The sequence below is a fragment of the Calonectris borealis genome, chromosome 2 (assembly GCF_964195595.1).
Source record: "Calonectris borealis chromosome 2, bCalBor7.hap1.2, whole genome shotgun sequence".
NCBI classification, from domain to species: domain Eukaryota; kingdom Metazoa; phylum Chordata; class Aves; order Procellariiformes; family Procellariidae; genus Calonectris; species Calonectris borealis.
Genome location: NC_134313.1, coordinates 159,479,433 through 160,056,148, shown reverse-complemented (window position 1 = coordinate 160,056,148; position 576,716 = coordinate 159,479,433). Strand labels below are relative to the sequence as shown.

At 40.2% G+C, this 576,716-nt stretch overlaps 2 protein-coding genes across 12 annotated transcripts; one reads left to right on the top strand and one right to left on the bottom strand.

Annotated features, from left to right (window-relative positions):
• Positions 1 to 120,173: 120,173 nt before the first annotated feature.
• On the top strand, positions 120,174 to 232,394 carry ZMYND11 (zinc finger MYND-type containing 11). 10 transcript variants are annotated; one of them, XM_075144124.1, is made up of 16 exons: positions 120,175 to 120,411; positions 169,583 to 169,717; positions 187,363 to 187,522; positions 200,769 to 200,813; positions 203,729 to 203,890; positions 212,912 to 212,989; positions 213,401 to 213,493; positions 214,971 to 215,058; positions 216,265 to 216,320; positions 217,042 to 217,119; positions 217,657 to 217,775; positions 219,627 to 219,834; positions 221,716 to 221,784; positions 223,687 to 223,959; positions 225,048 to 225,233; positions 230,012 to 232,394. In XM_075144124.1, the coding sequence occupies exons 2-16, from the start codon at positions 169,602 to 169,604 to the stop codon at positions 230,132 to 230,134; spliced, it is 1,854 nt and encodes a 617-aa protein (XP_075000225.1). In that variant the 5' UTR covers positions 120,175 to 120,411; positions 169,583 to 169,601; the 3' UTR covers positions 230,135 to 232,394. The 10 variants fall into 10 exon arrangements, with proteins under 10 accessions (XP_075000229.1, XP_075000225.1, XP_075000227.1 ...); XM_075144125.1 differs by lacking the exon at positions 120,175 to 120,411 and adding an exon at positions 155,327 to 155,662; XM_075144128.1 differs by lacking the exon at positions 169,583 to 169,717 and having other exon boundaries at positions 120,174 to 120,411.
• Positions 232,395 to 241,973: 9,579 nt separating this feature from the next.
• Positions 241,974 to 569,101, bottom strand: DIP2C (disco interacting protein 2 homolog C). Of its 2 annotated transcripts, XM_075144114.1 has the most exons (39): positions 568,615 to 569,101; positions 393,782 to 393,853; positions 391,026 to 391,193; positions 381,401 to 381,511; positions 363,105 to 363,230; positions 362,055 to 362,264; positions 355,607 to 355,738; positions 354,139 to 354,258; positions 353,022 to 353,219; positions 342,857 to 342,948; positions 338,755 to 338,865; positions 328,281 to 328,404; positions 327,576 to 327,685; positions 326,113 to 326,215; positions 325,696 to 325,760; positions 323,773 to 323,866; positions 323,536 to 323,655; positions 322,585 to 322,699; positions 316,670 to 316,809; positions 314,932 to 315,068; positions 312,508 to 312,716; positions 311,560 to 311,674; positions 306,837 to 307,038; positions 304,755 to 304,864; positions 303,897 to 303,977; positions 300,033 to 300,156; positions 298,269 to 298,390; positions 295,428 to 295,539; positions 295,199 to 295,308; positions 292,293 to 292,423; positions 282,244 to 282,412; positions 281,107 to 281,277; positions 273,826 to 273,855; positions 272,068 to 272,129; positions 254,826 to 254,883; positions 253,602 to 253,676; positions 252,303 to 252,477; positions 250,335 to 250,458; positions 241,974 to 245,456 (listed from the first exon to the last, which is right to left on the bottom strand). In XM_075144114.1, exons 1-39 carry the CDS (start codon positions 568,697 to 568,699, stop codon positions 245,204 to 245,206), a joined length of 4,866 nt encoding a protein of 1,621 aa, XP_075000215.1. In that variant the 5' UTR covers positions 568,700 to 569,101; the 3' UTR covers positions 241,974 to 245,203. The 2 variants fall into 2 exon arrangements, with proteins under 2 accessions (XP_075000215.1, XP_075000217.1); XM_075144116.1 differs by lacking the exons at positions 273,826 to 273,855; positions 391,026 to 391,193 and having other exon boundaries at positions 568,615 to 568,825.
• Positions 569,102 to 576,716: the final 7,615 nt, after the last annotated feature.

The following is a 576,716-nucleotide window of genomic DNA, read 5'->3' as shown; positions in this document are numbered from 1 at the left end:
TTCTTGCTTGGGTTGCCTGCATGGAAGTAAATTTTACCCTTCTCTTTGAACACCATGAATTTTACAGTCAATGAAGAGAGGCAGGTGCCTAACATGTGCATTGTACCCTCCTCTAGAGCCATCAGAGATGACACATTGGACCGGGGCTCCTGATTTAGGCACCAGCTACATGCCTAAGGTTTAGAGTGTTGAACATTCCCTTCAGCCTCAGTGTAAAAAAAAGTCTTGCCCCAAAAACAGGAGAAGTCACCATGGAAAGTGTCAATACTATGGTTCCACTCAACAAGTGAAACTTGCTTTTCAGGCCATAACCAAAGCTACCTGTGGAAAAAAAAAGACAGTTTTCAAGCTTCTATATAGTGGCTTTTCAGACAGATGGCTGGGAGGCTGTCCAGAAGGTGAGAAGAGTGCTCGTTTTTATATTTCATGCCTTGCTTGGAAGCTAAAAGGGAATTGGTACTGGAGAGGATCCAATACGGATAAGTGCTTTAGCTCCTATGTTTTCCCTAACAAGAAATTTCTGATCAGATGTGACAAGAACAGATCCAACAGGGTTGTAAGATATCTACAGTGCTTGAGGTGCAACATTGGTCTCTGTAAATTCAGTGGCAAAATTCCCCTTGACTTTAGCTGGATCCAGGTTTCTCTCAAGTAATTTTGTCAAGAAAGATCTTTTTCCCTGAGGTGCCCTTAAAGAACAAACAAAACTTACATTACAGAAATTTGGAGCAGTGATGTGATTATAAGGAGAGTCCAAACCCCCCCACCGACCAGGCAATCAACGCCAAATCCCTGAATCCTATACAAAAATGAGCTCTTGCTCCTAAGTTTTCAGCAGGGGGGTTGCTGCCTACTCAATAGCATTGTGGTACCCTTGACTGAATTAAGCCGGGTATGGAAGACCTTAACAAAGGCTCATTTATCATATTGAGAAGCAGCCTGCATTGTAGTCATACCCGTCACCTTCAATCACGTATCTACAAGTGATTAGAAAGAAGAACTAAATGGACCATTAACAGTATGGGAGCAGTCTGTAGCTCTGCAACAAAAGGATGGAATGGGAAACAACAGTGAAGCTGATGAATTTTGGGGATTTCAGGATGAATTACAAGATACTTGGTGGTGTGCAGTGCATTGTTTCCTACAGCCAAAACTCAGGCTGAAACAAAATCTCCTTTTAGGTTACAAGTCAGAACTTATGTGTTTGCAGCTAACACTGTAGCTGAGCAAGACAAACACAAGGAGGTTATGCCTGGTTTTTTCAGCAGCAGATCTGGGGACCTGCTCTCTTCACACACTGCTTGTGTGGATAATGTTTCTCTTTTGTTTATGGCATAGTAAAATCATTTTCTCAGCTAAGTTAATGCAAAGTCCTCAAACTGCCCCTTTGCATAGTATGAATATGTCGAGCAAAAATTAATGAGACTGTATGAGAATCAAGGGAGCCTGGCAGTGAAAGAATGAGTAAATAGGCGGGACAAGGTTAAGTCTGCATTTGCAAAGATCTTCCATTGCAGATACAGCTAAAAGAGAGTGAGTTGGAGCCTGGAAGGGAGACATGGGCAGATTCAATGGAAATTCATTGTGAATTAACGGAAAAATCCCATTGGCTTTTTTTTTCTTTTTTTTTTTACTTTTTTTTTTCTTTCTTTTTCTCAGTCATTAAGAATTGCCCTGGAGAAACAGAGACAGTTTATTGAGGATACAGGCAGGATTTTCCAAAGGGTAGGCAGGATTTGGGTATAGAAGGGAGGAATGGCAAGGAGCCACCAGCCATTTGGAGGTGGGGAGGGAATGTAAGGCCAGTGTGGGTGATGTCAAGTAGTTGTGAAAAGATGGCCACAAAAACAAGGGGGTCATGGAAAGCTTAGGTTGCATGTGCATATGAGGAGACCAAGACATATCCCATGCCTCACTCAAGAGGACACTTAATTCTGCTTGCTCTTACGCTGACCCAAGAGAAATCCTTGTCTGAATGATACAAACATCTGTCCTGCTCTGTCTATAGTACTCTCAGTCAAAATAGCTGGGACAGGAGGGAGTCATGTAAGGAAAGCAGTTTGCTTATGAAAATGGTTTTTTTCCTGTTTGTATATAATTTGTATACAAACCCATACACATGTACATAGCCACATCTCACTGGCAAGTTTTTTTCCTAAAGAGGCTCAGTAGAGCAACCACTCATAATACTTTCTCACAGCTTTGCTTACTAGCAGTGTTCGGAACAAAGAGCCCGGTTCAAAGTCCATTGGAGTCTGTGGAAAGATGCCCATTGACTTCACTGAGATTTGGGTGAGGTCCAAGTTTTTCCCTATTTAGAAGCTGGAAAATAGGCTGCAATTTCTCAGCTGTATATGCTGGGCTAACTGGGCCTGAAACTAAGTGCACAGGAAGGGCCCACATACCCCAGGCTGTACCTTGCAAATGAATCTTTTGTTTCTGTCTGTTCATGGATCACTGAGTTCTTCAAAGTCAGTCAAACAAATAATGCTTCTAGTCATTGGATTTTCTGTCCTTAGAAGGTTTAGCAGCTCTCAAAGATGTTATCTGCAAGATGTAACCATCCCTGTGGTTATGCCAAAAGATACACATTTGGTCTTCCGCAACAATAAAAATTAGTCTTTTTTGGAAATTGGAAGAAGAAGAAATATATTTTGAAGAAAATTTTTTCACATTTCTTCTGCAAAAGAGATATTCTTCAATCCTCCAATAGGCTTTAATAAAAAGAAGTATCTGTGGTTTAGTCTAGGCATTAGCACTTAAATTTCTTCCTAAAGCACGGTTTTATCAAAGCAGTTTTGCAAAAGGTTTAAATGAATGACTGGTGGAAGCTTTTGCATGGTGAGGGATGCATTGACCGTGCTGATTCTGATGTCCTTCTTGAGAATTAATTAATTAACTACCTTCATGCCTTCTTTTTTCTAAGCTTAATTTTATTTTTTACTGTAATAGCATTTTGAACTAGCACACTAGACTTTTGTTTTGTTTTTAAATGAGACATTAAAATTACTACTTCAAGCTTAGAATAGGTATGAATAAAAATAATAAGAAGGATCCTGTCTTTCATCTATGAAGAAATCTGCATTATTTTGAGGCTTTTTAAAGTCAATAAGAGTTTTTCCATTTATTTCAATGTGAATTTCATCAATTTCGGGCTCAGGAGAAGGGCTAATGAGGGACAAAGGTAGCTTTAAGCTGGATGTCAGCCCTCTGATACTTCTGCACCGGAGGAATCTGTTCCAAGTCTATTGTTTTATGCAGTGATAAATTACTAAAGTGACGTAATTATGTGGGTGGCATAAGATTTATGATATCCTTAATTATTCATTTATTTAAGTGTTTGGGGGTTGCTCCTAATGTGACAGATGTACACACTTGTCAAGGCACCAGCTGAACTGTCTTTCTTTTAAATAAGGTTATTTACTTTTGGAAAAAAACCCAGATGTAGATAGTCATCTATTTTTTTCAATTTAAATTTCATTCAAACTCATAAGAGAGTTTGTTTAATTTTCTTATCTTCATTATATTTTGATGACAAGTTAATTATTTTAGAAAAATTAATGGTTCCTCCACTTCCCTGCGTTAAACACGAGAAGAGTATTATGCACTAATTATAAGGAGTGAACTACAACTGACGTCAATAGAATTTGTGTGACTGCACATATTATAAATGAAATCAGAATATTTTACAACAGCTGGAAGACAGTCTAAGAAATAACTTTTTGAATGCCATGTTAAGGAACATGCTGACTAACACATTCATTTAATTCAAGAATCTCTACACAAATAGTCTTCTTGTCTACTGACTTTTGCGTATCCTGGAAAATGTAAATGAGCTGATTTCCATGCTCGTTCTGCCCAAATGTAGTGATTCATGTTTAAATACATCAGTTGTACTCTGATTAGAAATTGGTTTAAACTGCAGTGAAGCCTGACGTAGGCAGAGTCTGAAGAGCTCGAGATAGTGGTCACACCTATAGTCACTATGTGTGTACAACTAGCCAAAGGCTGGGAAGGAAATTCATCACCAACTCCAGGATTTTGAAAAACAGGTGAGGGCCAACATCCTCCTACTTGTTGTGCACAGAAGCTCATTTTAATAATTCGTGATCAAAAAAAGAACACCCTATATTTTGATCTTTGGCTGCATTTATCCCACTCCTTTCTGAGTGGATAATGGATATTCTTTTTTTGCGACACTACACGAACAGGGCCCAGCTGTGCCTTAGGGGAGTTCCTGCAGACAGGAATGGCAGGCTCGGAAGCAATCTGTGGCACAGAAGACCATGGAGAAAACAGTGGACTCACTTCTAGGACAAAGAATTACTTAAAGGGCACAAGAGTGAAACAAAATTTCTCCCTTCATGTATCTGATCTCCTAATCTCATAATCCACAGATTAGCAGTGTTCGTTGCAGACTCTAATGCTAGTACACAAATTAATTTGTGCAGACATTTGAGAGTAGACCTCTCCAAAGCCCCGATCTGTAAGCTAAACCAAAGATCACTAATAACATCTGTTCAAAGCATAGAGGGTAACTGTCTAGAAATACCAGTTGTCTTTACTGTGAAGTCTTTGCAGTCATTAACACAGAGACATGATGCTGTGGAGTAATATGTTGGTAAGAGAGTGGCAGAAACCAAGTGGATGTCAACTGAGCTCCTGCTGGACTCACTCAAGAAAATGGAGCATAATTATCCATTAATCAAATGCCATTTGCACAAATCATTGGTGTGATTGATAAGATTATAATGGAAGCTTATTTTAGCAGGTACCTGTTAGTATTCATTATATTTAAGGTAACATCAGGGACCTTTTATTTCCCAGGCCTTTTGGGGAAAGGTTTTCTTTTTTTGCTGCTGCTGTCCATTCTGAAGAGCATTTACTTTGGTAGATTTTGAAGCTGCTTGTGAATTTGATAAGACAGTTCACCCTATAAAAAAAAATACTTTACTCCAAAACAACTGGAGTTTTACATTTGGTAGATATTTTTTTCTTTTATTAAACTGTCCGTGAAGACTATCCTCTTACTCTGCAAAACTGTTAAATATTGGATGCCAGAAATCACCAGTGTATTCGTGCTGCTGATATGATGATTCTTGGCTGCAGGTATGCAGATTGGTTTTGTGTAACTGAAAATTTAGAGCCATACACTTGGTATTGCACTTGCATAGATCAGAGTAAGGGGAAAAAGAAATCATCATCTCACTGAACACAGAGCTTGCCTTCAGGGGCTGGGACATCTCACTATAGCCCCAGCTTGAGCAACTCTTAGGAATCAGGGCACGTGAATGAAAAAACTGTAATCCTTCTTGAAGAGAAGCAATCCTCTTGAATATATGCCTTGCGAGAGCAGAGTGTCAAAGCAGTGGTTTTTTCCTGAGTATATAGGTTATTCCTGTTCCCCTCATTTCGCTGCCAATAACACACAGCAAACGCTGGGACAATAGTCTTCTAATATTTCCTCTGATCCCTTGATAAGCTTCATGCTCACAAAGGAAAGGGAGGGAAAATGCTATTTATCTTTGCTTTCCTCTGTGAAAATATGGAAGTTTTCTGGTAAGGAAAGAGATAAAATCACTCGGCATAAGGACTTCTAAGTCACACTGGACAAAGTTAGGACAATGATAGCCATATCAACAAGCAGTTGTTGAGGAAATTCCTTAACATCTGATGATATTTTCTCAGTCTTCTAGAAACAAAGTATTTATTAAAGATTGATTTAATGGGATGCAAAGTTCACCAGGGCTCCAGAATAATAATATAACATACAAGTTTAGGTATTGATATAAATATCTTTTACCTATATTCTTTGATGTAAAATATCTTATGTATCTATATCTTATCAACCTGTATCTTTTAATACATACACACTCCTGGCAGGCAGGGCCAGACCACACACATCACCCTGTGGTTGCAGAGCTGCTTCTGTGCAATTTGTAGCTCAAATAACTTTGCCTTCCTTTTTCCCCTGAGTGTATTGAAGATATCGAAGACAAGGTTTGGAAGCAGAAGTAGGTGTCTTCTATGAGACAAGTTAATATAGGTGGGAAAACAGACAAGTTTGGGGAACAGGTTTCTTGGTAGCAAAAAAGGCAAGAAGTTCCAAGATGATTAAACTGTATCAAAACAAGTGAAACATAAGTATGCTTAATTTAATCTTACTACAATTACCCTTTTTTTTTTCTGTCTTGGTAACCTTGCTGAAGCCATCTTGAGCTCCAGAGTTTGACATTTTTTCCATGTATATAATTTGAGCAAATAGAAGTATATAATATTTCTTAATAACCCGCTTTCTGCACATTGGAATGGATTCAGCTGGAGTAGTTTGCAGCACTCCCCATCTGAGCAGCTCGTAGCTTTGTGGTGAGGGCATTTTCCTAAGAGATGGGTGCAGACCTGTTAAGCTGAAGTCGTATTTGAATTTCTTTCTCTCTGTTGCAAATGAGTGGTTTAGAGGCCGCTTAAAGAATCACCATCAAAGAAATTTGCAGAAAGTGATTTTAATAGAGATTTATAAAGGTGTGACCTAACAGAATTTGATGGCAAGGTTCACTCTATTACTTATTACACGGGTGAAACATATAAAGGAAAATCATCTAAGAGTTTATATTTCAGGGACAGTCTAGGTTTCATTCACAATTTAGCAACACCTTATTATCAACTAATCATTAACAAACTTTAGTAACGCCTAATCATTAACTAATTCAATATTTGCAAAGTGAGTTAGTAAGTCTACTACAATCACAACTTAATTACAGATTATGCTTACACAGAGAAACATATATATATACAAAAATATACAGAAGGTACCTGTTAAAAATTCCGCTCGATTTCAGTGAAGAAATATTCACGTCGAATGTCTAGGCATTCCCTCTCAATGGGCGAAGGGTTGAGCTTCGAAGGGGACTCACCCAGGACCCAGTGGTCCTCCGAATATCGCAGGCCCAAAAGATCGCAAGCTCTGAGAGGCTCCCACTCAGAGGGAGATGCTGGGTGCAGCCGCTGCGGTCCAGGAGAGCCCAAAGGGCCTCACTTAGGGCCACCGTTTATAGGTTTGCAAGATGGTTGGCTTTAGTCATCCGTAAATTTCCATCCTGGCCACAGTCCCAGGTGGTAATCACCAACAAATTCTCAAGGTTTTGGTGTTGTTCTACTGGACACCTGGGCCAGGCAGCAGGAGGATGTTCCCAGCCTCAGCTGTGCAGAGTTTCTGATACAGTCAAGGAGCGCTCAACTGCTAGACTTCAATACACCAAGGCCGAGGTTTCATGGACATTTCGGAGATCAACAAGCGGCCCAGGGAAGAGAGGGGGGGTATGAATGCACCACCACACTCTCACTTAGGGCTCTGTGCTCCAGAGTACAAAGGTGTAAAAATAGGGAAATAGTACCTATGTTTAGAGAGGGAAAAAAGTTTTACTTGGGAAAAAAAAAAAGGAAAAGAGAACTATACATACCTCTTCAAAGAATGGTTACAGACTATAGAACTTGAGTATATAGCAGTGCCTCTGTACAACCCTGTGAAAAGTACTGCAAGGCGGGCTGTGTTCCACATGTAACCTCAGAGCTTACTCTTGGTTTGCTCGAGGGGTCCGTATGGTGAGTGTGACAAGAGTTGGGTTTCCATCCTCAGGTGCAGCATGAGGGGTCTCTGTTCAAGGACCAGGCTTTAGCGGTTCGACATTAAAGCATCTTACTCTCAAGTTCCTAAATCTTTAGATGTATCCCTAAAGCTCAAGTTTCTGAATATTTACTTATCCCAGAAGGTGTGAAGAAATAAGGCTAGTTGGGGGGAAAAGGGTCATTTGAGAGTGAGCTAAAAATTAAATTGCCTTTTAAAGTTGTAATACTTTGCTACATGGTGAAAATGAACTTCATTACAGAACATTCAGGAATTCCCAGGGTCTGGTGGGCTCTAGTTTTTGTTCACTACTGAAATCTGCCCGGTGTGTTAAGCATATCACTTCAATCCAGTTTCTATTATTTTTGATTCTTAAATGTTGTCCTCTACAATGTTTCACATGTGAATAGCAACTTACAAGTTTTTTTGTTCAGAGAAAGATTACCATCCTGCTAGCACTGGCAGTTAGTCTGTATTTATCCTTCCAGCAACATACAATCTTTACAAATTCCCATAGCTACCTGATATTTATAGGCACATTTATTATCCAAAGCATAATTTTACTTGTGGGAAGGCACACAAATGCCCTGCATTGCAGAACGTCTGGTTTGGTTTTTTTCCCCTCCAATATTTCTCTGAATTTATTAATCTTAGATGGGATTCACTTCACCTGAGAGGAAAGTATTTGAGTGAAACTACCAGTCACCTTCTACCAGCAATTTATAGAACCAGGCACTTGGGAAGAAGCGATTCATCCCAACGGTCTGGGCTGTCCATTTCTCCTCTGGAGGTGCCTTTGTCCCGTCACTGAGGTGGAGGCTGATTAGATGTCATGCCTACCTTTTAAATGGTGATAACTAAGTGAGGTGAATTCTAGACTGTTAATTTACAAAAATACTTCACACATTCTAGGTAGTATTCTGACCGATATCAAAATCACATTTAGCTTCTGATTACAAAGATTTACCCTACTTTTTTTAACAGAAAATCTTGGATCTAAGAGCTCAATTTTTGTAACAAAAATATTTTAATATAAGGAAAAAAAAAGCAGTCACTTCCAGAGCTAATGAAAATAATGGGTTCATGCAGTGATCTTAATTTAGTTGCACAAACATATAATAAGAATACCAACAGGCTATGCAGTCGTTATCTAGGTTTTGGTTCTGGCATTAATTGTGCTCAATTCCCATTCACAGTGCTGTCATGCTCTATCCCTCTATTTTTAAATGTGAAAATGCCTATGCAGAAATCTAGGTATTTTGGATAACAACAGAATTTTTGTCTACATAGGAGTATTACCCCAAATATGGGACACAGCAAGGAGCAGACACGCAAATAAATGAAGCACAATTCCATTCCAGACAATGGAAAATGAAAAAAAAATCCTGTGTTAAGCGTATATGGCCCTCTGACCAAAACCAGTTAAAAAAAAAAAGTAAGAAATTTCCTAACCACCATAAAATCTTCTCTAGTGACAATGCTAATGTAAATCTGAGCAGTTCTGCAATGGCAAGAGGACTGGACTCTCTATCTACACACAGACCTCAACACTGACATTCTGGGACCTCTCTCTGTTGCAGGAGAGAGGATGTTTTCATTTTCTCATTCTGTTGCATTTAGGGTAGCAAACTTCCTATCTGCAAAAGACAAAGAAGCAAATGGATTCCAATCACAGTCTACAACAATGGCATTAATACAAATTACTCTGTTGCCCATGCACCAAACCAGAGCTATACTTCCACTTATGCCCTGTATAAGGAAGGAAGAAGCAGCCCGAATACTCCTGGGAAGAGTTTCTGGACATTCTGATTATATGGGAAATTCAGTGACTGAAGCAAAACCCTGAACACTTTTTTTTTTTTAATTTAAATTTTTGCATCTATTTTGTGAGCACAAAGATTGTGGACATCTTGGGCTGCTACATTGCCCTTGGGCTACATTTTCCAATATATGGGGCTGTGTGCCCTGGGACACACAAAATCTCTGACCAGGCAAGCAATGATATAACTCAGGCTTTGCTGTTAGGGAAGGACCACTACAGTGGATTTTCCTTACTTTTTGAGAGGTTGTTAAAGCTCTTGGCAATCGTTACTGGAGAAGCAGGGTAGCCAGTTCTCATTTTGCTGGTTTACTAATCTGCTAATGCTTCATAGTTAATCCAGCAACGTTCAAATCCCTGAACACCACCAACCTTCAACAGCAAATGGATGAAGCAAGATCTTCTGTTACCAAGACTTCATTAACTAAACAGACTATGATGCACCTTGCCAAAAAACAGGAAAAATAAGCAAAATAAGTACCCAAAACATTGGCTGAATTTTGCTCTGAATTACCCTGATGTAAACTAAAGAGAACATGTACAGACTTTTCTTGCACTTACAGTGGGTAAACATAATTTGGGTGCTGTGTTTTGAGATGCATAACCAAAATTTTGTTTGAAGAAGGTTTAATAAGAAGAATAAGATTTTGCCATATTGATACAAATGCAGAAAGTCAGAGTTCTGGGACACGTAGGAGACACAAAAAACTCCTAAAGCTCTTGACTTCTGCCAACTGTCCAGATTGCCAACAGAATTGCGGACAATATAGGATGTATGAATATATTTCTTTCTCTTAACACTATTCATAACCCGCTTTGAGAGAAACACAAACACACAGAACATGAATAAAGTTTCTACTATCTTTCGTCTTTCCACTCTTCAGAAAGGGGGCAAGCTTTCAGCCTGCAGCTGCCTATTACTAACTTCAGCTTGTTTAGTTGCTTTTTTATGCCCATTTAACCAATTAATCAAGACAATCACGAACAGAGAAGGGCTGGTGGGAGATGTGGTGGTCGGAGGCCGGCTTGGGCTTAGCGACCATGAAATGGTAGAATTTTCGATACTTGGTGAAGTAAAGAGGGGGGCCAGCAAAACCGCTACATGGACTTCCGGCGGGCGGACTTTGGCCTGCTCAGGACACTGGTCGAGAGGATCCCTTGGGAGACGGTCCTGAAGGGCAAAGGGGTCCAGGGAGGCTGGACGTTCTTCAAGAAGGAAGTCTTAAAGGCGCAGGAGCGGGCTGTCCCCATGTGCCGCAAGAAGTACGGGCGGGGAAGGCGACCGGCCTGGCTGAACGGGGAGCTCTGGCTGGGACTCAGGGAAAAAAGGAGAGTTTATCACTTGTGGAGGAAGGGTCAGGCAACTCAGGAAGAGTACAGGGATCGCGTTAGGTCGTGCAGAGAGGAAATTAGAAAGGCAAAAGCCCAGCTAGAACTCAACCTGGCCACTGTCGTGAGAGACAACAAAAAATGCTTTTATAAGTATGTTAATGACAAAAGGAGAGCCAAGGAGAATCTCCATCCTCTATTGGATGCGGGGGGGAACGTTGCCACCAAGGATGAGGAAAAGGCTGAGGTACTCAACGCCTTCTTTGCCTCAGTCTTTAGTAGTCAGAATGGTTATCCTCAGGGTACTCAGCCCCCTGAGCTGGAAGACAGGGACGACAAGCAGGATAAACCCCCCATAATTCAAGAGGATGAAGTTCATGACCTGCTATGCCACCTGGATGTTCACAAGTCTATGGGGCCGGATGGGATCCACCCGAGGGTTCTGAGGGAGCTAGCGGAGGAGCTTGCCGAGCCGCTCTCCATCATTTACCAGAAGTCCTGGTTAACTGGGGAAGTCCCGGACGACTGGAGGCTCGCCAATGTGACTCCCATCTACAAGAAGGGCCGGAAGGAGGATCCGGGGAACTACAGGCCGGTCAGCCTGACCTCGGTGCCGGGGAAGATCATGGAGCGGTTGGTTTTGAGGGTGCTCACGAGCCATGTCCGGGACAACCAGGGGATCAGGCCCAGCCAGCACGGGTTCATGGAAGGCAGGTCCTGCTTGACCAACCTGATCTCCTTCTATGACCAGGTGACCCGCCTAGTGGATGAGGGAAAGGCAGTGGATGTGGTCTACTTGGACTTCAGTAAGGCCTTTGACACTGTCTCCCACAGCATTTTCCTAGAGAAGCTGGCGGCTCACGGCCTAGACAGGTACACTCTTCGCTGGGTAAAAAACTGGCTGGACGGCCGAGCCCAGAGAGTTGTGGTGAACGGAGTTAAATCCAGTTGGCGGCCGGTCACGAGCGGTGTTCCCCAGGGCTCAGTTTTGGGGCCGGTCCTGTTCAATATCTTTATCAACGATCTGGACGAGGGGATCGAGTGCTCCCTCAGTAAGTTTGCAGACGACACCAAGCTGGGCGGGAGTGTTGATCTGCTGGAGGGTAGGAAGGCTCTGCAGAGGGACCTGGACAGGCTGGATCGATGGGCCGAGGCCAACTGTATGAGATTCAACAAGGCCAAGTGCCGGGTCCTGCACTTCGGCCACAACAACCCCAGGCAACGCTACAGGCTTGGGGAAGAGTGGCTGGAAAGCTGCCCAGAGGAAAAGGACCTGGGGGTACTGGTTGACAGCCGGCTGAACATGAGCCGGCAGTGTGCTCAGGTGGCCAAGAAGGCCAACGGCATCCTGGCCTGTATCAGAAATAGTGTGGCCAGCAGGAATAGGGAGGTGATCGTGCCCCTGTACTCGGCACTGGTGAGGCCGCACCTCGAATACTGTGTTCAGTTTTGGGCCCCTCACTACAAGAAGGACATGGAGGTGCTGGAGCGCGTCCAGAGGAGGGCAACGAAGCTGGTGAAGGGCCTGGAGCACAAGTCTTATGAGGAGCGGCTGAGGGAACTGGGGTTGTTTAGCCTGGAGAAGAGGAGGCTGAGGGGAGACCTCATCGCGCTCTACAACTACCTGAAAGGAGGGTGTAGCGAGGTGGGTGTTGGTCTCTTCTCCCAAGTAACTAGCGATAGGACAAGAGGAAATGGCCTCAAGTTGTGCCAAGGGAGGTTTAGATTGAACATTAGGAAAAATTTCTTTACTGAAAGAGTGGTCAGGCCTTGGAACAGGCTGCCCAGGGAAGTGGTGGAGTCACCATCCCTGGAGGTATTTAAAAGACGTGTAGATGAGGCCCTTAGGGACATGGTGTAGTGGGCATGGTGGTGTTGGGTTGACGGTTGGACACGATGATCTTAGAGGTCTTTTCCAACCTGTATGATTCTATGATTCTATGATTCAAATGCTCCATGTCAGCTCCAGAGCTGGCAGGTCTGAAAATATTTACTTCCCTATTTCTTTTGTTATTGTTTAGTCTCATTTATTATTTTCAAAATCATATTTCACAGGAGATGGGCTAGTCTCCCCACCAAAATATAAGATTGATATGAGAATATGCTTAAAGCATATCTAGCTAGCAATTTAGGAAGTAGATACTTGTTACACTGATTTTTTTTGTCCCCAATCTTTGTTATTTGCTTGGATGTGAGAACTACCCTGAAATTCATCATATACTTATTATGGTCAAGTTCCTTCAGAGAGCTGCACAAGGAGATCCTATACCAACGCCTGAGATCCCACAGCATGGTTTGGTTTGTTGACTAGGACCTCAATGATTTCCTGAGCTAAGTGATTCAGAATGTCTTCAAGATTCCTTTGTCCTATGCACTAAAATCTATACATAAAAATGTTGTACAAATAATCCATTATATACACATACTTACTTTTGTTTAGATTTGATTTAGATGCTTTTTTTTTTTCTTTTTAAGAAAAAAGGTTTTTGCTTTCAGAAAGCCTAGGATGTTAATTTGTATGACAAAATCGTTTTGCAGATTTTCTGCTAAAAAAGGAAACTCCGTATGATGTACATTAGAAATGGTCCAAAGCTACATGACTTGATATTGCAAAGCAACACAAACACAAATTTGTTTCTGATCACCTGTGAACCTTCAGTTTCGGAGCATGTAGCAAAGTTTTGGATGAGGTATTCTGGTATTGATTAATCTCATTTAAAAAAATAATAAATATAAGACCTTATTCTTATTTTAATTCCCTCATACAGATCTAGAATACCTGCTCTAAAGTAAAAAAAAAAAAAGAGTGGTTTTTTCCTGGAATTGTAACTTAGATCTGCCCTTAAAAGTAATTTATCTGAAGCAAGCTATCTCCTTTCTCCTTTTTCTAACCTATAATATCTAAATTAATACATGAATAACAGAATGAACAGGTTGCAGCTGAGGAAAAAAGATTGACTTGTTTACTTCTAAGGACCATACCTGACCCAGGCCATACCTGTTAAGGCCATGATCTTCATTAGCCTGACCCAGGCTAATCAGGAAATTATAAACATATTACAATAGAAATATGGTAGATAGAGTCATGTTAGCTCAACAATGCTTCTGAAAATTTTTTTGCTGGCTCAACTGCCATTTCTTCTTTCCAATTCCTTCTCCCTCACTTCACTTCAAAAAAGCTTAATAGAAAAGACAATAGAAATAACAGAACTCACTCAACTAAAAAGTAATATTTTCTCAGGGAAAAAAAATCAAAAAAGCTATCAGGAAGAAAGAAAAACATTTCAAAGATGCCCTTTATGATGACCTCAATCATAAAATAAACAGTAATATCAAGAATGGGAAAATGAATTTTCACTCACTCAAATACATAAATAAATACATAAATACATATCATGTCTTTCCAGATTGGAAAAAGGCAGAATGAAAAAATAATCCTTTCATATTCAAGCCATATAGCACAAAATGAGAAAAAGGATGCATCCTGACAGATTTATGGTCTAAAAGCACTGGGAGTTTCCACATTTTTCAAAGCTAATCACATTCAGAAGGGATTTAGCCCTGTAGCATGGTATATATATTTATAGATATTCCATAGACTCTTCCAGTACTAAGTGAAACTCTAGACTACTTTCCTGATTAGCAAAGCAAGAACTGATGCACTTAGGGCTGGCAGCAGTAATATAGAGACAGAAAGCCCCAAAAGAAAGTGGAAACAAGATCTCTAGCTTTCTAGTCAGCATGCTCAAGTGATTTGGTCCCAGCTCCAGGCACAGGTCTTATACAGGCATAATGCTTGAGTGGCTTCAGAAGAGGCTGTAGTACCATCTTGGACTTACTCCAGCGTAATTAAAAGCAGGCTTCTGCTCATCTACTTTGCTCTGTGAGAAATGCAGTACAATTCTTTCATCATACAGCAGCGTGCTGGTATAGGTGAATTGGACTTTCTGAAGCTCCTCTATTGCTGCTCTGACCTGGCTGGACATAAGCTTCCTCCAGGTTGGAAATCATTTTAGGAGGGCATACTCTAGCAGGCCTTTAACGTGGCTGGCCCATACTGACCAAAGCCAGGCCTGGGCTCGTCTGCGTTACATGGACGGACATACTTTCAGTCCACAGTGCCAGCTCGGGGTCTCTCAGCAGTGTAGACACCATTTCATTTTCATTTTCCTGCTCCAAGACTAAGGAACCAGGACTCGAATCTGTCCTGCTGAAAAAAAACGGGAAGGAAGCATGATAAAATCCAAGCCAGAAATCAGGGGTGAGCTAAAGAACAGCCACAAAGAGTTGCCTGCCAGCAAGAGAAGGTGGGAGCATTGGCTCTGCTTCTGGTGGAAGAAGAAGGGCTTACCAGCACCCCTCCTCCTGCCATGTACCCAGCGGTCTCCTGTCAATGCAACAATGACCGTAGCTTTTCAGGGCTCAAAGGCAAAAGAAATAAGTTGTGGGCCCACAGTGGCTTTAAAGAACAACTTGCTTCACCTGTGCCTATAAATTTCCCTGCCCAGGAGGTTACCTGCAAGGCCAATTCTGCAATGACCTGGTCTGCGTTCCCTGACTGATCCCATCCACCAGCTGAGTGTCACTGGGGGGCTCAGGCACTCACGTGCTCGGCATCTATCACTTCACCACTGAAAACCACTCTTCTGGGCTGCAGGGAGAGGGGAGGGAGGATGAGTTCTTCATTTCCAAAAATAGTTCTTCAGAAAAATAAGCTAACCCTAATGACTTTCAAAAATTAGTACTGCATATGGCGAATAGAAAAAACTAAGAACTTTCAATAGGCATTCCAAAGTGCCACTTAGCACTATAATTCAACTAGCAATTCAATTTTCCAAGGTCTAAATTCAGGATATGATGTATAAAAAAGACCCAATTCAAAAGACATATGAATGAAATGGAAATGCAAGTGTGTGTGATTCATTCTGTCAGCATCATCAGCTTTATAAATGCAGGTTCAAAATACCCAAGGTCAATATTTCTCAGTTATAAAAGTGAAAGGAAACTGCATTCATGAGAAACAGCAATAGCTTCGGAGCTGTAATGAGAGATGTTGTGAGAGGTAACAGTTTCTTTCAAAAATGAGTTTTCCCCAGGGCATGAAAGGTAACAGTAACAGTGCAGAGATCTGAGTGTCAAAATAGTCAATGGTTTGGTTTCTGTCTAAATCTGGATTCTCCCATACAGCTAAACAAGTCCTAGAAAAAAAACCCAAACTTTTCTATTTCCATTTTTTCATCCCATTTACGTTCTCTAAGTTTCCCTGAACCTTGCCACCGCAAGTTACTTCCATTGGCCTTTTCCATATTTTCCTGTCAGGCAGATACACCCTGTAGCTTCATTCTTCGCATGTACTGGAATTACTGAACTTTAGGAAAAATCTATGCATTTGTTATAAATTAATCTCTCCTCAATATTTACTATTTTTCTGAGGCAATTGCTTTTACATTCAGATGTAAATTTGGAAATTATATTTGAAACAAAGATTAGTTTGGTCTTGAGTTCCTAAATTTGCAGTGACCAAGTTTCATTTGATTTAATGACTGATACAACTGACTTCCCAATTCATAATATAGTTAGTTTCCATCTGATTATTTCTCGGATCTGCATATTACTAAGAAGGTACATGGAAAGCAAGTTGTCTTAATACTCATTGCCCTCTAATACAATGCCAAAATTTGAAAATATTGGGTGCTCAGTACTGTTTTTATGACTGCTTATTAACCCATCTTTTTTTACAGTGCTGAAAACTTCTGCTTTGTTTGCCTGTTAGCTGATTTTCTTATGCAAGAGCCATCTTGTTAGCAAAACTCAAGTAATGTTCTGCTGTGGGACCACTCTGTTCTCACTTTATCTGTCCAACTCCATCTTAAAAATTTGTAAATTCAGTGCCAAACGCCATGTTGAGAGAAACTCTCTGACACCAGTGCTAACGTCGTCTCTCATTGTCTGTGTCTACTTCATCTGTGCAAGCTATACCTGTTATAAAACCATCATATCACATTTATTTTCTTTTTGCTTATATAGTATTCCAAGAAGGAGGCTATCAAATACTTTCTTAAAATTTCTAGTGCATATTTTAAGTATTTGTTGTTGTTTAATGCATCTTTGATTAGTCTTCTATGGCTGAAAATGTTGTTGAAGACTGGCTAAGATCTACGCTGCTCTTGCTAAGCTTTGTCTTTATTCTCTTTAAGATGCTTTTGTAGCATACTTAGCTTATTAATTCTGTTTTTGAACTTTTTTCAGGTTAAGCTTCATAATTTATTTAGCCCTTATAATTGAAGAATATTATAGATGAACGTAGTAGGCCTTGTGATTTACTATTATCTCTTTCAACAGTCGTATCAATTTCCTTATTATTCATGTAAATCCTCTTGGATTTTTCTGAACTTCTTTTATTGATGTGATTTGTATTGATTTTGCTTCACATGGAAGCGTTGTGGGCTTGCTGGAGTTTTTGAAAATGTTTTTGAGAAGTGAAACATTATTTTGGCTGATTTCCTTTTGTTGATAGAGCTCTGTATTTTCTCATTTACCCATGCTGAAGGATTGCTTCTCTAGAAACTGTATTTTTTCCAGAATTTATGATACTGTCATACAGAAAGGGCTTGACGATGTCAGTGCTGATGTCCTGTGATGAGTCAAGCCTTGCCTCATGTGAAATCTTTACCTCAGTTTGCAAATGCTGTAGTAAATGGCACTACCCCTTGTCTGTTGTGGTCAACTTTCTCTTTTATTTTTTAGAGGTTTGTTTTCTTATGTTTCATCTGCTTTCTTATCACATATAGTTTGTTATCTTTGGTTCTGAGGATTAGGATCGTGGCATATCCAGATATTCATGTAAGCTTTTTCCAATACATATATGGTACCTGATAGCTCTGTTGGGAGAATTCCAAATTACTTCATGGATTTCTTCGTGAGGAAATATAATTCATGAGCTCCCGAGCCAGAAACAATTCAGACATCTATGCATCATTCTAGTTTGGAAACTCATGCTATATTTGTACATTTATTCTGAGTTGTTTTCCCAGCCACTGGGTCTGAAGTTCCTCATTAATCTATTTGCTGTAGGCTTATCTAAATAAGGTGGGGTTGAAGTTTATGTGAAAACAGGAAAAGTTCTCACCTAGATTTTTTGTTTAGTTCAGATTTGTTTTTTCTTTCTTTTTATTTGTTTGTTAATTTTTTTTTTTCTAAGCTAAAAAAACTCCCCACGGTTAGATTTAGATGCTATTACAGAAATGGAATGAGACACAGTCAGTCAGTAAATATTTCTTTAAATTAATTATTTTCTCACAATGTCTTTGACAGTACTATAGCATTTTTTTAAAATATAACTGGAAAAAATATAATTTTTGGAATCAGGAGGTTCTCATATCACAATACTATGTGCTAGTAAGGAGCGGCATGCCTGGTTAGGTGTACCAGCTATCTGGGGTTTGTTTCCAATAGAGCCTCTATTGGATATTCTCACTCTAAATTGTGCTTAGGTGTGCAAAATAAACTTTAATCTCTACTTGGTAGAGTAACCAATGCTGCCAGTTCTTTAACTAAAATGTAATCTTTGATTTGAATTTAGAGGTAGATCTTACTTTCCTTCCAGCTAGTGACCTCTTAGGGACCTAGCTAGTTGTTATATAAACAGAGGCAGACAGCAGGGGTGCCATTACCATAACCGTGTTAATTTCAAATATTTTACAAATTTTTTTTTAGTACTGTATTGTTGGTGTGAACTAGGGGTTAGTAGCACATGTTTTTGTTTCTCTTATCTCCAGTGACCGATTTGTATTTCATCTACTGCTGTACATGACAAGAATATACTGCCATGTATTGAATAGAGAGTTAAACCAAAGCAAGAGTAACTGGAATGAGGCCTTTAGAATACATGTATGTTCACCATATGGTAAGAATTATTATTATGCAATTTACAAAGGTATTGTTTTAAGTTAAAACATTTAGAAGGGCCTTCTTAAAACTCTAGATGCTTTTAAACCATTCGTCCAGACTCCTAATCCCTGAAAGGTCTTTTGGACCATTAATCAAGCCATGCTGGCTTTTGCCCTTCACATTTTTCTTCAGACTAATCCACAGAAACAAGCAAATAAATTACACATTAAAATTTATGAGTACAAATTTTTCCTTCCCTCTAACTAATGTGTATGATTTTCCCTGGAGAAATTCCCTCCTGCATAAGAAATTAAAGCTTTTAAGCAAAGAATAGTTCCACTGTCAGGAAGAAAAACAAAACCATTGCCATAACCATGTTATTTTCAAACATTTTATAATTTTGAATACTATATTGTTCATATGAATGAGGGCTTAGTAGTATATATAACCATAGTTAACTCCTGAATGTCACAACACTAGAATACAGTATGAAAAAAAAAATTGATGGGTTAAATATTTTTTCTGCCAGCAAGAAGATTTTGTAACAGTTTGTTCTTTAAAGAAGCCTCAAAAGGAATAAAATACTTAAAGCAGCAAACTTTTCAGTTCTTTCAGTCCTGGCAGCTGAAATCAACTTCAGAGCCTACAGACGCTTTGGTTTCCAGTCTACGTGATGAACTGCATTTGCAGGAGATTAACTGCTTATAGGGAATGGACAGACAAACCAGATGCATGACTTCAGAAGGCTGTCTCAGTTCAGATGAAAATTTTAATCAGTTTCTGAAGACTCAGCAAAACTCAAGGATAGGTTTTTATTTTAGTCAAGAGTAACACTTTGAGGTCAAAATGGACCGTTTGAAAATCACAGAAATGAAGATGTAGGCATTTTAAACTCCTACTTGATAAATTTCAATGGTATTGCAACTGGAGTTTACTGCAGCATACTTATTAGCATCATTTTTACATTGGAATGCTTTTCAAAACCAGATTATTTGTGCAGAAAAGTAAGGGCTTTATCTCGGCTTCCAAGAATATATCCAGTCACAGTTATCTGCTACAGTATAAATACACATTTTTGCAAAAGAGAAAGCATAATTGCCTACTGCTAGTGGAGTTGATTGTTAGAAGATAGTTATTTTCTTGGGTCACATCAAGACAGAGCCTTGATTAGTTCTATATTAAGCCAAATTACTTTATTGCATCAAACATTTGAGCCAAGCCGGCCTTAGTTTTAGCATAATGTATGTAAGAATGTTATCTTTGTATTGCTAACGTAACTTTTCCAATTGCAGAGTGGAAGACCTGCAAAGGAAGAAACAGCCCACAGTTGCTGAAATTTCATCTGTTACTTACCCAACATTTTAAACATGTAAATTTGGTTGTAGGCTTCCAACAGTAAGAGGCCTCACAAAACAGACAGCAGTGGACTGACAGTCTCTTTGCAATCAACCTATTCAATGTAATTATACCTTACTGTTGCTCAGATAGCTTTGTTCTTCTAAATGGCAGAACAAGGGGGAACTGCATTTTATTTGAATTACTTGGAAAACAGCTTTACTGAGATCAGCTGGGTATTGTACATAGAAGAAATAAAATAAAATAATATAAAAAAATTCTAATTACAGAATAGGTTGGAGTCAGACCTGCAATAAACTGGCAAGTGGTTTTATTCTCTACAGCACAAAAGCAGAAAACTTCACTTTTTCTGAGTAAGACAAAAATAGTATAAAAAATACAATATTAGAAGATATTAGAAAGTTTGTACTTTCTCATTTTATCTTCAAGACAGCTTATCTCGGGGACTTGACTTTTCCAAACTAGGGGGGATTGTAAAGCTGGATTATCAGATGAATTACATAGATGTTTACTTAGTAGCCAGACACCAAAGTGGAATTTAGAAGGGAAATGTAATCCATTTGTAATATACCACTCCAATAAGTCGTAAAACGACAGAATTCAGCATGCAACTCCCCCTTTGGTCCTGGCTGCTCAGCTCCAACTTTTCAATTTCTGTGCAAAGAGGAGGTTTCCCATGTTCCACAATGTTCAGAAGAGAGCCTGCTGTGCTCCAGGAATGAGTGCTGCCACCTTCACTTGGACCATCAAGCTGTACTCATTCTCTGGACATGTTGAAAAAATATATAGGACGTGAAAGTCTGTCTTGACTTAGTTCCTGAGCTTTCATCCAGAAAGAGATTTAATGGACCCAAGAGCTTCAGACTTTTTTGGGGAAAATAGTTTTCAGGAAAAAGAGGTTTTGTTTTTGAAATAACTCAGGGGCACTTTGTGGCAGGTTGGGAATAAGAAGGTCTTTCACATCAAAACAAAAAAGAAAAAGGTATGGATAGCCAAAGAGTTAGATAAATCTATTTGACATAGCTACATTCTCAATTTGACTAGAGAGAGACAGAATTGCAGGTCTGAAAAAAAGAAAAACACCAATACCTTCATTTTCTTTCATTCTTTCTGCTTTAAAGATTGAAGAAGTTCAGTAAAGCCACCGAGATTTTGGGTGCTTAATCTAAGCCAAAATTAACAGCCAAAATTTTGATACCTAACTCACTACAAGTATTGGAAACAAACATTATCTTTGACCTAAACTGGTCCTACTTGTTCTCATAATTTAGGGGAGGAATTGGGGGGGGGTGGGTGCTATTTTGTTTTGTTTGTTTGAAAACTTAAATATGAAAATTGCCAATGACTGTGGGAATGGGTACTCATAAAAGCAGCTTTTTGTATTTCTCTTGATAAGCTTAATCAAAGTATCTGATTATAACCCTTCCCTTAGCACTTCATGTATTGTCTCCTTGGGAGCACAATAGATGTAATTTCACTCTTTCAGACTAAATGATTTTCATGGTAATTTCATTGCCACTATCCATCCCACATGTGGTGGTTTTGTATATAAACATGTCTGACCCATGGCTTCTAACTAGTAGTCTGAAAAAGAGTAGCTTTTAAACATAATAAAAAAGTAGAAGTCATAGCAGAGCTAATAGCATCAAGTACAGATAAAGACACAACTTGGACACAACAAATTTGTTACATAGAAGCTGAATTAGAGAAGGATTATGAGAACATACTTGATTACTCTTCAGTGGAAATAATTCTTGTAAACGTATTAGTTAACTCTTGCTAGATTATTCTGCACATCAAATATTTCATTTGCATAAAAGTCTGATGTATCTCAGGTGTCTCTGTGGAAGATAAGAAATTTAATGTGATTCACGTTTGCCTCTACTATTCAAGGATTACAGCTTTGGAACAAAGTAATGAGATGAGAGATGAAATGTTGAGAGAGCAGACTCTCCCATTGACTGGAAGCCAGCAGAAACCAGTAGTCCAGCCGAAGAAACCTACTGGTCGTCATGTAAGAATGCTCAGTGTTACTGCTTGGACATACCCAAGAGAATATCTCTTCTAGTACAAACATTGCCTTCTTTTAAAACATAAAAATGATGAGGTAGAGTTGTACAAACAGCAGTATGAAAGTGTATGATGAGATATACGTGGTGGTAACAAAACTGATTTTACTTGTTTATCCATTATTCAGCTACGACAAAGGACAGAGAATTAATCTTGCGAGGACCCTGATGACAGGGCAATTCAAAATTCAGGATCCCCTGTACAATGCACAGACAAAGCTCCCCTGTGGAGCAGTTGGCCTGTGCTGTACCCAACAGTGTGAAGCATCACAGCTACTTTGAGGTTCACAGCCAGCATCTGTCTCCTGAAGTTAACCATCTGTATCTGTTCCGTCCTTTCTTTCTCACAAGACAGACACTCACCTGATGATGAGGCTGGCACAGTGGGACGGATACTCTGTCTAGAAACTGGAGACCTGAGTTAGCTGTCTCCCTTCACTTGGCTGGAATAGAAACTTGAACCAATGTCTCCCACCTTGCAGGTGTGTACCATAAACACTGATATATTTGGTTCTGTCCCACTGAAACTGTTCTTAAGCAAAACACCTAAATGACTGCTGGTCAGAGAGGACTTGAGAATGTGCTGGTCACTGAAAACCACCGAGGGTGAAAACACATATGTGCACCAGAAGACACAGGACTTAGTTTCTGCTTCACTTTGGGTTAAAAAACAGTGATCTCAATAATTTTGCCCTCCTGGGACTTCTTCCTCCTCCACTTTACAATGTTGTTGCTACTGAATGTTTAAGAGACTGCACTGGGCCCAAACTTTTTTTCCTCTTATAATTTGTCCTTTCACTGAACAGGTAAGCTACCTTGTCTACTACACTAGTAGAGTTGGCCTTATTACATACCAGGTGGCATATCACTATGAATACTCAAATAAAGTCAACATTGCATCTAAAATTCCTTCAAGGCCTCAACAACTTGAAAAAAAAATACTAAAATGTAATGGTCTGTGCTCATATGGCTAGAGTTGGGCACTAAAGGTCTGTGCTCAAGAGAAAGGTGTATTTCTCTAATCCGCAGTAAGAAATGTCCCTTCATTCTTCCTTGGGTGATACAGCAGGAGCTCTTCAAGCTGTTTTAAAAACATCTTATATTTTATTTATTTATTGTTGTTATACTTATTTTAAATTTCATCTCAGTATGTGTGTTTGACACTTTTAGAATGATGTTGATGGGGCAGGTAAAGGGAAAATTTGAAGTTGTTTCAATGAAGAAAACAAGCAATTGTTGCAGGACAGATAGTTCATTGTATCTAACCAGTTAACACAAAAGTTTTAACATGCTTTAATACACATAACACACTCTTTGAATGTCATTCATGCAATGCTTGGTTCCTTTTTAAAAGACTGTCAGAAAGACTGAATCAGATTTGAAACTCTGAAAATATACTAGAATACAATTTAAAATTACTTTGTACTAATCTGATAAACAAATCCTCCCTTACTATAGAGTAAACTTACTGTATTTTCGCAATCATGGTAGCAAATGTACCACAAATGTATTCATTATTTTTCCCAAATGCATAACATCTCATGAAGGAATCTTTGCTTTACCTCAAGCCAAACCTGAATTCCTTGAAAGACCGAGTTAAAATCATCTAGCCTCATCATGCATCCTGGGTTTCAGGTAAAGTTTCAGATCACCTTGAAGCAAACACCACATGGTGAGATCACCTTGGACTGCAGCAGAACTAACACAACCTGCCTGGGTTGTGTCCTATCCCCAGGGGATCCCTTAGCTCCTGATGGCAGCAACGTGCTGGGTGGTACGTGCCAGGTGGGTACATTGTGCCTCTGGTATTCCCAATCCTAATTGTCTCACTGCTTTCCCCATGTTTGGTGAGAATGTCTTTTTGTGCCTGTTTCAGTGGAACCATTTACTGTCTTGATAGCTGGAGCGTGGGCCATAGCCAACGCTGCTTTTTGTTTATTCTTGGCCCTTCTCTTTTAGAGGACTTTGGGGAGAGCAGTTCTTGAGCCCACTCTCATGGCCTGGGTGAACGTCTAGGTGAGGCTCAGAAATGTCATGAGGTGTCCCAGAGCCCTCGTAGTCCCTGTGTGACAGCTGATGGGCTGTCACTATCTAGTCCATAGATGGGACTGTTGTCATGGAAACAAAACTACAGGGAAATACTAAAAATAAAGCTGGCCAGACAAGCTTGATAGTTTTTAGGCAGAAAACCAAAGTGAGGGAGTGCCATGGATATACTTGGAGTTTAGACAGGCATTTGTTAAGGAGGCACATGATAGTCTAGGGAGAAAATTAAATCAGTTTGGCTTAAACAACAATACAATTAGTCCAATCAAAACCTGGCTTGTGAGCTACTGATAATGGAAAATTATAAATAATTCATTAAGAGAGAGAAATTGGCTGGTGATGTCCCACAAGAATCAGTATAGGGCTACCTGTTTAAAGTTTGGCTATATATATCTACAAAATTCTATCAAGAATAATGAGTTATTCAAGATACACGTAGAAGAGAGAACAATTTGGACTGCCTCACTAAAGTGGAAAATAACTAGTATGTATCATTGCACTAATTGCTGTGAGGTGTGTGTGGGTGCTTATGAAAATACATGACCAAATTTTCCAGCCTTCACAACCCAAACACTTTGGGTTTTTACCTGTCAGTGGAAGCTTTTTGCAGATAAGCCTGATTTTACATGTCTCCTTCCAGCATAATTAGGATAATAGCTCTAAGAACTGGGCCTTAGTTTTATTGGATGGAGAATCCAAAAATCCTTCACTCCCAATTTTCTCACATTCAGACCTACTTTTCCCAGTATTTCCTTTAATATCAACCACACCAAGTAGCAGCATAACAGATAGCCCAGTGCTGTAGGTGCCTGGGCTGGTACCCAGCCACGCATTGAAGAATATACAAAATCCTTCTCCATTATCAGGTGGCTTAATATAGAGTGGCAACTTCATTCAGCTGTGTTAACATGCATGATTAAATTAGACACCTGCTAGCAATGTCTATGATAGAAAAAGGTAATTATTCTCTTTTACCTTCTTTCAACAAGAATATTTTTGCTATCTAGTCTCCCATGCTGACACCTCAACTGTGGAAATCACAGTGCTAATAAGGTAAACGGACTACATAGAAACATTTGGGATGGCTGTAGTTACCCAGTCTCTGACTCTACTCTTAATCATTTAAGTTATCCAACTTTTGCAAACATCAACTTAAAATAAACACCAGCAGCTAAACTCATATATACGTCAGCAATAAAGACTTGTTTACATTTGAAAATGTGGTGAAATGGCCAGAATAACTATTTCATTGTAAATCCTCAAATGACCACTATTTTCTGAGACAGCTATTTCATTTAATTTCTGAAGATAGACAACCTCTGAGTCATCAAGACTATCTCCCCTGTCACTGAACAGGGTTTTTCAGGTAACGAGTTTTATTTTAGATCTCTTCCTCACAGTCTGCTGATTTATCTGTTATTCAAGTAACTACATTTTCCTCTATCCTTGAATTATTTAAACAGTTGTGCATCCAGACAAGCACACTTTCCCAGCTCTCCATTAAGATTCTAAGCAGATATTTGTGTCTAATCACATGCATTAGTGAACGTAAAGACTTAATATATCTAACATTATGATCTTTCTTGGATGCAAAACCCCATCAATACTATTTATAAAATACTTAGATCTTTATATTTTACTTTACACTTTATATGCTAATAACATTTTTTATTAAGGAGCCAATCTGGCTGTGCTAAGTACATATTCTCCCAAAAATTAACCTATGGAAGCTCAGGCTGAAGATAAAATTTATATTCATGATTTAAAACTACCACCTTACCACCTTAATTAAAACTACCATCTTAATCAGAGTATTATTGTGTTATTATCCTAATAGTCAATAATGTATTTCTTGTAGATAATTTAAATCTGAATCAATGCCCAAGAATAACTGATTCCCCAAATAAATTAAGGAACTGAAAGATGTAAATAAAATCTATTTATTTCAAATTAAAGCAGCAGCAGCAGGTTTAAAGAGAGTTTGATCTGAGACTATTATGCAATTGTAATGCAGGGAAAATTAGCTTAGAAAAACTCATCAAGAAGTTAAAGTAACGTGTTTTAAAGCAGTAGATCCAGAAAGTATTGACAGCACCATATCAAAGGCTTAATCGGCTGCAAAGCATACTTGAGAAACTCAGTTTCACTATGTTGAAGAGAGAGCATCCTAACTGCAAAATATATGCGGGTGGTTTGGGACTACAGCTACATAGAGTGTTGTGGCAAAGTCTCTACCCTGAGAGAGAGAGAGGCACCTGGGCAGAGTCGAGGTGGTTATATTCAAAATTATAATGCAGAATGCCCATTCCAGGAACTACAAAATCTCCAGAAGTGGGGGGTTCATACTCCAAAAGGCAGGTTTCAGCCACTGTCAATGTCTTTAAAGACTGGAGAGCCTCCATGTCTGCCTTTGCCGCCAGGAGAGGAGTTGGGCAGTGGGGCACGGAGCCACCCAATGCGCAGCCCCTGCATTAAGCCTCTGGCTCCTGGGTGACATGAGCCCATCCATGCGCCCCATGTGTCCTGCGGGCAAGCAGACAAGGAGCATCCTGCTCAGTCCAGCCTCCTCCAAACCCACCTTGCACAAATTGTCTGTATCTGACAGGACTTAATTTTCCTAGTGAGCTTTGAAGCTTTAAATGCCATTGTGCTGAATCAATCTCATACAGTTAGGTGGCAAATTCTTAATAAGGTAATTTGTAAATCAGGCTACCCAACACTGCACACAAATAGATTAGACTCTACAGTAGTTAATTCTAGCTATCTGAAAATTGATCACTTGAGACACATGCTGTAGTTTCTCCTCTTTACTAAGGTGGCAAAATTTTATACTATTTAAAGAAAATTAAGTACTTGAGGAAAAACGGCACATTAACTCGCTCAAAGAAATACTCACTAGTTGTTTGCTTTCTTTGGGAAGTCTTCCTGTAACAAAATCTATACTTACACAATCATGAACAGAAAATACACACAAAGCAGTATGATGTAAATTTGTGGGTTTAATTTGAATGAGAAGTCCTGAATTTTATCCTAGGATTTTCCCTACCAGAACTCTAATCTGCTTGGAAAATTTGACAACATATCGTGAAGAATCAAAAGAAATAAATTATATGTCCTAAAACACCCAAATTGCGGAATGCCTGAACCATGAGAAAGCTGTACAGTGATGCATGCTTCTACAGGCATTAAATCTCTGTTAAGGGTTAAGAAGAAAATGCAAAGTAATTTATGCTAAAAATTATCACAATCTCTGCAGGGTATAAACCAAGAAAAAAATGTTTCTTTCAGCTTGCCTCCGCCTGGTTTCATGCCGTATACGTATTCTGATGCTCAATGAACTGCAGACCTGGTATCAGCCTGAGAGAGCACAGGGGCAATCGCCAACCCAAGCAGTCCCCCCCTGCGGGCAGTGCGTTTCCCTGCCGCAGCTCTGCGAGTTGCAGCCGTTTTGCTGGCTGGGCTCGGCTGCTTCTCATGGGTCTCTGGGTTATTTTCTCAGCTACCCAGCTCCACACTAGCCAGAAAACAGAGAAAGATCTAGAAACCTGTTTCCTAATATATTTCCAGTAAATAATGAAGTGCTTTGGCTGGTATCTTTGCTGGCTGGGCTGGGCCAGCATCTTTGATTCTCTGGAAAAGGAGGAGTAGAAGAGAGGCTGAGTCCATTGCAGTGGGCATAAAGCTACACACTAATTTCTCCTTTTCACCACAGCAGTTTTCAATCACTTCTTTTGGGGCAGAACTTTCTGCTTTTACAGATCTATTGATAACCGCGGTTTTGACTGCACTAGTCTCCATTACTCCTTTGAAATTACTTGTGTGATTCAAATGCTGTTTGTTCTTTCAGACCATCCCAGTATGTGTGCATGAATATTTGGGAGCCTGAGACAAGAATACCTGAGTGCTTATTGCTCAGGATGATATCATTCAAATAACAAGGATTTTTTGTACAGTACTTGCAATACTGTTTTTCACAGAATAGATGTGTTCACTAATAAAGTGTCTTCATCCTTTCACTTGAAATCATTGATGCGACACTAATCAGAGGCCCTTTCAACCCGCCAAAAAATCCCTCTTGTGCCATTGATAAGTTGGATTGCTGATGTCTCCATGTGGTTTCAGTGGACCATGGCATCAAGCATACTGTTTATTCAGAGACCCTGATTTCAACTCATTTTGTACATTCTGTACATCTTCATGTCAGATATATCTTGGCATAAAAGTAAAATTTTAAAAAGATATAAACAGTGATACACGTTTGGATACTGAGAGTAAAAAGAAGTGTTAGAAAAAAGGATTTATGGATTGTACTTAGAAGCTAGTATTCCACAAAAAGAAAAGAGAAATCTTAGAGACTTATAGTAACACAGATCATTTCAGAAGTATTTGTTTGGCAAAGGTTTTCACATTATAAATGAATTTATAAATGTTATAAATGGAGTAACTGCCTCAGTAGCTGAACAAATTAGCACAAAATGTTTATGAATCCTGTGATACTATAAACATGTGTAGCCATAGGATTGTACCAAACCTTTTACATTTATTGTTGTTAAGTAATTCAGCTTGTGGTAAGATTTCATTTTCTCCTGACCATTGGACAGAACAGGCTTTCTGAGCCTGAGGTAAAACAGTGATGCTTCTTCCAACTCAAATACTTTTAATAAACGTTGTCTGCAGCGACAGTTGTGTAGCAGCCTCAACTCACATTTTCAAGATTCATGTCTTTATATAAAACATCACTTGGGGACCTCAGAAGATACAATGATTTTTTAAAAAGTGATCAAGATTTAAACTATATATGGCTTTTGCTATATTTATTACACTGGAAAGTTGTTCCAGACCACACTGCTTTGATGGATAAAACTCATCCTGACTTCCAGCCTACCTGTATTCTTAGACAGCCTGGATCCATTATCTGCCTTGTCAAGTAGATTAAGTAGTACTTATAGCACTTCGCTTCTTCTCAGCTCTGTTATATTTCCCAAACCATGATATTCACTCTCAGCCTTGGCTTCTCTTAGTTAAAGAAGATGAATCTTTTAGACTCTTTTTTTTCCCTGTTAGTTGCCTGTATTTTTTCATGGAGACCAGAACATGGGTGATTAAATTTGCATGCATTATTCCAGCAGGGTCCCAGCCATGCCTTGCATAATGTCATTAAAACTACTCTTTCTCTAAAGAAAGTACCCAGCCTACCGCAATCCTACTACTGCCTTTCATTTCTGATGGGTGCACCATAACAACAGATCAAGGTCATTCTGTGATCAACTAATTTAGGTGGATTTCTTTTTATTTCAGTGCAGAGCAAATAAGCAGCAATGGCCAGTGAACTAGTTTGTGTTATCTATCTGTATTATCTATGTACAGTGCACATTTGCGTTGCATCAGCTCTGTTCCCAAATTTGCTATTTCAGCACTGAAAAAAAATAGTTAAAAACCTGAGGACCACAGTGATGACTGCAGCCAACCTACACAGAACTCCAAAGCAGACTAAAGGTGAAGACTGTGCACAAGAAAGTAAACCAAGGAATGTTATTTATAGCAAAAGTCACAACGTGCAATTTATGATGGAGTTTTATCCTCATATGCCACATATTATTGTACATGTAATAACATAATGTATCTATAATCCCACAAAAGCATATTAATGTAAATAAACTGCAAGATATATTAAAAAAAAATAACTGTGCTAAATATTAGCATTCCAAGTCCACAGACCTAGATTCAAAGGTGTTCAAACATTCTTCTTAGAAATACAAGTAATTCAGTGTTATATATTGGAGTGCATGAAAATTTCAGAGAAAAGTGCTGTTTAATGCAGCAAAATAATCTGTTCCTTTATAATCAGGAAAACATTCTGAAATTACCTTCCTTTATATCATGAGCAGTCATGAGTCTAAAAATAAATGCGTTTTGGCTTTCTAAGCAAATTATGCCCTCATCTTAGAACACAATGTGATGTAAGTCAGTCTGTAGTTCTCATGCACTTGTGTGATACTCTGAGGTATGTGTATCCAGCATGGCAGAAACAGGTTTAATTTCAAAAAATATTATTGTTTTCATTGACATTTTCAAAAACCTTGGAAGTTTTTGTATCCCGATTAGTCCATATTAGGAGAAAATCTGAAACTCTGGGCCTTAACATTGCCTGAAAAGTCTCTTATCAGTGTCCATGTTACTAGCAGTAATCCAGCTAGAGAGTTCAGTGTTGAACTAAAGAAGAAAAACACGTATTTCTATTTTAAGAGACACATGAACCTCATTGGAATTAAAATACACTGGAAATGTAACCCCTGCAGTGGCAGGAGTCTTTTAAATGGTTTTCTGAAGTTTCAATGGACCTGCACTTACAAGCAAATTTACTGTTATTGCAATTCCATCAAGCCCTTTTAGCTTAAAATCCAAGTTCCATGTATATTTTTTGCCAAAAGGGTAGCAGGTGAAAATCGACACCTGAAGCAGAGTTTCAGACCTGAAAGCCCTCACAAGTGCCCTGCCAAGTAGGCTTACAGCCAACGACACATTAATTTTAGCAGATAAGAACCAACATAAGTCTGAGTTTTCCCAAAGTTGAGGCGTACCTGTAGTTTTGCTCTGGATTTTTCATTCCTCTTATAATACAAAAAGAATGGTTTGCTTAAGTGCCTGATCAAAGGGAAACAAAAAGGTTTAATCATCTTGCAGTGGTGAAGATGACAGTGTTATGAAATACTAGTGCTGTGTGTTAAAAATCAAACAAAACAATCAACCCCTCCCACCCCAGGAAACTCAGATGTTGGTAGTGGGATATTCCTTTAAATCAGCAACCGTCACTGCTGTAAAAATTAATTTCAATTTATTAATTATTATGCTGAAAATAGAGAATCCTGATTGCTCATCTGTGCTGCCTGTTTCAAGCTGAACAGCTTACCTTTTCCTACTGGAAAATCTTTCCTCATTGCTTGTGACGTTTACGTCCCAGAACAGTAATATATGGGCAACAATTTGCCCTAACCAGTTTTATTCCTGAAGTATCTGTGATACCATCCAGCTCACCCTTCACAGGATTTTTTAACTGCATCCAATGAATAGTTAAGCAATAGCACATTTTAACAATTTTTCCTTTCTAGGCTGTTGCCCTAAAGACAGAGATGGAAGACATGAGAGCCAGGGAGAATGGAAAAGAAAGTGAGGAGAGCCTTCACGGAAACACGATTGCTCATGTGCACCGTATGTGAACTATGGCATAAAGTGAATGAATCAAATTTTGTCTTGCCATATTATACTTCATCAAGAAGCATCATACTCTACAAAGTGTGGCCTTGGAGGAAACAGAGTACATTGATTCATCGTAACAGAGCAGCTGGGGCAGTGTGGTGAGAAGCAAAAAGAATTAGAAAATTCTGCTAAGGACCCAGAGTGGCTCTGGCTCCTGCTGTTGTTTGCCTCCAGGAAGAGTATCTCCATGCTCTGCACAGTGATTCAGGATGCAGTATTTGCTATGGTCCCATCTTACAGGTATGGAGACTGAGTTTTGGAAAAAAATTAAGAATTTGCTCACAAACTTGACCCATTCCTCAAGATCTTCCTTATGCCTGCCTCTGCTTCTCACTTCCCAAAAAACCTCATTTATTTATTCCAAGAGAAAACGGACAAATTCTGGTATGTTTTTCCATGTATGCTCAACTCACCACCTTTAGCCTTCTTTCTTGTGTTTCTCCCCAGTCTCTAGTTACTGACCTCAGTAAATAAACCATCCTACCTCTCTAACGCTCCCTTCTGTATGTTCTTCAGTGAGTCCTTGTCTTTTTCCATCCCTCTTTGGGGATCTCCTACAGCTCTGTCTTTTCTGTGTACGTCTTTTCTGTGTACATCTTTTCTAAGTAAATGTCATCTACAAACATAAATTCTCCCTCCACTTCTATGCCTCTCTTCTATCCCTGTATTCTGTCCCTGTGGATGGGATTCATATGTCTGAATGTAGATATATATTTCTGAACCACACATTGTAGGCTCTCTGTGTAGTCTGAAAATCAAGCCAATAATATTTAAAGAACTGTAGGGTTCAATTAATCCAACTGCTAAAGAACATCTCTAAAATAAGGCGAATGATGATCTAACTGTGCTTCTTTCACTATAAAGGGTAATATCTACATTGTAGCTATATAAAGTTAGGTGGGATAAAACCTACTCTTCTGTCCAGACTAAAACCCTAGTCTATCTCTAACACTTCTTTGTGGACATTTAGGCTCAACATAGCTAATACAAAACTAATATTGTCCATAATATTTTTCTGTTCATTTCTTGTGGACAGAACTATCAAGCATCTGATCACACAGGACCATAATCTGACCTTTGTGTTCTTGAAGTCCTCACACTCATCTTACAGCATCTTTCTATCTGACATCTTCTTGTGGTTTAACCCCAGCCGGCCACTGAGCACCATGCAGCCGCTCACTCACTCCCCCCACAATGGGATGGGGGAGAGAAACAGAATGGTAAAAGTGAGAAAACTCGTGGGTTGAGATAAAGACAGTTTAACAGGTAAAGCAAAAGCCGCGCATGCAAGCAAAGCAAAACAAGGAATTCATTCACTCCTTCCCATCGGCAGGCAGGTGTTCAGCCATCTCCAGGAAAGCATCATGGGTAGCAGTTACTTGGGAAGACAAACGCCATCACTTCGAATGTCCCCCCTCCTTCTTCTTTACCCAGCCTTCATGGCCTTCACCCATCATGCTGAGCATGATGTCATATGGTATGGAATAGTCCCTTGGCCAGGTGGGCCAGCCGTCCCGGCCACGCTCCCTCTCAGCGCCCTGCGCACCTGGCAGGCCATGGGAAGATGAAAAGTCCTTGACTAGCGTAAGCACTACTTAGCAACAACTAAAACATCAGTGTCTTATCAACATTATTCTCACACTACATCCAAAACACAGCACTATACCAGTTAATAGGAAGAAAATCAACTCCATCCCAGCTGAAACCAGGACACATCTCTAAAATACACTGTTTCTGATTCATTCACTCAGCTCAAACTCTTATCCAGGTTCTCATCTCATGCATGTGGCATGCTTTCTTGGGCCTGAGTAAATCCCATGTCTCCCCTATATATCCAGAAGACCTTTACAATGATAATTTTCCAAGTCTGTTACTTTATTCATGCCATTAGTCTCCTTCTCTCTCTCTCTCAGATTCCTCCTCTCTTTCATATCAAAGAAAGGCTTTTGAGTACCTTTCCCAGCCAATAACAGCTGTTTTCCTTCTGATTTGGCTCTGAAGCCAGCGTCAGGCTTTGTTCAGAGCATGTGGCTAGCTTGTACCTGGCTAGATTTTCAAAAAGCAGCTTTATCCTTTCTTTCCAGCCACTGCTAATGTTTGAGAGCAACCTCTTACAAATATGTGCAAAACTTCCCAGTCTGTCTTTAAACTCTTTCCTAAACTTTCCTGTTCCATAATGCTTCAACAGCCCCCTGGCTAGTTTGGTAATTTCCTGGGACAACTGTCTTCTCTCCTGTTGACAAGCACTTATGTGACTTTTATTGATCTGCTGCCTCTTCTTGCACATTAGACTCCAAGTTGTCAGGGCTTTGACCATGTTTTTGTTCTGTTTTCTGTACTGCTCCTAAAACACCGAGGTCCCAGCGCATGTGTTGTAGACCACATTATCTCCTCTAGCTCAGCAGATGTGCCAGATTTCAGAAAATTTTCATACTGGAAAGCTCCAACAGACGTGACGATTTTGACCAACATGTTCATGAAGTATCTACACTATGCCAGAATTGATTTATTTCTATTTATTTCTTTTCCCAGCAGAAAATAAGTTGCACTTTCAGAGCATAAGAGGCTGTCAAGTTAAAGCACAGTTATAAAAGTATAAATGATTTGTCCTAAGGCAATAGGCATTAAGGGAGAGGAGGTTTAAGTGTTAATGCAACTACCAGGCACAGAGGAAGGAAAGGAAACCCCACAAGTTTATTTAATTATTTTTACTTGGATTTATTTTACATTCTTGATTAACCAAATCCAATAACAACAAGAAGCCGCTGTGAATATTCTCCAGCTAGCTTGGAGGTATAGGGATAATTTTGCAGGTGGATTTTCTAATTTTGCTTGTGGAAATAATGCTTTTAGTGCATAGTGCGCTGAAGCAAAACAGACAGTGGCAGATGCTCTTAAAGTGTTTCTTAAGTGGACAAATGGCCTTGTAACAATAGAGACTCAGAGTGTTATCTATCAGAAGCTGTGCAAAAGCTGTCATTCAACCTTACCTTGGGGAACTGGAGTCCCACTTTCCTCTTCTGTTATAAACCAGCAATTAGTTCTGAAAAATATAAAGTCCTCACACAAGATGATTAAGGTGCTACAAAAGTGGTTAACAATAATTGCTGAAAAGGCTAGTAAAATGTGCTAATTAAAGGTGAACCGAACAATGTAAAAAATTCAACTACCCATTGCTTAGCTAGCTCCAACTATTCAAAGCACTGGTTCAAAAAATAAAAAAAAAAATTAGTAGGAGACTAAAAGGAAGTATCTGTCACGTTGGCACAAGGGAGACACTGTGCTTCATTCCTCCTCTATCTACTTCAAAAGCACTATGCCTTGTTAACGCTGCTGTATTTCTCCTCCTGTGCTACTTGGAAAGACCTGATGACTGAGTATACTGCATTTGTTAATTATTTCTCTTTCCTTTGGTTCTGCAACATGTCTATACAGGTACAATGATGCTTTCAACCTCATTACTTCCACTTTATCACAAGACCTATTCAAAACAAGATGAATTAAAAAGAAAGAGTCATCCTGTTCTTCCCCACAATTGAAACACAGATGATACACTGAAGTGATTATAAGACGAAGGTTGCTATATAGAAGAAATTAAATAAAGTTCCTCTTAAAAGAAATCAAAACTTATTAAGCAACAAACGTAAGGCAGCAAAATGTAGAACTAAAATAACCATATGTCGTGGTTTAACCCCAGCCAGCAACTAAGGCCCACACAGCCATTCACTCACTCTCCCCTGGTGGGATGGGGGAGAGAATCGGAAGAGTAAAAGTGAGAAAACTTGGGGATTGAGATAAAGACAGTTTAATAGGTAAAGCAAAAGCCGCGCATACAAGCAAAGCAAAACAAGGAATTCATTCACTACTTCCCATCGGCAGGCAGGTGTTCAGCCATCTCCAGGAAAGCAGGGCTCCATCATGTGTAACCGTCTCTTGAGAAGACAAACGCCATCACACTGAACGTTCCCCCTTCCTTCTTCTTCCCCCAGCTTTATATGCTAAGCATGACATCATATGGTGTGGAATATCCCTTTGGTCAGTTGGGGTCAGCTGTCCCGACTGTGTCCCCTCCCAACTTCTTGTGCACCCCCAGCCTGCTCACTGGTGGGGTGGGCTGAGGAGCAGAAAAGGCCTTGACTCTGTAAGCCCTGCTCAGCAGTAACGAAAACATCCCTGTGTTATCAACATTGTTTTCAGCACAAATCATAGAATCATAGAATCGTTAAGGTTGGAAAAGATCATCGAGTCCAACCGTCAACCCAACACCACCATGCCCACTAAACCATGTCCCTAAGCGCCTCATCTACAGGTCTTTCAAATACTTCCAGGGATGGTGACTCAACCACTTCCCTGGGCAGCCTGTTCCAAGGCCTGACCACTCTTTCAGTAAAGAAATTTCTCCTAATGTCCAATCTAAACCTCCCTTGGCGCAACTTGAGGCCATTTCCTCTCGTCCTATCGCTTGTTACTTGGGAGAAGAGACCAACACCCACCTCGCTACAACCTCCTTTCAGGTAGTTGTAGAGCGCAATGAGGTATCCCCTCAGCCTCTTCTTCTCCAGACTAAACAACCCCAGTTCCCTCAGCTGCTCCTCATAAGACTTGTGCTCCAGGCCCTTCACCAGCTTCGTTGCCCTTCTCTGGACACACTCCAGCACCTCAAGGTCCTTCTTGTAGTGAGGGGCCCAGAACTGAACACAGTATTCGAGGTGCAGCCTCACCAGTGCCGAGTACAGGGGCACGATCACCTCCCTACTCCTGCTGGCCACACTATTTCTGATACAGGCCAGGATGCCCTGTAAGGTAATTCTTACCTTTCTGAGCTTTTAAAGCCTAGCTAAATAGTGATAAATGTTTTTGTCACACATACAAGGTCTGTGTTCTCAAATTCAGCATCACTTAAAGTGTAGTTTGGACATGAGTAATAATGTGAGCATCAGTGCTTTAAGAGTCCTACAAGAGATGTAAAAAAGTGCATAATGCGCAAGTTCAATGAGAACTGAATGGGAAGGTGAATTTGGCTCTGATATGAATAGAAGGACAATAATTTTCAAAGAGGGAAACCAGTTACAACTATTTGAAATTAATCTAGTAGCTCAGAAATAAAGGCTGAGATTTAAGTTAACTTTTGTAAAGTAGTGTAATTACCATCCCACACTTTTTTCTTACTTTTTTTCTTTTCTTTTTTCTTTTTGTTGTTCTTGTTGCTCATGTACAAGTACTAAAATCTAACTAAATTCCCTGGATGCTGAGAACCAGTTTGAATCTGGAGACATCAGCCCAGCTCAGAGCTGAGCTGCAAAAGCATCTGGGGAGATGTTAAGTAGTGATTACTCAGAGGTACTGGTGAGAACCACAAAGTGCAGCAGTAACTTGAGGACATCTCAATCACGAAGAAAAAACATAACTTACACTCTCCTGACCTTCTGCGCAAATGACGCTCAGCTATTGCTGTTTGTTATCTTGTGTATCGGCACTGCAGCCGATAAATGGAGCTTTGGAAAAATTGGAGCTGTGGAGATTGCTGGGATTTGAATCGTGAGCTTGAGCCCTAGCTCTGTTTTGAATGAGTAAGATATTGTTCCTGCAGGTCAGGATCAAGTTCATGTTAATTTGAGGGAGGGGGCTATCTACAAAAGGCCCCTGGTGCCTAGATGTTGTGTGCCAGGTGCCTAAGGATTAGACAGGCACCCAGCAGGGAAAGACCTACACACCCATTTGTCTCTCCTGTCACAAAGACACTTTTACGTGTGAGGGTGAAAATTAAGGATGCCTGCAGGAACCAAAAGAACTGAGGAGTTAGATGGTTTCTTGGTGGACCACCCAGTAATGCAGAGATCCATGAATTGCACCTAAGCTCCTTTTGGAGATACGCCATCACTGAAGCAAGGAACTAAAAGATGAAATGATGCCTAGATGAAATGCCAACTGTCAAGTCCCCAGCCACAGATCTAAGTGGTGGAAACCTTCCCAGCATGCAAAAGCAGAGCCTGAAACTATAGAAGTATACCGAAATATAACATTAGGATGTAGCAGGTGGGAAGTCTCAGTTTGTTGTGCCCCATTCTTTCAACTGTTCTTACTTAATGTAGATGTTTCTTTTTTACAAAAATACAGATAAGCAGCTTCTCAGCAGAGCCCACACTGGCATCCCTGAGATTGTAGCAGGCTACATGTGAACTCAGTTCTTTAATATTATCATTATGAAGCAAAGTGGCAGGAGGCCAGCAATCGCTAATTGGGGAACAATAGAGCTAATTACAGCTAACTGCAAGCTGAACAGCCACCAGACAACAAAAATTCTCTTTCATTATGGCTGAGTCCCATCCTGAATTTCATTTCAATTCAATCTGTTCTGAACAGCAAAAAGTTGGACAGTAACAAAATCCTTTCCAAGGCAGTTCCTGGAGCACCAGCTTACGGGCTTTTCTCAGCTATGGTCTCCTGCGCTGGTACACAGCAGCCAGAACCTACAGTGCTCTACATAAACCCAAACTGATATCCTGGTTTATTATCCAGTACAACTCTCCCGCACTGTCATGGAGACACATCCCTTTCAAGTTTTAAAAATTAACAAGTCCTTTACACTTGCATGACCCTTTCTGAGCTGATCTTCAAACACTCTAAGTGCTGCCAGACTAAGTAAAAACTATAGATGGGCTGCTAGACAGAGTTCTACAGCATTTTTTTGAGGGAAAGAAATGTTAGGTAAACTTCATATTCCCCAAGGTCTCAACTGGGATTGTGGGGCTAGCTAAGGACTGAGCTTACTTTTGATATATGGTAGAGTTTTCTCAACGTTCATCCTAATTATACAGATCTGACCCTGCTTCCCACTGTCTATTGTAAAATAAGCCTGGCACATGCCAACTATTTCTGCATTGACATACATGTCACAGACACAAAAGGTTCTTTCATTATACATATGAAATATTTTTGAGTGTAGCAATGTTGAAATAGAGCACATTAAATTAAACACTAGAAAGAGTGGTATCTCTATACCACTAAGTTTTTTCCAGAAGAATCCAGCAGTTTATCAGTTATCACTGATACAAACAAACGCAAGTCTCTAGAAATGCAGGCATACTCTACTTCTCAATGTCGTAAAGAGGACAAAACTAGTGAGTAATAATAGCAATACCTTTTCTGTCCTAAAAGAAGCACAGGATCAGAATAATGAAGATGTATCTTGAGCCCATCGGCACAGAAAGCACAGCTGGGGTGGGCTGGAGCCCTCCACCACAAGCCCATCCTTTCCTCAGCTCAGAGCAGGGGCTACAGCAACCCTGCAGAAATGCTGGCTCGGCGCTGAACATCCTGGTGCTCCCCCTCATCGATTTGCAAAGCTCTTTTTCACACTTTCTGGCTCCAACACTCGAGAGCTGGTCCCATATGTGATAACCTAGAGGATCAGGCTTACTCCAGAATAGTTTAAAAATCCATAGGACTCCAGAAACACATATCCTCTATTGCAATGAGCCTTCAGAGACAGACAGGCGTCACTCAGTTTTCATCAGAAAAAGTGTCTGTTTCACTTTTAAACAGACACATCTTTCTTTGGCTTCCCTCTTGCTGTCTTGAGTCCTCTCTTGAGGCCTCATGATGGACATTTGCACCACTTTACATTAACAGAGTAAAGTGGAAAACATTGTGAATCCAAGAAGTAACATTCAATATCTTTGGGTGATCAGATTCTTGTCATGCACATACCCATTTTAAACCAGTAAATTGACTGGTTGCAATGGGACTGTTGGCTGAACTAAACCTATGAGAATGACTATTTGAGACCATTTATATTAAAAACGGATGGGAATGAAGGCACATTCACTGTCTTTGCTATCTTTCAGGCTGGCAGTCATAGCATGTGTAACTGACCTTATAACATCTCACCAAATAACGTGCTTATGACCACTTAAATTTTGGAACATGAATCAGCGATTCAGGAGGAAACTGAGTATTCAGTAAGACCTGATTCAGGACATTGATCTTTACAAGCTTAATACAGCACCTTAACTGCTTTGCGAAATCAAATGGAAATAGCAGGATTCAATATAAGTTTCAAAAATAATTCAAAATTTATCACCATAGAGATGGGTGACAGGACCCTGGGAAACAGGACACTGCGTAATGCGGTTACAGTGGGCACTGAAACAGTTGCAAAATTTTGTGATGAATAACCTGTAAGTTAGTCCTTTCTTGTACTAGACATGAGTGTTATAAATCCCTGTGGTACTCTGAGTGGGGCTTTTTGCATTCGGTGCCCTCTAGGCAGGAAACCTAATTTTTCTGTAACGTTTTCATTTACCTTTCCAAGCAGACAGGACAGCAATTCCACAGCACACAGTTTAAATAATGTGTGCAGGATTTTGCTAATGGAAGACTCCTCTTGTTATTTCAAATGTTATTCCAGGTGAAGTGAATCATTCAATAGGAAATTTTGCATTTGTTTTCCTCGTTTTGCTGTTCTTCTATGACAGGAAATGGCCATACTGCCAGGGTAGAAGACAGCATCTGGAAAACAGAGCAAAAAAGGGAAAAAATGCTACAGGTCGGGTTAGGAGCCTTGTTCTTATGAAAATGGAATTAAAATAGCTCTCCATCACAGAAGTAGTACAATGAAGTATCATTCCCTACATTTTTAAAGCTACTGCTGTATCTAGATAAAGAAGGAGGAAATTACTGCATTTATTTTTCCGTGTAGCAGAAACTAGATTAAACACTTTACTAAAAGAACTAGATTTCAGATTTAATCAAGAGTCAAAAGGATTGTCTTCATTGAGCAAAACAAGCCTCTTTTTTCCTCTGTTTTGGGTTGATGAGTGCATATGAGGTATTCAAAGATAAAAAACACAGTTAAAATATGGCACTTTGATCTTGGCAAAAGCCTGTTAGTGCAGGGGCAGAGGGCTGACCTTGGCCAGTTCACGTCTAGTAAAATTAAGCCTTTTTTCTTTACCGTTCTCCCTTGGGCTAGCACCCACATTACTTATAGACAATTAAAAGCCACAAAGAAATTGATAGAAAAGCAGCTTAGTTGCTTTTGAATAATCCACTGTTTCCAGTTCATCTTTAGGAACTTAACTATATTTGAATATACTTCTCCACATACTCTGGGATTGAGTCCTCTCTAAAATATCTATATAGATTAATCACATAAATAAACAGGAAATATAGAGGTAAATGCCACTTAGAATCCATGGCAAGAGATTTAAAGAATATTTTTGACTATTTTCTATTTCCACAGGGCTGATGCTCAGGCTCAGTGATATGAAACAAGTGAATATAATGATAATAATAACACTCACGGATTCTCTTTTAGCTTCCCACAGCCCAGAAAAGGAAAATAAGATAACCCAAGATGGGTTTATATATGATTTGCTTGTACTGAGAGATGTGTCATGGAACTTGGCAAACTTTCTCAGGTCACAGACTTTGCTACCACAGTGCAATGTGAGCAGTTTAACCAATTGAAGAAAAAACAATCATTTCCTAAATAGACCACAGATAACTCCCTTAACATACTACAGCTGATGGCTGCAGTTTGGGTTTGTTAAACCAACGCAGTACGAAGGCATACAACTCAGTGGTTTTTAGGATGAATTTGCATTTCCAAGGACAGCCTCAGTTTATGCCTTTCACTTCCATAAACCAAAGAGAAGGTCTGGCAGATGCTGTCCAGGCACGTAGAAAGTACTTCCTTGGTAGCGTCATCCCTACCTTGGGGCTCTGCTGATCTACTTTCTAAACTGAAGCAGGAAAAAACACCTGGAATATTTTGGAGTTTAGGCTACTGTTTGAATTAATCCCATTGAGATGCTCACGGTAAGCTGCCCCGTGCGCTTTGGAAGACAGTATTGTCTCTGTAGATCCCTTCCCACTTTGAGAAGTCAATAATCATTAGTGTAATCATCTCTTCACTGTGATTTAACGAAAGGTTAGGATTGCAACTGCTTGCAAGCCATGGAGAGTGGGAAGGCTGGGAAAGTTCATCTAGGCTTTAATTACAGATAAAATACCGCTAGCATTTAGAAGACATTTAACAACAAGGTTAGTAGATGAGTATTTCTAGGCTTTTTTTTTTCTTTCTAACAACTACTAACTATTTCAAAAGCAGCAAGATCAGTTCCGCCTGCATGTAAGAGTGCAATGACAGCTCTGTTAATCATCCAGAAATCATCTGCTTGGGACAGTGTGATAAATAACAGGCAAACTACCCAGCCAGTTCTTGGAAGCAGAGCCCCTGCTTTGGAACAGTGTGAAACCACAAATACTATCCTTGTGCAAACAAATGTGACTTACAGTTTATCATTTATATTCGAGCTGCCCTGAAAATATCTTTCCTCTTCCTGAATCATTAACTTGTCCGAAAAAAAATAGAATCAGACACATATTAGAGGAGGTCAATAGAAGAAAAGCAAATGACAAAAATTAAACAAAACAATAGACTGTGTTATGTTTCCATGGAAAGGCAGCAAAGGAAAAAAGAAAGGCCAAAAAAAGAACGATGAAAGGATTAAGCAGAACATAACCAATATTTCAGTAAACGATGGCATGTTTCTCTTCCCTTTGAAAATGTTTCTCATGTGTCAATAGTTATAGGTCTTATGATAGGCAAGCTGGGGAGAGCTCACTCTGCTGAGGGCATCCCCTCCCTCCTTGTTACACACCCGTGTATTTATTTTGCAAGTTATTTTGAAGATCGCTTTTTTCCATTTCCTAAGGCCTCCTCCATTTGTTCAGAATTACATTAACCAAAGAGAAAAAGATGGTTATTGACTACTTACACGAGTGACAGACGATTACTACTGTAATTACACCCAGAGCCTGCGTTTGCAGCATATCACCCCTCACAGCTCCGAAGCTTCTCAAATCTGAGAGCTCTTCCAAGGAGATGTTTAGCTTGCCATTATTTTTAGAGATACGGCTGAGTGAAAAAAGCTAAGTGGATGCTTGTGTTTATATGGAAGCCTTGATAAATAGAATCTAAGGCAGCTTTTCACAAAATACATACCCCAGTAATTCCAGAAGTGATAAATAATCTGTAATTGAGAACGTATCAGCGGGCAAACACAACAGATATAACTGTCAAACACGTTGTGGTGTCAAAAGAATGTGAAAGTAGGACCTGACATGACAACATTTATTCTATGGTAAAGGTTCAAGGTATAGACTCATGCTACCTAGTCTGATTACACACAGAAATCAGTTTTTGCAGTGTGCTGCTCTGGCTTTGTACGTGGCATTAACACAATTGCATTTTGAAGATGCAGGGCACAGTTTGCATTTTTTCCACATGCACTCAGTTTTGGGGGCTATTTTTACCAAGTATTAAAGCCATAAAATAAACATGATTCTAAATATTTGTGAAAGATTTTTTTTTCTCGTGCTGCATTTATATATATTCTTTTACATTTGATTCTCATTCTGCTGGTTCCCATTTAGAAAAGGAGCTAAAGGGGAAGGAGAATGATAAAAAGCAGATATCACATGGATTGTGGTTTTCTTGCATTTTACTTTTGTTTGTTATCTATGCAGAAATAACTCTGGAAATAAGGATGTATCTTCCTTTAGGATTTTAAATTAAAAAAAAAAAAAAAACAAAAAATGATGTGAGTCTATACAGAGGTGATGCCTATTTCTTGTGGGTTGTTTTCAAAAGGGTGAAAGAGGTGGGTTTCATCTGCTGTTCTGATAACAGAACAAAGAGATTCATCCTGAAAAAGAGCAAATTGGATGTCTCTCAGAAGATCAGGGAAAAGGTCATGACCATGGGAGCTATGTCTAGCATTAGTCTATAAAAACCACACCACAAAACTCTCTCTGATGTAGTAGTTGCAGGGCTCGTAACTCCAGTCTGGAGACCAAGGACCAGCCCCTGGTAAATGGTCATAACCCCACTGAAGTCAGAAATGCTTCCTCAGTTTACACAGGCTGGCCTTTTGTTTAGAGAGGCTTAAAAACATATGCTTTTTAAGTAAAATGACCTAAATACATAGGCCTGGAAAGCCCTTTGCAGAGGGGCTGAATATTACTCTCTGATCCCTGAAAACCTTTCTCCAAGACTAAATCAAACAGCTGCTCTTAAACATTTGGTGTCTAAAAGGATGAACGTGCCTCTAATAGATAGCAGTATAAATTAGCTTATAGTCTCAATGGGATATTTGAATTTATACTAAATGTAACTAAACCACAAACTCTTTGCTGGGCACAGGATCATGCTTAGCAGTTGCTGTATGAAATTAATTATCAGAGTAATTTCATTTAAATGTTCATCTCAGCAGAGCAGGCTTGGGGCTTCAGGATTTTGTCGCTCCAGAAAGTGAGAAAGTCTTTTCGGGTGTAGCACGGGAAGTGATTACTTCTCAGTGCTGTGGGAATCCTCAGATAAACATATTTTTGTTACACCTGGGGACTGATACTGGTATGTCCGGTTTCTGCTAAATGAGGTCTTTTATACTGTCAAAACACAGCCACAATCGCATCCATTAGCAAACCCGTGATTTTCTCTGTTTCCCTGTTACAGTGCTCTCACCGCTGGCCACTGCTTCAGACTCGTGAGCGTCACTGTCCTGCCGCACCGTGCCACCGGCCGGCACGCGCCGTGGGAAGTGACCTTGTCCTCTGGCACCTGCTGTGGGTTGCACTGAAGATTACCTAATGTTAGCAGAAAGAAGAGGTTAAAAAAAACCTTTAGTGTTAAACTGATCTTGAAACACTCCTAAGTATCTCTATTTCAGACTTTTAAAACCTGTGTTAGCTATGAAAGGTGTGGCAGACAGCACCGATACTGATAATTAACTGCACTCTTGCTCTTTCCTTAGAGGCACTGCACTCTTTTGGTAAATTATTTCCAAACAGGGTTAGATTTTTATCTATCTTGTAACCAAGATTCTCTAATGAGTATTTTGCTGAATATCTATCAGTGTATATATGTATGGCTTACATATATACAAAAGATTTTATGTTACTTACCAACTAATCATTGGAAAAACTGTTTGAAATTCACTGCTAGTAGTACCTATGTACCTTTCGATTCATATTTGGCCAGAGACCCATACATACTACTGAACCACAACCATAGCAAGATGCCAGAGTTACCATTAGAGAGCATTTACTTAACAGGAGATAAGGGAGTGGAAGAATGAGAGCGGCTGATTCTGAGAGATGCTGCCAAGAAGTCTCTGCAGTCACGAGCTGTGCATGCAGCACTTTGCATGAGGGATTCAGCTTCTCAGATCCATGGTAAGGAAGCTATAAATTGCTCAGTCATTTAACTTTGTGAAACTAGGTTTGTACAGTGCACCTGCCAAATGCCAACTAAAGATAACAATTTTAACTTTTGGTTTTTGAATAAAAATACTTTGACAAGAGCCTCCAAAATCCCACAGCTTCCTTTTTTTTTTATTTTCCACTGTTTTCCTTATGTGCACAAAAAAGCGAAAAGCAATCCCACAGACTAGCAAAAGACATACAATATAAAACACCTGATAAATGGAATTTGACTGTTTTGCAGTATTTACCAGGATTCAAAACTGTGTGAAACAAATGAAGAAGTCAGCTGTCGTGCTGGAAAGCTGTCGTGGGAAGCCCTCCTAGAAGAAAGCAGAATCGTTTGCTGTGAAGTAACACAGCTCTCAGCAGCGTCGCTGAGCACACAGGTCTGTGCTCTCTCTCAATGTATAAACTGGTTTCAGGGTATAACAACTGGTGATATCACAACATTTTAAAAGCTCAGAGTTTCCGATTTTAATCTAGATGCGTGGCACTTTACATGATTACAATTTTGATGGAAAGGACAAGGATTAATATTATTGTAACAGTTTTCATGATCTGTGTTATCCTATTTTTTGACTCTGTAATCGTAAAAAGCAAGGAGGCATCTACAAAGCTGTATTAGCTCTCCCTCCCTCTCCCAAGAGCACTCATGAGCCCTGATCCCCCGATCCCCGCACTGTGGATGCTGTCCCTCTGGGAGAAGAAGAGTGGATCAGGGCTGCTGCACTGAGCGGGGTGGAGGTAACAGAAGACAGCCCCGAGGCACATGGCAGGGCACCCGTGCACGTACTCAGGATGGACCGCATTTGGGTGCTGCGTTTTACACTGCTGAGCCCTTGCAGGAGCACATCCTGGTGCACGAGGCAGCTCGTAAGAACTCGCTAAGACAGTACACGTCTTTCATTCACACCATCACACTGGCACTGGGGTGCTTCTCGCCAAATCATCTCACTCAGAGCTGCCACTAAGGACTGTCTGGTGGCGATGGAGCCTACCTCGACCCCATGGCTCGGACCTGGCACGCTCCTCTCCATTTGTCACCACCCTCTCCTTCTGTGAGTTAAACCAACCCTCAGTGTTGGCATGAGCTCCTGGCACTCGCAGCTCGGTGCAACACGGCCGTGAGACCTCGTCTCAGTTTAACCAAGAACATGGTTATTCGAGGCGTGAGCAGGGCTGTGAGCTGAATCCATGCAAGGTAAGAAAAGCAAGAACAGGGAGGTGTCATTGCCGAGACACTAGTAGCAGCTCAGTGAGCCAAGAATACTGATATACAAGGTATAAAACCTGAGGGGGAAAAGCAGGGTATAGGAAGATGGCAGCTCAGCAGTGCAAGGATCAGCAGAGGCCGACCTTTCCCGGGCTGACGTCTGCGCTGCCAGTAAAGGCTTGCAGTTTCTCGCTAAAAATGGTGAGATGTATTAATGCTTAGCCTAGCAGGTTGTGAGTCCTGGCCTTTTGTTGTGTGCATTAGCCAACAGATAATTGCTCTGTCCTCTTTAGTGGGTATGTCCCGCTTGGAGTCTCTGCCCACAGCAGTAGACGTTGAACCAAATGTCACCCACCGGGAGAGGTTTATCTCACCGCTGCCTGGGGCTGGGACAGGCTGAGGACTATGGGGACTCCAGTTCTCCCAGCTGCAGGCAAGCCCAGGACAGCTGGTGCCAGTCACAGCTTTCTTCCCTGCTCGATGACATGGGTGTGCAGCTATCTTGAATTGAGGTACTTTCTGTAGCTGGCCCTGAAGCAAGCCTACCTTCTACCACATGTTTTAGTGTTGGCAATTCAGTCCCTATCACGCATCCAATACACAGCAAATAGATAAGGCCATAAAGAAGAGGCAGAAGAGCACAGACCTGGTTGCGGCATCACCTCCTGGCTTGTGCCCAGCTGTGTCCATAGCCCTCCTGGGGCAGGTACGGGGAAGGATCAGACAGCGGATATTTCTGGGAGTTAGGGCGGTGCAAGCGTAGGCCTCCCTGAGCCTGCCCAGCCAGCGCGGGGTCTGGCTGTGGGGCAGCATCAGAAAATTCACTGCAATGGGGCTGCTACGCTGCTACACAGAGGAGGCTGAGGGGAGACCTCATCGCGCTCTACAGCTACCTGGAAGGAGGTTGTAGCAAGGTGGGTGTTGGTCTCTTCTGCCAAGTAACGAGCGATAGGACGAAGGAAATGGCCTCAAGTTGCACCAAGGGAGGTTTAGATTGGACATTAGGAGAAATTTCTTTACTGAAAGAGAGGTCAGGCCTTGGAACAGGCTGCCCAGGGAAGTGGTGGAGTCACCATCCCTGGAAGTATTTAAAAGACGTGTAGATGAGGTGCTTAGGGACATGGTGTGGTGGGTATGGTGGTGTTGGGTTGACGGTTGGACTCGATGATCTCAGAGATCTTTTCCAACCTTAATGATTCTATGATTCTATGATTCTATGATACGTCTGTTGCAACCCAGACCCTGAGCCAGCTTAGGCACTTTCACAATTAATACAGCAGGACATGATGCTCAAGGTATTGAGGAAATCAAAAATACTGAGTCAGCCATGTAGACCTCTCTATTTCTGCTGTTTCTCTGCTTACAGACAACAAAACCCTATCTGCTCGCTCCCTTCACCTCACAAAGCAGACAGGCAATCTCTCGGTTTCTCCGCTGCAGACCCCGACCTGATCTTCCTTCCCCTGAGACACCTTGCACTCACCATGGCTCAAACAGCCAGCCTGAACTAACAGGGTTTCCTCCAGTCTGCACGCAGCCGTTTAAAGAGAAAATAGATGGACAAAAGGTTTAAGATGCAACCTTGAGAAAGAGGATTGCTTAGTTATCTGCTTTCTACAAGTTTTCATTGGACTTTCAATTGAATTTTAAATTACAATAAATAATGATTTTCAAGAAGAATACAGGTCTATAAACTCCAGCATTGTGCCCTAGGATATAGTGTTACGTGCCCAGTAGCTGGTACCTGCCAGAAGACTCAGAGAAACCCTAGTACAGGTAACCACCAGATAGATTTCTTCCCAGCAATTTTTCTCCTGTTCTCTCTTTTCCAAGGAGTTAAAAGCTTGCTATTGACCCAGAACTAAGGAAAACTGAGACCAACCTCTAAGGATGATACAACTGCAGGAAAGGAAGTGGCACACTTGGTGATGCTACCCTCTCAGCTCAGCTGGGGTAATTGCACACGCTCCTTGTTTTTTCATAATGTGAACTAAAATGCCCTTGCTTAAACCATTGCGGAAGGTTACAGTGCATCAGTGAAGATGGTCAGTACAATCGTTTTACTCCCCACTGCAATGGGCTTAGTTTCTACCCAGCCAGTCTTCATGCCTGGGCTGCAGGGCAGTCACTTACAGCTGAGAGTGGTGACTTCTGAAAACGCGATGCTGCAAGCGCTGACAAAGAGCCTACCCTCTTTTGAAACCTTTGCCTCAAAGGAATGTCTCTGGTTTTGAACACAGTCTCTCCCATCCATTTTAAGGCAGTGTGCAAGGCAGTCATACCGATAAAGAGGAATACTGGATGCCTTTCTTCTCAGCTTCAATCAACGCTGGTTTTGAAATTGCCGTAGGAGTCTTATAGAGTGATGCTGCTGGTGTTCATGTTCTCTTACCCTAATCCAGAGCTGAGCAAGCTGGCTTTATTGTGATTCCCACATGACCTGCACAAGGAATTGGATACTTTATTCTAGCTTAAATTTTAAACTTTAATTAACTTTAGGCATACTTGAACTGAGAGGCTTGTGTGGCATCTCAATAAAATAGATTATTTCCAATTGCCCACGGTACACCTGCTTCAAGGTGTCCCTGGATGATTCGTTCTTTAAGTACAGGGAACTCCAAGTAAATAAATCCTGACATTAAAAGTTTTATCTTGGAGAATCTGATTTACTGCAAAGTTCCAGTAACGGCTCAGAAGATACTTTATTTCTTAAGTATGCCTCCATTGACCCGTTTAGCTCAGCACCTTGATGTCTGTCGCTGTTGACAGCAGATGCCAAGGAAAGATTATAAGAATGGGGCAGGCATAAAGTGCCTGCTCCTGTGATGTGCTCTCCTGCCTTCCAGCACTCTGCAGTTTTGGAACTTAGTGACCCAGAGATGCTTTCCATGTGATCCACAGGCATTACCAGATATGCCTTCCAGGCATTGGTCTCATTGATTTTTGCTCTTTAGGCATCCATAGTCTTGTGACAGTCATATTATGTATTGAAAAAACCCCAAACCTACATTGTACATTTTGAATCTGTCACCTCATAGTACAAGAATTAGGGGGCATTAATGAAACTAAGAATGGTGAGAAAAAAAATCCTGTTTATCTACATGATCTTTCTGATTTCTGAGACTTTTTTTAGAAATGCTTTTTCAGACTGACGAGCCCCAGTTTATCTACTTATTCCTTGTACTGAGGCCATTCCACACCTCTGAACACCTCACATTTCTATATCCTTTTCAGATTGGGACTGTCCATGTGCCTGAGGCAACAGCTCAAATGATAAGAACACCTCAACCACTATAGTTCTCAGGAATGACACTGAATAAAAGAAAAGCTGTGGTAACATCTCTTTCTTGATTTGTAATTTTCCTGAAAGCTGTCAGGTGAGCCTTTAAAAACCACTCACTATAAGGCTAACGTTTTTAAAGGCACTCAAAGATACACATCATTAGATGAGCTGTCAGCATTGCTTCCCAACCTCACCTACTGATAGCAGTGTAACCATAACCCCAGAGATGTCTCCTCTGGTGGGATTCGTCTCACCAGCTGTGGACACCTGCTTCTACATGTCTGTTTCTGATGGGTCACCCGATAACTCTGTATAGGCAACGGAAAGAAACAGGCACTATTGGGAAGCATTTCATGCAACCTAAGTAAGGTTCCTTCACTGGGACAATTTAAAATATACCACCTTCTCTCCACTGACTATTCTAGCAAATCTAACTGGGTAACTCAGATCTTTACTGTAAATTTGGTAAGATTAGCCTTACTTCCTGTGTCCTCAAATGCTTGTGAAAATTTCTAGTCTTAATTTTTATGGCCAGACGTGTTTTACTCACACCCACCTCATGTTTTCCACACATTCATTCATTTGTTGGATGAAAACCAATGTAAGTTCTTTAGATCAAAGAAGAGAACCTTTCCTTTTATATGTTGCATTACACTATATATATTAGCATTTGCGTATGCATACCATGCATAATATATGTGCTATACAATATTAAAATATAGCAATACTGTGTATAGTATTATACATTTGTCTTTCTCAGGGCTGACAATTGCCTGTAACATTAAAGAAACTTGGTTCAAAAACACTCCTGATGACGGAGGGAGGAACAGGGGTCAACTTCTGTTCACTGCTCCTTTCATTCATACAAGGGAAAAATGAACTAACGTTTCTTGGCCTGCCATAACCTGGAGATCAGTGCCCAAATTAAGAGGGTTATAATTTTTTTCTGCAGGAGCTGAAAACCGTGGGTTTCATCCCCGATGCATGATTAAATGATTTAGTGAAGTGCTTTTCTTTTACCCATTAATTTCTTTCCAACACATTTTATTTAGACCAGTGCCTCTAGTCCAGGAGCCATCTGCGACTCTCATGAATGACAAGTGAATTCCCAAAGAATAAATAGAAAAGGGCTTATTCACTACAGATTTTTCAATCACATCCATTTCACTTACAGATTTAAATTGTAACCTGGAATTTGACCAATGTTTCTATTAACTTACCCCTTCATATTATATCAATAAAGCAATTACTTTAACTAATAAAGATAATGGATTATGAGAAAATAAAGAACAACCAGAAGAAGAAAGTCTTCTATACAGATACTAAAATAAAGTTGCTTAGAGATTATCAGTTTGCACAGTTGTGAAATTATTGGGAATGAGTCACTGCAGAAACAGTTAAATGTTACCTAGAGAGATAAGGGGTCTAATAAGAGATGAGTCTTAATGGGTTATGTGGGTGCCCTTAATTCCTTCCTCTTATTGTTTCTTTGTCCTAAAACAAACCTGACAGTATGTCTTCAGATCATCAGGTTAATGAAAGATGTATGTATTGTGAAGGTCAAATAAGGCCTCTGGTTAAAGAAGTTTCAACACAAAAGCCTGAAGCAATTTGAATTTTTCTTGTGCTTCTGATTTCCTAATGCAGCCACTAAAGAGGCAATTTGACAAACATAAAGCACTCAGGGCTTTTTGTCCACACTTGTCAACTGTTTTTTGTTCGGTAAAAGCCCAGTGGAAAGAAAGGGCTTTAAATAGTCATTTGGTTAACATAGAACTTGGATTTAATACACACGCATCTGTACCCAGTGGTGCTTTTTGCACTGTTCTTTGTAAACTGTAAATCCCCCATATGAGGAATGTGCAATCTACATGTGGGAGCTCATCCGCCTTCCCCTACTGCTCCTGCTTTTAAAGCAACTTCTCTTTAGCAGTCATTAGGGGAACACAATGTAAAAAGGTTTTTAAAAGCAAAACAAATTATTTAAATTATTCTTACTTGCATGTTTCCTAACGAACTTCATGTTTCTGAGGGCATACATTAATCTTTATGCATGTATTTTTAAGTTTTATTTAAAAGCTTGAATAAAATTATCTACCAACATGCAAGGAAAAAAACCTCAACCTATAGTTCCATGAACATCATTTAAATCAGTGGATTTACAGAATTATCAGTAGGAAGGAAATAACAGTGTCTTGTTTCCTGTTTCTTTTTTCTAAAATCTTTGTTCCCTGGTTCCATTCAAGCAGAAAATAAGGATACGTAAGAGCTGGTCTATCAAGTAAAACTAGTGGTTCATTAAACATACTTTCCCCTCTTTTCTGGCAGCAAATGCCAAATGTTGGCATGAAACCCTGTGACAGATAATTATGGATTTTTTTCTTTTTTTTTCTTTTTTTTTTTTTTTTTTTTTGTGGAATAACCAACTGCCAGGGAAATACCAACTTATTTTCATACTTCAATGGCATCTATGAAAATGTTCAGAGACTTCCCAGGAACCCAAGGCAAAATGGAAACTGTAGAGAGTCTGCAGAAGTTAAAGACAAGCTGCAGGAAATGGATGGGCCTTGGAGACCCTCAAATCAATTGCCCTCTGGACATACACTACACTAACGAACTTAGGCCCATGTTTAAAAGATCGGATGTTACGTTTAGGAACAGTGATTTCCACACTATGTCAATAGTACTAAAGATGCATGCTTTAGGTGGGCTTGGCATGTGCAGAACCTAATGATTTTTGGTAGTTTAAAATTATTTGGGTTTGTTGTTCTTTAATGCAAATACCTATCAGCAACTAATACACAAACTAAATGTGATTATTAGCCTCTGCTGACTCTTAAGGATCCAGGATGCACTCTGGCTGTGGCACCTGGATCCCCATTCAGATTGGCATCTAAAACCTTGTCAAGACTGCAAGAGCAACTGGCTGCATTTTTAATCCCAGTCAAACCTTATCTCAGCAGCGAGATGTGAGATCCGGGGGAATGGGCTGGCTTGGGAGGAGTCTGCAATGCTTCCCAGGGTTTCTGAGCACAGAGATTTTCTGTAGAAAGATATCATCCAACGAAAAATCTTGTCCTTGGAGAGTAAAGTCCACCATTATATATGAATAGTTGTTAAACTGGCACCAGTTAAACTTATTTTTCCAACACAGATCAGCAGGACTTAAAGAGGTGTTAGAAAGCCATTACGAATCTCTGCTAGGAAAAAGAGAGCCAGATACATTCTGATCATTACAGTTATTAATCTTTTACATAAATTAACATGTAAAAAGTGACTGGACTTTTAAGAAAAATTACACTGGTGAGTCCAGCTGTCAGTCAGATTTACAAAAATCCTTAAACTATTAAATGCATATTCTTAAGGATACAGTTTGACCTTGCTGCTTCTTGGATTGCTAATGATTCATTTTCTTGTTTTCCAGAGGAGATGAATTTTGCAAGAGCAAATAGTTGAAACATGCTTTCAGACCTTCTAGCTCTAGTATGGTAAGGGAAAGAAAAGATGATATCAGGTCTCATCAATAGATGATAAACCCATTGTATTTTAAAAATTCTGCTGAAAATCAAGGAGTAAAAGTACAAGGAAGTCTATTTTGTGAAAAGAAAGGAGAGAAGAAAACTGGTTTGATCTCTAGATTTTCTCCTTGTAGACACTTATTTAAGATTTTTGCTAGCAAGAACCATTCAGAAGATTGAGATTCTGTCAGAACATCAGATCTTTCCTACATGGTACTCATTATACCTACCTAAAAAGTGTGCACCGGGATTTATTCTCATTTAAATGTGTCCTAATTTTTAGGCTTTTTCTCCTATGATGTCTTTTTCTCTCCTTTTTTCTTCCATGACTCTGATCATATTGTACAATCTCCTGGTAGCTCCTCACAGTTGCATGTCCTCTATATGTTTAATGAGCATTCTCCTTTTCTATCCTTCCGTAGTTAATGAAAACAGGCTCTGAAGCATCCCCCTTGATTATCACTACAGAGTACGTATTTCCAGCCTGTTTTCCACCTCAGCCTGTTGTAGTTCCATTTAGAAATGTATTTTCAAAGCCTGCTTGTGAGAATGCTCTATAAAGCAATGCGAAAAGCCTTATTACAGACACCACACAGGGTATCTTCCGCTCCTCTCTTATTCACAGAGCTGCAGAAGGAAATTTGAAAGGTTTGACATTATTTGTTCTGCCAAGACCGCGCTAGCTGTTGCTCAGCTCTATCTTCAGCTCCCATCATTCTTCCTTTTGCTCTGGCTCCTATGCAGTTGCTCTCGCCTCTGCAGCTTTTCTGCCAGCATGATGACAAAACTTCCACTGACAAAATTTTTTGCTGTCTGTGGGATGCAGCTATCATTCCCTTGATTTGCTATCTTCATACTTTGATTTGCATTTCTTTTTCGCCCCCCTTTTTCCAAATATTTTAATGTTTTTCTATCTGTTGAGAAAACTCATGCAAAGGCTCTCATTCTTTGCCTCTAATTATATTCCACCTCTCTGGCTGCTTCCTCAATTTCTTCTCACTGTTGTGTCTATGTTTTCCCCTCTGCCTCTAGTCCTTCAGACCACCCTCTGACTTCCTCTATTCTTTTTCCTCTTCCAAGAGCCCCCACAGCTATTTCTATCATCTTTATAATCTATTCTTTACATGCCATTCTTGCTAATTCAAAACAACAAACAAAAAACTCTTCTCACCTCATCTGCATCACATTATCCTCCACCACTGGAAACTAATAGATAGAAACCTTTTAAATATCTTTGTCACTTCTGAAAATGAAGAGGAAAGATTAAGTCAGTTTTAGTGATTTAATCTGGGACCCATGAGCACTATAGTAATCCAGGATTATATTCTCATAGTTATTTTTTAAAGCATGTGTAACAATATTCCTATTTGCTAGTCTGACAGCAACAGCAACATAGTCATAACTTTTTACAAATTGACAACAATCCCAAGGCTTCTGCCTTCTAAATAAGGCCATTCTGAGTTTCCAGCTCTTACAAAGTAATTATGTTTTGTACTACATTTACAATGGAAATGGATTAATTCAGTCCAAAGAAATAGGCTTTTTCAAAGGAAATCAAACCGAGGGAAAGTAGCTCTGCAATCTGAGAATTCACACAAAGCAGCAGCTGATCATGCCTACACACACTGGGAATTTCTTTTAAAAGGAAAGGTCTAATTACAACTGGCACTTTGAAACCAAATAATTCTGCTTTGCTGAAAAGTGACATAATTCTTCTGACACTGCTAGCATGGGGCACAACGTGCAGCAGTCCCCATCCTCTCACCTCCAGTTCAAAATAAATAAAATATAATAGGATTTTTGTTTAATTTTTAATGTCGGAACTTTTGCATTTTCCTTTGTAGCATTGTGTCAGGGAAAAGGTTTAGAGAAAGATCAGGCCAGGCAAATTAATGAAAATCAAAGGGCTTGTTTAATTCCCTACACAGTGGTAATAAACTCAGAGCAACAGTATTTATGCTTCAAAAGTATCATTTGAAGAATTTACAAATTGCATTTTTAAAATCTGACAGATGACCTCAAGAGGTAAATCCACTTAAACAAATCACATTCTTTTAAAATAAATGTCATTCCCCCTACTCACAGCAACACCCTCCATTCGCTTATCAGCATTTGCTCTAACAATGCTCTTAAGTCAACTCTGACTGTATCTGTAATACAACTGGTTGCTGGGGATGAAGGAGATAGCTGTACACTCTGAAAGGAAGGTTTCTCGCAGGTGAGAAATGCAGGTGGACTCTGGATTGTTTGGATGGGGAACAGGTGAGGACTGTCTACCTGGCCCCAGTTTTAGGACAGGGAAAACCCAAGAATACTATCTAAGAAACATGAAGGTATCAAAACCTACCAGTGTATTCATGAAGGATGAAAAAGGGTCTAGGTAATTTCATCCAGGATCATTTTCTAAATCTCATCTAACTCTATATTAAAGCCTGATAACCCTATTTAAAATGCATTTCTTATCCCAGGGAGGTGTGACCTTTCTATCACTCGCTAGTCCAGACTAGAGTACTTGGCTCTTTCTCCATTCAACTCTTTTCACAGCCTCTCCATCTTTTATATAGAAAAGAATTCTTCACCAAATTTTTATGCTGTAATTATGAATTTAAAAGTTTCCAACACTATACAAGGAGTTTAAACTCATTCAGGTGGCTTAATACTAGGCAAGCAATGCCTTGTTCCTTGCAATATTTCTATAATGTTGATCTTGTTTGTGTTTTTTGTTTTCATTTGTCTTACTGCTGTGCAGTCTGAGAGATGTTACCCCATAATCCTATCCCCTTTCTAGCAACCCAGAGCGTGAAGGTAAACCTCCTGGTGCTTCTGAGTCCTCTCCTGCACTTGGGTTCTTCACCAAACACTGACTTCCATTTTGCATTGATTATTGTTTCTCAGCTTCAAGCAGTCTGAATGGCAGAGTCAGCCAATCTCTGCAACCAGGCGGCTTCTGAGCTGACTGAAAAGCAATCAGAAGTACATTGTTTGAAAAAGTCCAAGCTTTAAAATATCCTCTTGGTCCTTTACAGTCAGACCATCAAACAGCTGTGCAGCATTAACACAAGTGAATTGCGAAAGTTTATATTCTTTCATGCTGATAATAACAAAAATTCAGTTTCTTCCCTGTCTGCCAGATTTATCAGTCATGAATGACAAAGTGAAAGGGAAAAAAAAAAACCAAACACCCAAACCAGAGAGAGAAATAGAAAGAGAACCACTTCTCTCCTTGTTTACAGCTTGGCCAAATTACCTCACGGCTGGGCTCACTCCACCTGTACAAGAGGGACTTGTTCCTGACAGTGCAGCCGCTACCTTGGGACAGGGCACTTCAAGGGAGGAGCTACTGTTACTTTCAAGCCCTATGCACCATTTAAATTCCAATGTTATACGTAAGCCTCTCAGGCAACTCTATAAAAAGGATCAGTCCACTTGCTGAAATGGAAAGCATTTATGTATCTGTTCAGATGCCTCATCCCCAAAGAGGCAACATGTTCCTTAAGTTTCCTAGTTCCAAATGAGGAAACTTTTGGAACTAGATTTCCTAGTTTCCAAAAGCTCCATAGCCTCAAAGTCCACGTGTGCTTTGGCCATGCCCAGAACAATATGTCTCAATAGTGCTGAGCAATTAAGCACTTAGCTGATCCCAAAGTTTTGAAAATATCCAGAAACCCTTCTGAGGTCTGATTTGGAAGCCCTGCTTTGAAAACCTTGACCTGGCTGGACTCGTGCGGCGCTCAGCTGTAGGGAAGGGATGGCCACGCTGCGGGGTGGGAGGCGAAGGAGCACTTCTCTGCCAGGACATCTCAACTCACCTCTTCTAATTGATAGTCCTAATTCACCAGGTTGGAAGATAGACCAGGTTTGTGACCTGCTCTGTGGAAGGAAACGCTCTGTTGCATGGGAAAATTAAATATGCATCCTGCATATGATAAAGAAAAGGGGAAAGAGAGAAGAGGAAAATGACTTTTCATTCTCATGGTTCATCTGGGACGAAGGTTATCTGGCATTCAGTCTCTACTCCAAAGGATATGTACACATGCTGTTTCAAGATACTGACGTTCTGGCTTGTAATAAAATGTGTTTTTAAACCCAAGAAGTGTTGGACTACACAGTGAATCTGCACTTAAAATTACTGCATTTGGGATGTGATCATTTTTAAAGACGATAACATCTGTTTGAAAGCTGAACAAAAATTGAGCTCATGGGTTTGCAGGAACTTATTAAATAACATAAGACAGATTGTCTTTCTTTCATACAAAACTTGCGTCTTTTTTTTGCTTTAAAAAGAGAACTACAAGCGCTATGCAAAATGAAGTCAAAGGCTGCTAACACTTCCACTCTACAAATGGTGTTTACTAGTAATTATTTGCTGGATCAAGCTGGTACTAGTGCTGGTGTGTTCCCACTGAAATAATAACCATGTAATTTTTAAATCATATCTATCACTGCCCCTTGTCTCTGTAGCCTTCTTTAGCTTTACACCTTCCTGCATTGGCAGAGCTGGACTCTTCACACACAGCTGCCTACATCAGGATTTCAGCCTCCTGGCTAAGGTATTTTTTAAAATTCAAAGATGTTTGCTTCACATCTGTACATCAGTTGAGTTTTGCAAGTGTGAGCTTAAGTAGAGGAAAAGGTGAAGGTTTCTGCACGGTTATTGCAGCTGGTATTTAAGAATCAAAGGATCTTTCTCTCTCTTTACCCCAGATATTTTAGGCTTACAAGGGTTCCATGGTAAATAATGTGCAATACGCAGCTCATGATTCTCAATATAGTTATTTGGATCTGTACATCAGACACACTGTGTCCCACATTGCCTTCATACAGCAAGGCAGACACCTTTGAAACCTCCAGAGGTTCATCCCACTTGTCTAATTCAAATACTTATATTTAAGCCTAGTTGCGTATACAGAAATACATATATATGTACTTACACTTGCATGTAAAAGTATAAAAAAGCCTTTCAGTCACAGTGAGAAATTAGTTTCTTCTCATAAGCATGTGGCAATATGTTTGGTATATTATTTAGATTATAAATCAGTATAAATCAGTATAAAATGTTCAGTGTAACATGATGACTTGAGGAGAAAAGTGGGTGAGACTCCTATTTAGATGGCACTCTCACGATTTTTAGTACTCTGAACTGAAAAAACACAACAAAACCAACTCTGTCCCAGGAGAACAGTGTGTCGGGTGAGGCCCGCAGGAGGCTCAGGCTAATGGTACATGGAGTGGATCAGCACTGTTTTTTCAAGGCGGGCTGCACTGCCTGGGCAGGGCTCTCTTCATGCTGCCCTCCCTAGACAATATGCACATACACCAGTTAGGCACGTGGGGTCCCCTTCTGGGGGCCTTAGAGGCATCTTCCTCTCTCCATTGGCAATCTAGAGAATTTATACATTTCGTTTATGTCCACCAGAAAACTCAGCCTGGGAGAAAATTAGTTACTCAAGCTTGTAGATGGATTTATCAGTAGATGAAGGTAGTGGCAGCAGAGAGATGCATTTTGCTGCAAAATGAGGAAATAGAATAATTGTAGTTTTATGCTAGCAAGATCAGCCTTCAGTGACTCCAAGCCTATTTATTTTACTTATTCGTGCTTTCTTTCTTCTTCCTCTTTCTTTTTTAACCTTATTTCTTCAGTATTTGTACCCAGAATATTTTTCACACATTCATCTGTCTGCCTGTGGATGCTTTTCTTTTCTCCTAGGTCAGTTTACACCAAGATATCAGTATTTCACTATTTTTGAGATGATTTCTCCACAGTCACTCTGACATTGATATGCCCAGTAGCGAGGTGCACAATGACTCCTGACCATGCGAAGCCAGGGGGTGGGATGGGGATTGCAAGCTAAAAACCTGCTGAGGACTTGATAGCTTAGGAGCACCAGCCCTGCTGGGACCCACAGCTTCAGCACTGGTGAGAGATCTGGGGAGCAGAAGCGATTTGAAAAGGGGCAATGAGATGGCTTTGAGTACTGGCATGAATGGTATTAGTGGGATGAACAGCCTTCAAGGGCATGGGTCAAGCAGAAAAGGATGGGATAGGGAGACGTGGCAAAGGAAAGAGCAAAAGAAAAAACCGATACAGTCAGGCCCACATAATAAAGCTTCTGGTAATCACCACCCCTGAACAAGCTTCAGCGCTGGAGAAATTCATCACAGTCATGTAGTAGCACAATGATTCTTCATATTGTATAATAAATGCTGTCAGCCTTATAAAGTGACTACACTTGCAACTCTCAGGGAGAATTGGATCATTTTCTCATCACAAAACAAAGATAGACATTGGACAAGAACAAATTATGGAACTTGAATGTATTTATTTTTATTCATTGTGTTATTTTATGGAGTTGAAAGGATTTCCTGTATAAAAATATTAATCATTGGGAAAACTTTTTTTTTTCCTGATAAGTACTTTATACTGCTAAAAGTTTCTGCTAATAACATGTGCAAACAAATCCAACAGTCACTCAAAGGCAAGTTTCTCCTGCCTTTGTCCTTTGTCAAGACGACTGGCAGGAGACAGCCAAAAGATTGAGCTTCTTCAATAATGCTGTTCTGGTTTAGTTACTTTATTAAAGTTCTAGTGGTATGTTCTCACTGAGGACCACGGGCATTACAGTTTCTGTTGGACAAGTGTCATATTAGGTTATATTTTAATTCTGGGGCAAAACCTTTTGGACACCTAAGTGTTTTTGCATGGCAGTAGAGTCAAGCATGCAAGAGCAATATCCAGTATTATTCAGGTCATGCAGAGCAACAAAATGCTGGCTTACTATGAGTCTGCCAATACTCTAAATGTCTGAAATCGCCAAATCTTCTACTCAGGTGCAGAAGAAAGCCGATAAATTGCCCTCCTCTGAAGTACATGCCCTCTGCCTGTATTATTTATGCCCCTTCTAGCCAAAGAAACTAAGCTATCTGTTTTATAACATTTTAGGCTTTGCCTTGTTAGCTTTATCATAACTCTGTTTAATGGCAGTTTGCCATTATTCAAGTTCTGAAGGATCCTGAAGCACTTCACAAACCATAACACAAACTATTAACTGGGGTTACTCTGTTAAGCACTCAGAGGCATCTGTCCCTAAGGCTGTTCACTGTTCCTTTTTTTTTGTTATATCTATTTTGACCTCACAGTTGTGGTTTTTTAAATTATTATCATGCTTCTGAGTCTCAATATGAAAATGCTCTAGGCAGGAGGAAGAAAATGCAGCCTCTAAACATCAGATTAATATGTACCACTGTAATACTGTATCTTGGAACACGCAATTGGAATAAAATGTACTTCCGTGATAATATAAACACCAGAAACTAGTTCTCCCAATATATTGTAGATATATTTTCCAGGACAGAGATAAGGGAGTAGAAATGTCAAGAAATCTCTATCCACAGGTTGATTTTAAACCTGTGGGTTTGTCCTATTCCATTGACTGCAGACATTTTCTTGTTTTTCTTTCACCCATCACTACAATAATCCAGTACTTGATAGCCAAAAGGAATAACTTAGCTGTTTTTTTTTTAATGATAGATATTTTTTAATGATAAACATATAACTTACTTGCTACATCTATGTCATAGAGCAAGTGAAACCTTCACAAGCCTCACCTCTGCAATTTTCCTGATAGCAACTTCTAAGGTCGAGAAAACTCAAGAGGTGTATAGTTCCTGCCCGTGCTATGTTTCTACCAGCTTTCACTATTTATTACTCACATTTCAGGATTTTCAACCAGAACTATTAACCTCTCATTGCCCTTTCCAAAACAATTCAGAATTCCTGAATTTCTAGTGCATTGCTGCTACTCTTTCAAACTAGTTACTCCATTAGCAAATGTTGCTGCTTTTGCCAAGTAACCGTTCCATATGGATGCATGATACAACTATTTTCTAGGTAGTTACATAAATGTTACTGACAACGGCATCATGAGTCTCACCAAGCTGAACCCATAAACTTACTTCCTAAAAGAGGGAAATTATCAAATTATATAGTGTGGTAGTGTTATAAATGGAGATAACTTTTGAATCTTTCTAGGCCGCGAGAGCAAAACAAGATAGCCTGGCACTGGTTTGGTGTTACGTGCCACCTATTAATAAAGCATCAAAACGCAGATCACCTTTGAAATAAAAAGGAAAAGAACTTAATCTTTGTCTAGATAACTGCATTTACAGAAAAGGTGTATATCTATCTATATAAAACATATTGAGGTGTATCAGTCCCAAGCAAAGAATTTGCACCTTGGTCTGAAAATATGTCTTCTCGCAGTGTGCTCTGGGCCCCAGTTCGCCTGATGAGGATGTCTGCATATAGCATTTATTGGAGTCTGAGTCATTACAGATGCATTACTCAGAAGAGAAAAAAAATTGCCTTGCAGAACTGATACAGGAACCAGCGTATGAGAAGCCCAAAATTCAGTGAGCAGAAGGCAAACATGCACTGTGCAATATAAAAGTACTCAGAGGCAACTGAGAAAATTCTTGAATTGGGAACCTGTGTGTAAGGGAGAAATAATTTCATCTGCAGCCCTGAGTCTAGCATTTCCTACCAGCTGGTTTAGCTTATGGTTGCTCTAAATCCCTTTCTTTGCCCCACTTAATACTTACTTAGGGCATAGCAATTTAGCTGTCCGTCAAAGCGTTGTGAATTCTTGGTGCCAGACAGCTAACATTTAGAAGCTGCAGCACTGAATATTTCATTGGATTTTTGATTCTTTTTCCCAAGAGAAATTGTAGTTTTGTTACAGGATGCTGTGACCAGGAGTCCCATAATTAGACCTTCTGCAGTCATCAGCTTCTCTAATACAAAAATGAGACCTAACCACACTGTCCTCCCAAGCCTTTATCATCCATTTTGATTCTGTGACCCTACTGTTCTCTCTGTGACGATTGCATATTGGTCTCTATAACTTCCCTTGGCTGCGTGCCAGATCAAGAAAAGGGGTGGATACTACATTTTATATAGCTCCATGACCTCTGCGAGGCTAACAGCAAATTGCCAGTGCAGCTGTCAGCTGGGCGGTTTGTGTTTGGCTAAAAGCAAACGTCAATAATAATCAGCATCTGTTGTGGGTCCTACATTACTGGGCACATCTTCAAGTGTGAAGCACAGCTCCGAGTGAAGCCGCTTATTTAGCTGCTTAAATATGGATCAGGAGCATCCATTTTTTGTCGTTGCTGTGGTTTTGCTGTTTGTATGCATGATCAGTGTTGCTTCCCCCTGCCCATTCTGACCACCTTGGACTAGAGATAACTAACATGTGGCTAAGAGGAAAAGTTTCTATTAAAAGGATTAAGTTTTAATCTATAGTGAATTCCCTGTCTTACATGATACTGAGTTATGTTTGAACATTATCTGTCCTTTTGCATAGATCAAATGAAGTCTCAGGGAGGACTCTGAAGAGTGCTAACTGTGCTGCTTATCCTTCAGTTTAACCTTTAAAATCTCATAAAATTTAGTGCCATTTCACACAAGAAGAAACAATGACATCAGTTAGTCTGACTTCTTGTATACTGCCTTTCTCTAAAGCCTTGATCTACTGAGGACTGAAATCAACTTTAGATAAAGGTCATGGCACAGAGATAACAGGGGACACCCAATGCCCACAGTGGCAGAGAACCAACTAGGTCAGATCTGCTTAAATGATCCTGTGGACAGTCTACACCTCATGGAGAGGACAGGGAAAAAAACCATGGTTACTTCCAGATTGAGAACTTGCACTAAAGATCAATCTGGAAGTAATCAGCTTGTGTCTCCAGAGAGTGTCCTATCATGCAAGTACACCCCAGGGGACTCCCAGTGCCCTCCAGCAATAATTCACCATCCCCAACATTCACAGTCCCAGAAAAGATTTTATATCAATCCCTGGACCATCACATTTTGAAAAACTTACCAAGGATAGAGCGAGTCTTAAATTAGAGTGATCCACTATCAAAGTAAGGAACAATTTCTGGAGAAATTCCCTCAGTTCCTGTGAATTGCCATTCACTCATCAAGTCCAGGTAAATACAGTACAAATCTCTTTAATCCCAGTTTCTGGTATCGAGGATGACAATATTACACCTGGACATAAATGGAAGTAGGTTACTCTTTATACTTAGGCTGATCCCAGTGCTTTAGCAGTACATTGCGGTCGCTCGCTATTCATTGCCAGGATTTATGGTTATGTAATAGGTTGCTTAGACAAGGATTCCTGTGATATTTTTAGCCAGTTTTTCTTTCTTTTTTTATCTCTTCTTTTAGGCCAGAGATTCAGAACTCCTGTAGTATTTAGCCTCAGGGTAGGCTTTCTCCCCTTATCTTTCTCATTTAGACAAGAACATTTTCCTTTCTTCCTTTCCTCCTGCTTTTTGAACTACTACTGCTGACAGGGTGTATGTACTCAGCAAAACAGAAGGCTTTGTAAACCTCCTGAACACCCGTTCAGGGAAGAGACATTTGGCTCATGAGAGAGATATTTCCATGAAATTCATGGAAAACTGAGCATCTCATTCCTCCAACCTTCTTTGAAAAATCAGTCTACAACTCTTCTAAACATCAGACTACGCTGAGTTCAATCTTTCTGCTGGTATAGACTTACTATGCAGACTCAGACACAGACTCATTGCCAGCCTACATGAAGATCATGGAGATTAAAGAAAATGACAAGTCATTTGATATTATGCATGACCTCTATTTCTCAAGATAGCTTGAGAATCAGCATCTTCCCAATATTTTATTTACCCATAGACCTCAAACTTCCTCCCATTTCAGCTTTTTTAAAAAATCTTATTTAAAAAATTGCTTCGTTTCTTATCTGAGCCTTCAAAATCAGTGTAAAATATTCAAAATGAAAGTAATAGAAATGTCTGTAGCTGACTCTCCATCAGTGTGCACATACCACCCTCTTTAATACCAAAGGAATTTGTTATGATCTCTGTTATTCCTGAGACCACATAAATTAAAATAATAAGACAGCTAAAATAAAGTGTTACCAAATCTTAATCTCTAAAAGTGGTATGAAATATTTTCCAGTAAATAAAAGCAGAAAGAACTAATGATCTAGAGCTTTTAGCCTATTTATGTGAAAGACTAAAATAAACCTAGATTCTAAGTTTTGATCAATAATAAAAATGTGCAGTCTAGAAAATAGTCAGTCTAACAAATATATACATTGGACTCCAGCTGAAAATGTGGACATTTGTTAGTCAAATATTTTGGTGGGGGAAATTCACTCTGCAGTTTGGAGGGGCTCTGTGTTAACTTCAAAGGAAATGTAGCTATTTCTGGTTGTTATTACAAGAAATCCTTCATAGACCTAGACCTCTGTGGAAAGAATGCTAACAATTTCAAATGTCATAGGCCAGTATTGACACGTGCTTTGAAAAAGGATCAAATTCAGTGTAAAATATAGAGTCAAGAGCAGGATTTTGGCAGCCACAAGAGATTTTCTTTCCAGGTGTAGGCATCAAGTAATTCACATTTTTTTGCATCTCCTTATATAATGTAATTGTGGAAAAATGAGCAAACTCACCTTTTCATCAGTTAAAAAGAGCAGAAGGACTTGGTTCATTATGAGAGTTTTGTACCTTCGTTGAAAATCTTCTTTTAGCTGTGCAGGACATAGGAACACAGAATAGATGATGCTTAAACCTTGGATGCTTGTGACAGAGAGAAAAGGCACAATTTTCTCATCTTTTCACTTCATATTGCAAGTAAAAGTATCAGTCTTACAGTTCTTCCTAGGACACATTTCCTAATGTCCCCGTTAGCACAGTTAATTCTTAAGTGGTGAGGAAAAGGGGGACAGTGGGATGATCTTCTCCAAAAAACACACCACGTCCACCAGGGAGGTGCCCGTGGCCGCAGCCCCAGAGGAAGTCCTGCAGGAGGGACCATGCTGCTTTATGCAAAGGAGGATTTTGACTCAGTCAGGCTTTATAGCCTTTAGGACACTTTTGGTTGAATGCAATGGTGGCTTTGACAATTTCAAAGTGCTCCTGAGCAGCACCAGTGTTGCACTAAATCTTCTAATGCCGGAAGAAAAATCCCCAACCTTATGCCTGATTACTTTTTTCCTTGTCTAAATTCAGGACATAGCTGAAATCTGTAGCTGCATACATCATACATCATACATGATGGGAGCCTCTTAACCCTGAGAACCAGCCGAGAGGGCAGCACAGGGTTGTGCATTTGCCTTTGCTGGGGCAATTCGGATTTCACAAACACCCTTTAGGCACGGACAAAGTGGCATCCCCTGTTCCCTCTCCCACCCATCAGACACCTCCACATCTGAACAACCCCAGGGCAGTGGGTAGCTCCTAGCTGGAAACACGGGGAAGAGAAGACAAGGGGGAATCCAGGAAATCCAGGTGATATCTCACGGTCCAACAAGTGAAGTCGCCACGAGATTATGCCTAAACCTCATATTAAAAATTAAAACTTTTATGTAAATTAAAAATTATATGTAAGAGCTGTGCCTGAACATTACGTTTATACTGTGTTCTCATCAGGTGTTCAGGCACACTAACATTGGCTCTGTCCCCAGATACTGATAGTGAATCTCGACACTCAATTCACCTGCCCAGTTGTCATTTTGTCATGGGACTTCATAGAATCATAGAATCAAAGAATATGATTATAATATAGCATTTGAGATGTTCCAGGACACCCAAGGCACCTGCACAGGGCTAGGAGGACCAATGGGGATACCCATGCCCTTCTGGAACCAAGAGGGCCCATGATCATTGGGTACCTCGGATGTCACTACACACCTATATGTGGGCAACTGGATTGAACATTGACTGTCACTGTTTTAGATACAATAGAAAATTAAAATAATTTTTATTTTTAAGAATATGGTTTCAAAATATTTTTCGTCCAAGTGGTGCACTGAAAGTCTTGGAGGCTTTTTCTGATGTCAGCGATAAGCTGAAAATCTCAGTGAAACAAATTCCTTCTCTTGTCCCCTGCAGTCACTTGCTGATCTTTGCTGCCTTGCCAGATTTTGTACTTTTTGTCATTTGTTCTTGGCTCAGCAGATGAAGATTAGTTTAGAAACAAATGAAAGAGGAGTAAAATGCAGATGCTAAATAAAGTAACACATGTTAATGGGCATCCTACAATTTCTTCCACTTTAGCCAAAATTGTCTCTAACGGTGGATGAAAGGAAGAGGATGGGAAGCAGATGTTTCTACTGTCTGTAGCAATTGATTGTAAATTGGCCTGACGCTTCCCCCAAAGAGTTCGTGAAGAACATTTGATTCAGTGAATCAGTCCCAAACCCAGAGTTGAAGCACCAGTATCTCAGCCAGAACAATCGACCACTTGGACCTGATCGGGGAGGGAGGGTGGGGAACAACCAACCAATCAGAGAAAATCTTTTGGCTTTACATAAACACATTTCTTTTGCCACAGGTGAAGAATTGAAATACTAGAGTCATCCTGTAGAGTAGCTACACCTCACATTGATAGCCTTGGGAGTTGGCCATAGACCTCCATGAATCAAATTTAGGAAAATAAAAATTTTGTTCACTCTAGAACATGTTCCCTTGTAAAATAAAATGGTACCATTTGGGAGGAGCTGTCACCTCAGTTCAGATACAGCAGAAGACAGGAATAACAGATGGCAAAAGTCAGTTGTGGGACATGTGCTGAACTAAATGAAAGGAGAAAATTAAGAGAAAAAAAAACCACCTAAACAATCTCAGTTAAATTTTAACTAAAGTTTAGGTTTGAAACTGTATTTTAGTCATTAGAACTGGGTTTGACTGAAGGTGCAGAAGTCTTATAATGAGATAAAAATAGGCTCTAGTGTTAGATGTGAAACACAAATCAAGGCATAAAATAGCAGAAAATTATTTTAATGCAAACAATTATTTTAGTGCATAGCAGTGAAGACGTACAGAAACACTACTTTAGCTTGTCAGAAAAACAAATTGGAATAACAATCACACTTCCCATAAGGAGAACCTAAATAAATATACTCAAAGGAAAACTAAGAACAATATGTCCTCCTTTTGAAGCATGAGGAAAAAGTAAAACAACAAAAGAAAGGATAATATAGAAAACAGCATGGAGAGAAAAATATTAAAGAAATGGGTTATAAACGCTATTGCCAGAATGTTGCATAATGATCGCTTTTATGAACAAACAGAACTGGAAATGTTGCCCACTTGCTTTCCAAGAAACTTCCAACAGGTCAGGAATGTGACATGATTAAAAAGGAGGACAGTTTTCTCCCTCTGAAGCAGTGAGTACTGGGCACTTTATGTACTCTTCGAGAAGTACACATGCTCTGCTAGCTTTTCAACATGCCTCATGTTCTGTCTATTTTCTGTCAGCTCTGGGGAATTGAGCAACACGCTTTAAGGACGATGGAACTTGAGAGTTTATCAAATTCAGATTTCTAAAGAGATAAATAGTATACCAAAGAGAGTCTGGATTTATATTTATTTTTCCCAGCAAATCTGGAAAATTTCAGTCACATTTTATTTTCCTGGATTTTCCTGATCTCCTTTTCTTTCTAAGATAAGAGGGAAAAGAGGGACTCCATGGTGGGTGGAAGGAGGGGTTGTTCTGCTAAATAAATACTCAGTGGTACAAATCAGTGGTTTTCATGCCCTGAGGTACAACCACTGTGGGAGCTATAAGAAAATCTAAAGATTAAGATCTGCTAACAAAAGCTTGCAGCCATTCAGTCCCCAGTCAAAGGGAGAAGAGAGAAGACATTATCACTGCTGGTGCACGTGCAAGCGTATGTTCTCCCTCCTCCTGCCCCATCTCCCCTCCTTGTGAAAAAACTGCAGGCTGGAAAACATAGCTCCCTGGCAGGCATGAACATTGCAGCCAGTAATTACGGGCTGCTCCTGGATGGTAATTTCATGCGGCATGTTGTAGTAGCCCCGCCAGTTGAAGGAGCTCCCTCTGTATTCACACTCCTCCCATGGCCCGCCTGTGTGCTCTTCTGCTCATGCCAGCTCACACCCATCTTTAGGCTGAGGTCAATATACCTCAAAATGGTGGTTGCAATAATCAAAAACAATCTTGTGGTGGGTTGAAACCTGAAGGGGAGAGTGGAGTGTTGGGGTGGGGAAGAGGTGGTTAAAGGAAGACAGATGAACCAGAAGAGCAAATACAGATGTAACACACCTTAGAATGTTCTTCTGGCCTGGCTGGCAAGCTGGATGCTTTCTCATTTTGAAGAATTTCTGTTTGCGTGAGTGAATTGCCATCCCGTAGCAGTCTTCCAGTAAGTATTAAACAGGACAGGTCACTGAGGTTGTCTCTATATTAGTAAACTAACGAGTACATCTACAGTGGTAAATAACCTGGACCACTGCTGGCTGTGAGGCTGTGTGGGACCTGTGCAGTGGTTCCCTGCCACCCACCAGAGCAGGCAGCTGCATTCAACCCCTTAGCAGCAAGATGCCCCAGTCTGTACCACATCCTGCATGAAGTCTCAGCATCTCATGGCAGGAAACAACAGAGCAAGCTGCAGTCATGCCAGGCCAATCTTTAGAGTTTAATCTTTGGGACGCTTGTAGTCCTGAGGTCCTGTCCCCTGGGCTTGCTTAATTTACTAGTAGAGACACAGCTAACAAGGCTAGCAAGTAGCCATTAATTTTTTTAACATGGTTTGGGCTCTTCTAGGCAAGGTGTAGGCACAAGTTCAGGGGACAGAAAAGACCAGGGACTGCTGCCAGTTAGCAGTATGGACTACTACGGGCCAGTATGTGCACTCAACACCTAATAATGTATTAATACACATATAGTAAGTGTGCAAGCATGTATTTTCCTGGGTTTGGCAGACTGATGGCCCAGGGATTACTGCTGATGTGACTATATGGATTCCAGAAATTTCAAAGAAGATGCATTAATATTTTTCATAGCTGAAGGGAAACCCTTCAGAAAGCATTCCTCCTGCATAAGGAAAGTAAACATTGAAAATTTGGTCTGAGGGACGGGATGGAACAAAACACGCAAATTTTACGTCTTCTACAAAACAGTAATTTAAATTCACAAAGGTAAAAGTTTCTAGTCAAGCTACTAAATAGCAAGACGCTGTGTTTTGAGAGAAAATAGGCCAAAATGCATCAAGAATTGTCTATGATGATTTATTTTACGAGAAGGTCCAGCGAATTTCTGTGGCTTAATTTAAGATCATGTCTACATTAGTGTTTTAGTCCAGATCAGGAGGGTGCTTTGTTCCCATTTCCCATGATTTGATTCACTTCATGGGGAGCATAAAGAGTTTTCTTTGCATGAAACCAGAAGGTAACTCCAAGCACATTCCTCACGGGCTCCAAACACATGGGGTGGTTCAGTCCAGGGGGCCCACCTACAGCTAACCCAAAGTAAAACCCACTGAAGTGTGTATGGTATAAACACTAACACCAAATGTTATACGTATCTGCTCCCAGTATCTGCTCTACTGGCTGGTGTAGACATACCCTGCAGTGCTTTCTGTCTATAGCCTAGATATTAGAGTGTTTTTAACATTTTGAAGAATAGTAGATTAAATAGGTAAAGCAGAATTTTAACATGCTATTTTGAAATTTCGGAAAGAAGAAAGCCAGAAACATTGTACTATAACACATCTAAAGAAAATCCAATCCTTTTATATTCATGGTGGGTTTTGTATTGTTTATGCTTTTTTTAGCCTGAAGCAATACATTTGGCATTACGTCCAACCAGCAAGTTGCCAAAAATTTAGCCTTAACATTCCAATGGACTGAACCAGATTTGGCTTAGTCGGATACCCTGGTTGTATACGTACAGTGTTATTTATGTCCAGATATAAATATTTATATTTATATCTGTGAGGCATATATGGATTACCCTCACGGTGCAATATTTAATTTCTGCAGAAATACATGATACAGGAGTCTGTGAAGTGTGCAAAAAGCACAGAGCTTCAGGTATTCACCATTCTAATTTCTTCATTACTCAAACATTTCCACTGAAGAGTAGACAAAAATGCTTAAAACCTACCAAATGGACAGTAAGGGAATCATTAATGATCATCAGTATCATTTATAAACATCTGAAATGACAAATCTTGGGGTTTAGATTTTTAGGGCATTTGGAAGTCCCCAGAGGAGATCAGAGCAGGCACCCCATAAGTAACCTTCATTTCAGTGGCTACAGTTGTTGGTAGCAGATTCTTTGGGTCAGTACAAGAACCACAACCGAGAGTTTCTTAAATTAGTTGTAAACTGAATGAAGAAAAATGTTTTCTTTAAATATCAAGGAGTTTCAGCTGTAGAAGTAAGGCCAGTCACAGTGGTTAAATATTCTCTTGTGACTTTCTAAATACAGGCAAATGCATCACTGAGTTTTATTTCTGTACAAACAGGATACGGGCTGTACATGGTATGAGTGAGTCCACTAGTCCAACACTTAAATGTTCGCAGAATGCATCTATCTGTGAAGAGAGGTGTTATGTACTATTCACAGGCTTTATAAAATAAGAACTGAATATGGAGTTATTATACTGCCTCATGTCACAGTGGAAGCATATAATCTTTTATAAGTATATATAAACAGTAACACTTGAGATAATAATGACATAACACTATATGCATGTACAGTATTATTCTTCCTCTTTTATTGCTAAGCAGAAATAAAAGTAAAAATTAATAACTGAGCTAGAGCCTAAGTGCTTCGCTCCCTTTGCAGATCATCTGCTCCTTTGAGTATTTCCCCATCTATGCAGATACAGTATTCACAGTCTGGACCCAGATTACAGGAGCTTATGTCTGAGAAGTTGGAATGGTCAAAAGATAAAATCTGATATAACTGAAAGGCTATATCTGAAAGGGCAGCTGAAAGCACAAGAGATGTAGACACATGAAACAAAGCAGAACAGCTTGGTTGGAAATGAATTGGGGCTGAGCGAAGTGCACAATCTTCGAGGTGTTGAAACAAGATACCACACAGCATCTACAAGAAAGACATCCTGTGCACAGGAGGTCAAAAGAAATCAGATGAGCATACTGAGACTTGGGGTCTACTTTCCAACTGATCTGTAAGCTTATTTCCTAGTAACAAATGACCCTTTTAAGAAAGAAAGAATATACCCTGGGTTACATTTTTCCAAACAAAAGAGACAGTTGAATGGAAAGCTGGAGGACTGAGTGAATCAGTGATGGCAGGGGAAAGAATAAGGAAAACAAAACTGGAGTAGGCAACATGACAAATGCAGTGCAAAGGGAGCCTGACTAGAAAAGTCCAAATTATGCCAGACGACTTATTGAACTAACGTGAATGTAAATAAAAACCAAAGTCAGTCTTCAAAATATAAATACAACAGATATGTACATTAATGTTCCCCAGCTGGTGTGCTATAAATAGCATAGAAAAGGTAGCTGGAGGTCAGAAACCAGTGGGAGCCATCCAAGGGCAGGGTCGAGGCTGAGAAAAGGCCAGATTCTGCAAACTACGGAGAGCTGAATTTGGGCAAACACAGGAGCACAACGCTGGCATCAGGAATCAGCTGTTCACAGGAGGGAGAGTGACAGCTCCCCGGCACCCCTCTGGTCACTGCGTCCCTTGGAAAGCCTTTTCTTACCACCAGCACAACAGGTACAGCTATATACTCTACAGCTACGTTTCAGACTTGGCGGTATCCTCTCAAACAGATGTTTTATCCATAATTCCAGTTGTAGTATTCTCAAAGTAGAGTAAACAAGATCTTGCTGGCTGTTTTCCTACATCCTGGATCTGTTCATGAGATCTTATGGCTAGATCATTTCACAGCTGCTTTAGGGTTTCTGTAGATTATTACACAAATATTTACTTTTCAGAAGGAGAAACCAAGTGCATCAGACCCAAGTGTCAAAGCTTTGTTTCTTCCAGCTTCCTCCTGTGGGGGTTTGACAGGCTGAAACAAACGAGAAAAATGAAGACAACACCGTGTACAGCGCAGAGTGTCATTAAAAGGTCAGAGCATCACCTAAGCGCTGTGGTGTTGCAACATCCCAACAGCGGAGCACAAGGAAATGATGTGACTAGCAAATGCCATATGGAGGACCTCTCTGGCCCCAATAGGTAAGAGCAATTTACAGTGGTCATTTGGGAAGCAGCCTTCAGCGCAAGCCAGTTCAGTCCAAGTGAGGCTCAGACACACGCCTTCCTCTGTAGGGAGCTACATTTCCATCCGCAGCGACATGCCTCCATCGGTCCACCTCCTCGCAGAAGAGCAGGGGTTGAAAATTTTCAAAATCACTGTGTGGCTTAGAAGCTCAAGTTTCGTCTTCAAGGCAACTTAAGGTTTGAAAACAAGGTCCAAGTTCTTGCATCAATTAGGCAGTCTGAAAAATGTCAAGGAGTGCTCAGAATTTCAGAAGTGAGGAGCTTTGCATCACTGAAGACAACCAAACACAAGCCCTGAAAAAGCAGGTCCCATTAAAGCAGCATGAGATTGCTCAGGCCCTGAAAAACCTCACATTACTGACTGCCTTTGAAAAATTGTGGCCAAACTGCTGTCTATTTTCTGGCTGTAATCATACATCACACAAATCTGGATCTCAAAATGATACCACGGAAAGTGTCAGTCTGGACTGACTCCAAGGGCTACATTTAGACATTTCTTTTCATTTAAATCATATGCAAACAAAGTGATGTCAGGTTGCTATGAATAAAGGCGATTCATAGTATACACTAATTGATATATGGGAGGAATGTCAGCTCATTTTCTTTCTTAGGTAGATACACTCCTGTATTTAAAAATAGATAATACAATCAAGTAGCTTTTATTGGCTATTAGAGGCTATGTAAAAGTAGTTTTCCCTTACTATATCAATACTGTTCCAGGGCAGCCAGGTTTTATTCTGCTCTGTGACTAATGGTGTCAGGTACATGTTAGTGTATTCCTGAGGTGGTAAAAGTGAGAAGTCACACCAAGTGATTCTGGGGGGATTCGCAGAGGTTGCTTTTAGAGGATTAATTTTCAATTTGAAATGTCAACAAACTTCATATGGAATGATCAAAAGACACACACCCCCCCCTTTTTGTTAACCTCTCTAGATTGATCAAACTCATCTTGTAAAGGTACAATGTTCTACTCAGTAGGCTGCTCTAAATTAGTTCCCTGCAGAGGCATAAGGAAGTAACTTCAGGCATCCAACATTTGTATCAGTAGAATAACTAGAATATTCCAAGCCAGGATGCCTACTTCACCAAGAAACTAGTGGCAACAGTTTAGCAGTGTTATCAACAATTATCTTCTCGGGAACCAGCAGTGCCAGACACTCAGATTTATGTAACTTCACTGACCTGGATTTTGAAGTTTCCAGCTTAACCGGAAACTTTATATGAAAACACTGGCATACTATATCTTACAAATGGCACTAAAAATATCACCTCACTTTCTGTAGTAAGAAGATTGCATCCATGTTGTCTTCAAAAGTGACATTCCTGAGACCTCCCTTTCACGGCATGGCGGAACAGCAGAAAGAGTAGAGCATGGCACTGATTTCACTTCTGCCGAATAGGCTTGCTGAGGTGGCATGGATTTCCCACAGAAAGCTCTCAAAGAGCTCCCTGCCCAAATCACTTGGGCTGGAAAGTCACGTTGTTGTTTTGATTCCCAGCTAGATGAAAAGCACCGGAGACAGAACTCGCACTGCCGAATTCAGCATACAGAGACAGACCATTAGTCAGTCAGCTGTGAAATGTAAATAATTTTTGCCTTTCAGAATATCCTCCCTGATTCTGGCAAAATTCATCACTCACAACTGCTTATTCAAGCAAAAGATAACACAAAGTAACACTAAAAAATTCCCCAAACTTACAGCCTAGCAGTGAACAACTTCATTTCAGTCAATCACTCTTCTCATGACACTTTGCAAAAAACCCTGTTTTAGCAATATCAGTCTGTCCTGAGCCCTTTTCAAATAAAAAAAAGCTAAATCTTTTAAAAGTTAGAGGTCCAACCTCTGGTCTCCCTTATGAACTGTGAATTGGGAGCAGCTCCACGGGCCTCACGAGCCAGGTTACTTAATTCTTAATTGCAATCAAGAGTAACATTTGGCCCACAATCAGTGAAAAAAACAGTAAAGGCCAAAAAATGACCCAAATTTATGCACGAGCACAGGCATTTTTTTGGGTGTAAAACAGACTCGCTAGCAGGCACACCTCTCTGAACAGCCTCCCGCTCTGCTTTCCAGGGGGGCAATGACCCCTTTGCAGGGGTAGGAAAGGGAGAAGAAGAATTGGTTTCAAGAATCAGCTGTTGTCTGGGTCTTAAGTTCTTATTTCCCCCTTTGAATTCCCAGGCTGATTATGTGGAAAGCTGAGTTTCATTATATTTCAAAGATGCAAAGTGGTATGATAATGCACACTGTTGGATGCTGTCGCGGTTTAACCCAGCAGGCAGCCAAACACCACGCAGCCGCTCACTCACTCCCCCCCACCCCAGTGGGACGGGGAGAGAATCAGAAGGGTAAGAGTGAGAAAACTCGTGGATTGAGATAAAGACAGTTTAATAGAACAGAAAAGGGAAAAAAAAAATAATAGAATATACAAAATGAGTGATGCACAATGCAATTGCTCACCACCCGCGCTGACCGATAACCAAGTAGTGATTGCTACTTCCTGGATCACGCCTACCATTCATATACTGAATATGACATCACATGGTATGGGATACCCCGTTGGCCAGCTGGGCCAGCTGTCCCAGCTATGCTCTGTCCCAGCCGCTTCCAGAGCATGGAAGCTGAATGTCCTTGACTAGCAGGGTATTTAGCAACAACTAAAAACATCAGTGTGTTATCAACATTCTTCTCATACTAAATCCAAAACACAGCACTAGGAAGAAATTTAACTCTATCCCAGCCAAAACCAGGACAGATGCTTTCAAAGGTCCAGGCCCACTGAAGCAAGAAGGCCAGACACCTAGGGAAACACTTCAGAGTCCTGAGTTGAGCACATATCCAGAAGTATGTACCAAAACCAATACTCTGAACATTTGGCTTTCCCATCATTGCCGGACTCCACCAGCAAGAGTATGACCGTGAGTTGTTCTTCAAGATCTTTGTAGATGGAAACTAAGTTTCACAGAACCTTTATATAAAACTTACCAATTTTGAACAAAAAATAGGTTCCTCTAAGCCAAATTTGAGTTTATTAAACAAAATAAAGTAGTAGCATTAGCTGAAAGTTAGAAGGGCTATAAAATCAAATTAAATGTAGAGACTATATCATTTTACTAATAGAAGAAAATAAATGCATAGAAACATTGAGAAACAGCTAAATATGTTAAATAAATCCTTGGAAAGATAGAAAATACAACTTGATCTGAACATCTATTTAGATATTAAAGTTGTCAAAAACAATGCCTGCTTTTAACAGGCAGATAAATAGTGCTCAGGCATAATTGCAGTAAGACCGTTAGAGAGAGTGTTCTAGATGTCAGGACTAAGCCTGCTTTTAACTTTGTGTTTACCACTTTTTGTCTTTTTTATCTTTCTTTTACTTCCTGGTTTGTGCCCTAGAATATCTTCCCCAGTTACTGAGAGGTTCTGATAGGGGATCTTTGCAGAAGCTGTCAAACTTAATGTTTTGGTCAGCAATAATGAATGCTTTCTTTAATCTTGTGCCATCAGAAAGAAAGCAACTACCATGTCCCATGTTAGCAGCAAAGAAACGGCTCTCCAGGTTAAATGTGATCGCTGCCATCAAATTTCAGAAAACCACTTCTGTCCTGATTTTTTTCCCATAATTTTCCTCAATGTGCACAATATATTCTATGACCTGCCAATGAATTCAGAATGTCACTTTTAATTAAGAATACTGTTGTACTGATGAGCATCAGAAGAAGTATGGCTATTTTTTAAACAAAGAAGCAAAGAACGAAGCAATTCACAGCATATTTCCTTTTAGGGATTGACTAATTAATTAATTAATTAATTTTAATTAATTTTAGAGACAAATCTTACCTACCCAGTCTTGCCGTATGTCTCCTAGCGTAGAAGTAAAATCAGACTTAGAACCCAAATCATATTCTTTCATCTGCTCAGTCATCTCACAAATTAAAGATTTCTAGCTACCTTGGCAATTGATTAAAGCTTCTTAGAATCATAGAATCACAGAATCATTTAGGTTGCTCTGTGAATTAAAGTAACCTTCCAGCATCCTACTTTCCCTTATCCTGTGTTATTTCATAAACTCGTTAAGACTATACATTACAATTCTATTTTAGTAAGAGCTCTTATATTACAAACACCAACACTTTTGTCACTCAGATCATTAAATGCTCAGGTAATGCTGGACTTTGGCACAGAACATCTCTTGCTGCATCAAATTAAAGCAATTCAATCCTGCTGACTGACTTCCAAAAAAAAATCTGCCAAAAGGAGCAGCTGTGTTGAGTTTGCCAGTGGTGCCACAGGTAGTTGCTATTTGAAAGAACAGATACCATGCACCTGAAAGATGTGGTTTTTCCCCCAACAGGTGATTCAATTTTTCCTGGGAATCAGATTCTTTAAAAAGAAAAATCCAGTTGGATACTCCTTTCCAGCTAGTGTTAAACAACCAGATTACAAAATAAATCTTGTTCCTGATTCCACCGAGGCAAATTCTACTTAGCCCCAGATGAGATGGTGGTGTACAGGCAGCTGGAACCACAAAATTAAGCTTTAATGAAGCCAGAGTGTAAGTAATCACTTCATTCTCCGATGGCAAATTAAAGTTGGAAAATTAGTATTTATTATGGATTTTTTAGAATGAAGAAACTGTATTTATACTAGCACTGTAGTTAGGAGCGCCAGTGAGTTTGTGAGAGATTAATTTAGACAGAGGATGCATGGTAATTGATCTCAGGCATTTCTGGAAATCATGATTTTTCTTCCAGTTCAGTAGTCTTCCTTAAAGACTACAAGGGAAATCAAAGCCACAGCACAAGCAACACTATCCTATGATATAGAATAGGTAGAGACCAGACTGTGAGCTTCTAACAAAGGTCACCACTTATTCACAAAAACAGTTGTGCAGGTTTTGGTGGGGCCATTTGCATGAGGTTTTGCTCATTAATCTCACCCTAGAATTTCTCAGGAGGGCAGGAGAAGAAATGGCAGCACGGGGTTACACATAATGACTTTAGGAGTCCCATCACAATGTAGCAGAGTCATCATGGCAGGAGGAGGTCTGATATAGGGTACCTTGGAGACATTGAGGAAAACAAATGTGCTTTCTAGATAATCTTTGTCATTAGCTCCTATTTGACACAACACAGGGATCTTTCAGAACAAGTTCTGATGTTGCGTACCACTGGATGTACTTAACTCATTTTCTTTTCGGGATAAGATTTATTTCTTAATTTCTAACTTTCATGCGAACATATCCTACACCTAATCTTTTTCTTTCCTTTTTCCCTTATTCACACGCTGCTCTTTCCTCTGCTTCTAAACAGCCACCCTTTGGTACACAAGTGCCATCCTGCATCCAGGATGATGGAAGGGCTGCTAACCTTCAGCCACAGTCTGGGCGCTGCAAGAAGGATGGACTCAGTGCTCCAGCACTGTCCTTGGCTTCCTCCCTGGGTCAGGGAGTCAGCAAGAAATCCCTATATTACATTGTGACACACGAGTTCCCAGTACCAAAGCATGTAAAGATGAGTGTATGAACATGTGAAAGCACTTGGTGCAGAAAGTAAGAGGGAGAGAAAGAAATGCATCTCTTGCATAAGGCTGCTATTCTCCAGCAATGTTTTGGCTATACTTCTTATGAACAGTGGGACTTAGGAAAAAAGGTAAAAGCAAACTGTTTGGTGGATTGCTTTGAATACTGCAGGCTACATCAATGTTCAAAGTAGGGATGTTTGAGGGCTCCCCCCTGCAATTCCAGTTCCCAGATCTGGATATTAATGGAGTCAGCCATAAGTCCTGGTTTTCTGCCCATGGAAATCAGGGGACAAGGAGAGGCACAGGGCTGGGGCACAGCACTGCGTTTCCATGTGTCCCCCAGGCTGGTGGCTCAGACACATTACTGCATCCCAAAGGGTGGGCACAGCCATATGATGCTAGTCTTTCTTTCAAAAAGCACCGCAGAAAACACAGCTTACCATCAGGCTGCTGATGTTCACACCATATTCTTCCTCCTTCTTTTGCATAATTAAACATTTGTGGTGATCCAACCGCTATTACTTACCCTGCAGTGTATTGACCATAGTATCTAAAATACGTGAACGAGTTCTTGCCCTTTCTGTTGCAGCCGCCTTGCAATGACATGCTCTGAAATAGTAGCGTGCTCCACAAAGCAACAGAAGATGACTAACTGTTGCAACCTGTGCATCTTACTGTTAATTACAATTTAATTTAAAAAATTAATTACCCTTTTTTTCCTTATTTTAGATATACTATTGCAATCAGAAATCAAGCATGTGAAAGTATCACTTATATGTAGTTTGCAATTAAAAGGCCATCTACTTGTGCATCCATGTCAAAGCAAGAAGCTTCAAACTCATCATAACAATGCTCAGCATTTTCTGTTTTGTTTTGGTTTGGTTTTTTCCCAAGTGTTGTGCAACCACTCACTAATTAATCCTCGTAACAATGAGAAACAGAAGGGTTAGATTTATTTGGGGTTGTACAATGAGTCAGATGGCAGAGTTAGGAGTAGAACTTCTGCGGAAGTGGTTCTTAGCCTTTTGCTCAATTCACAGTTCCTGTTAACTTTCCACATATAATTCATTTGTTAATTTTGCTCCCAATTTTTTTTCTTCCCCTGCCCCCCTGTAATTACTAGTAGCTGATGTAGTGCCTGCAACGTAGTCGACACTTTCCAGACATACAACCAAGAAAAATTATTTTTACAAGGCTGCCTATAAAAATACATTGCATGTCTGAGATCACTTTGAATTAGTGAGGCTGGGAGATTTTAAACATTGGTATGTGCAATGTATTCAGTATAACTATGTAGATTGGTAACAACAAAGTTTAGTTTTTTTCTCTTGCTTGATGTGATTGTAACTTGTTGCTTCTTTCAGTTACTGAGCACAGCATACTCAAAGTTAGTAAAATTGGAGTTTCACTGACCATGGAATTCCTTAAAATTATGTTTCTCTGCCTTTCAGAGTCTGATCCTAGTCTCACTTAATCATAGTGTTTTACCTATGTAACAGTAAAGATAAAACAAACTTATCAACAAACCGTCAACTTCTGTTAATGAAAGTGAGAGGGGGATTTGAGTCACTTATTTCTATATCTCTGTTAGTCTCTGATTCCTAGGAACTGTAAGGCCAATCCAAAACTAAAACCACATTTGTTTTCCTCATACTTATCAGAGATATGTATTTATAAATGCATTATATATATACACACACTATGTACATATGTATTTATGCTATATAGGTATATTTAAATACTTCCAGATGTTTATATATCTTAATAGATAAACATAGAAAGTACTTTACAAAAATATCAGAAGTTAACTTGCTGTTTTTCTTGAGCCAGGCTGCCAGGTTGTGTCTGCAACTGTCCTCTTCTGCCATCATGCGGTTATTGCTGAAGTTCAGAAATACAGCAGCGGTTAGAAGAAGATGCCCCTGCGCCGCCCGGGTACCTTGGGCAAACTGGTGGAGCTGCCTTCTCACTGCAAAACTGTCTGGCAAGATGCATGAAATCCATAACACCTCTCCATACCTTCAGCTCTTTTTGTATCTAAAAGTTCAATGCACGTCCATAAAATAAAATAAAATAAAATCCTCAGTCACTTTCCTGCAGAGATGTTTTATTGGAGTACAACTCTGTTTGGGATGATTGTGATATTTTGGGTGTTTATTCTAAGGAAGCCCAGGAGCTGAACGCCTCGGGGCTGGTTTCTGCTTGTTCTCAGTGACCATTCACATCTCAGAGCTGCTCGTTTTTCACAGGCCATCAGAGACTAAGGGACTGTTATATGAATATGGTCTAAAATATGCTCCTTTCAGTTTAGCTTATTTAATCCTATCTCCCTCTGATTACGCTACTGACAAAATATATCAAATGTAAGATGTATACAATACAGCTACGTCAAATAGAGGATCTTTTGACTTTACAACCAGTTAAACAAGGAATTATCCATCTAGCTCCTGACTCAAACATGTTCCACAAGTTCTTACTCCTCTAGTAAAGGCCTAAAAAGGATAATAAAATTTTATTTATTACAAAATTATTTAAAAGTCGTCATCTCTCAAGAATTCTTGTACAACGGCATTCAAGTTGCTATAGTTTTGCCCATAATTAGCAGGAAACAAAACTGATACATCTTTTGGATAATGCTGAAGGAGTGTTAACGTAGGATATGGTAGCTTTTAAATACTGCATTTGAAGAGTCAGTGTGTGGGGATTTCACACTCACATAAACACTAGTAACTCTGGGTAAGCGCATATTTTGTCTTTCTATTCTGTCTAACAAAAGAAGGAAAAGTAAACTTATGTCTTTTCATTAAACAAAGGATAAAATAATGCCTTAGAAATAAGCTACAGAACTGTGTTCTTTTTCCACTGAGTGTATCCTAAGTTTGTAAATAGTTAATATTTTCTTTAACACCAGTTAATCTATAAATATCTTTTTGACCTCTGGATAACAGCAGGCTTAATACATCTGTATGTCAAACATTGCAAGTTTTACTTTGATTCACCCACTTTAAGATAAGCCATCATGTGTGCCAGACAGCTGTTTTTTCTCATAGCTTCCCACATAACTAAAACTTTTGCATAGTTACAAAGCAAAAAAATGACACCAGAATCACAGAGATATATGTGCATTACTCAGGACTAAACGGCTTCTGCTTACTTGCTTCAGCCAAGTATAAACCATGAAAAAGTACACTAACCTAGCTTCTAAAAGCTTGTCAGTGTTTCACTCCAGTAGTAAACACTCCATCTTCAGATTTTTCCTCTTTTGCTGAGTCTCCGAAGTAAATAGTAAAAATTGTGCAACTTTTATTCAGGGTGGTAAATACAATTTGAATTAATAGCTCTCTCCATTACAAAGACTGCTTTCCATGACCTACATTGTTCAATATAATCAATGCATATTTTAATGCTAAATAACTTGCTGCAAAATTCTCACAGTATATAGCAGAGCCCTCTGTATCTATTCTTACATATCTGTAAGCACTTTATAAACATTAACATGTTAACATTAACTTTATAACCATGATAGCATTTTAACAGCCCTTAAAATTACACGGGTAAATGATCACCGTCTTATAGCTATTAAGGACAAGGCGACTCTTGGAAGCTTATGCACTTCCAATTAGGGCATTGCAGTGCCTAAAAATTCAGTGTCTGAGTCAGAGAATAATTTAAGAGAGCCAAAGGCTGCTCTGTACAGTCAATGGGAAGAGTCAAGCCCTTCCAAAGGTCAATGTTCAGGAACCAAAAAGAATCAGGCCTCTCTAAGAGGTGTTCCAGAAAAACTGCTTAGCGCTAGAAAATAGGAAATGCTTGAAAGAAACCAGAGGGAAAAGAGTAGAGAGGGTGTAAAGATTGTGTTAACTGGGGAAGTATAGCTGGGAAGTAATTTAGCCTTTGGAAGGTCTAGATAGGTGTAACAGAAGTAGGAATTCCTTTGGACAAAGCAAGAATGGTTGGTTAGAACATGATCACGTCCTGTAATACCCTAATTTGGGTGATCAGGAAGTTTCAGGAAGACTTTTGTCAGAGCACATCATTTTGAAAAGATATTATCAAAGCCCTAAAAGCTTTGTAAACTTATCAAGACCTAAATGAAGTTAGAAATACAGCAAAATGCAAATGGAAACCAAAAGCAAAACTATTCCATGTGTACTGTGCAATATATACAAATACGTACATGAAAGAGTTTGGATTAAAAACAGGGGTTGGTTTTTTTAGAGCTTTCACCAAACTGGTAGATTTTACATCTGTTCATCATCTTGTTCTGCCAAATAGGTGGAATGCTTTAGAGGGATGGTAACCGCTGCCAAGGTTTGCTTAGCAAAAAATGCTTTGCCTGTTGTAGCAATAAATAATGCTCAGTCTACCACATGTTTTCTAAGCACAGTCGTGACTTCCTTTCATCTATGTTTGGGGAGAGACAAACCAAGAAATATTAATAAGGGTTAATTAATCCATGTGTAATCTCAGCAGACTCTTAAGCTCCATAGGAAGCCAGAAGCAGCCTCGCCAGAGAGAGAACACTTAGGCTCTACTCACTGCCAGCATCTTAGCTCATGCATTTTACAAGCAATCAGCATTATATAAAAAATACAGTGACTAAGAAACACAAAAATAACTATTGCAAGAAGGACCATAAGGCCAAACATTCCCTCAAAAGGAGGCTAGAGTCAGTTCATTCATTTTTCTCCTTTTACTGCACATTTCTTGTGTTTGAGGTTACACCATGGCTCAATTTCAAGAGGAAAGTTGTCCTGTGAAGCCTCTTCCATAACCTGGTGTGCTGGTTTTGGCTGGGGTAGAGTTAATTTTCTTCATAGTAGCTCATATGGGGCTACGTTTTGCATCTGTGCTGGAAACAGTGTTGATAACACAGGGATGTTTTCGTTATTGCTGAGCAGGGCTTACACAGAGTCAAGGACTTTTCTGCTTCTCACCCCACCCCACCAGTGAGCAGGCTGGGAGCGCACAAGATGTTGGGAGGGGACACAGCAGGGACAGCTGACCCCAACTGACCAGAGGGATATTCCATACCATATGACGTCATGCTCAGCATGTAAAGCTGAGAGAAGAAGAAGGAAGGGGGGACGTTCGGAGTGATGGCGTTTGTCTTCCCAAGTGACCATTACGCATGATGGAGCCCTGCTTTCCTGGAGATGTCTGAACACCCGCCTGCCGATGGGGAGTAGTGAATGAATTCCTTGTTTTGCTTTGCTTGTGTGTGCAGCTTTTGCTTTCCCTATTAAACTGTCTTTATCTCAATCTACAAGTTTTCTCACTTTTACTCTTCTGATTCTCTCCCCCATCCCACCGGGGGCAGTGAGCGAGCGGCTGGGTGGGGCTCAGTTGCTGGCTGGGGTTAAATCACGACGACACCTGCTGATTTGGGTAGGTTCCTGCAACCCCAACACATGGAGAAAGGCTGGCGTTTCAGCTGGCTTGGTTGGTCTATGGCGCTGCAAAACCACAAGGTCATTATGAAAAGGCAGGCAGAGGTGTCTCCTCTCACCTCTTGTGGAGAGAAAGCAGCAGCAGCAGCAGCTTTCATGTGTTGCACTGGATTCAAGCACCCGCTGTGGATTACAATGCTATGATTAAGACTTGGAGACCTGGTCTTTGATGGAAAAATGCAGGCACCTCGGGACCGGAATCACAGCAGGGTTTTAGCTGTGAGCGAGACACCTATTTCTAAACAACTCTGCAGTCCAAAATGCGAGCACCCAGGGCATTTGAGGATCTCTGAAACGTAGGTTACCAGAGCCTTATGTGGATTTCAGACAAGAACTTCTATGGGCAGCCTCTTTTGTTCCCACCTTAAGTGATTTGTCCTTGTCTGTAGGACTTAATGTTGTGTTTGGCTGGCTCCTGAATTTCATTATCCTCCTTTGCTTACTAGGCTCGATACCCTCTTCATTTTCCTCACTCAAGTTTAGTTTTCCATGATGTCAACAGATTGCAGGGAAGCTGCTCTGGTGATCTCCTCATTCCAGGACTGAATAAGTAAGTGAAAATTCCTAATGTTACATTATTATTATTATTATTTCTCAAGTTCCTAGAGCTATGGGAACTTCTGACAGCTCATGCAGAGCACAAGGCTGTTAGTAGTTATCTTTCAATAAAATACACTAATGAGACAATTTCTCATCAGATCTCAACAAGTGTGTTTTGTTCCTTATAATGTAATGTTGACATATTTGTGGGCTGCTGTTCTGGGCCTGGATGTCAAAGCACATTAGACTTGTACATTATATTCATTAATTTGGTTGGTAAAAATAAATTAACGCTTACCTTCTGCAGTTCCAGTTGTTGATTAGGTATTTTCAGTTCCACTGGTGGTATATTTACAAGCAAACATCTGGAAAAATATTGGCATAGATCAGCTGAGGTCATGTCCTTTATCTGAAATCACCAGGTATCTTGAAATTCAGTGAAATGCAGAAGTATATTTGAAAACAGACCACGTTCACCTACAGGTTCCTGTCCTAACTCTTCTTTAATTTATTAAATACCTGGAATTATTTTAGTCATCTCACTAACTGCAAGATTAAAAAAGTATTTAGTCCGAGTTTAAACTGGCATCTATGAATGTTTCAGCCCTCAGACATAAACTTCACGTCAGAGTTTTCATGTCTTTTCACCCTGGGCAGTAACCCTGAAGGGACTGGGCATGCAGTGCTTATCTTAAGTGTATTTATTACATACATACAACCCTTCACAAATACAAAGAGGACATAGCATGTCGTCAGACATGTACATGGTAACCAAAGCCAGGATCTACTCTGGCTGACAGTAATGAACTCTGACCGTGAAGCAGTAGTTATTTCTGTCCTAAATGACAAACTGCCATGTCCTATTATCTAGAAGCTTTAAGGCCTGACATACTCTATTTCATCTAATGAAAACAGTTTAAAATGAAAATACAAGTTAACATATGGGAGTAGGAATGGAGATGGAGCTGTATTTCCCCAGGTAGCCAAGAACTAAATAGCAGTGATTTTTCTAACCATGGTGGTGTTTGTCGGCTCACTTTATTTCAAGGTGTGCTTAAACTTCAAACAAGTACTTGAATTAGCATCCCAGCATCACCTCAGCTGGCCAGTTTTCCTGGGAGAAGATAGAAAAAGGCTGAAGTTGTCAGAAGTAATTATCCCTAGCTGAGCAGACATTTTACCAAAAGAGTGACAACCACCATTTATAGTCAAAAAGAAGAGACAGTGAAAGCTAACACCTTGTTGCTTCTTTCTCTGTTAGGAATGGGTGGTTGTAAAGTAGTTCAGACTAGCAACTGTAGATGAATCCCACAGTACAAGACAGTTACCTTTTCCTAAGGGTAATTCCATTTAGTATTTAGCTCTGCGTCAGCCTTTTGCTTCTTTTCTAATATTTGGCATTTTCAGTGCTGTAAGGCAATGAATTTTTGCTTTGGTTTTATGCAGTGCTCGAGCCATGATTAGGATTCCTACAGCAGTTACCACTAACACCATTGCATACCTAGACATACAAAGCCCCCTTACCAGGGGCTTCTCTGTCAGACTAATATTTCCAAACTTCAGCACACAGGCAAGGGTTTGGCCCAAAGACTTAACTTCAACACAGTGTTATCACAAACCATGGGAGTACAGCATGTCCTAGAAAGACTATGTGCCCTGGTTCATCTTTAAAGACTCACGCTTTTACTGGAATTTTATCTTCCTAGACATTTTGAAATCCATTAAAATGAAGAATACTTCTTTTGGGTTCCTGGAAGTAATTCATTCATTTATACTTAAAATAAAGGATAGATATTGTAGTAACTGGAACTGTCAAAAAAAGGCGACACATTAAAGGCTTAGGAAATACCGACTGCGTTCCTGAAAGGCAGCTGAGGAGCTGCAGGGAATTAACAATGCTGGGGACATTATGTTCTTTTATACCACACTAGCAGGGACAAAGGACCCTGAAGTGTGGTTTAATGACAGGATTAAAACTTTACAAAGCTTCACAATTTCCTTTTCAAAATTGCCTAAGTATTTGGGCAAGAGGAGAATATGACTTAGTTCCACAGAGGTGAACTAAGTATTGCCACACTTGTCAAAACTAAAAAAGGTTTTTTGCATACATACTGCAAATGAGTGAAGTATCAGGCACTAGATGGGCAGTCTTCAGCCAGATGACCAAAATTAAATGCATACATGTGAGAAGGTATTGGGTTTGAGCTGCAGGCAGAAATAAAAAACAATCAGTTCAGCTCTTTGTGATATAGTCCACTTTATATTAGGCACTCACAATGAAGTTGCAAAAAAAAAGATTATTCAGAAGCAAAGAAAAAAATGCTGTCATACACTGTAGTGAAAAATTAATCACACTATTCACACTAAACATCCGTCTCAATAATAATTCAATTGATTTCATCAAATCTTTTAGTAGTATGAATATGACCCAGCTGAGAACCTAAATGCAGCAATTCAGCATGGCAAACCACCCAAAGTATAGTAAACACCCTGGATACAAGAAAAGATTCCTCTAGACCTTTTATTCTGGGTCCATCTGTATCAGAAAGAGCAAAACAGGAGTCCACAAAAGTGGAGGTCCTGCAAATGGGATGAACAAGATGGACAAGGAATACTGGATGGCGAAAACACAAATCCTTGTGTCAGGATATAAGTCTTCAAGCTGTTTTGTTGGGGTTTTTTCCCTTTATCTATAATGGAAGGGGTAAATTTTGTCTATCAAGGTCACAGTTTTCAGAAACTCTTGAAATGTTTTTGAAAAGGAGCCTATTACTTCAGCTTTGCCTTTTGCAAGCTCTACACACAACCGTGGTTAATCATAAGGTTTCCTTACTGGGACACTAAAGTATCTTTCCATCTTCCTATGTCCTATGTGCTCTTTGATTTTGTTAAAAAGACACTGATTCTTCAATTTTGCATTTTTAAGAAAAAAGCCTTTTGTTTCATCCTCTAGATACCAGTGTGTTCTCTCTGTATATAGTATTTCTACCTATAGATGGTCCAGAGGGGTGCCAGAAAAGTGATAAGGGGGATGGAACACCTCTCCTGTGAAGAAAGGCTGAGAGAGTTGGGGTTGTTCAGCCTGGAGAAGAGAAGGCTCCGGGGAGACCTTATTGCAGCCTTTCAGTACTTAAAGGGGGCTTAAAAGAAAGATGGGGAAAAAACTTTTTAGCAGGGCCTGTTGCAATAGGACAAGGGGGAATGGTTTTAAACTGAAAAAGGGTAGATTTCAACTAGATATAAGGGAGACATTTTTTACAATGAGAGTGGTTGCCCAGAGAGGTGGTGGATGCCCCATCCCTGGAAACGTTCAAGGTCAGGTTGGACGGGGCTCTGAGCAACCTGATCTAGTTGTAGATGTCCCTGCCCACGGCCACGGCCAAGGGACTAGGTGACCTTTAAAGGTCCCTTCCAACCCAAACTATTCTATGATTCTGTGATTCTATGATATTCTGCCTTAGAACAAGTTTGGCAGCAATCCTATGGAGACAGTGTTAATGTATTAGCATGCTGAAGTATAATATGCATCCTTCACACATGTCAAAACATCTGAATTTGTAGCTCTCGGACACTGCTTGTTTGAGTTTATTTCCAGTGCCTGGATTTGTATATACTTTGCTGGAGGGACGTAATAATACAGCAGTTCTGAATCTAGCTTTACTAGATTTTTTTATTGGATTTTACATTTAAAGTAACTAAGACTCTCTATTGCATAACTCTCATTCATGTTTGCTAGCTGGGTATTAACTGTATAATTCAGCACCCTAAAACTGCAATACATGTGCACAAATAATAATTTAAAAAAATTAACACAGCTGCTAACTGCACTATTTACCTGAAAGATGAGCCCAGGTCACAACATTTATATCCAGATCTCGATTTTCCTGTTTTTCAGGTGATGCAAATGTACTGCTGGCTTTTAGCTTATGTCCCATTTAAATAGCCTTTTCATTTGTGTGTTTATAGCTTGTTTATTTTTAACAAGACAATATAAACACCTAGGATTCAAGTGACTTTTTTGTAAGGATTCATTAAAGAAGAGTAAATAATAGATTTTTATCAAATACAGTGAGGCTGAGCTGAGGAGCAGGCGTTTCAAACGTACACAGAGCGATTCGCTCGCTGTCAGAGTGTTTAAGGCTCGCTGTTCCCACCCTGGAGAAGCCACACAGCGCTGTGCTCTTCAGCTTGTAAACTCTGGTTGCTGATGTGATGGGAAACAATGAATGTTCTGCTTACAAATTTAGACTCTTCATCCCAAGAGGTCCTACTAGATCCCAGGCTCTGGGACAAATCCAGGCTCTTTTTTCATGCCCCATGTATTCCAGAACAATAATTCAAGACATATGCATTTACCCGCTGAAAGCCCAGAAGAAAGCTGTTTCCTTCTTGTGCAACATGAGCAGCCCTTTCAGTCTTCATCAACACAAGTCACAGGGCTCACTGAGAACCAGGAGGGAATAAATGCAGGATTGGAACATATATGTTGTTATTTTCTGTATGTTCTGTATTTCACCAGTTTGTTTACAAGGCTTCTGTCTTCCCAGATCATATGTAAATATAGGTATAGGTATAATAATTGCTAAAAAATATATAATAGATTGTCTAGAGTCTAATAGACTATAGTAGTGTGACAGTCCAAATCAGAGTTCCTCCAGTCTCTCCGAACTGCCTGGCAGCGAGCAATGGACTGAGAAACACTCTTCAAAGTGCCATTACTAGTGGATGCATTTATACATATAAAAGTAATGAATAACACATGTTTGCTTTTAGGCCTTTTTTCTTTCTTACTTCTTATTTCAAAAGTGTAAACAAACAAAAAAAAAATCCCAAGTTTCCCAGTTGTATTTTTCATGGATATAACTATTGATAAGAATACTGTAGGGGAACGTAAGATACAGCAGAGCTGTTGTCAGAGAAGCCTGCAATAAGAAGCAGATAGAAGAGTTTGCAGAGACAGCAGAAGGCAAGGTATTTTGAGGCAGCACATAGATGAGGTTTTTAGTGAAGTAAATGATACGCGGCAGGGAGCAAAGCGGGAGAGGAGACACTGCACCAGCATGCCTTATTCTGCCAGGGAGATAGTTTGAAAAAGACAGCAATTGTCTTCTGAAGAAGCAGTATGGATGGGAAAAGTCCAAAATTATTAGAACCACTTTTTTCTCATGAAATTTCATGATAATGAGGGCAATCAGTGCAGGCATGCCACAAAAAATAGCTGTTGCTATGTCTAAGATGTAAGCTTATTACACCCAGAATATTAAAGTTCCAGAAGAAGAACATTTCTAAGATGTTTTAGCAGAATAGTTATAAAATAGATTACTGGCAAAGTTGCTGCTGTTGATTTTATGTAAAGGAAGTTTATAGGTGAAAACCTGTCTGGCTTCTGTATGCATATTAAATGACAAAGATGCTAAGTATCTCTTTTACAGATCGACTGTGTGAACTCTCAAACATTTTTTGTATTCATTTAGAAAAATAGCTCTGATATGAGAGTGCCATTAACTTCACAGTTCTCCAGAATGGCTTTATATACACACACAAAAAAAACCCCACGGTATTTATAACCATTGCAATAAGGTTAAAAATTTTACATTTTCAAACATCCACTAATTCCATCAGTATTCATACATCCCTCTGGTGGACCCTATGGTGGAGTGTCTCTACCAAGTGACCTCAGGTTTACATAGAAGCAAATGACAGCAAAACATTTTACAGAACACAGAGGATTTGTCATGCCAGGCATCAAGATCGCAAAAGGACTGTTTCTTAAAACTACAAGTTTATTCTCCTATGAGTTGCACATTTGTGGAAATCTTCACAACAGTTATTAGCTGTCCTTGTCACTTTTCTTTTCTAAAAATATCTGGTACTTCTTGCCTGCACATACAGAACCAAAACCCTTATGAATTGATTCTGAATGTACAAAGCCCGAAATCTGGTGTTTGGCACAATGTCAGTGTAAAGACTCACACACACCATTGCAAAGGCCTTAGTAGTGCAGCCGAGAGCTTGCAAGGTTTTCATACACTCATGCACGAGGAATGCAACTCCCCGTGAATTCAATTGTGGGTCAGACATGTCTTTTGAGATTAAAGCTCTCACTAATATGTTGGGAGCATACGATTTCAAAGAGGGTGTCTGACTATGATGAATGCCACTGCTGCATGCTGAGAACTGCTGCTGCACGTTTCAGTTACATGAATCTTGCAGACATTTCTCTTGCTATAAATCCTCCCCTAGCTTATGAAAATCCGCCACATAGATGGCCACATTTTAAAAGTTTCCTGAACTTTGAAGGATTTTGGTGATTTGAAAAAGATTCTTTGGATAACATTCTGGTCCCACCGATGTTAACGGGAGTTTTGTCATTGATTTTAGCAAGGCCAGAATTTCAAGCCTAATAACTGAAGGGGATAGCTGTAAAAGGAGAAAGTATTTAACCAGCTACTGCTTAGAGCTTGCACTGATCTAGACTCTGCTCATGTTAATGTGGCAACAGCTTAAACCTGCAGTCTTCAGAAAATTCAGATATCTACTTGCGAGCACTTGGTTCGTGCAAAGCTACTTTCTATTTTCACCAGTGAAACTACATCAAGCTGTAACTCACTGAGTTTCTGAATGTTCTGTGAGTATGCAGTAAGTCAACAAAAAAAAAAAAAAAGTTTGAGCCTTAGGTTTTACTTCTTGTGAACTAAGTGACACTAAGTATTACTCTATTTTCCCAAACACAGTTACAGCGTTTCTTCAGCAGAGGAAGACAGAGTTTCCAGCAAGGAAAACACAATGTTTTGAGAGCTGTTTGAAAACTTGAGGACTGTCCTTACCCTTTGGTTCTCCCAAATGCATGCGCGTGCCTGCCCTCTTCAGCATCTCTGAGCCCTAGAAAAATTACAAGTCAGTAAATGTGAGGGTTTGCTGTGTGAAGACTTTGTCAGTGAGACGGTGTGTCCTGACGGTTAACAATGAAAATGCCTTATCAGATTTGTACATGGACTTCAGTGGCAATGTACATAATGGGTACTTGCAGTGTGGTCTTTGTCCTTCTTCTGGGGCTTTCACCGAGTGCTTTCCATAGCCAAGATTTAGGTAGCAAAGAGTCGTTGACTAAAAGGCTACCATATTTTTATTTGATGAAACAAACCAGCAAGTGGTGCCTTCATACAGGCAGCCTGACGCTCAGGACCCCTAGAGACACAGCGTGTTGTGTTCTTAGAGCTGATTTGGCTTCAGGATTATAATAACATTTCTTTACATGAAATGAGGATATCTGTAGGCATTAAACTGAAGAAATAACTTGCCTGTATCATAGCAATGCTTGCTCAAAGTTTGGGGTTAGTTGGATATTTTCCCTCAGGGCTCTAAAAATTCTAAAAACCAGAGCACTCAGAAATTGTGTAGGTGTTTAATATTCCCGATTACTGTTTGCTACTTTCCCAAACTTCCCCTGAAACAAACCCCCTCCACCATACCATCCTTCCAAAAGAGTGTGGAAATTAAATTAATGTCAGCAACAGACCTCGTAACATCGCTACCAGGAAACGGGATTGCACATTTTCAGGGAAAACAAGGTTCAGCGTACATCTTTCATCCTGTTTTTTATCCGTTTTCTCCATGGAAAATATTCTCACCTTGGCTGCAAATTTAGATAAAGTTTTAGTCTGTGAGAAGAAAATTAAGTGGTTTGGGTTTTTTCTTTTTTTTTTCCCCCCTATTTTCTCTTTCTGTTTGGGTTACTTTTAATCCTTCTTGGAGATCTGATATAACCTTAGATTTCTACATTTTTGTACTTGATTCAAAGATCTGACTGTGATAAATGGCCACAATGAAGCTCCTTGGAAAATCTGGTGATATCACTTCTATCTCTGTTGGAGAGCTCCTACATTACAAGACGATTATAAATGCTTTCTCCTTACTACCCCAGCTCCAGCAAGAGGAAAAAAAGAGAATTATGAAAGAAATGTTGACTCCCTCTGACCACCTGATAGCCTCACTTGGTATTTCTATGCTTAAGATTTGTTATGTTATTTAAGTGCCGTTATTGCTTTTACACGATGCTTCATTTGAAAAGGGCTGTATGAAAAATAGCTTAGCTAGCTTAGTGATAGCAAAAACAAAAAACAGGGAGACACAGGTAAAAAAGGTGAACAGAAAGGATCTGCTCTATTTTTGTGATTAACTACTGACCTGTGATACACTGGAAACATTCAGAAGAAGCAGAGCCAATATTGACAGGATAAGGGAAAACTAAATGCAATTAAATGATATTCCAGTGCTCACAATGAAAACATTGCACACTGTTTGCAGCTCATGTTAGGATTTCAAACCTCAGCAAGAGAGAGGAGTGATTCAAATGCCGAGCTCTTTTAAAATTGTGATACACACTTGGACCTAAAAAGATGCCGATTTTGATTCAGATCCAGTTCTCACCAAAAGGTGTGGGCTCTGAGCCCATCATTTACAGGCATTTCTAAGCATCCTCTTACCTGAATCTGAACAAAATGAAATAATTCACAAAACCTTTGTGAAGCACAGAACATTTCATGTGATCACGATAGAGAGCTAACAGAGGGTGCCCACAACCACACAGAAATCTCCGGGGGGTGGTGGGCATCCACCTCTATCAGAAACCAGGCTTCTACCTTGCCACTGTCTTCCAACACCTTGGAGGAAGTTACAGAGAATTTGCAGGTACTCTCTTCTCTAGGATGCACAGTAGCAGGACAAGAGACAACAGGTACAAGTTGTTCCAGGGGAAATTTCATGTGGATTTAAGAAAAATAATTATTCATCCTGAGGAGAATTAAACACTGGAATAGGCAGCTCAGAGAAGTGGTGGAATCTCCTTAGCTGGAAATATTCCTTCGCTAGACAGTACTCTGGAAACCCTAATCTAAGGCCTGGCTTTTGGCTGGAGGTTAGAACAGATGATCTCCAGAGGTCCCTTCCAACCTGGAATTTTCTGTAATCCTGTCCTGTAACTCACCGATTCTGTTATTTTCTAAAATGTGTTGGTAGTGCTTAAGAAACATTAAGTTGTGCAAAGTGCATGTTCACTTAATATATGAAAACATGTGAGAAATAAGATGATTAAGTTGTTATGTCCATGGGATTCAGACAATGGATATTGCTTGAAAGTCAAACAAAGGTATTCGGATGGGGTGAGAGTCTAGAAACACTGGTCATGGTCTATCCCAGTTAACTGAGGATGCCTGGGCACACACACCAAGAGGCACGGAGCGGTCTGCACCTGTACTAGCAAACTATCGTTGTCTCCAAAAGAAGTGCCTGCAAGAAAATGCTTATTTGAGCTGGTCCCTGGCCAATCCTCACTGCCAGCAGCTTCTGCACAGGGTTGAGCATAAGGAAAGTCCTACCTGGGACAGGCAAAACTCCTGCTAGATAATATTCAAACAGTTTATCAGACAGATAGCAGTGGTCCAGGGCTCAGAAATGTCCCTGGGCAAGCTGGGATTTACAGCCTAAAAGTACCAAGGGCATAGGAGTAAATAGGTCCTTATTCCACTGTACGTGAACCAGCAACCAAACACTGCACATACAAGGCACAATTAGCACAAAATGCTAATTCTTTTCACTACAAAAGCACAAGCTCACTTTAAAAACAAAATAAAAAATAAAAAATAAAAAAAACTTAGCTTGTGTAACAGATATGGTGAAAGTATTTCATAAATCTGTAGAAGATAAAATTCTGGATTATTAATGATTCGATTAGTCAAGGGAAGGGTGGGAAATCAAGCAAACAGAATGTCCTTGTTGTCTCAAAGGAGATAAATTGCTTGCATGAGCACACTCAGTGTTCCAGTGGATCTATGCTACCAGTCTGCCTCACCACTCTTTTTTCCCTGGGCCCTGGCTCATTGACAACACCACTATATAGCATATTTCCTAGTTTATTGGCAGGCTCCACTCAGGCATCTGGATATCGAATTCTCCCCGAGAGGAAACCTGTGTATGGGTGACAAAATAGGCTGCTCTGTGGTCCAGAGAGGGCATGTTCGCACATGGCCACCACATGCCTCTGACACTGCCACAAAGGTCCTGCTGTTCCTGATGCACAGTTGCAGAGCAGGTCTACAGACGTTTTGAGCCAGAGAAATCCACTATCATCATTACAAACAGGGGCAGAGAGAGTCATCCTCCAAGGCTGGGTGCCTCACGGTGCCTGTGAGGAAATCCTCTCCGTCCCCAGGTGAGGAGGCTGTGCCTGGGACACAGGAGCCTGGCACTGCTAGAGGACAGCACAGCAGCGCAGCGCTGTCGAACGTGGCTGCGGCACCAAACCATTTAAATGCCACCCAAAATTCGAGAGATTAAAAAGTGGCCTTTATGAAGGCCAGGGATGCCATACCAGTGGTGTACCCTGAGACACGGTTGTACCTCGTGCCATACCACTCCACGGCCTCCAAAGCAGATGTTGCGGCAAGGTTGGCATTTCAGGGTCAGTGGGGTCAGGAGCCTTCAATCTCCCCGACCTTCAAAACTTTCAGAAGATCTAGCAGAGGGTCCACCTTTCAGGGTTTCACCATTGTCACAGCAAGAGAGCTCAGGTGGACCACTACCATCCTCCTCCCAGCATTCCCCAGCTCAGGTGATTGCCTCGCTCTGCCTACATCTGGCTGAGGACTCGGAGGGAAAACAGAGTAAGTATTCAGGCTGTGCTTAAAGGACAGTGTGAGACAGGCAGACAAATGATCTCAAAAAAGGTATGGTATCCTGAGGTGGGAAGAGGTTTCCAGAATCAGCCTGACCAGTTCATCACGCCCCCATCCACAGCAAATACACAGGCAAAGAAGAGGAGTCTCTTCACGTACCAGAGTCCCATGAGCTGTTTAGTGGCAGCCGTGCAGACTGTGCCACAGCTTCGGCTTCTGTCAGCTGCAAGCAGGGTAGATGCATGCGGTGAACAGCGCTCTGCGTGAGCCTCCCAAACCAAAGCCATGTCTTGATCTAGCAGGGGAGCATGTGTGGATCTTCCCTACTACCCTCCCTTCACAGAACAAATGGCCCAGCACTGTCTGCAAGCTGGCAGCAGAGATGATGAGGAAAGAAATCTTTCCCCTGTTTTCCTAGAAACAAGTCACAGTTGGCAGGATGGCAGTTTATTGGGTTTATATGGGACATCCTGGTGGAGCAGTGGTTACTCAGCTCCCTGCTTTTCTGCACAACCCCCTTTGTGCACCTTCCATGTCATCATGCTATGGACTTCTGCTGGCACCCATCCTCCTGTCCCCTGTGCCACCCAGCCCCAGGAGAGGTCACATGCAGCCACCAGGGCACTGGCAGTCCAACAGGGAGGGCTGAGGAGAGGGGGAGCCAGGCAAGCTGTGGACATAGCCAGGTAAAGCTTGCCGCTCACTCACTCACATGAGAAACCTCCAGACACAGCAACAGAGTGAAACCACCAAGTGATAGGTTGAGGCCTCTTCTTGTAGTCTCTCTGAGGTGTTTCCACAACTCCTTGCCTCCACCAGGATTCCCCCTGTTCACATCATGGCACAGGAGATGCAGGTGTAACTCCCCCAAGGCACACACTCAGGGGTAGGGAGATGGGGACGAGAGCCCCAAGTGATCTGAGCAGTCCTGACAACACACAATGCTGGAAACACTACAGTGTAGATGAGCAATAACACATGATGACACTTAACACCACTTTTAAAGTCTCTAACAGGGTGCCTGAGGTAGCAGGAGGTTCTCAAACCAGCCACTGTGCAGCAGAGACTGCAGAGACACGCCGGACTTTCACACACCACTTTCACTTGCTGCTGCCTGCTCCGTATTGAGTTGCTTTTACAACTCATCAGCAGGCTCAGGATAGTCAGGCAGCCTGTGTCATGGCCAACCCTACCATGGTATGAAGACACTTCTCTGTAGCTAACAGACTGTTACCTCCAGAGAGGTTCCTAAAGGTCTGGGCTCAAGAAAGGATGTGCCAGGCTGGTTCCCTGTTATGAAGTTGTGAACTTTGAATTTCATACAGGCTCCACATACACTCATTATGGTCTCTCTCAATCTTTTGGGATGATCAGCGAGGCTCTGTACTCATGCAGGGTGTGTTGTGAGGCTGGAGCAGAGCTCTGCACACCTGCCCGGCCCCAGCACTAACGCCAATGTGAGGAAAGAGGTCTGCAGGGCGGTCTGGGAGACAGCAGGCTGTGACCAGCCACAACACTCAACTGCCACGTAAGCCCCTCAGGTAGATCGTAATGAGACTGTTTGTCAGGGTCTGAAGGATATGCAGGTGAGTTTGGCAGTATTTTGTGGCAATGAAAGCACTCAGTGAGCAAATGCAATGTGTGTTCTTACAGTGCCACCTTGTGACACGCAAAGGTAAAATTTGTGCACTCAGAATTTACAAATATAAATTCATTATAACTATTTGTAAATAGTACTTGTAAGCACTTTCCAATAACACGCTACTGAAAATTAATGCATGCTTTCAGTCTGCTAATTAGCTACAGGTCATTCATCACTTTTAGTTTATTCATCTGAAATTTTGAAAATCCATGCACCTCTGATTTTGAACATTTTTTCAAAAAAATTCAATGGCAATAACAAAGTCACAGTGTCTTCACAAGTGTCTGTATCCCATTTTGGACAAGGGTCAAGTCTGGGAATAATTTTTAAAAAGCCATAGCAATTAAAAAAGCCACTTAACTTTTTTGCTTGTTTTGTCTTTTGAGGGGGAAACCTGGCAGAGTTTGAAGACTTTGAATTCCTTTCATTTGCTGAAAAGGATCTTTCAGAGTGCAGAGTTTCTCAGAAAGGATCAGGCCACTACGTTCAACTGATGTCTTGGGATTTTATTGGGACCTTTCTGGCTGCCAATGCTTTACTTCCAGCTCTCAGATGCTGGTCTCGCGCTCTGAGTTGTTCTGACGGCACATTGCTGATTTAATAGATGGAAATAGAAAACTTCCTCCTTCATGAAGTTGGGGGCATGAGTCTTAGACTGACTGCTTTGAAAATTAACACTAAAACCATAAACTGGCATTGGCTGGAAGCCAGAAGAGGGACTATAACCTGGGGCTACTGCTCTGACTGTGACCTAAGTCATGGGAAAGGCTCTGTATCAACTTCTCAATCAGATTCAAATACCAGTTACCTGTTTCAAATTTTTCATCAAAACAGCAGCAATACTGGGATTTGAGGCACTTTAGATTAAAAAATTAGAGTCAGTAGAACAGTGATGACAAAAAGCAGTTTATAAGGTTACTAAAGCCAAAAAGCTATAGCTTCATGCAGATGCTGACTTCCAAACTATTTTGTCATATAGGACTCTATGCCCGCATTCTGAATCAGCCAAATTACATGCAAAGGTCAACTGATACACTCAAGAAACCGGATCCTTCATCAGTAATCAATATAGCTGGAGTTGTCTGAGTTATTAGAGATCTCCAGCTGGTAGCTGTTCTACAGCTGCTGCTTCCTCTGAAGAACATCTTTTTGTCCATTGCCAAAGAGACCTAGAGGTGATATGCGGTGAGAAAGACAGCGATGTCAAAGTCTACTGTCCCTGCCCCACAAACTCGAGTGGAGGGAGTGCAGATTGCTAAATGGAATTGGGGAGGGAAGCAGCAGGGAACTGTGGTGCTCAAATACCCTTGTGATAGGTGCTGATGTAAAGCCCAGGCTGACGAGAGCTGACCGTCTATCACTTGTTCACAGTCCCATTTGGAAGGTCAGTCTGGGTAACTTAATCCAGAGATCTTGCTCCCTTTCTATTTTCCAAATAGTTTCCTCTGTATTTTAATGATTTGGGGCATCTTTATTTTGAGACCTAAAAGTGCAGAAAATATAAATTTAAAGGAAGAAACAAGACTTCTGCTTACCTCTGCATCTACATATCTCTGGTAATATAAATTTCAATATCCATGGTAAGCATAACGATTATTACTGATGTTTACTTGCATGAGTAATCATAAGTGTGTTTTCTTAGCAGTTTTTTTTCTGTGCTTGGGTTTGACATATAGTTCAAAAATTAAAGAAAAGAGCAAGCCCACATCTATGTTTTAAAATTTCCGGCACATTTTATTGATATAATTAACTTGTAAAGTCATCTATATTTTTACTGACAATGTCCACCTTTCCCTATGTGTGACTGAGTTGTGTGACTCTTCATTAAATTAATGTCTGCTATAGCAGAGTTTAGGATTTGTCTCTTCCCACTCTCCTGGACATTTAGAAATTGTGTTGGTCTCTTGATGTCATTCTACTGCAAAATAAGGAATATATTATCACATACAAAGTCCTAAACTTTCAATAGAGAATACCTCTAAATAAGAAAATTGTATGTATGGTATTCATCTCACCTAACTTCAGACATCAACAGTGTAGACATTTATAGCTAAACAAGTCACTGCAGTGTCTTTTTATAGGGAGTTAAAAGGTGTTTGGGGATGATGTTCTTCTGATCTACTTTAGTTATCTACCTGGAGAACAAGATGAATTTATACCTAGATCATATTGACAAAAGTATCTGCTTCTCCACTGACTAGGGTAACTAGCTCAAATGTAAACCTATCTTTGGTTAGATTAATGCCATTCCCATTGTAAAAAGGCAATAACAACACATTAACAAGTATCAATTTAAAGAACAATTCTCAGACTTCTTTTTAGCCGATGTTGTATTATTGTAACATCATTCTATTTTCTCAGGGTTTGTTGCAAGGCTTATATTATCTAAATTGGTTTAAGTTTGATACACAGCACAGTCACCCTCCCAAAGCCTTCCCTAAAGCTTAATTCTGTAATCTACAAAGGCTACGACAGTCACTGCACAGTCTATAACATTTGCCTGCATCTCAGCTAACTTAGAAACAGAAAGTCATTTGCATGGTGTGATACCGGCTTCAGTGGGTGAAAAATCTACCAAAGATTTCTGTTTCTTAATGGAGAACTCTGTCTCCCATAGGTGGGAGGGGAAGGGGTAAGGGAGAATCTTTTCCTCATTCTTTGGGGAGAAAGAGGTTTAAACAGATAAATGGTTAAAAAAATAGTCCAGTCTCCTCTTGATCTACTAGACCTTGAGTATGCTACAAATATTGTTAGATAGAATTTGGCAGGGTTTTCAACCATATTCACTGGTTCACAGAGAAGTATTTAGAAACTCCTACAGAAATGTTCTGCCATAATAACTAGAATATCAGAGTCCGGCTGTGCAGTATAGTGGATTTATAGGACTAAAAGGTTTAGACTTTACTGAATGATTAAAAAAAAAAAGCTTGAAAATTTTCAACCCCAGAAAGAGGTTTGTTTTTTATTTCCTGGAAATTTACTTTACTTTAAAAAAACCCCAACCTTCATCTGCCATTGTAATTAAGATAAAAACTGTTGCAATATTATGAGCCTTGTCTAAAAATTGATCAAAATTTTCCTCGCGATTTGTAAAGCACAATGGTAATTGTATTGTCCTTACAGAATTAGACATCCAGTGCTGAAGTTCAGTTTATTAGCAACACCTACCTTTATTGATTTTTTCTATGGCACCTTTTGACCAACGCTCTGAAAGTTATGCAAACTTAATTAATTTAGTTTCACTTCTCACTTACAAAATAAAATCAAAATACTGACCAGATTCTAGAGACTGAGAAACTGAAGCACTAGTGTCTCACCTGTACCAGAAAAAAAAACTGAGTTCTCATGCTGAGTTCTGAAGTCAAGTTAAATAATGCAAGGTAACACTGAAGTCTAGACAGTTTGCAACTTTGACATGAGTTTGCAGGTCAAAATAAGCTCGTAGGTACAGTTTTTACTTGATGTGCTAATTGATGTGAAAACTAAAAATAGAATTTAGCTTTCAATAGAATTTAATTGCATCTGAGTTGATTCAGTTAGGTAAAGCTAAAATTAATTTTTTTCCCAGAAAAAAACACAGCCAAAGTTGTTTAAAAAATGACATTTGTGATGTGTTCAGTATCTACAACTCAAGTTCAAGTCACTTGATACAATAGTGGTCAGCAGCCTAACAAAGATTAGCTGGAAATCTAAGACAGAGTTAGGAAGATTCTGCCCATTTCCTGAAACCCAGTTTTGCCTTAATTTGTGTGAAGTTGGCATGGTACTGCACCTCCTGAACATTTTCCGCTGAGTGCTATTTAAAAAAAAATCAATAACTGAACTGCTGTTTATGAGAAAAACATGGTCTCCTCTCATCTTTGAGCAGCCTATTTTCCTTCCAGTGCACATGCCATTACCTCAGTAGTGCTAATGGGATTTGGAACCATGTGTCCCTGGGACCTCTCCGAGAGATACTGAGCATTTGCAAATCTCATTGGCCTTAGCAAGAATTATCAAGTTTTGGTCTTAAACACAGCAATTTTTTTAGGTCAGATGTAACAGTGTGTTGTGGCAGAAAATTTGGACTTCGAAAAAGAAAGTGGAAACTTTTTAAAAGAGATATGAGCTAGATCTAACAAGCCTTTAGGCACGCATGGTCTGTACATATGCAAGTAATCACACTGACATAGAGATTGCACTATCAGGCAGTGTTAGAGAAGAAAAAGAACAAAATTAAATTACAGTAAAGAAGAAACAATCAAAATCCTCTGAAAAATCATCAGTAACAAGTTTTATGCATTTTTTTAATTTTTATTTCTTCACATTTTTGTTCGATTCATCTTTCTTTGAGTCTCATCCAGTAAGGTCTCCCTCCCACTCCCTCTGTCTGGAATATGAATCTAATTCTTTATGTACTTTCTCTTCAACTTACTTTTACAACTCTATCCCCAAAGATCCTGACATTTCAGTGATTAATTGAGCAGAATCTGGAATACTTCCAAGCCTACTTCGTCCTCACTGGTTTGACAATGTTCCTGTGCTCTGGTCATTAGTACCGCATAACCCTGCAGAACTAACTCAACCATGAAGCAAGTTAAACAGTAAATGAATAGAGTTCTTGTACAGAGAATTTTTATCCTGAGTTCACCAAAGCAATTATGTGTTAATTAATTCTCTGCCAGGCACAAACTGAGACAAATATAGGAAGTATGATCTTCAGAGAAATAATTTTCTGGGGAGAAGGTCAAACCCTAAACTGATGTAAATTGTCAGAGCTTACTTTACTTACATTGAGCCGTTACGCTTTATACCTTCCGAGGATCTGGCCCTATTATAAGAGGATTCACTATTTTAATTTTATTCTTAATCCTAATAACCAATAGCATATCCATGCCAGCTGAGCCTTTCTTCAAAGAAATAATGAGTTTTCTCTGAAAAATTGCTTTATAGGACTTAAATTATAAATAACAGATCTGGTATATCTCCATTTTCTAGATATACATAGATGTGTCTCACATTAGACAACATATAAATATATATCTAGATCCTGACTTTTTTTAATGTTGAGTTTCTTACAAATTTATACATGTAAATTACTAAAAATAGACAGCATCAAAATCCCTAGGAATATGCACACTAAGACTTGAAAGAAAGCTTTGGATTGTATATTTTCTTATATTTAAAACATTAACTCCTATGAGCATAACTCAAGTAGACCATAGTTCAGAGTGCTGCACAAGCAAAAGAGCCTGCAAATCTCAAATGAAAAACACATCAAGAATCTGTTTGTGTTCCCATTTCAATCAGTAAGATATTTATCATTGATTTAAATGGGAACCAAAGCAGGTTTTAAACCAAGTGTCCTCTTCATTATTTCAGAACTCAATTTTTTAAAAATAGACACTGACTGGGGTTTCCCAGTTTTCAGATGTCCCTTTTGTAACCCTTTGATGGGATTTAACGTTCAGAGGATTCCCAAGTTTAGCCAATAAAGTCTCAAGGCACCATTATCTCAAGTCACTTTGGAAAGAAGAGGACATCTAATCTACCAGCAGAGCACCGACTGTACACATCTCATTAATCCTATGGCTAAAAGTCTAAATAAAAATTGATCATTATCAGATATTTTTTGAAATGAAAGCATTTCATATGCTGACCACGCCAAAGGTGCTGCTCAGAGTGCTTGTCTAGGCACCGTACTTTCTCAAGAAGGAAGATGTCGAGTCTTTGTGCTCCGTTTCCATCAACACCCAGTTTCATTGTGCTTTCAGTTCTATTAACATACTTACGTGAGAGTGAGATGAGAAAAGCCTTTCATATTGGACTCAGCTGAATTGCACAGGTGTAGCTGAAAGCATAGTGTTTCTTGCCAAAACTTCGTATCGGATGTGCCTAAGGGCTTATGATTAATACAAGCTTCTCAAAAGTGTAACACTCAAATGTCTTCTCTGGAAAAATGATTATAATTCCCCTAAACTAAGCTAAGCCAAGTCAGGCATTATATATCTCATCTATAATTATTCTATAAAATCTCTTGTCATCTTTCCATATTTTTTGCATTCCAGATAGTCAAACACGAACAAAATAGTAGCGAGAGATGTGTCTTCTCAGAAGCTATTATTATTACTTCCAAGCTCACCAAAGTGCCCACAAAAGAGTACTTCTCAGATTATCTCTGCGGGACAATGGGATTCACATTGTTTGCAGACACAACAGATTGAACAATCGAAGGTGACACAGAAGGTGTAATATATGCCTGTAGGCAATCATAATTAAATATCACTAATAGTCCTGATAATATGCCTCTTGCAATTACTTGGACTGCATGTGACCAGCTGGTTATTTTACCGCTTCTGGTGATATTCAACATGTAATATTTATCAAATAATATTCTTCATCCTTCATTTGTGATTAATCTCTTGTTGAAGAACAGTGTTTGCTAAGGAAAACAGGGTGTTCTGAATTTTAAAGAACACAGAGAACAATTTTAAAAAATTGAGTACCCAACTGCGCTATCGCCTATCTAGATACCATAGTTCTTAGTGCAGAGTAGGTAACTGCATCTCCAGAGAGATGTATGACTGATCTTTAAAACTACAAATACACGTTACATGCTGAAACAAAGTGCCAGCACAATGGAAGTTCATCAACAGACACAAGCAGTTCTACGTACAGACGAGCTGCTTCCAGTGGCTTTTTGTATAAATGTGGATCTGGATCACCTAATAAAGGATTCTGCAGATTCTCCTCTATCCATCCTACTATGTATTTTCACAAAACTTGTAACAACGATTTTTTTTCTCTCTCTTCCTCTCTCTCGCACAAACAAAATGTGACCACGTGTTTCCTTAGGAAACAAGGGTGAAAATAAAAGTTAGGATTCAGTTTTTGTAAAGGAAAGTAAAAGGGGAGAGGAAGTACCTAGAAGAGTTTGGGAAGGAAACCACTGTAGATCAAAATGATGAAATTATAATAATAGTTTAAATATAATCCAATAAAACACAAATAAAATCCTAAACTAAAGTTGCAGGCTAAATTAATATTTCTAGGTACATATTGCATCTCTTCACCTCGCCTTTTCTGTCTCTGATCCTAAAGACAACAGAATAAAATCTTCAGGGAGGAAAAGCATGTTTCTGTATATCCTTGCAGAATTCATCACACTGTGGGCCTAATCCCTTTATGGCTTTTGAGAGTTAAAATAACACATAACTCCTAGCTGTCACAGTAGTAAAAAGTGAACTGAAGCCAAAGAAAAGCCAAAAATATCTACAGGGGCCACTGTGAATAGAAATCGACAGGTTTCTTGGAGTTCTACCTGCTAATATGTGCCAAAATTTCATGATCCTGCTTGTTTATAATTTGCTTAACACAAAATTACTTCCACTATTTTTTTCCCCATGAAGTTCTGAAATGACATATCCCTTTCATGCGCAGACCAGCCTGTTTTTGTGATGATAAACTGCTATGGCAAAGAAATGAAAGGCCTGGAAGACTTCCTTCCAACTGTAACACTTGTCTAAGGAAAGGTAGTGGAGGATTACTGAAATTCATTGTTACTTCTCTATAACCCTGTTATGTTATTAAAACAACTATTTTAGCTACTTGCCTACAGAGTAGGTTAAAATATGTTTTACATTCTTTTTGCCCCTTGACCATGCCATAAGCAGTCTTTCACAATATTTTTTCAGAAGAAAATATGCATGTTTCCTCCAAAAAATATGTCAAGTTTTCTCCTTTAACAGATGGTGAAAGTAGTTCTTATCATATTTCCTCATTCTCTTAGTTTCCTAGCAAAACATTTTGGCAAATCAAAAAGTATAAATAAAGATTCAGATGTTTATTGAATAGCATATAATTTAAATAAATCATATTTATGAATGTCTGGCTGAGCAGAATTGATTGCCAGCATATACCCTTTGGCCCTGAGTTTGTTATCTGATGTTTATCTCAGACTGGAAAACACAGTGTGTGAATCATTTATCCATTTTTGTCTTCTCCTTTCTCTTATTTTTTTAAATTTTCCAAATCATTATTTAAAGTAAAAACTCCGTTACTTTGAAAGGTACTAGCATGCCCAGTAAGTTTGGCATGTGGGAACCTGACATAATTAAAGAACAATAATGAACAAATAAATTAATCAAATAAACCCTCACTACTTGCCCCATTCCCTCTCCAAATAATCGAATACAAAGAAATTCTTACATTACAACATCAGGCTTCCAAAAATTTGGCTTTTCACCCTGTCAGAAGCAGGCTGCAGAAGTCCCAACCCTCTGCTAAACAAGCTCTGAATTCTTGAGAGGTGCAGCGCTGCCAACGTGCTGCACCAGCAAACGAATGCTGTGAAGGAACACAAAATGAGCAACGATCCTTCAGATCCCCAGACCCAGGGCAATTCAAACTTTGCAAGCCACGCTGTCAAACCCAGTAGGTGCTTTCACGTTCTCACCATCACTGCTATTTTTTCCAGACTGACCTTGATTACTTTACTCCCATCCGTACTGTCAACAACAGTACAACATCTGCAGTATCTGGAAGAAACAGAGAAAAAACAATTTCAACACTGAAGGCCAAATCATGGGACCGTCACTGATAGTAGCCTTGTAGGATAAGCAACCTACAGACCTGAGAAGAAATTGCAAATACTCCTTAACTTTCCCATGTTCTTTCAAAGAGGGGAAAAAGAATCCATCAAAGAGTGTACAACTATCCCCACAAGATATCAGAAATAAATCTTAAAACCTCATAGTGAATGGATTTTTGTACCTTATTTTTATAACCGCAATTGTACCTTAGGAAACCTAATTGGACATTAGGAGAAATTTCTTTACTGAAAGAGTGATCAGGCCTTGGAACAGGCTGCCCAGGGAAGTGGTTGAGTCACCATCCCTGGAAGTATTTAAAAGACGTGTAGATGAGGCCCTTAGGGACATGGTGTAGTAGGCATGGTGGTGTTGGGTTGACGGTTGGACTCGATGATCTTAGAGGTCTTTTCCAACCTTAATGATTCTATGATTCTATGTAATGAAACTTAGCAGGAAAAACAAGTAGTCTTTTAAGATGTCCATGCAAATAAGGTGCAGCTAGGTTTTTTAGCATTGAATGATATGCTCATAGATGGCAAACTCATATATCCTGATGTACAGGTGTTAGTATCCATAGCAAGACTTGATTTCCTTCTCATTTACATTTTGATATGTGTACTACAGCGGATGGAGTACACATTCAGCAATGTCTCAGCCTATTTAAAACTTTATGTGCTGTTTCCACCTCTGATGTGCACAAGTCCTTCTCTCTAACAAAGCTTTCATAACGGCAATTATGTATGTCTCCTTTCTCATCCACTCCTAAAGTTCCCCTTCATCACCTCCTGCAATCTCTCATTACATTCTAGTTTTTATATGAATACTGTTACTAAAAGCTTCACTCTTCCCAAAACAGAATTTCTCTTTTTTTTCCCTGCTTTGTTTCTGAAATACTTTTAAAAATCATTTTAGATAAGAACATTTAAAAGAAGATCCACTTCAAAATGAATGTATTGCCATTGGTTGAAGTTGTTTTAACACTAAATAAGCAGCAATTTTCTTCAATGATTGAATCTCCAACCAGCAAAATTAAATCACATTGTTCTCAGCTTCACATTCCCAAGGTAAATTGTGGCTGAAAAAGAAAATGGTGACTATGCCCTGGGTGGCAACAAATATAAACGACTTCTAAAACACATTTTCAAAAAAGATTTTTTAAAGAACTCACTCAAAAGGCCTGCACACAGAGAACATCATGAGAACCTGCTTCCCTTGGTTAGCAAACTGGTCCCAAACTGAGCATCTGCACAGATGTAGGAGACAACACTCTGATCTTTATCAAGGAGATCAGAGGAGTCACTGGTGTCTGATGCTTATGGTCAAACTCCATTTAGCAAGGGTGCTACTGAACCCCCTTCTTAATGGATTTGAGTCGTATGATGAATTATAATAACATAATCTCATGTACTGGTTTTGACTGGGATGGAGTTAATTTTCTTCATAGCAGCTCGTATGGGGCTATGTTTTGCATCTGTGACTAAAACAGTGTTGATAACACAGGGATGTTTTAGTTACTGCTGAGCAGTGCTTACACAGAGTCAAGGTCTTTTCTGCTTCTCACCCCACCCCACCAGCAAGTAGACTGGGGGCGCACAAGAGGTTGGGAGGGGACACAGCCGGGACAGCTGACCCCAACTGACCAAAGGGATATTCCATACCATATGATGTCATGCTTAGCAATAAAAGCGGGGAGAAGAAGAAGGAAGGTGGGACGTTCGGAGTGATGGCCTTTGTCTTCCCAAGTGACCATTACGCGTGATGGAGCCCTGCTTTCCTGGAGATGGCTGAACACCTGCCTGCCGATGGGAAGGAGTGAATGAATTCCTTGTTTTGCTCTGCTTGCACATGTAGCTTTGCTTTACCTATTAAATTGTCTTTACCTATTAAATTGTCTTTAAAACCCACGAGTTTTCTCACTTTTACCCTTTTGATTCTCTCCCCCATCCCACTGCCGGGCAGTGAGCGAGGGAGCGGCTGTCTGGGGCTGAGCTGCCTGCTGGGGTTAACCCACATCATCTCAAAATGACAAAATCACTCATTATGATAGAAAAGCATGCAACCATTCACAGACAGGATAATCAGGTCAGCTTTCTATTTTCAGTGCCTCACCAGGACATAGCAAACAGTTCTTTCAAATGCAGACCTGGCTACAGTTATTCATACTTTGGAGCCAGCCGGGAGAATCTTAGACCGTACACACCAGGAGCACCAGTGCTTTAAGGCACATAGCTATGGCAGTGAGCTCTATCTGCCCTTTTTCCTCTAAGATGCTCCTTCTTAGTTTGATTTTAGCTGTTCTTGCATGATAGTCTTGTGATTATCTTCCCATCAAACTCGAGCAAAAGGGTTAGGAGAATCATATTTATGTGCAATGAAGTAGAAAGAAATGGTTTGAAAGCAATCACCAGTTTACTCTGGCAGTATGTACTCTATGTTTGCCTGCCAGGCATCTATTTTACATTTTGCACAAATATACAGGGCTGAGTATTTTGTGTAAAGGCTTAAACCCCCCCAAAACTGATAGCTTACAAAATATTTGGAAAAAAAAATCTTAGAAAATAAAACACTGACCCAGTTGCAGACAAATGTTTCTAATATTTGAAACTATAGATTTGATCAAGGCCATACTAGCATAATGCTGATCCCCTCCTGAGTGATGTCCACTCAGGCGTGAAGGTTTGTGCCTCCACTGTCTTCCTTCCGCCCCTGAAGTCCCCGTAAGTCCTTCTCTGTGATGGAAGACTCACACAGTCAGTAAAGGGAGCAATATGAAGAGTGGTAACGAAAAGAGATAAAATGAGACAAAAATAAGCAAGACAACAAAGTTGGTGAAAAAACCCATTTCTCTCCTGGCCTCTCTTTTCCCTGGTGTGTCTCTGTTGACTCTGCAGTTGCTGATCTCTCCAGCTGAGCAGGGTCTCAGGTCCTTCCTGTCCGCACTTTCCCGGCCGTCACCGACGCCACTCCATAACAGACAGAAGATGAATACTGCTATCCCCAAGTACGTGGGCATATGCTTGTTTTCTCCTTTAAGTATGACCCTCCTGTCTGGTACAGCATGGGCTGTAGAAGTGATGTATATGATTTGTGACCTCTTTCCCGTGTAAGGCAGAGGACTCTCCAAGCAGTTTCACTGGAATTCAGATTAGGCTCTTACTACATCATAGAGATACAGTTCATTCATTTTAGCATTTACAAGAACTTCCTAAGGTAAGAAGCAGGCCCCAGCTCATTTACAACTCAGAACTTCAGCAAACTTTGAAACTTAGAACGAGAGCCATTTCCTGAGTTTGGTAGAAAGAAAGAATGGAGTTTCCTGTTCTGCCTTGCTAAATCACTTTTGTAAAATATTAACAGTTGTCTCATATTTCTCTTTTTTATGCATGCCTCTAAAAACAACCTCCAAAACTATGAGATTATTTTGCTAGGTTTCAATGTAAACAGAAGAAACAGAACAACTCTAAAGGCCTCACTCAAGCTAAATTTTCTTGATTTCTAAGGGGCTTTGAATTCCCTCTGAATTCTGAGATGTGGAGTGTGGCCCAACAGAGGGTCCAACAGTACAGAGGCAATGGAAATATGAAAGCATAAGGAATCATTCAAGATTTTTTTTTTTTGACTCTCAGTTACACTTACAAATTTTGGCATTGCAGGGACTCTTTCTATGTTTTACAAGGAGCATTCAAAATTCTAAACATTACAAATGGTTCTCAGCAGGTAACAGAAAGTATTTTAAAATGGCATTGTAACTTGAATTTTCTTAGTGTCTCTTTGCCTATGTACCATGTTTAAGGATTTGATATTTGTTCATGGCCAAAAAAATTGTAAGTGATTTTTTAAACTTACACTGTTATACCTCTGTTAGATATCTAAGTACTACAACTTTCATGGCCTTAATAAACAAGAGATGGATACACTATTACTTGATATGTTCAGAACAAGATATTGGGGATCAGATCCCTTTTTTTCCCATTGCCCCTTCCCTGAATTCCAGTGATATTAACTTACAACTTGTTGTGCTTTCTAAATGCTAGCACAATGAATATTTAGACTGCCTGAAAAGAAGAATTATTTTCCAAAAATAAACTGCGGAATAGGAAAAGGTCAGTAATATCTCTGTGTAACAGAAATAATCAGTATGATCTGTCTTCTATTGTTAAATTAAAAGATTCACATATATGCTCCTGTAAACCACAGACATACTGACCAATAGTCTTTTGGAGTGCAGACAGCTTCTAAGGTTCTAATATGACAAAAAGCAGTGGAGTTTCACTATCCCCTCTCTATTTCATAGTACCAGAGGATGACTACCACATAATAGTGCCAAGCATTTTCATTATAAGCCTCAATTTAAAAAATATGCAATTTGTTGGATGAAATCTGTCATAGCGGCTTCCTTTCCAGGGCACCTCTAAAGAAAAGTTTAATCAATTCTACTTAGCCATTTTTAATATCCAAGAGAGACAAAAATGAATATGTGACAGCTGTTGTTATTACTTACAGGCCCTACTTTTTTGGTTTCCATTTTTCACATTGTGTTCTTCTGAAAAATAGGATATGAGGAGCTTAAGGTTGTATTAACTTTTCTGACTTACAAAAACTTATTTTTATACATTTATTTTTAACATTTCTAATGTTGTTAATAAAGACAGGTTGTATGTGTATGTTTAAATAAATTATTCAGATATTATTGTGCTTGCTAACTCAAACATGTCTTGACAAGTTAAAAAAGCTGTTTAAGAAGTAGAATTTCCTAAGTGCTTGAAAATCATTCAATACATAGATGTCCTGGTTTTGGCTGGGATAGAGCTAATTTTCTTTTTAGTAGCTGGTATAGTGCTGTGTTTTGGATTTAGTATGAGAATAATGTTGATAACACACTAACGTTTTCGTTGTTGCTAAGTAGTGTTTATATAGTCAAGGACTTTTCAGCTTCCCATGCTCTGCCAGGTGCGCAAGAAGCTGGGAGGGAGCATAGCCAGGACAGCTAGCCCAACTGGCCAATGGGATATTCCATACCATATGACGTCATGCTCAGCATATAAAGCTGGGGGAAGAAGAAGGAAGAGGGGGACGTTTGGAGTGATGGCGTTTGTCTTCCCAAGTGACCATTACGCGTGATGGAGCCCTGCTTTCCTGGAGATGGCTGAACACCTGCCTGCCGATGGGGAGTAGTGAATGAATTCCTTGTTGTGCTTTGCTCGTGTGAGCGGCTTTTGCTTTACCTATTAAACTGTCTTTATCTCAACCCATGAGTTTTCTCACTTTTACCCTTTTGATTCTCTCCCCCATCCCACCGGGGGGAGTGAGCAAGTGGCTGTGTGGGGCTTAGTTGCTGGCTGGGGTTAAACCACAACAATAGAAGATAAGTTTTTCTATATTTTTTTAATATATGTTACAATGAGAACTAAATAGTAAACAATCAACTTAATGTCTTTCACACACAAACAGGCATGAGGCATGATGTATTTAATTCTAGTAATTCTAAACTGTATTTCCATGAATGCACATTCAAATCCATCTCTCATTGCTTGCTAGGCTTGTAGTTGCTTTGCAAACAGTTTGCTCACATTAGTAGTAACAAAATTATTTGTTCAGGGCAATGGTTATGGGAATTCTGCTTTCATTTCAGGGTTGTCTGTAGATGAATTTTTTTTAAGAATAACTGGACTCACGTATATTTCTATAAATTGGAGTATGCAGGTAGTATAAATAAAGAAGCACTGTCTATATTGGTAAACTAAGCAGTGCTATGGTCCAAGCACAGGCACTGGCACGTGGTCACCAATTTTGTTAACTGGTTAACATGGTTTCTGAAGAAAAAAAAAAAAAGGGCAGTACAAGCCAGACACTATTCCCAATATGTTGTTTAGATGAGAACATCGTATTTTGGAGGTAACAGAATTTAGCCACCTGAATGTAAGCCATGTTGCGTAGGTTGGCATCAGGGCTAGATAACAGTCAGGGACACGTTTTATTTACTAATCAGACAGTGTTGTTGCTTATGATCAAAATATTAACCCAAACTTCTATTAAAAAATTTTACAGAGGGCATTTTATTCTGGCATTTTATTCTTCACTATCTCTTTTTGAAGCCTCAGCTATGACAAATTCATTTAGCTTCTCATCAATTTCCATATATACCATCTAAACCTTAAGTCAATGACATAACTTTCCTGTAGACTTACTGCTTCAAATACAGCAACGGCTTTTTGTTTTTAATTTGGTCTTCAACTCCTTATTCCTCCTCTAATCCATTCTACTTTACCTTACTTATTGCAACAAAATCCTCCTTTCATTAACTACACAAGTTCATATTCAACTAATTATCCAGCATGACCACCAGTTCCTTTCAGAGTTACTAAACTACTGAGTCATGTCATACATTCTCTAGCCTTCTGACTCCGGTCTGTATTCTTTGTTTCTGGAAGGAAGAATGATTTTTATTTTTTTCTAAAGAAATGGCCACCTGTGAGAAAGTTTGGAAGTGTCTCTTTGTAACACTTTTAGCAGCTTGTGAGCTTCTCAATTTTTAAAGAATTTTTTATATTTTTCAGTATCATATTTGATCAGGTATTCCCATAAAGATAATACAATTACATTGCTATCATATATAATGAGTTCAGGTTTGATTTTTGCACTCCTAGGAATGCTAAGCTAGAACTCAAGAGCAGAATTTTGTCAGTCCGTATTGTGCCATGTAAATCTAGTAACTGAGACAAAAATAATTGAGACTCCAATTCTCCGAAGGTATGTCTCCTTACCACACTTCGTTTCCATGAAGACACTCAGACAAACTGCCACTATTACTTCACGGCAAGTTAATTGCTTACAAATAGCTCATACCTCCCCACGTTCCCTGAGCCTGGGAGTTCCATGCGACCGAATGAAAATGCTTGCAAACAGTACCATTTAACAATTCAATTAATGCTCTGCAAGGGTTTTGTAGATTATAATTTTTTCCCTATGTACACCACGTTTTAAAATAGTGCGCATAAATCTGCTATGTTTTATCTTTTTTACCATTAGGGGGACTTGAATGCTTTCACTGTGGTAATGAAAAGGTAAGAGAAGTTCACTGCTAGCACTAGTGTCACCTGTCATCTAGGTGGCCTTACTAACAAGTAAAGTATAAATGTGGATACAAATTTGGGACACTTGATCCCAGAATTCGCATACATTAAGGTGCATAGCAGCCATACTGCTACCACAAAGATACTCTGAGTTCATTCTCTAGTCACTAAATTCCCGGGGGAGGAAAGATTTTGTTCTTATAATCCTTGCTTGAACATGATATTCATACACATTGGACAGTACTTCTAACTTGACAGAAAGGGTTAATTTGTCTCTTCATGTATCCCTACATATATAAAAATATTTTGAGATGGTTCCCTCTGAGTCTTCTGGCCATTTGCAAAAATCATTTTTGTTTTGGTCTTAGAGGGGGTTTGGGTTGAGTTTTTTTGCCTCTTCTAATATTTTTGACCACCTGTTGGAGTAATCTTGAGTCCTTTGATTTCCAGAAGACATGTATTATCTTTTTTATTCCTCATATGTATGGTGTGCATTACTACCTTATATGCTCATAGTTCAGTACTAGGAAGTAAATACAACTTCTTCAGTAAATTGTCACTTTCTTAGGAAACTAATTGATACAATGTTTTGTCTAAAACCTCTGCAAAATTTTCTTATGGACACAAATTAGCCCAGGAAAAGAATTCTAACACTGGCTTTTCTGTGAGTTGATTTCTCCTTTTTTTATCTTATCAAGCAGTATGAATTTAATGCTAAAATGCAACATATTAAATAAGAGGACTGGGGGGAACTCTGTCCCGTTTTCAAATTGAGAATCCATTTGGCAATTCAATCACTTTTCCAAAAATAATATAACTAAATACTACAATGCTTTGCTGATTAATGTTTATTACAGGATCCCCTTTGAACATTTTTGTAAACTTCTTGCAACTTCTTGAGTTTTTATCAGCAGAACTGTGTTGTTCTCTACCATGCGTACATCTACCATTTTGCAATTTTTTTGAATACCATTAGAAAAATACTTCTAAAGATAAGAATGATTATATAACACCAGTTCTGTCGATTCATTTTCCAAATACAATTCTTTCTATTTTTGGCATTCCACAATTTTTCTCCTTACTTCATCCATAGATTTCAGAACTAACACTACGCTTTATTTTTGTTTAAAAAGTCACATAGAATTTGCTTATTCTCTAAAATCGTACCAATGCCTCATGTTAGCTTGATCTTATGTAACATAGAATATTTCTACTAGTCCAAAACTCATGTTGCTCCTCATCTTTTTGAGGAGTTCAGCTAAGGCGTAAAATGTCTTAAGTCCTGTGCAACCACATCTCACAGAATGAAGAAATAAAGACAGGAAGGAATGAGAAGAAAAATGATTTGGAGTTCCAATGATTTGGAAATCCCGCTTGGTCCGGAATAAATAAAGTTACCTATGTCCTGATCCCAGGGTTACTGAAGTCAATGGGAGTCTTTCCAGAGACTTCAGAGGGCTTCATAGGCTATGCTCAGGCTCTGCTCCTCTGTTTGCAATTCTGCATATAATAACAAGCTTCAGAGCTTGAATAAAGGAAACAGGAGCATTTTATTCACATGAAACTTAATGGTTTTAACCACAGTTTTTACACTGCAAACATGAAGGAGTTGCAGGATTGGTGGCTGTAGCCTGTTTCCGTCATCTGCCTATATTTGCTGAGGGAAATATTAAATGGCTGAGATGGTCCAAGGAAACTTAAATATGTAGAACTGCTTTTGAACCACAAACAATCTTTAGAGAAGGAATGTGCATACTCCCTCACTATATGCGGTGCTATTTTTCTGAAAAAAGGAAAAGAAATACAACGCTTATTTAATTGGCACTTGAGCAGGATTCCCTAGATCTCTGGGGACTTATGGGAGAAAGAAGGAAAAACGTGTCTCTATGTCTGTCCCAACATCTTGGTCTGTGCTAAACCATTTTCAAAGGCAACATTATTTCCAAAGTGAATGCGATATAGTTGTCATCTAAAAGGGAAAATGTTCCCATAAATAACTGAGATGAAAAGTAGCATGACCTACAGATAAGAACTGAAATATGGGGATGATAAATCTTTCCTTTTATGTTAACAAATGAACAAAATTAGACTAGTCCAGCACTAAGAAGACGGCTATAAAACATGCAAATACTAGAAATAAAATATGTGGATTTATTTCTCAATGTGAAAAATTTAGTAAGTGCAGGTATCGAACACAAAATATATTATCAAGATTGCCCTGAGTAACACACGCATGCAGTTCAGCATGTCAAAATCTGATTCTTTTTATTTTTGTATTCAGGATTGAGGAAATTTGGTGGAAATTTTTAAATTCAGCAGTTTGGGACATTCAAAGTTATTATTTCAATGGTAACCGTATTTTAGTTACCCTGCTAATAGCTAAGGTATAGCATGACTTTTGAATAGTGTGTCTGGTAAACTTAAGAGATATGTCAAAAATCCACGTTATTAAAGTTAATAGGGTGTTAATAAATTCTTTTTTTAATGAGAAATCTTTTAAGTGATTGCATTGCCATCTGCTGAACATAATGCAGCTATTAGCTAAGATAAATAAATAGATAAATAATATCTATTACTTGTGAATTATATATAATACATAACCTACATGACATGCAAGATCAAATAGTATAACCTATTTGTCCCAGCATTTTTTTCAAATCCCATCATTTCAAACAGTCCCAGTGTATAAGTTCCACTTCGGTTAACTTGTCACGGCATTCTCTTCCAATTCCGTCAGCGTGAGAAGGTTGTTAGCGATAGGACAATTAGACTTGAATATTACAATTTGTTTTGAGCAGGTGATTCCTTACGGAATGCAACAAAAATTAAATTGGTGATACTGCATCAAACCTAATTTATCTTACCCAACATATCTTCAAATCTGGATAATAGAAGATGCTTTCAAATAAGAGGTCAGAACCACAGCATGGCAGGTGTGGATTATTTTTGTTCCTACATTAGCTTTCATCTTGACCATAATGGTTCAAAACCGATACAAATGTTGCTATTAATTATGCCTATCCCATACAGCCAATTAGTGATATCTCTATATATCATTATATAGGTTTATTCAAGCTGCAGATGGCATCAGGATATATCAAAGCTGCAAGCACATCAAGATGGCTTCATGCCAGGCCAGCTTCAGTCTGGTAGGGATCTTTAGCTCCGGCAATGTGTTAGATTCGAGAGCAGCTCTGTTCCAGAAACAATTTTGCCTCTTTTGCGTAGCATCGCAACTGGCATATTAAGCTGTGCGAGACTGGAGCTAATGCCATGCAAAACACTGCGTTCCTGGAAATTGGAGCTGAGGAAAAAGCTGTACAGAGCCACAGCTGGGTAGCACTGCATATGATCTCCTCGGGTCCAACAAGGCTTATTAGCTTCAGTTCAGTACTAGTGATAACACGTTATCTCTTTCAGAAACATTTGGATGTCTCTGCTCTATACATGACAGAAGCCTGTTTACTGGAAAGGCTTATTAATCCCAAAGAGGTGCCACACGAATGCATGGAACCAGCCTGGGTCCAGCACTACATCAGAGCTAACAAGCCAACTTTGAACATGGAAGGCTTTGAAGCGCAGGGTAGAGACAGACTATTTCTGCAAGAATTAGCTCAAAGCCAGTGCTGGACCAAACCTGGTCAAGCCCGGCTTGTCATGAACTGACTCAGGGCAAAGGCGCTTGGACATCTCTGCATGCTCCTAATGCATGCTGTAATACCTCCCTTATCCATGTATTTCTGCTGTCTTGGGATAACAGACCCTACTTACCTTAAACATAGGATATTTTTTTCTTATTATTGGCTATGCTGGCATTTAATATGATGCACAATGTAATTAATATTTCCCTGCAATTATGACATTCATAATGTCTCCTCAGGTAAAAACTCTAGTTTTGTAATTATTTTAATAACAAAAGGTACTACTTATTTCCTCATAGTCATAGCAGTTTTTCTGGCAAATGATTTATCTGCAGTCACTGCATCTTTATGAAATAACAATAGAACCTATTTCAGTCTAAAAGCAAATGTAAGTTTTGTGTATTTATTTTGCATAGATATAAATTATTTTAGATATTACACCAAAACTGGACAAACCTGTGTGAGATAAATTTGATGTACACTTGGAAGCGGATGTTAGAACTTTTTTTCATGTTACATGTTATGGCACCTGCCCTCATATGGAAAATACAGTAGCCAGATGACACAAAGTATGAAACCGGTACAATCTCACTCTGTTGTTTTGAATTAGTTAAAAAATATGGAGCTGTTTCCTTTGGCAGACTCTGTGCTAAATCAGGCATACAGTTTTCATGAAGCATAATGCTGGTGTAAACACATGTCATGTCATATGTCATAAACATATGTCAGTTTACTCACAGGTAAACTTTTTAGGATAAACCTCTATTCCCAGTTGTTCATGAAAATGTAAAGAGAGAACACAGTGGAAAAAAATGCATTTTGTATCTTAATCTACATCTATATTTGGCAGGCTTTTCTGGTTTTGTTATTACCAGTTATTGTACCCACAATATACTCAACACATGTGAGTACTGGCCAAAGATCCACCTCCCCACAATGTACTGTCTTCAACAAACACCCCAGAATGTCTTTAGAAATTCTGCCTGTACTTTTCCTCCCACCTTTTTATTTATACCGTTACTTTCTCAAGCCCCACCATGCTGCGAAAGTCCTCATCCAGCTCCTCTGAGTGTTGTGGCTAGCCAGCCCTGGACGGCCAATCTGCATTGCCAGGGACACAGCAAGGAGAAGGAAGCTGAAAAGGGAGGAAGGATCCTGGCTGCTGCAGGGTCTACTTCAATCCTCATCATGTCAAGCCTGCAAGGACAGCACCTCTGGGTGGCATGCACTCATTCCTTACACGGCTTTGTGGAGCAGCAGACGTTGTGGGGGTTCTCTGCTCTGTGTCCCCCTCTTGAGCCTGGTATTTTCTTTTCAATGCCTGGGGAAAAAAAGAACAGCATAAGCTTTTCCCTAAGATTCTCCCACCCTCCAACTGTTTTCAGCTCAGTGGATTTCCTGAGCCTGTTGTTATTAAGGCTTTGTTCCCTTCCCCCCAGCTTCCTAACTTAAATGCATTGCTGAAATTTTTACTGCAAAGAAAACTATGTTGCTAAACTTTGTCCCGATGAAAAATTTACACTAATTTTCTGCATTAATACCTCTATGATCACAACAGAACAGACCTGCCTCTCAGGAAACACATTGAAATTATTTCTGTTTCAGTGTGGCTGGGAGCGGAGCACACAGTAAAGCGGGTTGGCACCAACAGCAAGAGACAGCTATCTTACAAAGCCAGATAAAGCCTTGAGCACATAGTGGGTGGGTTTGGTTCAGCCAGGAAGATGGTAGAAAGTCCTGGAGAAGGTGGCTGGGCTGTGCATTCATTAGCCTAGCACAAGTCCTGCAATGGAGAGGACACAACACTCCCTGCTCTACTAAGGGCAGCATTCAACTGATGTTTTCATGGTCCTGAGCCCGGTGCCTAGAACCCACCAGCAATGATGTACTTGCTCACCTGTGTGTTTGATGGTTGTACTACTGAGCCAAGAGAATGGCAAAAGAGTGTGGTAAGAATAAAAGGTCATATCCACACAGGATTGCGTTGTTCAGCATTAGAATTAAAAATAAAATGATCTTTGGAAAAGGAGGAGTATCATTTAAAAGGAAAATGGAAGCATATTTACCAGCCTGCTTGTTACTAGGCAGTGTCAGTCTTCTCGCGCACAAAAAGTGTAGTGGACATAGTAGTCCCCGTACCTTGGGAAACACGGTAACAACCAGGCACCCAGGGTATTTGTGTCCCAGTCTCCAATTGCTTTCAGCTCAGGGATTTCCTGAGTCATGGTTTGTGTGTCTCCAACCTGCAAGGGATTTCTTTCCCATGAACCTGCCCGATATCCCCTTTAATTCATGGCAGTAGATTACATTTTTAGGCTGGATGCCGCTTATCCTGGCAAAACTGTGCTTCTGCTCATGCAGCTTCTTCTCCTGCCCTCCAAGCCCCTTTCCAAGGGAAGCAAACAGTACTGACAAACCTACTGTTTACACACCAGCGCAGCAATACTGGCAAAAGCATATAGCACACATGCAGCCTGATGTATTCCTCTGCTACTTCAAAGGAAGTAACTTTATCATGTTTTCTTTCCAACATTGCATTAGCAGTGCATTTTCTTTCTCTACAACCTTGCAAGCAAGCAGACGGCTGGACCCCTCACCATTACACCCCGAGCTGCCGGTTGCAGCTCTACAGACGTTTTTGACAAGCAAACGCGTTCCCCAACCGAGCTACTTCAGCCCGAGAGGTGCCCGTCCTGTTCCAGTAACCCAGCTCCCCGCTCGTCCTTCCCAGGGACCTTCCAGGCCGGGAAGGGAGGAAATGCCTAAACGGCCCCGCGGCCTCGCACCGCCCCCAGCCCTCGCCCCGGGGAAGGGGGGGCTGGAGACGGCCCTAAGCCCGCTTTTGGTTTTAACAAACGTTTCCCCCTGCCTATGAGGAAACCCGCCGCTGCCCAGCGCTGGGGGAGGGAGGGATTTCCTTCCCATTGTCTGCCGGGCTCAGCCCTCCCGGCCGCCGCGCCGGCTGCGGCGTTAACTGTTCGCGCTCCCCGCTCCGGTTCTATCTGCAAGTTAATGGCCAAAAGGCATCCGCGAAAGGGCTCATTTTAGATATCAAATCAAACGCAGGTGAATGCAAGAATCGGGGCTAACCCAGACCGGCTAGGGGCTTCAAACCTGTACATTAATGAGCAGTAAAAAGTCTTTCCAATACAGATAAAAATAAGTCAAAATGACTGAAAAATTAATCCTTTTTATCCGTCAGTGTGCATCCTGGAGACTATATAATGCAAACAGTTACCCAGGGGACCTAATGAGGATATCAAAATACTTCAAGGCCCACGAACGCCCCTAGATAAGCTATATGCCTGTCTTTCTACACTTGATTTAATCCACTGCCCACCAGCTCAGACAAGGTGACGTGGCTACGGTTGCAGACACTCCCTACATGTTTGCTTTAGGATACCTTGTTCTTTCCAAAATCAAATATTTGTATCCTGAAACAAATATTTGGAGACGGTCCAGACTACCCTTTACAAATATGTTAAGTACAGCAAATTGTTGGCAAGCAGTAGACTCCAGGTAAAAACCTGTAAGGTAGGCAAACCATAAGGCTTCGACCCTGCATATGCTTCCGCATTGGTGAAACTGTGGCCTGAATGTTTATTTGACAGCTCTCTATGGGTCCTGAAGAGATAAAGGGCTAAAACCTTTTTATACTGAAGATAGCTGAACTTCTGCCTTAAGTAAATATTTACATAGGTAAGGAGAAAGCACTGTGGCAGAGTACTAAATCTTTCTGCTAAAGAAACTGAGACTGGAATTGGAGCTTTGTTTTGGAGTTATGGCAAATCCCCCCAGCCAACCCAGTTGAAGGGGGTACCTGGCTGTTCTGCCTGAAGAATTAAAGCTGGTTAGGTATGCTGCTAGCTACGCTTCTCCTCCGTTTGCTTCTGGATGCAAAAATTGGTGTGCCTTAACCACGCCAGCTTGAGCAGAACTGTTAGCTTGACTGCATGGCAGAAACGATAAGGACCCAAACATTTTTTTTCTTATATAAACATAGCTCAGATGCAATTTGTATAGAGAGTGTTTCAAAGAAACCTAAGACAGCCAAGCCAGCAATATCCCATGGAAACTTGGCATATATTTCTATCAAACTTCTTTTGAAAATTACATGCCTTAACGAAATCAGAGCCAAACATCACAACTAAATGCTTAACATAAGGTAGCTTTTTTGTAATGATACTGATGGTAAATCCCTTCTTACTTAAAGAATTGCCTGTAAATTTCATTTGCTTTTTATTAATAAAAGCAATATAATGCAGTTAATAAACTACATTACCACTGTTTGGTATCTGCCCAACCCCTCAAGCACCCTTTGAAAGCAGATTACCAGCACTTTCTTTCCTATCTATTTATTTTAGATAACATAAAATGTTCTTTCATATTTAAATACGTAATAGAAGTAAAGCTTTATCACTGCTGTGCAACAAACTATTATTTGCATTTTATTTTTTAAAAGAGGATGTAAAGTCCTGATGCAGCAGTCTCAAACAAAATGTGGTTTTAGACACTACTGGAAATCTTACTTACTAAATACACTGGAGAAACTTTCACTGTTCAGTGTGCAAACTCTGTTAAATCTTTGACTGACCAGGCACAATTGATGCATCTTTTTCATTAGCAGTCCAAAACTATCTTAGTAATACTAATGACTACTCATATGAATAAAATTATTTGCATCCAAAAATGTTTATAGAACTAAGCTTACAGTGTATTTTAATAAAGTATGTCACATTTCTGGTCAAGATTAATTAATTGTGAAGTATGTTACTTTTCCATTAAATAATTCCTTTCAGAAGTTTTCTTCTGAAAAGAAGTATTTCAGAAACTTTAGAAGGCATTTCCTTAGACATTTATTATTAATAATATTTATCCCACAGTCCATATAAAAACAGGATAAAATGTACATGTTTTCTTGCTAGTTACACATATATATGCGCCTATAAATTTATATATTTCATATTACTATATATCTCCCAATCCGGCAGTGAAAGTGTGGATCTACAGCTCGCAACATATAGCCAACTCTGAGACGGACCACTGATTCTGTATGTTTTAGTTTCTGTTGCTCAAGGTGAGTATCCACTTTTGAAAACGTTATCTGGAATTTCTCCAAGTTGGACTTCCTGATGGGAGGAATTTGCCTGTATCAGTGCCAGGTAAGCGGCACATTTTTCCTCTGCAATAAGATAGGGTCCAGACCTAAGAGTATGATAAAATACATATATAATAAATAGTTAAAGATCCGTTTCAAATTTATTATTAAAAAAAATAATAAAAGAAACAAACAGCAACTCCAGCAGACACCACTAGAGTTCTCCTTCTCCCAAATATCCCTAGCACCATCCTAAACCCTGTTTACCCCAGAAACCTGAACTGTGGACAGACAGAAGAGGAGAGAGAGAGAGAAAATTCAGACACAATAAAACTCTGAGGGGAAAAATATGTGGAAGGAGGAGGCAGCAGCGGCCTGGGGAAGGGATTGAAAAGTTTCCCCTGGCTTAACTTCTCCCCCCCTGCAGCAGCAGAAGCAGCGGCAGCAGCACAAGGTGAGAGAGACTTTTAAGTCTGGGGAGGAGGGGTGTGTGCGGGAGCGGGGGGGTGAATTTACAGCCCTGTGGATATTTCTGTGTCTGCCTCCCTGGCTTTGGGGTGCGAGAGACGCCGTGTCTCATGCTGGGTGGATTTTTTTTTAATATGATGGAGGATTATAAACATGGCGCCTTAAAAAAACTACAAAATCATGTACACACTGTTCCAAGGAGATGGGGGAGAGGGGACAGGGGAAGGGCTGGGCACCAGGGGAGGGGGCAATCCTGCCCCGCGGGGTGCCGTATGGGGAGGGGGGAGCCATTATAGTTAATAATAAAATGTGTGGGGCTGCGGGGGGGGTGGGGGGGGGAGATGGAAGGCGGGATTTTTTTATTATTATTATTTCATTTTTCGGAGTGGGTAGGATTATCTGGCAGCCCGCTTGGAAATCGAGGAGGAGAAGGGGACGGCGGCGGAGCGCGTGTGATTATTAACGGCGATTATTTTTGTCCCCACACCTTCCCCGGTCGGATTTCGGCTGGGAGGCGGCGGCGGGTCCCCCGCGCCCCCGTGCCGAGTTGCAGTCAGCCCGGGGTCGGGGCGGGAGGGGATGGGGTGGGGAGAGGGGCGCGCAAGAGAATTGCTGCCTTCAACGCTCCGCGCGGGCCTGCAAGGAGCGGGGGAGCCGGGGACTCGCGTGAGAGGCGAGGCCGAGCGGGGTGTGGCGCAGCCCGGCCTCAGCCCCGTCACCCCCCTCAGCCCCGCTCTTTTCCCACACGCGGGGCGACCGCTTTGCTCCCCACTCCCCCCCCTCCCCCGCCTTTCCTTTCTCTCACACACCCCCCCGCCGCCCCCGCATTTCCTCGCTGGGGTGGGGGATGTCTGCTTGGAGGACGGGTCTTGGCCCGAGTAATGGCAGCTGCTCGACAGCGCCGAGTCTCCACAGGAGAGAGACGGCGGGCCCCCGCAGGCCGGCCGCGGCGGGAGACGGGCCATGGCTCCCCTTCCCCGCGGGAGGGCAGAGGAGGGGACGGGCAAAGGGGTGAACTTAGAGCCCCAGCCCTCCTCCCCCCGGGCGGCTGCGGGCGGGCTGCGCCACCCCCGTGGCGGGGACGGCCTTACCGCCCGGCTCTGCCGAGAGGGCAGGCGGGGCACGGGGGCCCCTGGCTTTCCGGATCACCCCGCTGGCGGAGCTCGTCCGCCGGCATGGTCCCCGGGGGCTTCCTCGGCTTCCCCATCTGCTCCGGGGTAGGGCGCGGGGGAAAACGGGGCCGATTTCTCCGCTCTCCCCTCCGGCTCCCCCCGCTGCGGGCGAGGGGCGTGCGGGGAGCCGCGCTGCCTGCGGGCCCGTTCTCTCCCGCGCCCTCCAGGAGCAGCTCACTCGCTTCCCCCGGCCAGAAAGGGCCCTCCCGGGGCCCCGCCGGGCTCGGCCGTCGGATTTCGGGAGAATATGAACTGCTGAGGGCTTGCTTTTGGTGTTTTGGGGGCTTCTGAGTGCCTGTGTGTCCCCGAAACCGTGCTCTCCAAATAACCCCTCAGTTCACGTTGTGAGGTGTTTCCCTTCTCCCCCTGCCTCGGGGTTGTCCGGAGGCCTGTCTGTCTCCTCTCCTTTCTTTCACGGGGAAAGGGTGCAAGCGTAGGTGTGGGGTTTCCGATGGTAAGGATGATGGGGAGCTTCGGCGCGCTTTCCTCGCCTTCCGTGCGTTTCGGAGAACGGTCCCCTGTAAAATACTGATGTTAAGGACTTGGGAAACTTTGTATGTTTTTTGGGGCTTATCCTGAAAACAGCAGACTTTGGGAATTTGGTTTTTGTCTTCTGCGAACATGGCAAACAGGACTTTACAAAGGCTAGAGCTGGGGTGGCTTGAGAAGAGGAAAAGGGGTGGAAAACTATTTAATTTGGTGCTGGTTGGTTTTATAATTGTATAATTTGGCATTTTAACACCCTGGAATCATCTGCCACAGTCTGTATTGTGGGAGTAATACTATTTGTTGTAGTTCTGAGAAGATCTTACCTCAGAGGAAAGGACTAAAAGTAGAAAATGCTTTCTTGTCCTAGATATGCTGATTTTTTTGCACTTCTGTTGCTATTCTTTGTAGGAAATTGTTTAATTCTTTAGGGGTGATCACTGAGACAGGTGTTGGGAGGGGGGAAGAGTGGGAGTGGAAATGCCAGTTCGGTTCAGGTTGCAGTCCCTTGGGTTTTTCATCCTTCAGCGTGAAGGACCTGGCATCTCTCCACATTTTTTAATTTTTTTTTATTTTGTTATCAACCATTCTGAGCACGCCACAGAAAGTCTTCAGGGACGTAGACCATTTGCTGACTGCTGTTTTGTATAAAAGTGAAAGTATCCGCAAAATAATTCCCTGTTTAATGCCAGCTTTTCCATGCCTAAACAAACCCTCTCTGCTTTGACCAGCTATTTGTATGGGGAAGGGAATGGTTCATGGGCTAGGTAGTACAACAGAGAGCACTTTATCTTTCTGATGGTGAGTTTGAGTGGGAGAAAAACTTACTGTGTTGATGACTCCTTGTTGATTGTGCTATGGATGGTGGTCTCTGCCATCAAGAAGAGGCATCTGCAACTGATACTTGGTATTGGGTTCAGCACCAAAGGACTGAGTGAGAAAAATGACTCTTCCACTCCATCTCATGAGCTGGATTGTGTGATGGAAATTACCTAGTGATGAAGTCAGCAATGTAAGGGGAGTTGCGAGCGTGTGGATGTTGGATGGGGGTCTTAAGACTTTGGTGATGTGCTAGAAAATGCTCTTCTTCCACAGTTTGGAGCTTTATAGCACTAATTTATCAGGGAAGTGCCCTCCATACTAGTTATGGAGGTGTATTTTTTAATCTAAGCAGGCACTTACAGCTGTTATTTTTAAATATAAATGTAAAAAAAAAAAAAAATCAAGTTCGTTCACCATGAACTAAAATTCTTAGTACTTTGTCTTAGTCCTTGTGTATTGTGAGCCAGAGCAATACTTCTTAACTTTTCAGGAAAAATTGAGCACTACAGAAGTAACAAGAATTTCACGACTGTAATTGCTGTGCGCACGATATGTGACTGCTAGGTCATTTGTTGTAATCTGGTGCTGTGCGTCCATACCATTGGTAGGTAGCAGGCGGTCTGTATGCAGCTACTGTTCAGGTTGCCTGAGGATCCCACCTGCCCTTGTAGCAGAGAGTAGAAGGGACTGTTTAGGAAAGACTTGAGGCTTAGGAAAGACTTGAGGGGAAGAGCCTGGATCATCTTTTCAGCCTAACATCATCTCAAGAGCAAATGAGATGGTGAAAGGCTGTGAAGTGTGCTCAGCATTTCCACGTTGCAGGTAAATATCATCTACTGGGTGCTGTTAGTGATGTGGTGCTCCTGGAGAAGAAAACGATGTGGATGGACAATGAATTTGGCCTCAATCTCACCTTGAAGTGGCTTAGGCTACATCTAGACTGTTGTGCATTTCTACCAGTGAACCACAGCTTGGGGATCACTGAACTGTGCTATCTGCAATCTCTGAATTGGGATTAAATACTTCCAAAAGAAATAGATGAAAGACAACATTTGAAGATGTTTTCTTAATTTTAGGCATCTAAACCTCTCCATAAATGCCTGCATTGTCTAGTTTGTTAGAAAATTGTCTCGTTTCACACAATTTGAGACTCGGGGGAAATTTTGGAATTAGGAGACTTGTTTTGGAATTGACTACCCAACTTCAGTCAACTAAAGTTCACAAATTTTGGACATACCTGTAGTAGTTACTGTAGTAGAGAATTACCTGTTACCTGTAGTAGAGAATATAGCCTGCAAAATAGGTAGTTTGTAAGATGAGGTAATGATTCCATTTTGCAGGAATTTCTTCATAAGTTAAGTCTTACATTCCTAAAACAAGTTTTCAATAATTTTCAGTGCAGTATGAAGTTTTCGTAGTTACTGCCTTCCATAGTCTTTCAGAACATTTAGCTCTGGAAGTGTGTAAGGACTTCAGGCAGTCAATCTGTCCAGGATAAAAGTTCTGAAAGAGGGACAGGGTGGTGATGATGATGTCTTCAGTAAACTTCTGATTTTCTTCTTACATGGCTTTTTAGCTAGCTCCAGAGTGGCATAAGTGTCAGTAAAATAAGTCTTTTATCTGTAATGTAGGTTGTTACAAATGGTAAGTCAAACTATAAACAAAACTAATCTATGCAAAGTATATGTGGCTCACACCAGTGATGAACTTGGTTCATGAAATGCTGAGTTGTTTAAAATTACTGGCCAGATGCATACAAGAGTTTACGTTCCTGAATGAGATCAAGTAGATGGTTTTTATTTTTTGCAAGAGTTAGATCAGAATTGTTGGAGCAATTGTTTTTCCTGTGACTATCCAGTAAATATATACATTTCTTTTTAATTCTGACCACTGATTTTATTAATTGGGGTGGTTTTCCTTCCGTAGAATACAACTTTCTTTAGCCATCCTTTTTGCACTGATTGTTTAGGAGCTAATGTCTGATCATGTTCTTTATCTGCAGGGGGGTTTTGTGTTGTTTTTTGTTGGGTTTTTTTAGCCTCAGGATGTGATGAACACTCCATAGTACTTTTCCAGTACTTGGAGTGTGGTGCCCTTAGTAGCTGGGCAGTGCAACGTATGTCATCTTTTATATAGCTCATACATTTTAGTCTGTCAGTGTTGCTTGTGCTAAATGTTGTGAACAAAGATTTTTCTTGTCAGGTTCTGGATGATTTTTGATCAGTTGAATGTAAATTTAGCTCATAATTGGGTTATTGTTCTAAGGTTTAATCTGCCAGTCGGGAGAATATAGCCTGCAAAATAGGTAGTTTGTAAGACGAGGTAATGATTCCATTTTGCAGGAATTTCTTCATAAGTTAAGTCTTACATTCCTAAAACAAGTTTTCAATAATTTTCAGTGCAGTATGAAGATGCAAATTCAGCAGTGCTGGAAGAGTCTCTTGTCATCTATACAAAATGCAAAACAAGCGTGGAAAACTTTTTCTTGAAATAAAGCTCAAATTTGTCTTTAAATGGTGGAAAATAACATTTCTCAAAAAAAACCTTCATTCCTGGATGTAGTGGAGGTAACTGGAAGTAGATTGATAGATACCAGAGTGGCTGTGTACAGTATAATAAACACTGTGGTCTCTAGCCTGAACGGGTGAACTCCTGTGGCACACGGAGCTCTCTGATTTCAGGGGCCTCTCTGCATGCATCTGCCTGCGACGCCAGGGCTGGGTCAAGCCGATTTTTTCTGCATTTTCAAATCTAGTCTTTAAACATAGTTTTAACATCTGTTTAAACCAATGTCTGCCATCAAATTAATTAAGCAAGTCTGAACTCTGTCTTATTATTTAAACTAAGCTGTGATTATTGAATTATATGAAGAAATTTTTTTTTAGGGGTAAAACTAGACAAATAACTGCAAAATAGATTTTTAGCGTTACTTTTGTTTCAAAAGGAGTAAATAAGCTACCTGTTCCAACTATACTGTTTCACTGAGCGTCTGAAGTCATGCTAACACACACAGTTGGCTTGAAATGCTTTTTGATGTAAGATGGCTGCAATCAATTTCTTTAAATACACAACTTATTAAAGAGTGAATTAACTTGAATCATAAGCTATGCTAGAGGCTGATTTTTTCATTATGTTTTAGTAAGATTTCATTCATATATTTTATGTCTCTTTTCTGTTTTTTTCTCCCTGGGATGAACAGGGTCTTTTAGTCTTGTGGGCAGGCGACAGCAGGCACAGTGGTGATACACTGTGACATGTCCATGAACCCAAGTTAAAGCTCATGGCATCTAATTTTAGGTCAGCCAGCTTTAGTAATATCCCACCAGAGCCTGATCCTATAGCTGTACCACATAGATAAATCCAAAGTATAGTTATTGAGAGTTTTGTGTACAAAAAGGCTGGTTTTGATTTTCTTCCAGTCTCCCATTTTCCACTTCACTAAAGTGCAGAAGTTTCTGCTATGAAAGTATAGAGATGTGTAATTTAAGTTTAAAGTACATTATTGGTTAAAATGGCAGTACCATAATATTTGTAATTTCAAAATTACAAAAATATTAAAAAATATACGTAAAATAGTTACTGGTGTACCAACAGTCAGAATATCTTTGCATATACCTCTACACTATATTCAGTGTTAAATTCCAAGATTAAATAATTGCAGAATAAAACATTGTGAATTAATGATTATGACTCTTCATACAACTCTCAATTGTATGATATAAAACTAATTCTTAACAAATAATTTTAACACCAGAGACAGTGAAATTTGAAGTGCTAAAATCCACTTATTAGTTAAAAAATGAAGTCAAGCATACCCACAAAAATACCAGTAACATCCGATTCACCCTTTCTGTGGAAATTGCATTTTTTGCATGCGAAGAACTGGTCTCACTGTGTTAATTCATTGTTATCCAAAATAGGATACTATTGATTTGAGATCTCGTAATTTATAAAAAGAAGAGTTAAACATATTGCTGTTTACCTCTCATTTCTGCTATGCTTCATTTCCTTTTCCTTTGTTAGTATGTTAAAAATAAACATGAAACCAACTTGCCCTATATTCAAATATATGATTTTAATGCAGCTAACCTAACTAATGTTTTGGTTACAGACCGTAGGAGTCTGCTAGTAGGTGTAGTACTCAAAAGCAGCATTTTGGAAAGTGGGTATTTGTACTTTGATCTCGTGCACTTACAGCACGGCATTATTATCTGGTCTTTGAAAGATAGGTGGATGGGAGTCGCATGCAGTGACTCATGGGATGTGGTACTTAGTTCACTAATTTTAGCAGAGCGATTCTTATCTTCCAGCGTTAGGTTTTATTGGAACCTTTTGGAAAAGCAATGAAGTGAAACAAAACGGGGTTGAGAGAAAATGATTAGCAGAATCCCAAAGTAGCTAGAAATAATATACAGTGAAAAATAAATTAAAAGAATGTAAGATATGTTTGTTGTTCGACAAATCTTTGACAAGATCTGAGAGACGAGAGCTTAATCTTTCTTAGCACGCTATCATCATTTTCTATTAAGTCTCACACAACATCTATGCATTCAGTAAGAGAGGATCTCACACTATAGATACCTGTTTACAATTACAGATGTTTCTCAAGTCAGAAACCAAGTAACAGCCAAGTCTGCATTGACTGTTTGTGCCTTATTAGTATTTTCTTAGTGTCATTGCCAGTAAAATAAAACTTCTGAAGAGGAGATGCTGCATAACATTGCAGTGTGTGCATTCACATGCACAAATTACAGTGGAAATTTTAGCTCAAAATGGTGGGCTTTTTGTTTCTCCAGTTTTCCTTTTGGTTGGTTGTTAAATTTGAGATCAGTATCTTCTGAGCCGTCATTGACTTCAGGGACAAGCTTAAACCCACTGTTTATGCATAATCCCCTCTCCCCAGCCAATTCCTTAAGATTCAGGTTCAAAATTGTGCAAAATCAAAACAAAAGAATTGCTATTTCATAAAATGTAATCACAGGCCACTGATTGTTCACTGATGAAAATTGATGATGTTCACTGCAGAAAATTCATTGTTACCAATAGATTAATATTAATATAATGATGGAGACCTTGATCATATAAGCACTTGTTTCCCACAGGCATAAAAATGCATAGGCCTTGGAGCATACTGATGAATCAAGTTTATTTTCATAAAATATTTTTAAAAATTAAAATTTTACGTACCACTCCAATATTCAAGGAAGAACACAGTTACAGTTTGTTTTGCCTATATAATTTTATGTAATATTATATTTTTGATTCTTCTACTGGAGTATGCAATGTTACGTAGGCATTTTTCATGCCTTTTGAATATCAACAGTATGACTATTGTTATTTTAAAAAGACTTTTGCACACGCTACATTTTACATTGATGATTGTTCCCATTGAAGTTAAGGTACTTGTCCTACATGTATATTAGTCTTTGAAGGAATTTACAGTATCTATGAAAAAAGCAGAGGAAACATGGCTGACATTTTTCTATTAGTGACTTTTAACATTTTCTGTATATCTTAAAGCCTGTGTGTTATAGAAAGCCTTAATTATAAATAAACTGGTAAAAGAAGAAATATAAGGTTTCTTAATGGAAAAGCTGATACCATTATGAGAAGAAAAGTTTATTTTTACATTAGGAAAGCTAGGAAACAGATATGACAGGAAACTGAGAATTTTGACATAGTTTCAAAATTATGGAAATCATGTATGTGAAAGCAAGTTTAATAATCACATGATTTTATATTTTTTTCTATCAAAAAACATAAATTAAAAACCTGTGAATGCTGAAAATTAACTTGACTCATCCTATTCTTTAGCATTTACGTGCAAAATCTAGCCAATCCTTTTTGCTCCGTGCAACAGGAGTTTAGAAATAGTAATGTTCTCTTCAGCTTGTGCTTCTATTCTTGCTTTGTTACGCAGTTCAGAAATCTCAGAAAACTTTTTTCCTTTCTATGTTAATTAAAAGCCAAGAATTTTTCACAGGAACCAGACTGGCACCATGTTTAGCTTCGTATCACTATAGCTGAGACTTTAGGACGTTCCTAAGAACCAACTGCATGATCCTTTTCTCAGGAAGCTGGATGTTTCAGTGTCAGTCATCATGTGCAAGCTGACATTTGAAGATAATGCGGCACACTGAATAATTTGGCATCGACACGAACATTTTCTCAATAAAGAAGGAGAAATTATTGTCACCAATCAAAATAGCTTTCCGAAAACTTTTCTTGATCTTGGTAAAATGTGGGGAAGAGTGAGAAAGGATGTACACTTTGCTCATTGGTAACTCACAGTGTCTGACCTCTTACCAGTCTGACTAGAATGTAATGTTAGGTTTTTCAAAAACTGCCATAAGTATTAAAATCTTGTTTGTTTGTTTGCTTGTTAAAAAAAAGATTGGTTTATTTCACTGACATATCTTTTTGAAGGAGAGTGCTGATGCATACCTGGAAGCATGTCAGGCTGACAGTGTTGGAAAGCAAGAAACATGGATGCTCTCAATCTGTAATTGCATCTTTCAGTTTTTTAGCTTTGTCTTCTTCTTCTTCTTCTTACACTGACCTGAAGTAAATAGGCTTACAGGAAATATTTGTTGTCAGAAAGAGATTCTTCCCTTTCCTGCACACTTCCCACTCCCCTGGCTCCCAGAAGGCTTCTTTATAAGACCTCCTAATTGGAAGCATACTCCTAACTTCTCTCTGATTCCAGATGTGAGATCTCCTCTTGTTATTCAACTTGTACCTTTTAGGAAATACAGATTATCAGTGAAGTACCTTCAGGTGCCAGTTTTATTAGGTTTTCTAATCCATGCTGACATTCTTTTTCTCAATAGTTTTTAAAAGTTTTATAAAAATAACCCGTTTACAAATCATCCCAGTGCAAGCCTAACTTGTAGCACCAACTTCTGAAGACATGTAGCTTTCTATAGAATGGAATTATTTTTGTCCCTTATAGTGGCACAGGAAACATTAATAAATATCAGCTAAAGGTAATTGATGGCTTTGAGTACAGGTGCACCAAGGAGCCTAGAAGCAGAACGGTGTTTGCTCTGCCAAGTTAGTGGATAAGCAGTTACAGTGTTCCCTGGGCCAGTGGGAAGGAATGGTATCCAAATTTCCGCTTGGCTCTTCTTACGTGAGAACTGCCTTTCTTGATCAAACTAGCATGTCGTGTAATCCAGAGTCTTGTCTCCAGCCATTGCCAATCTCAAATGTCTCCCAGAAAGATGCCAAAAATCACCCAATTTTCTGATATAGAAAGCTACAGAATACTTTTTTCCCCATAGTAGTTCCCAGACAATAATAATTTAGATCTTGGTTCCTGCTTTTATGCATAAAAATTTATATTTATTCCAAAACTCCATTTTGGACTGCTGTAAATTCTCTTTACTATAATAACTGAATAATGTTAAAACGTACTCCTTTTTTGTGTCAAGCCTGGTCTTCTGTCCTCTCCAAATGCCTTGCAGCCTCCCAGCACAGTGCTCTTTCTCTTTTGGTATTTGCTTGAGAGGTCCTGCCTCAGTTGCAGGAAAGAGCCATGTGTACCTGCCTGTCCGCAGTATTTGGTGGAGATAAGAGACCTTGAGGGGTGAGTTAATGAAAGGCCATAGTGTTGTCTTTTGAGTGCAAATAAGAGCTGGGAAATGCACATATGAAAGGAAGAAAGGGAGAGTTTGGCGGGAAATGCGCATTAAGTGAAAGTCGTGTCACAATATACGTGAGAGAGGACCAGTGTCTTTGCTGACATAATTTGGTGCAGCACTATTGACTTCAGTGGAGCAATATTAGTTTACACCTGCAGAAAATTTTCTCCTGAATATCTGGGAATGAGAATATATAATGAAGTGTTTATGTATGAGTGACAGAGAGAGAGAGCGTGCGAGAGTGAGAGCGCATGCACACATTTTCAGGCCTGATTGATTATATGAAAAAAAAACTGGAGTTGAAAGAACATTATTTTAAATTAACATTCATTATCTTCACGCGTGAGATAACAGTTCACTTTGGACCAGATCCTAGCATGATTATGTTTCGTGAGCAGAGACTGCTTTTTCCTTGAATGAGGTTATTCAGTATAAGAATGGCAAAATGTAGTCTGATCTTTGACAATAAAAATATATGGTTTAGTCACCATATATTAGAATAATACTGTATTATTTCTGTCAGGAAAACATGGATTTTTTTTTAAATAGATGGTTACATTTTCTTTGAAATGTAAAATAAAAAGTGAGAGAAACCTTTTTTTGGATCTCTAATCTTATGCTTGGAGAAGCTTGCAGCCATTTTAATTCATGCTGCATTCATTGATGTAGCAGTTAGATTATTTAATCACACTGCAGCTAGGTCTTCTACCTATCGGACACTGTTAAAGAGTTCAGTAATATACTTTGGGTTATTGGCTTCTAAATGTCACTTTTGAAAAAGAAAAAAGAAAAAAAGAAAAAAGCAAACAAGCTATAAACATCACAGTTAACTTATAAACAGTATAAAGGAAAACACAATGTGAATTCATGGTCTTATCATTCAGCTCTTTTTTTTCTATACATAATATAAATAGAAAAAAAATGCACATCATAGCAAAAAGAGGAAAAAAAAAATCTGCTTTTGATCTTCTTTGGCAGTTCTTTTGCTTTTAAATACAGAGTTTTGCAACATTAAGTCATCTAATCAGGCAGCAGCTTGCTATTAAATATCTTCATAACAGACGTAGTTTGTGAGCATGAAAATGAAAACCACATTTTAAAATTATAACCCCAAATAACCTTCTGAAATTAAAAAATACTCTAAAAAATGGCTTATTCTTCAATTTTAAGTATAATCATGTAAAAAAGTGGAGAAAGTCTGTATTTTAGGTATTCAGCAGCAGTAGGAAACTAATTTCCTAGATTGTAAGTGCTGCAATAGTAGAAGCCCAGTGATATAGATATATAAAAAGGGAAATAAATGTGGCAACAGCTAATGCGTGTCAGTGAAAAGTGGAGGAAAAGATTGTCGTGATGCTCTTAAGTGTCCTGTATTTTCTGAGAGGGAGCTACTGACAATGAAATAAACCTCTCCTTGGTATGCAATAGGCAAGTGTCTTGTATAAAAGGAGACGGTAAATTCTTTGGCAGTGATGCACTTGGCAGCAGTGGTTTTTAAACGGTCACCAGTGCACTTTTCGGTTATTTCCCTACAGAGATGAAACGGAACGTTCATGCTCTTCTGAGGTATTGTTTTAGTCTGTCTGAATGCAGGTGGAAGAAGAAAGTCATGTTTCATATGAAGATGGGAACTGTATTTCCCTCTTGTTAAATGAAAGCTAAGAATCCAGAGATGCTAATTCAGTCTGTCTGCGTCTGGATCCCTTGGCTTATTCCCTTGTGCTTTCCTGATGTACACTGAAAGCTTCGTCGAATGAGCGGTTATGATCATGTTAAGTTTCTCTCAGTGTTACTATACCTTCAGCAGAGAGAGTTTAAACAGAGGAAGGTGTCAATCTCCATCATTTACCAGCAGTCCTGGTTAACGGGGGAGGTCCCGGACGACTGGAGGCTCGCCAATGTGACGCCCATCTACAAGAAGGGCCGGAAGGAGGATCCGGGGAACTACAGGCCGGTCAGCCTGACCTCGGTGCTGGGGAAGATCATGGAGCGGTTCGTTTTGAGGGCGCTTAGGAGCCATGTCCGGGACAACCAGGGGATCAGGCCCAGCCAGCACGGGTTCATGGAAGACAGGTCCTGCTTGACCAACCTGATCTCCTTCTATGACCAGGTGACCCGCCTAGTGGATGAGGGGAAGGCAGTGGATGTGGTCTACTTGGACTTCAGTAAAGCCTTTGACACTGTCTCCCACAGCATTCTCCTGGAGAAGCTGGCGGCTCATGGCTTAGACAGGTACACTCTTCGCTGGGTAAAAAACTGGCTGGACGGCCGAGCCCAGAGAGTTGTGGTGAACGGAGTTAAATCCAGTTGGCGGCTGGTCACGAGTGGTGTTCCCCAGGGCTCAGTACTGGGGCCGGTCCTGTTCAATACCTTTATCAATGATCTGGATGAGGGGATCGAGTGCTCCCTCAGTAAGTTTGCAGACGACACCAAGCTGGGCGGGAGTGTTGATCTGCTGGAGGGTAGGAAGGCTCTGCAGAGGGACCTGGACAGGCTGGATCGATGGGCCGAGGCCAACTGTATGAGGTTCAACAAGGCCAAGTGCCGGGTCCTGCACTTCGGCCACAACAACCCCAGGCAATGCTACAGGCTTGGGGAAGAGTGGCTGGAAAGCTGCCCGGAGGAAAAGGACCTGGGGGTGCTGATTGACAGCCGGCTGAACATGAGCCAGCAGTGTGCCCAGGTGGCCAAGAAGGCCAACGGCATCCTGGCTTGCATCAGAAATAGTGTGGCCAGCAGGAGCAGGGAGGTGATCGTGCCCCTGTACTTGGCACTGGTGAGGCCGCACCTCGAATCCTGTGTTCAGTTTTGGGCGCCTCACTACAAGAAGGACATTGAGGTGCTGGAGCGTGTCCAGAGGAGGGCAACGAAGCTGGTGAAGGGCCTGGAGCACAAGTCTTATGAGGAGCAGCTGAGGGAACTGGGGTTGTTTAGCCTGGAGAAGAGGAGGCTGAGGGGAGACCTCATCGTGCTCTACAACTACTTGAAAGGAGGTTGTAGCGAGGTGGGTGTTGGTCTCTTCTCCCAAGTAACAAGCGATAGGACGAGAAGAAATGGCCTCAAGTTGCGCCAAGGGAAGTTTAGATTGGACATTAGGAAAAATTTCTTTACTGAAAGAGTGGTCAGGCCTTGGAACAGGCTGCCCAGGGAAGTGGTTGAGTCTCCATCCCTGGAAGTATTTAAAAGACGTGTAGATGAGGCACTTAGGGACATGGTGTAGTGGGCATGGTAGTGTTGGGTTGACGGTTGGACTCGATGATCTTAGAGGTCTTTTCCAACCTTAATGATTCTATGATTCTAATTGTTCATCTTATTTGCAGTGTTTTCTTAATAAGCAAATTATTCAATGGTTTCACTTTCAGACTATTTTGATAGCTCCTCTGCTTTATTATATTAATCTATGACAATTTTAGTACAACTTCTTGTTTGGTACAACTTTTATCTGAGCACTCTGGGATGTGATTCCTTTCTTTAAGGAGGGCGCACAGCAAGCTCACTACCCTGGACTTCAGGAGAGCCGACTTTGGCCTCTTGAGGGATCTGCTTGGTAGAGTGCCATGGGATAAAGCCTTGGAGGGAAGAAGGCCCCAAGAAAGCTGGTTAATATTCAAAGATCACCTCCTCCAAGCTCAGGAGCGATGCATCCCAACAAAGAAGAAGTCAGGCAAAAACACCAGAAGGTCTGCACGGATGAACAAGGAGCTCCTGGGTACACTCAAACACAGAAAGGAAGCCTACAGAGGGTGGAAGCAAGGACAGGTATCCTGGGAGGAATACAGAGAAATTGTCCGAGCAGCCAGGGATCAGGTTAGGAAAGCTAAAGCCCTGATAGAATTAAATCTAGCCAGGGACATCAAGGGCAACAAGAAAAGCTTCTATAGGTACGTCAGGGATAAAAGGAAGACTAGGGAAAATGTGGGCCCTCTCCAGAACGAAATGGGAGACCTGGTTACCTGGGATATGGAGAAGGCTGAGGTACTCAATGACTTTTTTGGCTCAGTCCTCACTGGCAAGTACTCAAGCCTCACCGTCCAAGCTGTAGAAGACAAAAGCAGGGACTGGGAGAATGAAGAGCCGCGCACTGTAGGAGAAGATCAGGTTCGAGACCATCTAAGGAACCTGAAGGTGCACAAGTCCATGGGATCTGATGAGATCCATCTGTGGGTCCTGAGCAAACTGGTGGATGAAGTTGCTAAGCCACTATCCATCATATTTGAGAAGTCATGGCAGTCTGGTGAAATTCCCACTGACTGGAAAAGGGGAAACATAACCCCCATTTTTAAACAGGGAAAAAAAGGAAGACCTGGGGAACTACAGGCCAGTCAGTTTCACCTCTGGGAAGATCATGGAACAGATCCTCCTGGAAGCTATGCTAAGGCACATGGAGGACAGGGAGGTGATTTGAGACAACCAGCAGGGCTTCACCAAGGGCAAGTCCTGCCTGACCAACCTAGTGGCCTTCTATGATGGAGTGACTACATCAGTGGACATTGGAAGGGCTACAGATGTTGTCTATCTGGACCTCTGTATGGGCTTTGACATGGTCCCCCACAACATCCTTCTCTCTAAACTGGAGAGGTACGGATTTGATGGGTGGACTGTCTGGTGGATGAGGAATTGGTTGGATGGTCGCATCCAGAGGGTAGTGGTCAACAGCTCAATGTCCAGATGGAGATCGGTGACAAGTGGTGTCCCTCAGGGGTCGGTATTGGAACTGGTACTGTTTAATATCTTCATCAATGACATAGACAGAGGGATCAAGAGCACCCTCAGCAAGTTTGCAGATGACACTAACCTGAGTGGTGCGGTCAACACACCTGAGGGACGGGATGCCATCCACAGGGACCTGGACAAGCTTGAGAAGTGGGCCTATGTGAACCTCATGAGGTTCAACAAGGCCAAGTGCAAGGTCCAGCACCTGGGTCAGGGCAACCCCCGGCATCAACACAGGCTGGGGGAGGAAGGGATTGAGAGCAGCCCTGCCGAGAAGGACTTGGGGGTACTGGTGGATGAAAAGCTGGACATGAACCGACAATGTGCACTCGCAGCCCAGAAGGCCAACTGTATCCTGGGCTGCATCAAAAGCAGTGTTGCCAGCAGGTCGAGGGAGGTGATTCTGCCCGTCTGTTTTGCTCTGGTGAGACCCCACCTGCTTCCAGCTCTGGAATCCTAAGTACAAGAAAGACATGGACCTGTTGGAATGGGTCCAGAGGAGGGCCATGAAAATGATCAGGGGGATGGAACATCTCTCATATGAAGAAAGGCTGAGAGAGTTGGGGTTGTTCAGCCTGGAGAAGAGAAGGCTTTGGGAAGACCTTATTGCAGCCTTTCAGTACTTAAAGGGGGCTTATAAGAAAGATGGGGACAAACTTTTTAGCAGGGCCTGTTGCGACAGGACAAGGGGGAATGGTTTTAAACTAAAAGAGGGTAGATTTAGACTAGATATAAGGAAGAGATTTTTTACAATGAGGGTGGTGAAACCCTGGCACAGGTTGTCCAGAGAGGTGGTAGATGCCCCACCCCTGGAAACATTCAAGGTCAGGTTGGACGGGGCTCTGAGCAACCTGATCTAGTTGAAGATGTCCCTGCCCATGGCAGGGGCATTGGACTAGATGACCTTTAAAGGTCCCTTCCAACCCAAACTATTCTATGATTCTATGATTCTATGATGTATGTACATGAGGAGTCCAACTGTAAAGGAACAATTTGACTAAAGTTTTTATGAATGCCATCCCATTGCTGAGTGCCCATTGCTCAGTGGAGCAAGGCAGGTTAAATAGGGATCTGGTACTTTTGCTCTCTTTCTTTTGAAAGAGCATTGAATAGGCTGCAAACTCAGGCGAATGTGCTGTGTCCACACTGTGTATTTCTTTACCAGTAAATAGGGTCTTCAGTCATGGAAGGCAAGGTGGTGAGGTTAAAAAAAAATGGTGCTGAAACCCAGCTGCATGGCAAAGGAAAATGAGAATTCAGTCATAATAAAAGCAAAAAGTCAGTGTTAATGCAACATACTTGCATTTTTTTTCAGGAGCTGAAGATGCCTCTTGAAAAAGGTTTTGGGTGGCTGAATTACAGTTTAGGAGTTGTCAAGGGAAAGGGTGTTTGGCTGCGGGTGAAGCAGGCTGAAGCCCTCCTGCGTGGGAGACACTCCACAAGTGTCTGTGGAGTTCAGTCCCTTCTGGTGGGTGTGGTGGCCAGACGATTATCAAAGAAATAAATGAAGTACAGTATTACAATGGGTATCAAACCTTGTCATGTCTACATTACTAAACCTAAGAAACAAAAGAGCTCTTGACAGTTTGAAATTACAGCCCTGTTTTTGAGCATTTCTTCCGAATTCCACTGAATTAATGAAATTAACTGAACTGCCAAACTCGGTGGAGAGGTGCTGCTTAGCCGTTGTGGCAGGAGCCCCACGTCTCGGGCAGAATGTGCTGCTCTAAATCACTTTGTCTTGAATTTAAACGACGACCTTCATTTTCTGCATCTCAGCTGCAATGGGAAGTAGCCCTGAGAAGTTGTTTGCTAATGAGGCTCTAGCAAGTATGCTAGATAATTAAAAAGTGATAGATGATGGTGTACTGTGTTTGGAAATTTCATTTAAAGTATATACTTATGTAGTTATGATTTTGACTCATCCAAACCATTTGTATGATCCGTTGGCACTTTCCACAAGAGTAAGGATGCTTGCCCTCTCGTCCTGACCAAGTTCCAGTTTGGGTAATTACATTCTGACTACCCACATTTCTGTAAAGTTTCATCTGGATTTTGTAACTGTTGTTTATTTACATAGTGATGCATATGTACTTGGCAGTTTACAAAATAACAGCACAGGATAAAAAAGTTACAAAAATCCCCGCTCCAAATTACATTTAGTATTTGTGCATGAATAAATACAGTGTGACGTGATACAGTACAGAAAAAATATGAAGTGTCACATTCAGTAATAGCATTCATAGAAGAGGGAGGTTTTCAGAGTTTATGAAATAGAAGAGAAAGTGCAATCCATGAAGTGCAAGTGTAAAAGAAGACAGCAAAGGGGTGATGGAGACCAAGGAGAGAGGTGAGAAAACTAGTTAGATCTAGGAGGGATGAGAAAAGAAACACAGGATGAGGTGTAGTTCAAGAATGCTTTGTAGAAGACACTCCTGCGAAAGCTGGTACGCTATGGGTTAAGTTGCTGAGTAGCGTGCACCATTAAATGTGATATATTGTGTAGCAGGAATGGATATAATTCACTGGTAGGAGAAATAATACCTGTTTATATTGTAGTTAAAACTATATATATTTTTTATAAGGTTATTGGGCATGGATTTTACATGTGTATCAACAAGGGAGGGGGAGTCAATTTATGTGGTGGTGTGTATACATGTCAATAGGACTTAGGCAATCACAAATCTGCACGTGGCCATCATCTGCTGGCGCAGAAATGTTCATTTTCTGCATACAAAGGCACATTTTATCATTTACCACTCAGTTTCTCAGGATCCTGCTTAAATTACAGTAGGAAGAACTTGCTGTGTGTTACTGTAGAGTAACAGGTAGGTGAAAAAAAGAACCCAAGCCACATCCTGTTGTGGAGAGTTGTTCTGTAGAAATATGAACTTTAAAGCTGCAAGCTTACTCTTAAAACTGGTTGATATTAATAATCAATATTAAGCTGGAATGGATTTCCAGAGGAGTTCAAAGTAACTCAATATTAGACCATATTGCATAACCATAGCAGTCTAATATTTACAAGAACTGTCCAGTGTTCTTCCAAAAATACTTAAGTCTATTTAGAGGCGCTTCATCCACAGCCTAGATGTACCCCATTTGACACAGATACTAGAAGTACATGGAAAAAAGTTTTAAACAGTTTTCATTTTGAAAATGCTTTCAAGAAAAATGTTTTTGAGTAGTACTTGTGAGTGAAATCATACTCATCTCAAATAGATTGTTCACAAAAAGAGGGTTTGGGGTTTTTTGGTTTTTTTTCCCCTAGAAATGGAAAAAATGGTTTTGAAAATATCTTGGAATTTGCATGTTAACATTGATGTTTCTTATTGTTAGTAGTTGTTTTTACATGACTTCATTTGCTAATATAAGTAGTACATAATGTACTATGTACTTACGCAAAAGAGAGATTTAAGACAATGCATGTGCTCTTGAAAGTTGCGGTTCTTCCTATTTTTATTTTGTTCTGTTTAATGTTTTTTGGGATATCTGTCTTGGCATTGTTTTTGGAAAGTCTTTCAACAAAAATATTTTTCGCTTTAGGTCACAGATACACAGTAGTACCAAACCTTTAAGCTCTTATCTAGAAGAACTACACTGATCGCTTATTCTGACCTCCTTTAGCTCCTGTGTAACCCAGCTTAAATAATTTTACCTATTTCTCCTGGATCAAGCCCACTGAAAATGCCATCACGAGCCCTCGTGATAGCAGCCAGCTTGTTGTGCGTAAGTGAAAGGCTTGAAAACCCTTTCAGCACTGTGGGGCAGACAGGGCTCTTACCTATTTAGTGGTGTCTGTCTAGCTGGCTCTTCTTTTGTCATCTGTGGGCTTTTTTTATGGAATAAGGCAGGAATACTTCAAGGAGGAAAGCCATCCAGCACCCACATGCTGCGCACTTTGGGAATGAGATCCATGTGGCTTTTTACTGTTTTTTTTTTCCTTCTGTATCATTTATTAAAGCTGTAATGGAATATCTGCTTAAGGCTAAAGGAGTTTGAACTCTCACTTAGCCTCATTAAGGTCTTGGGCTTGGTGTTTACTATTCTTTCATCAAGGCCACTTCCTCAGAGGCTTTTGCAGGAGATACATATGTTCATATGAATGACCTTCTTCATTTTCTGCCTCAGATCATGGTAGAATTATACTTTTTAATCAGCAGGTTTTATTTAATCTCCAAATTTTATTTCTGGTGTTGTGCCTCTAAAGCAGAATTAGATTTTCATACTTTTATGCGGGGGGTTGTCTACTTCTATATTCACACATTCAAACGCTTCAGGCTATTCATGTGTGTTTTCTGAAGGGTTTAACGGTTCAGCCATTTCCACACAGACTGTCGAAGTCAATTGGAGACTGCGTCAAAATCTGCTGTCAGACTGCTAAGATGAATCTCCCGCTGTTACTACAGAGTACTTCTCCAGAGCACACATTGTTAAGAAATAGTTGAGATATTGGATGATGCTATCTGGAGCTCCATCCCTACCTTCACCATGTGCTGTAACATTACTCAAACCTATATATTGGTAAAGAAATGCTAGAGTGGTTTTTGTTACAAAAGACTCCAGGACCTCAGGTACTTAGCGACCAGGTGTAGTTGTTTAAGTCACTGTGATAAACTATACTTGTGCACTGTCACTCAAAAAGAGACAAAGAGGTGATTTAGCAATAGGCAATTTTTTTTTTTATATGTATAGTTCACATTTATGTTTTCTTTTTGATTACTTTGCTCTCCCTCAGAATTTTTGGAAGTTCCCTGAGTTTTATTTCTAACGTTGGGAGGAAACGGAAAGTGGCACAGTCAGTCTGTACCTTATATACTTATTCACTGCAAAGATACAAGACTAGTCTTAAGTGAAAGGACATATATGTAGCTCCTTAGTTTGAATATACATGAAGAATTCATGTCTCAAAGAATTCTGGTTACTGGTAAGTGACCCCTCTTTTTATTTTAACTGTAAATTTAAACTTTGAACAGAATGTGCTTAGACTAGTGATGTGCTTATTAGGTTAAAAAAAGAACAAGCTTTTAATAGAAAAAAAGTATCAAAGGGCAGACAGCACGGGATTTCATTAGCATTTATGGATTGCTAAACTGCAATTTAAAAGTCACATTTCTGTCTAAAAAAGTTTTCCACAATCGTCATACAAGTAACATTAAACAATGTCTTTTTAGTTTGTTTACTTGGGGTCAGATTTTCAATGATTAAATTGAATAAAGTTGCAGGGACTGTCTGTGAAGGCTACACTTAGCTGCCATGGATTTTACTGGGAGTTTGAATAGTTTTGAAAATCCCACCACGTATGGACCTCATCTCTGTCTTCAGATGTCTTTGAAAATCTGGCCCTTAGGACAGTTAACAGTATTGCCCGTGTTGTTTCAGTGGTTTTCCCTTACCAATTCCCCATTTTACTCTGCTCAGGAAGGTCCATCAATTATAAACAGCATTTTGTAGCAATCTCTGAACTTAGAGTTCATACCTGTCAAGAGGGATAGACTGACAGAAGAGACTTGGCTCTGGCTTTCCACATAGTATTGTAGTTCTTTGCTCTAATAACATAAATAGTTCTTAGGATAATTCTTTTCATCCATAGATGTTTAAGTGCTGCACAGAGGGGATTAGTGTAATTAGTTTTGCATTTGGAAATGGTAATACAGAGATATGCAGTGACTTGCCTGAAGTTAACCAGCACAGGAGCAGCCTGTACCAAGTTAGGAGCCCTGGCGCTCAGTCTACTAGTTTCAGAGTGCTTGATCTATCCATACAAAATATCCAGACGAGAATCTTCTAAATGTAATGATTTGGTACTTAAGCAGTGTGAGTCATGTTCTGGGATGCTGGCAGTGTTTTTTGTGATATTTCCGTTTCACATTCAGCTTCAGGGGCTCAGCGGGGCTTTTGGTCTGGTTGCCATATGAAGTTCATCGGGGGTGACAAACGAAAGCAGCTTAATGTGCTCATGTTATTTTTGTCTATAGCAGAAATTTGTGATGGGGACTATTTCTGTTTTGCATAAAGTCACCAAAATAATGCATTGAGCTGTAGGCTAACTGGAGATGCCAGGACTATTCAGAGCAGAATAGCCTGGATAGTGTTAGTTGTTGGATGTAATTATTTTGATTTCACTGGGGGCAGAGGCTAAAAACCACTTGGCAGACTTCTGAAATTGCAGACCCTGGTAACTATGATGCTGAAGTTGGGTACCTCCACTAGGCCTTCCAAACACAGCTTTTTGTGTACTGGTTCCCCAACTGTAAAATGAAAAAATTGAAAAATAAATCTTACAAAGTGCTGTGAGCATAAAAACGTTCAAGGCTACAAGATCCTCAGCCAAGACGGCTTGCAGAAAAAACACTAGTAACCTTATCCAGCTGCTGCTCACCACGGAGTACTTGTCACTCTTCTCTCCTTGCTTTCTCAAAACTGACTGTAGAGGAGGGACACTGCGCCCTGTTGGATGTGTGTGCCGTAGGTACTACAGGAGCTCTTGGCCCAGCTTGTTTGCTTTTCTCTACCCCATCACTTAGAGCGGATTACAGTAAACTTTTCAGGCAGGAGAACAGACATGTGGTTTGTCTCCCTTAAATTAATTCCTGTAACTTGCTCAGCTGAGGTTTGTTTCTGATCCCAAAGGCTAAAGACCATTCCCTCCAAGGATTCAATTAGCCAACACCTACCTTGAGAGCCCCCAAGCTTAGGAAACATTTCTCCTTAGGATTCCTTCTCTTGGGCCCAACAAAAAGGCTCCCCAGGGAAGACCCAGGATACTTCTTCTTGTCTTCAAAGTAAAAGGTTCTTAAGATTCCTCGTAGCATACTCAGTCCTTCTAATCAGAGCTTGACTTAGAGAAAGAACCGATATTTGTGGGCCTTACAGGTATGTTAGATGGGAAGGCAACAGGTTGAAACAAGAAGGTCATGCTGAGTCAGTAAAAATACCTAATCTTTATTACTCTTACTTACAGTCTGCTTATATTAATAAGCTAGGATTTAGATTTGTTGTGAATTAAATGTTGACATTTCTCTAGTGTTCCAACAGAGAGGCTGAAACTATGCTGTTACCTATGTTACATTCTCCATTTTTAGCCCATGAGTATCCCATGTATTTGAGTAGCTTCATGTCATACTCAAGGAATTCAGTAAATGTGTCTTTGATCAATCCTTGCAGTTCTTATGATCTCTATAAATGTGTCTAGAAGGAGGTGACTATGGAAGAGAGTAAAAAGCCACTTAAGCCACAGACCAATATTGGCGTGAGGATGACTGTATACAGCCAGTCTGAGTAAATGCAGATTGCAAGCTAGGCTGTAGTTTCTAATCATTAGCATTTAAGATGGAAGAACCTGTCATGGTATGTCTACATTAGACACATGTCATGTCATGGCTGCCTTTCAGTGTTTACTGTATAGGGCAAGTATGGCCAAACTTACTCACCCTATGGATTACACACTAAAATTCCTATATGAGTAAGAGCCAAAGCCCCCATACTGTATGCTTTGGAGAGCTGAGAGCTCTCGAAATGCAGGTTGGGGCTTGTCTCAGCATTAGGTGCTAGGGTGATGTTTGCTTCAGCAGCCCTTGTTGACTTGTTCTTCCAAATCCAATAATTTGAATTTATTCAGCCACCACTGCATCAGCATGGCCCTGCTGCCAGATGCATGACTGGCAGCCTCACAGGAGCCACACCTGAAATATTTTGAGCCAGGAGTGGTTCAGGAGCTGTGCCCTGGCCACCACTGGCTTCAGCAGCTCTGCATGGAGCAGATGAGAATAACTCGTCAGGTTTCCGAAATGATTTACCAGTCATGCTGTCTCACTTTCGTGCTTGTAACAGATTTTGAATATACTTCTCTATGGCATGATTTCCTCCCTGTAAAATAGCAGTATCAGCACTTTGCTATATTACGAGGCATTTGGAGTATGAATTAGAGGGGAACAGTTGCTAAGGCAAACACTTCCATTTTATTCTGAGGACAGGTCTGCTTCAAAGACCAGAAGCAGATGAAGATAATATGCCAATACTTTTAGCACTAGAAGAATAGAAAATTAGAAGTAAGAAATAGTGCATGTTATTTTTGTGGGAGCAACGGATGGAGAGAAAGTGGTTTTGTTAAAATGAAGGCAAGTGCAAAACTAAAAGGCAAGCAGATTTAATACACTAAATTGTTTAATGGCTCTGTAAAAATGGCTGGAACTTCAAGTTGATAGTACCCCGGTAGTAGCAGGAAATGAAATTGTGCTTAAGCCATAGAAATCGTGAAAAACGCTTGCTACTATGATTTTCGGATTAGTTTTAAAGAAAGTACTATATTAAAGGTAGCAAATTTTGTACTTAGTAACTAAATGAATGTTATTTTGAAATTGAGAAACTGCTAATAACTTGTGAAAGAATGTCACGAGAAGTACCATCACCTTCCTCAAGAGAAAAATCTTCCTTAAAATCTTCACCAAGAGACATCAAATCTTGCTAGCAATTCTCTTACCAGTACTCTACTACTATTTCTTTGTTCAGAGTGAATGTCTCTTCTCTGGGAAGACTGAAATATATTTCAATTTACATTTGCTCATAGCCCATTCTTTACTTTTTGCCATGACATCAGAAGTTCTGTTGTCATCAGCGAGCTGAGGCATTCACTGTGATGAAATCTGGAACTGCCCTCATAGCTTTTTAGAGAACTGAATGTTGTTGTTCTTACAGAAATTCTCAGGTTTCAAACCTCAGCACAGAGGGTGCTTGTGCTATTGAACATGAGCCCTACACTTGGGAGCACCCTCTTGTATTTCTTTTGTGAGTGTAATTAAACAGGAATGGCTTCTTCGGTGTTCACTCATTGAATCTGAATACCCATCTTTCAAGAATGACTAGAGAGTATTACAATCAGAATGCATATGTTGGGTTTTTTTTCCTTTTTTTAAAAATGAAGACAATTTATGAACTGCTAAAGAATATAGATATGATACCTTTTTTTATCTTTCTTTAACTGAGGTTAAGAAACTTTCCTGGTATCACAGCAAGTCTGTAGCGCTGCCAGGAATTGAATTTGGACATACCTGCAGGACAGACCTTCTTAAACAAATTTACTTGCTATACTGTTGAAGCTGGCTATCAGCAACTGGCCATGCATTGTCATTTCTGCTTAAAACAGATAGGAGTGGCGCAGGAGACAGGAGACTGACTTAGTACCAAAATAGTCAGTGCAATCTTCCTGCCGCTTACCTTTTCTATTTCTTAGACTTTTAGCGGATTCTTCCAGAGCGCCTGTCAGGTCGGGCAGTCTCTTTTAATTCTTTCTCAAAAACTAGTTGCACAGATTTTACACAGGCTCTTCCTTTTCTAAAGAAAAACGATAAAAAGAAATATATTGAGAAGAAAACGTCTTTTTTTAAGCTTGTAAATTATTAAAAATAGAATGATTTAAAAAAAAAAGAATAAATTGAGACAATACAATTATTTTTCACATTTTCTCATGAAGCTTACATGAAACAGCAGCTAAAACACTCCCAGTACAAAGTATTAACATTTTTAAATAATCAAATGTGCTTTCCAATATGTACTTCTGTTGTTTGCTTTCTTCTAGCTGTTAGCTGTGGCCAATTAAAAACACAAGTCAGTTTATTTTTTATTCCTCATAATTAACGTTTTCATGTTTTCTATATGCACTAAACTTTCATAGCAGTTTTGAGGTGATTTTAAAAAATATTTGTGATTTATTGGTTGGTACTGCTTTTTAGAAAATCTTTGGGCATTTTGAGATGCTGGCAAAGGAGCTTAATTTGCTGTTCTCTTGGAAAGAAGGACTTCTCTTAGCCTTTCCTATATCTCTACGCCCTGTATATGAAAAGCTGCTAAACAGGGAAATAAAAGGAAGTAAGGACCACCAAGAAAATCAGGCAGAGCAGAGATGAAATGTCCCTTGTTCCTTTCCCACAATTGCAGGAAACAAGATATAACAAGGAACAGGGAGGATGTCAGGGAGATGGCCTATAATCTGTGAAAATTTATAGCGAATCAACTGGACAACTGAAGAGGCTCCTGGTGTGGGAAAATGACTAAAATAACTGAAGTCACCAGAGAAGTACTGAGATGCTATGGCTAAGTAGAACAGCAGCGAGCAGGTCATGAATGTTAGAGGCATTATAGAATTAAGGGTACAAAAATTGTATCAATGTGATGGATTACCTGAAGGAAATTAAGTGCCCCTGATGTTTCCCTTGTTGTTTTTTGAAAATAGGGATTTGCAGAAAAATAGCTAATTGAGTAGAAGAGAAGTCCTCTACTCCTCCTGGATGAGATCCAGAAAAGGCAAAGCTGAATTTCGTTTGCAAATTTTCATAGTGATAATGTGCCTGTTGTGTAGGATTCTGAATGTCTGTACCCTATTTGTAATTAAAGTAGATCTGCACCTTGTAACATCACAAAATTGTTAGGAAGGCCTTTCGCAGGGAGTTAGTTACATTTTAGCTGTTACTGTCTGCTTCAGTCCCTTTCAGAATTACTAAAAAATCCATGTATCTTCCAACTAGTTACCCTACACCAGATTTTTTTCCTTCAAGAGAAAAAATCGAGTGTCTCAATTTTTTTGTACACTTGTGTGTTTATCATATAAATGTAAGTCCAATGCAAAATGCACATAATTCTTCATGCCATTATATGATTTCTTGTTTCACCGTCTGCTACCTCCTTTGCTATAAAAGTGCAGTCTCTTTCTAATACACTTTGGATTTGATTTTTTTTTTTCAGATTGAGCGATTCAAAGATACTACATGAGGGAGAAGCAATTTATGTGATGTAGCTACATTCTTAAGCAGTAACAATGATGAATTAGTAACATTGCTTTAGGAAATTGCAGTCCTTTTGCTTTTGGTATGATTTGAGGAACTGTATTGCTTAAACTTGTTTTGTTCTTCACATACCATAGAAATTTAATAGTATGGTTCTGTACAGATTCTTGACTGAATTATGACTAGATTTGTTCCTTAGTCTGGTTTACTGGAATATATTAATGTATAGATATCAAATATAATTTATTTCCTTGGCAATGCTGTACATTTGTATTTGATTTATATTTACAAAGCCAAAATCTTATAATAAATAATAGAACCAAACTACTTGCATAGCTTTCTTTTTGATCTTTTTTCTTATCTGCACAAACATTACTGCAAGCTCCTGGGCTGATACCTGTGGTAAATGGATGTTTGACGTTTTGTATTTCTCTACCATCTAATCTGCCTGTTTATCCAGCAACGAAGTCCAGCGTCTGTTCCAGAACATGCTTATTCATAAAAGCTATTGACTGTTGCAGGATTGAGACTTGAGGGCTGTAGGCAGTGATGAGATGTGAAACTTGAACATGCATCTTTTAAGACATCCATCTACCTGATTTGCTGCTCTCCTGAAAAGAGTATTTATTCATCTTGGGTTTTTTGAAATGAGTTTCTTGATTTTTAGGAGAGAGAATATAACTAGAGCTGAGAATTGAACTGAAACGCTGCTTTTCTTAAAATTGAATTTTTTAGAATTCATGCCAGAACTTTTGATTTATGTGTTTTTCCCATATGTAGTCTTTTAAAATAATTTCTGTAATCCCTGGGATAAAGCTCTGGTGCAGGATTATATCTGATTCATGATGGTGGAGTAAGGGAAGAACAGGAGGAGAGATGGAGCTTAGAGATTTGTCTTTGCTATTTACAGATCTTGGGCAAGCTCTTTGACCTTTTAAAGCCTCAATTCCCCCTGCTTTAGATTGTGGGCAGGGTTTTGAAGTTCTTCGGAAGATCTAACAAAAAAATCCAACTTCTTTAGGGTACTAGGAGCTACACTAGAGAAAATGAGTTAACGCAGTCATTCAATCTTATTATCTTCTTGAAGGGTTATCTATGAGCTTTGGAAATTAAATATTTTTCTGGTTTTTGGATAATGCTTAGTAACTTAGAGCTAGCTGTGTATCCTATGGCAAGTCCAGTACTGAGTGTATTGGCCAAATACCTCCATTTATGGTTTGAACTGTGGGATTTTGCAGTGGAATCAGCTTGTGGACATGAGCTGCCTGATATAGTGGTGGAGGATAATGTTTTCTCTTGGAATTAGCCTGAGTCACACTGCAGAATACTTCTGCCAGTTTCTACCTGTGTGCAGCTCCTGTTCCCATCCCCATCACGCTGCTTTTTGAGGAGAGTCATGCCATGCTGTCTCCAAAGAAAGCATTTTGCACTCTTCCTCCCGTGGGGACCTGCCCGAGGAGCGCTCACCATCTTACGCCCTGTCCTTGTGAGGCCTCTCCTTCGCCAGGCACGTGTGAATAAGAGCCTTTCTTTTCGTGTTTGTCGTTATGCTCTTGTGTGGTGGTGGTGGGCATCTCACAACCATCTCCTTCCCTCTCAGACTGGTTTGGACATGCCAGCTTCTGTGCTGGTGTAATTCAAAACAACCGTATGCTATTTCCACTGCTTTCTTACAGTGCCGTCGTGAGAATTGTCACCTTTTGCATTTAAAGTGTTATGAATGAAGGCCATTTACATTTTTGCCCTTAACAGCGTATTTGAAGTATTGAAGAGTTGATAAGCTCTTTAACTAATCCAGAGCTTTGTCTTAGTAATTAAAAAAAATGAGAGCTGCCAGTTTTCGTCAGAGCTGAAGGTCACTGGAGTCATAATGTATTCAGAAAATGTACATAATTTCCTTTCTCTTGATTCTTTTGTGAAATATGAAATATGTGTGTGAAATACGTGAAATATTTTGTGAAAATTGAAATATGTATGTTTTTTACAAATATCTGTTTTTATAAGAATTTTGTTTTCTTTGCTCAGTAAAAATAAAATTTAAAAACACTGTAATTTTAATTCTTCCTTACTTAGGGGTGAGGAAAAATGAAATTCCAGGTGCAAACCAATGGACAGTATCACAGCGATGAATGTATTTTCACTGGAGGTTTCTATAATGCACGGGAGAGTTAGTTTTTCTTGCCTAGTATGATCTTAAGCTTTTGCATTTGGTGGATAAGTGAGGCACGCAGACACTGGGTCTCTAACCTTAGGGAGTGTGCAGCTATTTAGGATTTGAGAGTTTGAATCATCTTAGAATAAATATTTAATTGTTCATGCAAATGGCACCACTCCAGCAGGGCAGCTAAGCTCTCCCTAACCTGGGCTGTCCATGAGCAGGTCCAGTGTTGGTGGGGAACATCTTCTTGCCATGGAGGGTGCTGCTGAGGGTTCTCCGAATTCCAGGTAAACCATGTTGTTGTCAAGTGCTCTAGTGAATCACACCTTTATAACCCAAATATCGGAAGGTCCTATTTTAACTCAGGTAAATGATTGTAAATACTAAGCCAGAGACTTTACAAATACTTGTTTCGAGTTCTACGTCTGTTGGTTACCCTACAGTGATCCATAAATGCTTGTACGGAACCTAGGTGCACGTTCACAATTGTTAATCACTTTGTGTTGGGTATTTGGCAATAGGGTAATTCTTGGGTAATTAATGAAGTTAAAATGACTTGGGCTTTTTAAAAAAAAAATCTCAGTGTGTTTAGCAGCATTGGTACATACCTACATACCCCTGAAATGTGGCCCCAACTCTCACTGTACTAGGATCCACCTCAAGTAGTGGATAACTATCAAAACTCCACCTACCTTTCTGACAGTAGCATTTTAATGAATCTTTAAAATATGCCCTGTCCTCACTGAAGACAAACCTTGATTCTAAAACATTACCTTGTTAACAGACTTCTGCCATTCTGTCATGTCCAAATTCACCACCTGTAAAGAACATCTAACCTGGTGGTGTCTTTAGCTCAGCATTGCTTATGCAGAATATTTGTGTGCAAACATGGCAGATACTGTTTTTCAATATTTTGTTATTCTGCAGTACTTCAAAGAGTTCCCTTGTATCGTTTCATGTGTCACTTAGTCATAAAAAACCTCTTTGAATATACATTGTGGGAGCCTCAGAAGAATATTAATTGTATTCTGCTGCAGTGGTAGCCAGGAGGTCAGGATCTAAAATTAATATATTTCTGAATAATTCCAATTTTTATCAAGGTTGATTTTTCATGGTTACTACTCAAAGTATCATGCTAATTTATGGCTAATATATTGCATATTTTTCCTGTAAAAACAAGGAGGGCCATTCCCTTCTCATCACAGATACAGGCATGCTATCTAAACATTTTTACATTAGAAATAATTAAACGCATTGGTAGATTCTTGGACTCATCTCAGATGTGTGCAGAAACTCTATAAAATTAAGAAAAACTTTCTTTTGAAAGGAATCTACTAGATATTTTTAGGTGAGATTCATTAACTTTTATTGATATTATCAATATATGCATCTGAAAGCATTTTGAAAGAATATTTAAGTGATTTATTTCTTTAAGGAAGATGTTGTATTAGCTGAGTTCCAATAGATTTTTATTCCTCTTTGGAGAACAGTTGAGTATAATTATCTTTGGATTAATCAGTTTTTTAAGTCTTTTCCAGTGATATGTATAGAGAGGATTAAGAGAGAGATTACCAAAGCATTAAGATTTTTTCTGGTTGTTTTTAAGAAGGAATCCTTGCCTTAAGTCAATTACAAAATGATTTCCTTGTAAGAAACTGTCAAACAAATTAAAAAAATTAAAATCACCTATAGCAGGGGTTTTGTGTCCTAAGGCTTGAGAGAGAGATGTGCAAGCAGTGAGATCCTATTTTGGTCATGCATTCTCTTTTCTAACTCACTCTTTCCTTGTTACGTGGTAAGGCAGAGTTGTCTTTTTCTTTCCCCATTACAAATGCTGAAGTTCCTTTTCTCCGACTTTTTTTCTGTTAGATTAGCAGCAATAAAGGAGAGGAATAACATCCCTTCTCACATCCTCTGCTACCATTTTTCGCTGGGGAATAGTTTTGTTTTTCTCGTGCTCATTTTTCATGGGTATTAACTTGCTCCGTAGTGTTCTCCAGTTTGACCTTTATTTTATGTTTTGCTTTGGATTTCGTCAGAGTGATGATACAATTTAAATGCAGTTCTGTAAGGTTATTTTAATTGAATGTTTGAGTAACTGTATGTGCCTCTGTAATGAATGAAATTAACTTCATCTGGAGCTTGGAAAGACTGTCCTATGTATGATTTCAGAATTAAAAAAAAAAAAATTAAATTAATACAATGTTCTATTGAACAGATCTCAGATCACAGTTCATTTGCTTTTGGCTTTAGGGAACCTAAGGGCAGCCGCACCCTGAATTCCTGCTGCCGAAGGGTTTCTTCCAAGCATTCTGTTGTATCAAAAAATGGTATGTGACATAGTTCCAGCTCTGGGAGTCACAAGCTAACCTTCTCCTGTAGGAATCTGCTTTCAAGTCATGATTGCTTCTTTTTCTTGCCTGCCTACAGTAGTCCTGGTTTAGCGCTGGATTGTATCGCATCAGACAAGCCTGTGTGGATATTGTTAAGTAGCTCTGTAATAATATTTCCATTGCCTTCATGCCTTCGGGGTTTCTTGTCTGGGTTGTTTTTTTTTTTTTTCTCATTTCAAACTTATTGGAGAGGCTGAAGAATAAAGGGTTGACAATGGCTTAGATCATGCTCTAAGTTGAGAAGAGTTACACAGAGTTAATAACGCAGGGTACAGATGTGATCTGTTCACCGCTGCTCGCCTCATTCTTCTGGTACATCTGTATTGATACGTGTCCCAGTGTGGAGGCTGTCCAGTGGGACTGTTTTCAGTTTGTCTTTATTTATTTGCTTAATGGAAAGAAGTTCTGCTTATCTAAGCCATTTTCACTAGCATGCTTGCATCCACAGTTGTGTATGAGAAGGAACAAGCTTGCCATTTTCATTATACTTCCAAAGTGGCAAAAGTTTTTATTACAGATCAGTTTTTATTATAGCTGTCCAAGAGTCATACTCTTCTTATATCAGGGAAATATCACCCGCTAAATGACACAGTGTACTCAAGCAAAAACTATGTACATGTGAGTCCTAAAACCCATAAAGGCAGAAACAAAGAACAATCTGTCATTTGAGACATCAGCCAAGACTGATTTTTTTTGAAGGTCCGTTGGACTTTGTTTTGAGATGTAGCTGATTGTAAGAGCGAGCCTTAGCCCTTGTCTGTAATTCATCGCTTGTGACAAGTGGAAGAGAAAAGGAACAACTTTAGGTGAGGTTTGCCCATGGGTCTAGCCAAAACCTAGATAAAGCCAGCCAAGATGGTTAGCAAAAGGCAATATTTGAGCTGGGTCATAAACCTTGAAAAGGCAGTCATAAATCATAATTAAGGTTTTTCGTTTCCTCGGTGGTGTAACTCCTCAGAGATGGAGACTGAAACTGTTTACCAACGCCCATTTTTTGTCTTCGGAAAAGTGTTTAGGAAACCTGAACCGGGGTTTATTAAGCATATCTGTGGGAGACAAAAGAGGGAATTGTTGGTCTCCAAGCTGCAAGCGGCATTGACAGGCTGACTGGTGTGGTCAGAAAGGATATTTAATTTCAAAGGATAAACTACAGGATTCAATTTTTTTCTTTTTTATCTGAAGTTAAGCTTATCTGGTTTATGCCTTATCTAATTTAACTTACGAGAATTGTAAATTCAGCTATGTTAAGCAAACAATTTATTTTGTTTTAATTCCATTTTCTCTTTGTTTTAATAAATCTTGGTTTTGTTAGGATTACTGTTGTGTGGGTAATTTCACACAGATGTCTTCAAAGAGTAAAGAAAAATCCATAACCCTTAAAGAGAATAGCTGAAGGGGAAAAAACAGAACTCTGGAACTCCTTTTCATTCCTCTGTGGTCCTACTGGAGGGGTTTGGATTAAAGTGTTGTATCAGGAAGTCGTCTTGCTGCAGTTGGCAACCATAAGAGAGGGCCCAAAAACTGAAGAAGAGCTAGGTAATGGTTTCAGCCTATAAAATTTAAATTTTAATTTTCTCAAAGTTCTATAAAGTGTAGGACTACTCAGTAGTATAGAGGAGTAAGAGGTCTTGTCTGTGAGAAGACAGGGCGTGGGATGGGGACATATTCTCTTTGTTTTGGAAATGAAATAGTAAAAAAAATCAGTTTTGAGATATATAGTAATATGAAATAAGAGGAGAAATGATCAGCTTTTGTTGTTTTCTCCTTCTTTTCCAGCTTCGTAAAACAAGATCAAGAAATCAGATATTTAAGAGTAGCTTTTAATTTTATAAGGTATAAATAGTGTTTTCAGACAGCATGCGTTTAGCCTATAGAATTCACTGTGGAGGTCATATAGTTAAATATAGTGGTTCAATTTTCAAAAAGGGCTTGATGATATAAAGGCTAATAACAGTGGCAGCAAAGCATGCTTAGAGAAGGGTAATCAAATTTCATGATTTAAGACATAAGCGCATTACCTGTGAGCATCTGGAAAGACCTCGTTCCTCTCTGTCACCTGCAAAGCCTTCTGCAATTAGTAAGGTTCATTGTGGGTGTTTGTAGTGTCTAATTTTTTTGAAGCATTGCTACTAGCAATCGTTAGGGATAGGATAGTGTCTTCTGTATTTCATCATATCATATCAAGTACTTGCACAGAACACTGCCCTGCTTTTCTGTGCTGCTGGGTTGAATGGCACCATCGTGGTCTGAAACAGAAGAACGTGGTGATGTGGTGGTGCTGCTAGCTGCAAAAGCACAAAATTGCCTGATCCACCATCAAATAGAAGTGAACTTGAACAGTTTTTACATGTTACTTTGGGATTTAATTCAACTCTTTATTTTGTAAATCAGTTGTTATAGTTCATGCAAAAAATCCCTGAATTTATAAGCATTAGTAAGATAAGAACTGAATGCATGGAAGTAGGCAATTTCTTTTGAGATAAAAATGGAATTGTATTTTATATCTGATTTTTGCTTTTATTTTTTATTTCTGAAATTTACTCTAAATAGCAACTGCTGAAGTTAAAATACTTAATTCAAAATGCAGTGAGGAGCATATACAGAGTTGAATGATGTATGAGTTCCTCCTTTCTAAGTAAAACCTATAGGAAGGAATTTAGATACTGTTTCTTTTTATTTAGCTCATTAGGAAAGAGTAACATGTTTTAACAGGTAGAAAAACATGCTGCTAACCCTTAATAAATCACAGAAAGAGATAAAGACGGCTTCCGAGGCTGAAGGCTTGAATTATAGTGTCAGATGAATCCTAAATGTTTTGAACTGCTTTTCCAGCACCCTCTCTAAAGAGGAGTCCTTGAAGGGACCGGGGCACTGCCTGTGAGCAGGGTGACTCCTCGGGGGGCTGCTCCCTTGCCCGTGGGATGTAGTTCCACATAAAGCTTCTCTGGGAAGGGAGGTTGTACCTGTGGTTTCAACATTTTTCTTATTTATTTTACATTCCAGTTTATAACTTTCTGTGAACTCCAGAAAAGTCAAGGTCAAATTGAAGGAACTCTTGTGAAGAAAGGGAGGTGTTTGTTTTAAATTGTTGAAGACAGAGACATCAGTATTGAAAATTTCCACTACTTATAGTGGCAGCTTTTTTTTATTACACTTCTTAAACTGTTTGGAAGTAGTTGCATGCATATAGAAATCAAACTCAGAGTTACCAAATAAATTTGATGAGCTGAATGCTGAGAAGGTCAGGAGGGTGAGATGATGGTTCCAGTAGTGATACGGTATCGAGGACGAAGGCCACAAAGTTATAAAAAGGGATGAAAAATTTGTGGGTATATTTTAAATGAAGGTACTACTAATCTGAAATAAACAGAATGCCTTGTGACCTAGGAGTCAAAGTCAGCAAAAGTTAGCCTCCTGAAGTAAGTAAGGATACTCATTTTCTTTCTTAGCTCAATTTCTACTTGATCAAGGTATTGTCATAAAACACTGAAGAAAATTCTACAGTTACGCTTTTGCAGTTTCATTTTGTCTGGCTAGATAGCCACGTTTATAAAAAATACACTTCTTGCAAGAAAAATGAAAAAACGTCTTACACTGCAATTTTTTGTTAATTAAAAACTCAATCTGTCAAGAAAAAATTAATTCAAAATATACACTATTCACTCTGAAAATCAGAACATATATCAGACATTGCCATTAATCAGCCATTTTACTAGAATTGCAATGATATTACTAGGGTTATAATTGAAATTTCTCTCTTTATTTTTTATTTTTGAGGGAAAAAATGCAGTTATTTAAGCCTTTCTCAATGAAAAACACAACTGCATTTCTTGACTTTAAACAGATGGGGTAAATAAGATATCTTCAGTTATTCAAAGATGTCCATATGGAAACTGAAAACATATCGATGAAATTTTTCATCCAAAAAAGGCAAAGTAGCAGAAAAAACAATAATATGGTGGCTAGAGCCCTTAGCTGAGATGTAAGAAATTCGGTTCCAAGCAGGACTTTAATCTAGGTAAGTGTAGGCGTTGGTTAAAAAAGACGGCCTGAATGGAGTTCGTGTGATTTAAGTCCAGCCACATGAACTAGTCATCCTAATCTCACTTTATCTTCCATGGAGAGAAATGGTTAATTTTAGGGCTTAATTCATCTGACCTATTTGCAATGTCTGCTTCACAACAAGATGAATTGTTGCACTGAGTAGATCATGTCAAGTGTGAAGGGAGCGTAGAGTGATTAGCTCAGAAATAGATGTCTGCATTTAATCCGTTTTTTCCAATCTCTCTCTTATGTTGGAGGTTACATTAACAAAATAACAGATTCGCTATAGGACACTGGCTATATAGCTGGAGCTTCTACGGCGTTCACCTATGGTGCCGGACACTCCAAATGAGGTGGAGGGACCTAAGATACATTGCCAGATAGCTGTCAGTTAGAACTGGTGTATTTCCACAAACCGTCTTGGTACCAATAAAAGAAAATTTTTCGAAGGAGAGAGCTTTATTTAAAAAATTTTCAGCTCAATGTTCATTTCTACTCTAGTGTGACTATCTATTTCACTGAAAGGATCATAAAACAGTTGGACTAGAAGGAGTACACAAGCATGCAGCAGCCTTGCCAAAAGTAGAATAAACATTTCTTGATTTGGGGAGATGAAGTTTCAAAGGTCCTCCTCTGAGCGACCATGCTATGGAAAGAATATCAGTTTGTTTGTCAGTGTTATTTCCTGTTCTCGAGTTGCTTAATATGCTCTCAGTTTTGCAACACGGCACGCAGGGAAAAGAATTCTTGGCCTAGTGGCTCTACTCTTTCTTTACATCAGAAATCTGCTCTCTTCAGAAAACTAGAACTCCAATAAACATGCAGTTATGGGTTGAAAATGCCTAGCTGAACATTTCAGCAGGTTGAGGTGAAAAATGGCTTTTGCCTTTCAAGAAGGTTTGCATGTTTCCTTGTTTCCTGGCTCTAGCTAGCAGGAGACGCTGCTGTGCAAAAGGGGGTTTTACTGAAGCTTATGCTTTTTCCTTTGAAAACCAGATTTTCAGCCTTCCCAGCACATTTTGGGGGTAAGTAGCTGCTTTCTTCTCTGAACAGGTTAGGTAACTTTTGTTGGCCACATTTTTTTCCCAAGTAATTATGCTGTAGGGGCCCTGCATTACAACTTCTGCCTTGAATTGTTTTTATAGAGCAACTGGCAGTGCTGCTGAATAGGATTTCTTGGTGGTTTCCATTCTCTGTTCTCTCCTCAAATGCTTATGCTTTTGTTAAATGCTGCCTGTTTGGCTGTTACCTACCATAGACAAACTTATATGTTGTCATGTGTTGGACTTTTTGCCTAATACTGAATTTATTTTTCTGTGTGGAAAGCGCTATTAAGAAAATACTGTAGTTGTTTAACCCGTATGAAATAGTTGAAAGACTATTTGTAATGTGATTATTAGGTATATTCAAAACAGGAAGCACAAAGAAGGGGAAGAGAAATAGAAGTGCAAACGTAACTGCCTTTTTTTTGTCTCTTTTTTTTTTGTCATCCTCTCGTGGTATTATGTAGATCCCCAGCCAGATGGCTACTGGCTATAAGCTGTGTGAGGATTCACAGGATTTTAACTCCTCTGTTGGTTTCCCATCTGTTATAAACTCAGAAGCTGCAATCCAGAGACTGACATGAATGTCAGTGTCTTCTAAGCACACCGAAACAGTTACGCTCGAAGGCTGCAGAAATAGCACGAACCCTAATGAAGGCAGGACAGTGTCTGGTTTAACAACCATGCTGCTAGACTGGGGAGTAAAATTTCTTGTGGTCAGTTTAAGCTAGTGCTTTGAACCACGGGTGACCACTGTGGTGGCAGCAGCCTCAGACAAACACTGCCTGAAAATTCTCCCCGAAAGGAGTTTTTTTCTGTTGTTGGAGCTCAGCAAAGACTGTAAACCTGCAATTGGTTTCGGTAGAAAATCTCATGTCTAAAAATAAAATAGCAGACTATCTTCAACAGAAAGAAGGTGGTAAAAGTCAGAATGTCTCAGCACTGGAAGAATAGATGTGAAATGGCTAAAAACAATACTATGGTCTTTCCTCACTTTAAAATGACTAATTCAGGATTCCCTACATTTTTCCTTCAGCGTATGTCATCACTTGGACAGACACATTCTGTTTCTGTTAACGGAGGTGAAAATGGTGAAAAAAGGCTCAGATTTCATGATATAGGGTAGAACAAGGTGTTCGTCACTTCGACTGTGGGCACCCACTGGGGCCTCGGCACCACTGAAACAAAGAAACCCTGCTCCTCAAAGTGAAAGAAGCTCTCAGTCTTGCTTTATGTCATGTCATACTCAAGAAAGGAAAATGAAAAATTAAATTAAACCTTTATGAAACAAGCATGAACAAGTGAAATAGAAATAGGGACTGAGCACACTCTAAACCATTTTAGAATTAATTTTAGCAGGTAAGTGTATCGAAAAGAAATATGTATGTAAGCCTGTAAGGAAATCACTGCTATTATGAAGTCTTCCCAAATTTAGACTTGCTTTTCTTAATTAATGGATTTGACTTATGGGAGAAAAAAAGTTACACCCCTGTATATAATAACCACTTTCCTAAGGAGTAGCTGTCTGAAATCAAGCAATCTGGTAACGCAGCTTCAAAAACTCTGTCGTGAACAAATTAACCTCTCCGTTTCCACTTTGGGTTCGGTTCTGTAGGACAGGGAGCAGCTTAAGAAGGTGATGAAGTGTTAGACTGTGCTTTAGGTGGTTTCTAGTGCTTGGTGAAGTAGCCCAGAGTTAAACGCCTCCTTCAACATCATGCATCACAACTGGAGTCGTTCTGGGCAGGTGCTTCAGCAGCACGGTGGACTCCAGGTCTTCTGCCTAGGTTGAAAGAACATCACATGACAAAATAAGATATTGATTGGAAAGACTGCCAGAATTCTAGCGTTTTATTTCCTCTGTTTCCTGCAGAATATTATGTGGCAAATCCAAGCTTCAAGTCAACAGGCTTGCCCTTTGTTATAACACCATAATGTTACAATACTCTTGCAGTTCATTTTCTTTGGGTTAGGAAGAAAAGATTTTCGCAGAAATCGGAGTAGGAAGCTGTATTTCGTGAATGACATTTTCTGAAATTTATGTTAGGTTGATGGTAGGATTAGTAAATTTTGCAGGGCTTTAACTTCTGTTGGTAGCCACAGGGATGGCACGCTATTCAGTCATGTCCTACACTTTCATGAATTTCCCTCATGCTGCAGGGCTAAGTCTCTGTGTCAGAGCTCTGGCTCATGCATCTGCATTCAGGTTAAAGGAGTAAAATAAAAAACCAGCCAAATGTCGGCAGTAGAATAACTGAAATAATCTGAAAAATGAAGTCCTGCTTCTGCTGACAAAATTATTAATCCTGTGTTTCTGTGTCTGAAGGAAATGGCTGAGAAGAGAACAGTATGGTCCTGTTGCCTTTAATAAACCTCAGCCCTAGATTATGATAGAGCAGGAAGAGCTTTTGAGCATTCAGGAAGTAATTTCCTCCCTAAAGGGCCTTTGTAATCTGCTCTATGTCATAACCATCAGCAGCAGTGCTTGAAGAAATAGGTTTCAGATGCACCTGCCAGAGGAGAGGCAGTACATCATCTTGCAAGTGAGAAGTATCATAATCTCGCAGAGCTGCAGAGCGCTCTTTCGTCTCTCTGACCTGTAGCTCTAGCACATGCCATGGATGTGCATATGAATGCAATAGCAAACCATTGGTTAAAGTAGTAAGTTTCCCACAGAAGTAATACAGAGCAGGTATAAAATGCAAGCATCATGCTGATGTGAAATGGATTTTCAGTATCAAAAAAGTGCATAACTCAGTTCACCTGCAACTAGTCCTGGAAAAGCCTTGAGAAGAATTATCTACAATTAAAAAATAAAGACATGTTGTAAGTTGGCTTCAGGTAAGAGAAGATGAGAAGTAAGAATTGGAAGCATCTGAAAGTCATAGTTAATAGAAAATTTATCAAAAGAAATCACACTAGAGCTCCCACCAAGATCTTTGAAAGAAACAGCTCAACAAATTTCAGACTGCAATCTAAGATAGCATGTATGGTAATGGGAAAAACATCTATGCCAGAGAAGCCCATTTGCCAACCTCCCCCACACCATCAAGAGCTAGTTAGAAAATAAAGTGATCTATTCCTCCTGTCCTCAGTCCTGTCTCTTTTAAACAACTTATAGGAAGGAAATGCTAACCTGCAATGGTAGGGCAAAGTTTTCTTGATGTCAGCTGTTACCAGGCTTGCTGAGAAACTGGTGTTACCTGAAGTAATGGCAACATATTTTCATCACCTGACCACTTTCTTTGGAAGATCTTTATTTCTTTGAATAATTTTTTAAGTTATTTAAGCATTTAAAGTTTTTCTTTATAAAGTTCATGGGTTTGAAACTTACTCTTTATCATTTTTCCACTTTTCATTTATCAACTTTTGCAGCAAAGATAAGAAGAAAAGGGTCATGATTATACTCAGCTGTTTTCCACTGAAGGATTTGTTTAGTTATGAATGCAGTTGTTTATCACTGTACACTGGTTTTCATGAAAACTGCTGTTCTCACATGTCTGTAAATTGTTCTCTAGGCAAGCTTCGTCCTTGTCCAGACATGAACAGTTTGGGGGGAGAGCTGAGGGCAATCTGAAGGAAGAAAGTGCAAACAGAAAAAGTTACCTGCTTTTGAGGTATAAAATAAATTTGAAATGTCAATGGGAAAAAAAAATCAGAATGGACCTTTGAAATGGATAGGGATTAAGGATTCACTAAGGAGTGATGATTGACTTGGTTTGGGGCAGGATGAGAGGAAAGCTTTATTGGAATGCGTATAATTAGTGAATTTGGGTACTGCCTATGAAGGAGAGAGCATACGCTCCAAGTATACTTCAGAGTGTACTTTTAAGCCAGGTATCTATGCCCAACCTAGGAAATACACTCTCTAAAAAACAGAGAGAAGAAAACCAAGCGAGATGAGGACTTGGGGAAAGGCTTCCAGTTCTACAATATATTATTTTTTCTGTTGTTCTTGTTTTGATGAACTGTCCCACAGTTGGGGTAGCGTTGCATGAAACTTTCAGGTCCATTATTTCTGACATTCGCCTTGAATTTCAGAAGCAGGATCTAAAGCTCAGATTTTACAATTTGATCCTCTCCCTGCCTTAAAGTTTCTTTTGATTAAAGCTGTAAAAGCCTGTAAGCTTTGGCAGTGTTTATCTTTGGCTCATCTTACCTGCATTACAGATCAATGTATTTTAACTCTGTAAATTCTGAGCATATTTCTGAAGGTTTCCAAGGGTGAGCCCAGACATTTTGGGCTTGAAGGAGCTTCAGTTTGGAAACCTTAGTTGGTTCAGAATTGCATTTGTTTTCTTTACATAGTGTCAGCTTTCCTCGAGATACTGTTGACAAGAGAAAGTCTCCTCTGGGCTAACACTGCTCGTGGCCTGACTTCTGGAGGGAAGTGGTTGCGCCTGCATAACACACTGACTTTCAAATAACTCGATATCTGAGCCGTTTTAGAAGTTGTGTAGTTGGGCTTTTATTTATGGAGAGGGAGAGGCCAAAGAGAATAGCTTTGAAAGAAACAAGTTCAGGCAGTCTTGGTTTTTGTTAAGGAGCAACAAAAATTGATTCAGCTGCCTTTTGTCAATAAAAATGCAGCCTGGTGGAGGAATAGTTTTTACAAACATCTAAGGTTTAAGTCCTGTTGCTAGCAGCAGAATCACAATTTGTGCTTTAAAGATACTGTCAGTGGTGTGTAGTTCAGAGAAAGAGAAGAAAAAAACAACAATTTGGAATCTGACGTTACACTGCAAAAACTCAACATCAACTCCTTATTTTACCATATAGCTTACATAATCTGCAATGAATTTACATTTTTTCATGATTTAGCTCTTTTCCATACATTCCTAATTCTTTGACCTGGAAAATGTATCTCTTTTTCTTATCGTTTAGTGCGAAACTGATTTTATACGGAATTACATTCCCTGCTAATATACCATGAAAAATCATTTATTTATTTATGTCATCATACCTTATTTATTATACCTTACTTACGGATGGAGAGATGTATTGCATCAGTTTAGTTGAGGCTTACAGAATAACCAAGCTCCTCAGCTTTCAGAACAGAAAGGAAGATGATGATCAAAAGCCTGCTTTTGGAGAACAAGATACTCTTCTCATTTACGTTTCTTAGCATTTTCTAAGATGTCTTCCACCTCGCACTTTTATTAGAGGGAGTTGCAGAATCAAAGTGGCATCTATTTATCATCCAAACCAAAATTCCAGCCCTCACCGTCAGCCTTCTTTGGCCATAGTTTTCCCCCTTTTACGACCAAGTGAGCGTTGGATCCTGTCAGGATGCATAGCTGCATTAATCATCTCTGCTCGCCCCAGCCAAGCGAGTGGACAGGAAGCATCTATTTACTAAGGGTTTGTCTACATGGGGAAAAAGCTCAGACTGCTCATTAGGCGTTAACTCCTTCCACGGATTCTCCTTGAGCATCTTTCTGTGGTTTAGCTTTAGGCTGCTTTGGAAAATACTGAATTTGGTAGTGGGCATAGTTAAACCACAGAAAGCCCATATTAGTGGGCAGCATGGGTTCAGAACATGATCCTGTCTCCACGTGTCACTTAATCTTCTGTAACTGACCCTCTTCATGCTCCTAGTCTGTGGCAAATGGAAGATAAAATGTGTTAGTTCAAGCCTCTTAGATCAAGGCACGTGTGTGTAACTTGCTTGTGTGTCCATGCGTCTGTGCGTTCATACAGGGGACCCAGAGTGTCGCTGATAGGAATTTGGGTGCTAGTATTGTTTTTGATAATTCCCCAAGTAAACAAATCTGAAGAGAACTCATTATTTTTTAGCTATGATAGGGGATAAGAAGTGTGTAGGATGATCATCTATGCCTCATATGAGCCATCTATTATTTAGTGGTGTTGAAGTTAGTCGAGTTGGACTGTCTTTTGTATAGAAGATTTCTTTAAACAAAGATGAGTAGTCTTCTGGAGATGAACAACTTAAAGGCTGTTTAATACTAGTGTATCGTCATCCTGGAAATAAGGGGCTTTGTTACTATGGCAGCTAAAGCTTATCTTCATGAGAAAGTTGCATCACTTTACAAGAGCTGTATTTTTTAAAGCAGTTTATATTAGTGCAAGCTCCATTGTGGAAACTCTTTATTTAGTGTAGCTTAATTTCATTAACTAAGCCTTAGCCAAACCACGCTAAATTGTTTTTTTAATTGAAATTGCGTTCATTCAGAAGTTTGCTAAATGCATTAACAGTGTATACATTTTCAGTGGTGGTATTTTCTCATGTAGACAAAAACTTGTGTGGTTCTTGATATTCCTATGTAACTGTTCATTTTGTTACTAGCTATAAAAAAGTAAATATTCTCCATGTATTTAATACCTATTAAAAGTTGAAATATTAAGGAAAATACTGCTTGTTTTAAAAGATGAATGTGGAACCTGTACACATGAAAAATTGTATTGAGATAAATCTTTAGCAGAAAATATATTATGTGCTTCAGCTTACCTAGGCACATTACCTGGAGTAAAACATGATGACTATTACTAAAAAAGAAGTAGTCAACTGAAAGAAGTTGGTGTAACTACATTACTAGTAACAGATTTGGCTCTTTGCTTTTAGCCCTTTCGACTATATTACTTTCTCTGGCAGTTGTGTTCTTCTCTTCTCCAAAGATCTTACATTGCTAGATAAAGTTTTATTCAGCGATTCCTGCCAGACGGGAACAAAGGATAGTTTCCTTCCAGTTTTTAGGACAGCATTTGCTATTGTCTGTGAAATTCCAGACTGGGGTTGGCTGGAGGGGCAGCAGAATACGGGATTACATTTTAGCCCTGTACATATATTTGTATTAGGTAGCAAACAAAACCACTTTGACAGCCTTTGTTTGGGGGTGTATGGCCATTATTCTGTCTTTCTCAGCAGCTGTTGTTGATGCTTCGTCTCAGGTTTTGTTATACTCCGTTTACGCTGACTTACACTTTCTTAGAAATTCTCCTTTGGGATGGCACCTCAACATTTGTGTCAAGTTCTCTCTAGCAGGGTGAGTTAATTAAACAAGAAAGTCCAGGTTTGGTTTCAAAATAAAAAGAGAGTTCTATTTGTACACTGATGTGTACACAGAATGTCTGAGCTTAAAATTCAAGTATCATATGCCTTAGCCTCAGTGAAGGACACTTACTTAATCATTTTGAATGAAATACAATACAAATGAAGTAAATGCAATATCAGGGATTCAAATAGAGCTTACACATATGTGTAGTAGAAGTATTCTTGGGGCCTTTAATTCTGTACTGTCCTTGGCTCTGATTTCTACAGTGGCTCACTGCCATCTTGGAATGGCACAAGGTAATAGCAAAAGCTTTCTTGTATTCTGCATACTGAAGTTGGAAAAAAAATTAAATTGCAGAGAGAAAGAAGCAGAACACTACAGTTTTGTATTCATGTAGTCCTGTTTTCTGTCTGTACTGCACTTTATGGAGCATGCAAAACCTCCCTCAAAAAGTTGCATTACGTCAAGGTTACAAACCTAGCAATCAGGAAATGCAAAAGGTTGCGCATAACAGCACAATTATTTCACTTGCACATGTGAAATATTTAGGATAACTATAGTAATAAACATCTCTTTTGAATAGACTGTGTGGACCTTAATCTAACAGTGAAATGAAAAGATTTTCATTAGGAATGACACACATTCAACATCCAAAAATCTTCTGTAGTTTAATAACTTCAAAAATGACAGCATTACAGCATGAGCGAGTCTCTTAATACACAAAGGCGCTTTGAAGAATTTGGTAACTTTTGTTAATTTATAGTCTAATTTTCTGAATTTAGTTTAATTAACAAAGAAATTTTGCTTATTTCAGCCACAAGCCTTTGTTACATCTTTCAGCTTCACTATCATTGAACACCTCCCTAAGTTTTTCATTGTGAGGATGTGGAAGAGCAGTCAGCAGTTGAAAGTTTACTCCAAAACCCTGGAAAGTCAGCAGAAAGGCATTTGTTGATTTTAGTGGATTGGGATTAAGTCCAGAATAAATATCTAATGATACCAAAACACTTGCTGATTCTTAAACATTTGAAAATGATTTTGTATGCAAAATCTGCATTTCTGATAACCTGGACTCTTGCAAAAGAGGGTCTCCTGCTACCAGGTGTCCAGCTAATCTTAGGTTACGCTCGTAATATTGCATGCTCAGGAAGGCAAGTGAATGGTAAGCAAAATGTGGGATTACTCTTGCCAAAAGTTTTGTCCTCACCCTAGCAGCTACTCCCCACACTTTTGGATCACTAGATCTGGAAGGCAGACCTGAAGTTAAACTTTCTCGTGTTTTTCCCCCCATGCGTGACCTTCACTGCTGCTCAGTCAAAACATTTTAACATGCACCTTCTATATGTAAAAATAGGGTAGTTATCACTTTCACTCTCAGTTGTTCTAGGAGGGGAAGACTAAAGAGTTTACCCTCCCACTAAACTGGTGATGAAAGATACGTTTTAAAAGCAGTTTAAATTGTAAACTATAAACTTGCAGAACTTCAGAGTACAACAAAGACCTGTATAAAGTCCGGGGACCCAAACTCTACATCAACTCGCAAATTTGTAATCTGGATTTTAATAGGAGACTCCTATTTAATATAAGAACAAAGCACTAAACATTTGGAACTACTTGTACTGCTGATATATACAGTTTTATGCTTACTATAAAAAGTTACACTAGAGCCCATATTATAATATGCATATACATATGAAGCTAAGTCTGTGTCCAAGTTTCCTAACCGCCCAAACTCAGCCAGTCTCACAGCATGAAAGCCACAAAAACTAGGATTGAGCCTAGCTTCTTCCTCCTGTTGAGCCTGAAATCTTTTCACTGTGTGGCGTGGAAGAAATAACAGCAAGCCCCAGGGATGCGGGGCTGAAAGGCAGAAACTAGCAGCTGAGCAGTGGCAAGGATCAACTTCTTCAACTGTCTTTCCATTGCAATTAACTGCATACCAAATCTCAGCCAAATGGTGGCTAATAGCAGGGATGAAGTTTAACCTGTTTGACTTTGCACTGAAAGGGACGAGCGCCACAGGTAGCCTCACTTACAGTGCAGTACGAACAGGAGATTTAACAAGCTCCTACTTGTCAGCTCTTAATTAGCAGCTCCCATCAGAGCAGCAGCACCCAACTGCAACACCGTCTGCTTCAGTGCAAAGTCCAATTCATTAGTTAAATTTTCAGAAGCATCATATTTTGCTTGGACGATGGTATTTAACAGCTAAAGCATGGTAAGATTTGACTACCTTTCAGTTGTTTCTGTCTGTAGGGAGAGTTTCTAGCTAAACTTAGTACCTGATAGTATCTGCTAAATTGGATGCAAGCAGCAGGTCAGGGGGTTTCTTGGGCTCAATCCCTAGACATGCTGCAAGGTGATTTTTGTTTATTTTGACTTGCAGTGCAGATTTCCGTATCCAGTACTATTGCAACAGACAGCCGTACAGCATTTGATTTGGCCAAATCAAGTGTGTGTCTAATGACTAGTAGCCTTGCTGTTTTGACAGTAAGTCTGGTTAGCTACTGCTGTAACATTACCTTCGCATGGCAATGCACACTTTGCTATGGGCTTTGAGAAGATAAGCCACGCTGTGTGTGTTCGCAAGATAAAGCGCAGTTTGTTGAGGCTGCCTGTAAGAAATGTGGGTAACATTTAGCTCTTGAGGAAAGTTGTGTACAACAGAGTGGTACACTTTTCAACATGTACATAGGGGATTTAAAATATAAAATATAGTAAAACCTTGCTTAGATTGCACCGAGGAACAGTTAGAGAGTTGAAAATTGAGAAGATAAATTATTTGCTTTGGGCCCTGTGTGAGTGTGTGATGGAAGTGTGTGAGCCGGCATGTCAGCCACAAAAAACTTCCTTTATTAGAATTCTTCTTATATTCTGCAGGTCCCATGGAAGACTACAAAACCTAAGACACATCCTGCTGATACAAATCTTAGATTTTTAGCCATCTTTTTTTGCCAACCTTTCTCCAAGAAGCTGCATCCTACCGTAAACTTGCTAGCAGAATGTGACAGAAATGGCATGAAGCAAATAATTTTGTACGGACAGGGGATACCATAGCTAAACAAGCATGATGGCCGACAAAACAAAAGCAGGAAATTAATGTTTACTTCAGCTTTAGTTTTTCTTTCCAGGGTATTGAAATTAATGCTATAGCGAAAGAGGGGGATGAGAAACGTCTTCAAGCATTTATATGTAAATGTACATTTCAGTATTGTGGTTTTAAAGTCTCTGGAGTTCTAACTTCTTTAAAACACTACATGGATGAATCAGCCTCTTTCGGTATTTAACCTCTAAGCCATAATTCTTACAGATACTCACACGCACTGGATGTTTATGCTTGTTCTCTTTTGTGTGTGGTGTGTGTGCACCCACACATAAGCAAATAATCAGGAGTGATAAATACAGATTTAAGAATCTAACATGTCTCCCATTAAACTTTAAACTATTATTTGCATGAATAAATTGTGCATATTGAAGCACTGGGAGCATTTTCTGTTGCTTGGAAGTAGCACTCCAAAGCATTTTATGAACTATTAACAGTCTGGTACAAGTTATCTTTAAGATTTCGTAATAATACAGAAAACTGCTTATATTTTTGCAGGAATGCAGGGAGTAGACTGTTATGGTTAGTTTTACCATGAAGAGTGACTGCAATGGACAGCAAGAAATATGCCACAATCTTTGAATCTTTTTCTTTAATGCAAAAAGGCTCTGTATTCTTCTACACCATGGAATTAAAAGATGAAAATAATGCTAAAGTGGTTTGGGCCTTTTTTTTTTGGGGGGGGGGGGAATCTATTTTTACACTTTTGGAAGTGCGGTGTATAAGGACTGCTATTTCAATAGTGGAGTGTCAACTCTTGAGTTTAACAGAAGTGCCCTTAAATAGTAAACCAAAGCTATAAAAATGAAACATATTCTTTGAAGGCAGAACACCTGCTAAAATTATTGTATCTTACAGAAAAAAAGGGAACAGAACAGAATACATGTGATTGCTGTGCCCCACGTATCAGGATTCTTACTGCTTTTATTTCCAGACAAAGAGGGGGGAAGAGCCATGGCTGTGCCTGTGTGAGCAGTGGTGGGGAGCAGGGGACCAGCCAGGGGGGAGCAGTTCAGGCGGGCACCCACACCAGCTGCGTTTTGGGGGGCTTGCTTCAGACCAGGTCCAGTCTGGTCCCATGGAGTGACCTCCCTGTAGCAGTTGGAGCCCGGGAGGTGCGTGCCTGTACTGTGGGTTGGAGTTAGCCATGGCACAGGGCGTAGCGTTTGCATGCTCCAAGCCAACAAAGTGTGGTAAGGATGGGGCAGGGAGGTGGTCGGGAAATTTGTTCCAAAAGTGCACTCCAAGGGAAACGGGGAGCCTGTAGGGCCTTTGCAAGGAGAGGCCTTCCTCTGCCCACTGGCGGCCATCTTAGGTGCAGCTCTGCAACCACAGGGCTTCAGGAACTCGTAATTATAGCGATCCTTCACTCATCCTCTCCCTGTCTCAGACGTGGGCTCCTTCTCCCGCCCTGGAGACACGAGAGGGACTTGCTTAGCCCCAAAGGTCAGCCTTTCCTTCGGCTGCACAGCGGGAACATGGGGCCACGCTGAGGCAGCAGATGCGTTTCCTGGGGCCCTGCCCTGTGCTGGGGCCCTTAGGCCCAGGCATCGCAGGGGTGTGAGGGAAAACCATCTCCTTCCCCCTCTGCCGGGCACACCGAGTGCGGCTCTCAGACAGGCAGCCATATGCCAGGCTGCCAAAAATAAGGGTTATTTTTAAAGTAGTTGGGATAACAGGACCCACTTCATTTATTACAAAATAAACGGAGAACTGGTCTGTTGTTTCACACTGATGTCAGGGTTGAGAAGGATGAGTGTTTCCTCCTTGATCCTGGCATGTGGACGTGATACTGCATAAGAGGCTCCGTGTCCGGCCTGTCGACTGCCATATCGGCTAACAGCTTTTAAAGCAGATATTTTGTAGAGAGCTAGAATTAAAAGAACTATTTCACTTTTAGTCAGTTGTGTGTTAGGAAAGGAGTTTTATGCTAAGGTAATAGGGCTGTAAAGATAGTCCTTTTTTGTGTAAGTGTCTAACTTTTTTTTGTATTTTACAGGTCTATTTTCCTTAAGAATTAAATTCTACAAATAATCATATGTTTCTCTTACAAATTGGGAGGGTTTTTTTTACTTTTAATGGCCTTATGTTCTGTGAAATGAATGCAAAAGAGCTCCAGGGATGCAATGTCTTTTCCCACTATTCCCAACAGAGGCTTTCTTTCTCTGAATCATTCTTATGCGATGCTATCTACGGGCTGTCACTCTTAGCTGTATGTCTGTCATATTCCCTCTTATCCTTCCCTCAAAAATGTATTGTTGGCCTTTCTTTTCTGGGAGAACCATTCAGTTGCCCTTGCTTTAAATCCCAGCGGTAAAAGATTTCTAAAGCAGAAATGTGGGGTCGATGTGTGACCACACCGTGTCTCCGCGAACGCTGCTCTGTTCTGCCCTACCCTGCTATCTCCAGCAGCCAGAGGTGCCTCACGCACCTAGACATGCACAAATCACTTCACATCATCTTTTTTCTTCTTTTTTTTTTTTTAAATGGGCTACATAATGTTAAGTATAATGCTGTTAAATAATTTCTTCTTAATAGTAGAATGTTGCACTTCATTTCATTACACCTGCAGAGTGAGTGAGCGTTGCTGAGCTAATATCGGATCTGAAATTTGACAGCCCTCTTTGACAAGTACCTGTAGGTCCCATGGACTTGAAAATTACATTGCTGCAACTGATGGAATACTCGAATCTGTTTAATTTTTCTGAATTTGAGAGGAGGGACACTTTTAATACTTAAATTCCCATCTTTAACATTGCACAGATGGTGTAATGTTTTTGCATTTTTTATATTATTTTGGGTTACTGAAGTTAATATTCTGCTAGCTACAAGTATCCGCGTGCATACCACAGAGTTCATTTTGAGGACAGAGCTCTAAAATAAATTATAGACCTTGGTAGCAGTCATAAATCAGTCATTTTTTTCATTGAGAAAGTGGTGGCACTGGAAGAAAGTTATTTAGTGATCAAAATGCATCGTTAAGCTTTTAAAAAGGGATTCTGTGCCTGTAGTAGAGCTGTAGGCGATTTATGGCTTATCTGTACTCATTGCCTCGAGCTTTTGGAAAATTTGTAAACAAAGCCAGATGCTCATTATGTTCCCGTTCAGGGTTGGTTAGATGGGTAAATGCCATCAGAAGCACTTTGGTCCTGTTGGGTTTTAGCATGTTACAGAAAATGGAATTGTTCCAAAATATTTATTTAAATATTTATCATCCATGAAAATATACTTACAGTTTCTGCTCGTAGAATGGATTTTTTTAAATACTTCTAAATGATAAAAATACGAAAGTAATACTCGGAGAACTATATTTATACTAAACTGTGCGTCCAGCTTTTTCTCTGTGTTCATGCTTACACTGTGTGATGTAGTCAAGCACCATTTGCCCTTTTTAAGGGTTTCAGGCAATGCAGCAGGCTATGGAAGTTTCAGGCTAGGGTAGCTTCTGATTTTTACAAAATTTTAGGGAAATGAGATGTGAACTAAGTGACTTTTCGTAACCAGTTTGATAAGTTAAGTTGTTTGCTATTGATTTCATAATTTTTACTGCTCGCCTTTTGTCTTCTGTATAAATTATATGATGTGAAAGGGGTTCTTGTAAACTACATTTTTTTGCTTTTTACTGCTCTTTAAGCATAAGAAAACATGCTGCTGTATACAAATTGAATTGCTATAGGTTAACAGATTTTCCTTGTAATCATATTTATTGCAATATGATCATCATGTAATCCATTTAATAATTCATGATTAACTTTTTGGTGTATTTTTTTTATTTATCGGCTGCAGCTGACCAAGTAAACAGGTCATGGCACGCTTAACGAAGAGACGACAGGCAGATACAAAGGCTATCCAGCATCTTTGGGCAGCTATAGAAATAATCCGGAACCAGAAGCAAATTGCTAACATTGACCGTATTACAAAGTAAGTGATCCATTCCAAAAAAAGTCTTGATGAGGGGGAAGATGATGCTATTAAAAGCCTTGGGAAACAGAGACAGTAAACATTGTTAGATACTGTGAAACAGTTACATGCACTTCTGTGTTACTAATTATCTAATTATAAAAAAAAACCTTATAGAACTGAGCACCTAAAGATCTTAAAGTGAAGTTTAATCCATTGAACTGAGATCTTCCTCACCCTGTATTTGTTTTGTATAAGCATCTTTAGGAAATACGCGGTATTTATTGTGCTTGAACTGAGTTTAGCATGTCAGAGTTGTACTCACTTGGTAGCTTGGTCAAAATACAAGAAGTAGCTATAACAATTAAGGAAAAAAGGGCAATAAAATCTGTAAATAATATAATTCTTTAGGAAAATGTGATAGGCCAGTGGAGAACTCTTTTCCAGAAGGCAAAGATAAACCTGAAGTGTTAGGTTGCTCAAACAAATAAGAAGCCATATTTGCTGAGATGGGCATAGGATGCTATTAAAGAAGACATGAGATGATTACCACCTATCCTTAATACTATTGTTAATATTAAAATATTCTTCAAAATATATTAGGTGCTGTATACAGAGAGAAATATATATTCTTTGTTCTGTGGAGCTTGCAATGTGTAAAAAGGTTTACAATATTAAAATACCTTTTAAGATAACTTGGAGTAGTCACTGTAATAAACACAGAGGGAGGTTTTGTGCCTCTCTGTGCTTTGTCTGTATTTCCAGGCCAACATGTACATCACATTTGTCACAGTAATCAATATGAATAATTTAAAAGAGCAAAAGTAACCAGTTGGCAACTCTTCAGTTGCCAGAACCAATGTGAACTGATAATGAGGCCAGAGACACTAAAGGGGAGAGTTATAAACAGTGCAGGTGACTATCGAAGTGAAAATCATTATAACATGGTCCACTGACAGAGTTTGGAAGCTCTGGGGTGGAAGTGGCAGACAAAACTGGCTTCATAAGTGGAAGAAGTGTGACAGTTCAGGTTCTCCAAACATAGTGAACAATAAACAGGAGAAAGAAAAAAAAATGATGTCCCAAATGAATTAGTGTGTACCTGGCTCCTACAACAAAGAAAAATGCACCATTAAACCGAAAAGACCTTCCCAGAGATAGGGAGTTCCAAGTGGGCTTCAGAAGGAGATTGTATTTTAGGGAATTTCATTTTTGAGGTTGCACCTGAGTATCAGAATGCTTTAAAGCATGTGTATTTGCATCATGTCTCCAAGGAGACAAGTAGGTAAACTAATGCTATACACTTTCCATTTTAACATTTCAAATTACTTGCTCCAGGCCATATATTAGCTGAGTTTGGTAGTTGTTTATGCTCTTTTTATGTGTAATAAAGGGAGACAGGCACATCTAGCTGGGGATTCATCCCACTCCTATGAGAGGTGCCTATTTTAAGATAGCACGAATAACATTTAGCTGGGTAAAGTTAGGTTAGACAAATCCTATCGTTACAAACAAGGTTGAGAAAGCAAGTAATTAGGTACTAGAAAAAGAAGCACTGCTCTTGGTAACTGAAGAGTAGTTTGATTTTTTAAAAAACAGTCTAGATCCAGCTTGTATGTCATCTCTAATCAGAAGAAAAATAAGTGACTAAAGAAAGATGCAAGCAGCCTTAGTACTTTGAGAGAGGTGTGCAAGGTGTTAGCAGCGAAGAGTAATCTAAAAAGTGCTTGGACATTGTGAGTGCTCCACATGCACATCAGTGACGAGAGTGATGAACAGTGATCTAGTTTCTATTATATGATATTTTTAAGGAGATAACTTTTGACAAGGAAAAGATAAAGACCTTTGAGTTGATTTACAGTACTAGTCATTGATGAAGAAACACAGATGACTTAGTAAATGAGTATGCATATTACATTATATTCAAAATAAAGTTCTGAAATTAGCAGGGTGTCAGAATATCTCTTCTGATGAAAACTGAGCATCTGATGTATTCTTCCAGGCTCACAGATCATTTGGTCAAGTACAACTGCAATTCCTTAAAAGATCAATCAGTGTCTGGACACATAAGCAAATGTACGAATAATAAGAAAGGTCAAAAGCAAACAGTGATCAAAAGTGAAAATTATGAGCATATATACATAGTTGGAGATAAAGGGAGGATTCTCATACTTGGATTAGTAACATTTTTTAGAAGTGTTAATACCTCTTGCGATTGACTGAAAGAGTGGCTTTGCATATTACAAGTATTTGCAAGTAATAATGACAATGAAATTTACGGAACCATGTCTTATTCCTGAGTAAGGATACAGAAAAACAGCAAGATAATCTTTTTTTATAAATACATGTTTAAGGTAAGTGACAGTCATCCTACCGTGTCATACAGTGAATGACAAATGCGTACTTTCAGAGAACTTCACAAGCTGAAAAGATGATTCATGATTTGATTTTTTATTTTATTTTCTTTTTGCCATGAACCCCATTGAGGGTTCATTTCTTGCTAGAGACAAGTTGTCCTGTGTATTTTGTGACCTGTTAGTCCAAACACCTTCATAGCAGAATCTCTATTGCTGCTTTCTTCATCAGATGGTTTGCTACTTTTAGGCAAATCTATTTGTTGACTTTTCTCCTAACCTGCAGCTCAGCATGGTTGTCTCCCTCTTCCTAACATATTCCTCTTTATTTCTTTTACTTCTTGCTTTTCTTAGCCTTCTTGTGCTGAGTAGAAGCCACTGTACATATCAAGGAGCGTTTACTTTTTATGATCAGGGAGGAAATGTTGGTAATATAAAAAGAGGATTCATTGTTTATAGATTATGAACTGTTTCAACTCAATATGTAAAAAAGACAAATTTATGTAACATGTTAAAATATGTAAAATGTAACCTGTGCACTTTATATGTTAATTGTTAAAAAAATATCTGGGGTAAAGAAAGACTTCCAAAAGATACTGGAAATGGAGAGTACGCGAGAAAAATCTATAGAACTAGCCACGCATTTTCTGTAGAGAACATAAGAGTAGGAGGATAGTGTAGGAGGAGCTAAGAGCACTAGAAGGTACTTCTGGTATTATCAGGAAAAACCTATAAGGAAAGAGGCCCTTTAATTAAAAGTAGACTAAATCAAGTATGCTTTGCTTTTTAAATTGATGAGGAGGAAAAGCAAGAATAGAAAAATATGTGATTAGAAAGTGATTGAAAACTGTCTTACATTGAGGAAAGAGTCACTTGGAAAATTTGAATATGTAAGTTAGAACCTTTAAGAAATTAGTTAGTAGGCTTACTGAACTTTTGGCTATTATTCTAGAAAAGTCATTGCATGCAGATATTAAGAAACACCAGAAAGGTGTCTATTTTTGAAGGAATTAAAAATGTGCGTGTGGAAAAATGGCAAGAATATGACACTGATAATTGGAGTATTATATAAATACTTAAATAAGTATTGGTAGGGAAAACACCACACTGCACAGACTTGATGTCTCAAAAAAAAAACCAAAATCAACCAATCATTATATGAAAGGGATTCTGCAATTTTAGTGATTATATGTGGGGGTACATTATAGCTGGAAAGGTACTTTCCATTGGTTGGAGATAAACATTCTTCAGTAGCTTGAAAAGTAAATGAAGGACTGAAAACCAATACTAACACAAAGTAACAGTGTAGTGAATTTAAAGGAATTAGTACTAAAAGTGCAAACTGCCATTTGAAGAGAACTTTAAAATATATATATAAGTTCCCATCTGTACATAGGTGTCAGTGTGTTCAGTGCATTTTTATTTAACGGTAAAGCTCATTTGGAGGCAATGGTAACATTTCTGTAAAGGTACACAAAATAAATACTCTCACCCGGCTTATATTGTCATAGTGTATCTTAAGTCAGTGAATTATAATCATTTAAAACCGAACTGTTAGAAGTGTCTAACATTTCTAAACTACCAAATTACTTAATAACAAAATGTTATTTCTAAGAGGTATTTATCAAGAAATATGACTTATTTTTCTGTCCAGACTTGATGTTGGGATAATTTGACCCTAATGTGTCAATTATTTAGATGAGAGTTACTGGTGTTAGTTATGCTGTAAACACTAGTGGAGAAATGGCTTCCCATATCTTGTGAATTCTCTGTCAAGAGCGCAGCTTGACAAATTGTTCATCCCTAAAAGTGTGTTAAAAATTATAATTATGCTTTGACTTTCTGTTTTTTCCTCATTATCTTCCATCTGTTTTGGATTTGGGGTAACCTCAAAAATTGATTCTATGGAATAAAGTGCCTTAAAATACACTGGAAAAAAAGGCATGCATATTTAAATGAGTAGGATAAATTATTGACATTCAGTTGCATAGCAGATTGGTAAGTATTTCTGTACAGACAGAAGTTCTATTTCTTTGGCTACTCCAGTCTTCCAGTTTCTTTTATAGTGTTTTCTTTATAATTCCTTTACAGGTAATTGGACTCCTAAGATTTAATGAACTATTAATTAAATATTTACCCTTTTTCTCTCAAGGTATTGGGTTTCCTCAGTAGCAATTTATGAACATTTCATTATCTTTATGATTAGTTCAGAGTTCATTATCTATTAAGTTAATGTTATTAAAATACCCAATTGGCAAATACGGTGTTCTAGAACTATTATTGGCCGCTTTCAAGATTTTGTCATTGTAAACCGATAATTATTCTGGTTTCTAAACTATTCCATGAAGAGTAATGTGAAGAACCAAAACATAATTCTTTTCTTCCATACTTCCTTCCTCATATTTTTTTCTCTCTCCCTTTGATGTGTTTCATGATTTATTTAGTTGATTGGCTTCTTTCCCTGTCTCTTATAAAGGCTGTGTCTATACTGTCTTTGTGTACTATGACAGGGTATGCCCTGGCACCATCTGGAACAGATATGCTGTGACCACACCACATTGCCTTTGGCTCATGGAGTGTTTCTTTGGCCCTGACATATTCTTTGTTTGTTTTATATGTGTGTGTGGTTCTTCAGTTCTAAGCGCCAAAAGTAATACAGCCCACAGCAATGCTATTCTTGAAACTTGAAGCTAGAGGCATGATAGTTTGCCTTTGGGCATCTGAGGACACATAGCATGCTGGAACAGTGTTGGAGTGCCCTTGGCAGAAGGACCCAATCTTGGCGTGGTTTACATCCATGTTCTCTGTCAGGAGCAACCTAACCTCTTGGCCATGCTTTGCCTTTTGCCCAGGAAGAACAAGTTGGCTTTCTCCAGAATGGAACCTGAGAATGAGTTAGTCTGGGAATGAAACCAAGAGTGACCATAGGCCGCAGGGTAGAGGTATCCCAACTTTTGGGGGGATGAAGCTGATGGAAAGACCATTAGCTAAAATAAAACTGATACGCTATAACTGGAGAGTTTGTGTTATTTTCCAATAGAGCAAAACTGAAACTATCGTTTTCATCAATCAGAAAGCTGTTTTACAAATTGGTGATACAAGAAAATGTCTTTTTTTCATAGATTGGTACAATGACTCTCATCTTTTTTAATTGGTTTTCAAATGGGATGGTCCAGTACTAGGTCCCTAAATGGTTGTAACCAGTTTTCCCATATTTGTTCTGTGGATTCATTTTTGTTATTTTCTAATTTAATGTAAGTGCAGCAAAGTCAGAACATCTAAGAGAAATGAGCAGATACCAAGCCTATATAGAGTAGACTCTGTCAGTCCCCTGTTAGCTTTGTGCGGACTGACATTAATCAGCATTGATGGGATAGCATGCCAGAAAAGAATTACTCAGTATGAAAGATTACTGTAAAATGAGGAGATTTTCTGGTCCTACAGTTGAGGTGGAGTCGCTAACAGTTGTAGATTGAGTATGTGACCCTCTCAGTTTGACATTTAGTCCTAGGAGGGGGATTTCTTCTCCAAATATCGCTCTATGAAATTTCTCCAGTCAATTTCTGAGAATAGTTAAAGTTAAGGGCCTCTCCCATCCATAAATCTGGTTTTGTTGCCTTAGTTCTTCTGCGGTTCTCTTTTTAGGCTGTCTGCTTTAACAGAAAACAATTTCTAGATGCTTTGATTAAAGCAAAGATGAGAATGAGCAATTTGAACAGGTAGAGAATAATCACAAGAGAGTATAAATAAGAAAATGAGCAATTTGAATGGATAGGAAATAATCATACAAGTCTATAAATAAGAATATGCAATGCAGTGGCAAGGAAAAAAATGAAAGAACAAGATTCTTACAGTATTGCTTATTTGAAGCTCAGAAACTTGTTAGAAAAAATCTGTCACTATTTATAGTACCTTTGATGGAAATTTAAATCTTCCTAGTATTTTGCATGTTGCAACTAAGTAGTCATGCATAAACAAAAATAATAAGTCATAAGAATGATTAGGAGAGCAGATGACTCTGGATTTATAACTAGATAATCCTGTTGTTTAACTTTACATGAGCAGAAGTATTGTAGCACCTGTTATTTCATTGACTGAAATGAAAGCTTAGAAATGTTTTTCTGCTCTGTTGGTTTCTTATCCTTTGTCAAGCCATTCCCCTAAAATATCTGTCTTTTTGTTACCGGAGAGTAGGCTTATCTGAAAACAATTGTTTGAAGTAAAACATCGTCCTGTTGCACAGAAGAATGCAGTGGTTGCTTGAGTTCACTTTTAACCAGTGTTACTGGCTCCTTTTCCACATCTTTACATCATCCTCATGTATGTTTTAAATGTGACCATGTGAAGCAAATAGTGTTATTAAAAGCAACTCTTCAGAATCTGGTACATGTTAATCAAACCCTGGTCAGTTGTACTGTGGTGGAAGAGGTCAATATTGAAGGAGGTGCTCAGGAAAGCTCACATTTTACCAGCTGGTAAAGGATGAGGAAGAACAGTACAGTGAAGTTTTTTCCATGCCATGCAGTGTAATAGCAGTTCGTATTATGCAAGGGTAAGCAAAAGTGTGGAGTACAAGGTCCTACAATAAGAAGCACGGTACTACTTCCTCAGCAGGCCACATTGCTGCTTCTAGTGGCAGCCTGCCTATTGAGTGTTCACCTCTGAGAAAACTGAATTCAGTTTGTATTGCGTTGGCGTAATTATAGATATATTCATTACAGAAAACAAACACTGAAACACATCACCAGGTGACTCACATCACCATGATAGGGTAGAAAACTCTTAGTTTTAAATACCTCTTCTTGCGTTTTCTGTTATAGTCAAGGACAAGGCACTTCTTTCTGTCTAACTCCACTAAGTCAATCTCCTTTTCCATTTCTTTTACTTTCCTTCTCTCTCTCCCATGATAAACTTCAGTTGCTTCTTTTAGGCCAAAACCAATGGTTTTTTTTCTACTTTCATAACACTATTTTTATGTTAAACCAAGAGAATGAACCAAGTCTAGAGTTTTAAAGCTTGTAAATCCTTATTTATAGAACATCCCCGGGGAAAAAAAAAGTCTTCCGTGCTTTTTCAGCAATTTTTGATCATTTTAGTTGAAAATCATTATATTAATAAAACAAAAAGCAATCTAAAACTGATCATTTGATTCCCTAATAACAAAATCTGTAGTAAAAGTACTGTTTTTGTCATGTATAAAAACTCTGCATTATGTGTGCATAACTATTAGTTACAAGCGTAGCAATGCGTTGCATAGAAATATGATGGACATCAAAACATTTGTCTGGTTTGATACATTAATTTTTTATACTGTTGGCTTCACAGTGAGGTTAAATCATGCATTCAGGTTGAAATCTTTGGACATTTTCAAAAGTTCAGATACATGCTATGAAGTAATAAAAAGAACACTGAAAACTGCATATATGCAGGAAAGTACAGGGAATCTCACCAGCTTTTGCATCGTAACTGATACACAATTTTGCTTGTAAATTTGTACTGAGACTGACCAATGAGGTAATATTCAGCAAGCTCATAAGGATTTTTAACATCCAGATTCACAAAAATGTTGAAGAGAAGTGAGGAACTAAGCTAAACACTCATATTTTATAAGACCCTGAAGAAGAAATGACGGATTGTCATCAATTGCTCCAGGGATGTTCACAATGGCATATGTTCATTAAATTTCACCTGTGTTACCTGTAGATATCTGCATTTGTCATAAAGCTTTTATCTATTTGTTTATATTGTGTTTAATCTTAATTTTGTTTATGAGTTCATCATGATTTACTGTTTTGGATATTATGTAACTTTAATATTGCTGGTATTAATGGTCCATTTTAAGAGCTGCTTTTAGACATTTTTGACTAAGGAGGGTGGAAGCAGGGATGACAGGAAAAAATTGCAAACTTTCCTTGGAAAAAGGCTATAAAGAGCCTAGCTGCATTTGCTCTGAGTAGTAGTAGAATTACAATTTCTGAATTAGTAGATTTGGTTGAAGTGTTATCTTGAGTTTATAATGCATATTAATAATTACTTTTTTTCCCATCAAGCTTTTTCCTCGATATAGATAATTTCTTCAATTTGTGTAACGATTCTATTTAATTACATTAATTAAACTGATTAAAGGAATACATAAAAAGAAGTCCAGATATGTTAAGCAGTGTTGTTTGTGATTTGTCAGGGATAATTGTTCCTTCAACTTGGTACTGAACCACTGTCCTGCCATGTGATAAAAAACATTGCTACCTGAATTGCTGGGTCCGCTTCTCAGTGCTGGCTGTCATAAGACTAATTCAGTGCCTAGCGTAGAAAACTCTTCACCATGGGACTGACAGAGATTCCTCCAGCCTTGCCACCTTTTTTTCCTGCTTTATGCTGACTACATGGAATGGAAAGGATGCTGTATCCACCTGTGCAACCGTTATGCCTGTGGGGGTTTAGCATAAAAGGCTATTTTGTTGAGGACTAGAGCTTGAGGTGAGGCTAAACTTTTTGTGTATTTGCTTTGATCAGAAATATTAACGCATACACATCTAGCTCCTACAGTTCATTCTGCAAAAAATAAATAGAGAGGTGCTTAGATGTTCTAACAAATTTTGCTTGATCAATTTTCCTTATCTAATAGTTCTTCTCTTAAGAATGATCTTATGTGGTATTGTTAGTAGGGCAGTTTTTTTTTTTTATCTCAGAGGTCAATGTTCTTCATTGATTCAGTAGGTGAAGTCATCTCTGGGCTGAGCATGAGTATGACTGGTAAATAAAATGATTCACACTAACAGCACAAACACGTGGTTATTAACAACAGCCATACTCCTTGTTTGATGTTTGCTAAGTGCCAACTCATTTAAACTCTTCTTACTGTGTTACTGTAAAAATTGTAATGTTGAATGTTTAATACTTTTATTAGATAATACATGCAAACTATGAACTGCAGTATAAATATTTAGGAGAGTGGTTGAAGTGTAACTGACTTGAAAATCACTACCTGCATTTTCATTTTAATGAATATTCTGATGTACTCCATACTTCTATTAATATTTGTGTTGAAGTTGTGTAAGTTCACACAGAAAAATACATAACACGCTATCTTTATTTCTAATTACTAAAAGCAATCCAATTTACTTTTTATGTCATGACCACTATTGATTTTTGCTTGAATCATAACATCTTTATAATATTTGAAAGTGAAACTTCTAGCTTATGTTTGGTTTCTTTGCTGTAAATAAATGTGGCTTTCTATTAGAAGTAAAATATAAAAATGAGTGTGACACGGCCATTTAACAGGTTGTTATCTGGCCTAAAGTGCTCATCAAGGCTTTCTCTGTAATCAGTGGAGAGAGAATGATCTCCAAAGCACTACTCATACCATCTATTTTAGGCTGCGGTCTCATATTCCCATTCATGTAAACAATATCATCACCAAAAGCAGCAGCCCTGCCCTGATGGCTTTTCCAGCCCTTGTGCTGTTCCCTAGCTGGTAATTAGGTGAACATTTGTGTGACAGTGTGATGATTTTGAAACTCAGCCAAGTTAAAACTAATCTGACCAAAAAACCACACAACTTCTTGTTACTTTTAACCCAGATAAGAATGGAAATTAAATTAGACAGAAATCTCTGAAAAACTGAATCATGAAAGCACTTGAATGTATTTTTTTTTAAGCATGTTTTGAATTGAGGCGCTCAATATGAGCTGACTAAATATTTCATTTGCAAGGTATTAGCCAGGTTGCTATATTCTGAGTCATGTATTACTTGTTTGTCTCTTCAGTACATCCACAGAAAAGTGCTGGATGAAACAGTGGCTCTGAATATACACAAGCAATTTTACATATGCATGGGTTGCCACTGGACGATTAGTGCTCCTGTTTGTCAGTGCTCAGTGCACACATGTGTACATTACCAGCAGTATCACATACAACTTTTTAGATTCGAAAAATGGGAGTAGAGCCCTTTTTTAGATAAATTCCTCCTTAAGAAGGTGGTAGTAGTTCTAAAAGGGAGATTTTTGTAGATAAGAATTGAATAGCTCGGTACCTTAATTACTTGCTTTTCATGGTCATATGGGTGGGTTACACAATCTTAAGTGTATAGTGAAGTTGTATGAGTGAGAATTTAAATTACTGAAACAAGGAATTACCTGAGTTAAAATTACCGTGTTTTTGACAGAAATGACCCAGGTGATTAATGTTACAGGAAACTGCGTGGTGCCTGGGGTATCTAAAGCATTACTCCTTAGCTTTGTTTTAGCAGCAGCAGAAGAAACATCAGGCAGATCTGAGTTTCATTGAACTGCTGGATCTCACTGTTTAACTATCAAGCCTAGTGTTCTTTTTGTTTTATAAAAACACCCCACAAAATTAGATTCCATATTCATGCAAATGCTGTATTTCTAGACTATGAAGGAGAGATGAAACAAATTTTAAAAACATTTCCTACTTAGATAGTGTACATGTCTTCAGAATGAATGTTGCAGATACTGATGTCAGAGGGAAAAGAAAATTCATCATTTCTCTGTTATTCAGTTTCTCTGTGTCCCCTACTTGGAATTTTGGATTGCACAAAAGGTAGATCATATAAAATCGGTGTGCACTGCACAGGCAACAGCTCTGTCAATGCCTGTGTGGTCTATGCAGTGTGCTGTTGGTATGTGAAGTGCAGTGGATATCAAATGCAGCCTGTTCATATACATGCATCTCTCCTTGTGAAGTGTAAATACAGAGGAAGAATGTTATGCTTTGGTTGTCTTTATCTTAGTGAATTTAATCCAGAATCGGAACTTCAGAAACTGTAAACATATCAAAAAGTATCTTAGAAAACAAAAGTGTGCTGCTATGTCCCCACTGTCAATGGTTCTACTTTCTCTGTGTGCCTGTACTGTCTTCAGCTCTCAGACCAGCTCTCAGCTTCTGGCAAGCAGGGAATATATATTTCAAATATATTGTTTTGAAATACAAATACCCATAATGTTTAGCCTGTGTTTTGTGAAAGTTGACTTGTACCACAGTGCTACATCTGGTGGGAGTAGGCAGCCTACACTTCTGAGTTGAGACCTTGAGATACAACTGTGAGCAGAAATCTTCGCCTGGCTCTCCACAAGGATAGCTAGTGGATTCCTGAGATTTGAGCCTGGGTATTTTAAGTTCTTATGCTATGTAGCTGTATGTGTTACAAACAAACAAACAAACAAAAAAACCCCACAGCCATCTCTTCCATTTTTACTTTCAGTATGACCAAGTGACCTGTTCTTTGCAAATTAAAAAAAGTCTAAAAGAAGTGTGTGGGCCTTCTATAAAACTGCTGTCGTACCCTGAATCTAAAGCAAAAGGCATCATTTCTCTCCAGACGTAGGAACGCAATATAAAACTCAGATTTTTGGCTGCTTTCTTTCCATTTTATGTATTATTCCTTAAGGTTTGTCCCTGAATCTAGGACATTTTTATATACTTGTAGGTAACATCTAAAATTAATGGCAGTCTTTCAGTTCAGTCTAATGTGATCTGCTGTATTTTATCACATCTCAATTGTGAGATGGGCTCTGCATACAAGGAAATCTTAAGACCTCTGTTTCTCCCTGGATGAGTTGCTTAGCACATAGTCTGCCGCTGCCAGCAGACTGCTACTTCCCTTTGCATCGTGGAGGGCGGAGGCATCCAGCATAGACAGAGATAATTGATCAGACCAAGATTACAGTGTTTGCCACTAAAATTAGCATCTACCTACACTTGTCACACTGTTGTCTTTTATAAAAGGCAGCTATTTCCTATACGTATTTTACTTTAGTCTTTCACAGAGATGCTTGCTGTAGCATTTTTTCAGTATTTTCCTTTTGATGAGTTCCGGTGGCTAAAAATGCCATTCTTTATGAGTCCAGAAAACTGAGATTTTTTTTTAAATATTTGTGTCACCTTTCCACCTTAAGTAACCTTCCTTCCTTTCTTCCTTGGCCAGCTTTGTTTTTCGGGCCACAACACAGCTTCGCCCATGTAAACCATTCGCTGCATCTCGGTAGACCACAGTTGCCTTCAAGAGGACTCTTTTGGGGGCAGAGTTAGCTATTTATGTGCATTATTTTGTGGCCATATATATTAAGCTCTTTGCAACAGGGTTTGGCTTCGTGTTGCGTCTTGCACAGCACCAAGCAAAAGAGTTGTGAGCTGTGTGACAGCTGTAGGCGAAAAGTTCACCATCTGATCCCCTGCAAGTGCCAGCTACTTTTGTATCTGTTTTGCTCCCATGGTGATCGCAGCTTTGGAGTGTGCTTCCTCCACACCCCTTAGATGACAACAAACCTTTTTCTTGAGTTTTAAGGTGTGTTAATGAAGCACATGTATTAGATGTAGGTTTTAAATAGAAAGACATGCTGAACACTGGCTAGTTCGAGAAAATTTTTTCAAAGTTTCAGGTGTGAATTGCTCATGTGCTGACAGACTTTGGTGCTTCTATAATGTCTCCAGTATATTGGGCAGGCAAGTGGTTTAAAGGTGGGTTAGAGTACCCTGTGGTCCAGTTTTGTTTAGCAAACGGAGGTGGCAAGATCCAGTTGTCACTTAGTAATGGCATGAGTTATAGGAACTTCTGCAGTTTGTTGCTGTGAAGGAGAGAGACTCTGGAAGGGCACATACCAGGTTGCCCTGCATATCATATCATTGCAACGTGGCTCAGGTGGGGTGTGCAGCAGATGGCTGTGTGGCGCCGGGATGCTATGAGGCCTGTGAGAACTGCTCCAGTCCTCACCTCCAGCTGTGCTGACCCCTTGGGCTGTCCCTGTGGTGTCTGAGAGATGGTCAAGGTTTTAGGATGGGTAACAAAAATAAGGTATATAAACAGAAGAATAAGATGATATTTTATTGCTGCTACATTAGAAAAGACCTGACTACTGTTTATCTGCAGTGCCAAATAGGTTTAAAATTGCTGTTTCACATTTTTCTGATTGGTATTTTGTGTACTAAATACACATGAGCATGGACACATGCATACAATCTACAAATCTATGAATGATTATCCTCTATCATTCTCTAAATTTTTTCATTTGCTGTCGGACAGGTGTGCACATATATTAGCTATGGACATATGTGCATTTACCTGATTCTGTTGATAGTATCTTGTTTCTGAAGGTCAGCACATTTACATACACACTGGATGGTGTGACAATGCTGAGGTTTGTTTAAGGGTGGTAATGAACAGCCTACATGCTAAAGATTCTTATCCTTTGCTTTCCAAGTGGTGCAATAATTGAAAACATGCTTTAGTAGGCTCTTAGAAGTTGATTACAAAAACTGTAATTTTGCTAGATTTGCTAGATTCTTCTATGCTAATGTCAAGGAGGTTTCCGCTGCCAGTTTATAAATGGAAAAAATATTGGCCTATAAATACTGTAATATTGAGCAGCAATTCAGTTGCTTCTGTGTCCTGCAGACAGGCAGCCTCTTTTGGTGAGATTTGGAATTTAATATGCAGATTATCAGGTCAAACCTCCTCTTTTCATCAGACAGACCCTCATTTTATATAGTAGGGATTAGCACAGTTAAATTGTATTTTGAAATGGTTGTTTCAGCCCCCTATCTGATTAGGGCTGGTTTGCTGATTTAGGGGATTTTACTGTCTCTATGCCTTATTCTTACCCATCTGAAAGCGTATTTGCTTTACTTCTTGTGGCTGGCTACATAATAGCAGTATAGGGATTGTATTACACTTCCCAATCTGTCGATATGGAGGACTGGGCAAGAGCATAACAAACCAGTATTGCTTCAACTCCCTGTCTCCAAGGTAAGGCTAATCAGCTTTTGTTGAAAACAGCAATCGGGGATTGCTTTATTTCTCTTACTTGTTTTTTAACTTCTTGGTGCCAGATGCTTCAGTGCATGCAATGCCAGGAAAAGACATGCGCTCCCTGGATTAGTAGTGTCACTTTTGCACAAAGACATTTCAATATTGTTTTTCCCCGATCCAGTAATGAGTCTGATGTGGTAGTTAGGACTCCAGGCATCATGCTTTCTGTCTCTAGGCTGGAGTTTAACTTATTTTGTGTTTCCAGCATCTTTCACATGTTGTGACAGTTTTTCACATTTCATTATTAAAGAACTTTAACTATCTTTTCTGGTTCAAATCCTGTGCCTTAATAGCTTCTTAGTTTAGCTGCCATCCTTCTGGCTGAAAAGAAACAAGATAGGATTTCATCCAGACCCTGCCAGTGTTGTTTTATAGTCTTTGTGAATATCTAGCCACATACACTTTACAGGTTTTAATGTAAGTAAAAATTCAGGGGTAGGGGGCACTTTTCTAACAGCAGTTCTACTCTTCGAAGTAAAAACGTTCTCTCTACATGTGTCTACTTTCCTATGAAAGATGATAGCATTTGACTTTAAACGTGGAAAACATAGACCTTATGGATCTCCAGACTGCACATTCTGAACATTGATTAAAGTATTCTTCAAAAAGCTACTGGGGATTTATTACTCCCGATTTACAGCTGGAGAAAATGAGGAGATTGTTTAGTTGGTGGCAGTACTTTCACTCCGGTTGAGAACACAGATTGTATTTGAGAAATGGGAGACTCTGAGCCTTGTTCTCCTTTTCACTACTGCACACCCTGCCACAGCTGAAATAGGCAGATTAAACCTCTTAGCTGATTAGAGTTGGTTTAACGCTTTTTGGTTTGTATTAAATATCTGTTCTGTTCAGAGATGTGAGTGAGAAATATTCACAAAACGTGTAGCTTACATTCAAGAGTTTTGTTGGACTGTGTTTCTGCAACTATGGATGATGCAATGCAAAATACATGGTTTCTTCAGCAGGATGCACTGAAGATTATGGCACTGGGTTAACACTTGATTTCTGTTCTCAGACGTATAGCAGCCTACTGTATAACTGTAGGGAAATCACTTCCCTGCTCAGTGCCTGATTTGTTCCATCAGTAAAATGGGAAGAATGATAGTTAGTACCTATGCTATGTATTTTGAGACCTATGAAAGACTTGAAAAAATTGCAGAAGACATGAATGCCGTGGCTCTGACTGGGAGGTTGTTAGTACAGCGTTAAAATCAAAATTTGCTGAAAAAACAATAAAGTTAGCAAATGTTGACAAAGATAATTTGCACTTTAAAAAGCTAGTTGTGTTTGCATAAATATGTGTATATGTGCACACACACATGAAATACATGTAACATGAGTATATAAAGAAATGAGTTGTTTTCCCTATTTCAGGCAGTTTTAAAGCTTCAGCACTTTATGCCTTAGCAAACTAATGGTATTCACTTGCACTCTGTTTGAAAGTGAAGTAATAGTTTTGAGTGTCTGCCTGTTAAGCCCTCCTTGGAATTTGGAGAACTTGGAAAACTCATTTGTGTATTTAATATCACTTGAACAGGTTCTCATGTTGAGTTTTGGTTTCTGCAGAAGCAGAGAGGGATCAGGTTGGGCAGATGAGCATCCACCCAGTGTATATATGGAACTGAACTGATGTGCCTATCTTCTGAGTCATTGCTTGGCCCTCGATCCTTTTTGCTAGCCAGCGTAAGATTCATATATATTAGCTTGGATCACAGACTTGCACATAATTTTGTTCTTTCTTTATTAATTTCATTTATTATTACTTACTTTTTATGCAGTGGTAGTATGCACAAACCAACCAGACTTGGACCGTGTTGTGGTAGGCATTTTAAAATATAGTAAATGGCAGCATCTGCCTCTAAGAGTTTTTACCCTAAAAAAACCCCCAAGATCCTGTAAACATGCTGCATTTACATAAATGCCTCTGATACCAGGCAGAAATTTATAAATGTCCTGTGTTGCTCTGATTATTGTATAATGTACTACACAAATATATACTTCTACTCAATCAGAAATTTACTATATGATTATATGCGTTTAGTTTCCTTTAGAGCAAAAAAAAAAATTAGATTAGGGTAAACCAGTTCTCAGCAAATGCTTGAGAGAGAATGCAGGATTGGAAAAGTCCGTTATGCATCCAAAACAACAAGAAGTTTGAAAGTCATATGTCTTCAAAGAGAAGGGTTGATTGGAGGGTTGACCACTAGAGTGGTCTTCATGCCTTATTGTAAGCTTATAACTTCTTAAGGCATTAAAAGTTCCTGTCAGCCATGTTATTAAAAAAAAATCTGAACTGATGTAACTCTTTTTTTTTCATGTAATGATACTGCTTTAAAATAAATTTTCCTCAAGTTTGCTCCTGATATTAAATAATTATGTTTTTTTGTGAAGATTTTTGTGATGACAGTGACAAAAGAATCATGGTTGCTGGAATTCATTATCAAGCATGAAATGGAGGATACTATAGCTGACAGGTTTGTCTTAAAGCAGGCAAATTACAGATTTCTCTCCTAGGAGACAAGTAAAGACAGAGTACCTGGAGAAACCAAAAAAGGGAGAGAAATTCAGTTAGTCCTGTAACTGTAAGAGAGTTGTAACTAGAAAAATATGTCCACAAACAAGATATTTCCAGTCGGTTCCAAGTCAATTCACTTATCTGCTGATTGCATGCGATTGCAGCTCTCCTTACTTCTCTGTGTGCAGTGACTCATAGATATGTTCTTGGAATTCTGCTAAAAAAAATTCTGAAGTGTAATGATTTAAAACAGGAATGTCGTCTTTTTTGAGGGAAGATCATTTTATGTTGTTTATTCCAAGTTAATATTTGGTGTTGGTCTAGAAGTAAATTATACTGGGTAAAGGTCAACATTACACAACTGAATCTCATGTATATACACAGTTTAGGCTATATATGTTTTGTTCTCACCAGTGCAGTTCATCATAGTGTGATCATTGTGGTTATCTCAAGAAAAGGAGGAAAACCACTTAGTCCTATAGCTCAAGCTGTTGGGTTTTCATATGTGATGCATGAATTTCACATTTTTTATAAATATGTTGTACTCATGAGCATCACGTAGATTTCATTGGTACATCTCCAGACTCATTCTATAGTATGTATGCTATGGCAAGTATTACAATGCAAGTTTCAATTAATTTAAAGAAGTCTCTTTAGAGGCACAAATGGATGTGGAAGTTTAGCAGAGACAAGCCCAAGCAGTGTGCGTGTTAGTTTTGGGGTGTGATGATTTTTTTTGGTAGAAGATTACTGTGCTACTGCTTGTCTAAGTGTGTACATGATAACTTCAAGGGGAAGGAAAGATGACTTGGATTCAAGGGGGAAATTGTATAAATTTTGAGGGTTTAAAAACAACCTAAAACTTAGACTGTGTATTATTTTAAATAATTTGAAAAAGAGTAATTTTTTGCTGACGCATTTTATAGTTTAACACTAACACTTAAAGACTTTTGTGCTTTGTGTGCAGGTATATGTCTCGAGTCCATGGTATGCACCCAAAAGAAACCACACGTCAGCTGAGTTTAGCAGTCAAGGATGGTCTTATTGTTGAAACCCTGACGGTGGGGTGTAAAGGGTCAAAAGCTGGTATTGAACAAGAAGGATATTGGTTGCCAGGAGATGAGATTGTGAGTATAAAATCTTTGAGAAAATAAATCACGATTTCTGGTATCTTAGCATGAAACTTGTTTTAATTTCTATTTAAAGTTATTTATAGGTGCTGTGTTGGTGCTTGAGAACAGGGAGGTAATGCACTCTTAAACTTTTTTAACCTTTTCTATTCCATAGAAGCTCATACTTCTTGAATCCTGAGGTTTTTGCTATGAAACACTGGCAAAGTCCTTTGCTCAGTCTTCTCTCACTTTTATGTAGTATTCTCTTCTACAGCTGTACAGGAAGACAGTAAATATTATTGGTATTACTTGAAATCCTCAGATGTCCTCAAATCCCAAAGATGGTACCTTTAAAAAGAAAATACAATAATTTTTTATTAATCTTGCTTTAATCTGAATCTGGGGAAGAACTCTTCCCTTTCAAAAGTGCAAGAAGTTGTACATTTATATACAAACACACGTGTTTTACAGATATTTGTGAACACCAGGGCATTCAGTTAGGAAGGATTTTCTTAGCAAATTAGTTACAGGCATCCAGACATTGTTCCACTGGATGTGTAAAACAAATATTTAAATCGAGTTAAACAGGTTGAAAGTGATGTGAAGGGAAGAAAAGCATGTTTTCTCTATCCCTTCATAGCTGAGATGGAATGCACTCACAAAGTGAACTGAGAATAGTCCCATAGGCCGGGAAAAAGCTTGCACAATTGCTTTGCCTTGTTCAGAAGCCCAGTCTCTGTATTTACAAGACCATGTTTTCGTAATTAAAAAAAAGGAGTTTGGCAAAGCTATAAAATACTTGAACTAGGAACTGTTGCTTTGGAATATAAAGTGCATTAAATACTGGTAAAATGGACAGCATTGTCTCAGACATAGATGATAATTTAAATTTTGAGGAAAACCAGAAAAAGTCTACAGGAAAATAAATTCTAAAAACCACCAAAATACTCATTGCATTATTGCAGCCATCAATAAGATCCTGAAAGTGAAACAACGGATTATTTTTGTTTTAAAGTGAGAGACATAGAAAGTGGAAACAAGCAGTACCCATAATAGAAAACATTACAGTTAAAATTATCCCCGTTATACTAATTTAAAGTATTGAAATATATATTTAATGTACATTATGTTACTGTTAAGATTCGCATTCTAATTTCATTAGAAACCCTCAAGGGAACCTTTAAAGTATATGTAGCTTTGTTTTTACTATTCTCCCTGGGAGTAAGCATTTCAAAATTCCAGCTTAGCTCTTTTAGGTATTTCTTATGTCAGTTTTATTTGTTTGAAGGTGATGTTAACTGTGCAGACTCAACATGACATAAAGTGTGAGATCTGTAGTTATCTCAAGTATTCAGTACGTTTGTTTCCTCTATTACTAAGGGAAAAAAAAAAAGAAAAAAAAAGAATTAAAATGCCTCATAATAGCCATTTCTTAAATGGTCATTCAAAAAATGTTCCTGCTACTTTTTAGCAACATTTGTCTAACAAAACTTATAAGATAACCAGCATGTAAATTCTCAGTGGGATTACGTAATTATTTTATCTCAGAATGAAAAGAGTTGTCTTTGACTTGACTGAAGATGCTGCTTAAGTCACATTATGAATAGCCCTTTGGTTAGAGGTATTGACTGTGTTTTCAGCATGACTGCTAATCACTGATGCATTGTGCTGTGTCCGTATGTCTGCTGGCCATCTCAGTTGTTCAGAACACCAGTGCGCACTTGACTTAACAGTTTTATGCAAAAATAGGAATCAGCTTCTGATCCAGGCCATGTTTCAACAGCAGCCAACCTCCAACTTCTTGATCCTAATACTGAATCAAAATGCTGCAGACACATGAAGCAAAACACATTGACTTGGTATAAAGTAATTCTCTTTGTTCTTTTATTAAAAAAATTTTAGTGAGTAACAAAGTATCATTGTCATCACTCGACATCAGATCAAGTATTTTCCATTCTCCAACAATTGGTCCAAAACCATGAAGTTTGGTATGTTCTCTATATTGGACACACTGGATAGTTTTACAGATGCTTTGTCTGCACTTGATCAAGATGCAGTTTGTAGTTCTTTGTAATTCAGTACTGCTCGGATCTGGTACTAATGACTGCTGAACCATGAGCTCAAGTTACATTTCACTGAGGACAAACACACAGGAGTCTTTCTGGAGATCCCCTTGTAGGAGATACAACTCTATGAAATAGGGCTATTAATGTTGGAACAGGGATTTCAGGCTCATCAAACTTTACCACTTACAGACAGACTCTTGACCTAATTGTCAAACTCGATTTGACTCGTACTGTAGTAACTTGGAGAGCTCATAATGTGAAAAAGAAAGACTTGAGAACTGATCCACCACCGATTGGCATCGGTACAAAAATGCCCCTGGATTTTAGCTTGTTTTCTGGCACCACAGTGGAAGTCAGTAACGACCAGCAGTTTCAAGGAGTTAGCAAAGGGACACATTCCTGTCGTCCCTCCCCCCACTTTTTATTTGAGTATTTGCGTGATGTTTCTTTACATTTTTGAAGTTTTGGTTCTAAATCTTAGCATTTTAAATCCATATTCAAGTAAATATATTACTGGCCTGGGCCGCAGAACTGCTGAGCGCCTGTATCTGTAACTTATATAGGTGCCTGACTAGAGGTTGCCAGAAGGCCTGAAAGTACTGGTTTTAATGATGACTGTGGACTGATTACTAAATCGTAACAATAATTAAAAGCATACAGATTATGAAAACACAGCTCTATTTGGAAAAGATTCATTCGATAATCTGTGGTACTTGCTTATGTGTTTCCAAACATTTGCCCTATCCAGTAGGTTGACATAAAGATAGATCTGTGCAGTAAGGACACGATCTCTGATAAGGTTACTGTTAGCCTTCAGAGGAATGTATTAAAAAAATTATGCTACTTTGCTATCATTGTTCTATCGTATGTTGAAGCTGTGGTAAAAAAATGAAACAAAATCTCATACATTTAGAGAAATCATACAAAAGAACAAGCTGAGGTGCAAAGACAAAACAGTTTGAGGGCATCAGGAGGAGGCCCTTCCAAAAGGGACAACTCATGTGAAAATGAATATTCTGAAAAACTGGAAAAAAGAATGATCAGATTTAAGAGAGTACAAAATTGTTGTTTTTCTCTCAGATATATGTGGGAGAAATATTTTTATATAAGTTACTAAATATAAAATATGGAGTCAGTTGTCAAACGTACTATATTCCAACTGACATTTAAGGGTTGGTACCTATATAAGAACTTTGCTGCAAATATTATACCTCTGGGGCTTGTGCAGGTACTCATTTTGTTTGCTCATTTGCCATCTATACAGATGTTTTGCAGATTTTCAAAATGTGTTCTCATCTTACAGGCTTTCTCATCTTGCAGATGATTAATACATTTGACACAAAACAAATGAGAGAAGAAATTATTTTCCATTGTTATCCAGGATTTTAGTTAGGAATTTTGCATTTTCACTGTTTGTCGATGCCATTATTACACAATTCAACAAAATCTCTGCAGCTTTTTACCTTGCAAGGGAAATGTCAGTCCTGAAATCTGGTAATGGTACTTTTTCTTTCTAAAAGCTTTATTTCTATTTCTCACGGAACTTGTGGAATTTGGAAGTGTTATTTATTATCAACATGAAAGAAATTATCTCCTTGCTCTTCGGGTTTAGAAAAAAAATTGCAAATCAGTGTTGTTAACTATGTTTTCAATGCAGTTGATAAAATAGAAGGGAAATGTAGTTCTTGAAGAAAAGAGTCATGAATCTCCTTACCTATTTTCAGTTATGCCATGATTTTTATGTACTTTTATCTGTGTAAAATAGTGGTCAGTCTAATTCCAATGAAAGAAATCAAATTAAAACACTAATTATCTTAAGTTACTGTCATGTAACTTCATGGGGAGTTAGGTACAGTTCTTAGAGCTAGTTTGTCTTATTCATTTACACATTTTGTGATTTTTCTACAGACAGTGTGCACGGAGCTATTTTGAGCATTTAATGTGCTAATTCTTCTCCTCATGAGTAAAGTCATAAAACTGCACTGACCCAGAGAGAGGCATTATGAATGTATAATTTCAATTTACATGTGTTCATAAAGCCAAACAATATTGTGCTCTTCTGAAATGGAGATGTGTTAGTAACACGGGTTCATTGTTTGCATCTGAATGCAACATATCTCATAGCACTGCTGTGGTTTGAAGTTGGTTCACAGTGGCCAAATTCTCTAATGAGATGTGAAGAGTGAGGCTTCACACTTCGTTAAGGCACTTTGAACTATTTCTTCACTGACAAAATACATACAAGGTGATTATGTTTTCAAGAAGTCACTCTTTTACAGAGTTCTATTTTCTGATCTTTTAATTGATTGCTTATAGAAAGAGCCTGCAACCCTTCTGGCTAGTTAAGTCTGACTTTAGGGTTTAGATAGTCATTTTCCTGTGCATTTGGTCCTCTCAGTATCTAAATTATTGCCTCTCCAATTCTTCCCTCTAAAAATTTTTTTAGTTTAGTGGAGAGCATGCTATTTGGAGGAGCAGTTTACTTGCTTTCCTGTTTTCAGAAAACGTTAGAAGTAGCACGTACTTTTTCCCAACACACCCATGTATTCATAACTTGCTAACTCATTACTGGGGATTTTCTGATATTTTATATCTAGAAAGTACTGGTGCTTACTCAAAGTGACTCCAGATACTTTCAAGTCTCAAGGCTGCCTAAATAATCCATCTCTTCACTCTGACTGCTTTCCCATCATTTTAACCTTTGTTGTAACTCACTGCCAGCACTGTGAGTTTTGAAGGTGATTTTGTTAACCCTAGTGACCTTAGGCACACACCCACTGGTTATTGTGATTTGATGTATTGCAAGTTCAATTTTGCTAGGATCAATCTGTGAGAAAGGAGTATTTTGGCTGTTACGTTTGTGTTAATCTAAATTGCTTTAGATTGAGCAAAGGCTGGGTTTCTTACTTGCCATGCTTAATTGCTTTTGTAATTATATTGATTTTTCCATGCTAGGTCAGTATTGGTAGCCAGAAGCTGTTTTTTGAACTGGCTATGTCATCTTGAGTCTCCATAAGTATGAAGATAATTGTAAAAAACTTAAGAATGGTCACTGTGAGAGTTTGAATCTTTTCTGTTCATAAAATACACTTTAAATTAAAAAAAAAAAAAAAAAGCAAACCTCAAAACAAAAACAACCTACATGGCTACCAGTTACTTCTAGCAAGCTAGGGGCTTCTAACTAACTAGGTTGAGGAATGGTTTTAATGTGCATCCCATTCATTTCAGTTAGGAGCAGAAGGATAATATGAAACAGCAATAGTCACAGCCCGTGCCTTCATCATGAAAGCTCTTACAACTAGAGAGCACAAAGAGGGAGAACATGCCACACCAAACGAAGAAAAATTTCCTTCAGTGTTTAAAAAATTCTGCATTTGCCTTATCCATCCATATTGCCTTTAATCTCAAGTCCTGTGTGAATTCACTGATCCAAAGCCAAATATAGCCCAAACCATGATAGTTACTATTTCTCACATATTGTAACAAATTGAGGATTTTCCAGGCTGGAACGTTCCAGGTAGATTCCTAATTATTGTGAAAGTACCAGTGTTCTTTACATTTGGTGATTCACTGATGCAAAGAGTTGATGAATGATCCTGTGGGACAGAAAGGTTCAGACTGGCTTCCATCTCTTACTCCACACCTCAGGGAGAGTATGAGGAGGCTTTGAGGGTCAGGCCACATAACAGTCTGTCACATGAGAGCACTCAAGGGAAATGAGCTTCTGGAACTCTTTGAATCTCTCTTTGCTGTCTATTTTTCCATCCTCTAAGGTCCCATCATCCAGAGCCTATTTTGCCAAGAGACTGCCATCATATCAATCTACTGCATGCTAAAAGGAATTATTTTTCTTGCAAATTGTTATCACAAAGTGCACTAGTGTAAAATTCTACTTATTAATGAACCAAAAATTAGTGTCCACTGGTGTGGATTTGTCAAAGTTCAGAAAAGCAAATATTTTCAAATTGCCTAATCAAAGCATTGACTATTTTGTCCTTGAGAATCAAATTAGAATTCTGAACTCCCACCTCATGGATGAGAAATTCTTGCTGTATTAAAGCCAAGACCCTCTTCTGTCTTTGCATTAAGGCTATTAGCATGTAGCTCATGAGAATGGCCCCACTGCCATTCCAGTGGCTCTTCCTGTCTCCAGAATGGTTAAGAATCATCAACAATTCTCTGCATTTCTTTTCCAATCTTGTTTTTCTCTTCCCATCTGTTCAGGAGTATTTCTTCACTTTCCTCTGCTCATCCTTATTTTTCATCCCCTAAAAAAGGAACTGCACTGTTTGGAGGATCTTCACATTACCAAAGATGACACTAGTAGAGTCCACCTTATTGCATACCTAAGAGATTATATTTTTTTTAAGCTGGTAAAACAACCTCATCAGCATCTTCACTTGCCTCTCCCAGCTTTGCCAACTTGAATTTTAAAAATTCAGTCAATGTAATGCTGTATTCTTCTTTGAGACTTCCACTCACTGTTCTGGAGTTGAGATACTGATGATGTTGTTCACGGCTTTCACAAAATGTTTTTTTCTGACTGAGAGGGTGTTTTGGAGAATGATAATTTACTTACGGATTTGAAGTAAACTAGTCAAACTAGTCTGTATAAAGCTTCCATCATGGGACTCAAATGATGCTGATGGACTAGATGACACAGGTCAGTCCATCTTGAGTTTGTTCTGAAAATATGCATCTTGGTTTTTTCCACCTCTTTTGTGCCAACCCTGACCTAGTAGTGTTGTTTTTATTAATTTTGTGGGTTCAAAATGCTCTGCATCTCTGGCAACTGTCTTGAATCTTTTATTATTATGCCATGCTGGTCACTGAATGAAACTCCATTGAAGCTGATGGGCTTATTAACATTCATGCTTCATTCACGATAAACACAGCCTTCATGCCTTTATATCACTGACAGGTGAAACAATATCAGCCACACCTACAGCACAGGGGACATGGACAAGAAGTTGGACATTTAAGCAAAGTGTGTAGGAAGTTCTGCTGTTGGTTCAAATAAAATGTTTCTGTGTGTGCAGAAACATCAACCTAGAAAAACACTACAAAATCCCATGGAGAAGATAAGGCCAGAAAAGCAATGTAAACATATTTTAAGAAAGAAAAGGGGACGGAAACCCCTTTTGTGCACGATTTTTCTTGGAAGGAGACTTGGAATTACAAGCAAAGAGATCGTTTCTTTTCTGGTCTGGATTCATCCTCTTTCTAGGGGAACAAAACCCTCACATACATAATGTGGAAATAAAAGGCATTGTACCTAATAAATACTTCACTCCATCACTGATTTATCTCCCTAATGAAAATAGCCTACAAACCTCCTCTTGGCTCAACCTCAGTAAAAAATGGTGACATTAATAGCAAAAGTGAATCCAGTTTCTGAGGAGATAAGCTGAAAGTTTCTATTAACCTTGAACTCACTTGGAACATGAAGAAAGAAAAAAAAAATTCATTTGAAACTATTTTCTGTTTCTAACATCCTGGAGGAGAACACTTGTATTGTCTCACCTCAAACAATGTAAACTACTGCTACCCAAACATGATCTTCTTGGGAGGGAAACTGAGATTTATTCATTGCTTGAGGAACACAGCTTATAGGCTGAGAAGATAAGCGTGACAGGAGTTTTAGCAGTTATTTAGGCTGCTGGCATGCTACTACACTTCTTGAAAAAACTTCACTTCTTCTTTAGCTCTCGGAGCTAGAGACTGGCTCTATACTTTGGAGCCTATCACCCTGAATTGTCCAGAACATAACTACAAGGTAGGAGAGGGAATAAAAATCTACCTGTCTCAGCAGGCATCCAGAGAAGACTTTGGGGGTTTCTGCCAGAAATAGAAGACTTCTGAGACAAACTGGCAATAAATTAATTAGACAAACTTGGGCTTGCAGATTAAACTCAATGAAAGAAAGCCAAAAGTGTTCTGAGAGGCTGTGGAATTCACTGCAGAACCTGAGTCTTCTTGCATCAGTGCATCAGAAGAGGAAGCAGTTATCAGTGAAGAAAATGGAAATGGATTATCACGAGCTTATAAATATGTCTGTGTTTAATATGCACTATGGAGAAGGAGATTTTGATCTGTTTCCTCACGGATGGCTTTGTGTTGGTTCATTTTAGAATAAAACTGATTTCTAAAATGAGAGAAATTAAAAATAATGTAAAAAAAAGCTAATCGCTGAGATTATGAAAATAATGGCCATAATAAATAAATAAATAAATAAAAGTACTTGAAATTAAGCAAGATGCCTAGGTAGTTGTGAGGACATATGAACTCATAATTGCTTTGGATTTCTTTGTGATAAAATATGATTAATGAATACCTACAAAGTGTCCTACAGAGTCAGTTTATGGCAATCCACTTTAAAGATGAAGCCCAGGTCATCAAAGGAAAGGATCTATAAAGGCAACTGATCTGCAATGGACGGATTATCATGTCTGTAAAAGCATACATCATTGTAGCTACCTGCTGTGGTAGTTTTCTAGAAAAAGAAGGAGAAGATAAGGTGAAACAATTTTCATAAAGGGATTCTAGCTGCTGAAGTCTTTTTGGCTTTGAAGGGAGAGATGGATGCTTGTTTATTTGCTGAGCACTTTTGATGAGCAAAAGCAGTAGGAAAAAAATAGATGCAAAACAGGAGGCAATGTATCTAGTAAATACATATATACAAGAAAACTATGGGGGAGAAAATAAGCTTATTTTGATGCTGGATTTACTCTAATGCATTGTTCTAACATTAAATGTAAAACATGGGATGATCTAAGAAACTTTATCATTGTAAAGCAATGATCCTGATCAAGTATGGATCCTATACAGGAATTATAAAAGGGAAATACTTCATTAAACAGCTAGCTCACCATTTACCTGCTGCAAAGATGGAATAAGTCCTCTGTGCCACCAAGGAATTAATCATGCCTTCCTCAATTCAGAGCTAACCTATCATTCTGATGAAAAGATAAAAGCAGATTCAGTGGGCTACTGAAAGCAAGGAGGATTCATACTCACTAAAGAATAGATGGAGCTAGGGACGTTGTGGCATGAAGGGAAGGCTGACCCAAAGGGCAGGAGGAGGACTGCCCTCACAGCAGGGTAGGACCTCTGGCGAAAAACATACACAGTGTCCCCACTGTGTTTGAAAAAATACTGGGAATGGTGTTCCATGACACATTATATTTGTTCGACTTAGGTAGTATTTGATGCATGCTAGTGTCTGAGTGAAAACCAATACATCTGCCAGAGATCCATGATAAGCTGAAGATTTCTTACTAGCTACTGCACCCAACGAGATACAGCCTCTTTAAAAAAGAGGCCAGTGCGCACATACAAGGTGCACATGCTAGTCTTCCTCTGAAAAAAAGGAGTAAGGCTCCAATCTGTCCAGCTCTACAGATAAACAGCCACATTTTGTAAAACTCCTCTTATTACAGAGCAGTTACTTGGAAATTCAACAGTATTGCAAAAGCAGTGGATAGATGGGCAAGGGGAGACATTTCAGAGCTGAGCACAGTTTAGCATTTCCACAGTTCTTAAGGGCTCTTACAACTGCTCTTGTCTGAGCCCGTTTCAGGCTGCCTTTTGTATGAGGCACAGATTCTGATATTTACACTTCGAGAGAAGTATTGGTGAACACACAAATAATTTAAGTGTGCAGTACCAGTTTACAGCAAATGTATAAGCACGAAGTATTTCCTTCAGGTTTTGTACTGGAGGACAGGAGTGCACATAGGTAGTGCGTCCCCACAGTGGTTCGTTATATTCATTGAGTCATAAAGACTGCAAAATGTACTGCTAAGTTTTAATAATTGTCTAATCGAGAAAAATTTGATGGGAACAGATGCCGCCTGAAAGAGACAGAAAGGAACTGACTGATTAAGAATGGAGAATGTGTTTAGAAAGAAATAGGTGCTGCTTTGTTTAATGTGAATGGGTGCATAGGTTCCTGCGGCATACTCCAAGACCTCTTAAGGAGAGGACTCGGATGCCAGAGAAGAGTGATGGTATGGTAGAATCACCCATGCTAGAATGCAGTAACACCACTTGTTATTATAATAAAGGCTTTTCATTTACAGCAGGAAGTTTGAAATATGAAAGATTAGGTACAGAAGATAGGAATTACTTCCCAACAGCAGATGATGATGGATGCAGGTTGCAAAACCTAAAGCAAAATGAAAAATGTGAAAAAAATAACGTGTAATTCTTGTGGGAGGCATTTCTCTCAATGTATCTGTCTACTTGATATGGACTGGTAGTCAACTTTGTTGGGTTCCAGTGAAGAGTTACGGAAAGCCGACAAAGAAACCTTAACAGCAGAATCCAAGATTTTAAAAGCTTCTCTCTTAGCTGAAGGTGGGAAAATTGAAAGAACTCTGATTTTAAAACTGATGGAGGTGGGGAGAAAAGAAAGAAGTGTTCCTTATGGCTGTTCCAGAATCCTAAAATACAGGATCCAGAACATCTGCCTTAGAAATAATAACTTCAAATTGGGCATGGCCTATCTCATTATATGTCAAAGACATGGGAATCTGAGAAATGGTAGGAACTCATCCACTGAGATCCTTTTCAATTTTCTAAAGCGTTATGAAATAGTCAGGAAAAGATTACATTAAAGTTTTGGGTTGGTGATTTGCAAACGTCTTGAAATAAATGTAGCATGCAAATACTACTATTTTTAAATAGTTTATATTTTGTAAACAACTTCTTTCTGCTGGCATGGACCTTGTTGCCATTCTAGATTCCACCACTGTGACAGACCAAAAGTGTTGTTATGATACAAAGTGGGTGAAATCTACTATGTATCTGGTAATACCCTTCCTTTAGACTACATGTGAAAAACTGTTTTAATTTCTTTACCCGCTAGACAGCTGGAGCTGTAGGGACTGTTAAAGCACAGACACTACACAGGGCTAACCATGAGTTTGCGCACAGGTGGGTCTGAATGAAAATCCAGTGATCTGGAAGGAGCTGTGTGTGCGTGAGTGAGAGATATAGAGAAACACCACAGCAGCACATAGGTAAGCAGCAAATAAACTCTGGAGAAGCACTTGAAACAGAACACCTGGGAAAAAAAAAAGGTCCAAAGAGTGCTATGGGACAAGTGCCACACAGGAAATGCTGGGAACCATGAGCTCCATGGAAAATGCTTTCCTTCATTTGCATCACATTGAATTTAGGACAACAGAACTGTATGTATATTATTCATAAATAAACATGATTGCACCAAAGAGATAACTGACTTTTAATTGTTTTTCCCATCTGTGTGACCCTTTTTTTTTTTTTAGCTTACTGGTTGGGTCCAAAGGATATCCATAATTTGGATGGTTTGGGAAATCTAGTTCAACAGTGTGAAACCAGCAAATCCCCGTAAAGGGGAGTTTCATGAATAGAGTTTTGCCTTTTTTCCCCCTCCCTTTTCCTCTCTTCACCTGATAGTAGAATGACTTAATACCGAGTATCTGGGCTACCGTTAAGGGACTTGGAGAAAACAGTTTAACAGGTAAGAAATGAGCTATGTTAATGGAATATGCATTATAAAAAGGCAAAGGGGTCCTTTTAGACAAAGTCTGAGAAAAGAGGTTATATTGTTTTCATGTGCTATGCCTACATATAATTTATAGAAAAATAAAAATTTACTAATTGTTTTTACAACTTTTTTTTTGCAATAATTATGGGCTTGCTAAGGTATGGAAGCGACCTAATAGTTACAATTGTGACCTCTAAGTTATTGTTAATTTTACTGACAGTATGTGCTTCACATCTCCTTCTTAATGGTATGCTAATTGTACATCAGGATGTCATATTCTCCAACATACAGATTCCCTATTTCAATTACAGCTAAGTAAATCTCCATTACTAATGAGTAAGCATTTCTTTTCCACGTACATTTGCATTATAATGGACATTTTCTTTATGCACTAAAATTATTCTTTCCTTGACAACAACTGTGTATTTTATTCTACAGTAAAGTCTACGACATGATGATTCATTCCTTTCTGTTGGGTTTATCTGTGTTTAAACTGTGAGATGTTCTGGATAGTCTGACATTTTCTGTCCCATGTTATTTTTCTGTACTTCCAGAATAAATTTATGTATTTGCTTTAAGACAACCTACTTAAGACAAATCACAAAAAAGTAAGCTTTTGTGTCGGTCATAAATTAAGCTGTATTTTTGAAATTGTTGCATTGTTTCATTCATGTTGCTGAGAAATCTCAACTATTTATGTCAGTGCAAACTGACCTTTATGAGATAATGTTTGACTGATTTGAATATAAAGAACAAGTGACCACAAGTGACCCATATCATTGCGAGATCCCACTCTGCTTAACAGAGCATAGCTTTTTGGCTATTAAATACAATCGCCCAAACAGACATTTGCTACCCTGCTGATGCATATATCTACAAATGCAATGGGCAGCTGAGTAAAATGAAGGGGGAAGGCCTCCTGATACATCTGAGCTATGCAACTTTGCTGCCAAATCTGCTCCCTCTTGGGGGTTGTGGCCAGTCACTGGGTGCCGCTGAACTGCTGAACTTGGGCAGCTGGGCACTGCCGGCGGAGGATTCCCGTCGCCTGCCAGCGCGGTGACCCAAGAGGCTTTCCCTGCCCTGCGTCAGGAAATAAGGATATTGGCAAATTGAGTTCCTGTGGCGGAGATCCTTCCTTCATTCCACATGGCCCTGGGAAAATGTATCACCTTTTATACAAAATAAAGACTGTGAGTTTTATTGATAAAGTGATAGCTTAATCTTTGATAATAATGCAGCAAAGAAGGTGTTGCTTTCATTTTGGTGGGGCCACTGCCTATGCAGTGAATTATGTTACAGCGATCTTTTTTAGATGCCCAAAGATGGTTTGTGTATCAAAGAGAGTGCATTAATTAACAATCATTAATATTCTTGACGATTTTTAAGTTGGCCTGGTGGTGGGTGTTTATATGGGGAAGAAGATGGGTGTTGGGTTCTTTTAATGATATAAATACATGGGATATTTTAAAGAAACAAAATGTGGTGAAAGCATTAGGTAGCATTCCAGAAATGCAGTAGGAAATATATGCAACTAGATGTTAGAAGTAACAGATAGATTTCCTGGTCACTGTGCATGAATTCTTTCTAGCCTTGTGTATATCCTGATAATCAGATGGCTTACAGTATAGATACAAAGTTTGTTTTGTTTTTATTTTGAAAGGCCTACGGTATGCAGCCTTTTTCCCAGACAGCAGCAAAAAACAAGGTGAACAATTTTTGCACTATGTGGTTTTGAATTCTGTCATATTTTCTATTACGTTTCTGTCTTCCATTAGGATAGCTTAGTTTACTATATTAACCACCACCATCATCCATATCACTTCCAATTCTGAGTTTAGTCTACATTATCTATGTATGTAGTTTGATGATTTTTCTCTCTCCTGGGGGCTGGAAGTGGTTACTCACATGTTACAGTTCAAGATGTTGTTACAATGGTTGCCCTTTAATCAGTCCTTTTCGGAGTGGCTGATGACACCTGGTGGTCTATTTTGTAAATGCAGACTTAACCGTGTTTGCAGCTGGTGGAGAATTTTGACCTGTCCTACCCCAAGAACTGACAGTCAGAGTTTGAGCTATTTAAATGAATCTGCATGAAAAAAATGTGTTGGGAGCACATTCTCCTCCCATTCAAACTTACGCAAACTTATTCAAACTTATCCAAACTTATGCAATGAAATGTTATCGCTGTTGGAGCAAAATTAATGCCTCTGACCTTGCTACTGAGGTCGGTAGTGTAGTTGTTCACAAGGGCTATGTACCTTTTTTATTTTCTTTATTAACTTTTCAAATATATTGCATAAATGAATGTTTTATATATACTTATGCACTAAATATACTGCATTAAACTAAAAATCTTTTCTGTGAAAAACCTGGGTGATTATATGTAGAAATAATGATGTTTTCAAAACTTTACAGTGTGAATACTGAAGGAAGCTTCTTCTTTTAGGGACATGGTTTAGTGGGCATGGTGGTGTTGGGTTGATGGTTGGACTCGATGATCTTAGAGGTCTTTTCCAACCTTAATGATTCTATGATTCTATGATTCTATGGTGTTTTATTTAACGTCATGGTTTCTGGCTTGAGTGTATGATTTTTCTTGCCAGCAAGTATATTTCCGTATGTTTATGAAATTCCACATCTCTTTGCCAGCATATTTCCTAACAATGGAATATCTGGGATATACCAATAAGTAACTAGTACGAATAAAAATTAAGAATCCTGGAATCCGGATTCTGTGGTGAAATTCCTAGTAGCTGGGACCTATTGGGGTCTTCTCAGTTTGATTTTTATCTGGATAGATCTTTAATCAAAACTGATTCTTTTTCTTGCTTAATTGGCCCTTTACTGCCATCTGATTTTTTTTTTAGTTTCATAAAGAAGATAAGTATTACATTTGATATGAAACAAATATAAAGCAATACTTTATCCTGATTTTTCTCAGTCTACAGGCAAATCAAGTACAGCGACAATGCAGTATCTTTAGTTGTTTCTAAAATACCATAAAGAAAGGGCTTCCAAAGTGCACTGCCACTGGACTTTGTGAAAGGGGGAAGATTTGGTGAAACGAGAATGTGTTCTTTATAGCCAAATTTAGTGGTATTATTATGCCATTCTGAGATATACAGAATTGACAAGTAAAATTAAATGAGAAGAAACGATAGAAGAGTCAAGTTACACTCTTAATCTGAACAATAAAGGAGGGCAAAGTTCTGAGTTAAAAAGTCATTGGTTAAGGGTTGTTTGGGTTTTTTTTCCCCTAAACTTACTCCCCCTGCAGTCCAACATTCATGGTATATCATCTTTAGTGTAGGCAGTCTGGGTTGAGGCTGTCCCTAAATCTCTTCTATTCACGGGGGGCTCTGGTCAGATGAATTATGTACACAACACGGCTGCTTTTCAGCGCAAGGGACTGGAAGTGCCACTTCTGTGTAGCACTTCTTATGCTGCTCTGTTGGAGGAGATCTCTCACACGAGGACTTAAATGAACGTAGTTCCCAGGCACGGGAAAAGGCGAATCGGACAAATGCCAGTTCCGGCAGTTGGTGGGAATTGCTAACTCCACCTTTACAACATGACGTTAAAAATAGCTTGATCAGATTTTTATCAAGATAATTTATTGAAGAATAGGAGTAATTTTTTCAGAGATCTGAACCCATTGAAAACTGACATTTGACATGAAAAGGCATTGGGAGTTTTATCTGATATATGACAGCTATTTTGTCTTCTAAGTGTATGGAAGAGTGTGGCATTTCAGATAACAAACATAAACATTTAACAGTGGCCACTGACAAGTCTGTCTGGTTTTAGTACTATAGATTCCTAGAGCAAAATTCTGCCTCCAAATTATATGCATGCTGCTCTCATTTACTTCAGCAAAGCTTGTGCACATGTTTCAAAGGTCAGAATTCGGCCGTTGGGGCTGAATTTTCAAGGAAGAGTGTATTAAAGACATCTGTGCATCAGCACAACCATATCCTTTGTCTTCTGTAGAACATTTCGGGAGTAAGCCTAGTGCTATTGGGCACTGCAAGTGAAACATTTTCTATTTTTTGAATTGCATTGGGATTGCTTAGCAGAAACATTTCTTGCAGTAATAGGTTCATGATTTCATTTATTTCTTGTAACTCAACACTTCGATACTGAACAGCTGTCAGTTTTAAGAGAGTAAAGACTGGAAGGGACTGCCCTTCAGAAAATTACAGTTGAAAATATACTGTAACAATCAAAACAAGGGGAAATAGTCTAAGGAAATAGGTATGGTCTGTTGAGGTGCACAAACTTTTGTTTGTAGTCTAATACAGAGAGGTCAACAAGTGTTTTACACAAAGATAGAAAACAAACCCACTTTTCATTGTGGACAGAGCTCATATTTGAAATTGTTACTGATCAGACACTTGAAAAAGCTAAAACTTGGCATTCATATTCTATTGGAGTTAGTGTGTATTAAACTGATGAAGATCTTTAAGCATGTAGGTTTTCCCCTGTTTTTTAAACATTATACACTTCTTAAAATGTTTATAATGTCTAATTGCTGCTGGATTTCAAGACATATCAATTTTGTTCTTAGTTCCTGCAGATTTTGACAGAATGTCATACCAAAATATTTTGTATTTTTTGTAGGACTGGGAAACAGAAAATCATGACTGGTATTGTTTTGAATGCCATTTGCCTGGAGAGGTGTTGATATGTGACCTGTGTTTTCGTGTGTATCATTCCAAGTGTTTGTCTGATGAGTTCAGGCTTAGAGACAGCAGTAGTCACTGGCAGTGCCCAGTTTGCAGGGTGAGTACCTATGAGATTTCATGTGCTGATTAGAGGATTGATATTCATTAATAGATTCATTAAGGTGTCCAGATGGTCTGGCCAGGTTAATGGATAAAGAACTGAATATTGAAATGATGGTACATACCTAGAGCATCTATACAGAGATACCAAAATGTGGTGCATGTAGCAGATGGTCATTTTTGAAGACTCCAGCAAGTTTTACTTATGCATTTGAACTCACACAGTATACTGTGTGGGAATGTGTGTACGTATGTATGCCACGTGTGAATGCAGTATATTGTGGAAATCTTCAACATGAGTAAACAAACTGCTGTATAAGATGCTACTGTTTTTACTTGACATCATTTTAATGAATCATAATGTAATTTTTTTGTATTTTAACGACTGCATTCTTAATATTTTATTGGAATCTTATTTTACATTATAAACCACAATCATGTTACTGATGAGGGCAGTATCAAAAAATATGGGGTGAAATCCTGCTTCTCATTTACTTCTGTGGATTCTGTTGGTGCAAAAAGGCCAATCTGGATTTCACCCATAGCATCCATATCTATATTGCTTTTTCTTTAAAATTGCTATTTTTATGAGTATGGTAGGGAGACAGCAAAGAGTATTTTTTATATACTTTCCAAGAATGAGCAGGTATATTGTCTACATGTCATTAGAAGACTAAACATTCTAGTGCTTGCTGATACCTGGCCTTGAATCAGCCAGATACATCTCCTTACTGTTGTCATCTCCATGTCACCTCCCCCAATGGAGCACATTCCTAGGCTTCCTTAAATGGAGGGAATAATGCATATGAATATTTAAGATAAAATTATTGCTATAGAAAGGCATAAAACTGCCAGTTGCACTCTGCCTTGGATTGCTGGAGGGAGAGGAAATTCCCTTGCTAAAAACTTAGATCTAGCTGTAGAGCAGCAGACTGACCTTCAGATGATCTGTGCTGCAAGGAATGTAAGGGTTCAGGCACTTCATAGTACGGTGAAGCAGTTTTTGAAAACATGTGGATTGTTTTGTTTCAAAACAGCACTTTCTGACTGCTGTTACCTTAGAACCAGTTGTAAAAAACCCATTGCCTGTTGCCTCAGATTGGGAGCTCTCAGGGTTTAGGGAAATAGCAAGAGAATTGAGCCCGCCTCAAGGAAGCGGAAAGGAATGAAAAAGAAGTAGTGGCAGGGAAAAAACAGTTAAGAATAAGGACATGTACTGTATCTCTCCATATTGAATTATTAGCATTTAATTTAGCTACGCAATATTCCCTCTGTTAAAAACAATGACCATATATAAGTGAATTGCTTTCAGATTTTTAAATAAATCTCTTTAATAATTGTTGATTCTTGTAATAAGTATTGATAGTTCTTATAAATAGTTAAAATTAGGTAAACTGGATCCAGTCTCTACGCTAGTTTACCAATAATTTTAGATGACACCTGGTGAGAGTAGGGAATGTAAATGGTTTAAGCCACCTTGTATATGAGGTGGCTTATAATAATTATGCTGTAACATGGATGTCGTCAGAGTGGAATGCTGAATCATTGCATGAAAAATGCACAGATAGGGAGGGTGGTCAGCTTTGAGATCAGTTTTACTTTCATCCGGGAGCCTTGAAATCCTTTATGGCAATGATATTAAACAAATGTTTACCTTGACAAAAATCCTGTGAAACTCAGACCATGTGCATTGTGTCTGTCATTCTGCATATTGGTTCCCTTTCCGTTAGCCTAAGGAGAGGTTTTGGGGGCTCTTAAATACTTCCTGCCCCAGAGATCTTTGGCTTGCTCAGTGCCTCAGATAACGATCAAGCTATTTTTGTGAATATTGCCATTTTGAATGCCATGGCATCCTTTTTCCTTCTGTGCTGGCAGCTCCTATTTTCCTTGTAATTAATTTGAATCATTTCAAGCCCTAATTCTGCAAACTTGGACTAAGGAGGCTTGCACTGTCCCTGGAAGCAAGGGAGAGGTCTAGTTTGGCATGGGAGTTAGCATCCTTGTGTCGGGCTTCAGTATTCTTCTGCTACTTTCTTCCCACCTTCCTAGGAAATGACTGCTCTAATTTTATTTTAAAAGCAGGAGAGAGGCCTATATTAAAAAAACTATGGTAATTTGGAGAGCCCTGGCTGATGTCCAGAGGACATAACAGAGCTTAACTATCTTGCATAAGGGCAATGGGATTTACTTTGCATTATCAGCAGTAAATATGTACGTTCAAGAAAAGTAATAGCTGGGACGAAGAGATGCATATATTTTCATACTTTATTCTTGTAACTGGACATAGCACTTTTCACCTGGGGATTTCAAAGCTCTTTACAAAGGTGAAGTAAAAGTATGTTTGAAACCTAATATATTGGGAGAAATAATCTAAGAACACTTCATTCTTATGTAAAGACTGCTTCTGTAATGCTGCCAAGGTCAGCAAGCCTTTGGATTATTCATTTCACAATTGCTGGTTGTACTAGTTCAATCAACCTATGCAGCTTTATCTTGCACACTTGACTACTCAGAAACATTTTATAAAAGACATTGCCAAGGATTTGTTCATAACTTTAAAATATTTTTCTTCCCATAACATTTATAACAGTCCCTTGCAAACCTTGCTCTGAACTCTGTTTCCCTGCTGGTGGTTTTTCTCCACTGCATCCATAAGCAAGAATGTCCAGTTCCTGGCTTTTTTTTTTTTTAACTTGACAGTACCAATCTGAATATTTTGTACCCTACATAATTCTCAGCAGGAGTCAAGAGTCAAACAAAGTTCAATTCAAACCACATTGCAGCGATTGAAAATTTTCCCTGACTGCTGACTAATCATTGTCTTAAGTGAAATAAATTGGTATTATCAGCAAAATTCCTAGTAGACAGGTCACAAGTGAAAGACTCAATATCGAATGAATTTAGAGATTACATTAGCCTTTTTCCACTACTGGAATGTTCCATTCAAGACAGGGTTAGTCAACTCAATCACTGAAGGAAACTTGTACATTTATTGCTGCTCTTTGGTTAGATAAAAGGAGGAAATGAATTTTCTCCAGCTGTTAATTTAGCACCTAAAGACTAAAGAAAGTATTGCAAAAATACTAGGGTTTTTTTGGGGGAGGAAATATATATATACAAAAATCTGAATAGGAGAATATTGATCACATGTTGGGTAACTGACTATTTGTTATTTCTTTTTTTAAAAATTCAAATTTTAAAGTAATTTTATAGAAAGGCAAAATTATGCATGGTGACATATAGTTTGTCCCAGAGGAATAGATTTTGATTTGTGAAACAAAAAGAAGGAATTATTCATATGGCTTAACTTGACTACTAAATTTTTTACAATCATCTGATCAGAGATTGATCTTCCATGCATGTGCTTTACAAGGAATTAAAACCAATTTACCTATCATAGTGGGTGTTTCAATATTTCTGGTTTTTATATATGTGAGAGTAAAGTAAACTGTAGAGCTTAAGATATTAAATGCTGCGCTGATAAGTATTCTATAAATAGGCTATTTCTGAGTTCTGGTACTGTACTAAGCATTTCATAGAGTACATAAAAATACACCGTCATGCAGTTCATAATCAACGTTAGACATAATTTGACAAGGGAGAATGACAAATAGTAGAAAGTTAGAAGCACAGAAAGATGATGGTTACTTAAGTGAAGTAACTCAAGTACTTAGATCAGGAGGTTTTAGGTACTAGCTGTCAGTCAATACAGTCAAATACAAGGAAGGAAGAAAGAATATGGCTCTGTTGACTTACTTTATGGGGTGTTATGGTTGTTAGATAACTGTTTGATGAAACATACTTTATAAGCAGGATTTGGCATAATCACACAAATAATAGCCATGGATTGGTAGGTGAAGGGAAGTCCTAGTATAGGACCAATATTAGCACCACGTGGTTCCGTGCGCAGAGCCCACACCTGGGGAGGTGTTAGTGCTCAGCAAGTCCCTCCCATTCACCTTGCAGCCCCATGCACCCTTGAGTAAATCAGGGAGGCAGCAGAACTGGGCGCTGCATAGGGCGTATTTAATAAAGTATAAAGGAATTTGTCCGCAGCAGTGAGAGAACTGGGAAACCTCCACTTAGAGCCTCCTGCCACCTTCTCTGTGCATGTAAAAGCATATTTAATTCATATGATGCTTCATATTCAGAAGGTGCTCAATGCACTGTACAAGTACAAACCAATTTGTGGATTCAGCTGTAATATTTGCAAAAGTACCTAATGCTTTGAAAAGTCTAGTTTAACTGTATATGGTCTTGAAAGAGGCAGGTCTTACACCATATTCTGCTTATGCAGATGCTTTTCTGTACACTGCTTAGAGCATATGGCACACTGCTTGCTCTGAGACCCATCCTGTGTGTCTGCATACCTTTCTTAATGGTACAGGAAACCTGAGGACCTGAGGGTTGGGAGTTTGAAAGGGCGGCAGAGCAGTAAAGCTTTCCATATGTAGCACCAAATTCCTCTGGAAATTTAAGCCTAACAAAATCCAAGGGCCAGTGGGTAAAGCAAAGAGTTTCTAAAACAGCAGTGGTGAACAGCAAACTCATGCACATAGTTCCCCTCTGCAGATATACCCCTGGAAACCTGAATTGCTTCTGAAAATGGAACCGGTGCCTTAGAAACATGTATCTGTCATTGAGCAGCCTTCACCTATTCCATCACTGAACTGAAATGAAGCTCTTTGATGTTGAGGGAGGAAGGGAAAAAAAATATTCCTTAATGGGAGATTATAGGGAAACCTCTTTACATGGAAAAAATTAATTTAAATGCTTATAACTAAACAGAATGCTGGCACTAACACCTTGCATTTCTTAGAGTTTCTCTATTTTTTTCTCTTCAAATGAAAGGTTGCAGCAACTGCAGCATAGTGACCATTGTCACCCTGGGAGTTGAGAGCTACATGCTAACTCAGGGTGCAAAGGATAGTCATTTCCATCATAAACAGTCCTACTGCAGGATGGAGTGTTTCTTGGCAGTACCCCTCGCTGCTGCTAACCTCGTGTGGTTCGTAAAGTTTTGTAGTGAATTCCTGCACTGTAAGCACATCAGAATTGCTGAATAAGTCACACCTGCACAGTGCAATATATTGCTACTCTCTTTAACAGCTAAGCAGTATTATTAATCTGGAATATTGAATACAAAAAGCAATGTAAATCCAACCTTCAGGTACCAGCTTCTAAGAAATAGATGTGCCACAGAGAATAAGGCATATATAAGGTATTTCCTGCACCCACAAGCAAAGAGTTAAGTTGCAGCCTTGGCCTTCCACCTACCAGATCTTATTAATCTTCTACATGAGGATTGCTATTGTGAAGGTTATTATTTCACTCCTGCATCCCCTACATAAACACGTATGCCTGATTAAGCCTTTCAGTTTACCGTGATTCAAAGCAGAAAGGTTGCAGATTTCTCTAAAAATTGGTGTGACTTAGGAATCATCCTTGTTGTGGGTTAATTCCAGTAGGCAGCTAAACACCACACAGCCGCTCTCTCACTTCTCCCCAACTCCCAGTGGGACAAAGGAAGAGAAAAGGAAAAGTAAAATCAAGAAAACTTTTGGGTCGAGATAAAAATTGTTTAATAAGTGAAGAAATGGAAGAAGAGAGAAAGAAAACAAAAGAAAACAAATGATGCAATGGCAATCACCCACCATCCTCCATGAGTACACTGATGCCCAGCCAGTTCCTGAGCAAAAGATGGCTAACTTCCTTAAACCCCCTCCTGTCCCTTTCTATTGCTGAGCATGACGTTACATGGCATGGAATATCTCTTTGGTTAGTTCAGGTCATCTGCCTGGTTGTCTCCTCCCAACCTCTTCTTGCTAAAACCCTCTTGTTTTAGCAAGAGCTAAAACATCAGTGTGTTATCAACACTGTTTTGGTCACAAATCTAAACCACAACACCATATGAGCTGCTATGAAGACAATTAACTCCATCCCAGCCAGACCTAGTACAACCCTATATTAAGATGATAATATATCCTACAAATAGGATATCTACAATTATAAAGATCCTGATAATCTTTTGGGGCTGGATTGAATCTTAGCAGTCTCCTTGAAAGAAACTTGTTTAAGTAACGAGGTTTGCAGTAGCATATCTTAGTAGATCTGACTGTGGGAAAAGATACGCAGTGGATCTTGCCACTTTTACAGATTCACAAGCCACCATCACTGTTTTCGTTTCCCAAAAGTAGGAATTTAAAAGACCTAATTTTCATTTATACTTGCTTCTATATCACTCTGACTATAAAGGGACCTGAAAGCGGGTATATTTTCTTGTATCAGAACAATATCAATAGATTTTATGCAAATCATATGCCCCATCTAGTATTATCTGTTTTCTTGCTTTAAGTGGCTCTAGGTTGACTTCTCTGAGAACGCTACAAGTCTTCAAAATACAAAGTAAGGGTTTTTTTATTAAAAAAATACACGTTTTCCATTATAGCTTCCAAAGAATGTGTGAGTGGTACCTCCTAAAGAGCTAATCTTTGTTGAGAAGTGAATGAAGCAGTTGGATTATAACTTGCTTTCTACAAAGGGTGAGCAACCTTGCCATAAAAAGACATTTTGCTGGCTCATAGGCTCTGATTCCCTAAATTCATTACCTTTCAACATTTAGTAGAGGAACCCAGAGATCAAATTTTTCTTAAAGTAAATCAATGTAGGGAATCGAAGGAAAAGTGGAGAAATTCAAGTTTGCCTGAATTGGCAAGTTAATTATATCATTTTCATTGGTGCTTAAGATGATATTAATTGCTGACATCAATAACGATACAAAGCCAGCTATCTATCTTCTCTTATGATCTGAAGGATAAGACTGTAAACCATCTATCTTAACACGGTCTCTTACAAACTGTCTTGCCCAGCAGGGCATGAAAAACGGTTCGCATGAATTCTGAAATACTTTCAAAGGATGATAAATTCAGAATCATGTCAGAAAAAGAGGTTTAGAAGGACTAGTCAGTGCAAGTGAATTTTATTGTGTCCTATTAAGTTTCAGTCTTTTAAAATGCTGTGTCATTAGCAACCATACAGCATCCCAGTGCCTAAAATGACAAAATGACAGCAGCGTTTCATAATGCAGATAATTTAATGCACATTTGGGGTTGCATTTGCAGTAGCAATGTTGGTTTATGAAAAACTGAATACGTGAACTGAATTCCAGCAGAACGCACATTCTTACAACAGACAAAGTAAAACATGAATATACAGAAGGTGATTCAGACATACAGCACAGAGTTTGGAAGGAAGGTCAGGGAACCATTAATATTATGAAAATAATGCTTAAATGCACTGTAAATGTTAGAAGGACCTGGTGCTAGCCCTTTCCACAATAGTGAGTTTTACCCAACAGCGGTAGTGTCCTGTCAGGAAAAAGCTATAGTGTTGTTATGCATACTGTAGTATCTTTATAGGTTCATGACTGAACTGATATTTCAGCACAGTTTGTAATGATTCTATGCATACTGTTAAGCAATCAAATAAACAGCTTCATTGGTAGTGCTGTGTACAATTTTGATTTAAGGAGGAGGCAGTAAGTGGAATCCTGAGATGTATAGATTGCACACTTGCTGTAGGACAAGGGCCAGCCTGTGATTTTCAGTGTCTTCAGTGTCTTGCAGGAGGAATATAAGCAGAGGAGACACAATCAAATCCTATCAATTTTTTTTGCGCTAATGTGTAATTTTTACTCTTGCCAAGTAAATATGTAAAAGTACTTGATCTGTACTCAATGTGTCTGCTCCCTCTATATGTTCAGAGTCATATATAAGTAATTCAGTTAAAAGTAGCACACTTCTAATGATTAATAGTTCATAAGCCTCATATCTCTTTTAGCTACCTATTAGGACATGGATTCTGTTTTTTCTTGTGTTTGCTAAGCAACAGTCATCTGCACAATTATGCTAAAGACCGTCAAAATTTGAGGATGCAAACGTGTAACTGAGCCAGTTTGGTCCACGCAGTTTGCATACAGGTGGTCATGTCAGGCATGAGAAGGGGAGAACTCAGCTTGGCACTCAGTGCATTCGGAGGTGTGAGGAGGACTAAATGTTTTTGCAAGACACGTGAGCAGTTAGAAATCGCTTCAGGATAATAAACCTGGAACCAATGCTGTTGTTTCACTGCACTTTTGTTTTGGAGAACTACTGTAGGCAAGAGCAAGGAGGAGACAGCACTTTTCAGCCAGCTGTTGTAAGGCCATGCAGAACTGTGCACAGCTGCTATGACCTGGAATTGGAAAGGCTGGTTTGTAATAGCATGCTAGGCATTTGCAGAGAGCCACCTTCTCTTTATCAGCACATTTTCTGTATGCAGTGCTTCCCACTAGCCTGGATTGACTTTGAAGGGTGGGGATAAGTCTCTATAGTAGTCTTAAAACGAGGGGGAAAAATTCTGGATCCTGAACTGCTAAAAAGAAGCAGTCTGAGTTCCAGAACCTGGATTAGATTTTGTGAAGGAAGAACCACAAAAATCAACAACTGCTATGTTTCTCAAGCAGTAAAAAGTGCTCTGAGTTTTTACTGGCTAAAGCCTATTTGACTTCGTCCTAGATGGTGCCATTTTGCCTAGTAAGCACATAATTTGTAGATGGTCAGGATATTATTTTTAAAATAATTCTTATTTTACTGAAAATATTAATGCCTTGCTAATAAAAAGACCATTAAATAAATTTTAAACTGCTCCCTAAAATGCCTTTCTTCATTGCTTTATTCTAATTAGACACTTTTTTTACATGAGAGGTTTTGACAAAGTTTTATGGATATAAGTGGAAATAAAACCTGTAATTCTTCTGTAGCTGAAGTCCTCAGCCCAGACATAATTCAAAGCAGCATATATAGTTGTTGTGACATGTTAGTGTTACTAATTTCCCAGAAAAGATTTTCCCTTAAAAATTCTGTGATATGTGATTCAAAGTTACCTTTTCAAATAATGTTGTGATGCAGAGAATATTTTTATTGGATGAATTTTGAAGTGAAGTTTAAAATAATAATATGGTCCTGTTTTTCTTTGACAGAGTATCAAGAAGAAAAACACAAGTAAACAAGAGATGAGCACATACCTGCGATTCATAGTCTCTCGTATGAAGGAACGGGTGAGTCTGAAACAGGGAAGTTTATTGAAGTGTTGGGTTGCACTGTAGAGGATGCATTGCGGTTGGCCATGTGTGACTGTGCAGGGAGGAGGGCTACAAGAGGGTATAATTATATTTCCCCTGTCATAAGCAGTGTGTGTATTTCAACATACACTTACTATGTCTCATTGCTCAGATTAGTATCATTCTGGCAGGAGTACTTTATGCCATGGGCCTGTGGCTCCTCTGAAATGGGCATTTTTCAGGTTTGAGACACAAGGAATCTGTCAGATTGTGGATCTACAGTTTGGCCTTGTGTATTCCTCATCTGAAATATTCCAAACTATTGCATTTTTTTAATCTTTTTTTTTTTTAATATGTTTTAAGCAGATTCTAAATGCAATAACTTACACTGTCTCATGGTCCTTTCAGGCTATAGATCTAAACAAGAAAGGGAAGGACAACAAACACCCAATGTATAGAAGGCTGGTGCACTCAGCTGTTGATGTTCCTACTATACAGGAGGTAGAGTGACTTGCTTTCTAACTTCCACACTGTTTATGGTGTCTTTTAACAGTGAAGATAAACCTTAAGGACTAAAGCACTAATCCTGTTTAATTCTCCTTATAATCAGTATTTCAGTATTGTATCCAGCATTGGATATGGGAGCTTAAAATGTCAAACTTTTCCTATTAAGAAAAAGAGGTAACTGAGTAAAACCATTTTGAGTGGTGCCTACTTTTCAGACATAGAGTATCCTCAATTCCTTTTGTACTAAGGTTTTACTAGGAGCTATAGGTAGCTGAATTCTTTAGAGAAAGTACCCTTTATCTAAGTCACTGAATATGGACTTTGAGTGCCCATGTTTGCATATCTAGCCCAATGTTTTTGACCATATTCCAATTTTAGTCATTAAGGCCTTGTGTAGGTGGCAACTTTATAAACAGCTAAACGATTCTTAAAAAACCAATCGTTTTATTGATCACGAAAAAACAAGACTCACTTAAAACATGTTTTGCATTAATTGTTCCAAAAATAAAGTACTAGTAAATATGTTGTCCTTTTTTTCTGAATCAAAGGTTTGACCACGACTCATGTAACTCAAGTGCACATGACGAAAATGAACAGCATATTCATCTTTATTCATTGCTGTGACTGGATTACTATGCAATGCTGTAGTATATATTTACAACCATAGATGTGAAAAGCCTTTGTTTTGTTATTGTTAGTGAAACACATGGGTAAACAATAGCTTCACTGGCAGTTTTGGAGACCAACGTGACTGGCTGGCTTCAAGTACTGGCAACGCTGGTTGAGCCTCAAAATAGGTCAGGCCTTCCTTTCACTGTGTCACCTTCACCTGCTTCCACAGAAGGTCTTTTGGCCTTGATAACATCCTAGAAACTGATGATGTTTTGTTTGATGATTGGAATTCTCATAGGTGTCCTTGACAGACCACAACTGAAAATGCTGCATTCCTTATCAGACAAAAGACCATACTAGGAAAATGAACTGCATGGCTCCATGTAGGCATTTGTTAGGAGTTTGGAAGACTAAGACAATCAGCCTTCATCAGAAAGCACTGACTGTCAAGTGCAGATCCCTGAAGTATAAAGGCAGTCAACATTGATTTGAAACTAGCTGGTATTTTAAGGTAAAAAATCTTCACCTCAGGGAATATATTTTAATTTGAACAGGTGTTCTGGGCCACACCTTATGATGAAGCTAGTCAAGATTTACCTCGTCATAACCAAGTTTTTTTAAACTTAGTCAAGTATTAAAGCACCTGTTTTACTTCTGGGCATTGCGTAAGGGGACCAATGCAGCCAGTGTTCAGGTACAAACAAACCATGTCAAAGAGTTGTAAGTATTCCTTCTGTATGCAGGAAAGGCAGCGTCTGATCTCTCTTGCATAATGCAGATTTCTGTGAAAGCTTCTCTGCGTAAAACAGGTACAGCACTTTAACAGTCTTTTCACAGTCTTATGTTTTCTTTCGTGTAGAAAGTAAATGAAGGAAAGTACAGGAGTTATGAGGAGTTCAAAGCAGATGCTCAGCTGCTTCTACACAACACAGTGATTTTCTATGGAGGTAAGGTACTACAATTGCTGCTTGCTTTATTTGATTTATCTTTATCTGTAGGAAACTCACAAGTTCAGGACTGAATTTGGTATTAGATAATCTTAAGTGTGGATGACATCATTTAAGAGCCCTTAAAAATCAAAGTAAGCTGCAAGAGGACTTTGCAGGGTCTTTTCTGGCCCACCTAGTACACAACTAAACCTGGCTAAACCTGTTAGTGGGAATTTGCACCTTTGCTATCCTGTTTCTTCTGCAGCCTAAGTCGGTCTACACTGCAGATTTCTGCCAGTATACATATGTTGTTCTAGGGTGAAAAGAGGTCTGATCTCTGATGTGCTGTGTCAGCAGAAACATATCCTATAGACACACATTTTTCACTCGTGGGCAATATCTGCCATATTGTGACGGCAAATATAGCTACATCCACACTAGAAGTGTCCTGCTGGTGCAGTGTGTGGAGGTACAGCCATCAGAGAAGCTGCCAGCCACTGGGAAGGTAATAAGTGACTGTTTGATATGGTGGGACAGTCTGATTGGAAGTGGAAAAACACCACCACTGCATCCAGAAGCTATAGCCAGGTCCTGTAACAAGGATATCCAGAGCCATCATTTCAGGAAGGATGTGGTTCTCCCCTGCAGACATGGGCCACATCAGGGAAACTGGGAGGAGGGTGGGACCAGTCTATTTGCAGCATCGGAAGATCCACACTGTCGTTGGTAGGGAGAGATGTGAATGTGCTAACAGAGAAATACACGGGTGTAAAGGGAAACACATAGTGATAAATAGGCTGTGAAGCATTACTCTGAGCAAAAATACTTACGTGATTGTACCTGTGTTCCTGTCAAGTGGTGATAGCAGAGAGCCGCATTTTAGGACAATTGCAGTGTGTCGTTAAGACACTAGCAGAGAAAGAAACTGGATCCATATTAAGAGCAACCCTGCCTCCCTGCTGCTGCTCCTCAGATGTGTACTTGTATGGTTCAGTTTAAAAACTCACAACAGTATTTTTGCATATAAAATATGAAAGACAAAACAAATATAGAACTGATTGTTAGAAAATTTTAAATGGAAGGGTTATCCAAGTGACTAAATTATGTTTTGTATTCTCAAGCAAGACAATTATAGCATGAAAGTCATAGCAATGATAGCTGCAAATCTTTGTGAGCACTGCGATCATACTGTGATTGTTCATACCATTTATTTTTAATTTATAGCGGACAGTGAGCAAGCTGATATAGCGAGGATGCTTTACAAAGACACATGTCATGAAGTAAGTTGTACCAAGTAACCAAGATGTAGACAAGATACTTGATTTTCATTTCAGAATCTAAGAAAATTATTCTTCACATTACACAAATAAAAAGGGTGTGAAGTTTGTTGCAAATTTTCCCCTAACTTTCTAACAGCTGATTCAGAATTCCTTTGTCTTTTGTTTTTTTTTGCAACTAGACTATCATTTGGAAAATACCGATATTCAAATTTTAGTCTTGAAAATAATCTAGTAATACATAGTTGGACTAGAAATAATTGTACTTCCTAATATAAATTGAACCTGAGGTGAGATTCCTACCAAATTCTGTAACTGGCATTGAAATATTTCTCAACATTCAGAGGAGACCAAAAAATAAAGCTAGGGGAGCTGTCACACTTTCTCTATTTGTACAGTTGAATTACTTCTTTCAGAATTTACTTTAAATATTAGATAAATTTAAAGAACTATTCTTTGCAATTTAGCTATAATAAATCATTAAGAGTTGAATTAGTCTCCTCCCTCTGCCTTGTTTTTCTAAAACATGAATGACGTTTCTGCAGCTTCTCTTTCATCCACTCTCAACTCACCTCAGTTTCACACCTCTAGCTTGCACAGACAGAAGTAACTCCGCCAAATTAGCAAGCAGGGCTGAAAAATTTTACTACTTAAGAAAGAGGGATACTACTGAAGTCACATAAATAGGATTTTTTGGGCTTACTTACCTTTTTTTGTTTTTCAGCTGGATGAACTGCAGCTTTGCAAGAACTGTTTCTATTTGTCAAATGCGCGACCTGACAATTGGTTCTGCTATCCTTGTGTATGTTGCTGACGCAGATTTTTATTTGTTTGCTTTTCTGTATAAAAGCCTGCAATTTTGGTGTCATTAATGCTTGAATATTCCATTTCAGTAGGCTTGTTTCAAAAGTATAGTTAAGGCTCTGTAAGCCTAGATATTTTACACAAGTGAAATGTTGATTGAAGTTCAAAGCTGTAACAATATAGGTTATAAAACTTGGTTATCAGCCAGTTACAACAATCTCACAAAAAAATAAGGAGCTTGCAGAAATAAAACTTTGCTCCTGGATGAAGCTATAAAGACAAGTTTAATTTTGGGGCTGCTTAAGATCTCTGTTTTCAATAGACAGTTACACCCTTTTCAGACTTCGTATTTTTTTTACTTCAAGCAATACATCTAACAGGGAAAAGTGTATTGTAAGAAGATAAGAATGAAAATAGCACTAGACATAAACAGCAACCATATTCTTAAGATACTAGCATAGTATTATAGTAAAATATTTGTGGGAGATATCAATATAATACTTCATATCCAATAATAAGTACAACATTTTTTCAGATACCGAATCATGAGTTGGTTTGGGCCAAAATGAAAGGCTTTGGGTTTTGGCCAGCCAAAGTCATGCAGAAAGAGGACAATCAAGTTGATGTTCGCTTTTTTGGCCATCACCACCAAAGGTAATTTATTAATTACATGTGCTGCTTTCTACAAACAATACTTAAAAGAATTTATCTCATCTATCATGTTGTAAATCCTGGCTCAGCTAGTTGCCAACATTAGAAAGACTGAGTACTTTGCCATAACTGTTTCAGAAAATTTAAAGCTCAGTCTAACACATCTGAAGTTGCCAAATGGCTCAGAGATTCCCTTTCGATAGTTGCCATAGGGATGTTACTTAATGCCATATTAATTAAAGAAAGCAAGTGAACTTCAACTGTTTTTTCAAATCAGTAACAGCCTGCTAATCCAGGCCAAGGTGAAAATTGGACAGGAATGTACTCTTACTACCAGCAGTATTGACTTTGTGTAATTTTCTCTTCTGAGCAGGCATATTGCAATTTTGTGTGTTAGTAACATAATATACATCACACATGTTTCTCTCTCACTGCTAGAACATTGACAGAGCTCCTGCTGTGAGCCAGTTTGCAATTTCAGAGAGTAACTCTTTACATTGGAAACTTCACTCTTAGAGATCAGCTTTTACTTCCATCTCCAGTTGTTTGTTCAACATTTGGGAAGGGTTATAGTAGTGTTACTACAGTGGATGTACTGATTTTTTTTGCTGTTTGATTTATATGCCTATAAGGTGAAGAGAGGAGACATTTGCAAAGTAATTCATGGTTGTTGGGAAGGTGGTATATTTTGGTGCATCCCAAAAGGGCCTAGACAATTCAGTAACAGTGTTTTATGAGGCTGTTTATTTAAATTGCTTTTAGTGTAACTTGCACAGTGTGTAACATGTTTTCATTTGTTACATGAACTACTAAGATTTTCTAATAGACATAAAGTGGGTGAAGGAACTTTATTTGTGTCGCAATGACAGAATGTTTTACCTTGAATCTGTTTGCAAATACAGCTTATCTCATTAGTAGTTTTGGCATTAAGTTCACACAGCTTCAAACTATTTAAAAAAGTAACATGACACTTGCGGGATGAGGTGCTTGCAACTTCTTAAATGTGTGCTGATAGAAAAGGCGAAGTACACTTTACTAGAGCGCCATTGCTTAGTTACTGTGCTGGACTTGGACGAAAGGCCAAATTCGTGGTTGGTGTAAATTAGCATTGTTTCTTTGGCTTCACTGAAACGAAATTTATATTGCAAGAATTGAGAATCTGTCTGCAGACATTTAATCTGTTACAGTATTTACTCTGTTATGTAGATGTGCATGGCAGTGACTCTTTTTCTTTAATGTCCAATATTGCTTGGTATAACCTTTCAAAATGTCAAGAGCTGCCCATCTAACTCTATGAGGACTCTCTGAAAATATTTAAGAGGACAAAGTCCCTTTGGAATCGAGTCACTGGCATGAATTCAGTCCAAAAGAGCCTGACAGTCCCCACATGAGTTCAGTCCTGATAGACAGGGGCCCAAACTACAAAATGTCTCTATTCAGGGTGACAATTTGGTACATTCCTTGACAGTTTTAGCAAGGAGATCAAGAGTTAAATTGGATTAGCATACGAACCTTCAGTAAAGATGTTTCTGTGTCTGAATCAGGGCATTTAGCAAGAGAGTGGGTAAGAGATGTGACTGCTGTTGGTGCTGGGAGAGATTTGTGGCTCACCAAAAATGAAAGATACTTTCAGCCATAGCACCCACAGCTAACAAGTATTTATAATAACACAAATGTCTAATGGTATGCAGTCTGGTTTTTTTCAAATGTGTTGAATATACAAAAATTCTGAGTAAAAAGGAATTGTCAGTGATTGGCCACTGTGAAAAACTGCTTTTGAAGTCAGTTTTTCAGATCAAGATCCTTCATCTGTATTTAATGTTTCTGAACCTGTCTGTACTGTGTATTCAAAAGGGCCTGGATCCCCTCTGAAAACATTCAAGATATCACAGTTAACATCCATCGGCTGCACGTGAAACGCAGCATGGGGTGGAAGAAGGCCTGTGATGAGCTGGAACTGCACCAGCGTTTTCTTCGTGAGGGGAGATTCTGGAAGTCAAAGAATGAGGATAAAGGGGAAGAGGAGGCAGAGTCGAGTATCTCTTCCACCAGCAATGAGCAGGTGAGTGCTGCCACAATGTTAGCAATCAGGGCAATTTATTAAAGGGTACAAAAATGACATATTTTTGATTAATCTACTATTACATTAGCCTTGTGCTCTGTCTGCAATTTTGTGGTGAAAAAAAGAGGGTTCAAAGGCTTATTTTCCCTATGTTTTGTGGCTCAGTAATAGCAAGAATATAGTTTTCCTCTTTCCTCAGTTTCTTGGATGACCTCTGGGAAGTTTTAAAATGTTTGCCACCTACAGCACCTTGATGAGACAGACCAAGATTTCTAAAGTTAAATAGGAATGTTCAAGTTAAATGTCACGGATATCAGATAGACTGCAACACTGCCTTCTTGGACTGCCATCAAGGGACAGCCCTGTAGCTGTTCAGCCTTTTCACAGCTGGAGTATGTTCACTTTGGACTGTATTCTGCGTTACAGATCCCTGAGTAACACCAACCATGACATTTTCAGCAAGTCCAACTAAAGTTAGGTGTAGGCATTGCACTTAAGGACCACGTGAGCAGCAACTGATTAAACTCATTAAAAATAATTCTGCAAAACAAGAAAAATTACATTGCTTTAACAAAGGTGAAAAGCACAAAGGGCCAAGATACAAAAGTTTGCATTGCCATATGGAAATTCCCTTATCACGGCTGAACCTTGCTAGTCAGTCATTGTCCAAGAGGGTGTTATATATTCACTATTAATGATTTGGCAGTAAGATTTTCATAGCTTGCAGGATGCTTCTCTGTCTTTTTGGCAGCCTTTTCCCTGGCAACATCTTTTTTCCTTGTTTAAAACCACTATCCTCTCTCTAAGTCTGTATTTTAAAAAATCAGCCTGTTCTGGCCCTCTTCCTTTGCCCTTTTGTCAAACAGGCCTATCATCCAATTTGTAGCTAAAAACTTAAAGCTTATAAACCTGGATGTTGCTTTAAGGGGATGCTCCTTATCAAAGTGGTTTTAAGGTTTTTTTTAACCTGGTTTGCTTAGCTAACCCTTTGTAGCCCCTTTATTTAATGTCATGTATGCAGTCATGCAACAATGTATGATGAAACAGGAAAACAGTCACAAATAATATTTATGAAAGGTAACACAGGCATTTTCCCAGTTTTTCAGAAGTGTCAGTCATAGGGTTTAAAGTGTCCATTTGCATATTTTCTGTTCCACCCCAGCTGTTCATCCTTCACTTGGTTAATGCTTATACCTGTTTCACTGGTTTCCCAGGTACAGGAACATAAGAGTAGCCATCAAACTCAGTGCTCTGCAGTAATCCGCAGTATCCTGTCACTAACACTAGCTAGTACTGGATGCTTCAAAGACAGGAGTAAGAACTTTGCTGTAAGCCACTGTAAGATAATATACCATCCACTTAGATCTCACCCTTGTTTCTGTTGCTGGAGATTGGCTTTTGTTCTAAAGCATGAAGTTTCATACCCCTCCAAGCATACAGTTATAATCAATTATAGCAAGTCTGGATAATCTTACTATCTTTACATATATACATTCTCTTTATAATTACTGCTGTTTTCTGGCTTCCAACAAGATCTGCTGCCTAATTATGGGTCACTGATATCAGAATATTCCAGAAAACAAGTGTTTGAACTTGTTGAAATGAAGAAAAGAATGGTTAAGGGTATTTTAGTAAATACATATTGAATGTTAGAACTTGTTCATGAATTTTGTTCCTTCATGCAATCATAGTCATCAGTGATAATGTGGAAAGTTTATTGTGTGCAATTCTCATTTAAGAAGAGTATTCAACCTTTTATTTGCTAAATTAAATAATTGCAAATAATCACAAATAAAAGGTACATCAGTCATGTTACAATGAATGCTACTTATATGAACTGGTTTTTGGAATGATTCAATATGTTTTTCTTAATGTTCACAGCTGAAGGTTACTCAGGAACCAAGAGCAAAGAAAGGACGACGTAACCAGAGTATGGAACTCAAGAAAGAAGTAAGTAATCTCAATTACCATGTTTGTAGAGATAGCAAAGTACAAAAAGTCTGAAATTTTAAGACACTCCTTCAATTTTTGTCACCTTTTACTGATTTTACAGTATTAATCTTGGAAGTTCCAGCCCCATAGCTTGGTCCTTCTTGCTAACAAACAATTGTACCTCCCACATGCAAGCCACTGGTGTCATCATGGTAATATTCTGTATCATGAATAAATCAACTGTCAGCTTACAACATTATTTTTTTTTAATGACAAATTCACGCTAGTTAGTAAGTCTATGAACAACAGAAATTAGAAAGTATTTTGCACGATCAAGAATATTAAGTTTATAAAATGTCGTATCTAACTTTGTCCATGGAACTTCCTTCCTTGTTTATCCAGCTTGCACACTGAATGATCATGTAACCAGGGGACTGTATTATTATGCTTGTACACAAGGGGGCAGTTACCGAGACAGCCATAAATCTCATATTTCCTAACTTTTAAGTACTTTTTCCTGGCCTTGTTTCAGCTGCATGTTGAACACTAAGAAAAAGTTGCACATATGCACAGTCCTCAGAAGAGGACTCAGGACTCCATTACAGAGGATAGTTCAGGTATTTCAGCACCAGAATTATGTGGGATGGCCCTGGTGCCTGAAATACAGACATTGCCACTCCTAATATGTGGGCACCTGCCTCCCCATTGTATCTGATACTGCAGGAGGCACCGTCATCGATGGAGGCAGTGACACACAGTTTGTGCTCCCTGGGACACAAACTATATTTGAGTGCAAGATAGGGAGACTACAGCTTAGGATGTCTTGTCATTTTTATTGTTTTCTGTCACGCAAATGCTGTTATTTGCTTCATATATTTATGTCTTAACATTTGCCTTCTTAGCTCTGCTCATATTTGATCAGTGATCCAGAAGTCAATCACAGTGACCTATTAGAGAGTAATTGGTTGCAAAAGGGAATACACAGTCAGCCTTGTGATTGGTGTGAGCAGTGCCTCATCACACAGACAGGCACAAAGTCCAGTCCTGAGCAAGTCTGGTGTTACAAGGACTGTGTGCTTTGTCTGTACACTGTTAAATGAGCTTTAAAAAATGTAAGTTAAAAAAAACCAAATAATGTTCATCTGTGTCTTCAGACACTTCAAATACCAGTAAGAGTTTGCAGGGATATTACTTCTATCTGTTCTAAAGAGCAGGAGCAATTGGTGTTACAGTGTAATAACATTGGCAGCTAAATTCAGTACAGTACACTACAGTAACTATGATTTCTTTCTTGATAATTGTGTAATTACAGAAAGCTTCTGTGGTCATCCAAGTCTATTTCTATATTATTGGAAGCAAGACTTAGACACTCATTAGCCTTTCATCTTCAAAGCACCTTTGAAGTACTAATCAATCTTTGCAGCAGTTCTATAAAATCAGTGGAATATTACAGACTCCAGTGGAGGCTGTTGGGCCAGAGTAAGCCCAGAGTTTGCCAAAACAATTCAGGCACCTTGGCCACGCAGCTACAGTCTCTTCAGGGACAATGGTAGGGGTGAAAATCTATAACAACCCTTTAGTAATCCCAAGGGATCTGCAGTGATTCAGCATAGCCTCTGATGTTGGTCGTACTTTTTGGGAAGCGAGGCTGGTGTGTGTGGCATGCTGATGCCATACGTATGCTTCCTTCTGGAGGGCTCCTAGCTGAAGTCAGAAAAGCCTGACCAAAGAGCCTACCTACTGTCATGCCGGTTTTCCTCAGGGATCCCATGTCCCATTAGCACTAAATGTCTTCAACAGACACCTTTCACATTTAATTGCGCTGGCATTAGTCATGTAACATTTTTTCTCCAGGGGGAACTGAAAGTTAACCTGTTCTATTTTGATATCTGGATTTACAAGTTTGTTCTTTCTCTGTAGGAGCCAGAACCTGAAACTGAAGCAGTAAGTTCAAGCCAGGAAATTCCCACAATGCCTCAGCCCATTGAAAAAGTTTCAGTCTCAACTCAGACCAAGAAGTTAAGTGCCTCTTCTCCAAAAATGCTGCATCGGAGCACCCAGACCAGTAATGATGGAGTGTGTCAGAACATGTGCCATGACAAATACACCAAAATCTTTAATGATTTCAAGGACAGGATGAAAGCTGATCACAAAAGAGAAACTGAGAGAGTTGTGCGAGAGGCAGTGGAAAAGGTAACACTTGTTGAACACCACCTACACTCTGGTTTGAGAAGAGGAGGAGTGTGGATTTTTTTCACATTCTTTTCTATTTTTGTAACAACCATCCTTAAGAAAATGAATAAAAAACCTTTTCCAAAGAGACCACATAAAAATAGTCTTCATTATTGTTTTTTAGACCATTTCTGTACCAACAGACCTTAGTTTAAACAGAAAACTCCTTCTTTTTTTGATTCTTGTCCAGTGAAATCAGTTTGTGATCCAAAAATGAAACTAATTGTTCATTCATGAGTATCCATTTCCAAAGCCTTTGTCTCCATTGTCAAGTGTGGTTGTAAACAATGGCATTGTTTAAATGCTATTCATAAATAATTCTTTTGTCAATCTTTTGACCTAAAGATTAAATAGATGCACTGAAATTTGTTTGAATTTTCGTATCTAATGATAACCTGTTTAAAATTCAGTATCTAAGCCTGAGCTGGTCACCTTTGGCTGGAGAGAGCAGGACAATTCAGACGATGATTTGTCTGACCTCTTTTAAGTACCTGTCTTAAGACAAGATGAATTTCCTTCTGGATGAAGGACTATGGAATGAACCTAGGGAGTTTAAGTGTTAATCCTGTAGGATTAAGACACCAAACTTTCAGATAACTGAGCAAGGGCAAAGGAATCCCGACAATGAATACTAAGAGGTACCTCTTACTGAACTCAGGGGTGTTCTATTTTGTATTTTCCATTGTGCCCTTGCTGTAGATTTATATGCAGTTGTAGATTTGGAAAAGACAAAATCTTTGTCTAAGATAAAGTCATAAATTTGTAAACTGATTGTTGAAAAAATATACATGGAACCTATTTAGCTGGTTTTGTAGATGCCTAGCAGAATAGAAATACGGTGACATTTTTATTTTGAATGTTTCTTATGGGATGGACGTTTTGTTATAACTTTAAAGGAGAGAACTTTTTGTTTTCTAAATAGGAGAAATCTCTAATTATGTGACCTCCACCCACATCAGTAATAGAGGTTTAAAGAGTGGAGGTTTAAAGAAGATACTTTTATTCCAATAGCTGTCCAGTGACTTGTTTTGCTGACTTTCTTGTGGCAGCTGCGTACAGAGATGGAAGAAGAGAAAAGGCAGGCTGTAAATAAAGCTGTGGCCAACGCACAAGGAGAGATGGACAGAAAATGTAAGCAGGTAAAGGAGAAGTGCAAAGAAGAATTTTTAGAAGAAATTAAGAAGCTAGCAGGCCAGCACAAGCAACTGATTTCCCAGACCAAGAAGAAGCAGTGGGTAAGTGTCAAAAATTTATTACAAAAGAATAAGTGGAAATATATAATGCATACTGCAGCCAATTGAAGGTGATTTCTTCCTTACTTTTAACTGCACCGCTCTTTCACTGGTCTTTCAGCTTTAAAGTTTTCTCCTTCATATTACTGCTTTCAAATTTTCTTAACCTTCAAATTTCAACCCAAAGTTCTGATTACTTTCCATCTTAATTATGTAGTGTTAACAGCACCATCTTCTTGAGTCCAATCAGACATTAGTATCAAAATATTTTTTTCTAAATACAGTTTTACTCCATATAAGACATGTTTTCCATTATGTTCACACTCCTTTGATCTCAAGGCCCCAGAGGGTACAATATCTGGCTGCATCAATTTGGATTCCCCTGCTAATAATGCTGGTAGTGATATCCTTTTGGCCTTTTCCTTTCCTAGCTTTTTCTGCAGCTCTTTTATGTTCTTTTGTATTTAAGACATGACTTTCTGAAATATATTTCCCTCCCTTGTTCAGTACTCAAGCCCAAATCTGCAGCATTGCCTACAAAAATCATGTTTGTATGCCCTTTAGAAAAGTGAAAACAGACATCTAACTTACCATTCTGTTACATGCTGCAAACTTTTCCCTGTTTTCGTTTGGTTTGTGTCTCATGTTTTCTTTTCAAGCCAGAAGTGTGCTCTCCCACATGGCTGTACAGCATCTACTCAAACATTGCAAGTACTGTAATACTGTGCTGCTAGCCTGTAACAGAGAATGGGTGGAAACTGTTACGCTAAGGAGCAGTGAGCCTGGCACACATACAAACTTGGCTATTTCTCTGCTAATTTTCATAGAACAAAGAAATGAAAGCCATCGTTCAGGAAATCGCACTGCACTGCAATAGCTATCTATAACATACAGTAGGATGGGTACAAGATTTTCTACTCGCCTCCTCTTGAGCTTTGATTTTGCCAGGCGCGGCTGCGAAGCGTGTGGGTGCCTTGCCACAAGATGGCACACTGATCTGAGCAGCGGCGGACAGCCGCCGGCCCGCTGCCGCTGCCGCCCGGGGACAGCCAGCCCTGGCTACGGCCCGCAGCTCCTGTTTGTCTTCCGCTGTAAAGGGCTGTTTGTTTATGTTCAGCCTCATTAGTCCTTGTTCTTACAGATGAAACGATGGTCCCTGCAGAGAAAACTCTGCTCTGTAGAAGAATGAAATAAATACCAAGGCAAGACAATCGGTTGCTGACTATCACAGTTACGAGTTTGGTTTTTTGTAAAGAGAAGAACTACTTCAAATGCCAGAGCTCCTGTAGAGTTTTCATTTCTGTTGCTCGTAGAGATTTTACTGTGGGTGTTACGATACTGCAGTGCTTGGGTCTCTGTCAGTTAGAAAATTCCTCCCTGTCTACCTATCTCTGCAGACCAGAGAAGTTATTTAGGTCTCCAACTTGATCAAGTTACCGTGTTTAATGAGTCACCAGCTGCGGGCGTCTGCAGGCATGCTTTTGCCTGTGGACTGAGAGGGAAACTGAATTGCCTTTGCCCGCTATAGAACTACGTCAAATTAGCTCTCTCCTGTCAAAAGTTAAGAGTGCACATGTGAACTGTTGCTATCATTCAGCTGATATGCAGTAACTCAATCACAGTAACTTGATTGTGAGTCTGGACTCTTAGCTATAGCTGCTTTTTGGTGTTTTTGAAGGCAGAATTTATGAAAGAGACTCCCGAGACTTACTTTCATCTGCTCCAATGTGCCTTTACCATATCCTTTAGCCTAATCAGAGAGCGCCCTGGTACCACTTCCCTGCCTCTCATGATCATCTGCATAAAGCCTCTTTCCGAGCAAGACAATTAAAGATATAAAGAGTATTTGACATTCTTGCCTATTTCTGTGGCCGTAGAACTATCTGTCAATCACCACCTTAAATGAAGGCATCATACAGGCAGCTGGTTTGCATGTGGTAGGAGAGAGAGGGTAAGGATAAACACCTTTGCATTAAAGCTGATGGATCTGCCTGCCAACACACAGGCTCAGGCGGCTGGAGTTGGTCCAATTACACCACTCCCCAGTGATTTTTCCTTCGGTGGTACTAATGACAGTCCCTGGTGTGTAGTACTGCTCTTGTATGCTGCTATTATAATGATAGCTCCTTACCAAAATCTCGTGTAATTAACACACATACTAAATGAGTTTTGGTGGCTTTGCTTTTTAATTAGAAGCAGAGACCTCTGGTTTTGCATAATGCAGGTGTCTAGGCTTGGGAATACAGCTGCTAATATTCATGCTATATTTGTCTTTTTCTCATACCTAAAAAAAAAAATCCAGTCAGGATGAAGGGTTTTGCTGGTGGTGTACGGGCACACGACAAGATGCGCTCCCAGCCCTCAGGAGCCTAGCGCATAGTTAAAGAACAACATTTTCTGTTACTCTAACTGGGCACGGTCCCCTTGGCTTAACCTAATTTCATTTCTATACTTCCAGAAAATTTGGATTTAATACAGATACCTCAAGTAAATAGCAAACGAAAGGAAGACATGTAAAGGCAGGGATAATGATCATGAGATTACGCAGTTTGATGGCCTCCAGAATACAGGCTAGAGTGCTGGTCTTGACAATGCTTCTTTTTTAATTTCTCCCAGTTCCTTTTAAATTGGTGCATAGTTCATTTTTACAGATAATTTTTGACTTCTGTCTCTTTTGATTATATTTACATGTATATTTATTCTAACTTGCAACAGGTTGTTTTTAAGTGAATGAGCATTGTCCATGATGTGTACTGTCTGAAACAAAAGCCCAAGTGATTGATAACGTTTAGAAAGAGGAAAATACAAAAAAAAAGAGGAGGCCTGAGGCCAGCTGGCATTTTGCCTTCTCTGCCACATGTGCTGGTACCAGCTTAGATGACACTATTTTCCTTTTGTAAGTGGAGATTTACATCCCACACTTATGGCCAGCATATGTAAAGGGAAGTGCAGGACCCACAGATCAGTTGTCCTCTCCTGTCTTAGCTTTTTTTGATCTCTCCAAGCGAGCAGATGTGAAACTGGTCTCTGGGCTGAGGCCCATGCTGTATGTAATGGAGAGACACAGCTGTTCCCTGCACCTTTCCAGCGGATGATCCTAATGGTTCCCACAGGCTTGTGGGCAGCCAGCAACATGAAAAACCAGGAAAACAGCTCTCGAGAGAACACTTGTTTGCAGACATTTCTAGAAATAAACTTCCCTGGAGCTAAGTTATAAAAGGAAAATGGAGAGGTTCCCTTCTCATGCAGCTAGGGCAGACCCTTTATTGCTGATGTAAATAAATAGTTATTGGTTTAGGCAATGTAAATGTCGGCATTCTTGGATCTGTCTTTTAGTAGTGTGCAGGGTTGTTGTGTTTTTGTTTTGTTTTAAGGCAGTTGGGTTTGTTTTCTTTGTAATTCTCTGTTTTATTAACAATGCTGCAGCTAGACAGGACATAAAAAGTAAATTGTGTGTTATTCTGTGGTTTGATAGCAGCCTGCACAGACTGTGTGATATCCCTCCCTCTGTTCCCCATCATGCAATAAGCATTTCAGACTGGATTCGTAAAGATACTCTCTGATTTTGAGCAGACCGAATTCAGAAAGACAAATCTGAGATCGTTAGAACCTGGCTTTCAAGGGCGCCGAGTGTAAGTGGTTCCTTTAGCAGCAATGCCACCTTACTTTACAGGATTTTGGTCAGAATGATAGCTAATGCTTTTGCAGCACTCCCTGAAGGGGTATAAAACCACCTGGAGACAGGGCACGTTGCCTGACTGGGTGCCATACCTCCTTGTTGACCACCTGTAGTGTGGACCAGCATGTTGATTCCCTTTTTTTAGTTCCTCAGAGGCCACAGGGTTATTTTCCAGGTAGCTCTTCCAGCTACCAGGAAACTGGGGGCATTCTGTGTGTTCCGGGGTAGAAATCCTCTGCTGCAGCACTCCCCAGAATGAAGTATTTCTGCAGAAACCATGGGCTGTGCAGCATAGCTTTCTTTCAGGAGTTTTGTGCCATCCTGGCAGGCATGAGAAGGGGCAAGAGCCCATGTAGCCATCCTGTGTACGACAGGCCTTCTCTGGTTTCTGGAAGACTTAAAGGAAAAGGCACTTTCTTGCTCTTCTCGGTAGCACTGATGTAGCACGAGGCTTTCTTTTCATGAGATTGCAGTGCCGTCTGGCAGTCAGCAAACGCCAATGACAGTAGCCTCCTTGCAGACCTACGGTAAATGGGCTGTAACAAACCACTTGGTAATGAATTATTCTTTTCTGCAGTGGTGTTATTGTTGTGACTTTTGAGATTTTCCTAGCACACAAGGGTCTTCCCCAGCAACCTCTGGACAGGTCAGGCTTGTAAAGAAACCTCAGAAACAATGATTTGCAAGCTTGCGCAGGACCTGTCCACGCCAGAAGCGCCTGTTGATTTATCGTAGCTTTTAAGACATAGATCAGGGTGCTATTATACAAATGTAGGGTAAAAGGTGGTTCCTGCACTGTGTGGCTGAAAAATGTCAGTCCACTGCCCTGAGAGATAAGTTTTCTTAAATGAGAGATGATTTTTTCAAAAGCAATAATTCAGACTTTGGAAAACATGAAAGCATTGTGCAGATTTGCTGAAGATTGCTGCTTTACTTAGGAAGTGTGAAAAATGCCCTCCTGCCTCTGGATGCCCCAAGCATAAATAAAAGAGAAGTATTGCTCTGCATGTGCTGGTGCATCCACGAGCAGGTGAGAACACTTGGGCGTTGGTAAGGAGGGATCCTGCGAGGGTGGTAATCTCATCTCGTTTGTTCTCTCCAGTGCTACAACTGTGAAGAGGAGGCCATGTACCACTGCTGCTGGAACACTTCCTACTGCTCCATCAAGTGTCAGCAGGAGCACTGGCATGCTGAACACAAACGTACCTGCCGCAGAAAAAGATGAAAGAGTTATTCCTCCCCTAGAAAACCACCCCGATGATTGCTATTCTCAGACACAGCGGTTTTTGTTTCCAAGAAGCCAAAATTGTTTAGAATTTGCTTCCCATTTTGCACCAGCCTTTAAACACTTTTCGTAAAAGAAATTTTGCACAGTAATTTCAATCTTCTGTTTAATGCTCCTCCAAAATTTTGTCAGCGAAATGAATTTAACATCTGTGGGAGCAGGTTACTTTAAATAATTTTAAACTAGAGGATTTGTTGCATTTTCAGCAAATTTTAAAACATTTTTAGGTTTTACAGAGATTTTAATCTTTAAAAACAGCAGATCTAAAAATAAGAAAATCATGCAAGCTTAACAAAAGAGAACATTTAAAAACTAGATCTGAATGTAAGAAGTATAGAACTATTTCAGAAAAACGAAGCATACTACCTTGATGTAACATTTATTTCTTAACCTTGTTGAGCTGGTTTTGTTCAGCTTAATTTTACTGTTTAAAGGCATTATCTATTGGTTATACCAGTGGGTACATGATTGAATTTAGGGAACAGGGTTGACACAGCAGGTGCTAGTCCTGCATATTTTTTCTTAAATATTTCCCAACTGTGTTTTATTTTCATTATTTCTTTTCAATATATAACTTTTATAACAAAATATTAGCTTTGATCTTGTAGTTTAAAATCACAGGGAACTGGGGTAATCTTTTACTGAGCTGGATCTTAGAGAAAAATGAATATTTAAATTTTGAAGTTTGCACATTTCATCTTTGTCCTAACATGAGTGCTTGTAACAAGAATAAGAAAAGCCAAAAAACAAAAAAACCAACTACCTTTATTCATACACGGAATTATGAGGCATACAAATTTCTTTATTGCGCCCCCCTTCAGCCTCCCCAATCCAACGTCATTTGACTGCCTATGATCTGGTGTCACCTGGTCCATTGTAACTTGATAATAAAAGGAGAAAAAGCACTTAAGTTTCACAGAAGCCGTTATGTTTGTAGTAATGGGTCATTGCCTAATAATGAGCTCCATCACTGTACTCAGAATGAAGAATAATGCATGTTAATTTTCTTGTATTAAAGATGCCGTGATTTGTAAAAAGTCTGTATTTTGCGGAATGTCTGGATTAAGAAGCATTACCAATAGGAATGGATCGATAGTTGAAAAATGATTTTCTTTTTGTTTGTTTTATATATAGATATATGAATTGCATCCATGTTCAGAGACAATTTTTTAAATAGATGTAAAGCTTACTTAAATAGCTTTTCTTTTAAAGTGTCTCCGCATTTTAGTTTCTTTCAGAGATTGGTCTTAGACTGAGTCATATGCCCATTAATCATCCAGCTATTTTTTGAGAAGTTAGAGGAATAATTTGTAAATATTTATTTAGATCTTTGATATTTATTGAAAGCAATTACATGATGGAACGATGGAAGCTGAAGAATCAGGAGGAAAGCCTTTAAAAAAGTTTTCTCTAGGATTTGTCAGGGTCATTGTAAAGATGAAAATATAACTAAGACTTCTGTGAACTACCACTGAAATCCTGATCTTTTTTACTTACAGTGGTGATATAAGTTAATTGACTAGATACTGCCAAATAATGCCCAATATGTTGCAGAAATTAAGTGGTAAGTTGATTGGAAAAAATAGTAAGTAGATGGTAACTTGTATTACCACAGCTACATTATTGCCTGATAAATGTGTAATTAACTTTTGTCGCCTCTGTGTTGTGACTGTAAAACACTTCACAACTAAAAATCAATCTTGTTCGATTACTTTACAAGTTCCAAAACTTCGATCCACCCCTATGAAAGCAAGTTATTGTGGAAATATTTTTGGTGTAAAATCATTCCAGAATATGTAATATTTAACTGATAGCTGCATGAAAGTAAGATTCGTGTTACTTTGGCTTTTTTGTCTCTGTTGACACGGTTGCACATTTCCAAGTTACTACAGCGTGAAAACTGTGTGTTTTAAAGAAAAAAAAACAAAACAAAAAAAAAAGATTGTGGCCTGGTTTTGTATAAGTTTTAGGTAAAATTACAATTGATTGTTTTAGGAATCATGATTTAAAATTAATTTTTCTGCAAATCATAAAGCTATATTAAAGTGTTGAGCTTAGCCACTATGCACATTGTAATTATTCATTGTGGCTGTCCAGTTTATGATGCATTCTGGCATTTTGTAAGCTGCTCTGACTAGCAATATATAGAGTCATTTAATGTGTTAACATTGGTTAATAAATGTATTTAAAAAAAACCTCACTGAAAGTGTCCGTGTTGATTTTGGCCAGTTGTCCCCACTGGGACACTGTCCTTGGGTGGGCGTGCATGAGGCTGCTATTTTTACTTGTCCTCGCCTAGAAAGAGCGGGGCTGTGGGTGGGGGAGCTGTGCCTGAACTCGCAGGGACCTTGCTCCTGACTCCAGGTGAGCTGGCAGGTCCATGCAAGGGCTTGAGCATTTAACACGGCTCTCGGCACCGAAAGTCAAGCTTTTCAGCCCGTTCGGGGCCAGCAGCCTCCGAGGGCTGCGTCCGTCATGTTCTGGCTTTTATGCCAGGTCCTGCGCTGCCGGCAGCCAGGGAGGGGCTCGCAGACCCCTTCTCCCTGTGCTTCCTCTCACCGGTGGCCCCGCTCTGCCTCCTCCCTGACCCAGTCGCCAACCCTGAGCCTGCTCCTGTTACAGGTTTTATTAATAAAATAATTTTATCCGGAGGGACTGAGAGGACTCTATGAATCCAGCTCCAGCTTGAGCCGCGGCAGCGTTTCTCTTACAAACGCAGCCCGGAGAAGCAGTCTCTCTCACTTATTTTCGAAGTCAGGACTGGCTTCCAGCGAGGTGCCCGAGGGAGCCGAGGGCCCATGCTGGTGCCGCTGCCCGCGGGGCACGTCCCACAGCCACCCCCAAGAGAAAGGGCCATTTGGGGATGAGCCACGGGCAGGGCGGCTTGTCCTGGAGCCCCATCGTGACTTCAGGGCTGCAGGAGGGATGCTGTGGGAATTGGTTTTTCTGTGGCAATTAAGAATTTCCCTGTGGGAATTAAGACCTGGGAAGACCTGCTAGTCCCGGGGGGGGGAGGGGGGGGGAAGGGGGGGGCAGCGGGGAAGAAAAATTATATTTTAAATATTTAAAGACCCCTCAAATTTTATTATTTTAGCCAAACTTTTCTGTTCTTACATGAGTCATAGCATTTTACCCAAGAGTGCAAATTTTATTCATTCATCTTGATGAAACTCGATTAAATACAAATAACCAGCATAGCCCACATACTGCAAATGAATCGTTTATGCCGAATCAAGCCAGCCAAGCAGGATCAGGAGGGAGCAGCGTCCCCCTCCAGCCCCCTTTCCCAGGCCTTCTCCCCTTTCGATGACTGCGGTCAGCCTCCAAGCACAGCACCGCTCACCAGCACCCCACTGGCAGAAATCCCTGGTGGAAACACTCCCCCACTCCCCTCCCCACGTGCATTTGCCGGTTCAGGTGTCACCAGTGGGACCGGTATCAGGACCAAAGAGGTTAAATGCTTTGGAAGTGCCACGGCAGCTTCCCACCCCCACCACTTAACGTGGGTCCTCTGTGACCTGCCGCACCCCATCACACGGCCCACGCTGGGCCCTGTCACCGCCACCCCTGCAAAGCAGAGGAGGGTATTTGTCCTTGCGCTGCCCCAAAGCTGCAAACTTCCTTCCACCAGAAATCTTGGGATGAGCAGGGGTTTCTCTGAGTTGCTGCGCCTTCGCCACTGCAGACAGGGCTGTCTTAGTGCTCCTGGAGCATCAGTCTTAAAGGCGTTTTTTTTTTATTGTTGCCTTTTCCTGTATTTTATCATTATTGTTGTTGTTGTTATTGTTAACATTATTATTGTTGTTGTTGTTATTTAATAATTTTAACTCTGGCTATTACTTTATCTTAAGGAGGAGCAGTGGTTTCTGCCTCCTGCTTCCTTTAGGTGGAGCGAGCTGCCCAGCTCAGGGCTTGTTTGCCTTTCCAGATCTTAAATGACTGAGTATGTGAAATATGTTTGGGATTTGTTACCGGTAGTTAGGGGCGACCCAGCCAATTTTAGCCTCACTGAGTGAGAGCACATATGCGATCTGTGCATATGCTTTCCAAATGCTTTCATAAATCAAATTGGGAGGGGGGGTATCAAAACCAGAGAGGCCCCTCTTGCATTGTTTCATGTTAAGGAAATTCAATTGCAAGTGGAAAAGTCCATCCATTTGCAAGAATAATAGAGTATTTTGGTTTTAAGTGGGAGATGTTTATAGCTAATGTAAAAGGAAAAACCCCAACTATCTTGGACCTTCCAAAACCCTGAAAAAACTGTCATATTTTATCTTAATAAAACCTATTTCCAGATGTCAAAAGGCTCACAAGTACGTTAGACTCTGAATAATGCTCTTTAGAAAAGAAATGCTGGTTTGCTAATGGTTCAAAATTGTAAAATCAGAAAAAGAAAGAGAACCCAAAGAAAATTAACTCTAAATTGCTCCTCCTGCTCCCCATGGCCATGCCTGCCCTGGGACCTCTCCAGCCCCACGGCCCCGGAGCTGGTAGTGAAGTGCAGACAGATGCCTTCAGGCATGGCAAACAGCGATGGGGGGGCTGAAATTAAATACAGCATCTGCTTTGCAGATAATTTTTACATAGAAGGGGACTAATAACTGAAGACAATACAGAAGAAAGGCCGAGAGCGAGAATGGGCCATGCAAAAAGGCAGAGCGATGTGTTTGTTTACAAAGCCACCGGCCAGTTTCTCTTAACTCCCTGGAAGTGAAAACTAAGCTGGCGTAAAGCTTCAATGGAAATAGGATTTGCCCCAGAGAGGTACCTAAAAATAAACTTGAGTTCTGCACAGAGAAGACACTGTAAAGCTGCTTATACAAAATGCTTTACTGGTGTTTGTAAAAGGACTTCTGCAGCAGAAAACAATGTTTATTAGTAAAGCCAGAGCACTATTTTATTTTTAACTACTCCCATTAACTAATGGGAAAAGTATCTTTCGCAGCCAGGCACTGCAGGTGGCTCCGGAGCCTGCTCGCTGCCACGCGAGCCTCTGCCTCTCCTCCGCCCGCGCTGCCCTGGGAGGAGCGGGTGGGAGCCAGCTCTGCGCCGGGCCGGTGCTGAGCCCCGATCCCACCGTGCTTGGCCACAGCAATGCAATTTTGTCCCTTGTAACAGGGCCTTCAAGGTGAAAAATGGCTTCATTAAAAGCAAAAAGGGAATCGGTGCCTTGCAGAGGGCAGCTCTCGAAGCCCCTGTCATCAGGAAAGAGGGTTCTGCCTGGCGTGGGCCGCCCACGCAGGCCTCGGCTGATCAGGGCACCCTGTTAATGTCCTCCTGGGGAGGCAGAAGAGCTGTTTCCACAGGAGAGGCGTGCTCTCAGGAGGGAGCAAAAGCAGGCGCCCAAACCCCCGCGGCACGGGCCGCGCGGCGCAGGCAGGGAGCTGCTCTGCAGCTCAGCCCCCGCCCAGGGGCGACACTGGCTCCCTCCTGAAGAAGCAGCACAGCCAGAAACTCTGCCATGCGGGGCTTGTGCGCTAGAGAGAGAATTCCTTTGGCTGACACAGCGCTTGACTGAGTGACAGAGCCTTTCCCTGTCTTTTCACAAGTCTGTAAAGACCATGAGTGCCGGAAAGCCTTTTATTTTTCCCCTGAAGAAACAAAAGATGTGCAACTCAATAATGCAATCGCTTGTTGGTTTTTCCTGCGGACGCTGGAGCCAGCAGCATTTTAACTCTGGGCTCCCTAACGTCAGCGGCCGCCGCGCAGAGAGCAAGCTGCTCCGCGCTAACGGAGCCGTTGGGAGTCGGTGCTGGGTGCTGAGCCGCAGCCCAGGACCGCTCACCCCTTCCCCCAGCAGCGTGGCCACTGCGTCTCTGGGCAATATTTGGATGGGTGCAACGCTGCGCTTGCAAAGCAAGACCCCGTTGGAGTTTGTATTTCACTCCAGTCGATGGGGTGACGCTGGGTTTTTGGGGCCCGGAAGGGGAGCAGGAGGCAGCTCACACAGCCGCTCCCTGCCACAAGGTGCTGGATCTGTCCCGCAGTGCTCTGCCGACGCGGCCGCGCTGCCACCGGCTCCAGCTGAGAAAGGTCTGAGCCACCTCGAGCGGGAGCCTCCTTTCGACAGCTGTGGACGATAACGAGCATCAACTGCTGCAGGAAAGGCCCCTGGAGGGAAAGAGCCGCCGGGATTTCAAGCTTCAGAGCCACAGGCCTCCCCGAACGCCTCCCCAGCCTGGCACCACCCAGCCCGGCACCCTTTGCCCTTGCAAGCTGCCTGGCACGGCCCAGGGCACGGCACGGCTGCCGACGCAGCAGTCCCGGCACCAGCCGAGGCCCTGCGCCTGCCCGCGCCCCGAAATAATGAGTGTCCCCCACCCCCCGAAGCCCTGCTGGCTGCCTCTGACCGACGGGCCTTGGGGAAAGCTTCCCCACGGAGCCCACATGGGCACCCGCCAGCCCCTGCCACCCCTCGGGGCGAGCTCCATCCCCCCGCAGGGGTTTCTCCTCGGCATGACACCCATGCCCAAAGCCTCTCTTTTTAGCAGAAGGTTCCCGGGGGTACAGAATTAGCTGCAGGGATATAACCTATTTACAGGCTTTTCTGGTAACATCTTGTTCAGAATTTGCCAGTTTTTCACCTGATCTTGATCTCTGGCCAGGACCTCCCTGGGCAAAGGGAGTGTTTCCATCTCAACCACCTACTGCAATCACCGTTTGGTGCAGCAAGGGGGTGTCCAGAATCCTGTGTCGCACAACAGCCTGTGGGACTTGTTTAAAAAAAAAAAAAAAAGGCTGAATTTTGTTTTAGAAACTTGTTTCTGCACGTTAGTGCTCAGCCCCTCAGAGCAGAAATTGTCGTGACATTTTTATGGTGGTTTGAGGTCCTCCAACTTCTTGACTAATTGAGTACCCAGGCCTTGAGACCACCTGGAGCTCAGAGGAGCTTTGCTAAATGGCAGCTGCTATGGCTGAAATTCAAAGCAATATGTGTCAGCAGCCTTTGGAGGAGGAGGGAGGCAAGCGAAGGAGGCAGAGGAGGAAGAGGAGGAGGAAGAGGAGGAGGAAGAGGAGACCCATTTTCATTTGCCCATCCAGAAGCTGCAGTAGGAAGGTGGGGTGGCAATTGGGTTTGTGGGTGAAATCTGTCCTTTTGCATGTCAGCACCATAGATCTTTTTAACAAAAGTCACTTTATGGCACGACAGCAGTCACTGGGGACTCTGCTTGCGCAGGACGCGTAGCTCAGCTGTAGGGTTAGAGACACCCATCAGGGCATTCCTGAGCATCTTTGACATGGGCCAACTCTACAATCTCTATTAACATTTCACTAGGGCTGGCTGGATAAAAGAAGTGCAGAACTGGATCCAAAGGAGTAACCATGGGATTGGAGGCAGGGGAGGGATTTTTTTTTGCTTTGACTTTCTTTTAGCCTCTGCTTTTTTATTTTTCTTAGCAACCTTTTAATCCATGGTTCGGTTGGCTTGATCCTGTGTTCAGAGCAGGAATGCCGCTGTGCAAAGGCACTCACAAAGGGCAGGGAAGTTCTTCAGAGGCTTTTTCTGGAGCAAGCACTGCCCTGAAGGGAATTTCAGCCAAATCTCTTACCATTTACTGAACTCACAATCACATCCCTCCGACCTCAAAGGTTGTGTGTGGCTCCATTGGTGCCGCAAAGCGGGGCTCTTTGCCTCACTTGTCCCCCATGGGGCACACGGGGATCGGGATGCTCCTCCAGCCCGGCCTTCCCTCATGAACTGGGGTGCAGGGTACCAGCTCCACGTCAGCCGAGCCGGACTGATCGTGCCAAACTTCAGAAGAGCCCTCCGAGATCCTTGTGTACTTCCTAACGGGAACCATACGGGCACAGCAAGGAAACCATGTAACTCCTGCTGCTTTTTAAGGACCCTAATGAAAATGCTCTGCCTTTGAGATAGAGTCAATCCATACTCAAAACCAAAGTCAAATGTGGGCTCAGGGATATTTTTTTTGGTGTTTTTTTTTTTTTTAAGAGTATGACTTGAAGTGCAGGTCTGCACCGAGCAAGTGCGCTTAACATGTCCTCTAATTATTATCCTTCCTGTGGCTCAGCGTTTCCAAATCAAAACTGGATAAATAGAACAAATATATTTTATCTAAAATTAAGTCAAACTACCAATGAGACCAATTGTAACCCGCATTTCTGGTTGCTTTCTCTGACACTTACACTTTGTCACGTCTCGGACTGACACGTTGCATCCCGACTTTGTCTCTCTCCTGCAGATGCGCTGGCTTTATTGTGCTGGAGAAATAAGTGGTGCTGTTGTGAGTAAAGTGCAACGGAAGTGCACGTCTGCATGCACGCACAGCAAAAATAAGTCGCACTGTTTTTGCAGTGAGGCTACAGCCCTGTTATGTGATCCACTGGAAATGGGAGCATTTTAACAAAAGTTTTCATTTAAGAAAATCTGGGTTTTGTTAGAAAATTTTCAAAATTGAGTGATCTCTAGTAGCCATTTTATTATGGCTTAAAACAGCAGTTAAAAGCCTCTTGTTTTGTTAAAAGGCTTTGCCCCGAGATGAAAAAATACTTCCATCTTTTGAACAAAAAAATAATTATAGCTGAGACCACACTTCATTTGCTTTTTTCTTTCTCTTTACTAACCAGAGAGCTGTAAGAGGAGGGAAGAACTTAAACATTCCCCATTCAGTTTTTGCTGGCCCAACGCCCTGGGCTGGCAGGGTGGGCTGTGGGTTTCCACGCCGGTGGGTGCCCAGCGCCTGCCCCTGCGACACGCAGGCAGCTTCGGGCTGCGCGTCTCCGCCACCGCCCCCGCGCAGGCGGCTAACCCGGGCTGAGCCGCTGCGGCTGCAGCACAGCCACGCAGGGCACGCAGGCTGTGAGACCCTGCAAATGCAGGCGAGCGTGCATCCTCACCCCGGCGTGCAGCTACGTGCGGTGGGGAGGGAAGGGGGCACGCAAAAAAAATCCTCCCGTGGATTTCAGGAAAGTATCCGCAACCAAATGTTTGTGAGAGGCATCCTAGAAATGTTAATGAGCACGTCTGCCTGCAATGGAAAGTTTAATTCCTTTCTATCTCCTCAGCAGCTGATGTCCTTTGGGCAGTTGTTGGCTCAAATTCTCGTCTTCCTTGCTCCGTGAATACTGCCCACGCCACACTCCCCTCCTGACCTTGCTTCATGGAAACATTATTTTCTTCTTGCATGCAGTTGCTTTTCTTACCCTCGTCTTCTCTCAGCACTTCCCTGCTTCAGTCCGGCCTTTTCCCTGATACAGGCCTGGGGTTTTTTAGTTTCCTGAACCTTTCGGGTTGGGATAACCTCTCTCCTTGTTTTGCACCCCGTCTGTCCTCCTACCTCCATATGTTTCCTCTCTTGTGTCTCATCCCAGAGCCCCGTGGCCGAGTTCGGCCGGTGGGAGGTAGTTCATCCAAGCCTCCAGACCGAATGTGGGCTAAGAGCAGCCCGGCTGTGTGTCCCAGCAGCTGGAGCTCCCGGATTTGCAATGGGCTCACCTAGGTGAGAAAATTAAAATGTAGGCCCCTAAAATTAGGTGCCCGATACCACTGGGTTAGATAGTCTCAATTGCTTGACCCTTACCTCCACCCTTCTCTTTTCTGGCCTTACCCCCCTTCTACACCAAATGCCCTTCCTAAACTTGCCCTTCATTTATGGCTTCCTCCACTGGTGTCCTCTTCAGCAGTGATGGCTCAGTACCACTCTTCTCTCAGGGCCTCTCCCCAGCATCTCCAAACCTTTCCCACATGCTGCCACGCACATCTGGAAGCCCTTCCCTGTCGTGATGCTTCCACCGGCTTCGTCCCCTCCTTCAGACCCCTCCACAGGACACTCCCTGGCGTGAAGCCTGTCATCGTTAACCTACTGAAGCATGAAAGTAAAGCAATCAACTTTGTGCCTTTAGGATCAGCCCATTTGGCCATAGATACAGAAAATTTTGCAATCATTTTTTTAAATGATTATTAGTTGTGTTGCGGGAGCCCTGGGGCAAAACCTTTATTTTTTTCCCCCAGAAGACAATAAGGCTTTGGCGTTGAAGAAATCCTGTCCATGAAGACCAGAAAGAAGTACAAGAGTGCTCCTGGTATTGATTTTGACTGGTGTGATGCAGTATGACCTGCTTAGGGTCATCAGTCCATGGTTGATCTTAAATGCCATGCAGTTTCCAGCGTCAGGATGCATGCCAAAAATGCACAGAAATGAGCCGACGCTGGTTTGCTGGGTAAGAAAGGAGAGCCGCTTTTCAAAGATGTTGACCTCAGTGAGGGACAGCACAAATGAGGCAAGCCTGGAGAGGATTTTTGGACCAGCTTTAAGGCGATTCTCCTCAAAAGGCAACAGAAAAACCCTGGAAAAGCCAGCCTTTTGGGAAGATGGGCTGCCAAATGAAGCACTCCAGATACCAAAAAACAGCTCAGGTTGAACTTTTAAATTTTATCCCCAAATGAAATAATTCATTTCTACTTTCAGAATGTAGAATCTGGTTATGTTTTTTTTTTTTTGCCTCTTCAAATCTCAGCCAGTTTTAAGTAAAAAGTTCTTCTATTAAGACAAACAAGCAAAAACCCAAACAATTCAAAATCAGGGTTGGCTCTAACCCTGGGGACAGCGGGGTCCACCCCCACTGGGATGATCTTTCTGGGCTTTACCTCTCCCCACAGCCGTGGCCCACACCAGCGCCCAACCCAGGCCCCCAAAACCACCCGCACGCCCCGCGCAGAAGCCACAGCAGGGATTTGTATCCCCGGGGTTGCAGAGAGGGGTCTGCGACCGCTCAGGCCGACTGCGGAAAGCTGTGCTGGAGAAAGTTCCCCCAAACCCGGCTCTCCTGCAGTTTCGTTCAGGAGGTGACTGGCGAGGACTTGTTGTTGATCTCTGTGTATGTCCCTCCCTCCCCACCCTATACGCTAATGCCGCATAAAGCAAATTTTTGTGTTGAAAAACACATAAAAAAAGCTGCAAGGCCTTTTATCAAGCTTTTTTCCAGTTCTTACCTTGTTAGCATCAACCTGATAATGAATAAATTATACTGTTCTTATTGTGCATGAAATTATTCTTCTAACCCTACTACAGTTTGTTTTTTTGGTGAGATTCTCCACCAGCTTTTCGGCGCTATAGCCACCATTTGCCAAAATGATTTTTAAAATGTGTACTTGAAAGATTTTGACTTTTTAAAAAACCTCATCATCATTAGCACAAAACATCAAAAACCTTTCTTTTTTTATAAAACGATCCGTAAAACTGACTCAGGAACTACTTGCTCTTCTGTCATCCTCGTCCTTCGGCCACCCCTAACTTGCCCTCTCCCTCCCACAATTTTCGGGTTGCACTCTCTGCTCTGGAAAATTGTGGGTCCTCTAACCTGCACCCGCCTCTTCTGATGAGCAACCTGAAATCTGAGCCATTGGAGACGGGATTTTATGCCTTGAGCTTCTCAGATGGGCTACCAGAGAAACGAGGACTCAGAATTTCACCCTTTGAAATCACATTTGGAAAACCAGAGCTAGGGGCAAACCTCTTCTCTTGGGACGCTGCTACTCAGCGGCTGGGAGCCGGCTCTGCAATCGAGGTATTTTTGGAAAAGGCCAATGGAAACGGGCAGATCCCACTTCCTAGGGGTTTTCTCTGGTCGTCCCAGGCTTCTGAATTGATACGGAGGTTCTAGCCCCACACGTGTGACCAAGCAGTGACCCAAATATGGGTAACTCCAGAAGCTCCAGCAGAGATGCCACACCTGGATCAATAACTTCAGCGACTGATTAGCAATATGCCGGTAGCAAGACCTTGCAACAAAAGTGATAAGTGACAAATTTGAGGAGTTTTACAGTACTAATGCTTGTTATTGCTTCTCACAAAATGTTACCAAGCTTACAATAATCTTTACACTTTCAGCAAAAATGTGAACAGTATATTTGAATATATTAAAAAGAATTAAAAAAACATTTCACAAAAAACATTTGTTGCCATATGAAAGTCTTTCAGCAATAAATGCCCACACCAGTATTTAAACATTGTTAAAAGTATAATGATTTGTACTAATAAATTATGCAACAAGAGAGGTAAACAAAATAAAATTACAGTATAGCTCTCCATCTTCCTCCACCGAGTGTCCGCAGCTCTCGGAAGCTCCATTTTAGATGACTAATTAAGAAACCGATATTGTCAGAGCAACAAAAATAAAAGCTTTTATTTGTTCATTTGAATATAAAACAGGCGTTATCACAGATGTACAAAGCGTACTGGTGGTTTAACATACAAGAAGGTTGCTGTCCTTTGCACATAAAAATTTTTGTTTGAAACTGTGATTGGCTGAGTTACATGAATTTCTCTAACCAGTCACCACACTCTATGAAATAACGCTGCTAACATTCAACTGATAAAAGGGACAGTCTTCCCTTGGGTAAAGTGTCAAGCAGGATTAAATATATATAATAAACAAGCACCATGAGGAATCTGCTCCTGTTTGATTAGTTTTGTGTTTAAATGTTCATTGTGTACCCTCTTTTTTTGTGCATGTGCATCAAGTTGATTACATGGTTTTGTCTGACTCCAAAAGCACAAGGTCACAAGACAAACATTTTATACATTCTCATGAATGGTTTATCTACAGTACAATTTCTAATACAGAACAATCCTTCTTTATTGCTCAGTCTGATGGTGCTTAAATGTTTCCTTCCTTTTGCTTGCACAACAAAACCAGAAACTCAGTTTATCATTTCTCTTAACTCAGGATTTAACAACCACGGATGACAGGTTGCAGAAGAGAGCTGTTATTAACTGCGTTTCACAACTGCATTGCAGTTCTTTTATTCTCTACAAATGCAAAGTTGACTTCGTGAAGGTTAAACTGATGCTTTGAACGACAGCGAGATTTGTTTTGCAGTACTGAGATCAGCGATAGCAGGACTTCACAAGTTAGTTCACACACTGCAATTATGTCTGTAGTCAATCAACATCTTGTCTGAAACCTTACAACAACTTGCCATTAAGAACAGATTTTATTCTTTTTAGAGAGCAGAAAATGAATTTGACAAAATATAGGATTGGTCTGCAGCGCATGAATAGGGCTATTCACAGGACAGTGAGGGCGGAAAGGATGGTCTGAAAGAAAACGCGTCTGACGTGGCAAGATGCTCTGTACTGTACATGCAGACTAAAACGTCCCTACCTTTTAAAAAGATTTTAAACACCCAGCATTGAGACTCCCTTATACGTGATATAAACATGATTACATTTGCCCTGCAACAATCTTAGTCATGCATATCCGGTAATGAGAGCCAGCACATGAACGTCATTGGGGACAATAAGAAAAGCATTCTTGGACTGCAGCTGGTAAATCCCACTCTTGATCACAAACAGGTCAATTCAGTTACGACCACATGAAGGAAGGGGAAGGTTTTAATAAAAGGGGCACAGGGTGCAGGGAAGGCAACAGAACTGGGGAATCAAACCTCTCTTTTATCCAAAGGTAGTAAAATGAAGGCAGCTGTGATGCATGTTTTCCTACTCTTCTCCCGCGATGGCCTCAGAGCGGAGACCGCGGGACTCCTCCGTTCTTTAAACAGGCAGATCGGTTCCTCTGATGTTTCAATGCGTTTAGGGACTAGTTAGCAGATGCACGATTCGTGCCAAATCAGTTGTAGTGACTGTACGCTCCTCTCCGTTAAGGAATAAATTAAAGACCATCGAAACAATCGTTTCCTGTAAATGTAAACCGGGTGCATTGGCCACTGAGCTACGTGTCCTAGCTGAGAGGCAAACTGATAACTCTGTGCAAATAACCCCAAAATTTTCCTTATAGCAATAAAAACACCAACTAAAACAATGAAAAAAATTGTGCAACAAGGTTCTGCAGCTAGACAACAGTGCTATTCCTCAACCTGCCTTTTCTAAGTCTAACAAGTGTATGCACATGCCAGCACGAATATTTATTGTTGCCTCCATGGCAAAGAAAAGAAAATTATTGTAGTGCATTTTTAGTCTTAAATTCATTCACTGCCTTAAAGGCAGCAATAATTCCACTTGCTGGTATCTAGAGGATTCTTTTCGACAGGGATACTTAGCAATCCAGGATTGCTTTTTTTTCAAAAAATTTGTGAGTAACATTTGATTATCTACAGTGGGAGACACCATGCAAGTGACAAGTACTGCATTTTAAACTTTAAAATCTTTTGTCATTAGTGAATTTATATTTCATATATATATATTTGATGTGATACTATCCACTCAAGATAATACAACACTTTGTTTTTATATTAGCAAACATTTCAAGAGTTTAATATTCTTGAATGTTTTTCTCTTTTATACTTCTAAAGAGATCAAAATAAATTAAACGTTTTGTACATAATTACAGAAGAAGTAGTTAACTTATTTTATCTTTTTAGTTTAGTACAAAGATATTTGCAAGTTCATTGCCGAAATACACCTTATTTATAAATTTCTTCCATTCTAACGCTAACAGCAAAGGCTCTTTGGCCTCTGGGCTTTCAGCATCTCCGACAGAAAGCTGCAAGATTTCTAATTGAAAGGTGCTACTTTGGGTATTCTCCTCGTACCACTACATAGTTTCCTAAGATGTGGGATCTAAAATGGCTTAAGTTAGTAACGGATCTGTATTCATCAGCTTTTTATGACATATTAAAACAAATGAAGAAAACAATTATTTGTATTAGTATGCAAATTGTTTTAAAAGAATCCATTTGGAGGGCAGAATAAAAAAAAAATCTACTTCAGCTTACTTAATGTAAAATACAAAGCCACATTTACTCAAAAAGCAGTATTGTCCAATAAGCAAAAAAAAAAAAAGTTTAAAATGGGCTTTTCCAACACACTGAAGGGCCTTACCCCATAGTCCTTCTTTTCTAAAATTTAGTGGTAAAAGAAAACATTTCACATTTTATTTCCTGCCAATCGTGACTGCTTTGAAAAGTCGTAATAGAAACAGTTCCATTCTGATGAGTGTCAGCATCTTATCTGCACACTTTTTTAGTGGACACCAAAAAATTTTATACATCTATAGTAAAGTCCATGGAAGCTTTAAGGTACAAGACTACATGTTGTAGGCCACATAGATGGGATCTAGCTGGTCTGCCAAAAATCCATCTCGTAGGTGCATACGTTGTTTCTCTCCACGGGAGTTGATAGGAATTACACCAATGTCCACAACCACCACCACCCCTACAATCAGATAATGTTCCTCCAGGACCACGTTGGTGACCAACGGAACCAGGTCCAAAGCTTCTTGCTCCGATCCATCCAGCTCAACTACAACGACCAATAAATTTGTCCAGGTAAACACCGCACTGGAAAAAAAAAAAAATATTAGTGGTGGGGTTTTTTTACCCATTTCATTTTTTACCCGTTTCATTCCACCTTGGTTACCTTTTGTTTCAACTCCTAGGGCTCCTTCTGTATGCTCACCACAAAGTTTAAATAGCAAGAGAGAACGTGATGCAGGCAGGGGCAGAAGAACAGCCCCACTAGCTCTCACTTCAATATTGCTGCAATACAAGTATTGGGCTAAACTCTGCAGAAACTCGAGTCTAATCCTTGCCCGTCAGGTAAGGAGGTAGTAAGACAACGTGCGGTTCCCTCTGAAGGCAGAGAACTATCACAACGCGGCTGTGTTCATGAAGGCATGCATGTGTGGGTGGAGGTGTCTTCTCTGGGGTTTTTTGAGGAGCAGCCCAGAAGAGCAAAGGAGGTTAAAAGAGGAGGCACCAAAAGGAACAGCAGGAACATAGTCTGAGCCAAAAAGATCTTTGGGATAAACTGCCTAGCGCAGGGGTGCGGAGCCCTGGGAACGTTTACATGGCATACTGCAGGCTGCACAGAGCTCCCGGGTGGCCGGGGAGGGGGCTTCCTCACTCGCACGGTGCCAGGCTAACATGGCTACGTGCCTTCTGGACTGGGCTGGCTGCTGTCCAGGCAGGTCAGAGCTCAGCACAAAAGAGCTGCAATTCTTCTGGACCAATTGGTTTATACAGAAATAAGCGGTGTCTCCATCTGTTTTATTTCGGCTGTGTTTTATTTCTGTTGGGTTTAAGGGGACAGGAGTTTTTTCATTCCTTATTAACAGGCGAGATGGTCAAGGGAACACGATTATCACCAGTATCTCCTCTTTACTAAGAGAACTTCGCAAAACCCCCAAATTTTGGTTAAGGCCTTGAGCCCAAGCAGGTAAATGTTGGTGTCTGCTACTGGGCATCTTTTCTGGCTAAGGATAAAGCATTTATCCTTCCAAACATGGAGGCTGGGAGGGTATGAAAGTCTGGTGTATGCTTCCCTCCATCCTCCTCCCCATGTCTCAACTGTCTCCAAAGCCTCTGAAGTCTCACAGGAGGTTAGCAGGACTAAGGCTCCACAAAGAGCAATCTCATTCTTTCTTGCAGGTGTTTAAGACACAGACGATGGTTATTTCTTCTTCTAACTTATTCCATAGCATAAATAATAATATTCTACACACGTAACTCATACATGAAGCCCTGTACTTCACCCTCCGTTACCTTATAAAATCAGGGGATAATTTCCCCGAACTGTCTTGAGCATAAGCAGCTGAAAGTTAGAATATATTATGTATAGAAAACAACTTCAAAAAGAGCTACTTATGCTGCGGAAACGCTTGATTAAGACAGAAGTGCACTGTTTTAGTCTACTAAGACAATTCTGAAAATCCCTGTACTTTGGAAACATATCTTACTTTGCCCAAAAGTTAGCTATGAAAGTGTGCTCTACATTGATGCTTAACAGAGTGGATTTTAGGAGGAAACTACTTACTATTAAAAAAAAAATCATTTTCAGATCCTGCCGAAGTACTATTTGATTGAATTCTTATGCGCTTATTGATCTGGAAAACTAATGGGCAGCCAAAGCAAGGCTGTGCAGGCTCCTTTTGACAGTACTGTTAGGAAATGAATTTTAATTTGTAATTATGTTTTCACAGACTTTCTGGTAAGTTTTGATGGATGCTGAATATTAAAGTCAAGTATCAGTCTGCACAGGTGACCCTCTCCAGAGAGGTCCTAGAATTTTTATGGATTGCTGTACAAACATTTAAATTAGTAGTATATATATTTTAACAAAAAAGCCTGGGGAGGTTTTATTAAAATATAAGTTAGCACTTGAAACCATGCCTTAAACCTACTGTTAGCTTGTTACTTGGGAAACCAATTAATGGCAAGATTCAGGAGCAGGTCCCTAAAACATGGCTTAGGAGAAGTTAGTTTGTCTGAGTTCAGAGGACTGATTCCCAAAACCTTCGTGAAGCTTCTATTAAGTCCTAGAGCCATTGAGACTCCTAAGAGGGTTTCAATTTAATTTAAAACTCATTTCAGATGTCATGATTCTAACTCACTGGTGGCCACTGTAAGTACAAGAAAATATTGCCCTTTATGTTCCCACCAGTTGATATGAAGATATATTGGCCAGCATGTATCACTTATGAATACATTAACTTTCTAGCCCTGATGAATAATTAAAAAAAAAAAAAAAACAAAAAACTAGGGACCCAGCAAGGCTGCACTTTCTCAAGAAATTATGGAATCACACGCAATAGATGCAACACAGCCAATGCCCTGAGCTGGGAACAGCCCCTCCTGCTGCTTCCATCCCACCAAATGCTTCAGGAACAGCAAGGAAGTTGTTGAAACACCTCCAGAGAAAGAGGCCCATAATGATTTTCTTCTCCAAATATCTTGTGTAGCTTTACCTATTCGTCATTATGCAGAGAGAGAAAACCACTTCTTAGCAAATTCCAGGAAGGTATGTTCTGGTCCTCTTTCAAGGGTTTGAAGTTTAAATGAGTCAACAATGTGCTTTAATTAAAACACATACACATACATTATTTCTCAAGATATTTTGCAGTATTAAAAACACTTTCAAAAATGCGTGGTGTAGTTATACATCACAATAAAAACAGACTGAGCTATGCTTTTCCTTGTTACATATTTAGACAGAGGAGGTCCAGAGTCAGAGGTTGTTGATTTTGTGCTAAAATTTCTTAAGAGACAAGAATAATTTTAAATGACCTTTTAGATCTGATCCTCAATGACAGAAGTTGCAAAGCAGGATCACGTCAGTCAACAAGTTGCCGCCTTCCTCAGTAGTGTTAAATGTTACAAAATGAGCATGTGTTTCTTGGAAGTTGAGGCTATTTTTGCAATCTAGCGACTGAACACACCCAGTACCTTTTGTTTGCAATAGGTATCGATGCAGTTAAATCCTTAATGGGTCATTGTAACCAAAACAACAGCTGCCTCCAACAAGAACAGAGGCTCATGCCCCCGTCCGAAGAAAGGCATATACAAAATATATATAAAAAGAAAGTTTTAACCGGCTATTATTTTGTCAAGGGGTGTTTCACAAAGACAAGAGGAGGATCTCTCAGAGAAGCTGAAAGAGAGTTAAGTGAGAAAAGTCAAGGACAGTCAGGACTGGGACTATGAATGAAAACTCCGTGATGGTGGCTTGAGAGAGCTATTAGGCAGAGCACTGGTTAGGAAGAGGTTGGGCACTGTGAGCAAACCACATGTTGTTGCTCTGAACTACTGCGTGTCCATTTTCTGCAGGGACCACATCATCTAACTCATCAGCAATCTCTCTTCTTTGAGGAAAAAGCAACGCTGAAGACTTTCAGTTTTGGCCTTTGGGCAAAGGGTAGTAATAGTACAGCGTGTTTTCTGAAATCTCGCTCATGTGCCTTGCACTTTATCACCCAACTACCGGGAAGAGTTAAGGCACCGAGAATTATTTGCATGTACTTCTACCTTCTTGCAGAAATTCAGTGGCCTTTTTCTTCGGTCCTCCCAGCTTACCCCAACCCCTTTTTAGTTGCCACTATCCCACTCAGGATTTCCATGATAATGGAAGGAAAAGGATCCTCAAAGTGCTCTCAGTGGTCCTGAAACATAATTTAAGCATTTTTGGCCACTGAAACCCAGGTTGACCCTTTCTGCAGTGTGATATGGCTACTTCATTCACTGCCCATGAGCTCACACTTCGAGGACACACAAATCTCTGACGAACAGGTACTGCTGAACACATCGATTTATGAATCTGCGGCCATCTTATAGCTTGATCTGAAAACTTTCCATCCACTGCTGATACTGATCTGACACATTTTCAAGGAGAATTTCACAGCATCCTTAAAGCGTTCACACTGGTCTGTATGAGGACAGAGAATCCACCACCCTGTGTAATGGCTAGCTGGCACAAGACCATACCACCAGTGGTGATGCTCTAGGGAGGAGGCCATAAGGCAAATCCTCAGTTACAGTGAGCCAAACAATTAATGCCTTCATTTTAACAGATATTTAAGAAAAAAGCAAGATGTTTTGACTAAAGAAACCAGTCCGGTCGCTGTGCTTCATTATTAAGTTTACTGCTCCAGGCTACACCTTTGCAGCCAGGATTGGAAAGAAAAGTGGAGAGTCACATCTTATACTTGCTAAATTGCTCTGGCTGTTGCGACAGGTTTGTTTTGGTTGAAAGAAGAAGAGCTGAGCTGAGATTATAAAAAAACAACTACCTGCCTCAGTCTTCTGATGCAAGAATAATGAAAAGCAATTTGTTCTCATGTCGGCCTCAAGAAATGATTACCTGCTGTGTGCATTTGATGATGTGATACATTGATTAAGACAACACCATTATTAACTCATTGATTTACTGCTTCAATTTCCATTGTGACCTTGATTTGATCACTGCTTGATTTATTAATAACCGATTCAAAAGTAACAGTGTGTTCACTAATAAAAGTTTATTAGTGTGTTCATTTATTTGAAATGTTTGCTTGCTTACTCCTTCTAATAACAACATTCCTAAAGCTTGAACTCATAACAGTTTGCTTTTTCTGGTTAGAATATAAATCTCAAACTCCAAGAAACACCTACTGACCTACCTGAGAGCTGCTTGGCGCTCTCAAATTAAAAGTTTAATCCTTTACTTGTACTTAAAACCACACAAAAAAAGAAACGTATTGAATGATCTTAGCAGAAAACAGTCCTTCCTGATTAAATCTGTTTGTGAAAAGTTTCATCCTAAGGACATATTTACAGCCGGGTTATAAATCCTGTGACCATCCTGACAGGCCATTTCCTGGATCAATTGCAATACGCAAGTAAAAAGCGCAGACATTATAGATATTTCAGCTTTATATAAGGGCCCTGGTGTTACAGAATCCTTACCATTCTGTGATGCTCTTGTGTGCTCTAATTACAGAGGTTTCAATATCGATCGGATGGTATCTCATCCCTCGTAATTCCATGGCTTCATCTAATGCACCCACAACATAAAGTGCATCATGGCGTTCTGGTTGTAAGGAAAAAAAATATTAATGATTCTGTTCTCCAGTACATTAAATTACAAAAATGTTCACATTAATAAATAAGTAAAACAAGTGTAACATATGTAAGTTATCCTCGAATTTCTGAAACCCCAAAGTGATTTCCGAACTATTGAGAATTTTCCATTACTGAAGTGCAATGCAGAGCAGAAAGCAGAAGAAAGGCAGGCAGAAACACTATTCCCATTTGAGGAAGAGAAAGGTGGAAGTCTTTATCCAAAGACAGTGGCATAAATTCCTGGTTTTCTCCCAGGTGGATGCAGAACAGACTCACTCTTTTTTATGACGCCCTGAATAGACAATAGGCTCCTTGTTTCTCTCTCTTTCTTTTGAAAAGAGAGAGGACGGATTTGACCCTAACTGTATGGATGATGTTTTTCCAGTAGCTTTGAGATGGTCAGTACTGATACTTAAGGTGTATTACAAAGGTGTTTATCAATAAACTAGAAATACGTGCTATGTGCCAGATAGCAAATTGCGCATTCAGACAAATGGCAAGCTCTGGAGCGTAATGCTCTTAGAGTACAAATTTTTACTGACTAAGAAAATAAATGAGGCTGAAATGACACTTTTAAAAAGATATTAGGCTGATAATAAACGACTGCATATTAACCAGAAAGAAATAATATTCGCTAACAGACTTAAAAGCAGATAACTGGCTCTTATTACATTAATTTAGATAGTTGCACGGTTATAATGTAATGGCAATATAACCTCTACCAGTAATAAAGGGCAGAGAACATTCTGCACTGGGAGCTAAAAGTAGGAGGAGAACGGAGACTTAGCAACTCTTTGCCAGGAGAAGATTTAAGCCATTTGGATGCTTAAGTTGCAATATCCTCAGAGAATCCTGAATTTTCCTAAGGCTGGGCTATCATTATGAAATGAAAAAAGCCCGCGCAAGGAAGATGCTAACATAAGGACACGGGCAGCAGTTGTAATATCCACAGTGATTACTAAAATGCTTTCAGATTTGATGAAGTCACTCTTTGGCTGAATAGCGGCTATTCTAATTGCACTGACACCCGGGCCCCGGGATGGCTCTTAGAGGTGCTCGCAGCGTTGCTAGAAACCATACTTTGCCAACAGCCTCGACTGCCACCTCAGCCAGCCGCTGCTCCTGGCACCGTGCTCTGCAAAAATCACAGGAGAGTAACGTTTTCCCAACAGAGACTTTGTGTGGCTGGCAACGCTGGTTTGCTTACACGGGTACAGGAGGCAAGGAATGTCATAAAAACAAGTAACAAAATCCTGTACCTTCCTGACAGAAACCCAAACACCCCGTAGCTTCTCCTGCAGGCTGCTGCTTGTATTACACTTCAGTAACCAACCCCGCAGGTTTAAAGACAAAGAAATTTGAGAAATGGACAGCTTCTGTAAGTAAGTTTACAAGAGAGGAATTATTATCAAAGAAGAGGGTCATCACCGTAGGGACAGAGCTCAGACTCACAACAAGGCTTTTTCTATCTGCACAAATGCATTCCTGCGGATACAACTGCAAGAGCAAATAATGGCATTTTAAGCTGTATTTCATATTTTTCAAGCTGAAGCATTTGGCACATTAACAGTGCCAGAAAGTCACTGGTGGGGGGGATTTATAGCACCTGAGGTACAGCAAAGGAAAAGCATCTGTTTCTGCAGGGAAATCTTGCCCTCTGTTTTGTTTTCTGATTATTTCAACTACGGCTTTTTTGCAGTTCTACAGGTTTCACAGATTGAACATGTCGGGTGGTGCGGGCCAAGAGACACAGTTCAGCCTCAAAATAATCCAAATTATGTGCATAGACCTAGATGATGAGAAATCTCTTACCTCCGTTTGCATCTGTAAGTTCTGTTCTTCTCAGGAACCCCAGATAGCCAGTTCGAGCCCAAATAGTCTGTGTGTCCCCAAAGCTGAGTCTTGAATTAAAATGATCTGATTGCAAAGATTCATCTCCATAGATGGTAAAATACCCACTGGCATTGTGAGTGCTGTGAACCCATATCTAAGTTAAAAGCAATTATTCTGGTATTAATTAAAGTAGCTTTCCAGAATGAAGCATTATTGAAAATTCTTGATGCAAGTATTTTTAGTCATAGCTAGATAACACTATAATGCCTTTTAACACTGTTTCTGAACCCATAACTCACCCAGTTTTAGGCACAGAGACCCCAATCTAACCTCGCTGAAGTCGGAGTGCGGATCTGAGCCGTGCCTGGGGGAGAGGGACGCTGGACGCACGGCTGCGGGGACACCTGCCTGGCAGCCCTCCGGCCCCAGGTTAGCCGAAGACCTGCACAGCCTCCCTGAACAGCTCAGCGAGCTCTGAGGTCTGCTTGGTTATGGCAATTTTCAGAAGAGCCTATAGACCACAGTGCTCTTTCCATAGTGCCCCCGCTCCTGGTTCAGTGTATTTACTCCAGCAGGGCATCCTCTATGAACCCCAGACAGACAGATTATTTTAAAGGATGGGGCCAGGGACCTTCACCTGTGGAGAAGGATTCATTTCATCTAACTCAAGGCATCATGGAAATCTTTACGATTTCATAGTAATGAAATCTTACAGATGAATCTCACAAATTAGATTGTAGTTTTAATTATGACTAAGCAAATTCTTCATTTTATTAATTAGATCTTTAATTGCTCATTGAAAGTAACATTTTTTTCTCTCTCTAGAACCGTAAAACAAATTGGAAAAACATATAGCCTTGCGCAACTCAGCTAATGAGAGTACTTCAGTGCGTTGAAGCACAATGATTATAAAGAGAATAGAACTAGAAAACCATCTAGCTGAAATTAGACTAATCAATAAACATTTTTTCATGTACGTTTCCATCAGAATTAGTGAAGCACCAAGTAGAAAATACAGTTAGAAAAAGCAGATTTTTTTCAATTTTTTAACAAACTTGAGCTATTTTTAGTATTTATCAAGTACGTTACTAACAATTTTAATAACGATACAAATATCATGCTGCACACTTTATATACTATAAAGATCTACAGAATGCGCAATTTTCTTAACCAGGCGTTTGATAAGACGTATTATAGGAAACCATTGGCATACATGGTGATAGCTTTATCTCTGCAATTTAGTTCACAGCATACAAAGGTTAAGTTTTCATGACTCACCTCACCAAGATGAGAATCTCCTAAGGGTCCCTTTGTTTCTGGATTAGCAATAATGATACGTACTCCTGGGAGGATCTATTGAAAGAAAACATGAGGCAGTAAGAAAGCTGATATCGGCTTATGCAATCATATGCTGACTCTTTGTCCCCAAAAAACTTTCATTAGAAACTAGAAGCAATCCTTAAAAAGTTAAAGTGGACTTATAACATAAAAAATTAAAATAGTCCATAGATGTAATAAATTCTGAGATACCTGGGAAATGCTACAAAACCTCTTCTCTTTGTGAAAGCTGTTCCATCATTAAAAACTCCTCAGAAATCAAATGTTCACCTACAATAAAAAATCCTACCGAATGGCTCAAGTCTCTCTGAGAGTATATACTAGAATAGAAAAAAACGCTAGCCACATGAAACTTTGGCCTGAAACAAAAAGAAAGCCAGAGGCACCATGCAATCTTCCCAGAACGACGCCCTGCCAAGGACTTAATGTAATGGACATTCAGCCACTACAGAGGTGGGCAGATGTTAAACCCTAAGATAGAAAAGGGAGCATCCTCTGACCGTGAGTGTTTGCAAAGCTATGGTTAGAAAGCTTCAGATGAGCATCCACAGCATCAAGGGCAGCCAGTGAGCAGGGAGTGCCTCGGTGGCTCAGCGCAGCAGCCACGGACCTCTCCTTTCTCCCAAAGGCAGAGCACACTCAGCCATAGACCTCGGTCACCGGCGCGTGGCCAGACACCATGGGACAGAAGTGAGAGCAGCACCCCTATCTCTGTGTGCCGGTCCTGTGTCCCCACCCTGTCCCCGCAGCTGCCACCCACCAGGGACGGTCCCTCTGCAGGTGATCAGTAGCCTACGAGTACAGCATTGGTAATCTCAGCCCAGTTCTCACTGGAGTGAGTCTACATCAATGAAACTGCCTTCACTAGCGGCACATTTTTTGGCTGTTTCAAGAGCGAGATGCGGAGGATGAAATACCTTCTTTTTGCATAAAAAAAGGAAGTGTTTTTTGCATGAAAGAGGGAGGTACAGCTTCTGAGAGAGCAGTAATGCATCAGTTACTGCCATCGTGCTGTAACCTCAAGTAAAGAAAGGTCTTCAGTCTGCACAGTTGATACACCCTTCTTCAACACTTCACTACATTCACGTAAAAATGAACAGAAATGGAAATTTACTGAAAATATTTACCATAAAAGGTACACTTAAATCTTCTTTCAGTACTTACTTTTCCTGACTCCATGAGGGGCAAACTATGTGGAGATCCTCTTTCGACTAAACGAACTCTGTAAAATACATGTAAAAATAATATGCATAATACACAGTTGCGTTTATTTGCTTTTCATTAACAATTGTTTCTAAAAGGAACGGTTAATGGTTGCAGAGATTAATGTTATTTTTGGAACAGATGAAGCTTATATCCTGTAGAACATAATCGGGCCCAATATTTAAACTTAGTCAAGACTTAAGGCTGGGAAAATAATGAAAGAAAGATGTGTGTGAACGTTTTCTTAAATATTAAATTCTCCAAATGTAGTTGGTGCCTTTTATTTGTTTTTGATAGACTTTTGTAAATGGAATTCCATGCACAAATTTATTCACAACAAGAGGATCCTAAAATATTGATTTCCCACAAGAACATCATAAATGCCAGGGCACAGACACAAAAGCATGTGAGCTGAGTGAGCAACCGCATTCCACGAGTAGCTAACAGTTAAAATCAAAGTCATATTGAAATAACTCATAACCTGGCCTCAGCTTCAAATCTGCATTTGCAATCTTTTAATTATTTTCAATGGACAATGGTTGATAAACATTTTAATATTAAAAAAAAATCATTTAATGAAAAATGTTATTACTGCAGAGGTCAGACCCTTCCTCTGAGTGTGGCTTTCTGGTCCTCTCTCTTCCTTTCTTAGATAACTTATTTCCCCACTAAACGAGCAGAAAGGGCAGCTCTCCTTCAGTGGTATGATGGTCTGGAAGAAAATTCCTCATTTAACCTTAGAAAAGTACTCAGCAGGTTAGAATGAAAGAGACTTTGAAAGAGCTGATGATCTCAGCCAGTAGATGGTGAAGAAAATTTGGTAACACCTAGGCATTCCTGTATCCTAAGTGAGATGATAACTTAAAAGTTCTAACAGCCCATGAAAACCTTAAACTTCCCACTCTTGAACATTTTTCATAATCCACTTAACCAAGCTAAATCTAGACTTCTGTCAAAAGAGCTGTTCTTACCTCTTTCCTCTCCTCAGGTCTGTGATTAGAAAGAAAAAAAACAACACAAGATGCCTAAAAATCAACCCTGTAAAAGGCAAAGATGAAACATCAGAAGAGAGGAAGACATAGCTAGGAGTAGATGGGTGGAGAAGTGGATCCAGCTAAATGGATCATAAAACTGCAGTCTGTTAGGAGCAGTCACGATAGATCTTTTTCGGACTGTTTTGAGGTCTTTTTATAGACAGAGTACCGCAGCGCTCCGTTTGGGAAAGGAGGGATGAGATACAGAGAGACCTCAGCTAGAGGTCTCTCTGGAGAAGAACAAAGCTTTGGGAAGTTCAGCCCCTAAACATAAAGAAGATGGAAAAAGATTTTTTTTCACTATTTCTTTGCTCCAAAAGTCTTCTATAAAAGCTGGGACTGCTGAGGTCAAGGCAGGAATAGTGAATAGTGTTTTATCCGCAGTTCTGGGAAGTCTCTCAACCTTGATGGATGGGGCAGGGCTAAGCCCTGAGGCACTGCACATCAGTGTGAACAGTTCCTCGCACTAACAGAAAGAGCTACAACCCAAATACCCAGCAATTTCAGACTGCTTTTCCAAGTCATTTTGAGAGGAAAAGGATGTAAAGTGCCCTACAAGGGGCACTGCCTGGAGCAGGCATGGTTAGGCAGCTGCAGGAGCTGCTCTCCTACAAGGTGCATAACAGGAACCACCTTTCAACGTTTGTTCAGCTGCCACAAAACTCCCAGACAGAGCCTGAAGCACTAATCACCACTTCTGTGTTTTACCTTTAATGTTATACTGCCCTTGTTTTACACTGTATTGCTCTCTTAAACCTCTGTTGTGTTACAGGTGTGCACACGCGTTCGTGTTTTCCACAACATCTTCTGTTGAGCCTCCCACCAGCTGAAGAGCAGTAGGGCCTCCACTGGATTCACAGCAAAAGCATTGAAGCTACAACATCCGTCTGTCCAACCAGGGACACAGACACGGGGCAGCAGAAACCCAGGCCACAGGAGCTTGGCTGTAGGGTGTAGGTACATGCAAGGCTAAATTAATGCTACTCGATAAAGGGTATGCCTGCATAAGCCACACTTGCATTGCTGGTCAAATGGCAAGGCAAGTCATAGGTATTTAGGAGTATGCAGCAAAGGCTTTAAAAATAACTCTGTGCATATGGAAACAGAATCAACTATTGCAAAAAACCGTTGTTAATAATGCCTATATTTCTGCCTTTTTATAAATATATCTTTGTTCTGTAAAATCCGTATTAGCGTAGAAATAGAAAATGCCTTTAACTGAATTCTTCCAAACAACTGACATCTCCAATCTTTAGATATGTATTTGCAGACAGGCAGCTGTTCTTAGAAGAACTAGTCATCATCTCAACCACTTGGTATCTCCTTTAACAGACAAGAGTTATCTTATTTATTATTTACCAACATTTGTCAAATAGAGAAAAAAAAGAGACAATTTAAAGAACCTCAGCCATAAGCACTGCTAAGAGTCATGGTGTAACAAAGGTCAGGAAGGACTTTATTTGAATTTAAGATTGGTTTAAAAAGAATTCAGTTTGGATAACAGTAGCAAAAAAGCCTCTGGGGCAGGAAAAGTGTATGTCAGAGCTGTCCAGCTGCCCAGAGATCTTGCTGGCCTTTGCTCCCTTCCCGTTACTGACAGGCCTCTGTGAAGCATTGCTGAACTCCAGGCCTAGCAGAAATCACATACAATAAAGCTATACATTCAATAGTCAATGAAGTGACTACTGGATATGAATCAACATTCATAAATCTGACCACCTCTTTCCTCTTTGCTTTCAGCATCTGTGCTTCCCACCTTGTTCTTATTACCACGAGCGTATTCTTCTAGTTCCCTTCTCTACCTATTTCCTTTAACCTCGTCTGATTTTTTAGCACATGACGATCCAGAAGGTGCAATTTCTCAGTTTCCAATTCTGTTAAACCTCTCCCACTCTGTGCTTTCCACCTCACATCCCTACAGAGTTATCACGGCAGCGATAGAAACGGCATTTCCTCTTGGCGCTCAAAAAACTGGACTCCTTTTTAAGAAGTTTCTGCTAAGCTCACAATCCATTTGGGAACATGCTGTTAAACCTCTAACAATTCAGAAATAATAAAAAATATTTTGCCACAAAGAGATTTCAAAAAAATAGAAGTAAAACATTGGATTCTGATGTTACCGACTCCTATGTGCAAACTTAACTAAGTGCATAATGGTCTTATTAACTCTACTGGGACTAGTACTGTGAATAAATTATGGACATTAGGCAATAATTTTTAAAATGAGTTTTACTGTGCCTCAGCATAAAATAATTCAATTGTTCCCACTCTTCCCCAAGAGATTTCCATTTTTCCACTGGCAAACACAGACAGCAGACACGATTGAAAACTTCTTGCCTTCCCTCTCGCGTGAGCAGCATCACTACCAAGGCTGGTCTGGCAGGCAAGGTAGAAAGGCAGAGCCCAGGGCCCATCAGACCCTTGAAAAACAACGCCTCTGAATTACCCAGGTGATGCTGGCAAAGAAACCCACGGCTCCTTACAGCCTTCTTAGGACAATGTTAGTAAAGCTTCTCCAAATTCACAAATAATCGTAACGTGCTCCCAGACAGCAGAGGTCTAGAAAGGGCAAGTCCAGCCATTCTTTGTTGGGAGTGAAAACAATCTCTTACAGAGTGAGTACAGAGCCTTCCCGCTGCTTTCTGTTGCCTTTGAGTCGTGCTGGGAAGGGCAGAGGAGAACGTGGCAGTAGAGCCAGCCTGGGCAAAGAGCCTGAAAGTCAAGTGGATGGGAGAAAAATGCTGCCCTTGGGCGTGAAAGCTACTTTTGCACCTTCTGGTGGTTTGCAGCCAAGCTGAGAGGGAAAACATAAATGAGTGACCCAATGTAGGGCAGACACAGAGCTTCTCTCCCACCAGAAGGCCTCACTGGAGGGGAGAGGCAAAAGATGTTTAAGAATCGTTGCACTGTTACAAAGCTATAAGCAATGATGATACGCAATGAATGTGTAGTATTTACATAGTATAGTATAGGAGAGTATAACTTTGACTTTTTTTTTTCACTGGTTCCTAAGAATTAGTCTTTTTTCTTAAAAAAAATCTCTAACTGGAGCTGTACAGTTGAGAAAGCTGCCTACGTTTCGAAGTCTGGCTACTGGGATTTAATAGGGAATGCAGCTACAACACTGGTATGTGATAAACTTCTTTCCTTGTTACAATTTAATACATTGGACAGATTTCATCTCCTTTAAATCAAACACTTACTATAGAAAAGTAGGACTGACATGTGACTTCAGAATGAAAACTGGCAAGCTATAACTAACTGGGCACTGTAACCACTGTGCAGCAAAGGGGATATGGAAATACAGTAACAATGTCTTTCTGCCCAACTATCTCACATGAAACTGCAAATATTGTTTATGCTCCTTTTTAGATCTGGTCCGTTCGGTGATGAAGACTCTCCAAAATATATTCCACAGCTTGCTGCTATTTTGCACTAATCAGAGTGTTTGTCAGCAGAGCTATTAACTATTGCTTTGGGAATCTGTAGGGGCTGGAGCGTGCAGAGTGGTACTAACCAGCGTTGCGATGCCAAAACTGGGCAAACCTTCAAAGCCGGCTGTGCTGTTGCTCTGAGAAAGACTTTGGATTCTGTGATTCTAATAGAGATGGAAAGAAGCTCTGAGGTCATCCAAGTCTCGCTCCCTGCCAAAAAAAGACTGTTCCCTGCAGCGCACTTTCAAGTGCTTTGTCTACTCCTGTTACAGTATTTCAGATGATGGGGCTTCTTCCACTTCCCTTCAGAGTTTATTTCTCAGCTGAATGTATTTCATAGTCAAGAACCTTTTTACTCTGCGATGCTTGGCACGAACCATTCTTAGCTTCCTCTTGTTATTTCTAACTAGCTCTCCACGTCCAATTCAAAGGAGTTTTTCCCACTCTCCCCTTTCTTTTTAAATACAACTCAGCTAAAGGGTTTGCCTTTTACCCTAACACTTGGCCAAACCCCACATCTTGAACTTTCTTCTTTCCTTTATAGCCATTCCCACAAGCTGAGCCATGGTAACTGCCTTCCTCCTCCTTGCCAGCGTGCCAGGACCTTCTGCTGTGAGCCAGGCTTGCGCACTGAAGTGCTGCACCTTCATCATCTCGAGCTCTTATCTCCCTGCCTCCCTACTGACCCTTCCTCCTGCCTTGAGCAGTCTGTTCTCACACCGTGTCACTTTGCAGTCATGCCAGCTTGGAAGTCCAGCTTTTCGGTCTCTTTAATACCAGCTATTTTGCACACTAATTTCTTTCAGAAGCTGTTTTGGGATGCTGCCACTCTTGAAAACCTTCAGCAACAAAACCTAGAGGAAACCAGATAGGATGTGATGCACATATAGCCTAATATATATCAAAAATAAACTGTAGTTAAGTCCCCTCCTTGCCCATAGCCTTTTCGTGGCAGAAAGAAACAACTGATGGTCTCTTTGGTTTCATCCCAGCCCTATTTCTTAAGTTTTCCTGCTGACTGTCATCTTACATTAGAAGTTGAGCTTTTGGGGAAAAAGTGGGTATTTTCTTCTCCTGCAAGAAATTGATGTTTTGAAAATTTTTGTGTATTAAACTGGAGCAAAAAAGTGAAATATGGAAAGAAGCTGTAAACAGAATCTGAAAAAAAATGTTGCAGGTCAGAAAAAGAGGTTATTTATGTTTAGTGTTCCAGTTTTTTTGTTTTGTTTTGAAATGTAAGTTAATTAACTCTCCAAACTGAAAATGCTTTGACCGCCATCATGAGCAAAAATTCTAAAGTTAAAGTAGGGTGTTTTAACCACTTTGAGAATTCTGTCTTTTTCCTTAAGCTGAAAAAGGTCTGTCAAAACTGACTCTTCTGATTTCAACACAACGGTCTTTTCTGGTGAAAAAAGACAACCACCTAATTCATTAGAAATTTTAACCAAAATCTAATTGTAAGGCATTTAATGCCAGAGAGCACATATGCTTTCGTGTAGCTATATCCACAGCACCGTGATTCCCCTGTTCTGACTCAAATGGCTAGGAACTATTGCCATCATCAACGCCTTTCAGATATATATCACTGCCTGATGTTGAGATGGTGCCTGGGTAAGACTGATGGAGGGAAAGGGCTGATGCAGCCTGTTCTGATTTTCTATAGTTAGAGGAAAGATGGGCACTGTAGGTAACAGTGGGATCCTGGACTGGGGTCAGGGCTCTTTGACACTCAGGGCTTTCAGTGCATCTTCTCTTTACTCAAATAATAAAATATTTCTCATAAACTATACCAGAATTTACACGTCAATGAGCTCATTCTACCAAAAACGGGTCAAAGAACGTAAGGTCTGCCTTCCAAAATGACATACCCAGTTCAAAGAGCCAGATCAGAAAAGTAGGAAAATGGCATAGCTGAATACTTAGGCTGAAGGGAAAATCTAGATAATGAAGAAGAGTTTTCCTGCATCATCCTGGTTTCCTCAGAGCAGTTTTCCTCCCATCACATGACAAATTCAGATTTGAGACTGAAAAAGGGAGTTTTGGATTGAGGCAAACTTTAGCCAATAAAATGAACAACTATTAAATCTTCTATATGTCTAGGACATATTTTAGTCCTGTTAATTCGATAATCAACAAGTTCAGTTAAAGAATGTGCACTAAATCACTTCCTTTAATGTAAAGACTTTTCTTCACTATAAACCTAAATTACACTTCATGTCCCAAATTCCCTGAGGTCAAAAGCAAACAGCTTCCAATCCTTTAGATAGCTGAAGAAAGAAGCAGAAAAGGTTACACAAGGATTTAAGACAGTTTAGAAAGGTGCAAAGGGATCAAAATGAGGCAAAAAATCTGGTTCAGGAAGGGAATATTCAAAGCTTCAGAGATTAAAAAAGTAATAGCAATTTTATCATATAAGACTATGGTAATATGTAAAAAAACTAAGCCATATTTATGTCTGTTTTGAACCATGGAGTACTTCAAAATGTTCAGCTTTCATTATTCGTGAACTACTACATTAAATGTGTTTGAATTAACTTTGCACACGGTGTAAAGCACAATACACAACTATTTCAAGTGAATGCAGTGGACCGGGACTCCGGAGAATTTGGCCTCCCTCCTGGCCCTACCTCACACCTACTGTGCCCCATCAGGCACAGCATCACCTTTCTCTGTGCTTCAGGTTCATAATTGCAAAAACATAATGCTGCTCTCAGCTGTATCTTCTTATTTAGATTACAAACCTCCCAGGACACGGTGTTTATGACCAATTGTTTTTACAGTACTTTTCATAATCACAACTGTGATCTGATGATTCTGTTTAATGTAATATGCTTTTTCTATTTCGTAACCCTTTATCTTCCCAGTTCTAATTGAGAAAAAGAGACTCCACACATGGGGAAAACTTTCATTATAACAAACTTGGGATCTGAAAACATCCCCATCTAATCGAATTAGCTTATTTGTTGTTAACAAATGATGGAAGTAATTTTAGTTTCCCCAATGCAATATTCATAGTCTACATTCACACAATGTAATCAAAGGTGGAACTTCTGAAATCAAGTCATTCTCTTTCACCTGCCCCCTTATCTTGTGACAACCTTCAAAATTCACACCACCAACTGACTCACCCTGCATCTTTGGGGAAGAACTTGCAGAAAGTTCCCTTTCCTTAACAACCACCAGTGACATTTCCTGTGCATGGAACACTTCAACACACGGAGCTATTTTTTCAGTTGAATTAGAACTGCAGATTACCACTCTGAAGAAAAGGTCAGTGGTGACACGAGCAGCAGTCCCTTGTACACCTGAAGGCGCTGAAAAGGCACTGTCCTTTTCACAGGAGACTTATTGGGAACCCTGGCTGAGCTTCAGAAGACTCTTCACGTAAGCAAGCTCATCTTCTGCAAACAGACACTTCTAGCATACACAATATTAAGAAGGGTACGTGAGGCTTCAAGCAACATATTAAGAGCTATTGAAGAGAGCCATTTAAGAGGATATTACATCTCTAACCAAGTTAGTGACGGATCCTTATATAAATATAAGATGTTTTTACTGTTTTTCAGAGCTCCCCTTCCCAACCCTAACCATTCAGTATTCCTACAGCCAGAGAATCCACTGATGACAGGAGCCAAACGAGTGCCTGAGGCTAACAAAGCTGGAGGGGGTCCCAAAGGTGACAGAGCCCACTTCCCAGGGGGAACCGCCAGCACAGCACCCTCCGCTGAATTATCTGTCGCAAAAAACGGTCAGTGTATGGGACAGCAAAGGCCCTGTCCTCCCGCAAACACTGGCAAGAGAAGAGGGGAAAGGGAAGAGGGATGGAAAGCACTTAGGAAGCTCCATCTCTTATAGCACACCACAGTCTGTGGCTCTGTCTGGAGAAGCTACAAAGGCTCGCTCCAAATTTTACATATATTTATTAAGTAGTTTTCTACTACTTCCAAAGCAGATGTCTCTATTGTGAAATGCACTCTAAGGTAGCAGGATGGGAAAGCAGCACTTTTTCCTCCACTACTGAAACAGTAAATGTTATCTATGTTGATCACTCTTGGCATTTTTAAAGAATCACTGTTTAGTAGTATATACCAAAATGAGGGAAACAAAGCAAATTATGCTTCAGAATATACTATCTGTAAAAATCAAATACATGATACATTTTATCTGTAAAGAAAATGGAAGAATGAAAATTCCGTTTTCTTAAGACATTCCTGTAACTGTATGGTTAGACTCATGGTCTCTGGGAGAGATAAAGAAATTAGTATGGCTTACACAGAAAAAAAAGGAAGAATTTTTAATAAATCTTCCTCAGAAATGTGAGCAGCCAGCTTGCTTTATCAATTCCCAGCTTCTGTAAGGAGCATGATCGAAAGAGAAGGACCTGTAACACCAAAGAAGCTCAGAATACTCTGAAATGGGAAATCCCTTTTTTTTAACAGCATCATACATTCTTCAGGAATAAAAATGTTGGTGCATTTTAATAAGTGGAGAATTATTGAGAAATTCAAAACTGGTTTGTAAAAACAAACAAAAATTTGTTTGTTTTCCATCTAGTTCTTTTACTCATGTTTGAAGAATCACATGCAAATGGCACTTGCAAACAATTACACAAATGTACAACTGCAGTACACCTCCTCTCCTGGAAAGCTACGGCTTTTTGTTTTCCCTTTGTCTTCGTCTTACCTGGTATACATGACAGTATTCTCTTTCCCCTAAGCCCTCCAGGGAAATATAACTGGAATTTCTTGATTTGTAGTTAAAGTATGCTAAACCACATCCTTCTTCAAAAACCACATTTAGAGCCAACTCTTATTGTCCTGTTCCACTAAAATCATAATATTCTGATCCCTTGAAGATGACTTTATCAAGGAAGTATTTCAAGGGAGGAAATACTTCAAGAGCTAGTAATCTTGCCCTAGAAAGCACAGAAATAGCTTTGTAGGGCTCCCCTCCCCCTAGTTTAGCCTCACAGCTGAGACTGATTGGGAAAGAGGGGGTGACTTCCCATCTGAGAGTTATTGGATGTTTGTCCCTTCCTCCTGCCCTGCAACAGAAGTTGCTTTACGCTTGGAAACATGAAGCATCTTTCAAAGCTCTTAAAATAGGTACATTCACAAATTTTGTTATAACTCTGGAGCCTCATACATAAACAGTGCAATCCCTTAGACGGTATTTGCTCCTCTTCAGTTTCCCAGGTCGTCAGCTTTATTCCTAATCACTGACTATCCAGCGCACAGAGGCTGAACAAGTCTCTTGGTTTGTCCCCCAACGCAGGCAGGAACAGTAAGAAAGAACCTTTCCTCCACTCTAGACAGACCAGGACTTCTCTAAGTCAGAATTGGAAGTGTTGATATGATGCTTATCAGCCCGAATTAACTTTTCTTTCTGGGAGATTTGTTTCCCATAGATTGGATACAGTGCCAAGGGGATTTTTGAGACAGCAGCGTTTGCTGAAACAAACACACAATGCCGCTAAAAGGCCAGGCTGTATCTTCTCCTGAGCAAAACCATGAAGAACGAGGAGGGTTTTGCCAGTACCGTGACAGACAGCTTAAACTCACTAATGAGATTCTGCAAGTTAATGGGCAAATGCCTAAAAGCCAGATGTTTCTACAAAGACTCCTCAAAATCAAACTGCATCGTTACTTATCATACTTAAAACTTTGAGGGACTTAGGTTTTATTTTAAAGACCTCAACCCCTCCTCCTCTCAACTGAGTTACCTCTTCTACTGACTTCACTTGTTTCTGCGATAACAGAAAAAACTCCAAACAGCCAAAGCAACAGCCAATCTAAAAAAAAAAAAACATGGGTGATGTGTGAAACTTAGAATTGGAGCCACCCATATGAGAAGATCCTCGAAGCTCGGGATGACCAGAATGGCACTGCCGGAGGTGGTACTCGACTATTCAATTTGTAAATGAGCTTATTGCGTATAAAGCACTGGTGGCTTTCTGAGGCCGATGACTGGCGAGGTCTATGTTTTGAATGGTTCACCAGGTATATAGCATTTCAAACCTCAAAATATTCTACACGCTTTACCTATTGAATCTCACTGCAAGGGAAAAGGTGGCTGGGTGTCAAAGGAGGCAATAATAGATTTTAATTACCCCTTTGGATCCCACACAGAGTGAATAATTGAGGACTGGGAATTTCTGTAACCTGCGACTGGGCTCTGTACGCTGTAAGCCATTACAAGAGCTGGAAAAAGCAGTGCTCCCTAGCGCATCAGGGAGCACTCTTCAAAGTTTATCTTTTGCTACCATTGGCAAATGGTTTTCAAGTATGATTAATCAATTGAACTTTTCCAAAAGGTAACTATTTTACTGTCACTTGCATTAGCATGTCTCCTTCTGACATATCTCCCCCCCAGTCTCTTTTCCCTACTATGGGACTATAAGATGGTTATCCTCCATGCCGTGACTGTGCTACAGAGCACTGCTGCAGCTATAGCTTAGATAATAATTTAGCTAAGTAGGTCTTTTGGCTGGTAACTCTATAATAAGAGTATTTTTCAAGGTAGATGGAGTAGAAGTGTTTGAGAATTAGAAAAAAAGCTCTCATGGCTTTGTCGCTTGGTATTACCCAAAACAATGTATACACAACATGAAAGTTTCAGTACAATATGGAGGAGAAGGATAAACACTTGACAGCCAGAATAAAAGGCTATTTTACTTTTCCTGCATGAAGTCTAAAATGTTGGAATATATTAAAATGAAGCCAAAGCCTTAACTGATTCCTTTTGACAGAGCCTGCATTTGAGACTGGGCTCAGCGTATACGCAATCTATAAAAATAAATCCTAAGTAACTGTTTTTACATATCTTTGAAATGCTACAAGTGTTCCCTTCTTTTCTTGGGGAATGAGATTCAGAATTTCCATGTTTCGAAATCATCTTTGTCAAGGAGACAATGTCTGAGCAAGTCTGATGGAAGTTCAGAGATCTCTGAATACCCCTTAAGTCCAAAACGAAAAATAAGATTTAGCACAACATACAAATGACTTCCTAAGAAATCGAGTCTGCTAATGACATAAGTATGTACAAGGGTCACTTCTTTTTAAGAGATACACTAATTTGCATCACTCCAAGAAGATGTCAGTGACCACATAAGAAGAGAAGACATCTATTTGTACAGCTCCACAAACTGCTTGTTTAATAAGAACAGAGGGTAATCAGATTAAAATAATTGTTCTAATGACAGAGTGGGAGTCTTTCGATGAGACTCTACGGATACCACAAGTCACACATTGAATAATAGCCAGACTAAAAAATTAATAACTGGAACCCAAATACATCTTGGTGCTTCTAGTCTATTTGGCAATACCCTACATCTGGATTTGGTTCCTCTTTGGTGCCAGCTGCCTCACCATCTCTGTGACCGAAACTATTCAAGCAGCTCACCATTGTGTGTGGCTCAAAAGGAAATCTAGTAAACCACAAAAGGGCTTAATAAATTAAATTCTCCATTTTTCTAACCCTACTGAAAAAAAACCAGACTTAACCACATGAAATTGAATAATTTAAATGATCATTTAATGCACCTATTATTTCACCAAAGGGAATGCTAGAATTGAAAGACAGGATCAGAAGGATATGAGGGGTAAGGATGCCTGCATATATGAAACTAGAGACGGCATCAAATAAAACTGAGAACAGTGTTTACTAACACTGGTTGAAAGTCTTCATTCTTGCCCAGTTTGGTACAAAATGTGGATGTAGTTCAATGATCAGCTTAAATACAATTTGTAGTCAAAATAAGGGGAAACTGTTTATTACAAAGGCATGCAAAATGATATCAAAATCTTCATCAGTGCAGATATGACTTAATTAGTGGCTCTCTCCCCCTAGAAGTCTAAGCCTGCACTCCATCAGAGCTCATAAATTGCCACTACCTGCTACTGAACAAGAAGACTGGTGACATTTTTACCTGCTTTTGGAGGCAGACATAGATTGCACTGAATTTGTTTCCTTTTACTTTTTCATCCTTTTAAAATAAACTCTGGTATCAAAGCAGATCTTTCCTTGCCCCACTTAGGGCAGGGCAGTGATTTTCATAATCTTTTTTTCTTTATGGATAAGGTTTTTCTATAGAAAAGAGTATCAGGATGCAAGGGGCTGTTTATCTTTACAGGATTTGTAGGAAGTTTCAACTTTAGGAGAAGACCAATGATCTCCCTCAGCCATCACCAGATGGATCCTTCAGCTCACTAATTAAAACTTGTGAGGAAATCCTCTATGCAACATTTTAAATATCAAAGATACAGAAACACAGAAAAGACATTCCTATGTTAAAAATTTGAGCAAAAATTCAAAGCAGTCAAAATATTTCAACATTTTTCATGATATTTTATTTCTTATTCATACCAGCTTAGTTTCAAATTTAAGGTAGTTTCAAAATTTAAACTAGCAGGTTAAAACAGTAACATTTTGAAAAGTTTTGAATGATTCTAAAAAATCCATGCTTTAGAATATTTGCAAATATTTGAAACATTTGAAAATGCAGCCTGACCTCCTGAACACTTAAAAAATATTTTTGCCCTGTCTATGTGAAAGGAAGATTTATTTTGGAATACACATGAGGACTATTCTCAGTTTGATGAAGTGGCTTGTTTTGCCAATAAATAATTTTTCTACCAAGAACTAACCTGCTGTTAAGGATGAGGAGGCTGTGAAATTTTTATGCTAATATCAGAGATGCATTTTTTTGTTGGACATTTTTAATTTTATAAACACATGTACATATTGTTTTAGAGCATCCTGGATAAAAGGGATGCTTGGGCTTTAAATTTACATTTTTACTGCTACAAAAGCATGTAAGTGTTATAAAAGCCAACATCTTTCAAGTATATGGTGTTTTGGTATGATGAGAAAATGATCTCTCTCTCATTTTTATCTTCCAAGCACTTCTCAGCTTTTAGCATATTTAGGTATCTTGTGCTTAAACACCTGAATGCTTTCTGAGGAGAACATAAGTGATCTAAAATGATGACCGAGTGATCTGAAGACCAGCAGTTTAGACGGCGGGACAAGAATATGAATATATTCTATTTCTTTTTTTTTTTTTTTTTGGGGGGGGGGGTGGTAAAGTTGTTTTCCCAGAGGCAGCGGCAGAGAGATGCAGCCCACGACCCGACATGGTGCTCACGCCTGGAGTTTTGTTGCATCTGCCCTCCCTGCAGACGCATGCGGGCACACCTACATGAGTTGCACAGTGAGTCAGCAACTGGGACCAGCCGTGCCGTGCCAGCGAGCCTGCCGTGAGGCCAGCCCATGCACGGTGAAGCATTAATCCACCTATTTTGCCTTTTGGATCTGAGTTAACCTCTCTAAACTGCATTGCACTGCAGTGCAGGGGCGTATCAACCACTTGGTGCCAACTCAGGAGTCTTCTGTTTTTTTATTAAACAGCCTAGGTGGGACTTGCCTGTCTTTGCTCACTCTTTCGTGGCCATCCTGAGGACACTCTGATTTTTAAAAAATCAATGAGATGCTGAGTACAACAATACTGATGTATAGTCACCAAGAGCAAGCCAGAGCTACTAGGATGTTACTCAGTTTCCAAAAAGAGGTGTCTAATGCCATTTGAGACAGCACAGGGTGCCTGGGACATCTCATTAGTGCTAGCAAATACAACATGAGCTCTATGGGAGACCCTGCTGGAGTAGCTGTAGCATCTAAAGCTGCACTAGATGCTCAGAGCTAGGCAATCAAGCCTTTTTCCAGTATCGTAACTGATGCCAGCTAGTGACCGAGTGGTTGCACCCCTTGGCACAAGTTTCCTGAACCTCCAGGTGAGCCCAGTCCCAGCCATTTCCCTCAGCTGGCAACTATGCCAGAGCTGCAGAGTCCTAGCAGCTAAACCAGTGGGCTGGTGGCTCAAAACCACACAGAGGCACACACAAAAAGGTGTCTGAGAACCTCCAACCTGACCTAAGAAGCAAACGATCCAAATCCAGTGAGAGCTGGGAGGAAATGTCTAGCTTGGTCAATCGACCACCCCTAGATCTCTACCCAAATTGTACGTAGCACAAGTATTTTGATCTAAACTCCTATCAAACAACCACATTTTCATAAGCTGTGAAGTGTGCAAACACATAATTACTGGATGAGCTTGAAATAGTTGTATTCAAACTGATTATTAATTTTTATACATGTGAATAGGATTTGAATAATCTCAAAGAGATGAACTACAGCTGCTTTTTGCAGCAATTAGAAAGTGTTACCATGCCAAGAAAAAAATACTAATGACGTTCAGTCTTTTTCAAATTCTGGAAAATATCTTCTAAAATATGAAATATGAAAAAAGTTTTCTCACATTAAGTGTAAAGTGTAAATTTTTCATATTGTTGGGTGACTGGCTGACCTGCAAAGACTCGGTGGGTTGTTACTATACCGTCTCACAGCTATGTGCAGCAATCTTTCAGTTACTGTCAAGCAATAGCGACATTCGGTTCCACTAACATGGTTAGAAACAGCAAGTGTGAAGAGACTATGTCAAATAAAGTTGTTTTCTCCCCTAATTTATGACCCATGAATCTAATTCTAAATTCCACAGGATTGAGTAAATGAGGCACAGCTTTAATCGATCAAATTAAAATCTACATTACCACAATCTGAGAACCCAACTTTAAAGATCATCTTTCATGTAGAACTAGTCACTAAATATAAATTAATACACTGCAAAGTCTGATCTTGGTAACGATGCCTACTTCTCAAAGACATGCTAAGGCAGTGAAATACTATACCCATGGTTTATGCAGCTTTTATGAACAGTAGCTCCTATTTCCTCTATATAAATATATACAAATTTATTTTTATTATATATAGTTAATTTTTATTAAGTAAGTGTGAATGTTATGTTCCCTTTCTATATATATTTGTTTCTATATACTTCCCTTCCAATGAATATTCTATAAATTTCTTTCTCCTCTCAGAAAAAATAATTCCAAATAAGGAATTAATCTAATTTGCTTTTTCCTTTCCCCTCTATAGCTACAACTTTATTTTTCATGATTCATTAGCTCTTTCTCCTGCACTTGAATGATGCTTACATGTATCTATCTATCTACATTGTGTTCAACTTAACTTCAACCATTTCAGAGCTTTGAGATTAGAGCAAACGCTATGCATAAGTAAGTCTCAGCTTACTGTGCCTTTTAAAAAATAAACATTTGATTTCCAAAATTAGTCATGTAAGCTCCCTTCCTCATCAATACAGAAAGAAATGTACCTTAAAGGTCAATTCATGCCATGCTGGTGCATGTCTAAGATAGCTGCGGCACACTGTGATGTGCGTGCCTCTCCAGGGACCGCAGAAGGAGCCTAGGAGACCACTTTGGCTGGATGAGATCTGTCCTGGTCACAGTGTTTGCTCTGCTCTTAAGTAAAGAAATGCTTCACTTCTCATTTCTTTTTTACAGCATAAATCGTTCAACTTCTCAAGTAAATCTCCTTTCAAAAGTGCAATGCAGAGAGGGTAAGCTCACATAACGATAACACCTTTTTTAAAAAAAAAGGCCTTTTTTTTTCTCTGGGTTGAGTATGAGCATGGACTGTGTCTACACAGTACCATAGTTCCTGGGCCAGGAAGATCAAGTTTTCTATGGCTTGGTCATGCAGACAGTAGCATCCCAAAGGATGGATCAAACATGAGTATTACTGTTGGTTACGTTGTGTGCAAAAGGAGTAAAGAAATGGTGAGAGAGTCAAGTATCTTGCGGTTTCGTTCTTCCACCTGCCAAACTCCATGTCTACAAGAAAATATCTATATGTGTATCTGACCTAACTATCCAGAGGGTAATTTGGGCCTGCAGTGCCCTGAGGCGTGCACCCTGCAAGCTGAGCCGGGCACTTTGATATAGCCAAAGTTGGTATTCACCTAAGGGGAACAAATTCTCTCTTAAGCTTTTAAGAAGGATGAAAGAAAAAGAACAAAAAAAAGGGAAAAAAAAGGCCTATTTGGATAATGTTTTTTTAAGGTACTAGGGCTGGTGGACACTGTCAATTAAATGTTCATCTTTTCCAGAGTTAATAGAAAGCTTTTCATTTTGTTAAAATTTTGTAAAGAGACTACCTGCTAGCCTTTTGACCAGAGTATTGGAAAACTGAAATATATGTGCATGGGTATTTCCTAAAATCACACATAAAATTACAAGTTTCCCTCCAACCAGATTTCAGACATCTCCTTAATACCACTAGTGGTAAATTTTAGTTCTCGCTTTCTGTGTATGTATCTAACATTACAGACAGAACTAGAAAATGCCCACAGTTACAGAATGTGGTTGCTCACAATGGCTAAAGTCAATAATCCACTCCCTCATAGTCCTGCAGCATTAAGAATCACAGCAAAATCCCCCCATGGTCTCCCCGCTGGCTATCAGTTGCCAACCCAGGAGAAACATCCCCATGAAGCTAAAAGAGGCCCAACGGGACTCCATTTCTTAGGGACTGGCTAGGCTGCACCACCTGAAACAAGTGTCATGAAACCCTGAATGCAATAAAAGCAGGGAATTTTGTTAGTCTTTGCAACAGCTATGTTGGATGCTTCAGTTTTATCAATGGTAAAATTAACTAACCACCTAATAAAAATGTCTATGTCTGCTCACTGGTAGGAGTTAGCACAAATTATTTATGAGGATAACAAAGGTTTTCAGGGAGTGGGAGGTGGTTGAAGTAGCTCTCTTTCTAGAAACCTTGTTAATGGCGTGTAGAGAAAAAGAAAAAGGTGGTTCCGACCTGTCATGCCTCAGTGCCCTCATATCAACATACACTGTGGTGGGATCTGGTCCAGATGTTCCCTGTAAACAACAACATCAGCTAATCAGAACCTGAAGGCTGGGAGGAGAAAAGAGTTTTACCCCCGAAACAACCAAACATTCATTTCGCTGCTAATTATGCTAATCAAATTACAAGTTATATTTAAGCTATTCATCAAACAAAGATCAGCTTTACAGAATCAGAAAGAGCACTGGAAAACATACCTACCGTCAAGTACTTGTTACCTTGGGGTTCGGAAAAACATCAAGCGGCCATACTACTTAACCAAACACATGTCAACATAGGATTTATTTGCTACAAAAGGCCAAGTAATCAGCACGTGGATACATACAAAAAATGTTAAACACGTTTTGCCATATAAAGGAACGCGGAAATTGCTGAGGAGACACAGTTTAATGGCAGAAGCACATGGTCAGGAATGTGAAGCATGGTTTACTGAGTCTTCCATCATGCAACAGAGAATATACTTGAAGCTAAAGATAGTAAAGGTAGCACGCATGACATGAACCAATGTGGACTGAAGGTCTGTAAGCAATTATTCTATTTCTTTTCAGTCACCCACTGCAAAATTTAAATCCTTGCTTTCTGTCACAATACTTAGTAACTTGAAAAGCAGTAGACTAATTTTAGTTTCCTTTCATACGGAGATGATACAATCTTCTAGGCCCTTCCACCCACAGCTTTGCTGCAGTTTTGTAACCTGCTATGATCTTCCCGTATCTGAAACTTCAAACTGATCACCGCTGAACATCATGTGGACTGTCAGTGCTCTAGTCTAGGGCTCTTTTCTCTGCTGCATACCTCACATCACTGCTAAGCAGAAAGCTAAAAGAAAAGCACAACTTCATTTTGGAACACTGGAACTTCGGAAATTTTTTTTTTTCCAGCAGATAAATTCACCTAACCCTGGCAATCTACAGGTGCAGGAACTCCTTTATCAGTTATTTAGATGTCTACTACTTAAAACAGCGGACAGCATCAACTCCCAGTGATTTCTGTCCTGTTTGGGATGTATTATAGAGTATAATTCTTCACACTAGGAATGTCTAGGGCTAAATTTTGCATCTCTGCAATGCTGGCTGGTAGTTCCACAATTTGTTGAGCACTAAAAATTGCGATGGAGATCCACAAATAGATAATTTTTGTATCTAAAGGGGGAAAGAGTTACCACTATCAATTGATACTTACTGTAGAGATACTGATAGTGACCCACCACCAGAGGAGAAAAAAGAGTAATAGAGCTGCACATGCATGTTAGCCTCTTTAGCTTGTTATACACAAAACAAGATACAATATCCTCTCTAGCTATTAACGACACGATTTTCAGTCTACTAGTAAACTCAGCAGTGTAACAGACTAGTGCTGAGTGGAGAACTTATTTGAAATATATGCAATGTTAAAAAAAAAAAAATCAAGGAAAAATTGGTTATCTTTAAAAATAAAACTAAACCTGAATTGATTTATAAAATAATGGAAACAGTCAAGTTTGAAAATCAAAGACAATCACTATGGTATCTGTTATTTTCAGTGTGAATGAAATAGTTACAACAGACAGCTAATATTTGATGAAACCTGCATCCAGATAAAGCTATACTGGACTTGTTTATAATTTCATAGAAGGATCTGAAAATCCCCAAATCTCCAGACTCAATTTCTAGTCTGTCCCACTGTTGGAAGCTGATAGGTGGGTATTGAGGGAACATGAAAATCCCCTACCTGCTCGGCCAGCTTCCCCAGCCTGTGAGGCTATAGCAGCAGGAATAGCAGGGATGAGGGAGAGAAGGAAAGAAGGTAACACAAGACAAAAATAATAATAAAAAAATGGGAATGAAGGGTGGGAGGAAAAAAAAGAGGAGAATGCAAAAAGCAGGGAGTAAAATAAAAAGAAAAACAATGTCAAATACAGGAATCTTACAAATTAACCATTATACCATTAAAGGTTAAAAAAAGTAAAAAATGAGGTGTCAACATTTTAGTAGAGCAACAGAAGAGACAGCTGTAGACTGCTAACCTTGGACAAACAGACTTAAATGGTTTTAAGACACTACAGACAACGTTGTTAGTGGAAAACATGTGTGTAGCATACTGGGTTTTTTTGTAGTTTTTGGTGAAGAAGTCAGTAAACATTATGGCCTTGCTATTTTAATGCACATCCATTGAGATAGGGGTTCCAGGTCTGCCATTTCACTACTAAAAGAAGTTTGTAAGCGATGTCCTCTGGAAATCAAAAGTAAGCTCTCTTTTTGGAAAACAAAAAATTAGTATACAATGGAGAAAGATACTTACACCTTGTTTCATATAGATTAACCTGCTCTTAAAGTGAAATAAAATCAAGGCTTCACGCACAACCTAATTACTAGAAGACCACAACTAAATGGAGTAACTTCATAGTTCAACAATTCTTCATTCTTAGTCTATTTGCTATGATAAACAGTGTAATACTATAAAGAACAGTAAAATTAAAAGCTGATAAAACCCCATCAGTTCTCCACCACGATCGATAATGCAGCAAAGAGACAAAACACAGCGGTGTCTAGTCCTAGATGCTACTGTCACGTGGAGCATCTAACACCAGATGGCTGCAGCGGGACTTGCCCTACAACTTGTGAAAATAAACAGCTCTGAGAGCACTGGTGTCCCACATCCCTCTCATCAAACTTCTGAATTCCAGCAAAGTTAAAGACTACAGGAAGCTGCCACAGCAGCATCTTAAAATAGGTTTATTTTGGATGCGGGGGAAGATGAAGCATTTAAAAAACCAGGATGGAGCTGCTTATTACATTCCTGCCCCAAAATGTTACTAATAATCCAGGTTGAACGCTGCAGTGTAACTGCAAGAAAGCAGAATTGCTGAAATCCATCAGTTATTTAATTCATTGTTCGTGACTATACTGCAGGTCCAGAGAGGACTTTGAGAGTACCAGAGCTTCATAAGGATTTTAACTAAGTAAGGGCTTGAGAAACAGCGCTTGAATTCTCAGCATCGTCCTTCTGCGGCCAGCTGCAGCTGAGATACTCTGGAAGTGTTTCAAAAGAAGCAGAGTCTTAGACAAGACCAGAGTGACTGACTCAATTTGTCTGTGCACATTTATTTTGCGAGACAGAGATAGAAAGCATCTGTAATGCTGGTAACAGGAAAAAACCGTCATGACTTCTGTCGTATCTGATACTTACTAAGGACATGCTAGGTAGTGTTCAAGGAAATAAAATGGGCCAAACATTATTTTCTGTCTGAAAATGGGTACATCACAAGTCACATCCCTTGGACTAAATAAATCTCCTGCCCACGCACAGGCTGCCACCAGTGAACCATCCCCTCTGCAACATGCCAGGCTTTTATTCTCTGGAAAAACACTGCAGGTCAAAAATGCAGAGAGGACTACCCCAACAAGGCAGCAGTAGGGATGACCATGTGCCAGCATTCAGCCGGTACTAATTTCCACTGAAGTCAAAGGCCAAGCTGCATGCTCTCCCCTGCTTCCCTCCCCAGGGTTAAAAACCAAGAAGTAGGCAATCAGAAGTCCTAAGAATTTAAAAATAACTGTTGTTTTGGGTTTTGTTTTGTTTTGCTATCTAAGGATGTGGCCTCAATGTTTACTCTGAGTCTAATTCTGCTCCAGTGATGCTCAGAAAGGGAGTTTTTGATGTACACTTAACAATCTCACGTACGCAAGCACAGCAGCTGGAGCTGTGAAAAGAACTTCATGGCATGACTCACAGTACAGGTGGGAAAACACAGAATCTGAGGGAACTCACCCAGAGCTGTACAACATTGCTAAGTGTGAATCATACCTCTCAAAAAGTGCATGGTCTCCTGTTGCACTCTTTGCAGAGCTATCCCTTATTACTTTTGATATGGAAGATCCTCAAAAAGTGTGATCTATTACTAAGTAAAAAGAAACATTAGCTTTAAGCCCTAACAAAGTTCCCTTTGCTAGACAGTGAAGGAAGGATTCATTTCATATAACTTCAGCCATCACAGAAGAAAGTGTGCAGTGTAAGGCAGGAAGTATCTCCTGATGGTGGGCACCCGAGGTAGGCTGAATGAAGCTCTCTCTGGAAGTACTTCTTTGGTTCTACTGACTATAGATGGATATTGGATAACTGACTTAACCTTGTTGTCTAACTTAAAGGTGATGTAAAAGAAGCAAGATGAATCCTGCTCTCCTGTCCTAGCTTGGGCAGATTTGTTAGTACATTTTCAAGGTTAACTAAGGGAAATGAACAACTTCTAGAAGTTCTTCCTCAAATGATATTCAGGAAAATGAAGGTTGAATAAAATGAAAATATTTATTTCAAGTGTTTAAATGGAAATTAGCTAAAATCCTAGAGAACCATCTGTGCTGTTGTAAGAAACAGGCTACTTTTCATATCTATTTTTCTCTCTCTTGAGAATGCTAAGATACTAGTTAATGAGAATTAAAATATGCTGGATGCAATCTTTTAATCTCAGAAATCCCTGGACCATTATCTGTGCCTATACAGCCATAAAAGGTCAGATATTAATGGCATTTAAGTACCTAAAGATGGGGAGAATTATTTATTTTCAAAAGCATACCTCTAAAAATCTAGTCCAAAATGATTACATCAAAAGAAACACAGTAAATTTGCTCTAAATTTGAGAGGAAATGAATACAAATGACAATGCATTAGTTTGCCAGTGATCCTAATCCTGAAATTAAGATTCATTTGGTAGACTAAGGCTCTTTTGTACCAAAGGGATTATCACAATGATTTCCTTTTTAAAGTACTCTTTAATAAAAGGTCAAATTCTGCTATGAAGTTTTTATACACACACACACAGAGACAGGCATACTTGTACATACACCCACCCTCCTCTTCTTTTTGGAGGGGGCAACAACAGTAAAAGCTTTTTGGAAAAATCAGGATACCTTCCCCTTGAAACACTTAAGTCTTAAATCTGTCAAGATTGGAAATGAGGTGAAGAAGGTATCAAAGATCACATCCAAGCTGTGTGAAGAATGCAGAAATCATGACCCATTTCTGGAACATACTGGAGACAATGCTAATTTCAGGAACATTGTTGACCAAGATTAAAATTCATTCTGTTCCTCAGCCCAGAAAACAGAATAGCCCACAAGCTATTCTGGAATATCACTAGCCATAAACTTCCAGACAGTTTGGAAAAAGCATTCAGTCTAATTCAGTATCCAGTCTTTGGCAGTGTCTACTACCAGATGCTTCAAAGGATGCAATCCTGTATCTTTATATTCTCTATCAAAATTACATGTTTTGCGGTGATGCTTGTAAGTAACATCTTTAGTAATTTTTCAAACCCGTTTAAAACTTGCTGAAGTACCCTTGGCTTAAATGCTTCAAAAACCATTCCACTTGGAATGGTAACATTACTAAATATACCCTGTTTTGAAATGGCTTTTCTTCATTCCACACTAGACAGTGTATAGCTTTTAATCCTATGGACTGAGATGCAACATCTTAGTAGAACTCAGTGAAGCCTGACACTAAGCTATATGATCAACCAGGCTGTTAATCACCTCATTCAAGGCTCTCATTCTGTGCTGTTCTTAAATTCACACTCAGTATCATTAATAATATTCCTTTAGAGAGTTATCCACTTTTACACTTTGATTCAATAACTCTTTCAAGAATTTCTGTAAAGAACCATCTAAGAAGCAAACTTCAGCTAAGGAGTTAACACAATCAAAAGGCAGATATACGTAGTCAAGCAAAAATCCAGCCTAACTCCATGCTGATTAGGACTTCCAGTTTCTCTGAGTGTATTCAGCTTTCCTGCACGTTTGTAGTGGGTTGACCCAGACAGCAACTAAGCACCCACCCAGCTGCTCGCTCACTCCCCTCCTGGTGGGACAGGGGAGAGAATAGGAAAAGCAAAAGTGAGAAAAACAGTAGGTCGAGATGAAGACGGTTTAATAACTGAAGGAAAGAGAAACAAACTCCAAGTGATGCAAAAGCAATCACTTACCACCTCCCACAAGCAGAACAATGCCCAGCCAGTCTCTGAGCAATGGCTACTTTGGAAGACCAACCCCCCTTTTTTAATGCTGAGCATGACATTATACGGTATAGGATGTCCCAGGACAGCTGGGGTGAGCTGTCCCGGCTGTGTCCCCTCCCAGCGTCTTGCTCTCCCCCAGCCTACTCACTGCGGGCAGTGGGGTGGTGGGGCGGTGGGCAGAGCGAGAAATGGGGAAAGCCTTGATGCTGTGCAGCACCGTTCAGCAACAGCTAAACCACTGGTGTGCTATCAACACTGTTTCAGTCACAAGACTAAAACACAGCTCCATATGGGCTGCTACGAAAAAAGTTAACTCCATCCCAGGCAGACCTGGTACAGTATAACTTCCAACGAGGCATATTTGGGCATTGAACCCGGCTTACTGCTGCTTAGTGTCATTCCCTGGTTTTATTATTTGTCCTGAACAAATGACTTATCTCGTAAGTGAAACAGCCACCATGAACAGTCCAGAGATCACTGCAAGCCTGAAATGGAGACTTCCATTAGCGGCAAGAAAATTCCGCAGCTAATCTGTCCTTGCTATCTACAGCAGCCTTCATGTCTGGTCCCTCCATGGACCAGAAGCCAGGGAAGTTCAGTTATTTTTCAGAATTAGCTCCACTACAGCTGCAGGGGGGAGCTGACGGGCCCCATCCTGATCTGTCAGGAAAGTCAGAGCAGTCGGCCATGAAGGTGTGCCATCACCTCCCTCCTTCCCCTCATCTGTAAATGACATCCCGTGGGCATGTCAAAATGGCTGAAGATACAGGAGCAAATTAGAAAACTATTGTTACCAAGTAACCAGCTCATCTCTTTCTCCTCTGTTTTCCCCTTCTACTCGAGGGAAAGCTGCCAGTGTCCCTGCTGCCCGCGGTGCCCTCCCAGCCAAGTGTTGAAGCTTGGTTGGGTTGCTGACTGGGAAAGCACACCAACCTGCACCTGCTAACTGGCCTAAACTGGTACCATCCAAATTGTGCTGCCTCAGGTGGGAGTGACTAAAGATTTCCTGGATGTTTTCTGAGTTGTCCTCTCTGCCTTGTCATCACCCAGGACTCTAGATATGGAGAAAGAAATGAAGAGGCCTGTATTCTTGCAAAGAAACATTCAGTAGAGAGATTTCAAAACCTCAGTCAGTACTTTTTGTATCGAATCCATGACAGAAATATGGGGGAAGACGCTGCTTGAGTTCATAGACGTTTCTAACCTACCAGAAGTATTTTTCTCTCAAGACTATGTATTAAGTTTCATTAGGGTAAAACTGTTTTGAAGGACTCAAGCGCTACTTTTGAGACTATAGGAGATTTTCTTAAACTTTTATTCCTGAAGAATATTTATGGCAGCAATTACAGAATGACAAACTAAAGAACTCTACCTCTGGGACACAGAATGACTTTTAACCCTGCTCAACTTTGCTTTGTCATATATTTGATAATAATAATAATTAAAGTCACCTTGGGCTGAAAGGATACTCTGCTGATAGTCAGAGAGAAAGCAGGCAGTACTGGAGATGTGGCATACCTCCTGTGTTCACGTTCTGGTAACATGCTGAACTACAAGGTCACTTTTAGCCAAGGTCTGATGAAAGCCAGGATTCTTTAGTGATGTTGAAAAGGGCAAGAGGCTAATGCAGGCATAACACACAGACATACTGTTCTGTGCTGAACCCACCACCCGTATTTGTCACATCTTTTGGATAAAATAAAAAAATCTTTACATTTACAATCAGGAAAAGAATAGCAAATGCCTTATTTATAGTGTCACTGAGAAGATCTGTTATGGCTTCTACACCTGAGCAATTATGCATGTTACAGAAATCCTTTAATGTAAACTAGGGTAACTGCCAGATTTGAAATGTGGGATGCACCATATAGAGTACAGGCAAGTTACACCGGGGAGACAGTGACTTTGAAGAGGTTAGAGACATGGGAGGTGACCAAATGGATATGGAACTTCCCAGCCAATGCAGCTGCCAATGTAGAATATCATTATTTAAAAAGATTATTAAGTCAGAAATCATATTACATCTGAGTAGGACACATAGGGCATTATTACAGGAATAATATGTGAAGTTCTGATACCAGATTTAGAAGGACAGAAAGAGATCAGGAGTCATAAAAATGAGACACAGATCAGGAAAGCATGTCTTAAGATTCTTTATCTATTTATCAAACACTAAGATGTTTATTAGAGTCATGATAGAAATGAGATTCTTTATGCCAGATTAGAAAAAATAAAATAAAAAATGGCTGAATCTAATGCCAGATAAATTTAAACTAGAAATAAGGCAAAATTAATTAAAAATTGAACACCTTATAGAAAGACAAGTTAACTTTCATCACTCGAAGTCCTGAAACATAAAATAATATACTGTAGATCGGCCTAAAACTATTTTCTCAGTGTAGTTATCATTTGGTGAAAACCTAGAGGCTATTCAGAAATTCAGACCAGACAGCTACAGTGCTCCATCTGTCCTTAAAATCATGACTCAATAAAGATTCCTGGAGAATGCAAGTTAAATCCTATATTATCCTTTCTTCTGATTAGTGGAGCGAAACAGAATGAAAGAGATGTAGCAAAATAATTTTCTATTGTAAGCAATAAACTGTGTGCAGAAAATATCTATCTAGTTAACTAAGTAATGGTTGGAATTATTTTATAAACAGAAGGAATGCATTTTGTAACATACTAAAGTAAGCACTAGAAAACTGGATTTTACATTACATGACTAAATACTATATTTGGAGTACATTCTATCACTACCATGCGCTTTTCTGAATTACTGTATTCATGGGCAGAATAAATGCTATGATTGCAACATGAGAGGGATGAATAGTTGACAAAGTAACAGAAATTTACTGCCTGTATATGCCAGAACATTAAGTACCACATGCATTTTCTTAATATGTCTATAACCAAGCAGTCAAAGGAAATACAATGAAGCTTCTTACTGAAAACCATTTTCTTAAAACAACTTTGAGCTTAAGGAGTGAAAATCTTACCTGTAAACATATTGCCAGGTTAACTCTACAGCCAAGTGATGTGCTGACAGCCCGCGGATGGAGACCAAGGTCTTTAAATAATTTTGAAAATGACTGAGTAAGAGCTATCCGAGGTCGTTCTTCAGCCACTACTACACATGTCCGTACACGTGAAAGGTCCAGTCCCCTTGCCTAAAAAGAAGTTAAAATGTAACAAAGGCCACAAATGGGCAGATTTAATGAAAAACAGTTAGTAGTACTTAAGCATGTTATGTAGGTATTATGATTCAAGAGGAACAGCGGAAAAAAGGCTAAGGTGCCAGTATAATTTCCATCTTTCCTGGTGGCCGGATGGCCAGATGACAGTCTAATAGCTGTAGAAGAGCAGACATACTTGCTTGTCATCTCGACATTAGTACATAGGAAGAGATGGGTATGCTAATGCTGAAGGGAGGGAATGCTATTTCCCAATATTAATTCAGAAAGCCAGTGAATAATAGCAAACAGGAAGCAGTGTCCAGCCTTGCAAAAACCGATTAGGAAATTATTAAGCGAGGATGGTAAAGGCTGGAGACATCATAAATATCAGTATCTCAAGATCTAATTTATTTCAGTAGTATACTGGAAATTCTAGACTATTTCAGAAATGTAACTGGCTACCTGGCTTTTAATTCTGGGGGAAAAAAAGAAGATACACACCTCCCTGCTCCCCATACAATGACGACAATCCAGTTGAAACAAGAAGGTACTTTTAAGAACGTGATTATTTAACTACAGGGGGCAAAACCAAACGAATACTTCATATAATCAGGGAATGCATAAAACATAATATACAATATAATACTCCTTGGGCCTCTTGGGCGTTTACACCTCTGTTTTCCAACACTTGCCTATCAACACAGGCTGCAACACAGATCAGAAAGCTTAGGTAAATAAAAGCCTTCCCTTGATGTTTAAAAGCCTTGTGCTCTGAAAGAGAATGACTGATATTCATATATAGCCTTTGGCATGGAATAACACGGGTTCTGTGGAAGCTGCCCTTGCCCTCTGATGATTTTCTCCTCGCTGCAGACATTCAGCACAGCCGTTCATGGCAGGGAAGGCTCTCACACACCACCGTGCAGTCGGCAGGTTGTGCAGGACGACAGAATTACTCACCTTCAGCGACTCTGTTTGCGAACCGAGTCCCTTAGTACAAAGCTCCATGACCGAATAGGAACAAAAAGTGTCTCTCACTTTGTACTGACTCACGGCAAGAAGCCACAGAGCGGGATTGGTCTCCAGTTCTGAGGGAGGAATCAAAATAGACTGGTGTCCTGAATAAACGCTGTAAAGACACAAGATTCGTTAACGCATGCTAAACGCCTGTGTCCACAGATGTTTACAAGCTACGGGGTACTAGAATATAAAGTTTATCCCAACGCTGGATGAACCATGTAATGTCTTACAGTGCTCTATAGTTTAACATGAAGTTTAACTTTGTTTTTTCCTATACCTTCAGAGTCTATGAGGAACCATGAGGAATGCAGGCAGAACATGCTCCTAAAATACTAATTTACTCAAAATGTCCATGGACTTTGCTGTTAGAACTGTACTGAAGAGAGCAAAATAGCTTGGTTATTAATGGTGCTAATAAACAGTATTATAATATCAACAAAAATTATGTGTTGCTGACAAATAATTAAGATTGAGTAATTACCATTTTGAGATACCTTGATTAAAAGAGTACTTGATTGCTTAATATGGAAATAACCTCTCTCCTGCTGAGGCAAGCAAGAGGTTTGCAATCATTTTCAAGGGCGTAAATCTGTTCCCAATTTAATAATCCTTGTGGCTTTAAATTTTTTCTTTGAAAGTTTTATGCACTTTTAAAACCCAAATATACTACATCTCTTGTTTATTGGATACCCAGTGAGCATAAGTATTGAGAAAAGACACTTATCAGGGTCCCTGAAGGAAACAATTATGTCAGAGCTAATTTCTCTGGTACCCAAGATTCTCCCCAAGGGAAAAAATATTCCCAATTTGATGTCTTTATTTCCTGTGGGTCCTATGTTGTTCACTCATCTCAGACAGGCAGATCTACCATCAATTTTACAGTCCCCCTCACATCTTAATTTGTGATTTGTAGGTATTTCAAATCAGAATGGTCATAGCATAAAACCCCCAAATCACAGAAGTTCTGAGAAAGGACCAAAAAGCCCCAGAGATTTATGATGCACATGAAAGAAATTCATCTGTGACTTGAAAACTTGAAATGCCAGCTTGGTAAAGTGGCAAATCCAAGTGCCCGAGGTAAGACACGAAATGGAACTTTATTTTCAGGAATATGAGCATCTCTGTAACATTTGACGTTAGGAAGAAGATACACACCTTTGCAATTCTTGAAGATGGGCTGCTCACGCAGCTTCCCTCCTTGGTGAGTGAGTGCCCCCACTCCTCCCAAACCCAGATGAGAGTGCTTTCAAAAGCTGTGCAATTTAGAACAAGGTTTGTGTGACCTGGATGTCTTTACTTGGTATGATAAAGGCATAAAAGGTGTACAAGTCCAGCCACAATGGCAGTTAATAATCCAAGTAGTTTAGGTCTCTGCTGGAGTATGAGCCAGAGGATGTCGTGGAATATATATGAACTACAATTCAAATAATTTCATTTATCATACAGTAAAAATTTTATCTTTGACTGCTTGTCCACATTTAAGCCACTCTTAATGATTCATGACCAGTGACTTGCCACGAAGCGATGTGTTCTCGGATACAGTTGACATAACGACTATAGCACAGGACAGTCAAATGAAGCATTATGCTTTTATGTTGCTTTTATGGAATCAGAATAAAGCATGACTGAACCTTGAGCATGTGCTTCATAACCATGTGAAAAGAGATGTTGGCAAAGTTACCCAAGCTGAAGGGAGTATGCCCTGAGTTCAGGTGACAGATCAAACCCAGCTAGGGAGTAGTAACAGTTTTTACTATAAATATTACTTCGCTCTTTCTTTCTCAGCCAATTCTGTTAAGTTTTTCAAAGACCAAAAGGTCTTAGTTCTTCGCAAAGTTAAGGTTAGGGCGCCACAAACAATCAAGGTGTGTGATCTGTCTGGTAAATAAATAATTCTTACAAATGGGAAGCTGTAACCACTCGAGTAAGAACCTGGGGTGGACTCCAATCTGTACAAGTACGGCATACAGAGGTTCAGCATCAAACCTTTCCCCCGACCCTGAACTCTAGTTGATGCAATCAGTATCAGGAGAAAAAAAAATCTGCACAATAATAAACAAGCTGCCAGGGGGTCAAATGTGGGAGAATTATTACTCAGAACCACATTAAGATCCGTTAAGTGCCACTTATTCAACTGGGCAGAACTTCCCAAAATAAAAACAAAATTAAAAGAACAAACTTTATCCCTGTACTGAAAAGTGCCCACACAAACTCCACAGTAATAAGGGAGGAAAAAGCCGCATTGCTTTCAACAGAAGAGCAGAAAATTGATTCCAAGTGCACTTTACCAGGAAGTAGTCCAAAATGGTGGAATTTGGGAATACAAATTTACACCAAAGACAAATCTTTTCCTCCTCAGCAACACTAATGAGTGGGGGTGAATTGTCTCCCTCTCTTTATCAACTTATGCTGGACAAGTAAGAAAGATACTTGTGTTTGCTCTTAACCTCCCACCAACAGCCACGCAGCGAAGCATGAGGATTTGGATGGAAAAGAACCCCAACTTCTCCAGATTGAGGGAAACAAACACTCTTATGATCAGACTTTGACTAAAAAAACCACTCTGATTAGACAGAAATAAATGAAGATGTTGCTAGTATCTTTTCTGAGTTTTCTAATCCCTCCAAAATGCTGAGGAGTTCAGAATTAAACTGCAGAGCAGCAGGAAATATCTGGTAGGAAGGAAACTCTGTGGTGCAGAACCTCAGACGTGTGCTGCTCCTGTCTATAGTACATAAACCTACAGAAAGATGATACCGTGCCTGGAAACTTGATGACCAACACGGCTTTGCTTACTGAGCTGTGGTTTAATAACCCATGCATATCATCTGATTTGCTAGAGCAGTTGATGGAGCTAGGAGAAGAACTACAAAGACATATTTCTGGGGTGAATGTGCCAGTTCCACAGTTCAAGTGGTTTACACAGCACCTGGCCACCACGATGTCGGTCATAACTTGGCTCACCTCCCTGCATCAATCTCAGAAACATTATGTAGGTAATGTTGAATCACTCCAAGCAACAAAACGTTCCTGGTAGCCACATATCCTTGCAAATTCGCAGACTTTATACTTCCATGTTAACCCCTGAGAAGCTGTACGTCACCAACGTTTTGGTGGAGAGAAGCTGAGAAAAAAATGATACTGCCTTGTATAGCTGGTTGAAACATTTCTACCACTGTTTCAAACCACTGTGAGATGTTAGAGGGTGTCTGCCTAGTATGGATGCCAACAATCAAGCAGAGGACCATGCGCTTGAACAGACTGCAGTTGTGGAAGGCAGCTTTGGAGATGCTGGATAAAACCAGATACGGTCCCAAACCTACAGGAAGTTCTGTCAATGCTGCCTCTATGTAATTCTAGGTATGGTAGAGATGTATGGTAGATACATCTAGGTACAGTACATTCTAGATATAGTAGAGTTAATCCTGAAACTGAGGCACTGAACAAATAGACAGTTCCATCTCACCTTCTTGAAACACAATAGTCATCAAGAGATGGTTACGCTGTCAGCTTTGCTATTCTCATGGTGGAAGCAACAGAATCATGGTGAACACTGTGGCATCAGGGAGATCAGATGGGATATTAGGAAAAGTTGGGGGCTTAAACATAAATTGTGGAAACTAAAATTACCATTCTGAAATTGCAACAATATACGATATATTGGAGTAGGTGCAAGAATTTAGTTATATAAATACTGGGAAGGAACTGAAGCAAGATTGTTTCTTCCACTGCTGTTGAAATCCATTGTCACAAAAGTAACTCCGTCTCCTGATACAAGTCTTGTAACAGGAGCAGACACAGTGCAGAACTGCAGAGACTATCTGACAGACCTGGACATCTGTTTATCAGTCTCCACCATTTTTAGAAAATGCAGTAGGCAAAAAAGAAGACAAAAAAGGAGAGTGACTATAGAGCATCCTTGCATCATCTTGTCCCGATGACTTCTGGGATGCAGACGCAGAGTGAAGTGCAGGGGTAGCTGAGGTGGGAGATCACCTTTTAGAAATGCTGTCTTCCTTTAGGGAAGCAATCTGGGGAAAAAAAAAGTATTCACGTGGTGGACGAAGCCTTGCATTTTGGCAGTAAGAGCCTTGTCTGCCTGCACCGAGCAAGGGCTGCCCAAGGACAGGAATACTCCAGTTAAATGCACCGGGATGTATTTTGGTATGACGGCGCCATCTGATCACACCACCGGTTCCACTGCCTGGCAGGCTGTTTTGGCAGCATATGGAGATGCCTGGAAGGACATCTTGGCAATTAACTGTTCCACGGAATCAAAGATTTACCCCATGTTGTGCTGAGGCAGATTAACAGTAAAATCTGAGGTTTTATTATAGTTCCAGAAATTTCAGCAGGGCAATAAATGCTGACAAATGGCAACTGCAATTTGGAACTGCATTCTGGCAGGCTACTGACCTGCCGCTGCCCTTGCTTCTGGCACCCTCCTCAGGTGATATGAGCTGCTTTCCCACTTAACTGCAGGAGGCAGGTAGGTACTGCTGAGTCGTATAGGTATATGCATTTTCTTTCTGCATTTCTACAGATGATATTTGGCATTTGGTGATGAGGGACAAGTATGGGAATTGGGCATTTGGTAGGGCCTGAAATAATTGAGTTGCATTGCACACAATTCAAAGTCTGTGAAAAGAGTCTGCTGGCTGAGGGAACCTGGATCGGACTAAGCAAAAGCCTTCACAATCACCTGGACCACAGCTTGTAGGAAGGAAGGTACAGGCCACAGAGCAGAGCGTTTGGGCATATGGCTGACCTAGGCTTCGTAGGACTTGGGCCAAAATAAAATTTTCAGTTCTCCTGGACGCCCATTATATGCACAAAAAAGGGGCTTTTGGAGAACAAGTAAAGGACTTCACACCACCTGCAGAGTCCAAAGATGCCCGGCTGGCATACAGTGCACTAACAGCATGACTGCACATGGTAAGCAGATAAGCAATCAGTACTGGAGAGACAGAGATATCTCACAAAGAAGTTTAACTAATGTACAGCAAAAGGGATCATTGTGTAGGGCACACAAATTTTCCCAGAAAGGAAAGGACCTCACCCATACACCTTGATAGGCTTCTAGTGCTGAGAGTAGGTGCAGTCTTTACAACTCGCACATCAGAGTACTGGGAGCCAGTGAGAGTGGTGCCATAACCCAGCACCCTGCTTTGTCCCAAGCCCTGGTGCTGGTACCCTGATCAGATACCCGTAAGTCTCTGGTAACGCTGAAATGCCAGTATTTTGTTCCCATAGTGCCTGCGCTGCCTGCTGGGACCGTGCTGTCTGCCCAGAATGAGAGCCAGAGGTGACTCGAACTTCTTGTTACTGGCACGTCCTCCAGAAGCTTTAACCTCCTCCTTTCAGAGAAGTGTTTCAGCAATCTCTGAGCCTCGCAAGGGAAGCCCAGGCTCTGGGCTGCACTTCTGACCTGATGTGTAACTTGTCCCTGGGAAGCGTGTTGACTGCTCCTGAGCACAAACACATGACCAGCAGCCCCAGCAGTAGAAATTATACTGTCTCTTGACAGAACTTGGGATGCTCAGCACCATTCCCACACAAAGTCCCTTTGTCTACATACTTCAAAGCAGGAGAGCAAGTTCTAAAAATTTTGCCACGGTTTCCTTTTTGTATTGAAGAAAAAAGAGAGACGGCCATCTTGTCCTGCATACAGACACCACAGCCTACGGTTAATTAGATGATATAGACGGCAGCGTTATTTCTGTTGGCATTGGCATTAGAGACATCCTAAGGCAGGCAGAGGCTAAACGTGTCCAGCTCAGTTCATTTCAGTACAGCTTGTATTTATAAGCCATTGCTCAGACTTGAACACCACCCAGGTGGTGCCTCAGCACCCGAGCAACTCCCCCATGTGAGGGCAGGTCCACAGAGCCGGTGGCATTAGTCTGTCAACACATTGCAGAACTTGCATACCAAGGTAAGTCAGGGCTTTCAGCTGCCCTTGAACCTCCTGGACTTGAGGCAGGTTTAACAGATCTATTGTAATGTGGAAGAAATGCAAATTGCCTCTCCCACAAATTGCCACCAGCTAAAGACTCCATGGGAAATGGGCAGTGTGTGGGCAGACGCACCTTTACATTCCTCCTGCCCCAGTTATGCACTTCGCAAAACACGAGAGATGGCTATGTTCATATCCTTCACTTCCCATGTCAGAATTATCCTTTTCTGATGTGGCGTTTAGGGTTCTTTATGCAGTCTTGCCTTTAATTTGCTATAAATGGGCTGGAAATTAGGTGAAATGGTCATGCCTGCCAGGTATCTTCAAGTCAGTCTAAAAAACCTAACAGTAAATAATGAGTCCTAGCACACAGAAGTTTTCTAAAATGCAGTTCTCATGTTAATGCTGCAATTCCTTGCTTACTTTTTGCACAGCTCCACCTGCTTGGTTACTAAGAAACCTTGCAGTCTCTTGCTGCAGAAGCTACCCAGCAGCACCACTGGGGACTTCAGCTTGAGGCTATGGAACAGAGACAGCAGGAGCAGGACAGGAGAAAGCCACTTCACTGCACCTTACCTGAAAGCCTTCCCAGGACCATTTTATAGCATTCACGCTATTTATTACGTGGCCACTGCGGACCCGAAAATTCAGTTCCTCTGGTTCAGTTTGAGTCTTACTGACTTGTACTATTACAATCTCAGTTTCTGAGAATATATATATAATTTATTTAAAATTATTAATGTGCTTAATTTTAAATTCAGCAAGGACAATTCTATATTCAAGTAGTAAAAGTAGAACTGCAATATGGGTTGGCTTAGCTGGGCTAAAATGGAGGGAAAATTCTTATTCTATTGCATCACTCAACAACTATCAATTAAATGCTCACTAATGAACTGTAGAATGCTCTATTCTGCCCCACAGTGAGCAGCATTAAGATAGGGACATCTTAATTTCAGGAAGCATTTTTGAACAATGGGATTTAGTATTGATCTTTTTTACATTGGAGGACACAACTTTTTTTTCTTTCAAAGAATGTAATAATAGATTTTAAAATGTAATGCAACGCAAGTCAGAATACTAGGATCACCCTCTCAGAATGGATAAATGAGATTATTAAAGAGAAAAACGCAAAAGTAATGTATTATTTTATTGAGTCATTAGTAAGAACCTAATGTTAAAATGTTAAAATTAGGAAGTTTGGGGTTTGTGAACTCACATGGGGCTGATGACTGCCGCCACACCCAGGACGTGCTGTTCAGTGACAAAGGTTCCAAGGAAACCCTGCTGGAGCATGCAGCCAGTTTAGTGGGAACGTGGTAAATCCCATTTTTTTTTAAATGTATTGCTCTGCTTTGCAAGGTTTCTTTTCTTTATTATTTTATACCCTTTAGGCCATAAAATAATAAATTTTTTAAAAATAAAAACTTTGCAAAACTATGCAATATATTCCAAACTTACCAAAGGGCTGGCTCCATGCTCCAGCAGCTTTCCTAAGTAGCTCTGACCTCACAGAATGGGGCATTCTGGGGCACCGCAGTGGAGCAGGCCAGCACAACGTCTAAGCACCTACAACGGGGATAAAAGGTTAGTTTTTCTTTCATTCCTCAGTCAATGCCTCCTTTGGTCTCGTTAATAAAGGGATTAAAATGCACTTGTCATTTTAACCGCACCCAGCACAGGAGGTTGCTTTCTCTTCCTGCTGGGTTCCTAAAACAAAGAGTTCCTATTTAACTCTCAAAACCCCCCAGCTGATCAAAAACTGAAGATCTAACTTCATTTCCATATGCCATTAAAAGTATTAATTTAGCTAATGGGAGTGGTGACAGACAATTATAACTTCACAGTAGAATCCTCTGAGGTAGAAATCTGGGCTGTAAAATGTTGGGGAGGATTTGGGTATGCTAAACTACAAAGAGTAAAATGCAAAGTTGCAAAGTGTTAAGTTATGAAGAGTAAGAGTCTAATAACCTCCAGAATGTATTTTTTGCTATCACATCAAATAATAATAATTTCTAAAATAGTAATGAAATGGAAATTAAGTTTGTAAGTAGAATTAATGAAGCTATATCTGATGTCAGCTTGCTCTAAATGACAGTCGCAATTCAAGCAGCCTGCAATTTTTCTGGTTTTATAGGAACAGGAGATCAATGGCAAAGAAGAGACTGCCACGATGGTTCATAAGATTAGGGCGTTGCTGGCCTGATCTCAATTCCTTCAACTCCCTCGTTTCCTTTCTCTTCTTTGAAAATGGTATAAAATTTTCTATTCCTTCTATAAGCTACAGAGGGGCACAGACCTTGATTGCTTTCTCCCAAAGGCTTGCTGGCTTATTCACACGCCAGTCATAAACAATCTTCTCCTCCTAAAGGCTGAATACTATCAGTATTGGGAAGGACCTAAGGGCAGCAAATGCTTATTTGTTGCAAATATGGTTCTGGAAGAAACAAAAATTTCTGTATTCAGAGAGTCACGGGCACCACAAATTACTTCGGTTTTGGACAGGTCAACATTTATCTGTATTTTACAGCTCTATCATGATGTTATTCTTGGATAGAATAACATCATAGAAGTTATTCTTGGATGCTCTGCGTCCCAACGTTATCCCAGACAGTAACACGCTCCTTAGCTGAACTCTCCTATGGTGCTCTACAGTCCTTCCCTGGTCTCACTGAATGCATCACGGCAGATTTGGCTTAGCCCCCAGCAGAGCGAAGGCCTAACAGTGTTGACATCAGAGCATGCTGGAACACGTAAGTCCATATAAGAAATATTCAACTGACTTAAAAAAGCAACATTTTAAGAATTTAACTTAAACAGAGTGATTTAATTAAAATCTCAAAATTTCTGAAAGGTTTTCTGAGTTTTTTTGCAGCCTCAATATTTTTATTTTTGTGTTGGGGAAATACGACGTTGGAAAAAAAAAAGATTTTTCAAAACAAAGAAATCTCTAATCCCTATGTAAAATCTGAAATAATTTTAGAGCAAGTATAGTTTAAATCAAGAAAGACTGGTCAAGAATGAATAAGATAATACAGTTAATCTTTGGCTCATTTAATATTTAATAACAAATATTTTAAAAGGGCAACAAAACAAGCCAATAGCCTACTTTTAAATAAACGATACTTGCTGAAAACAAATTGTTGCAGTAATTATAAAATATAGTTTCCTTCAGGTATTTTGGGAATCGGTAAAAAGTTTATCCAGAGTATTTTTATTGCCTTGAGTTATCTTCATTTTAGTAACTAAGAATAGCAGTACTGCTAACACCAAAGAACTTCGTATGGGGGGAGCGAAGATGTTGGACTACTGGGACTCTAAGATGTCTTCATAAAAATGTGCTCCATTAACACTCCCATAGCTCTTCGCCTTTGCCTCTGCATCAACCCTGCTAACTTAAAAAAAAAAAAAAAAAAAGAAAAAAAATCGATGGAACTGCTTTCAGTGCTGAACTGTAACTTCCCTGGAGTATAGAGACTGACAGAACTGTTAAATTTCTAAACTTGTTAACAAAAAAAGCTGATTCATATTTCACTAGAAATGTTTTTTTCTGATACCTTTGCTACTGCCATAGAAGTGTCCTTCTGCAGGAAAACACACTTCCATGACTCTGCAAAAATCACATCCGTAAGTCCCACAAATGAGTAAGTCCCTGATATCTACTCATGCTTTCAGATTAGAGAATGAAAGAGAACACCAGGAAACCACTTCCTTAAGTTAATATTGGTAGAGCGCTGCCTTCATCAAATAAAACTAGCCAGACACTGCAGAGACAGCAGTAAAACAGCAGGAGGACAATGAGCAGCCGTGTTGATGCTCTGCACTCCTAAGTCTAAATACCTACGGCCATGCTCAGCTCAAACAAAGCGTATTCTCCGTATAGCACTCTCCATATAGCTTCCAGCAATTCCAATTGCCTATGTCAGTCCCAGAGGTATTGTCTGTTCTTCCTATCCTTTTATCACGCACATCATCCGGTTTGTTATGTTATAGTACAACAGAAACGGTACTTTAAAAGGTTGAGGAGAAACCTCACCTGCAGAGGCACCAGAGGACAAACCCAAGTCCACAGTAGGGGTCCAAGCAGATAGCAACTTCTCTGGAGGGATAAAGCTCACACTGCAGCTTAATAGAACGACAAAAGGCACTAGTGGCTGCATGAGACATCTGAAAGACAACAACAAAATAATTAAAATGATCAACTATGTCATTTGGAAGGCTCATTCCCAAACCGCACCAAGTGCGTAAATCAGTTACAGGATAACGAAAACAAATAAATACTGACTTTCTGCTCCGTGTAAACACACATGTAATTTATATCTAAGAAAACATAATTTTCCTTCAAGAGGGCATCCAAATAACCGTGAAAGGGGAGGAGAGACAGAATGAATGATAAGTTTGAAGTAATTTAGAGAGAAAGCTGTGAGTGGTTTAAAGATGTGCTCCAAGCTGTATGCAAAGCTAATGATAACAAGCTAAACTTTCCGGAAGAACAAAGGAATGAATGACCGCAGGATCTGAATGTTATTTGAAGTATTTTGTTGATCATCAGTAACATATTTCTAAGTACATATTTCTTAATACAATAAATAAAAAATGCAAATGCACTTTTTAAATTGAAGAGGATTTTGCATGCAAAATGGTACTAAGGACCTAATCATTCGGCGATAAAAATCCCCAATAAACTTAGTAAAGGTTCTGTGAAATGTCTTCACGTTATCCAGCTCCTAATTGAGAAACAGGCTCTTAAAAATCTTGGTAAGAAAGCTCTCAGAGATAAAACAAGCAGAAACTAGAAACAAAAAACCTGCTCAAAAGGAAATTCTGATTTTTTTTTCTAGTGTTAGGATGTTTCCCACACTCACCCACCCTGGCTTAGAAGTTCTAACTAGAGTGGGAATAGAATTACATCTTTTAATCTTTGCCCTCTGTTAATATCAAGAAAGATATCCATGTTAGAAAGACAGCCTGGATAGGATTTAACTCATCTAACCTTTGATCCCTGCCACATACTGAGCTAGTTGCCTTATATACTGTTAGAGTCAGTGGAGGGGAACAGGCACTTGGAAGGTAAAATTTATTTGATCTTAAGGTAAACAGGGGAATAAAGCTCCAGAAATGACTTTTTCTCCATTGCCAATGAAGCCATAACTGAGGCTGGACATGTTCCAAGTCATGCAAAAAGACCAGCTCAAAATAGGTGTCCACACAGTGATCATCTGCAGTTCGCAGAGATTAATTCTACTCTAGCTGAATCAAGACCACTGTTTCACACAGGATTAAACTGAACTCTGTAGGGCAAGAACTGGTGTTACTCTGTGAATTTTCACACCATACTGGGTGCAAGTTCGTGAAAAAGTTGAGAGTAAATATAAGTGGAATCTACTACTTCCAAAGTGATTACAAAACATTTGTCAACTTTTGAGAAGCCACGTAAGTTGTTTAGCCATTTTTTTGATTTAGCACCACTGCATTATGAATATAAGCTTTGTGACCTCTTATGATCCTTTTATAATTAATCAATCGCTAGTGATGATCTAGTAGATGGTAACTGTTTACATAAACCTGCTGAGTCAGTGATCTGGAGGCTTTGTGACCCAGATATCAGAAGCTAATCAAGAATTCCTTGAGAGATTTATCGGGATTTCCCTTTAGCCACATTAAGAAAAGTTTCTTCCACTTGCCCTGCCTTTGACTATCTTTGAAGCTCTCCAAATACTGACTTTGCATAGTTAGTAGTCATTTCTGCAAGTCTGATAAGGCGGAATTCAGACCAGATTTAATATGGATGACTGCATCTGAAACAATCATTTAAGGCTCCCTTTAGAAGAAATGAAGACTTATTCACCCCATTCAAAAATAGATGTTTCAGATAAATCAGATAAATTACACCCTAAAAGTCCCTGTTTCTCTCTGTTGATTATTGAGGAGCCCAATGACTAGTCCACATCTGTAGGCATTGTAGCTATTTAAAGTTGGATTAAATGAATCTTCCAGGAGTGTCTGATATGTGACCTTCAGGCAGCTCAGCCATTTAACGGTCAGTCAACCTTCGGCTGGTCACTTCACTGCTCTGTGCTTCAAATTCTCCATCTGAAAGCTGGGAAAATGATGCTTTCTTTGTTTATAAAGTATGCTGACAGCTTCTGAAAATAGACGCATGATGGCAAAGGGTATGAGGAATTCAACAGAGGCTATAAGTGTGATACATCAGCAAAAATTGCTGAAGTAATCATAATCCTTGGATATGCAACAGATAGGAGTAAGGAAGTAACAGGTAAGAGTAAGAGAGTGATTTTACCCCTGCCTGCACATTGGTGAAACGAACACTGGAATAATAAGTATGTTAGCAGCTAGAAAAGACAGCTTTGATAAATTGTGGCTAGAGGGTTGGAGAAAATGCCAGCATAGAGATTTAAAGAGCTCAAGATGCCTAAGTTTATCAAACAAATCCATCAATGAATTTTTTCTGCTAATTATTCTAGTATTGTACTGGGTGAATATACCAGAGACATCGGCAGTTCCCTTAACAGTATGAAGAAGAGAATATTGAAAACCAATGGCCAGCAGTTAAGTTGCAATAAAGAGCAAACAGTGAATGGGCACGAGAACAAATAGAAAAGTGATGACGGGGTCTCGTTTCCTTCATAAAAAGGAAAGAATAGATGCTTCAGATGAAGAATGCTTCAGGCTGACAAGCTACTGGGCTATCCGCAGGGGATAGTCTGAGGAGGAGGAGTGGGGCTAAACTTGCCACACACAGTACCGTAGTGAGTATAGAAGAACCAATTTCATGTTAACGGAATCAAATAATGACTGCAAGGGAGGAAGCAATTCAACTTCTATTACCAAAAATCAAGAGGAGTTACAAATCAGGAGCAACGTACCACCTGCCAGCCAGGTGTGATAGCAGGAATGCCAGCTTTAACGAGAAGTCCCTACCTTTACCCCGGCTAGCATGCCAGTTGTGGAGACACTGAAGTCAAGGTAAGCAAGCGTTTCAGGGTTAGAAGGTTTGTAGATCTGTGCAGGCCGCTTCTTTGGCAAATCGTCTAGTGAAAATAGAGAAAGAAAATGTGTGTATCTTACTCCCATGACAGACAGACCTCCGAGTGCTTGACAAATACAATGATAAAAGAAGACACAGAGGTCCCCTAGCCTTAGTACTCACCTGTATCTAGTACCGGAGGCCACGTTCTGACATCCACTGCTGCCGCCGCCTCTCGCGACCGTAACAATTTACATATTAATTGTGTAGTCATTAAGCAGGCAGAGCGGCTCACCTAGAAATTTAAGAAATAAATAGTAACGCAATGGAATACTGATTAATTCTCCCATGAAAATCAGCAAGACCATGATTTATTTTCTGCCAGAACAGGACACAGGTATATTAGTCTTACGTTTTCCAATAAGGAGGTGGAAAGATGCACAAAAAATGCAGCTCACAAAGCAGACAGTGTCATGCGAGTTTTACAAATTACATGAAAACTGCACTTTTTGAGAAGAGTGTTGTAATGAAACTAAAGGCACCTTAACAGCGAGAATGTGACTCTTCCAACACATTATATCAGTTACCAACCCAGAATGCCAGTACAGAAGACTCTGACCAAAACATTTCCTATGTGATGGTAATATATCTTGGTTTATAAATAATATTTTCACATAAACCAAAACCTAGCCTGACATTTATATGAGTAATTTTACTATCTTAAATCAATTTTATGTTAGCCATATATTCCTGATTCTGTGCTAGTGTTAAACCACTGGGAACTCTTTTGATATCGGCAAAATAACTCTAGACCAAAAATTCTGCAGGTGGCACTAAGAGATGAAATGGTGAGTTTACTGCAAATACCATCTGCACTGAATTTTAGATGATACATGCTGAAGGTATTCTCCTTTTAGGTTTGCTATTTTTAAAAATACATAAGTAGCAACTACAAGAATATTTCTTACTGATTATAAAATTGAATATATTTAAGGAAATATTCAGACAAACATAAATATGAACACTGTTAATCACTGAAGACAGTACAGAGGAAAAACTGAAAAGGCAGCATCATTCTTCTTTTCCTCCAACTTTGAGAATCTGTGCAAATATTGCTAAGAGTACTTTTTTTCTTTAAGGAATCTGAGACATTTCATTGCACACTGAATTTCCAATGTTCAACCTAAGGAAATCAGTAACCATACACACACTAAATTTTACCACTGAGCAGAAGAGATCACCTTCTGTTGACAGTAATCTCATGGAGGTCAATTTTATAGGTCAACTTTATAGAGCACATGAGGAAATTAGGAGCATAGAAGCACTGACCCAAGCTCTACTTACTTCCTCTAACCTCATGATTTCCCTGTACGGACAATCTAAGTACTTCAAGCTAGAAGTGAAGACAAATGAAACCACGGCAGCATCCCTCAATCCAATCATGCCACTGTCATGGCAAAGCAAGTTAATTCTTACATAGCTAATCTTAATCTATGAAAATCTTGATTTGGGACATAGTGGAGCCATAAACCAAAAGGAATTTCAAGAGTTGGTGGTTACTAGCCCTCTCAGGAATTATATTATCTGGAAGATCAAGAGGTTTATTAAAATACAGAATGTCCACGCCTGGAGAATAGCAAGTTGGAGGTAAACACGTAGGGACGGTGGGAAGGAGGAAGAAGACATCTTAGCTACATGTTAGCAACTGCTTCAGATGGGGCTCAATAATGTTCAGTTATATTGTACTACTACAAGTTAATCACCAAAACACAATTATGTAGGCCAAATTTTGCTCAGAAGTCATTCTTACTGACTTCAAAAGGTGCTTTGCAGACATATAGCATGTCAGAGCAGGCTTTGACCCCATCACACCAGGAAATTTATATGATTGCATTGGCAATGAAGGAACAGCCTCAGTGTTTTAATTTCTAAGGTCACCCCTCTCCAAAATGAAAGAAAATCTTGTGTAAAACAGAACTGAGAGGCTTTTAAGTCAAGCTGGTGTTAATATGGCTAATAAATTTCAACATTTTATTTAGTCTATTGAAGGGATGATGACTACAAGTTAGCTTAGACCTGTACTAGTTTTTCATCATTAAACCAAGCAGATCTAGTTTGGCTATTAAACATCAAAGGAAAAACAAAATAACATTTTACATTCTATATACACTTCTATAATTTTAACAACTGATGTCTAAAAACTGTGAGTGCCAAAATATTAAATAATGAGAACACTGAAGACAATAGGACAATTTCTCATACCTCTACTGATACTTTGTGGCATCTGATGCCATAAGAAAAGCCACAAATTATAACTATCTCTAGTACTTATTACTTCAAAATATCAACATTAATTCGAAATGTTAAAATCACATTTGTCTCAACTTGTTTTTTCAGAGACTCAGAATTCCATTCAATAGATTAGAAACTGCCAGATGTAAAAGGCTATCTCTTTGCAACCATTTTATTTCCCTCGGTAACGAGCACAATGCAGTTATTTATATGCAACAAAGACTAAACATTATTAGATAAAGCCAAAATACCAAAAGAAAGCATTGAATGAAAAAGTCTGAGTAACACTTCTCTGGATGAAACAAAATACCGACCAACATCTTCACAACAGAACTTTGAAATTGCTTCAAATTGCAAAACAATTAGATGTACAGAGCTGAGCACAAATCACCATCAGGTCAAGCTAAGCTTTCTATTGGGATTTCTCAATAGTCAGTGTAGCGTTGCCAGGTGAGGAATCCTACCAGTAGTGGCATATAGCTAAATACAAGAAAGAACTTGAAATATATTTCTTGAAAAGAGTAACGTAACTGTGGCAAAATGTCACAGTGGAAGTCAGAAGGTTGTGTGCTGTCAAGCAGTGTTGACCCTTCAACACACTGAAGTCCTGAATCTTTGGAAGGAATACAACTCTTCAACCTACACCACCACTCACTTAAGTTACCGTTCCTAAAGACCACGCAAACCCACTGCCCATTTAATCTACTTGTGCACTTTCAGGTGTCTGCTCACCTCCACAATCATCTTCACTGTAGGTAACGTGGTAGCTATGTTCTGGGGATGTGGAGGTCGAACTGTTATTGGCACACAGCCTGCATACAGGCATCCATAAAACGCGGCAATCAGGTCTATTCCTGCATGAAGAACAAAACAAAAATCCTCCTCTGAAAATCAAATAATTTAATCACAGTCACCTATGTCAGCATAAATATTACTTGGAATCAACTCAGAAGGTTAAATGAGTGACTAAGTCCTTTAACAGACTTCTTTTTCAGCCCCTCATCAGTATTTGTTCAGCTTCACTGATTCCTTTCAATTGTACTGTTCTTCTGAGCATGAAAAACCAAAGGCGACACAAAGCTGCAGCCAGATATCATCATTTAGGCGAACTCCACGTTTATGATCAGGAAGTAACCTGTTAAAAAGACTGATTTCTACAGATTAATTATCTTCCTAAATTTACATTTATAGACAAATGAGAGTCTACAAGAAGAGGGATGCCCCAGCAAAAGGATGAAGTAGGACGATGCCTGTTCCTATCAGCTGCAGAAGTAGTATCTGGAGGTTTCATTAAATACTATCTTTCTCATGCCATTTTTAACCTCAGATATGCAGCTTTGACTTATCTACCTGAAATTTTACAGTAAAAAAGGGGGTCATGTTTTTGAATCCTGCTTCTAACATAAAAATAAGTGGTGTTCTACATAAACATTGACTGCAGGTGACAGATTGTGGACAGCACACTTCAGGCTATCTAAGGAGGCTGAACAGACAGACAACAGCACAAAGATCCCGTGAATACTGTTGTTTGATAGCTCCCTGATGCTGTACACAGGCTGTGATAAGACGACAATGGGGGCTGTTTTATTCTTTCAGTGGAAAAGGATCTGGAGTACTGACAGGTGGTTGTTCCTTCAATAAAATGCTTTATTCTTGGGAAGTGAAATACAGAAAATAAAAACTTAAGTTTAAAACACTAGTCTTCTTTTGTGGAAAAGGTTTTCTCATATTAACTGTTGAGAAATTACTCCTATAAAGATTTAACCAGTATCTTGCAGCCCTTACAAACCAAATATCACAATGCAGACCTTAAATCAGACTGTTTATTTCACCAACACACACTAAATGCTAAAGATAAAAAAACAGCACTAGATCAGAAATAATTTCAAGCAAATGTCAAACACGGTACTGGTTAACACACGCTTAAAAGCCCTTATGTCAAAGGATGAAAATCCAAGCCACAGAGAGCTGGCTAGGTTAAAGATGTATAGAGAAAATAGTGATTATAATTTGGTATTTCTTAATCATCTGCTATTTATTCATCATATTTCTACTCTAAAAAAACATGGATTACTTCCTAGGTATTGCTGCTTTACTCTCATGAAACTCAGTATTTCCAAGAGGGAATTCAAAAGGTGAATCTAAGAACGCTCAGCAGATGGAATATTTTAGCAGAACTGTGTGCTCATAAAATAGTATATTTCCAGCAAATTAAAAGAAAAACAATAATTAAATTTGACTGCTTATAAGAGACAGGTTTTAAAAACACGTTAATCGTAATCTGAACCCAAAGAAATAATATCTATGTGCATATGCAAAGAGAAATTCTTTTAAATATGTTTGACTAAGTTGAAAGAAATGTACATAAGGCAACTATTTTGTGTTTTGCCAATTAACATGATTTACAGGTTGGTAACACCACCAATGCAGCACCATTCTCAAGAATCTTCATAAACTTTTGGGACTACCAAGGTACCAAACATGGCAGTTCTTTACCTGGTGGGTAAACCAAAGCCACATGGTCTCCATCTTGTAAATGTCCCCTTTCCATCAACATGACAGCTATCTTCTCAGCTCGTTTATGTAGCTGGACACATGTAAGTGAATTGGCTATTGTTCCCTGCACAGGAAGAAAGATAAATGTCACAGAAGATAATGCAATGTGCTGAAACTCTATTTTCCTCTGCACCTTAGAATTTACTGGATGAGGTGCAGCCACAATGTCATGCAATCAACTTAAATATGGAAACCTTCAGCCTTATGCCAAACTGCAGTTGGAAAGAAAAAAGATGTTTGACAAGCAGAGGAACGTTCTCCATTCCCCTCTCTGTACCTTCTGCCCTCAACGGTGTTTTCTCTCTAACTAAAGTAGTGCAGTAGTACGCTAATATCCTGCCCATGTAACCTGTACTCCCTCCCTTGCTGTGCAGGCAGCATCCCTGCTACAGCCAGGAAAGTGCCTTCATGCCCTCTGCAGCAATCTAGAGAATCTGTGGGGAGCAATCCTGAAAACTGCACTTCGTTGTCTGCATGCTGGAAGGAAGCCAAATGGCACAGCAGAAATACTTCAAAAGACAAGAGATAAAAGACACAGGAGAAAACAATACTTTGTGATGGGGAAAAGAATTAATCTGGAACAAAAGCTAAGCACATGCATATAAATGAAACAGAAAAGGCAGGCATTTGTTGAATATGAGTAACTCTGGTCAGCATGAAAAAAAGGGGAAGTGAAATATGCTACAGCGTTTGGCAATTCAAATAGTGCTACAGTGTTTCAAATTGGATGAGCGTTGGGGTTCTTGCATTCCCTAAAAATAGGTATGTGTGTAATATGCACACACACAAATACAGATTTAGAGAAACAAATAAATAACCCACAAAATTCACTACCACAGTTGAAACCTCAGAAGAGAAGTCTAAAAGCGAACATGCAGGACAGGCTGCCTGTGCCTAGAGCTGGTCTGGCCAGGTCTGGGCTGAGATAAAGCGACAGGGCAGTACGGGAAGGGCTGCACCTCTCTGCCTGTGCATCTGTTCTGTGGAAAAAGGATTTCAGTCTCCAGTACTGCTATGATATACCTGGCACCTATCACAAGCACTAAGTTCACTTAAAAACAGAGAAGCTGAAGAAATTGGGGAAAAAAAAGGTAAGAAAATACATACACTTAAAAAGAACAATGTATCAAAAATGCAATACAATCAAAAATATTGTATCACTGTCCTTATTAAGAGAGAAAGCAATAAGGTCTTCTGTTTTAGATAAATATTCTTTACACTCTATTTCAACAAGGCAGGAAACAATAAGCATTTGCCTTGATTGCTGGTTTCTATCCACCGTCACCATCCCACACACCACTGCAGGATTTATTGACCACAAGCTTCAGAGAGGAGAGAACAGTTTGATAAAGGTCTAGCTCTGGAAGTAGTGGCATGTTACCAGGCATCACTTGGCATTTACAAACTTCATAACAAACTATGTACAAACTCAAACACTGTCAACAAAGAGGACAAATCTAACTGCAAATAAAAGGGCAAAGTCAGGACTTAGCATTCCTCTTCACAATCTTCAGCAACGACACTTACTGAAATGCACTTGAAGCAATTTTAATCAGTCCTCTGAACAATGCGGAGATCATTTCACTAAGAAAGCTTCCTCTAAAGACATATGCAACTATAGATGGACTAGAGATGGCTTGCATCTGTCCAGCCCTAAATATGGCCAAAGTGACCTGAGGTCTGGGTGTCCTTGTCACTGCAGACCTGCCAGTAGGAATGTGCTTAAACTCTTCGTTCCTTCTTTCAAGAAATTGCCTGTTTGCATAGTCATGGGAAGAAGGACCTTTTATATCCCCACATACATCAGAAGCACAGGCCCCACTGACACAGAAACAGAATTGCCGCAAATCATGTAAATTTGTGCAAAACTTGTTTACATTTAAGACTTCTGGCACTTGCTGCACAGGAACCAACAGAAAGACAGTGTTTATATGAAGTGCAGGGAAGGAGAATCCTGTTGTTGGACAAGAATCATTGGCAAGCACCAGGCAACTATTCCCTTCGGGTCTTTTATACGAGGTGTCCTGCAATGTAAAGGTGTTGCAATCCTTCATGACACACACTAAAAACAATGAACTGCGCTAATTTTGAAATGTTCCAAATTCTCAAAAAGCTTGGGTTACAGGAAAACACTAATCTCAGTGGATTTCTATTAGTCATCCACTGAAAGATGCCTGGACGTTTTAGAACAAAGTGTACAGACAATGTGCAAGGAAGACAAAAAGAGAAAAGTTACAAACCAGAAATAAAATTCAAGATGGGCAATAAAACTTGCCTAGGCTAAACCCTAACAAACTTGTCACTCCTTTCCATAAAACGTTAAATCTCTCCATAAAGCATTACATCTCTCAAACAAATTTCATATGATAAGATACTCCACACTGAGAGTGTTAAAGGAGCAGAGAAACTGAATTTAAAAATTCAACTATTTTTGACTTTTATGGAATGATAAATTATTTTGTTAATCCTTGTTTTCCACATTGTGTCCTTCCCTCCCACTGTTTGAACCCTTCTGCCAGCATGGGAAGTCTGGCTTTATTTAAAGTTCAAAAGCAACAGCCTGTGTGGATATCACTGTCTCTTTCTCACAGCATCTTTGCTCCTAACCTGCAGGACCGAACAATGCACTATTTTAATGGTGTAATACTGAATCTATGAACAGCGTTGCCTCTCAAGTTTTCTACTTTGCCACAGACAACTACATTACTACTTCACTATTATCTGTCAAGTGGCATATGCCCACATATTAGCTATTAATCCAAATTTAAAGAAAGTAATTTAATGACTTATTGGTAGCCTCAAACGGAACTTTGGTACTAGCACTGTAGTATGGGCTGGGGAAGCACATCCTGTAAATACAGTAAGTGGTCATTTCACAGAGGTTCACAAATTACTGGAGGTTTAAGAACCCATCCAAGTTGCGTAGGGACCACATGGTCGGAGACAACACCAGGTGGCCCAGGGGAATAGCACTATTCCAGGCCCCTATTCTCCTGGAGACCCTCACACACTACGTATGTTTCCCAGTTTTGACAGTTGTGTCTAGATGTACTGTGGTGGGTTGGATTGAAATCAGACTTTCATTCTCTACGGTAGTCTTGGGAATTATTGGTTTGTCATCTACAATCATCTAGGAAGTCTGTAATCACCCACTCTTAGTGAAGCCAAGTTCTGTACCACCTGACATGCATTAGTTCATTTTTGATAAGCAATGAAATGCTGTGCCAGGCTGGCACCTCACGTAGGCTATGCAGAGAGATTTATTAGTGATCCTCTGCAGACCTGGTTGGATTCTAGACGTACCTCTTCTTCTCTTCACCACCCTTCCCCATTCCCACACCTCCCCCAGATGGTCCAGTCTCAAAACTGAGATTATTTATTTCCCTAAATAAAACAATTATTGTTTTATTTAGGGAAAATGCTTTGATTTTGCCAAGCCCGTGCTTTTCAGATTGGAAATCAGAACGGTGAGCAGTATTAAATACTACTCTTCGGTATAGGAACGATCAGTATGGAAATAGATTTGCAGTGTCAGCTCACCCAAAACATATATGTGGTGGAAAAAGAAATGAGAAATGTGCAAGGTGCGCTCTCTGAAACAGAAGCAATCTATATTTTGACAACTGGCAATGATTATTCTCTTTTCCTCTCTGCCTCAGTGAACATTAAATATAACAGCTGAGTATTAATGGGAAAAGAAACAGAAAGGTCGCGTTCAGCCATAGCATGAGCAGGTGCAGCTGAAATACCAGTGTGCCATTCTCCATGCTGCAGCCCCTCAGAGTAATGGTCTGAGCTTCTTACCCTGCAGTTGAGTAGAGTGTAAAGCACATGGTCAGGAGTGGTCTGAGCTCTCCACTGTAACACTTCTGAGAGGAAGAGGAACTAAAATAAAGCAGAGTGATAGTCATGACACCAAATAACGTTTTCGGTTTAAAAACCAGGTAACTATTTTTGCTAGTTTAGCTATATCTTTCTTATTTATATGCTACATTTTACATCAACACCCAGAAGCACTAAAAATTCTCTTGTCACCACACGTATTTATAGCAAGGTGCTTTTGCATGGTAGCAGTGGCCTCTCTGGAAGTGAAGTCACTGCTGGGATTGTGCTATATTACTACATATACTTTCAAAACAATAAACCAGTTCTTACTGATCTCTCTGAATTTAAGTACAATTTTAATTCTTTAGCTTCCTCTCTTTTTCTTAGTATAAATACGTAAATATTTACACAGATTAGAACTTACTAATTTAATTACTCACATAAGCCCTCGAAAGAGGTGAATTTCAAGTTAATTTTACAGGATCAAAATAACAACAAATAAGGTCAGTACAATCAAAATTCCCTGGACTCCACTTGAACTAGTAAAAAAGATATAATAGAGGGTGATTTCTAGTAGAAGCCCCATTAACACTTTCCACCACGTTTGTTCTGTTGTCCCATGTACACTTATAAAAAAAAATCCATACAGATGAAATACAGTGATCCCCCCTCACGTCTATTTTATATTTATCTGTAAAAGGGGTTTTGAAATATTTTAGTGTGAATTAGAAACAGCAATTAACAAATTCTGCAATAATAATAATACTGTCTACGTACTGCTAAGTGTCCTAATGCTAACTAGCTAAATATAAGCCGTATCAGAAAAGTTTAGCTTACCTTTCTGGCTTGGTCATTATCTTCTATTTGCCCCAAATCTCTACCACTGGCCTGTGCAATTCTTTTTCCAGAGACCAAGTTCCCCACCATCACAGAGGCAGGGCCAATTTCTAGAATAAATCAGAAATGTGCAAAGTCCAATAAAAATCCTTTTCTTGCGGATGAAAATTCTTTTTATTTCTTTTGCATTACATGGTATTTTCCTCAATTGCTATCCACAGCACCAAGCCTTGAGCACATCTCTGTTGATACAAACTTTGGTTGATGGACCAGAAGTAGCTGGAAGATACATAGGCCTGGATTCATCCTCTCCAAATGTATCTAACTGAGGAGCCCATTTAGCACGGGCTCTCTACAGCCAGAGACACATCCTGTCTGCCTTGATACGGGGAATCTTTGGAAAATTCAGCTCCTAATTTAGGCATGTCCATTCAAGTGCCTAAAACCAGATGAGATGTATCCAGGCTTCGGGGACAATGTTCCTATTTCTCTCTTCTGTTCCCTGGGCTAAGTTGCATCTGTATTAGCAATTCTGTAATGCTACAGACATGAAGCGACAAGGATTAGGAAGGCAGATGGTGCCTATGATAAAATATATGCAAGCCCTTTAGCACAAGGTAGAGACTGAAGGAAAATAATTTAACTTTAGAAGAAAGGAAGATGTCAAGGCTGACACTTCTCCTTGAGGTGGATTTCACTGATGCTTTGTTGCTGCCATTAGGGAGAAATACCTGTCTCACAGATTCCATTTACGCTCATGCTACCATTTGTTTTCTGCTTCTCCAGCGTGGATTACTGATTAACTGCAATTGATACCAGGCTTTACTTCTAGTCTATGATGTCCAAGCTTTGTCTCAGTGATGGTATGTAGTATAAGTGTCAAAATATAAGGTCTAAGTACCCAGATAATGTACAATAAACAGCATCTACAGACTACTCTGCTTTCAAAAGGTGAAAGCAATACATCCTCTGGGTATGTCACAACTACGCAAAATGGGAGAATGTGATGCTAACAGTTTGGTTTCTGCGTTCCTGGCATTGCTTTTACCATAGTGATATATAATCATAGAATCATAGAATCATTGGAAAAGACCTCTAAGATCATCAAGTCCAACCGTCAACCCAACACCACCATGCCCACTACACCATGTCCCTAAGCACCACATCTACACGTCTTTTAAATACCTCCAGGGATGGTGACTCAACCACTTCCCTGGGCAGCCTGTTCCAAGGCCTGACCAGGCTTTCAGCAAAGAAATTTCTCCTATGTCCAATCTAAACCTCCCTTGGCGCAACTTGAGGCCATTTCCCCTCGTTCTATCGCTTGTTACTTGGGAGAAGAGACCAACACCCACCTCGCCTGAGTACTCAGGGAACTGGGGTTGTTTAGCCTGGAGAAGAGGAGGCTGAGGGGAGACCTCATCGCGCTCTACAACTACCTGAGTACTAAAATCTGCAATTGAATTCAAAGCAAAAAATTTGCTAAAAAGGTTCTTGTTCATTGGGCATGAGTAACCAGCGACTGGACTACAGCAGGCTACAAGGGCTTTCTCGGTTGTTTGAGTCAGGGCCTTGCTGTACCATTTCATCCAATATTCTTCATGAAGTGTGGCAGAACTTCTGAAGAACCATTTTAGAACTAGTTAGGGTTTTCCCTCAAATATACCTGTTGTAAGAATAATCCAGAACCTCCCTTCTCAGGTAAAAAACTTTATCCTCATTCTCGGGTTTAATTCATTCATGACCAGTTTTTAAGTACTTGCTCTTCTTCCCACACTGATACTTAGTGTCAGTCCTCTTCCTCTCTATTTCTACTTTACAAACTCAGCCTTCAAATAAGCCAAGATTTTATCTTTCTCTGTTTCAGTCTCAGTCCATCCTCTTCAAACATAACTGAGCAGGAATTTACAAAGAACTCCAGCTGTGGTCTCAGCAGTGCCTTATAGAGTGATAAAAATGTCTTCATCTTTACTGAAGATGGAGCTGATTCTCACCTGCATTAACAGTTCCTTCATTTTGCTCCATGCAGTACCATAAACACACAGCATTAGGTCATGGTCCCTTTGCCTTCACTCATCTTACCTGGTTGTTTTTGCCTTGGTTTAGGCAGGTTCGTTACACATGTGTGGGGACACATCAGCACATTACAAGGATGCAGCGATCCTTCCAAGAAGAGCTGTTTGGTTTCTGACAGGTGTATTCCTCCCAGCGGCGTCTTGGGAAGCGTGTTTGCTGGTACGAGCGCTAAGCAGTAGACTCCCACTTGATGAATACTGTCAATAGCCTAAAAAAAGCAGGAAGTCGATTTTAATGAAAGGCTAATTTTTTTATCATTCTAATAAGCACATGTTGTTCTGAATTACTGCATAAAACAACCCTAATAATTAACTGGCAATGGAAAGACACTTCAGCAACGTCAGTGATAAGGAGGTTCTTTTCAGTGGGAACAGGTGGATGGAAATGAAACACTGATGTTATTACACTCATTCCAGAAGATAAAAAAGCAAACAAAAACCTGGTGATAAATACACAGAAATCTATTAAGAAATGCTACCTAGGCATCCCTTAGGCACACGTTAGTAGCACACATCCTGGAGATTTATTACTAAGATGGGTTGGCAACTCGTGAAAACTGATTTTAAACGGCGCACTTCTCAGAATTAAAGTTCAAAGGTTTCCTATCAACTTAACATCCAGTCCATCTTGTAGAGCAAAGAAAAATTTCAAAAGTTGCATGTATATCACTGTATACGTACTGATGTATGTAGCTTACAAATTTTTTAAATTTTTCTAAGATAATAACTGTTTCACTCCTTGATTACTGTGTAAAAGATCCACAGGCAGGAATGGGAATTGGTACAATATAAGGGAAAACTACCAAACTATCCACTTGAAAAAAAATCTGTTGAATGAAAACCAGGAAAATAAGCATCTTTGAATCTTATAATAACCATGTTCATTGTCTGACAAGTGGAATAAACTGCATCACTTTCAAAAAATCTGTAACGTACAGTATCTATGTAATTTACTTAGTTAAACACGAATATCCATGCTCTTAAGATTGTAATTCCATACACATTTTAACTGGTTATTTTCCTTACGTTGGTAACAAAAATTGCAGGAAGTGAGTTAGAAAAACAACTTCAGACATTCAAGCAGACTGAGAAACAACTTGCAGACAGCATCTCTAATGAGTAGTAAATGTTCAAAAATATAATTTACTTAACTTGCATTTTAATTTTTAAGTGCATTTGATTTTTAAGAACACATACATTTGTTGCCTTGAAGATACAATCCATATTCTGAGAATCAAATAATCATTTATATTTATGTACTTAAGTGTAGACCAATAAATTACTGATTACTTCTACAGAGACTCTAAGTAATGCTTTGCTTTTGGCTTCTGTTTGCTTCATTTTTTATTTATTTGATTAAAAAATTTCACAAGAAAGAATTTTAAAACAGTTATTCATTTCACAAACATTGCAGTTTTAGTAGTGGTAGATCTCACTGGTAGCATTGGAAGACCTCGCTGCTGGTCTACATACACCTTACCTGAAAGATCAGCAATAGCGAGATATATATGACAGCCAACACATAATGTCTCATGTCTCATCATAATCTCCTAATCATAATGTTACTTGTAGGTGCTGAAAAGCAGCAATAAATCATGGGATCCTCACCTGACATCAGCTTGAAGGAAAATTGTTACGGAGCAAGTAACCACTCTTTTTCAAACATACGACAGTGTGGCTCCTAGAGTTGGTGAATGGAAAGCAATACTCAGCTGAGGTGGGATGAAGGGTGTTATACATAATGATTCCCCAGTGACTTTAGGACTGTCTTCTTTGATAGCTACCTCTACAGCACAAAGCCTGATAAAATGTCATGGGTCATTCAAAATTGTCACCTTTCACATTTTGGAATTGGGCACTGAAGCAGGGAATGACTTTGTTTCATGAGCCCTAATGAACTGAGCTGTAAAATTTCATGAGAGAAGAGTACCAGTCAATTTTAATACTGCTGGCATTTATGCCTGTTGATGAGATGGCTTGGTTTTTGAAATTACTTTGTCCAGTCAGAAGTAAACAGAGTATCTGAAATCTTTATCCCTCTGTTTCATTGAGAAAACAGATTAGAGATACCAGGACTTGCAGATTCCAGATTGCTACGGTGTTCAAGCTAAGAAAACATCCCATTCTGACCAAATTCTCCAGGCAGACACACTCCAGCTCTGCAGATCTCCTAGCTTTGCCTAGTCCTGTCAAGTCCTGCCAGTGCGCTGGCACTGGTAAAACTAACATCCAGTCTGGCAGGCACAGGAACCCCAACTCTGCCTGAAGGGTCAGATCAGCTTGCAGCAGTCTGAGCGATGAATGAGTGTGTAGGATCCACCTGACTGAACTGCTGGGTGACCTGGGATCTTCACTCACACTGTCACTAAAAAACCATACTCCTCCACTACTCTCAAGACACTCTCTTGTGTCAGCCTGACCACAGCCTGACCACTCCCTCCCAACCATGCCTCTGCTGAATTCCACAGATGCAGTCCAACATAGTCCCATACGTACAGAAGCTCTACCGCCCTTCAGCCCTCTGCTGAGGAGAAGAAAGGGCCAGGGAGAGTCAGGACAAGGTGCAACCCACTGGAAACAAGTCCTGCAAATCGATGTAGCTCAACTCTAGGGAAGAGATGCAGAGACACAGCAAGGCACAGCAGAAGCAGGCAGTTTAGGGCAGGGCTGGCACAGGGCAGCACGCGCAAGATATTAGACGAGTCTCACAGATATCATCAGAAATGAGTAGCAATTTGGTAGTTTGTTATCATGGACGTCATTGAGAGTCAGGACACAAGTGTGATATTGTTATGTTGCTCATCACTAGCAGATGATTCAGATACAACTGGTTACCACTTCCTGACATATGTCATTAAAAATCTGATTGGGAAGGAGGCACAATGCATCCCACATGTTCCTGGCTTCTGTTCTCCATCTCTGCTCTCAGCTGAAGTGGAACCAGAAACTTCTTGTTCACATAGTGACGCATGCCAGAGTTGCAGACTTCACACATGGGTGATAAAAGCAGCCACACGTATGTGTACTTCGATATATGGCCTACCACTCCCAGACACTGCTGTGACTTGATCATACTCAGAATAATAGGATCGACTTTCGGCAGGAGCAACTTGACACTGGACTCCCAGAGTGTTCAGTACTGAATTCTACTGGCTATGATGGTGTAAGACATGATTTCTGTAGAAGTCACAAAAATGCTCAGCCGACAAAACTGGAGAAGTGTTAGGTCCAGAATTTCAACCTTTTCTTTAGGAGCTTGTTACTTGATAAAAATTATCAAAGCATGGGCAATCCAAAAGCCTCTCCTTCTAAAATAGGTTGCCCTAGGTGCTACTAGGTGCTTCAAAGGCTTTCTGTGCGATGGACAAGCTAGAGGTTCCAGCTCTTCTTGGTAATAATTTAGATCTACTGTGAATATGAGATGCCTCTAGCTGTATGAAATGTAGTTATCTTCTAAATCAAGAGAGCAGACAAACCTGTCTTGAGATGGATGAAAGCTTATTTGTTCAGTCTCTTCAAGGATACGGTAGACAGATTCCCTTTCTTGTTCAGTATAAAGCAATAATGAATAAAAACATCTTCTCTGAATTGTGTGGGATCTTTTTCTTGGGCTCTTGGGTAAAGCAAAAAGGATGTTTGCAATATATTTATCTGAGAAGAGTCCTTGAGGAAGGATGGAATGGGAGGTAAGCAAGGGAAGTGCAAGTAACTGGTGACCAGCTGTAGACAGAGCTGAGACCATTTCACAAGGCAGCAACAGACAGACTTCATTTGACTACATCTCCATTAAACCTATCGCTTTTGAGTGACAATTGGCTTCACCATCGAGGTGGAGGAGATGGAAGATGACTGCTATCTAAAGTATCTAATTTTTTAGATACTTTAGATATCTAATGTGTGTGGACATTCAAGTTGAAAAAACTTTGAGTATGGTAATGATACTGCCTTAACTTGGACTGCTATATGTAAGGAGAAGATCAGAATTTTTCAGTATTCAGTAGCTTCTGTCTTCTGGCCAAAGTGTCCACAACACCACCAAGGTGGGTTTCATCACAGCGGTACATGCCTTGCATGATCCACCAGACAGTTGAAATGGGACTCCTTGCAATGGGTACCCTTTACGCAGGTAACCTTACGGTAGATACCTACATCTGAGCTAATCAATCACTTCCCTTCACTGGAGAGAAATCAGCATTTTTAGGCTGTGTTTCATTCAGTTTATTTTAGCAATCAACATGGTGCATTAGTAACACATAATTCTCTCCCATAGATGAAAAAAAAATCTGGAGATCTAGCTCAGATGTATCAGTATATCTACTTTTGATGAGGTCAACTCCATACCAGTGCCAATAACTGTTGAGTAAGAGACTTTGGTAGCTTTTGACAGTATGAGTATATAATACATTCACTCATTACCCTTTTGAAGTAATGAACGACTATATCCTGATGAACCATACGCTACTCTCTCCTTGCTATTATTTACTTCAATTCATCCCTGTTTTCTTACAGCATTTTGATTAGGAAAAGGCTTACTCTTTGGATATGTGTGGCCCAAATAGGAACTGTCACTCAGAAGAATCTAATTTTGTGCTCATTAGGTGCAAGTGCAACTGAAGATGGACTTACAATTATTCAAAGACAAATGTCAGTTACCTTGGGGGCCTGAAAGATCAATAAAAAGAATATAAAGCAAGAAAAAATACCTTCCAAACGTACATAAAGAGCATTACCTGGAGAACTCTACTCATCCACTGAAAACTGTCTTCCTCTGTGGAATCTGGCCTTTGCTCAGCAACAATAACTATCCTTTCATCGTGCAGCACGCTCACTGAAAACACTGCTATTCTATAGAAGAGAAGGAGACAAGAGTATTTAGTGCCAGGACAGACAGAAAAACCTGTCTTCTAAATTAACCCTCCATAACTATGATTTTGTTATTTATTACTCAGACAACTGGTGCATCAATTAGTACTTTATTTATGGGGAAAAAGCAACACGAACAGTTTTGGATAACTTCTGGAGGAGAAATAGGGTGGTTTGTTCTAGGATCATGTAAATACAGGCATAATGTCACAGCTGGGTTGGAGAAGTGAACCTTCTTGGGATAAGAAAAGCACTACATTTGGGTCACACTGAGGTGGTTGTTCTTTGGCCCCATCTTAAAAGAAAGTAATTGCAACATCATTTTGTGAGAGGTCTGCCATGTTATCACGTGTGAGCGCATGTTACTGCATTAGGCTCTTCAGAACTTTTAGATGTCTCCTGCTCAGTTTCAGCACCTTAAGAAGGTCACACAAGCAACCGCTGTCTTGTTCAAGAACTTCAGTGTTAGGCACATTGGAAATGTTCAACTCGGAGAGCTAGGATTCTGTTGAGTCAACACCTTCAGAATTAACCAACTGTTCAACAGGAAATTTTAATAATCACATTTTTGGACCTTGGTATTTCCTCAACACTGTTGTAGGTTTCCCTCTGCTGTCTCCTGGTTCTAGCCATATAAACAGCAAAGTAGGGAAACGGCAAAGAAATTTCAGATCATTACTATTTTACTGATATCAGCAACTTTCAGAAAGCCCAGTGCAAATTAGGCACTGCCTTCTGAAAGCATTTTGGGTCACTTACACCTGGTCTAAGCAAAACAAGGATTTCTACAAAATATAGAAAAGAAATGATCAAACCTTCCCCTGTAGACAAATTTCATTGGTTCCACGGCCAGTGCTGTTGCTACAATGTCATCAGCATTATGTCTTCTTCCACTGACAACCATCAAACCATCCATTTTGCCAATAACAAAGACAAGTCCACCTGGTCCTATAAAGCCTAGTAGTCCAGTCCTTATAAAAGGATATTCAGTGATAGGGCCACCAGAACTGGTCATAGGAAACACCTGTAAGACAGAGAAACACAGGTCTTCAATTCTATACACGAAATATTTCAGGCACGCTCTCTCAGATGGCTCTTCTGGCATGAAGTAAATAGGTCGCTAGTGATGCTCTTTACTCTTCGCTGCCCATAAAGGGAGTGTCAGGAAACTCCTAGATTAGTGTGTGCGATTTTCAATACCTGAGTTCCAGCAAGTTCCATCCCACTCTGTTTACCATACACATTTCCCTAACCATGGCTCTGTACATCATTTATGACCTTAAAAAAATATATAAATCAACATAAACAGTATTGAATAAAAAAAACCCACGGTGCAGAGTGCAGCTAACCTGAGGTGCTATGTATAGGTTACCTGTGAGATTAAATCGTAAACATTACAGTAGAGGTTCTTTTCAGTACCTTGTGCTCATTTCCAGCACAGTACTGAGAAATATGCAGGCTAGAAGTGAAACTATTTTAAGATACTGTACATTAATGACTCTTGCAGCTGACCACATTTTTATCTAAGGTCAATTAAGTCCTCACAATACCAGTGATAATGCCTTCTGTAGCATGTCTAAAAATGAAAATACAGCCCTATACAGAGCCTCTCTAAATGTCTGAACACCAGACGCGTACATGACTTCCACAGGATAAATTTCTACCGCTTTTCCTATCCTAAGTAGCACAGCGTTATCATTCTGGCATGTGAGCTACTTTGAGCTGCATTCTGACACAACCACACTTTCGTACCATTGCTTCTTTAAACTGAAATAGTCTAAAGCAAGTTATTTAATACAATGGCAAGTGGAAGACCATGGCTATATAGTGTCCTTCAAGGCTCATCTAAAAAGAAAGGTCAAATTCTGCTGCCAGATGCCTATGGGTGACTCTTGTTGAACAGATTTGATGCTTATACATCCTCAGCCATAATTCATTTCAGGAACAAAAAACTCTCTGACTCTCTAATACCTGCAATGTGAATTACCCAGTAAAACAGAAGAGGCCCACTTGGAAAGGGCTCCTAAGATCATGCTTAACTATAAAAATGAGTGGTCCTATTCACTCAATGGCAATTTATTTGCTTACCGTTAGGAATAAGTCTAAGTCAGTCTAAATATGCTGTTAAACTGCAGACCCAGTTATGAGTTATGAATGATTTTACAATTACAGCAAGTACTACAAAATTTCTACCCTGAAATATGTCAAATCTGGAATTATCATTCACACTGGGTATTGCCAATTGTACTTGTAGCACACTAATCAGCTATCAACAAATTTCAGATCACAATAGCATAGTAGGATTCCTGGTTTCAATAGCAGGATGGAGAATTGTATCCACCAGTCTCCATTAACTATTTAATGTATAGTGTTTACAACATTCAAATCTGCTTATTGCAGGAGATATTAGTCATGTTTGGTCTATTAAAAATGGTAATATCAGAGCATTTGTTAAGGGAAATGTAAATGTATTTTTCTTAACTTTTTCTCAAATATTAAAAGAGAAAAGGATCAGAACTTAATAAAAGTCTCAGTTCAACTTTTTTTCAGTATTTCTCTGATTTGTTCAGCCTTTCATACTGGCTTCAGCAGAAGTTAATGATAACAAGTGAGCAGGTCCAACAGAGCTATCAATACAGCTGTCTGCACTGGAGCTGAAACCTACTGGAAAACAGATTCCACAAAGCAAAAAGCCTTTCACCTAAGGCAACTGAAACAAAAGCAGGTGGGGACTAATTAGGAAAAGGTATCTTCGCTATTCAGATACCTCTTGAAGAACTACATCTGTCAGGATTCTGTATAAATGCAAGCCTTCAATGCTGGCTGGGTTGTGGTAATGTTGGAAACTGCTTTTTAAAGATACCCAGCAGCCTTCCTACTGTTTGCAACAATCAAACTGCACGTAGCTAGCTCATAGACTTGTACAGTATTACCTTTTGAACTTTGTCTTTCTTCCTGCTTTCCTTCTGATTATTTCAGCCCCTGGTATCCTCTTTCAAAATTAAAGTAAAAACTCTTCAGACCCAGAACTAAACTCAGATAAAGATCTGCTATCGCACTTAATGAAATGGGCTTCAGTGCAGACTATCTGGCTAGAGTACCTAAGGTCCCAAGCCACAAGCGTTGATTATTACCGCTATTCTGATATTATTACTATCAGTATTTTATGTGAAATATTATCTTGAAATACAAAAAGTTAAAAAGGAAGGATTTTATATAGCATTTTTTGGACAGCTTACCTCAAAAGTATTTTTGGTCATGCCCGAGAGTCCATAATATGATGTACCCGTTGCAATAGCACATACACAAAGTTCTCCTATTTCATCTGTTTTACAGAGCTGAGGAATTCCATCTGGCTTCACTGAACACATTATAGCTAGAGGGAGAGCAAAGGACTTTAAAAAATATTATAAAATAAACTACAGAATAACATAAATGCTGCGGGAAAGACACCGTGGTGGAGTTGACATAAATAAATTACACGTAGACTCTGATGTCTAACAATCAGTTTCTCAAACATTAGGGTGTTCAACATTATCAAGTGTAATTTATATTATAAATAATACTTACACAAAGAATGCAAAGATCTTTATGTAAACTCAGTCTTTCCACTGATAACAAAACCTAATTTGCCTCGCTCTCTAAAATTTCAGTTGATCTGTGATATTGCTGTGAAATGTGATTGTGTTCCCAGTTTTGCATACTGAAGACCAGATTTGCCACAGTCAGTGCAAAATGAAACAACCTAATGGAGTTCTTGATAATAATTATATCGCCAGGGAGGCAGGCAACCAGGAAATCAACCTCTCACAAAGCAGCACGTAACACCATATGAAAGATCAAGATATTCTAGGAGACTAGTATGGTTGTTTTACTAAGAATTTATCAGAGCTCAGACTCCCTCTCACCAGTCTTACAGGACTGCAGAGACAGCAGGAGCTAAACGGGAGGGATTAGAAAGCACTGAGGAAGAAGCACTATTTTACATGCGAGACGTGAATAAGAATCAAGCATGCTGCTTCAGCTACAATCCCTGGAGTAGGAGTCCAGCATGTGTAGATTTTGCAGTTGGAAAGAGGATATGATGAACAAGGGAGACCAAAAATGAATCAGCATGTCTTTTAAGTACAAGCGTAAAGAACCTTGAATGACCTTTCTCTCACTCTGAGGATAAACAGGAGTGTGTACTTTTATTAAAATGATCAGAATGTAGTATGAAGTGCAAGATGGCACATCTATAATAATATCTTATACGATAATTATTAGACAACAACCGATCTTATCTTCCTTTATTTTAAGTTGTTCAACTGAAGTTTTATAAGATGCATCGTTATGTTTTATTCCTTCGGTGCGTAACAGACAAAAAAAAAAAAAAGAAAAACTGCAGTATTATCCTTTTCTAGTCTCTATAACATCTCATTTAAAATCTAGCTCTTATGAAAAATCTTATCTTCATCTTTAGAAGCACTGGCTTCAGCCTGAATTTATCAACATGAACTGTTCAGTCATACCTCCTCTTTCTAATAACTGGGTGATAGCACAAGATCTTTGGAAAAACATTCTGCAAGCCTTCAGATAGCAATTTTGTTGATCCTTAGCATAGGTTATGAAAACTTTCACTACTGAGTCTCATCTGGGTCAGACTTATGGATATTTATAGCCTCCAGACATCGGAATCCAACTTTCTTATTTTCTATACCAGTTAAAGAATGGATGTTCTGATATGGTGACAGGTTGTTCAAAGCACACCGCTGATGCGAGTAAAGACAGCCACGGAGGTAAACAGAGAGGAGAAATCTTGGGATTTCCAGACTATGAAGTTTTACAAGGTAATGCTTTTGGACTAAAATGTTTTCAAGTACATATGTTCTAATCCCAAAGCTTGTTGTCTAACAGCAAAGTATGCCCACCTATGACTTTTTACAGCTAATTGCTTAAATTGACGAATCATAGTAAGTTTCAAAGAAAGCTCCTTACCTCCTGGCATCACTAAGCCAACATCCTGGACAGTCAGAACGGAAAGCTTTTCTTCGGAGTCCACTCGAATCACTCCATAAGTGAGACCATGCATGGACAGAACTCCTCTGCCTGGTGGCTGATTGCTGTCATCTGTCGGCCTGCAACCACGGGTTACAACACCAGTGCACCATCAGGCAGGCGTAAGCATTTACTTATTCTTAATGGACTACTATTGCAAATACTCCTCTATCTGAGAGTTTAGAATTTCACCTTCTTTTTTCCCCTACTAGACCTGACAGAATCCCGTTTTTCAGTCATTTCTAAGTAATTATGTCTGTCAACTCTCCCATTCAGTAGCCACCCACATATATGGGGCCACAGAGATGAAAGTAACACCTAACATTTACCCAAACCAGCTTGTATTTAATTTTCAGATAGATTTATAAAGATTGTTTGATTACCCAAGTAAAAGCTTTTTGCCTTGCTTTAAAAATACTGGAAGGCAGTGCAGAGGATGTGGAGGGAAACTGCACTCTAAATATTTGGAACTGATCAGTAAATAACTTGATAAACTCTCTATATGTTACCTATTTTGAGGCAACCTACAACTAGGAAACCAAACTCACCTGCCAGACTAAAAGCCTAACTCTAGCACGCTGGTATCAAAGCCAAGATTAGAATACAAGTATGCTGTGTTTAAATCACAGATACGACTTCCCACTCCCAATACTTAAGCATTTACAATTACTAAACACAAGAAAATGGGTTGTAATAGATTCACTGCCAAGCATCTGTGGAAGCTGCAAAGGCTTTACCATCTCTATTTTAGTGCATGTAATTGAATTCTTCCTATTCTAATTTACCACATGAAAATCAAAACAAATTACACCTTCATCAGTCATGGTCAAAATGTTGTGGATGCGGCCTCTTTGTAACGCCAAAGTTTGCTCAGATTCACTGCCGACGTGCTGTACAATTCCACAGCATCAGCACAAGCTGTCTGTCAGCTTGTTTCAATATAAAACCGCCTGCTCTATCAGTGGATACAATTATACCTATGCACAGTGTGGCTTGAGCAAATGAATGTTGACGTATGCAAGTTATTAAGTCTGGGGAATATGTCAGGGCTTTTCATGTCTGCAAAGATTCTTATACTGTCCTGCATTTTAAAATGCAAAACTGGAAGCTAATGTGATGCTGATTTGAGTGTGGATAATACATCCATGTAGAGCAGCCAGACTCCAGCTACTTTCAAGATGGATAAACCAGCTAATACTTAGTTCAAGATTCTGCATTTTTCCTAAATACTCCATCATAACACAACTATTTTTTAACAGATAATGTCCTTTTATATGACATTTCTCCTCTACTGTGCTTGAAATACTAGTGGGCCTTAGCCAATCACGCTCACTTAAGCCTTGCAGTGATCGGCACTATAAATTTCAATTAATAGGTTTTACGAGGCATATTTCTCAAGTGACATCGTCAACAAAGAAGGATGTGGGCACGCTTGAAAACGCGTTAGAGCATAACAAACGGTGCTAGTAAACAAGCAGCTGTGATAAATAACATTCCCATCATCTGAAAGGAACTTTCAGCGACATTATTGATCAACTTCCTCTCAACCTTGCTCCCCAAAACACACATTTTACTGCTCATGAGAAGAGAGTTGTGTCCTGCAGGCACACACAGCTTCTCACAACCTTCTAGGAGTAGAGGCCTTCTAGACTTTCATCACATACATTTTCTTGCGTTACTTATCACATCCAAAGACCGCTAAAAAGAAGAGTGGGCGCAGCTTTGAAAGACAATGGCTGTGTACAGGACAGGGATGCCAGGGATGGAAGCTGGAGGCACGAGGCCTGCTAGGATCATGTTGAGGGACTTGTCAATAGAACTACACTTGCTGTGCCCTGGGTTGAGGTAACAGCTTTGCCCGTGTTAGCAAGAAGCACCGTGCAATGGAAGCAGGTGTGCAGAAGGAGTGCCGAGGACCTGGGGTCCACAGGGCAGGCGTTTCAGAGCTGCTATTTCAGAGTACTTCTGGTATCCTGGTAGTCTAAGGTGGATCCCTGAATGAGACACCAGTTAACTGTGCTTGAGTCTCCTCTTGCAGGCAACTAGTTATCTGACACCAAAGGGGACACAGTCAGAGGACCAGGTCGGAGGGGCGAGGTGGGGAGCCAAAGACCTGATAGCACCTATACATCGTCTTAGAAAGTATCTTGTCAGCAACAATACTGCAATATGTGGTATCTTATTTTGTCCTGTCCATGATATCCACATGGGAACATCCCTAAAACAAACATTTCTGCCATGCAGAAAGAGAAAAAACACTTGGAAAGATGATGAGATATAAATCATAGAATCATAGAATAGTTTGGATTGGAAGGGACCTTTAAAGGTCATCTAGTCCAACCCCCCTGCCGTGGGCAGGGACATCTTCAACTAGATCAGGTTGCTCAGAGTCCCGTCCAACCTGACCTTGAATGTTTCCAGGGATGGGGCATCTACCACCTCTCTGGACAACCTGTGCCAGGGTTTCACCACCCTCATTGTGAAAAATTTCTTCCTTATATCTAGTCGAAATCTACCCTCTTTTAGTTTAAAACCATTCCCCCTTGTCCTGTTGCAACAGGCCCTATTAAAAAGTTTGTCCCCCTCTTTCTTTTAAGCCCACTTTAAGTACTGAAAGGCTGCAGTAAGGTCTCCCCGGAGCCTTCTCTTCTCCAGGCTGAACAATCCCAGCTCTCTAGTCCTTCCTCACAGGAGAGGTGTTCCATCCCCCTGATCATTTTCGTGGCCCTCCTCTGGACCCGCTCCAACAGGTCCATGTCTTTCTTGTACTTAGGACTCCAGAGCTGGACACAGCACTGCAGATGGGGTCTCACCAGAGCAGAGTAGAGGGGCAGAATCACCTCCCTCGACCTGCTGGCCACGCTTCTTGTGATGCAGCCCAGGATACGGTTGGCTTTCTGGGCTGCAAGTGCACATTGCCGGCTGATGTCCAGCTTTTCGTCCACCAGTACCCCCAAGTCCTGCTCTCAATCCCTTCCTCCCGCAGCCTGGATTGATACCGGGGGTTGCCCCGACTCAGGTGCAAGACCCTGCACTTGGCCTTGTTGAACCTCATGAGAGTCACACAGGTCCACTTCTCGAGCTTGTCCAGGTCCCTCTGGATGGCATCCCGTCCCTCAGGTGTGTCGACTGCACCACTCAGCTTGGTGTCATCTGCAAACTTGCTGAGGGTGCACTCAATCCCTCTGTCTATGTCATTGATGAAAATATTACAACAGTACCGGTCCCAACACGGACCCCTGAGGGACATCACTCATCACCGATCTCCATCCGGACATTGAGCCGTTGATCACTACCGTCTAGATGCGACCATCCAACCAATTCCTCATCCACCAGACAGTCCACCCATCAAATCCATACCCCTCCAGTTTAGAGAGAAGGATTTTGTGGTGGACTATGTCGAAAGCCTTACAGAAGTCCAGATAGATGACATCTGTAGCTCTTGCCTTGTCCACTGATGTAGTCACTCCATCATAGAAGGCCACTAGGTTGGTCAGGCAGGACTTGCCCTTGGTGAAGCCATGCTGGCTGTCTCAAATAAATAACCCCATTCCAATGTATTTATAATTAATTGGAAAGTTAACATTTTGAATTTTCTTTACATATTCAATATTTCTAATACTGGATTTGGAATTCTGTAAGACTGCTTGCTAGAAAAAGATAAATTCTTTGATTAAGGTAGGAGCAACTAAACAAAGGTGTAATTCCACCTAGTTCATATACTAAGTAAATTTAGCTTAAAACACCAGAGAAACCTACCCCTTTAGTTTCCTTAACCATGAAAGAGGGACAATGTGCATCTACTTTAAAGCTGATTTGTTCATACTGAGTAGCTGTAGAACATCGTGAGAACAGTTACCACTACCATTTACAGATACAACCTATTTTACCACTATTTTTTGCCAGTTGTTTAAATGGGAACAGACCCGTACTTAAACTTTTGCACTCCCTTAAGCAAGTGGGTACAGACTAATACACAATAAACCAACAGGGAAGACCATAAAGAATTATTTGCATGACACATTCCTTTAAATATTAGGCTTCATGATTCAGCTCTAAGGCTAAAGTACCCATTATTCTGTAACTGACTTTCTTTATCTAAACTATAAGGGTATTTCAACTGAGAACTGGTTTTGTTACTCTTCCTTGTAGGAAGATCAGTAAAAATACACCATAGATTTTGAAAGAGTCGGAGCATTAACAGGGAGCTCTCTGGATCTGTGCTCTGCAGGGAGTCATTTTAATGCATACTTCAGCTGTAACTCTTTGGAACTTGTATGGTAATGACTTTACTGTCAGCGGAGATGGCTTGAATAAAATGAAAAATACTAAAGCTCCCAAGTTCAGCTGGTATTATCCTACCATTAAACAGACTTCCAAAAAAGGAGATACGTGTTCAATAACATTCACTGTAGTAAGAACTGCTCTGTAATTACACAGTGAGGCACTGAAGAAAAAAAGGTTGTCTTTTTTTTTTGAATTATCCACTATTTTATGTGCTAATAAATTTTTTTATGTAAGCTCTCAATGCTAGTTAATTTGAAAAGGAATCTCTAGTGCTTCAGGTGGCTGTAAGCATAGAGTTTAAGTCCAGAAAGGGCATGCCAGCCATCGAACATTGAGATGCAGTGAGTTCTCCCACTTCATAACCTGTGATCTGGGGCAGATTTTCCAGGGCTAGCACAGGAAATGAAAACCCTCTCCCGTTAATCAGTGCTCAGCGCAAAAGATGTCCACTGCCCTTCAACCTCCTCTCCGCACTTACAAGCAAGAGCTCATTCCAGGGGAGCGAAAGTCTGCGCAGCCTATGGCAGGGAAACCCAGCGCAAGGGAAAAACAACGTACTCCTTGGTAAAAGCTGAGAACAAGCTGGTGGGGCGAATGAAGGGCTCTCTGAGATCCTGTAGTTCACAGAAAGACAACTAACCTGGACAGGATAAGTCCTGATGGATAGCTTTCAGATGTTTTAAGTTAATAATGAGGTGGCTGAAAGTCAACCACACTCTTGGCCTCGTGTCTTTCTTCCTGTAATGTTTTGTTGGAAAGCTAATTGAAAATCTAGTCAAATTTCACTTGGACAGTGTATTTTAAACTTTGTGGCAGGAAGTATTTTACTTAATGCTATTACAGTTCTTTACAGTCTTATACTGCATGTTTTAACATGTAAAACAATTATAAATGGCTGCAGAAATCTGAACTTAGAAACAAAGTGCCTACTGTTCAAGGTACAACTTTTGGAAAACTCTGCCAAAACAGACAACAGTTATGCCATTTACTGTGTGCTACAACACTCATCACAGGTGACTGCTGCATACTGACATTCATGTATATAAGCTTAATAGTTTTATTAGGATTTACCAATTTTATTTCTAGGCACAAATCCCCCAGACTCAAAGGGCATTTCCAGATGATTACTGAGAGTCTATGAACAGTTAAAAAGCACCAGTCAGCCAAAAACAACCTGCAAAATGTCATAATTCTCTTTAAACAGACTACTTCAAAGCATGATTTTCCTCGATAGCAATTCCATTTAAATTCCCACATTTTAATTAATTTTGTGCTTACAGTGGCATTTTTCCTCTTCTTTTTACAGAATTAGCTTTTGCATTTCAGTCTATTTCATTTACAATTACATAAAATTACAGAAAGGGGAACTATATTACAAAGCACTCTGAAGTTAAATTATTACCCTACAAATTCTTCTTGTATTTCTTGTTTGGACATAAACAAAATGAGAACTAAAAATGTCATTCAGAAGTTAAGTATGCAGATTCATACTTGAATAAATTTTTATTTCTTTTCAAATTACCACATATATTCTACAGTGGTGTATTTCCACTGGTGTAACACAGTACCTTCGAATAGCCACAGTGAGAGCTTCTGGTGAACTAGCGCAGGGACAAATGACCTCCTGTCTTAGACCTTTACTTTGGAAGACATTGAGAAATGCATCACAGGAAGAAATAGACCCTGGGGTAAAGAAAAAAAATATCAGAGGAGAAAAATAATATGATTTCTGAAGTGATGCTATTCAAACTGCAAACTTACTATTGAATATATAGGCTTTTCAGGAGAAAAAATTTAAAAAGGACCCATGTCCTTAAACAACTCATAGCTGCCACAACTATATATATGTATATAGAGTTGTGTATGCATATAGAGAATAAAGACTAATTTTTGAGCATAAAGTCCTTTCACTGAGCATAAAGTCCTTTCACTATGCTTATGTAGAAAAGCCATTATGCTAGATTTACAATATGAATTGCATTACAGTTTTCTTTTTTAGATTGAGGCAAATTAAGGATTTAATTCAGAAACCCAAAGCAAACTACTACAAACAAGCAGAACACCTATATGCTGGTATCTTGAATAACAGAGAGAAACGGTTCATGCTATTAATTGTCATGAAGTGATCCAGATGTGGTTCTCTAGAGTAGTATAAGTATTCCCCTAAAATTCTCAGTTACTTCTGCATCTGAAAGCCATCATTCAGAAGAAATGTTCTGATCCTTTCTATAGCTTAAGGTTATTTACTTCAGTCTTTATACATGACTGTCATGTTAAACAAAACTGGATTTACTGCAGCTTATGTTATGTGGAATATCAAGTTTGCTTCAGGATTAGCTAAAGAATATATTTTAAAAAAATGCAAAATTAATTACTGTTTCCATAAATGTCATATAGTTTGCAGTAGACAAACCCTATACTTTGTAAATATTTTAGCTAAGGTGACTGAAGATTGAAACTTTAAATGCAAGACAGAAAACACTTCCTGTTCTCTATTGGATTGCAGAAGCATAGCTTACATGGGTTTGCACCATCAGCCACTATTAGCATGCGCAGCGAGGAAAGGTTGATGTCCCTCTGATCTCGATGTGCCACCAATGCCCAGTGCATGTCTCTGGATTTTACACAGGCAACTTTTGCTGCAGTAAGAATGGAAAGATCATTAATACATCATAAAAAAGCCATACAGCTGTATTATGAATTTGTACTTTTGGTTTTGATTATCAAGAATACTTCTTCATATTCTTGTTCCTTACCTTTGTATTGACAGACTTTTTGTATCCATGACAGTGGATTCACTTTCATTAAGGAGTATGGAATACTTATAACATGCATCATGTTCATGACACTCTGAAATCAAATAAAATAAATGGGTTTGATACAACAATAGTGGTAATTATTTATATTGTGTTATGGGCAGGGGCATCTATGCAAATCACTCCATATGCTTGTTTTATTGTCAATGCCGGCATGTATCTTTTCCTATCTAGCCATCTACATTAAGATGAAACAGACCCCCATATTCTAATGCTTTAATTAAGGATTAAGGATTTGGACTAATCAGATCATAACTTTGAAGCGGTACTGAAAAAAATGAAACAGATTTTCTTCCTATTTATACTCTAAGCAATTCACTTTAAATAGAAAAAAATAAAAAAACATTGGATGAACAATGACTGCATGTTTGCTATGTAGGTTAATATTATCCCTAAGCCTGCTAAACTTCAGTATATATGAAGACTCTCTACTCAAAAGGACAAGTAACAGCAACATATCTGACTAAAGAAATCCATCTCTCTGAAGCCTGAAAAACTACTAATGGTAGTGGGGCACAAATAATTTAAAAGACAGTAGACAGAGAAACTGGAGTCACAGATTAAGCAGAGATCGATTTATTTTAACAGAAAATAAATGAAGGAGGTTTTAGTCCTTCTTCAGGTGGGCTAATTCCAGTATTTTCAACAAGGACATGAAAAGTTGCAGGAAGTTTAGAAAAAGCAGCTGAGTGAAACCAATGACAGATCCAAAACCGATCTCCCAGTCTGAGGCAGTCAATTGCTTTAGTGATTTCTCAGTGTTACTACTAAACAAACAACCTGTAAATGAGCTGCTGCTTTACTTCTGTTACCATTTAGAAATATCTTCGGAGGGCAACACGTCTCCACTCATAGCCGCTCAGGTTAAATACAGTATTTGTTTTGGAAAACCTAGGCTTAAGAAAGGTTAAGTGTCCCAGTGGATTAGTCATCTAAACACTTGTAGAACTGTGAAAGATAGTTCTCCTTTCAGTCTGGCACAAGTGTAGGTACAGGAAAAGCACTAACAGGCAAGTCATGAAAAAATGAAGTTCACACCAAGATTAATAGCAAAGGCAGGCATAGAAAAGCTCTGTTAGATGCTTGCTTTCAACTTCAGTGATAAAGGTGGTTTTTTAACATGAGATATTTATGGGCATTAAGCCTAATAGATTGTTTCTGCTTCAGAAATGTTATTGCCGCCCTTTGATATTAAGAACAGTATAACACTGCATGGGAAAAGTATATTGGATCCCTAGGAATCATAGCATGTAGGGACCTCCAAACACTGACCCTTCAAAAACTGACATTAGTTCTTAAAATGATCAGTGAATAGGAAGTATTTTGCCGTCATTGACTGTAGCAGCACCGTTAGAAGCAATCCTTAAAAATACGTCAATTGCCTCCCATGTTGGTCGAGGAAGACATTCAAACAGCAAGTAGACAATTTATGCAATTTACAGTATCAGAAATGCTTTAATGGTAGCAAAACCATCTGTTGGTGGGAGTTTTGATAGAGAAGCTAGTCAGTGGCAATATAGCTATGCCATTGGATCATATCCTTACAGAGGCAAGTACTAATTTAATTTGTTTCTGCTATAAAGTCTGATCTCAAAATCACGCATCAGTAAGATCGGAATAACAGGGTAAGAATGGGGCCAGAGTACTTGACATGATGCATAAAAATACATTGGCATCTTTACTGTGCTCATTATGGGTAAGTGCACTAGCAGAAGATCATGGGTTTAAGTCACATATTTTTTGCTTTCAAAGCGAAAAATTTGTATTAGAAGAAACTGTAGGACATCCCAGTTTGTGATAGTAATAAGCATATTAGGTTAGTTTATTTTCAAATACTTACACAAAATAAAAAAACATACTTACTGTAAGAATCCCATGCCATAAACCAACATCCTTCTTGAAATCTAATACATTCACAATTGTTTCAGCTGTCCAACAAAAACAAAACAGAGTTTATTTTTTAGAACATGGCACTGACCCAAGGCAAACCCACTTAAAGGAAGGAAGCTTCAGTATAACATGACTGACGACCTCAAAGCTTAACTTTCATAGTAAGTCTCCACTGCAGGATTTGTATTGGCTAGGACATTATTTGTACCTTCGCAAGGACGGTTTAAATGTGTACATATTTTCTAAAACCAATGAAAAAAAAAAATCAGGTTTTTAAATCTAGAAGCCTTTAACACAGATCTATGTTAAACATGAGACAGGAGCCTGATGAGAAACAAATTACAATTCACACTTGATTTTAAGGATGAAGCAAGGGAAGTGTATCCATACCTTCTGTGTATCCACATGCCTGGGTCAGAGCTTGGCAGTGTGTCAGCAGTGCAATCCTTGTCACAGTCACCCCAAGCACGCTTCCATCTTTACAAGTTTTGTACTAAAAAGAAATAAGCAGGGAAAGCCAATGTGCAATAGTTGCCCTATTTCCATTATTTAATAGCTACGTTTAAAGTGTTTCCTATGTAGGTGAATGATGGACACATCTAATGACTCTATTTTAAGAAGGCAGCAGTATTGAGGAGTTTGGGAGGCATTTTTTGTTAAAAGACACTTTTTTCAGATAGGCTTTCTCTTTTTGACTGAAGCTTCCCAGGCTTGATATCAGAAATCCATCTGCTGTTTGAATACAGGCATTATGGAAAAATAATTCTAACAATTCTGATCACATTAATGACTAAAGGATTGACTAGATTTAGCAGAGAATAACCTAGTTCAGTCTGCTCAGTGTTCGTATGTTAGATTTTATAGGCCAACCAATAAACCTGAGCTTCTCCCTTCTATGTCTTATAAGGCATGGGATAAGAGCTGACCGCAGAATCTTTGCTGGGTGCTGTTGTAATAATCTATACATATACAGTCTGAAAGACACAAGCTCTTTGATCAGAAGAATAAGGAAGAGTCAAGAGAAAGCAGCATAAAAAAGAGGTGGGAGATCATTGCTGATGATTGCAGTAATTTTTGCAACTTTATGCAAGAGTCTGAAAACTATCAGTGGCAATTAAAGTAAATTAAACATTTATCTTTCTCCATGATGAAGATAATCAGCAAGATTGAAAATGGGAGGCATCTCTGCTTCTCTAGCCCAGTTTCTGACTGCACGAAGATAGGAAATACCTTTGCTCCATTCACTTGAACTTATTCCCTTTGAATAATCATTTAAATTCAATACTAACATCACTGAATTTGAGGCATTTGAGTCTATGCAGAAGAGGGAAAAAGAATGGGAAAAAAAAAAAAGAGAAAAATTAAACTTAACAGCATCATTAATTTTCCCTTCCTGATGCTGGTCTTTTGCGGGGAGTGTGACTCACAAAGCAGCTAAGTGACAGGCAAGCATTTAAACAAGAAGTTCCTTCTTTTTCAAAGGGTCTGAAGGTTGTGATATGAGAACTGAAGCTTCACTGTGAAACTTGCCGTCTGTCCATCTCAAGGCTAGTGGGCAAGCCCACACTGTGAACGAGACCGAGATTGGTCAAGGCAAGTTTAATATAATATTGTGGCAGCCACATAAATGACATAAAAACATTAATGTTGGAAACCCCCAAAATGCAATTTAACATTTCATTAACTTTTCTGAAATCAATATCCAGTATAATTTATTAGAAAATATTACTTCTTAACAGGCTAAAACAGGATGTTCTTTGCTTCTGTGACTGGTGAATGAATAATGATGTTTACCTAATCCAGAAGTGCCATATGCAATGATTCGAGGAGAAGATGCATCTTCATTAACTCACCTCAATGTAAGCTGTGTCATTGTTTGCATCCTTGATGTGTGGAAACCAGTCACGAGGTGGCTTGGAGAGGTGTTTAGACTCTGTGACAAACCACAGCAGCTTTGGCCAGCCTGAGGTAGAAAGAAAAGTCAGCTTTTGTTGCTGGATGAGACAAGACAAAACCCTTCTCTGCCAGACTTTTTTTCTCCCAAATGCCTGTGTCACCATTACCTAAACATTGCTTCTTTTAAACCTCAGCATAGCATGGGAAAGGATTTTCCAGAACTGCTTTCTTAACATGGCTATCATGGCCTTCTCAGACGATCCCTGAAGAAATGGCTAGGCAGTTTAAGCTGTTACTGACTCAAACAGTTTATCACCACTCTCCTGTCAGAGGTTATTGTCCCTACCACTTATAGGACTGAATCATACGAATGCTTCTCATCTGCTACAGTCCTAAGTCTGTTGGTTTAATTTTGCTTGTGGCCCCAGAGATCTCAGCAGCCTGGCTGAGCCCGCGGAGAACCAGATCAGGAGCATGCAGCCATGCAGCAGCCATGAGGCAGGAGCAGCGATCCCTACCAGCCAGTGACACACAGCTGGGGAAATCGCGTCCCAGCTGTATTATCACGGGCCTGATCCTCACCCAGTACAACTAAACAAGTGCGATGATTGCTATTGTAGTAAATGACCCGTGATATCCACGATAAGCAAGGGTTAGCTTACCTTTAAACTGTGGTATCTCCCCTGTGGGGCTTTTAGGCAGTCCTTTATGGCATGCATCGCTAGTCAAGGCCACAGTAACTCCACAGCTTCCAAGCAAAAAGCCTATTTGTTGACTTCCTGCATCCTAAGAGATGACAAAATAAAAGCAATACACAGAATTGATTAGAAGTGATTACAGGCTGAAAACGTTATTGTCCTTTGGCACATTAACTTGAGAGGAAAACAGTCTCTTTCCTTTAAGCAATTTAGCTGATTAGCAGAACTCATTTGTACATTGACAAAGGAATTCCACAACCTAGGTATCTTCTTGTCTGTAACAACACAAATCATAAAGAGAACTGAAGCCATCAGATGGCGCCTGCTCTCACAGCTCTTCAGAAATGACAAGAAGGGGCTGGGAGGAGTGGCTGATACGCCAGAGGGTCGTGCCGTCCAGAGAGACCCCTGGAGAAATGGGCTGACAGGAATCTCACGAAGTTCAACAAAGGCAAATGCAAAGTCCTGCACCTGGGGAGGAACCACCCCATGCACCAGCACGGGCTGGGGGCTCACTGGCTGGAAAGCAGCTTTGTAGTAAAGGACCTGGGGGTCCTGGTGGACACCAAGTTGAATGTGAGCCAGCAACAAAGAAGGCAAATGGTATCTTGGGCTGCCTTAGGCAAAGTATTGCCAGCAGGTTGAGAGAGGTGATCCTTCCCCTCTACTCAGCACTGATGAGGCACATCTCAAGTGCTGGGTCCAGTTATGGGCTTCCAAGAACAAGACATGGAGCTACAGGAGAGAGTCCAACAAAAGGCCACTATGACAATTAAGGGACTGGAGCATCTCTCCTATGAGGAAAGACTGAGAGCTGGGACTGCTCAGTTGAGAAGAGAAGGCTCAGGGGGATCTCATCAATGAGCACAAACATCTGAAGGGAGGATGTAAAGAAGACCAAGCCAGACTCTTTCCAGTGGTGCCCAGTGACAGGACCAGAGGCAATGGGCACAAACTGAAACAGAGGAGGTTCCCTCTGAACATCAGGAAACACTTTTTTACTGTGAGGATGACTGGCACAGGTTGCCCAGAGAGGCTGTGGAGCCTCCACCCTTGGAGATATTCAAAAGCCACCCGTACATAGTGCTGAGCAACCTGCTCCAGGTGGCCATGCTTGAGCAGGGGAGCTGGACCAGATGACCTTCTGCCAACCTCAACTATTCTATGATTCTGTGACAATTCGAAGAAATAATACAGATTATAGATGCTTCCACCTGGAGAAAGCTTTCAACCCTTAAGATGGACATACAGTGGTGACAGTATCACTGTTTATGGTGATCTAACCTGATTCATCAATAACCATTTCATTGAGTAGTTACAGACACATTTCAGGAGCACTACAGATAGTCAAGTGCCCATTAAAGAAAGTACATTACATTTTACTTTCATCAAGGGGATATAAGCAGTGAGTCATGTAATGATTTTCAAGTCTAGGCCATAGCTGGCCTTTAAGAGATGCTGTGCTTCCACAGCATTATGTCTGCTTTATGTATAGTGTCTTGTCATGATTCTTTCATGAACTTTACATCTATCCATAGGTTCTTCAACGGAGCAAAGCCCTAGATGTAAATGCACATAGAAGTATTAATCCTTTCTTTGCAGAATGATTCTACAGAAAACAGCCTATGGAGTCTTAAAAGATCAAATTAGAATATCTTTCAAATCAACCATAAAGCACACTTAGCATGGAAGCAACCAGAAATACAGAACAGTTGCCTTAATATATTGATTTATTCAAACCAAAACTCTATGATGGAAAGGAAGCCCCAAAGTGTATCTGACTAATTTTTAATGCAATTTTTATGTAGTCAAATGAAGCAATCTAAAATAGGGAAGCAATGAGATCTGAGGAAAAACAAAAGCTTACTTGTTTTCCATACCACCTCAAAATATGTATATGGCAGCAATTATCAGAACTTTGATAGCTGAGCAAACAATGTGGGACAATATACTGATCTGTCAAAACTATGCTGTGTAACTCCTTCCATCCAAAATTACTGCATTTGCTTTTGCTTACTATAACCAGATTGCATATAAAAATAGGAAAAAGTGACAAGGTCCTTTTTCAGGAATGCTTTTTAAAATTAAGCTTGTGCATCGTCTTTTCCAATAAAAAAAACAGACAAGGAGAGTACCCTTTGAACAACAGAGAATAATGCTGCTGTATCCACGAACAACATTTTGGGAAGCATGTTGTTGACCCCACTGTGCCTGCACCAGGGGGGCTTCCAGGACAAAAATGGCTTTATCAAGCATTATTGTCCTCACTGACTCTTGTGCTAGCTGGTCCATATCTATGTTGTCAAACCCCTGGGACAAGTGCTTAGCCAGATTGGATCCTGGTTCCACATTAGGATGAGACCTGGTGTCTCCACTCTTGGAGTCTGCTCAACAGAAGGAAATGTGGCTGCCTGGACAGTGCGGGAGTGATGGCTCTCCTTGGAGGTCCCTCAGAAGGAATGGCAGGAAGGTGAGGGCTGGAGTGCTCCATGGAGAACATCACTCCTTGGGCAAGACATAGCCTCTGAGACCTGCTACTCTATCATGTATAAAGGGAGGTCACCAGTTTCTTAAAATATCAGATCCATACTACCATTACCCAAAATTTCCCACCAAATTTAATCTAAAAAATGGTTACTAATGTATGTATATGTATTAATTTCTAACTACCAATTAAAAAACAATATTGCATATAAATTTCACAATTGAATGCAGCAACTGCATCACTCTCAATTTTAAATTAAAAATAAAATGTTGTTGTAACTGTATGCCCTATAAAAGACTGCTAGCAAACTGTTTCACCACTGTACCAAAAAAATGCCGATTCTCAAGCAACCAAATCCCATTTAATGCAGGACTTCATAACAAGAAACTGACTAATAAATTCCACCAAGAAATCTTTACACATATGTAAACCAGTAGAAAGTGTGGACCTTAGAGCATCAGCATATCGTGGCCCTGGGGGATGCATCAGCTAAGAAATGATCTGTCAAGTTCTTTTCATAGTAAAACAAAACAACAGGAAAAGGAAACTTGTACTAACAGTTTGGGTTTTTCAGATAACACAAGTAAGAATGACTATGCTTCCACTTAGTGCCATATCAACTGGTTTAGAGCATGTCCACATAAATATTATTCATTCATTTGTAGAAGTTCACACATAAGCAGAGAGAATCATGTATAGATTACTTAATACAATCTACTCACACATCAAAGATTCTAATAACAGACTGTTTTACATCAGGACAACCCCATCTCAAATAGCATTAAAATCTTCACCCCATTCTTTTCTGCACAGTTAATTCGTTCATTTGAAAGGACAACATGGCTAAACAATTTTGTGATGCAACACTACCACCGGAGATTGGAAGAATTTCACCATGCGTGGACAATATCCAGTGCATTTTACAGACTTTCAAATCCAATGCCATGCCCTTGGTGTCCACACTAAATCCTGCCTTGCAAGAAAAATGCAAATCAAGATGCTGAAGTGGAGGTACTGTGACAGACACTGTTCTCAACGGCCGTAGGAGCTCCAGTTGAGGATCTTACAGTATGAACACAACCAAGCTTTCTGGCAGTCTGTGTCCATCATTCCCCCTTTCAGTCTCAGTCTCACACCTCCTAACTAGTTGTCACCACCTCCTGCCTGCTTCTGGTTGACTTAGAAGCAAAAAGTACTACAGAGAACAGAGAGATGAAGAAAGGCTCAACATCCCTTGCCCCATTGCAGGTGCCCCTGTGATACCTGCTGCCCCACAAAAGCAATTGTTTCTAATTACTCAAGTGGTGTTGAGCTACCGGACTGACAGCCAGGAGGTGGAAGAGCTGAAACCATCTCAAGCCAAGAGCCTTATACATCCCACAGACACACCACAACCTTACCTACACACTCAAGCACATAAACACAATAATCGTCTTTGTTCCTCATACCTCAGCAGGACATGTCGAGAGCAGTAAGGGCCTTGGGTAAAACTTTTAAGTTTGAAAAATGAAGTTTGAGTTGAAAATGCAGTCATTCGCATGAAGCAGTCAAAGCTTCCATGTGGGCCAGGAAAAAGACTACTGACTTTAAAAGCATTGATTATTTCAGATTTCAGAGACAAGCTACCGGCACCCCTTTTGAGTAATGTAAAATGAATGTCTGCAGTGCTGAAAACTGCTTTTTAAGTAGAAAAAAAAGAAACCAAATCATCTGCTGCAAAAAAAAAAAAAATCCTCCTCCTCCCATAAATAAAATCACTCTCCTGCCCGTAAAGGGAATATATTTTCAGGACACACTGTTTTGTCAGCAGTATTATTTGCTATTTTAGTAATTTATGCTAATCTGCTACTTTGGCAACCCCCCACTTGCCACAAATGCTTTATTTTGCTGAATTTTGTGGGGGTAGAAAAAACCTCAGGGAGCCAGTGGAGACCAGGTGAAACAACTCAACCAATGCAGTCCCAACTGCACAGACGGAGAGAGACTTGCCAGCGATGCTCATTGTCAAATCCTCCACAATTCACAGTTTGAAATGACACATAATGCGGGTGGAAGGCAAAAGATAGAGCTGAGGTATTGTAGAATGAGGTTTGAGACCAATTGCTGACTTTGGAACTATCATTTTACATTTCTTGAAGGCACAGCACTTGCTGAGGTACGAAAAATGAGGTCTGCATAGCTTTAGACTATGTCTGCACACACCTAGAGAGATCAATCTTTCAGATGAAGCGAGGTGGAAATCCTCTCTGCTGTAGGCAGCCATTCAAGGTTCTCTAAAGACTTTTATTAAAGGTTCCCTAAAGGTTTTCACCAGTACCTGCAGGCAAATCGTCTTCTTCCTGCTGCAGAGAGTGATAATTCATTGTCAGGACAAAAAAATCCCACGTGTGGTTGCATTTCAACATGCTGTTAATGTCATTTCTATAATGCTTTGTGAGAGTATCTGTGTGAAGGAAAACAATTACGATCCTTTCTCCGTGAGTGAGAGTGCACGTCCTTATCTAATAAGGAAGGAAGGAAGGGACAGCCTGTGCAAAGGTTGGCCTGATAAAGGTTACTCCTGTCCACTTGCAAATCCCAGACTGCTTTCAAAATGAGAATTATGTGGCGAAGCATCGCCGACTGAGCTGATCTTGTTTTCTGTTACGACGCTTATTTGAACTCCATTTGCCCTTACCCTAAAAAAAATTTGCTGGTAAAGAACAAATAGGGCAATCATCAGATGTAAAGGCCAAGCATCACCACTTTTGAACCAAAAGTGAAAAGGAATCAAGGAAACCCTCAATTTTTAAAACACAAATGTCAAAGACTTTAAAAAAAATTAAACACAAAGCAGATGCAATTTTCATAACCAGCTTTAAGATGAAGAAATCAGCTGTCTCATCAGACAGATCTTTGATATCTGGCTATAATTTGCACATGAAATCTGCAACTATGAGCAGTCTTAATGTCCGAAAGTCTTAATGAAAACAAGACAATGATTATTTTTGGCAGGGGACACTGCATGAAACGTGATATGCTAGGAAACTACGATTTCCTAAACCTGAAAACATAAAAAGAAAGCGTAGATTTTAAAGGATCTGAGATGCACTGTGGCCAACTGAGCAAAGACCTCTGCTCAATGCCCAGCTGCCGAAGAGTATGAAGAGGGAAGGATGGGCACAGGGCTTACAGGGGTCCAGCGGTGTGCACCAGGTGCTCACGTGGGGCTGCGGGCACTTGTGTTCTTTGGAGGGACTGGAAGACTATGCCACTGAAAAGAAAATATATAACTTTTTATGCATATTTTAAATCCAGTGGAGAAAAGAGATGCATTGTCAAAAGATGTTAAAAAGTATGTAGAGCTCCAGTGATTCTGGCACACTACAGCCCAACGATGGCTAAAGCTGAGAGGAAACAAAGCTCATTTTATCTCAGGCCCTGAAACACTAGGAAAGGTGTCAAGGTGTATTTCCTTTGGAATATAATTCTGCCTTCAAATGGAAGACAGGACTGGGACAATTTCACTGTCTTTAAAGAGATATATCTCTCTGGCTACTCTTAAAGCTTTAATGACCTAACTTCTCAGGATTTTATAAAAAGAGCTCCTGAAAAACAGTTTTTATCCGGTATCAAGCATCCTTTAAAAAACCCAACTGTCCTGCAGTGGGTATCTCCAGATTTCCTATGACAATACACAGGCACATTCTTCCAATCACACTGCCAGAGCCAGTGTCCAGAAGCACACAGAAATGCCTGCAGGCAGCGCACATAGCATTGAATCCAACAGGCGAGGAAATAGTGTTTTGACTGAGAAACAGATTTTTACGTGCTTTCATGTCATACCCTGCAAAAATACTCAGCGCCTATGATAAGGAGGCCATAAAGATCTACATGGGATCACTTTGTTCATATATTCACAGCATGCGATCAAGCATAACTATGAATGTGCTTGGAGGACAAAAATGTTATTTTAAGATTAAAACTGATTAGCTCCCCTGACTGTATCAGAGTAGAATAATAGTAATTTTCAAGGTGCCCATCAAATGGAAAAAAAACATTAACCTAAAAAATCTAAAGAAAAAGAAATCAAAAACATATTTTAATATCTTTTCATACGGGAAATAATAAATCACTATTTGAACTAGACAAGTCGAAAATCCCGTATCATCTACTATGATGGCACATTCTATGATATATAGTTTGCAATTCACATCATACCACATATACAAAGAAACAATTTGTAACACTCCAGCTTCAGAAAAGATTAACAAAAGTGGCAGCTCTGAAGGAAGAGATGTTGTATAGAACATACTATTTGCTAATGTTTGGGAAACATAAAATATTTGGAAAGAGGGACACTATTCTAAAAGAACATAGCCCATGATCGAAGGCATGAGGATTAGTTATAGAAATTTTGGGGAGTGTTCATGATATAGGCATTTCAGTATTAATGCAGGGAAAGAAGAAGAAATAAAACATGCTGTTTATTCTATTGCTACAATGACCGTGGAACCCCTGACTGCTGCTTCTAGAATAAAAAGTTAGTTTTGATGTACTTAAAAAAAAGCCTGGGATTTCAGTTTTTAATTTTAGATCTGATTTCCCCAGTCTAAAGAGCCAAAACCATACTGACGTGAATGCCAATATCCAGGTCTTTGCTGAACACCAGGAAGCATTCTGGGAATAAAACTAAACTGGAGAATGCTGCGTGGTTGCTGGGTATTCAGGCAATCCATCCCAGATGCCATGTCAGACAGGTCTCCTGAAGTCCTTAGGGAAAGTACAACTAATTCTAGGCATTCTGTCAACACAAAGGTGGGATACAGAAGGAAAGAGCAAGGAGAGATGGACCCTCACCTAATAATGAACTGGAAAAAAACCCTGCCAAATCTTAAAAAAAATAACAGTCATGCTACAAAGAAAAGGGAATGCACACAAAATCTATGGGCTGGTAAAGCAAAAGCCTTTACTTCCATATGGTTATAGATGTCTGCAGAGTAATATGTAAGCCAAAAGGCTATCTGGCTGCAAACATTACTGCTCAATTTTAAACTGCCAGGCACAAAAAATTTGCACAGAGCTGTAAAAAACTCTGCTTTATGAAAATGCAGAACAGCACTCTAATGCAAATTTTAATATTAAAAATGTGCTCATAATATAACTCCCTGAAATAGCTCATCCTGCATCAGCTTATTCTGTAAGTCCGTATTAGCCTGTAATATAATTGTTGGTCTATTTGTTAGTTCACATCTCTGTCTTCCAAAAAGCAAACCAAAAAATGTCCACTGCCAGAATGTACTGAAGCATGTAGAAAAGAGAACAAATAATGGGAAAGCATAAAAGAACAGTCTAGGCCATTGTGTGATGACACGAATGACATCTTCCCATGGATGCCAGAAGCAATCCGCTGCCATTTGACCAAGCAGAGGTATTCCTTCTGGGACTACTCAGAACATGATTTTCATCTCATTGTTTCCACTCCAGTTCCCATTCCATATAAACAAATGCAAAAATACTTGCAATAGTATATGCCATGAGATTGCATAGTTTTATTTATAGATCATAGATCATGTTGCTTCTTTAACTGTACCACTGACATCTCTGTTACTATTTTATTAATTTGATATTTAAACATTATGGAATGATCTTGGCAATAGTTAAACAGTCTAAGTCTGTAGATATATGCATGTGTAAGTGTATATTTATATATCCATACATATCCATATATACACACATATTTAAAAAAAAAACAAACCAAGAGGTTCAGCCAAATTAGGGTAAGTTACTAATTTGACATAGAGTATTTACTTGGACAGCTGGATTTTATGGTTTACTGGATGGATGTGGTATTAGATGTTCCAAAATAAATCAAATTTACACCTATCCATGTACTTTAAAATGTCATTAAACCTCGGAAAATAGTAACAGGGAAAGACATATTCGATTTTTTATCCCTCAAAGCCATGTTGCTTCTTTTTTTTGTAGAATGAAAGCAGACTTACTCATGTGAGCACCCTGTATGATCTTAAAATGTACGCAGACTGCTCTCCTTTTTTTGCTGATGCATTTAAAATCTCTGTTTTATATTGAAATAATGCACCACGTTATGCAACTGCCTCAAACTATCTTAAGGTACTGCACTCATATGTGAAAGCATGGTGATAGCCTGACGCAAATGTGCTGTATTTCTACTAAAATTATTATCCTCACGTCCACGTCTCATGCTCTCAAATACAACTTTTACAAATAAAATAGCATAATCGTATCCCCCAAAGCAAGCAGACTAGTTGAGGTCCCATCCTCTCTCCTTGCAGAGCCTTTCTAGCTCACTTGCACCTTTCCTCCAGTCTTGGCCAGTTAAGCTGAGGCACCTCCTGTCTCCTCTTTCCCTCGGTTCCCGGTGTCCTTCCTCCTGCTTAGGTACTCTCACGTCTGCTCAGCTGGATCATGGCCTTTTGTTGTCTGATCCACTCGCTTTCCCCCATCTCTCTCTACTACTTCACCAGTTCAGCAAACTGTCCCTTCCTCCAGCTACCACCCATTCTCTCCCTGCCAGCTTCTGGTTTCACCGTCGCAAGGGCCCACTACAGATGTTGGCCAGGGCATGTGTGAACATGCTGGAGAAATGATGAGATCAACTTCTCAGAGATGAGGAAGGTTCAAAGATGTTCAGTTAGGAAGGAATCTCCAGATATTTTTAGCTGTTAAATTGCTATATGAGATGTGCAAACCGCAAAGACTTTATGAGGGCTTAGAAACTTGTTTTCATGGCTTTTCATTTGAAAGGCAGGGTACCTGTCCATGAAACAAAGATTTGAGCTTCTGCTCCAGGGTGCTGTGACACCAGAGCATTTCAAAGAAAAGCCCTTGACAATTGAAAAATTGAAAATGTGAGCGAAGCAATACATTTCCCCAGCCCCTTCCTTGGAAACACCTCATGGCTTCAGTCAACATTTTCCAGAAGAATTTCGTTTAAAAAAGAAAGGATTGTAAGGATTAAAGAACACACTTGGTGTGGAAAATTCCAGACCAAATAATTAAAGTAAGGCTTTATTAGTGCTAGCTAATAAAAAAGGGATTATATAAGGGGATATCTGAGAGAACCTTACAACAGGCATTGTGGTCAGCCATGGTAAAATTAAGGCGATATGACAAAAAGAACTTGTAATGAATAAATACATTTTGCTGTATTTACAGCCTTCAAGGCATACATCCTCAGAAAAAAATGCAAGTTCAGCAGCATCAGTGTAAACTTCCCAGCTGTGGCTCACCTACACCACTGAGCCCCCTCCCCTCATTGCCCCCAGGCATTCTTTCTGGCTGGAATTGTCGTATCTGTCTACTAACACTTCCCTAGGATACATGGTTGAATCTCCGAACCAACACTGGACGTGAAAGGCTTTTGATTAGCAATGGTCAGTTTTCTCTATGAATGTATGTTCTGTGGCAAGAATTCCCAAACTTAATTTGTTCAAGTGCCACCCTTGGCAGAGATGACCATGGTGACGGAAGCTTAGAGATACACATGCACATACAGACACAGGAGAAGGCATTTCCATCACTGCTTTGAAGTAGCATACACAGCACTAGTGGCATTATAACATAGCTTGGGTTGCAGGGACAGGTGGAAAATCAGCAGTTGTTGCCAATGATTCTTTGTCAGTGGCCAACACCAGAATGCTTTGAGAGGCTACAAAGATAATCCATCTAGGACTGGCAGTGCTGTTGTCTTGGAAAATTTTCCTCTCCTTTTCCAGACGGACCTGCATTTGCTGAAATTGCAAGCACATCTTGAGATTTTCCATCACACAAAAGAAGGAACTATATATAACTCACCACACAGCACTATCTTTGTATCCTCAGATTCAGAGCTAGTTAACCACAAAAATGTACTCAAAAGCTATGTTCAGTTGTGATTTGTTCTGACGTAAGTTTTAAAATGCAGTATAGAGAAGGAATTCAGTTCCCCACCTTTCTTGTAAGTGGCACTTCAATAGGGACGGGCACAACTTCCGCAAGCAGGCAGCCATAAAACGCTACCATGAAAGCAGCAGGATCATTGTTAGGAAATACGAGTGTTACCTGAAACAAAGAGACATATGTTAAAAATGTTTTATCCCAGGTTTCAGATAACGATAATTGGAGTTTACATGCTTCCTTTTGGAGACAGATGATTACCGAAACATTTCTATGATAACTATTCAAATACCTAATGAAGAATTAGAAGGAATTTATTCTGATAGATATTCCTTTTGTGAACATTTTCACTTACAATGGAGTTAAATATTTGCATGCTGCATTGTTTCCTACACTGACAATACCTTTCATCTAGTTCTCAATTTATTGATTGCTTTACAGATGTTAAATAACCACGTAAATGGAATTAATAGAATTCTACATTGTAATTTAATAATTTGCTTGAAGTTATCAAAACCAAAGTGGATCTGTGACAAATTCAAATCACCCAGACTTACCATGCCATTATGTCAATCATTAACACATTATGTTTTGTCTCCCTATGTTTTGCCTCATACAACAATTTCATTTTAGGATTGGACTGTTGTCCAAGTATAGAAGTTTCTGTGTACTTAGAGAACACAAATAGCTGATATCTAGAGAAGCAAATGTCACATCCAGAAGCTGTATGTTGGCCATATGGCATGCCAACCTAGGCCTGGACTTGTTAAACTTCACAGCTATAGGGCTAGGAAACTATTTAGATAAAAGAATGCCAAGAAAAGACAAAATATCATAGCAAATCACCTGTATGCTCACTGGGCGCCTTTCCTCCCCCAAAGTGCTGAACCATGCAGCTCACTTCTGCGGGCACTGCAGTCAATGTCTTAGATCTTCCAGGGGCAAAGGGGAAGGAGAGGCGAGAGTGCACGGTCTCGCTGAGGATCCAGCAGCTTAGAGAGCCCGCGACTCTCCTTGCAAGGGCAGGGAAGACTACTGCTCTCACTTACTGGTGAACAACCTCAGTGGCTAGATCCTGTCTACGTTTGTTTTGGTTCAGTCAGATGCACGTTCTCAGCTCATGTCTTAAACAGCTGTAATGCAGCTGGTAACTGTCTTGCACGGTCAACTGAAGTGGCATGCAAAGGCATGGCGAATGACTTTGAACTTAATTTCCTTGGACTTGCACACAGGATCAGAGTGTATTATTACAGCATCTTAAAATTTGCTGAAACTACTTAGTAACTCTTGAGTTTTGACTGCTTTGACATCCACAGAAGTTCTGTGTTTCAATCTCTTGAAGTAAAATCATCACAGAATCATAGAATCATAGAATCATACAGGTTGGAAAAGACCTCTAAGATCATCGTGTCCAACCATGTTTTCATACACACTCCAAGGCTCAGTTACTGGAGATTAAAAGTGTTTCCAGTGGTTTCATATGGCTTCAAAGATAGCCGCCTCCCATAGATTAACTTCATTTCTTCAACTAGAAGAAATCTAACCAACCTTGTCCAAGTGGGTCCAAAATATCCCTGTTTTTAAGCTGAAGCCTGTAACTTCAGAACTGTTTAGAGAAACTTTAGAGAAAATACATGGCTACTTTATCTGTACGCTTGCACATAAAACAATTCAACTGCTGGATTTGGCTGTGCAAAGCTTACTGTTGTATTCTCCATGCACATACCATAAATAGCCTCAGGGGAAACAGAAAGGAAGGGATTTTGCTAGGTGCATTGAGGGGATGGTAGAATTTGCCGAGCCCAGCAAACATCTGAAAGATGTTGAAAGATCCCAAAAGATAATTTGAGGATTGTTGGGTTTTGTGTTGGTCTTTGTTTACATACACGCAGTGAAGGTTTGGCTGGGAATCTTTGCAAAGGAGCTGACAGAGGTGAAAAAATCTCACTGAAGTCCAGTGGGGATGAGGCATTAACTTTCCCTCCAAAAAACATTAATCACTAACAGACCTGTACCAAATAAATAAATAATGTCTGTAAAAGCAAAAAGGGATAAGGCTGAAGGAAAACAAAACATAGAGTGTATATTACCAGATGAGAACCTGGTTATCTAGTAGCTATTTCAGCAGGCAAGCTTAATTTCCAGGCAGCTGTCTGGAGTGACACAAGGTTAAATTTCTGAAGTTACTGTAGAAGGCAAATGCAGTTTGTCATGTACTATAGTAATACCAGAAACAGGGAATCAAATGCAGGCACATTCACCTATTTTTTGGCTCAGACAAAGAACCTAAGGAGTGATGTAATGGTAGTCATGAAAAATAGAGATTGTATTGATAGATGATGCTTTTAAAGGGAAGAAGGCCTTTCCAAATTTGATATAATATTAACATAAGGAAACAATTACACTCTCAGTTAGAAAAGACCAGAAATAGATGTCTGTATTTCATTTAGTATTTAAAAACTACCTTTAACTGTTGTCACACAAAATACATTACTTAGAATAAAAAGCCATCTTCAAAGAGGTTAGAAAGCTTTTATGTTATTACAACAGGGGGATAACAGCCAGAATAACAGCCTAGAACATCAGAAGTACAGTAACACCTCATCTTCAACATGAAGTTGCTTCAAATGATCATGTTTCTGTTACACAGGGATGCTAGGCGAGATGTTTTTACAACGCAAAGCATATGCTTTCAGCACTCAGCTATAAACATTTGTTTCACTGTAATCTAGGTGGACTTATTTTAGAAGAGCTGCAATTTGTTGTTTATGTGTCCTGCACTAGCTAAACTTCCAGCTTTCAGCCTGAATTATCCACAAATCCTTTCTTAATGTTAGGAGATGCCAATGGCTGCTGCAGTAAATGAATACGAAGACGGCCAGTTAGCACACAATAGATAGGGAGAGATGTACGCTGCCCATATGTGAACTTTATTCCTTTTGGAGCTTTCTGGGTGGATAGTTTTTATGTGTACACTTGAACAACTTGTTTCTTCTGCTGTTGCTTAGAGACACACTTGTATATCAAGTAAAAGAGATGCTTCAGATCCTACTCCTGGCTGAATGACATTGTAGGAAAGCAATTTAGAGTAAGGATCTGGAGATCCTTTAGTTAAATTCTTTATGATTTATTTCAAAAAGAAACATAGGAAGGACTGTCAGGTTTCATTTTTTAAATTTTTTTTTCTTCTTTTGTCTTTTTGGGAAGCATTATTGCACGCTCTCATTTTTGAAGCCCTAAGAAATGTGTAATGCAAACAGACGTGCTTCTCACGTGTGGCACAAGAGGACCAAGTGACCCAACAGCTTGAGAACTGCTATCAGACCCTGGGGGAGTAAGACTTAATCCCACCCTCACAACTCTAAGCACTAAGGCAGGACTAAAATTCGTATTTCTGACAGATTTGTTCTGGAATCTCCATTCCATGGCTTAAAGCCAACCTGGAATGGGACCGTGGAAATTTCTATACACGCTCTGGCAGAGAAAAGGGGTAGCAGGCTCGGCCAGCCTTGACAGAGGAAGTGGTAGGTTTGTAAGTACGTCAGTAGCAAAACCAGGATGTTCTTGTCTTCATTTAACAACTTCAAGTGTTACCTCTGTAACCCTTGCTCTCTGTGGACTTTATCCACTCATCCAGATTCAGCCTCTAGCAGTAGCTGCATTAGAGTCAGGAACCAGGAATGGAAACATTCTCCATGTTACCAGTCAGCGTAATTTATTTATTTAAGTTGCTGCCAAGATGTGCTTACTTTGCTTGTCTTTGTCCTCCACAATGCTTCTCTTGTTTCTACCGTCTCAACAACTACAAAGTCATTAGTAAGTTTTTTACCCACATGACACCTCCAGGCTCCATAAGCAAGCTTTTGCTAAACAGACTGCTGTTCTATGTCCAAAAATCCCTTTCCATGGGAATGTTTATTGTTGATGTTGCCACAACTTCAAGTTACCATTCAGTAAGTACCAGCTCAGGTAATTTATTATGCAGTTCAAAACATCTGTCTGACTGATCAGTCTTTTTCTGAGTAAAAGGCAGATTTCATCCCCCCAACATTTCACTTCGTTAATTTCTTCTGAGCACCCCAAATACCTCATTCTCTCTTTGTCAACGTGGGATCTGAATTATTAGTAATTAAAAATCATTGAGATAGATACTCACCCTGTCTCCAGGTCGTACCATTGGTTCTTGTTTTGTGCCTAATTTATGTAGTATATTGTAAGCAACCTTCATACTTCTGGTCCAAAGTTTGCCTATTAACACAAAATTTGTGAAATTAATTTTAAAATTCTTCTTATGTTTTACAAGATTATTAAAGGGAAAGAATCCCTAAGCAGTGAAAAAGAATAGTAGGAACATGATTAGTTTTCCAACATGACAACACTTTATGACAACACTACCAGGACTCATCAGAAGCTTTCTCTGAACTTCTATTTTTCAAGACAGCAGCATTTTTAAGAAGAAAATAAAAAGTAAGAATCGTTTTCTTCATGGCAGAAGTAGTTTTCTTACTTTGTGGCTGCAACATCATCAAGCCCGGACAGATCATTGTAACACCCTTAGTTGTAGCAAGCTGGACAAGCCGTGTTTCAGCCCAGGTTGACCTCCAAGGGTATTACTCAGGCTTCATGATCGCAATTCCCCCACCCCAATCCACCAAGGCAAAAAGGAAAGGAGTCCCAAGAAACAGAGACAAGGCAAAAAAACCCAACAGACAGAAAACAACCCGCAGCCGAAGGGGCACACCGAAGCAGCAGGGACCCTCTGATCCTTAACACATCCTTATGCTCCATTTCACTTTTAATTCTGGGCCTTCTTCCATTTAACTTGGCTTTTTCTTCTCATGCTGTTCCATATCCTCTCTTCCCTCAGTTTCATTTCACTCGCCCCAGGTACCCTTCCTTTTGACCATCTCTCTTCTCCTTTGCTTCATCTCTCCATCTCTGCACTTAGCTAATCCTTATCAAGACCTTACCCCAATATTCTTTAAAGAAAAAAAGTCTCTCATCAAGAGCTCGTTGGCCACGTTACATGCCTTTCATTAATCCTTCAAGTGATCGGCATCTTCCAACTACGCAAGCTCTTTTAGATTGCCTTTGTTTAGAGACCTTGTTACTTCCATGTGAACAATACTGAGCGTAACAGCCCTTGTTCTTGGCTGGCCCCTAGGTACTGTCTTTAAGTAGTATTCAGTCTGACAGTAACAAATCTTTAATTCATGCCCACCAATAACTTAAACGATAATAGGTTCTGACAACGGATTACCTATGTGGTTCAGCAGTTCAGGCTCCCAAACAGGCAGTATTGCTATTTATAACTAAGCCAAGCAGTTGTTATAATAAATTCTTCCACATCCTGGTAATAAAATGCAATACTATTGAATTATTTTTAAGTGCAAATCTGATGTAAATATAACGTACGATGAGAAGGCCAGATTTTCTTTGTTTCCTCTTAAGGAAAATTGGAAGGGTCACTGCTGCTTGTTACTGAGAAAGTACTAAATGCAATTACTTCTTACGAAAATGATAATATTGTATCATCAAACTATGTTTTGCAAAGTTTTTAATTTATTTAAAATTACTTCAGTATTTGCATGCTGAACCGCCTTGATGCTCAGAAATAAACATGACTCAATTCTCTTCCACTAGAAACTCAGCATGGATACAGGAGTACATCTGCAGGATTAACCCTCACAGCACTACGGCAGAACTACCTGCATTTGATGGAAAGAAAGTCTTTAAAAGCATCCCTGCTGCTACAGTCAACACTTAAATTTCACAAGCGAGTAGGATAAAAACAAGGATGCCTTAAGAAAGCAAATACTCTTTTTCTTAAAGGTTTCCGACATTAAAGTTTCAGTGGCTACAAACTTAAAAGAGCAATTAGTAATGATACAGAAAATTGGAGAATGGAAATCAAAAGCCTAGCAAAAGTTCTGAATTGCAAGAAAGAACCATCTTTACACAAAACACTTTCAAGCCTGAAATGAACATTGAGTTTTTAATCCCTTTTCTGAGAGACATAAGGGGCTGCTGTGAAAAGTTCCGTCTGAGCTATGAAGATTAAATCTGTTACAAGTCTTAAATTTGCATTTGTGATGTATTCACACTAATTTTCCACCTATCATCAAATGTGCCATCTTACAATATTTTCTTCAAAATCTAAGGGCTATTCATATTAAAGTATTTAGAAGCCTTCTTTCAGAAGTACCTGGGTATGCAGTACAATCATCTCCACGTAAGTGATCTGAGTAAATACCATTGAGAAAATTAAGTTTTCTCAAAGACTAAGAAAATTTAAAGGACTACTTTCTAGTAAAGTTTTAAATAATTAAGTCTTTAAATACATTTTGTCATGATGCTCTTTTATTGCCAAAATTTTATTTCAGCTTCTGAAACATAGAGTGTATAAGGCTGCCTCCCTAATTCCTCACCTTTCTGTTTAAATACATTTCGAACTGCACAAAAATGCCCGTAATATTTTCTAACGGTCAGAAAAGACTTGAATTTTCTGTCACCGCAGCCCTTTCCTGCTGTATTTACTGGTGCAATACCAAACTATGTTAATTAGCCAAGCCAACTGCATATGCACATGGGTATGAAACTGTGGAAAACTGGAACAAAGAAGCTAGTTGCATTCAGCTGGGAAGGAGCTGGAATATACGGTCTCTCCCGCGGCCCTTAAAAGCTCCATAACTTCGCCCTAACCCTTGCAGCTCTGCCTGCCCCCGGCTGCCGCTGCCTCCCTCTGCTGCAGCACGGGCAGCGGCAGCCAGCGGCAGGCAGAGCCCGCAGGGCACCCTCGCAAGCAGGCAGAGCGAAGTCCATGCAGATCTTCAACTGGATCGCGTTCAACAGGAAGCCCGTAATTTTTCTTCCAGGGTATATAGCTGCGTTCCAAAAAATAAATAAAAAAAGGGCTACAAAGGCAGCAGTAATCCAGAAGCCGGAGCCAGGAATGTGTGAATCATCAGGGCCAGATCTGTGGCTGCTGGATGGGGCACAAGCTTCTGACCAGAGGTGGAATGAACCGTGCTTTTATTTTGCCACCTTGGCTGTTTGGCCCCCACAACATCACAGAGAAATACAAAGGACTCCACGACCGCAGGATGAAAGCCCTCAGTAACGGAGGATGTTATCAAGAAGGAAATCTCTGAAGTATTTCCTTCCTTGGTTCTGCCTAGGTTGCAATTCAGTGCAATTCTTCCTTTGCAAACTTGAGAGATTAGACGTTGCTGGGAAAAAGCCGACTGCTAAAACCTCTCCCACAAATCCCGATGCCGCGACCTTGCCGCGACCTCCAGGCAGTGCCACATCGGCGCGGCGGGGGGGAGGCCTCGGCGAGGGGGCCAGCGGTGCTGCATCCAAGGCTTTCGCTCTGAGACAGGGCTTAGTGCCACCGGGCCGACCCCTGTGCGGGGTAAACCGTCTTCGTTACACGGGCTACAGCGGACATCTGGCTGTTTGGGGCCGCTGAGGATAAGCCCCGTTGTCCTCAGCCGCAGTGCCATGAAGCACCGGTCCTCCTCAGATGAACACACCGCCATTAATCCTGAAGTTCTTGAAGTTGGCTTGCAGACAGGAGGGCAGATGTAGGAAACTCAAGCAACGGTTTCATTCAGCAGTGAGTGGACCAGCCCGCGTGTCAGCTCAGTGCCAGAGCTCCTTTCTTCCAGCCACGCTGCCGCAGCAGAAAGCTGCCCTCGGCCCGGCCTGCAGCTCAGCAGAGCACCCGCCGCTGGGGCAGGAACCTCCAGCGCTGCTGCTGCTTCCCCGACGTTTCCCCAGGTAAAGGCCAGACCCCGTGAGCCCTCCTCCTCTTCACCTTCCTGCCCGCGTCCCCGCCGCAGCGGGGTCCTTTTGAACACCACTCCTACCAGCCTCGCCAGGGACAGGGTTTGTCCCTGCCAGGCTCTGATCTGCTCACCAGCCATACATGAGCAGCTACTTTCTTGCATTTAAAAATGAAGAATCGGTAAGTCATCTACAGAGGTAAGTCATTAGTGAGAGATCTGAGCGTCCAGTGGTGTTTCAGGCACGAGGGTACCCTCCAGAAGGGGCCCGGGCTCTGCAGACCCTGGGCCGTGTCTGCCAGTCACACACGCACATCGTGGGTAACGCGGGGCACTAGATGTTTAAGTACCTGAATTACCCCTCAGTTTTCAGGTCACAAAACTATTTCCCAAACAAAGCAGACTAGTAGGTGTCCACAGAAGAGTTTCCCAAGTTGATTTTGGAAAACAAAAACCCAACAACATCCAGTTAACACACACCTTGCCCCTACTACAAATTATACCCTTGTTCCTACCTCCCATCAAGCTGCTAATTGTGATGCTGCTTTCCAAGATCTTGTGTAAATCCACAAGATGGTAAGAAATTAAGCTTTTCTCTGCATCTATCATTGCCTAACTTATGCTCATAATTGCTTAAGCATTTACTGAAATAAATCTTCTTCTTCTAAAGATGATCCTATCGTCCTTAACCACTTCTGTCGCTTGGCTAGAGTGCTGCTACCAGACTTGCATGCCCTAGCAGCGTGTTTATGCAGGGCGGCCAAGTCACCTTTAATGCTCTTCACACACTTGCTAACGAAGCTGAGTGTTCCCACTGCCCAGCAAGTACCAGCAAGTACCGCTACGCCTCTGAAGCTGAGCCATATCCGGCAGACGTTGCGTACGCAGATATTCTCGGTAGGACAGGATGGAAAACAGCATCTCACTTTCTGGCTGCTGTGACAAACACTGTTAACACCTGTGTGGGGCAAGTCCCTTTTCTTTTGCCACCGGAATTTTGATTTGGTTGAATAGTAACAAATCTACACCAGCAACCACATATTTTACATTTCACTTGTATTCAGTCTTGTTCTTTTTTTAACAGTCTATTCACAGGGCAGTATCTTTTACCAACTAAAATTTAGCAAGCTGGAGTGAGTTAGTAGCCAGTCCCATCTGGTTAAGCAACACATTTTGAGGGTAAAGGAAACCAGCAGGTCTTAAAAACCACACAAAAAGGGATCAGTTAACAAAAATTAGATGCTTTCCATATGACGCTGAAGTAAATCCCCTTCCTCTTCCTTCACAAACCTCTAAAAGGACTATATGTTTGTGTTGAGTGTAAAGAAGGTTATAAGAGAAAAGCTGGATCAGGGAGAAAACTCAGAGAGAAAACAAACCACAATCAATTCCTTATCATCTTCAGGACGCTTTTCAGAACCACACAGCACTAACTCAACAAAGCCAAATCAGAGGTCGCTTACCAATCTCCGTGCACAGCAATTGCGAGACTGCCAAAGTTTAACTGCAAATAATTTTGTCAAATACTCATTTTCTCAATATCACAGTATGACATTTCTTATATTAAATAGAAACAAGAGTATTTATTAAATCTGGTGTAAATGGCAAACTTCCTATGCAGGTAAAAGGGCACTTTTTCTGCTTTGCAAAATAATAGTCGCAGTTCTGCTGCTCTGTTAACCCTTTCTTCAAAAACTCTTTAGATCCACCCTGAGCAGCAAATGAAGTTGTTGTCTTTTGGGAGAAAAAATCCAAAGAAAAAGAACAAAAATGTTCTGTTGCAGAGAATAAAAGACTCCAGATACACTCAGAATAGAGGTAACCTTGCTATTACAGTGCTTGATACTCCAGTCTTAATCATAGATTGCAATACAGGTTTTTTTAAAGTAATTTTCTGACTTGTTATTAAAGAAATAAAGGTTTAAAACTATTAAACAATCATAAGATTGATATCTATCTAGGGACTTGAACCATGACTATCCATACCTCTGCAAGCACTGAGTTATTTCAGAGATAAGGACAGTCTGGTTATGTAGCTACTTGATTAGAAGAATCTCAGTCCCCTCTCTCTCCTCCTGATAATTGTGAAATTCCTGGCCTAGGAGATTCTCGCAGCCAGATGACGTGGGGGGCCAGGTCGCACGCCAGGTGCAGCACGGCTTGGGGCTGGCTATTTTTGGTCTGTTGTTAAGTTTCAGCCATCTCGTGGTATCTCCAGTATAAGCTACATCACTTCTGCTAAGGCAGCATGACTTTGGCATCAAAGTGTTTACAGTTGTGTTGAGTATTTTTCTTAATGGGCAATTCATTTGAAAAAAATGCCATTTTTCAGGCATTTCTTTCTCCACAGAATCCCAATGCATAAAGAAAAATTACTTCTCTATCCAGAGGGCCTTCTCTGCTCTTTTTTGTTAGCCTTGCTGTCTCCAAGAGGCCTCTGACATGGGAAACAATACGTCGGAGCTACTGAAAATGGTTTTTAAAAAATCTGATTACAGAAAGTGTTAGATACAGTAAATGAGATATTTTGAATCAGATGTAGTTAACTGGTACTCGTTTTGTTGTTTTTAATAATGGTTACAATAAGAAAGCTCAAAACTTGTTCATTCCCAAATTACTTTCAGCTTTTTACTTTTCCCCCAGCCTTTCTGATTCTTCTTAGAATTCTTCTGAATCTTCTTAGAAAAGTAACTGTGATAGCATAAGTACTATATAGGATTTAATTGCCCTTTAGTCACATTTTTCCTCTAAGAAATCACTAAGCGCTTCATTATTAATACCAACAATACCAAAACCAGGTGCCTGACTACTTTGATTAACTCTCTCTGAGCCAGAGATGGTCTTCCTTTTCCTCAAAGCACATATTAGGTTTCTAGTCAGCGTTCAGACTTGACTGATAAAGACATCTTTCCTTCCCATATCTCAGACATTTCAATTTATGCATATTCAGTGATTTGATTTATAAAGGGATTGTGAATAACTTAACTAAGATGTTCTCCGCTTAACCAAGTTCCCAGAGGAACAACGTATTTGAGAAATAAGGAACATTCATAGTATTTCATTCATTAGAAAGAGTTTAAGAGTTTTGAGTAAATTAAAGATTACAACTGGAGCACTGAGAAGAACTTTAAGAACTGAGGAAAACCGCTTCAAAAACTTGCTTGGAAAAAAGATCAAGTCTACAAGCGCATTTATTAATTTCTTCTATATCTACAGTAATCTGAGACACATGGAGGAAAACAGTCCTGACATGCTATGAAGACAAAAAGCCCCAAAAACATGCCGAAGACGACACAGGAGATACAAGGCATTACAAATTAGATGAATTCCTGCAGAGCAATGGGAAGGCAGAGATGATTTTAAGCAACAGCTGAAAGAATAGCTTCTTTAAACTAGTTCCCCTTATGGCACAAGAGCACATCCTGATCTAGAGCACTCACCACTTAAATCCACACTAACTGTATCATACCCACATCAGCCCCTGTTAGGTAGGGAAATTCATTCCAGCGAATCACACAAGGTGGTCTTATCACACCAATCTACCGCTGTCTGCTATGGCATATCATAGCTTGGCCATCGGTCTGACCACTCTCAGATGTCTCTGGACAGGACAGCAAAAGAGTTGTGAGGAAGGCTTTGGAGGAGAATTTTGTGGACTCTCAGAGAGCTCCTTTTCAGCATGCAAGGCCACCAAGGGGAAGTATGAAAGCATCCTGGATAGATGCAACAGGCCAACACGGCATTTTTCAGGGACAGAGAGAGCCTGCTGTAAGAATCAAGACTAAGGTGACAGATGGGATGAGACTTCACCATGGAGATGCAGTGAAAGGTCTGCATTTGAAAATATTTGCTCCCAAAATAACCTGCGAGGTTTGGACACAGAACGGCTGTACAAAACTAAAGAAATCTCCGGCTCATGTATGATACTCAAGTTACAGACCGAGTCATGGGCAGGATGGCAATATTGTCTACAATGATTCACAAAGGAGAAGATAAATATGCTTGGTGTTAAGGGAATAAGTACTGCTACTCAGACGGGCTATGACCTAGCTGACAGTTACAGAGATGCTCCTGGAATCCAGTTTGGAAAGATGGAAAGAAGTCTGGAATAAGTGGGCAAACCTGCAATTCATCCATGCAGAGACAAGAAACTGCAGAAGATGCTGTGTATGAAAAAAGAAGGGATCAAAAGACATCATGTAGAAGCCTCCTCTTAACCGGAAAGTTGGAGGATGACTGAAGGGGATTTCCATGAAGATACAAGAAGGTGTGAGAAGAGACTGAAGCAGAAACAGTAAACAGAGGTAAAATATTCAAGAAGAGGTGCATAGTGACCATGTTGGTAACATGTCAAAGACTGAACCTCCAGAAACTCAGAATTATTCTTAAAACTCTTGAATATTTATCAAAATAGTGAACATGGTGTTTCTTTAAATTGGCAAAGAACCTGAGAATAAGCATGAGGTACAAACTCAGAGGCTACTTAAAGTCCTCAGTGTTGATATTTTGAAGTTTTAGTCATCTGATCATAGCATGCACACAAGCAGACGAAGTGTCACATTAATACCATGTGGTAGGATTGTGGGTTAAGCTCATCTTTCAAAAGTTTATTACCACTGGGGCCCGTGGAACTATGCACAGGGATAAAAATTCATTAATAAGAGTGTCTTTGCTGAGTTCAAGGCTTAATGTCTATTAATGTTCAACTTTAAAAAATGTCAGGCCCACAATTGCTAGAAAATATTGAACATGAAAGGTGGAATAGCTACAGCAAAATCATTCACAAAGTCACCAATAAAATGGCAGGTGGCTGTAATGTTAATGATACTTCAAAAGCAGTTGTCATTTAAGAAAACTGCTATGGCACAGTGAATGGACATTTCCCATGAAGAAGAATGTCAGCTTGAAATCTAGCCAGCAGAGAAGAATTCAGTAAATCTCTTATGAAATGTTTTGGTTTGTAATTTCTTTTATCTATAAAAAGAAAGGGAAAAAAAGAAAAAAAAGACTTGTTTTTTTCCTAACCTCAGGAAACTACTGAAAGGCAACAGCAAAAACCATATCCTAAAGTGCTGCCAAATGAAAGTAATGAAAACATGAATTTTAGTCCCATTTTTCTCAGGATTTGGACAATTTAGAAGAGGGTTTGGAAAGAGTTAGCTTAGGACATAGAAGCAGGCTAGGTGGCTCCGTGAGCCACGTGGATGAGTTCCTTAGGTTGATTTGCTCAGCCTACAGCCCTTCAGGCAAGGCGGGATATATGCTCAGACTCTCTGGACAGAATCCCATAATCAGAAAAATGGTCTGATTCTCACTAACATCTTAATTTCCTTTTCTATCCAATTTATTTGGGGCATTCAGTAAATGATATGAATTGCTCTTCTGCAAACATGTAATTGCAAACTTTAAAATTCTTCTCTAGTTCCAAGTAAATATCCTTAAGGAAGAAAAACATTGATCAACGGTGAATCATATGTTTGCCCCCTAATTTAAGTAACTTCTTAACTCTAAGGTACCTGAAGGGAAAACGTTTCATGCATGACCTTCAGTTTCAAAGGTTCTGTTATGCTTTAAAAGCCTTTAACTATATTTGCAATGCCAAACTTGCAGCAGACATCTTTTCGGCCAGAGACCATCACTCTGCCTGACTCCTGAATGGAAAGGAGCATTCAGCACTGAACAAAACAGACAGACCTCTGTATCACAGCATGTAAAAACATTCTCTGCACAGAACTCTAGGTCCCTGAGAAGGTAGAAATGAAAAAAGCAAAATAATTTTTTGTATCCATATCAATAGCATACAGAAATGTTCCAACTCGCTTTCAAAGTTTGACGGTTATTCATAATAATTCCTTCGAACATCTCCCAGATGTCCCCTGAACATCTCAAAATTAGAAGCTATATGGGAGTTATTTGTCAGAGATAGCCTCATGTTTATTTTTATTTTGCTTGGTTGCAATATATTGTCAGCCACTACACATTGAACTAGATCAAGATACCAAAGATCACACTGAAATATATCCTGGCAAATCTACTTCAAGGGGGTACATTTGCTAGCTGTACAACTACATATCAGGAGGAATAATTCAAATCACGCTTACTACAATGTCAGTAAAACACGGGAAAAAACCCTATTTTAACTTCTTCAGGAAGCTGGTGAATTTTGTATATATACCAGGTTCTGCTTTTACAGAACAAAGCCTGGGCAACATCCAAGGGCAATGGATTTAGACGTTAATCTTCAGGAAAATCTGCCCTAGGATGTATTTCTATTTAAAAGGTGGTTTTAATTTATAATCTGTGATTCCCTGGGTGTATCTACTCAGCTCTTTTCCTCTTTGTGAAATAAACAATACTGTAACATCTCAGCAATCCATACTCAGACACCAACAGCTTCAGAATTGTCTTACCCTACTCAGAAATGGAACAGATGTATCATCGGAGGGCTTTTTTCACTGTATATTTATGCATTTACTATACACATAGACACTGTATACAATATATAAAAGCACGAGGAGTTTGAAGAGTGCTCACCGTAAGTGAGAATATACAGTGGTTTTCCATTAGTATCCATAGTGGTTAGGCAAGGAGCTTTTGGTGAGATGGTCCCCCATCGCTGCAAAGCTGCTTCCAGAGAAGGCGGCCAATTTGTAACCACACCTAACTGTTCCCCACGCATAGCCAACATCTGAGCTCCTTCTGGCTTTGGCTGGTTTGGATCTGGCTGTTGAACTTATGATTATGAAAAGATATACAGTTACCATGTAAATTCTATACCTTGTGTACACCTGTGTAACCAAGAGAATAAGTTACCTTTGCAAAATATCCTGAAAATAATAACATGTTAGAAGGTATTGAGAAGCAACAGAGAAACAGAATAATTAACTTATAACTTTAAGAGATGAAGCAACTCAAACATCTCAGGAATACACGTGCTTATCCTTACACTTGCTCTACAAGCAGGGAAAGAAACTGCTGAGGCAGCATGCATATCTTTATCTTCAAAATAATCAACCTTTCTTTATTCCTAAAAAGAGATGGAGAATACTTTTTCCTGGCAAAAATGCAGTAATGAGATGAACTGCAGAACTACTGAAACAAGTCATCAGTAACAGACTGATTTAAGTCATGTTCTGTAACAGTGATTTCTTATAAACTGCTATGAAGATTATTTAGATCTCCACATCCTGGTAAATCTTAATTCTCAAAGCACTGGCCTCCTTAAAAAAAATTCCTTGACTTTATCCTTGTTTCTATCTTACATTTAGTTCATTTTTTGGATGCTTCTCTGTTACACAAAGGATGTGTAAAACATTGAACATGCTTCCTCACTGACAGTTTTTCTCATACTGGTGTTCAAAAGCAATGGCCTTAACCCACAGCTGAATGTTCTCAAAGCAAAGCTTCCCTCTGCTCTCTTCTGTTGTTTCTTTGCAAGCAGAACCGGGAGCTGAGCAAACAAGAGAGACTTTTGACTCTACGGCACTACGTCCAAGCTCACTACAAGCGGATTCCACTGAATACTGATGCTTTTTGGTACTTGCCAGCGCAGGGAGGGCTTACTTAGCTTTCTAGAAAGTCAATGTGCGAGACAAACATTTTACAGTTTTAATAAGAGATCCCCAAACCTTTTGAAAAACAGTCATTTTACCTTCTAACAATTCCTCAAAGTCATCTACAAAGAACTCTCGTAATGGTGGTCGTTTGGGCCGTTTTAGTGTATTGACCAGCTGCTGAATCTTTGCTGACACTCTGCTGCTCACTGGTACTCCTGCAGGACAGGGATCAATGGAGACATCAGTCGACCGCTATGTTGAACGCCACCAGACGTTAAGTGGGGTAAGAAAATGTCTAGGACTGCAAGGCCACCACAACTACAGTTTCATGCCATACCGTGACTCAAGTATTCAACATTAAGACATTAAGATTATTTCAGCAAAAAGGAACAATGACGGCTAGTTTAAATAAAAACAATACAACAATGTCAGAGCGAGCTTACAAAATTAGAGGGGAAACAGCACATAGACTGAGGGAGAGAAGCACAGTGAAAAAACCCTCCCTACAGCAATTGTCAGTAACCTTAGAGAACTCTTCTAGGTGGCACTGGCAATGGCCTGTGAGAAGGCAGGCATTGGCTCTCCCCGGGATCGCTGGCCATACCAACAATGTCTGACTAGACCGCAGCTCAGCACGGAGTGTGGGTCATAGGCTCTGTCCCATCATTTATTCTGGGTTGCTCTTTATACTCTAGTGGACACCTGTCCAGTATCCATCTTAAACATGGTCCACATCTTTGTATTCCTTCAGCATGACCCTGTATTCTCTGAACATCCCTACAGCCAATCCCACCAGCCAGCAATCTCCAAAGGGAGCGTGCTTGCCCATACAGCACTTTGAAAAACACAATTCTGAAGAGGAGCGTGGGGCAAGGGGCACTTTTACAATATAATCCCATCAATCACCTCCCCCTTCCTTTTCCCTAGTTGAGTGCAAAGCCTCTGCAATGTTCACATCATCTGTTCCTGAACTAATAGCTTTCTGTCGCTGCATTGCAGGAATTTCAACTTCCTACCCTTCCATACGGTTGGCTCCAAAACTTTTACCAAGTGGTTTTTAGAGCTGAAGCTGCTAAGTTTAGATGTGATACACTTGGTCAACAATTCTACACCTTGCTGAAATATTGTTTAATAAGTTTTAGAAAAGAGGAGCAGTAAATAAGAAAGGGTTTACAAATAACTGTTTTTCAAAAAAAAGTAGTCAGAAAATAAAACTTCAAACACGTCGCTTTTCAAGATGTAGCCATCCTAGCACGCCACTTTCTTTGCCATTTAAAAAACAGACTAGCTGTAACCAGGCAGCATGATAAAAGCAGATCTAAAGAGATTCACTGCTTTCTTTTGCCAAACAATTTCTACAGGGAATCAGCTCTGCTGATTAAGAAGTATTTCTCTACGTCGACTTCATTTATACCAGTTTATTTTAGGACTGTAGAGATGTTGCAACTTTGTACGTGTTTATAAATAAAAAGTGCCCAGAAGAAACAAAGAGCAGATGTGTACAGTAACCACTAAAAAGGTTACAATACTCAAAAAAACCCCCAGTTTTGCTATGTGACGTACCATCACCAGTCTCCATAAGTTCAGCGTTTCCATACTTTGGTGCCACCCGTGCCGTTGATCCTTGTGGTCTTTCTACTTGTATTGAGTGTTCTGAGGTGTAAGTGGTAACATCTGGAGGGGCAGAATGATTTTCTGTGAAAAATAAGTTGAAAGGTTTAACCGTGTACCTCTAGTGTTGAAGGGTAGAAAAGCAAAGGGAGAGGAAAGGATACCATTCGATTTTTTTTCCCAACATCTGAACAGGCATTAAAGTTAATGCACAAAATGAATGTATACAACTATAATGTACAGCATGATTTTAATAAATAAAGTTTCCACTGATTAAAACAGGGACTGTATATCTGCAATCATATAAGCAATAGGCTAAAACAATGGTACAATTAGGTTGTAGGTTCTCCACTGACATTTAATTTTACACGAAGTTAAAGCTTTTGAACAGCCTCAAAAAGAAAAGACCCAGACAAATATACTTCTGGTAGATTATTGCATCGGTTTTTCTAAATAAAAAAAATACACATGTTGTCAATCACTTCCAAGTGCCAATGCATATCCCTTTTATAACCTCTGCATTTTGAATATGCCAATTTTAGTTAAGAAAGGAATCTGTTTGTATATTCAGAAAAAAATCAATCATAGCAGAGTTGGAATCCAGGGGAAAGAAATAAAATGTAAAGAAACATGAACTTTGCATTCTGCATGGACACTTGCTTGTCTACTATTTTTAGACAGAGCTATTTCAATTCTTCCGCATAACAAAGACTTGCCTTCCAGAAGGCAAACACAATTTGGTCTGACTCATGCCAGCGCTGCTAAACAATTCCACAGAGCTAATCTTTCTCTTTCATAGCCTGATAACTCAGCATGCTATCACAGTTTGTTTTCCCGTGTTTTCAACTTTGAGTCTGTATTACCTACGTATTTGCACTATTTTTATGGGTTGTCCCATAATTTTTTCCCAGGTTTTTATCAGCATTAGGTTAGATGGAGATAAATACCATGAGCAAATAACAACTTCTCTCTTGATTGACATAAATGATCCCGAGCAGCCTCTGAGATACAAAAGAAGGCAGGTCTTCATCCTGCTGCTGCTGAAGTGAAGAGGAATGCACTCCATTTTACAATAGGGTAAGAGTCTTTAAAAATGCAAAAATTCTGCAAAAACTTCATCTTGTTCCAAATACTATTTTCAAGACGCGCTTTTTATTAAATCTGTCCTATAAGCATGATGGTGCTGTAACTCTCCTGTAACACCAACTTCTACAGTAAATTTCACCTCAAATGTAATTATAAAGCATTTTCATGAGTCTTGAAGTTTGGATCATAGTAATTCTTGTGCATTCAATCCCAAATTCATGCACCATCAACACAGATAACTAATTTTTATGGCTACACAGTAACAAGATGCTCTGTTAGATGCCTATTTTGCATACTTCTCATTTGAAGGTAGCATTTGATGGACAATCATCATGAAAAATTAAGATATGATATTAATGTCTGTAGTTGTTATTTAATGTTTATATTCATGAACATCACAAGGACTCAACCTTATCACTCAACCACAGTATCTGGTTGAGGAAAACATGAGATGGCTTTTATCATGCAACTCAAAAACATCTTGCATCCTACACATGCCCAGTTGAGCCTTTTGAGTCTGATCGCACCCATTGTTATAATTTTACTGAAACAAACACCTTATATTATGCTGTAAGTGACCAACTGAACTATAATAGCTTGGACAATGAAGCTTATGCTGGTAATGGTTTGAACAATATCTTCATTTTAGATGTCTTGTCATTATCAACTATTTTAGACTCAGCACAATTTTTGCCCTTTCTTGCTAAGTGGCAAGAGCTTTTTATAGATCATGATTGAATTACTCAATAACTAAGTCAATTAAAAAATGCTGATGTTTAGCTTTTTATCTTTTACTTATAATGCAGTTTTGCTACGCAAATAGGAGAGGAGATCATGACTAAGAAAATAATTGTACTTAGTCAGCTATTAGTAACATGAGAAAGTATTTTTAAAGTTAGCTATAATTGTTTACATCTTTCCAGTGAAATATTTTCATCTTTCAAACTTTACAAGGCAAACTGAATAGGAGTTAAAGTATCTCCTTTCAGGTTTTAGCACTGAAATGATTTTTTTTAAAACGTGTGGGAGAGAAGATACGTGATCCAAAGCACCACAGAGCAGAGGTGCTCTCTCTTCAGATGTATACACTTGAAACCAAATACTTCTTTGTAACACATGGTGCCGAGTAGGGTGAAATAACATGAGAAAGAAGCTTCTTGCTCTTTTGTAAAAGGGTTTCCTTTTGAACAAGCAGCACTGGCACTTGAAATTACCTAAAAGAAACTCTTTTCCCAAGGTGGCCACCACTGGCTGGCCAAAGAGTGGGGTTTTAGCACCCTGGCTGCCCATCTGCTATTTACATTTCCATTAAGAAGAACCCTTATCTAGCAGAAGAGGAACATTAAGGTTTGTCTTGCTGTGTTCCTTTATAGTGTCTGCTTAACAGATGTCTTATGGCAATATCTACAGCTGTAGGTTTCATCCATGAGATTTACAAATCCTCAGTTGGTTCCCTTCTCAGAGTCAGGCTTGGAGAAATGAAAGTCATACAGACAAAATTTGGTCTGAATGACTTCTAAAGAAAAAGGTAATTGTTATGTTATGTGAAATGTACCCTTTTTTGTATAGAACAGTCAATCCAGGCTTAGACTATGGACACAATCTGTATAGAGCTGCTTGGTCTTCTGTCAGGTAACTTGAAGCACTGTTTGAGGTTTAGTTAAGAATAATGATCCTGACACATCTGTTGACTAAAAAGTAGTAACTGTGACAGCTGCATGACTTCAAAGCATTTCCTCCATCAAACTACATATTTGCGTCACCTCTTCTTCCCATCTCTTCCAATATTCTTGCATTAGAAGATCACAGACAGAACAGCTGTTTCCAGTTAAGGTTCTCTTCATTTCTGCCACTGGAGTGATATAATTTACCCCATTTCATGAAAATCAGAAAGAACCGACAATGCAGAGCACATTCACATAGGGATAGAGCGTGTGCATTGATAGAGCCCCATGTTTGAGGAGAAACAAAGAGGTGGAGGAATACTTTCCAGTGGAAGTTTGGAAGCACACATAAGCACCGTGTATTTGAAAAGTCTCCGGGAACTCAAAAAGCATCCCTGCAGTACTATACTTGAAGAAAACGTAGCTTTTTGTCCCAAACAAGCTGGCTCTTCTGGTTGTCAGGGAAGGGAAATCCAGAGTCAGAGCTGTGGCTTCTTCCATCAGCTGGGTTTCTCCTGTATTGATGTCCAGGTGACAGAGACTATTTTAAACTAGTCTCCTGTATTATAAGTTAATATTCCCCCTCAGAACACGTAAGAATGTTAAGGTTGTCAGAGAACTATCAGTCATGCTTTATGGCACATGTTTTTGTATTTACTTTACTAGAAATCTGTGTAGCCTTTAATTTGGATAGAGGCCTTTGATTTGGAGAGAGGCCTTTGATTTTCAAACATAAATGTATTTGAAGCATACAAAAGAAACATTAAATGCACCTACAGGATCAAAATTTTGTAGTGAGATGTTTAACGCTTTATATAAATTTACAATCATAGGTAAGCACTGTGTGATTTTTATTACATGAATTTCCTGAGCTTTGGGATGTGCTTTCTCTCCTTGATTTTTATATATGTATAGATCCAAAAAATATAATACAGACAAATGAAAGCTTAAAGACCTTAGAAATATATACAGTACTGACCCAAAGATGGGTCAGAACATTAGGTATTTTTTACAGATTTCACTGGTTTGACCTCTAAGTTCAAGAATTACCCAACACAATTGTGATATGTATGCCAAACTAAAGATTCACACTGTAGCTTAGTACAGACACCTATGTGTTTTAAAGCTGAGAATAAATATTTAAAGGATATCTATCTAAACTAGAACTTTGGCCATAATAGACCAGCAGAAGCAGCCAAATTAAATGAACAGTATAACATTAAAAGCATATAATAGCCTTGCAAATTACCTAAATGATCCACAAAGCTGAACTCTGATTATATTATAGCCAAAGGTTTTTATCAAATCCCTTCTCAGGACTGCATTACAGTACTTAAACTGGAAAAATCTCCCTTTGATTCTGTGATGCGCTCTGGAGGTCAAATCCTAGCGGATATCAGAATGCAGGGCTTTTTTGATTATCATTAAAATTCTTTCCTGTTGCTCCTTAAATTTGTATTTATCAAAATTGGCATCTTCAGAGTATGGCAGTATGTCCTTACATATTTACAGATGATATCTCTCTTGCAGGCTGATCTGTCTCTGGAGAACTCCCTGGCCCGAACAAACATCAAGCCATGGGAACGTATGTTCTTTGTGATCAAGAACAAATTGTCTCCAGTAGCTGAGGAGCTTCAGAGAACAGGATTATTCTTCTCTCTCACCTTCTCTCCTACCAAAGAGGATTATTCATCTATGATCACTGGCACACTGCCTCTGAAAGAGTAAGGCTATCTGTGGGAATACTTCAAATTACTTCAAATTACCTCTTAGAATACATTTAAATGCAAAATCCACCTTCTCAGACTGAAAAGAAACAAAAGAGCCATTTAATTTCAAATTCTCACAGAAAGCAGCTCACCCATGAAGAAATACATCTTATAGTTATCATCTATGCAGCTTCTCTTACATTTCCAGTGATCTTAGCAACAACGACTGATGGTAACCCTAAGATCACAGTCTCAATCTGTTAGCAGATATTGCTCATATTTTGTATCCAAATGACCTTTACATTACTACACCACAACTACTGTCCAACTAGAGATGCAATTTAAGGTATCTTATTGTCAGAATGAATAAAAACATGTATACACTGAGGTAAGCTTAACTGCTTTCTTCGAAGGAGAGATCTTTCCAGTTAACAACAATAAGGCAAAATAAAACAAGTAAAAGAAGTAGTATTCTTCCTCTTCTGTAGAATACTGCCACCTTAATTTAGCTCTATAAATGCTGTATTATTTACCGCAAACTCAGTGATTATAAAAGAAGACTTACTGTGCCAGATTTAAAATTACTGAAATGTCACATTATAAAGAAGCTATATTTAAAGACACATTAAGACTTGGTGTGTGAGTAATGCAACCTTTTAGAGTTTGGATAAATTTAATTCTCTATGCTATAATTTCCTCTAGCATTTCAAGATGAAGTCACAGAAAATAACCGAATGCAATGATTAATGTGTTCAGAAGTGTATGTGTTTCTAAAACAAGGTTCTAAGCTATTAATTTAGCATTAATTTAAGAATACAATAGAAATTCTTTCCCTGACTGCAATTCAGCAATTCCAGACCATGGTGAGAGGATTATTTATCTGAAAATACAGGTGTTAGATCAAGCTATACTCAGAGCAAAAAAAGGGGATAGAGACTATTGTTCCAGCACATAAAATCAGGAACATTTAAGATGCTTTCATGTATCTCATTACATATACTTGAAAAGGAATGATCAGTTGAGGAACAGTCACACAAAACTGCATTTCATACGTGTAGTAGAACAGTAGCAAGGTTGCTTTATCTGTTCCAATATAGATTCCAACAGATTTTCAGTGAGACAACCCAAAATAGACAGCCCCAGCAAGAATGCACCCAAAGCAGATGCCTCGTATGATAAACAGCAGTTACTGGAGAATGAAGGGAAAACAAGCCTTGCTTTCCACATGCCTAATCAAATAGTTGCCTCATTTTAATGAAGACTAATGTCAACAGCACAATATTCAGAAATAATTAATGTCTGTGAAGCTTAGCCCTAATGGAAGGAAAGCTGTGACTTCCTAGGATCTTTCCAAAGGATATAAACAAGCTACTACTAATAATAACAGATCTCTTCTCCGGAGGTATATAATAGACTTTCCCAAGGACTGTAATAGCTAGATATCCAGCCCAAGTATTCTAGATTCAATTAAGGGCAGAAAAAAATACATTTAAGAGGACCTACTGTTAACAGAATTATCAAAAATCACTCAAACTATGTAATTAAAGTGGTGCGGCAGCAGTAGGGAAACTCATGTGCAAGCAATCCCTAATGCTGCATGCAGTGATTTTCCTTCCTGATGGATCCTACAGAGATCTTTTTTAGTGCTAAGTAATGGAAGTCATGCAACTGCACATTTTAAGATATTTGGGAGCCAACAGCTAGACCCTGCTTGCCACAATATAAGTTTACCGCGAAATCTAAATTGCTACTTTTTTTTTATTTTCTCATGAAATAAGAACATAGGACTATCTCTCCATATAACATATGTAAATAGAAAAAAGGAAAGAAGAAAAAGGACAGGAAAGACTTTTATACAAGACTTCATATAGCAGCATCAGCTGAATGTGAGAGACAAAATGCATGTTAAACTGGACATACTCAAAATGTCCATATACTAACCTATATGTGTTTGAGCCATAACATCAGCTAGTCTGTGCGCAGCACCACTGCCTCCACTTTGTGTTGAGGAGGAGGAAGTGGTTGACGTGGTAGAGCCGTGGATTGCTTGACTGATCCAATGTTCCATGTTTATACTCCCCTGACTTGAGGTGGGAGTTCCCTGGGAGTCGCCCTGTACGGAGCCTTCATCTTCTGAACCAGAAGAAGTATCTAGTAATTAAAAACAGGCTGTTAACTTGCAGTCCTTTTGGGTTTTCTTAATAGAAATAAGGCATGTTCATATTACAAATCTAAAGATAAAACTCATAAAGGCAGGCAAACATAGTAAGAAAAGTCTGTAATACTGAAAGCCCTGAAATGAAGTCAATTGCGAACTGCATACTGAGAGAGTTTTCCTGCTCTAAGGCCATGGCTTGTGTATTATTGTACAAAAATAAGGATAATAAAAGAGTCTTCCTTTACTATGTGGCTTGAGAATCTTCTGAAGATCATCAACCATGTATTAACAGTACAGAACACCCAAAATACTTTTCCAAGCTCACTCCACAAACTCTGTGAAAAACTTTTCCAATTGTAGAAAGCCTAGCCCTCAAGTGAGAAATGGAGTCCCAGCTGGATTCAGCGAGTATGAGAATGCATGAGATGTGGGGTATTTCCACAGTCTAGTAGGTAAAAGAGTAGGTAAATTTGAAAAGGAATGGCACAACTAATTGCAAAGACAACATTCCATTATAGTGCTGGGAATAAACTAGAAACTTGAAAGGAACTTTGAGTCACAGAAAATATGACAAGTTGGCCATAGTTAGGTCCTTGTAAGACAAAAAGGACCAATGCAACCTGAGGTACCACCAAGGGCAAAGCAATCATGCGAACACCCCAGCTGCCCTTCCAACCATTCAGTTCACCTTCTCTTCTTCAAACGCACCTCAATGTTATGCTCAGTGTGCCTCAAATGACATTTCCATTACTATCTATGCAGGGAGATTATTAGTTCATAGCAGCACAAAGAACCATTTTTAAAATTCTCACAAAATACACAGAGGTGCTCACCTGGAGGTGTGTAGGCATCCATTGATGTTTGGACCACCAATGAACGTCGTTTTGAGGGCATGGGGACTGCCATTTTCCTTTCTTTATGTTTAGCAAGGGCTGCCTGAACTGCTTCTGTGTGGACATCTGGAAGGAAAGAGAGATTTCAAGCTAGCGTTCAGATGGAAACGAGCTGTTTGTTTGTGCATTCAGCGCACCTGCGCGCGGGTTCGTTTGTATGCCAGCTAGGCTGGCAACGATATCGAATGATGAAGGGCCAGGAACGCAGGGGATCTCAGAGGGAGTGCGTGAGTTCTCCTCACTGTAGAAAAAGCGGCTATAGTGAAAAGTGCCGTATCAACAAACAAGCCCTTTGAGCTGTATGATATTCCCAGAACAATGTTGCAGTATTTGAAGAGTAGGAACTCCGCTTCTCCAGAGCAAACCTCTGTTTCACCAAGAGCTGTTACTTCAGCAACCATTACTGTTTTCAGTGAAAGCGTAGTGTATTAACATTGCCCGTTTTTTAAATGAGTGAGGTTTCCAATTTACACAAAAGTCACACAGGCTAAGTGAACAGGAACATTTGCTTGAAAGGTAAGAGGCATGTAAAATGTCACAACAGAAATGGCAGCACATTCCCCATTCCCAAATCCTCCTCCTGCCTCCTTCACTTGGCTTTATTCACAGAAAAGTAAGTACTACATAGGGTTGGCCTGAGGTGGAATGAGAAGAAAAAGCACAAGGCCTTGTGCTTTTTCTGAGTGCAGGCGCTGTGCTTCACAGGCGTGTGCTACACATCGCTCACACCAACCCACTCCAAAGCATCCACAGATCCCTCCTTCATGGGGACATCCCCAGTGAAGAGCTTCTCTACCTTTCACGTGTATATATAGCTGTCTACCTCCCCAAGTCTGAAAAAGGCCATTTATCATGTCTAAAAGACACTAGCGACATGTTTTGATTAATTACTTTGTTTTGTGAAAATCTTTTAATTACTACCATAACTATACATTGAAATAAGTCTGCCTTTACCTTGCACTGTCTATGTATTTCTATGGTTTTGGGACAAGATGTACATGAGGAGACTGTATGCAAAACACATGGCAGCCAACAAAAGTCACTTATGGTTAAAGAAGTTGCCACACACTGATTATCTGGCACACAACTGGAAGCACATGAGATGTTGCCTTTTAATCAGTCGCTGTTCGTCAGCTGTAGAAAATGCAGCAAGTTGTGTGCACTATTTAGCTGTTCCCGTTTGTGAAGTAGGAGCAGAGTGAAGCAGGTTTAATCCAGAGTGATCCCACTTCTGCTGCTGCTGAATCTGTTTGAAGACCACCCTTGCAGACTGGTTTGGCAGCGCACAGCCTGTTTCCTACTCCTGTGTTGACGTGGTGGCAGCTCTGAACAGGCAGTGTTCCCCAAGAAAAGCAACAGGAAAGAGAAGAGTATATATATCTTTATTTAAAGAGCTGCTGGTTGGATCACATCAGTATAAGTAACTTGTTTTAAGTAACAACTGGGAAGGATGACTAGAAGCACTGGATGATAACACTCTGCTGATAAGCGCTACGTCTCATTTTTCATAATAGTGTTCCCTATCTTCTGCCAGGGTTTAAGCATCTCTCAGTGGAAAGACTGCAGAGCAGAGTGAGTCTAAGAACAAGAATGTTATTAGCTGCCTGTGTGAGTTGTTTTTTGCTTTTGTTTTAAATCATGAAGAGGATGAGCACGTCAGCGAAAGCAAAGCAAGAGAAGCAAGCAGCAAAGCTGGAAAAGCATACCTAAAAGATAAAAGAGCCATGCGGCTGACAGACCAAAATGGAGGAAGATTGCAATGCTAACATCAAACTAGAAAACAATTTCTCTCCTGTCAAGTCTTTATTTTAAAGTAGAAGGTTTAAGGTCTTTCTTATAATTAAAACCTGATGAAAAGTTTATGTGAAAAGTATCAGGCTAAGAAAATAAACAATGTAAGTCTTTACCTAACAGCATTTCCCCAAGATAAATTCCTACCTGCTCACTCCACACCACTGCCAACAACGTATACAGGACTGAACATGCTCACTAATAGTTTGTGTTTCTTATCCAACAAACAGGGAAAATTCTTGGTTTTCCTTCAAAGGATAGCAATTAGTTATAAAGCAAAAAAAAAAGAGCTTTCCCTTTTAAAAATAAACAAAACTCTACAACAACTTTTGGAAGAGAATAAATTTTGCTGATCAAGACAGGAACAATTATTTGTATATTACTGTATTTAGGATTGTTTTTTACTGTAAGTATTATGAGGGAGATGAGGTGTAACTCAAATTCTTCAAAAGTTTTTTAAAGGAGAACAGCTCACAGAAAATCACTATTAAAATGCTTAGTGACAGCTGGACAACTGAATCATAACTTGCGAATTCTTTGATTTATTTTTTGATGCTTTTCTGATGTAAGAAGGTGAACTCATCAGCTTAATTAAAAAACACTCTGCAGGGTTCTGATTTTCGAATGAGTCCACGGGAGTCCAGGAATTGAATTGTTTTCTTAATAAAGCACATGCCTGATGTGTTTATTTGTAATGGGTTACTGTGGAATAAACCAAACTATAGATTACTAAAAAAAAAAAAACCACCAAAACCCCACAGGAAAGCAAAAACAATGGAAAAGATAAGAAACTCTGAATAAACAAGAGGGAAGCTGACTGGGGAGAAGGAACACGCACATCTGCTCCCAGCCCAGCCTGCAAGGTCAACTATCCTGAAGGCATTACTCAGAGTATGGAGGCTACCAAAAAAACCAGGACACACGTCTAGAAAAGGCTGACAAACAGTCCAGAGGTGGTCCAGGGACTATCCGCAAGAGCTTACAGGCTTTTAGGGGAGAGGAAAAAAAGGCAGCAGAAACAGTCAAGCTTGGATGAAAAATCTTTTCACAACATTTTCTCCCAGGAATAAAACTCTTGGCTAAATGAAGTGTCTCTAAGCATATAAAGCAAAGCTAAGGATTAGGTAAAGAATGAATAACAGCCTATGTAGTTTGTACGGTCTTCTTTTTGAATGAAAGCCTATTGATGGGTTCTGAAGATGCTCTTCAACCTCTTTTGACAGTCTTGTATAGAGTTGGACTTGTTAAGCTAATGAACAGCATTCAAGCCATTCATATCTAGAGACTAAGTCCCAAAGTATTGAGAAATCAGAGAGGTGAGGGAAAGCCAGACTGATACTTAAGAATTACACTTGAGAACAACTCACGGGTTACAACATCTATCCTGTAACCACAGCAAGACAGAAACAGCAAGTAAGTTTGCATATCAGCTTCAGGTATGCACTTTCCATACACATGCTTTGCTTTTCTCTAGGTTTTAGCTTTGCTTTTCTGATCTACAAGCCAACTTTGCTGATGTATCACAAGGAATGTTAACCAAAATACAACTTATAATCTACTTTTGTAGTTTTATGAAGCATGGATTTAAACCTAAACTGAAACATATATTCCTCACCAAAGGGTGACCCTGGTGATTTGCTTCTCATCAATTTGAGCAAGAGTGTGGTAGCTTTTTCTTTTTATCTTGGTGAAAGATGGACTATGGTATCCATCGTGCTGCATGTGACCCATTCTGCCACTGCTTGCCCACAATCTGTCCCTAGCAGCTACCGAAAAAAACCAAGAAGCCTTGTAAAAGGTATTTATACAACAGTAATTGGAAGCTCCTTGTTCACTAAAGGAAGGAAACCACATTTGTGATACACACTAGGACAAAGTATAATGAGGGTAAGAAAACATATCCAAGTTCCCTCGGGACAGGAAACTGCTTATCCCCCCAGATCCCATCAGCACAAAGCAGTCTGTATTCTCCACATATCACACAGAGCATCAGCAGAAAGCATCACATAAGAATTCCAAACTGTCTCTGGCAGGGTGATGCCCCTTGTCTTCCAGGTCTGACAAAAGTGTCTGAACTGTCTTCTCAATCTACCCTGGCACACTCAGGCTAACTGAATTCATCATATTGTGATTGAGCATTGCTTTTAAAAACAGATTTATTGTTAAATTTTCCTGAAAAAAATTGTTCAAGTATGAAGATTTTGTCCAGAAACACAGTTAGGAGCTTTCATTAAAAAAAAAAACCAACACCTCTCCTCTCTTTCCTCATAGTGGCATGTTACAATTTCTCACCTACTATAAACTTCTGACAAAGTTTCAAACGTAGATACACCTTGATGTAGTTGCACTCAAGCCTTCTGAAAAAGTCCCGGGTCTAAGTGGAAAGAAAATGCTTTTAGGCGAAATATTCTTTCATGTAGAAGGCTGTGACATTCTAACTACCCTGTAACAGCTGATAAAAAGACTCCATGTCCTGACCCTTCAAAGCACTCCTATAGGTAACAAAATCTTTATACTCTTCCCACCGCTAACACTCTTTTCCACAAGAAAGTCTCAACGGAAAATCTAGAGCATAGAGTAAAATATCACCACCTGTATCTACAGTAGTAGGAACCAATGTGCAGTTGCTTATCTGCCGTTGTCCTCCACTGTCATAGGTTGGCCAACCGCATGTTGAATCCGATTTGTGAGTTTGTACTCAAGGAATCAATAGATGGAAAGAGAAAAGCAACACGCTTGGGAAAGCTAATTGCTTAACTTGTGCTGTTGCAATCAGCCTGGTGTTCAGTATTCAACCTGACATGTATTTCTTATAGGCTGCCTGATAATACTTAGCAAACTTTAGACAAAACAGCTCTGTCCCCAGTCTTTTCTCTGTTGCATTCAAGCATTTTTATTTGTTTATTCTCTCTCTTTACTTTCTATCACAGGATAGAGAGGGCAAGCATACTTCTGGGAGCAAAGTCAGTAAGTGAAATACAAAGGAAGTGGAACTGTAAAAACAAGCACGTGGGAGAGAGAAAGTTTCCCTTCAAAGAGCTAACGTTCTATTAAACAAGAGATGAGGCCTCAAAACAAAGGGCAGAGAAATTAAAACTGGCATAGAGAATGAGGGTCCATAAGCTCAGACTCCCAGAGCAATGACCCATGGCTCTGGCCGCTGCGCTCCATAATCAGAAACTCTCATCTATTGCAAATAGAGGTAAATTCCTCATTCCACCAGCAGGTCGAATTGCCCAGCCTTCCCAGGAGGTGCTCTGCTTAGCGCAGTCACTCTTTTCATCCGGTTTATCTCGTAACTTGGCACAATGTTGTGCTCCTCGTTTAACCGAAAAGGCTTAGGGAAAAACCAACCCACTAACATACATTACTACACAGCATCAGCTTGATACGAACACCGCATTCTCCATGGTCTTCCCCAGCTTCATCCCTCAGTGCGACCTAACGGCTGCATGTTCAACGCATCAGTGCATTTGATTGTCCATGGAAAAGGGAACAAGCCCACCTCTCTGCTTCTGTGGAACAAGCTGACACCCTACCTGCGCCGGCACGCTGCTCCAATGGGATCCCCCTGGCACAACAAGCTGGCGGGAGACCGGAGGGTCGGTGGTCGGCACAGAGCCCAGCCGGGGGGACGAGCCTGTGCTCAGGGATTGCTCATTTTAAATGCATGGCGATGTGGGAGGGAGCAACCTATTCTCAAGAGGGAGAACCGGGTGACAGAAAATGTGAGGGAAATAACTATATTAACTGCTGATAGGTGGGCAGCATGACTGGATACACACGTTCAAACGTTAAATAATAATGCCCAGAAAAATATTGTTATAAACACTGTTAATTATAGATTCTCATACTGTTGACCCCTTTTTCACCATGTTCTTTAACTGTTTATTCCCTACCTTTTTGATGACGTGGCACGTAATAGCTTTTCTGTTGGAGAAGGCAATTTTTTATTTAGTCAGAAGTTAGGCTGGCACACAGAAAGGGAGCCTGGTCAGAAGTCTGGTTTGTATTGACTGTGGGATAAGAACAAGTCTCTTCTGAACTTTTACTGAAGTCTTTTCCGTAGAACATACTTTCTCTCCTCCTTGCACAACGGTATGCATCCTTAGAACAAGTGGTGACTTTCCTCTGTGACAAGCTGCCCTCTCCTAGCTATTTACTTTGGGGAAGGCAGTATGTACGATCCTTCTAGGCTCAGAGGTGCTCCACAAGCAAATCAGCCTTCCTTTCCTGAAGCAAGAAAGCAATTGTTGTGTGATGAACAAGGTCAGCCATAACCTGATCCATCCATGGAGTCATGCTGCAGCATCTCATGTTTCCCTACAGCTGCTAGAAGAGCACTCTTCTGAGTGTGCATCCTTGTTTGGCATGGAGCATAATCCTGACTCGCCCTTCCCCTTACACCCCATGAACAGGGATGCCCCGTTCCTTACTTGGGCCAGATACAGTGTCCCTGAAAGCTCTGAACTGTAACTGAGACATTTGAAATATGCTGCATATTCCTAGTCCTCCCACAGACTTTTGCAACTTTTAGCAGGAGAACGAGATTGCTCCTGTTTGTTCAGCTCTTTTTTAAAAAACAAAAACCTATTCAACAAATTACAGTTGCATTCTTCCTCTACGTGGAGGGGTTAAAATTTTTTTTCCTGTATGAGTTTAACATGCCTCAGTGGCTTCCTTTATTCAGTATTAGCTGCATTTGCTCCATAGGCATGTCAAACATTCAACATACTGTAAGCAAAGTGATACCTCCTCACGGATCAGGGATCTGGGTGTTAGTTCTGCATGGATCACGAAACAGGGCACTCCTCCCATGGTAAGCATCAGCTACATAAAAAATGTCCACATTATAAAACTGTTCCTTGCACCCTTTGCATAAAATGCCTCAGCACACAAAAGAAAAACAGCGTCTTCTTTTATACTTAAATCAGGTCTTGCAGTTGTGTGTCAAGTAGTTCTCTTGCACCTAATTTATCACATAGCCCTGTTTCTTTTTAAGACAAGAAATCAGACTTGCTGTAGACAGGAGTTGTGCACTGCTAGAATCAAGAGAGCAGAAGTCTGTTTCTACCTACGTTTCAGAAAAAATGTATTACTTCTTGTTTTTGCTCGAGTTGTCGGTTTCCCAGTAATTATAAAGCCTTGATACCCAATCACCAGCTGTTTGAGAAACACAAATATGGAAAAACAAGCTGTTGCCTAATTTTTGCTGTACAGATGCAGAATTATCTAACAGAGTCCCTACCATCTTCTGCAGCCTGGTTTTCCAGTTCTGAAGCAATGGTACTTCCATCCCTCCCTTCAGGGGACTTACCTGGAAGAATAAAACCGCTGGGAGACATATCTAGATGTGATCTGAATTCATCCATTTCATCTGTTTGTTCCTTTTGCCTCATGTAATTCCTCTCCCCTGAGCTATTTTTCTCTTTTTTTGATTTAGCCTTTGGAAACAATCTTTCTTCTTTTGCTTTAGCAGCCAATTCCTGGTAACATGATGATATGCCCGGGAGCAGGACAGGCCCAAGGACTCTGAGAAGGTTTAGCATCCTTGCTTTTTACGGGATAGTCCACAAACACAACTGACTCACTCGCAGAATGGCAGATTATTAAGATCAAGAAGGTTGATGCTCTGCACTAATGAGTTGAGAATGCCAAACGATTTTTAATAAGAGATTATTTATGTACACATAATACATATTTATGTCTTATTTATATTGCAGTAGAGGATCAGCCCTGAAGTCAGACATTTAACAAATAAGTAAAACCACAAGTAAGTCTCTGTCTCAGGGAAGCCAGCACCTGGGGTGGCATCAAAGAAAACAGCTGGAAGAACAGGCAGAGAGGCGGCTTGCAGGAGGCAACAGGAGCAAGGGCAGTTATTGCTGCATCAACACATCGTGCAACAGAAGAATCCTAACAGCTTCTGAGTTATTACAGGGAGGGAACTGATAGTATGGGAAAACAGCACTATCAAAGGTGAATTTTGGCTGAAAATTCTAGATAAGGCAATGCTAAGTACAGCAATAGTATGCTAAGTAATTATAAAGAGGAAAGGTTGGCAATTGCTGCCTTACAGGAAAGTGGTAGTTGAAAGCATGGAAGTCTCTTACGAGTTTAATCAGACCTTTGCTGTAGCTACCATGGAAACGAAGGATATACTGAGAATTCATTTCCTAATACGTGGCCTGTAAATACTCTGAGTAGAGATAATTTGGTAGCTACATCTATTGAAAATGCAATCAGGACGTACTAAATAGGGTGAGACATGGTAAATGTGGTATCATCAGAACAGATTACAGTTAGGCTTTGTCTTTTGATTGTCTTGGGCTGAAAGCACTGACTTATTTTCAGGCAGATACAGGGCAAGTGATTTCATAAAAATTGCTGTGTTCATCCAACACAGATTAGTCCTTGGAAAATCATCTCACCCCTGGGAATGTGAAAGTAAGTGAGTCCATATAATAACGGATCTTTGCTGTGGGTGATGCTATAATGAAGCAGTCTCAGAATACTTTCACAATCTCTCTGGGTATTAAGATAGGAAAGCACATAGCCCGAACAGTGTGACACCTAATTTCTCTCCAGCTGCAAGCAGGTGTGCTATTAATTCTGAAATACAGCATTCACAACAAACACAGTCAATACTCGACTGAATGCAAGAACATCTGCTCTAAGACGACACACATTTATACGAGGGCTGTGGAGGTTACTAACAGAAATAAACTGTTGCTTACATTTCAAAAAACAATTTAAGTGTGTAAGTTTCAGTCTTTGGGATGTTTAAACTATATATGCTGGGCCTCTGGTTTTCCTGGGAACTGGGGATACGTAGATATGTAGGGGAAAGTTCTGCTGACTTTTAATGAATTCGGGGCCAAATTTTGTTGACCTGCACAATTTTTGACAATGAAAAGTCAGCATTTTAGAAAACATCTGCACTCCCATGAGTCTGCCACTGAGAAGGGCCTGGCTCTTCTAGGGTGCTGCAGCCAACAAACTCCACCGGTGCAGGAAACTGCGCTCCGTGCACTCCGCAAAGGGCTGTGCTGTGCCACCATTCAGCCGCTGCCGAGTACCTCCCGGGCATCTTCTGTCCGCCTCCTGGTGCACACACGAAGAAGCTGGAAGCTTTGTATGTTCTCATGTGGTCAGAAAGCTTAACTCTAAAGAAGAAAAGCATGGCTGTCATCTCCCACTTTGGAAGGCAGTGGCGATAACCCACTGGGTGGAAGGAAGGTAAAAGCTGAACACGCGGTTGGGAAAGCTGTATGGGCAGGCTGCGAAACACAGACGTTATGTGATGGAAACAGAGGACACCAAAACAGAAGACTGAACTCTTTGTGAGTCCACTGCTAGTTTTGCTGAAAGGCATAGTTTTTGCTTTACTTTGGATTCTTCAGCTATTATAATAAAGTTGATTTTAAAACATTTTTCTCTAAACCCCAAGATTTAAAACTATATTAACTCTGCTCGTACGTGAAATAAAAAAACAACATGCAGGCCTCCCACTAATAATTTCCATCCCTCCACTTATTTATTATCTCATTTGTAATGCAATCTGGAAGTCAGCTTCACATAGTGACTTCATCTCAGCCCCCCTTATTATGCGATCTGAAGTAAATCAACTTTCTATTTGTTTCTCTCTGGAGATCCTTGAGTAATTTTCCTCAAGAGTTCTGCAATTATCCTTACAAATTTTTCTGCTGGGTCAAAAGCAAGGATGTGGTCATATAAATCACATCTTTGCAAAAGTTCTTCTTCAACCTCTTTTTGTCCTGATAGAGTTGTAGCTTGAAATTAAGTTTGTAAGTAAGCTAAACCAAATAGGGGATTAATTAATTTCTGAATAAATGTGTCTACAGCCAGATTAATTAATTCAGATTAATGTTTCCAAGTATCCCTCACTCACCTGAAGGGTTAATAAATTCTTTGTTTTATGACGAGCCACCTTAATATATATATGCAGTCCCATCTTGATACACATTGATAGCACATTCACCATATTTTTCTTTCTCCTTCTTCTCTGGAGTATTATTAGATGATAAGGGTTCATTAAAAATGATTGCTCAAATCTTCCCATTCCATCCTTTTCTCTACCATGCACTACAACTCTTATATTCTCATAGTGTAATTCTTTTTTGTCAGTTCTGGCAAGATTGCAGAATGAGATCTTGAATGTCCTTTCAAAAATGCAAAATATAAGCTACCCATATCACTATGAGGTAAGCTGCAAACATGCAAAATGTCAGCAATCTTTGCTACAGTTCATAGACACACTTACCTCATGGTAAATGAGAACAAATACATGGTAAGGCACGTACCAAAGCTGCTAGAGCAGAGCAGCTCAGCTACCTAGGGTCTGGTGCCAACTTCTCCTCTAGGATTTGGGACTACAGGGAACGTCCTTTCATTGCTAGCTCCCTTATTTCAAATGCCCCTCAAACCTAGCCTGGGATGATTTGTTTTGAAGTTTAATGATTTCATGCTTAGTATAAGCTGTTCAGTCTTCTCCCTATTGAACCACAGTGTGGGAAAGGTGGCTCAGGAATTTGAGCTGGGAGAGTTGTAGTTAGGATGCATTTGTTTTGGCAGTATCTCCAAAAATCTCCTATATTAAGATGACTTTTAAAAGAAGTGTTGAGTGCACTTGGAAAACGAGCTGTTCTCTGCAGTGGTGGGATCTCTGGAGCAGGGGTGGGCAGCCCTCCAAGAATGGTGTACTAGACTGATTTTTTCTTTCTCATCTTCAGAAATTAAATGTATGGGAAAAAAATCAGCAAGAGTGAGTGGGAGAAGGGAGGTACTCCCCCTCCCGAGAATCCAGGTACCACAGCCACCTTACCAGCAGTACCCTTCCTCCATGCTACCAGCTGAGAGATGCTGATTCCACACACGGTATTTCTCAAAATACTCCATTTCTCAGCTCCCAGCTCTATGCTCATCCACTGCTGTGCCTTTCAAAATCTGTCCACATGGTTCATGTAGCACATGTGCTCTCATCTGCTGGTCTTTCCTCTACGACACCATGAACCCTTAGAGATAGAGGCAGTGCAATTTCACTTATGCTCCTACTTCCCACATAATTTCTGACATCTGAAAACCTCAGTTTTTAGAGCTCACTGGTCTCATTTTTGTTAAGTGTTACACTTGCTCTAGGCAGTGCAGAACACTGGTCATCTTCAAGGCCTCTTAGAGGCCTCATGAGAAACAAGGGACTTTAAATAAACTTGGCCCAACCCATCTGTCATATCCTCATCTCATCAGAGGAGAATTCTACAGCAGAAATCACAGAGCCAAGAGCCAGTATCTCATTCCTAACACATGCATGTGCATTTGAACATATTACACTGCATCCCCTATCACTAAATATTGGATTTTTTAGAGGAGTTAAAAAAGGTGCTGAAGGTCTCTGAAAGAGAGTTTTTCTCTGAACCCCGCAGGCCATGACTGGCTGAGAAATGCAGATCTGAGGGAGATTCACTGTGATCAAGAAAACGATTTCTGAGCACAAGGACATGCCCAGTTTACCCGTGGGGTATTTCGTTAGGAACTGCCCCAGGAGCAGATGCTGCTGTACTGGCTGCAGCCTTTACGTGGCAGCAGAGCCCAGCTCTGCTCCAGGCCACCAGAACAGCCAGCCACCGGCACCGGGTCAAACTCCAGGAGCAGTATTTCTTCAGGGCTACACTGTGGAGAGGCTACAGACCACCATTTTAAGCACCAAACCAGTAAGACCGTTCTTCCAAAAGCAAGACAGCCTATATGAGGGTATTTTAAATAATGGCGGCAGAAGCTTCTACAAGGGGTTTCAATGTTAGCAGGAGCAGAATGCTAACCAGGGAGCAAACAGATCCCTAGTGACTATATGGAAGACACGCAGGGCCAACATCCTCCGAAAATCACAGTATTTGACTGAGTTAGTTCATTTAGACAGCATGGTAAGACCGTGAAAGTTAAGCCATTCAGGTTACCTGCTTGTTTACTCCACCACATAATTCCTATCTCCTTATCTCAACACACCATACCAAATCCATGGATTTGCAGCTTCGAAAAGTAGCTGAGAAACCCAGTTTCTAAACTGCACTAAGGAAACAAAGCTGTATGTCCAACTGCGACTACATCCACATGACCATTATTAACTTCATACTCAAGTCTGTGCCTGATTTTGCAGTCACATCACTTGAGCCAGATCAAGCCAGATGCCGACATCTATTCTGCATGCAGAGGCTGAAGGGAAGCGCAAGCCAGTTCTCCTTTGACTGGGCTTTCTTGCCTGGAAAGCCACTGGCCAGAAAACCCTCTTGGCAAAAGTTACTGATCCAGCTTACAGCAACATCTGGCTTCCATGTCACCTTGAGCCCCCAGATAATGTTATAGTACAGGCACAGGCTAAGGAAGAGCAGCTGCTAAGAGAAAAACATTGCCGTGATCTACTTCTGGCAAACCTTTCCAAATACTGTTGCTAAGTGAGCAAATACTAAGAGAATTCAGTAGTAAACAAATCAAAAATGCTTTTGAATTAGTATCAGCTAAACTAGCTGCCACATTTGTATGAAGCAAATAATACAGCTTAACCCTGCGCTGATTCAGTTACTACACTTACAGCATTATCTATTTCTTTAGACATCTGAAAAATGATCAAAGCAGCTGACATTTTGGAACATAATGATTTCAGGATCCCTTCCTGTATAAAAAGAAGCAGCCAGAAAGTTTTAAACCTTTCTGGTTTTAAAGAATTAGACTAAATTCCCAATGTAGCTGAAATATAAAATCAAATTATCTTAAAACACAAAATGTACCACGAGCATTTAGGAAAAAAAAATAGCTGCCATAAACTCAGAGTCAGTTTTATTTAGAATATAAAAATCATAGAAACCAGGCTTTCAAAATTATACTGCTGAAAAATTCTGTTACAACATTAATGAAATAATAATAATAAAAAAGACTGAAGTGAGAAAATAGGTGGGGATTTAAAATGTCACAGTCTGACATTTTCCATAATAAAAGAGCATAAGTTGAAGGTGATATTAGTGGCAGCAATGACTTTGAGTCTCCAAAGAGAGTTCATTAAACAATCTTCGCTGACATCTAAATTCATGTAAAAAGCAAAGGCGTGGAAGGAGAGTTGGATGACTTTCAGGATGCTAGATTTCCAATTAGGAAAATCTTACCAAGAAGAGACAGAAAAGGACTTTGATCAGAGTTGGAGCAGAGGATTTGTTTGCAGATGTTAATTGAAATAAATTGTGCAAAAAAACTAAGGAAGGGAAATGTTTTCCTAGAAGTGAATTACTTATTGGTTAAAGACTGCACATTCATTTTGGTTTGGGCCTTTTCCAAGAAGATGTGCCAAATATGATAACAAGCACTGAAACTGGGTAACAGCTAGGATCTAATAATCACAATACGATCAGAGCAGAGATGCTGAAATATTAAGCACAGCAGAACAACAAGCGAAACAAAGGCTTCTACCTGAAGCAACTCTGAACCTGAAGACAAGATAACCAGAAAGAAATACGACTTGCAAGTTTGTAACCTGCAGTAATAGAGAGTATGAGTCATGGGACCAAGAAAGAAATAGACTTCTGATCTCACAGGGGCGATGTATAGAAAGGGAGAACATAATTCAGCATAGGAACATGGCACTGTATCTTAGCAAAGCTCCTCTGAAACTAAATCTGATAACTTTTCAAAATTGAAATGGAAGTTTACATTTACCTTCATTGACATTTGCTACATTTTCTTTTGAATGAGTGAAGATGCGGTAGCTGTTAAAACCAATTTGTTGGAGAGCTCGGTGATCTGCTGAGGAGTTATGCTATGCAGCGATCAAAGCCCTGCCATAAGCCCCCAAAATACTGTCAAGCTTTCCAGTTTTAATACCAAGGACACTTTCAGAGCAGCAAAAGAGATCCAAATTTGCACCATAGTCCTGACTCTCCTAAGAAGAGAGTCTGCACTAAAAACAGGCAACTCTTTGCGCTCAGTTCCTTACTTTTCCTCTCAGCAGCTGTGCTGGGCTGACCCTGGCTGGACGCCAGGTGCCCACCAAGCCACCCCATCACTCCTCCTCCTCAGCTGGACAGGGGAGAGAAAATAACGAAAAGCTCGTGGGTCGAGATAAGGACAGGGAGATCATTCACCAATTACTGTCACAGGCAAAACAGACTCAACTTGGGGAAATTAGTTTAATTTATTACCAATCAAATCAGAGTAGGATAATGAGAAATAAAACCAGGTCTTAAAAACACCTTCCCCCCACCCCTCCCTTCTTCCCGGGCTCAACTACACTCCCGATTTCTCTACCTCCTCCCCCTCAAGCAGCACAGGGGGACGGGGAATGGGGGTTGTGGTCTGTTCATCACACGTTGTCTCTGCCGCTCCTTCCTGCTCACGCTCTTCCCCTGCTCCAGCATGAGGTCCCTCCCACAGGAGACAGCCCTCCACGAACTTCTCCAACACGAGTCCTCCACGGGCTGCAGTTCTTCAGGAACTGCTCCAGCGTGGGTCCCTTCCACAGGGTGCAGTCCTTCAGGACCAGACTGCTCCAGCGTGGGTCCCCCATGGGGTCACAAGTCCTGCCAGCAAACCTGCTCCAATGTGGGCTCCTCTCTCCATGGTTCTACAGGTCCTGCCAGGAGCCTGCTCCAGCACGAACTTCCCATGGGATCACAGCCTCCTTCGGGCATCCACCTGCTCTGTCATGGGGTCCTCCATGGGGTGCAGGGGGGTATCTGCTCCACTGTGGACCTCCACATGGTCCTCACCAGGGGCTGCAGGGGAATCTCTGCTCCGGCGCCTGGAGCACCTCCTCCCCCTCCTTCTGCACTGACCTTGGTGTCTGCAGAGTTGTTTCTCTCACATATTCTCACTCCTCTCTCTGGCTGCAGCTGCTGTTGTGCAGGTTTTTGTTCCCCCTTCTTAACTATGTTATCCCAGGGGCGCTACCACCATCGCTGATGGGCTCAGCCTTGGCCAGCGGCGGGTCTGACTTGGAGCCGGCTGGCACTGGCTCTATCGGACACGGGGGAAGCTTCTAGCAGCTTCTCACAGAAGCCACCCCTGTAGCCCCTCCACTACCAAAACCTTGCCATGCAAACCCAATACAGCAAGACAGTTTGTGTCTTTATTATTTATGTACATCATTACAACACTTCGCCCCATTCCTAAGGCAGGACCTTAGGTACCATTTCACCGAACAAACGCCTTCCTTTTGAGGCAGCAGGCAGCGACTGAAACCAAGAAGCAGCAACACCACCTCAGAGCACTCCTGGGGTGTCAGGAGAGGCACATGTGCACGATGTCTCCTTTCGCCCGTCCCCAAATTGACTCAACATCTTAGTTTACAAATGGCAAGCATAGCTCAAGCAGACGACTTCCAACACACAGTCAAATGCACATGTTTTTAACAGAATTGCTCTGGAGATTCACAGCTTGGAGGTTTGAGGACCATGGGTTGCATACCCACAAATTAGACAATTTCAGGAATAGAATTTTTACCTCTTTGAAAACACTGGGTAGAAATCAGGCGATTTTTAGTGTAATGTGGGAGAAGCTTCTAGGAGCTTATATATCAAGGAATTATTTTGCAGATCCCACAACCATTATTCAACGAAAAACTGGCAGCATCTACAGTGTGAACCCAAGGTTTCTGAGGGGAGAGGGGAATTTTTCAAAGTTATCAGAATGGTCTGGACATACATGAACCTTCTCTGCCAACATTTATCGTTCCATTTTCCTTTAAATGGGACTGGCAAGCTCTTTGACTAACGGAATGAACCAGAGATATGTTACAAAAGGTTTAATAAGGAGTTCTCTGTAATTTTCCATTGTGTCAGCACAACGCGCCTGACTCTGTCCAGCAAGATGCATCTCTCGGACACAATCCAGAACTTCCACAGTTGGCTCCTCCGCGCTCTCCACAACCATCAGTCCCTGGCTCCTGACTCTCACCTTGCAAGGGTCTCCCTGCCACAATGGTCGATGGGTGCTGCTGTCTACAGCTCCCTTATTCTGCAGCTGCAGAGAGGCAGCAGCAGACAAACCAGCCCGTGGCCTCTGGCTGTCATCTGAGAAGAGCACTTACACTGCAGCAGTGCCTGTAGCAGTTGAAACAACAGCTAAGCACACCTACCCTTCATGCAGTTAAAGTGTAGTACATGCAGTTTACGCCTTCAAAGGTAAGAGTAAAGAAGTTTCAGAGCTCAGTTTTCCTTCAGTTATAAACCAATCATTTCCTTCACTTTGTGTTGTATCTGGAGCAGCATCATGAAGAGACTTGGATCCCATTCATTTGGAAATGAGATTTTACCCTTTTGTTCAGCTCTGAAATTAATTTTATCTTCCCTTTATCAGTGCTTCTATTTAGGGCATAATGATGTTCCCAACTTGCTATACTTCAAATTAAATATTTTTAAGGTATTCACCAAACTAGAATCAGTACATAAAAATCCAGCTGTGCCACAGAACCACAGACTGTGGTGGTCAGCAGGAACCTCTGGAAATCATCCAGTCCAACTCCCTGCTCAAAGCAGGGTCACTCACAGCAGATTGCCCGGGGCCATGTCCAGTGGGGTTTTGAATAGCTCCAAAGATGAAGACACCACAACCTCCCTGGGCAACCTGTGCCAGTGCTTAACCACTCTTAGAGTAAAAAAGTTTTTTCTTATGCTTAAATGGAATTTCTCATATTTCAGTTTGTGCCTACTGTTTCTTGTCCTGTCACTGAGCACCACTGAGAAGAGTTCCATCTTCTTTACTTCCCTCATCAGGTACTTACATACATGGATAAGATCCCCCTGAGCCTTCTCTTTTCCAGGCTGCAGAACCCCAGCTCTCTCAGCCTCTCCTCACATGTCAGAGGTTCCGTTCCTTAACCACTTTTGTGGTCTTTTGTTGGACTTATTCCAGTACATCCATCTCTCTCTTGTACTGGACCCAGCACTCCAGATGTGCCTCACCAGTGCTGAGCGGAGGGGAAGGATCACGTCCCTTGACCTGCTGGCAGCGCTCCTCCTAGTGCAGCCCAGGAGGCTGTTGGCCTTCTTTGCCATAAGGGCACCTTGCTGGCTCATGTTTACCTTGTTGACCACCAGGACCTTGCTGCCAAGCTGTTTTCCAGCCAGTGGGCCCCCAGCCTGCCCGAGTGCATGGGGTTATTCCTTCCCAGGTGCAGGACTTTGCGCTTCCCTTTGTCAGACTTCACTAGATTCCTTTTTGCCCACTCCTCCAGCCTGTCCAGATCCCTCTGAATGACAGCACACCCATCTGGTGTATCAATCACTCCTCCCAATTTGGTATCTGCAAATTTGTGAAGGGCGCACTCTGTTTCACCAGCAAGGTCACTATTAAGCATTAAGCTATTAAGCAGTACTGGAGCCAGTATTTACTCTTAGAGTACACCACTAGAGACTGGTGTCCAGCTGGACTTTGTGCTGCTGATTATAACCCTCTGAGCTCAACACTTCAGCCAATTTTCAGTCCACTTCACTGTCCACTTATCTAGTCCATACCTCACCAGTTCGTCAATGAGGATGTTATGAGAGACACTGTCAAAAGCCTTACTAAAGTCAAGGCATACAATGTTCACTGCTCTTCCCTCAACCTCCAAGGCAGTTATCTCATTGTAGAAGGCTATTGTTGGTCAAGCATGGATTGACCAACCTAATAAGGGGGCTTCATTAATCCATGCTGACTACTCCAAATCACCTCCTTGTCCTTCAGATATTTAAAAACAGTTTTCAGGATTATTTGCTCCACCACTTTCTCAGGGATCGAGGTGAGGCTGACTGGCCTGTAGTTTCCCAGATCCTACTTCTTGCCATTCTTGAAGACAGGAATGAATCTTGCTTTCTTCCAGTCCTCAGAAACCTCCCCTGATTGCCACTACCTTTCAAAGAATTGAGAGTGGCCTCACAATGATGTCAGCCAACGATGCATCCCATCACGTCCCATAGACTTGTACATGTTCAGTGTGTTCACATGTTCCCTGTCCTGATCCTCCTTCATGGAGGGTAGGTTTTCATTGCTCAAACCTTCCCACTGGTCTCAGGAGCCTTGGATTCCTGAAGGCAAGTCTCACCAGTAAAGACGAAGGCAAAGAAGACATTAAGTATCTTGGCCCTTTCCATGCCCTTTGTCACTGGTCCCCTGCCCCATTCAGCAGTGGGCTTACTTTTCCCTAGTCTTCCTTTCTGCCAACATGCCTGTAGAAGCCCTTCTTGTTGCCCTTCACGTTTGTCGCCAGATGCAATTCCAGATGTACTTTGGCTTTGCAACTCCACCCCTGCATGCTTGGACAGTGTCTCTGTATTTGTACAATGAATATTTCCCATGTAAAGCTACTACATGAGTTTACAACAAAATTCTTTTTAAAAAAGCAAAGAACAGAACTAGCTATTTCAAATTTTCATTCCAATTCTGTGGTCTTCAGTTATACTTACCCGATCTATAGCGCTCATCCCGTGACCCTGAGGACCTGCGACGGTGGTATCGAGAGGAAGAGGACGGAGTAACAGGAGTTCGACGTTCTTGTGGTAATGCCTGGTCCACTCCTGCATTAATTAAAAAAAAAACCAAACAAGCTCATTCTGATTGAATTCCAGAAGTTAATAGTGAGGAGGAGATCAGCCTACACTAGAAGTATAAAATGAACATTTGGTGGCTAAACCATGTCGTGTCAATTGGTTACACAGTACTTGCCTCTGGTCAGCTTTTCTGGTAAGGTTATTTTCCTGTTCTCTCTAAGACAACCTTTTTCCAGGATCATAGACTACATAAGAAGAGCATACAGACAGTAAGCTTGGTGGTGCATTTTCTTCCCAAACAGGTGACCTTTCATAAAGTAGTATTGGGGAAATATTTTAACGTGCTAATAAAAGGCGGACACCATTGCAATGGATCTTGAAGATTTCCTGCAAATTGGTTAAAAACAGTTCCTAAGAAGACTTAGCCAGTGTGTAATATCTAAAACCTCATGCGGTTGAATGATATTGGCTGGTGACAACACAATACTCACCTACGGAACCTAGATACCCTGTGGGAAGGGAACTATATTAATATCTGTAGGCATTTTCAGCTACCAAGGACCAGAAAGTAAACAATAACTCTACCAAACCAGGCTGAAAATAGTAATCTGTTCCAGCAAAACAATAAAAATAACTCAGCCGTCTCAGTATGCTGGGCCTAAACATCTAGTATTTAAGATTCAAACCTTGTATTCATCCCTTTCCCATAGCGAATTTGCTTTTTTAAAAAAATACGTATTTTCTTGAAGGCTCCTTCAATGGCAGTAGTGGTATAAGAACAGCATTGTATCTAAAAACTTCTAGAAACTAATGTTCCTTCACAACTTCCAGAGAAGACTGAAGCAAATTACTTAAGCAGGAAAATTCAAACAAACAACAGGAAAAGAAAGCAAACCTGCACCTGTAATACTGGCATAATATGCTATCATCTTGTTCACTTCCAGAGAAGAACCTGAGCAGCCAGGCCCAGTAAGGGATGCATTCAGCTTAGAACTAATAAAGCACAGACCGTTAGGCACTGTGATGCACAGGGGCAAAAAAACCAGGAGTACCTAAAGAAATGAAATTAATTTTTTCCTATTATTTTTTGCCTTTAAAAAGTAGTTACACACTATGTGTAACTGTAGGGACAGAAGTAAAACTGGCCTCTTGCACTTAGGGTTGACAGTAAGAAAGATCTGTTAAAATTACTTAATTACATGATTAATAATTAAGTATTCAAATTGATGACTACTAAATTGAAATTGAATTCAACAAAACAATGCTTGGAAACATGCTTATATTTTTCCATTAAAACACAATGTAAAAACTCTCTACTACTATTTCTGAACTATTCAATGCTTGCTTATTAGAGAGGGATAAGAGTTTACTTTTGTGGAAACAAGAATTTTTATGTAGAATACAGACCAACCGAAAATGCTGTTAACTTCAATCAGTCTCAATTATGTTTCAATGGACTCTTTAAAAAGCATCTTTTAAAAAAAGTTGGCATTGTACACTTATTTCTTTGTGAAAACAAACTGAACTTAAAATACAGATTCTCTCTTAAATCTTTGGAATATCAGCAATGTCAAGCCTGCTTTGATTTTGTGGAGAAGTGGTTGGTTGGCTAAAAAACATATTTGGACTAAAATATCTTAAGTGCATAAAAGAGTGAATCCATAAATTTTCTTCTACTCAGATTGTGATTAATAATTCATACTCTTAAATCAAATAAAATGTCTTCATTTAAATGTTCTTTCTCCACACTATAGTACTGTGTAATTTCACTTGCCCTCAAGCCTTTATATTCTTTAAGGCAGGTGAACCTAACTTTTGAATCATTGAAATAATCAGAAGAAATATTTTCATCTCATTTGTATATTTAGATTTTTTCTTTTTTTATTGGGTCACCCTGAGAACCAGCAATATAAAGTTAACAATAAAATTAATTTTGATTGAAAATTTTCAAAAAATTATGTTTCAGAGATGTTAACCACCATTATTCATCTCAGTCCCTATCCATACTGTCAGGAATGAGATAATTTCTGGAAATCACATTTACAAAAATCCTAAAAAAACACACCCAAAAAACATGCACCTAAAATTGCTGCTGTGTCACAGAGGTTTTGTGAAGAAAGCAGTGCCATAAATTCCCATGGCAAATGACTTCTGTAGGGCAATGGCGTGTAGAGAAGAACAAACAAAAATAATTTAGGTGTTGCTACTGAAGTACAACGTCATGGAAAAGGGGATTAAATGCATCCTTCCAACAACGAAACCACATGCAATAGGCTTTTGAAACACTGAGGGGAAATTAAATTGGGAGCAAAAGCATCAGTTACAAAGAGGTGCACAGCTGCTGTAGGAGGGAGACCTTTCAGGTAGACCTGAGAGCTGTTGGACAAAATGCATTCAAGCCCATGGTTTCCTTCTCCTGGTCATTTGGCTATGAGAGACCTCAGGTGTCTCATTCTCTTCTTCTGCAGCTGTGGGCAGTGCACAAAGCTCTTTTTCAAGGTGTAAAAAAGACAGTGCATGTAAGGTAACTCAAACACTGACCCTGACGATGCAGAAGACAGCAGGACACCCAACTGGCCAGGCAGCACTGCTGCCCACAGCACTCCCTGAGACTCAGAGGGCTCTTCCCGCCGCCGGTTCACTATGGAGATGATACTGCTACTTGTTCTTACTACAGATACAGAAATCTCTTATCTAATCTTAAAATTGAGGCAATTTAGCTAGTTTACCTCCCTCCTACTTTGTATACGTGTGTTTGTTCTTTTAAATAAGTCTGTTCTGACACAGTGGGTAATGTTTCTTCTTACAGATAGGAAAGAGACAGCCCCAACATCCTACATGAGTAAGGCCATAGCAAACCAAACGAGAATATCAAAATACCTTCCGTTTTTCTGAGGTCTGGGGATCATTTGATGGCTTTACTTCCCACTTTCCCGAAATATGAAAACAGCGAATAAACCTCTACCCAAGTAGAGCAGGACCTCTACCCTACAGAGCAGGACATGTGAACGTGGCTCACCGATAGCACCGATTTACATGAGGAGGTTAATTCTGCACTAAAATAGAGAGGAGAAGCTCTCCATCAGCCATCTGCGGGGAGAGCTCTCTTCATACTGAGTTCCTTTAACGTGAGAAAACACAAAGCATCACCCCACTTTGGAGAGACAGTAAGAAACCTGATGATGGCTCCTTACTGAAGGGGCTGGAGCAGGAATTAGCCGGCACCGCCTGGACTCGCATCTTCTCTTCCCGTGCACCCTCTCCCTCGCACAGCACCAAGGATGGTGTGAGACAAAGTGCACAATAGCGAGAACCTACACACTGCCATTCCTGAGCGATGGGTAGGAGTAAAAGCCATACAGAATAATGAAGACCACGAAATCGGTGAAGTGTTGCCATAAATAGCGAAGCAGTGTTAACAGCAGAATTGTTCACCTCCATGAAGGCTCTAGCAATACAGTGCAGTAACAAGCATCTTTTTCTTTTCACTTCTACTTCTGAACATAACTAAACCCCCAAAATTGATAGCTTCACAGCCAACACACAGGGTCCATGAGTTACATCCTAATGCTTGCTCAAGCGCAGCTTCGCCCAGATGCATTTGTGAAGCGGTGGAAGCGGTGGTGTAATGGGCTTTAAGAATTCATATTTGCATCGATTCCTAAATTTAAGGAGGCGGCAGAGCAATGAATGGCTTTCATAAAAGAAAGGACAGTGTCACATCAGGGCCCTGTGCACAGACACAATCACAATCACTGTCAAACTGGCATCATTCTTAGTAACGCCACAGTCCACCCCAGTCTTGCGGCTAAAGCAGGGCTTTTAGCAGGTAAGCATAATTAGCACTAATGACTGACTTGTTGTAAGTCATGAAGAATTTTAGCAAAATATATATGCCTGGAACACAGTTATTTTATATAAAAGGCTGAGAAATCAGTGCTTTATTACACATAAGCATTACCAGGTACACTGGAGCAAACAGCCACGTTCTTAATACAAGCATTAGTTTGTTTATCTAATGCTGCTAATGTGGGATTCAGCTTGCAGATTAAGACACCTATATTTAAGTGTCTACAAGACGGTGCTTAAGCTAAACTCACATTATGAAAAACAGAGACCTAGGCCAGGACTAAGGAGTCTAAACAGAGGTGTCCAATGTCTTTTCAGCTGTTGTGGACTATGATACCTGGCTTGACTGCGTCCCCTCTAAGCCCTGTTTCACATGCGCTTGCTCTGTGCAGATGCCTCTGATACCGTAGGAAATCCTGAACAGTATTAGACACCCATCTTCAGGCAACTCCATGAGCCCAGTGAAGCCTTGAGAGCTACGCAGGTGGTCAGTGGAGGTATCTGCTTTGGAATAATCTGAAAAGCTCTCCGGGTTTCATCAACTGAATTAACTGTGTCTTTTCACATAAGAATGGGAGCTTAAATACCAGGTTCATAGGCAGACAACTTAATGCAGATATGTCAATCTACAAATCCTAATCTGCAAGCTGGATCCTGCCTTGACTGTATTTAGCTAAAAATGCAAAAGCCTCAGTAAAGCTATTTAAGCAATACCACTGCAAGCTGGATAGTTTTATTTTTAAGTGCATGGAAGGCACAAAACTGTCAGCTGGAAGCAGGCTTTACCTCCTTCCTTCCTTTTTTTTTTGCCTTCACCTCTTTGTTCCTCCCTTATTTATTACCTCTTTTTGTAGCTAAATTGCAGTGCTATGTGCTGCATTGCCCTCTCCAACAGAGGACAATTGTTTCCTTTATGACAGCTGACAAGTTGCTTTGATGTATCTCTTATTCTTATGTCTGTGCCAAATTTTTGAATCTAAATATTTAAAAGCTGAAATGTCTAATTGACAAGAAATAGAAGGCATTCTTAGATACAGGCTACATTTATTGTTCTAAAACTAACTTACAGCATGTGACCCCAGGAGAGAGAGCTGTAGGATAAACCCAGCAACTCCAGGAAGGGAGGGAAGGCAAACAGTGTTTGCAGTGCAGTTTTAAGAAACAGTATTTACATTCAGTTCAAAGTATTTCCTGAGCTTCTACGCAATGGCTGGTGGCTCAGCTTTAAAAGCAAAGCCAGGTGATGAACACACCGTATATTTTGTAAACAGGTTAAACGTCATACCACCCCCATGGAACTTGTTACTTAGCATGGCATTTCACTCTTCCCATCAAATGTACATCTAAGTAATGAATTCCCTGGATAGGCCAAAGGAGATGTAAAATGCGATACTCCCAACCAAAGACACCCAGGAAAGTGGAGCCACTTTCTGCTAGATAAATATGGAGAAAATGAAATTTCTGATTAGATATGTTTAATCAATAATCTTTCCTTCAGAGGTGAGCTTTCACACTCATTCCTGCACTTGGTTCTGATTTCAAACAATGCACATACTTCAAATTGATCTTCTTTCCTTATTACAATCTCGATCTTGCGTTCCAGCATTTCCTTGCAGGCTTTAGCTTTCAGTTCAAGCTTAGCATGGCTATCGTGGGCTTCTTTTTTCTCCCCATTATCTCAGAGATGGTGGACATCACATTACAGCTCCAACTCACACGATGTTTGATTTCCGTATTTCTCTAGATAGTCCCACAGCTTCAGCGTACCATTTGAAGATTCTTTTAGGAGAATATGTAGAAAAAGGCTACCTATCCACATAGCAAACACTATGTGCTGGTCAGCTTACACTGCCAGCAGTTTAACATCCATCTTTCAGAAATTTGCTGCAGACGAATTCGGGCAGTATTGTGAATTCCAGCAGTTTCTGATTTTGACAGCAGCACCCAGCTCTTCGCATGCCTCCACTGGCTCCATCTCCTCTGCTCCAGCACAGGCAAGCTTTGTTTCAAAGCCCTCAATGGTATCTCCCCTTTCTACCCCCTATTGCTCGCCTCTGATGGAGCCATCTTTTCTCACCCGTTTGTCAGATTTTTAGACAAACTTCTTCATGTTTCCTCCTATGCTCTTATGTTTCACAGATGGTCTCCATGAACATCAACAGATATCTCATTGAAATTCTTCAAATTCTTTGAAAAACACTCTGACTCTGATGTGTACTAAAAATATCCTGCCCCAAAAAACCATCATGCTGAGTGCTGAAACCACTACCCACATTACTAACTGATGTCATCATGTACTCATTTCTTCCCCTACACCCATTTTTTGGCCTTACTATTAGGGTGTAAAGTCTTTGAAGGAAGGTATTTTTTGCTCTGTGTTTGAACAAGGTTTAATATCATGAGGTCTTACTGCAGGATAGGAAACAGGTGCCATCATAAAATGAAAAATGCATAAAATGATAACTGGGCTCTCAGTCATCATGGCAAAAGTGAAGCAGTAACCATCATGCTTTAAGTGATGGCATCAAGGGGTAGTTCTCAGATGCTTTCAGAACCTTCCTTTTTAACCAAACTAGGCTCTGCAAGGCATCCACCAATTCAAACCAAAACTCTTGTTTGAAAACAAGACTTACTAAGCATTCATCTATGTGCCATATTTTCTCATCTGTGAAAGATCTGTCACATTGTTTTCAGAAATGTATCCATGGGTTGTGCAATGCTTATGCCTTTCAATGAGATCCATGTTCTCAACACGCGTATATGCTTTGAAATGCCCCATCATGGTTACTCCTTGATAAGATCTTTAAGAATTAGGAAGGCAGATGTGATAGGAATACTCATTATTATTAATAAAGTGAATACATGATGATGTATTCAATTCCAGAACCAAGCTTTTTTTTTTCAATTCCAGAATCTAGCTTTGTTTAAACATTTCCTTGCAATCTTTGCAATCCAAATAATGTTGCAATCCAAATAATGTCTGTGGAAGAGAAAATGAAATTGTAATTGCCAAGTTTACTCTGAGTGCCCAAAGGGCTAGCAGTAGGCATAGTTGAAAGCAAATGTATGCATGCATACACACAGAAAAGTATGCAAATGTATGCACACATTACAGATAGATATAAATATGTGTCATGTTAATAACAGAGGCTACGGAAATTGGTTCCTGTAATTCTACAAAAAATTCTTTCTTCATTAGGTAAAGGGGTCTTCCGTGCGAATGTATTACCTTCTCTGCACTGCATAGCTTGAAATCCCCCCGTGCTGGTGCTTTTGGGGCTCCAGCAGCGGGAGAGGCAGTGATCTGTCTCTAGGCCTGTGAAAGGAGCAGCAGGTGCCTTTTAAACACCGCATCTCACAGGTTTATTAGCCGTAATAAATAAAGCACTGGTGACTGGTCTACATGGTTACGCTACAAATAGAGCTACACTGGTGGTACCAATGATGGAAAATTACAGAAAGTAATCTAGTGTAGACACAGCACTTGATTAAGAGAGAATGAACCACCCATGTCTAAGCTGTTAGGAGAAAAGCTTAATTGATAACAACATCGTCTCTGTTCTGTGAATGAATAATCAAATTTCCTGGCAAAAGACTAGAAGCAAACTGGGCAAAAACACAGCTTATGGGGGATGCAGGTAATTTAGTTATTTTTCTTCTAGGGAGGGTTTCTCTTAATAGAATGCATGCAGCTGTCCACATGTTATCTACCCAGAACTGACTGATCTAATGAAAATAATCTTCAGAAAGATACTCTGAAATAAATGCCTGTTTAAATGGTTATTTTTCAGCTCTTGGCTGTCAGGGCTCCTCTACAGAGGCAGTGAGAGAAAGGTCACAGCACAAGAGAGATTGGGATATATGTGCAGATACAAAGGTCCGGATTCACTATTATTTTTAGATGTCTGACATACGGGCATGCTAAGAAAAGAAAAACTACTCTGCGGCACAGAACATCTCCAGCTACAAATTGACATCCTGAGAAAGCGTGTTGAGGAAACAAAGCTCTACTTTTGTCTCCCTAAGTTAAAGCAGGTGGGGATTTAATGGGGAAAAAAAAAGAGGGCTCCCCCTATCCCTTCTCCCATTAACACTGCCAAACGCAGCATATCCGTTCCGGATTTCTGGATGTTCGACAGCCCGGCTGCAACAGTACAAATGTCCTTCGCATATGTGCAGTCTGTGCAGCATCTGGATGTGTCAGACCTATTGTGCATGCACTGTGGAGTCAACGTGCAGATGTGCAGCAGATCCAGCACGTCCCTCGTGTCAGACTCACTGCACGTTTGCCGTATATGTGACAATATACTCTCTGGGATTGTCCTGTCAAAAATAGGGAGCCTAAGAGTGAACTCCCACATCACCTGGTACAGTATCAACCACGTGGCTGCCCAGCTTCCCCTTTCGGATTATAATTATAGCTATTCCTGAAAAGTAACAGCTCTCCCTTTCTAAAATGACAGTATCCCAATGAGCACAACAAAAAGACCTCTGGTATGTATCAAGATATATATGTGTGTGTTTATGTATGTATATAGTCTACTCTTCTGCTGCCTAGATTTAGCACTTACATGTTTTTATATCATTAATTCTGCTAAATCTGAAATTGCAATTTAAATTTCATCATTCCCATTTTGCAAAAATCTTGGGCAGAGGAAGTTAATCATGTCAGACTGAGGGCACCTGACTTAGAGCAGCCCCACGTAAGAGGAGAAATACAAACACCACAGTCAGAATCCGATATGGATCTCCTCTATAGTCTTAGGGCAAATTGGTTTGAAAATGAGCAGGGAAGGGTGCCTCAAAGGGATAATCTTTTTGCAGGTATGTCTTGTCCTGACAGAACTGCAAAACCTATTTTCCCTTTAGCCATCTCTTACATTGTGTCTGGATCGCCTTGCAGGAGCATGGACAAGCACACAGGCAAGAATGTGATGGCCTCCATGTGCCCACATGGTTGGCAAGAGACAATCTGGTGTCTTGAGGGGCTGTGAATCCTCTACAAACCCAGCCTTGCTACAAACCCAGGGAGCAGGAGCAGACTGCCTGCCCCAGGTCACCCCCAGAAGGCAGGATGGGTATCATCTGCTGAAGGGCACAGCCGCGCAGGCATGGCTGGGGTCATGCCTTGCCTGTCCACACTGCAGCCACGTAGCCCTGCAGAATGTTCTGCCTCCAGTCTGCCCTACCAGCCTGATGCCTGTACCTAAAAGTCAGTCTGCTTCTGAATGGTTCAGATGTGAGTGGAGCTCAGGCAGAGATCTCTACTTGAAAATAGCACAGAATAGGGGTGCTTAGATTTTTACAGCCTCCTCCGGATTCTGGTGGGCTTGGACCTGTCCAGAGCTCTGTAAAAAGACGGTGCCAAAAAGGGAATTAGAAACACATGCTTTCCGGTGTTTCACCAGCTTATTGTATGAAACCTCCTCCAAAGTATCCATGGTATGGAAGCTAGAGAGTCAACATGTTCAGATGTTACTAAGAAGGAGTATTCCTTTTCCTTTCCCGTCACTTCACTCCTAGGCAGACAGAAGTCAGTAACTGCCTTCCAGATGTTGTCCTTTGGTTGTCCTGCCTTGTCACTGGCAGTTCCTAGTCTATCTTATTGATGCAGATGTCTACCAGAGGCTTCCAGATGAGGCACAGTTACAGACAGATACGGACTGGAAAAAGATACATTCATTGTGCTCACCAAAACGAAAATAAAAGAGTGGCCGGTTTCCTGCCGTGCTGGCTGCTCTCTCTCTAGCGGCCGCTTCCCGGATGTCACAGACACCAATGTTGGCAGTGCGGAGCATTCTTCTGGCAGCTCCTTCACTGTGTTGCAGTCTACACCGTACCGCGGCAGCTCCATTCGCTGCTGTAACAAGTTGAAAAAAACTAATTAATTCACGTTTAGTTTTTTTACATTTGTTACAGCGACGAATGGAGCTGCTGCCCCCATGCAGTAGAGCACACACGCACACGCACGCACAGACACCACAGGACACTCACGGAGCCAACGCGGGTCAATGTTCCACTCTGCCAACATGGGCGTTAGTAATGTTAGCAAAGGTGCAGCGAGAGGACTGGATGTCCCGACAGAGGGGAACTGCCTTTGGATTTCCTTTAGTTTGTTGAACGCAGTCACAGAACGCAAATCCCTGCCCTTCCCCATGCCTCCACTCCCAGCGAAAGAGCCATGTCCGTTTCCATACTGTTTTAAAATATCTCTAAAACGTCTATTCCCTTTTAATAGCAAAATCCAAGACCACCAAAGCTTATAAATTCTTGCAGTTCCCCATCAAAACAGATTACAACAAAGAAACAAATGACTATTTGGTCATGTATGTGATTGTTCAGATATTAACAGAGGCTTTCAAAAGGCAGCATCTGTTTTGTTATCCTATTTCTTCTTGGAAAGGATTTATCTCCCCCTTCCTAGTAAGCAGGGACCTCAAGCCATTCAGATGAGTAAAGCCTTAAAGGAGTGTATCAAATTGCACTGTTTCAAGTTTTGTCCAAAAGGTAACAACAAAACAAACAAAAAGTACAAAGACAGCAAAGACCCAAGCACAAATAGTATCAGTTTCTGGAGGGAAACACTTTAATACAGTAGAAGCAGTGTCTTCCACTATAATAAAATAATTCATTTAGCCATCAGCTAAACGATTGAGCTTGATGTATGGACAAGAAAACAGAGGAAAATATTTCAATACTTTTCCTCTTCATCCTATTATCATCTTCCTCCACTCACCCATACCCCACATCCCCAGTGCAGGATTTTCTGGGAAGTGGTAGAGCAGAAAACATGGTGGTGTTTCCTCCCACCTTTAAAACAGCACTAAATCAGCTACATCTTCAATCATGACCTCTTCAAATTATTGAATGGACCCCACTATAGGACTGGCTTACAGAGATCTCTCTGCTTCTCCTTACACTGAAAAACTTTAATATCACAACAGAGACCTTGAAAGATAAACCTCAGAGGGTTCTCCACCTTCTCTCTTTCATCATTACATGCATGATGAATCCCCAGCAGTTTCAGCCAAGGATACAGTTCTGACAAGAAGACTATGAGCTTTCTGGAGAAAAAGCTGTTATTTTCTTGTGTGAAAAAAAAAAGGTACAACTAACTGTATAAACAAATACCAGTACCAACCACACCATTGTGTTGAGGATTACTGCGAGGCAACAGTCTCCCCATAACTCAGTAAACCTAGGTAGGTCTCACGAGAACAAACTGTGAAGACTAGTGTATGTCTGACAGTCTGGTCGGACAAGTAGATACCCAGGAATTTAATAACTGCACCTCTGGTATTGTAATTCTGTTGATTTCATTTGTTTCATTCTCTAACGGCTCCCAATGGGTAGGAAATGTCACAGACACCCTCAAATCAGGCTGTATCACTTCAGAAAACAGTGTGTAACACTGATCTCTTTTGTGGAGTTCCCACCAGTGGAGCAGACCAAGTGAAATCCAAAGGCACAAAATACCACTCTGCTATGGAGCTAGCTAATATATATACACCTGAAGATGAGAGAACAAGGCAGTGCCTCCACACTTGAGTAGTTTAAATAGAAAACCATCAACTCCACCATAAAGGCAGGTTTTTGTAAAAAAAGGAGGAAACTAATTCCCAGGCGTGCAATAAAAACAGGGCTCAGAGGACAGCCAAGCCCAGGCGGAGCCTCCATGAGGAGAGGGAGATGCCACGAGCCTGTGGGGCACGCTCCTGTGAGGCTGACACAAAATGGAGGCCTACACCAATACCTACAACCACATATTTAACTTCATGATTCAGTGTCTCAGAAGAGTGAAAGAACTCTGAAGAGTTCTTAGATATATATAGGAAATCATTTCAAAGAAGCAATACATTATTAAATTTAGTTTGAAGACTTTTTTACACCTTTTGGGCAAATACATGCAACCCATCCCTCAACGCTGAGACCAGGTATCAGGTATCTATAAAGGATTGGTTGCCCATGTGTTATAGGACAAGCTGAACTCCAGGGATGCTGCTGGTCTCTCTAGTGTCTTCGAAAGGGAGATTTGGGCAGGAAACCCAGAAATGGAGGAAGGCACAAAGCTCCAAGGTTCTCTTCCACTCTTGTGTATACCTATGTTCAGAAGGCTTTGCTTGGCTGAGGTCTTAATGAGATAGGGCATCGTGTTTTCCTCTGTGTTTCTGCATTACTTCTAACAAACAATGCCTCTCTAATGAGTCTAGGCTGATTTTTATTTTCCAGAAACCACTGCCAAACCCACAGCAACGTATGTAAAAAATGTACACACACATCAAAGCGGACATATATATAAAAATATACATAAAATGGATGGAATAAGCTTTTTCTGCATAACAATAGCTTTGCTTAACCACATAAATTTCTTCAGAGATGCAGATTTTTACTGTGGCAACTATCAGTACGCTTGACATCTTCATATATCACAAGCACAGATACACGTACCGGGAGGCTGTGGCAGGTAGGCCCCAATTAATTTTGATCTCTTCTTTTCATATCCCTTCTGTGTGATGTCACCTGCCAAGAAAAGAAAAGGAAAATCAATAAGACGTGGATAAAGACAGTGTCTAGCTGCTTAATGGCAGCACCATCAGCTTAGCCACCACTGCACTGTTTGTCTGCCTTGACAATTATAATGAACAAACGAAAGGCACAGTATGATCATTCCACCCCGAAAAAACTCATTTACGCCAGAGCCATCCTGACAAGTAAATACCCAGCCTTCATTTATTCTGGCACCAGAGTCCAGCGGCACAGAGTTTTAAAACCATTTTGAGATGCTGTCACACAAGCTTTCAAAAGCTACAATGACCTTCATTAGGTTAATAAACAATGGATTATATAGAGTGCGTGGGCCTGTGGCGGCTGGCAAAACACATCGCTGATTAGCATTTTCTATCATTAATGGGATTTTTCCCATCAAGCATGTAAGGCACAAAAGACTTGAAACTGCTGCTATATCATTTCTGCAATATAAATGTTTTAGCTGATTTCTAAGCAGTACTGAGAGGAACAAAACCAAACCAAACCAAATCTACCACAGATCCACTAGAAAATAATAGCATAAAGACTCTTTGCCTGGCTTTCCAATTAAATCTCAAAAAAAATTTTGGACACAAATGTTTGAATTTCTTAAATTCAATTAACACGACCCTTCACCATGTCTGCAGTTTCCTCAGGTAACTTTTTTTTAATGTAAAGGGTAAAAAAAAATTTTTCTGTAAAGGTTTCCCAAAAGAAAGTGATGGATAATTACATATGTAGAACAAAACTTATACTTTTAGTCTTATTAGAGTTCAGGAGAGGTTTGGCACTGAAGTTGCGATACAGTCCTGGCCCTGCAGCTCTAGATCTACCTTTAATGGTTAAAATACTTGGTCAAATATAATCCAAATATCCACATTCTTCTTTCCAAATGTGTGAGCACAGATGCGCACACGTATACGTACGTATTAAATTCAATACAAGCCACTTCGCATGCTAAAAAGAATGATAGGTTTTACAATTAGAAGATTTTTGAAATAACACAGCATTCCCTGCCCTTTCAATAAGTGTATCTGCTATTGTGAGACTCATCATGCAGTTAACGTTCAGTTGCAACACCGGACTTGTATGTTTGTAAAACGTTGAGGGCTTAGGAGGGCAGAAACCACAAACAGCAGTGGAGCTTTGGAAGTAATGTTCAGCTAGATACAGCAACATGTGTCTGTTCATGTTCTTCCATCCCTATGTTCAACCTTCACCTAAGACGACCACTTGCCAAGAGGACTGCAGACTCATTTCAATCCCTGCAACTCTGGTAAATGGATGCTAAATTAGCACTAATGTATAGATAAAGCTTCCTGTGGGTTGGTCTGAAATCAATAACTACATGAAAACACCTTCAAATATTGTTCCTCAATGAAAGACCTTTTCTTGGGGATGGTTCCACTAGGCAATAAGGAGGCAAAATTCTCCAAGCCTCTCTGCCAGTGTCCTGAGCCAACCTCCCGCCCCTGGTTAAAAAACAGTGCTTAAAATAACACCTATCCTCTTCGCTACCGTATCTCAAACTGCTCCACAAAAGGAGTCAGCTAAAATATCTGTGTTCTTAAATGAGGAAAGTGAGAGTGAAGCACTTCAAATGATAACTGTCCCGAATTTACCCAGGGAAGAAGTGGCAGACTTGGCAAGAGGACCAAAGCCTTTAAAGTTCAAACCCACTGACTCTTCAAGCACATTTCTTCCCATTTTGAATACTTCTGGCATGTGTTCAAACTAGTGAAACAAGCTCCCTCTCCATTGTAATCATCAGCTTCTTACAAACCAGACAGTAACTATAGATACCACTTCATTACAATGTTTTAATGAAAAAATGTGTTTATTTCTATTTGAAAATTATAAAATATGAACGAATTTTTATTTTAAAGTTTTGCTAAACAAATTGCCATTAATTTACTATGCTCATCAATACCAAATTCTTACGCATTCCAGACACATCTTAATTTGAGTAAAAATTTGATTTTATTAGTTTACTATTGCTCTTAAAGGAGAACAGAGAGATCCCACGGAGAACCACAGCTCCACTGCGGTATGTGCAAGTTGGCAATGCCATTTTGAATGTGAAACTATTAACAATAGGTGCTTAACTATTGCTTAGTCTTCCGCACACGCGGAAGTATGGTATGTACATACACATGCAAATCAATATTGCAAGCTATACATTCTAGACATTGCTCATGGAACCTGCACCCATTCCTGCAATGTCAGTTTCTTCTGCTAGTTTCTAAACCTACAGTGTCCTTAATGGGAAGACATGCAGAGGACAAGCAATTTCCTTGACACCAAAGTGGGAAAGATAACTACCAACTGTTATCTCTGTCAATAATAAGTTTTCATTCAAATCAGCATCCAGACTCACTCTTTTGAAGTTCACCACATAAAGGAATTATTCTGAGATGGAACAATAGTGACTCCTTTCCCAACCCACTGTCTCCACAAAAAAATGACCAATAAAATGATTTTTTGAAACAATTTAATATGAAAATAATTCAACTTCCAGAAGCAAACAGCAAAATCATTTAGAATTATCACTAATCTTCCTATAATCATGTCCATCATTGCCCTGGTAACCAAATCTAAAAAACATGTACAAGCAAAATTTAAAATCACCAAAATTTTCATTGTACTATCACTATTACCATTCTGAGGTGGAAGAAGTCAGCTGTATCATACAGCCTGGGGAAGTATACAAAACCACTGTATTTATCAAGATTAATGGTATTTGTATTAATTTGTATTTTTTCAGGTAGACTGACTTCAGAATATGAACAATAACTGAATTACCATTAAAATATTATTACAATATATGCAAAACTATTGCATTTCAAAGCAATGTTGAACTCACTGTGTAAACTCCTAATATATACTACACACAGCTCACCAAAAGTTAAGTGACCTTAAACTCTGCTCTTATCATCAATTACCATTCACTCAGTTTTTTAAACACAATGTTAAGACCTTTGGTCTATGTTCTTCATTCATGTGCAAATTAATGCAATAATTTTACAAGTATCATATGAGGAACAAACCCCTTTTCAGTTAGGTCCACCTAACTCATGCTCTTCCACAGTGCAATACCGATCTCATGACACCTTTGACTACTTTTGGGTGGCATTTCTGAGCCACGCTGCACCGCTGCACAGAACAGCTCCGGGAGGCAAGCTGGTATAAGCAGGGGACAAGGCTGGTGGTGGAATATAGCAAAAAGGCCAGGCCATGGGTGGAGGGGCGATGAAAAGACTCCAGCACTAAGGACATGCAGGAGCAGAAGGAGCATGTGGCTGCAGGGAGCTTTGGGGATGGTGTCCCTGGGAGGAGACACCATCACATAATGTCGGGCAGCTGAAAGGTAGCACCTCCGTTTAGCAGCTGCCTGCAGCCCTCTGCTCTGCCTGCCTGTCTCCTTCCTTCGCTCTTCCCTGCCCCTGGCCCTGCTCCTGAGCACTCTGCCCTGCTCCGCTACTTCTCAGCTTCATCCCACAGCTGGTCCCCAGGCCCTCCTCCTCCTCCTCCTCACTCCCTTCCTCCCAGGCTGTGTTCACCTCACTGTACTCAAGGTTTTCAGCCTCCTGTTTGCATCAGCGTTCTCCAGGTTTTTTTCCTCTGGCCATGTTGCTCTTTTCCTCCTCACCTCCACTGGTGATGTGACAGGTTTCCACCGTCGAAGGGCCACAGATGCGTACCCTGGAGCGTGCGGCATCCCGGGGCCAGCGGGGGAGAGCAAAGCACAAGCCTGAGACATCTGAACTCAGCAATAGTAACCGACAGTGAAAAGGTAGCAAATTTTACCCTGATTTTTTCCCCATCCATATTTAAAATTCACTGTCAAGGACTGCTGAGTAACAGACACGCAGTACACTGATCCTCTTTCCGCAAAACAAGTTCACTTATTTCTAATCTTCCAGGGTCTTTTTGGGCACAAGAAGGAAAATGTCACCTTTGCAATGAAAGGGCCAGCACAAACGAAAGACCATCCAACCCTCCAAGGAAGAAGGATGCCCCGTTGAGTGAGCACAGGACTAGGGCTCTGGCACTCCGTAATCCTGTTCCCCTCTCTTTGTGATTTGTGTCCCTGTTTCTGCAACTTCCAGAGCTGCAGATGGCAATGCTCTCCTACATCGGCGCTCACAGACAAGTATTTTGTAGCTATATTTAGCAAAGCCGCGCTGTAGTGTAAGTTCATTCGCCTATGCTCACCACAACTGCTACCGTTCGCATTATACCCTCCATTTTCTTTAAAAATTTACTGTATTTTTCTCTTTCCTTCAAAAGTGTTGGATTTCTGCCTCTTTAAAAGACGACGGGGCAAAGCCGGGGGAGGCGGGTCAGAGCAGCGCAAGCACAGCACACACGCTCATCACGTGGGAGGAAGGAACTCTAGGTAACAGAGAGCCCCTTGGGATACTCCATGTTGTACAAGACATTTTGAGGAGGAAGAAATGCCTGTAAATGTTGAAGTCGTTCCCATTATCCTATCCCCTTTCCTGGCCGCTCCATAAGTCAGCTCCATCCATTTATATGTCATGTCCTAGACTGAACATGGAATTACACCTTAAAATGAAAATAATAAAAAGGTACATTTTAGGTAATCAGCAAAATACTGACTTTTTAGCGTTTTGTTGAGGAGAAGGTTATTAAATGTGAAAATACTTCCACATGAAAAATATTTGTACATTACCATCCTTCTTTAAAGCATTTACACTTTAAAAGCTGAGAGTGGTTAGAAACACTGGTACCACAGAGAAATACAGTGCGGTGCTACTTTCATGAAGGTAAAACACTTAAAGTCGATACAGTATAAAAGTTTCCCTTTCAACTGAAATATGTATTAGCTGATCTATTATCACTTCCTGAACACAAACATGTCCAGTCCTGATGGACTGCTACCGTGATATATGAAGTAATTTTATTCAAGCAAAAGATAATTGCATTATAGAGGGGAAAAAACCTAAACCAAACCCAGCACAAGATAAATTTCACCAAATCTTTCCTTTTTTCTGGAAGACGCCAGCACTTCTTACTGATCTCAGTTTTTTAGGACACAGCACAGGTAAAAAACTAATGAGAAAACCAGAGACTACAATCACCTTGTTTAGTGCAGTGAAAACTCAATATCATTTTCAGTGATGTCGAAGCCTGACTGATGCTGCTGGTTTTCACTACACATGCCATGTTTCGAAATGAAATTTCAGACTGGGACTTCGAATTAGTTTGAGGCACTTATGAAAAAATCCGCCACGGGAAATAATGCAATCAATAACTCCTCTCAAACACAGACTAAGAGAGAGCTCGCCAGTGAGTGCCTTTCCTTTGCCCATGATTTTCTGCCCTCTAAAGATTCAATTTTCTGTACGACTTGTTTATTGCTGATGACTCAAATTCAGTGTCAGCATCTTGGCAAGAGGGATTTGAATGAAACAAAGCTCCTCATAAAGAGAACTGTGACTCATTTACTTCTCCCACTCATGATGCAGACAGTCTCCCTGTCTGGTCTCCCAAAAATATGCCAAGAGACAAAGGATTTTATTTTGGATGGTGCAAGTACAGAGATATCAAAACTGCATGAATATATCTCACGGAACACGTACATGAACACAAAAATATATATCAGGAGCAGTTTTCTTTTCCAATGTCTTTTAAAAAAGATGTTTAATCTCATCAGCAGCTTAGAAAGCTACTCAGAACTATGACGAAGAAACAAATGGTAAACTATGGCACTGGGCAGAAAAATTAATGGGATCCCACACTTTCACTGCAAACAGTATCATAAATTAACAGTACTGCTCAAGTGACATTAAGGGGAGTACGCTGTAGCTTAAAGGTTTCAATGATAATTTTACCCACATATAGCTGAATTCTTTTCTTCCCAAGGATACATTTTGTTCCTGTATGTTGCAAGCAAAGCAGAAAATGGCTGAATTTCAATGACAGATAAGGAAGAGTGCTCCATGTGTACTTTACAGCTTACAATGTTTTCTAAAGTGGCTTCTAATTCAGGAAAAAATATTTAAACAGATTATGCTATTAACAGATAAGATAAACTATATTAGCACTGCTAAAATAACAGATACAAGGTCTTTTGAATTTTAAAAGCATTCCTGTTCAAAATAAATACTTTCTTCCCGTGCTTTTGATAGGCAAATTAAATATCTGTTGTATAATCTGCTAAATACTTAGTTTTAATTCAAATTCTACATTTTAAAACAAGGAAGTGAGTAGTAAATCATTTCACATAGAAGACATTTTTGAGTATCTCCACCTTGAATCCCAGAAGACCCCTTAATGAGTTTCCCCACTTACTTTCTGGTCCCAAAGTCTTCAGCACATTTTTCCAATACCCAAAATATGTCTGGCCTTCAAAAGAAAGAAGAAAGCAAAAAAACCTCCCCAAAGAAAGAACGCCGAAACACCTAATTTAAGCCAATGAAAACAATCCTGGGGATTTTCTGACTCAGACTTTCTACCGTTCGGCCAAGCGGAGCACCAGCGGCGGCTGCCAGCGGCGTGGCGGCAGGCCAGGAGCCGGGCGTGCTGCTGGAGACCCCGCTCCTTTGAAGCCGGAGAACTGTGTGGTCCTCGGGCATCCCGGAGCTCCCCCAGAACGGAGTATTTGTGCGGCACTACTTTTATGGCCTGGATTATTGTAAAGTAAACAGAGGCTGGTTGAACAGTGAAGGTTTCCATTCTCAGTGTCAAGAGTTTATTTCATTATTTAAAGCTTTAACGAACACTTCATATAATGAAAGCAATCCTTGCCATTTTTGGAATTTTATGGCTGTTAGGACCCTTCATAATGTTGTTTTCCTTCCTTTACTGCTTTATAAGGCTTATAGGGCACCCTTGAAGTGTATATCCTTTCTGCAGCTGCTGGAAGCTCATCTTTCATCTCTCCACTCACTTTCCCGTTGCCTATGAGGCATTTGCCTGTTCTAGTTATTCTCCCTGTCTCTAACACAAACCGTGTAGAGTCAGATCCTGCTCAAGATAAAAATAAAATACAATTCTGAAAAGTATGCCTAAGGAAACATTCCTGATAAATGTTATTTAATAGACAGGCTTTATATTTCAAGTTAGAAATGTTCCCTAAAGGAACGTAATTACAGGAGTAATTCCACTTACCATTAGTTAGAATTTACAGTTCAGAGCAAATCAGACATTTCCATAAATGCTGCACTGTGCTGGGTACTGCACAAATTTGTGTCCTGATTTTCCCAGCCCTGAAAATGTCTTGAAAAAAAACCTGAGAGGAGGAGGAATCCTGAAGGAAGAACATATAATAGATGTATAAAACAAAATCGAAAATACGTTATCATCCAAACCAGTCTGTCAGCATATTTCCTCCTCTGGGCAGAAAAGTATAGCCAGGCTTTCCAAAAGGAAAAACCTGCAATATCTAAGTAAAATGATAAGATCGATTAATAAGGAAATTTCTTATTTTGCTACTTCTCTAGAAAGCATCCTATGAAAAGAACTCTCGTGCTTGTGACCTTGTATTTTTAACTATTTATTTTTTCACTACTTTGGCTATTACTAATTTTAACCAAAAAAGCCCAAATGGTTTAATCTTCTTGGAAAAGAATGCAAATCTTCTAAAAAGCAATAGATTTCTAAATCCAGCATCCATAATTTGGCTTCCAGTATTCTGATGCAACAGTATGACTGCAGAGCTCTTCCCAAATTTCAATTCAGAAAGAAATCTGGAACTCCTATTTTCATATGCTGGAAAAAAAAAAAAAGAACGGCTTTTACCTGACACATTGCAACTTCCTCCCTTTTGACTTGGGTTCACCATAAAGCTTTTGTGTTTGAGATTAGTTATGCTAGTCAATAATAGAAGTGTTTCAGCATTATCTAAAATCATTTTATTTTACCCTAATGTGGGTTAAAGACATCACGTTGATTTAAAAAATAGGTATTTAGAGCAGTTGTAATGTAGTATTAGAATGCCAAAATGTCCAAATCTCTTCCCACAGCTTTTGTAAAAATAGAACCTCTTCTGGGCAAAAAAAAACCCTTCATGCAAACGCAAATTTCCACACACTTTGACAACTGGATGCAAACGCAGAAAATCCCAGATTTCTTAACTACCACTGGGGAAACTGAAGCAGGAATACTCCTTTTCAAACAATTAGAAGACTGCTAATGGTTGTGAAGGAATATTGAGGAGTTGTAAGTAGTTGTGAGCAGGGACTTCAATTACCGTAATGACTACGCTGAGTGACCATAACGTCTTTAAAAATGCATCACTTGGGAGATCATCGAGCTCAATGATCTGGTCTACCGTTTTAGTACACCATGTTTTGTTACATGACACATATGATTTTGAAGAATTAAAAAAAAAAGTTATCATTTATGAAGGGAACGTAAGTGTCTTCCATGACAACATTCACGTTTTTCTGTTGAAATGATAGTGCTTAATTTACTAAGTCAGTTTATAAGTTACTTCCTACTACTTTCAATTCAACGCCCTCAATCACAAACTCTGTCGCCAGCATTCAAGAATCATAAATGCCTATTGCCCATAAATGCCTGATACACCCATCATCTGCTATCGTATTTCCCACAGTTGAGATGCAACCCTATCATAAGCTCAGAGTGCCCAGGCATAATTCATGTGACCCATGCGATGTGATGCTCTAGAAAGCCTCCATACATCTGCAAGTTCTGATAAGCAATTCTCCCAACAACCTAACCCGTTACCTCCATTCCAGTCACCAGTAACTCCAGTTCTTTTTTCAAGCTTCCAAACACAAGTAAAATAACTTTAGTTATATTCTTTCAAAGAAAAATCTCAAGTATACAAACACATTCAGTTTAAAAGTATTCAAAAGGGAATGATCTCCTCAGACGCCCACTCCAATCTCCTGCTACGCAGGAACAGCAGATCAAAGTGAACACCCTTCCTCTGAGTGAGGAGCGACGAGCGCTCAATGTTAAGTAGTTGCTTATATCTTCCCTGTCTCAGTAGACTTTTAACTATTCTAACTAACAAAATAAAACTACTTTATTTAGAGTTCCCATCTTAGAATACCCTTTGAAAGATGGCTACCTATGGATTTACTTAAGAGGTGAGATGTTGCTTCAAATCTCCTTTGGAGAAGAAAGGGAGTTTAGTTTTATGTGCTCTAACACTTGCGTTAAATGAAGGCATCTTCTCCAGTTGTATTTTGTGACACAGACTGGAAATGGTCCAAAGCACAGTATAAGTCACCTAAACTTCCAAAAACCACACCTCTTTCTACTGTATTTCTTCTTGGCTTTCAGTTACGTTCTTGCTAAGATGGCTGTGATGGACCTTAATGTTATTTTACCTGGGAACATAGGTTTCACTAAGCAGGAGAGCACTTACAACTTAGACACAGCAGGAGTTAGCTGTGTATTCAGGTGTATTTTCTGGATCTAATCAACATTCTCTAACCCATATCCCACAGTCCAAATAGCCCAAAACAGGTAAAAAATTGTGTTACTCTTCTTCTATATCTGATGCAGTTGAAAAGTAATTCTGATATTACTGCTAGACACAGGAAACACCACACTCAGGAGTTTCTGAACTGTAATACCATAGCACGTACATACTGATGCTGTCTTTCCAAGGAAAACCATTCATAATTTCGTGCCTCAGAACTTCACTTTAGCACAACATTAGACACCAGCTCCGAAGCAGATCATCCGAGTTACTACTTCTGTCCCACTGCAGGTCAGTGGTGAACTGCTGACCGGTGAGACAGAACACGGAGGCTGCATGCAGAATAAACAGAGCAAACTGAAAGTGATGCCTTCACTGAAGAAGCGTTGTGGAGGGAAGGACTATACTTTTATTCATAAACCCCACTGCTCACTTTCACTTGAGGAAAAACTGACCTGCCATTTTACTAACCTTTTCTTTCAGGAGGTCTTAAAAGGTGTCAGACAGGTACACAGCAACTTCTGGGTCACTGAGTCCAGTCCTCTGTATTGCAGGAGAGCATGTCAAACCCTTTCAGAAAATAATTTAGTTCCATCCAGGCTTTCCTGGCCTCCAGGTAGACAAACTTCATTTGTCTAAAAAAGTGAGCTACCTTAAAAAAGCAAGAGATCAGGCCAGTCTTGTACAACCTATCTTATCAAAGATAATTCAGGTTGTATTTTATCCAGTTTTCCATTTACCTCCCTGTCTTTCAGTAAATTTCCTTCAAAATACCTGAAGTATCCCATTCCATTAAAATATGTGGGCTCAGATCATCTTTTCTTCCCATTCCTAAACATCATTACGAGTCACTAGTCATAAATCTTGTAATGCCACTTGCTGTTTGAGAATTACAAATTCTTACCACTGGACTTTCCCCCACCAGTATTTTTGCTTTTAGTATTCCAGTGCTGATACTATCTAGTTGCCTACTTCAGCAAATTAAACTGAGTTTTTCTTCTGTTATTATTAATATATAATAACCACTATCCAAACTGTTTCTAAAAAGACAAAGGCTTCCCAAACTGCACAGTTCCTGGACGTATTTATTTTCCTACTAACCTGAGATAACTAAACGTTCACTGCAATTAATTTGCAATTCAAAGAAAACCCAGTTCAGATTTTTAACCAAATCTAGGCCTCAAAACTAAGGAAGATGTATGCAGAACAAATTGATCTATCTCCAATTATAAATATTAGAATATGCCTGTTCTGGCAATGCAGAGTAAATGGAATCTGTCTCTAGCCTCAAGAAATCAAAAAAAATAATCCTTATTTTACAGCCTGCAAATGCAATTTAGGCTGATATTTTAAAATACGTTTTGTTGACAGCTTATTTGATCCAACAGCCAGATACGATAAAACGAACAGCGATTTAAAGGCATCCACAATATTTGAACTGCAATACATGTTAATAAGGTACCCAGATCACTTCATCTTTTCTATGTAAAAAACTACATTTGAAAACTGTCGCTAGCATAATTTCTGCATGAACTGAAGTACTGAAATTTCACTCTTAAAAGAAATAACCTAAAATGTATTCATGTATTTTTCCCACTTTGTTCCAAAAGGACTTCAAACAGCAAGATGAATTAACATCATCTGGTTACTCAACTCGATTCCAAGCGTGTTACTAAAAGAACACAAAAGCCCAAAAGCAGCTCACTGTTCTCCTGTTATGTGGGCAAAGTGTTTATGAAGCACTGAAAATACGCATCCTTTGACTCAAGGACTTCTATTACCCAAAGGCTGACTCAGATCCTAACTCTCTTAAGCCTGCAAAACAACTCAAAAGGAAAAATAGTTGCATACCTTCAATTACCTCAAGACACAATCGATGACCCTGTTCTCCACAGCTTTCACAATATTTGGCAATTCCATTTTTTCCCTGCTGTAGCACCTCCGAAGGCTCCTAAAGGTCCTGACATTATTCTAGACCTAATGTGACAGCTCATACTGATGTTAGCACACAGCAGCTGTTCTCATAGGAGGCATTGCCCTCCAGTGCCTGTGAAATATGGCTTTTTTGGAAATCTGCAAGCTCCTGCTAGGTCCGAGGCACACACTTCTATGCATTTGGAAAACCAGATCTCCATACTCTCATCCTTCTTATTTTTCTCCTTTTCCAGCTTACAACTAGTCTTGATCAAGATATAGAAATTTGCTGCGGCATGCCAGATGTGCAAACATTTTCTTTTCTTCCTCACTTCATGATTTATTTCATATGTTAATGAGGTTATTCTGTGATTTCTGTAGCTTTTTCCCCCAGATTTCAAAAATAATAAAGTATTTCAAACCTGAAAGAAGCCACTGCTTTCACATCTTTGTTACATTCTTTCACGCAATATAGAGTTCTTTTAAAAAAGAAGCTGGAATTAAATCATAGCTATACTTAATAAAATAAAATAAAAGCAAGCAAACTTTTCAAAAGTGTTCATTTTCATCTGTACTAGAAGCCAAAACTAGCAATGTCTTTCTAACAGGCAGGCATTAGCAAAGGTCATTTCCCAAGATGATAAAGTTCCACACTTGAATTTGGCTTTCATGGAAAGGGCTGGTGGTTTGGAAGTAGAAGTTTTTGAGAAAGCCCATGAATGTATGTTTGTATCAATACGTCAAAACAGATACTGTTCCGCTCTTGTTCTTCAATTGTCACGAGCTGACAGGTAGCTAATTATTATCACAAATGTTTCTTAATTCACTGGTTTGCAGGAATTCCCATTGTGGCTTACTTCATTTTGTGAATCAGGTAAATCGGCAAACACGCCAGCCTGAGGACTGAAGGAACACCAATAACATACCTTACAAAAGCCATCAGTCCATTTGTTTTTACAGTTACAATACATCTATACGTTAGAAGTGCCAATAAAGATTACTTAACATGCAGAAAGCAACAAGAGACTTCATTTAATACTCTGTTATTAAGTCCTAGCTGGGAAATAGGAGTAGCAGAGCCTGGGAAGGTAGCCATTTTAAAGAAATTAAGAATGCAAGAATTAGGGTAGGATTTACAACCTCTTGTAAATATACACAGAACACTGACTTTTCAGCGTAATTCAGATAGCACGTACACTAGTAGATTGTTTTGGGCAGAAATGCATGTGACCAACACGCACACATCAGCTATCAGCCTTCAACCTTGTACACTGAATTCCGAGATCCTCAGTCCTGCAGTTGTGTCTTCAAGCACCTATTTGGCAGCCAAACACTGCTGATCCCAGTGCCCAGACGGAGTGGGCAATTGTCCACTTAAACCTGACAAAGTCACGGATGAAGTATCAGCTGAAATTGTACCTTTGCTTGCTGTCCTACAGGCAGATCCATACGTCCAAACACACCTCCTCTGACTGCAAGTCCACATCAGCAAAGGAATACCCCCACTCAGATCATCTGGTGGCCCAGGCAACGCTTAAGAAATAACTTGATAATCCTGAAATAGTAGGCACAAGCCATGCTTTTATTTTCTTCTGCTTCTTTCTTATCCAGACCTCCTATTTTACTCATTCCTCCCTTCTTCTTTCCAGGGGGCTCTGATGCTGTAAGGCTGTGTCAGAATCACATCTTCATTCTGTTCTGCCTTACAAATAATCAGCTGCTCGGCTCTGCTTCAGGTCATGGGTGGCCGCGTCTGGGTGGCCACGCACCACTTGAGCCCTGGCTGGCCACACTCAGAACTGACGACCCTAGAGTTGCATTGCAAAGGTCTTTAATCACTCCTTTGCTGTTAATGCTCGCAACGCTTATCATCTTTTTTTTATTTACCTTTATTAATTATATTGTTAATATTACCTTTATTATTTTTTAATTTTACCTTTATTAATCATCTGCAATCTCAGATATTGCTCATCCTAACATCCTGATGGATCAGCTGCTGTCCAGCTGAGGCTTTCCAGGGCCGAGGCTGACATCAGACCTCGCAACCGCTGCCTTCTGCACACAGGCTGGGAGGTTTCACTTCTGGCCCCCACAGCAATGCCTCACGGTTTTCATCTGATGTCACCCCTGCTGTATGATTTCTTACCATGGTAGCACTGCAAAGCCTATCTCCCCACCTGAACGTCTCAGTTTTCACTACAATTTTCATTTTTGTAATTCAAACATGGACAGCACAATTAGAATCAGATGCTTTCCTTAACTAAAAGGTGATTCCCACCCTATTTATATAATTAAAATAGTGAGAGGCATCTGAAAACCTGTACATGTAAGATGGGAAGATACAGCATCTTTGTGTATTCCAGAAGACAAATAATGGCTTTTGCTACATCTCTAATAACACCATGCTTTGGATGTCTGAAGAGGTAGTTATTAATTTTTATGGCTGGAAGAGCGTAAGAAACACAGGAATGGTCACTGGATCCCTTCCAATGCTCTTTCATGTCTTTCAGCACTTAAGGTGGTTACTACTTAGAGGACAGAGTAAGGTAAAAAGTTCGAAGTGGAGAATGTAAATAATCTATCGTCCTTCTCCTCGCAGTGTCATTTGATCAAAAGCTATTAGAGACTCACCAAAACCTCAGAGCACGACATTGCAAAAACCTTCTGGCATTCACTGCGATAGCTCAGAGTATCTTTTGCTGCCCAGATAAAACTGGAATCCCGTTCTGAATCTCGCTCAAGTCTTGGCTGAAGTCTTGGCCTCAATAACTTTCTATGAAGAAGTAATTCCACGATGTAATTACACTCGCTGTGAATTTGCCAACTTTTAAGTTAATTAAATATCCCCCTACCCTCTGCCATGAAAAGTTCATGACATACCTTCTCTGCAGCATTCATTATTTGACACACTTTTGTCAGTTCCTCCTCATTTGGCTCCTTGCAAGGTAATTAATTCCAGATTTTCAACACACTTTAGAAACAGATTTTTTCCATGCCGTTCATCATTCTCATCCCGCTATCACAGCAACAGGCCGGTTCCCCCGTGGGTAAGGCGAGGCGGTGCGTAGCACAGGGAGAACTCAGCACCATGCTCCAGCCCGGAGCTTCCCAGTGCTCCCAGTCTGCAGCTCCCAGCCACCAGCCCTGCACAGCGCTGCCCACTAACCCCAACTACTGACACTGATGGTCATGTTTCTCTTCTGACCTGACTGCTTCCATCTAAAAAACCCTAAATACAAAGCTTTATCCCACAGTGAGTTTTATGCGACATATTATCAGCTCCCAAAAGCAGAGATTAGTAACATTTAACTGAGAAAACTTGAGACATCTGATTTTACAGTAAGGTTAAGACTCAGGCAGTGCGAGGCCAGAGGTTTAAAAGCAAAATAAAAATTACTCATCCTGACACACAGATCCCACACAGAACATGTTTGGAGTACTTAATACATCAGAATAAAAACAAAACTCAAATTTATAATATTATATGTATTATTTAAGTCTATATTACATATACGTCTATATTAATAAAAGCTTTCCTTATGATGCTTGCAAATTTAGTATCATCAATCATTATTTGAGAAAAACTGAGTTCTTCTGTTGGTTGGTTGTTTTTTTCTGCTTTATACTTCCCCCTCTGTTTCCCTTGGCTGCCTGGTTCTGACTTTGAAGGGTTCTCATGGAAAAAACACTTTTTCTTTAGGGCGGCACAACTTCTTTGGTTGTATTCAGTCAAACATTATGCTACGCCAAAACGCTCTCTGGATTGAAGCAGAGTGGTTTGAACATCCACTTCAGTCTAAGCCTTAATATTTGTTTGAAAATATTAAAAACAGAAGAATAAGAGGGTTGAAGAGATTGCGAAGACAAAGACGTATTTTAGCTTCCTCAAAGTTAGAAAGAAGACTTTAGCTAATAAAAGAAAGAATCCCCTTTCCCCTTGTCTCTTGTTAGGATTCCATTCCAAATCTTTCAACAACAAAAATAACATTGCATGCACCACACTCTTACTAATCCCTTCCCTACAATTTCTCTCCATAAAGTGGTTAATGTAGTGGCTAATGTATAAATATTTCTAAGTATCTTAGTATTCTGTGATTTTAAATCGGATAAGCACATACAGTTTCCTTTCCTTTATTCCTCTGAAATGCAATACTATATATATATAAAATGTATATAATACAGGGGACTGAAACTAGACAGACTCGAGAGCTGAAATTAGAGAGAGCAACGTAGCAGCTGAAAACAGACCCACAGCACATCTTCTCCCCAGTAGCTATTAATTTATTTCTTATTTAAGAAGCTGGAAGAAACAATCCCAGAACAGTTTCCATTGAAATCTAAAAAGCAATGCAGCCAAGCCTCTGCACCCAAAATATCCGCTGGTTTCTTTAGACATGGCTACTCCTATACAAGAGTTCTGCACAAACACAGGATTACTGTAAAAAACTCAAATGCTATATCATTTAAGTATTTGTCTTACGTAATGGTTTCTGAGACTCCTTTTGCACAAAATTACGCTACAACACAAAATCACTAACTCTTTGGACTCATAGATGCTGAAAGGGCTCGAAATACAAGAGGATACTAAAGCTGCAACTAGGGTCGTGTAAACTGCAAGCATGTCCAGGTAACACTGGCTGATGCCCTGAAAAATTTGGGCAAATTCAGGAGTGGCTCTGTAGGTATCTTTACCTACCAGTGGGCCACTGCTGGTAGTAGTTGACTAAGGAGCATGAACAACAGTGATACAAATCTAAACTTTAAAAAAAGTTATATTGACTACAATGTTTTTATTAGGTTAAGTTCCCGCCTGCCAGAAGAGCTTCTGTAAAGCTGACAGCTCCTAGGAACAAACACTGAAATGTCTTTCTGTTAAACTGTATTAATCTACAAAACTGAGACTCTGACTTCTTCAGACTGAGAAACCATCATGTTTCAGTGCTGACCTATTCTGTAGTTTCAGGTGCACTGTCAGAGCCATATTAGGTCACAGAGAGCCCAGGAGAGCACTTTTCCCTGCAGCTTCTAAGTACCCTGTAGTATAAATAATGCATAATAACAAATGGCACATTTGTACCTCCACCATGAAAAAACACTTGCCTTGAGTTTTATAAATCAGTCTGTGTATACATTTTACTCTTTAACCTCTGCAAGCTGTATGTCAAACAGCTCCTTTAAAAACCACAAGTTTTTGCAAAGTCAGGCGCTGCATAATGGCTTATTTCAGAAGTTACGCTCTGCATACATATGTATGAAGAAATTACAGAAAAAAGCAGCTCAGCTTACTTGTCTTTTGGTCACCTAATCAAAAAGGTGATTGGATTCATTTTTACCACATCAATGAAGTCACTGGAAAGCAATCACATTTTTTTTTCCATGTGACAGATGAATGACCTTTGCCATGGACTCAACGTAATGGAAGACAAGCCCATGTTTCTTCCAGGTACACCAAGGCCATGGTTCACTTCTGCTTGTATATGTAGGCAATACTAGATGTATTGCAGTAGCGCTCGCTCTCTTTCCACTCTCAGAGTATATAAAGAGATGAGATAAGAAGGATGCCTGCTATGCATGATTAGAAGGAGATATAGCAAGGTATCCTTCATTTCCCAAGCGAAATCACTGCCCTGATATGGCCAAAGTATTTAACTCTACACGTGAAGATTACAGGGTGGGACACAGACCTTAGTTAAAATACATAAAAACCCAGCATGCATCCCTGAAATTGAACTCAGTAACTTTTTTGACCACAAGACTACCATAGGTCTGTCCCAAGCCTCACTACCACTTTCCCTCCTCCAAAACTTTGTGTTTGATATCTTCCTTGTTGTTGTACGAATTATTCTTCCCCGTAAGAGTCAATTCAATGTATTTTCTTCAGGACTATACCAGACTGCACCCACAACTTCAGAGTCATCTCTTCTTGACCTTATCTCTTTGTCGTCGTGGTTTAACCTGGCAGGCATCCAAACACCATGCAGCCGCTCGCTCACTTCCCCCCACATCCAGTGGGACGGGGAGAGAATCGGAAGGGTAAGAGTGAGAAAAAGTCGTGGGTTGAGATAAAGACAGTTTAATAGAACAGAAAAGGGAAAAGAAAAAGAAAAAAAAAAGAAAAGATGATGATGATGATAGAATATACAAAATGAGTGATGCACAATGCCTATTGCTTACCACCTGTGCTGACTGATAGCCAAGTAGCGATTGTTACTTCTTGGAACACGCCTACCATTCATATACTGAGCATGACGTCACACGGTATGGAATACCCCATTGGCCAGCTGGGCCAGCTGTCCCAGCTATGTTCTCTCCCACCTGCGCTTGGTAGAGCATGGAAGCTGTCCTTGACTAGCAGGGTACTTAGCAACAAGTGAAAACATCAGTGTGTTACCAACATTCTTCTCATACTAAATCCAAGACACAGCACTAAGAAGAAATTTAACTCTATCCCAGCCGAAACCAGGACAGTTGTACAGAAAATGGCACTGCTTGCTTTTAGCTCAGAATTTGCCAGGGCCCTGCTGGAGCCTCCCCTGGGTCGCAGTGATGTTATTACTGGGGATTACACAGGAGCCGAATTTCCACATCCAAACCTGCAGGCAGGCACTGCTTTCAACTGTGAGGTTTCCACACGAAGCTGAACCTCAGTGACCTGACTGCCTTGTGACCCTTTCTCCCCTTCATCTGTCCTCCTACAGCAGAACCCTTGGCAGTTCTCTCTCCTCATGCAGCAGCTGCAGGGCATGGCTAATCCACTGGTGGATCTTCAGAGATGGATTCACTAGGTATTGCTCCCACACAGTGTGTTTGCACAGTTTCCAGCAAATCTGCTAACTATGGCAAATCCTAGAAAGATCCTCAGCTAAGCAGGCTACTTACTTACTTGGGTACCCCACCAACACAGGACTAACAGAATGATTGCCTCCTGCAAAGCTACGAGCTGCACTGGCTATCTGGAAAGACTGGAAAGTAATATAATAATGGAATATAAATATGTATTCCATTATATATTTATTATATATAAAAAATAAAGATATAAATAAATAATAGTAAATTAATGCATTATTTATAATAAATGGAAATAAGAAAACAGTAATGGAAAGTTCCTGTTACAGTTGTCAGACATCGAGCAATTCTAAAATACAGAGCCATAGTAAACTCAAAAATAGAGCAAAACTACCTTATGTTCTAGGTCAGGGAGGAAAGGAGGGACAGGGGGAACCTAGATGTAACCTTGGGACCCAAATGCCATTTAAACCACCTACAGGTCCTCCTTTTAACCTCAACCTGGTCTTTTTCAGGTACAGGCAGATAACTTCAGTCTCCTCCCGCTGTACTCCAGGCACTGCTGAGCTGGCCAATCTGAAAGACATTAAAAGCAGAACTCTGCTGCTGCTCCCTTCTTAAACTTAAAAGCAAGACACAGGATGAAGTCTTTGGTTCTGGCTGAGAAAAATGAGCTGCATGGGTAGAGAGTTCAGGAGAACGATGGAGATGGATTGCAGATCTGTGAACCTCAGCAAACAACACTTTTTCTCTTTTGTTCATGAAAATTCAAAAGGTTGCAAAGCTTCAATAACAATGTCACATTGGACAACATGGAGGCTGGCTGTGTTCTCATTTATACAAACCTAATTTAGCATTACATTTCCTCTTCTTTCAGCTACAGCCTCTGTTTCTTGCAAGCAGCAATCCCAGTACAGACTCAAAAAAAAGCTTCTGAAAGCTCAGCTTTCTGTGTACTGTTGTGTAGTTACTTGCATCCGTAATTTGCTCTTACAGAAATAAATGCTAATGTGCTTGAAAAATGTGACTTAATTTTGCGATGTGCATGAGTTTTCCTATGTAAATCTCTCCATACAATTTACGTTATTCTTTCTAAAAAATAGAAACTACTATTGCATTCTAGTTCCAGTTCCAGAGTGAATACTGAGATTTATAGTTCAAATTTTACCACAGTGTGACACAAGGGAACTGCTCTAACTTCCCCTCCTGGTTTTACTAACAACAGAAGTCTTTTGACCACGTTAGACTCAGCATTTAAGATGGATGCAAAAAGATGGATGCACTTAGTAAACGTGAAATAAAGTAAATGAAACTCGAGATAGTGAAAAGACATTTCCGCATACTTCACAAACCCACGTAAGAAACTCTTGGTCATAGGTGCAGAAGGCTTTGACACGTTACTCATCACAATTTTATCTCATAAGAAGAAAAACAAGGAAGATGATTTATCCCCAAACTCCTACCTCTTTGGCACCTAACCGTAGAGAAACTGATGGCAAATTACCATTTTACATAAATCTTTCTTTAGTTGCTCCAGAGAAAGAACAGGGAAATTCAGAAGAAAAACAAAACAAAACAAAACAAAACATTCTTTAAAGGAGGGAACTACACTACAAATAATTATGAATATTCATTCAGAAAGCAATACTACAGAAGGACAACTTTACAGAAGCAACGGTATCCGAGATTTTGCCTTCCTAAAGCAACTAATACAGAAAGTATTTCACCTTTTTGTATTTGCATGCATACATAGGTCCTGCTAAGTGACACAGGATGGAGTTTTGATGAAATTGTTTCTCAAAGCACATACCACCCACATATTGCAAAAGCCATGGAAATTATAGGCTGAACACATCCATCTACCCATCTATCATTTAGATGAGGTGTTTGATATGCAGCAGCCCTTGTCTCCTTCAGTTTGAGGCCAGAGTGCAGGACCATTTTCATTGCTCTTCTGTATATGACAGTGGCAATATCCCATTTCAAATGTTTCCATCCAAAGTAGTGACTGATTATCAACAACATCAGAGCACCATATCCTCTTGTCGTACTTATTTTAGTACTTATTTTAGTACTTATTTTATTAGGAAATAAAATGTGTGACTTGCCAAAAGTCATCTAGGCAGTCCATGGCAATGAAGAGAACTGAATGTTGATCTCCAGCTAGTGTGTTACCCATTCTATTAAATTATCCTTAAAAAAAATAAAAGATTCCTAAGAACAAGATGTTTTCCTTCCTTTCCGATGATTAAATGGATCCTGCATTCCCTCTTCCTTGCTTTCATAGGTCACCAGGCTATGCAAACAGCTTGTTCCATATGAGCAAAAAAGACAGCTTAGAAAACGCATGTTGAATTTGGCTGGACTGAGATTGTACATCTTTTTGAAGTATAGAGACTGATGACTGCTTGGGCCCCACTGACTTTCTTTCTGACCTACATAGCCTTTTTGATTAAGACCTTACAATGCTCTTCTGTAGTCCTGGCAGGGTTGGTTGCATATCATTACTAGCTCACCCATGTTTTTGTTGGGGAAAAGCTATAGGATGAAGAGCAAATCCATTAATGATAGAGATTCACATCTTCTCTGAAGAAAGGAAGAAAGGACGTGTCCCAAGAGGTTGCATTCAAACCTCTCCTCCATAGGGAATAACATTAAATACTGAGCTGTGGTAAACACCACAGTCTGGCAAAAGAACATTAAAACAACATGAAAAATTACCTCTACTCATCTCTTTTACATAATAATGTACCTACTGCAATTCAAGAAAAGAAAAATGTGTGAATTGTTGGGATTAAGCCTATGAAATATAATTAGAAGTAACCAGAAGCTAAAACCAAACAGATACTAGGAATCATTAGGAGAGAATAGGGAACCTCATACCTACAACATCATATGAATTTGTGGTGAGCCCCATCCTGCAGTGTACTTAGTGGCAGTCACCTCACCTCTGAGAGGACGTATCAAGGAGATAACAACAGGGAGGATGAACAGACCTGTGGAAACATTTCTATAAATTGGAAGTCTATGAAGACAAGTTCCCTCCAGGAAATATAAGAGATTTCTATGAAATCATGAACAGCAGATACATGGCGATACAACAGTTTCCCATTTAGCAAAATAGGAAATATGGGTGCCCCAAGAAAACTATCAAGAAGCAGTTTTAAAAGAAATTTTAAAAAAATAAGTGCTTTTCTACATAGCACATAACTCCTACATGGAACTGATTGCTCTGGCATGTTGTAAAGGACAACAGCAGACTCGTTTGAAAAAAGGATACTCAAATCTATAGAAAAAGGAGGTCCAGGCATATGTTGGACCAGACATAAAATGACTTATGCCTCTTAATTTCAGAAACTAGGAGGTTCTATGAGGGGCAGAATCACATTATACCTGACTTGTGCTGTATTTTTCCCCTAATCATCCATAACTGGTGGGTGATGGAACAGAGACAGGCTACTGATGAGATGAACAATTTCGGCAATGCAGTACAGCTGTTGCGGTGGAGTTGTCAGATCTCCTGGCTCCTCTCCTCTACTGAACCTGCTTTCAGCCATGGCACAGTGCAGAAGCTGCTGTTTGCACTAGCTCGTCTTCTCCTTAAAATGGATAAATGGATAATGCCATCGACCAGGGAGTCTCATCAAGACTAGCAGATACCAGCTGAATTACTGCTAAGTGGATCCCGGGTACTGTTTGGAGTGCATGAGAAGGTTGTCACCCAGGGTCTCCTCCATCATCTCCCCTTATCAGTGTGTGTGGTCAATGGTGACAAGAAATGAGTCACGTGGCTGCATGGACACCGACGTCAAACTGCCAGGACTCAGTTTAAGAAGGAGCAGAAACAAACAGCAGTCTGTTTTCTCCAGGGTGTCTCCATGAGGGAATAATTTCTCCCCTTCCCTTGGAGATGACATAATTCAAGCTTTCAGTCTTCCAAGAAGTGGAGAGTTGGAGGGACGCATGGCTATTCATGTCATTCTGGGCACAACCGTTTCATTAAGCAAGAAGACAAATCATATGAATTAGGCACAGGAATTCCTGCTACATTTGTATGATTTGTGTTTATGTATGTAAAGCACTAGCATGGGTAATTTTGGCAAACGAAGAGGAATATAAATGAAAGTACATATTAATCAGACATTATATTTGCTATCTAAACCAGCAGGTATGTTCATTTTCTATAGGAACATATTCTTGAAGCTGCAGGATACTAATGTAAAAGACAAGCAATTCAAAGCTTCCTTGGTTGACACTGCAGGTAATGAGATTTTTTTCCCCTGACATCTTGTGTTTCATCTTACCTCATAACTAAATAATTTAGTGCATTTTAAAATATATATATAAGCATTCTAAACACTAAGCTGTGTATGACCTACTTATTTTGAGTTTCTAATTCAAAAATAGATATTCCAGGAAAAAAATATTTCCTACGCAATTGTCAACAGAAGGAAGTTGATTTAATCCATGAAACAAAGACTTGTGAAGGTGAGACACATGCACCAGTAATCATGAGAAATCTTTTGAACTGCAGTACTGATTCTGAGAAGTGAATTTTCAATTAAAAAACAACATTTCCCATGTGACTCTTATCAGTCGCTAAAGCACATGACAGCTTCAGTCGATATCAGTGTGGTCGCTGTGAAAGGTCACCCCGCAAAGGAGGTTGAATCTGCAACTCGTATGTAATTGGCTTGATTGCAGGCATTTGCATATATATAAAACACAGGTTGATGTGAAGACTTCATCAGCATGAAATGGAGGTGGTTGCATTCTCCATGCATGACTAAAGCTGTGAGGACACTCAAAGACTTCAATGTAATGAGTGTCTTAAACACCTCCACAACCTCTGCTGAGTGCACAAATAGACTGACGGGACAGTGATGGAAGCCGGATCATCTGCAGGTTTTATTACTGCTACATATTTATTCTGTCCATGCCCTTCTTCCCTCCCACTAAAAAAAAAGTAATAAAAAAAAATCAGCTGAGTCAATTATAAAGGATTACAGGGCTGTTGGAAAATGGTCCAAGTGCTCAAATTACAAGGGGCTTCTAAAAGGCCCTTTGAAGTCTGCGGAGGACGTCTCCGGAGCCTCCACGGCAGCGCCTCTGAAAGCACGCCTGTGGACAGGGAGCGTGACCACTCCGGGGGGAAAACCACCCAATGAACTGTTCAGAAGATTGGAAGAAAAAGAAGAAGAAAAAAAAAGTGGTTAAATACAGTGGGTAGCCGGTCTGGAAGCCCCTCTCTCCCTCACTGCTGAGCTACGAGACGGCTCAGGATAAATCCCATGCTACCTCTGAAACGCTCACGCACAGGATCAGTGGTAAAGGAAGTCCCACATCTGACAAAAGGCATCCCAAAGAGCAAGAGGGGGCTGGGAAAGCCTCTTTCTGCTGTACAATTTCTGCTTAAACCAAAAAACCTAGCAAACCAATAAGCATTTATATTGTTTTTTGAGCAGGCAACATTGAGGAAGGTATAATTATCTTAAGCATGCATATGGAGCCCTGCAATGCATGCAGAAGGGGCTTCATAGCCCCCTGATTTAGAATAAAGCTCTGACAAGGAAAGGAAATCCTTCCCTTGTTGCTTTATACAATCCACTGATGTGGCTCTTTAATTTTCGGGAGATCCAGAGGCCCTCACACCCGCATGCAAACGTACTCTATTCCTGCATATGAAGCACAAGTTCAAGTATCTTTGCATCTGGGTCCCTTGCCAGTGCCCACATTAATATCGTGAGAGTTGTTGAGGGCAGAACTATTCAAAAAATGGAAATAGTTGAATATAACCTGACTGCATTACATGGTATAGTTTGGAGCTGGTTTCACTGGTATTATAGCACTTTAAAAAAAATTACATCTCCTTCCTGTCTCCAGGATAGATGGTTGGATCAGGATGAAATATTTCTGCATTACAGAACTTAAATATGGTGCACCTCACAAACTTAAAATCCATGGGATTTGGCATGTTTCTAGAATATATAGATTTGCTTGATATAGTTCACCAACCCCTTTCACATTTTACTTGAAAACATAAGATACAAGCCACAGAGGAATGGGCAACCAAAGTAAAATGAAAACTACTGCCAAGTTCAAGAGAGTTTGATTTTGAAAAATAAAGACAGAAACCTAAAAGCCCAGTCCTGGGTTTTCTTGTTAAGAAAGTGTGTGATTTTCCAGGCTGCACTGGATTTAAGCAATTAAAATAAATGTTTTAGATAAACTTTTTTTGAGTCAATGGTTTCAGAAACCTGAAGTTAAATGACACTTCAGAAATTGTTTGACCTCCCCCATTTCTGTGCAAGACTAAAATAGAAGCTTACGGTTTCAGAGTTGTCTCAGAAACATTTTTTTGCCTACACAATTTTTGCTTTTTTTATTGCAATGCAATAAAAATAACCCCTTATCTAATATAGAAAAAGGGTGCAGAAGTATTTCAGATAATCACCAACCCTTCTTACAAGTGGTTCACTGCAATAAAATGTTAAAATGGGAATACATGATGCAATTTTACATGGTGAAGAACTGCCCACCTGCAGGCTCCTTCTACAGACAGAGAGAACCATGGAGTTAAAATGAAGCTCAGGAATTTTGCAGGGGAAAAAAATCAATTAGTACACACTGAAATAAAAAAATAAGTTTCTGTGGTGCGCACGTGTCTCCGCAACATCTAAAGCTCTAAAATTGCTTCAGTGATTGTTCAAAACTGCAATTTCACTTTCCCCCTTCAAGCACTGTGCCGGGAGCAGGTCTGAGTACCCTTCCCCACAGTGACAACCAGGGTCTTGCAAAAGCCTGTGCCAGAGCCTGACACAAAGGTTTTCAAGCAAGCCAGGCAAACATCGACGTGTGCCTTTGCTGTATGCTTGTGCATGCACACGTGGTTGTTCTGCTGGGAAGTTAAATTAAATAAGAAGTTTAGTGCATTCCGCCTGTGAAGCCTCCAGCAAATTCAGCCGTGGCTGCAGAGCAGCAGTCCTTGGCAGCGTTTGCGGTGCTGCGTGTACAGGGCTGGGGTCTGAGCTCCGGCGCGGGGCTGCTGATGGTGCCAGCTGGCAGGCTCTGGCACGGTGGCGGGTGGGATGACAGCACGCAACAGGGCTCACTTCCACCAGGCACCGGGGACAAGGCACCAGGTTTTGCTCCTTCAGCACCACCCAGCACCCTCACCTGCCTCGTGCCTTGTGCCAGGGTACCGAACACATCGGCAAAAATCCCTCCTTATTAAGCTTCAATGCAGCCCCCATGCTCCAACCCTTTGAACTGGGGAAGGAAGACCAGCACAGACAGACGTACACAAATAATCCAGCCATTGGGCCAGGGAGGACCAAAGGAGCCCAAGCGCCCAGCGCCACGCGGCAGGAGGTGGCCAGCCGGCTCCAGCAGGACAGTCCCTGCTCCCGCTGTCCTTCGCCATGCAGGCAGCGCCAGAAAAGAGCGGGCAAGAATTTACAGTCGTTATCATGGAAATTTCCCACAGTAGCTTTTACCACGGGGTAACAATAGTGTCCTATGAGAAATTAAAGCTCATTTGAGCTGGGTGATTTGCCAGCTTGGGAAACAATGGACCTCTTTAGCAAAGGCGAGGTGTAATTTGCAGCCTTCTGCAACCAGGGAGGATGTCCTTTCTCCAGACCCCACGTTTAACTGAGGGCATGAAAACCGGGGGATGCAAACAGCCCTGGCAGGAATGCACAGCTCCCTCCACCACTGACCGGGGACAACCTCGAACCACAGGCCGGAGAAACGACAGCTTCTGCTTGGAAACAATGCTGCCTTCATCACCCCAAAAACTGACGGCTCCCTGTGACCCAGCACACGTTTCTCCCTCCCTGTCACGAGACAGAGCCCCAGTGTGCCCGTTGTTAGCACGACCTTTCCCAAAGAGAAGCCCAGTCAACTTGCGGAGTCTCTGGGTCAGCTGCCTTTGCTGAGGGCACGGGGAAAACAAGGAGAACACCAGCTCCCAGCCCCACTGTGAGCGCCTGCTGTCACTGGTGGGATTTGGCCAGTGCCGGTCCCTCCCAGCTGCAACTTTGGGGAGTTGCACCGCGGAATAAAAGCACACGCAGGCATGGAGGAGTCGTGTTCTGAAGCGAACGAGGACTGGAGCTGCTCCCTGCAGCATTGTTTAGAGCCTAGGCAAGGAGAAGAGTAGCAAGAACCCTCAACATCTTCCCTTCCAAAAACCTCCTCAGAAAAAGATCCCAAACTGTCAGAAATGTCCAATGGAAAATGATATTGAGGAGAATTATGTGGGCATTTAAACCCCGTAACACAAAGCCCCGCAATACCCAGTTGTGTTAGAAGAGTCCCACCTTCTCCCGGAGCTGAGATAGATAGGAACTGAGGAATCGTCACAGGATTTCTCTAATTGCTCTTCTGCCCTTTGGCTTTTCCCTGTGCTTTTCACTAGCAAGAACACTCCAAGACTAGCATTTGTATGCCAAATATGTTATATTTGCATATCTTGTATTTGCTTTTATTTTTTCTGGGTGGGTTGCCTTTGCTTTCCCCATCTGACAGGTACCAGAGGCTGGGAAAGCCCAGTGACCTATGGAGAGTCCATCAAAGAAGAGGCAACACAGCAATGACAGGCGATTGCTCTAATTCAGCTTCTGTGTAGAGTAGACATTAATGCAGTAGAATTAAACTCATGGGAATCCTTATCAACAACATCCAAAATCTCTCTGACATCATTTGGACTGATACTGATGAACTCAAAATTGAGGCGAGGGTAACCAAAGTTTTGCAGTCCTTTTCTGACAAACCTGAACCTGATTTATTCAATCTGTGTTATGTCCGGTTTCTGTACAGAAATCATACAAAAGCTACAAAATTGGAAGAATTTAAATTTGTGTTCATTCAATTCCAGAGCGAAACAGAGTAGATGAGCATATATGCAGTGGAAATGATTCATTTCCAAACATCCCTGCACAGGCCGCTCATCCCTCCAGCTGGCTCTGCTCAGAAGCCCTCGGGAACTACCATGACGGAAGTCCCGATACGCGACACAGCCTGCATCAGTCACAGTCTCCCTAAAACAGTACTTCCAACCCACTTCCAGATGAAAGGTCCTTTCAGTACAGCTCTTGCCCACCAAACAAACCAATACAAAACAAATTAACTTGCAGGAAACGCATTTAGAGAGAATACAAACCTGGGCGTTTGTCAAAGTCGCGTGGCAGTGCCAGCAGTGCCACCAAACAGTGACCTTGACATCCATTACACGCTCGCATCTGCAGTTTAGCACGCATGACTTCCACAGAGGTCAATTATTCAAAGGCAAAATGTACAGTGCCTCTGTTCTTCTGTTATTGTTTTGCTTTATAGCATTTACATATAGTCCACCATCAATCCCATCCCCAGAAGAATCTGTTCTCCATTAGCAAGAAGAAGATGCATGGAAGAGAACCGCAGTCTTCGGTCCTGTCTTCAACCTGGGTGGGTTACCTGTCTTTGCAATTTTAAAACTTCATTTGTGTAAGCCTGATTGAACTAAGTATTATTTTAGAAGTCACAGCTTAATATTTCTGCTTTTGATTTTACATCCCAGTGCTTTGATTTATTTACTGGGCATTGCAATGAATTCTTTGTAACAGTTAATTGCCATGCTGCTACTTACTCTTTTTGTGTATGGTACCTGAACTATTTTAAGGACTTCGATGTAATATATATTCAAATAGCCAGTGGTAAGCCAAGCACCTGTAAGATTTGTGCCAAACCGAACAACTTTTGGCCTTGAACCAAAAATCTACTTGGTTTCCATAACTTACTGCAACGTTCATTTAAGTTCAGTATTCTTCCATCAACTTACAATTGGGTTGGTTGGGTTTTTTTAATTCATTCCTTCAGGTGCAGAGGAGGTTTCATCAAATTCAACAGTGGCTGAAAAGAAATGGAATTAATGTCTCTTGAATTTCCAAGTGCTAAAAGGTGAAATAACATTTATACTTTGTGTATCTGCCAGATTTTTCACATTAGTGTTATCTGTGGTTTTTATCAATTTTTCTATTGTGCTCATTTTGCAAACATTCTACGCTTGCTTAATAGTTTGCAAACAGAGGTAATTAGTTGACAACAAACGTGATTGAGGTTAAGCATGCATGAAATTATTTTCAAGATCGGGACCCAAATTAGTTAAGCTTAATTCAGGTCATTGTTAATAAAATTTTAAAACCCCACTATTTTTATGGATGTTTTTGAAATAAACTCTCTTTGATCTTCTTTGTTCCCTTCACCCTACTGCTTTACCGGTGACACTCAAAAGCAGAAGTCTGCATTTTTTAGGTAGTAACACTGATAAAATTATTAAAATGGTGGCTCAGGACTTACTGCCCTCCCTTCCCCATATTGCAATAAAATGCTTTTCCTTAGAGTAACAATATAAAAGCAATACAAATCTTTATTTCATCAAGTTGGCAGCTGCATGTATGTCTTTAGACCAGTTAAGAAAGAAGATTCTTGTGAAAGTGGTATCAATATATTTCTTCACTCTATATGACAATATTTCATTACAGCAGGACAATGCTGTTGTATTTGCATATATATCACTTCTCTCAAATTTCTACCCCTCTTTTCAGACCACTTTTTTGTGTGCATGTTTATTATATTTATGCTGGGTGTTGCATAGCATTGCTCAATTTATGTCTCCCTAGGTCTGTACATATGGCAAGAAAGTGTATTATTAGAAGTTATATTTACAGTAACATGAACATTGAATTTATTCTTCCTGCTATCGAGCACAGCTTGTGAAATGTAATGTTTCTTTTTCCACTAACCATTAAGACATTTGTGCTCCAAATCTTCTGTCCATTTAAAAATAAATGAACGATAAGAAATTACAATGTAGTTATTGTATTAAGCCTTCCGTTTTATTAGAAAGGAAAAAACATAGGCATACCAGGGCTGAAAGAACAACACCGGCAATCATGTCCAGTATCCCACAGCCTGAAGTATCTATACAACAGATGTTTAATGAGGAGAGTCTACAAAATACTTATTCCACTCCTCCTCCGTCCATCACTCTCCTCTACGTTTTTTAACCTTTTTGGCCTGTTCAGAAACGTCCCCTTCAAACGTAATTCCCAACAATCTTACATGAGCTTCAGCAATGAGAAACACAAGTCAAAGCAGATCTTTCCCCTCAATACCTCTGTAACGCTACCATGTCTTCTCTTATACATAGTTCAAACATAAAGAAACCATTCTTAATACAAGTTTTTTAGAGGAAATGTCCTCTTAGGAAGTAAGCCAGGTGACCACATGGGTCTTTAGACTCTTTAGACCCATTTCCCTGCGCTGTTCCAGCACCCGTGCCCATTTTTGCCCTGTCCTTTCTGCAACAGCACAGGCAGAGGACAGTAGCTATTTTCCCTTACAGAAGAGAGAGGGCTTACGCAACAGTAGAAAATCCATGGAAACACAGTCTTTAAGCTACTAAAATGAAGATATTATTACTAAAGGCATTAGGGTGAATATAAATAAAAAGGAGAATATGCGTAATTAAAAGGCTACCCCTCATTCATGAGGTCTGAAAGCAAGAAAAAGCACCTTCCTCAAGGCTAGGAAGCGTGTTTTATGGAACAGACACATTAATTGTGTAGAGAAGCACCATGTGCTCCTCGCTGAAAGCTGGTAGCGATAACCGAGTGTAGATCCTGATGCTCCAACAACTCTCCACACCCAAAGCAACACTTGCAAGCTGAGGATTTCTGATACAGCCTACACACAGGTTGTACACACAGAGTCTTCTGGCCTATTTCCCCCCCCAGAGTCATTCCCACTTTGAAATACATACAAAGCTCGGTTCAAAATTCTTTGCGTATTTGCAAAAATACAGGCTTATTAGGCATCAAAGATTGCTACCATCATCCAATTTCCAAACATATTAGAAAATAAAATCAATGTTCACGTAGCTCCACATTTGACTGGTGCACTGATATTTAAAATTGTAGCCTCTCATGTTTTTAAGTAGCTTTAAAAGCAGCAAACTTCCTCAGGAAACTCTTGAAATATAGTATAGGTGCCAGTGAAGAAACGTTTATGTTTAACCTTGTGCTTCAAAGTCACACCGAGCAGTGCTTCAGAGCCAGCCACTTTTGTTTTGGTCCAATTCGGCAAGACTCTGATGTTACTCGATCTAGTGTAAAGTGTACAGCTGGTCAGAGAGTGTTCTGCCAGCTGGGAAAAACAAAACCAAACCCCTTTATTTTTAGTTGAAAACAGAATGCCTAAGAAATGTTTATCTGGTTAAAAAAAAAAAAAAGGCCTTTTTTTTGGGTTTTGTTCAGCTTGACATTTCGGCAGGGAAGTGTTCTGCCCCACGCAAGGGCGTGAGGCTGCCGCGTTCCCCTGCGCGGAGGCACGCCGAGCTGGCCCCCCGTCATTACAACGCTGCTCCGTGGAAGCAACCCCGGTGCAGATGGAAAATGACAGGCGTGCTCTCCAGTAGTACTCAGTAAGCCGTGACAGCCTTGGAACACCACAGCAGACAGCTCTCAAGCAGAGATCTCCACGTTTAAAACCAGAAGAAAGCCATCAGGCAGCCTTCCCTCCTAAGCCGTGATGGGAAGGGAAGCCGCAAAGGAGTTCAGCTGGAGATTTGCTTTTTCTCCCTCACCCTCTGGCTCGTGCGAATATACTCCAACTGGGGGCCAGACTTTCCACAAGGGGAATGTCCACCTGGCCAGTGGACTTCTCCTCCCAGGCAATGGAGGGAGGCTCTAGGAGCGGGGCCGGACCCTGCTGCTGTGGGAGAAGAAGGCAGAGCCGATGGGAGCATCACCCCTGCTGCTCAAGCACACCACCCCAACCTTTCCACCACCAGCCTTGATTTAAAGCTTAACACTCAAATTCAAACACATTTTTCTCCCCCAGGATACATCATTTTGAAAAGCACAAACCCATTTGCAAGTTTTTTCTACGTTTTTCTTTTCATTGTCGCTATTTAACAGGATGGAGGGGAGCGGGAGCGCCTGCATGTGGGAGGGGAGGAGGAGCGAACGCTTTGCCCTTTCCAGGCGCTCCCTGATTTTGTCTACCCCACGCTGGGATGTCAAAGCCAGTGATACATATGTAGCAGGACAGGTTTCTCCAGGGGCTCAGTCCTGCACGCAGCATTCAGCAGTTTGTGAGAGGGAATCAATAAGAGCTCTCCCTCGGCCCTCCACTCCCCTGTATTCCCACATTTCCCTCTATAGCATATGTACTTACGCAAAAAGCAGAGGCCTTTGTACGATTATCCCCCCCCGAAAGCCATTACCATATCCGAACAGTGGAAGGTGACACCGATAACCAAAGCTACAGAAATAGCTTTCATAGCTCAGCAAAAGAAATACAGGCAAACTAAATATTTCAGCTAAGCCCCATTTCATCATTCCTGATGCAGAATGGTGCCTGAGCTCTTCTGATGATAAAACACCGGATGCATTTCTGTATTTTCACGTTGCTAAATTATCAGACACGCACGTCTGAAACACAAAATACCCTTTCCAGTGGCATAAGCCCAGTAGTCATCAGACAGGTCTCCCTGTCACACTGTAGCCTTTAGATAGCAACTCTGAAATGCCAACACCCATCCCTCTTATTCTTTCCATCACTATTTCCCGTAGGGTGGCTTTATCTGTTGGGATAGCTTGGTATTTTTTCCCGAAGAAGCTAATATTATTTCCTCTGTCATTTATCTTTATCCTTTTGAAAACAATGTCTTTCCATTATGCATTTTCTATTGATATTATTCTCTATTATAGCCATCATATGGTCAATAATAGTATTTTTCTTAGTCTTTTTTGTAATCCTATCTCATTTAGGTTTTCCACATTCATTTAACCCTTTCCTATTTTTCAGTAAGTTGTGGCATCGGTATCTCTGCATATTCCTCGTAACACATCTGGTGCAAAATGACACAATTCCAAGCAAAACTTGTTCAAAGACATACTCCTGTTAAATTTTTCTTTGTCCGTATGTAATTTGAAATCAAGAAGAATTAGGAGCCACTGTGGCTGGGATGACCTGATAAGGCAAGTGCCGGCTGGCCAGCTGGCTACGAGGCAGTCACAGAGGCAGACATGGGACAAGCAGCCCGCACATCCCAGTATCTTTTTTTGTTGGACATTCAATAAGACCTTTCCTTCCAGTGAGTTTCTTTCTCGAAGTGCTAAACTAATTGAGAGGAACGGAACAAAGCATAAGGAGGAGATAGCCTGGGCTCCAGCCCCGCTGCGGATGGGATAGCCTGGAAAGCGATGGATGAAACCCAGGAAAAATCCCCCGCCGTGGGCCAGTGGCCCTGAATACCCGGGGTGGGAGACAGGCTGCTCACAAAGCCTGTGGTTTGGCAAGGCAGGCTGGTTGTACAGCCTCTTCAATGTATTGATTCTATATTGTCTGAAGGGAGGATGAATATGATTGCAAAGGGAAGAGAAACGGTGCCGCAGAAGCAGCCAGGCCCTGGCCAGTGCTGTCTCTTATCTGCTGGATTTCTCTAGTTCAACCCAACCATGTTCTTGTAGGTCTGCGCTTTTAAAGACAGCCGTCTCCTGATCTGTAACAATTATAGTTCAATTATTTGTGAAGTCTGAGAAAAAACCTAGTAAAATGTAAGCTTCTCTTACGTGCATAAAAAAAGTCCAGCAAAAAGAGTAACCCGGCAATATCTAATGACCCCAAGAGGGTGAGGAAAAAGAAGTTATCAGCTGGAGGGTGAAAGCATTAAGCAGTGAAAACAAATTATAAACTTACTTCAGTATTGTGGACACACAGACAAAAGCCAGATGTTGGTACAATAAACACTACAATCGCTGGAGTTAAGAGCGGAAACATTCGGATTTCAATCGAATTGCCAATGTTTCACTTCACCATGCAGATGTTTAACCTTCCAGGCTTCACCCTGCCTTCACTTTGTCTTTGAAAGGACAGAAATGCTAAAGCAGAAAGCTTTTCTGCCTCACCAGCTTCAAAACATACTGTTCAACGGTCCCGTTATGCAAAACTTTGGAAAACTCATTTCCTTGCCAGCAGATCGCTGGTAGCCGGCTGAAGGGATTTAACCTCTCCGTGCCAGATACATGACCAGAGTATTTCCAGGCAGAATTGGTACGTCAAGGGACTGCTCCAGGCCACCGCTGTGCTGGCCCCCACTCACCACACCTCCAACTGCAGCACAGTGACAAAAATCGATGCATTTTGACTTACCCTGGGTTTATTCCAGAATAACAAAATTTAAAATGTGGCTCAAACTCTTTATAGCTCTGTTATCAAAATCATTCACAGTCCATCATGAAAGGAAATCGCATATTTTACTTTTAAGACTGTGAATCAAGGTATTTTATGCACGTCCAAAGACTTCATTCCCACTTCAGAGATGCTTGAGCTTTTCTTGAGTAGCTGTTGCACCCAGTTTGGTTCCTGCAAGCACACACTGCCTCAAACCACCGCGCCGGGCTCTTACATCGTAGGAAAGGCTGGGGGGTTGATTTCGGAGTGCTCGGTACAGGGGCGGCAGCTGCCCCCCAGCCCTGCCTGCTCACTGCCAGGCTCCCAGCGGAGGAAACCACCAGGTACTTAGAAAATGTAACGAATAACTTTAATTCAACCCAAATGTTGCTTTGCCACATCACTTCCTTGAATAATATGTCCTAACGTGCCACTTTGTTTTTCCCTCTCTCACACTATCTATACCGTAAAGAAATCTGCTGTGGGAGACACAGAAACCCAAAGCAGAGTCAAATAACTGCATTTCTCAGGTGGAAGGCATACTGGGTGCATCAGAGATGCAATTTTAGCAAGCCTTGGTCATTTTTCAGGCTTTATTTTTTTTGTCAAAATATTCTGGTACATTAGTTAGTTTCACTAGAAAATTAAAAGAAATTAATTTGTGTTCAGGTGAAAGGGCTATTGACTTGTTTTCTTTATACAGATTTCATTTAATGGTTTTGGAATTTGTATTTAGAGAGTAAAATTAGGTTTTATATGCTTAGGGCCTTTTCTGGTGCATTGTCTGGACAGCAGAAAGATTTGAAGGGGATGCTGTCACCTATCACTGTTTATTTAATGCAATATGGCAGCATGGACCAAAGGGAAGGCATTTGCCCACCGGTAGTAAATGGAAGAGTTTGAACTTTAAAGTTTGCCAGGATAATCCCCTCTGCACAAGCTCCTGGTGGCAATCCACTGCGGCGCTTACGTCTTCGGTGTCTTACAGAAAAAAAAATACCTGTGTTGGAAATGAAAAGCAGCCAACAGGAAAGAAGAAAAAGACATAGTGCTCACAAAACTATTAAAGACATTTATATAGCCATCTAGCAAAAAAGTGGAAAAATCTGTGTTACCTAACAGTCATAGCAACTCATTTCAAGTGGCCCTTTCAGTTCTACACAATATCAAAAATAAGGTGACATGGTACCATAAAAATTAAAATCTTATCAAAATAAATATCTTGGGAAAGAAGCAAGTCGATACATTAAATGGTAGTGAACTAAGCAAGTTCTTTTCTGAAACTCTGGAAGGCAAAGGTTGCCTGTAAACACGAAAGGAACACAGATCACCAGCAAGCGGCAATGCCACATTATTTGCCAGTTTATGGTTACCTGGACCACAAACGCACTAAAGAATGAGTATAAATGCCTGGTGCGATGTGTATTCAAAGGGAGAAAGGCAGAGCTCCAGTGCTGGAAGGAGGGCAGGAGGTACGTGGGCAGTGGGACCGCAGCCACCTGAGCTCGTGGGAGCTTCACGGCCGCGGCCTCCCCGACACCTACGTGGGTAGATGGGATTTTACAGATTTCACTTTTCAAGTAACTCTAAATTTCCCCTCTGTTGCACTTCAGAAACGAAGGTGTGGAGTTTTTTTAATTTGATCCTGAGATTGGATTCATGATACTTAATTTTAGCCATGTATACACTTGACATTTGTTCTGCAGTAATTATTGATGCTTCCCCTAGAATCAGCAATAAGAGACAGGCGCTTTCAGCTGGTGATTCACTGGATCCTAAAATAGGTTTATAAAACAGGAATCTCCAAGGATGATTCAATACACATCCACTGACTAGGACTGAATTTAGCAGCTAAAGTTAAATGAAATAAATCCCATTCGAACTTACCAATCGCAGCGCAAGAACATTTGCCAACCAGAGAGTGAGAGATAAAGCCAAGGAACGAGGTATAGTGAAAAAGCCTCATTTTGGGGCATGTTTCATCTGCTAATACTTAGGATTTTTTGATTCATGCAGCTACACTTCATGTAGAACAACCATTTGATTTCTTTTTATTCTATAAACTGTCTACACATCTAGTTTTCTTTCTCAAAAAGCAACCAATTCCTAAAGATGATGTCATATTGCTTACTACTTTTTCTTCCCAAACTTAGTTTGATCTGGCACGTGTGTGTTGTCCTCCTGACCTTGGAAGAAACTATACTGGCAGCAGATCCCCCCTTCCTTGGGAAACCTTAAAACAACCCCCCTTGTGCGCTCACTCAGCCTAATGTCTCCCAATGCACAAATGTAAAGATGTCTGTTTAAGTCCGCTAGCCAAACTTCTGATAAATTACAGTGAGAGAATAAATACATCTCTAAAGAAATTACAGAAATATTAAAATGTATTACTAAAAGTAGACTATATTCAACTACAGATACCCAAATCTCTTCATTTTATGTACCAGGGTAGAACATTTCATTAAGAAGATTTATTACATACAATTAGCATTCAGTTCCTCTTGAAAAGCTAACTCTTCAATCACACAATTTATGTAAAAGGCCATAAGAAAGATAAGAAAATAAGTAACACAATCAGATCACTCATAACGCAGCATCTATTTTAAATTTCTAGGGATATCGGATTAGAAACAAAGTCATAAAACTTGTACGAATACAGAACTTACTTCTATGGAACTGAAGTGAATATACCGAAGAATGTAACAGACTATTTAATTTCAGGGGACTTCTCCTCTACAGATGTTCATGAAAAGTCAGGCATACATGCAAAGCAACACAAACCTCTCCATTTTTCTTTCTTTATGTAACGTTAGGTCAGACAGATTTTTTTGGTTTGTGCAATATTTTTCTTCTTTTTAAAAAAAACAGCTTCGAATATAACAAACCCAGTGTATTTTCTGAAATGTAGGAAGACTGAAGGATTAACAGATTAAGCAAAATAAAAGGAAGCATTAAGTATCATCAAAAGAGAAGAAACAGTCAACAACAATATTGTGAAGTGAGAGATTGTTCCACCCGATACTGGCAATGGTAAACATCCACCATCAATAAATGAACTCCTGGGACCTACTAACACTGCACTAATGGAAAATTAATGGGCCCTGCACAGACCTCTTGGCTGCAAAGGCTGAGCATCACAGCAAAGGATCTTCATTCCACAAACAAGACACATCACACTAACTCAAAGATCTCATTGTATAATCTCTGGCAGACAAGACTTTCACGGATTTTTTATTTTAATACGCATAAAATGTTTTACAGAATACACTGCAGGCATATTTCTTCAAAATGCCACGAAACAAACCATTTGAAAATGTGCTGAAAATTCACCACCTCCAAAAAGAAAGCCAGATATACATAAGAAAAGAAAAACAACCTCTGATAAAAAGATTACAAGGCAGTAAAATATGTATATAAACTGAAGCCAGTTACACACTTCTGAGGAAAAGCTGCAGTAGGGAAGCATCCATCCTCCTGAGCCCCCCAGGGGCACCCCCAGCCAGAGCAGCCTGGCGTGGGGACCTAGTTAAACGCGCCCAGCAGCATTCTTCGAATGCAATGAGATGTGGCCAGATGGCTTGAAGGCATATCTAGGACCCAACAATTCTGCTGGAACCAGAAAATAACCTCTTCTGCGTAGTACATAGCGATCTTAACTGATCCAGAGAGAAGTGGTGCTGCTGGAGTATAAAAAAAGCATTTCCCACCCGTTATTACCCTGTAATACCCTGTATTTTTTCTACACTTTGGAAAGTACTCCCTATTCAGGGAAGTAACATGGCAGCTGCTATTAAAATTTGACTGCTGTGGTATTAAGATAATAGTTTTTGACATAGCCATACTAAATGTCATTCCTCATTCTTCCATGTCACTACCAGTAAATCAATACCAGAAACTAATTTATTGCTGGTAGAAAAGTCCTCCTGTCTTTTGACTGACATAAATTAACGAGCTAAATAACATCAAATTATCTGAAGTCAACTGCTATTCGCATTAGTCCTACAGAGGTCACAAAGCGGACGGTATGCATACCTGGCAAAGTCCCATACCAACAGCAAAGTTTAGTTTACATGTAAAATATAAAACAGGCTATTTTTATTACCAGGAGTTTTACATTCCTCCTCTGCTTCAACAGGCTGGTCCTGCTCTGGCTTCACCAGAGCTGCACTGACACCACTGCAGTCAACAGCGTGACGTGTGAGATACGAATCATATCGGGAAAAAAGCATAAAATGCATAGCTAAGGGCTGAGCCTTGGGGAAAAAAAAAATCATAACGTTGCAAAGGATTGGCAGTGTTCTGCTGAATTAGAGCTGCAGCTCACACTTGCAGTTTGGCTGTCCATGAATAGCAGAGCAGCCGTGCCGGGCAGCCACCGGAGGCTTTCTCATACAGCAACCGTACACTGTCCAGGCTGCATAAATTAAAACCCTTTTGCCATTTCCAACCCGCCAGAGCACCTTCTCCCCTCCCACAGCTTTGCTGACCACCACCAAGGACTCTAGCAGCCACCCAGCGCGGTCTGTGGCCGAGGATGCTTATGCTATGTCAAATACAATCCTTCCCAGTGGGATAATAACCCCGTAACACCCCCAGAGCCTTAAATATCCATTTTTATATAAAAATAGAGAAGATGTTTTGTAGCAGGTGACTAGCTGATTTGTTTGGAGGAGTGTATGCCAATCTTGAAGCTACGAAAGGAGCCTTCACGCCCACCGCCTGTCCCTAATTAAGGGAGAAGTAAGTCCTCCTGTCACGTATGCCCCAGCCACACAAAGAACTCCCGTATGACGTAGAAGACAGCACGCTTAGATGAAAGGGAATTTCAAGAGGCAACACAGCCCTGTTTTCTTACTGGCACCATCAAAAAGGAAGGAAGAAAGAATGTCAAAGAGCAGTGGCATTTAGAGGCAAAGTATACTTGCTTCACAAAAGACTTGTGGGTCCAAGGAACTTCTTGGTTCCTTGCAAGTATTTTGGTCTGATACAAGCTGTTATGTCACCCCACAGAACATCTCCCAGCCTTAATTTTTTCTATGATGTAAGTTAAAAACAACTGATAGGAAATCCAACAAATACTCTTTTTTTTTTAAAAAAATACTGAACCTCACACTGAAGGATTTTAGCATATTAATGCACATTAAGACAGAAGTGTTGCAAACAGAACCGAAGCCACTCATGCTTTAACGTTAGCATACAAGCAATTCTGCATAAAATAAAAGAAGCTACCACCTTGATTTAGCAAGCACTTGTCTCTGCTTTGTTAAATTACAGCGATGTCTACGCAGAAACACTTTTGCATCCTGAAGAACAGCTTGTTATATCTAACTACACCAGCTGACCAAACCTCAGTGTCCTTGGCAATTACATAGCCTTTGTTAAATTATATCATAATCACAGTCACGTATTTTGGCAAAACACCACAGAAGTCAACGTAGGGAGGAGATTTGTATACTTCCACAGATTAATCAATTTTCTGTAGCTGCTCACTTTGCTGACGCTTTATTTCCATGCGCTTGCCGTGCAGCACTTTGCTGTCACCCTTGCAAGAGCTCACTCTGCCCAGCAACTCCCTTTGCTGCTACCTGTGCAAACAGAGTTTTCCAGTTTCCTTCACAAGCCGTAGGTTGCCAGGGCTTGGCTTCTCCTTTAAATAGTTCAGTTCTCAGTTGTTCCCTTAAATGAGAACTGGGAAGTAAAGGGTTTCTTCTCCACTTGAAGCTCAAGGAATCCAGGTACATAAATCTAGAGGCTCATCACAAGGGTTGTGTCTGCAGCAAAATGGGTGGATGATACTACGTACTGCATGTAAACCTATAAAAACTATGCAGTCCTTTAGCAGCTTAACGTGAGCAGGGGGAAAAGTACAAAAGAGAAGAGAAAATGAAGAAAAGAGTGATTTTTTGCCAGGAAAGCCAGAAGCAGGAGACAGGGGTCCCAGAAATGACACCCAGCACCACGCAATGACAGAAAGGACGCTGAGGGAGAAGGTGGCAGCCGCTGGGGTGCTGCCTGGGGTGAACTAGAAGAAGGATTAAAAAACTAATTCTCTCTTGTAAATTGGAAAGAAGGGAAGGCCCCAAGAAAGAAAGCGCCAGCTCTCTCACCCCTGATGCAGATCCCATGGACCATCGTCTCTAAAGCCCTTCGAGACAGTATCCCTATCCCGCAGTAATGTTTTTTCTTTGGAGCAAATTAAGAACTGAGCCTGAAGCACTGCTGCCTGCAAGCTCTGAATATAGGAAACACAACTGATGCTGGCCGTGGCTTTTTCACCATCAACAAATATCCTATAGCTATTTAACAGAGTATCCAAGTGTAAGCAAAACTTGAAAAAGGTCTAGTTAATTTTACCTCAAAAGAGGCAACTACAACCCCAAAGCAATCACGCGCTCCTCTACGGCCTCTCCCCTCCTAGTATTCACATTTTTTTCCAGTTCCCTCTGCACAAAAGTAGCCTTAATCCCCCACGCTTCCTTAATGCCCCATTAAATACAAGTTATTCTACAACCTTTACACATCACGTAGCTTAAAATGTCATTAAACTCAAGAGCGAGCTTTCCCTACTGTAGGTTTCTCAGACTTACGGTTTTCAGTAGCAATGTTGAGTAGGTAGCACTGAGCAGGGCTGTGTATTAATAAATTTGTTCAGCAAGTGTTCAGTTTAAGATCCAAGCACCAGATGCATCATTCATTACTCCAAATGAAATTACTTACAGAACTTAAAAATATGTGCAAGACTTCTGCAACAGACAGGAGAATATAGCCCGTTTGCTCTTCATGCTAAATTAATAATCTACACAATTAAATGCTTGCAATTAACAGGCGTTTATTATTTTTGCAGTGTATTTCTGTAATTGCTAACGTAGTATAAAAATCCTGAAAACTGTCTGGGGGTTCATTTGAGGGATTTATTAAAATTCCATGGAGTCTTACAACAAGTAGCACCAAAATGGAACAATGTCTACAGGAGAAAAACTACAGACATTTAATTACTGAGCAAGGTTTTAACCAAACCTCTCTATTTTCCTTCACGATAACAAAAGAGATGTTTCGGCACTGGGCCAGGAAAATAACTGTAAATTTACATGTCCTTTGCTTCTGAAGAAAAGAGGTTAAAAATTCATTTTTAGCTCAATGTAGTAATTATTTAAAATCTCTGACATGAACTGTTGAAATGTTAAATGTATTTAAAATTTAAATGTGAAACAAGAGGAAAAAATGGGGTAACACTTAAAAAAGACCATGTCTCTTCCCCACAGGCTCTTTACGGATTACTATTTTTCATAACATCAGGTGAACCCATTCCTAAAATATAGCCAAAATGTGGTATGTTTTTCAAATGCCCACAGTTGGCTCTCTCTGGGTCACCGACCCTGCAGCCATCTCAGCCCAGCGCAGAAAGCCTTGGCACAAATTCTGCACACCACTGACTTCCAGTCAAGGAGTTTTCAAATTTTTATAAAACTTTTTGCATTTCTTCTGTTGCGGAGCAATTTAAGTCATTGGCTAAGTTAAAGAAAACTTTCCAATAGTTGGAACGGTCTAAACAGTACTGCCTAATTATACAATATACTGAAATCTATGACCATATAAGTTATCTGTTGACCATTCAAGTACATTTAGTCATACATACATATTCAGCCACATCTGGCCTACAATATTGTATTCTTCCATCTCTAGCCTCTGTTTAAAAAATGTATGAACTAAGCCAACTGCAAAGCTCTTTTCTGCAGATATTGTCAGCAGTTCAGAATTTCCCCATCCCACAGATATGGATGATAGTTGTAACTGGTATAAAGCATAGAAATGAAGTACAAAAGCTTCCCAAAAAACAACTTGCTTAAAAATTTTGCAATGCTGTTCCATGCTTTTTAAAGTATGCAGACTTAGTTTACGTGCCATTCCGTTCTTCCACTCTTGAATCACCAAGGCAACATCATTAGTCTTTTTTTTTTCCCCTTAAGGAACAAAGTGAACCTTTTCTTAAGTATGGTAACAAGGAAGAAAATTTTAAGAAAAATGAAGGGAAAAATTTGCCTAGCATCATAATAACTTGAGTTTACACATTTTTTGACAATCACCGTGTACACCTTTATCAGAAAGATTTTAAATTATTCAAATAGAAATGACGTTACTCCAAATATAACACATATCAAGAACACAACGCTTGGCCAATGGCTTTGAGAACAAAGCTCTAAGCTGTAACCTGAGTTCTGAAAGAAAAGAAAATCAGCCAAAGTAGTATTACAGCAATTACTACACTTCCATCTCCCAGAAACCTCCAGCAGTTACACCTTGTGCCTTCAAGTGAGTTATCTCCACTCTCACAACTAATTTGCAAATGCGACTGAGGCTCTCTTGGGTGGGGCAATTTTTCCTCCACTACTGCGCATTACAGGTTTTGCACATTTACATGTAGAAAAAAGTAGAATCTTTAGGAAGGGCAACCTATCGGAGTAAATCTCTAAACTGGCCATCTGCAGTAAACTAATCGAGTAGATCATCTCAGCAAGCATTGACTGGCAACGCAGCACTCTGCGGAGCCGAACGCCACAGGCAGCGCACATCTGCCCATCCCAGGAGATACCTGTCTGTCTTCAGAGCGGCTTCCCGCTTCCAGTCTTAACTCTCCTCTTCCTTTCTTTGCAGAAATGCCATCATTTGGCTGTTCCCATGACCTACTTACTCAATAGTGCATCTTTTCCTTTTGGAAGCAACTTAACACTATCTACTGATAAAAAGCTAAAAGCAGACAAAGAATGCTCTATACAGACTGCAGGTGAAAAGACATTTGGAAATAAAAATAAGACAGATTTTATGAGTATTCTAATATATCCGCAGCAAAATAGTGTATGCCTACATTCAGCTAACAGGAAACTGGGGGCAGTTTATTTTAAAATAACAATACTGGAAAAATAATAAGAGATGAAGAAGCAGAAGGCCAAGTGAAAAGAGTTAAATCCACAGTGCTTTAAAAAAAGCATACATGAACTGCAAGACAGCCACTCTGACAGAGGCCATAATGCTCCAGGACAGTACTCCCGCTCCACCGCTGGCACCAGCAGAGAAAGATGCTTCAGCTCATGCTTAACTTCAAGCCCTCAGATGACCCCACTAGCTACGGTTTAGCAGTTTGACAGTCTGCCATTCCAACTCAGCTGACAACAGCCAAGTACAAGCACAATATTCACACGCTTAAAATTAGTTGTGCTAAGTGCTTCGAGGTATTGGTTCCATATCCCATCTCATCGTTTAATTAAACCTCCACGTTGCTCAGGTATTTCTGAGCACCAAGGAAGGTCTAAATGACTCTCACAACTCGTTCCTCTGTTCCTAAAAATATAGCAGGAAGATGCTTTGAAATGCCAAAATGTTATGAACAATTTTGATGCATTTACCAGTTCTCACTATTTCAGCTAGTTGCTGTCAACTGAGCCTGAGTGTATCTGCCAGCCAAACTGATAGCAGATATCAAGGCACCATGGAAAATGTTCTTGCATGCTGCTATGGATGGTATGTATTGCAGCACTGTTACACCTCACGTGGTTAGATAGGACAAGTCAGTACATTTAAAGGCGTTAAAAGTTAATACATTTGTCAAACATCACGTGGTAGTCTCTGTGGCTGGCTTAGCTCCTGTAAAGCCGTCTTGCCTAAAAAGTGGCTTGGTTTAAAGTTCTGCTTTTTACCTTGGCACGGTCTAAACTCCTAGTTAGTGTTCATGTCTGTGTAAATTTATTCCTGCAAGTTCAGAAGACACAGTTGCCTATTGGAGGGGGAGGTAAGTACAGTCTAAATTAGAGCTCATGATTGCTGCTAGCACTGGATCAGGAATGAAATGCCATCGATCACAAAACCCGCATGCTTCGAGTTTAACCTCCTGTAGGACCCAGTCCTTCCTTCCTGAAGGAGCAACAAATAAAAAGTTGCAGGGTCTTCACTTCCCTGATTAAAATGTATTTCATCAAAACACACTGAAGGATTTAAAGGTGCTAGCAACAGTTCATTGCTATTGGAATAGGGGTGAAATTGGATCAGAGCACGCTGGTGAGCTGGCTGTGTTAGAGCTGCGCACTACCTGGTTGTGTGTACCTACATTCAGGTCATTTTATGTGCTTTCTAAACCCCATAAAAAACTTTTTTTCTGTTTCTCTAACTTAGAGTGTATTAATAAAAGTTTATAATAGGATTTTGCAATTCAGGAGAAAGTAGAATAGTCAAGTGTATGAGAAACAAGTTTTGGTTTTGTTACTATGTATTTTAATTTCATACATTTTACTAGAAAAAACAGGGTTTTTTCAATGAAAAATCTTATTTAAGTGAAAAATTGTATTTAGAATTGTTTATTAAAACTGCATTTTGCTGTAATACTATCCCACACTACACAAAATATAACCACACCTTGTCCCAGCACTACTTTAACTTATGTTTCTAAAGCAATCAATCCTTGTGTGGACATTTCTTTTACAACTCGTGATTGCTTTTTGCCTGGAATAAATATGAAAACCGCTTAAGAGCTCGGATTTGCAAACACTTAGTACGCTTCTACCAAGATCTTCTGAAGATGAAGGCGGGCTAGCTGAGTCTGCTGCCCTGAGCTGGCCAGATGTCAGGCAACTCTACCTGACGACGGGGTAGCCACATCAGCGCTGTGTGTCACAGAACACCTCCGGCTGCCCAGCAGGCAGGCGTACAGTCAGCAGAGAGTCCGATCCTGCAGCCCCAAAACACCCCCTGAAGCAGTTCTCAACTCAAATCTATTACGAATTGTTATTGCACTGGAAATGCATTCCTCAGCTTACATTTCCTACCCAAAACTGAAAACCAAATTTCTTCTCTTCCACTGCTAAGCAACGTTTTAGCAAAAAAAACCCCAACAACGCAACCATACGGGGAGCACAAAAACTGACCACAAACATTTTTTCTTAATTCAGGATCACCTAAAAGATCAATGGGACATAAATTATTTGTGAGCCTAGCTATTTCTGTAAACACTACTGAATGTTACATCAAAGGCAAAGCAAAAAGCCCATGAAAAACTGTACAAAAGAATTTCCCCTAACCTACTTCAGTCACTGACTTCTTAGGCATTTATTCTAATGAAAATAAAAATATTTCTATGTGCGTCATTTCGAAACTGATGTTGATGATTTAAACTAATCACTTCTTACGTATTCAAGATAACTCCGAAGTGTCATGATATTTTCTGTATATGCTGCAACACTCAGCACTAAAAATGGTATATATGCTTTCCCCTATTAAATCTTTACTTCGTTTTCGTTTAAAATTACTTCATATATTTTTGTATTGTAGGATGCTGTTTACAGATATATCCACAGCTACTCAATTTTGCAACACAAACTCGAGGGAGAAGCTTTCAAAATGCAAAGCAAAGAGTCAGCCACTAGGCTAATGTTTGTAAAATAATACTAATTTTATGGAAAACAATCAAAGTACAGGGAAAAAACACTGTTCTGAGTACAACAGATTTGACATGGCAGAAATAAGCATTCCTTACCCTTCCTCAGGCAAGTCCTTTGCCTGCCCAGAATCTCAGCGTTAGAGGCATTTCCAAAGATTAATGGAAAACTCAGTTCATACAGACCGTATGACTCTCCCTCCGCAGGGCACATGATGCGTAGTCCAGGGCTCTCAAACCAGCGTCTCTGCTGTGGCAGAGGGAAATGACGCATCGAGTATTAAACTGTTCCTCTTACAAGCCTTTTTTTGCTAAAACAACTTTAAAAATAACTGGACACTTATAATTTGAATGAAAAGCAAGCCAATGACCCTGGAAAAAGTACACAGGCCCATAATTTGAAACAGTAAAATATGTTCTCTCTGTACAAGTGCTCAACACACTATTGCTAAAAATATGAATTTTGCTGTTTATCTACTTCAGACACATTAAGATTATCTTAAGATTATCCTTTTTTTTTAATGATCAATAAGAAGTAAGATATAGCTATATTTGATTTGTTCACTTGTAGCTGAAAAGGAAAGCACATTTGTTTTTAATTAGATTATTGGCCTTTGTCAAAACCTGCTAAACCAATTCTGAATCCTTTCCGGCTTCTGAATGCCTCAAGGCCCTCTGTAATTAGGGTGCTGCTGGCATGCCGAGGGGCAAAAGGAGAATTGCTGGTTTAGAGCACCCATAGCCAAAGTCCTTTTGGTGCCAGTATACTGAAAATCGATCATCTTACTTGCTATCCACGTTTCAAGGAAATAGTACTTTCATAAATGTCTGAAAGAGTCCAAACTTTGATTAGCTTAGAAAAGATACAAGATTAGTTCTGTTGTGCTATAAACTGGGACTTCCAACTGCAGATGGACCTGGACATCCAATCTGTCCCCCAAAGTGCTGCAGTATCTGTCCGCATTTCTCCAATAAACAATGTATTACAACTCTGGCTGTTGCCATCTGGCAAAGCTGTTTGAGTCTAAATTTCATAAATCACCATCACTCTTAATTATTTGGGGCATATTCTGTAAGCATACAACTTAGCACAGCTAATAATATGATTTACCATATCTAAGTTAGGTTCATTTCACTGAGAAATCTTGGAAGTCACTGCACAATTCAGCTCTTTAACACAACTCAGTATGCATGTAATAACTTAAGATTAGCTGATAAACATGTTTTCTGTACTAACTGCTTAGGGTTATTTTTCTCTTTAGCTTCTTTTAGAGTTTCACAGGAACAGAAAAGTTGGAGCTAAGGTTTGTCCCTTACCACTCGAGAGCCACCTCCAGCACACTCACTAGCACACAGCGCAGCCCAGTGCTGCTTCCACATATTCCATGTCTATATTTAAATTTATATTTATATTTACATTATATTTAATAAAAATTTAATACCAACATTAAACAACAAACACCATTTGTACATGTGGACTGCACATATACAGCTACATCTGCTGTTCTCAGACCCTAGAATGACAGCGACTTCCAAAGTGGCAGGTTAAAGGAGTATTATTTACTGATACAAATCAAAACCTGATGAATAGTTTTACAGCTAGGTTTGGAGTCACCGCCTGGTCAAGCAAATTCTTGCTTTGGGGAAATTTGACTTCTTGTGATGTCTGCACACTTTTAAGTGTGCACAATCGCCTAAGTATCATTTTCAATTTCAATAAAAGCACGTATATAAGGATTAGACTGTTATGAACACTGCAGTGCAGATCTAAATAACTCAGTCTGCCAAACTAGTGTTACTATGGAAACAAAACTAATGTACTGTGACCACAGCTCTGACTGCATTACTTAAGACCATCTGGTTAAAACAAATATTTCTGTGGCACAGTATTTGTTCTTAATTGTATACTGATCTTTTTTTTTTTAAACATACACAAATATATTACATTTTATATATGGGGTTTTTTTTGTATTATTATACTCTGTTTGAGTTTTCGTGATGCTGTATATGATTTTAATTATATTTAACGTGCTTATGAATAAAACCATCAATCTCTAAGTTAATCAAGGCTGGATGAAGGTAAATGGTCTGAAGTCCCCTGTTCTCCCGCACCACGTTTTAGATGAGGTATCTTTTCCTATTCCTGCATCACAGTAGCAGCGAAGAAACACTTTACACCATTTATTCTCCACTGGGAACACAACCACATCGAAAAGCGAAGCCTCGCAGTGAGCAGTACAGCTCCCATCCACCGAGTTCCAGCTTCTTGATTGCCTTGAAGGTGAAAAGCACCTTTCAAGTCAATTGGCAGCTCCTCAAACAGCTCCTTGCTAGCAAGAGGCAGAGCGCTTCCACGCTGTTTTGCTGCTTTGAAGCGTTTTTCAGCTAATAACTCATGCCCCGCCTCTAGCCTGGAGAAGTTTAATATTCTGAACTGAGATGTGTCACCACAGATACTATTCTGATAAGAAATAAAACACTTTTACAGCTAAATGCAGATTGACCAGATTGTCAGCAATACCAACACAGAAAAGTGAGGGCCACCTTTCCTATCTGTTTCTAAAACTGGAAATCTATTTTATTCCAGGGAAAACCGTAAATTAAGAAACAATTGAACTAGTAAACAAGTAGATACATTTCTTATTTCAGTGCTTCTACAGAACTGCAATATTCAGTTCCTACTTAACAGGAACAGGGAATATATATGTATTATACATACAATATATATATATTTTTGATATATATTGCCTTTTCTAATTCAGATCTGTTAAAATAATTAGGTCTCCACAAAAAAATTAAAAAGCCCCACAATGCATGTTCATCTGTTTTTTTGCAAGCTCCACAGAGTAACCATGTTTCGCGAAGACGGGCTTCCAGGCTGCATTCTTGAACTGCACTATCAGTTGGAGGACAGATGACATGGGAAAAATTGAACACAGTTGGTTTTCCAATGATGGAAGGAGCTAAACGTTGTCCATTATGACAACTAAATATTAACAGCAGAACGATTTTCTGCCTGCCACAGTCCCTGGCCATAGAGGTACATTCATTCTTTTGGGCTCAGCTCCAGTGTTCCTTAAAAATACAACGTGAAGAAGCAAATTTATTGCACCATGGATTATCCATACTGTCGGAGGTGTGAAAAGTGCGCAGGTTAATACTGGCGAAGTGACCTGCAATCTTCTTTAGGCAGCTTTGTAGCATAAAGCCTGTGAGATCTGCAGTCAGGAAGGGGAGGGGGCTTTGCCCAGGGAAGGCAGCAGGCCACTGCTTCCCTTCTGTCAGCAGGAACTGGTGCTCCATCAGCACAGCTGGAGAGCACTTTTGGTAAGAGCTGTGGTAAATGCACAGCAGCTTTAAGGAATCATGGATGATATTTTAAAGAAAACCCAGAGCAATTCACCTACTACTATGTTTGCTTGCATGTTTATCTACACATTTTATCTAGACATACTATCATGGTATGTGGGAACTTGTAAGGTCTCAAGTTATATGAGGTGTTGTATACTGATCTTGAAAACTATAGCAGAAAGTTAAGAATTCAGTCTGAGCCTCCATCATTTTATGAAATATATATCTGAGGAAAATATTAATGTCCTAAATTATGTGCTTCTGAATGCCACCACTGGAGACAGAAAAAGAAAAGCAGCTCTCAGCACAGAGCTCCTCCAGATCCCCCAGGGCAACGCTTTTTGGAACAACCTTTTCTCAACCCTGCCACTATCTCACTTTTTTCCCTAATTGAGATGACGGGGAGATTATTTTTTTAAGGATCACAAATGTTAAGGAAGCATAATCTTGCTAGTTCATAATTACAACCAAGTATCAGATTGCCAACCACGTATCAGTCAAGCATTTCTCATTACTAAGAAATCGGTAATTGCAGCAGGAGATGATTGAAGGAAATCGGCCCATGTCTCTAACAAAAAAATCTATGTCGCCATTTATCAGACCGATATAGGAAAGTGAACATCAAATTCTGGCTAGAGTCTCCAAGAAAACAGGTTGGGAGCTAAATGCAATATAATTAAGAGGTGATTACAGAAGACCTTTACCTACAGCACGGCACGCAAAGCACCACACCTCCCTGTGCCACACGCAGATCACCCGTCTGCCAAGAGCTCCTCGTTTGGCTGCTAGGAAGGTATTCTCACAGGGGACGTTTCCAAAGGGATCTGCTAGCAGGCGGGAGCCGCCAGCCTCCCTTCTGCAGCCAAGAGGTACGCAAGAACGCGACCGGCGTCGCTGGCTGCGTGCAGGGAGCTGGCTCTGGACCTCGGGGCAGCAAGTGCCCGAGTGGAGCTGCCCCAGCCTTTACTCCGTTCCTCTGGGGTGAGCTTCAAAGAAGCTATTAAAGTAAACTTGCTCCTCCATCTCTGATAATTAATGATGGAGTTGCTGCCATCTGATGGCTTAGTAAAGAGACAGGAGATAGGAGAGAGAAGCTATTCTGACTGCAAGACAGTGTTAAAAGCTGAATTATGCTTGGCTGACAGAACAAAAAAAAGTAAACTAAGTCCTGTGATACAGATGATCTGAGGGTAGATAACCAAGAGCCTTGCTTCACAGGATGGGGAAAATGTCCAGCAGTTTTTATTGTCTTTGCAAGGCCACAGAAATACGCAGAATACTTAACAAAAGAAATCCTGTTGTACTTAACTGTGTTTCCACTAACAACCGACATAGTTCGTGCAAGACAAAGGTGACTTAATTACATGCCACCTCTTAGTATGAGCTTCACAAAATTAAACTACGATCAGCATCTTTTCCACTACTCGCCCAGTCCCAGTCCCTAGCAGAAACCTCCTCACAAGCTCTGTCTAAAGGAAGGAAGTGGGGAATAGCTGGTGTCTGGGCTCTGAAGTGGTTGAAAAATCAGCCGGGGCGGGGGGGTACTTTGGGATACAGCATCTAGATGTCCAACGTGGCAGAGGAAGAAAGGTAGGGGGAAAAAACACACGCAGGAGGCTTCTGCATCTTCCCCCCTCCCGTCCACGGCAGAGCCACAACACGACAGAGTCGCCTTCAAGCTAAATTTATGGGATCAGATTTCTTTGGACTTAGAATATCCTACGGATTCCTCAAGTCCATTAAAAGTTTTTCTGCTTTTGGCATATTGGAACACGAATGTGACCGTATTTATGGTCCGTTTTGGCATGCGTCCCAGTACTGCGTGTGATGACAAAACCAGATCAGCTCTGATTTCTCCTTCTGACACTCTGCTTTGATGTGATGAGCATCCATACCAGAGGGTCACATGTTTCATTCTATCCAGTGTTTCAGGTGATCTCCCCGGTCGTGAGGATGAAAATAAGAAATCCTGCGGGCAGGGCGCGAGACAAGCGCCGGGCCCGCCTGGCCTGCCCGGGTCTCCAGTCTCTCCCATGAAGGGCGGCCGCCCGGCAAGCCGGACCCCCCAGCTCTGCCCGCTGCCCGGCCCTCCGGCCACGTCTGCAGCTGGCCTCTCCGGCAGGGAGCTTCAGCTTCCCTGGAGACAACAGAGACAACCCTTCCCGGCCTTCGCCCATCTGCTCTACCACCTCCGACCATCGGACCTTCAGCCTCCCTTTCCCTTGCTGTGGCTCCAAATCTCACTCCAAATTCCTTGTATTTAAAGGAAAATATTTCAAAAAAGCATCACAATTGCAACTTCAGAGTCCACACCTTCATACCCCATGGAGGTGTGAGCATACGCTTACGTGGATGAACACACTGCACGACTTTTGCATCGCTGCCCTCTCTTTTCCTCATTCCTCGACTGCTGCTTCTCATTACCTAAATTTAGATTGCAAGCCCTTCAGTCCAGATAGCACGTCTTATCATGTCTGGGAGACAAACTTATTTCTGTCTCACCTTTCATTTTCATGTACCTTCCTTCCTCTTTGCGTACTCTTCATGTACATCTCACTGCCAACAGCTCGATTAACTCCATTTCTGGCCACCTTTTTTTGTGAGGGATAAGGATAAACACCACAGTGAAAGTAAAGGAGTATTTGCACTAAAAAAGTACCTTATAAGATTAACATGATTGGATTTGTACTTGAAGGATTTCAGACACTACCATATTACAGTTGCTTCCTTTGCAAAATAAAACGTATTTTCACCCAACAGCCAGAACCCAGGCCTTGGCCTGGACTCAAACCCAACTTGTTCCTCTTCATCTTATGTCAAGAACAGTACTACCTGCACAGAATAACCCTCCAGTTGCACTGGGACATATACACAGCACTAAGGGTTTTTAATAGGATTACTACGGTGTTCCTGGAGTTTAAAGAGAATAGAGTCACACATGAATAGCTGAGGACTCCATCTACTTGCCGATAAATAGAAAAAAAATCAGAATTCGTAAGTAGCAATTCTGTAAAAACTAAAACTTAATAAACAAAAGACATGGGTTTTACAAATTACATACACATACACAAAATTTTTAGCTCCCCTATGTTCACTTTTTAGGTGTACGCAAATATCTGCAGATTCCTAACTTTGAAAATCAGTCACAATCTCACAGACCAGCACATGGAAACACAGAATTTCTAGTAACTTCTAATATCTGTAAGTAAATATAGTAAGTACAGTAAGTGCCTGTTCAAGCAAAAAACTCTGGATACCCTAACTCAGAAGCCTACATTTAGACCACCCATTATTTAATAACATGCCTTTGGCACGCACTGTTGATTCTCATTAAGAATACTTTTTTAAAATAGAAAAGGATTAACAAAAAGTTAAATCTTCAGTGCTTGACACATGAAGATCACCAAGGAAACTGTAATTATTTGACTCAAAGAGAAGAGTGCTTAGATTTAAGGACGAACATGCACAGGATTCTTCGGGAGCTTTCTTTTGTTTGTGTTGAAATGCAGCATGTCCAAACCCATCTGTCCAACTTCTAAAATGTATTTATTAAATACTTAACATACTTGTGCTCTTCAATACATATAAAGATGACCCAAACGTGTAGGTACTAATGGAAACTATTTACAACAGTCTTCCCAAACACAGCTTCTTTTTCCCTAAATCATGTATTTGGGGCACCACTTGTGTACTCCTACCGGGAAACTCAACCTCAGCAGCCTGGACCAGTGCTCCAGCTCCATCTGAGGGAAAAGCAGCCACATTGGTCTAATTTACAATCTCTCTGGTCTATATTTGTCTATATTCCACTGCATTCAAATATGTTGTCTTTAAAAATATATCTTTTTTTTTTCCTCATTTTTTCCTTTTCTTTCAAATAAAACACTTTCCAAATGGACTGTGAATCTAAAAGCTCTTCATGCCTACCCAACTTTAATTTTCCTGTACATTCTTTGCTGATAGGTTGACCATCTAAATATATTTTTTAAAGAAATTTCACTATTTCAACGTTTGATGCTTAAATTTTACACACTGCACTTTATATAAAAAAAAAAGAAAAATTATCAGATGTCTCTCCTTGAACTTTTCAGTTAAATCCCGAAGCGACACACCCAGGGAGTTACTTTCTTGAAGCATGAAACACAATTTTGGAAATTACAGGCATGTCCAAGTGTCCAGAGGTATCTATTTCTGACTGTTAACATTCCAGAGAGCTTTTGCTCTATTACAAACTTGAGCTCTGCCACATAGTTACCAAGGTACCATAGTAAGCAAGAACTATTTGATATCATAAACTGCAACAGCATTTTCATTTTGCTAGAATTGACCAAAATGGCTTCAGCAAGCCCTCATGTGCGGTCCATTATGATTCAATCAAAGTTTTCATGTTATCCTAAACTAGGTTTTGAGTAGACTATTAACAAGAAATGCAGATACCTGCCCTCGGACTTTCTCCATGGTTCGAATACCTAAACAGCAAACAGCTGCAACCCTTTCACCCATACATTAACAGAACAATCTGTATTTAAAAACACACACCGTGTTCCTAACAGGAGGAGTACAACCTGATGGCAGAAGTAATGTAAAGAATAATGGAAAGAGAGTGGAGAAGGGGAGTCAAGGCGACCAGAAAAAATAAGAAGTAAGCAGATAAAGTAGTCATGGGCAATACTTTTTAAACAGGGACTAGAAAAGTGGGCATGGCAGGTGGAAAATTGACTGTATCCTTGACTCAAAGGATGGTGACCAATGGTACAAAGTCCAACTAGTGGCCAGTTTCTACTAGCAGTGTCTCTGAGGGACTGACATTGGGGCCAATACTGTTGAATGTCTTCATGAATACCCTGAACAATGGGACAGAGTACGCCCTCAGCAAGCCAGGGGATGGTACCAAGCTGGCGGTCAATATGCTGGAGGGCAGGGTTGTTATTCAGAGGGACCTCAAGAGGCTGGAGGAATGGTCTGTGATAGGAGTCTCCTGAAGTTCAGTAATAACAAGTGTGAGGTCCTGCATCCCATATGGAACAACCCTATGCAAATATATGGAGTGGGGACCAACTGGCAAGGAAGCAGCTTTGCCAAAAAAGACCTGAGGGTTCTGGTGAACCAAAGTGGGAAACACAAAGTCAGCTGTATGCCCTTGTGGGAAAGAAGGATGACTGCACATGGGCTGTATTAGCAAGTGTACCCAGCAAGCTTACGGAAATTATTATTTCCCTCTACCTATTTCCAGAATATTGTGCCCAGTCTCGAACAAGACCGTAAGAGGAGTGCCACAGAAGTCTAGACTGAGTCTGATGTTTTAATCTGATCAGCTTCACTGCATCAGTTAATGATATTCCAGCCTACAGACCCGCATCAGGAAAGAAGGCGGCTCTATGGAACATTCAGAAAATAGTGAGTTTCGTACTGATTGCTCAAGATAGTATTAAGGAAAATCTTCTACAGAATTTAGGAATTTTTGTTTTGATTTCTGCAACACTTCTATTTACTTCTTCAGTCTGTTTGTACTGAAAAGTATTCTATTCAAATGTTTGTGCAAAGCAAAAGTTGAGCTGATGGCTATGGTTACTCCAATCATGGACCATAAGGTGTTGCAGAGCAGTCATCTGATCAAGAAAAGAGAAATAACATGTTATTTATGGGATCGACCATATAGCCAGTCCCTCTGAATCATAAAGATTAACCATCCTATGGAACAGGTATAATGAATTATTCCTGAGTTATTCCCAGGATTTAAACTGTGTACAAAAACATGTGAAAAACAATTACAAGTGGCAGGCAAGAAGGGAAAACAATGAAAATATTTTGTTCCTATACTACTTCTGAACACTAAAACGGCCTGAATTCTATTAATTAGATGTTCCCAGTAATTCTTTCATGCAAATTGATTCATAACACTGTTGCCAATTCTTTCAGCCACAAACGGGTCATTCACATAACAGCACAGCTCTATTTATCTTGGCCACTCCGCCAGGATCTGAAGCACAGGCAGTATAGCCAAAGCTGAATGAGGGTTTATGCAATTTTTATTGACAAACTTAATTTTTAAAATTTCCCTACCATCAGTAATAAGAAAGCAACTACTTTATTTTATGTGCTGCAATACTGCTACTGTCAACATTAAAAAATAATCTTGGCTTCAACCTCCAAATTATGAGATTGATATATAACATGCTCAAGTTCTTTCTCCCTTGCTTCTTAACTTGTAGCTATGCCGAAGTCCTATTTTCAAAATTTCCTTGAGAATTATTCATTTACTTAAAAGGGGGGAGAGAGAGGTGAGATTCTCACATAGCCACCTGAGCACAAGGAAGTAAACCAAAAAGGAAAAGGCACAGGGTCAAACCCCACCTACTGAAGTCACTGGTCATTTGCCACAAGGATTTTACTCCAAGCAAGATCAGGAAGGTTGCCAACGTGACAGTTAAATACAGAAGCAGCCTTCATCAAGGAAGACCCTCCATTACCTATCTAGCGCTCACATATCCTTCTGTTACCGACTGATCTACAGTAACTGTTCAATGGCAGTGAGCATCAGTACATAATACTCAAGAAGAGGAAATAATTAATTTGCCGTGGCTCGCTGAGAATTTTGCCAAAACATCAGTCAATACTCTGTTACAGTCACTGCTGTAACTGTAACTGTAAAAAACTAAATGGTCTTCAGTAATGACAAAAAAGCAAAACCATTTTCCATAAAAGCCACAAATAACATACTCTAAAAATTACTTTTTCTGCTCTAGTTTAAAAATGTGATTAAAACTGTATTTCTGTGTAAGAGTGAATGCACGTACATTAGTACAGGATGTGTTGCATTGAGTTCATGAGTTCAGCAACACTTGAGTACATTGCATGGCATGGCAGAAACCAAAACGCAGGTGGAACAAGAAAACTCCCATTTCTCATAGGGCTGAGCATGTTCTCAGGCAGTTCATTCACATATTGGTGGTCTAGCTTACCTCGTGCCCAAACCTTACATGTAATAAATAAAACTGAATTAAATGAAGGCCTTTCCTATTGCATCCTGAAATGGATGGCAAAGCTTCCCTTGAGAATGGACAGGATTAAGCCGCCTTCTTACAACGGATCCAGAAAAGGCTGGTACAAAATTATCAAAGCTAGTTCAAAACCCTTTTCTTGCATGAACATCCTGTACAATCTTAAGAAATCACATCACCTCTCCTTTGGATTTTGCTCTCTGGCTGTGAATAATGGCATTTTTCCATTACCTACTACCTGAGCTCCATTACGACATTAATTACATTATCATTTGCAAGACACTCACATGCTACAGAGACGTGGGCCAGAGAAGCAGTAGATCTAGGGAGAGAGCTGAAATGTTTACAAAGGAAGATGCCCCCTCTTCCCCCAAGAAATAAACAGCGGTCGTCACGGATAAATTAAGGAGTCATTCCAATTTCTGTTCATATGCCACTGTTTTAACAGTAATGAAGAGATGCTGGCTGAGGCAAATTAGTTTGATATTTATTTGGTCCTATTTAGGAAGAAAAAAAGATTTGCACAAACTGGTGATTGATATTGGGAAAATGCATTGAAACAATCCCTGGTAGACATCAGGAGACTCTGCCCATCTGGCCCTGGCTCCTCCAGTGCATTCAATGCTGCCAGGAATCCAAATCTGTAATTACAGCTACCCAGTGCATGAAACACCCACACTCCTTCGCCTTCTATTTTCTGTATTCACAAACTGAAGCTTGTCCTGCAGCTGGCCGCTTCCTCCAGAGCCCACAAAGCCCAAGCCACATGCTGCATACACGACAGGGCACCCAGAGCCTTGGGGGACCAGCGTCGAGATGCCCTGCTCTGGCTCCTGCCTCCTCGCCCGGTGCCCAGCCAGTCCTCGCGTCCCTCCCACAGCCTCCCCCACGCTCTGCGAAAGCTACGGGGACAGCACAGAGGTGGCTCCTCACAGACACCGTGTTCCTGAAAATCCAGCACTGTGGGAGAAGACAGCCTGTTATTTCAAGTGATCCAGCGACAAATCATTTGTTATTATGGGGCAGCCCAATGCCAACAGTGTACTGCAGGCACAGTGATCCTGTGCCAGATGAGAATACAGCAAAGGAGCACAAAAGCATTTTGACCAGCCATCTGAGATGTAGCAGTGATGGACTGCAGCTCTTCCACTTAGATTAACTGCCAGCAGCATTAATGAAATGCAACTATATAACTTATGGCACAAAACACTAGAAGTACTGAACTGACAAAGGGAGACATTTACTTAGTCATTAAGGGCTAGAAATAAAACTGGGTTTTGTAATATACAGTACCTAGCGCAGAAGCACGGCTCCTTGGTGATACTTCAACTTGAAGAGCAATAATTTGAGTTGCCTATCAGGTAACTGCAGACAGTGGAACAGGCTGTCGTCCTCCTCTGCAGCTCCTGGCTCAGCGGCTGGCCCCTTTGCTTTTCTGGTAAAACTTCCAAACCGTTCAGAGGAATCCCCTTCCCAAATACAAAGCTCACAGTTCAGATGTAATCTCACCTAGAAATCTGCTCTGTCTACAGTCAGTAGGGTATCTGCTAAATGCCGTAATTACAGACGGGAAATTTTTTATTTCCCTGTCTGAGTTTATCAGTGCAAATAGCCATGTTAAGATGTATTCATCGTTGGAACCTACGCAACTACAGCAAGGGTCACAGAAGCACTCTGATATGTAGACATAATCTTAGACACTGCTGATCAATAATAAGTGTATCTGGTACTCTTCAACTCTATCTCCCTTTCCTGAAAATGGGTATATGAGGTGGAGAAGCCAGGAACACATGCACTACAAGTGCTGTTGCTAATAGCTCTGAGAAATGCTCCTGCCCAGGAAGAACAGCAATGGATAGCTGCAGTATCTCAAGCACACCTAAGTGCTTTCTGTTGGTCAGATTCTGTAGGAAAAATATGTTTTACATGGGAAGTTATTACAAAAGAATGCAGCAACTTCTCGATTAGGAAAAAGAAAATCACAGCAAAAGCAGATTCCCACCTTCGTCAGTAGAAAAACCTGGCTGTTGCATTTCATTGCAATACTGTCTGCGTAGTTTCTGGTATTATATTCTGAAATTCTATTATTAGTCTTTGCATTGCCGCAGACGACTCAGCTGGTATCAAGGCCCTACTCTGCAGGGTGTAAAAATGTAAAGAGACATCAAGTTGGGTCAGGGGAAAAAAAATGTAGAAGTTATGAGTAGAACAAAAATATTGGTGACAGGACAGAAATTACAAGGACTACTGTAGAATTGCCTTGGTTCATCAATATTTTCATGTTTACATACTTCACTGGCATATAACTTTATGTGATGTGTGTTAGAATGTGATATCTTGTAATTCTAAGGTTAGAGAATTCCTGGTTTCAGCATCCCATCACATAAAATAACGATGCCCTAAAATAAAAATCTATTCCTGATGTTCGTAGCATGGCCATAAGTGTATGTTTATTTCCTTTGCTTCAAGCTTTGCAGAACAATTGCTGCAATTTTCTCAGTGAAGAAGTAGAAAACAAAGAATTAGTATCAAATGTTGGGAGATCAATTTTCACAGACCCCATCGCTTGATAATTTAAATGCTAAGTACTGCAGTCAATTAGTCTAGACTGAAGTATCTGAGGGGGGCAAAATTTAGGTTAACAAATACTGCATAATATTATCTGAATAATATGGAGCAGACTTCCTACAAAGATGGATTTTGAATCTGCCCATTACACGGAACAGGTGCAAAGAGTGCGTGGGAGAGGTGAATTCACCCCTCCCTTAAATGGCAGTATAAAATAAAATTAGGGTATAAAATTTGGGGGTGTCTCACGGGGCAGTTTTTAATTATATACTTAGCAGCATCTTTGCATATAATCATTACCTCAGCCTCCTCGTTTGCATGTATATATTCTTTTGTGCCGCGATCAAAGAACAAAGGTTAAATCCTTCTGAAACTCTATTCAAGCAGTGAAAATTGAAAACAGCTATTTTGAGGCTTTGGGCTTTTTTGTATTTTTCAACTGTCTGTATAATCTGCTTAAAATTCTGGGTACTTATTAAATCATGTATTCGTAGTGTGACACCTAGACAACTGCAGAATACAGGTGAACCAGCAGAGTTTTAAGGAGGACCCTTTCAACGGTACCTCCCATGAAATAGGGAGAAGCAAAACAAGGTCTCCAGCTGGGACGCTGCCTGCCTGTCGGAGGACTTCTACCAGGTCTTCACTACTCGCACACCCAGTTTTGGTTTGCAAGGAAGGGTTTGGTATGGAAAAAGCAGAGTCAGTGTCTAGTCCTCTGTTGCGATGCTCGTGGCACACAAACGGAGTTCCCTTTCTGTCCTGACGGCAGTGGGCAAACAATCCAGCCTCGGCGCCTGGGATGGACGAGAATCGACGGAGGGGCTCAGCCATCCTCGTGCCAGTGAGGAATGATGAGACTGTGTCTGCTAGGGCGATGGGGCTGCTTTTAATCACTGCCTTCCTGCTCTAGAAAGGTTTGTGTGTTTTTCTTCTTCCTCTGTTGCTACTAGCTGACTGTACGTACATCAAGCTGCGTGTTATGGCCATTCAGTATTCCTGGCTACCTCTTTGCAAGTCTTCCATGCCCACTTAGCATTCCTGTTTTGTGTTTGGGCTTACGGTTAATGGTGAAAACAACCCACGTACTGCAAACTTCCTCCTTTTTTCTAAATAGAAGCTGGCAGGACCTGACCAAGGGTTTAAAACTCTAGAATAAGACATGGGGAGATGAACTACTGAGTAAATGAAGCCCCACAAGGTACACGGTATGGAAACAGCTCAGCAACTCTTTATATTAACAAAACTGGACAGATGTATTTCTGTAACACATCCAGCTGATCCTTGTGACATATCACCGAAGACAAGAGAATATTGATATATAGGGTGCCGACACACAAATACCACATTCACACAGGTCATAGCACTGGGAAGTATTTCAGGGTTCATCTAGACACCAGATACCTAAATTCACCTGCCATCCCAACCTCCCAAACTGACTCAAATGCCAACTGCTGGAAAAAACCTCTTCTAGACACAGGTTCCTGAAGCGATAGCCACTGAAGGCTGAGGAAGATTTTATTGCTGGGCTAGTAACCACTTTTCAGTAAAGAAAATTGTTATCAGTTTAAACTGTGTTACTTTGCAGCCCTGCAGAAATTTTCTGTCACTGAAAAGATACCAGGTCAGCTCTTCCCTCCAACCTCCTGATGATCTGAAATCATGGAATGAAAATACTCCCTTTCTGTCCCAGACACGCAATCTTTAATATCAGTTATGAACACCTAGACAGACCCTAGTTGTCTTCAAAGAAATACAATGAGACTTAATTACTGCATGCTCACTATTAAAAATTATTGTAAGCAAGCAAGCTGTAGGGGTTGCCCTTACTTTGTGACAGCAAAAGCCCAGGTTGGAACTTCTGGAGGTTGGTACTGTGTCGTTTATAAACACACGTAGAAGGGATCAAAGGGAATTTTTTTAAGCTTAATGTTTTGCAACTCCTCTCCAAAGCTACTGTAAAGCTCTGTGTTCCTTAATAGTGGCTATCAGCAGTATGCAAATTAGGCCAAATACTTCACCATACTGTAAAAGTTTTCAAAATCTTTAAATTTTCTTTTTACCTCTCTTTATCACTACTTGATATCACTAGTGTTCAAAGCAACGCCTGATAGTGACAAAAATTACAACTCTAATAAAATCTTCTTTCAGGGAGGTTTTGCCAACGGTGCGTTTCAGAAACTGCTCCTTCTCCTTTCTTCAGCTTGTAATTTTCATGCTCTGCTAACTATTAAACAATGATATGCTTAATTCCCAAAGGGTTTCAATCTTTCCACTCACCAGAACTGAAAACCTCGAAAGAAGTAAGTTTTATCCTGAAAGGATACTGTTCACCCTACCAAAAAACTGCATTAGCAAAAGTACTTCTATATAAGCCACAGTTACGCAGTTTTCTGAAGCACAGACTCCCTTACAATGATCAATGATAGAAGGTAGAGATGGGAAAAACTTGAGTTTGAGCCAGATCAGGAGTTAAAATAATGAAGATTTAACATTAGGAGTATTCAATCATTTTGGTAATTTTTATATATGATATAAGATACTGTCTTTTCAAATAGATGAATTTGCTAACAATTGCTTATATTCATATAGTTTTATAGGAATATTCCATGAGAAAGGTTTGTTCTTCTACAAACACGCACCATTTTTATGATCCTGAGTTTAGATTAAAGTGGATCTAGAGCTCTCGGCACTCCAAGAAGTACTGCAGTCATGCAAACATGTTTTTCAACTGGAGAAGACACAGAAGCAACCCAGCGGCGCAGCGTGTTTGGAACGGACCCTGGCAAAAGCAAGGCCACCAGCATGCTCTCGGCATGAACAAAGCAAACCACGCGTTGGGCTACGTCAGGAGGAGCACGGCCAGCTGATCACGGGACGATCCCCACTGACTCATTCCACTTGGGCCACACTGTGACCGTTTTCAGGCCTTTCCCAGCTCAAGAGGCATGAGGAAGAAGGGAAGAGGGTGTCAGCAGAGTATTCTCCAGGACTGGAAAGCTGCAGCAACTATTTCTGTTGCACCACAGCCCATTACAAAGAGGAGCCCATTAGGAAGCTTTTCTCCACAGACCCATGGCTTAGGTTTGCCACGAGATGTATCTAAATTTCAGTTACCAAAGGGCTATTGGGATTTTCACTGATAGTTAATTGTTTCCCATTATGCACACATAAAAAGCTGCATAATGGGTGAATTGACTGGAAAATACTATAATGCAAGAAAAAAATGTTTTTGACTAGTAATAGGCTCTAGAGAGCTCTTCACTGGACATATGTTTTATCCTTTTACGCTGGAAGTCCTCTGGATAGATTAATTCAGTTCAGGTTTAGCCTACGTCAGATTTGCTGGGGATAAAGTGAGAATGATTCAGGAGTGACACTGTGAGAGACACTGTTCAGCTTCAGCCTCTTCCGCGGTCTTCCTTTACAAGAGCTGGAGAGTAGGAACGAGCAGCAGAGAAGGAAGCGCAGCAGGATGTAAAACACCAGGTGAGGCTCTCCGTCTACAATGCTCAACATTAATAGCTTCTTGGAAAGAAAGAAGAATTTGAACAACATCCTATTTCTGTCACGCTCTGCCAAAGTACGGTTTTGGATGGGGATGTTGGAGCGTTTCTTTTTACTCCACCAACTCTGTCCTTCTTTCAAGAAATGTTTCCGCCATATGGTAGAAATAGTCACTTACAAAATCACAGAAAAAGTCATCTGGGTATTCAGTCAACTGCTGTTTCCAGAAATGATGGCATCCTCAGTCATATAGGAAAAAGGCAGTAAGAATAGGGCTTCACCTGCAAGTCCTAAGGCGCTCTGGCATCCTGGCCTCTTCAAAAAAAGTGGCTGAAACTAGGTTAAAATCTTCAATTACAAAACGGCAATTCACTGCATATATGGACTATGAGGTTAAAGAACACCCCATTGCTCTACTTGCCTCTTCTCATCTAAATACCAAAGGTCTGATTTTTACAATTATTGTGTCCACACACAGACACAACCCTCCACCTGAAGGAGGGCTGCAGATGCTCAGTGACATCTGAAAAACAAAATTATCAAAGGAACAGCATATAAAACAGTAAGAAAAAAATTATCTGAAGGGCAGCATGCCATGCTACTCTACTCCAGAGTAGTGGAGTACTACTGTCACTGTAAATCCTTTTCGCCTCTTTTTTCCCCTTAACAACTACCAGTATGTCTTTCCCTTGATGACTGCAAAGGCAAGCAGCCATGTGTCTCCAGCCTTCCAACACCGTTTCAATGGTTCAGGTTTCCTATGCAGCAGCTGTCTGAAGTTCACTGCATCGCTCCTGCTTCCTTCAGCACTTGCCTCCTACGTTCAGAGGAAAAGAAGCTCGGCTACAGTGCACTGTAGCACACAAATTTTATAAAACTAACAAATTTATTTTACATGGAATAATTAAACATAGACACATCCAAAAAAATTGAGATAATAAAGCCAAAGGAGCTGACATTCTAGGAAGACAGAAGTTAACAAAATATACTCTTATTTAAGTACACTTTAAACCCCTCTAAAAAGCACATAAACAAACAAAAAAAATCAAAGTGATACAATGCAGTATAATTCAAGCCTGATGTTGCAGACACTAAAAGATCAGCAATGAAGCAGATGCCTCATGTGGCTGTTTCACCATCCTGTGCATAGAAAGCAACTTAGAAAAATACGCTCAAAATTTGCACTTTTTCCTCCTCACAACAGCAAAATTTTATTCTGATTATCTTTTATCATTTCAGAAAAAAGCAAGTGCCAAAAAGTGCATAGTAAGAGGAAACTAATTAAAGCTTGTACCTATGTAGAAAACAGAATTAGATCTCTTAAATGATTAAAGGTATTTCTAAAAGGCAGCTTTTCTTATCATTATCCAAAAATCAGATTACATTGCAGCTGAGATTACTATTTTTAGTATCTGAATGGAAACGAACATCTATTAAAACTGTGTGATGGCCTAAGGCTTTATAAATAACCACATCCCCTCTTTGCCAGTTGCAGCGATGACTACGGATCCAGCATGCTAAGTTATTCCATCACAAGTCACACGCTCGCGGGAGCACTGCAAAGTGAAGATCAAGGTTAAATAGTTAGCAGGGATTTCTAAGCGGGAAGATGGCCGTGTGACCTTGCAGCTCTGACAGGCTCTAATTGAGGAAAATGTAGTATATAAGTAACCAGATGTTACTGATGTTCTTCATGGAAGAATTTTTTTAATTAGATGCAAAGCATTTCGCATGTAAGAGGCCAACTAGAAAATTCAGGAGTTCACATCAAAAGGTGTGCTGTTTCCAAAAGCCCCACATTAAATGTTGAGAATAGATACTTTACCCCCAAATTCCTTGCCCGTACTCATCTGATATGGAAATCTTTCCTGCATTGAAACCCTAATGCAGGCAGCTTTTAAAAAGGCTCAATATGAGTATTTTCATTAGAAGGTGTGCAGCTGCTTTGCAGTATTTCCCTAAAAAATAGCATCGTTCTCAGGAATGGTTTCCCGATGTGAGCTGATTAATATTCCAGCTAATGATACTGTCCCAAACTTCGCCTGGCATTTCCTCCCTAACAGTTACACTGAAAATGCATTTTCATAATCCAGGCACGAAGGTGACTTCTGCCAAGCGGAGGAAGGGAGACCAGAGCCTGATGGGGTGCCGGTTCCCCTTGGCTTGATTCAGGGGCCAGAAAAGCAACTCAGCGAGGCCGTGTCTTACAGAGAGCTGAAGGAAAGAGGCCAGGACGCTTCATACTGGGATTTTTCCCAGGTTTAACTCTGTATATTCATCCGCAGCTTCCCATGAGTCAAGGTAAAGTCGAGGCTGCTGGCGTGGCTGCAAGCCTGGCAGCAGGCACAGGCTTGCGTTCTGTCCGAGTCTTTTTCTCCGAGCAGATTCTGTCTGTCCCTCCCACCCCCATCTCCTATCTTATCCAAAAGTCCCAATATTTGCTTTGAGCAGCCTGCGTACTCCCTCTCAGAAAGGCACCTCTTTAGAGGTTTAAAAACTTGGCAAAAAATGGGGTATACTTTCACAGGAAAAGAGAAGGAAAAAAAAAGGTAAAACCCTGTTACTGATACATAAAAAAAAGCATGGTTTTAATGGGCAAAAAGAAATTCTTCCTTGCTCTTTATTTCAGAACTAGCTTGAACAGTTTTGGAAGCAGTTTTCACACTGGAAGCTGTTACTGATGGAAATTTTGGGGTAGCCAAAATTAAAGGAAGCTCTGCTACAGCTTCCAATGGTATTTCCATTAGTTCTATTACCCCTATCTCTACCTAACACAACACCCTTAAAAATTATGAAAACCCCTAAAATGCCTCTAATTTTCCTTCTGTGTCTAAGAAAGCACACAACATTCACTAAAAACAATTTCTTTAAGCAAAATGACACTTTGGACATCTCATCATAATTTGACAACCACTTAGTTTGCCTTCAAATCAACACCCTCTACGTTTCTAACTATACGTAACACCACACAGCTGGGGATGACCTGTGTTTACATTTTCTAAGCCTAATTCGCTCTGCTTTCTGAACTGTTAGAAATGAGAGCTGCTAAGGACCTAAAAAAAAAGTTATTATTTGGGTCTAAATGGTTATCAGAGAAAGACAAGCCTCAGATCACTCCAACCTTAATAACTACTGCCAGAGTTGTTTCCACCCATTAGCAGTTGTCAACAGATTGGTTTTACTTAACTGGCAGCCTCACTCAGCTTCACTGAACAGCATCTCCCTGGAAAAGAAACAGAGTTTGCAAACCTTCACGTGAAGAAAATTCACACGATGGCTGCAGTAACATGCATTTCAAAAATGAAATGTAATCTGCTCACAGAATTTCATGATGTATCTTTGGTCTTCGACTTTTTTAGTAATTCCTGTCATCTAGCCATGTATTCGAATTGGCAAGAACAATGCAACCGACATCCTGAGACAGCAGAATTTTGCATGAAATACATAAATAAAATTAAAATGCTGAAAAGTAACTTGAATGTTTTTTTTTCTAAGTATAGCTCCAACTCTTTTTCTAAGCAGATCAAAAGTAATTTGACACAGCAGACCGTAGTAAGACATGAAGGAAAACAGCTTTTCAAAAAGAAAAAGAAATCAAACTATCCCAAACCTCTCCCTTACCTGCTGGGCTATTTATTTCATAACCAGAGCAGAGCAAAGGGTTAGGTAGTCAGAGCACCAAGCTACTACACTTGTGATTTTGCTCATTTCTCTTGCTGTGACAGAAAGCTATTGGAAAACCTATGGTGATTTCTTTTTTTTCCTAATTAATTCTGAAATTGAAATTGAATTGAAATTAAAGGAGGAGAAAGATTAAATGAGCTATGGCAGAGGTATCCCTGCCCTTTACACATACTGTGTCCTAGGATGCCGTGGAAGCAGAAGTCTGCCCAGACTTAGCACAGCCATATGAGTGCTGGGCACCAGGCTGGAGACTGAAGCTCTAATTAGGTAGCCAGGGGAGGGCAGGGGCCTTTCCCTCTCCCTCTCCCTTTCCCTCTCCCCCTCTCCCTCCCCCTCCCCCTCCCTCTCCCTCGTGATGCCCGGCAGTTAGAGAGGAGACAGAGGTACCCATCGTGGCACAGCTCTGCACAAGTTTCTCTTGGTAGCCTGAGCAATTGCATTTCTCCCCTTATATTTATAATGGATTTTTTTTTTTTGCTTCTGTTATAAACAGTGGTTTTAGCCTCATGAACAAAGCCTGGGGTGAAGATAAGGGAAAGGTTTGGGGGAGGAGGATGCTTTTGGGGTAATGGGGTTTAATAGCTGGACCACCTAGTGTCTGCTATTAGTATATGCTATCATTTGTATTAAAGAGAAAATACAACCAAGCCAGTAACATAGCAATTAGTGGCTATGGGGAGCAGTGTCCCCAGGCAGATGGAGACGCCTGCCCTGCTCCATGCAGCATCTGGGTCTGGACTCAGAAGCTTGCTCAGAAGCAAAAGAACCTTAGTTCCCTCCTCATGCTTCACATACGCCATTTCTTTACAGAAACAGTGTCTGCAGATGAACACTGCTTGCCAAAAACGTGATAAATTCAAACAGACAGGCTCTTGTAATTACCAGAGAAACCTGTATACAAAGGAGGAAAGTGAACTATGCTCCATGAAAAAAAATCCCGAACAACATCTATGAAAACAAGACAAAGGAAGCTGTTGTTGAAATGAGAATTGCCAGTTCCCAAAACATTTGATTTTCTCTTTTCCCTTAGGCTTTAGGGGTGTAACTGAATACCGTTTTCTGTAAAAATAATTCTGTATTTCTTCTGTCGTTCTAGGAGAGAGAGGAAAAAAAAAAAAAAATCAGCCTCTCCTCCAGCGGCCCCCCACCCCAAAGAGCACACATGAATCTAAAGAAAAGGTAATTGCCTATCTGAAAATACCTGAATTCAGGAAAAAAAGTATTGCACAACTACTAAAGGCATGGAGTTGTCCTACTGCACAGCATCTAGGCACCAGCAGTACAAATTAATAACCAAAAACCTGTTACACCCCGCTGCCTCAGAATCAATACACAGGACGTTTTGTCGCAGGCGTAGAGCAGCAGAGCGGTAGGGCAGCCTGAAAGGCCACATTCAAACTCCAGCTATCACGGAGAAGTGTTATCTTTAAACGAACAAAATTGAAAGATTCAACTGGAATATTTTTATCACGCTCCTTAACCGTCCGTCTTTTGAGGGTTTCGCACTTCGCAGCCGGCGGTGCCTCCCTGCCCGGCCCCAGCATCCCGCGGCAAACCGCGGTCCCAAACACGAAGGCAGCAGCATCCCGTTCCCGCGCGGCCGGACAGACTCTCCCATCATCTTGACAACACTCGCTATATCGCACGCTTATCGTTTGCCGTTACCTCTCCATTGAAAGCTGATTTGAGAAAAACGACTTTTTCAGCTCCTGGTTCCTTCCAGTGTAAATCATTAACAAGAACTTGTTTATTTTCTGACCTCATCCAACTTTACTTTTTTTTCTTTTAAACAATTCCTTCTTTTTTTTAAATTACACCTTGAAGTAACTCTGAATCTAGCAGCTACCATTTAGCACCTCTGTGAACAGCAGAAAAAAAATTATATTGCCATTTCTCTCTAGTGAAGTTTTCTATTTTATTTCAGGTTTGTAGTTAGGATTCTCAAGAGAATCCCACTCTACTCAATAGATACACATATAGGTTTTACAGGCATTTTTGTTACGAATAATGTACCTAACATACCACTTCAAAACGATGCCGGTATGCCAAAAATGCAGTACTACTGGAACTTTGAAACGATTCATAATGCATTCATGAAAGAAACTGGATCACAAAAAATGTTATTGCTATTACCTGTGAAAGTCATTACTGTGAGGCCTAACGACTGCATTAAAGCAGCATCACATGCTAACGGAAAACCTTTCAAATACATTGGCTGCTAATAACAAGTCAGCCTGTGCCAGCACGTACCACATATTAACCACAATGATTTCCTTTTCTTGACAGAAACCTCTCCGCAGAAATTTGCTCTATACTAATGCCTAAAACTGGTTTTTAATGGTACAGACGAGACATAAACAAAATGAGTTTATCTTCTCAGAAAAAAAACATTTCAAGGCCAATGCAATGGTTTCAAGATGCATTAGAAAAGAGCTAATCCTGCAAATGCAATTCCTTTTATTCTTCTGAGTTTCAGAGGAATGCTTTGCTGACTTTTCTAACTTGCTCACTGGTTTTTCAACTCGTTTCAGAAATGGATAATCAATCACAAAAATCACCCTGTTCAGAATCTGTGATCTTGCGATGCCCAACAGACGGGCGCGTTTGCATGCTTCCGATTAAAACATTTGCACATTAATTTGCAAGATCTACAAAATCTAGAAATCTTCTGACTGACACATCTTGCACAAGAATAGAAATTCTCTTTACGCTGATTACATCATATATTGCTCAAGCTCTGTAACTTGCCCCCAAAATGGCAAATTTCATGAATTGGTAAGAATTACTTTTAACCTTCACACTTGCAGACTGAACAAAACGAATGCAGTTTTCTCAGAGCATAAATTGGTTAATAACACTAAATATGATGTTTTGGTACATTCACACAAGAGCATCAGAGGTTGATTTCACTTTTCAATATTGGAGGGGTATGTTTAGTAAGTTACTTTGTTAAAATATTTTGGCACATATCTGGCAGAAATTTGAAATTAAATGCATAACATTGATGCAACGACATTTTCTGTGAAACACAAAATAATCCGGCATGCTCTTCTCTCCATCATACAAAAAGAAATTCGACTACAGTATCTCTACTAGATATGTAATGCTCTCTGAATTAAACAGAAGTGTTTGAAATCTTTTTCCTTTTCTAGTTTAAAAAAAAGAAACTAAACCAAGAAATCCAATTTACATTGCCAGCTTTATAACGTTGTTTGGATGTATTACCAATTTCTCTTCCTAGATACACAGTCACATATTATAAATCTTTAGGAAACACAGCAAAGTAGTAGTACAAGAAATCCACAACTGCAGAATGCAAAGAAGGTATCCTCCAAGACAGGAAACTGAACTTCCAGGGCTCGTTGGGTTCTGATGGTTTTCAGCTCCGCAGAGCTTTCCTTTTTTCTGTTCTTTGATTTAGCCTTTGGAAGCTGGTGTGGGAGGTATTAGCTATCTGATGGAGATTTTTTTCTCCAGATTGTAGCCAAAAAAAGATGACGAGAGGGAAAAAAAGAAAACAGAAAATCTCATGTAAATAGCCTCAGAAGATATGATTTACAAAAGAAGAAACCTGCCAGCCACAAATTAAACCACACTATATTTATTCTGAAACAGAATTAAAATCAATAGCATCATTAACTGCATCTGCTAAGAAGTTAGACACCTTCTGTATAGAATGAGTTTCTGCTAAGGAAGATTCCTTCTTGCCCGCATCTCGTCTATGGAGCTTGTGTGATAGAAACACATGCTGACTGTGGTCTCTCGTTTCAGACAACTGAAGAAGACAGAAGTCAAAGAGAGAAACATACTAAAATGGGTTCACCACAAGAAAAGGATTATACAACCTTAGATATAATTTATACATTCAATGAAGAGGGAAAAAAAGAGGAATAAAGGCATTCAACAAATGACTCATATATATATATATATACATATATATATATGAGAAAAAGCTCACCACTTCAAAACCCAAAACCAAACAATTTACTCCCATCATACTACATTGCTGGGACTGCCAAGCAAGTCCATAGATATTAATAAAATTATGTAATTGTTTGGAATGAAACACAGCAATAGTTAAAATACTTTGCAGATGGGATCCAAGACTATTAAGTCTGCTCTTGATTCTAAGTTAGCTCTTAGACACTCTGACCGTGTGTCTAAAAGCAAACAGAACAGGCTTTTTATTTAACTTATTCTTAAAAACTGATACTATAAAGCCCGAGTAAAGCAAAAGGAATACAAATCTACTCCCAAGTTGCTGGGCAGAGAGGGAGGGCAGAGCTTGTCTCTGTCTTTTTCAATTACTCAGAAATCACATAAACAGCCCTTAATGTTTTTTTTGGTTTCAGAGTTGTATACGACAACTTCAGTGTTGGAGAAACATGGAGGCATCTTTGTCTAAACAACAACGAAATTGCAACAGGCTCTGTCCTGTACCTACCATGTCTGTGGGATAATAAAGTAAAACCAAATAAAAATAAGAAAAGAAGAATTATTTTAAAATTAACATTTGAAATTTCAGTTGAAAAAATATGGTCAGACAGAAGGACAAAGTGCATTTCTTCCCAGACTACAGAGAACCAAACAAACTACTGAACATCTGCTTCAGAGGCAGCAGAACAGTAACTGTGTGTCCCAGCCGATGAATGACCTATGCAAACTTTTCCCTGATGTTACTTAGCAATAGCTTATTCAATCTCCTCTTTGAATAAAGAAAGCTCGTCAGCAATCAAGGGGTTAAATCCCTCTTCTCATCTTCCTTCTCTCCTCAGCTTCCCACACAAGACTGAACCTATTTCATAAATGAGAGCTGTCCTCCTACGTAAGATTTATATTAATGGAATCACTCTTCGAGGATCGCAGGCTCCATCTATCCCGGCACATTACGCAGTGCCAGAGAATGTTCCCAGGAGAAGGAACCGGATCGTCTACACTCTCACAGCGGGAGATGGTCCCTGGCAGTGCCTGGCCCCAAACCAAGCAGCGCTCTCCCAAGCCAATCTCTGGCCCAGCTCCGGAGCGAGCTCTGCCCACCCATCAGCTGGGATGTGACCAACCCCTTTTGGAGTGTAATAGATTCAGCAGTGCTGGCTGGGGCTCCTCCGTGCCAGCTGGCCCCACTGCCAGAGCAGCCGCAGCGTTTTCGTGCACCGACAAATCCCAAGAGCAGACCACCAGCATCACGCAGGGTGTGCCAGCCTTGGATCTCCAACTGTTTTACATTTAGGTGTCTTTAACAGTCTAAGGTACAACCGTTGGAGAGCAGAACCAGCTCCAACTGTACGCAGTCCCCACAAGTTAGCTTCTCCCCTGACTATGGACACAAATCACTCTCAGCGTTTCCAGCAGAGATGATGCACTGTAACACTGGCAGGTGATCTCCTGTGATCCAGGGAAAAAATATTGTAATCAACTTGGTAGCATTAAAAACTCAACGAGTTTAACTCTGGGAAATGTGTTCCATTTCTGTTAGTTAGTATACAAGTCTCAGTGATATAAAAGTAAGCTGTTATTTAAAAGAGACTTTATGAACGCGGAACACAGGCTATGAGCACAGCTGCCTTCTACAGCTGCACCGAGCTGGGGGACCTTGGATTTCAGCAAAGGCATTCAAAAATGCCTAGATTATAACTCTCTAAAATGACAAACGAAGCTCATTTCTGTGCCTTTCTGCACCCCAAAACACTTTGCTGTACATAGGAAAGGTCAGACATGCCTTTAAATGTGCTACTGGATTTGATTTTATCATTTCAACAAAATACAAACGTTAAGAGAGCAAGACACGCGATCTGAGGGCGTTATTCTCCTCACCAGCCAACGCTCCACGTCGTGGAGCTCGCAGGACTCAAACCTGTATCACTCCTAGGTCACTCCCAGGTCTCTCACCTGTGGTCAGAGATGTCTACAAAACCTAACTCTGGGGAAGCTTCCAGTAAATCTGGTTTTAACACTAATTTCTGTCATCATTTTCCTTAGCAGCTGCTGTGAGGGACAGAGGGGGAAGCCACATACACAGGGACCTCAGATAGAGTAGATGAAGGTGTAAAATCCACGTTCAGCCTTTGTTTCCCTCCCTTTGGACCGGAGTAGCTGAGCACTGGTGGGACTACAGACAGTCACGAAAAGACGGGCATTTCAGCTCGCTAGCTCGAGTATTGTGAGTGGTGTAACTGCACAGACTCAGGCCACAGGACAAGCACTGGGGTATTCTGGTTTTTGACAGATGAGATGCAAAAGTTGAAGATATTACTGCCAAGTCTTGTCATCATTTCCCAAAGCCTTCATTTAGCCCTTCTGCTGGAGGTGGCAAAAACAATGGGGTGTGCACCCCAGCTGAGGGTACCAGCATCTCAAACCGTCTCTGGAACTTCACCAGAGCTCGGCTGCCAACAGCCTTTCTTAGTTCCGCAGAGCGTCCGGCACCGGCTTCCCTCCTCCTGGGCTGCAGCGCTGGCAGTGCCTGATCTAGCTGGTTTCAGGGAGAGCTGGGTATCTCCTACCGAAACCCACCCTCTGTAACTTAGAGTCAGTGATGAAGATGCACCTCTCAAGACAGAGAGGGCAATTAATTACCAGAATCTACTTTGCTGGTTTTAAGTATCACACCAAACATGTATTAACACCTTTTCTTCGACACTACGCAGTGTAAAAGGCAGCACTGTATTATATATTTTTGGATCAGAACGCTCAACTAATACAAGTAGAAGACAAGAACACTAAGTAAAAGCAAAGATAATTTGAAAAATATGATCTAAAAATCAAACTCGGAGTGAAATGGAGTTTTCATCTTCCAGATGACCAGTATAACACGAAGTGACTTAATTCATCTGACAAGATGGATTACAGCTGGCCCCTTATCTCTTGGCCTGCTTAGCAACATGAAAGGAAAAGAAAAACAATGCATTAATTGATGGTGGAGAACGTTTTTCTTCCTAATGGTTTCCAGCCAGAATTTTTGAGCTCGAGCCATTTCCCAAATAATGGCTAGCATTTGTGTACACATTACTTTCTTTCATGTGACAAGGAAATGTAATTTTTCTTTGAAAACATACTCATTAAGGAAGCAAACCCCTTCCCCCCCCCCCGCAGAAGCCTTTGCACCCCATTCATAAGTGTGACACAGTATAATCACTTTAAAAGTCTGGAGGAACTGCAGATCCTTTGAAAACTCCTACAGCAGAGATGCAGCCTTGTGCCTACTCTCCAATGCCCTCAATTAGATCAGGTCTATCCAGTATTTTAAGGTTATTTGCAATGCAATAACCATCAGAGATCTCAATCAGGTTGAGAGTTATTCTAGGAAACACAAAAAAATCAAAGAAACTAATGATTATCACAAATAACTGAAAGAAGCAGGCGTCATTAATATAGTCATAATATTACATAGGTTGATTATATGCTCAGAAGTCACTTGGAAGTTTTATTTTCTCTGATAGAAGCTTTTCAGCTCAGTTTCACAGAGCTCTTTCAAGAAAAGGAAATGCACAAAGGGAGTTGCAAATGATTGTACGGTACTTCTTACCAGCCTCGGTGCTCAGGCAGATGTGAGTTGCAGGGATGACGGTGGATGACATTCAGTATGGGGAGGTGAGCAGCAATGCACGCTGGCTGAGGGACCTGAAATTCTCCTGTCTACTACTAACATGCAGATCCTCAGAAGACAAACTCAACCGCAAAAGGACTCAGTGAAAGTCTCTAGCCACTGCATGCTATGCCTATTAGAAACAGAAAACAAATACCTAGCGAAAAGATAAAATCAAGATAGCGTGTCCTGTAAGTTTGTGCCACGCTGTCTGTGATGCCTTGGGTTAAACAAATGTATCTGCTTGAGCCTCATTTTTCTTGCCCTCCATTGAGATATGGCTCAGACCAGAGAGGTCCAGCAGAGAGCACGGTATCTATCCGACATGGGCCTGAGCTGTTGCCGGAACAGAGACTGCTTAGCATAAGACCAGAAGAAATTATGTTTTTTTTCTTTTACAGCAGAAACTGCTTGGTCTCCCTGCTCGGGCTGCACCCCAGGAGAGGCTTAGTTAAAACAAAAGGCAATAGAGTTCCCTGCCTAACTAAAGCTGGAGTTCAGTTTTATAAGGAAACAGACACATTATGAATGTGCAGGCATATACAATTACTTTAAACCCACCCTGCAAACAGGGAGCTGAAAGATGCTCCATCATGGAAACACTCACAGAAGTGCTGCCGCGACAAGCACTGCCCACCTGACGGGGCAGGACGGGACGCTGAATGCCCGTCACTTAAAGCAAAGACAAGCCCGATACTATACATCAAGTCCTATTATTTTATTTGTAACCCCAGTACTGAGATGCATCCTAGCTATGTGTGGCAAGGTACACTTTCCTACTCTCTCTCTCGCTGATGTATCAATGGAAAGCTGGTACGCAGATTTCAGTGATCTCACTGATAATTATCGATAGGCTGGAGGCAACCCATGAGAAGAAGGAGCCCAGCAGCCACCAACTCTTCCATCATGTATGATCAAAAACTGGGGATCCAAAAAAATCCAGTCCTCTGCTGCGGTGGATCCCACAAGACACTATAAGTTGGGAAGGCCTCGGAGAGTGCCCTATTTTCCAGGTGATGGCAAGGTATCTAAGGAACACACTTATTCCTGTCAGCAACTCTCTGAAATATTTAAAAGTTCATTTTCAAGAGTAATAAATATATTTCATAACCATCCCAAGGGAGTGTTTCCTCTTCTCTGAAGCTACTGTACTTGGCAAGGAAGCGGTGTGACATTTTTCCCCAAAGGCTTTGGAGTGATAAATGATAGCTAAAATGAAATTTTCTATAAGACTTAAAGTCTCTGCAGAGCAGGCTTTAGGAAGCAAGGTTTGGATTAAAAAGTCCAAAATTTAAAAATCCTGCAATGTAGATGTTCGAGTATTTGAAACAGAGCCATGACTGATTCACAGAGAATAAACTATTTTAAAGCAAACTCCGAGACAACTCTTCGGTATGAAAGAACTGAGGGATTAGAGACATCCCCTTACTGCCTTTCACACAATAAACTTCCCTCTAAAGATGCACCATAAACTAAACAAAGATAATCTTATTAAAATACTAAGATATTTCATTGATATTGAGTTGTAGTCAGATATTGAAAAAACCGAGTTCAAATACCTTTCAGTCCACTCTAGAAACAAGCTTGTTCTTGAATGAACTCACTTGAAGTACACACAGAAAAAGTAACAATAAAATTATTGGTCTGAGGAGTTTGCCATTTTGAGAATCTAGAAATGACAAGTTAACCCCCAAAATCTTAAGTTTAGGTCACCAAATTATGAAGGTTTTAAAAAAAAAATCCAATAGGATTATTTCTTTTCTGGTTTTGAACTGTTAGCTATACATTGGAGTTATATTTTCAAAAGTTTTAATGTAAAAATCATTTTGTTTTGGTTTTAATGGAAACAGATGCAATCTCACAATTTACCAGGCTGGCTAGTTGTTGAGAAAAATGTTCCAAAACTTCACCGTTAATGCTTCTTGACAGCTTGGTGTGGAATTTAACTATTCAAAAACTGCATTGACCTGTGGCAACCTTATTGAAATGGCACTACTTACGTCTCTCAAGTTCCTGTGAAAAAAGCCTGACCTACGTGTGCTCTGAGCTGCACCACGGTCACTCGGACTAAACTTAGTTTTGGATCTGGAGTCTCACATTTTCTTAGAGAGTGAAGCCCCGGCTGCAAACTGAGGGTGCCGGTCAGTCATTCCAAATGGTGACAGCAGCTTGTGACACCACCCGGCGTGAGCGAATTCGTGAGATTTACCTGCAGGTCTGAAGCTGAGGATCAGGACTACAGAGCAATACAGGAATTAATCTTTTCGATACCCTCTAAGTGAAATAACAGGATACACAATGGTTGATTACACTGGAAAAATGTACTTTTAAAAACATGTTAGCAAAGGTTTAACTTACTTCATATATAGTCATTTTTAAGCCTACACAACAAATTTACGAGAGGCAAAATCTTCAGCTTTGACTACTGTAGTCACCAATACCCTGAGCTGCAAATGGAGAACCAAACAATTGGCAAAAGAAAATTACTCTTTAAGAAAAAAACACATCAGCTAAACAGAGCATTACATCATTACACACACAGTAACAAGTACTAACACATTTTTTTGTTCCCACTAGTGTATTACTAGAATAAAAAGTCAGTGCCCCTAATATCCATTTGGATTCATTTCATGGGTATCCCTTCCACTCCCACTCCTAGCAGAACTCAGCAGCTATGAAAATAACTGAAGTAAAATGTTTTCTATTTTCTAACCTGTAAACATCTGCCACACTGAAAGACATTTTCACAGGTGATGGAATGACGCAGGGGAGCGGTTAATCAGATACAGAGCATTTCACCACTTGGCCACTGGTTCCAATCCAGACCCAAATTGATAGTGCATGTTTTAAAAAAAAAAAAAAAAAAGAAGAAAAACCACCAAAAAAGCCCAAAGTTTCCAGCAGCTGTTCAGTAGTATTTATTATACTCCCTGGTAACAACCAACTATTTGTACAATCTCCCTGTACAAAATGCGGCATCAAAATAAAACCTCAGCCAAAATTACTAACATTTCGGTCCAGACAAGATTATTCACATGCCTAAAGTCTCCTTTCTTGGAGAATGAAGATCAAGACATGTATTTCTTCCCAAATGGCCATGCTTTTATATCAGAAGCCACTGAACTTAGCAACATTCAGACTGTGGCTCTGGGCTGCGTCCTTCTATCAGTTATAGTCTGTACTTTCACGTGATATACATCATGAGGGTCTAATGCGCACAACCAACAACAGACTGCATTCATCTACAGTCAGACTTAGGTGTCAAGTCCTACGGACGCTGCTCAGTACAATGTCCTCATAAAACTTAACACCAAATGTAAGGCTGCTACTGACCTGGCTCTCCGGAGGCTCTGCTCGGCTGCCGGCTGACCCAGTCCCTGGCTCCCCTCCCCGTGCCTGCCTTCACCAGTACACTAGTGAAAATGGTTCCCAGTTCTTCCATGCAGAGCCCAACTATGAATGAACGTTCCTAAGTGCTGGGTCATCTTACACAAAGCACGGAAGGGGAAATACGCTTTAGTCACCGTTTGGTATTTCCGAGAGCGGTGAAGAGCACCTGAACACACCCAGGTAAGCAGGAGTAGAGCCCATAAATTTCTGTCAGTGCTGTGCTTATAAGAAAAGGCAGGAGAAGTCTTATTCCAGGGCAGGGTTCCCATTACCCCCAGAAGCAGAGGGAGGTACCACATACAGAAACCACCTGATCCTTGACACTGAATTACTGCAGTAACTGCACAGCATAGGCAAGTCAAGCGACTTCAGAAATTGTGCCTGAGCACTGGTATCCCACAGAACCACCCTGCACCGTGGCTGGGGACACGACCAGAGGCAGCATCCACACGCACAACCCCAGCACCGCTTAGAAGCTGTTTGTTTGTTTGTTTGTTTTTCCCGGAGCTCAGAATGACTAACTCGGCAGTCCCTGCTTGCAGACAGTCTTATAACAGGGCTTGGAAGCGTGAACTACACATTTAGGTCAATTTTTTTCTACCTGGGATTTCAAGGTAACATTTACATGCCCTAAATATGAATTCCTTAGTATACTTTAAGCACAATTAGGTAATCAAGCACAGCTATTGTAATGTATTTCAGCCAAGCAGCCATTAACTACTGGGAGCAGCAGCATTAGCAGTTGGGAGTTTATTTTAAGGAACAATGCTAAAACCTTTGTCTTGATCCATAAACAATCCCATTGGAGAGCGCACACAAAACCAGAGAGAAATTAATATTAAATGAGAAATCACAATGAGACAAAAAAGGAGATGTGACATGAAGAACCAAAAATTTTAACCAGAAGATAAACTACTGATCGCGAGACAGAAGAAAGCAAGAGAGAAGCAGAAAGATTATCTAGAATTCTTTAAACAGGACCGGAGGCATTTTGAATAGTTACATTTTAATGAAGTTAGAAATAATTGGATGAAATTCTATGACCTGTGTGATACAAGAGAGCAGACTAGAGGATCTAACGTTGCTTTCCAGCTTTAAAATCTAAAAACCTATGAACAGAAAAGGAAAGAAGCTGGAGTGGTAGCAACAGAGACAGAGCTATGCAAAATTTGTTATTTCAGGCAGAGAAAACATACTGCCAAAAATAGTAAGAAAACATGCCTGACATATGCATATACATGCTCTGTTCTCCGCTACCCACATCAGTACTTATGTATTTAACGTATAATTTGGCAGGAAAAAAAACAACACAAAAGGATACACTGGGTCCCAAGGGAATTGCTTCACAGGTGCCAACAAACTCACACCATGTGAAATAGGAAAATCCTCAGCCCTGGTGGCTCTTCAGCCCTGTCCGGATAGTAAACAGCGAGGGCACAGCCCCCCAGTTCCTTGGACTGAGGGCGGTATCTTCCTCAGCAGCTTCGGCCTCGCTCCGCCATGCACAGGGTGTGCAAGAGCCGGGCTCTGCCACGGAAAGAGTTGGCCCAAGACCAAGTTGTTCCAGCTATTCACAGCTGCTGGATACTCCCTTGGGATCCAAGGACAGCTGGCACCGGTTGGGCAGCCAGAGTTTCTCAATAAAGAAAGAAAAATGGAGGGGGGAAGATAAAGATCAAGATTTCTAACAAAATCATGGCCAGCTTCACTGTAACAGCAGCAACCAGCTTCGTTGTGTTGTGTCAACCAGAGAGGAGCACTGGACACTTTTCTGGAGAGTTTGGACATGAAAACTGCTACACGGGTATGAACTGTCACTGCTGGGTACCTCCAACACAGTATTTTTATGACACATTATGAGGAAATTTATCTTTGAAGTTAAAAAGAAATACTGCATGCAAAGCAACACTTACAAAGCTATTTTGCTACTGGCTTTAGTGACAACTACAGCGGACGTATTCATATAACAAAGGCTTTTTGGAGAGCATGCTCCAACCTCCACAAGAGATGCTCCTGTAGGGCTAAGATTGAGGAAGACCCAACACAGTGCAGAACTGTACACCAAGGGCAGCCCAAGTAAATCACCAGGTTTACCCAAGTAAATCACAACTACGGTGATATGAAAACCTAACTGCTTTCACCGAAGAGCTCTGATATTCCCTCTGAGTAACCTACCTCACGAAGAAATGTCTACCACCAAGTCTTCCTCCATGAGGCTCCTGCTGATTTCCTACCCCACCTGCCACAGTACAAGTCTCCAGCTGCAGGATTTGCCATAGCCTGTCCTAAATAAAGTAGCGAATGTAATACTTCAGAAATCGCCCAAAATAGACAATAAAATCATCACAGCATTTTATTAAATCAAACCTTTAGGATTATTATTGTGCAGTTCACTGTACAGCAATTAAAAGCAAGTACCACAGAAGCCATTGCCTATGCTGTGCCTACATAGACCAATATATGGGAAAGCCTGCGACTCATGAAGGTACAGTTGTAGGAGAAAAGAAAACGGAACAGAACCAGGAACCAAACTCCACGTTTAGCTGCATTTTTCAGCTAATCTTGCCAATAATAGCTCAATTGTTTCCTTACAGAGAACTGCAGAGAGAGTTAATTATCAAAGTAAAACTTAATGCTTTTAAGGCTTGGGGGGCGGGGGAGGGAACCTTCCTTAATTTCCTAGCCTTTAGCACAAGGGACTGTACTTAGAAACAGATCTCAAATTAAACCTTTGGTGTCACTGGAGATTTGAAAGGCATCACCCTCCTTTTTTCTTTTTCCCAGGTCACCCACCATTACGACAACACACCAGCTCCCAAGAAAAGAAAGCAGTAATTTCTGAATCGCTGACGTAACTTTTCTTACAGTAAGAGGGGGTCATTAAAATCAAGAAAGAAGCCTTGACTTTCCAATGCCTGTACTGAAATGAAAGTGACATTCACAGGCAACTGGTCTTGTATCTTGGTCTCCATTCCTGCTAGAAGGTAGAAGTCTACTAACTCCAGCACTCACTAACAGGACTTGCAAGCCGTCTTGCATTCAGGTTATTTATTCGAGTACTCCGGATAGTGGAGCAAAGATGTGGCAACCGTAACTTCAGTTTCACATTTAGAGTGTGAAGGCCAAAGCCAAGACACTCAGTATGGTGAGCTGGTATGGTTAGTCACACAACAGTAAGACCCAAATCACATCAGACTTCAGACAGCTCTGAAATAAAATAAGAAAATATGAAGGGTTTTTTCCCCTTTGGTTCTAGATTTAAAACCATTAAGCCACAAATATGTCATACTGAATAAAAGAAAAGGCAGCAGATTTCTACTTTCTTTCTATTGAAATAGAAAGAAATCTTTCCCGTGTTCTCAAACACGCCACCTCTGCACAAGTAAACAGTAAAATAATTATAACTAACAGTAGCAGTCTTGAAATGATTCATTTATTTATGATGAATAAAACATGATGGAGAGCTGTCATAAAAAAAGACAGAGATCTAATCTCCTAAGACACACAAGTGCATTTCCTGTTCATGTCAGTAAGAACAAACAGCCCTGTGCAAAACCCAATGAATTTACTGGGGCTTAAGTGCCTCTGTCATATAAGAAAAAAATTACTTAGGGTTACATGTTTCACATACAAAATGAAGGAGAGGAAAGGAGGAGAAGAATGAGTAATGGCAGAAAACATGAGGAATATTCAAAAAAGTAAATTCAAATTCAGAATTATACTCCCTTTTTTTTTCATAAGTTTTCATGATGAAAAAATGATTATTCCTGACCCCAGAGGAAAACTGCACAGAGCAGGGTCTTTCTGCTGAAAAAAAAGGATTCTGAAAGAGATCTCTATTAATCTGCTTTCAGCAAACAGGAAATTTAATGAATGTAAGGGGTTGCTTGCATCCTAAATTTTGTGGTATTTTATCGATTCTTAGCTTGTTCTGTTACTCGTTTTCTCAGTAGTTCAGTATGAAAAGAAGCAATCACACACACAAAAATACAGAATGGGCAACAACTGGTTTTCTGCAGGACACGTATTACTAATTTCATGCAATTTCACAACAGCTAATTACCACATTTTAGAAATACAAACAGGTATTTAGCCTGCGAAGTACCCTTCCACATTGTTCAGTTTTGCAAGACCTCACGTGAAACCTGGCGATCAGCTCTGGGCACTATATGTTAACTCAGCACCTATTAAGACAGTCTGGAGTTACTCAACAAGGAACAGCAGATGTCTAGAAAGCTTCATCTGTGTCCTATTTATTGTATCAGCCAAAAGATATACACGCAGCTGATCCTAGCTGAGACAAAGGAATGGAACAGACCATCTCTCCAGGTCTATCCAAACCCTATTTCCTAAGAACATTAACAGTCAAGTCCCTTTCTGCAATCCCAGGTGAACTGGTTTCGACCTAAGGACTTTAAACCTCAACAAAAACCGCTTTTTCTGTAACTACTATAAATTCAATGTCCGTTGCACTATACCCACCTAAGGATCTCAGCAATACAGCTATACACCAAGCAGTTGCTAAAGCCCAACTTCTCAAAATTACCACATTGCGTATGAGATAAAATACAGAACTGCAAAGACAAATAGCGATGGCTCCAGCAACATTTTATATCCATGTAAGGAGTGAGATGATTGCTGACATCTGAACATCTTTTGACAAGCAGTTCCGTCTAAGAAAACAGAAGAAGGAAATATTTTAATATATGCTGGGGAAAAAAAGAAATATTTCTTAAACTCATGGTTAGCAAAGTCCCACTTTAGTTGTGAAGGTTCGCTCCTAGCCACAGGAAAATCAGTCTCATGGTCTTAACAGTGTGCGGATGTTCAGAAAAGCAGCTATGAGAAAACCACCCTTTCTTAATAGACATGCTCTGCATGTGACATCCATATTAGCTCTGGTTGCTCTAGGGATTAAAATTACTTTTCTACTCATTTGCAGCTCTTTGCAATGCAAAGTCCAACACAAACTGAAAGCAGGAACTAGGCCGTTTCTGGCTCATACATCATTAGACCTTTTAGTTAAACTCCAGTTGCAGAGCTGCTATTCCTGGTCGGAATGTGTGAGCCATGAAAAACATAGCCTGACATTCAATTTATAGAGTTGGCACTTTGGCGTCTGGAGACAGGGAAAATTGTTCATAGATGATGCATATTTCAGCTAGAAGTCATTAAATGGCCTTGAATAAGGAATGCCATTTTCAAAGAACCAGTATTCAGATTTTTGTCACATATTAAGCATTCCTTTAACCTACAAAATTTCCACAAAAGTGTTTCGGGTTTTTTTTACAATCTTATATTCAATTTCTAGAAAAGAGCAACCAAGGAAGCACGTTGGCCAAAACGCTCTATTTTGACAATAAACCAGTAACTGTTAAAATAAGAAACTGAATGCACAGCTCTCTAGACACTGGTCTGTCGTATACAGTTCTGTGAATCTAAAGTAATCTGTTATATGAAAGAAATACTTTATCAGATAATTAAACTTCTTACTTTGCACTAGTAGAAAGAGTCTCAGTAAGAAATCAAATCCGGACTGATGTCTGCAGGGACGTTTTCAAATGCATAGTTTCTGTAGAAAATTTACGTGCTTATTACACTTACAAAGGCTTGTGATTTCCTTAAGGACTTGAAATGTTAAATTATTTCCCCCACTGGTTCTAGTTTCCATTATTTTTGACTGCTCCAAGAGAATAAACAGGTGACTTTGCTCATTGCTCCAGCCATGTGACACCATTAGACTGACTAAAATTAATAAATAATGAAAGATTTAACGAGGAAGAAAGAACATAGGAACTGGCTTTAATTGGGATCACTATGTTCTGCAGAACCGAAGGAAGGCTATAATGTAAGAAACGGCTTGAAAGGAAAGTACAAAGGACTCAGGATCTGGCAGGCAAATGTGATACACATGTGGTGAGGCAGCCTGTCATCCATCTTCCTAGATGGAGATCTCTTTGTTGTTCTGCTGGGGCGGTTTGTAGATGTCCAGCTTGCAGAGTGTGCAAGATGAAGTTGGTGCACATCTAACAAAAATAGTTGTGTTTGTAAAATCCAAAGAGATGCAGGGACCAGCCCAGAAAACAGGGATGTTCTTGGTTGTCAGGGTAACGTGATCACCCCAGACAACACAGACGTCAGCAGGAATCTGCAGCACACATTGGGTACCCAAGAATACAAGTCTTCCTGCCTCCCTTTTGTAATTAAACCACAGAGGGATGTAGGTAACTGTTGCTACGGTGTGGTTCGGTATAGCAGTCTAAGAAAACCAAGAATCTAGCTGGTGTCACATAGAGGTGTCCAGCAAATGTAGTCAGTTCTAATGACACACAGAATACTATTATTTTCTTAGGGGAACACCCATGTAGCTCTTTGCTTTCATCAGATCAGATGCCCGCTGTGTACATTCTCCTAAGAAGTGAATGCATAGTTTTCCAAGTTTCCAAGATGGTCAAAGTCTGCAGCCTGACCTCTGGATGAGTACATTGCCTTCTCCATCAAACCAATAGACTTCAAATCACCACTCAGCTGCAAACATACAAAGATTCAGATGTGCAATAGAATAAATGACCAGATGAACAAGTTTTGCTTGTATGCCTTGCTAATGATCCCATTGGCAAACAAATCAACTGAAGTTATATGGCTGACTAAAACAAAACTGTGCAACTTTTGAGGAATTTTTACTAATGAAAGTAGTTACACTTTCTAACAGTCGCTGATCCCACAGCATTACCATCCATGTTTACAGATCACTCTTCTATTGCAGTCTACTCACTTGGTGTTTTTGATGGGTATTTCCCTGAAAACATTTTCAAAAAGCTATCCAGCTGAAAAGAATTCCCACGGAGTAGAAAACGTTAAAAATTCTGAATTTTGAATATTAAAGTTGACGAGAACAGTCTCATGGTTTTTTAATCCTACTCTCTGTTACTGCTGTTCTTTTCTTTCATTCCTAAAAAACCTGTATTTAAACCACTTTGTTTAAATCCCTCTAGAAGTTAGACCAGCTCTTTAGCACTATGCAGTGATTAAAACGTTCAGTCACCAAATGGGATACGCATTAGTGCTTGTGCAGGAGAAAGAAATAATATGATTTTAAAAAAATTCAGGTAAAACGAAGTTTATTTTTTCATTGTTCTGGTATTAGAAGATAATTTATATTCAGCAAGGATTAAGGGAGACGGACATTTAAAAAATATAAATGGAGGAAAGCCCAAGGAAAAAAGGTGGAAAACATCACTCTCAATTTTCAAAGTAGCAAACTGTACAATCAATGTAGGTTAAAATCTATTCTTTTACTCCCAACTATGGCTGGGACCTATTTGCAGCCAATTTTGCAATGCAGCCTCTCCCCAGCTGGTGAACTCCCAAAGTCCAAGAAACTTAACTTTACTTGCCTTTCCCTCTTTCCTCCCTTGGTACGTAATAAGCTGGCTGGTTTACATTTAGGTTGATACGTCATACATGACAAATAAACTTCTTCCACAATAATTTCACAGTCAATACTAAGACGCCAGTGAACTTTCTCTGTTTTACTTGAAACTGAGTTGCTGTTGCTAGTGTAAATATTTATTTTATATCCATAAACACACATATACCTTCCCCCATACGCCCTTGTGACCATTATGTAGCTGCACAGCTCATATTACCCATCTACAAATAAAGAGATTTTTCAAGTTATAACTTGAAATGTCTATTAGCAGATGTAGGAAACCAATGACATGAAACATCAGCTGGCACTGAAGCTACCTAGAAAACAGCCATACTCCCAGCTAGTGTCTTGCTTCACGTAATTTACAGATTATTAACAATCTCAAGTTTGCTTCATCAATATGGGAATGGCCTATTTATGCACATTTCCCACATTTAGGCAGAAAACGCCTCTTGTTCTCCCAGCGTGGTGCGCATCCCTCCCTGCGTCAGCTCAGCCGTCCTTGTCCCTCCGAGCCGCGTGCCCCTGAGCTGCTCTGGAAGAAACCCCCTGGGTTTCATTAGCGCTGCCACACAATTAAGCACAGAGGACTCACGATATTAACATGTGAGTCAGGTAACAAATGTAAGTTACAAATAATAAGTTTGTGTTTTGTATCAATCATCATATGCATTAAAGACAAATAATACAAGAAATAGTTTTAATATATCTTTTGCATGCTTCATGTTAAAAGGCTTTTAAAATCTCTTGCAATTACTGCTCACCCTGTAATCAAAAATACGAACCAAACTCAGGAAAAACCAAGCGTCATTTTAAATTAAGTTTAAAATCTACATCAAATACCTCTCTGGTGTTGTTTAGGTGGTAACAGATTATAATCTTTTTTTAAACATCATATTGTTTTCAATTCCACTTGACTAACATCAGACAAGAAAAGCAGCTCAGCACCTTTCTTAGAGGAGCTCTGCCATCACCTGGCACAAGGCAGGTGGGGATTACAGACAATGTGAACTAGAGTTCAAGATGCCCCTAAAATAACATGAAAGCAGAGATGGATCTCAAAAGCACTCTGGACTTCTGGCTGCCCTTATGACTTCCTATCTCAAGTAAAAGTAGACCTTTGTCTCCATGCTTGGCTACACAAAATGAAATGACTCCAAAATTTCAGGAGTTACAAAATACTAAGATGTTAAGTTCTTCACAGGCAAAAAAAAAAAAAAAACAACAAACAAAGGTGAGAGTCAAAATCTAATTAAGTTAATTTCTTAACTGGGAGTTTTGGTGAGCTTCCCTGAAGCTGTTTCTTTTTCCTTTCTTTTCTGTGGCAGAACAGCATTTGAGGAAGCTGACGTTTATCTGTAGGATGCCTCAGTGTATACATGTAGGCAACTAGCTCCAAAAACTTTATAGGTGATCTCAATATTCATTTGTGAGCAAGGACTGTCATCTGTTCCTGAATTCTTAGATACTTACTGAATGCCCAAATAAGAATGCACAGGCTTTAACAGAAATCTATTGAAATCAAAGAACTGGAAGTTAGACATATTTGAAGGAATCAAACGGTTATGAAGCTTATACACAGAGTCAGTGATATGATTTTTGTGACTCCTAACGTAAAATTCCCAGGCTTCAGTTGAAGGACTTATCCTAAATAGCCTACTGCAGAAGTTCGTCTATTCATAACCCAGAAGAAAAGAGTAAGTTCAGTGAGCTTGCACAGACATTAGGCCAGGATTAGGCTAAATATATCAAATATTGGTTTAAAAAATACCTACCATCAAATCTTGATTTGCATCAGTCTTCACTTCTGAGAAATTGCTGTAGAAATCATTCCTGAAATCACCATCTCTGGACAAAATCCCACTGATTTCCACTAACTGGCTCACATGAATCCAGATTCCTCTGTGCATTATAAGTAGCTGCCCTCAACTGCCGAATTTATTATGCTTTCCATAAAAAAAATACCCCTGGCGCAAGTGGCAGCAGTGACCCTTCATATCTTTGTTACTAGTTGCAGAAGGGTACCAGCCGGAGAGCTGGAAGAAAAGCAGGGTCTGGCCATTGCGCTGGCTTGGGGTTGTCATTTCATTCCATGGTCAATCCCTCCTCCTCCTACCCACCAGGTCTGTCTTTCTCGCTCCACTGTGGATTTCACACCTTGCTGGTTTTGCCGATTCTTGACCAGTCAAGGCCTCTCCTTTTCCTACTAAAACCTCAAGAGCTAGAAGTTAATTATCAGCCATTTATCTTGTGCCATTAGGTGTTTTTCATGTATGCATTCAAGTATGTCTGTATGACACTCCAGGATCAAGGATGATCTCTGCCTTCCCCTTTCAAACACACAAATAATCAACCGAAATACTTTAATAGTAACACCATAGCCATTCATCATTCCTGACCTTAAAACTAACATCTCTGCTTTGAAGTGACGAGAGGTTAAATGACAGTACCGGCCCCCTCAGTAATTATGTCCCTTTTATGGCAAGTTTTCTGGTATACAACAGCTGGTTTTCTTATTATTAATGTTGCACATCATTGACTACAAAAAATCTGACCTGAATGGGATAAAACGAAACCAGCTGTTTCACCTCCTTTCATCTATCCACATCTCAAAGGGGGCTTTGTGCACCATCGGTTTCCACCGAAGAGCTGAAAAATCACATGTCACAACAGGGGCCCGATGTATGTGGGTCATCTAACAACCGGCAATCCAGAGCCCCGCCGACGGAAATCTCTGCCCAGCCGATCCTCCCCCACTTAATCTCACCAGGCTGAATTGGCACAGAGGAAAACGACGAGCGCTCGCTCCACTTAATTTCTACAGCAAATAAATAAAGAAACGAGATGGCCAGCATGTTCAGTTGTAGAACCTGCCCTGAAAGTCCAGATGAGCAGTAGGATTGGGGGGGAGGTTTTAGTGCCCAAAATTGGAAAAACAAAACCCAAACGCTAACTTAGATCCATTACATGGCTTCTGCACACAATATAGAAATCACTCTCTTTTTCCACTGCAGAAAATGCCTTCTCCCAGCCCTCTCCCTCACAGCCTCCTTAGTTACCCTGGTTTTGCATACCATACTTCTGTCACCAAAGGAGATACATCAGTGCTGCCCACCAACTCAAGATGACAAAAGCTCAAAAATAGAACATTTTAATTACAGATCTCTCTTAATTTCACTTGCAAAGAATAATTAGAAAGCAAAAGAAGCCCACATAAAACCCAAAAACATCCCACAGCCACTCTGTGGAGTTCACCAAGGTTCATCCATAGCTCCCATTTAATGATCCCAGACATGATTACTGGGAAAGCCTGGAACCAGAACAATTCAATTTTACAGAAAGACGTTAAGTACCAACTTAGCTCACTAAGATACCACAATGGTTAATTAGTGCAGCTTTGACTTGAGATGACATTGCTAGTACCAGAAGATTACACATGTAAAGTATGTTTTAAGGTATTATTTAGTCATGGCTCCAACACAGCTGACTCTTTTCAGGCTTCTTCTCAAACACCAGTAATTACATTTTAACAAAAGCCATTCAATACTTCATTTTTTGTGGCCTGAAAAAAATTAATCATTCAAACAGATGTTTATTTCCAACAGCAATAACTATTAAAATAGGATGCAAAGAACACGTATGAGCAGTATTACACACGCTGCTGTGTTTCCTATACTTTAAGTTGTCACTATAAAAATTAACAATATGGTACCTCATACGTCCTTTAGTGAGGTAAGGCATCAGTCAGCTTTATAATGAAGCACAGCTGTTAATTGAACATATTCAGTGTATCAATGGTTGCACGCTGCATGGAGGGCAATCCTGACTTTGAACAGTCAGGGCCACACTGAGGACCCGACAGCCCACCTCGGCCTGGGGCTGCCCAGAGCAAATCCAGGCGCCGGGCGAGACCAGAGCACAGCGTCACCGGCCGCCACCCTCCGCTCCCGCACCAGCTCCCATGGGACTGCTGGGATTTCGGTGGCCTTTCGCCAGCGGGAGCCTCTGGAGTGCACGAGTGCAGGAGAGCCCAGCAGAAACGGGGTGTCTTGAGTCCGGAAGCACCCTGGCACAGGGTCAGTATCCCCCGAAACCAGGTGGGAGTGAAGAGCCTGGAGGGAAACGGTGGCATACTGAAGCACAAAGACCCAGAAGGTGAGGAATTAGCCTCGAGAAAATCCCAAATCAAAATCCTCTCCCCTCTTCAGCTCAAGACACACGACAGCAGGGAGCTGTGCCAATGCTGCAACGCAGCATTTCCCTTTGCACGGAAAAGTGCCTAGTGAAAAATATTCCTATAAAACTTTTATTGCTGCAAAGACCATGCCGCTCCAAGCCTCAGCGCCAGGGCTGCTCCGAGTTTTATTCAATCGGAGGGCAGGATTTTCCTCCCTCCTCTCTACACCACAGCCACACAGCGCAAAAGCTTTCCTCAGAGTAACAACGGGACGTGCCCACCCGTAAATGAAGAAAATTGCATTCACGCCATTATATCCATAAGAGAACCACATGTCTTTGTTAATTAGCACTATTTACATAAAAGGGCGATTTCAGTAGCAAGTCGGTTTCGTACAACTGGCCTTAAACTAACAGGCCTGCCGCAGGGCAACGCAGAACCTCACACTGCTTGAGATCTCCACATTTCAGGGCTGAAACTATCAGAAGGCCTCTTCGCACTTTGGGTGACATTGGCATCAAAAGTGTCCTTAATGGGACCGAGCTGGAGCACAACAGTATTCAGACTTTTAATTAAAATATTTAGTGTGCAAGTTATTGTGCAATTTTATCAGTTGCAGCACTTCTACACAGTCTCTCACCTCAAGTTTAGTGTTAATGGTTCAAATAATAATTACAAAAAGTAATTATTCTCCAAATTCTCTAATTTGGAGAAATGACATAAAAAACATTATGAACAACTTCTTTGAGATACTTCTAATACACTGCAAAGATTAATCCCCAAGTAGGGGAAAAAAAAGCAAAGCAAACCACTAGCACAGCCCCGTTGGAGTAATTCCTCTGCAGTAACCATTCTTTGCAGAATCAAGGATTTAGTGTTACTGCTCATGATGTTCTACTAAAGCCTTTAGAGAGCAGAAACTCTCTAAAATACATGTTATTATAAAAATTTCAATACTGTAACTACAAAGAATAAATAAAAAACTAGTTGTGAGCAATAGATTTGAATTTAATCTGAACTAGCCATAAATTTGCATCTGACTGTTCAAAACCCCCTCGTTTTTAGCATTATGTAGCAATGAAAGTGCATGATAAACTACAATCATATCAGAATACAGAATTAGAAGCAAAAACATCTAAAAGTATCATGAAGCGCCGCTAAAGTTTTGATGATGGATATAAAGATAACAGTAAACAATTTCCAACTTGGCAGAACAACTCAACTCAATCTGTTACGGAGATTAAACACTTGGAAGCATATCTGCACATACCTGTACTGCCACATAACAAAAATAAAAACAGAGATAAAAATTTCTAACATCCGATGTTTTCACGAGCTACTTTTATCTTACATGCTGTGTAATGTGTGAAAACATCAAGGATAAAATACACGGTCCCTCTTCTGAAGGCAGTACCATTCAGAAGTTAGATATTCATTGCTCTAATACAGTCTTAAACGGGTATATAATCCAACCAGCTACATGCATGCACATTTCCCTCTCTGACCTTCTCAAAGCCAAGCTACAGTCATAGGAAATGGGGATTAAAGATCAAGGCAGGCTCCAGCTTCTGCTGCAAACAGGTGGGCAGAGGCAATGAGCGAACCCCGGACTCCAGCCCCAAAGGTGGCCTCTGACAACATGCAGCTGCCAGTTTCTTCTGCAATCCTCTATGCAAACGTAATGAGCGGGGGAAACTGTGAGCCTTGGTGTGTCTGCCAGGTCAGAAGCACGCGGTGGCTCCTGCGGGCCGTCCACGCCGGAGCTGTGCACCCCGCTGCCACGGGGCCGGCCGCGGAGGAGCCGGGTCCCCCCCCAGTGCCACCCCTGTCCCACGGAGCAGGCTAAGGCAGAGGTAAGTCACCCTTGGCAGGCTCCTACTTCCCTCCAGTGACTACAAACAGAGCCAGAGTGACCGCCTCAGACGGAGGCATCTCAAAGTTGGACATCTGAGTGAAGATAGGCAAATCCTACCCGTCACCTCTGAGTCACGGTTCCTCCCCGGTTTTTCACCGGAGGCTGCACAACTGTGTAACACCCACAGGCAGGACTTAAAATTACATCCTGGCCGAGAGCGATCTGTAAAACGGAGGATACAAAATTTGACAGTTTTGTCACAAATAGCCCTTAGGCCTTCTAAAAAGAAGCCATGCAAGCAAAACAATTACTGCCAGATAACCCTATGCTTTAATGAGAGTGCAGATCTCCTCTGAAAATTAACTTTAAAATTATACTGTAGGGATATGTTTATTGCTCCTCAGTGATAAAAATAAAACTATCATTTAATTTGACTGCCAGGGCTTAAACCTCCATCAAAGCACCAAAGCTGCGATCTCCCTGGTTTACACAGCACCGTCAGCCCCATTGCTAACACCGCATTGGCTTGGCAATCCTAAGTCAAAGTCATGCTAAAAATTGCTTTGGTGACAAGAATAAGTAGACAATACTTGAAGCTGCAGAGAGAAAGCATTTCTTTTGCAACAATTTTATACTGTCATTTTAACAGACTATAAATAGATTTAAAAATATTTACCGAAGGCCAAATTCTGCAGAGCTGAATTTACCCAGCGGCGTTATGTAAGAAAGGACTGCAGAACGGAGCACTAAATGGGGCTGGTAATACCCCATTAGCTCTAGAAATAATATATTCCGTTTTCATGCATTCCACTTTTTCCCTCAGTTTCTTAAATTGATAAATTTGCACTGATAATTTTCTGTTCAAATGGTATCCACAAATCTCTAGCATCTGTTGATGATGAGTTGGAACGAAAACTGGCAATTACGGCCCCTTTACGCCAGTCTTCCCTCCCTCGCCCAAAAAAAGTTTTGCTATAAACTCAACCAAAAATTATAGAAGGGCAAATTTAACTGAAATATTCTTCAAAGATTATGAATTAAAATCTCTCCAAAATACTTAGATTATTGTAATTTAATTTCACTGAAAAGATGTATATTACTTGAAATATTTGGTAAGTATAATGGATTAGTGATCTGCCGACACGAAACGGAGACGATCTGGGTCAGGCGTTTCTGCCAGCTGCCCGTCCTCCTGCCTGCCTGCAAGGGGTCCCGCGCTCCCAGCTCGCCAGGCTGCTGAAAGAAACTCTTGAATTTATCAGGACAGTAAATTCAGTGGCACTGACGACGAAACAGCAGGTTGCTCTTGTATACCACATTTTATTCTTAAATGACGACAGCCCTTGCTTTTAGGCCTACAACCAAGCATACTGCAATTTCGTTACTATAATAATAATAGCAGAATATATCCAAAGCCAGCAGAAAGAAAGTTCGCAATAGTAACTCCATGGTACAATTTTCTCAGAGCACAGGGAAGTTTTTCCTCACCCACACCGTTTCCCACCAGTACAGAAGACACGTTCAACGGCACAGGTGGAAACAGCCTCCAAAGCCAGATGAAAACAGAAACAAGACCCCTCACCATTAACTTTCCCATAGGACCCCAGATGCTGTTCCTGGGAGCTCTGTAGGGACCCACAGGGTTTGCTGGCCACATCCACCTCCCCCTGCAAAGCCATAGATGTTACCAACAGAGGAGGGGGGATGCTCCAAGCCGCAACTCCAAGAATAGTTCTAATTCTCTCCCCAAAAAATCTCATTTAAACCTCAACGGTGTTGTTAAACATCATGATTTGCTTGCCTACAAGACAGAACTTCCAGGCTGCTCTCCATGACCTACCCTAAATGGCAACGTGTATGCCCAAACCCTTCTGGTTTATGCCTTCAGGTGGAAAAGCGTTTGACTGAGAGGGATCGAATACCCATCCTTCGCTCAGCACTGGCAACAGTAAGTGAAATGCTGAAGTGCAAATGCCCGTCTCAAGACAATCCAGTTTTGGGGTTTTGCCTCAAACAGATGAACGTCTAGCCTTCGGTATGGCGTTTCAACTAGTGGTATATCAAGGTCAGATGATGCCAGGGAATATAATAAAAACCAGAAGGTATTTCTAAATCACCGTTTCACACAACAGCCTATTGAAAGAGGATATAAAGTCTGACTCACTGTAATCTTCATACATTTAATGGATTTTTCCACACTCCAGTTGGGCTCCATACCAACAGGAAGAAGGTTATTTTCCTCAGTGAAGATCATTAACAATTCATATGCAGCAGCTTCTACCATATGTGACTTGTCAGCTGACTGCCTTGATCTGTTAACCAGTCTGGTGGAGGGGTTCTTCTAGCTTAAATGAGGAGCACATTATTTTATACTTTTAACAGTATTACAGAGAATGTTACTAAAGTCATTTGCTGTGAAAGAAATTTTGCTTTTATTCAGAAACATGCTTGTTTAATCATCCTCAACCTAAACGTGTTGCTCGCTTTTTTCCCTTTCTCCTGTATGCTTGCGGGGGAAGAAAGAGATGTGGGAGGACATTTGCAAGACACATAAAAAGCTTCAGAAGTTTCCAGTTGGTACCATGCACTGATAAAACCTTGTTTCAATTGGCTAGAAAACAAGACAAGAGAGAAAAGGGGGAAAATTCGTAGTAAAGAACAGTCTTCTCACTTCCTTCCAATCACTGCTTGGTTCGCTGAGAAAGAGGTGAAAAAGTCTCTTTCCAGCGACATAGAAAAGGCTGTGTTTTAATCAAATACTTTAGAAAATTTACAGGTTTCAAAGAATTTTTCTACAAATGTCAGCACTGTCTCTACTGCACTTCCTCCCTGCACTGAATCACCGTTTTGTAAGTATCCAATTTTTGGTTAAATATGACCAATTAGAGGAAACACAGCAAAAGAGGAAATCATGATTCCATGTCAGCCTTATGCAAAGTTACAGTTACTGAAATCAATGAAATTATTATTTGTGGAATAAGAAAAAAATGTGTGATACATTTCTCCAAGCTACTTACATTTTGTGCCCAATCTTAGACGAAGATACTCTCACCAGTACACAAGACTCTGGTCAACAGTCCAGCAAAATTATAAATTACTGATGGTACCCCTACTCCCACAGTCAAACACATGCTAAAGTATCTGCTACATTCTGTCACTTTTGTTGATACAGTACTGACTTCATCTTTTTCCTAATACATATAAATTGTAGTCATTTATTCAATAAAATTATATTTTAAATGTGCTTATCAAATCTGTTCGTCTCAGAGTGCCAGAGCAGTCTATATGTATCACAGAAGCGAAATTTACTTTGTCAAGGAAACAAAAACCTCTGCAAAAGAAAGCAACAAGAGCAACCAGTGCATCCATGCAAACAGATGGTTTGGCCCAGAACAGATCTGTGTTCAGAAAACAGTGACAGATCAAATATGACCTTCGGTTATTATGTCTACCCTCCAGCTTTCTAATCCTACTCTACGAAACCTATATCTACTTCAGAAAGAAGGTAAGCTGAATTATTCCAAACCCGGTGCTTAATGGTTTCTGCACTGACAGGAAAACACACAAGTTCCTAAGCTGTATAAAGATACTGCCAGAAAATAAGAAAAGGAATTTTGGCCGTTTTCCTATAATATTCAAACAGCCAGAAACACAAATTTTACAAACACAGCAAAGAGCCATAAAGAACTATTCCAGCTGTGTTTGTTTTGAAAAGAAACTTGTTTTAAAATAATACTTAATCACGCACTCACAACCAGAAAGACGGGGGAAGGTCTAGCACAGGCGACTCCAGGGTTCTGCTCCTCACCTCCCATGCAGTTTGGGGCAAACTATTAACCTCCACAGCACGCCCAAGGCATCTCACTTTTCATTTGCCTGTGGGGATTCCAAATGCAGCTACAAAGCTGAGATGTGATAGACAGCATTTTTAGTTCAACGCTGCTCTAGAGAAGTCAAACCTGAGTTTAAGATTTTAATATTTTATTAAGATTCTTCTTATCATATTCAAGGGATTGGTCCAGAGATTAGTATGAAATATTTTTTCTGCCTTAGATGCCAATAGAGATTTGGGTATACCCGTTATTTATGTGTGGTGGTGTTCTAACGCTTCATTGGCATGGTCAGCCAAATTAACTACCTGTATTTTTCAGGTGTTGTTCTTAGATGGCACTAACAATGAGCTTGCTGTATTACCAAATATCTAAAAAAATAAATCCTGATGATCCTGGGAAGCTGAATATCATTATTATATCAAGACTTAAGGAATTTGTTTTATGGTACAGTAATAACATGGCATATTGTTAGCAAGATGCAATCAGCTTAGTGGTCACAGGAAGAGAGGAGAAATCAAGCAAGATTCTTTCTCTGAAAGGAAAAGATGACTTGCCAAAGACAGTAATCAAGAGTTATTTTGTAAATGGATTGGCTGATGCTTCCAAAGGCATCAAAAACACTTAAGTTATTTAAGAGAAAAGATTCTAGTAAATAAAAATTATACTCTTTCATTTACAAATCCTTTTCTTCTCAATTTCATTTGCAATTAAAGTGGATATTATAATGTACACATAATATACAAGAAAATCTCTTCTGGCCTTATTTGTGGAAAATTTAAAACCTGTTCCTCTTTCCAACAAAACAAATGAAAGTAAGATTTCTGTTCCAGTAAAACAGTACTGATCTGTAAAAAGGGTAGGAGTTTTTTTCTTTTTCTCTTAGACACTGAGATTTATTTTCAGTTTGACTGAATATTCAAGAAACACTGAAGAAATTATTTCAGTGGAACTGAAGGAAGGAAATTAGCAAGAACTGGGGGCCAGCTTCTACAATGGTTTCATGGATTTGAGATTTCCTTTCTGATGGATTGATGCGGATACACTTTGAACCCATTTAGAATTACATCTTCTTTTGTCCCTACACAGCTGAATAGCTTCAGCTATAGTAGCCATCAGCTGCTGAATTGGAATGAGTTGCAGGGAAAGGCAGAAGACTACCGTGATCATGCAAACAAACGCATGTTTAAATACGACATGATCAGTACTGTAAAAATGGAAAAATGTGAGTTAGAGGAGGCAATATTTTTACAGGTAGCCGACTCCAGACCAGGGAGGTCTCATATTAGACAATGTGCCTGATAACAAAACGACTCTTAAGAGTTGTCCTAAAATTACGAAGCCTCCAAACCTTTATGCGATATTGTTGAAGTGTTTGCAAGATCGGATTCACTGGTTCCAAGTGCAGCCCCCTTCTGCTTCAGCTCACCAGCTGAAAACATATCCCCATGACAACCCGGGAGCCGCGGAGGAGAGCACAACACCCAAGCTACTGCGAAGCAATGCTGAAGCCCTCCTCCAAAGTAGAAATGCGCCAACACACAAGAGCCTGTTTTCTCTCACTGCTATGGGGCCCATACATGCGTGTGTCACCCTGGATTAGAGAATTAAAACTAGAATGGCATTAGGTGCATGCCAACAACCTTAACACTCAGATAACTTCTTAAGTTCAACGGTGACAATACCATTTCTGCAATCTAATATATTGCTCATGTGTGTACAGGCTGGGGAAAAAAGGTTATTTAGCAGCCCAAATGTTTATCTCCTGCTTGAGCAGAATCAATGACCAACCCAAACTTGCAGTATGAATCCATTATGTCTTAGACCAGGGAATCTGGTTTTCCTCCTCGACAATATGCAAAAGAAGTCTGCTAATGGTAAGGTCTGAGTTGAGCAAAACATTAGTTCTACAACTGCATTTGTCTAGAGCAACACTGCAGACAGATTATATTAATTTCACCACTAAAAACAAAATAATTAGCTACATTTATCAGAAACAACATCAAGCACTGTGTATCTCAGCAGTTGTACTGCTGGTTCAATTATTTTGCCTCTGTCTGTTACATAAGCTCCACTTTGCAGCTCCAGGTGATACAGGGAAAACCCAAATTCATGCCACTTTTGAAGTCTACGTTATAGCACAGAGACAGAGAAAAATATGTTGGGAAAAATCAGGAGAATTTATTGCAGTAGTTCCACTTCAGTCATTTCATAAACATAGTCTCCTCAGCCACTTTGGGCAAGGAATAAATGGGTTTGGCAATCAGAGTTACCCAAGCATTGAAATGATCCCTGGTTAAAATAAAATATGATTGTAACAAGCTCAAGGTAGTTGGTACTTGTGTGCACTATTTCGTCCTCACCAAATACGATAATTAACTCGCATGGTGAAATCCCAGCTGAAAAGAAACCAAGAGCAATACCTCATTACCTTGAGGCCATGGTGACCTTTAATTCTCATAAAAGGCTCCACAAATCCTGTTAAAACAAAGTCCCTTTATTACAAAATTATGATGAGCACATACGACTTGCCACATTTTTTTCTTGACTATTGTTTCCAGAAGTTGGTTCTGGAAAACAAATCCTACCAACGTAGTCTTCAGGGGCTGGCAGGATCACAATTCAGCTCTTCCCAGAGAGCATAAAATCACAATCAACAACAGTGTTCAGCTGGCGTTTAGTGTCAACTACGTAGAGACAAAGCTGTTGTTCAAGTATTGCATAGCTATTGCTGCTTAGCTCTTAAAAAATTTCTTGTGTTTAAAACCAAAATACAAGATTGAAACCTGGTATTTTTTAATCATCTGTCCTGGCAATTTGTTCTGGTTTGTGTGCATCATATTTCCTATTATTTCTTAATTTGGTAATCTGTTGCTGAATAAGTTCACGGTATTCATAAATTCATACTAATTATACAGTCTAATCAACAGCAACAATAGTTCTCACTGGGAAAGCAGGCGCTAGCTCTTCAGCATCTTCCATATCCCGTATGCCTTCCTTGTCCATATCCATATTCATCACCTGTTGCGTGAGCCAAGCAAGGAACGAGGACGCTTGGTGGGCCAAAGCCACTTGCAAGAACAGGCTGCCAAAGGTGGATACTGCAATTTAGAGTGACATTGCTATACATGTGCTCTTCAGAGGCCTTATAGGACACACCAGCTTAAAAGCTGACAGGCACCTCAAGGCATCTCCCAGGAACGGCACCCACAGCGTACCTGCCACCTTCCGAGAGCTCCCCCAGCTCCAGGCCATCGCTAGGACCTGGCGTCCACGCTCAGGGAGGGCCCACGCGCTACCTGCGCCCAGCTGCCTGCAAACCCTATCGGTCTCTTTGACAAGCGATTTCACATTCTTTCTAGGAAGGATTTTAGGACAACTGCCAAAACACACTTCTTTCATTGTTTCTGCCTCGCGCTGTCACCACAAGGACACGTGGGGTGGCTGGGGATGGGAACCTACCACAGAGCAAATACACGTACCTGGGATTTCCCAGTGGACGTACAACCAGCGCTGGTTGACAGGGCAGTACAAGCTGGCAAAAACAGGCCAAGAAGCCACCCAGGGAGCCAGCACCGCTCTACACGACAGCGCGGAGTCGGTGCCGCCATCTCACACCGCGTATTCATCTCGCCCTGTCAAGGGCCGTAGCCTGCACGGGCTGTTCGGAATGCTGCACCAAGTGCATTCTGGGGTGAAAGTCTGATTTTGCAAGGCAGATTAGACACACAAGGACTCACATTAATTACAGGTTCTGGGCACTAATCCACAAAGACAGGTGCAGAAACCACAAGTTTACTGCTGCTTCAAGAGTTCTGCGACAGCAAGCCAGAATCACTACGCACTCCCATCCCAGGGATACAAGCCCCGCTGTGTCTAAACAAAAAGAGCGAAGCTGCATGAAATAGCAAACATTCACATATGAGTACCGTTCAGAACTTAACTCTGAGAGAAATGCCGCTGGCCCTGTTACAAACCCCTCTTCTGGCCTTCTTCATACTTTGCATTTACTTCATATATTCATTTTATCACAGAAATAATAGATGAGCTTTACCACTGAAATGACCAGTCTAAACACACGAGCTTTTTTTAGGGAAAGTTTCTATTAGCTCCTTTTAAAGAGTCAGAACGGGCTAAAACGGCATTCCTACTAATGAGTTGCACTGGTGTGCTGCAATAAAATTACCTTGAACATCAACAACAAAAATTTTCCTCGTAAGAGGCTGCTTACCGTTACACTCTACCAGATAAAGCTTGGAGAACTTGCCTGAAAAGCTCATTGGGTCCTCCATTCCCATCACCTGCCCCGGCACTGGGGCGAATGGGGAAAATCTGAGACCACTTTCTGCAGGCTTTCCTGCTTTTACTGAGACCAAGAGACCCAGCTGTATGGCCCTTGTTCTGGTTGAGTAAACACAAGTCCCTCTGGGGCCAAAAAATCCAATTTGGATCATTAGGCAGAGGCATTGCTACTGAAGAAAGGAAGATGTTTCTCTCCTCCAGCAGCTGAGCTTAATGCCATGTTCCCAGCCTTTGCCAGCTCAGAAAATACCACCAGTTTCAGGTCTCCGACTGACTGCCAAGCCAGACACGCTGCGCAGTCTCTATTTTGGAGATAAGGCATGCATGAAGATCCCACACACTGCCTTCCATCCATTCCTGCTGCTGAAACGCATCCAAGATGGAGGACAACAGGTATCTCCAAGGACAGGTACGTAGCTAAGGTTGAATAATGCCTATGTTTACACTGTGCCAAAGCAACACATGCCAAACTTGCCAATATATCTCCATAATAAATCTCCCTCTTCCTCCATCGTAACGCGTTCATGAATCCTACACATGTACATCCTAGAACCCTATCTTATAACCCAATGGGATCGAAGCCTTCCTCACCAAAACTTTAGGGATGCTATTAACCAATTACTCATCACTTGAATGAATTCCCACAGGCATCTGAAGGAACAAAAAGAATTACCAGTGGGAGAACATACTTCACAATCACTGAATCCCTTTCCTCTCCCTCCTGACCCACAGGCGAGACCTTGGAAGTATCTTCAAAACAAAACAATATCAGCACAAAACCTAAAATGAATTATTTTGACCACTAAAAGCTGCAGGTTGGCACATTGTAACTTCCCATACACCCATCCCTCAATCAGCCCCTTAACATGTTTTCAGTGATGTAAATAATTTACATAATTAAGTTACATTCAGTACATTTTTTTCAACTGGTCAAAATTAGCACCAACTTGAGAAATTTTACTGTCACGATGATTTCATTTCTGTACTCTCCATTAAGGCAACCCCCTAAGCCTCTCTTTGATTCATCTAGGGCAAATCGAGGGCAAATTTTAGTGTAATTTGGAACCTAAAAGGCATTCCGAACCCAGCATTTTTACTAGTATTTCAACAGCATGGTTGGAAAGTGCAAACATACAAGACAAATACAAGCTCAAGTCCAAAAAGTCTAAACTGTATACAACCACTACAACCCAGGCATAAACAACCTGCTGTGCTGCAGCATCTCTGATTCCAGCCCTTTCTTTGCAGGGAATTATGTAACATTTCTCCATCCAAAATGTATTCGTCTACTCCTTTTCCACCTAACCATCCCCAGCCCACTGGGACTATAGAGTTTACACAAACCTCACAAGTGCTCATAAAGTACCAGCTATAATCTGGTCTTTTTGATTTCCCCTGTTCCAGTCCTTCCCATCTCATTTTTTAGGAGATGGGCCAGAAACCCTTAAAAAGGATCTAGTTACTTTACAACGGTCCCTTTCAAGTTAGGAAGAGAGAGAGATCGCCCTCAGTGATTTCTTGTGTTCAAGGGATGCCAGCTCAGAGAACAATCGTGAATGGTTGAAAGACTCACTTAAAAACATGTTGATAAACAAATAAACCAATAACCCTTAACTGATTTTGTTTGCCAGTAAGTAAATGCATTTCGCTTTCCAAAGATGAAATGCCAAAGATGCAAATGTTCATTAAAATCTAAAGGCACTATAATCAATACAAGACACAACACTAGTTAAATGAGCATACTCTAGAGCTCAAAAGGACAAATGGATCTAAGAATCTGCATTTTTGTTTAAATTGCATAGCATGTTAAATTCAGCAGCTTACAAGCCAAACACTGTGTGCCTCATTGATATAAAATTGTCCCAATGAAGTCAATAAAAATATTTCTGTAATGAAATAAAAATAATTTAGTGCTATGTTAACAGATAACTTCTCTCCATCCAGGGAAAAATATTTTTTTCTTTAAATATCACATCAAAATGTAAATTAAGCAGTGGGCTGGTGCCTGCCATGTAGTTTAAACGAAGAGAACCGAGGCAGATTTCATTTTGAATGCCAAGAAGCCAGGATGCCTCCTGCAGATTTGAGAAAATACCATACCAAAGTACCAGTATGACTTACCCAGTGAGTAACTGGTACTTCAAGATACTGTAGGCAGCGCAGATGCTGCAGCAATGTTCAGGAACATCCTTACAAGCACCTATCCAAAACAGTACCTTTTCTCTCAATGGCAGCAGCAGCATCGAGGTCTTACATGTTCTCTGGTTCTCCTCCTATCCCCCTAAGAGGGCTTGGAGGGTGAAATGCCTGTGATCCTCCCTCAGCTCCCCACCACACACTGCTGTGACAGTGGGGGTCTCTCAAAAGCAGCCACAGATGCCAGCTCTCAGGATAAACAAACACGATCTGTGGGAAGTACAGCGACTGCAGGGCTAGGAGCCATCTTTTCCCCTTCCAGCCCCCGTCAGCATGCATCGCCCCTGCAGTGACAGGCCAACAGTACCCTTTGGGATGACAGGGATAAAGAGTTTCTGCTGTATTTATGGAATATTGATTACAGGATTGCTCTCCCAAACGAGTCATTGAAATCAGCAGCTGAGTGCAGGGCAGCGTGCTGGACAAATTATATTGCTCTCATTATATTGCTGCTTTACAAATTTGTGATCCAGTGCCAATCCTGAAGCAGACAGAGAATATTGTTTGCGCTGTGATGAAAACAACCTTGATGTCCAGTGGGAGAGCTGTTAATTTGGTGAGTGGCACTCTGTTATTCCTTTCAGTATCTTCTGTGTTGAGATCTCTTATAGTATGTCTGACTACAGCTGAAAGCAGTGATGGTGCAGTGTGGTCCACGGGGTAAAACAGAGCAATATCTTGGGTGTGTCCAGCAATTCCTTTTTTTCCGAGGGACAAGTGTGCCCTCAGAAAGTGGCAGGGCAGGCCCATTAACTTGCACACAGCAATGAACTCCAGCCGTATCTCAGACCTTGTCCCTGTATAGAGATGTTCAACTCAGTGCCTAAAGTTTCACACATTTCTGGGCAACATGCAAAACCGTTCCAGAGCAGCCCTTATGAGTTTCAGGACAATTGTACTGAGGTACAAGGATGGTCTCTCTGCCCAGCATATAAGTATGTAAACACCTTGTAAGAAACTTCTGGTCCCACAACAACAAAATAGAACCCCACAAGCTGAAAGGCTGCGAAATGAACTTTAATCACGCTAAAGCCAAGACTGCCCTCTTAACATCAACAAGCGGTCAAAGAGCTTTGGATGTGGGGCTGGAATGGACATCAGACTGAAGGCCCCTGGGTTGAGAGGAAGGCTTCCCCAGATATCCCCGCTGCGGGCGAGGAGGCGGTGGCCGGCGGAGCAGTCCCTGTCCGTGGCGCTGGTGCTGCCAAGCCTGCGGGGAGCACCTCACCCTGGCACCTTGGGGGGCACCCCAGGTGATGGGCCTTCCTTGTGCACGCTGACCAAACGGCTCCCAGCAAGCTTCCAACTGGGAATACGCTGGTTCTTTCCTTTTCTTTTCTGGACACGTTAGGAACCCAGGAATAGAGAATATACCTGGCAATGATCCCAGATGCAGGCCAGCCATGAACAAATACACTGGGTTTTGTTGTTTTCCCTTCTAGTAAGCACGTTTTGTAAGAGAATCAGCTGTGATGCATCCCTGCATCGTAACTGTCCCTGCGATGCATCTATCCATGGACATCAGACTGAAGTTGGATAGCGGTAAAATCTGTAACGGAGCTTTTGGAATTGAAAGGCCCCTGAAGTCTGAAGTAAAAGGACTTGTTCTGACTATAACAAACAAATCTTACTTCAACTGTAACACAGGAATCCATTCTTTCTTGCATGAAAAGCCATATATTTTTAAAAAAATCCTTCTTCTCTACTTTGCTGGTTATATATACAGCACTTAAAATAACTTTAACTAAAATCCACTTATCAAGCTACTTGGGTTTCTAGAATACATAAAAGTTCTAGTCAGAATTCGTGTCCCATTTTCCCATTGTTTGGCAATAGAAAGAGTCACCGAGTCAATCCATCTGGAGCCTGCTCAGAAACCTTATTAAAATCAACAGTGCCATTCTCTGGTTAGGATGTCTCAGTTTTGCCAAATGAATCCATCTCATTAATCTGGTTTCCACTCCTAGAAAAGGGATAGAGACAGGCACTCCTAGGCTACAATTCACTTGACCCTCAGATGTCTAAAAAAAAGATCAGAAGAATTGTGTCCAAGAAAAAACTATACTTCTCCCTTGATTACATATGGATCCTAGTACGATTTGATCAGAGGTAGACACCTAAACTGCTATCTAACGTTATACAAGACGATTCACAGCTTCAGTAGCTTTGAGAGACTCTATCAAGACCTCTGTGCAGCCATTAGCCAAAATAAATCCATATTCTCCATTCAATTGCCAGGACCGACCATGGCCGACCATCCTGCTGGCTGGCAGAATAAGAACTAAATGTACTCTTCCAGCTCTACTGCTAAGTTGGGGCTGAGCTATCACAACCAGCTAGGAACCACAGCCCCTTGTCCTATGGGAAGTCTCTTTTGTGTTCCATATTAAAATCATTTCAAAATGTTATACAGAAAGGAATGCCAAAAACAGAAACATTTTGTCTCAAACATCATTTTTTTAAATTAAATTCTACATGGAATCCAGGCTTTAATGTCTTGGAGTGAAAATTTCTGGCCGAGTAGGAGGAATGCATGAAGATCCCAGCTCGTGACAAACCACACTGTGGCCCCTTCATTCGTGTGATCTGGGTGATCCTATAGCATAGCAGTACACAGGCAGGCTGCCTTCAACGAGACAGTTAAAGCAGCCTGCCTACATTTTGCTCAGACAGTCATCAGAACCTATGCAACAAGGTCTCCTGGTTAGGTTTGGGCTTTTTCTACATTTCCTAAAAAATCACCCTTCTTTTGTTTGGTTGGTAGGAGTCCTATAGCTAAGTCCTCTCATCTCATTCTGAAATGAAGGTGCACCACTGGCCCTGAGCAAAACCATGCAGGATTAAACCTGGCACACAGCACTAGTGCAGCGGACAGGAATACACATGACCAAGAGACAGGAGACACTGAGCCAGTGAAACAAATACGGGACACAGTGATGCACTCGGATCAAGTTCGGCATGATACTGATTAATGGGACCAACCTGGGGATAGCAGAATCCTAAACACCAGGTTCGTTTCATCAGCGGTATTAATATATGTATTTCACTTTTCTTATCAATTCTTTATATAGTGTTACTATGAGCTTTTACTGACTTTCAAGTCTAAACGCAAAATGATTACATAATTGATGCAGTTTGCTTTCACACAGACAGCTTCATATAGAAGCACTAGCTATTCCTATCAGGCAGTGCTTCTGGACATACCTATATGGAGAATATTCCCTCCGGAAGCTCACACAATTATGCTTCTGTAATGTCACAACAGCCAACAGGATAGTCAATATATGGCATATTTACACATACTTTTAAGAAACAGGTGAAAGGATGCACACAGGTTAGATAAACTAAACAGTTCAACAAAAACCACAGGTATAATTCTCCATTTCACTCTTTCTAAATTAATACTTGAAAGATGCTGAGCATCTGCATTTCTTATCAACAGCAGTGGAGCTAGAGTGCACTCAAAAGACATTTATCACCTGGTGGAGTAAGGACTTTATTCGTTGCGTGATGACCTGAAGAGGCCTTATCCTGCAAGATGCCAAGTGCTTCCTGTGGTTTGAAAGTGACTCTTGTGTAGCCGTAAGATCTGTCAACACTGCGATACACACGCCTCCCTTTCCCTGCTTCCCCCTCTTGCAATGTCTGCTCACCGGGACTTTCTCTGAAGCTGGAATGTAAAGTTTTTCAGGTATAAATCGTTTCTTTTTATACATTTGTATAATAAACTGGAGTGACTTGGCCTGATGGTGACTGTGTTAAACATAAATAAGTATCAGCATTGCAGATTTATACGGCTCCTTCAGGAGAGATTAATTAGAATAATTCATATTATGGCTGGGCTCTAAATGTCTCCTTCTGTCTCACCTCAAATGTCACCAAGGTGGCTCCAACTAGATATAACATTTTATTTTTACCCTACCTGTTCACACCTGGGGGAGATAATAATGCATCTCATGTACCAGCTTTCATTTCTCATGTCTATTTATATTGTAAACTTCTATGACAGCTATTGCCTCTTACTTTCCACAACTCGTAACAGCAGTGGCTTGAACTACACGCTACTATAATTAATTAAGAAATAATCTACACCATTTATTACCTCCAGACCAGAAGAATGCCCAAGATGGCTCTGCAAGACTAGATGTCTATGGCAGTATATTCCAACAGAGGAAACAGCCTAGACAAAACCATAAAAGATGTACCAAAAAGACCGGGGGGGGGGGAAGGAAAGAGGATGCCAATCAGTAGCCAGTCAACCTGAAAGTCCCCTGAAGAAGTTATTGACACTGGTGATAACAAATACCACCCTGCTCCAAAAGCCCTGACAGAGGTCAAAGGAAGCCAACACATTTTTTATGTTAAATTCTCAGATTGCACATAAAACTTCAGGAAATTGGAAGATTTCTTTTGTTGGCTAGGAACACATTCATCACCATGCACTGGGATTTGATAGCATTAAAACAACGGGTCTTGCACTGGCTTGAATACATTATAAAAGTAACAGCTCCACTTAAATAATGAAGTGTCGTAATACCCCTGGCGAAACACTAATCTATGCAGTGAAAGCCAGACAAGAAGAAAAATGTGTCTTACCACATAGTAAATAAATTCCAAGTGTTTAGTAAACCTTTATAAACAACAGGATTTGAATGCCAGGACAAACCCGTAACAAAGAATCGGCACTGAGGAATGGCAGGTTGAAGAAGCGCGTCCCACCTTGGAGCCCGAGGGCTCACGCTGTGCAAGGACACCCGCTGCACGACGTTTCACCCTCGTCCTCAGGGGAGCCAGGACTGATGACTGGGATGCAAACAGCATGAGGAACCAAACCTCCTCTGCTCTTGCAGGCCCTTGGCCTGACGTAAAGAGGAGAGGATGGAGCTAAGGCCACCCTCTCCTGGTGGGTATAAAGCCCTGAAACCACCTGCCATGGGTAGGGTAGGGTAGGGTAGGGTAGGGTAGGCAAGGCAAGGCAAGGCAAGGCAAGGCAAGGCAAGGCAAGGCAAGCAAGCTTGTTAAGCGGGAAGGGAGAAGAAGCTGGGTCACTTGCATCGAGGCCTACTGCTCAGCCACCTTTAAATTTAAAAGACATCATTTTTCACGACAAGGACGCAGTCAAACAAGCTAGCTAAAACATAAGGGCCCCTTGCAACTATGGACATAATACAAATGGTAAAAATGTCACAGCTAACTATACATGAATGTAAAATCAGGGATTTAATTGCCCCAGTGATCAAAGAGGTAAAAAATACTCTTTACAAAATGTATTTCAGGTTCCATTATGTGGATCCAGACAGCTCTTATCTGTGAAAATCTGTAACATCTCAATTACTAATGCCACAGAGACCAGACTAGTTCTCAGCTGTAAAGTCTGGCCCAAGACCGTACCCTCAGTGCCAATATGCAAATCGACTGTCCCATCGCTAATGCTATATAAATGCTAACTGGCAAGATACCAATAAAGAGAATTTGAACTATATACGTTAATCCACCAGCACAGTATGCATTGTTACCTCCCAACACACACTGGCAACTGTGTATTAGGGTTTTTGTATGTTGGCAGGTCTGAAAAAATACATTGGGACATAAGCTGTCATAACCTCTCAAATGAGGTTATTTGGACTCCTCAAATACAGTTCTTATTAAAATAGGTTTTAATAAAAACATACATAATGACAATTCCTGGGTCTATTTAAATAAAATACAACTACAAAACGGTAAATGATTCTCTGAAGAGTTTTTAATAGCATTTATGGTTTTAAGTGTTTCTTCAACATCCATGAGAAAAGAGAAAGACATATCTAGGTCCTACTACTAAAATTATCAATCAGGATAAAGCAGCTCTGATCTCAGGGTATATTTTCTGACTTGTTCTTCATTTGAATGCTTTCTGATTGCCTTTAGCTAAAACATTCTTTCCCAAGCTATGGAAACTCGACCTAAAACTGCATGTGAAATTGTGAGCCATGCTGCCTCGTCTGCTTCCTTCAGATGTTAATCAGGAAAAGGAGCAGCCACCCTAGACACATTTCCATTCTGTTTGACTCAATTGCCGAAATACAAATTTTCATGCCTCTGCTTGAGGAGCTTTGACGATTCTGGCCTTTCTTAATTACCACCTATTTTCCAGGTCACTAATTAGGTTTTGCAAAACGCAGTTCTTAGAAAAAGCATTGCCAAGATCAATCACTTCCCAGATCTCCTGCTTCTTTCATATTTGCGCTTTACTGAATCAAGGTTTTCCAAGCTTTCTTTTGAAACCATTTCCCTGAGTGTGCATCCAAAATGTTCTTACTAAATTTTGAATTCTTTCTAGAGTTTAACCTAATACAATAAGCCAATTCTCCTTCTTTAAATAGTGTGAAACCAAAGGAGGACAAGCGTATCTCCTGATGCATAGAGTCCAAAACATTTAATTTATGCCCAGCATGAAGTAAGAGATGGGAGATTAAAGTATACACACTTGTAAATTAAATATATATATAACCAGAAACTTCATGAATATTTACAACAAGGGACTCTGAATAACTATCAAATGCCCTGTTCTAAAAATGCAGCATTTAATCCAATGTGTGCAATGGTTATAGTTTGTGTCATAAATTGTTGCAATCAACTTAATTAAATACACAGTATTACTTGATCAAGATGGTTTACGTTCATTCTAAAATTAAATATACTGCAGCTCGTAGTGCACTGGTTACATTTTTGAGAGACTATATCCCCTTTTAAGCATAAAACAGTAAAGGCAGGAGGACATTTTCCATTGTCTTCCAGCCCTGCAAACTCCGATGCCTACATTTAACTGAAGCATGGGCAGTCTCATATAAGCCAGTGGGAATACTCACATGTTTAAATTTAAGCAGGCTCACGGCTTAGCTGTTCACATGTAATAGTCAGAACATAAATCAGATCACACTAAAAAATTCCTGTTAAATTTTTTACTTCTACCAAAATTGGCTATCATTGCAGCCTGCTGGCCACAGCCTTGAACCTAACCCACGCCAGATACAATCGCTTTTAGGCCCAAGACTTGTTTCAGATGCACAAAATTATTCCAGAGGATCGCAGGAAAAAAGGGAAGGTTTGCCTTCCAAACACTGTTATTTAAACCCTATGGTGAACATATTCTTAAGGCTTATTACATGGACCCACTCTGTTAAACAAATGTAATTAGAGAAAGAAAATAGAAGTCAGCAGTGACTAGCCAAAGAATTTAAAACTTGTTTAAAAACTGGCGTAGAAAAGATGGAGCATAACAAACCACCCCATTTGGGAACGCACTGGCACTTCTGACTGAAGGGACACCTCAGCCTCTAGCACTGCTACCACAGCATTTATTAACAGCAGATACACACTGCATGTAAGGAAAGAAAGACTTGCACAAACCCTGATCAACTGCCATGCAATAAGCAAAAAAAAAAGTGACCCGTTAAGGAGCACCTAAAAGCCCCCTATGCTGGAGAACCACCTGTCCTGAGGAAAGCAGAACAGTAACACTCCCCAGAAAACACTGAGTGAGCAGGAGTTATAAACTGAAATAAGAGGAAATACATTTTTCTTTCAATTCTGGACCACCAGGGAAGCACCCCTGTGAACACATCTGTGCATCCCATTCTCCAGGTAACTTGTATGAAACAAAAACGCTAGACACATTTGACCAAAACTTGTCTTTTACTTTCTTACCACAAACTGTTATTGCTTTGGTTTTAAATAAAATAACTCTTCAGTGCATTGTTACACAGTAATACTTAATACCCAGATAAGATTTTGAGTTGGAATATATTATCACTCAATAAGAAGTACACTAATCACTGTAATTAAGGCTCTACTTAAACAATTATTTTGGTATTAAAACTATTTTCCACAGCCTTAGTTTCAATGCTATTAATCCACTGTGAAGTTCTTTTTACTGAGCAAGAACAAAAGTTTTGTTGAGAAACTTCTTAATTGCACAGTAAATATTTTAGTTCTAATGCTGACGTTTAAGTTCTTAACAAGAAAATCCATTTCATTTACTTTGGATAACGAGACTTTTGACACCATTACATCTCACCACACCAATTATTCTGCTTTGCAAAACACAGAGAATCCAGTTCTCATTACAGTCAGCTATACTTGCGTATACTGACCAAAGAAACGTGTGGTCCTGTATATACATAAATAAGAAAAGAATGGCCACACTTTTGCATTTCTCCATAGAAAAGACTGTGTGGCTCTGCTTTGGCCATGGCAATGCATCATACACCAGACAGTGCCAAAAACACAAGACCAAGTTTGCCCATCAGTCTGCTGCAGTATTACTCTGCCTGAGGAGTAATATGCGAGGTCTATTTAAAATCATCAGCATTTATCTTTCCTTGTTTTCCTGTCATTAATCTAAATTTTAAAAGACAGCATAATTTCAAAAGTGTAACTAATACCAAAAAGGAGGCAGCAATCAGGGAGCATTTTGCTATCTGAGTTATTCACTCTTTCTTTCCAACCCAGACTCATTCATTCAACCTACAAAGCGCATTAAAAGAGCATATTCCTTAAATACTGATGGGTTCTTATTAAAAGATTACTGCAATAAGCTTTTCCACATTGAATTTTACCTTCACTGAATGAAAATGAATTAGTCACACACTAAACAGCATCCAAAATCCAGAGGTTATGAAGATTTAGATGCTGTATAAATACCTCTACTGCTTTTTAGACCCTGTTGAAGTCTTCTGGTTAACTAACTCCTTTTCTTTCGCAGTGCATGCCAGATGCTTTTAGACAATTTTAGCCACATTATCTTCAGTAAATTTTTCCATTTCCAATGAGCAGTAACAAGTAATATTCAAAAAACTAAATTGTTTATGCCTCCATAAATTATGACCTTGAAATGCAAGACCTATTTAGTTATATTACCTTTGGTTGTAGCTTCTGATTTCTGTCTCATGACATCTATTATAGGATCAAAAAGTAAGAAGGTAGCAATATTTTTAATACAGCATACATGCCACTAGTAAAACGCAATTATGTACGTTCCCAACCTATTGAAAAGCTCTTTATTAAGTGTGAAATGCCATTCAGAAAGAATTAGAATATAATTTTCTAGGGGGAACGCAGTATGTACAAGGGTAATGAAAAGCAGAAAGAACATTTGTTTTATTACAGCTGCTATTAATATTCAGGTGTAGTTGCAACCTACTTCATTGTAGGTTGTGAGTAAACTAACCCCTGAGGGGTCCTGTTGAAGTCAGGCTTACACAGAGTAAAGGAAAGCGCTCAAAGAATTTTAGACATTAAGCAAAAGTGAGCTTGACAGACAGCCAGCACTTCATCAAAATCCAAGATGGAAAAAGAAGGGACATTCCTCCTATAGGAATGCTACACAGGATTTGCTTGCATGTACAGACAACATTCCTAACACTTGGGAAAAAATAAATAATTTAACTATGGCAACCCAGTGCTAATTTAAAATGAGAAGTTAGTTCAATGTAAAAACTAGTTAGCAGTATCTTTGATTATAGCTACAGAGGAGGAAGAATAGGATAGAACACAACACAACAGAACAGAATGGAATAGAATAGTTCAGTTGGAAGGGACCTACAACGATCATCTAGTCCAACTGCAATATGCCAGTTTTTCCAGCAGACCTGGAAACTGAAGGTGTTTGGTAGATGATGCGTCAGTCATTAAACCTTGCACACCACAAAAGAGAGAGCATGGCTTTCCTATAATAAAAATTCATCTTCATCATGATGAGTAATTTTAGGCTTCAGCAACTTGCATCCTCACTTTCAACATATCTAGTAGTATGTCCTATTTTACTTTCAAAATGCAGTACAATATGATGAACCTCCACGGAAAAGTTATTTGAAACAGCAATCTTCAGTTGCATTAGGACCATCACCACTTCAATAAAGGAATGGTCCTTGCAGGGAGAAACACAGCAGGGGGTTGGCCTTCTCACACTGCACAGGAGCCTAAAGAGCAACCTCCAGGCTTTGGACTGCTCTGTTGTATTGACAGTATTTAATTGATAAAGTTTTAACTCCTCTAATGAAAAGTGTTAGAAAGAGATAAAACTTTGAGAAAATGGTATAGTTCAGGTGTCACTGAGTGGGAAAGCGATCACAGGTATGACGTATGAAGTCATGGGCGGGGGGCGGATGGGACAGTAAAACTGTTACTGTATTCGGATGTTTACAATGCTACCAAAACCCAAATCTGTAAATCCCAAAATAGAAAGAGTAATGATCTGCTGAGTTTTGCTTTGCCAACGTGGGGAATGACATCAGTGTGACTCACAGCGCACAAGCTGAAGAGGCAGCAAGACAGCTCAGAAAGGGAGAGCGGAGTGGGAGAGAGCAGCCATTCAGTAATCCTCCAGCTCCACATCACAGAAATCATTTACACATTTATGTCCCTGTGTCTTCATTTTCAAATGAAGAGGACATGCTATATATAGTTCAAATCTTTCTTGTGACACATTTTAAAGTCTTAGTGGCAAGCTGCATGGAAAAGCAGTGCAATTTTAAAACTCTAAATGTAAAGGGTCTGTGAAAATACACAAGGCTGCAATTGCATGTTATGGATAAATAAATCTGTTTTAGAAAACCCAGTTGGCTCATGTTAACCTTGTGAACTGATCCTATACAGAATTAATCTTGCTGCTTAATCCCGTGCTTCAAAACAATCTTGAAAACATAACAGTTCATTTTCTAGATATCGTACTTCTGTACTATACGGAAGTGGTAACCAAGGCTATCTCACAAAAAAGGTTCTCCTGCTTGTTCACACATGGACATGATCAAACTTTTCTTACACTATTTTTACCCTAATAATAATAATAGTGTAATTCCATCTCTGGCAACCACCTTATGAAGCATGCTTTTCCTTTTAGTCTTCTGTTGTGCCATTTAGACTCTCTGGAGCCAATATAAAAAACCTACAATTGATTATACAAGAAAAAGTTGCAGCATAAACACTGGTTATTCTTTAGGAGAAAGCAGCAGCAGTGTTAAATAAAAAAAAAAAAGATCCAGTGACCACAGGGAAAAAGTACCTATTACAATGTACATATCACTAAAAATGTGTACATTGCAACAGCTGACCCATATGAAATCCAGCACCAACTCAAATCTTTTCAACATAGGAGAATGCTATTTTAAACATCCATCTGTACCACAGCTGTAAATAACTTCACATGTAGTCTTCATTAAAAAACTGGCTAGCTGAATGAAATTACAAAGTATAATCGAATTTGAAAAGACAGCAGATACAGTTCAAATACTGTTTATTTCTTTCTCCTACCATTCTACAGTAAGGTAAATGCAAGTACTACACAAACCAATAGACTCAGTTAACCCTGACAAAATCGTATTTGGGGGACTGGGGTGGGAGGATGATAAGAGGCAGGAAAAGGAAAGTTATGTTTCCTCTCCCAGACTTTCATCAGTTTTTCCATCCCCAAGTCAAAACCAAAAACTAGGACAGTTATATTTGTTTATGATCAGATAACCATAAACTAAGACTCTTTTGGTGTAACAGAGATATTCCATCAAATGTGAAGTTTCTTTGTTTTATCAAAACTGTGAATAGATTTTCAACTTTTTCAAACCCTTACCAGCAAAATATCCTTCTCCAAATAAGCCTGGGTATTTTTAATAAGAAACAAAATAACCTTCTTGAAAACAGGGTGCAGTAGGACCCAGACAAATTTCCTTCCTGCTGTCGTTGCTGCTGAACTCCACCTGGTATCTGGTTATTAAAGCATGTTCTGAGTGTGACACTTCAAAGATCTCATCAGTTTTCATACGTTAATTTTCTTCTTGAATCTATAAGACCACTGTAAAAAGTACAGTAATAAAATGACTGTTAAAAGCATGGGGAGGGGGAATGCATATTCCCAGAGAAGAGAAAGCAAACTCTAAAATTTTCAACTCCCCTTTTTGGATGAATCTGCTCTTAAATGCTGTTTCCTAATTTCTTGTTCTCATTTTATTCAGTCATTCTGGAGTCAGAACAGAACAGCTAACAGTACATATCCTGATCTTTTAACCTTTGAGATATTTTGTAACTGCATTAATTTCTCACTCCACCTCTTCACATCTCAGAGTCACTGTAGAAAGCTAAAGAGGGGAACAATATACAGAAAAATGGGAACATTTTAATTTTCTATTGTTTAAATGAAGCTTGGGTACCTCAGATACATGTACTGAGATTCTCAAAATATATAGCTCTGGCTGATTTTTCCATATTCCTAGATACTGTTGCTGACTGAGCCACTTCATTTGAATGCCGAAGATTAATTAAAGGCAAAAACCAAACGAACATGAAGTACTCTCAGAGGGATAGAAAGTCAACAAAGCAAAGACTGGAGCTGCCCAGTTGTCTGAAGCATCACTTTCCTTAAGAACCACTTACAGCACCTTACAGGAATTTCACCTAGTTGTTTACAGGAACGAATGCACTGTCATACTGGATGAAGTCAAAGGTCCATCTGATTGAGAATATTTTCTCTAGCAGTTTCATATTTTACCTGACTTTTGGAATTATTATTCCCTCTCTTGTAAATACAGAAAACTCGTGGGGACTCACAGAAATTATCATTCAGCAGGTTTAAAAAAAAAAAATCAAGCTAAAACAAAAGGAAGGACTTTTCCACACAAACAAAATCATTACATTGTGAAACTCTATGCTGCAGAGGCCAAAAGTATAAATGGTTTTACGGAAAAAATTCAAGGGAAATAAGTTCATCACTGACTATTGAACAAGATGATCAAGCTAACAGTGTAGCTTGGAAAGTCTCCGGCTGGCCAACTGCGGGAGGTTCAGGGGATTCACCAGGGAAAGAGCTGCCCTGTGCTTACCCCCTCCTAATACTGTTCCTGGCCAGGAACGTGCTGGGCTTGTCTGATCCAATACAGCTGTTCCTATGACTGAAAACAGCAACGAGGAGTCTGCATCTCAAAGGACTGACAACCAATTTTATACAGTCTCGGGCCACGATTTTTTCCCCCAAGTTCTCAATAATAGCGTTAGCTTGTGTGGTAATGTGTGGGCAACCAAAGGGGTTAGAAAGGCCTATTTGGTCTTTCACAAGGCTCTTCATTCAACCTATTTGTTTTAGTACAAAACCCCATAATGGATATATATTCAAAAATATTTCTATGGGTGGACCGTCTTCCTAATTTTGGGCAGTGAAAGACAATTCACATCCTGAAACACAGGAACGAATTTTCCCTATACCTACTTACCTTCACTTTATCAAACTTGTATGGACATCCCTCAAAGTATCAACCTAAGCTCCCAACTGACTTACTAATATCCTTGCAACCGTTTTGCTTAGACAAGATCTAAGTGAATGCTATATTCACATGTACCAGTGTCTAGTACCCTCCGCATCAGCTCTTCTTATCAATTCACAGAATCACAAAGTAGTTGAGGTCAGCAGGGACCTCTGGTGATCACCACTCCAAATCCCCACCCAAAGCAGGGTCACCTAGAGCAGGTTGCTCAGGGCCATGAACAGTTGGGTTTTGAATAGCTCCAAGGATGGAGACTCCTCAGCCTTGTTTACTGTTTTAGCAGAATTTCCTGTATTTCAGTTTGTGCCCCTTGCCCTGTTACATTCCCTGAGAAGAGCCTGGCTCCAGCTTCTTTACTCCCCCCATCAGGTATTTATACATACCGATAAGATCCCCCTGAGCCCCAGCTCTCTTAGCCCCTCCTTATATGACAGATGCTCCAAATTACTTAATCATCTTCATGGTCCTTCATGCATGCCCATGTCCTTTTTGTACCGGGGAGCCCAGCGCTGGAGCCAGCGCTCCCCACTGCCTCGACCTGCCTGTGACACTCCTCCTCAGGCAGCCCAGGATGCTGTGGGCATGCTCTTCCTAACACAGCCCCACCTTCCTCACTTCACGGACAGAAGCCAAAATTCAGAAAACCTAAAAGAATGTAAAAATACAGCTTCACCCCCTGATCCTTGGCCAAAAAGACAGTGGTCTTAGGTGCCTGCCTCGGATGTCTTATCACTTTGTACGGCCATCTCATTCACCAGCAAGTACTACCGAGGCTGACCAGCTGCAAAGCAGTGAGCTTGCAAAGGAGGAAGGGAGCAGCAAACTCCTTCTCAGGCAGAAAGCATACAGCAGACCTTGTAAGATATTTAAAACTCCAGGCAATATATTAAGGTAAAAAACCAAACACCAGCAACAACTTTTAACATCCCCAGAAGACAGACTATTCAATACAGAAAGACAAAATTACTGCTATATGATATTTTACTCCTTCCATAAACTCCTTCCTTTATAATGTAGTCCTACAATACCACACAATATAAAAACACAGCAGCCCTTTCACAAAAGCAATTAAATAAATAAAATATAAACCAACTCAGTACTCTCCAGGCACTCATAACAGAAGACCCAGGTTCTCCATCATGGTCCTTTATGAAAGCACGCTCACGCAACCAGAAGCACACCACCCTTTTGAGCTTACAGAGACCCTCTCGGAGCACGGACACTTAACCAAGTCCTGTTGGTGTCCTGGTGCTTCCCTGCACCTTTTTTTGCTTTAATTCTAGTGATGAATGGCAATTGATAGTGAAATACCAGTGTTGTCCAACAGATCTATTACTCTTTCTTGAAGCTGGACTGGGAAAGATGTTTTCCAGCTGTTTCAGTGCAGGTAGTTTTTTAAAACCGAGTTCCCTTAACCAGCCAGCTCAGCAGTTCAAATACACCCGTTCTGTACCGAAGAGCAGCCCTGAATCTCAGAGGTACAAAAGGTGGCTGAAAGAAGGTAGCTGGCAAAAAAGCTATTCCAAACCCTCAATTCCAACCATCCTCTTCATCAGCTTCAGCCAAGTATCTGTATTTTTCCAGTAGTATAAGACTATTTGAAAACTCAAAAATGGGATCTTCCTAAGACTACTTAGTGATACCTCTTACTTCTAATTTGTGAGCAGAAATAATTTAGCAATAGATAGTAGGAATTAACAAAAAATGAAAGAAAAAAGCAAAAGTAAAACTGGGCACTGAGGTACAAAATGCCCTGACAAAAAGCAGAAATAAGAAAAGTTTGATAATACAATTATTTTTAAAATGTCATTTACCTCCAGAAAAAGCAATAAAACGATGACCCTCATGAGAGCAGCAAGTTTACTCTTCAGTTTTAAAACACAGGGAACTAAGAAGCTGGCCCAGAAACACGTAACTCAACTTGGAGGAAAAACTCTAAATTTTAAAATTTTTAATTTGCACTTCCTCTCCCAAATTACGCACCATAAAACCATGAATTCATACTGAAAATAGAAAATTGAATACAGAAAAAAAATGGCGCAAAAATTAAAGAGGAACATTTCCGTAAATAACACACTGACAAACCTATGTAGCTAAGACGAAGTAAAATGACAATGTGGCGGAGGCTCCAGTGCCCCCCCCCCCGTACCATTAGACAGCCTCCATTCTAAATCGTCGTGTGGTGCCAAAAATTGTCATAACTTCTGAGCAATAAGTTACACTAGCATAAGCTTTTTTATTCAGAAATAACTTTCCACTGGGAAACTTCCAATCTATAAAATTCTTTATTGTTCGCAGGGTACTGACCTATAAATTAAACAAACTAAATAAGAAAGGTATTTTTTGCCACAAACCCAAACTTCTGCATCCCATTCAAGGCAACTCTCTGGGGCATTTCCAGTTCTCCGTCCTCTCTGGCAAGCAGGACGGGTCTCTGCCTGTGCAGGACGGAGTGGGTGCTTGGCTTTGCTGCTCCCCTGCCATCAGAATAGCTCCCACATGCAAAGAGCTTGTCAATCAGCGATTAATTATAAAAAAAGAAGTGAAATGTCACATTCCTACAAGGACTTGAGGACAAGAGAGCTTACCTAGAAAACTAGCTTAAGCATAGCTACTGGAGCGTTAAGCCAACAAGGTCAGAGAAAATACAAACCCCTTTGCCTACAGCCAGAGTTTCAAAAGCCTCACGCTTCACCTTGGCACTTCCAGGCATGACCCCCGGGTAACGCTTAGGCGAGAAGCAGGAGATTTATTCTCAGATAACCTTGATCCTCTCCTTCAGAGTAAATGAAGACTCTGTACCAGGCAATGCAGTGCTAGATTTGGATGGCACGCAGGAAGGACACTAGCCAAATACTTTTATTCCCTTACAAAGAATTTTAAGTCAGTATTTTTAATGACCACGAATTTTCAAATAGTGCTCCAGCCGTCTGCAACTGGAATGTGAATGGAAGGTATGGAAACAGCTGAGGTAACACGAGTTGCCGAGTAATCTGACTTGGACAGGATTCAAGGCACCTAAAATTGGTCTCACTGATTTTGCATTTTTGGCAGGAGAAACTTGATTAAGAAAACCATTTTTCACTAGCTACCGCTTTTAATAAATAGCCTACTACTTGTAGCCTACAGAAATTGGGATAGTGACTAAGAGTGGGTGAAGCAGAAGAGAGCGGATGACTTGCTAGGAAGTTATTATTAGATATCTGATGTCAGAGCAATGACGGATACCTCAGTGCAAACACTGCTCCCAAACGCTACGAGCTTCTTCTGAAAGTTCATCTCTCAGTCACTGCAGGGAGGGACAAGAGCAGATGGAGACATCAGCAGACCACCCTGCTGTCCCCTGGGGAATATTAATCCACCCTTCCCATTTTAAAACAATATTCAAATAATAGATGGCATCATGCCCTTCTACGGTACCTACAAAACCATGAAGGTAGGGTGGTCTGCCCACAAACACTGTGATCGTCCCCTCTGACATGGCTGCAGGTGATCCAAACCACTGTTGCAGGGTAGCCTGGATACATCTTCCCGTTTGCAAAAAAACTTCATCTTTGTCAAGGGAGTGGATGCATCTTCTCACATTTTGCACCATCTGCTGACATTTACCAAATTAGAAAAAAAAAAAGCCTGACTAGAGAGAGGAAAGATAATTTCTGTTCTAGGAAGAAGAGCTTAATCTTCTCAGACACTTGAAAAGCTTACTGAAAATCCAAGAGCAGCAGAATGGATAGTTTATTAGACAACCATTATGTTGATAGAGACCATCTGAATTTCGAGAACAGCACATAAAAGCCCGAACTCAGGTAGTCTATTAGAAATGAGAAACCTTCTGAAAATGGAACCCAGACAGATCACGACACACACTTTTCTCTTTTGCAAAGAGCACAGATCAAGTAAATCTTGGCAATCATTATCTCTGCACTGAATCTTTACTTTTCAAGGGGAAAAATACGTTATGTTCAGAGAACTGAAAGCAGTAACACCCCTGGCTTTAGTCAGATAGATGCCGGCCTCCCGAGAACCGTCCTGGACTGCGCACCTCAGCCACCATCAGGCACAGCCTGCGGTGCCCACATCCCCCGGAGCTGCCCAGCTGCGCGACCGCCGGCAGCTTCCCTCTTCCTATTGCTTCTCCAGCCTCCCCCACTCCGCGCCTCCCCCAAATTATGAACAGAGTCCGTCTGTCAGCACGTACTGAATTAAGCAGTCAGTTTGGTATCTCGTCTTCCACACACAATCACACATTTGTCTTCAGCTGGAGACACGGGCTGAAGTCAACGTCAGGAGACTGATCTCCACGGTCAAGTAATCAAGATAATTTTAGCTCATAAACTGATGTTCGGCTCTAGTTCGGCCAACTTAAGAAAACTTTTAAGCTTCTGCATCAGCCGGAAGGCCGGGGAATGTCAGTGTCCTCATTTCCGCACTGGAAAGTCACTCCCGGACCAAGAAGCCGGGACTGGCTGTGGCAACGCAGGGATGTCAGCAGCCGGCGAGCATCCCCCACCACCAGCATGCCCTCCACTTCAGGTGGATTTTTAATTGTCCCTCGACGCTTTAAGCAGAGTTATGTCCCTGGCTTACTTTTACAAGTTATCCGATACTTCAATAGCTTAAATTCTACTAATCTGCTGGAGTCATTTTTGGCAAGTAGCAGAAACAGTGAATCATCCTACATTATCCCAGAGAGACTTCATAAATAAATCCTCCTATCCGAGGAGAACTTGCTGAAGAGTTTTTATATGAAGGAAACTATTTTGGTCCTGTAAATAAGTAACAATGATTCAGTCCAATAAATGAGCCATTTGCTTTTTCATGCTGATCTTTACTAGAGAATGATAGGGCTGGTGTACTGCTGTACACCTCCAGATTTCATTCATTCCCCTCCAGCAACCTACCAAAGGAGAGAGAAAAACTGATATAAACTCTTTTCTTCTACAGGTTTTCAACCCAGTCCTATGTATCCCTCATTTTTATTTTAAAAGCCTCCCAAAGCAGAGGTGACTCAGCAGTCATTACCTCAGACTTCAACATAAAATTAGAGATGTTGTAACAATTATGTCAATTAAATTAGCCAGACATCTTTAGCTATTCTGATTATAACCAGATATTAAATTTCAGACTAATTTGAATTGCAATCATAGCCCATATTTACATCTTAGATGAATGCCAGATAGAAATGTCAATTAATTTGTATATATTGTTTGAAAGACCAATTATGATCGTCAGGCACAGTGCTAGACAGTATCTGTACAACTGGTAAACAATCTAATTTCTTTTCAAAGGATGAGTTTGCCAATTTCCCACTTTCTGATGCATTTTGAGATTTTTTTTGCTTATTATTTTGAAGGTGGAAAAAAGGAAAATATACCTATTTAGATAAAAGGCCTTGGTTTTGTTAAGAATGTTAAAGAAGCTCTCAAATCCAGTAAGCCTATAACATGCATTGCTGATGGCATATTAACTCTAATAATTAGTCTTTGTTAGCAAAGTAAGCTGTATGAATTTTGCCGAAGTATAAAAGTCATTAAACAATGAGCATCTGTCATACAACAGTGCAATACATCATGCGCAAAATCTCCGGTCCGTTCAGCCAACGGTAAAGATCCCCTCCCTCTGTCTCTGATAGGATTTCTCAGTAATGAATGGGGCTTTCTCTTCAGCATAATCCTTTCCTAATTTAGTGTCAGGATTTTATTATGTAATTCTTCTATTCTGGAACTGAAACAATTTCAAGTCTCTCATAGCAAAAATAAAACATTAATAACTGTCTCATTGACATGCAAGTTTTGTAAACATTGAATTGCTTTTCTTTCCAAAAGACAATACCAACAAACACTTTCTCTTTGCCATCTAATGTCCTTACGTACTTACAGTGGTAAAGAGCATCTATAAAATTGCAGCTGACAGACAAATACCACGTTGGAAGATCTCATGCTCACTCGGAGCTCATGGAGAACTAAACAGTCTGTCAAGCCATTTAGCGGCAAATTGGATATCTTACTGTTCTGAACAGGATTGAAACAGGACCTGTATTGTTGCACAGAATTAGGCGCGACAATGCACGTTACTCAATTTAAAAAGGAAGAGAAAGAAATAACTGGACCTGTAACAAAAAAGGGGGGTTACAGTCTCTTACCTAAAAACCTTCCATGAGCAGAGAGGGATTTTTTCCTTACAAATACATCTTTTCCTATAGGGATAGATTTTCTTTACACATACGCAGGTAAGGACAAAATCATGTCTGTGATATTTTTGTAAGAAATTCATTGTTGGAGAATAATTGGGTGGAAATATTCTCTCTCTAGTTGGAACTCATTGGCATAAAAACTCACTCCTGTAAACCCCCAACACGCCACTGATCTCCCCGGTGTGCACAGGGCCTCGGTCCCTGCTCAGGAAAATCAAGGCTTTACACACAGGGTTGCAGTTCTGCACCAAAAGGGAGAGTGGGGGCCAACCAACCTTCCACATACACACCCCAAGCCACCACCATCAGCAACACCGCAGAAGTTTTCAAAGTTTCCACACATGAAATAACCGTAAGTAAAACAAAAAACCCACCAAAAAATATCACCAGTTCTAAATTTGCCAACTTCATTCCTACTTCTGTCCCTAGCGTTACGCAGATAACCACCGCACAGAGCGCAAGGTCACCTCGCAGGGTAGAAGCCCTTACTCACGGCAAAGCAGGTGACCAGAGCGAAGCAATGCCTTGCACACAGATCTCACTGTCCAAACCTATTTTTCGTGGTTTTTTACGTAAGTTCAATTGCACAGCTTAACGTACATAGCTACACATGAGCATAGTTTTGGATATTGAAAATACTGTTTTGTTACATGCAATTTTAAAGGGAAAGAAATCTATTTTGACAAGGGGACTCGAGAGCGGTATTTTTAGAATTCACATACGCTACAGCATCTCAGCCAAAAAAGGAAAGCAGTAGAATATTTCTAAGCTGAAATATCAGTGTACTAGTACTCCATATTCCTGACTCATTAAAATCTCAAATTGCTCAACTTCAATCTTCCACACAGTTAAACAATGCTTTTTTTGCTTTATGCATTTTCTTCTCTGCAATAAAAATGCTTCATTCTATGTTCTTCCTGTATGAGCCCTAAATAACTTTTTCATTAAAAGCAATCTTCTGCTATCACAATTTACACTGCAGTATCTTTCTGCTCAGCCCTTTTTTTTTTTTTTTAAAATAGATCTGGAACATCAGATCAGACCAGCCAGCTATTTGGTTCAATATCCTACCCCTGACAACAGGGACTTATAAACGCTGTAGTGAAGGTTCAGGAAACCAATATACAATAATCTGCTCTTGTGGAAATTTCTCCATACTACTCATTCATTTACAACTAGTCTTAGCCCCCGGGCATGACAGTTTATATCCATAATCTCCACGACTTACTTTACTTGGTATAATTGAAGCCTCTCTTTGCTGACTTAACTGCTGAGTGTTATTTCCACTATGTTCACTGTGTATGTTGTCTTGGAATAACTTCACAGAACTCACAATGTAATTTCAGTGCAGTTTTTGCTGCTTTTTTGTTGAGGTGATCCCTGTGTGATGCTCCCGCTGATCACAACTGTCACCTCTGTGAGCGTGTTCTCAGGACTTGGATGCTAAGACAGATCTAAGGCATGCCTTCAAACGAAGGTCTGGCAGGATCCAAGTCTGTGTGCAAGCAGATGGCACATTTGCCACCAGGCTTAACCAAGGGCGGAACTATGTGCTGCTAATGAGGTCTTGCCACAGATGAACTGCAAAACCGCCCATCAGCCCGTGGCTGGATTAGCTGACCCACCCACATTTCTCAGATGCACAGAACACAACTGCTGCTTATAACATTTCAAACACAATAGTAAGAAATTCAATGACTCCTAGCTCTTGGCCCTTCCCAAAATCATTTTAAATGCTCAACTGTCCAACCATGTATAAAATGGCCTTGAGGCTGCAAAACAATTGATGACATGTAAGTCATACGAGTGAACAATATTGAACGTGATCCTTTAACAGCACAGGATTTTGTGAATAAGATACACCACTCTTCAATTCACGTGGAAAGAATACCTCTAGTTTGGAAATGCCCAAAACATATTTTCTAACTTGCACCCAGTGTAAACAGTACATTAAAAAAAGATTTTCACACACCAACTGTGAAAGTCAGATGCGCTGGAGCTTCTTTGCGTTAAACAAAACAAGGTAATAACAAAAATACTTAGAGTGTGAGACTCTGCTTACTTGTGAACTGAGCCTTTAAAAGCAAGTGAACACAAATTAGGATAATACCAAAAATCATAATAACTTCTTTACAAACTATTAAAAATGTCTACCCATGATCCATGCTGTGGCATTGGATATGGAAGATAAAATGAAGACCTCCATGTAAAGGAAGAATTCAGTGTTTAAGTAAATTTCACCTCACCACTGAAGGCATGCAAATGAAAGTAATTAACCAGATCTCATTATCAAGGTTCGCTCTAATTTATAGTTTTGCTTTCAGTTTTTCTACGAATCTGTTGAAGATAAAGATCAAAAAAGGAGGTCAAACTGAAAGATTCCAGCCTTTTATCCACAATCTGTTTTTCAGTAAAATTAAAATGGGACAGAAGTGCTATAGCTGATAACAGCCATTACAACACAGCCCAAGACTCCACTGCCTCAGTCTAAAGCCATACTCTAATCCCAGTTCCTCCCCGAATACAGTATAATCTGTCACCAGTTCATTTTGCAACATAAAACAGAGTATGATTCCTCCTCAACAAAATGTCTGAATGTCTTCTTTTCAGCTTTCGCTTTTTCTATTAGGGCCAGTAACTAATGTAACTGGGAGAAAAAACTCTCAAGTGCTTTAAAATTTAACAGTTTTATTCAGGCTTTGATGGCAAAGCTCTGGAGGACATGATGTGTTGGGTTACTTTTTGCTTAATAAAGTTAGAGATCAAGCGTAAATGGAATACAAAAATTTCGCTGTTATTCTGAACCACTTTAACAGATCCTTTTTACAAAATTGCTTCAACAGATACTACTTCCCCACACAAAGGCCAGGACTAAGGACACCACGTTGGGCACTGCACGGGAAAGCAACCAGCGTGCAGTGCTAGATGTCAAGTACTCCACCACAGACCAAGCGACGACTTCTCACTACGGCACCCTCATTATTCGGTACAAAGAGGCGATACCTCTGCAGCCTCTGCACTACTGTTTATCCTTTCTCACCTCATTACTGCTTTCCAACTAAATACATTCAAAGTTTTGCAAGTGTACATCTAACTTATTTCTCTGTTTCCAAAGGCAATGTCTCACTATGACACCAGCTACAGAAAGCGAGCATGCAGCTGCTGCTTGGCAAAGCCTAGGATGGACACTACAGTATCGGCTCCAGCCATGCTTTCGTATTTCAGTTTTTCTTCCACTCTACTTTAGCTTTCCTGCTAAAAAAAGGCCAAAACCAAAATCACAAGCTCAGAGCCTTTTAATCAGGGAAGAAATAAAAGCCTAGTTCATTCACTTGATTAAACTCAATATGATTCTCCCTTTACAATCTTGATGGTGACACCTGGAATGAAATCTTTTTTTAATTTGGTTCAACTCCACAGAAAGCCTGAAGCAGATCTCTAGAAATCATCCAAGACTGGTTCTGGAAACCATTATGTTCCATTAGGAATACATGTTGAAAAGGGGCTTTTGCTGGCCAATTCTTGCTCTTTGCATTACTTGATTGTATCAATTATCAATTCGGTCAATTCTGCAGCACAGAAGGGCACAAAAAATTATCAGAGAGAAATCCTGCAGTCTTTATAATCCAATGGTAATATCAATGATCATCAAGCAAGGAGATATTCTGCACGCAGCTATCTGTGTTTTCAAGTTCAAATGTTCCAGTTCTTATTTGGAATGATTACAGGCTTGTTCCTTATCCAATTATCTGCTCTGTTAGGCCCAAATTTTCGATGGCTTTCTCAGCCATTACAGTCAGCACTTCACTTGAAAAAAATGGTAATGTTGCCTAAGTAAGGAACACAGAAAATCCCTCTTAAAGCAGGTGGCATCAGCACCCATTACACACTCAAAACCCATGTGATGTTTTTGGTGATCCAGAAACAGCCAGTGTGAATCTCTGGACTCAAATCTTCTCCTTTCAAGCAAGGAAGTGACACTTCCTATCTTTCAACATTTGCTGAAGGCTTGCCATCCCCTTGACCTCTGTCCACTCTTTTCTTTCCTCTGGCCAGTTCCATCACGCACCAGACAACTACTTCCACTACAGTGAGCTTGGTTTATATCTTTCTTTTCTCCAAAAGGGGCATCTAACTTTCTGCCCCACAATTGAACCTTTTCATGCTTCCCTGATACACTCCACTATTCACTGCATTTTTAACACTTGTTTTTCAGCTAGTCTCTGCCGTGTGACCATGAAGCTCATCCAGTGGTCCCTACCTCGTGTTCCCCATGCGAACAAGCGATGTAGCTCCAGGATCTCAACCTCGCTCCATCATCCAGCACGACAGACACAGCCAGCCAGCCTGTGCTGAGAGAGAATTCCCATGACCCCAAAAGTGCCTCTCCTAGGAGAGCTTTACATGGAAGGAGACCTAGCCCTTTAGCAGTACCACTGAGTCACGATCCCTTTCGCTGTGACCTGTCCCAGCATGAAGCAGCATAGCCTCATGACCTGGAGTCTCTCACATCAGCCTGCTGAATTCAGAGCATCCAGCTCTCGGGTTTGGAGTGACTTGCGGGAGGAAGCATCCCTCGCTCCCTTCTCCTTTCCTTTTTGGATCTGTGTTCAAAAACGTGAAAGGCCAGAGCCAGACATGTTCTTGGGGAGCCCTGGATTCAATCCACGGGTTGTAACAGAAAGCCTTTATACCATTATGTAGGAAAACAAAAGAAAAAAAACACTTGAAAGTATTCCTTCACTTTCCTTGGACAGAGAAAAGTAACTCACTTTGTCCACAGGCTCATTCAATTCTGTCAGATAGGCACTTTCTGAAAACACAGCCGCCCCATACCACAGACGAACTACTGACAGAATAGGCTGTATTTAAGAAAGGAAAAACAAAGAAAAAACTTATTCCTGTTTTTCAGTGGGTTTTGAAATCACAGTCAGGCATTTTAGCTTGCAGACTCAGGTTTAAACCTGGATATCCAAACACAGCCCTAGAATTGGAGAGACACTTGTGCAGCTGGCCACTGGATGAATGTGAAGAAAGGAAAACACTCAAACCCAAAGTCTGCTTCTCTGAAAACAAATCCTTTATTATTTCTTTGCAAACCTCCGATTGGGTTCTGGCTAGCACGTTAAGCAGCACACCCTGCATCTGCCAGCTCCAGTCAAATTAACACAGAGCCCCATGACAGTGACTAAGAGCAAGCATGGAAACTGGCCCGAATACAGAAGTGCTCACAGTTTTTAAAGAAAGGGATATTGGGTAATTTGTAGGAGTTAGTTGTCAAATTATATATTTAATTTTTTTTGTATGCAAGCTAATAATAGGCTTAAGCCTGTAACTTGCACTTGGAATAATGATTAAAGTAGCAAGCTTCAGCAGTTTTTGTCTGTAGGACTCCCTCAGCTGAACTTCAACAGCAGATCCTAAGAGATACCTTAGAAGTGGATAATATGAATCACCATTTTTTTAAAGCAAGAAGGATAATGCAGATTGACAACAATTTTTTTTTTTTTAAAAAGCTAAAACCTGTCATGATATAAAATCACTGCTGACCCACAGGAAGTCATCAGCACAGCCACTGATTAAAAGAATCTCATAAAACACATCCAGTGATGTTACATCCTTAACTTTGACTGATTTTTCGCCATTTTAGATTATAAACTGTACTACAGTTTAAATCCCTTAACTTGTACAAATAATTTTTGAAAGTGTCTGAAAACATAAAGATCTACTTAATCTTTTTAGTGATCAATACCACTATATTACACAGAAGACAATGCAGTAGATTTATTAAAGAAGTTAATACAGAGCTATTTGTGAATCTAAAATGGTGACTTGCCTGGATCCATCGAAAAAGGAGATTAATATTAAGGGGTGATGTGGCAAGCTGAGGACTGGTTAGGTAGTAAAAATTAACACCCTTAAAGAAAACAATGAATAAGTAATTTTCACTTTCATAAAACTTGATTGATAAAGCACACTCTGAACATCTAAACCATGCTGTGGCAAAGAGGCAAAAATTCAATCCTGAACCTAATTTGAGCCTTGTCCATACATCAAATTTGCATCATGGTAATAGGATTGGTTTAGAAAGAGCAACTAACAGCGAATACACTGAAATTATTTCAAGAGATCTTTATAGCAAATTACTGCTATAAAACTAAACACTCTGCTCTTCTAGCAATTCAGTGGCCATACAAAGAGCTTTTTTGCCTGTTTTAAAGATACTGGGATTTAACATCGTTTATAAGCAGGGCTCATGGTCTGTCGGAGCTGTATAGAGCCAGAGTGCTGCGTACTGGGGCTCCCCAGTAACCTCCCTCTGTCTTTCACCCACTTCTGGTACAGTGGATAGTCACACAGACCAGCTGATTTTTTTCAATGGTTTTTCCATAAACACAGTATTCAAAGCATACAAGAAAAGGAAACTTAAGAGAAATAACCACAGTGGATAACAAAAGTTCTATCTAAAAAGAATCCTCTTCCACAGGCAACAACCAGGCTCTGGACAAATGCTATCATCAGATTAAGCTTTGGTTACTTTGCATAAACGAATCTATTCATCACAAAATCAAAACTATAATACTTAGCATTAGAAACGAAGTGTGAATCTTAGTGTGGAACTAAGTCATTATCTCTTTCAAAACACTTTTTCCATTCAGTAAAATACCCGTTGCCATTATAAATTGCTGTAGTGGAAAAACGAGTCAGAAACAAAGGCACACAATTTTTACAGTTTTTCGTTTCGTTGCTATTAAGTACAAACATTTTCAGCCTGCAACCAAAAGAATAACTTATGTCAGAGGAAAAGAAAATAGTAAGAAGAAAAACAAATTAGGCCTCTGTTCTTTAAAGACATTTCATAACTTTGATATTTAATTCTTATATATAATAAACACATTTTAGACCATTGCAACAATATCTCTACTTAAGTGATTTATTTTAACTGAATGAAAAGGTTAATTATAAGGCTTGGATAATTATGCAAAATGAAAAAATATACAAAATCCCATCATGAATCTTTCAGATGACGTCTTGATTGTGGACTAAGATATGAACCTTGTTGTTTACATCTTACAAACAGGTATATGTTTATTTTATGAGATTGTGCCAAAAAGAAGTTCATGATTATAGCAGTAAGGAACCACTAACATTAGATTCTACTTTACTCACATCAGAAAGAAAAAATGAGTATAAACTAACTTCATCCTTCAAGCATAGAGGTTACTTCAAGGACCTTAAACATGAGAGAAGTGCATGTTTTCATCAGAAACTCGCTCAGTAAAATGCATTCAGTCTATCATATGCGGAATCAAACTGATGACTGCTTGACACCATTATGAATCAAGTAGCTGGCTTATTCCTGACTGCAGCATTTTTCATTTCTATCTGAAAAACAAAAGCAAGCAAACCCGGTAGGTAACTCAAATCCTTCATATAAATGGGTATTTGTGTTTACTTATTCATGAGCTCACTTTTGTTTACCTTGCCATGCATACCTTTTGTCCCAAATGGGGACAGTCCCAAATGTCCCAAAACGTGGCTAGTCCAGCCACACTGATTCCAGTGGGATTTCTTCCAATTTGCTAAAAGCACAGGGCTCGGATACTGCAGGGTCAGAGAAAAGCAGGTCAGGACTCAGAAAAGGGCAACCCTGCTTAAGCCTTACACCTCAGGAACACTACCTGCCCCCTTGCTACAGTGGGTGCTCAGTCTAAGGACATCCATAAGAAATTCCAGTCTCCAAGTCTGCAACCACAGTAAGCCAAATGCTTACAACTGGCCTGTGAAGGAAGATTGGCTTATGCAGGAAACAAAGCAGGATGAGCTCGTATTGAAGTCTCACCACTTTGTCACTTGGCTACAAAAGCCGCGGCCACGTGCAGCAACGGCAAGGATCAGCAAGGATCAGGGCAGTTTAAAACATGCAGCCCCCCAAGCTGCAGTGACTGTGTTCGTTAGAACATACCTACAGCTGTCATCATTGACACAATTTCACACTGTCTCTAATCACATTTTAATTTTAAAATAACACATTTCCAATGGTGCATTTCTATTCCTTCCCATTTTACATGGGATTTGCATTTCTTAGAAGCAACTGGCTTCTCTGGGCTCACACACTTCATTTGAGTCATACGTTAAAACCTGCTCTGCTGTTAAACAGCCGTTCCCTTTTAATAAGATCCAACAAGAACCAGAAATGCAAATGCACCAAAATAAAAAGAGTAGGTTTGCATCTAATTTGATGCAGACATAAAATAACGAGCAAATATAAATGCGTCAAAAAGTAGCATTGAACACCACTTTTCTTCCAAGTCCTAGCTCTTATTTTGCTGCACTTGATTGCCTAGAAACTATGATAAATGAAGCTCTATGAACACAATACCTAGAAAAATGATTGAGCACAGAACAGGTAATTTGCATTCTATATTTAGCATGTGTGCGTATGTCAGTGCTGACATGAAGAGCTATTAGATATGCCTAAAAGCATCTCACCCTGAGCTTTTGCAAGTAAGTTTTTCATGGTAAACACAAGATGAAATATTTAACAATTGAAGTTTTTATTTTGGAGGAGTTTACATCTCAGACTGTTCATCACAGCTTATCACAAGTGCACTACAGGTTTTATCTTAGCCAGTGGATGGAAATATCTGGAAGCTACCAGCTTTAGAGAAATGCATAACTAACTATTTCTTTGTATTTAAGGAACAAATGGAGATATATTCCTAGACTGGTAAATTAAAGATACAAGATTAGAACCTGTCTCTCCTCCCTCTGGAGTGGGAAACACAAGAAAACTCGCTAAGGGACAGAAAAATCAGTATCACTTTTAGGAGGAAAGCACCAAGCTTACACTGGTAAGGAAGAAGCTAAAAAATAAATGTCATTAAGTCTACAGAGTGTCTTTTTCTCCTAGCATGCACCTAAGATGGAAAGGTACTGGATTTCCACAAACTTGGGAAGATGCTTGCTTTCCGTGGCAGGAGGGAGGAGCCCTGCCACATTTCTTCTCCTTGCCACATCTCGGATGAAGTGGGGAGAAGGACAGCCTGCGACTCCAACCCTGCTGGGCTTCCCAAGAACTTGCGCTGAAGACATGGGGGTGAGGAGGCAGTATCTTGGCGGCCGTATAGTTTGTCATCCCCTGAGACAAGTGCTCTTCCCTTAAGAAACGTATAGTTGGGGTGAAACTGCCTCACCCCAAAATAGCATGGCCTCTTAACACAGGAAAAAAATCCCATGTTATATTAATAATCACCTTAAAACCGGTCCTGAAAGAGCAGTCAATGAGTCTTCCCAGCTGAGAGAAATACCAAGACGTGAGCCTACATAATTATCGTCGTACTAATTACCTCAACTGTGTTTCGGGCGCTTTAGCAGAAAGCAGAGAAGCGGCACAGCACCGTTCGGAGGGCAGAATCCGGAGAGCAAGCTGCCGACGCTGCAGCCTGGTCCCCCCCACGCCGTGGAGGGCACGAACCAAAGCAGCGTCTCACCAGCCAAGGCGAAGGGAGCCCCCGCGGGGGCAGAGCACCGGCCAGCCCCGCTGGGGAAGCGCCACAGACCCCCTCCAACAGGCAAGATTTCCAGAAGGGCTCAATCACCACAGCAAATCAATGAGGCCTGCCTTTCCAAGCCATTTGTAAAATTAAACCTAATGTGGTGTCAAGTACATAAAGAAAACAAACAGGAGAGGAAAAACAAAAACTCAAACATTCTCCTCCGATCTCTTGAGCTAAAATAATCCAAGACACTGCATAGAACAGACATGCTGTAAGCTGAATTTAGGCAGACACGGCTGAGGTTCAGGATGATGCTATTCTTTCAGTAGACCCTTCAACAAAAATCTTCTGATGTCTTTTTCTCGTTAGGTAACCAATTTGCATTCCTATTAGCTAGCTACGCAGTTCAGAAAACTTCGCTTCACATTTCAAATTCATACATCCTGCCAAAATGTTAGATTTACAACATTTGATCATGTAAGGAGACAAAAATACAGCCTTTTTATTTTTGAAAGGAAAGAAAAGATGAAGGAGAGAAAATATGACTTAAACTGTGGAATATAATTAATCAGGTTCATTAAAAAGGTGAAAAAATACAATGTAACCAATTCTCCACAGAAATCAATTTTACTTTATTAAAAAATCACTGCCAGATTTGCTCTTCCCATTTGCCTTCAGATTTGCTACCAGCTATGGCTCCTAAAACTAACGAAATGAGGAGGAGAGGGAAACGTCGTCACTTTACTACTTTTTATGGAAGAAGTAATACACAACATCAATCAATGTCCTCTCAAAAAAGCCCCAAGGAGCTTCCAATCCTTTATCAGTCTGGTTTGAGTGTCCCATTGACACAGCAAGAAGCGTCTCTTCCAAGTGCACATGGGTATGTACCCGAACCACAACAGTCCTTTCAACAGTGGAGGTGACCATGCTTCTGTCAGGGTGTTTTTGCCGCAGAGTGGTGATCTGGGATTCCTCTTGTGCTACCAAGCAGAGAGCATAGCTGCTGTCAATTTAAAGACTTTTTCTGGACTAGTACAGACAGCTTTCTAAGGGCAGTCAGCAGAAATACTCAAATGTTTGTGACTGGTGTCTGATTTAGAGTAACTAAAACTATCTTACTGCATCCACCGAAGAGGCAGAGCAGCAACTGAATCACCTTGGTTCTACCCAATCCAACCACTTGAATTATATGATTCAGAAACTGTGCTTTTTCAGGCTTTTGATTTCTGCTAACTGGAAAGGTTTATGACACTAACACACATCATGATACAGATCCTAACAACTCGACAAAGAAATACGCAGTTGACATTGCCCACATCTTACTTCAAGCACTTTGCCTTCAGTTAGAACATCTGGATGTGAATATATGAGCACCTACGAAGTATGGACAAGAATCTTCCCAATCTGACAGGCAAAGCTTCAATTTAAAATTTCCATAAGGAGTTACTGCACCATGATCCCAAATAAACATCTCTTAGAGCATTCCGCTACTAACTTCAGAAAGTATCATAAATACTTTACCAATGAACTAGTTACCAAATCTTCACCTCCACAGTATCTGAGAATAGTAGTCATTAGTGGAATTTCTACTTGCAATATTATGCTGAGCTAGTGAATGGAAAAAAATACCACAAAGAAAACCAGCCCTGCTCCTGAAGGAAGTCTATGGCTCAAGCAAGAATTGATAACATGTTTATGAAGACTCTCTATCCACGTACCTTTCCAGGAACGTAATCTTTTTATGAAATACGTGATTCCCATTTATGCTCTACATTCAATGAGGATGCCATCTTCAGAAAGAAACGCTTTCGGTAGCTTCGGTAAGGTACAGCAAGAGAAATCCAAGAGCTCATTCTGCCTATCTGTTTTGATCTGCTTAGAGTTCCTAAGACACAGGGCATTTTGTCATTCTGAAGTTATTTTTAAGTAGAAGCCGTGTACATTTTCCATAGGAAAAAAAAAAATCAAGAAAAAAAATTGCATCATGTACTTAATGACTAATTAAGGTAACAAACTGATGGAATTTTCACACCTCATTGGGCTAAGGACCTTTTACAGAATAATCCCTGAAAGTTTTATTTGGAACCATTACAGAATTGTACTACCCTTTTGGAAAGTCTGTAACTGGGAATCTGCACGTAATTGGTAATGGCTTCAATGCCTATTGGTAAATAATGGACTTACAGTTTTTCCTAACTACTACACCCTGTGCTATAAGGAAACCCCCTGTTCTGAATGATCTGGGTAGAGTCATTGAACATCGATCCTTCGGTAGCATTTGTACCAACAAAAATGGTATGTAACAGCATATGCAACAGTTCCTCGCTGATGTTAGGGAGAAAAAAAGAAAAATTACAGACCCAAGTTATTATTACAGTCTCCTATTTACAGGAAAGGAAAGGGAACTATTTCAGAGTTGCAGCCTGGTGAAACAGCCATATCACCCTTATTATTAGCTACACACACAGATTTGGCTTGGAGTATTTCCATTTTCTCCACTGACACTCAGACTGCCAGAGACTGAACCCACATTAGCACAGTTGGTGTTGCTGGGAATTACCACGACCGTGCCAGTTCTGAGCAGTACTATCCAAATGGCATTAAGACTTCACATACTTCTCCTGGTTTTAATACTTACTCTCAGGTGAGAAGAGAACAGATTGAATTTTCAAATAGAACATTAGTAAGGACAGCACCATTGAGCTGCAGACACTGAAATTCTATATACATACTAACAGCACTGTGTGTATCTGGAAAAAGTTCTCAAGCCTTCTCCTCCTGTTCTGCACAAAAAGTAAAATATTTATGGAATTCTAAAGCTTTGTAGTTAACTTATTTTAAGACAAGTGAATTCAAGGTCTAATCTTATGTTTCAAGTAAGATATTTTGGAGGCAGAAATCTAGAATTGCATAGTAAGTTAATTCATCACTATGCAATGTACAGAAGATGATAATAAGAGGAGGCGAACTGCTCTGCAAGCCTATTCTCTGCCCTCTTCGTTCTAGCATGCCTACCCTGTCTGTATAGCCCATTACACAGTGTTTTACTCCCGTATACACTAGGGTGGATTGGGAATTCATCAAGCCACACACCAGAACTCCAAAACTATCAAGGCAGTGAAAACCTGCAGTGCCAGCTGTGGAGAGTGGAGGAAAGTGAATGCAAAAGGTATGGAGGATCACCACCTGTTACTTTTATTGTACGCCTTCAGAGAGCAAGACCAAACACCTCTTGGAAGTAAGAGCTGCAGACAACTCAAGAAGGGATGTAAGATGTGGATCCAGTAAGAGTGAGGCATCTTTGTATCCCCACAACTGCGGAAACCAGCTCTACAGAGGAGCTGGAATTTGTTTTGTTTAACCAATAACAAACACTATTTATTATTTAATCAATAAAGAACACTATCTGAGGGGTAAGATAAAACCCAAGGAATCAGTATATAGGATTTCTGTATTTCTTTTTAGGTACATGTAAAGGCAACTTTGTCTCGTGTATGACCCAGTTGCATGTGAAGGTGGATAGCTCTGGTTCTGCACTCAGCAACAGGGCGCAAACACCCACAAAAAACCTGCTGTCATGCCCACAGACCTCCACAGGTTTCTCTCTTGATTTGTTCATAAGGCTATGTCCACAAGTGAAGCAAAGACACCAGCATTTCCACAGAGAGCACTACAAGGACACACATGGGTAACAATGCTATGAGAACTGGGCCAGGTAAATAAAGTGCTTAATTCTTAACTGGATGATGTGTTGCAGGAGATACTCTACAGGTTACCAGATTTTTGTTATGTTCAAACTCAAGTATCTGTTATACTCTTTGTTATCACACACTAGAGTCATTTGTTTGCTTGACTGCACAAACAGCAAAGCTGTTAACTAAATTAAGAAGTTGTAAAACTTAAGAAGTATAAAAAGCAAGGGGAAAAGTATGAGAAGAGAGTAGTTTTACCATCTCTGAATTACAAATGCATCCTGTGGTTTTTTACCATAAACACAAATTAAATTCAGCCTAGAATCTACCCTTTATTTATTGATTGATTTCTTGATTTATTCACAAAAGGTACCAAGCATGCTTTCGCAGTCATCAGAGATAACCAAACTAGCTATAGGGTGGTGGCTTCAAGGCACTAGTCTCTGTAACTTAAACTTACATATTGATTTTGCAGAAGGAGTTAAGTTTCATTAATAACCCACAGTAACACCACACACAAATCTAAGGCCACAAAGATGAGGCAATCAGAAACTGCAATATATCTCCTAAACACAAGGCAGAGGATTCTTATGGCAAGCTTAAAATTAACTAAAATAGTGTCATTCTCACTCATCTTATTTGTAGAGAACAGCCTCTTGGGAAAAGAAATCATGTCACGTCCTTTGCCCTTTTGCGAAAGCACCAAGGTGGGAAAATGGAGCTCAAACTTGAAGAAGGCTTCACCCGTAATAACACTTTTAAGCATTAAAATGCAACTCCCAGAGCTTTCATTCTGTCAAATAGTAAGTCAATATTAAATATTATCAGTTATCTCTGTAGGAAATGCTAAAGGGTAAACTAATAACTCAGGTTCAGTCTGAAAATAAGAAAAGGAATCAGAGAGAGAGCAGTAATTTCTCCTTACAGTATAAAGAGACATCAAAGCTGAGATTCGGGAAGAGTTAGGAGGAAAATTAAGCTTCATGATACAGGTAAGATATTCCCATGCATTCAATGAGTAACTGACCCATTTCCTATCCAAGATCCTCATAAACTGAGATCTTCCTCTCGTATCGAGGGACAAGTCACACCATTACTGCAAACACCTGGCAACGCTGCTGAGGGCCAGAGCGGTACCCTCGTTCCCATTCTGCACGCAAGGAAATCGGTGTCAGAGCTGTCTGCAACCGAAACTCAACCTGAGGTTTGCTACAGCCTAGGCTAACGTACTGTGCACGGAAAATCCCTCCTTGTTAAGGGAGAACAACACACAAAGTTTTTTGCATCATGTTATCTGAGGGTTAAGATCTCTAGGTAATACAGGTCACTTCAGTTTGCAATTCAAGCCCTTTGCCAGGACAGATTTATTTCCTAGCTAACACCAATTAACCCAGTTAAATAGAATTAATCCTTTGGGGGAGGGGAATAAAAAGAAAACAAAATATCCTCAAGCGTTTTCTTCTGGGATGAAGACTTACAAGACGAAAACGTAGGATGCACCAGAGCGTGACAGCATCAGAGGGAAGGAGGCCAAAACATTAGCCATGGCATACTGATTTAGAAAGACAGGTTATGATAATTGCTTTTATACAGACACTTTGGCATCATACTATTTGAGATTAATGAATAGAGATAAGATTTGACAATATCAGTTCCACCTGTTGCCCTGCCATGGCTCAAACACACGTTTAGAAGAAGCTGCCTCCAAATGTACCGAGGGGAAAAAGGACCCCTGCGGTCCTAAACCTGCCAGAAACTAGAGGCGAATGGAAAATTGATCTTCTGTCCTTCATCTGTTTGACTGAAGGCAGAAATTGACTTCCTGCAAGTTATTAATTAAACTTACCGAGCAAAAATTAATCCTTTGTGTGTGGCTATCACATTATCTTTCATTATTCACAAGACTGAAATCATACAGTTCTAACTCACTTCACCTTCATTTCCTCAGCCCTGGAAGAGGGAGTACTGAAGTGCTACCCACACCAGGCTAAGCCATTAACAGTGGCATCAGTTATTGCTACTATTCTTGCTTCTGGGTTAATTCCTCTCAGACCTAAGGTCCAGCTTTCTTAAAAGCAGCCATTCATTAAAGAAATTCAGACAAAGCAAAAGGGACTTCATTCACGAGGTAAATACAAATGAAGCACAGAGCAGCATTTGGACCACGTCATCTGTAGTGTGTGAAATAACAGAAGGAGCTTCAAAAATAGGAGTACAATAGACGACTGCTAAGGACTCATCCTGGCAGCAGTTGTGACCATGTTGGAAAACGCCAAGCGCAGCTTGCTACCTCCACCTCGGATGCAGCTGGGGCAGCTGCTGCTGCAGAGGGAAGAGTGTGTGGCCGAGCACTGGTCCCACACTTGGGTTGGAGGGGAGGCTTGGGCTGGAGCTGCTGTTCCAAAGGCCCTTCCCAGGAAGAAGACATGGGTTCACAGCCCATGACATCTATACGGTGCAGAAGGACAGGAAAGTCACCACCACAGACTCAAAGAGACGTCTAGAAAAAAATGGCCAAATTTTTCAAAGATTAAAATCAAAACCATTCATTCCACATTACCTATGAAAATGTTCTCAAGAACCATGAGAAACACCAGTTTAAAACAGACACAGAAACATGCACATTATTGGAACTGCTTTATACAGCCTCGCTGTTGGAAAAGGTGGTTGTCCTCTCCATCCCACCTCTCAAAGACATAATTACACTCGTTACCACGAGCTACTGAAAATGACTTGCTTGCTTGGGCATAAGAGAGGCAACTTGGTATTACAATTTCAGTATAAAGAATCCTCTCCCTGGACATTTCCAAGTGACCGAATATTCTACAGGCTCAGCTCTGCTCTGTATTTCATGAGGAACAAAATATCTCAGATCAGATTTTCACATGTTCCCCATTTGTCCATACATAGTTTCATGCACCCTACAAATGATGGCATGCCAATCATTCGTGCTTGCAAACACACTTCCTTTCTGCTGGCACACACAGCCTACATGCAGCTACCTCTTCTGTGCGTTGGTGAACATACAGACAATTTAACACCGTAAAAACATATCCCTCAGATTAGAAAATAGGCTGCAATAAAGCAAGAATTAAATTGGCCGATTATCTCAATATGTGGTTTTAATTACCTCTAACTCATGGCAGTCTGTTCATTTGCATCTTCAGATGAGACCTTAAATATCCATACCCTGTGTGCCTGCCTTGGACAAAGAAGATAGCTTGGGGCTTTTTGGAAAAAAAACAGATTCCTGCCTTGTTGTCCTTGGCTGCTGCAGTCCTCTGAGGTGGCTGCAATTCAGCAAAGCCATAGGCTTGCAGCCTGGGAATTAAGATGGAAATTGTTATGAATGCAAATATTGTTCTAAGTCTTTTCTTAAAGTATTAGCAAAAAAATCACAGAATCCTACCAAAAAGCACCTGTCTATTCACCAGCCCTTAAAAATGAAACGAGGTTCTAATTAAGGACCAATAAGTCACAAAGAAAAAAGAAAACCTGACAAGAGTAGCCAAAAAGACCTAATTTAAGATTAAATAGATCAAATGACTAAGTTACCATTTAAAACAAAGTTATCTAAAAAGGAACAGAAGGGAAGATAGTAGAATTTAAAATGGGTTTGGGGGGAGTCAAGAGAAAAGTGGAGAAAATGGAAGACAAGGTATAAGACCCTAGCCACAGGAGCTGATTAGAGTTTATTATTGACTGAAATACCAGTTTGTTTTAACAAAAACGCATAATTACAGTCTGAATGTGTCTGGCTCTTTGTAGGGCATCCAGAGAGGATTCATCTTCTGCCCCCATCTCCTTTTATACAGTAGCCACAATCTGGCCCTTCAAGTCTGACTACAGCAAAATGCCAATCAATTTTTATGGGAAGTGGCAGCTTCAAAATTACATTTCACGGCATCTTCTTACTTCAAATACAACAAACAGTCCTTTAGTCATGCGATGCATATAAGAACACCAATCCTGATCCACCAGGTTTAAATACTAAACATCAGACACATTACACTGTTGTTTTTAAGCACGTGAATTAAGTGTTCTAAGTTACTGGTAAGGTACTGCTGCAGCTTGCAGTCAAAGCACGGTATGGAACCTGACAATATATCTGAAATCCTGTAATTTTAACCAAGTTGTCACTTCATACTACAGCTAATCAGCTTCCTCAAATGTATCCCAACTATCTATGACATTTGCAGAAGTCTGAATCCTTCATCTTCACTTGTTCTTACAAGAACCCTCTCCCAAGCCGCGAGCCTGAGGATGAGGACAGGTGCAAAGTAAGCTCATTACTTAAGAAAGGAAAATCACTTTTAATTACCAGCTTGCAGCCTTAGCTGCACAAATACTTAGGCCTGTAATTTTGATCTTTGCCTGAAGATATGCTTGGCACTAGGGCAGTCTTTGGCCACACCAGACTGTTTTAGCCTGCAGGGTGGCAGGGGGTTGACAACTGCAAGCGGGGAGGGCAGGCACGGGCTGCAGCCCCCGGCGGGGTTCGCCAGCAGCCCCTGCAGAGAGCAGCTCTGCCCAGGGAGGGAGAGGCACCCCGTCCTTATAGGAGACTGCACCTACGAGAAGGTCGAAACCACCTGAAGATCTGCCCAATAAAATCAGCTCCAACTCAGTGGAAATAAATCTTAAATTCGGTACTAAAAGCCAACTCCGTCTCCTCCTTGCTGGGAGAAGGATTTCTGCACTATTTCATTTGAACTGGTGTAACACACCAGGAGATAACACTGGAGAAAAAAAAAAAGAAAAATGGATACAAGCAACAATGAACAGTTCTAAATTTATCAGAGTGGTTTCATAAAATGCTAGTAGCCAGTGAGAAAATTCAGGGGGTAAAAGCAGCAGGTGAAGTCATGGGCTCCAGGCTCCAGGCTTAGCCTTACCATAACCGAAAAGTTTGTTTAGAAACAAACTGGCAAATATAGTGACCTCTCTGTTCTGCCCTTACATGCTTATCATGTTTTGACTAAAAGGTTGTTTTCAAAGGATGAGCAAGTTCCCAGCACAACCTCGTTAAAGCTGTCATCATTTTCAGGAAAAAAGCGCACAACTGCCACATGCCACAAATTCCATTTCTTTGTAGTAAGTATATTACAGAAATAGTTTCTTCATATTAAATATTGGCAGAGCAGTTCTAATAGAAATCAGTAGCCAAACATTGTACTTAACATCTGCCATTTTAATAACTCTCTCTACTTCTACTGAACAGGCTATTCGATTTAATAGACAATTGTAAAATTCTAATAAATCTTGTGACTGGCATCCATTTCTCTCTATTTTATCTCATTTTAGGTTTCTTGTTTACTCTAATTTTGTGGAAATGGTAGCTTAAGTTTTCCAAAAAACAAAAGTGTGTTTGAACTTGAAAAAAATAAGATATGTATCCCACAGTTTCAAGACAAGATAACAAGCACCTGCATTCACAACTGTAACTGACTGTTCCCACTCTTCAGGACACTTCCATAGCTAACCACCCACCCTCTCCTTTTTCTAAGTAAGGCTGCAGCTGGTCTCCAAGAGATTCTAAATTAAGGCAGGAATGCAATACAAAGTGCATGTGCATGAATGCAGATCTCTCCACACCCACTGAAACACATCTCCAGAGAAACAAAAGGACAGTACAGCAAGGGATGGAGAGATCAGCACTTGCGCTACGTGATACTTAATCTTACAAAGCAACTGCTAAATGTGTTTCAGGAGTTAACTAGTCTACCTTGACAACTCTCAATCATCTTTGATTGGTAAGAAACCTGGAATATTAAATAATATATACTCTAAATTACAGCTTGTGTTCTTTCATAGAGCAATAAAGAATTAAAAAATTCAAGAGAATACAGAGCTGGAGATTGCAAATGATGTTGCTAAACATATTTGTAAATAACATGAAATAAAACAAAGATAAATAAAAACAAGATAAGGTAAAATACAATAAAATAGTCTTTTAAAAGACTGTGGTCTCAAGGAGAGGAAAAGTGGAACAATGTTCAGAAATGGACAATATTTACCTTAGAATATCTTTGCATGTTGGAAGTTAAAGATCAGATCAGCGCATGTGTACTCCATTGAAGGCCAAACCCAGCAACCAACATCCAGTTTCTCTATTACTTGTGTGCTCTGGTTTTTATTTCTCAATTCCAGGAGTAAAACAAAGCCTCCTCCAAGTGAAGTGAAAAGGCTTTGCACCTCCTGTGGATACTTTCACATATACAATAGACATCTCTGTGTTTCTCACACTTCCATTCCAGCCAGACGTAGAACAGACAAGTACGTAGTCTTAACATGATGGAAGAGGAGCAAAGTATTTTACTAGCCACTTACCAACTATGTATATTAACCTCACAGTCTGAGCCTATTATCCCACTTACCTGCCCCAGGTGCTAACCTCCCTTCTCAATTCTGTCTTGCATTCATTGTAGGCTTCCATTTCTCCTCCCTTCTTCCTCCTCTTGCTGTTAACGTGTCCCCTATTTCACTGGTAGCTTGTTGTTGCACTCATAGTTAGCCATGGTTCAACAAGGACTTCGCACCTCAGCCACTCTTATGGCTCTGTCCCCTCTACTGCGTTGACACCCCTGTCATAGAGCCATGCTGCTAAGTGGATCAAGAACTGATCCAGCTACAAAACATTTTTGCAAAGTTTTCAAGCCAGATCAATTCCCTGGCATAGAGAGGCAGGGATGGACAGCAGTGAGTGCTTAAGAAAAGGGAACAGCAGGAGTCACTGCAGAAAGAAAGCCTACCCTCGAACTGCAGCCTTAAGCCGGTCTCTCTCTACTTCCACGCTCCCAGGGTTCTTGCCGTGACCATCACCCCTGCCTGGCAGCTCTCACCAGGAGTTCCTCATCCTCCATGGCCCAAATATGTTTCGCTCAGCACTTTCCCAGCAGTGTCACGTGCAGGGCACCCCAGCTCAAATCTCTGCTCCAGGAACTTCTATCAGAATGCTGTGGCTCAAATACCGTATTTTAAAGCTTTTTAACTCATACATTTTGTTCATTAACAAGATGGAACTGAAAATATACTTAGATGGAATCTGGATAGGCATACTCTCATGTTATTCATACTGGCATATATCCAAATCACCATTTATTTCTGTGCGCATATAAACTGATGAACGATGAGAAGAACGTGGTCATTTTTTAATTCCTATTAAAACATGAATTACTGAAAAATTCCCAACTTACTATGCCATTATACAGTCTGACTCAATAATTTTGAGCTGTATTGATTAAATGATATTACTTGGAGTTAAAACTAACTGGTATGTTATTACGTATTTACAGAAAATAAAGGAACAAGAAACCTAGTAGTACAGGTTAATCAAACTGTCAACAAACCTTCTTTGCTGCATAGCATAATCCACACAGCAATCTCAGACTACATTATAGAGCATTTTAAAAACCAAATAAACTTAGCAGGTTTTATTTTATAAATAAAACACTGTCACCTCTAAGGCACTACAATAGAGGAGGCTGAGGGGAGACCCCATCGCGCTCTATAACTACCTGGAAGGAGGTTGTAGCGAGGTGGGTGTTGGTCTCTTCTCCCAAGTAACAAGCGATAGGACGAGAGGAAATGGCCTCAAGTTGCGCCAAGGGAGGTTTAGATTGGACATTAGGAGAAATTTCTGTACTGAAAGAGTGGTCAGGCCTTGGAACAGGCTGCCCAGGGAAGTGGTGGAGTCACCATCCCTGGAGGTATTTAAAAGACCTGTAGATGAGGCGCTTAGGGACATGGTTTAGTGGGCATGGAGGTGTTGGGTTGACGGTTGGACTCGATGATCTTAGAGGTCTTTTCCAACCTTAATGATTCTATGATTCTATGATAATGCTACTTTTGAGGACAAGAGAGAAGAAAAAAGTCTCAATACTAACATCAGAGTTGGAATTTTGACTTGGGATGCTACTGCACGTGTTTTAATTTGGGCAGTGTTTAGAGAGATCCCAGATGTTAACAGCAAAGCCCGGAACCCCTTTTGTGAGATGGGATGACCAGGACCTCAGCTAGAACTTCACTGGTTGCACCCACATCCTAAATGCAAAGCTGCTACAGATCACTGCTGTGCCACAATGTACAGGCAATGGCAACAATCAGGCCTCGGTGGATATTTTAAAAGCTCATTTTATTTGCTTTTTCCTGATGAAGTTAAATAGAAAAACTCAAATTCCATTCAAAACAGAGGGAGCAGGAACTCCACCATGTTAAACCTAACCTCAGTCGCACCGCTGCCCCAACACTTACACTGGCCCAACATGTCTTATACCAGAATTTACAACAGCTGAGGAGTAAGAAAGCAAGAAATTGAGAGATTCTGGTTTCAAAAAAGCCTTGGCCTGCTCCAAGGCATTTCAAAGATGTGCAAATCTTTGCAACCATTACGACTCACTTATTCACACACATAACTTCAACTGAAATGGGGTCTGACCCCACCAAGGCCTCTTCCAGAGGGGGGAAGTTCATAGTGTCTAAATAGGTGGTTTCAAGTATCTTGCTGCAGTCTATGGAGGCTGCTTTTATAACCTCTCCAGTCTCGTTCACACTGCTTAATGACAAAACTGCGATGCTAAGCATTGCATGGACCATGAATCATAGTGTGGTAACAGTTATTTGCACAGAAAATGCATGACATACTGATTCAACATGCTGAACGGAGTAGATCCCTGTCCTATAAGGTAACTTAAATTATTAGTTTAAATTAAACTTTACCCTCAAGGCAGTGGGCTTGCATTCAAATTTCTGATAATAACACAGGCCCTGGTTCAAGTGCCATTGAAATCAGTGGAAAGATTCAGAAACATTTCCAAAGGCTTTGGATTAAGCTCATGAAGACAGGGTCCCATTTGAGCCCACCGGCAGTCTGGGGGGAAGCAGAAAGAAGGGACTACAAAGGACTCCAATTACATATGATGGCTTCAGGCCCCAGCAACTAGTCATCCAGGCTATATAACACGGAGTATTTGACCTCTCTTTTGTCTGCTGGAGTAGCATGTATCCTTACTTGGAACGACTAAGAACCGAAGGGGTACCGCCATCTAATTTCATGCACTTCAGCACACAACACCAAACACAAATTCATATCTCCCACCATACAACTCTAATTGCACTTTCAAAGTTCACCTCCACAGAAGCTGTGCAAATCTTGTACCTCCTGAAAGTCAGTGAAGCCTGGCAACACAGGATCTCGGGAAACCTTGTCCCAAACTCACTATGATATATCTGAAAATTCTGCCAATACTCTACAAAAATTGGAATTAAATTTATTCTATGGGATAAATTGCAATATCTTAAGATTCAATGTACGTAACATTGTTGCACTCTCACTTTAATGAAGTCTAAACATCAGCGTGGAAGGTACCATCCTAGCTACACATTTTGTTGTTAAAATTATCTAATCCTCCTACAACAGTATCACCCAGAGACCTCAACTAACACGCTGCATTCTGTACCTTCTGCAGCAAAAGGAAGGTAGAACTGAAAATAAGAAAACATGAAAATGTGTTGCTAGGATAAGGCATCATGGAAACCAAATGCACTGCACTTAATAAATAGTGTGACATTCTGTATGCGCTCTAACACACAGAAATACTTAATTTTCTCCAAAGTTTAATCTTTTCCCTTTGGTGTATTTAGATTCAATTTCTTTTCTTTTTTTTTATAGCTTACCTGAGTTCAAATTTGAAATGTGTTAACCAAATATTGTCTTAGATTTTAATCTATACCATTCAATAAAGATGATGAGAGAGTATGGATCCAATTTGGGCAGATTTTCTCTGCTAGAGTCTTGCAGAACTATATCCCTAAATGTCATGCGAATTATCACTTTGTATCAGATGCATCTCTCTTCCTTCATCCTGTAAGTTTCCGAAACCTCAAGGACACTCTGAAGGAGAACAAATGGAAATGAAAATTTAGTTGCTGTGCAAAGCCTCAGGGGGCTTTTCTATTGATGTCTCTGGACAGCAGTGAGCTAAGGTGGTATCCCAAATACCTAATTCAAAGAAAAAGTTTTCAAGAAATGTAATTTTTCAGCAACGCATTTCAGGCACAGCCTATGGTTTTCTTCCTTCTGTAAAAAAAATCCATTAAAGGTTCAAAAAAACTTCCAGTCTTTCAAAAGATTAAATTCTCTCTGCAGGCTTGAAATTACAATATCACGGGTTTCTAAACAGTAAGCCACTGTTTGCTAGCTACATCAACGGAATATAAAAAAGGCACATTGCCACTTTGTAAGAGTACGTCCCACTATGAAGCCACACATGCAAGTACACAGTATTTTCAGGATGCTTGCCCATTTTGATAGCAACCCACAAAATGCACTTATATGACCTCAGAATACCTAAGCACAGTCTCCAGAATGTCATGCTGTCACCTCCCAGCTAGGGTACTACATTTTTAACGTTAACTAAATACATTTCGTCACTGCGAAAGTGCAAAAAAGACACTGTCACAGCATTTTCCCACAGTGTGATCACGACAGTAATTTCTTGTCACAATAATAATAATAATAATTATAATAATAATAATAATAGTAATACAGGTGATTGTGCTTGTTAGAATTTGGATGGCAAACACTTCACCTGCTGCTATCTGATGAAGCACCAAAGGCGTCATTACAATGTAACTTAAAGTCTTCCTCTAAGAATTCAGGCTTTGATTAGGAAAAAGAAGTTGGGCTATGTTAAAAACTGTGTATCTAAATGGTTCCTTCATATTAACGCGTACTATTTCCATGCATTTCAAAACAGGTTTTTTACTTTGCCAGAATACTGGGTAAAACTGTCCTTGTGCAGAACGCATAACTTTTGAAAAACAAATAGGTCTTCTAGACAGGACAAGATATTATTTCAAAGAAGTATACCATAAGAATCAAGAGATTTGCACATGACTTTGGAAAGAGGATAAGGTCTCGCAGTCACAGACTTGCGGCTTGCAGAATTAAATGTATTTGGAGAGCAGGAACTAGGGCTGAAAAGGATTTCAAGGTAAAAGACCTTCATTAGTCCTGGCAGTATCTTAGAGTTGGTCTAAACATTAAGCAAGGTTCTTCAATATATTAGTATGTATTTCTATGGCTTAAATATATCCAAGAGTGGCATTCTCATGATCTCTTCTAATTAAGTTCATCGTGGGAAACATTCAAAACAGGAGTGGAAACAAATGAGCTGAAGTTAGAGCACACCATAAGACAACTACAGTCTACCTCAGAATCCAAAACTCCATTGAAGTTTGAGATTTTCGTTTGGAATAATTTTCAGATATTATCACCTTTTTAAATGGAAAGATGACTGCAAGTCTGACTATTTGCTATCAGAATTTCAGCGTTTCTACAGCATCCAAGAGCTAGAAAGGGCATTCTTTGATCTGGTTAATATGGAAATAAGGGCACAGAGAGTGCTTTCTTTAAAGAAAAATAGCTGTATCAATGAAAACTATTTGTGAAAGAGTCGAACAATTTTCTGAACAAAATTATATTTAAGCTCTTTAAACTGAAAAGGGAGAAAAACCCTCTAGTTTAACGGATGCTGCAGAATCCTCCCTCTGATGAGCGATCACTTACAGACATGGAGGTAGTTTGCTCACACTTTCAAACTACTACCCTTGCACAGAGTACTGCTAGATCTCCTGTGGGAGGTCTCCAACTAACATCAAATGAAAGCAGAATAGCTTATGTGAAAGATATGCAGGCATCTAACCGCAGTGTGGAAGGTCAGTGAGGAAAAGAAGGTACAAAGTACCCTTTCTGGCACAAGTTGGGAAGAAGAACCCTTCAGGATAAAGCCCGGCAGTAAGTGCGAAGCAGCATTTGCTTTCCTACCAAATGATGCCTAGGGAGATTTCCAAGCAGTTCTTTCATTCTTCACAGCTGCGGCCTGGGTCTGTTGCTAATAAGAGCCTTCCCAACACCTAACCCACGCCACCAGATGAAAATAAGAGGAATGTGGGAAGAGGAGGGATGTTAGCTCGCTAGCCGAATCCTGTGAAAAGGGCTACGATGGAAGGAGCCAGGCGGGTTGTGCGTTGCAAATGCATGATTCCTGGAAGTGAGCCTCTGAGCTGCGATGCTGGATCAGCAGAGAAACTGGCAATCAACAAGCGCTTCCAGGGCACCAGGGTCAATAAGGAAATCAGCCTGTGATTTTGGTTTCTGCTACCCCCTGCAGCACCCCTCTGCTGTCTGCTCTTTGCTCTGGAGCCATTCAGAGCAGGGGTTATGCACTTGCACAACCCTCGCACAATGGCACCCTGATCGTAGCTACTCTCCACACCTTACTGTAGCAATGATGAATCAGTCTTTGTCAAGTTCAATGACGATAATGAAGCAAAGAGAAGACAGCGAGAATGCTCTGATGTTAGAATTAGTTAATTTTTTAAGTAGCAATAGCAAGGCCCTTGTTACTAGCAAAGATCTAGAGTGTTTCTTAAATGCCTTTTCTTTGTTTAAAGTTTTGTTTCCTGGATGTGAGAAACTAACAAATAAAAAAAGGCCATAAATTACTGTTCAAGTCATTAACTCTTTTCTCCCCTGCTGTTTTTAAAAACAGTGCAAGCTATAAACTACCCTATAAAGGTAAAGCCTTGCACAATGAAATAGTATTAGCTTCCCATTCCCATTTGACTATGGATATAGTTTTAACACAAGTTTGAAGTACAGCCTATTTTACAAGTTTGCTCTTTTATTACAGCTCTGCTCTTATTACCTTAATATGACTCATTTTATATTGTTTATATTTACATTGTACAATATGGTGTTATATTGTTCACATACTTTTACGGTACACAGTATGTGAAATATTGCTCTATGCAACACAGCATTTCCATTTGCTTTTGCAATTACACATAGAAAATACTATCAGGCTACAACACTATTCTGAAGCAGTGTACTTCCTTGCATAGACAGTGTAACGGACACAAGTTTATGGCACGTTAATTACAATTTTACCTTTTATTTTACTTAACATTTCCTTTCTCTCTACAAAAGATTCTGCACTCATAATTAATTGACCATATGTATTTATGCAGCACATACATATGTTATACCCACCACCACTTCAAATATCACTGCTAAAAACCCACGGTATTAAAAAAAGTAGTCACACAACATAAAAGAGAAGAGCTACGTATTACTTAACAAACAGTAAGATCACAAACCTCCATCTGGCCAAAAAGCATGTCATAACAAAAAGTAACAGCTGGAACTTCTACTGTGGAGCTCTGCTTCGCCTTTTTTGGTTTTCCATATATATGTATTTAGCACTTTCCAAAATCATCTTAGCAAGAATTTTTAACATGAATAACATCATCAGTTGTATCAAACACGCATCGCTTAACTACTTTTATTGCTTTTATTGTACCTTTTATTGTACCTTTCAGTATCATTTTATTCACATCAGTCAATCTGCCTCCTAATAGCCACTTGTTAGGAGCCGTTATGCTACTTATCAGCAAAGGCACAAGTTACCCACTGATACAGTTCCAGTCCTCTCTTACAGAAAAGGCCACACCAGCAACCAGGCAGCCAATCTAGGGACAGGCAGATTTTTATAGATCTAGTAATTTTAAGTAAAGGAGAAACAGAACAACAGATTTGCAAGCCTTGGTCTTCAACCACAGTAGCAGACATTTACTGTAACCGATGTTTAGAGATTGAGATCTACAAAATGCTTGTAATGATACTTCCTTAAGCCTCCCCTGCAGTCCAGACCCTGGAGTACAAATATAGATCGAGCAAGCAGAGAGAGACATACCACTGGTGTTAATGTATTCGTCTTCAAAACTAGATGCATTATAATTCTGTCCATGTGATAAGGCAGCAAGAAAAACACCTCTAGAATAATAATCCATTCAGTGATATTCTCACATGTATTTCCTTCTGTGGTTTTGACTATTTTTTTTAGTGATTAACAAATTGATAGTAAAACAAGTAACGATTTGCTCTGAGTGTCCGAGTGTCAAACAATTTTGACATTTTGTTAAATGAACATTCACTTTTCTAGGCTATTCAGTTGAGATTTAGTAATACTCATATTCTAGCTTGAGAAAATGCTTTTGCATTCGAACCACACTTCTGCTGTACACATTACGGTACCCTGCATGGCTCCCAGGCAGCTAGCGAGAAACGTCTGCAAGCTGCAGTAAACCTGACAAGGTTCGCATCAGTTGAGTTGCTGATCTCTTCTCCCTGGTATCCAGTGACAGGACGCGTGGGAATGGTTCAAAGCTGCGCCAGGGGAGGTTTAGACTGGGCATTAAGAAGCATTTCTTTATGGGGTGGTCAAACACTGGAACAGGCCTCCCAGAGAGGTGGTCAATGCCCCAAGCCTGTCAGTGTTTAAGAGGCATTTGGACAATGCCCTTAATAACATGCTTGAACTTCGTCAGCCCTAAATTAGTCAGGCAGCTGGACTAGATGATCGTTGTAGGTCCCTTCCAACTGAAATATTCTATTCTATTCTATTCGAATTCCTCTCTGCTGATGCTGAACAAACCACTGAGATTAAACCCTGGCTCCACAGGAATGGATGGAAGCTTTGCCTTGACTTTGTCTGGGCTAAGATTCACTCAGAAGTTTCAGCTGGGGAAAAATGTGGTCTATAAAACTTGTCTGGAAGGGAGACAGGATATTTACATAATTCCATCCTATTAGTGACTGAGCCTTGCAGTCACCAAAACCAAGGATGCTCCCAACAAGAAGAATGAAAGAAAAATAGTTCAGTCTGCATTTCACAAATTTTGAAAGCTTCACATTGAGCTATCACCCAAAGAATGAGAAAACAGCATCCACACCATCTCCACACATATCCAGAGTAATATCTAGGAATATGACAAGTGTACCTATAACTTTGTTTCACGCTGGACAAAACCAGCATCCTCTTAGGCTTCCTGTTGATACAAGCTATTTAAAATATTGGACACAATCACCTTTAAGTCTCCATTTCTCAAGTCATCAGACCATAATATTTTTGCAATAGGATTGAAAAGAGACATTGATGTTCAATCTACTTAGAAGTAGTTTGCATAAGAAGCACATCACTGCTATAATGTAGGCAATAAGTTACCATTTTTCTACAATATTATTTTGTTAGTGTCCAACACACCTGGATTAAAAATATAAATACAACATATTTTAAAAATACAATTAAAATTTCTGCATACTTCTCTATTGTTCTAGCAAAATCCACAAATGTGAGCTAGATATAATATCTGAAGGTCAAACAGATTTTTTAGAAAATGTTTTAAGCCAACAGAGTCATAGAAGGCATACAAAATCAGTAAGATATATAAAGCTGATTGCAACCTTATCAAAAGCCTCAAATCTTTAGCCTGGGTGACACAAATATAGCATTTCACACTGTAAGCAATTTCCCAGCAATGTAGGCCAGTTTACCTTTGCACTATGAAGCGATTTTTGCATCTCTAGACTACAAGTAACCGCAGTGGTTATTCAAGATGCAGACAACTCCATAAGGCACCGCGCAAGAAAATGAATAATGGCTCATTGCTGCTAATGAGCAATGTCAAACATGGGTCCCCCGACACCTTGTGCAGGAAACTGCCTGGCTTTGTTTTGAGGATGGGATGAAATTATTTGTAGCATTGTCACATAAAGCATCTTTGAAGCCAGTTAAAACACATACTCAAAAAAAAAAATTAAAACAGAAAAAAATCAGTCAGCAACAGAATATATGCCTAGGAAAAATATGAGTGTACTTGAAATACTCTCCGAGAAACATAGTAAGAGTCAGAATTTTCCAGTAACGGCTCCTCGGTATTTCTTGGTATTTCTCTCCTAGGTAAAAGCAGTTTTACCTAACAATAAAATGAAAATGAAAGATTTGTCTGTTGGGGAAAAGGACGCAGGGAACAATAACTTAACAGAAGTGGGTTTTTTGTAGTATCTGATGTAAGTATTCACTCTCAAACCCTTGTTCTCCCAGTCGACTATTTCTGAAGAACTTTCCAATACTCCACATAAGATGGCAAATGAGTAAAGATGTTCCAACTTCTCTATACCTAACTGCCCTCCATGGATGGCCAAGGTGTGCTTCTCCAGCAGCAGGCTTTCACGAGGAGAGTCAAGTGAAATCCATGCCAAATGGTCTAGAGTTAACGTCAGGACATCCTCATGCCTTCAGCAACCTCTGCTCATGCTCAGAGGTGCAGTCATGCATCCAGGGTATCACCCTTCTGACTGGTCTCAGCCAGGTGACTCCAAAACCATTAGGGACCTCTTATATTCACTGTTTGCAGAGTCTGCACTATGTCCAAAATGTTCAAATCACGTTAGGTTTCCAGGTTGCTTTTTTGAGATCAAATCGATAAAATGGACATGTGTGCTGTTAAAAATTTTAACATGACTTTTTTTGATAAACAGGCAGATTCACGCTTTCTACAAGTCAATCATCTTTGACTAATAAAGATTTAAAGGAATATCCAATAAATGCCAGCTAATCCCAAATCTTTAAGGATCGTTCCTTTAAAACTTGCCGTTAAAACATGAGCAAGCAGATGCAGCAGTTACGGAAATTCTCACATCAGTGCTCAGGGTGCAGGCAGAATGCTCTTCCAAAGAATTCAAGAATATCTTTGAAACTTCCTGCAGCAAAACACCACCAGTTAGAACACAGAGATTTAATCTTGTGGCTGTCAGTGGAGCTAGGACATAGCTAAGCTTACTTTGTGGATATGCCCTAAGCAGTAACCTATATAGGAAGGGAAAATGGTAACTTAGAAGGTAGAAGGTATACATAATACCATTAAGATTTTTAAGATGTACTGAAATAGGAAGGAGATGATATGAAATCTTGTCACATCAGATCTTTATATAGCTAACCCAATAGAAGATAACGTTGCCCAGAACAAGTGCGGAAAACATGAATGTTGATAAGAATTTTTTTCCATCTATATTTCTGGCCTGATACTGTATGGCACTGTTTTCTGCCACACAATGCACTATTTCATACACAAAAAGAAACACTGTCCACTGAAAATTAACATGTGGTAGGAACACTCCTCTGCAAAATGTAAGTGATTTAACAATGAGATTTGGCATTATGTCATCTGACCATATTGTTTCTATGGATTTTAAGGCAAATTAACTAACTTGCATTTCCAGCATCACACCCAGGCCTACAATTTTTACTCCAGGTTGATGTGGACACACGGATGCACTAAGAATTAATGAGAAACACTAAACAAATATCAGGCTACACACTGTTGTTAAAGGTGCCACTGCTACAAAGATATTTTGTAACGTTGCATCATTTTCGTACACCTGGAATAAATTTTTGCCAGTTCATGCAAATAGATGTGGCACAAGGATATTCACAGATCTAGCATGATACCACCAAAATGCATGAGAGGCAACCCCACCCATCTCGGGCTGGGAACATTAAAAGAAAATTCAGGGATATACTGATGGGCAGCTTAGTTTGTCACTCAACCAAAACCGAAAAACACATGAATTCTTGGCAGAATGTGGTTAATTATTAACTTTATTTATCATTTTACAAAGCAAACTGTAACAATTCATAAAAACAAATATCCAGAACACCCAAAACCACACATTAATAACAGTAAAACCCCAAAACTGCAGATCACAGAATTAGACTCCATTAGGCACATTGTTGCAGTAAGTGGCACCCATTTAGAAGACGAAGGAGAGCCAAAAACAGTGTCTTCTATGTAGAGATCCAACACGAGCAAATGGAGCTAGATTAATACAGCAAATTCATATAAATCCGGGATAAGAATGGAAACCAGGCATGTTTTTCCATTGTTTTTTTTCTTTTGCTAAGACGAACAGAAAAGATTTATGAATCTAAACACAAGCAAGTGAATAACAATACTGAACAATTCTGTGCTGTTATTCATGCTCCTCAAAACACCCTCAACAAACAGTGTCCTACAATGAAAGGAGTCCAACCTGTGTTTGATGTGACAGAAATTTTTTGATTAAGAAAAAGCATCAATATACAGGACAACTTTTAAATACTGCCCTTATTATGGGTGAATGTAAGCTCATAATGGATCATTTTCTTGAATCATGTCACAGTCAAGGGACAGAAGAAATGGTGCGTGGCAATACTAATACCTTCTCTCACAGGAGATTTCCCGACATATCTTGGCTTCTAAGGCTGTCTTTGCCTCTTCCTTTTTTGGTCTTACTGAAAATACCGCAAAAATAAAAATGATAGCCCCAGCGTAGTTTCAGATATTACAAATTGTCTTTACCATCAATAGCTGGAGTCCAGTTATTCTGAAGCAAAGTGGCAGTAAACCTCACTTCTTTTAATTTAAGACGGGACACAAACTAAGACAGAAGAATGTATCAGCACTATGAGGCAAGAGAAATATTTTAAATATCCACAAATATTATTACTTCTTAGATTAAAATACCATAATAAATAATTTCTCAAATCTCAAATTACTGCACCTTTCTATGACAGTTGTTACTGTCATTTACTGATAACTCTAATTATGATTATTTCATTTAAAACATTTGTAAATAAAACTTTACACCTTCTTGATGGCAAACCTACATTGTTAGTCACGTATATGAGTCAATTCCTTCCCTCCGAGCATAACTGCACCCTCTTACAGATAAATATACAAGCAGTCTGATATCCAGGTGAGGAATCTGGACAGAAGTCTCAAAAAACAAATTTAAAAAAAAAAAAAAAAACCCAAACAACCAAAAAACCACCACATAATAGAAACACCTGTATATTTGAAAGAATGTTTGTGCACCTCTATCAGTGAGGTACTTCAATCGTATTATGCCTCCGTATCCAGACTGACCCTATCTAGAACAGCACTTTAATAACCTCCTAAATTACATTTTTCTGCTCCACTCACTTTCCTACTCGAGAAAAGTCTAAAATAAAAGGGGTTTAGACTTCAAAACACTAAGACACTATGGCAGAACTTCCGTTGCCACTCTCTGAAATTAGCACAATTAGATGGATGTAAAAACTAGCAAGAACGAATGCAGCAGAACAGTCTTTTCTTCAGACACACTGCATTTATTTGTTTTCGAAATTAAGCCCAAGGATCTGTAGTTACAATTGCTACTTCTTTTCCGACTCCAAGCATGTATTCAGTTGTGTATTGTCTCATTATTTCATACTACAATAATCCCCAGTTTGCTTTCTATTTTGCAAACAATATCGCAACAGCTGAATTGTCTTAAGCTTTTTGTGAAATTTTTTTTACATGACAATTTCAAACTACCCACAAGCATTTGGCTGCCTCTTAATTTTTACTATAAGCTATCCTTGTGTTTTAATAATATATTCTAAATCCTAATCAAATTGAAAAATACATCAATAACATGCAAGAATATGGATTGAAGGGACTTATTTTATATATTTTCAGAGATGTGACAAGGGGGGGGAAATGGGAAATACAAATCAAGAAGAGGAGACAGCATTTTTTAATCGATACTTTTCCCCACTCTTCCCCCCCATATTCCCAAGCCTTTGGAAATACTCACACTAAATACAAGCATAAAATTGCAGTTTCTAAAAAAAGTACCCACTGAAGTCACAAACAGCTTGATCCAGCTTGCTTTTGGTTCTACAGTTTACATTGCTTAAAATTGACATGATTTGGTTAAAATGGGTCATCTGCTTACTGTTCTAAGAAAGACATTCTGGGTTAAAACTGAAGTTTTAACACTATGATGCAATCTAAAGCAATAGTTCTGAAACTGCATGGTGGATCCAGTGATGACATCAGCTCATGGAAAAAAATGGGAAAAAAAAAAAGATTTGACCAAAATACAGGATGTCAAAACTTAGAAAAAGTATTTATTAGCATCTCTGATTAAAAGCAAATGCTTTCAATTTGGAAACTATTTGTCTGTCAGTTCCAGTTTCTTCTTCCTGTTTCTCACTAATGACCTCTCCTCATAAGGAAGCCAAGCAGCCACCTTCATGCCAAGTCACTAACCACGGGCTGATGAACTCTGAATTGGCTCCGCACAGTACTCAGCAGAGACTGCTGTAATCCTTTGTGTGATGTTCCCTCTTTTTCTTTCACAAAAGGTGTGAATGCCAACACCCGAAACCTCCACATCTCAAGGCAAGGTTATTTTATCACTGTCTTATCCTTCTGTTAAATAGATAATTTCTAGGAAATGTGAGTGCTCTACTTACTTACCCCTGGGGAAAGAAGCAAGGCAAATGCGATGGCAAAAGCCCCACATAGGGCTGCTGTGGGACAGTATTCAGACTGGCTTGCATTCTTCCATTGACTTTCTCTTCTTTGGGAAGAGCTTCAGTTTTGAGGCTGTCGTTATGTTACCTTCTTAAAAACAAAGGTTTTCATTCGTGGCTGAGATACTCGGGAAATACAAATGGGCCAGGGCACGGACCCACACTTCTGTTTGGTAGTTAGTGCTCTCGCTGACACAGTTTTGGCCCATGACAGCCAGTACTGTCCCAAATAATGCGCAGACACGGTTCAGGGAATAGCACATATTCCAGACTGTTCACAGTAGGCAGTTTGGACATGACCATATGCTGCAAAAAGGTTTAGACACCTACATGTGAGCCAGGACGGGCCACTCAGTGACAGGACCAGAGAATTGTCCCTGGCCCTGGATGATTTTCCATGCCAGTATTGACAGATGAGGGCTTAGCGCTTCAGGTGCTACTTTTACAACACACACCAAAAAAAAAAAATTCTATGTAGGAAAGACAACAGATTGATTGAACTCTTATTTTACGTATCAAATCTTAACGATGAGAAATTGTGGAGAAAGTGGTCTAAGGAATTACTTACTCAGGTATATATTGTACTTATGAAGCTCATGCAAACCTGAGCTCTGGAACAGAAACCAAACGCTGTTTGGATAAACCGTTATCTGATTTTCAGATACTAATCTTTCACAGCTGAATGATGTGGACATCTCATTTAAAAATAGACAACAGGGCACTCTCAGATTCTACCTAAATTGGCTGCCTCCAGAGGTCTGAACTATCCTTCATCATCCTCTTCAGAATGCTCCAAATTCAGATGAGGTTTTTTTATTAACAGAAGAAAATCTAAAAGGTACAAGAACACTAGATGTTTTTAAGCCATGACAAAAGCTTATGATAAACTACCATGATTAACTCTGAAAAATCAACCATAGTTTTTTCAATATTATACCCAGCAAGAAAAATAACCCCCAAAATTATACTTAAACTAGAGACAGGCTTTAAAATCCCTGAAGAACAGAGTGGGAGACTCAAGTAAGTCTCTTGGAACACCAACCTAAACATTTGCAATCCTGCTGCATCTTTTTTGGTAAAGTTAATTGCAGAGATATGCTCTTATTCTTGCTGGGATTCAGCTCCCACCATTTCCCTCTGAATGCAGCCACAAAAGCCACAGCAAACGTGGCAAAAGTGAATGTGTGCCACCAGGTCGTTCAATTCACAGTCCAGTATATTAATCATGATATTAGTGAATGTACAGAACTGAGCACTGGCGCAGTTGGGTACCAGAACATATCCCCAGCTTCACTCACAAGCAAAGGGACAGTGCAGACAGCCAGGGGCAACGCCATCCCAAGAGATTCCCACTTGAACAACAGAACATGTCTGAAGGTAAACTAAGCCTTGGTGCTGAAGAACAGATGCTTGTTGCTTCACTGCTAAAATGTTCCAACATTGTATTTTTCCTGTGTCCTCTGGACACTCTTACTGTTTTTCCTTCGTGGTCTGAGCCAGATATAAAAAAGGGCAAGAGGGAATAAGAAGAACCACGTGTTTCCAAGACTGCAGTTCCTGCCTATTAAAACAACATTTTAAAAAAGTTACAGCTACATACAGAATACTATTTATCCAGTTTAAAAGTGGGAGCATTTAGTCCAGTAGAAGAAAAAATTTAAAGGACCTTCAGGCTTATTCCTTCTTTAGGACTTCTCTTACAGTGTACAGTATTACAGTATTATAATCAAATATTGTTTAGATGATGAAAAAAATATGAATAAAATTATTCCAGATGTGAAAGTCTGAAGAACTCAATACCATGTCAATACTGGAAAGATCATGGGGCTTAAAAATAGTTGCAGAAGCAGGGTTTGTGTTCAATTCAGTACTACTGGAACTAAAAATGCTGGATACAGTGCAGTCTCCCAAAATGGCTGAGATGTCTCATATAGTCTTGGCCTTCCTTGTACTGAATCCCTTATATAACTAGTTGAACTCTTTTAGGATTTTCAGGTATCCTTTCTTTTTATGTGCCCTTGTGAATGCTTTCTGCTTCTAGCTCCAGTTCTGCAATCCATCCCTAGACAGCAGAGTCCTTAACAATGCAAGCCCTAAGTGTATATCCACTTTTAACCATGTGTTTCAGTTCTAATGGGTTTCAATACGACTTAAGCCTGTAACAAAAACAGTATGTCCCGTGCAACTATGTTTGTACCTACACACTTCCATAAGCAAATAATATAATTCATAGTTGCACAACTTCACAACACTATTCCGATATAAATTTCTTCTACGTGAATGTCATACTGCAATTTCCAGTCCAGTCAGTTCTTCACAGGACAGGCCACAATAAAATGCCCCACAGCCTTTTATAACAGACTGTAAAGAAAGACGTAAGTACTTGCTCTTGGCTTTAAGCGGTAGCACAGTGCTCCCACAGTAGCAATTCCATTTCTGAAGTCCAGCTTCAATATACTAAGTTATATCAACCTCAGGTTTGTCAATAACAAATAACTTCATGTCCAAAACTAACACTTTTTTAAGAAGCCATACACAGTATTAGTTTCCTAAAACATAAGAGCCTTTTCTAAAGCCTGAGGATGAATCACCACTGGAGAACTTCAAGCTGGAAACAAAGTACAGTTTTTCCCCCAGTACAGGAAAGGATGGTCATCTAACAGGAACTGTAGTTCATCCACAGGATATTAGACCCGAGGTAGGAACTACTGGGAGAACCTTTTTGTGTGTGTGTGATAAGCAGACATATGAATTTCTTCTGACCTAAAAGAAAAACTCAAACAAAACAGCTATCAACTCATGAATCCCTGAAATAGCACAGAAAAAAAAAAAGAAAAGAAAAAAAAAACACTGCTCATGTCTTGAGCTACTGATAAATCATTATTTATACGCTGGAGCACTTATTGACATGTTGGTTGGAGACATAACGTGTTCATCTAGAGACATTTCAGGAGAACTGGTGCTGGACATCAGCAAATTAGGCTGCTGTCGGTACAGCCACTACTTCAGATGGCGAAACCACTGCAGCCTTGCTGCCTATTCTGCCTATGCTACAGCTCTGAGAAGCAAACACTGCTTCTGTCACTGACAGGGAGGTTTGAGCATCTACGTTCAGCCACCACCTCAAGGACAGGGCTTTTGTTCAGAAGCAGCATTCACCTACGGTTCAATTCTGCCTAATGCTGCTGAGAAGTCTTTCAGCCAGCTTTGGATTTCAGAGCTCTTTTACTTCCATCCAAAGACTTTCTGTATGTTTGTGTCCCCGTCTGCCAAACTGATCTTCCCTCTCTCATTATCTTCCCAACCAATTATACGGGTCTGAATTTGCTCCAGTTTTAAATTGGGTTCAGTGGGAGCCAGAGCATTTTGTAACAAAATGCCCCTACAGAGATCACCAGATACTGCAATGGGAAAGGTGTAATGGGAAAGGTGTTAAAATAAGCCTCAAGATATATACAATAGAGTTTTACTTTATTCAGTGTGTATTTTGAGGTACCAGGGGTCATTACGGTTAATTGTTCTGAGCCAGAAGACACCGTTGTAAATTCAGCAACAGCAGTGTGTAATTCATTTCATGTTACCAAGTAGAAACACACATATCACAAAGCTAACTGGAATAAAGATATTTGTTAAGTCCATTTCACAATAAAAGCATTGGTGACTCATTAGAAAGGTTGTGAGTCAGTATAAAAGCCAAAACACTACTGAGAAGTGATAAATAAAATAGGATTAAAATTATCTTCTTGTACCAGACAGTGGAGACTGAGCATCACGAAACCCCACATACCCTGGTGTGATTTAGAAGGCCTCCTGGTGACAGTTATCTATTCCTTGTCCTTCTTGACCTCAGCTGTTATTTAAGGAATTGGGAGCGTGGTGGGGAAGGGGCTTGCACATCTGAGCCACAAAGCTGAGGAAAAATCCATGACTCAGGATGGGGGTAACTTGCGCGTGCCTATCCCTAAGGGAGCTGCTGCTTCCCATAACATTCCCTTAAGGGGGAAGATTTGCTCATTTGAGGAGTTAGTGTCTGACGTTCTTCCTTACCCATCTTCTCTGCATATATATTCCTTTACATCTTTAAATATGCCTACACACACACACACACACAGAGCATCTAAAAATAATGACGTCTGTGTACTGATTTTTACAATTTAAAAAGCTACTTCCTTAAATATCATCGAAAAAAAATTACCTCAAGAGATGTTTCCACAGCTAAATTCTTACGTTCTCTAATGTGTCACATTTAGTCTTTAAAGGAATACACAGTCCTTGTCCAAATATGTTTTTATGCCTAAATTTGTTATTCCATCACAGTGACGGAGTAACTTCTTACCCTCCTCACCCCGTAGCAGTGGGTACAAACAAGAATTTTGTACTAGGCTTTCTAGACCATTCCTTTTACTGCACAAACAATGAAAAAGTTTCTTTCGTTATTCAGATCTTATGAAACACAGTAACGGAGGACTAAACCATCAGAAATTCAAGATATTACAAGAGGACCAAGCTCCTTGCAGCCTCTGCATTTTCCTACAGCTTAATGAAGCAAAACAAACTCGGTGGGAAAACAGTGATCCTTCAGACCAAGTTCTGTCACCACAGGTACACTAAGGAAAACACCATGATGGATGGTAAATGGAAGATTACAATAAAAATGCAAAACAAGTCATAATCGCATTCCGTGATCCTGAACAGAATCTTTTATTTCATGTCTTGATCACAGTAATACACTATCAAATTCCTAAAACTGATACAATTTATGCCTTTGCCATACAGTGTCAAAGGACAAAAGAAAGAGATACCTATCACTTGGCCTCTCCCACTTTTTTTTGAAAATCCAGAAAAGAAAAGAAAAAAAATCTTCGCACCCATCCCTCAACTGCCTCTTCTTTCCATAAAAGAATGGCTTGAATACAGTCTTTGGAAAACTACTCGGTTGCATCTAGGTTTTCCATATGCCTGAGTTGCAAACTCAGCCCTGGAAAACAGGAGATAGGCATTTTTATCTTTGGCTGGTGATGACAGTAATTGGCCTATGAACCACTTTTGTTAAGGCAATACTAGAAAAAAAAGAATGGCTCCAGCCTTGCTCTTTCTTCCTTGCTTCTTCCCTCTTCCTGCCTTGCAGGAAAAGGTAAAGAAAAACAGACTGAAAACATTTTCCAGAAAATGGGTGCCTAGATCTCCTCGGATTTAGGAGGAAAGGCAATTGCTGTAATCCCTCATTTTGTCACTGTCACTCAAAGGCACCAGGTATATTGAACGCAAGGACCTGCCTTCGGCTTTTAAGGTGATTGCAGTCATATGGCTGCAGACAGGAGGCCCCTCTCCACGACACGTGGCTTCTGACAACTCACCGCAAGCATATCGCACGTATCCTTCACCAAAACATTTATTACATTCTTCTGCTGACATGCACTATCTCATGGAAATAAAAGTAGATTCTCTCCTTGGTATCTGGTTAGTCTGACTTTTAAAGCAGATTCTCAAATATCACAAGACTTCACACTTTCCTCTCCTGCCCATCCGAGAACTGGAGTTACCACTGTACCCTGCAGCGCAGGGTTTTGACTGACTTGCATCAGCCTGATTTCAGGTCTTGGAATCCAATATTGCCTTCCTGACATCTAAAATCACTGCCTTTACCCTGAAGGCAACCAAAGACACTTCTTCAGACAGAATGTGGGTGATACAATTCTGTTTCTGAGTCTGTGGTACAGAAGCAAGCTAAGTTTGAGGACGTCCAACCTCATACTACAGAAGTGAAGAACCTGATCACCCAAAATCTTTTAAATCTACAAATTCAATAAAGCACAGAGAAAGCACACAAAATGAGAACTAGAACTAGGGCAGTTCTATTGTTCTTCATCTAATGACCTGAAAATGTTAAATATATAGTGGAGCATCATTTAAAAAAAATAATGCTCTTAAGATCCCTAACCTTTCACACAGTAATCCGAAAGAAAGACTGATGATTAATACCGACTCTCTTTTTTAAGCAAGCAATGACGATGCCAAAAAACTGGGTTTTCCATGCAGAAGCAGATATGTTCACTCCATGTGTGACAATTTGGTTTAAGTTAAACTGACAGTATCAATGAGACTGAAGCACATGCTTAAAATGCTTTGCTGAATTGGGACCATACTCTACATAACTTTCTCTTGCAAAAGCTAAGTCCAGCTGCTCACTGAATAGTCATGAGACGATGGGGATATGGAAGATCTTCCATATTTAAAAGCTGTGTTCATACCCAAAAAAATACAGTTCAGCTCTTTGGACTTCGCTTTTTACAGAGAGGAAGAGAAAGCCTGGTAGCTAGGAAAGAATTAATAGCGTGAGGCCAAACATTCAGCTGAGGACCACAGCCACCAAACAGCTTTCACAAGAAGATCTTATTGTGGGTAATGTGCCAAGGTATCTGGTGACTGCTTTCTAGCTCAGTCAGGAGAATTCATTATTGCATTACTGACATGAAACTTTGAAAAAATATGCGATATTTAAATGCATAATTACGGATGCATGCAACTCTCAAAACAGGTTTCAATAAAAACAATAAAAGATCTCATCCAGATTCAAGATATTTTCCTATCTAAAGTTGATGTTAATAAGTAATCGAACAAACTGATTTTCAAAGCCATTCAGTTCTCTTCATCTCCCTGCTCCTGATAGAACCAAAGGAATTACTTTTCCACAGATATAAACAGGCATATACTTCTATCATACAAGAAAAAAAATTATAAATTGTTTGACAGTCATATACCTGAGTAATGATCATAATGACAGTATTAAAATCATCACAAGCAACCTTACCCATGCTTGAATTCTACATCATTTACATAAGATGTAAATGTATTGCCATTATCAAGTTTTGTATACAAAAACCAGTAACATTATTTTAAGTGAAACAGTTTCAAAATCAAATATCTGTTTAACGCATTGTGCTTCACCTCCCATGTTGCATATTTTTGTTGACTATCAGTCTTTCAGTACTTAAAGGGGGCTTATAAGAAAGATGGGGACAAACTTTTTAGCAGGGCCTGTTGTGACAGAACAAGGGGGAATGGTTTTAACTAAAAGAGGGTAGATTTAGACTAGATATAAGCAAGAAATTTTTTACAATAATGGTGGTGAAACACCGGAACAGGTTGCCCAGAAAGGTGGTAGCTGCCCTATCCCTGGAAACATTCAAGGTCAGGTTGGACGGGGCTCTGAGCAACCTGATCTAGTTGAAGATGTCCCTGCCCATGGCAGGGGGATTGGACAGGATGACCTTTAAAAGTCCCTTCCAATCCAAACTATTCTATGATTCTATGATCGTGGCATAATTACAACCGAAATTTAAAAACTCGGTGTTACAGAAGATCACAGCTGGGGAACCACTGATAGCAGGTATGAACATACTGCAGGAGAGGCTGAGCATGTCATTCCAAGAACAAAATACAGTGTAAAATCCAGGACAAATGTACTGGGAAGCGCAAAATTACTTATCAGTGAAAGGGTGGAAATTTAAGGGTGTATCACAGAACGGTTGAGGCTGGAAGGAGGCTCTAGAGGACATCTTGTCCAATGCCCCTTCTTAAGCAGGGTCACCTAGAACAGGTTCCCAGAACCATGTCCACACAGCTTTTGAGTACCTCCACATATATATAGAGTATATAGAGTCCACAACCTCCCTGGGTAACCTGGGCAAGTGCCTCACAGTAAAAAAAGTTTTTCCTTATATTCAGGCAGTGTAGTTACATAAAATATTTTATTCAGCAGCAAAACTGGCTTAAGATGTTTCCATACACACATCCCTTCACAATACATCCATTCTTCCCTCCATCCACGCTGTTAGATCCCTCTTCTCAGTAGGGTGCAGTTATTTACGAAGCTGCATCATGTAGCAAATTGCTGAATTGATCCAACTTTAAAAAGCTACAAAAAGAGATTTCCTCAGGGGGAAAAAAAAAAAGAAAAGAAAAAAAAAGCCCACAAGATTTTCTTGTTTCTTTTGGGTTTGTTTTTTTGTTTGTAAACCGAGGCATCACTGGAATCATGACCCACCTGCAAACAGTAGCATGGCAGCAGGGACATTGGATAGGAGTTCCATCCCACATCGCGTAGCACCCTCAGCACTGTTGTTGCAAGCTGGGCTCCCCAGGGAGTTGTGTTTTGTGGGTACTCAAATTAACACCAAAGTCTAAATTGAACATAACACTTGCACCGAGCTGAGAAGAGGTGCAGGATACAGCAATCATACAAGCCCCCAACTCTTCCCCTGGATACAGGCCATGCCTGAAAATACGTGCAAGTAACATGACTCGGCCTCAGCTGGCACTGAACCCAACAGAGCTAGGAAGTTAATATAAGCCAAGAAGGCTGCCCTTTATTTGTTTCTTCTTTTCCATATACAAGTGTGAAAGGAGACATACTTCAGTATTTCAGCGATGTTTTATAGCCATACTGCATGCTGCACATTGTATTAAATGACAGTGCCAGGGAGGGGCAGGGTGGGAGCAGGAATCTTTATATAGAACTGAGAGCAGTAAGTAATTCAGCCACTGACAGTCACATGAATACAGCCCTGCTGAACACAAACACTATCTTTCTCTGGTATTAGGCTATTAGGCAGATAAGGCTCCACTTTGGATTTAAAAGACTTAAACTGACAAACAATCATCTTGTTTTTCTTCACCCTGCTAACCGTGGCACAGGGCAGGATGAATCTCAGCACTTTCCACTGCTTATATAACAGGTGTACTCATAAATATGCAAATATGATTTAAAGATACAGTTTCTAATCCATGCTTTATGCCTGAACAACTTAAATGGCTTTCATCACGTAGGCAGCATTGGCGGCTCTTTGCAAGTAGTTCCTTTATAATTTTAGGCTCTATAAGCTGTATTTTTGTTTAGTGTGGGTTTCACGTGAACTTAAGAAAAAAAAAAAAAACAACCAAACAAAAAACACACTGAATGGGGGTATTGTTAAGAGAAATGCATTTTTAGATGGAAAATAAATGTCATGACTTATCTCCAGATCAGATTTCAAGAAACTTAAGATGCATGTTTCTTCACAAATTCCTCACACTGCATGGAGAATATCCTAATCCAGTTCTAAGCAAACATGATAAAGTAGAAGTAAAAAGCAATAACCAAAAAAGCAAACATCAAGCATGATTAGCAGAAGACATATACCTCAGCTAGTTTCTCTACAGTCTTTGAGTTTCAGTAGTTAACAAGTTAGTTACTTCAAGACAAGGATTTGTTTTAAATCAACTGAAGAATAAAAGATTTCAATTTTCAGCATGTTGGTCCTGGCATGTCTCATGAGCACTCTTTCACATGTGAAAAAAAGCAGCTATTGCAAAAGAAGGCATCACATGAATTATCTACATTGTGATCCTGCACTCAAATCTGCTGTTTAAGAGGACTGGTGGAAAGACCAAGGAATGGAAATACATGGGGCAGGATGGCGGACTGACCCTGACCTGCCGTACCAGGGCCAGACGCCTTTGGAGAGAAGCCCCGAAAGTCAGAGTTTACAATGAAACAGACAGAAAGGTGAGGAGAAGGAAAAAATGAAAGCAAAAGGAAGATACGCTGGCTTTCTCTTTCTCTGTCTCTAGGAAAAAGGGATACTGACCATATGTTACCTTTCACAAAGGACCAGAAATGCTACAGAGCTTTTGTAATCACTAGTTGCTTCCAGCAAATTGGTAACAACCTCTCTAAATATGGACTGGTTTCCCAGTCCTGAATGGGGTCCGTATCTTTCCACTGGGAGTACATCTTGGCCTGCTGTTCCATACATGTAAAGTTTCTGTCTGAAATGCAAAATGTTCTCTTAGTACCAGCAATGACGAGACACAAAGAGAAGAGGAGAAGAAAAAGTATCTGCTTCTTTTTACCATACACCCTTAAGGCATAGATCCTTAAATATCACAGATTGTTTCTGACTATTCACAGACATAGCTTTAAGTGGAAGTACACCCAGTAGTGCAGTCCTCATGCCAACATAGTTTTTGCAATTTATTTTTAGGTGAACTGGACTTCATTCTCAGTTAAAAAATAAATACAAGAATATATTTTGGCAAACTTACACTCCCTCCCTCCTTATTTAAGTCCCTGGAAATTAAGCTTCAGCTTTTACATTGAGAGTACTCCCATACTTCTATTTTGGGGAAACTTCAATCACCCCCTTGACTGTAATTCCTTTTGTAATTTTATTGTAATTCCTCCTGTATGCTCATAGGAGCCCAGCTCCAGGAGGTGTGACTGCTTTATCGTCCTTGCTGGGCTCTGGGGTGGAATGCAGAAACCGATGAGGGGAGTGACCCAGTCCCTGACAACAGTCATACAATATTTTCAGAAGGAGAAAAACAGATGCCATAGTGTTTCAGAAGGATATGGTTACTTAGATGCTTTATTCTCTCTTTCTTAACCCTAACATACCCATGTGAGCAATTTTTGATGAAAAAGTGTACATAACGTTTTATTATTACTTAAATAAGACATTTAGGTAACATCTATCAGCTACCATTTTCAAACTATTACTTTCCACAAGGTCCCCACTAGCAAAACAACCTTGTATTTAGGGAGAAGTCAGGGGAGGCTTCTTTGGGCATCCGAGTTAGAGCAGAAGTAAAAAGACTTTGTAAAATTCAGATCACGAAGCTGTTCATGTTAAAAAAGCCAACTCTAAAGAAGAGTTGGCTTTTTTCTTCCCAATTTCAGTCTCACATAGTCCTAGATACTCAATTTGCTTCAGTCCTAAAAGAGTACAGAGGAACAAGTTGGCATGTGAAGCCTGGAGTTATTTCTAGTATATGCTAAAGCAGAATGGCTCATGAAGGAAGTTAAATCTGAACCTACATTTATTATTTTCCAGAAGTAACCAATTACAATCATGAACAGCCAAAGTGCATCTGAAGCAACATACATATGCAATTTGACATTTTGAATGATGTGTAATAGACCTAACACCGCAGGTGATATTTTCCTATCAAAATACACAGAAAAGGATTCTCTAGGTCAGCCAAAGCCAGACCACCACCTAGGAATGACAAATAGCATTTATACAACAAGAGGACTTCAGACTAAAATTCCTTAAGCTTCAGAGATGCTATGGTCTTTGCATGATCTTCAGGACAGAAAAGAGCCCAGCACATTCCTTGAACAGCACAAAGAGCTGGTGCATGAACCAGCCTACATTCCTCCCAGAAGGACAGAGAAACTGGCACTGACAAGAAGGAGCCCAGGCTTCCTGTACCTGTAGTTCCAAAAGTATACTTTATGGGGGGAAACTGTTACGGACTAGGTTACCAGAAGTTACCAAATGTCTCTAAAAGGTTCAGCAGTCAAAGATTAAATTTACCATCACTCTGCCTGTTTCTGGCTCAAGACATCCCCCACACAGCTTCTTCACTTTTCCAGAAGATGACCCCAGTCACCTCGCTCGGCTGCACAGCATCCTTTGTGGAACAAAAAACAGATAGGAGGCTGGCCTTCAAAGCTGAGGAAGAAATATCAGACTTGCCAGGAGCCCTAGTCTTCCTCAGAAGTACCATCAGCAGACAATACCAGCCAAGGCATCACTGTGCTCCAGAAGAAAAACAGTGTCTGGGCTAAGCAAAAGGAATTATCTTACTTCTCCCACTGCAGGCAAAGGAATATGTTCTCTCTACATTCCACTGTGTTCCAGAAGTGGTTTCCTTTGGAGGTCAAAGATACCAGCTTTGTGAAACTCCCAATAAACAAAACAGTTTTCACAGACCTTCTGATGGCAGCACAAAGGCACAGAGACACTTTTACTGCTCCTATGCCCTTCAACTATCACCACGACACAGAGAGCAAATCCACGTTACCATGACTGGCCAGTGAGGCAAAAGCAAAGACATCAAAGCAAGAAGCAGTCATCCTGACCGAAACCTTCCAATGGGAACTGGGTTTGCCCAGGGACTTCTCATTAGCTGCAACTTAGTATGCTGAAAAAGCATGGATTCAAGGTGCATTAAAATCATAATAAAAAATTCAAGAAACACTAAAGGGGAAGGAAAGAAACAATATTCACAGATCTGTTAACTAAAAATATACACCACGATACATATCTACTGTATGAAAGCTAAAAGGAAATATACAACTAAAGCAGGAAAATAATACACTAGCTGTCTTACTGCGACTCATTTCGTTGTTGAGTACAGACCTCATCTCCCGAAGTATCAGGGAATAGGATGCAGGAAGGATTAATCTTCAGAGGAAGTGAGTGCTTTCTTATTCTTTATCCAAATGATTAAAAAGGACCATACCTTTATGTAAAAGCCAATGATCAAGCTACATATAATAAATTTTAAGGGAGCTTTTAAAAATGTTATTGTTCTGCCACTTCATGCTTACACAGAAGTCCCCTGAGCTACAGGTAAATATATGAGTAGTCAGTATTTAAGCAAGTATTATCAGAGCAGCTGCATTTGATATCCTCTCAAACTGTAATGTATGCACATTCTTACAGTGTTCAATATTGATTTAAAACAAATTACTACTGCAAGTAAATGTCAAGTCATCACTAGTAAACTACTGAAAAGATACTAAACCTGAAATTCTCAACTGTTGCAGTGTTTTTTGAAGTTACCAGGAAAATATATGTCATAATACTGGACTAAAACATTTATAAAATGCACTAAAAGTACTTACTGCACTTAAACCGGTATATTTCTGGTCAAGGGTGGATTCAGTGGTTTACGTATCTACCGATATACACAAACTTCTTACATTCAGTATTTCTTAGAAAGGAGCCTTCTATCAAGTCTACTAGTGGGTAGATTTTTTTTAGAAAGCTGCTGAGTCTTCTTTTCTATGCAAGTGTTTCAGTGTTTATCTAGCCTTATTAATATTTTCTGTCTTTTCTCCAATCTGAATTTTGTCCAACTTCCATTCCTGGGAATTCCATTCTTGTGTTTTTGACTGCTAACATTGCACTAACTTTGCACTATGAGAAAGTACTCCTCCTTCCCCAACACAAGGTTTGTCAAATAATCAAAATAAACTCCCCAACTTTCTCCTGATTAACAACGTTTATTAGGACTGCTTTAATCCCCAATGTCCATGTCTCTACTCGTAGTCACTCTTCAAGATCTCTTCTGAACTGTTTTGTCAAATTCTCCCAAGTCTGTGGTATGGATACCCATATGACTAAAGTAAGAATTTGTAAGAGACACAGATGAAACCTTGTGACTGGAATGTGTCAAATGCTCTAGCGGCACAAAATTAATAAACATAAAATGCAAGACGTTTTTTCATCATCATAAAAAAAAATTTAAATTTAATTCCTGCTAGTCCCATTGTTGTTGCTCAACACAACAAACCAACTTTCTCCATTACAACATGGAGCTGATTAAAAGTAGAGCAGATTAAAAGTATTGTCAATCTGTTATTTTCCCTCTTAGAAGCAAAAATCACCCCACGGTCCAACAGTATATTTTCATTTTTTCCTAAAAAAAGTTAACCCCCACTTCACAACACTTAGGAAAACTTACACCATCTTCTAAACAATGTATTCATTTTTTTTAGACTAAAATATATGGCAAATGAAACTGGGCTCTTGAAGCAAATTCAGCAGAGGGGTTTGCCGTTGTCATCATTCAGGAAAGAATAGGGACATTTCTATATTTTGCTGTTTCACTAGATATAACTGTTGTTTGTTCATCCTCAGGCATCTGTCAAAGTCGTCTAGCATTTGAAACGCAATTTCCATTTTAAGATTCTTTATCAAAGTTGAACTGTTTACATGTCACCACAATGCCATCATTTTATTTGTTCAGGCATTCATCAAAAATACCATCCCGTTATTTGAATAACATTTCTTTCAACAAGTATAAGAGAGGCATGGCACGCAAGATTCTAGATTTTGCTCATTTTCCTTGCAATTATAACAATGAAAAATATGAGTTAATAAGGTATTCCCTCAAAAAAAAAAAGGTGAAGTTTCATTAGTTGCTATGACCTTGAGGCACGTAGCTGTATGAGACTGTAGTTATAGAGTATACGGATTTCGGAAGGAAACTTTCTGTACAATTTCAGAACTGTTCCATAATGAGATGCTAGAATCCCGAAGACCAATTTGGTCTATTTTCTCATTAAATGGTAATAGATGCAATAGCCCTGTAATCATCCTACTACTACCGCGTAACTCTATCTTGGAGGGGCCACACAGAAGCGATAGTCCAGGCCTGCTTTCTGTGAAGAGATTGTTGCTAGGGCCTCTTGATTTTGCCAGGCTGTTTTTGGACACATGGACATCCACACACTAGGAAAAAGAGTGTCAGCACACTTCGTTTGGGTCTCTAAGCCGACCAAAAGTCTCTAAACTTTTGCTAGTCTAGGCAGACTTTCCACCACCAGCCTACCAGTGAAACAGCAGGCTCCACTCCTTAGGCTTCAGTATGTGTCACAGAGTTCGTTAAGAAACATTTTCCTGGCTTCTGAACAGCTCCTACCAGACCAGACTTACAAGATCTTTTTTTGATATTTTAATCTTACATACAGATCAAGCCAAGATTTGACTGAAGAAACTGCAGATGTCATGGTTAGTGCAGAAGTATGATTTCTGGATCCAGAGAGCAACAGGACCAAACACAGGTCCTAACACCCATTTTTATGTCCATAATAAGCAGACAACATTTGAAGAATCCCTTCTTCCCTCAACAGCCACCATTCTGTAGACCCAGCTGTACACGTAAAAGCAAACACCACCTCAAGCAACCTAAAAGATGGCCTATTAATGGTCCAGTTCAGTCTTTTGAAATCAAACAGCCCCTTCAAAAGTCATAGGAAACACCTCCTTCCCTTCCAAGTTATCAAGATACTTCGTAAGAATTCTTTCTTTCTCTAGTCATCCAACCATTTAACACAATACTCTTAAAAAGAGGTCATTGAGACCAGACATCATATACTTTTCAATGTTAAAGTCTGCTGTAAAATAATGTGACAACTACCCACACCCCGGCACTTAATGCTGCTCTAAGCACTGCAGGTTATGTGTCAAATATCCTATGCCTATCAAACTGCCAAGAACTAGCAACTGACTCTGTTCTCAGAAAAGAGACTACAAGAAGCACCATGGCATGCCTTCGTCCATCCCCCGAGAGCCGTGCACAGGCTGCTCTGGTAGGACTCCACAAGGCTTTAGGGCAGAAGCCTCCTCTTCTGCGGCCAGAGGCTCCAGCCAAAGCCATGGCCATGGTCTTCCCAGCATCTGCCACAAGCTGAACTGCTTCGAGTATTCCTACTCCTGTATTTGCTTTCTTATTGCAGAAGATCATGATGTCCCCAATATGTTTTATACATGTTTTAAAGTTATACTTAATCCTAGCGATAAATAATACTGGCTAGCAATTAGAAGCGCCAGCTAAGATTACTGAAAAAAAAACTTGATTGATTTACACAGGCCTAAAATGAGCAATTCCCTGATGCATTCCACCAAGTGGAGTTAAATGAAACCCGTTCCAGTTTTTTAGTGTATGTTTACCCTAGTAATACAAGGAAAGACCAGAAATAACCCTGCAGAGAGCAATCATGTTTTGGAAATGCCCCCCATACCACCACAGCCAAGGAAAGAATCAGGGGCCGTTGTTAACGATCAGGAAAGGCTCTTAACAAGCCAGGAAAAGACTGCTGCATCCAGACCCCGCGGTTGGGCTACTGACTGCAACGAGGTTCTCAAGAAGGAAGGGGAAAAAAAGGACGTGGGGGAGGAGAGAAGGCAGAATGGGATCATCAGGAGTTTGGCAAAAATGAAGCTCACCCACCAGGAAGGTAGAGGAATACACATACATAATTTTACACGGATTAAGAGTTTGTGTCAAATCTGTGATGTGCTGTGGTGAATTCTTATACTGCAGTGAGTCATCTTGTCTGACAGTTGCCGGGGAATTAAAGCAGTTATTTTTAAAAAATTATATGTCCTGCTTGACGTGTTATACAAATAGCCTCTTAGAAAATTAAAATGCAGTCAATGCATTTTTAAGTATAGAAGAGCTATGGTACATTTAGGATTCTCTGTACCACACCACAAACATCCATTCTGAGCTATGAAAACCTAAAGGAGTCTATTGATGTCCCTTCAGAGAAACATTGATCTTTCTGCTGCTCCCAATTCAAATCCTGCATCAAAAATTAATTTATTATATCTGCCTTTTATACAGCGTGAAAATTTTTTTCCCTGAGAAAAATTAAACACAAAGGAAAGAGGTATGCTAAATCTGAATTCCTTTAATACCAAAGGATATTTGGTTTGCTAGAATAAAGACTATTCGAATCAAAATGACAGCATTCCCCTTCAAATGGAATAACAAAGGCAGGTCAATACCATTCTAGAGAAAAGCAGCACGTTGACTCACAACCATAGGTGTACATCGCGCTGTTGATTTGGCAAGGGGAAGCAGTGCTGGCTTCTGCTCCCTGCACCATGCAGCAAAATCACGCAGACATACCCTGAAGCGGCAAAGGGCAGCTCCTTACAATGCTTGTTCTCGTTATAAATACATTGCTTACTGCCTGTTTTGCCTATCAAACTGACACCCCATTGGCAATTCTCACACGTCCTTGGGAAAAGTTTTTCGAGTATGTCTGTTGTGTAATACAGTAAAGATCATCTGAATGATCTATTAAGTGTAACCCTTGGGCATCAATGCTGCTCAACATCAGCTGGCAATAAAGGTATATTTACAGCATGCCTTCGGGACAGCTGTTCTGGGAACATCCTGGAGATTTGCATAGTCTATTTTACAAGGCATTACAATGTACTTCAACTGAATGAGTGGCAGAGAATCCTTTCGACACAACGCCACCCATTAAAAGCCCTTAAGTCCAAATATCACAGTAAATTGAAGCAGGTAGATATTAAAAAAAAAAAAAAAACACCTTCAAATTCCAGTGCCTTAAAATGCAAATGGTTGTTAACCTGTGAGTCCATTTAACCTGTTTTTGAAAGAATTGAGTTACTGTCCCTCTCCGACTTGAGCACCATCCAAGAAACAAAACAGCTGATGAGAGGAGCTTCATGTTACAAAGAAGGAAAAGTTTATCTTGCCAGCGCTCTTGATTTTATCATAATTCCCATGGTATTTCGTATATTTTCTTACAGCCTTAGATCTTGCAGGTAACTTACATGAATATTTCAGCTTCATGTATTTTGAGTAAATTAGTCCTCTCCTTGCCAGAAAAAGAACCGAAAAAGTGAGCCAACTGCACCCTAACGGCTCAAAAAACAAGAAGAAGCAAATGTGAGTATTGAATTTCTTAGTTCATTTCTCACCTAAACTCAGAAAGTATTAACACTTTGTCATTGCACAGGTGATACCCACTTGCTAAGGAGAGCACTATCTCTCAAGGAGTGAATTAAAAGGATGATTTGCGTCCCAAATCACAGAGGTGTGGTAGTTATTGAAATTTTCACACTTCGAAACCTCTCCACGGGTGAAGAGTCAGCTGGCAAATGTTATGGAGAAATAATAACTAGAGGAGCTAACTACAGTTCTCTGGCCCCAACCCAGTGACTACATGCAGACAACAAAAGACAGAACTTATACGTAATAAAATAATAAACCTGGTCAGACAATGACCCAATCAACCCAACAATATTACCAAATATAATCGAGCCAGTCAATACAAGGAAAGCTGGGGACCAAATTAATTAGCTGAGTGTGTGTCCAGTGCTTTTGGGAACAAGTAAGCAGTCATTAAAGATCTGATGACACTTTTTTGAAAGTGCTCTTTGGAGAAAAGTTCAGACTTTCAAAAAAAAAAAAACAAACACCCTGCTATGCCTCATATGTTTAAAATGGAGAGGACTAGAAGTATAGTATGGAATATAGGGAGAATAGTTTCTGAACAGGATGGTTTTCACATTTTCCATGTGGCGTCTGTGGTTCTTTAAGTGTTTCTGCTATGTTATCTGACACTTGGATAAAATACTGGAAGAACTACAGAGCATCTTTTCCCAATTAATTTTGGTTCAGGAAGTAATTGGAAGGGCAATATAACCTTGTATACCCTTAAATTGAGAGAAGTATTTGGGGGGGCTTTTTTTTTTTAATTCTTAACTGTTTTTAAGAATGGAGGGGTTGTAGAACTACATTTTCTTTAATAAGACAGCACATTTCAGGACTCCTGGTTTTATTAAATCAGTTCTTCAGTTAACAAGCCCCAAGCTATTCTAAAAAACAAGATGATTCATCTATTTCCACCCAGTACAATTTTATACATCGTTAGAAAACTAAAGCCTCGTAAAATTCTAAGCAGCCCTAAAGAACAACTACTGCAGAGTGACATGTTGATTGCATCAGCCTAGAAGGGCTACAGTTTTGAGCAATGCAAGCTTTAGTATGCTCAGTGGAAACTACTACAGAGTGTCAAAGAACACGTATGTAACATGCCAGCATCAGGCACATTCACTCAAATACAGCAAAACAAATATCTTCAGAATATCTGGTGGGATAAGGATGATTCCACAACTTCTAATCCTCATAAAATTTAAACTACTGCTGCACCCTGTGTTCTGAGAAACACAGAAGCATTTCCCCCTCCTGAAATGAGGTGAAAACACCGTCAAGAAGTGTGCTGTTGATGCCTTGAGCTGAACATAACATTACATGCCAACCCATCAACGTGAAAGTCATTCTCAGCACTCATCAGAGTGCTAGGCTACCTCTGTCACTCACCCCCTGTGTGGGGCAGGCTACCAGCACGCAGGCACAGAGGGTGCTGGTAAGCCTTTCTGACTCTGTCTGATCTTCACCTTCTAAATCATAATAATGAAACTAACAAAATCTAAAATGGTTATCCTAATTTGCATCCATAGTACCTTTTAAATAGCTATGTTTAAAACAAAAAAGACCATTCAGACCACAACAAAGGGGAGGTAGAAGGCATGTGGCTTGCCCACAATAACCAACGGGTTAGGATTGCCACAGAGACAATCTCAGCAGAACACCAAGTAAACACCTTCCTGACGAAATGCTCCTCCCTCTCAACCAACGAGCAGCGCAGAACTGCCCAAACGCTCACACAAAAAAAGGCACTTTGCCCTATCGTCTAAAAAGTACATGCTACCTGTCCGGCAGCCACTTCCTGAGGTTCTCCTGCCAGCATCCCTGCCGTGAGTGAGGCTATGCCTAGTGCACAGCTGAACAAGGAACTCAGAATTTGGCCACAAGGGAGGGGAAAAATACCATGGCCAAATTTAAATGTATGATGACTACCAGTGAAGACTGTAATTACAACATCTGCACAGTGCCCGCTGTGCTAGTGACACACTAACTAGAGGTCTGGTCACACGGACACCAGCTATTTTATGTTAGGTTTCGAGACGCATTGCGTGGGTAGGACCTGTGCTAACACACAAGACACTTCCAAGAGTTAGGAAGGAGACAGCTTTAGCTCACAGCCAAGAAGTGATCTTGCAATAATCCTGCCGGTGCTCCTCTCTCTTCTCCACAAAGCAGCAGCTTTCTTTCAGAAGCTGTTCCTAAGGCTGCACTGTCCGTAACATGTTTTGGCACCGGAGAACCAGGTTGCTTGTGTACAAGCAGCAGCAATTCACAACCCACGCCGTTCAGCGGCATCAGAACTGAAAAACTCACTCTAACAAACAATACACCAACCGTTTCAGGCATCCAGCATTTGAAAAACATTTTCCTAGCAAGTCTGACTCAGGAAAGCACTTTAAAAAGCAGCACAATTTACGGCAGTCACTCAGCTCCCAATGTTATCAATGAGACCCAAACACATGTTTAAGCATGCAGTTGCCTGACTATTGACTTCAACAGTTTCCTGCTTCACGAAGGCAGCAGAGACACCCTAACACGTCATGAGCATAACACGTGTTAAAACCTCAGTCTTGTGAATATTTATGTATACGCATAAATGTATCACAGTGAATGTACTCTGCTGAAGCCAGTGGACTGGCTCATAATAGTCAAGTTAAGCACATGTGTAAGGTGCTGCACATTCAGGGCGTAAAGATGCACAAAGTTGCCTTGAAAACCATTTAACTCAGAGTTAGCATGGCCAGAGTATGACCAGTCTTCTACAGCACAACCAAACTGTACCAACTACCGATCCCACTACATGTGGGGATTAGTTTTGGGAACAGACCAGGAGCTGCAACACGGATGCCTAAAGCTAGGAGCTTTAAGCAATGAATTATTTCATTTTCTCAGGCACTGAGCACTGTCATGTACTTGACTGAGAGCACATCAAGAGCGGCTTTGGGGAAGACACCGAAGCCAGGACACTGACCCTTTCTCCACTTGCCTCCCAATTCCAACCGATTTTCGTTTAGGCTGCCACTGTGAGAAAACACAAGCCATCCCATCTACTGGGTGTAACGTCAGTGGCACAGAAGGAAAGGTTATTGTCAGTGGGTTAAACTCATTCTAGCTCTAGCTGCAGTTAAGTTACAGCAGTGCAAATACAGATGTCCAATTGCAAACCACGTCCCACTTCCTCAGAGCCTCCTTGGATTATGCTTACAGCAACAGAAACTGCACCGTAAAACTGTATTACAACTTTAGTACACTGAATTACCATATTTCTTATTGAAGGTCTATGCCAGCTTGATTTTGGTCTTCTGCAAGCATTTACTAACAGCTGTTTTAATTAGTATCTTGTTGGTGTGCAGACAACGATGTGATACACACCATGAAGCATTTTCTGCATAAAGGGAGAACGTTACGTATACCGTGATACAAACAGCCCTTCCTCCCACCCTTACTACCACAGATAAGGGCCAATCGATGGGCAGTGCATCAGAGAAAGGCAATATTGTATTTAACTCCTCTTATTTCAGGTTTTCAGGGCACCGTCAGGTAGGAGGAAGCACAGAAATGAGAGCCACAAGCAATCCCAGTAGCTCATTCTCCTCTTCAGCCTCAAAGCGTTAAAAGGAAAATACAATGTCAACATCAGCTCCTCCCTGCTGATGAAACTGGCTCGAGTGCATTTTACTTTCTGGCTTGGAGCCCTTACAAACCGTTACAAAAAGACAGAAAGACAGACAGACAGCTCAATATATCGACCACTTCCAATAACTAATTTGGGACATGCTGGGTCATTTGCCCCTTCTGTTAAGTGCTGTAGCCTCTCGGTGGTGAATGAACCCTGATATTTGGGGTTTTCTATCAAAAAAAAGGGGGGGCAGCTAATAGCAGATTTGCATTTCAGGAAAGAGCCAACCCTAGCATCAGTATATATAAATACTCCCCACTCTCTTCCTCTGGGAGGAACAGATTACATCTGATACACTAAAATCGTCTCCAAGACTGATGGCACTCTGGGCGCTCCATCCCCACCAGCCAGGGATCCTGACAGGCACTAATCGCCGCCTGCCTCTCCTTCCTCAGCCGGAGCTGACACGCATGGAAACGGGGAGCTGGAGCCAGGCTGAGGAGAGGCGGGCGGGCTGGGGCTCCTGCTCATCCTCCCAGCCACGGCAACAGCAATATGCGGGTTGCATGAGAGCTTTCCCAACCCGGGAACCGGCAGAGCATCAAAATCAACCACGCCAAGAAAATCACCACAAGCTTTCAATTATGCATGTCAAAAAAAAAAAAAAAAGCCCGCAATAGAAAAAAAAAAAATCGTTTCCTCTAAGCGACCTAACTAGTATTGTCCAAAACGACCTTATCATGGGGTATTTTGCTGCAACCGACACACACATTGCGTGGACTTCGTGGCGAGTCCCTCGGCACGGTCAAAGAGGGGCTTTTTTGCACGCAGGTACACGCCACATTTCCGTGAAGCTGCATTTTCTTGGCAGGGCAGGAACCCCTCCGAGCCAGCCCTACGGATTTTTCCACCTCCCGCACTACAGCGCGCAAGGCTGGGGCGGCCAGCCCTGCCGCCGAAGCCCCTCTCCCGCCAGCTCCGCGGCGGAGAGCGGAGGGGGAATTCACAGGTAGAACAAAACATCCGCGCCGGTATCCTCCGCCAGCCCGCCGGCGGGAGCGGGGCGGGGGGGCGACACCGTCAGGGGAGCCCGCCGGCGCCATCGGGACCGGGGCGAGAACCGCAGCAGCCCGGCGGGCAGCAGGGCCGCAGGGCGGAGGGTGTGTGAGGGGGGAGCGGGCCGGGGGCTGCCGCGCCGCTGCCGCGCGCCCGCGCCAACCGCCGCCCGCCCCGACCGCCGCCCGCGCGAGGGCCGGGCCCGCCCCGCCGCCCCTTTACCTTCGGAGAGCTCCAGCTCCAGCTCGGCCAGCCGGGCCCTCACCTCCAGGGGCAGGGACACGCTCTCCAGGCTGCGGTCCGCCATGCTCGCGCGGCGGGGACGGGCTCTCCCCTCCTCTGGCTGCCCCGCTCTCCCCCTTTGTCCGCGGCTGAACGGGGAGAGGGAAGGCGGCGGGGCCGCGGCGGGTGGCTGAGTCCTCCCCGCGGTCTCAGCCGGGCATGCAGGGGGTAGGCGGGCGGGCGGTCCGCGCGGGGGGACGGGGCGCGGAGGGAGGGAATGCGGAGGTTTCTCCTCTCCTCCCCTCTCCTCTCCTCCTCCTCCTCCTTCGCCGCCTCCTTCAGCGGGGCCCCGCCATGGCTGCTCCCGCCGCCGCCGCCGCCGCCCGCCCGCGATCGCTCCGCATCGGCTCCCCGCCGCGCCCGGCCCGGCCCACCCCCCACCCCCCGCCGCCCGGCACCGCGGCGGCGGCTCCCGCCTCGCCTCGCCGCGCCCCGGCCCCGGCCCGCTCCTCCCCGCCCGGCTCGGGCTGGCGGCGGCGCCTGGCGCTGCGGTGCCGCTGCCGCGACTGCTGCCGGCCAGGCACCGCGCCGCTGTCACATCCACGTGACCGCGCCGCCCCGCGCCCCCGCCGCCGGCCCCCAGGGGGCGCCCCAGCCCCGGCGGCGCTCCGCGGGGCGCTCCGCGGCCGCGCAGCGGGGCCGCCCCGCCCGCCCCGCCCCGCCCCGCGCTCTGCGCCGGCCGGCGGCCCAGCGCGGCGGCGCCCCGGGAGGACGGCCCGGGCCGCGCCCACCCGCCGGGTGCGGGGTCGGTCCCGCTGCCCTCCCCGCCGGGGCCCGGAGCGGCCTTGCTCCAGCGCTTTGCACATACACCGGGCCTCAGGCGAGGCTGGTGAAGTGCCTTATCATCTTTTCATCCTAACAGCACTCTCTGGAAGTAGGTCTTCGGGTCCCCGTTTTACCGAGGAAGGGGGGAAGCAGCGATGCGCTCAAGGCAGGCGGCCATTCGGCGCCAGGAAGACGAACAGCACTCCGACACCCTGCGCCCCGTTTTCCTTCCCCACCCGCTGAACAACTTCCAGCGCGCCCCTGTTTTCACCTAATTCTCTGCATTCAGCCAGTGGAGGGCTTGGTCGTGTTAGGTTAACAGTTGGACTTGATGATCTAAAGCGTCTTTTCCAACCTAAATGATTCAATTCTATTCCATTCCAAACAAGCCGTGGCAATTCTGGTGTGTATATCACTAAACCCTGGGTGCCGGTTTCCATGAAAGAGTAGCATAATCTTAATATAACAAAAAAGAACAGAGCTGACACTGTGGTGTGTCTATGCTCAGCACCAGCGCATACCAACTGACACTGAGCCCGTATCTGGAGAACGTGGTAAAAAGCGCTGACCCACCAGTACTCTTAATTACACTGCTCCAAAATAAGAAGGAACTGTTTTGAAAACATTTAATAAAACTCCCTTTCAGATCAACAAATATATTTCGCAAGGAACATCTTCCTTTCTGTCTTTTTCTCCCTGTACCTATTTTCTTCCTTTTTTTGTTTGGGTTGGTTTGGTTTGGATTTGGGTGTTGGTTTTTTTTAAATCTCTCACAAGAAGGAAGGAGCAAGATACCACAGCACCTATCGTTTCAAAAATCCTTTGGAGTCCCAAGGGTAGAACAGGTCTTAGTGGGACACAATGTTAGCAGAAAGAAAAAGACGTAATCATCCCCGGGCCAACCTTGGCTTACGGGCTTACCGTTTCAGTCAGTGGAAGAAAAACGAGGATGTAGGAGTTTCTTCAAAAGATAAAGCTTAGGTTGCGACTATACTAAACAATGTATTTTTTTAATACGTTGTGGAACAAAAACAAATTACATCATATTACCAGCTGTGCTGAACTGGCGTCAACACTGGAGCGATTCCTGCAGCGTGTGTAGGGCTGGTGGTTTCTCCTGTTTTCGCTGGTTACCAGCCCCAGACGCGGGAGAGCTGTTTACACCCAGATCGTGGCCGATGCCAGCATCACTTCAGCCAGACCAGTGGCAGAACTGGTTGGGATACTTCGGCGAGGTTGCCTGCCGTAAACAAGGCTTGAACACACAAAGTCCCTTAATTCTATGGTGCTGCTATTTGTTTTATTGTCATATATGTTGATTTCTAGTAACCACTCCTGGGCTACTCTTTAATGCGCTGCAAGATGAGAGCCATCTTTTTAGCCTCCCTTTAGCAGGGCCATTACTCTCAGCAGCGTGGCGACACGCACGCCGTTTAGGGCTATGCAAACACCTCTCCCCCGGCGCTGTGCTACACAGGGGTACGATTTTTACCTTTTGTTGAGCACTGCGTGTTTCAAACACAGACATTCAAAAAATTATCCAGGTCTTTCTTGTTCATTACATCAAGATCTAAACAATGAAAAGCAATTAAATCCAAATATGCTCCAGGGTTCCTACCTGACAATCCGAGTTTTGTTTGTTTGTTGTGTTATGTGGGATGAAATAGACTGAAAGTATCAGCCTTCTGCAGGAGCGGCTTTTTCAAGTATGATGGAGGCAGCCAAGAGGGAGGCAAGGGAAGGCTTTGCGGTGATCCAGCTTCCTTCGCTAATGCGTATCTCCAGGTTGCACCTTTACTTCCCCAGTCCTGATAGGAGCTGATTATTTTACTCATTATCTGATCATTACAGGATCTGTACTGGTGGTGTTCACCCCACTTTCCAAATGTTTCCTTTTGTGAAGTTACATAAAGGGACCTAAAGAGAGATATTTGAACATTCACATCATTGCACCTGGAAGTTTCTTAGCGCTTCCATGACAAGCCCCACGTTTCAGGCGTCACGTTCTTTTAAAGGAAGAGCAATCACTTGGGGTTGGAACTCACCCGGCAGAAATGGCTGAATTCAGCAAACTCTCTGCCAGGGCGATGTGTTGGGTGGTGGCTCCTGTGGAGGGAGTTTGGGGGGCTGCGGGGGCCCCCCAGGCAGGCAGGGCCATCCCACCACCTGGGGCTGGGTGCAGGCAGGGGCGAGCGCTGTGGGAACCTTGACCTGGGGCTCCATCAGCCAAGCCCCATCACAGGGATGCACACGGGGCCATGGCAGCCCCCCTGGGAAAGCCCATTTGTTCCCCTAGGGCTGATCTCAAGAGGAGAGATTTCTTACTTATGCAAAGTATCAGGTCGTGGGCTGCAGGGATGAAATCTCAAACATATAAATTTGCACAATGATTTCGATGAAACGCTGAAATTCCAACGAAAAAGAAGCAAGTCAGGAGATTTGACCTACCCGGTCTTAATTCATGGATCCTTTCAGATTTATAAATAAGAGGCTAGGTCCTAATCATCCCCTGGAATGAGGGGTAGAAATGTTTCTGACTCCAGGAAAAGCAGGATACTATTTGTATTTTGGATGCAGTGATTAATTATCATGGTCAGGATGTGTAGAATGCTTTTATATCAAGACGTGTTTTTTGACAGGCATGGCGATAGTTGCATGGCGTACGGTTTCATCTGCTGTCAAGAGAAGAAACGAGTCAGTGATGCATTTCCAACAGCAGTTCTGGTCAACAAGCTTACAAGTGACTTTGTACACAAATGCTTTCCTTAAAATGATTTGGATTATTTACATGCGATGACCCATTTGAACATGTGTATCTTCATGGAAGAAAGAAAAAAAAAAAGTGTATTTTTACTTAACAATACTTATTATAGTGGTCAAATCCTACTGGAGACTATGCTCCGTACAGATCACCTTATGGTGTCGGTAGCTGAGCAAAACCTCTGAAGGACCACATAGAATTGGCCTTGACAAGATAAAAATTCTCTTTCCTAGCTCTCTCACAGCAAAAGATGTATCCAATTTTGCAGAGATTTAGCCTGAAGCCAGATCTATACTAGAAAATGTTCCCAGCATCATAACTTTAGGAAGGGGGCAAGGCACTAAAGACATTTAGAAAAAAGAAAAAGCTCCTGTGTAGACACTGTTACCTTGACCTAAAGCACCTAAACTGCTGTGTGTGTCTTCTGGACACCACAGTAGAAGCAAGAGGACCATATCTGTGAATGAACAGGTTAGCTTCTCTTCTGTCTGTGGGAGTGGGGAGTCAGGATTTGGCCAATGTAGCAAAAACTTCCAAAGCAGGAGGCATTCACAGAAAAACAACAAAAACAGTCAGCTGCCTGAAGGAACTGAGTTATAAGGAGGGATTACAAGAGTGCTTGCTCAGCTTGCAACAGCAAGGCATGACAGATAGCTGCCCGCGATTATTTGAAAGGTGGAAGCACCGAGGAGGTTGAAAGCGGAGAGAAGAGGATACAACTTTGCGTAATCGGATGGAAATAAGAAAGGGAGCTGAAACACCCTTCGGGGAGAGCTCCCAAGGGATGAGCAGCATTAGACTGCAGAAGAGGCTCTTAAAGGAAGTGGTGGAATCCCCATAGTTTGAAATACTAAAACCAGAGTAGACGAAGTAATGATGAATATGCTGTAGGAAATAATCCTACTGTGGGGTGGGATGAACGTTGTCTGGCATTGCTCATGCGAAGAGGTACTGCTTGTTTTTTTCCTGTTGAACTCAGTTTACTTTTCCCCCTTTACCTCTCCACTCCCACTCCCTCTATTTGCATCTGTCTGCTGTGTTTCATACACAGGTCATGAAATGTATTATTCTTTTACAGTATCCACCACAAATGTGGCTGGATGGCTACCTGCTGCCACACCGCAAACAGCAAAAAATAATTGATTAGATGCGTTAATCAAGTTACCTCCGAATGGCATGCAAATGGTTCTATAATTATTTCCAACTTGGGTTCTAATTTCTTTTAACACTTAAAAATTAAAGCCAATCTCATCTGGAAGGGAAGGGGAGGGAAGGGAAGGGAAGGGGAAGGGAAGGGAGGGGAAGGGAAGAGGAAGGGAAGGGAAGGGAAGGGGAAGGGAAGGGGAAGGGAAGGGAAGGGAAGGGAAGGGAAGGGAAGGGAAGGGAAGGGAAGGGAAGGGAAGGGAAGGGAAGGGAAGGGAAGGGAAGGGAAGGGAAGGGAAGGGAAGGGAAGGGAAGGGAAGGGAAGGGAAGGGAAGGGAAGGGAAGGGAAGGGAAGGGAAGGGAAGGGAAGGGAAGGGAAGGGAAGGGAAGGGAAGGGGGCTGCTCAGCACTTCTCACGTATGATTTTCATTCTCTGTTGTGCTACCCAGGCAAGCACCGAGTTCCATTTCTCCAAGCTGTTTAGACACCTTAGATCCCTTTAATTACTGTGGGTATGTGACAGATGTAAATCGCTGCCTATCTGGGCATTTGTTTCTCTGCCTTAATACTTTAAAATAATGTAGATATCCCTCTCTTAATTCGCTATGGTTTACGAAAGTGAATCCGAGGGAAGCCAAATGAAAACTGTAGATAGACGGACCTACCTCAGTGTACAGAAAAGTGTGTGAGCAAATCCCGGACAGCTGAGAGGAGCTATGACCTTCAGTCGTTTTCTTCCTTAACGTCGTTGCAGATGAGCTCTGGTAGTGGGGGCACTGAGGAGTTCCTTTCTCCGCCTGTCCCTGTGCCAGAGCTTACTGCCCTCGTAGCACAGCTGGAAGCACGGAACATAAAGTCACGCCTGAGCTCCTTCTGCACAGTTTGGCATATTAGTTCACATGCTGATGAAACTGGATTTGAGCTAAGATGCATAAAAGGGAACTTTCTTGGCTAGAAGTGAGGCACTGCACAGGAAAAGGAAGGAAAAGGAAACCTTGGGAAATATAATTTCCCTTAATGTATTAGATATTTCTCTCTCCGCTTTGCTTTTCCATTGTTCTTAGAGGAACAATTTGATTACTATCAGTTTAAAAGTATTTTTTTTACAATGGTATTTTGTACATTTTAATAATTTTCATGCATCTTTCTTTTTATTAAAAGAAAAAAAATCTAATAAAAAGCCTTTACTGGCACAGTCTAAATTAACTTTGTTTTGAAAGTTAATCTCACATAAGAAGTGTTTATTAGGCTCCTGTAATCTGGCAAAGACTGTTTACACAAAAAAAAGATTCTCTCCACTGCTGCACTTGAGGTAGGAATTGATAACACATTTCACAAGTTCAGAGAAATTGAGGGAACTGGCATGTGAAGATGCGAAAGGTCCCAATATTCTACTACAAGATCCCAACACATGCACACACACAGCCGGTCTCTCACTGCACCCTGCAGCTGACAGGAATAATAGTTGTCCGCCCTTTCATCAAGGTTTGAAACTTCAGTGACGCTTACAGTTTTCTGAAAAGTCAGCAGTTTTTCTTCAACAAAATTTCTTAAGCTAGATTTAGCGATTTTTTCAGTCTACTGAAATTAAAATGAGAAATTGAGTATTTGAGAGCAAATTTCTTGGAGTAAATTCCCTGGAGTAAATTCTTTTCCATTTTTCTGTTTTCCTATAATGTCTTTTAAAATAAAGCATACATGTATGGAAAAGGAACTAATAATTTTCAATAGCTTGCCCTCCAGTTAATGCACATGTCATATTTTTAGTAACAAAAAACCAGATTGTTGCTTTAAGATGATGTCATACAAAACTGTTGGCACATTGTAAAAGCAATATAAGTAATATTCTGTCACTTAATATGCCTCTCTGTGATGCCCACCTTTCCTAAAGAACATTAAAATCGCAGCAGGTCAATGCTCAATTAATGTACAAAAATAACTTTTAATACCTGGAAAACATCTTAAGATTCTTTATACTACAACATGGATAAACTCCTCATTGGACATGCCTTAATATTTTCATGGATTCACAGCAGACAACATGAAAAATCCTTCCCAAATGTAAAATTATTTGGGCAATGAGGAAAAATTACTAAAATCTTTTATTACAAACAAAAAGATATTTTAACCATTGAGCATTTTGCCCAATTTGCACTACCTGAGATAGGTTAAATCCATTTCAGCTTGATTGTTGTCACCCAAAGTTAGGATTAAGATTACCATCTGCAATGATGATGCATTGTAAAAGTTCAAAACGTTCCACTTTTGAATGTTTTTGATGGTTTGAGATAGTCCTAGCAGAGTTTCATGCTTTCTTGGAGCATCAAGGAGATGATAGGTTAGTTTGTTAATGCAGAGTAACAGATATATATCCAAAACATTTGAATGACTCTGTGACTTGAAGTATCAGTGCCTACAGAAAAAATACACTCTTCTCAATCTTCTTTTAATTGTTTTCCCAGCTGACATGGGAGCTAGTTTACTACTGGTAAGACTTGGAGCATTTATGCCACGAAGGTGTAGAATTTGAATTATCAGTGACTCTTGGAACCAAAATAGCTCCTTGCTGCTGCATCCAAATGACTCATCTGAACAATAGTGGAAATATTCTGAACCACTGTCACAATGTCTATGGCACCACCTTTACATTTTCATTTTTTTCTTACTTAGCAACCAAAAAAAAAAGCTTGAATTTTGTTCTGAGGAGCTGTGTTATAATTATCTTTACAATCTGCTCCAATTGCATACTCTCTTACATCAGACATCTACCACTACCAATTTGCACAAATGGCAGTAAATGTACGACAATTACTGACCTCACTATTTAACTGCGTAAAGTAAGTTCTTCTATCTTTCTCGAAGTTAGAAAGCCCTTTGTTTTCTGGGGCAGTAACTTGACTTTTGAGAAAATATTGCTGTCATCATCACTTTCACCATCACAATCCAGGTAAGAATGTAACTCGGCTAAATATAAATAAATAATACTTAGACTCAGTCTTAGCTCTTTACTACTTTTTAGTCTGTGCACCTTGGTGCTGGCTCAACGGCATCTAGATGCTTGTTCCAAAACACAAGTACAGGTTTTGGTCAGTCTTCAGCAAATGTAGTGCAGACTCGGGGATGCCATCTGGGAAGTCCACACGATATTCCTCCTAGTTGTCCTGAGATCCTTGCCTCATTCTGGCCAGGCTCTTCACCTCTGAGCTCCTTCCATAGGGAAGCTGACAGGTTTTTTGAGAAAATCTTCTAATTTGATCCTGTCTTGAAACTCCCATCCTTATTTTTGTCTCCAAAGGAGCCATTTCTTCCTTCCAAAGTTACCGTGAGGCTCTGAAGGATGTCTTCTAGCATTCAAGTTTGCAGTACCAGCTTC

Bases quoted from the DNA above. Each gene is read 5' to 3' on its own strand.
- ZMYND11 (XM_075144124.1), top strand. From the start codon at position 169,602: ATGGCACGCTTAACGAAGAGACGACAGGCAGATACAAAGGCTATCCAG. The intron at 203,891-212,911 runs GTGAGTACCTAT...TTTCTTTGACAG, and splicing joins GGCAGTGCCCAGTTTGCAGG to AGTATCAAGAAGAAAAACAC. The intron at 213,494-214,970 runs GTAGAGTGACTT...TCTTTCGTGTAG, and splicing joins ATGTTCCTACTATACAGGAG to AAAGTAAATGAAGGAAAGTA.
- DIP2C (XM_075144114.1), bottom strand. From the start codon at position 568,699: ATGGCGGACCGCAGCCTGGAGAGCGTGTCCCTGCCCCTGGAGGTGAGG. The intron at 298,391-300,032 runs GTAAAGAACTGC...TTCTTCATGCAG, and splicing joins GGCTTTGGTTTACCCACCAG to GAATAGACCTGATTGCCGCG. The intron at 295,309-295,427 runs GTGAGTACTAAG...TATTTTCACTAG, and splicing joins GCCTCCGGTACTAGATACAG to ACGATTTGCCAAAGAAGCGG.